Source organism: Schistocerca piceifrons, chromosome X (genome assembly GCF_021461385.2).
Source record: "Schistocerca piceifrons isolate TAMUIC-IGC-003096 chromosome X, iqSchPice1.1, whole genome shotgun sequence".
NCBI lineage: Eukaryota > Metazoa > Arthropoda > Insecta > Orthoptera > Acrididae > Schistocerca > Schistocerca piceifrons.
This window is the reverse complement of record NC_060149.1, coordinates 17,224,535-17,801,250: the sequence shown is the minus strand read 5'-3', so window position 1 is coordinate 17,801,250 and position 576,716 is coordinate 17,224,535. Positions and strand designations below refer to the sequence as shown.

General features: G+C 43.3%; 1 non-coding gene across 1 annotated transcript; it reads right to left on the bottom strand.

The window, feature by feature from the left end:
- Window positions 1-127,171: 127,171 nt before the first annotated feature.
- Window positions 127,172-127,245, bottom strand: Trnat-ugu. The gene has a single exon. It is a non-coding gene; the product is annotated as a tRNA-Thr (tRNA).
- Between the last annotated feature and the right edge of the window lie 449,471 nt (window positions 127,246-576,716).

The window sequence follows — 576,716 nt, the reverse complement described above, 5'->3', positions numbered from 1 at the left end:
ATCTGGAATCAGGGCTGGTTGATGGACGTGCTGTCTAGACTGTTAGAGAGTTTTTTAACTGCAGGCCGAATAGCAGGATCGTATGTGTGCCGCGTCGTATCTAGGCGCCTTGCCACGGTTCGCGCCGCTCCCCTCGTCGGAGGTTCGAGTCCTCCCTCGTGCAGGGGTGTGTGTGTTGTCCTTAGTGGAAGTTAGTTTAAGTTAGCTTCAGTAGTGTGTAGGACTAGGGACCGATGACCTCAGCAGTTTGGTCCCATAGGACCTTACCACAAATTTACAAACGTGTGTGTATTTGCATATTTATTTGCAGCGCTGTATTTCACATTTACACTTTTAATGATTGTTTTACCATTTCTTATGGCATTTCTATCCCCACTATTGGATCCCTCTGGCAAACATTAGAGTTTTTTTTTTCATTCAGAGGTGTGGCCTTAGTGTCCATAATTTCTGCATGCTTACTGAACGTATTTCAAATCCGTCTTTGCAGCATCTAGATACGGTGTTTTAGTAGCTGCAATAACATATATGAAACACCTTAAGTAACTTTAGTTAAGTACTTCATGAATTCGATATTGTTATCTCTCTGTCTCTAAAATAAAGACGATAGCTGATGAGTGAGAAACCTACATATCTATACCAGAGGAAAGGTTTGAAAATTAATATTCAGTATAGAGAGTGAAGAATTACTAGAAAATTTGACTTATGTCAACAGAATTCAGCTGCGACATGTTATTAGAGGTCTGTAAAAAATATATTTATATTGCCAACATGTTTTTCAAATAGCATTAAACGCGGACTATACACGCGACTTCTCCAAGCGAATTGTACAGAAATCAAATTGATCAGATATTAAGATAAGGGAGGTAGGAATGTTGCGTACAGGCATCAAAAACGTTATCAGCTGGAGAACGAAACTCAGACTAGTAATTGGAAGTAGCCAAAATTCGGAGGAAGCTGAAGAATCTATAAACAGCACGCAGACCGCTAAGTTATGATGCTGGAAACATTTCAGAATATTACATTGTAGACACAGATTGGTTCAAATTTCTTGACGCCGTTTACAGTGATGTTAATGAGCTTTAGTTGAGTATTAAAACGACATTTAAAACGGCAGATGAGACGAGCATTCCTAAAATCAACAAGTATCGGGTGATCAAAAAGTCAGTATAAATTTGAAAACTTAATAAACCACGGAATAATGTAGATAGAGATATAAAAATTGACACACATGCTTGGAATGACATGGGGTTTTATTAGAACCACTCCATATTGCTAGACGCGTGAAAGATCTCTTGCGCGCGTCGTTTGGTGATGACTGTGTGCTCAGCCGCCACTTTCGTCATGCTTGGCCTCGCAGGTCCCCAGACCTCAGTCCGTGCGATTATTGGTTTTGGGGTTACCTGAAGTCGCAAGTCTATCGTGATCTACCGACATCTGCTGAAAGACAACATCCGACGCCAATGCCTCACCATAACTCCGGACATGCTTTACAGTGCTGTTCACAACATTATTCCTCGACTACAGCTATTGTTGAGGAATGATGGTGGACATATTGACCATTTCCTGTAAAGAACATCATCTTTGCTTTGTGTTACTTTGTTATGCTAATTATTGCTATTCTGGTCAGATGAAGCGCCATCTGTCGGACATTTTTTGAACTTTTGTAGTTTTTTGGTTCTAATAAAACCCCATGTCATTCCAAGCATCTGTGTCAATTTGTACCTCTCTATCTACATTATTCTGTGATTTATTGAGTTTTCAAATTTATACTGACTTTTTGATCACCCGGTACATCAGAACACAGTGGCTGTCAGAAGAATCTATGAAAGTGGCTGACGAAAGAAGCCGTAAGAGAGCAGAAGAGAATCTCAATGTAACCAGAAGACTGAATGGTTGAAACTTACTCCGTCCTCGAAGCTTCCATGGCGACGTGGCTGCGGTCTGAATCTACCCACTATTGACATTGTACGGCGCGCGAGACGAATTACGTGATGTACTGCACCGCGGTTTTAACTGGAAATGCCTATTAGCAGACCCGAATTACACGGCCTCGTCACATTAATGTGACAACCACCTGTGTTCGACGTCCACTCACAGACGGCGGGTGGCACCACTAGCAGAGGAGGGAATATAAAACGTTTCGGGGGCTGACACGGAAAACAGTGTAGTCGCTGTCGTACTGCTATTTATCTGACGTTCGAGAGAACGTGAACATTATCTTTCGGGTCAAGAGTGGAAGCGTTTCCGAAACAATTAAGTTCGTTAACTGTTCTCATGCCGCCGTGGTAAAAGTGTACCATTCGTGGTAAAATGGCGTTCTCCAAAATCGGTGCACGATGAGGACAGGGGTGAACGACGGCTGCGGATATGTGTACGTGCGAATAGACGTGCAACTGTTGAGCGACTTACCGCTCATACGAACGAAGGGGTACCAACAGTGTTTTCCTCAATGATCGTTCAGCGAACATTGCTGCGTATGAGTCTCCACAGCAGGCGCCTTGTTCGCGCACCCATGCTGATTGCTCTTCATTGGCGAAGAAGGCTGGAATTCGCTCTCCAATACCGCAACTTGAGGTCCACTGAGTGGGCTTTTCAGATAAATCTCGTTTTATGCTCCATCGGACTGAAAGTAAACACCCTGCAACAATGGTCGGAAGGGTCGAGACCGGAGGAGGAAGCGTCTCGGTCTGCAGTACGTTTTCATGGAATTCCCTGGGTGATCTCGTCATTCTGGTAGACCCAGTATTCACCTACCCTTGGGGACCAGATCCAGTCCTACATGCAGCTTGTTTTCCTCGGGACGATGACATCTACCAGCAAGACACTGCAACGTGTCACGTAGCATTGTAAATGCGTGTTTCGGAGAGGACCAGGATGAGTTTACTCTGCTCCTCTGGCCACCAAACTGCCCGGATTTAAATCCAGGCGAGGATCAATTGAACAATCTCAATCGGACTCTTGACGCCATGGATCTTCAACCGAGAAATCTGCAGTGGATTCGGCATGGCTCCACATCCCTGTAGGTACATTCGAGAAACTCACTGACTCACTTTCTGCACGACTCGCAGGGCTCCGCGCTACAAGACGTAATTATTCAGCCTTTGGACAGATGGTCACATGAATATGGCTGAACAGTGAAAACGTCTGCACTGCTAATTACCAAACCAATATAAATAAGAGTCGCCAGCTCTTCTTTGACCGGCGCTACATGATTAAACCTCACAACTCAAAAAGCCCTGCAGCTACCTAACTACTTTCAGGAAAGATCCCATGGTACAATCACCAGTCTGGAATACGTTCATCGCTAACAGTTCAGCATGCCACCTTAAAATGGCTAGCAGCAGTTGTTGGTAATGATCATGATGAAAAAAAACCAGAAACACAGTTCAAAGTCGGAGAGGAAAAGCTCATCAAAATATGACGCTCAAATTTGCATGGAAACAAACAAATTATTTGGTGTCAGTTGCCCCTAGTCAAGTCTGCCACGTTTGTCCAACACCATCTCCAGCTAGCTAATGGCTCCTCACTCTGTTCTTAGGTCTTTCACTGAAGATGTCCACGCTCATTAATCCGAAATAGTCATAGATAAAAACCCGGCAATTTTTAAGCAAAATTCCACACCAACGCCCAGGAACGCACTTCAGACTCTCTCAGTCTTTCGTACTGCACTAAGATGGTTGCGAAGGATCACATATTCCCGCCTTAAGACATACACTTCCACCCCACGAGAGCTGCCAGCCAATACCTCCTTTTCGCCATCTCCAAAGCGCTCCACGAAATTATTTAGCTCTAGCGAACCCGACAACTCTTCGTAATATCTAAATAATTATGATATCAGCTATACGGCCTAATCAACTTTTCTCCGATCTCTCTGTCCATCTCCCTCTCCCTGTCTATCTCCTCCTCCTCCGCCCTCCTCTTTGTATCCATCACCTCCTCCCACTCCCTCTGTCCGTCTCCTTCTTACGTCTATCTGTCTCACTTCTTTCTGCCTATCTCCTCCTTCTCCATGTCTATGTCCTTTCCTTCCCCTCCCTCTCTGTCCATCTCACCCTCCCCTCCCTGTCTATCTCCTCCTCCTCCGCCCTCCTCTTTGTATCCATCACCTCCTCCCACTCCGTCTCCTCCTTACGTCTATCTCTTTCACTTCTTTCTGCCTATCTCCTCCTTCCCCATGTCTATGTCCTTTCCTTCCCCTCCCTCTCCGTCCATCTCCTGTACCCTCTCTCTCTGATCTTGAGCCTTTTTTATTGTTATTGGGATAGAAATCTCGATTGGTAACTGAAGTCGCTTAAAATGAATGGTTACATCGTTTGGGATCATTGGTCTACGGGGCATGAGAGACGTTTAGAGCTGCTGGATCTGTGAAGATAGTAGCTTCAATGACGGAATTTCGCATAGTTTTAATCAGCAAATGGGTAGGATTACAAAGTGCCGGATGATTTAGATTCTGTAACAATATTAGAATCACAAGCTGATAAGAAATAAATGCAACACTCCTGATCAGTGTTATAATCGACTGCGAGCAAGAAAACAAAGCAGCACATAGTTATGTATATAATTTTTGTTCAAAGTTACACATAACGAGAAAGAATGTGTGTTGTTGGTTGAAAAGTGTCTCTCTCTCTCTCTCTCTCTCTCATATATATATATATATATATATATATATATATATATATATATATATGTGTGTGTGTGTGTGTGTGTGTGTATGCGTTCATCCGTTTATTATAGTAGCTTGAAAAATCTAAAGAAAATTGGCAATCAGCCAAGACCTTTACGACATAGCTGCTAGCAACATTTTTATATAAAGTCCGTTTGAACCTTTATTAGAGTATCGTGTGGAAATCTGAAGTACATTGGTCAAGAACCTTTTGAGATTTTAAGTTACAACGCTAAAGAAAGACTTGCCTTTATACGTATAATAGAATAGCTATAGGGCTTTCAGGCAATCAAGATCAGAATGTTGGGATTTTCATTGGCCATTTGCTGTACGTGCTTACAGCACTTCTGTAAGATGCTGCCCCCTGACAAGATATTGAGAAACTCTTCTGTAACGGAAGTTGGAAAACCACGCATCATGGATAAATTACGCTCCCTATAAGCCCGCCATGTAGATTCCCGTCACAACCTATTTAACAGGATTTGGAAGAAATCGGCCCGTCATCTGCAGGAAAAAGAAAAATCCCCTTCCCCTGCATCTGGATATTGACTCCGGCAGTTACAAGCGAACAGGACTAGCAAAGAGGGGTTGCCAGGAAAGATACGTTACGTGGTTCCAAACACATAGTAGAAAAGACAAGGAGGAATACATCAAAAACGTGTGAGATAAACATTGGGATACCTCCTAATATCGTGTTGGACCTCCTAGTGCAGCAGCTTGACGTGGCAGGGACTCGTAAGTCGTTGGAAGCAATACTCAGCCATGCTGCCTCTATAGCCGTTCATAATTGCGAAAGTGCTACCGGAGCAGGATTTTGCTCACGAACTAACCCCTCCATTATGACCTATAAATATTAGATGGGATTCATGTCGGGTGATTTGAGTGGCCAGACCATTCGCTCGAATTGTCCAGAATGTTCTTCAAACCAGCCTCGATCAATTGAGGCCCGGTGACATGGCACGTTGTCATCCGTAGCTGAAGTCGATGAATGGCTGAAAAGGTTCTCCGAGCAGCCGAACATAATCAGTTTCAGTCAATGACGAGTGCATTTGGACCGGAGGACCCAATCTATTCCATATATACAAAGCTCACAACATTATGGAGCCACCACTAGCTTGCACATTGCTTTGTTGAGAACGTTGGTCCGTGGCTTCTTGGGGTTTGCGCCACACTCGAACCCCACCATCAGCCACGGGTTTCCAGTCGTTTAGGGTGCAACCGAGCCTGGGAGAGGCGCTGCACGCAATGTCGTTCTGTTAGCAAAGACACTCGCATCGGTCGTCTGCTGCCGCACAGTCCTAACGCATACGTTTGCCGTGCGTCCCACATTGATTTCTGCGGTTATTTCGTGCAGTGTTGCTTGTCTGTTAGCACCGACAGCTGTACGTCGGACATGAAGTGACGGCTGGCACATGGTGGGAGGTAATGCCTGAAATGTGGTGTTCTTGGTAGTCTCTTGACACTGTGGATCTCGGAATACTGAATTCCATAACGATTTCTGAAATGTAATGACCCATGTGTCTAGCTCTTCCGCTTTCAAGGTCAGTTAATTGCTGCCGAGCAGCCAGAATCACGTCGGAAGTCTTTTCACGTGAATCACCTGGGTACAAATGACAGCTCCTTCAATACACTACCCCTTTGTACCCTATGTACGCGATACTACCGCCGTCAGTATATGTATATATCGCTATTCCGTGACTTTTGTCACCTCAGTGCACAATAAAACAACAAAAAATTGAGAATTAGAGACTTTTTTAAAGATGGCGGAGGATACTTCCGGTGCCACTATAATTTCCTCCTCTTTCCTGTTCCATTCATGAAAATAGCGTGGAAAAGAAATACTGACGGTTAAGCTCCATAGGACATCTAATTTCTCTAATTTTCTCGTTGTAATCATTTCGCGAGTCAAATGTATGGGGAAGCAATATGTTGCGCTACTGTTCTTGGAATGTAAACTCTGGGAAGTTGATCAGTAAACCTCTTCCTGATCCACAATGCTTCTCTTGTAGCTTCTGCAACTTAAGTCTTTTCAGTATGTCAGTAATGCTCTCCCGCCCAGTAAATGATATCGTAACGAAACGCGTCGCTTTTCGTTGGACTTCTCTATCTGTTCTTGTAACCTATCTTGCTAAGGTCCCAAAATGATGAACAGTACTCAAAAAACGAACGGAGGAGTGTTTTGTAAGGCATGCCTTTCGTGAGTGTATTATATTTCCTTAAGACTGTCGTAGGTGAATCTCTATCTGCATCTGCTTTTCCTCTATTATTTTTGTGTTGTTATTCCACTTTAGGTAGTTCCTGATGGCTACTCTTAGGTTACTCTCTCTCTCTAACTCTCTAATGATCTCTGTGTCGACGGAACAGTCATTTTCTTGTATGAGAGTATTGTGTTGCGGTAATGTGACTGAATAAATTCTTCTCTGGCTTCCGGTCGCATCAAGTGGTTATACACCGCCAGAAAGAAAAATTGAAGCATTCAGAAGAGGGAAAGAAATAAAACTTCTGGTCGACAGGATATGTGATGTTATTTCAGTGACTGCAAAGTCGAGTTAAATTTACAAAGACCTTGGCAGTATGAGAGCACTTATAATTATGACTTTGCACCCCCTGTGACCCGGATGTGCGCAGTCATTCGGGTAGGAAAGGTGTAATAACGCTGTTGCATCCTCTCCTGAGGCGAGCTGGTCCACGACTGTTGTCACTGGTCCTTCATGTGCTGGGCACTGACACTGGGACGGAGTTGTCGTCCGAGTTCGCCCCATACTTGTTCTATCGGCGACAGATATGGGGTTCTTGCTGGCCGTGGAATTACTGCAGCATCACACAAGCAGTTAATAGAGACACGCGGCATGTGTCGACGGACATTGTCCTGTTGAAAAATGGCACCGCAATAACGTCGCATGCGAAGTGACACACGAGGACGCAGGATGATTGTGACGTATCGTCGTGCCGTCAGAGTTCCCTCCATCAGTACCAACCGCAACCTGAAGTCGTACCCAGTTGTTCCGCACACCGTGACGCTACGAGTAACACGATGGTCATCGGGGGTAGTGCAGAACCGTGATTCATGCTGAAGACAATGCGACGCCATTCACCAGGAGTCCGTGCTTCGCTGTCACGGCTCCACGTCAGATGTAGCAGTTCGTCTTGGGGTGTTAACAGCAGGTGCGGGATGACCAGAATGTCGCAGGGAGTTCATTACTCGTTATCGGATGGCAGGCTCAGATGTGAAGGGTTTATACTGAGCTTGGTGCTTGGGGCGATCCTCGTGGTAGTCAGACGTGTTCGACCGAAACCTTGACGAGGAGTATTTCTGCCCTCACACTTCCATGCAGTCCAACATCGGGCCACTGTCAAACCCTAATGCTCCACAAATCTGGATGTTGCGCGATTCGACCAGCCGACCAAATAGAAAACCGCAATTAGGCCCCTTTCACACTCTGTCAAGTTCTGATAACGCTGTATCATATGAGTACGCGACCTCCTCCTGTCCTTCACAGTGATCACGGAACATCTGACGCTGTTCACGCCCCATATACATCTTCCAGTTCTGTTAGGAACTCTAATGTAGTCTCGTGGTCGTTCTAACTGTCACAGAGAGTTGGAACTCTAATCATTTACATACCCACTGATGGTGTGTGTTTGTACGAAGTACCGAAGGCGTGCTGAAAAGTAACGCCTCCGCATTTTTTAAACAAAAACTCTCGAGGATTTTTAAATAAACCAAACTTTATTAACGATCTAGGTCTTTGTTCTTCATGTCTACATATTTATTTCTCGATATACTCACACCGAGTGAGGTGGCGCAGTGGTTAGCACACTGGACTCGCATTCGGGAGGACGACGGTTCAATCCCGTCTCCGGCCATCCTGATTTAGGTTTTCCGTGATTTCCCTAAATCGTTTCAGGCAAATGCCGTGATGGTTCCTTTGAAAGAGCACGGCCGATTTCCTTCCCACTCCTTCCCTAACCCGAGCTTGCGCTCCGTCTCTAATGACCTCGTTGTCGACGGGACGTTAAACACTAACCATCACCATCACCGATTATACACACCATGGTGACGAACACATTTCTCTCAGCGACCAGTTTGTCGATACCGTCATTGTAGATTGTTTGACATTGTTGCGGACTCACAAGCTCACCTCGCGCTTGCTCTGTTCCATCACTATCAAAGTGCAGTCCTGAAAGGTGTTCTTTAAGTTCTGGAAACAGATGACACTCGGATGGGACCAAATCTGGATTACATGGAGGATGATTGATGACAGTGCCGGATTATTGCATATGTCGCACTGCTTGTGTGTGGTCGGACATTGTCATGCTGGACGAGACGGTGCTCCACGTGCGCCTCCAGTTTTCTGAGTTGTTTCTAACGCACCGACATAGTTCATTTACACGCCGCCATGTTATACGCTACAATTTGGAGCCCTCTAGATGCAGAGGGTTGCAACTTGCGTCAGCAAAGCGAGAACGTTGACTGAGTAATGTGCATGATATGTAACGCGTCATCCGATATTGAGAACAGAATGAAAAATTTGGAGACATTACTTTGCAGTGGCTTCTCGTACATTGACGTCCAAGCACGTCTACGAGGACTTCACTTTATTTGTCAGGTGGTGTAGTGTATTTCCAGTATCTTTCGACCGAATGCTCCTGCTGGAATCTGATAATTCTGTCTGTTTTGCGGAAACGGTTGGGGAGAGGTGCCGTATACAATGGAAATCTCTTTCTGCAACTCATCTCCCGTCGGCTTAAATGTGGCTTATATCAGTTTTCTCGTGTGCTTCACTAAAAATATGCTGGAAAAATAGCTCGATAAATCTTCCCACTAATGCAGAAGGCTATAGAGTATGTGAATGTCGGGTGTCACTGTTGCGGTGGTCTGATGCAAGCTAGCATCTCCTGTGCAGTGCATAACTACTGCCCCTTACATCCATTTGGCTTGGTCACTGTGTTCAAGTTGTGGTCTCCCTCTACAATCTACAACTCCCCAAAAATTTCTTCCATCCAGTGGCGCCTTCGTAGCGTTACCGCCTACCACGCAGGGGACCCGGCATCGATTCCCGGCAGGGGGCTGGGTGTTGTGTCTCTTTCATCGTCATCGACTCGCAAGTCGCCGAAGTGGCGTCAACTAAAAAGTTCTTGCAACACGGCGGCCCCCTCCCCCGAATGGGGCCTCCCGGCCAACAATGCAATACGATCATATCCATTTTTATTTTCTTCTATCCAGTACCAAATTAAGTTTTTCTGTATGCTTCAGGTTGTGTCTTGTCAATCTATCCCTTATTTTAGTCACCTTGCTCAGTCTGGAACCGCGTGACCGCTACGGTCGCAGGTTCGAATCCTGCCTGGGGCATGGATGTGTGTGATGTCCTTAGGTTAGTTAGGTTTAAGTAGTTCTAAGTTCTAGGGGGCTGATGACCTCAGATGTTAAGTCCCATAGTGCTCAGAGCCATTTAGTCACCTTGCACAATAAAGCACTGCCCATCTAATCTTCAACATTGTTCTGTATCACCACATTTCAAAAGCTTCTATTCTCTTCCTAGCTGTGCTGCTTAACGCTCACGATTCCCTTCCATATCAGGCTACTTCCTAACATTTAAATTTATGTTCGATGTTAACAGACACCTCTTCCTCGGGAAACATTTTTCTGATGGTGTGTCTACATTTTACGTACCCTTTGATTCTGTTTCTGTTATTTTGCTACCCAAATAGGAAACCTCGTCAACTGTTTTCACCATCTCATTACCTAATTTACACAGTCCAGTCACGTTAATGTGATCAGAACCTATGCTTGACGTCAACGTACAATAACCATTGCCAGACGGTAGATGGTGCACTAACAGTAGGTGGCACACGAAGTGTGTCGGAGGGACGCGAACAACACTGTAGTCTTTGTAATGAGGAAACAAAGCGATTTATCTGACGTCCAAAAGGGAGTCATCATTGACTTTCGGGCCAAGGGTGGACACATTTCCGAAACGGCTAAGTTCGAAAACTGTTCACTTTCCGCCGTGGTTAAAGTACACTGTGCAGACAAAATGGCGCTATCCGAAACCCGTGCCGGGCAACTGTGGTGCTTCGAGTGCATAGACGACTGTGGAGGTGTGTAAGGGCAAACATACGTGCAGCTGTCGAGTAACTGACCGCCCAGATGAACCAACAACAAACGTTCGGGATGGGCCTGCGCAACGGCCGCCTGCCTCAAGCATCCTTGCTGACTGCCGTTGGGCGGCGACGAAGGTTGTAATTTGCGCAACAGTACCGCGACTGGACGTCCACTGAGTGCAACAGATATCCTTTTCAGAAGAATCACGTTTTATGCTCCATCGGACAGACGGACGTTGGCGTGTATGGCGTGAAACATCTGAGAGCAAACACCCTGCAACAATAGTCAGAGGCGTCCAGGCCGGAAGAAGGAGCGTTATCGTGTTGTAATCTCTCTTTATATTCGATGAATTATTCTGATACAATTCAACCCTTGAATGAAGTTTACTAATTTTCTATCTTCATACTCGCAGAATCCATGCGCAAAGTAGTTTCATTCAATAGCTATGGCATGAGCGCATAATTATTCTTTGTAGTACTCTCTCTGGTGGTTGTTAGAAAAAAGCTTCCGAGATTGCCTTCGTGCCGATTAGCCTGAGCATTGTTTGAAGAACTGTAATCTGAATATTGAGATTTATGACAAAAGATAACTGATACGAAATTGTACGATTAAAAGGGAAATATATACATATTGCTCCTTCATACAAAAGGTGTGTGACAATTTACATTATTGGACGTTTGAGAATTAATGATATTCATCGATATATTGCGTAGTTGTTAGTCAGAAGGGAACCTCCGAAAGACTGGATACGAACCTGCATTTAATAATCCAAGAGCTCCATTACTTCTTCGGAAGGTTAAACTTCATCAAAGCCAAATATCCGCTTGATCTGAGGTTTCCCGACTGATTATACAACGCTCCCAAAAATACGAGGCATTTTATTTGTACAGATTAGCAGACTGCCGCAAAGCACGAGCCTGCAGAGAAGAAGAATCATCGCCTGAGTTCACTCTAACAAGTAAAATTTCTGAATCATTTGGAGTGACTGAGTTATCACTGTGTTTCCTATTATGAATGATTGATTGCTCGAACGACTTGAGAACTACATAACTACATAATTACATAGATAGGAGGAAAAATTACAGTGTGGTGAATATTTTCGTGGCATTTCCTGAGTCATTCTGCAAGGCACAAAGGTATGTGTCTGTCCTAGGGGACCATGTCCACCCCTACATGCAGTTTTCTTTTTCTCGGCATGATGGCTTCCACCAGCAGGTTCAAATGGTTGAAATGGCTCTGAGCACTATGGGATTTAACTTCTGACGTCATCAATCTTAGAACTACGTAAACGTAACTAACGTAAGAACATCACACACATCCATGCCCGAGGCAGGATTCGAGCCTGCGACCGTAGCGGTCGCGTGGTTCCAGACTGTAGCGCCTAGAACCGCTCGGCCCCCCGGCCGGCCCACCAGCAGGACAATGCTACGTGCTTCGTTCGAAGAGTACCACGATGAGTTTAGTCCTCTGACCACCAGACTCCCAGGATTTAAACCCAATCGAGAATCTTTGGGAGCACCTCGATGTGCCTGTTCGCGCCACGGATCCTCAACCGAGGAACCCAGCGCAACAGGCGCAGGAACTGGAGTGTGGATGGCTCCACATTCCAGAACTTGACTGGCTCTGAGCACTATGGTACTTAACATCTTAGGTCATCAGTCCCCCAGAACTTACAACTACTTAACCCTAACTAACCTAAGGACATCACACACATCCATGCCCGAGGCAGGATTCGAACCTGCGACCGTAGCAGTTCCGCGGCCTAGAACCGCGGCCTAGAACCGCACGGCCACCGCTGCCGGCTGAACTTGACTGGTCCTCCTTATTTTCGCATTAGGAGAGACCTATCGATGTTAACCAGGATTTACCTTGTTGCTCTGACACTCGTAGACATCTTTAATGGAGTGTCAGATACATTACTGCAGAGGTGTTAGTGTGACAGATTTCAGCAGACAACTGTAGCAGTAGAGCTCAATCGAACTTCCGCGTAATTTTACAGTACCTCGAAATCAGTTTTATGCTTCAACTGAATGGTACACCGTAGTACGTCGATGCAGAGATGGCTTCGATTGGGGCGCGCGACAGCGTCTGCAAGTGGGAGCGTGTATGTGCCGTATCTGCTGTCCGCGGCAGTACACGTAATCCATTATACAGCAGCAGCCACTGGCAGCGTGCTCGTCCCCTCCTAGGAAACAAAGCTGGCTGCGGAAATTGGTCGACGCGCTGCACATTTGTCCGAAGAACACAAAAGGCGCGGGAGGGGCTCCCGGAGCGCCGTTCGATTCGCAGCCATCGGCTGGGCGAGTTATTGATAATCTCCAGCGGGCCGGCTTGGCTTCCTCGCGCCGTCGCCCCGTTCGGTAAACATATTGACTCTCCGAGTAAACCAAAGGAGGACGAGTGTAGAAAGCGAGATTCTCTGCGCCGCCGGAAGAACGTTGAGGCAGTATTCGCCACTACAGCTACATCCGTATGCTGCAAACCATTCTAAAGTAAAGATGGCAATAAGTACTGTATCAGATCTTACGTTTTATTCCTGTTCCGTTCGTATACTGAGCTTGTGAAAAATGACTTCTTCGATGCCTCTTTGTAGGCTGTATTCAATCAAATCTTATCCTGGCAAACCTACGGCGACGATGCGTAGGGGAAGGGGGAGGGTAGCATTTTCCTGTTTCTCAGATTCCTCAAGTACTACTGGTTCTTGAAATATAGTAAGAAGACGTTCACAGTGTAGTTGGTGCCTTTCTTCAAGAATCTACGTATTCAAGTTTCTTAGCTTTTCTGTGACTCAGTGACACGAGTCAAACAAACTTGTGACCATTATTGCAGCCCTTCTTTGTATACGTTCAACATCCCCTGTTAGTTCCGTTAAGTATGGATACCACACACTTTAATAACATTCTGTGATCGGCCGCGCGAGTTTTTTAAGCATTGTTTTATATTTTTCACTAGCGAACCGAATTCTGCCACCTGCTTTATTTGCTACTGAGCCTATGTGATCGTGTCATTATTGTTACACCTGGGCATTTGTATGAATTGTCTGATTCAAATTGTGACTCATTGATATTGCAGTCTCAGAATACTATGTTTTTTCGTTTTAGGAAGTTCACATTTTTATTATAGAAATTAATAATTTTACACACATTTATAGAGGGATCGTAATGCCTTCGTTATAAAAAAAAAAGTCTCAGTCACGTTTGATGTTATCGTTGTAAGTGCTTTCGGCCAGAAGATTATCATCAGACAACAGTTAAGATAGCCGTGACGTCGGCTCCGAAGGAATACCGACTGGTATGTCAAGTGATGAACAGAGTTCTCATATGCTGACAGAAATCGTATATTTTCCACTAAATATAATTACTCTCCTCAATCTTTTGACTAACCGGAAAGAAAATTTTTGAAGCTAATTTGTGTGGAAGTGATTTTGTGTAACATCTTCCTGTGCTTACCATGAGAGGCAGTTGAGGAGCACTAGAGTATGATTCGAGCGAAACAAATTGTAGCTCACATACCTTCAGAATTAGACACACAGAAAATGTTGCTGTTGGACGAGTGCACATGTTTGGACGGCAGTATATCAGTTGCTAGTATCTTCATGAATAATTTGCTTCTGAAGTTGGCTTGCTCAGTCGATCTTCAAAATGTTCAAATGTATGTGAAATCTTATGGGGCTTAACTGCTAAGGTCATCAGTCCATAAGCTTACACACTACTTAACCTAAATTGTCCTAAGGACAAACACACACACTCATGCCCGAGGGAGGACTCGAACCTCCACCGGGACCAGCCACACAGTCCATGACTGTAGCGCCCTAGACCACTCGGCTAATCCCGCGCGGCCCAGTCGATCTTCAACGTCTACTCTAATTCAGTTGCTCGATTTACTCCATGGTCGATTGGCTTCGATAGCTCTATGGGCACTTGGGGGTAGTGTTACACAGTATAACCCTTCAATCGGTAGCATAATATAAATATGAACGTCATAAAAAAAGATAACTCACTGGAATATTGGCAAATACAGCTGAACACCCAAGGGGTCCATCTGAAAAGATATCGATTTAAAATGATCCTGTGTTTCAAATTGTGGGTTATATTCTACTAGTGCAGCCCAACAAATGCCCTCTTTAACCCTCATTATGTCACACTGTTGTATACAATATCTGAGTGGCAATCCAATAAAACTCAGCATGTAATTTAATAAACTTGACAAACATGTGTCTTAAGCACTCTGAACAAGCATGCTGTATCGCTTTCAGAGTAATTCTAGGGAAGCATTCGTCCTGCTCAAGTTTCTTAAAGCTCGGCATATTTTCAGTCATGTAGGCATGTTCAAGCATTTAATTGTGCTTATGCTTGAGCGTGTCTGCCAAAAATGTGCAGGCTTGTGTAAGCAAATGTTCGCTCCGACACAATCTTCATAGTTGAAATATGTCGTGCGATATGAAACAAATCAATAGCAAATTGCTGAAACATTCGAGAATACGAAAATAAGCCTTACTTTAGGCGCCTTACGTCTAATCACCTAGAACTAGCTACACGAAGAAAAAGGAAAAATGACAGTATTTATTGATCTGAAGTAGGAAATACTGAGGTGGGCCTCCATATTGCAACGCTCGCATATTACAGAAATTCATAGAAGCATAACTGAGGTCTTCATGGCCCCTTCTGCTTGTGAGCAGTCGCAAAATTGTACTGTCAGCCATTCGTGTGGAGTTACTGCTTTCTTCGTGATTCCTGTTTTATGAGCATTAGGTGGTAGTCCAAGGCCGAACATTACATAACCTAATGCTGGAGGTATCCTCAGAGGCTGTAAAGACTCAGATAATACTTAGTTTCAGACTGAAACAAGCTGTCGCGATTCTTTTGTCTAAAGGGTTTGTAGTGACTGAGTGTAACTGGTAACTGTCCCTATTTCCTGTTCCCGAGTGCTGCACAGATAACATAGTTCTGGCTCGCGTGAATGTCCATCAAATAACGGGGTTCAAAAAAGGCTCTAAGCACTATGGGACTTACCATCTGAGGTCATCAGTCCCCTAGACTTAGAACTACTTAAACCTGACTAACCTAGGAACATCACACACACCCATGCCCGAGGCAGGATTCGAAACCGCGACCGTAGCAGCCGCGTGGTTCCGGACTGAAGCGCCTAGAACCACTCGACCATAGCGGCCGGCAATAAGGGCGTAACACACAAAACCCTCAATAATGCGCAACGGATAAATATTTATCGTAGCCCTAATGTGCATCTTACTGCCTACATACACGTAATTCCTACAATTGTAAAAATCTACGTTTCAAAGAGTATAGAGCTCAGTCTACGCATAATTAACACTTGCTATAACACATCACACGCTTGAAATTAAAATTTAACTCGCAATAAATTCAAACCTTGTTCATCGCACAGTCCCACACACACTTGAAAAACTATAACAGTAGCATTCTCAACAAACAGTCTGGGCTATGTTCTGGAAAACAAATACACACGCAATACGCCCCGTAACAGCTAATTATCGTTTCGTCAACTGAGTTCCAATTAATATCAGTTTCAATCATATATTGTGCCCTGGTGCAACCACACGCATAACGTCAGTCAGACGTGTATATAAAACAGAGGCTGACGCTTTACAATATAATTCGTGTCCTGCATTTACTCAGCACCAGCTACTGAGCTCTATGCTGGCCGTTCTATTCACGAGTCACCATCACCGCTCACGCTGCTTACGACCAGGTACTCCGACCCGTGGCGGTTTTAAATACTGCTTGGTGACTCGTTGCTTACATGAAACAATTTGTCTAAACCATTAATACAATCAGTATCTCCCACCTGAGGCTCTCATTCCATCACTCAAGGAACAATTTTACGGCACAATCCTAGAGTTATTACTTGATAGGGAGAAATAAAAAGGGCGAACGAACGGTCAGTATAGTCAGACGGTTACGAAGTTCAGCAAGCCGAAGTGTTTACACGAAGCAACACAATTGTCGGGTTGTGACGTCATCAGTACGCTTCCTGTGATAGCGGCGTCGCATCGACATGTGTCATGGATCTTGTAGTGCGGAAGAGTTGGCGCTTTATTTGTCGCTAAGGCCCTCAACTTTTCTAATTTCCATCCTTCTTCTTTTCTGTTAAAGTTGTTCTTTGGATTTTGAATATTTATGGCCTCTCTGGGCATCCTAGCATAATAATAACTGGACTTTGATAAATACGTAGGATTGGAGAATCGAATTTGTTGGTTCCCTGGTACCAGTATTTAATTTTGTGCTGCTTTTTAATCAGTGGTATTACGGATGATAGGAGAATCACATATTACCCTGAAATAATTTTAGCGGTCATGCGATTATAAGTTTGTGCAGGCTTCCTTGGACTGTTGGGTAAAGGGTTCGGTTTTGGCTGAGGGTAGGATGGGGGCACGCAGTTTATTATTGACCCCAAATATAACTTGCCGTGACTCTCTCTTATAATGTGCCACAAATGCCTACGATTTTAATAATTATAGTAAGAATAACAATAAAATGGATAAAACGATTTAATATGACAACAACAACTTGTTTATGTAGGTGTTTAGTTCATCGCTTTCGCATGACAGCTAAGAAATACCAATTCAGAGAAATACAAAATTTCAGTAGCGTACGTCCAAATATTTCAGACGTCATGCAATTAATTTTAGAGCTATGATGGCAGCACACTCTCTCAACTTTGATATCAGCATATAAAATCGAAATGTACACTCACCAATACCACGTTTCGCAAAACATTACGATAGAGGATACAGGTTTCCAATCGATGACTGCGCGAGCGTTCGGTGAGGCGCATTACATTTCCTTCACAGTTTTCGCCCATTTTCAGGAAGTCATTTTTTCTGTTGTTTAATTTTTTTCGTGGAGAATCCTTTCGTTTCTGTCTTGCCTCTCTCAGCTTCCTGCTATTTGCCAGTTTTACCTATAGACTCACGAACCGTATCGGATTTGTTGTTCACAACACGTACAGTGAGCAGGGAATGTGTGCATTGAGCAACTGAAAAGTTCATCCACGTGGGCAGCTCCTCACCACCAAGCAGCTGAGAAGTATTTCCTGTTGACGTAACTTGTTTGTTTATTTTTACGTTGAACGTCACGAGCCAAAGCTGCTTATCGTGGAAAGAGTCAGAACATAGTTCACAGAATGCTGATTAGAAAAGCTATAAACAATGAATTAAAGAATCAATAAAATATCAAAACTCTGTGAGTATAGGAATAAATAACTCATTACAGAGAAAAGTTCGTAGATACGGCGAGAAAGTCCCTATCAGAATAGAAAGAGCCTGTCACAAGAAAACCGTTCAACACGAATTTGAAAATTTTGTGTTTATCAGTTCTTTTTTCCAGTTCTGCTGGAAAAACATTGAAAATGAAACCTGATGAAAGTGAACACCCTTCTGTAAAATGCTTAAGGACGTGTTATCGAAGTGTACATCGTCTTTTCGTCTACTGTTCACTAAATGAATGTTGCAGTTTCTTCTGAATGCGTCGATGCTGTCAGCAACAAATCCGACGATGGAAGAAAGGATACAGCGTAGACATGGCTTAGCCACAACCTGGGGGATGCTTCGAGACTGGAATTTTCACTGCTGATATGAAACCCCCTGGCAGATTAAAACTGTGTGCCGCACCGAGATTCTGTTTGGGACCTTTGCCTCTGTGCTCTACCATGAACCCACGGGCTGTGGCTAAGCCATGTCTCCGCAATATCCTGTCTTCAACAGTGCTAGTCCCGCCAGTTTCTCCGGAGAAATTCTGTGATGTCTGGAGTGTAGGAAATGAGATACTGGCAGTAGTAAAGCTGTGAGGACTGCAGTTCAGTCGATAGAGCACTTGCCCGTGAAAAGCAAAGGTCAAAACTTCGAGTCCCAGCCCAGCACCCAGTTTTAATCTGCCAGGACATTTCGTACCAGCGCACACTCCTCTGCAGAGTGAATATTTCGTTCTGACCTACATGGAATTCGCGAATTGAGACCGCACATAAATCTGATTCTCCGTTTCTGAGCTACGAATGTTCTTGATGAGTACACCGAGTTGCCCCATATTACAGGAAGAATGGTCAATATTCAGAGATATGACAGGAACAATATTTCAAAGCAAAAAAAATCTGTTAAAATCCATATGTTAAGAGCTCTGAGCATTTAATCATCTCCGCTACTGTAAAACACATCTCTTCTACTAAACAAGTGCCCATAGGTCTTAAGGTATGCAGTTTAGAGCCCATATTTAATAGACATTTTTGCTTCGAATGATCGTTCCTGTCATATCCCTGGATGCTGGGACACCCTGCATGGCATCGTACGAGATAATAGAGTGAAAGCGAGCAAAGGGAACGAGCCTTGGCGTTGGAGTGTCAGACACGTTGGAGATCATTCTCATCGAGAAGATAGCAGCATACAGTTTCTGCACAAGATACTTCCAGCCCGTCTACCCTCAGTTTAAGAATTTAAAGTAGATTGCGTCATTGACTGTTTCACCATCTTCGGACAGCAAAACTTCGCTTTTGTAAGAGTTCCATGTCAGAAACTATAAGCATTGCGTTTTGTTGCAGTTAAAAGTAAACCTGTTGTTTGAAATCCACCTGCTGATATTATTGGTACCCTGTTAGGTACGTCATTTACGTAGCGTTCCACGTTTTTCACATTTACATTTGTGTCGTCTGTAAAGAGAACAATTTTTGTGTCATATATAATATGTATTACATATATTTTGTATATAATGGATCCTGAACAGAACCCTGTGGCACCCCTCACACATTAGAATTATTTGCCATTTTTGAGGCACTCGATTTCCGTGCTGTTTCGTTCTCCGACAGTTAGCTGTGAATTTTGGAAATGTAAAAATACAAACGCTTCTACTAAAGCGTTTTCCTGACGCGTGTGTAGCGACGTGACCCCACGAACACCCCACCCCCTTCTCCCACTTGGGTCCGCGCTGGGAGGCGAAGGGGATTTGTGCGTGCTGGCACAAATGTTTGAGCATGCCGCGTGCAGTTAGGTGTGCGCCTGCTTGACTCCACAGCTGGCGCTGAGTGGGGTGCCAGCTGCAGCCACTCGCGGCGACGGCCGCCGGCAAAAAGCCGCCTTTGTCGCGGGGGCCATCTTGCGCCTGCAGCCAATAACGCGGTACACGCAGCACTGCACCGCCATTTTCTGCATTACGCGATACGGCACGGTGCACGCCGCACGCAAAACTCGTTGTATTTTGCTTTATTATTTTTGTGGCCTTCGTTGTTGTAAACGCTAACCGTCACCAATGAGTCGTCTATACAATGGCATTAGTTCCTTTCTCTCATGCTTCTACGTCTGTATAACGCAAGACATCGTGCCTGACACCGATCTACCGTTCGGTTATACGTGATTTTTTTTTTTTTTTTTTTTTTTTTTTTTTGAGGAGGGGGAGGACTGTTGCTGTCCCTCTCTCTCTCTCTCTCTCTCTCTCTCTCTCTCTCCCCACCCTCCCAAATAGAACTGGCTCTCACCCCAACTTTTATTGCCCTTAGTGTAACTGTAATTTAAAATAAAATAACAATAAAATACATAATAAATGTTAATACAATAATAAAAAATAATTTAAAGGCACTTTAATATGTAAATAATTTTAGTGTAATAATAGACTAACGACAATAAGGATGTGTTATCGGTGATTGGGGCGGGGAACTGTCGCTGTCGCTGTCTCTCTCTCTCTCTCTCTCTCTCTCTCTCTCTCTCCCTCTCTCTCTCTCTCTCTCTCTCTGTCACACACACACACACCTCTCTCTCACACACAGACACACACACACAGACACACACACACACACACACACACACACACACACACACACACACACTCTCCCCCCTCCCCTCCCCTCAATATAACTTGCTGTCACCCCACGTATACTGCCCCACAGATGCCTAGGATGTTAAATAAAATAACGATAAAATTATAAACCATTTTAATATAATAATGATAAATTATGTAATGAGACTTAAATATATAAATGGTTTTAATATAATAATAGATTAATAACAATAGCCGGTCCCAAACCCGGTTGAAAAAGGAGGAGTGGGAGGAGTAACACCTCGTAAAGAAACCTTGGTTCAGCTGGCCCGGCTGACAGTAGCTGGTGAGGGCCCCTTGCCAGGGAAGATCATCGATACGGCGGAACTGGTGAAGGAGGCAACCATGCTTTTTGGGATATTATAAAAGCTATCGTTCAAGGTTATTTGGACGAAGGGCACGGCGGTTCCACAGGTTAGGCGGTACCCCTACAGCGTCTGTCCCACGTGTTAGTACAGGCTGATCTATAAAACTCAGAACTGCAACTCTGAGCTTAACCAGACTAAAATCTCAATTTCAGTCAAAAACCCAGTCCAAATAAATCAACATGGATACAGCACCTTCAAAGAAAAGTCACCCCAGTGGGTCAAATTCCAAGGTTGAAATACCACAAGTGGTCCATTCGGATTCTGGGGAGAGCACAGAAGTGTGCGTGGAATAACTCGGAGTGCCTCAGAACTCGGTAATAACAAAATCACACCAAAATCGAGAATTTGGCTAATGACATTTAGTGTAAGCTCTCTCTTAAAAATGGGAAAACTAAAAAACATCCTGGACAAATCCAGAGAATGTAAAATCAAAATTCTCGCATTTCAGGCATCATGATATACAGATGAAAATCCTTTTGATTCAGAAGGATGCAGGATACACAAAGGAAAGGAAAACGAACCATGGCAAATTGTTCACAATTTGTAACTGCATTTATAATAGATAAATCAATACTTGATTCAGTCACGAGTTTTAAATCTTTCTCGGGTCGGCTCTCCACGATGACAATAAAATCAGCTAGTAAGATATACACTCCAATCAACGGACAAGCATCAACTAACATCACTAAAAAAACCAAGTAGAAGAAGTAGAAGAATTCTGGAACCAATTAGATTATATTCTCCAAAAGATCCCAAATAACCATGTCAAAATCCTTATGGGCGATTTCAGTGCAGAAATTGGTAAAGAAAAGAAATAACGATATTGGGTAGGTAAATGGTCAGGACATACACAGACCAACCGGAATGGCATGCGACTCATTGAAATCTGCATAAACCACGACCTATTTTTCAAATCGACAGTTTTCAAGAAAAAAGCCTCGAAAACCAAAACTTGGAACTCATCTAATCCATTACCAGGAAAACTGTCATTAAAACAACAGTACATAAACAACACGAAGATAAAAAATTGCAAGACATAGAAGATGATTCCAAGAAAAACAATTACCGAAATTTCTACAGAATATTCAAACAAAAATTAACAAAGTAATCTCCTCCATCACTACAATTCAGAAGTGATCATGGAGAAATTGCCCATACCAACACCGAAAACTGTGAAATTCTTGCAAAATACTTTTCTAAATTACTGAATTGTGGAAAGCCTGCAGAAAAATTTGAATTCCGTCATACACAACGAAACCCAGACCCAAACCCACCAAGTTTACAGGAGATTAAAGAGATAATTCAGTCACTGAAACATAACAAAGCATCAGGAGAAGACGAAATCACCGCAGAATTATGGAAAATGCAGGAGAAAATCTTATTGAAAAACTCAAAGAAATTGTTGATGAAATCTGGAAAACTGAAAAAGTCCCCACAGATTGGAAGACAGCAATCATACATCCTCTGTACAAAAAAGGAAGAAAAAAGACCCCAACAACTATCGTGGAATTTCTTTATTGTCAATAACATACAAAATTGTGTCTAAAGCCCTACTAAACCGAGCAGAACCTCAGCTGAATTCAAAACTAGGCGAATACCAAGGCGGATTCAGAAAAGGCCGATCATGCGTAGAACAAATCCTTAACTTGAAAAATTCGATGAAATATTTGCATAGTACTTCAGACAAAATTACGTCATGACGTTTGTCAACTTTAAAAAAGCATATGACAGTATAGACCGAGAATCCCTTTTTGAAATGTCAGCAGAATTTGGACTAGAGCAAAAGACAACAAACATCATAAAAGAAACACTCACCGAGACCAAATCCAAAGCAAAATTTATGGGAGAATTAAGCACACAATTTGAAATAGACACAGGAGTACGACAAGAGGGTGGACTATCCCCAGTGCTCTTCAATTGCGCTTGAAAAAGTTGTTCGAGAATGGAGAAAAGCAGGTGCACCAGCACACAGACTGGGACCAAAACGTAAGGGCATAGAATTAGACTGTTTAGTATATGCTGACGACATGGCACTGATCGCCCAAGACATTACCGATTCACAGCAACAGCTACAATTACTACAAGAGCAGGCAGCAAATACAGAATTAGAAATTTCATTTGAAAAACCAAATTTATGACTGACATCAAAGATGCACCTTCTGATCTCAAAATTGATAACAACTGCATCTCTCGTGTAAAAGAATTTAAATATTTAGGTGAATGGATTGCAGAAAATTGTAATGGAAAGAAATCTGTCAGATCAAGAGTCCAGAAAATGGAGACGGCGTTTCAGCTAGCTAAAAATGTTTACAACAAAAAGAGTCTCTCGTGGAACTGCAAAATACGACACTACACGACAGTAATTAAACCCGAAGCTCTCTACGCATCTGAGACACTAAATCTTCAACACAGAACACTAAAAGGGGAATTAGAACTGATAATGAGAAAAATCGTAGGACCAAGAATTAAAGATGGTGTGCATTAACCAAAACCCAATGCAGAAATATATAAAAATATTTCCAAAATAACAGACACAATGCGCATTAGAAGAATCCTATTCATGGGGCATTTAGAAAGAATGGACTCAAACAGGTTAAGGCACAAAACCCATGCATTTTTAAAGAACAAAACTACAAGAGCGAACTGGTGCAAACAGACGGAAAAAGACCTGAGAGAATTAGGGTTTCCAAATCTACATGACAGAAATGAAATCAGAAAAATCACAAACACACGGGGTTTTGAGGAAGAAGAGAGAAAAAGTAACCGACATACGTGTCCCGCGCAACGAAAACTAACCCATTCGTTGCGTATGAAGGAATACTGGGCGAAAAGGAAGGCCAACAAATGTTGGTTACGCGTGGTCCTAAGTGATCCATCCGCGAAGAAGAAGATAAGGACGTGTTGGTTGGTTGGTTGGTTGATTTGGGGGAGGGGACCGAACAGTGAGGTCATCGGTTCCATCGAATGAGGGAAGGATGTGGAAGGAAATCGGTTGTGCCCCTTCAAAGGAACCATCTAGGAATTCGCCTGAAGCGATTTAGGAAAATCACGGAAAACCAAAATCAGGATGGCCGGAAGCCGGTTTCTACAGTCGTCCTCCCGAGTACGAGTCCAGTGTACAAACCACTGCGCAACTTCGCTCCGTAAGGGCGTGTTATATTAGTGCTTGGGAGCAACATCACTTTACCATAACTTCCGAAAAACTGCAGTTCAAAGAAGTATGGGATTTGAAAAGTGTGAGACATACGGGAATTTGGGTTGGACGCGAAGCGTGCTCGGATAGCAGAAGTTGTTTTCGTGAACAGCTCGCGATAAGCGGGAATTCCGGGTTTGAGACCCGGTCCGGCACAAGTTTTCACTTGTCACAATTGGATTTACACTGAGGAGCCAACGAAACTGGTATAGGAATGCGTATTCAAATACAGAGGTATGTAAACAGGCAGAATACAGCGCTGCGGTCGGCAACGCCTATATGAGACAACAAGTGTCTGGCACAGTTGTTAGATCGGTTACTGCTACTACAATGGCAGGTTACAAGATTTAAGACAGTTTCAGCGTGGTGTTATAGTCGGCGCACGAGCAATGGGACACAGCATCTCCGAGGTAGCGATGAACTGGGGATTTTCCCGTACGGCCGTTCCACGATTGTGCCGTGAATATCTGGAATCCGGTAAAACAAACTGCTTATTGTCTTCTGTCTCGGGTCTTCGGCCGACGCTCATCTGATGATTTTACTGACGTTTCGCAACACGAGTGGCTGGCATTGTCAAAGCTTCATCCTCCATTGCCGGTGGTGATGGAGGGTCAAGCTTTGACAATGCCAGCCACTCGTGCTCGCGAAACGTCAGTAAAATCATCAGATGAAAGTCGGCCGAAGAACCCGAGACAGAAGCCAATAGGCAGTTTGTCAACAAGTGGCCACGAAAGCCTTAACAATTTTGAATCCGGTTAAATATCAAGTCTGCGACGTCGTTGTGGCCGGAAAAATATCAAAAAAATGGCTCTGAGCACTATGGGACTTAACTGCTGTGGTCATCAGTCCCCTAGAACTTAGAACTACTTAAACCTAACTAACCTAAGGACATCACACACATCCATGCCCGAGGCAGGATTCGAACCTGCGACCATAGCGGTCACGCGGTTCCAGACTGAAGCGCCTAGAACCGCACGGCCACACTGGCCGGCGGAAAAATATCCTGCAAGAACGGGACCAACGCCGACTGAAGAGACTCGTTCAACGTGACGGAAGTTCGACCCTTCCGCATATTGCTGCGGATTTCAATGCTGGTCCATCAACAAGTGTTAGCGTGCGAATCATTCAACGAAACATCATCGATATGGGCTTTCAGAGCCGAAGGCCCACTCGTGTATCCTTGTTGACTGCACGTTACAAAGCTTTACGCCTCGCCTGGGCCAGTCAACACCGACATTGGTCTGTTGATGACTGGAAACATGTTGGCTTGTCAGACGAGTCTCGTTTCAAATTGTATCGATCGGATGGACCTATATGGCTAAGGAGGCAACCTCATGAATCCATGGACCCTGCAAGTCAGCAGGTGTTTGTTTAAGCTGATGGAGGCTCTGTAAAGGTGTGGGGCGTATGCAGTTGGAGTGATATGGGACCCCCTGATACGTATAGATACGACTCTGACAGTAGACACGCACGTAAGGATCCTGTCTTATCATCTGCATCCATTTATATCCCTTGTGCATTCCGACGGGCTTGGGCAATTAAAGCAGGATAATGCGACACCCCACACGTCCAGAATTGCTACAGAATGGCTCCGGGAACACTTTTCTGAGATTAAACACTTCCGCTGGCCAGCAATTTCCCCAGACGTGAACATTATTGAGCATATCTGGGATGCCTTGCAACGTGCTGTTCAGAAAAGAAATCCACCTCCTCGTACTCTTATGGATTTATGGACAGCACTGCAGGATTCATGGTGTCAGTTTCCTCCAGCACTACTTCAGACATTAGTCGAATCCATGTCACGTCGTATTGCGGCATTTCTGTGTGCTCGCGGGCGTCCTACACGTTATTAGGCAGGTGTACCACTTTCATTGCCTCTTCAGTGTATTTCAGTGCCCGATAGCACTTGATGTTGGAATTTCTCTTTGTCAAGAATGAGAACAATATATGATTCGTTATTGACAGCTGTTACTGTCAACCTGTGAACGTACGCCTATACCTGGCTGCAGTGTTCGTTACAGGCGGTCAGGCCTCAAGCCCGTCCACGTGGGTTAGCCCTGACATCAACTGATGAAAAGTGTTCTTTGCTAAACATGATTTACAATTTCCACATTTCCTAACAGCTTTCGAAATTCTTAGTATTCATGCTACTCCAATCTCCTAAAATTTCCTGAGAAATTTATGAATCAATACTATCTGTACAAATAGAAACGCTTTTACTAAAATGTTCTTCGGGTCACTCCTTTCCAGTCCCTGAATTCACGCCTGCCATACGACGCGTGTTGGTGGGTCTACAGTGTGTCAATACCATTTTGCCCTCTCACTTTCCTATCTATTTCGAAAGTTTTAAGCAGGAAGAAGATCCTCGTTATCCCTCTGTTTAAGCTCGAATTTCCCTATTTTTTGTGACACGGCTATTTTTGACTCGTTTTGCAGTATCAACTCATAAAATTTATGAATCATACCTTCTCCAATTCTAACGTCTACCACTTCCGTTGGTTGCTAATTTCTGTCTCCCTCACACATTTACTAAATAAACCCGTGATGAATCGTGCAGCTATTCTTTGAATCTCTTGAAACTTCTGTGTTAATACAACTTGCTAAGGGCCACAACCTTAGGAATAAATCTCAAGAATTATTTGAAAGAGAGTTACGTAAGCGACCTCTTTCCAGCTTGAATTACACTTCCTTTGCATTCTTCCAACAATCCGTGTCTGAAATCTGTCTTCCCCGTGGTTAGATTCGCGTGGTCGTTCCATCTTAAATCGGCCCGGACAGAGACTGCAAGATATTTGAACACTGAATAACATACATTAACCGTATTCGCAGTTGCGAATATGGACAACCATCAGACGTGTAATGAAAATTTTTGCAGGGCCGGGACTCAATCCTGGATTTCATTCTTATCGCGAGCTGTCGCTTTACCATTAGGCTATCCTAACACGACTCACAGGAACACTGCATCGTATTTGTGAATAAAACAGGCACTGCAATATCGTATATATCTGCTGACACCGGGCATGCCACTTTCAATTAAAATGTCTCCCCTGTACGCAAGTACAAATAATGGATGTACGAGTGCAGATTTTAGATACGTGGTTGACGACATTTGGAAGTTTGGATCTGTCCGTGAGTCGTGTTTTGATGATAAGGCATGCATGTCCGAGGGAACACTGTATCGTACTTCTGAACAACACAGCCACTGCAATATCATACTGGAACGTTGTGTCTGATTCCAGGGACTGATTGCTGTTTGCGCAGTCAAAAGATATTGGCTCTTTCGTCCACTTACGCACATCACGTTACATTTGTTCATGCCTAGTGTCTGGTGCCAATCTTTGCACAAGCGGCTGATTATCTGCATGTCTTTCTGCATTTCACAGAAGTTTCTTGCGATGTTACCTCCTGGTGCACAACTTCGTCATCTGCGAAAAGCCTCATTGGGCTAAAGACATTATTTGTCATATACCTACATTTAGGAGAACAGATATTTTTTGCCACTCAATTATGTTTGAAGAAAAAGAGAGAATCTTCAGCCGCATATTGTAGAACAGAACTTAATATATACGGAACCAGATATTAATTTACGTATACTGGGTGTTCCAAAGACTTTGCATCAAACGTCTGGGAGTCAGAGATTACATAATGGGGATCGCCTAGTGTTGGAGACACAATGTTAACTGACGCCTCCCGGTGATGCTAGGCGTCCTTTCGTGTAGATTACGTCCCTGAGACATGGCAGAGAGTTGGTATTCTGCAGTGTGCGTACAAAATGTGTGTTGCCTATAATCCAGTCACCTACTCTGCATGAAATGGAGTTGGCCGAGCAAAATTAAAGTTCCTTATTCGCTTCTAAAATGTTTTTCTCCACTTAGAGACTCTCATTCACAAGGTTTTATTTTGAAAATGCTCTGTCAGCTTACTGCAGTAGGCAGTATACAGTGAAGCAGGTTAGTAGATCCTGCTAGTTCGGTGAAATGTCACCGTCCCAGGACAGGAGTCTACTAAAGGACACCTGGGTTTTCTGGAAAGCGACAGAGAACATTCTGTCTGTAACAAAAGTTGTTGCTCATGACGTGGCCTATCACCCATAGACATTTGATGCAAACACTCTGAAAAACCTTGCATGTGTGCTAGCTTAGCTTTACTTCATAACTCCAGTGTCGAGTTGGCTCAATTGATCCTCAAGTTTTGGGAGAAAAGATCTTCTGCTCTCTGACACCTAAAAAATATTTCTTACATTTTTATTACCATTTGGTGATTGCCATAGAGCCATCAACCGTACGTACATAGTATCTATCTTATCATAGGTATTCAGCTGTGAGGCCACATTTAAATAATTCAGTTGGACGAAGAGCAGAAAGGAAATTGGACGTTGCCTGTTCCAAGGAACCATTTCCTTCGAGTGATAGAGATACCATCTACTGTTCCACATAGTATCAATCTTAACACAGGTATTCAGCTGTGAGGCTACGTTTCAATAATTCAGCTGGACGAACATGAGAAAAGAAATTGGATGTAGTCTGTATCAACGAACCATTCCCCTGAAGTGATAGAGAAACCTTCGACAGTCACAGATGTGGGTGGTCTTTGAGGACTTGAACTCTGATCCTCTAGAATGTTAGGCCACGTCGTCGCCTCGCTCGGTGTCGAAGAGAAAGTCCGTTGAGATCTAAATTACTCGCACGATGCCATACATGATGTTAAATGTTTGTTTCCGAGAGGTACGCGATACGTCTAAACAAGTCCCTACACGAAGGCATTCGGTAGGGATTGGAGTACTGGATAGTCGGAGAGGGAACTGAACGCTGATCATCCCGAACGCTGAACCAAATGCCTTTAACGACTGCATAACCTCGCCCGTTGTCCTCACAACGATCGGATTAAATCTGATTTCTCATTAACGACAGTCCAAAACTTGTATTTTCTTGACGTTACGAAAACCGGACTGCTACTTAACTTGGTTGGGTAGACTCCAATAATCTATCAGATTTTCTCCACCACAGAATACATGATAGAAATGGAAAATATTGCACCGTAAAGTACGTGTCCGACGTTTATCAAACTTTTGGATGTTCATCACATAACGAGTTTTAAATTATTAACCTTTCATTAAATTAGGAACTTGGGCCTAATACCACCATCAACATCAGAATGAGTTGTGATCCCTCACTCTTGTATTCGTTAGACATGGAAGCAAAGTACCTCGGAATGTCATCTCAAACTATTTCTTCGCACGCCTGAAACATACGCAGTGTCAGTTCATGAAGACTGCATGCTCTTTAGGTCACAAATCTGGGGATGGTACATGCCAGTGAAGGACGCAACTTTCCTGAGGGTGCTTGTGCTATGAACTGCGGTATGTGGTCTTATGTTATCCTGCTAGAATATGCCATTTGGTATCTTAGTCTTGAATGGTATGACAACTGGTTTTACTCTTCTTGCTACACAATGGTGAACATTCAGTCGTGTTATAATATCCAACAGTTCCCCACACCATTATTCAAGGAGTTTGTGAGGTACAGATTTTGAGAATCGCTGCTTCCTGTTACTATTCACCAGGCCGTTGCAATTGATCTGACTGACTGAGGCAGAAGCGAGACACAACTTTCACAGGACTGTGAGCTGCCATAAATTAAATATCTAAACACATAATAATGAAACTTCTATCTAGGTGTACCTATTACTGAAACATGTTTCTGATGATGGCCCTTCTGAACTGCCAATTTGTGTCTCTTTCAGTACATAATGGTGGGTCGGCAGTTGTTGTCACAGTTCTAATGAACTCGACGGCACCACGAACAACGAGCAGCGCAGCAACTTTACAAGACGCCATGCTGCACTCTGGGAACGTCTCGACCGCTGCGTTCGAGGTACTAATCCTACTCCTCGGTCATTCATCAGCAGGGGTCATTGCAATCCAGATACTATCAGCATTTAAGTTAATCACTTCCAGCTCGCCTAAAATGTGTGTGTGCGGTCACTGAGCTTGAAGCTAATACTGATGTTGTGATCTGCCAGTGATTTTGTTGATAAAATATGCATTGTTATTGTAACATATCCAGCAACATAAAATCTTAGGAAGAATCATTTAAAATTACTCCAAATGTGCAGAGATTTAATGTTAGTACTTATGTCCCAGTAATAACGTCTGTTTTCAGTACATTACACGTTGCACTTATAACACATGCTGTTCCTTAGGTGCTTGTTTCAATCTGAAAAGATTATAACGCCTTTTGTTAACGTGTGCTTGCATTCAGAGAAGAAGACATGTTGCTAAATTGAGACTATCTGTAAACCATTCTTCATTTGTATAGGCCTATCAGTTTTGGGCAAGATGACTACTGGTAATCGAACTGTTACAAAACATCTCCAATGTATGAACCATCAAGCACAATATAAAGCTCAAAGGCAATAAACAAGACGTCTCTTTAGATGAGAGGCAAAACTTTTTACGGAAGCTTGTCGACTTAAGATGAATTTACGATGGCGATAAACTTCCCAAGGCTAAGAATCTTATGACGTCAATAGTAGTCCAGTTTGAGGGTTGAAACTTCCGGGATAATAACAACTGCGCGCCAGACAGGGACCCGAAACTGGGACCTTCGCCTTTCGCGAGCAAGTGCTCGACCAGTACCTGAGCAAGGCTCACGACCCGTCCTCATAGCTTTACTTCCGCCAGCACCTCATCTCCAGCCTCCCAAACATCACAGAAATTCTCCTGCGTAAGTTTCGGGGTTAGCACTCCTGGAAGAAAGGATGTTGTGAAGACATGGGTTAACCACAGCCTGGGAGGGGGGGAGTGGGGAGGGAGGGGGGTTAGTGAGTTGCACTCAGGTGACTCAGAGCACTTACCTCTGAAAGATACCAGATCTCAGTCCCTGTCTGACACACATTTTTAATCTGCCAGGTAGATCCATATCAAAGCACATCCTGGCACAGAGTGAAAATTCATTCTGCATACCGTAGGACCACTTGGAAAACGTCTATAGACACATCTGTTCCGCAGTTGAAGTTGAATTTCGACTACAGTTATTGCACTGCATACATCAACATACAAAAGAAAATTCCAACGCCGTCTTTGGGGAACGCCGGGAAATGTTCACCCTACCCACGTAGATGGGCCGCGATTTGTGGCGCTGGGCGTCGGCTGGCGCGATACAGTTTCGAGACGGTAGTGTTCACGACATAGAGATATCGCCAAGGTACTGCCAGCTGCCTGGTTGTGTGGTAGACGGTTCGTGTTTCTTTGTATTCACGGATTAGAATTTGCTCCATGCACTGACGCTTCTGACATCTACATCTGCACTTAGTAAGGCACCATTGTGTGTACTGGGAGTTGCGTGGAAAACTAGACTCGCTTCCCGCCTACCACCAAGAAGGGAAGGGGAAGGAGAATTTAGAATGTTGGTACCCTTCCACAAGTGCCCAACTTTATCTAATTTTGGACTCATTGTCACCACACGACATATGTTTTGGATGAAGTATTGTACTCCTAGACTCATTTTGTAGCGTGGACACCTGGAATTTTTTTTGTAAGGCTCTAAGCAATGCACAACAAATATGAATATATATATGTGGCACCATGCAAGGATTCTCAGGAGTGACTGATGTGGTGAAGTGTTGGTATTCACATCCGAGGAAGATATCTTATTGGGGAAGGTAGCCTGTGTGATTGAGTAGGTTTGCAGTGGTGCAGAGCACAGTATGGGAGAGTAATCGGATAGAGAAAACGAGACAGAACACATATAATTCCATTTTGGGAGAAGGGTGCAATTAAGGAGTGAAGGTCGTTGCAACATTTGCATTCGTAAGAATGGCAAGGATGGTTATTTTGTATGTGTGCATTCCAGTCGGTGGATTTGTCCCTATTTGAATGGAAAGCGCTTGGGAATAACATTCTAGGTTCTGCCTGACAGAAAAATTAAAGCACCCATGAGACAAATCGATGTAACTTTATGCATAGATACACCACCGGTGGGTACGCAAATGATTATAGAGTTGTGATTCTCCGTTACAAACAGAACTTCCACCAGGTTTCATTAGCGTTATTTCATGTTTAGTGTTGTTACCAGGACTTGTAGGGTACATAAAGGTCGTGAACAGGCTCTGATGTTAAGTGATCACTGTGAAGGACATGGAGATGTCGCGTACTCGTGTGAGACAGTGTTATCAGCATCTAACAGAAATTGAAAGGGCCTCCATTGTGATTCTCCATTTGGCAGGCTGCTCGAATCGTGCACTATCCACATTTGTGGGGCATTCAGGTGTGACGTGGCTCGACGTTGAACTGCATGGAAGTATGATTGCAGTCAAATTCATCTTCAAGTTTCTGGTCGGCAATATCTGACCACCACAAGGGAAGTCACCCTATTGTACACCAAGCACATTGTAACCCTTTCAAATCTGCGTCTGCTATACGGGAATACCTGCAACATTGTGCGTCATTTCACATAATTGGTCAGAGAGTAGCTCCAGCTGACAAGAGAATTACCGTCCCATATGTGGAGTGCCGTCAACAGACGGCTGCACTTGGAGTGGTGACGCGACCGGGAGGCATGAATAGCGTTGCATTATGTTCAGTGGCGAATCGTGTTTCTGCAGTACCCCAGTGAACATCGTTAGCGAGTATGGCGACAACCTGGGGAGCGATCCCATTCTTCAAATACTTTGGAGAGGCACGGAGGTGTTACTCCTGGCGTCGTTGTGTGGGAAGTCATTGGGTATGACTGATAGTGACTGAGGGAACTCTGACAGCATAGCGGTACGTCACGGACATCCTGCTGTTACCTCTCACGATGCAGTATCATGGTGCCATTTTTGAACAGTATAGTGTTCGTCTCTATGAACTATCTGCGTGATGTTACAATGGGTTTTTGTCATCCTCTCCAACCAAATCTCTGATGCTTACAGGCCAAAGAGTATAATAAATGGGACTGATAAGAGGGTCATACTACGAAGATTTTTGTCGATTTAATTCGGTATTGTAACCACTGAAATAACATGACATTCCTTATCAACCAGTGAAGTTTTATTCCATTCCTTCCTCCCCTTCTGAGCTCTTCACTTTTTTGTCAGGCACTCTATTACCCACAGACATTACGGTGTTTTTGTGATATGGACTGAACAATTGTAGACTGTTAGAGGTCTTGGCAACAGAAAGTTATGGTGGCTTTTCTTATAATTATTGCCTTACATTCTGTAGGACTAATTTATATGTGCCACAGGTTACTCCATGAGATTATGTGAAAGTGAGGTTTAAGTATGTATAAACAGCAGATGGGCTGGGTAGCTAGGCATCATTTCGACAGCATAGAAGAGTAGGAAAAGAGGAGGGGTAGTTTCGAGAGGTTAGCGGTGTATAGGAGACAAGGGTGTGAGAAAAGGGCAGCTCTTTGGGGCACACCTGCAATGGTTGAAAATTTGGGAGTAGGTGTTGTTTATATCGATTTCAACCAAATTTGGCAGGTGTTGCCCTCTAGGCTGTCCAGAAAGACAGGCATACTGGCAAAAACGTTCTTCAAGCTCCTGATGTGTAGGCTCCCATACATGACATGTGCGCTGTAGGTATAGTATTGGCCTGCTTTATTGACATATTTTGCAGGGGCTACATGTGCAGGAGGGGACAGCTGGGGGGGGGGGGGGGGAGAGTTGAGATGGATAGAAGTGAGGATGGACAGAGACAGTGGGAAGGATGGGTTGGATAGGAGAGTGGAGGTGGTAGGGTACAGACAGAGATACGGGGACAGGAAGGGATGGATAGGGAGAGGGGAGAAAGGGGGGTAGGACAGAGACTGGGGACAGAAGGGGAGGGATAGTGAGAGGGGACAGGAGGAGATGAATAAGGAGAAGGGACTGAAGGAGATGGGTAGAGAGAGGAGGATATGAGGAGATAAATAGGAAGAGGTGTGGAGGAGGAGATGGATGGAGAGAGGGTGGAGGAAGGGATGGGGGGAGAGAGGGGGGAAGGGTGAACAGATAGAGTGGTGAAGAGCAGATGGACAGAGAGAGAGGGGTGTAGGCGAATTGTATGATTGTACTGACATGGCTTGCATGGACTACATGTGAGGATGAGCATAGCTGAGCAGAGAGAGAGGAGGTAAGGACATGGATAGTGAGAGAGAGGGGAAGATGTGGGCACAGAAAAGGGGAGAAGGAGACACACAGACAGAGAGGTGAGAGGATCTGATGGACAGAGAGACAGAGGGGATGAGGGATGTTGTGTGGGTAGTATTGACATGCCTTGCAGGGGCTGCACATGTAGATGGGCGCAGATGAGCAGAGAGAGAGGGGAAGGAGATGGATAGAGAAGGGAGGATGAGATGGACACAAAAAGGAAGATGGACAGAGACAGGTGGGAGGAGAGGAAGGATGCAGAGAGTGGGAGGAGCGGAATGACAGAGAGAGATGGAGAGGATGAGAGAGACAAAGAGAGCCAGAAGGAGGAGAAGGACAGAGAAAGAGAGGAGGAAGAGATGGACAGAGAGAGTGTGAAGGAGCATGGGATGTACAGATAGAGGGGCTGGGAGGACAGACAGGGTGAGGGTAGGAGGAAATTTATGGAGAGAGGTGGAGGAGGAAATATACAGAGAGAATGGAGCAAGAGATAGTGAGAGGGAGGGAGAGGAAATGAAGAGGGGAGAGGGGAGGAGTGGGAGCTGCAAGAAGCAGGTGGAAAGTGTAACAGGGTAGTGGGCAAGGGGAAAATGAAAATGTGGGAGGAGGATATGGACAGAGGGAGGGGCAGGAAGAGAAGATCAGAGACAGGGGATGGAGGAGATGGCCAAAAAGTGTGGGAGGAAGACATGGACATAGAGAGAGTGAGACTAGCATGGAGGTAATGGACACATGGAGGTGGGTGTATAAGTTGGACAGAGAGACAGGTGGAGGAATAGGTGGACAGAAGGAGGGGGGAACAGGAGATGTGTGCAGTAATGTGTTGAACTAGTATGCAAGAGAAGCTGCAGGGGAAAAGCTGATATATATTTTGTTGCAGCAGTGTATATGGAGTACATGAAATGATTACATCTACAGATCAATAGTACAAGTGGTGCTGAGGTACCAGGTACCAGTCAACACTAAACCACCCATATTTGAGAGTGTCCGCACGTTTCAGCATTGCAGAATTCACAGCTGTGTGCGGAGGGTCGCACGCAGGAGATCGGACAGGTTTGCGCAAGCATGTTGCGATAATGACAACGACTCGCGATGCTTTTATTCACTGCTAGGTCTCCGCAGACATTGAATATCAACGGTCCTCTGGTTTTCCACCAAAAGAAACTCAGTGAGAGCTCTCTGCTTGGAACGCACCTCCATTACAGCCGCCATTTTGAAGGGTAGGTATACCACCGTCACATATCGCAACTTCGTGAAGCTACAAGGGCAGAAGAGGGAATATTCCACGCTGACCCACAACAAATTGTGCATTTTGTCAACCTAAACGGGACGAGAAAGAATGCGTTGCATTACTTACTGAATGCCCTTCGTATTAATTTTCCTCAGTTCGACGCAATGTTCCTTCGGTCAAGCTCGCATGTATTTCATGCCAAATTCAACGCAACCTGACAAGAAAAATAAATGTCTCCCTCTACGGGGAATCAGACACTGGGACATGTTGAGATATGTCAGGGCGCGTGCTCGGTTAGTCTGTTCTTAAGGCGACCCCTGCGACAAACGGGAAATCCGGGTTCGAGTCTCGGTCCAGCACAAATATCCTTTTTTTTCAGTAAACAGTATAGCTGTTGTGGTACTGTATACGGAATTTGTGAATACATTTCACGATTTAATAGGGCTATCAATTTTCATCACTGTCTGCTCCTTCGAATACGCATTCATTTCCGAATGAACACTGCATCGAACGACACTCACGGAAAGAATCGAAAAATGGCAACATTAAAAATAGCTAACGTAGAGTAATGATATTCCGAGAATATATCTGTCTACGTAACATATTTAGGTTTTTAACATTGCTAATGTAAGCGCGAGGTAATCCGTTGCAAATGTGAAATGCTGCTACATTAATAACCGGTGTAACTGCCAGAATGTTGAATATAAGCATGCAAACGTACATGCATTGTGTCGTACAGGTTCTGGATGTCAGTTTGTGGGATGGAGTTCCATGCCCGTTGCACTTGTTCGGTCAGTACTGGGACGGTTAATGCTGTTTGAGGATGACACTGGAGTTGTCGTGCGATCATGTCTCATGTGTGCTGGACTGGAGACGGATCTGGTGACCGAGCAGGCCCAGACAACGTGTCGACACACTGTAGAGTATGTTGGGTTACAACGGTGGTACGTGGGCGGGCGTTAAACACATCCTGGAGGCTGTTCATGAAGGACGGCACAAGCAGTCGAACCACCAGGCTGGCGTACAAATTTGCAGTTAGTGGGCATCGCGTAAACCACGAGAGTGCAGTGGCTACATTCTTGCCAAGTCTTTCCGCAGTGTCGCAGAAGGAACATCCAGCTTCCCATAGTCCTCGTTCAAACTCAGTAGGTGTTGATAATGGCGTCTTTGTCGCCTTCACTGCGTTTTTACTAACATGAACTCACCACGTCCAATTTCAAAAGTCATTACCGCTCACGAGCTTTACAGCGTTGTGTTTAAAGCAAAGCTGATTTGCAACTTAATAGTGCCTCTACTGGCAACAATCATGTGACTGGAGCGGAATCTGAGTAGACATCAACTTTCAGATGGAGAAACACGCCTACCAGCTTTCGTTTATGTCGCTCATCTCCTTCTTCGTGTTGCAATTTTTTTCCATCTGTGTGTAGAGACACCGTTAGATGCAGACACTTAACTACTTCCGCCCCGACAGCTGAATGGTCAGCGTGACGGACTGGCGTCCTAAGTGGCCCGGGTTCGATTCCCGGCTGGTTCGGGGATTTTCTCCGCTGAGGCACTGGGTGTTGTGTTGCCTTCATCATCATTTCATCCCCATCCAGCGCGCAGGTCGCCCAATGTGGTGTCGAATGTAATAAGACCTACACCGAGGCGGCCGGACCTGCCCCGTAAGGGGCCTCCCGGCCAATGACGCCAAACGATCATTCCCATTTCCACTGCACTACTGTGAACTTAAAATCAATTACGTAGCTTAAAATCTTTCGAGTTGTTAATTGAAACTGTAGGAACTGATTGTCTACAAAGAAGCTGAGATGGTAGCGATACTAAGGGATAGGGAGGTGTCATTTAACATATTTGTGGATGGGTTTGTTGCGGATCAATTAAAGAACATTGCAGGAGTTTGAGACGAGAATAATCGTCGGTAGGAAATGCTTCAATTGGGAGTTTTCCTCTGTTTTGGAAAAAAGAAATTTTCAGGTCCTTCATAGCTCAGGATAAAGACTCGTGTGGATATACTTCTTGAAGGTAATGTTGTTAGAGTTTTGGCAGCCTGGTGTTTATATTAGCCTCGCTCTTTTGATGTAGAGATTCATAATGCGATCTAAGCACTTATAACGATATAACTGAAATTTGCATTTGTATGTGCATGGATGCTATTAAATGCTGTGATGACACTAGATGTCTATTTACTGTAAGAAAGTATGTGAAATTTGAAAAAAAAGTAGTGTTGTCGGAGAGTGAAGTCATAAACCAACACGGCTGGTTGAAGGTGTGATCGGTGTAGATGAAGAAACTGTGTGGACTGGGATGACAGGGGCAGACGGAGATAGTGACATACGTGAAAAGGGTGGTTGAACAAAGCATTGTCAAACATGTCTGTTTCTGAGCTATCCCATGCTGACTCCACTTCAGGTGACAGGAGGGGGTATTTTTCGGTTGAAGGTTACAGAGAGAAAGGCAAATGATTTCGCTGAGCTAACATTTTGATTCAGGATAAAGGAGGAAATGTTTTGATGGTTTAGAGAGGTAGAAGGCAGCTACACTTTCGTTACTGCCTAGGAGACATTTGCTGGAGAACAGGGTTTTGCATTCCTGTCGTTACCTTGTGAAGCTAGGGGAAGTGGCATGGGGATGTATATACCTTCAACTAGTTCAAATGGCTCTGAGCACTATGGGACTCAACTGCTGTGGTCGTAAGTCCCCTAGAACTTAGAACTACTTAAACCTAACTAACCTAAGGACATCACACACATCCATGCCCGAGGCAGGATTCGAATCTGCTACCGTAGCGGTCGTGCGGTTCCAGACTGAAGCGCCTTTAACCGCTCGGCCACTCCGGCCGGCCCTTCAACTAGGATGAATGTTGTGAAAGTTAGAAGTTGCTTGGATTTTTGTGCTCGAAGCTGCTACATTGAGGAAAAACTGATCTGCTACAGAGATTTGGCATAAGATGCGGGATGTTGAAATGAGTGTGTGCTTTTTAGGACAATTAACTATTCTAATGAGTGAGGCAATGTCTTCTACAGTTAGAAGGGGATGGAGGGAGTTAATACTACTGGGGTAAGTGATATATCAACTGGTTAGATATGGATGGTGAGTTTGATTTGTTTTGGAGGAATCTTCACATTACACTTCTGAAAGTATGTGGAATGAGGTGCATTGCAGGTGTGCAGGTGGGTAGGATCTGAGGGTTGGGGCAACCTTTATGGAGGTGGTGATACTAGCAGTTAGAATATAAGGATGGGGTTTTGGGTCCCTCGGTTTATTTTGAAAGCAACAGAGGCACTGGTGGGTTTGAGGCTGAGGTTTATTTTCCCCACTTTGAGCTGCTGGAGGTAAATGTCGGGTACGTTTTTGATATTGTGGGCATCGGTTAGTGAGGGTTCGGTGAAAAGATGGAAGCAGTAGATATCTCCCTGGCTGTTAGGGCTGCAGAAAATAACGCGGTGGTGTAAAGAACAGAGGTCGTGGGTTGCTGCAGGTCGATTATGTCGCTAAATCCGACGCCAGGGGAACTGTAGACGCAGGTGGTGGTACATGCGTGGTGGTGGTGGGGAAGGAACGAAGAGATAAGTTTAACTGTCCCGAGGCGGGTGAGGATGAGCCAAGTGTTCGTGCCGGTATTAGGTCTCGATCGATCGATACAATCAGAGACCAATAGAGTCAGTGAGATACTAGAAGCAATAGGGAATTAAAATTTGTGATATGAAAATAGACCTGTTGACATGTACTGATGGTATTGTAATATTAAGCGAAGATGTGAAATTTTTAGAAGTGATGCTGTCCAGATGGCAACCATCCTCATCTCTTCTTATAATGTGAAGAATAATATAGTTAAAGGAAAAATCTTCGCGGTAAGTAGAGAAAACACCGTTGCCCAAAGCTCGCTTTACAAAGAGCGACTGGAGACCGTCGAATCCTTCCGCTACCTAAGGATTTCCACACTTTTTTTTCTGAAAGCAGGTTGATTTTATTTAGGATTCCATGACACCACATAATTAATTACTCTTTAGGCTACAAAGTCGTGTTTTTGAAAGCGCCGGCCTGACACCACCTTACTGGGAGGAGAGCTACTCTGCTGGTCGGCTACATCTGTGTCTTCCCCATCGTCCACGTACTGCAGCCTTCATTGAGTCAAACAGATGGCAGTCGGAAGGTGCGAGATCCGGGCTGTAGGGTGGATTTTTGTGAGCTCCTCTCGGGGCCTTGCGTCGTCGTGGAGCAGGAAAAGTTCCTTTGCATTTTTGTAGCCACGGACAGGCTGAAGTTGTTTCTTCAATTTCCTAAGGGTAGCACAGTACACTTCTGGGTTCATCGTTGCACCATGAAGGAAGATATAGAACAGAATAACCCCTCCAGGGTCCCAGAAAACCGTCGCTATCACTTTGCGGCTTTGAACTTTTTCTTCGGAGGAGGGGTGGTTACTGCCACTTCGTGGATTACCCCTTTGTTTCCGATTCGAAGTGATGAACCCACGTTTCATCGCTTGTGACGATATTCGACAAAAACTGTCACGATCAACCTCGTAACGTGCAAGGAATTTCTGAAAGATGGTCCTTCGCTGTTCTTTATGATTTGTTAGGCGGCGCACATCTTTGAGTACTCCAGCTGGTGTGTTAGCACACCAACAGAGAGGTCCAGTCAAGCAGCGAGATGTGATCCGCCGATTACCTCCAATGAGAGTGTCCGAAGTTCCGACACCGCAGGAGTCACAGCTGGAAGGACAGGTTTGCGCGACCTCGTTGCGACGAGAGGAGACACCTCGACCAATGACTTCACTACCAGGTCTCCGTATATATGCTGCAAGCGTCTTTGAATATCTGCGCTGCTCTGTTTTTCCACCAAAACTGAGTGACAGGTCTCTGCTTTCGTTACAGAGGCTACATATAACGCCGCTCCTGTCCAAACTCCAGGAGACTGTAGGGGCTGAAGTGGAAGTATTCCGCGATGTCTTACAAGAAATTACGCATTTTTTCGACCGAAATTGGCCGACAAAAAATTGTGTTGCATTACTTACGGAACGTCCCTCGTACAAGGAGCGGATTGTGATTGATGTAAGGCGTGCTGCGTATGCGGAAGTGATACGGAAGGCTGACAGAAGGGTGGAATGGGTTACTGATGTAAACCAATGGAAAAAGAAGAAAAGTGAATTGAAAGGGCGGAATCCATATTAATTTTGTCAAAAAAAAAAAAAAAAAAAAAAACTAAGCGTTGCTGGCTGTCAAAAGCGAACATCGGTATTATTTGTTTGATATTAACCAGCCGAGGTTCCGCGCCAATCATTATGCGTCATAGACGCAGTAGAGCGACAATATAACCGTATGAAAATTAATAGACCAGAAGGATTAATCAGTTTAGAGATAGCGAAAGCGTACAGGACGACAGGCAATGAAGCGCTATGTGTTTTAGCTGCGCTCGTGCCCACAACTCTTAAGATACAAGAAAGAGACAGATGTTATGACATGGTCATCTCTAAAGAAGCCGCACAGACTATAGACATCACCCTAGAGTACAGCAGGCTTCTCTAGATTAACCCAAAAGGAAGAAAATAACTACTACTCTCTTGATCTATACGCGAGTCAGACGACGGAGTGGGTTCAGAAAGAGCAACAACAACTTGTCCATCAATTACAGCTCAAACTGGGTAATGAATGCTCAAAACGACCAAGCAGAACAATTTTCCATTCTAAATTCGCTTGAATCAATAACCAATATAACGAATATTGACAGAGTTGCAGTACGCCACATAGACAGCAAGAAAACATTTAATTCGTTGCTAAATCCAAAGGATCATAGCTTCTTGGTTCATAAAATACGACCCAAAATCAGAAGATTACAGAGGCGCAACTGGCAGGTGCACATCGCATGCGTTAAACCCCATAGGCTCCTACATGGGGGCAATGAACTAGCTGATAATCTAGCAGTCCGATCACAGAAAACCTGAAAATTGGAATAAACAAAAAAAGTAAGAGAAGAGTTCAGAAACATATAAGAGTTTGAGTGGCAACGAACTAAAAACGGGAAAAACACGAAACCGTATTCGCCTGCGGTCCATCAACATTAAACAATTCAGCTACCACTATCATCGAATTTTACGGCTATGTTAACAGGCCATGGAAAACTGAAAACTTATTATAAACTGTTCAAAATAGATGAAGACGCATTGTGTTTCTGTAATGTAGGACGCCGAACTACGTATCAGCACGTGCTTTTAAACTGCAGTAATTTAACGACGGAGAGGGTCACTCTCAGGAAGCAAATAACGGAAAATGAAGGACGACCGCTCATCAAGAAATCACACTTAGTTGACAAGTTGGCAGTAGGTTCTTACAACTATTATAACTCCATAAGACTGTCAGCTGTTTGACAACACTTGGTGTCAACTGCACTGAAAGACCTGGATGTAAGCCAAAGCCTAACAAAACTGTATTCGTAGCTCATGCAGTCATTGACTCAGTTATTAGTTTGTTTCACAAAACAAAGCGCACTTATCCATACTTCAGTGTTCGTTTAAATTACAAATATCGTGTAGACTCAGATTTGTACATGTAGATATAAATGTGATATTTACGTAAATTGTTAAGTTTTTACATATTGGCATTGTGTATTTAGAAAGAAAGCCATCTGATGTAACTGCAACAGTTAGCCTACATGATCCTTGTTGATCTCAAATTTTATGTACATTTTATGTTAATTTTCAAATATGTAATATTACATTGTAATGATGGATGTTTAATAAATAATAAATAAAATCTCTTGTCCATCCCAAAAACTCTAAAACTATTTGCATTAAAAATTCTATATAACCATCGGGATACTTTGCAAGGAATTCAATAGGTTACCTCCAACAAATCACGCATATCTAAGTGCAGACAGTATATGTCCATGATATTCGTTCACCGATTATTTAAAAATTGTGAGAGCAATTACGCTATTTCAGATCCGATTTATGAAACAATTCTTTCTCTTAATTACTAGGCGGCAGCTGCAGAGTGGTAGGTTTGAACTGAAATTATGAAAATAAAACGCCAGAGTGGCTAAAATGAGACTCACGGGACTGACTTTCTAACGACTTTGGTGTTTGGTAGCACGAAATGCTGGAAACGTCCTGCTTATCAATGGTGTTATCAAGGGCGCCCATGCCCGGGGGCAAGTGGAATGGGGCGCTAGCTCTCAGGGAAAGGAAAAGGGAGATGTGTAAACAGGTGTTTTTCTTTCAAGAAAATGCTTTAAAAGTATGAAACCTCCTGGCAGATTCCAACTGTGTGCCGGACCGGACTCCAACTCGGGACCTTTGCCTATCGCGGGCAAGTGCCCAAGGCAAAGATCCCGAGTTCGAGTCTCGGTCCGGCACACAGTTTTAATCTGCCAGTAGGTTTCATATCAGTGTCCACTCCGCTGTAGAGAGAAAATTTAATTCGGGATTTAAAAGTACGTAAAATGTAGGTTTTTTTAAGAGGGCCAGAACTGGAGCTTTTATATGGCTACTTACAACAAGTCATTCGACTTCCACAATAATAAAATTACTCTATCCCCTCAGGTCCAGCCTCCCCCCCCCCCCCCCCTCCTTCAAACTATCGTATAGGAGCCCTTGGGTGTTATCCATCACTGCCGGTGCTTAGTGAAGTTACAACAAACGTGGGAGAGGTGTTAACAAAGGATTATGCACATGAAGCGCACAGTCTTACGTAAGTACTGTGCAACATCCGACGGAGTTCTGAAGAGCAACGTGCGTAAAGGTGAGCTTTAAAGAACGGAGAGTTTGCAGGGAGTAGAATGGGGCGAAATGTTGCTTCACACATTTAAGCGCCCATTTGGTCAATACAGCTAAAACATTGAGTGGTTTGAAAGAGAAAGGATACCGTAAAATTAAAAAAACTATCCGTTTTTTGATTTCGTTTTAACTAGGGACTACAATTTTCAGACTTAGAACCTGCTTAGTGGCCGCGCGGTTCAGGCGCCATGTCACGGATTGCGCGGCCCCTCCCGCCGGAGGTTCGAGTCATCCCTCGAGCACGGGTGTGTGTGTTGTTCTTAGCATAAGCTATTTTAAGTAGTGTGGAAGTCTAGGGACCGATGACCTCAGCAGTTTGGTCCCTTTGGAATTCACACACATTTGAACATTTAGAACTTCCTTCTTTCCAAATCAAAGTAACTGCGCGTCTTGATTGCTGTTATATTTATATCTTCTTTTAAAGTGCCCCTTACTGAGTTTCGGCCACAGCCATCATCAGAATCTGTCAAATAAACATAGAAAACTGTAAATGAAAACAAAATGAAGACATACCACATTAAAAAAATCTCGATACACTGTATCTCGCCAGTTACACGTTATGCGCTCGTACCATGAACAGTGCCGCTCAGTGAGATAGATTGCCTTAAATAACACCACCGAGCGAGATGGCGCAGTGATTAGCACACTGGACTCGCATTCGGAAGGACGACGGTTCAATCCCGCGTCCGGCCATCCTGATTTAGGTTTTCCGTGATTTCCCTAAATCTCCTCAGGCAAATGCCGGGATGGTTCCTTTGAAAAGGGCACGGCTGACTTCCTTCCCTAATCCGATGAGACCGATGACCTCGCAGTTCGGTCTCCTCCCGCAACCAACCAACCAAATAACACCTCTGCGGCCGTTGGGTGGAGATAAGAGCAATAAGACTTTCAATGTTAAATACAAAATATTTTGCTGTCTTTTCTTCTACTGCACCACCTTTCTACGTGTTGTTTTCTTTCTTCTGTCTGTGTGCTGGGTATGTTGTAGTTTTTCTGCGTACCTATCCTTCTGAATTTAATACTTCATTCCTAACCTAATCCCTTGCTGTTACATTATAATTCATAAATATTGTTTCCTTCCAGATATTTTTAAGCTCAGCGACTGAAGATTCTGATGATAATGCTTTTTTCCAACTGCGTACTAATTTTATAAAAATATGATATAACCTGTACTTACGTATACAATGGAAATTTTAAAACAGAGACAGATTTTGATTCGCTCTTACGGAGTATGTCTGATATTCTCAACATAGCGTGCTTTGGTAAATTTCTTAATTAAGCCTACTTATCATTTTACAAACAACTTTGATCTGTTTTGAACCCATTTTTCTCTTGTAATTCTTCTGTCTAGTACCCGTATCTTCTGCGCTATGTAATTCTTTGTGAAATTTTCACACGCGTAGATGCATTCGAGTCTAATCATTCTACTGTGTCTATGTCTTTTCTTCTGCAAATAACCTACATTTCTTCTTGTAGTTTTTCGTAGCTAAACTATTAAGACAGGCTCTATCTAAGCTACTGAATCATTTCCTGTCGTTGTGTCTAGCACGTAGTCTTATGCCGGGTCCGCAGCTCGTGGTCGTGCGGTAGCGTTCTCGCTTCCCGCGCCCGGGTTCCCGGTTTCGATTCCCGACGGGGTCAGGGTTTTCTTTGCCTCATGATGACTGGGTGTTGTGTGATGTCCGTAGGTTAGTTAGGTTTAAGTAGTTCTAAGTTCTAGGGGACTGATGACCATAGATGTTAAGTCCCATAGTGCTCAGAGCCATTTGAACCATTTGAATCTTATGCCGGCCTATGTGGCCGAGCGGTTCTAGGCCCTTCAGGCCCGAAACTTTGCTACTGCTACGGTCGCAGGTTCGAATCCCGCCTCGGGCATGGATGTGTGTCATGTCCTTAGGATAGTTAGGTTTAAGTAGTTCTAACTCTCGGGGACTGATGACCTCAGATGTTAAGGCCCATAGTGCTCAGAGCCATTTGAACCATTTTATTCTTCTGTGATTGCTCCGAGATGGTTTAACATTCAAACTTTTGCATTTCGTGTATTTGTGTTGTCACGTCTTACGGTACAGTTTTATTTCTTATTATTCAATGTAATTATTATTTATTTTTAGCACTAACGTGGAATGTACGAGTACTATAGTATTACTGATTTATTTTTTATTGTTTTCCATTCGCGTCTCTTTGGTTTGCATTTGATAAGAAAATTGTGTTTCTTTGATACATCACAGCTGTTGAAACGTATACTTATGCGGACAAGTTGGGAGCCAATTTGCAGGCCATCACGTCAACGATTGTTCATACTGAGCATACCTGAAACGCATCACCAAGTTGTTACGTTAGTGCTTAGCTGTATGACAAATACAGGCATCATCCAGTACGCCTCCATATTTATACATGTAATTCGCTACGTTAAATGGGAGCAGCGATATTTGCTGTATGCGGTAACATTTAGTCGTCTCTTTTCGCTTGACAAACTGCCCCGAGAGATATTTTGTGTTCGTCGCCGCGTATAAGGCGTATTCCTTACTTCTTTTTCAGTGACTCAACTTAGGGCAGTTGTATTGCAGCGCAGGGTAGCCCTCGAGAGACCCACTGCCATTGTAAACTGCCGTCTCACATCTGTCGTCAGAAATGCTGAAACAAGTCACGCCCATTGCGATAAATGCAAGTGATTCTACCGCTTCGCCCCTTCGGAAAATGCTCCTTTTAACAGGCAGTGCCTTTCGTGCTAACTGAGGCGTGTTCTCATACACAGCAGACTGTATTTAGCGAGGCAGGAGGACCCCCAGTTGTCTAGAGGAGGAGTGATGGCGCAATGTTATTACACGATATTGTGTAGTTTCCGTTGTGCCGACAGCTGGGCGCATGTGCGCGCGGCGGCCATGTTGGCAGCCTGGGGGCGGAGCCTGCGCCGTGGGCGTGGCCTCCCCACGTGCTCCCTGCGACAGCTGTGCTTGTTGCCTGGCTGCCGCACTCCACCGAGGGACTGGGACCAGTACGCACTGCCTCACAAACTTGCCGCTGAGCCACGTTGCGCCTTCAGCGTAGATTTTTTTTTTAAAGTGCCACGCTTTTTGATGCGTAAGATTGTAATGAGACACAGTTTGATGTCGTAGAACTGTACGGAAGGTCACAAGTATCAAGGAACATATCTCTTCCTCCAGGAAAACTTTAAAATTTTGAATCCCGGTTCTTGGGAAGTGATCGTTCACAAATCAGTGCTTTACTGTATCGTTTCTAAATTTATGCGAATGTAGTTATTCTTCTAAGGAAATCAGCCCATTAATATCTTAGTTTCGGAGCGACGTTTTGGAAGTTAGGTCAGCTGTCTTCTGAAGAAAACGAAATTAGCCGATTGTTATGTTCATGTCAAAGCGTTGCTCCGAAACGAACGTACCGCTCAGCTAATATCCCACTGAATACACCTACTTTTATATCTACTAAGGCGTTGAAGGAAATATAGTTCCTTCTCAAACAAGAACTAAATATTTTCTCGACAAAGTTCAATAATATTTGAAAACAGCAACTGCAACAAAAATAACGTGTTAAAGATTGCACTGAAATATTTCGCAGTTGTCGCCAGGAAAGGTATAACGTATGAGAGAAAACGCTGCAAACACCGAAGAATTAAATTTCTTATGTGATGTTTGTAAGATGAAGATTGGATTAATGGCTTTGCAAGTACGTTAACGACTCATACTTTTAAAAAAATGTTATTTCAGTCTCCTCTTTTCAGTGGTTTTCGAATGCCACTGAGAAAAGAACACCGTTTCATTACAAATATTACTGTTGCTTCCATATCTCGGTAAAAATAGTTGCATCAACCATGTTGTCACCGTATTGCGACCATCACATATCGGAAACCGAAGTTTTCAAGAAATGTTTTGCTTGTTTCAATCATGTGGGACATCGTTAAGGTCTTGAAAGAGTCGATGTTTCGCATACAGCTTGAAACAGGCTATACAGTCGGTACTGCGGAGCAAATATATTAGGTGAACAAGTAAGTCGCAGTTAATTTCAAAGCATGCACACGTGTTGAGAGACGAAAGAACTTAAATACTATCACGGGCAGTACACAATGAATCAGTTTATGTCGTTTACTTTTAAATCATGGCCATCACATTTTATGGATCGATTTACGAAATTTATTTTAATTTTATTGGATTACTCATTCGTAAATTGAAGTTTTGGTTCGTTTACGCGTAAGAGCGGAACATACCGCATGCGTGACTCATTAGGATAAAAATTCCCGAAATGTACGGACTGCGGTACATCGAATCTCTAAACCACAAATTAACGACAGACGTACGTTGGTAGTTGTGTGGCCTCTGTTGACGGAACTGTCATTTGAGACGTTTATTCCGGAGCATATGGAGGCCTATTGGTGCTACTCAGGTAACACTAGTAAGTTATGAAGATATTCATGTCATTATTATTTTCAGTAGGACCGGCAGATAAGGGTAACGCGAAAAATAAGTATAAAAGTGCGAGAGACATTACACAGTTACAGATAACTGCAAAAGAATGATAGAAATGCTCGCCGAGACGTTCCAAGACTGTTGGAGGAATCTAAAAGCACTGCATTTGGAGTTGATATTTGAAAAATGTAATGATTCCGTAGAAACAGTTCCTGACAGCGAGCTATCCGAGAAAGTCGGGCAGCATGTAGACTCAGGGACAAAAGCCATTGACCAGCTATTGTCTGTAATGAGCCGCGCGGGATTAGCCGAGCGGTCTCGGGCGCTGCAGTCATAGACTGCGCGGCTGGTCCCGGCGGAGGTTCGAGTCCTCCCTCGGGCATGGGTGTGTGTGTTTGTCCTTAGGATAATTTAGGTTAAGTAGTGTGTAAGCTGAGGGACTGATGACCTTAGCAGTTAAGTCCCATAAGATTTCACACACATTTGAACGTTTGTAATGACATAAACAAGTTTGAAATTATGCATCATAATAATGAAATATTATTCGTAGATCTGATTCAGAACTGTTATACTTTTCTGTTACTGAAATAATGCTTGCTAACGGGCGGATTTGCGCTCGCCAGCAGTTGGCACGTGAACATTTCAATCGCTTTACGCTGTAAGGGAATTGATTCGTGTCGCTGAAGTGGGACAGACGAAGCTGAGTACCTTCGGCATGTCGCCCGAAGGCGAACATGTGATACTGTAAAAATTGCAGTATTTCAGCCAACAGACACTGCATTTTTACCGATAGCACACATCAGCAACAAATATAGACAGCCATCATTCTCGTTATTCTTGTAATGTACGGTATATAGCGTGTTTTCTGCTGCTTGTAATTGTTCGCTGACTCTTTTAAGACCAATTACAATATGTCACCCTGTGGGAATAACAGTCCCATCTTCGGCTCCTAAACAAGTCTTTCTGTTCCTCGATAGTTTCCTTTAAAAGATCACTGCGGTATCCAGTAGATTGGGATGATTTGTCACTAGCAGCCTAGACTTGCATTCATGGAGAGATGGATTCGAATCGTGATTTGTCCTTAACTTAAAATTATTGTGTTTTTTACAGCTTGCTCTAGGTGAATGGTGAAACGATTCCTCTAAGGCTAAGGCTGACATATTCCATTCTACCACAAACCGTCCCTGTATCCAAACGACCTCATCGTTGACATGGTGTTGATAGGAACAGAGGGAACAGACCTGAACGTTGGACCATCACAGCAGCAAGTATCTTACAGAACGTATTACTTTCAGTCAGTAACTCGTAAGAATGAAGCAGTATGGATTCACAGCGTTAACAGTGCTGCTCTAAAGTTTTCGTATTTTGGGGGAATTATGAGTCCAACAGAATATAAGACTCATAAATATTCATACTTCACCAAGCTGAGATGATGTGTGCTATAACGGATATTTTCGCAAAAAAACCACAGCTGTTCACACATGCTACAAATTCAGATAGTCATTACAATGTAGTCTGACTGAGTCTACAGGTACACTAACAGCTATAATCTGGAAGTCTTTGTTAAGTGTAGACTAAAATGTAACTTCAGCAGAATGAGTTTGGAGTTTCCCGTTTTGTTAATGGACAGGAAGCGAGAATGGTGTTTCCGCGTGTTGGTGGTAGCCGTAATTCAGCTGTTTTGCATTGTCACTACTGAATTAGACGGAAGATAATCATAATATACTTCACGTAAAACAGATTTCCTTGAGATAATCGTAGCATTGTGACCACCATTGTTGTGTACATTGTGTACAATTATACGTTGTATATCCCATTTACTATAATGCTGTTCCCATAGACTAGACCAGTATTCTCAGTCACATAGAAAAAATCGTTTTATAGGGAGTTGCTTTTGTAGACAAACGGTGATTTCCTCATATTTTTTAAAAGGAAGTGTGATTTTCACGCAGCTGAACTTGTTTCATGTTTACATTCAGTTTCTTTGACATCGTTACTTTCAGATAGCTATGTGTCTAGAATGATTTCACTATTGATTCGTCTGTCTCTTATATGAATGTTACCGTGAAGAGGGATATCTGAAAGTGATCCGACCTTTAAATTTATTTTGTATTCAAACCGTACATTACCAGCCATGGGTTCCTCATACAAACTTTATCTACCAAGTCCTCCCTACAAGCCTGAAAGGCCTGTAACAGGAATTGCCGAATACCCTGTATGTTAAATAGTAACGATGACAACAGCATGCCGGCCGGAGTGGCCGAGCGGTTCTAGGCGCTACAGTCTGGAACCGCGCGACCGTTACGGTCGCAGGTTCGAAACCAGCCTCGGGCATGGATGTGTGTGATGTCCTTAGGTTAGTTAGGTTTAAGTAGTTCTAAGTTCTAGGGGACTGAAAACCTCAGAAATTAAGTCCCATAGTGCTCAGAGCCATTTGAACCATTTTTTTTGACAATAGTATCCCCGATTTGCTTCCTGATTTATGACCACTTTGTTCTTGCTGCTAGTTATCTTCAGTCTCAACATTTACTGATGTTTGCTATTTAGGCATTGAATTGTTTTAATAGAATGTTTTGGATAACTTTTGTTTTCCATTGTTTACCATAATTTACTACTGATTGCATGGTCAAATGCATTTTTTATAATCTACGAATAGCAAAAATGTTAATGCGTGGTGTTCTCTCAGTCGCTAAATCGAGTGCTACTACACAAGCTTTCAGCTTCTAAAATCACAGCGTCCTTCTGTCACAATGGCTTCACTAATTACATTTACGCTTTTTGTCACCAGTTTTGCTTATGTTTCATATAACTAATAAAATTACTCTATAGAATCAGATGAATAATAGGAATAATGATAATAATACACCTCTGCAATTTTCGAAACAAAGTCAGTAGCGGCTTTATTATGACTATTCACGTTCCATTTACAATAATAATACAATAAATAATAATAATAATAAAAGACGATAGAACCCAGAGTTCAATAAAAGAACCTGGCATGAAGTCACAAGTAAAGTTACGGTAAATCTGTAACAACAGTTTGTAATTGGAACAGGTCTGGGCAAAGCCATGGGCTCTCGAGACTGTAGTTTAACATGGTCCTTCAAAAAGTGGTCAGGGGATGGAGAAAGAAGAGGGCAGAAATTGAAGAAAAATTGAATAACGTTAGGAAGATCTTCAATAAATACTCTCTGATATTTGCAGATGATGTAGGACTTAGCCGAGATAAAATACGAAATGCTTCTAGAGATCGCTGAAAAGAAAGGAATGCAAATACAATATGAAAAGACAGAACTAATGATACGGATGAAACAGACCCAACACAAATATTGTAGACGAGGCAAGTAGTAAATAGGAGAGTGCAAAAATGAAAATACCTGGGTAATGGGTAACACCAACAAGGCTATCGGGTTTTGCATTACAGGAAAGAGCAAACAAGATGGAAACAACGTTCCAATTATATCGAAAGTCTATAACAAAAAAATCGATCTCAATTAACGCAAAATCAGGCACTATCATTCAATGATAAAACCAGAAAGACTGTATGCAATCGAACGCGCCCTCTAGGTCTGATAGTGTCCTGTAGACAATTTCTAAATTAAGGAGAGAAAATATCTAAGGAAGATCCTAGAGCCTAAGAAAGTCCAACAAGGATATAAATTAATATAAAATAAGGAACTATATGAGAAAACTCACAACATCCCTTACAACAAATGGACTGAGTTTCAATGTGTACGTCAAAAAGTGACGCAGAAGTCAACGCCAAGTTAATTGTGCAGTACATGAAAAGATCCAGATCAACTGGTTGATGGAAATATGGGAAGGTATGGCAGAGATTAACATCATACCACATTCGGCAAACAATCGAACAGATAACAGCATCAACAAAAGAAAGGAATTGAAATATCGAACGCGTTCGACGACTTTTTCTGACAGCAACGCAAAGAGATAAAGTTACAAAAAAGAAAATGCTGGGCTGCCTGCAAGGAAAAACACGGGGGATGATTGATGCTTGACGTAGTCCCTAATTGACTTGCACGTTGGATGAAGGTATTATTATTAAAAATAACTGTTGCTATGGTTGTTATTACTATCATTTTAAGATAATGGCGGTACGTTTTGGTCATAGGATGTGGTAGTGACAAGGCCGAGATGGAAAATATACGAGATAAAAAGATGCAGGTATAATAGTAAAACTACAAGTATCTGATTTGGAACTGTTGACGGTAAAGTAACCGGACTGGTGAGATATTGGAATGAACAGAGTTAAGATATCCTCATAGACTGTGTCCTCTGGCACGTTTCGATTTAAGAATAGATTGCGATCCTATGTAGTGCCATACGTTACTGCCAAAGGACAAGATTAGTTTTACCAGCAGATACTTTTTGGTCCTTGTCAGCTTTTCAGTTGTATCGGCAAAACTGTCTGTTGGTCTTCATCAACCTGTAACGTTAATATAAGCGTATGTGGGTAGCAGTAGTTATTGTCTCTAAGTAGACATATACTGCACAAGCTTGTGGTCTGCCGCTAGTTTCCCAGTTGTTGACTGGCAGTTAAATGCAAATTTTCCTTCCTTTCTATCGAAGTACTCATCCACAGCCGAGCCTCCTCCCTGCTTTCCATCCTTTAAAGTTCCATGTGAGCAAACCGATGAGATTTGCTATTGGGTTTGTATGCTAAATTTTTCATGCCAAAAATGTAATTATAGCTTCTTTACCTATTTTCACCAACGTGATGAAGTTTGGATCCGTAGCTGAATAAACCTGAACTGAAAAATATTCTATTACAGTGTTAGTCACTTTAAACTAGACTTCAGTTTCTATAAATGCATCAGATTCAAGGTACTTAGCGCAACATCCAGTTTACCTTAATGGTTCGGCTAGAATGTGGTGGTGTAGTTGTTGAAACATTAGACTCGTGTTAGGTACAAAAGGGCTTCAAATGTTGGGGTTGGGGAACTACACCTGGAGAAAGTCGCAAGGGCCCTTCAAGGTAACGACGGATTGCATCATCTGTATTATACTATAACCTCTCTGATGAGCCCCATGTCGCCGGGATACTTGTAAATTTAACTTGTCCATTTTGGCACTGTGATTTACAGAGAGGATGCTTCAGCACCAAGTGGGGACAGACTGCTCTAAAATGTTTATGCTCACGTGATCTAGCGTTCAATCCGCGGCATTTCCATCATCAGATGCTCACCTTCGTGGAATAATTATTTCGTGAACCACGCTACAGAATTGTTGCATTGTAGGATTCAGAATGATGTGTAAAATTTTGTGATTTCGACACTGTGACAGTGTTCATTAGTCAGTAGATTGGACACCCTATTTTTAAGATTCCTTCCTAATTAAAGTATCGAAACTATTATGATTCTGACAATAAAAAATTCCCCAAAGTTCTTTTGCCTTGCTATGTGCGTGTGTTTTACGTTCCTCGGGAACTTTTGTGAGGATTTTGTTCGTATACTCACAAGAGCAACGCCCGGGTCGGTAGATAAATGCAGGTCAAATAATATACTTCGCCCCAGCTCGCCGTCTAGCAAATAAGAATGAGCTCCAAATTTAACAACCTACAGATTACAATGACCAACGACCTGAACTATCTTGGCACCATGTTAACCTCTGATCACTCAATAAGAGTTGAAATTGAATCATGAAGTAAAAAAGCTAACAGATGTTACTTTGGCCTTATAACAGTTTTAACAGAAATTTTCTATATAGCAGAGCTAAATTGCACACATAAAAATCATGAATTTCACCATTTTCAACCTGCAAGTCTGAAAACTGTTCTTTCACGAAATAAAGAAACGAAATTAAAGATCTTTAAACGCAAAATGTTAACGAAAATAATTGGACCTATAAGAGATAGAAATAATGACTGGAAAATACAACATAATGATGAAGTTTATCATTTATACAAAGAACCAGATACAGTAGCAAAAAATCAACAGATTGCTGTGGACAGGGCATGTCATTAAAGCACCACAAATAACATCATGAAACGAGTGACAGAAGAGATTCCTTTGTAAGACGGCCTCATGGACACCCACGCAAATGATATCTTGACAGTATGCAAAGTGATTTAGAAAAATTAGGACGGACTACAGACTGGAAAATTATTCTCCAGCGAAAAGCCTACAACAATTGTAAACATTAATCGTAATAATAATAATAATAATAATAATACTCTTAAGAGACATTATTAGGCGGAACTTGTATGGAGATTTCTTTTCGTTGTACTTGACACGTCGACATCGATCCTTGAATGTAAAAGGAAGTACGGGTGAAAACTGGCCGTGGCCTGATCCGGCATTCAGCCCAAACCACGGTGGATTTCACTAGGCTTCGTGCTTTACTCGTAGTTGGTCGTCTATTAGTAGTTCCGTTAACGAGCTGATTGCGAACATAGTCTGAGGTTCAGCAGACTCATTAGAATCTAACTCGATGGACGTATACCACTTGTAGACGACCAGCTGTTGCCTTGTCAGCGAGACGATAATGGTGCTGTATAAAAGTGTGCATACTTTCGGAATAATAGTCGCACGACAAAAAAATTCTTCTAGTCCGACGGAAAAAATCATAAATCCCATTGGTCGTCTTTGGAGTGGACTGCCACTAGCTAGTTGTACAACAGTCGTCCGACAGCCGTGTGTCCGTGCCTGTATACAGGGTGGTCAGAAACAGTTTGAAAAGATTGTAAGGTTGTTGCAGAGAAGGTAGTGCTGGGAAATAAGTGTTAAGGAAAAAAATCGATACTTGCCCCGTTTCCGAGTTAATTAGCATTGAATTTAGCCAATCGGGATTTGCGCTCGCAAACTCAAGTGACCCACCGTATAAAATTAATGTCAGTTGTTCTCATAGCGTAGATGATAACGCACGAGGCGGCTCAGCCTTTGGGTCGGGTTCGATCCTTACTGCCGTCCCACGTCCAATTTCTGTATCGCTCTCTTACTCGGTTTTAGGAAACCAAACGAAGCGCGCGTTTGGAGACCCCGTCTTTTTTTTCCTCCCATAAGGGCCTGAGGGAAGGGTCGGGGGCAAAGAGGGCAGCGCTCGTGTTCCGAGGCCTGGCCTCAATGTCCCGTTCCCGCCCTCCCAGCGACAAGGAAAGGAAAGGTGTTCGATATGGCGGCTCGCTTCAATCTGCGCTCGCAACGGCCTTGTCGGTTGACGCCGATGTTAATTAACCGGAAAATGGCGCAACGTATCGGATTTTTTTCTTAGCAATTATTTCTCTGCACAACCTACCCTGCAACACCCTTACGAGCTTTCCAGACTGTTTCTGACGACTCTATGTATGCCATCACACACGCTCTATTAGCCGATTTACGATCGATAAGACGCGCTTTAACTGTCAGAATGGAATTACACACTCTTTGTTAAAACTCTCATCGTCACCCATGACCTGAGAGTGCAGAAGAAGTTGTTTTGAAACAACTGAAACAGTATTAAGATACTAATTCTAAGAAAAAACTGTGCGACAATAAGTGCTCAATAGCTGTACATAGCTCGGATGTGGATGCACAACTAATAATCTTAATTACGAGCACAACCACTTCCTCAACCATCAATTCCGAAATTTCTAGAAATGTACATAAACTTACGTGACGAAATTCATTCCTTCGCGGGGAAGTGTTAACACTTCATTTGTTACGATGTGTTTCATGTTTACTTACTAAAAGGTAATTAGAATGACCGCAGTTATGTTTCTCTTACTATAACGTAACACTTTATCTTTCTCCTGGTGATACAGAGTGCTCCCATGGTGTGTCACGAAGTTGTATGTATGGATCAATTACTGCTTGTAGTTCACTAAAACCTTTTCATTCTTCACATAAAACTTGTAAAGCGTTTCTGGGTATTTCTTCAGACTGAAATGGTAAGTTTAGAATATTCCATTTCGTAAACTGTCGCTGATAATGGAGTGCACACTGTACCTCTTTCCCTTAGTTTTCTGTTCTATGTAAAGTAAAGCACAGCCGAGTGCTTTTCTATTACTTATTTGGTAAGGCAGAATGCGTTCCGCAAGCATGCATACGAAATTTCTACGGCAATTGAGTGGGCACGCTTGCTACCAACTAAGTAGTTTAGCCGAGCTCAAATCTCGAGGCTCGTCGAGTTCGACTCAGACGAGATCATGAGGCGACTCTTCCTGTCACTAGTTTTTCTAGAGAGCATTTTTTAATCTATGCTGGATTTCTTGAACCATACTACCAACATACACAGGGCGTTAAAAAGTTTTCCATATCTATAGGGGTGGTAGTATGGAGTGAAATAAGAAGAAATGGCCAATAAACATCGTCTCAAAAATGCTTGGCTTAAGAGCTATAGGCACTTGTTCTTCTTCGCTACTATGAAACACATATCTTCCACTGTAATCTCTTTGTCCTTTTTGGTCCACACTATCATTTCTCAAAATTTGGAATACTGTTTTTTTTTAACACCCTGTATTTAGGTATACAGGGGAATCATAGTCTAAAGCGTTTTAACAATGATTGAAGATTTTTGGACAGTATCCACATGGGTAACATTTGTAGCTAAAACAATTTTGACCTGATACGAACTATATGCAAAGTAGAATATGAAAAGTACTCAGCAGGGATGGATGAGCACACACTTGGAGATTTTAGTGGCTATACAGGGCGTAACACAACGACATTTTAAAAATTTGGGAGATTGTAAAGGATGATATTTTGAACGTTTTGATATAAGGAACCTATAGCTGGAAATGTGAAGTTTATACAGCACTATGTATTCGGTATGCTAAATGATACACCAGAATACTGTATTTTGGAAAATTTGTATTGACAGCAGAGTACAATCAAATACTGTAAGCCGAATCTGCGGATTCAATACTGCAGAGTAAGTTTTCAGTGTGACGACCATTAACTTCGTTACACATTGTGCAACGACGAACCATGCTTTGTCTGATTAGCTGTAAGATTTCGCGTTCTCCCTGATGGTATCAAACACTGCAAAAATGCGCCCAATAAGCTCAGGTAGGCACCTACCGTTCCTGCTCTTACTGAGTGCACAAAGGACTTTACATAACCCCAGAGGAAAAAGGTATGAGGGTTGATGTCAGGGGAGCGCACAGGCCAAGGGATTGGGCATCCCATTCCAGTTATTCTCTGCCTGAACATGTCTATGAGGCATGCCCTGGCCCAACGATCAAAGCGCGCTGGAGCACCATCATTCTGAAGTCATGAGCTAGTGCCCTGTTGCAAGGGAACGTCCTCCAGAAGTTCAGGCAAGGCATTGTCCAGAGAGTTTAAATACCATACATCATTCAAACGATGTGGTAAGATGTGTGTTTCAGTAGGATGGTGTCCAAGAATTCCATTCCAAATATTCACTGAGAATCTCACCCGGTAACATCTCGTACATATAGTGTGTGGATTTTCAACAGCACAGTGGTTAATTTAGAAACTTTATTTCACATTTCCAGCTCTAGGTTCCTTATATAAACATTTCATCCTGCACAATCTTCCAAATTTTTACAACGGCATTCACTTACACAGTACAGTTCATCCATCAACCCATATCTAGTGTCAAATCTAAAAAGGGCCTTGTATATTGTATTTTAGCATAATAAAACAGGACCTGTTGTTGCTAGGGGCATCTTCAGTTTCACTAGGCTTTGAAGTAACCGGTTTTGCGCTGCTTCGAAGAAACTGCAGCAAAATAGTCTCCTTCTTCTGACAGTTACAAAAAGGGCTGTTCTTGATGTCTATCCAATGTAGTGAGAAGGAGTTGAATGACGACTGATACGAATTCGTACCAAGGTAGTTATCGGCTTACTGCTCGCCAGAAATTTCGGAAACAGTTGGGAGTTTCTAATTGGATCGCAACGTAGTATTGACCTTAACAGCAGTCTGAAAGGCGAAAATCCTCTGCCCATTCTCTCTCGACCAGTCTCTGTGTCCTTACTTCAGATCAGAGGATGGTAAACTGATGATCAGTACAAGACTTGAAACATTGGTATACTTCGCCAACTGGTCGACTTCTTCATTATCAAACGAAGAGAAAATTATTTTAATAAATTAAAATTTTTCTTACCTTACTTTACATGTGGCAAGGGTCTTAGCGACCATCTTGGTCTTGATGTTCTTCTTAACTGTGTCTTCCCGTATGTCATCTCGCCACCTAATTCTGTTTCTTGCTCTTCCTCTCGTTCCATCTATTGTCCTGCAGAATTCTATTGTTCTGGTTTTTTTTCATTCACTCGTAATTCTATTTTCTTAGTGATTTTGTAATACGAGGTTTTGCATCAGTTTGATTAATTCTGTTTTGGAGCTACTTATTAATGCTACATCGTCTGTGTTCTTAAGTCTAGTAATGTTCATCCTCTGCAATTGGATCGCGTGTGAATTAGTTTTAGTAAACTCGCTATCGATCTTCTTTAGGATGAGACTAAACAAAAGAGATGAAATGGCGTCCCTTTGTCTCAGTCCAGAGTACGCCTTAATATTTTCAGTTTTTTCTAAAGGTGTTCTAACACGACAAAAAGTTTCGTCTATAGGTTTTCACAGCGTTAACTTCGAGAGCATTTCGAATTCCATCATAATGTTTAAGAGTGTCTGTCACTATTGCTACTACAGGCTATTTTGAAATCTGGACACGGAATGTGAACGTCTTCATTGAATTACTATGCCATGTCAGGTTAATTGTCTAATATGGAATAAATGAGCTAATATGGATCCATTTAGTTTTTCCGTGCCACCCACAATTTACGGTTTTCCAGTTCTCGAAGAATGGTTCTGTGTTCAAGATTGCTTGTCGCGAACCAATGAGGTGACTCGCTAGCGACGGTGATTTTGCGAAGAACAGGCAGGAGAAGAAGCCAAGAGCCGCTTGCGGCAGCGCAGTTAGGGCAACAGTCACGTGATTAGTGGCTGGGGATGCTATTACGGCACCGCCACGGAGAAGGCGCTTCTTCCCGCAAAACCGCCGTCGCCTCCTGTTGCTGTCACAGTTTCCATCCCGCCTCGTTGCCGCGGTTTCCGGTGACGCGCTGCTGAAGCGAAAACGTGGCGCTCTCCCCCCGGAGCCTGCCGGCGTCCTCAAAAAGCTGCTAGGCAATGGCTGCACATAGGCGCGGATCCAAGTGGGAGTGGGGGAGGGTGTTCATAGAGGTCACAGGTGACACTGGTTTCACGAAGGCCCCTGCCCTCCCACTCCACCCCGTCTCTCACCCCCTGATTATCTTCCGCTTCGTCTTTTTCTTCTTTATCCGGGCCTTTATTCCATATCTTCAGTGGGTCGCCATGTTAGTTTTCAGATTTGGCAATGTTACCGGTCGTGGGTCTCCAGAAGCCCTTCTTGTCAACACCCCTTTCCCCCCTCCCCTCCCCCCCCCCCCCCACCCCTCCGGGGACGGAATTTATGTACTCCATTTGTCTATCCCGTGGGAGAGTGTGCGAACGCTTTGGAAACGATTGCCATCGCGTAATTGAAGCGTGGCGTGGGTATCAACTCGGTATATACTTAGATGGATGTGGGTGACAGCCTAAAAACTACACCGGTCCCGTCGTTAATCCGCCGGGCGGATTCAATTCGGGTCTGGCGCGCCTCCCCGTATCCCGGAAGCGATATGATAACGCACGACACAAGGACTGAGTTTCCCGAACTTTGGTCGAAATGACTTAAAGAACAGCATCCCTATTCACGTCCTCACATAGTCGTAGTCTGCAGACCTGTATTCAGAGTCTTCGTCCTAAGAGAAATACAAATTTTACATCGCTTACATTATGATGAAGCTGTCAAAAAATGTTCGACTTTGTCGCTGTTAAAGGAGCTGCGCAAGTTTCATATTTATTGACGGTATTAGTTTGTTAAACATTCAGTGTACTGAAGCAGCCGACACACCATCAATATTTTTTGTCAAAATTGTCGGTTGGCAACGCGATTTTACAAGGGTGATATGTCAAACATCCAAAAGAAAGCGTTCGGCGCCATTGTATTAGCTGTAACAACAGAAAACAACGGAACAGAGGAAATTAGTCAGAAAAAGAGGCGCGACCTGTCGCATGTAGTCAGTATCGTCTTCCCGAAAGACTTTACAAACTATTTTCGGATCAGTCCTGGACCATAAGACAAATTATTAAGGCCCATACGTAGTAAAATAGAGAAAGAAGTATGTTGACATGGGTTTGATCCATGACGATGAGAGATAAAGAACAACTTAGAGATATCTGGCGACAGGCATGTCATTCAAATGCATGAAGTTTATTTCTGTAATATCAGGAAACAAAACTAGTAAAATTATACTGAAACCTGTAAAGCTATTACATCTGCTTTGCAAGGATATGTTCAGGTGATAAACGTAATACTTTATTTCGTTTTGTGATGATTTGGTGAAACTGGCATGCATTTCGAAGAACTCTAACTAGCTATTGCAGATATATGACGTATTTTTCGAACTGGAAGCATTGTTCCAAACTGCTATATAATTCACCAACCTACACCATATTTTCAAATTAATAAATTAAGAAATGTCGTAGAGAATCCTTCGTTGACCATTCTGAAGTGTTATATACGATGATTACCCTTGCATAGGCCTCTTAAGCCTCTTAAAATTGTTTTGTGATAAAAGACAAGTTGAAAAATTGAATCTGAAGTATTACATGCAGAAAGGCGAATTGAAAACTTAAACAGTGCACACTAACGCTGCGTGGCTGGTTCACGAACATATAGTTCAATACACTTTTCACCACTGACACAACTGTTTTTCAACAACTTTGAGATTTCAGGTCAACAGAACCATTTCCATATTCTTATCTGAAAGAAACACACTAATCTAACAAAAGGAAAATTTACACTCCTTCACTTTAAAAAGATTTTAAACGACCATTAATAATATACTGGTTCAAAGTGAGTATCGTCATTATGCTATTGCTACAAACACTATTCGGGGTACATTTTTAAATTACCGTTTGCCTGAAATATCGACTTTTGAAACTGTGTTCAAAAGTAAGGTATCTTCGGAATGACATTAGGAAAGCATCGTAATTAGCGCACTCTACAGTCCTTTGAAACTGCTTGCTATATTCAAGCCTTGGCCTCGCTCTAAAATTTTTAGTCCCAACACTTGTCTACTTACCGAATTAATTGTTCCCTGATGAGTCAGGAAATGTCTTATGAATTATTTTCTTTTTTCGTCAAATTGTGCCATAAAAATCTTTTCCCCAGAATTCGATACAGTACCTCTTCATTAGTTACTTGACGTACCCATTTCATGTTCAACATTTTTCCTGCAGTAGCACATTTCAAAAGTTAAGATTTTTTTGGCTTTACTGTTTATCGTCCACGTTTAATTTTTACGGAAGACTGCACTCTAGACTCCCTAACAATTAAATTAATATTCGATGTATATATATTTATCTTTTTCAGGAAAGTTTATCTTGCTTTTGCCAGTCTACATTTTGTATACTCTTTAGTTCCATCATCGTTCATTTTCTACTTTTCAAGTAACAAAGCTCTACTACTTTGACTGTCTCATTTTCTAATCTGACTCCCTCAGCATCTTCTGATTTAATACGGGAACATTCCGTATTACTTTTGTTTGCGTTGACTTAAAATCTCAATTCAAGATACTGTCTACTCCGTTCGACGAATTTTCAAGTTCCTCGCTTTTGATGGCAGACTTGTGGCATTATCAGCACGCCTTAATTTTTTTATTCCTTCTACTGGACCTTCAATTCACCTTCCGCTAATTTAGTGTTTGCTCAACCTACAGATCGAATGAAACTGAGTGTGAGCCACAACCAAATCTCACTCCCTTTTCAAACATCGCTTCCCTTTTTACGTCCTTTGACACACATAACCGCAATAATTTGGTTTCTGTACTTGTGGTAGATAACATTTCACGCGGTATATTTCATTCCTGATAACTTCAAAATTACAAGTAGTGTTCTGCAGTCTACATTACCAAGAGCATTTTCTTTTTTTTTTAATCTACGTGTAAATGTGATATGACACTTACACGCACATCGCAGCCGGCCCTGTCTCGCTCTCTTGTTTTCTTATTAGCTGATTCAAGTTCCGATCGGTCATGTGAGTGCAAATCGCATAAACCATTCGTTGCTGAAAGGAGTGAAGTATTCGTTGCTGCTGCGTCGGTAGCCGAGAGCCGAGAGGCAATGGGCCGGGGCCGCTTCGGTGTGAGTCGGAACGCTGCGCTGCCACATTTCTGGAATCTGCGCCGCGCACTGCCCAGCACCGAGACATCGCCGGCAGGAAGGAAACGCACGACAGTTAGGTGTTGCAAATCCTGGTGACTTTCGGGTTGATCGTTGCTTCTAGAAACTTAGAACAGTGCAAAATTTAATAGTCGCAGTCTTCCGAACAGGTTTTTAGCTGAGCTTCTTGCTTTCCATTCCTGGTTCAAATTAAAGAGGAAGGAAGATTAGGGTTTTGTGTCCCAACGATGACGAGGTCTTTAGTGACGGAGCGCAATCTCGGATTGCGGAAGGTTAGGGATGGAAATCGGCCACGCAGCTTCCAAACAAATTTCTCAGCATTCAGCCTAAGCAATACACAAGCGTCAAGGAAAACATAATTCGGACGGTTAGCAGGGAATTTGTACAACGTCATAACGGACAAGAGACCAACGACTTACCTCTGGACCACCTCCCACGGCTAATTCAGAACTGCAGATTAAAACTGTGTGCCTGATCAGCACTCGAATCTGGAACCTTTGCCTTTCGCGGCCAGGAGTTTTACCAACTGAGTTAAACAAGCAAAACTCATGATCCGTTCTCACAGCTTCACTTCCGCCAGTACCTCATCTATTACCTTCCAAACTTCACAGAAGTTCTCCTGTGTAACAGCTCCTGAGTCGTGCTCCGGTAGCTTAGTTGATAGCGAAAGGCAAAGGTCCCAGGTTCGAGTCGAGGTCCGGCACATAGTTATAATGTGCCAGGAAGTTTCACACCAGCGCAAACTCCGCAGCAGAATGAAAATTAATTCTGGTTGATAACTGCACTTTGGAACCTTAGCAGTCTGCCCCGGCTTTCATTTCTGCAGTAGGGCTCGAGAGAATGGACTCGCATTCGGGAGGACGACGGTTCAAACACGAGTCGGGCCATCCTGATTCAGGGGTTTCGTGATTCCCCAAAATCGCTTACGCAAATGCCAGGATGGCTCCTTCGTAAGGGCACGGCCGATTTCTTTCTCCGTCCTTCCCTAACCCGAGCATATGCTCTGTCTCTAATGACCTTGTTGTCGACGGGACGTTAGACACTAATTTCCTCTTCCTCCTCCTCCTAGAGAGAATGATGGGAACGACTAGAACGGCTAAAAACGAATTAAATTTTTTTTAGAAAGGGAAGATGTGTCTGTTCTAGCACCTATCAAGGTAATTTACCAGCTTAACTCTGCATTTGTGTACAATCGATGTTTCGAAGTTACTGAGTCTGAACAAAAGTACAAGAGGACACGTAGCTGAAGAAACAATACCATGTTACGGGCAGTTATTTCCATCAGACATAAATGAAATAGTGTTTGGTGAAAAGCCAAGCATTTGCTTGAAGCAATACTGGTTAACACAGGCGCTACTGAAAGAGTCATATTTCCTAAAATAGAAGTTGCTATGTTGTCGTAAATTCTTCCCTTACTATACATCGCAGTACAACTGTGGACGTTCGATGAACAGATTACAAAACAGTGGAAAAGAATAGCTAGTCGCAGAGATCTCGATTATGTGATCATTGGGCATGTGATATTTGCCAGTTTCAGAGCAGAGACACCTAAAATGAGGTAGCATATCAGCATGTTGGCCTTGTCAAGAGTACGTACAGTTCCATACCCTTGTGCTTTAATCAGCTAATTGAAACTTCAGATTTGCATTTCTTTAACGAATAATGGAGGATGCATATCAGCAAAGCAATTTCTGTATCGGGAAAGATGACTCCATAAGACTATATGTGTTAATTCGCCTTCCTTACTATCGTCCTTACGTGCTCTTTCCATTTAATATCGCTTTGCAACGATACACGAGGGTATTTAATGGACGTGATCTTGTCAAGCAGCACACAAGCCGTGCTGTATTTCGACATTACTGGATAGTTTTACCTACTCATCTGCAATAACACATTTTTATACGTTTCGAGAAAGCTACCATTCATCACACAAACTAGAAATTTTGTCTAAATCATTTTGTGTCCTACTGTCACTTAATGACAACACCTCCCTGCACACAGGGTCGTTAACAAACTGCAGCAGATTGCTGCTCAGTCTGTCTGTCAGATAATTCCCTCTGTCACTTGTGTTTAAGTTCTCTTTACGTTCGTTCACCTTCAAACATCGATTATACATCAGTACAGAGTTTACAGGTAAATGACTTTGATACGTTCTTCCAAAGAATCTGGCTGGTATCTGCCTTTCGTATGATTATTTTTGTCTGGTCGTTCCACTTTGAATCGCTACCAGATATTTCACGGAAATGACCGTTTCCAAGAAACAATAAAACTTGTGATCTGGTTTAGTGAATGTAAACCCTATGAATTTTCGCTCGGTTCGCAAACGAGCGGGCGAGAAATAAAACTTTCTATAAAAGAGTGTGCATTTCGTCTTATAAATGTGATATACAGGAAATGCTGAGATTTTGCAGCACGATCTGCTACAAAAAGGAAATAATACCTAGCAGTAGAATTAAGAAACTATAATAAAAATAAAAGTAAGCGTCTCAATGAGAAATCGCCAAAAATGCGAAGGAGTAACAGAACGCGAAGGAAGTAGAGACCGCGCAGCTATTCGAGTGACCTCTCCCTTCCCTCGCTCCGACCATTACTTCTCCCCAGAGGCAGGAAGCGCAGACGGCGAGATAATTACACGTAAGACTGACGTACAGCAGCAGTCTCCCAGTCGCGATAAAATGAAATCCACCGTAATAATAACGTCTGCTGAAGATAACACAACTACCCATGTCACTAAACAAGCCTCGGCAGGTCCTCTTGAAAATCTTGGGAAGCAGCGGAGAGAGGTTCCGTGGAAAATGTTAGAAAGTACGTTCCATAAGACAAGGAACTAGCAAACACTTTTTCCTCCCAACGATAGCAGTCTATGGTGATTGATGCTTGCAAAGCTATTATCCATTCTCCACAACGCCTCTTTCCTCATCAGAAAGCACTTTTGAGAAATTGCAGCGAGGACGAGCGCTCCGAAGCAAGGGTTTAAATCCCTGCCCATTTAAGTCTAACCTGAGATAATGCGTTTAAATAGCCCACGACACATTTTCTCTCTAATACTTGCTCACGTATGACGTCTGACGCCATACACAGGTAATAATAAAAATTAAGAATAGCTCAACGGCCTGGTTCGAATCTTTCAATTAGGCGCTACTTCAGCGACATGCGCGTCCTTACCCTACAGTATTCTTTCTAGGTTGAGGTATGGCTAGGAATCCGAACCACGGATCGTTCCTGGTAGATCCTCACACCGCTGAGATTAAAAGTAGACTGAAATATTCCGTGATCCAACAGAGATTCGATCCCACGACCTCATGATTTCCAGACACTCGACTTATCAGTAGACAACCAGGCCCGACAACCAGTAAAGGAACCATATGTTGCGGATGGATAGACAAGTCGATGGTGTGTATTTAATTTAAGTTCACTGCATCAGAATGACTTACATTTATGAAATTTTATAGTATAACAGGCGAAGATGACTTGTACTGGGACTTAGTTCATAAGGTTTAAAAATTTTTGTGGAAATATTCCTCCTCGAGCAACAGAAAGTTCCTTAATTCACTATATTATCCACAATCCATTAGCAGGCGCTTTTATTTATCTTTTTTTTTTTGAAAAAAATTGGTAAAAACAAAGGGCATTAATGTGAATATATATTGAGAAATACTTGTAATAACAAGATCTTTAAACAGACCTCTGTAGGATGCTGAGGCACTAAAAGCGGACATAATTGTTATAAGACTTTTCTGTACTTTAAAATTTTGCCCCTGGAACTCGAGCTCCCTCAATAAGTGACTCTGTATCGTACTAGTAAATGGAAATATGTAGCATTAACTGATTCACTAATTTTAATTTTAGTTTACAATCTGACTTGAGCATTTCTTGTACCCTATTTCATATCTCTAATAAATTATGATTGTAAGATCTGGTGTTCTACTAGAAGTATGAACAGTATGCTTAAGTTTTATCTAATTTTAAACAGTTCATTCTCCTAAAACCATCTGTTGACATTTTAAAGTACTTCATTAGCTATCCTTGTAGTGAGATAACAAGCGTATTTTCCATTTATATACTTTTATCACCTGGAAAAGAGGAGAAAACCAGTATTATCGTGTAATAGCGACGGCAAAATCGTTAATGTGTATTAGTGTTGATAAATTATGGCACATATGATCTTGCAGAACTTTTTTTAAATTTCTGAGACAAATTATATGCATCGGTATTTCTGTTCTATGTCTTTTCTTGAAATGGCTAGACAGATATATAATCATGTCGGAAAATCGATCTACAAAGTGACTCATTATGTAGATAACTTAATATGTTGTAATGCTTAGATGGGCGGCGTTGATTAATTTACAACTTTTATCACTGCAAGCAATAGCACATCAATTTTTAAGTGCATTATTAGCATAAAACAATTTTGGGTGGAAGTGGAAAACAGTTGAAATTTATGAAATTGTAATTGGAACGTAGTTATGAGGTGCTGTTGGCAATGCAGCAGGAAACTGTTCAAATCTAAGTTATCAGCAAGAGATATAAAAATTATTAAGAGTGTCTACAGTCTGGGAACTGTATTCAGCTTATTATTTACAACAAATTTAAAAAAATTCCCTCATTTTCCTGAATTGTTTTTCGTGTTCCTTATTTTACTAGGTTCGAAGCAATTGCCAGAGGAGCTTATGTTTTCTAGGAAACAAGTACATTTTATTGTTCTCGTTACTTTGGTTAAAATTTCACGACGCAATTGTTTTGTGATGTAACACCTGAATCATCAGTATCACTTGATAAATCTAGTTTTTCTTGCTTCTTCATTACGTGATGCCTATTTATAACAAAGGACTCAGGAAAATTTAATTTACTCACAAGTATTAACGTGTAATGGCACTCTCTTTCAAGTCTAAACTTCCTTCTTTACTTTATTTCTAATAAAAAATACAAGTATTACTATTATATTTCACGTACATGCCTGTGCTGTCTTCCTTATAGGGGTATGGCAAGACTACTAGAATATTTTAGACACTTTCTTCAGCTAGATAAGGACGTGTGAAGCCTCGTCGACTACTTTGCCACTAGAACTGGAGCACCAACCTGTGTAGCGCAAGGACAGGGAAGGAAATCGGATGTGCCCTTTTCAAATGACCATTACAGCGATGTTAACAAATCATTTGGAGAAATAATTTAAAACTGAAATCAGGCTGGCTCGGCGGAGATTTGAACCCTGCTCACGCAGTGCGACTGCATTGCTTTAACGACTGTGCAACGTCGTCAGGTTCCTGCAACAGTAGCGTTTTTTGCCTAGAAAAAAATTGTAGAATGTCGCTAACACTCTTATTAATTACAAGGAAATAAATACACTCTGGGAACAGCTGTGTGTGTGTGCGGTTTATAAGAGGCCATTAGACTCTTTAGATGCTCCAGAAGTAATGCACCTACGTTGACATCGTGTGAAAGAGTTCATTCTAAACAAGATCCCAGTCCATGTGTGACAACCAACTGGAAAAGCACACTCATGTTCTACATTACATGAGTCTCGCTTCACTAAACAATATCAAATTAATTTCACAATGATTCCTGTGTGACAGGTTCCCGAACGACTTGGACTATACTTCTTCATGGTAACAACATTGGAAATACCGTCAATGTTACTCAGTTATGTCCACTAGCGGTGATTTGGTACTAGAATTTTAATTTTGATACTTATTCGTAATTGTAACTTCCGCGTTTCAACTAATGATGACATGTTATTGTAATAACTGAAATATTAAATAAATACTGCTATGACTTCAAGTAAATTCCAAAATAATTTGCCCTTAGTTACGTTCAGTTCAAGGAACAGAAGTCACATGCCGCTTGAAATGAAGATAGTACTGCTCACAAAGGCCATCGTTCAACGAGAAATGTTTTGAAATTATATAGTATCTATCGAAAGAAAACGTAGTGACAAGCTAATTTTGCTCGTATATTTGCATTTAAACAAACAAAAGTTGGATAACAGGTTTGGATTAGTGACAGTTCATCTCCAGAAAATGGCAGATTTAGCGCATTACGGGTCCATGTGTTGGAATATAGTAAAGACTCCGAGTGGCAAATTTTACTTTCAGCACTGTAACCCATAACCTTAATTATTATTATTTATTAAGAATGATGCTCGTACAAAGTGCAAGTTAATTACAAAAATAATTTTCGGTATTTGCATTTCGCTAATTGTTCGGGGCAAATGAAAGAGCTAATCTTCTTCCTGTCTGACAAGCATATAACTGCCATAGGACAATAATTCTGAATTTATACAAAATACCTTAGGTATTGTTCTCTTTTTGGCAAAATAACCAAATTCTTACACAATTCTCTGTAAATGCGTATTCAATTCGTCAAGAAGCAATATTAACAATGTGTAGTTCTAACCGATACTAGGTGAATGTCAGTGATGAGGACGATCTTCAGGAAGATGTTTTGTCAACTAGGAACAACAGATAGGTACCTACGATTTGCGTGTTCTGAGGATGCAAATAAACTGTGAATAAGAAAACACCAACTTTCGTATCCTCTAAAAATTAATTTGAAATATTGAGGTTTCTTTTTCTAAGGAGTCCAAAGGAAAAACATATCTCGATTTCGACCGGACATAAATGCACTATTAGGGTTAACACTTTAGTCATCAAAAATTTGTTAGTATTTACTAACGTGATATATTGCACTGGGGGTAAAATATGCCGACTGCGATTATTCTGTATTATCAGAGAGGGAGGTGACCTTAGGTATCTGGGCTCAGTGAGGTAGAAAAATAGTTCTTGTTCGTTTAACTACTCATCATTTATTGCTGTAGACTAACATAAGATGTTTTCGTGTAGTATATGAAGATTTATAGTCCAAGAATCTGATGCTGAAATGTATACTGATTTGTATTATTTCCAGAACCAAGCATCTGAAACACTGCCAGCCTATCAGGAAGCCGACAGAGAACATACAATAGAAGCCAGGAGAACAAACGACTGTGATCACTGAAGACTGATATTCCTTGAAAACAATCTACAAGCTGCGGCGAGGTAACTGAATAGTTCGGGTCACTAATAGAAAGTCATTAAATAGTTACGGAGACCAAATGAAAAATATACTTTCACCAACAGCCCCTTTCGACAGGAGTATATCAGTTAATAGATACGGCATTTTGACTATAAAAAATAAATGAATTCAGAAGTATAATGATCAAGCTCTTAAATTAATTATAAACAAAGGGATTCAAAGGTAATAAATAAATTTGCTCACAACATAAATTCTGATAACCGTCCCACTTTCCGGAATTTTCTCAGTGGCATCAATGTACACCAGTCATAAGCAGCTCATAACAGATCTGCGAATAATATCATACAAGATCTGACACTTGAACAAAATTTATTCTAGAGATGGAACACACAGTAGCATTGAATTACTACAACCAATGTAATTTATCCCACAGATGGAACACACAGTGGCACGAAATCAATACACCCAACGTGCGTGAAACTCGCAAAAGGGGACTGAAGTAGACAGGAAACTACGTTTCAGCATGTATAATATTAGCAATAAAGGTAGCCTACATGGGAGAAGTTTTATTCTCAAATCACATACAAGGAAAACATCAATCTTGCTATCTTACAGAACGCCTTCGAGAAGAAAGAAAAAAATAATATTAACAATGAAAGTAAATTACCTGATGTGAAAAGCAGTAGTACAAGAATAGCACTTAAACCACCACAGCAAGTATAACTTCGTATTACCATTGTGCGATGAACCTCTCTGTCTCCTTCCCTCCCTCCTTCCTCCCGTCTCTCTCTCTCTCTCTCTCTCTCCCTCCCTCTCTCTCTCTCTCTCTCTCTCTCTCTCTCTTTAGTTATGACTAGTACTAGTTTAATCACATTGCTAATTCTAGTAAATACTTGTCGAGTAATTTATGAGAATATTGGTAGAGAAACAGCTAGTCTGAAAAAATCGACTGCACCTTCTTCCGTACTGCTTAGTTACTTTTTCTATCTGACACATCGAACAAAGCATTTACGTAAATTTACCCAGAATTCTATTGGCTCTCAGAATTCTATTAGTTGTTACAAGACAGTTTTTCCAACACTGATCCGTAACCTTACTAATAAACCATTATTCAGGTGACGATAACCAGTCCATCTGAATTATTAATGCTGCATGAAAGTATGTGCACAATTAAATTAATTGGTAGTAATTAAATTAATTGGTATTAACCAATGATTGCAAATCTAAGTAGTACTGTTTCCTTTAATTCTGTATGGTGAAAGATCCTTGTAACGTTTTTCTGCTACTTAGGATGGCTAGCCAGATATGAGAATGAACAAGAGCTCTGAGGGAAGGACGGCGCACAGACGATAGAAATGTTTCTACAGAAATCCAGGACTCAGACAGGTATGCACTAGGAAACGTGTGCTGTTTTTCGACATGTGTGAAAACTCCAGGCCGTCGCCGTAAGGGCGGTCGACCAAGAGTGTCCAGCAAATTTTAAACATTCAATATGTAAGGAGCTTAGGGAATCACCTTTAAAAAAGATAAGATATGTTAAGGGAAGAGAATGACACCACACACTCTGCGTGGGACATAGCCGTTGTGGATAGAGGAGGCTACAGATATAGATGTTTAAATTTTGAAAAGACCCCTATGGTTGATTCGTGACAATTTATTTTGTAGAGGTGGTGGAGACTGCTGAGTGTGGACAAGCAGCCATTTCTTTTGGACGAAACGCACAAACACACGTATAGGGGGGGGGGGGAGAATTTCTGTCTTATGCCCTCTTTTAAAAGAGAACTGAGTAGTATTGGTAACCACAGTAGTTTCGATAGGAGAGAGGGGATATTTTTGCAATTGTTATTAACTTTTCATTGGTTGTAACTCTGAGTGTATACTGTTATTGGCTACCAAAATTCCAGTTCTGGCAGAACCAGCTAGATTTTGTGGAGGAGAGGAGAAAGACAAGTCATCTCAGATCTCCTTATGGAGAAGACTTCGTCTTGGGACTGCAGACAGGAGACACTTCAGTACTGCAGAAGGAGATGTCTTCGCTTTACAGCTGATCACAGATGCTGAACTCAGAATTCTCAGCCACTACTGTACCCATCGTCTGCACCTGTTTATCAAGCATGGGCCGCATTTACATTCGTTGTAACGAGGACACTGCAAAGTTGTTTGGTTCACGTGAGAGTATCAGCCAGGTAGCTGCACTCAATACGCACTTAAGCGAGAAAACTGGCACTTGCACGTACTTTTCTGGGTCTTCTCTTTAGGCTAGCAGCTTATTCAGCATCACTAGCCATTCTCATGAACGCACTTTTGGTATCATTCCTATTTCGAGTTCATCGACCCGTGCCAAGATCTTTCAATCATGTTTTGCACCCCTCTACCCTTTTTTAATTATTTTTATTGTTTATTCAATGGTTACAATCACATTAAGGCATCTAGCAACAAATCGGATTGTTATAGTGACCTCTAGTTTCAATCAGCAGCTTGATGGAAACCTTTATCAGTATATCTATCTGGGTTTTGGTACCCATATTTCATGTTTAATTGAGTCACTCCTGTTTCATTAAGATATTCACTTAGCTATTGTTGTGTGACTTTGTTTTTTCATTTCACATGATCTCATGGGGAATGATCGGTTCACTGTATAGAATGCCGGGTTCAGATCTAGTAGCATCTCAGAGATATGCTAAGTGCTTTACCGTCGCCTAACACTGTATACTGGCAAAAGGAAAACTTGTCTATTAAGCACATTAGTTTCAAACAGAATCTGATAAATTATAAGAAATATACCATTAAAATGGATGTATGGATATATGTATGTTCCACATCCCCTCCTAAGCCACCGGACCGATTTGAACCAAACTTGGTACACACGTCACTTATTGCCTGCAAAGAAGCATTGTTGGTCTAAGACGTGTCCACTTAGCAAAGGGTCGGAGGTGGGTGTGAAAAAGGAGAGTAGCTCACGAAACGAGAATACCCATACTTCAGTCATCCAGTATTTGAGAATGAGAGCGCTTAGAGATTTGCAACAAACTTTACATATCATTTCGTACCTTTACGAAACTTTTTCTCGCTGACAACCCCATAAAATGCTGAGAGGAGAAAAGTTTACCTCTTACTACATTTTCAATGTTAATGTAGTAAAACTGCAGCATGAAGCATGACGTTTTAATTTAATATTTCTTTACCACCAACTGTACTTGTGACACATTTTGCAGGAAGTATTAACATATACTACTGAATGTACAGAAAAATTACATTATTTACGACAATTAGGAGATAGAGTAGCATGGAGAGCTGCATCAAACCATTCTCAGGACTGAAGACCACAACAACAACAATAGGAGATATGACGTCATAAACACTGAGATCGGTGAAAACCTACGGCATCAAACAAGACGTCCGCCCCTGGTAGGTGAGCGGTCAGCGCGACGGAATGTCATACCTAACGGCACGGACGGGTTAGAGGCGATGTACAGAGCCAGGAGAGGGGGTATGGACAGAAAGAGGGGAGAGGGGGAGGTGGACAGAATAAGACAAGAGGAGGAGATGCACAGAGACGGGGGGAGGAAGAGAGAGTCGGAGAGAGGAGGGATACGAGGTGTACAGACAGAGGGGGAGTAGGAAATGGACAGAGAGAGGGAAGAGGAGGAGATGAATTGAGAGAGTTGAGAGCCATGGGGGAGGAGGATATGGACACAGAGAGGAGAGGAGGAAATGGATAGAGAGAGGTGGAGGAGAAGACTGACAAAGAGAGTGGGAGGAAGAGATGGAGTTAGAGGGGAGAGGAAGAAATAGACAGAGAGTCGGGGGTGGACAGAGTGGACAAAGAGAGGGGGGTAGAGCAGATGGACCGAAGGGACGTATACGACGAGATGGACAGAGAGAGAGAGAGAGAGAGAGAGAGAGAGAGAGAGAAGGAGGAGATGGACTAATAGTACACTGGGATAAATACATACCTGGTCAACGCCAGATACTCATATGAGTGAATCACCAAAAACTACCGAGCGAGGTGGCGCAGTGGTTAGCACACTGGACGCTCATTCTGGAGGACGAAGGTTCAAACCCGCGTCTGGCCATCGTGATTTAGGTTTTCCGTGGGTTCCCTAAATCACTTCAGGCAAATGCCGGGATGGTTCCTTTGAAAGGGCACAGCCGACTTCCTTCCACATCCTTCCCTAATCCGATGGGACCGATCACCTAGCTGTTTGGTCCCCTCCATCGAATCAGCCAACCAACCAACCATCTAAAACTTGCACCACAGATATTGCGGAAATGGAAAGTGCTGCGGATGTGTGATTTTCGCAGAATGGATTGGTAGTCAGGGGCTCGTATTGTTAGCCGATCAACAGCTTGTAATAATACTTAGAAAGTGTATTTTTTGTGCAAATTTACACCTTTTTAAATGGAACAAATGTTCAAATGTGTGGGAATTCCTAAGGGACCAACCTGCTAAGGTCATCGGTCCCTAGACTTACACACTACTTAAACTAACATAAACTAACGTATGCTAAGAACAACGCACACCCATGCCCGAGGGAGGACTCGAACTTCCGTTAAATGGAATAATGCTTGTTGTCATTAATAACCTAAAAGTATGGAAGATCAGAAATCCTGCCTCGGGCATGGATGAGTGTGTTGTCCTTAGGTTAGTTAGGTTTAAGTAGTTCTGAGTTCTAGGGGACTGATGACCTCACATGTTAAGTCCCATAGTGGTCAGAGCCATTTAAACCATATGAAAGTCAGTGATGTTTGTTGCAGGATTCTAGTGCGAGTTGTTTACGAGATACCGTATTTTGAAAAGTTCCCACACTGACCCTTGTACAATACCTGTGGTAACATACCACAGGTGCAATCACCAGTTACATGGATTCTGACCAGTAAAGTGACAACTGAACATCACAGGCTGGGTTCAAGATGACCACCAGCAACGGCAATGCACGCTTACAGTGTAGTATTGAACGATTGCTTCACACGTGTTAGCAGTTCAGCGAAGGTGTCCGAGTAGGGTGAAATAATACGTCGTTGCATATCATCGGGTGTTGTTGGTGTATGTCTTTGTAGACAGCGTCTTTCAGCTTTCCCCACAGAAAAAAATCTGCAGGCTTCAATTCCGGGGTACGGACTGACCAAGGTATAGGTCCTCTGCGTCCAATCCAACGAGTTGGAAACAATTCGTGAGACATGCTGTAGTTCTTCGTGCACTATGGGCTCGACGGCCATTATGGTGGTACCACAAGTTCCTCCTGGTCTACAGAGGAACGCTTTCTAGCATCCGTGGAAGATTGTCTGTTAGGAGGCTGCGACACTTGTGCGCGTTCAGTGTTCTGTCTATGAAATATGGGCCTATGAACTGATGGCTCACAATCCCGTACCTCACATTTACACTCTATGGACCATAACGTTCCTTCAAACGAAGCCAACAGGAATTACCAACAAACCGACAGTGCATGATTGGGTGGTTTACTTAACCAAGAGTGGTAAATGTGGCTTCATGACTAAACAAGATACTAGATGCAGCTGAAATATCCTGTGTTAATGCCCATCGACTGAAGTTAACAAGATTCTTATAACAGTTCCCATGCAGCTCTTAATGGAGAGAGATGTGATAGTATGTTGATGGAGAAAGCGTAGGACACTTGCCTGTTCCTCGTGCGATTGCGCAGGAGCTAACGTACGGATCAACTGCAACAGCAGCAAGAACATTAATTTCCCCTTCTTCTGTAGCCACTCATTTCCTTCTGTTACGTAGTTTCGGTGTTACACTAACACTTTCCCGTGAATGGTTGAAGAGGTTGATAAACAACTGCCGAGGTGGTTGACGTCTATGGGATAAATTGCCGCATACGCCGTACGAGAACGAACTGCATTCTTCCTACACTCTCCATACACCAAGAGCATGTCGGCTTTTTCTGCGTTGGTAAATCCCATCGTCCACTCACGAGCTACTGCTTGGATGGTCACACACTACCTGACTAGCAAGTAGCAACACACTCAGGGAACACACAAGCACTCTGTAAGCATAGCAACGTCGTACCACAGGTTGAATGCCACAAGCAAGTGTCGGTGTGCAAACTTTTCAAAATACGACTCGCACTGGAATCCTGCAACAAACACCACTGACATTCGAATTTACCCTACTTTTAGTATTTTAATGTCAATATGGATTATTCCGTTCAAAAATTATATGTTTGCACAAAAAATACACTTTGAAAGTTCTAGCACAATCTTTTGGTTGGCTAACAATACGAACCCCTGAGTACCAATCCATTTAGTGAAAACATCAATAGAACTTTCTATTTCAGCTCTTAAGGTGTGCACTTTATACAGTATGTACACTGGACACGTTTCTCTCGTTTTAACCCATACGACCGCCTCTCAATATACGAAAAGCAAAGAATCTGCAGTAAAAGAGATGTGTCTCACAGTAGCGAGGATGAACAAGTGCTCATGGCCCTTAAAGTATGCACTTTTGAGCCCATGTTTACTGGGAATTTTTTTCTGATTTTGGACACTGCATCACCTCTGAAAGTTTTTTGGTAGAGTTCTGGTTCACCATATAAATTCACAAGGTGTCCCTCCTAAGACCGAATTGCCTTTTATTTCGGCAGATATTGGCGGTTTCATTTTTGCAATGTGTAGCTGGAGTCCGCCCAAACAAATAGCGGTCATCGTGTCTTCCCATATCCAGTCGATAGAGCGGTCTCATATTAGTCTAGTGCGGTATTCATTTTATCTATATACAGGGTTGTCCATTGATCGTTACCGGGCCAAATATCTCACGAAATAAGCGTCAAACGAAAAAACTGCGAAGAACTAAACTTGTCTAGCTTGAAGCGGAAAAGCTGATGACGCTATGTTTGGTCCGCCAGATGGCGCTGCCATAGGTCAAACGGATATCAACTGCGTTTTTTAAAAAATAGGAACCCCCATTTTTTATTACTTATTCGTGTAGTACGTAAAGAAATATGAATGGTTTAGTTGGACCAAGTTTTCGCTTTGTGATAGATGGCACTGTAATAGTCACAAACATATGGCTCACAATTTTAGATGAACAGTTGGTAACAGGTAGGTTTTTTAAATTAAAATACAGAACGTAGGTACGTTTGAAGATTTTATTTCGGTTGTTCCAATGTGATACGTGTACCTTTGTGAACTTATCATTTCTGAGAACGCATGCTGTTACAGCGTGATTACCTGTAAATACCACAATAATGCAATAAATGCTCAAAATGATGTCTGTCAACCTCAATGCATTTGACAATACGTGTAACGACATTCCTCTCAACAGCGAGTAGTTCGCCTTCCGTAATGTTCGCACACGCATTGACAATGCGCTGACGCATGTTGTCAGGCGTTGTCGGTGGATCACAATAGCAAATATCCTGCAACTTTCCCCACAGAAAGAAATCCGGGGACGTTAGATCCGGTGAGCGTGCGGGCCATAGTATGGTGCTTCAACGACCAATCCACCTGTCATGAAATATGCTATTCAATACCGCTTCAACCGCACGTGAGCTATGTGCCGGACATCCATCATGTTGGAAGTACATCGCAATTCTGTCATACAGTGCAACATCTTGTAGTAACATCGGAAGAACATTACGTAGGAAATCAGCATACATTGCACCATTTAGATTGCCATCGATAAAATGGGGGCCAATTATTCTTCCTACCATAATGCCGTACCGTACATTAACCCGCCAAGGTCGCTGATGTTCCACTTGTCGCAGCCATCGTGGATTTTCCGTTGCCCAATAGTGCATATTACGTCGGTTTACGTTACGACTGTTGGTGAATGACGCTTCGTCGCTAAATAGAACGCGTGCAAAAAATCTGCCATCGTCCCGTAATTTCTCTTGTGCCCAGTGTCAGAACTGCACACGACGTTCAAATTCGTCGCCATGGAATTCCTGGTGCATAGAAATATAGTACGGGTGCAATCGATGTTGATGTAGCATTCTCAACACCGACGTTTTTGAGATTCCCGACTGTCGCGTAATTTGTCTGCTACTGATGTGCGGATTAGCCGCGACAGCAGCTAAAACACCTACTTGGGCATCATCATTTGTTGCAGATCGTGGTTGAAGTTTCACATGTGGCTGAACACTTCCTGTTTCCTTAAATAACGTAACTATCCGGCGAACGGTCCGGACACTTGGATGATGTCGTCCAGGACACCGAGCAGCATACATAGCATCGTCCCGTTGGGCATTTTGATCACAATAGCCATACATCAACACGATATCGACCTTTTCCGCAATTGGTAAACGGTCCATTTTAACACGGGTAATGTATCACGAGCAAATTACATCCGCACTGGCGGAATATTACGTGATGCCACGTACTTATACGTTTGTGACTATTACAGCGCCATGTATCACAAAGTGAAAAACGTGGTACAACTAAAACATTCATATTTCTTTACGCACTACACGAATATGTAATAAAAATGGGCGTTCCTATTTCAAAAAAACGCAGTTGATATCCGTTTGACCTATGGCAGCGTCATCTAGCGGGCCAACCATAGCGCCATGTGGTTTCCCCCTTCAAGCTAGACGAGTTTCGTTCCTTGTAGTTTTTTCGTTTCATGCTCATTTCGTGAGATATTGGGCCGGTCACTATCAATGGACCCCCCTGTATATTAATAGAAAGAATAAAACATGAAGAACAAGCTGTCGTGGCCCGCGCTGACTGCTACCACCCTGCAGCACCACTGCTCGAGTCCCGGTTATTATTCGTGTTTTTCTGGCCATATTCATACGTGTCGGTATAATGAATATTGCAGTACACTAATTTGAAACTGCTCTGTCGAATGGATGGCGATGTCGCTTCTTTTTATTATCCGTATGGATATCTAGGAATTTCACACTCGGAGCCTCATAGAGTGTCTGTACGTTGATCTCTGCTTCTGGTACTTTAAGTACTTTTTATTTAATTGGAATTGCGGAATACGAGTGTGCGATTGAGTTTTAAGTTATCGGTTGTGAACCACTTGTAAGCCTGATACATTATTCTCTTAGCTGTGTCTGTTACGCCATTCTTTGCGACTTGTTTCATGACCACGGCCCCATTCACAAGCGCTAATTTTTGTAACCAGTCAAGTTCGAACCTAGCATTATCACTAGTCACAATTAGAGTGAAATCGCATAGGAATATGATAAACTTCGACCAATGAGTCCATACATTAAAAAAGAAGAAAGAAACTTTTATTAGTTACGGACTCAAAAGAAAATACTCCTTCGAAAAAAATGGAGGAGTTCGAGAAAAACGTACGTGGTTGATGAATAACAACGGACCAAATATCGAACCTTGAGGAGCTTCTTATCTAATGCTTCCCAACACAGTATTTAGTCTTATTTCTGTGGTAAAATATGTTAATGTAATCCTTTACTATACTTATTGTGAGTATTAATTTTAAAATCAGACGGAAAAAAATGCGGAAAAGAGTGCACGTCTTTGTTGTCCATCAATCTCCCACATTAAATTCCTAACTTCTCCACAGGTCTCATTAAGTGAGAAACGGATATGGAAAAAAGTACATCTTTCTTATGCTCCAAAGACGAGGGTTAAATTCCAAACCTGTCTGCAGTCTCTCACGAAGCGAGCGCTTGTGGACACTGCCGATTGTGACCCGTCCATCGGTGCTATTCGAGAAGAGGACACGATTTTTTGACATAGGGTTTCGCCATCTGCAGTCTCCCATCGTCGTACAACACAAACTTGACACTATATTCACATCCATTACAGCAACCTACGCTTTATAGATACAAATTGCTTCACAACTCTCATATACCACGTGGCAATGGCCATTGTGCGTGGAGGAGGAAAATCGTTTCAATTAAAGTAGCTGAACAACCCCTCGAGGTTTCCCTTCGAAAATAGTGGGGTAAATAATATAAAACTTACGTAGGTCAAGAATAACAGCAAACCAAGCATCGAACCTTGCCGGGCTCAACATCTGCCGTATCACGACTTCCAATTTAATTTCATTCCTGTGATACCTGTCGTTAGCGTGACCTTCTGTCGTACGGATTGTAAGTATTTCATAAAGTCGGATGGGAATGAATGAGGAAAAAAATGCGTCGTTGTTATTCAGTTGAAAATATCTCTTTTCCGAGGGTAGTTCGCTGAGGTGTATTACATTCACCGGAAATGTAGTATTAGGTGTGAGGCAGCGGTCGCTCCGGCGTCTCTGGCCGGGCAGTTAATAACGCGTGGGTCGATAGGCGCCGCTCCTGCGTCACAGCGGCTGGCAACGCACGCACAAATACTGCCATATCTCGAGCGTGCAATTTTCGCCCGACAGTGAGCGCCTGCCCGAACGGCTACCCATCCACCGAGTTATCGATATTTCTGCACAGTTTTTATACAGTCGGGAGGTGCTCCAAAAGTTTCTTCGATGTGAGTTTCCCAGTGAGGTGGTGCAGTACTTTCAACGCTCAATAGTTAACATCAATTCCCTGCACAATTGCGAGCTTACGAGTACCTGGGGTATGGAAAGAGCTAATTTTTCCCCTGAAGTACTTGATAGGTACGCCCTTCAAATGTCGGCGGCATATCTTTACCTGTATGTAAATTTTATGAGTACTTCTAAAACCATTACCATTTCCTCTTTGCTGTTTTCCATTCACGTATGGTGAGTGGTAAGTACGAGTGACGGAAAGCTTCCGTATGAACACTAATATACACTGCTGGAAAATATTTCCAATTCACTCAAAATTTATTGTTGCAACAGTGCATATAGAGTAGGGGAAGGTGGGGTAAAGTGGTCACTCTAAGCGAAACTGAATTTTCGTGAAACCATTTCTATTAACAGATTCAAATGGTTGAAATGGCTCTGAGCACTATGAGACTTAACATCTGAGGTCATCAGTTTCCTAGAACTTAGAACTACTTAAACCTAACTAACCTAAGGACATCACACGCATCCATGCCCGAAGCAGGATTCGAACCTGCGACCGTAGCGGTCGCGCGGTTCCAGAATTGAAGCGCCTAGAGCCGCTCGGCCACTTCGGCCGGCGTATTAACAGAAGCTTGTGGCATATACATCTGGAATCTACATGCTATAAGGTATCACATCAAATATTTATAGCTAAGGTAAAAGGATATATAAACATTTTTCTGAATGCTTACATAGTAGTCACTTTTCTCTACCTTATGGAGTAAAGTGGTCAGCCCTTTGCAAGCATTCCCAAAGAGACTGTTTAGTTTAAAAAAATGGGTAAGCTTATAGTTTTTATTTCACTATTGACTATAATTAGGAGAACAAAAATACAAATGACAATGAAGGTTGTTGCAATACATTGTTGGCACAAAAAGGTCAACACACGAGAAGTGTTAATAATTACTAATTGTGTAGAGAGAGAAATCAACAACTAACTATGGATCACTATTTCAGTCTAATTTATTCACAGTTTATCCACTCAGAAACAATATTTAGTCATGCACAAAATTCACACGTGAGGTTGTCATGGTCCTCATCACATCCAGCGCACAGTTCATGAGCCCAGCCTTTACAACTCCGACGTCTTATCCATCCTTCATTTTCTTTAGTCCTAGATAATGCTTTCTTGTAGTAAAAGCAGTCTCTGGTACTATCTTCATCAGTGGAATTTTCTTCTTCCGTTTCTCCTTGAAAATGTTTCGTTTTAGCAGAAACTCTCTTATCGTTTGGTCCCACTTTTAGCATGTTACCCTTATTTTGTGTTGTCTTACGTTGTAGAATATTGTCTGTCTGTTTTTCTTCGAATTCCCTTTTTTTCGTTAAAAGCTCTTCATCTTTCTTTCTTTTAGCTCCCGCCGATAGGTTTTTATAAGGGTTTGAAGTGATTATGGCAGTCTTTCCTGTTTTACTCCGAGTTTGTCTTCGATTCACACGTTGTTTTTACATCTTTTGGCCTTAAGTGGAACCTACCTGTTGGATACTCAGAGGGACGTTCTTCAGTGGTCGGACGCTGAGGAGAGTCTTCTCTTGGAGAAGCCTTATCACCTATAATCTGACAGCTCATAAGCTGGTTCTGGATCCAGCAGGCTTATTTGAAGAAGACACAGCAGTTTGTCGTCCAGAGAGACAAGCACTTGCAGAAGACAGCAATTTCGCAATGAGAAGAACCAATATTTGAAGAAGACATAATGTTAGTGTCCCTGTCCAATGAGATATCAGTAACCTCAGTTGCAGTACGGTCTTCATCGGTAAACACGTTAGTGTGTAGAGGAAAAAATTACTCATTTCCAATGACTGCTGTCATTGGAATGGCTGCACGAAGAAACGCTTCACCCAAGAGTGCTCTTATTTGGAACCGTGTAACAGTTCTTCCTGGATTATTGCGAAGAATTCTTTCACAAGCTCGTGTGTAGAAATGCCACATCCAAAAGTTGGAGCTCGCGGCTACAGTGCGGGGGCAAGCATATAACAGTTGTATGATTTTCTCTGGCCTTTTCACTAAAACGTATGTTCTTAGTATGGATAGAGTAAACATTTAAGATTAGTTGAACTGGATCTTCAGCAGTTGGTTTTGCATGTTTTAAAAATTGTTCAAACCAATTCAAAAAACTTTCACTCTGCATCCATCCATTAGGGTGGCGCGCAAATTCGGTTCCTAGCGGAGATCCACCTTTCAGTTCAGCTTTCAGTTTTCGAATAGGAAAGATTATAAAAGGGAAATGGAATTTCTTCCTGCAGAAATGCACACTACAGAAGTCGATAGCAAATCTCCATTAGCTGAAGTAGCGAACATTTTACTGTTCTTGCCCTGAATTGTCTGAAGACCGGTTTCATTCACGTTATAAATATGATGAGCAGGATGAAATAGTTTATCTTGCAATGTTTTAAGGATATCAAAAATCTTATCTACGTTCACCTTGCTAAATGCTTGTGCTGTAGCCGCGGAGGTGGATTCTGGCTTCCTAAGACTAATATATGCATGCCATTCTCTAAAGCTCGCCACCCAGTATTTGTCTCCCATTTGAGACTCTGCTGAAACAATGAGTTATGTTGTTAGGCTGTGTCAACTGGATTGCTAACAGCCGCAGGTCATTCACTGTAATTCCATGAAATCGCTTTTTCATTTCCGAAATATAATTGAGGATTTCTTGCTCTTGTTCTTTACTGAACACCGTCCTTAAGCAGCTCATAATCCTTTTACTGCCAAGTGCAAATTTTTTCCCTATGACTCTTTTACGGCTTCATTTGTCTTTTGTCTTTTGTATCGCAACAGACTCCCATGTTTGTTGCTCATTTTTCAGAGTGTATTTTTTTGGTATCTTGAAGCTCTTCTAAACTCTTTGCAGAAGAGCAGAATAACGGATATTAGTTTTATGTATAAAACGATTTGTAATGTTTCAGTTTCAATTGTTACACTATGCATATTATATGGAATTAGTTAAATCTCATTGGGATAAACAGGTTGAAAATGAACTGTCGGGAATAGTGGCCACCCGTCGGGAAAAGTGGCAAAAGTCTACTACTCTACATAAAAGTGAAGCAATTAAAGCAATATGTGTGACTTATCTTGGATCAAACTGTTCAAAACCTAAACGTCATTTTTCCTAAATTGAAATGATCTTTTGATATTCTTCCCACGGGTCACAAGGCGTGTTGCGTCAGATAGCTCTAATGGTGTCGATAACACCTAGTTAGCCGGCCGCTGTGGCCGAGCGGATCTAGGCGCTTCAGTCCGGCACTGTAGCGCCTAGAACCGCTCGGCCAATCCGGCCGGCTAGAAGCAGAACTGCTAAAGATATCAAATAAGCAGTGGCCACATTCCAAACTAGGCCACTTTACCCTTCGTTCCCCTTCATGAAATGATTACATTTAAAGATCAATAGCACAAGTGGTTCTGAGGTACCAAGTATCGACCCATGCTGAAACATTAACATTAGTACGTGGTGTTGGCTCTAAGGGAGGCAATGCAGGCGTGACTCTGGCATACAGTCGATCGTACAGGTGGCTAATACTGTCTTGGGATACGTTGTGCCAAACCTGCTCGACCTGTTCACGTAGTTCTGTAAGAGTCGCACGAATCACTTCTCGTCCCATCATATCCCAAACGTGCTCGACTGGAAACACCTCCGGAGATCGTGCTGTCCAGGAAAGTTTCTGCACGTCTTGTGGAGGACGTTGAGTTTCACGGGCACTGTGTGGGCGAGCACTATCCTGCTGGAACAACATATCACCTTCCTGCTCCAAGAACGGCAGGAAAACGGGTCTAACAGCATCTTGCGCGTACCGGGCGCTGGTTAGCGTCCCCTCTACAAACACCAAAGGTACACGAGGGTTGTAGCTTATCGCATCGCAGACCATAACTCCTGGTGGTGGGGGGGGGGGGGGGGAGGGGGGGGCAGTGCGTCTTAGACGAATGCACTACAGGAGACAGCGCTCACTAGCTGTATGTCGTTCGCGCATACGACCATCACTTGCGCGCAGTCGCAACCTGCTTGGATAGCTGAAGACCACGGTGAGCCATTCCATCTTCCAAGTGATCGTCTGACGCACCAGTCCAGCTGTGCAAGTCGATGCTGTGGCGTGAGAGAAAGACGGGCTAAAGGTGCGTGTGCCCGTAGTCTCACTGCTGATAACCAGTTTGCAACAGGCCCTTATAATAGGGCAATCCTAGCGGGCGTCTGTGCTGCGTGGACGTCCAGAACCTCATATCCGGATGTGAGAAAGTTCACGTGCCCACTGGTACCAGCATTGTCGCAAAACTGACGCAGCACGTCCAGGTTGTGTGGCAATTCTCCGAAAGGACCATCTTGCCCCTTAGAAGGCCACAATTTGACCCATTTCAAACTGTTTCAGTTGGCTGTAGCAAGCACGGGTGCGTTCCGTGGCATGGTTGCCTACTTGCTTCACACGTTTGCACCACACTGAGCCTTCTGGCTGTGAGCATTCTCTAGTAAACGGTAGACACAGAAGGAGCTCTGGTAGCTGTTCCACTACACTATCTGTTGGTGGACGACATTGGAACCGTTATAATCCCCCACGTGACACATGACGTCGTCGGATAGCCGGCCGGGGTGGCCGAATGGTTCTAGGCGCTACTGTCTGGAACCGCGCGACTGCTACGGTCGCAGGTTCGAATCCTGCCTCGGGCGTGGATGTGTGTGATGTCCTTAGGTTAGTTAGGTTTAAGTAGTTCTAAGTTCTAGGGGACTGATGACCTTAGAAGTTAAGCCCCATAGTGCTCAGAGCCATTTGAACCATTTTTTGTCGTAGGATAAAATCGACGTCGTCTTTCCAGAAGTACTAATTTTGTTTCGGCAATGTATCTGATTTTACCGTTGTGGTATTTCTGTAGGTGTGGGAGAGAGGAGTAAATGTTGCCGGCGTCTTTAAGAATTGAATGGTACACATTTGCATGACGCAAAACGCTTCTCTTGCAGCGTTTGCTACTGAAGCTTGATGAGCATATATTTAACTCTCTCGAGCTTATTAGATGAATCCGTGACCAACCGAGCTGCTCTTCACTGTATCTTCTCGATTTTTCCTATTAATCCTCCCTCCTCAGCAACCTGAAATGACGAACAATAAACAAGAATCAGTACGATACTGCAGTGCCTGCATTATTCCGAATTACGTTGTAATGGATACGGCGACTACAGCCGTCATGAAATACGTGAAATGTATTCGCCACTGCGAATATGAGCAACCATCAGCTGTACAAAGGAATGACGACAGTGAAAATTTGTGCCGGTCCGGGCTTATCGCGAACTGTCTCTTACCATTTGGCTATTCGAAAACAGCTCACGGCCACACCCAAACTCCCATACGTAGTCAAACATGTGTCTACAACCTGCACTCGTACACCCATTACGTATATTGCCGTACAGGCGAGATATTTTATTTGAAAGTCAGTTGCCGGTGTCAGCAAAGGAATACTATATTGTAGTGCCTGTGTTGTTCCGATTTACGATGCAATAATCCTTCGAAAGTTGAAGGATCAGTGCAGCCTAATTCGGAATAACACAGGCACTACGGTATCGTATTTATCCGGCGACACCGAGCAAGTGACTTTCAAGTAAAATTTCTGGCCTGTACGGGAATATACATAATTGATGTACGCGTACAGGTTGTGGACACATGGTCAATGACATATATGGAACCGTGAGTCGTGCCTGGATAGCCAAATGGTAAGGCAACCGCTCGCGATAAGTAGGAAATCTGGTTTTCGAGTGCGGGCCGCCACAAATTTTCATCGTCGTCATTCCCTTGTACACCTGATGGTTGTCCTTATTCGCAACTGTAAATACATTTCATGCACACAGCAATCGGTCGAAGCAGCGCTTTGTGAGCAACTTCCTTCGTGAATGAGTTACATTTCCTTAAGATTCTTCCAGCGGCACTCGCCTGACATCTGTTTTCCTGTAACTAGTTTTGTGAGGTCATTGTACATGGGGTCTATCTATATTACTGTTTCTAGACATTTTACAGTGGTTTCTGTTTCCACTGATTAATCATAAAAATTTTACTCGAAAATTAATGGATCTCTTCACCTATTTACTAGGGCGTGCTGAAAAGTGTTGCTAGTGATGTGGTTTTACTTGTGTGCTCGACCTGTATATAGTCCATGATTGCCGGCCGGTGTGGCCGTGCGGTTCTAGGCGCTTCAGTCTGGAACCGCACGACCGCTACGGTCACAGGTTCGAATCCCGCCTCGGGCATGGATGTGTGTGATGTCCTTAGGTTAGTTAGGTTTAAGTAGTTCTAAGTTCTAGGGAACTGATGACCTCGGATGTTAAGTCCCATAGTGCTCAGAGCCATTTAAACCGTTTGAAGTCCATGATTGTTCCGTGCTACGCCGTCCAACAAGTGGCTGTTTCAATCGTTCTGCAACTTTTTATGCTCTGGCTGTACTTTGCCTTCTGCCTTTCAATCCTTACAGTGTGTGTACAATACTTTTTTAGATTTTTACCTCCGTTTCACAGTCGCTGCTTTTTGTACGATTTCTTCTCTTACTTTCCGCCTTTATTGTTTCTATATTCGGCCATGTTTTCTTCTTTGTATTGTTTTAAATGTCTTCCTGTGTACTTGTAATGTCTTTCGGCTGAAGAGCAGCGGCTCTGCTCCTGCCAGCCCGCCACAGATGGGGAATTGGAAACACAGTAAAGAAAAAAAAAATGTGTTGCCTCTGAGAACTTACAGCCCTCTGCTACTAGATGGCTCCGGATTGTAGTGTGTAGTATGGCGGTGTGTAACGTAACTATGTACGTGCGTGAGAAACTAAGAATTGTAATAGAGTTTCTAATCGCAGAAAACATGCCTCCAATTGAAATCCATAGAAGAAAGAGAGCTGTGTACTGTGATGGTTGTGTTGACATCAGTAATGACCGACATTGGGTTGTTCGTGATCGTAATAAAGGAAACGGTGATGCTAACCTCAACGTCTGTTATAGAGTTCGGAGTGGATGACGTGTACGGCAAACGACAAGACTCGTCGGAATCGTGTTGATGAACTCATTAGAGAAAATCATTTGATAACACAGACGCAGCTCTCAGTCAAGAGCGGCATACCACGAAAGTGTGTACAGGCTATCATTGTAACCTGCAGTACAGAAAACTGTGTGCACGGTAGTTGCCTCGCCACGTGAAAAAGAGGAGATTGGTCATCTGTGAGCAATATGATTTGCGTTTTGAGGGTGAGCGATGGGTCCTTTAACAACATTGTAACGGGTGATGAAAGCTAGATTCACCATTTTGACCCCGAAAACAAGAGAAAAACCAGAAAGGATCACCGAAGTCAAAAAAGTTCAAGGTCATGGAATGATTGGCTCTTTCTCACGCTCCGACATGGTTTCATTACACACCGCAATGTTACACGCTACAATTTGGAACTCTCTAACGTCAGAGGGTTGCAGCTTGCCTCAGCAAAGCAGAAAATCGACCAAGTAATATGCGTGACAGGTAATACCACAGCCGATATTGAGAACAGAATAAAAACATCAGGGTGTTACACTAATTAGCACTTGGTATTAACTGCCAGCCCCTCCACCAATCGTCGATTCTCTGCATGCATTTCGCTACAGTGTTCTGGCATTACAACGTCCATATACACAACACCACAGTCTGTGAACTGTCGCAGTGGGGTCAACGTTACATACTACAATAGCTGCATCACTTAAATACATCGTGAACAGTAATGGTTCTTTGATACTCTCCGGGGGTACTCTTTAAGTTGATTTTAGATGTGACGATTTCAATTTAGGAAAAATGACGTGTTGAGGTTTCAGCTACGAGGACGATGGCAGTCTCATCCGTCGTTATCTTCCGGTACTTCTTCTGTCTCTACAATTGTCTGTATGTGGTAAACTCGCTGGCAAGATATTAGTCACACACTGGTCGCTCCGTAACGCTGCAGATGGTGAAGACTCGCATTGGGTGGTCATTTCACCCTCCATCGTTCAGATAGGACACTTTAGTGAAGTGGCGTGTGTGTATCAGCTAGTAATATGGAATTAGCGCAATAAGATGGGACGAAGTGGAGACGTGACGCAATAGCAGAATTATTAAATGTGGAGTTATCACCAAATGTGCACTGCTGTAATTGTGCCAAGACATAGCGCGTTGATTTGGACTGTGTTAAGAGAGACCATTATACAGTTACGTATGTTCTACAAACGTATGGCTCATATATGACGGAAATGTATGGTCGAGCCATTGATGTACAATTTTTGCTCCTCGAAGATGATTGTAACAATCGAAACCGGCAGAGAATAAAGGTAACATTGTACGACTGACGGCACAAATATGGATTTTCCAGAGAATAACAGAAAGGGGTTTGATTTGTTGGTGTATGAACACAAACTGTCCAACCTGTCTTCGAGGAATGATGTGCCACTCGCAGCCATGTAACACGGCCGTCATAAAAGGATCCTAACTGACAGGGACCGGGGGCGAGCATCACGCCTTGTCAACGACAAGTGCTGCTGTCAGTGAATACAGCTCCACTGCCGAGAGGATGACATGCAGTGGATATTTGGAGTCGGGTGTTTTGCAAAAGGCCATTGTTAACAGCGGCACATAAAGCTGCACTTCTTCAAAGCACAGAGACTGTAATACAGCACACTGGAGGTGTGCGTTGTGGTCTCATGAGTCGCTATTTTGCCTCTTTAGAAAGTGTTCTAGACGTCCGGCGCACTGCCAGACCAATGGGCGTTTAACTCGCAGTATGTGGGTGGTTGTAGTTTAGATTGGAGCAGGTTTTGTGATGTCTTGGTAGTGTTGTTCGTGCTACGGTTAGGTCCACTCATTCAGGTTAGTGGGAACATGATAGAGGAAGTATATTTCAAAGTTCTCGGTGACCAAGTGTTGCTCTTTCTTCTATAAGTTTGAGATGAGCTTGGCAGACCGGGGCACTTTTACGCGTATTTCTTTTTGGAATTTAAAAATTTTTTTTGTTTGGATTTGTCATGTTTAAAACTGTTTAGTCTTATAACATGATTATCAAATTAAAACTCAGTACATATACTTTTAACACAACATTATGTAATATCCCATTTTATTGCGGAAATAACTGTGCGGATACTGTGCTGTGTGTAGGAACCAAACACGTTACTCCTTGCATAAGAAAAGCGAACATTATTATTGCATTATCTCTGATTTTTATTATCTCTGTTGCTGAATGCAATGTTAAGGGCTCCGATTTTCTTCTTGCTCTGATAAAGACGAAGGGAACTTAGAATTGTGAATAATACGTATTACAACTTGATAGTAAGAGTAAAAGTAGTATTCAACGAAGAAATAAAAGAGTGCTCATATCTGATAAATAATTAGGTGAAACTCGAACGTAAATATTACTATTCCAAGTCATTATAATTACTATAGGAAGTTTCAGCCTCATCACGTCGGCGTGGCGTTGGAGAGACACTGGTGAGACTTGCGAACGAACCTGCAAATAAACACTACGACTTTCAATGAAATCAAGAGCGTGAAAAAGAAATCTCAAGCAGTTCTTTACCAACATACACTATGTGATCAAAAGTATCCGGACACCCCGAAAAACATACGTTTTTCATATTAGATGCATTGTGCTGCCACCTACTGCCAGGTACTCCATATCAGCGACTTCAGTAGTCATTAGACATAGTGAGAGAGCAGAATGGGGCGCTCCGCGGAACTCACGGACTTCGAACGTGGTCAGGTAATTGGGTGTCACTTGTGTCATACGTCTATACGCGAGATTGTCACACTCCTAAACATCCCTAGGTCCACTGTTTCCGATGTGATAATGAAGTGGAAAGATGAAGGAACATATACAGCACAAAAGAGTACAGGCCGCGCTCGTCTGTTGACTGACAGAGACCGCCGACAGTTGAAGAGAGTAGTAATGTGTAATAAGCAGACATCTATCCAGACCATCGCACAGAAATTCCAAACTGCATAAGGATCCACCGCAAGTACTATGACAGTTAGGTGGGAGGTGAGAAAACTTGGATTTCACGGTCGAGCGGCTGCTCATAAGCCACACGTGACGCCGGTAAATGCCAAACGACGTCTCGCTTGGTGTAAGGACCGTAAACATTGGACGATTGAACAGTAGAGAAACGTTGAGTGAAGTGACGAATCACGGTACACAATGTGCCGATCCGATGGCAGGGTGTGTGTATGGCGAATGCCCGGTGACCGTCATCTACCAGCGTGTGTATTGCCAACAGCATAATTCGGAGGCGGTGATGTTATGCTGTGGTCGTGTTTTTCATGGAGGGGGCTTGCAGCCCCTGTTGTTTTGAGTGGCTCTATCACAGCATAGGCCTACATTGATGTTTTAAGCATCTTCTCGCTTCCCACTGTTGAAGAGCAGTCCGGGGATGGCGATTGAACTTTAAAATACAATCGAGCATCTGTTCATAATGCACGGCCTGTGGCGGGGTGGTTACACAACAATAACATCCCTGTAAAGGACTGGCCTGTACAGAGTCCTAACCTGAATCGTATAGAACACCTTTGGGCTGTTTTGGAACGCCGACTTCGTTCCAGGCCCCACAGACCGACATCGATACCTCTCCTCAGTGCAGCACTCCGTGAAGAAAGAGCTGCCATTCCACAAGAAACCTTCCAGCACCTGACTGAACGTATCCCTGCGAGAGTGGAAGCTGTCGTCAAGGTTAAGGGTGGATCAACACCACATGGAATTCCAGCATTACCGATGGAGGGCGCCACCAACTTGTAAGTCGTTTTCAGGCAGGTGTCCGGATACTTTTGGTCACATAGTGTCACTTTCCTCCGGGCACATTGGCTTATTTCCACGCGATGTATGACATTTGTGTTGTATTTGTAGCTGTTGAGTGAAGGGAAGTGAATGGATGTTTCTATAACGTGATATGGTGTCATTTTTACGTTGTATGATGATGAGATATGAAAGCCTGTTCCAGCATATTATTTTCTCCTCTCGAATAGCACCGAGAGGGCCACCGGATTTAACGTTCCCATTTGACGGACGCATCACCATCAACAGTGTCACATGCCCTCACTTCATGACAAACAACAAAGTGATTTGGAATCTGATTCAGGGAAATTGGCCGCAAGTCTGGTGATCAGTCACCACCTCTCCTCTCCTCTCCTCTCCTTGCCGGTGAACGTTTGTTCCACAACCGGGGTTTCAACGGCTATCTCCAATTCGAGCACCACCAGATATGAGTGTCACAGAGACATCGACTACATGGACGGGCCGGCCGTTATGGCCGAGCGGTTCTAGGCGCTTTAGTCCTGAACCGCGCTGCTGCTACGGTCGCAGGTTCGAATCCTGCCTCGGGCATGGATGTGTGTGACGTCATTAGGTTAGTTAGGTTTAAGTAGTTCTAAGTCTAGGGGACTGATGACCTCAGATGTTAAGTCCCATAGTGCTCAGAGCCATTTGAACCATTTCGACTACATGGACGGGTGCCGGACAAAGGAGGAGACTACAGTCACATGCGATTGATAATATTCTAGGTGCCAGAAAACCTGAAGAAGAGTGCGGAAATATGCAAGACTGAATGACGCACTATTTTCAGAGAACGAATCCGAATGCTGCGCATGCCGCAGTAATTTGGATGCGGTCACGGATAGAACTTAATCATTAACGATTACGCCTAGCGTAATCACATTAATGTCGTCTATTTTCTTTATTATTGGCAGTTTGTTTCAAATTTAATACGTTTTTCAAAATCAGGTAGTCTCTCGTCTTTCTCTTTATCGCACCCACAAAATTCGTTCTTATTTTATTCTTCTTCTTTCCCTTTCTTCCATCTCTGACACCCATCTGCTCATATAAATTGTAGCAACAGTCAAACAGTGTAACGTAGCCTTGGGTTTAGGACCTGTATGCTAAACTACACATAAAATTTTGAAATAACTCCAAGTCTATACTACATTAACAAATAAAAATTGTGAAAAGAAGACTGCAGAAACTACATGGAAAGCCCGCCGGCTAGCCGCTTTTGTCCAACTCGCTTCTTTCCGAGCGGGAAGGCGTGCCGGTCCCCGGCACAAATCCGCCCAGCGGATTAGTGTCTCGGTCCGGTGTGCCGGCCAGCCTGTGGATGGTTTTTAAGGCAGTTTTCCATCTACCTCGGCGAATGCGAGCTGGTTCCCCTTATACCGCCTCTCGGCGATTGCTGCGCAAACACTGTCTCCACGTACGCGTACATCATAATTACTCTACCACGCAAGTATTTGGGGCCACACTCGTGTGGTATGAGACGCTCCCGGGAGGGGAGGGGGTCCACGGGGGCGGGGTGCGTGGACTGCTGTGGCCTGTTGTAGGGATGAGAACCACTGAGGGCTACGGCGTGACGAAGCCTCTCCGTCGTTTCTAGGTCCCCAGTTTCATACACAATACACAATACATACACATCTACATTGATGCATGTAACACGCAAAAACATCGAGTAATAAATAATAGATTTAACGAAATTGCTCGAAACTCGCATTCCCAAAATAATTCGGGATCAGTCCTACAGAACAATATGAATACGGAACTGAAACGAAACGGTCTAGTAGCACTGATCCATCTCATACAGGAAGTGGACAAAAATATGGAAATACTAAAAATACATCACTTTACCGTGCCTTATTTGGTGTAGAAAAACCGTTGGCATTCTAAACAGCTTCCAATCGTCTCGGATTTGAGAAATGCAGGTCCTGTATGGTTTCCAAGGGGATCCAATACCATCCTTCCTGCAAAATAGTGACAAGTTGAGGTAACGATGATACAGATGGTTACTGATCACGTACTCTTCTCTAATATAAACTGTTGACTGTGGCGGTCAGGTGGGATGCGACAGCTCAGCCTCGTCCTCACAAAGCCTATTCTGGACCATTCGAGCTGTGCAAACAGGGGCCCCGTCGTCTTGGAACACAGAATCACTACTGAGGGAAAAACGTTGTACCACGGGATGGACCTGGTCAGCCAAAATAGTTGCATAATCGTTGGAGGTAATGCGAGCTTGTGGAGTAATCATGAGGCCCATAGAATACCACAATATAGCTGCCCAAGTCAGCACCTAACCTCCGAAATGTTTCACTTTCGGGACATAAACTTGGCCACAAGTAGGAAACAGTGTGAAACCAGACTTTTCCGACAAAATGGGTTTGTTACATTGCTCCAGAGTCAAGGTTTAATGGATTCTGGACCACGTTATCTTGTTAAGCACATTTGCATCCACGATGAGTGGTTCCGGAAGTCCAACTCGCCCAGAAATTCCCTGCTTATGAAGCTACATTCAGATCTGCAGTGACTTTTGCAGCGGTCATCCTCTTTTTTTCTTGACAGTGCTCTTCAGTGACCGTCTATCACCATCACTCAACACACACTTTCGTCTTCTCTGTATGCAGTACAAATCTTCTATACGGTTCCCCTTGAAACATGAATCACTTCGGCTCCTGTAGTTACGGAACCACCCACCACACGACCACCAACAATTTGCCCCAGTTCGCATTCACTTGTCTGCGATATGATGTACTCATATCCACGAAGAACACTGCTGTGACTACGACTGACACTTGCAACGATTGGAGGACATATCACAGGTGCCATTGGTGGTAAAATAAAACAGAGCAACCTGCAGGATTGGCTAGCCTCTGCATTTACACTACTGGCCATTAAAATTGATACACCACAAATATGACGTGCTACAGACGCGAAATTTAACCGACAGGAAGAAGATGCTGTGATATGCAAATGATTAGTTTTTCAGAGCATTCACACAAGGTTGGCGCCGGTGGTGACACCTACAATGTGCTGCCATGAGGAAAGTTTCCAACCGATTTCTCATACACAAACAGCAGTTGAGCGGCGTTGCCTGGTGAAACGTTGTTGTGATGCCTCGTGTAAGGAGGAGAAATGCGTACCATCACGTTTCCGACTTTGATAAAGGTCGGATAGTAGCCTATCGCGATTGCGGTTTATCGTATCGCGACATTGCTGCTCGCATTGGTGGAGATCCAATGACTGTTCGCAGAATAAGGGATCGGTGGGTTCAGGAAGGTAATACGGAACGCCGTGCTGGATCCCAACGGCTTCGTATCACTAGCAGTCGAGATTACAGGCATCTTATCCGCATGGCTGTAATGGATCGTGCAGCCACGTCTCGATCCCTGAGTCAACAGATGGGGACGTTTGCGAGACAACAACCATCTGCACGAACAGTTCGACTACGTTTGCAGCAGCATGGACTATCAGCTCGGAGACCACGACTGCGGTTACCCTTGACGCTGCATCACAGACAGGAGCGCCTGCGATGGTGTACTCAACGACGAACCTGGGTGCACGAATGGCAAAACGTCATTTTTTCGGATGAATCCAAGTTCTGTTTACAGCATCATGATGATCGCATCCGTGTTTGGCGACATCGCGGTGAACGCACATTGGAAGCGTCTATTCGTCATCGCCGTACTGGCGTATCACCCGGCGTGATGGTATAGGGTGCCATTGGTTATACGTCTCGGTTACCTCTTGTTCCCATTGACGGCACTCTGAACAGTGGACTTTTCACTTCAGATGTGTTACGACCCGTGGCTCTACCCTTCATTCGATCCCTGTGAAACCCTACATTTCAGCAGGATAATGCACGACCGCATGTTGCAGGTCCTGCACGGGCCTTTCTGGATACAGAAAATGTTCGACTGCTGCCCTGGCCAGCACATTCTCCAGATCTCTCACCAATTGAAAACGTCTGGTCAATGGTGGCCGAGCAACTGGCTCGTCACGATACGCCAGTCGCTACTCTTGATGAACTGTGGTATCGTGTTGAAGCTGCATGGGCAGCTGTGCCTGTACACGCCATCCAAGCTCTGTTCGACGCAATGTCCAGGCGTGTCAAGGCCGTTATTACGGCCAGAGGTGGTTGGGGGCGAACATTACTAGAGATCAGTGAAGCTTTCGCGGTTACCACACGCGGCGGAATGCGCTGCTTTTTCCTGTGGTATTCTGTATGTCTCGTATCAAGCCTACTTGGTAAATGGCCACTACTGAGCCATACTCAAGTATAATCGAACGGCGGTTTTGTAAGTTACCTGCTTCGTGGGTAGATTGCCGTTCAGCATTCTTCGAATGAATCTCAGCTTGACGTCTGACATTTCTACGATTAGTTTTATGTGGTCACTGCACTTAACTTAGCTATTATCCTGTCAGATATTTACTAGGTTTGACTGTTTTCAGTGATTGTTGGGGAGTCATGTAATCAAATAATAATGTTTGTTTAACGAAATATGTTATATTTTTTTATGTTGAGGTTCAACTTCCAATCTCTGCACCAAGTGTCGGATATATAAGTCTGCGAGTACCTCTGATTTACATTACATTTTTCACAAAAGCTCTACTGCAGACCGACAGCACAGTTGGTTAGAGCATTGGCCACGAAAGGTAAGATTACGAGTTCGATTGCCAGTCCAGCGTGCAGGTTCAGTCTACAAAGCAGTTTGAAAATAGCACACATCACGCTGCAGAATGACAAACATTCATTCTGAAAATAGTCCCGTAACTAATGTCAATCCATTTTGCCCACGTTATACTTTCTTGTAGCAGTGCAAGTCCCGCAATTCACAAACTCCCAATAGACTGGAAAAAAAGTGCAGATGAGTCCCATGTCTAAGAAGGGCAAGAAAAAGACCCTCAAAATTACAGACCAATATCCTTAACATCAGTTTGCTACAGGATACTCGAACAGGTGAAATGTAATAAATTTACTTGAGACCGAGAAGCTTCAGTTCACTAATGAGCACGATTTTAGAAAGCTCGTGCGAAGCTCAGCTTGCCCTTATCTCACATGATATAGTTTCCACTGCGAACAATACATGAAGAGCAACAGGAAGAGTTCATATTTCTAGATTTCCGAAAAGTATTTGACACGGTACCCAACTGCAGACTGTTAACAAAGGTACGAGGATACGAATAGGTTCTATGTGAGTGGATCGAATGCTTAAACAATAGAACCCAGTACGTTGTCATCGACGGCGAGTGTTCATTAGGGACAAACGTAAGGTCAGAAGAGCCCCAGGGAAGTGTGATAGGGAACGCTATTATTTTCTGTATACATAAATGATTTGGGGGATAGGATAGACAGCAATCTGTTGCTGTTTGCTAATGATGCTGTATTGTACGACAAAGTGTCGTCGTTGAGTGCCTTTAGGAGGACATAAGATGACTTAGACACAACGTCTAGTTATTGTGATGATTGGAAACTTGCTCTAAGTGCAGAAAAACGTGTTAATGCAGATCAGTAAGGAAAACAAATCCGTAATGTTGGAATGCAGCGTTAGTAGTGTGCTGCTTGACACAACACGTCGTTTAACAACCTGGGCGCGATGTTGCAAAGCGATATGAAATGGAATGAGCACGTAAAGATTGAAGTTTGAAGGCGAATGGTCGACTTCGGTTTATTGGTAGAATTTTAGGAAAGTGTGGTTCATCTGTGAAGCAGACAGCTTATAGCACACTAGTGGGGTCTGTTCTTCAATACTGCTCGAGTGTGTGGGATCCACACCAGGTCAGATTTAAGGAAGACATAGAAGCAGTTTAGAAGCGGGCTGCTATATTTGTTATCCGCAGTTTCGAACAACATGCAAGTATTCGAGGATGATTTGGGAACTCAAATGGGCATCCCTGAAGGGAAAACGATGTTCTTTTTCTAGACACACTACTGAGACAATTTAGAGAACTGGCATTTGAAGCTGGTTGCACAACGATTCTACTGCCACCAACGTACATATGGCGAAAGGACCACTAAGATAAGAGAAGTTCAGGAGTAGTGTGACAACCTTCATGACACCCCACTCTCCATTGTTGCCAGATGTATCCCACATGGCGGCGATGACATCATCTAACATGGCGGCCTGTAGACTTGGCAACAGTGCATCACCTCATCCGAGATGGCGGCCGTGGTGTCAAACGATGACGCAAGTAGCGTTATCCAAGATAGCTGCTTTTGGCAGGGAAGTTAGAATGCTGGCGGGAAGATAGGTCAATTGGGCTACCTCCACTAACCTAAGTCATCCGACCGTCACCTGGTCCTAGGAATTGGTGGGAAAAGGGCTCAGCCTGTGGTGGATAGGATGGACATAATTCTTTTATTTTGCAGGCAGTTTTTACTTAAACAATTTTAGGCACTACCCCCATACAGTGTGTCCACCATGAGATCCGGAGTCCAACTGACCTAGTACACAGTACTGCCACAAGAGAGCACTATAATTCTTCCTGCGAAATAGTCGTAGATGGCGGTCTGGCGGAAAAACGGCGGGAAAATGACTCAGCCTGTGCTGGGCTGCTGGAGAGAGGAAGGAGTATAGTTATTTTCGATCAATTCATTTAGGGACGGATTTCACATAGTTTATTTATTACACTGATACAAAACACATGCTCTGACATGCTTAGGGTCACGCCACACAGCCTACAGACCTGCAAACTACTCGTCAATTACCGAAATAACGCATGTTAAATGCTCTGCAGATAAGCAAACAACTCCTAAATTACTGAAACAATGCACTACACAGCACACAGACATGCAAACTACTCATAAATAATGCAGTACACTGATGTGAAGACACGAAATCAAGCCTTAAGTTGTCAAAATAATGCTGTACACACCATACAGACCTGAAAACTACTCGCAAATCACCGAAATAATGCGTTACACTGATGTGCAGACCTGCAAACTACACGTAAATCGACCGAGCGAGGTGGCGCAGTGGTTAGCACACTGGACTCGCATTCGGGAGGACGACGGTTCAATCCCGTCTCCAGCCTTCCTGATTTAGGTTTTCCGTGATTTCCCTAAATCGTTTCAGGCAAATGCCGGGATGGTTCCTTTGAAAGGGCACGGTCGATTTCCTTCCCAATCCTTCCCTAACCCAAGCTTGCGCTCCGTCTCTAATGACCTCGTTGTCGACGGGACGTTAAACACTAACCACCACCACCACCACCTACACGTAAATCACTGAAATAATGCATGTATAACGCTGTGCCAATAAACGCACAACGCTTAAGCAGCTGGAAATAATGTAGAGCGAAAAACACTCATTGCATGTAAAAACGGTTTCGAACTATCGTCAACATATCCGATTCGCCAAGTGCGCATGCCGCTGTGAGCCACCGCCGGACGCAAGCCGGCACGAGCCATAACTCTCACACCTTTGCCGCCTACAGCAAGCAGTTGAAAGATGCTTCTGTTTTCGGGTATACAGTTAGAGTTCTTTGAGTGTTATATTGGCGTCACAGAAATCGAAGACGCGCTCACACCAGTCCCATACGCTAAACGCCTCTGGGCAGCGCGTGTGTTTACCGTTTCTGACCCTGTACCTGTGGATACTGACGTCACAGATCGCGCTATAGAAATCTGTTCCAGAGTAGCACAGGCTGCTTTCTGCCTAGCGATCCTAATGGGGCATATGAGCTACGTGTATCTGTGCACGCATACCCAGCATGGCTGATGCATCGCCACGAAATGTCCGCTTGGCGATTTACCATCTAAAAGGGTCTCAATGCTATGCTGACATCACATGGCTATGTAAAATAAAAGCCAAGTCGACCCCTCGGAAATTACCGACATAAAAAAAATCGATAGAATTGCGGAAAATACTTATATATTGATGGAATGTACACCGAAATGTGGGGAAATTGAGGGAGCATTTGCGTGTCTTCCGCTTGGCGCAGAACAATTTCTACACGGGAACAAGCATCCGACAGCAAGAGGAATCTGAGAAAACATCGACATGGAAGCGAAGGGAAGCAGGGAAATAGTCACCTTTTTTCCGTCGTGGCAGCATCCTTGTGGATGTCTGTTGAGGTAACAGTGATACACACGCGCTGACTACTGTATTTGACGCTTCTCAGGAAGACAGAGAACTATCTGCCTCTAAACGTACTTGCATATGCATTAAAGGATGACATACAGTGGATGGATTGGTCGGTTGAGATGGAGTTGTAACGATCGATTTACGATTTAATGGTAGACTGATGATAGAGAGAGAGAGAGAGAGAGAGAGAGAGAGAGAGAGAGAGAGAGAGTTACTGCATGTCATTTGACCATTTCTTGTCTGATGTTCGCCGGCAGCGGTGGTCTAGCGGTTCTAGGCGCGCAGTCCGGAACCGCGCGACTGCTACGATCGCAGGTTCGAATCCTGCCTCGGGCATGGATGTGTGTGATGTCCTTAGGTTAGTTAGGTTTAAGTAGTTCTAAGTTCTAGGGGACTGATGACCACAGATGTTAAGTCCCATAGTGCTCAGAGCCATTTGAACCTTGTCTGATGTTCTGTCAGGATGCATCAGTTGTGTGACATAGCCTGCGTTTGACTCGTATACAATACGGTAAGACTCGTGGGTCTTAGAGCAGTGTCTACTTGCGATCGTTAACAGTAAGCCTCTCGGTCATCAGAGGACATCCAGCTCACGTGTGATGAAACGTGACACATTCCTCTAAACGAACGAAGGTTTATGCGATGTACTCCATTCCCTTGTTGCATCTTAAGTGTTAAATCGATACTTAAGTTTCATAACTAAGTTAGCGATAGATGTTGTGAGACACTGCAATCCCCTGTGTATACATCTGCTTGACAGATGTGCTGTTTACAAAGTTAGTGGCGGCACGACTTGTAATTTCACATGTCTGACGCCATCGCTATGCGTTTATCAGTTTCCTTGTATGAGGTATTCTCCGTTACTAACAATCATTTTATATAGGACTGATGTGGGCATAGTATAATTTCTGAACCGTGATCAGATGTGAACAGTGGACGCTATATGTCACCGCAAAGCTATATTGTGTATGTATCACACCGAGCCACTGTTTTAAGGAAGTAGCTTTCTCGTTTTACGGTTTGATACTATAGTTTATCGTAAATAAACCTGCAAGAAGGATGTATGTCATGAACTGGAAATATATTTCTTACATAGGAATATTAACAACGCTGTTTTAAGGAAGTAGCTTTCTCGTTTTACGGTTTGATACTATAGTTTATCGTAAATAAACCTGCAAGAAGGATGTATGTCATGAACTGGAAATATATTTCTTACATAGGAATATTAACAACGCTGCATTCCACATGACTGATAGGTCAGGAACATAAGTGAGCTAACATTACAGCCCGTTTTAAGGGGGGAACGTTGTAGCCTTAGGAGTTGCATGTGTTAATGTTCTCTCTTACCAATATTTTTGAGGTACTGATCCTAGACTCTGAAACAATACTTTAGAGTTGTTAGCGTAGTTGATTTATGTAAAATGCTTCGAACTACATTCGTCTGGAGCTCCATCATGCATAAAAATCACCCGTTTCTTGTTCTTCTTAACCGTCTGCTATTACATCACAACACTTTCAAATCTGTTACTATACACCGATAAGGACTTTTAGCCTCCTCGGCGTGGGCACATCTGAAGAAATCTTGTGTACTTGGCTGGGCGAGAACTTGGCTAGCTTCACTTATTCACGAGATGTGGAATGTAGCAGTCTACTTCTGGTCAGCTGCAGATTAAATCGGTAACGGTGCTGCAGGGCAGGCTGGTCATAGACAGTGCTGGGGGGGGGGGGGGGGGGGATTTCAGTCTCTAATTTTATCCTAGGACTGCGAGAATGCTCTATGATTCCCATCCGCATAGATAATTATGCACTATGCTCGAGATGTTAGAAATACGTAGAGATCTGTCTGGTACACTTTGATGATGTATGTGTTCGACAGTCATCTATCTCAATTCGCAATGATACTCGCAAAGTAGAGAGGGGGGCGGTTTAGCTATGATACTGAAATTGGGAAACATGCTGTCGCATCACTGCTCGGTGTTTAATTTACTGTAAAATTGCTAAAATTGTTCGCACTATCAAATGTGATGCTTATTATTAGAGTACAGTGGTGGTGTCTTTTCCATCCCATCTGTCCACTGGTACGCTGTTGGTTAGCACATAATACTGTAATTGACTGACATCGCTTGTTTGAGTTGCAGAAAGAGTTTTGGTGGAGGAACAACACCTTATGGGGATGGATAGCACTGAAACAGTGATCGTGTACATGATTGCAATATGAGGAATCAATCAAAATGGAACACAAAGCCATCAGCTATTACGTCACTGTGACATGTGAGTTTAAACGTAGAGGTCGTCAAGCACTTTCGGACAGCAGTTTGCAAACTCTCCACAACGCTGCCAAAATCTTCCAGTTTCCTTATGTTGCAACTGTTTTTTATTTAAAATCATCCTGTGTGTGTGGCGTGTTGTGGTATCTGCAGTAACAACATGATTTACATCGTGCGAAGTCTAGTTTTCAGCGAGAGGCAATGGATCAGAACGTTTTAATGTCAGTTTAGAACCTGACACAGACCTCGAAGTCGTGGCGGAAAAACAAAATGTATGGTAGTGTACAAAGCGTGTTGCAGCAAAAGTAAAACAATGTTTTAAAGAACGCACAGGGTCACAGGGAGCGTCTCTTGCGACATACAGTATATTCTGTGGGATACGGTCATCCTCCCATAGCAAAGGTGATGAAACTTTCAGCTGGTCTGTGCAGTGGATCAATATCTGTATATATATTTAATAGAATTGTCACATGTGCTCGATGACGGCATGCATACAGTATTTGCATTCGATATATGGGAGGAGAATGGTTCAAATGGCTCTGAGCACTATGGGACGCAGCTGCTGAGGTCATTAGTCCCCTAGAACTTAGAACTAGTTAAACCGAACTAACCTAAGGACATCACACACATCCATGCCCGCGGCAGGATTCGAACCTGCGACCGTAGCGGTCTCGCGATTCCAGACTGCAGCGCCTAGAACCGCACGGCCACTTCGGCCGGCTATGGGAGGAGAGACATGTGGTAAAAATCTTATCCGAGTTCTCTGTCGGATGAAGTTAGTGGAGCTTTTATAGTTCGTAATTTTCCTCTGGTGGATGGTACAGAATAACGATGATAGAATGTTGGGGTGATAGGTGTGAATGGATCCTGAGGGACGAGGATCGATAGTACGTGCTTGTAGTTTGGAGAAGCACCACAATGCAGTAGCAAAATCCACGTCCTTCCCCCAGTTCCCGTACTGTCTTTTATACTACCTCGTGTTGCAGGAGCAGGCTTCGCTTCCGTCGAATGGTCAAAAGACAGTTTTGTCGCCTGTTTCTACACGGGTTTCAGAAGGTGGTAGTATAGCTTCCTCCGACTTGTACTCAGTTCGACTTATATTGGAACGATCACATGCGCAAAGCTGCAGGGACGGTCGGGCAGAGCCGGCCGGAGTGGCCGAGCGGTTCTAGGCGCTACAGTCTGGAACCGCGCGACCGCTATGGTCGCAGGTTCGAGTCCTGCCTCGGGCATGGATGTGTGTGATGTCCTTAGGTTAGTTAGGTTTAAGTAGTTCTAAGTTCTAGGGGACTGATGACCTCAGAAGTTAAGTCTCATAGTGCTCAGAGCCATTTTTTTTGAACGGTCGGGCAGATTCTGAGGGGTAGTTGCAGGAAGCATAGGGGCTACCTAAAACCATGTTGGAATTTTACTGTAGCAGATAGGTTCGAGATAGGTCGCTTATTTCGAGATATGAGAGTGCCAGAAATATGATTCACTAGTGGCTGTAATCATTAAAGGACTTCTCCATAGCGTCCAATGCAGGTATGTGGTTGAATGGAAAGACTTGATTCCAAATCATAGACATCATTTCTACTGAAAGCGGAGCACTAGAGATCTGAAAAGATAGTGTACATTTCTTACAACCTCAATCAGCACAACATCTGCTACTGTTTGTGATCCTTCTCAATCAGTCATCGCCTATAACTCTGCGGATATATCGCAGAACCTCTGACATGACATCAAGATAGAATGCGTTACAAATACTGGAGAAATATCTAGTGACGGCGGTGTGAGGGAGTTGCAAATACCGATTTCATACCACGTTCGTTAGCCGAATCACTTTCTAAATTCGGTAATTTTATTACGAGGGTGCACCGTCGGCGACGTCTAACTGCACTGCTGATCTAATAATATACACTCTGGCGATCACCGTCTATATTCAGTATCACGATATTTGTTGTTGATAATTCTTCCGGGTTATATGGCCGTGGTCCATGGAATACTTCTATTCCTAACGTTTCGTCCAATACTACGTTGGACATCCTCAGAGGTATGGCTGCCGACTGAGGATGTCCAACGTAGTATTGGACGAAACGTTAGGGATAGAAGTATTCCATGGACCACGGCCATATAACCCGGAAGAATTATCAACAACAGTACCATCCGGTCGTGAAAGCCTTTATTGTATGGTCACGATATTCGTTTGCAAAAACCATGTCATTCGCAGCAATGCCATATGTAGATTTATAAAGCTGGTACAGCCTATAAATGGATACCTGTGTGCACCTGTAGAACCAAGACCACCTGCGTTGGTAATATGGTTGTGTTCTTTTTAACATATAGCTGTTTGTAACACGATTACGCCTCTCTTTCTAAGACACATTGGTAGCCTATGAGACATGTCCACCCATCGTTCATTTTCGGTCAGTTTTATTTCGTATCGCCAGCAATCAGTTACTGATGAAGTATTATACTTGGTACTAGGGGGTGCATGATAGGTTCGCCTTGAGCATCAGGCTTATAAGGTATGTGTTTGTATTCCGACATGACCAAAGGAAATGACTATGCCCTGTCGTAAGGAAGGTCTGGATTTGACGTGGAATACTGTGATAGCAAAGGGAAGAGTACGTCAAGTCATAGGAATGGTACCGATATTTCTATTTCCAGAGCCACAGCCGTCAGCAGGGTGTATTTACGATACTTAGAATGTCGTTCAGCTGAGGCCGCAATCGCAACATTTAATTGTAAGTATAGCGATCAAATATATATGCGACCAATTTCTTAGGATGATGATTGGGATGCTTGGGATGCAGTGCTGGTGATTTGTGGCGGGGGTAATTCACGTTTCCTGTTTACGGTAGGAGCCGTCCAAATGGAGAGGCATGCTGGAGTGTGGGAATGTAACTGACTTAACCATGTTGTCCTCTAGACGGCCGAATAGCGAATTAATAGTTAGTATGTGTTGGATAGCTTTCGTGATCGCGTAGAAATTTAAGAAGATTCAGTATGGACATGTGCTGGCGCTCGACCGTTATTCCCTCCCATGTAAATTGTTCGGTTGACTGCCTCTGCACATTTCGCATAATTATTTAGTTGAGGGAACATCGATTGTGGTGTGTGCATCTAGCAGGTGAAAGACGGGTGGAAGACACGTTTGTTGATTCTCTAGACATGAGAAACGCCTTGGTTGACTTTGTAAATTATAGGGGTGATTTGGAATCTGTTACATCACCGACATTGGTATTCGCGAGTGGAAATATCAGTTTCATCTCTTTTTTTCGAGTTTTCAAGTAAAGCTCTTAGCAAATGGGATACGTTTGTAGTTACTCTATGGCTTACAGCACGCTCCACCTAGCTGACGTTTCGGGTTTCTAGAGAAATAATTTCCAGTCTATCTTCGGAATTATGTCATGTGAGCGATACTGCAATGCAAGCGATATTGCTATGCGCTTGATATCGAGAAGCACCGCAAAAAGGGATGACATTCTATCAAACCAGGCGAAATTACATATGTTTTTGTACTACCAGACTCTGGAGATGCGTGTAGGAAAGGAAGCAAGTGAACAGGTCGGGTCCAGAAACAGTAATGCGTTTGTGCCGGAGGGAGCCAATCCCGAATTTGTAAAACAGATCTGAGAGTGACTTCCATCCACTGAGGGCGCTCTGGTCACATGTTGGGAGTGGATGACCGCCTGACCTCGTGGGAAATACCTAGTACCATGAGTGTACGTATGGTGCATGTGCTCATGTTGTCTGTCTTCATGGTATATGTACGAATGATGTAAAAGGGGTGATTTTGTATGGCACAGGATATGAATTGTATGTTTACTACATCGTCACGTTACATGGTGATATATTGCTGGGTTTGAGGTCAGTTTCACGCTCTAATATTCAGGCTCCTGTCCTCAGTGGGAGAGCAGTGTAATTGAGTAAGAGTCTTTTCGTATTTGACGATATGGGGGTGCAGTATGGCGATCTGTGTAAAATAGTTTTTTGCCACTGAAAGTCTCATCTGCAGAAAGAAAAAAAAAAAAAGGTGGACGGTGCTTCCATAGCGGTCGCATCAGTAATTTGGTGGGTAAATTCGATAAGAGCCAAACATAATGCTCCATCCTTTGTGCTGGGATGTAGAAGTCTATGTATAGAGAACATTAGTGTATGTTGAAACCAAGAAGGGTAACACATGATGGATGGGGTACCACATTAGGAACGCTTTCAGCGTTATTCTGCGCTATTTTCGTAAACAAGTTCTGTTAGGACAAGTATTTCCATGCCGACAAGCTCAAACGTCTTAAAACGTCCTACAAAAGCGACCGTTAACTATTTCTGGGACTCTATACAATTTCCGAGAGGTCAACTTGGCTCTTATTTCACATAGCCATGTGACGTCAGTATAACGTTGAGAACCTTTTAGATAGTGAGTCACCACACAGACGTATCGCGGCGATGCGTCAACCACGCTGGGTACGCGTGAATGGCTAGACGCAGCTCATATGTCCTGTTAGGATGATAGAAAGCACTGAAGCTGAAACCGTTATAAGAACAGAAAGCTGGCTAAAGCCAGAGATACATTCTGCCGAAATTTTTACAGAGTAGCAAACCATGTTGAAAAAGGATAGATTAAATAAAGTAGGTGGTCGTATGTTTGTGTTGGTAATAGTTTATCTTGTAGTGAAGTTGAAATAGATAGTTCCTGCGAATTACTATGGGCAGAGGTTATATTCAACAGCTGTAGCAATATAATAATTGGCACCTTCTACCGACCCCCGACTCAGATGATATAATAGCTGAATGTTTCAAAGAAAACTTGAACCTCATTACAAATAAGTACCCCACTCATACAGTTATAATTGTTGGAGACTTCAATCTACCCTCGATTTGTTGACGAAAATACATATTCAAAGCCGGTGGCAGACAGAAAACATCTTCCGAAATTGTACTAAATGCTTTCTCTGAGAATTACTTTGAGCAATTAGTTCATGAGCTCACACGAATTGTAAATGGTTGCGAAAAAACACTTGACCTCTTAGCCACAAATAATCCTGATCTAATAGAGAGCGTCATGACGAATACAGGGAAGGCTCAAAACCATATCAACCAAAACCACTAAAAATAAACGCAAAATATATCTATTTAAAACAGCAGATTAAAATTCGCTTGATGCTTTACTAAGAGACAGTCTCCATTCCTTCCAAGCTAATTATGAAAGTGTAGACCAGATATGGCTCAAATTCAAAGATACAGAATCGACAGCAGTAGATAGATTCATACTGCATAAGTTAATAAGAGACAGGACTCATCCACCATGGTACACAAAACACGTCAGACCACAGTTGCAGAAGCAACGAAAAAAGCATGCCAAATTCAGAAGAACGCAAAATCACGAAGGCTGGCGAAGTTTCATGGAAGCTCGAAATTTAGTATGGGCGTCAATGCGAGATGCTTTTAATAGTTTCCACAATGAAATATTGTCTCAAAATATGGTAGAAAACCCAAAGAGATACTGGTCGTATATTAAGTACACCAGTGGCAAAAAACAGTCAATACCATCACTGTGCTATAGCGATGGAAATGCTACTGATGATGGTGCCACTGAAGCGGAGTCACTACATACAGTTTTCCGTAATTCCTTCAAGAAAGAAGACGAAGTAAATATTCCATAATTCGAAACCAGAACAGATGTTAGCATGAGTGACATAAAAGTAGATATCTTAGGTGTTGCGAAACAACTCAACTCGCTTAAGAAAGGCAAGTCTTCCGGGTCAGATGGTATACCAATCAGCTTCCTTTCAGAGTATGCAGACACACTAGCACCTTTCTTAGCAATCATATACAACTGCTCACTTGACGAAAAGTCTGTTCCTAAAGACTGGAAAGTAGCACAGGTCACACCAATATTCAAGAAAGGAAACAGGACTAACCCATTGAATTAAAGACCCACGTCACTGACCTCAATTTTCAGTAGGATTTTGGAGCATATACTGTACTCGAACATTATGAATCACCTTGAAGAAAACGACTTATTGATACATAACCAACACTGATTCAGAAAATATCGTTCTTGTCCAACACAGCTAGCTCTTTATTCCCATGAAGAAATGAGTGCTGTCAACAAGGGTTCTCAGTTCGATTCCATATTCCTAGATTTCCCGAAAGCTTTTGATACCGTTCCTCACAAGCGGCTATTAATCAGATTGCGTGCATATGAAGTATCGTCTCAGTTATGTGACTGGATTCGTGATTTCCTTTCAGAGAGGTCACAGTTCGTAGTGATAGACGGTTAATCATCGAGAAGTGATATCTGATGTTCCGCAAGGTAGTGTCATAGGCTCTCTGCTGTTCCTGATTTATATGAATGATCTAGGTGATAATCTGAGCAGCCCCCTTAGATGTTTGCAGATGCCACTGTAATTTACCGTCTAATAAAATCATCAGAACATCAATTCCAATTACAAAACGATCTAGAGAGAATTTCTGTATGGTGCGAAAAGTGGCAATTAGCACTAAAAAAAGAAAAGTGCGAGGTCATCCACATGGGTACTAAAAGAAATCCGATAAATTTGGGTATACCATAAATCGCACAAATATAAGGGCTGTCAATTCAACTAAATACATAGGAATTACAATTACGAGCAACTTAAATTGAAAGACCACATAGATAATATTGTGGGGAAGGCGAAAGACAGATTGTGCTTTGTTCCAAAACACTTAGAAGATGCGACAAACCCACTAAAGAGACAGCCTACATCATTACACATGTCCGTCCTCTGCTGGAATATTGCTGCACGGTATGGGACATCGAGGACATCGGAAAAGTGCAAAAAAGGGCAGCTCATTTCGTGTTATCATGCAGTAGGGGTGAGAGTGTCACTGATATGATACGTGAGTTGGGGTGGTAGTCACTGAAACAAAGGGGGTTTTCTTTGCGGTGAGATCTATTTACGAAATTTCAACCACCAACTTTCTCTTCTGAATGCAAAAATATTTCTTTGATACCCACCTACGTAGGGAGAAATGATCGTCATAATTAAATAAGAGAAATCAGAGCTCGAATGGAAATATTTAGGTTTTCCTTTTTCCCACACGCCATTTGGGAATGGATTGGTAGAGAAGAAATATGAAAATGGTTCGATGAACCCTCTGCCAGGCACTTAAGTGTGAACTGCAGAGTAACCATGTAGATGTAGATGTAGGATCGCTAGGGATAAAGCAGCCTGTGCTATTCTGGAACAGATTTCCTTAGCGCGATCTGTGACATCAGTATCTACAGGTCCAGCGTCAGCAACGGTAAACACACGTGCTGCCGAGAGGCATTTCGAGTATGGGACTGGTGTGGGTGTGCCTTGGAGTTCTGTGACGTCAGTATAACACTCGAAGAACTCTATCTGTATATCCGAAAACAGATGCGACCTTCACCTGCTTGCTATACGCGGCAGCAGTGAGAGAGTGATGGCTCACGCTTTTTTGTGTCCAGTGGTGGGCTGTGGCGGCGGCGACGCGCGCCCGCCCTTGGAGTCTCTGATCGTTGACGACAGTTCGAAAGCGTTTTTATGTGCAATGAGTGTTTTTATACTACATTATTTCCAGCTGTTTAAGCGTTGTGAGCATGTTGGCAGAGCGTTATATATGCATTATTTCAGTGATTTACATGTAGTCTGCAGGTCTGCACATCAGTGTAACGCATTATTTCGGTGATTTGCGAGTAGTTTTCAGGTCTGTATGCTGTGTACAGCATTATTTTGACCACTTACTGGTTGATTTCGTGTCTTAACATCAGTGTATTGCATTATTTACGAGTAGTTTGCATGTCTGTGTGCTGTGTAGTGCATTATTTCGGTAATTTAGGAATTGTTTGCTTGTCTGTAGAGCGATTAACATGCGTTATTTCGGTAATTTACGCGTAGTTTTCAGGTCTGTGGGCTGTTTGGCGTGACCCCAAGCATGTCAGAACATGTGTTTTGTATCAGTGTATTAAATAAACTATGTGAAATCCGTCCCTAAATACACTCCTGGAAATGGAAAAAAGAACACATGGACACCGGTGTGTCAGATCCACCATACTTGCTCCGGACACTGCGAGAGGGCTGTACAAGCAATGATCACACGCACGGCACAGCGGACACACCAGGAACCGCGGTGTTGGCCGTCGAATGGCGCTAGCTGCGCAGCATTTGTGCACCGCCGCCGTCAGTGTCAGCCAGTTTGCCGTGGCATACGGAGCTCCATCGCAGTCTTTAACACTGGTAGCATGCCGCGACAGCGTGGACGTGAACCGTATGTGCAGTTGACGGACTTTGAGCGAGGGCGTATAGTGGGCATGCGGGAGGCCGGGTGGACGTACCGCCGAATTGCTCAACACGTGGGCGTGAGGTCTCCACAGTACATCGATGTTGTCGCCAGTGGTCGGCGGAAGGTGCACGTGCCCGTCGACCTGGGACCGGACCGCAGCGACGCACGGATGCACGCCAAGACCGTAGGATCCTACGCAGTGCCGTAGGGGACCGCACCGCCACTTCCCAGCAAATTAGGGACGCTGTTGCTCCTGGGGTATCGGCGAGGACCATTCGCAACCGTCTCCATGAAGCTGGGCTACGGTCCCGCACACCGTTAGGCCGTCTTCCGCTTACGCCCCAACATCGTGCAGCCCGCCTCCAGTGGTGTCGCGACAGGCGTGAATGGAGGGACGAATGGAGACGTGTCGTCTTCAGCGATGAGAGTCGCTTCTGCCTTGGTGCCAATGATGGTCGTATGCGTGTTTGGCGCCGTGCAGGTGAGCGCCACAATCAGGACTGCATACGACCGAGGCACACAGGGCCAACACCCGGCATCATGGTGTGGGGAGCGATCTCCTACACTGGCCGTACACCACTGGTGATCGTCGAGGGGACACTGAATAGTGCACGGTACATCCAAACCGTCATCGAACCCATCGTTCTACCATTCCTAGACCGGCAAGGGAACTTGCTGTTCCAACAGGACAATGCACGTCCGCATGTATCCCGTGCCACCCAACGTGCTCTAGAAGGTGTAAGTCAACTACCCTGGCCAGCAAGATCTCCGGATCTGTCCCCCATTGAGCATGTTTGGGACTGGATGAAGCGTCGTCTCACGCGGTCTGCACGTCCAGCACGAGCGCCGGTCCAACTGAGGCGCCAGGTGGAAATGGCATGGCAAGCCGTTCCACAGGACTACATCCAGCATCTCTACGATCGTCTCCATGGGAGAATAGCAGCCTGCATTGCTGCGAAAGGTGGATACACACTGTACTAGTGCCGACATTGTGCATGCTCTGTTGCCTGTGTCTATGTGCCTGTGGTTCTGTCAGTGTGATCATGTGATGTGTCAATAATGTTTCCCCTTCCTGGGACAATGAATTCACGGTGTTCTTATTTCAATTTCCAGGAGTGTAAATTGCTCGAAAACAAATAAAGTACACTCCTTCCTCTCTCCAGCAGCCCAGCACAGGCTGAGTCATTTTCCCGCCATTTTTCCGCCAGACCGCCATCTAGGATTACATCACAGGAAGGATGACAGTGCACTCTGGTGGCAGTACTGTGTACTAGGTCATGCAAAATAAAGACTTATGTGCAGCACTGGTCGAGTCCTTTTCCACCCATTCCTAGGAAGAGGTGGCAGTCCGATGACTTACGTTAGTGGAGGTAGCCCATGTGACCTATTTTCCTACCATTTTCTTAGGTTAAAAAATGGTCCAAATGGCTCTGAGCACTATGGGACTTAACATCTGTGGTCATCAGTACCCTAGAACTTAGAACTACTTTAACCTAACTAACCTAAGGACATCACACACATCCATGCCCGAGGCAGGATTCGAACTTGCGACCGTAGCGGCCACGCTGTGCCAGACTGAAGTGCCTAGAACCTCTTTCTTAGGTTAGTGGAGGTAGCCATGGTGTGTTGCATTGTCCTGATGTAATTTGAACTTCCTGCCATTTTCTGGGGGGGGGGGGGGAGATTTAGGTTATTGGAGGTAGCCCAAGTGACCTATCTTCCCGCCAAAAATCAAACTTCCCGCCAAAAGCCGCCATCTTGGATAACAGTACTTGTGTCATCAGCTGCCATCATGACCACCATCTTGGATGACGTCATGCGCTGTTGCCAAGTCTACAGGCCGCCATTTTAGATGATGTCATTGCCGCCATCTTGGATACATCTTTCAACAATGGGTAGTGAGGTGGCATGAAGGTTGTCCCACTACTTTCGGGCTCATGTGGGGTCTTATAGATAGTCATTTTTACTTCGCACTATTTGGAAGTAGGTTAGGAAAGGAAATGACTAGTAGTGGTACTAGGGACCCTTCGCCGCTCACCGTACGGTTTCTTGCGGAGTACATGTTCTGGCGTAACGTCAAGCGCCGGCACGTCGGTCAAGGATGTTAGAGCAGAGAGAGCTCTGAGACGACGTCAGCCAACAGTGCGCTCACCAACCCCACTCTAGGACGACACCGAGACCGCAGCGGCCTCTAGGCGAAGAGAACATAAGCGCCGCTACACTTGGCCGCAGCCCGAGTTGAAGACTAGCCATTCTATGAACACTACAGCAGCGACTTATGAACCATAGTGTTTCACTTGTACTAGGAGTTGTATACACTGAAGATACTTCTTATTTGTCTGTCGCCAATTGCCTGCGACACACCATTTTAAATTTCCAAAGTTAAGTATTGTCAATTATCTTATTGTAATAAAGTCTCATTAATACGATTTGCTTGGATTGTTTTCGAGCGATTAAGCAGGTTTCCTAGGCACCCTATATTAGGCGAGTAGGCAGTACAAAACTGTATGTATGTGGATGTAGATGGAGAAGATCTTTTAAGTCTGGAAATTAGGAAAAAGATACTAACAGAATTGAAACTTTGAGGGTGGATGGTCAGTCGTGCCTGGGTAGCTCAGTCAGAAACTGCATTGCCCACGATAGGCGAGGTCTTAGACACAGTTTTAAACTGCATGGTAGTATCATTTGGTAATATCGGTATGTAGATTTCTAGAGATCGCAACACATATTCGCGAGGAACGAGTTCCAAACCCCTCTCCACCCATCCAGATTCTTATTTACTACACTCTGATGCCTCCTTTTCGGAACAAATTCTGTGAGCTTCTCGTTCGAATTGGTTACCACACTTTACGGAAGATAAACATTGCACCTCTCAGCAGCACTAGAGTAAGACAGCTTTTAAGAAATTCTTATTTTCCAAAAAATAAGGAAGCTGCCACTCTCAGCATTTACTGTCTGCTTCACGCTTGTACACACTATCGACCCGTTGCTGCGCGCTTAACTGACAACGACGCAAATAACTGTTATTGACGCGCCTCGCGGCTCTACGCCGCAGCGACCGATACGTCGTATTGTGGCTTCCCGCCGGTCGGATAATAAACTGATGTTATCTGCTCTACGGGCTTTTCATCCTAGCAGCCCCTGTGTGTGGCGCAGCAACTGCTGCGCAACGATCGACTTGTGGGACAACTAAATGCTGAGGAAGAAATTCAGCAATCGGCGACGAGAAGTGAAATTATACGCGTAATCTGCTAGGTGGTAGCGAATGTTACATAAAGGAAAAATACAAGCAGTTAAGAAAAATGATACGGCTTCGTATCAACCGCATAGGCAAAAACGATATTGCTGGGAAGAGAAGTCTGCTAGTATCAAACATAGGCCTTGTTTAAGGAAGAAATTTCTGAGAATGTACTTTTGAAGCACAGCATTATACGGTAGTGAAAAATGGCCTGTGGAATATCCAGAACGGTGGACAGTTAAAGCATTTGAGGCGTGGTGCTACACAAGAACATTGAAAATCAGGTGGACTGGTAAGGTAAGGAATGAGGACGCTGTCCGCAGAAATGGTACTAGAGGGAGATGTAGAGGGTGAAAACTGTAGAGGAAGACCGAAATTTGCATACATCCAGCAAATTAATTGAGGACGTAGGTTGCAAGTGCTACTCTGAGATGTAAAGTTTGACACAGGAGAGGAATTTGTGGCGGGCCGCAGCAAACTTGCGAAGAAAATGAAAAAAAAAAAAACAACAACTGACGAAGGTGATTATGACTGCCAGAGAAACGTTAGTATAGTTGGAAACCTGAAATAACAATAAACACATACATTTTAGTTGTTGTCTTCATGTAGTGTACCGATAACTCTCGCAGGCTTAATAGAGAAGCTCTCAGAAAAATGAGAAAAGGAAGGTTATAGTTTTACATCACGTCGACGTCGAGATCGTTAGAGACGGAAACCGAGCTCAGATTGGACGAGGATAAGGAAGTAAATTTTACTAAGGAACCATTTCCGCGTCGCCTGAAGAGAGTTGAAGACACTGCAAAAACTTAAGCGTACATTACAGGAACGGAAAGGGAGTCGAGTGTTTTAAACGCTGGGCCTCCTCCCGCGTTTGCTTATTACAGACATTTCTATAATACGGTTCGATGGTATTGAAATAACGCGAGGAAGTTATCTGTGATTCAACGTTTGGTGTTTTGTGGTAGTTGAGATTTCAGGTGATTAATTTGTGGGTGTATTTTCCACTTGAATCTCGTGCCTACATTCGTTTCAACTTCCCCTATATTACTTGAAAAAAAAAAAAACTGCATAATAAATGCAACAAAAGTGCACAGCGAAATCGTCAGACAGAGAGAGCTTACTCTCTGTTGTGTTTATGGCACCGCCCAAGCGCTCTTACCACACATTCTCACTGACAGCACTAGTAAGTTATCATTTTGTCATCAATTGCAAAGTGCACTATGTTTCCGTCGGCTAACTGTTACACAGTTATTTTTGGCAACATTTATGAAAACCTACTTTACTATGGTGTATCCTTTTTCGTAAACGATCCTGTTGTCACTGGGAATGCTTGCTTGTGTTATCCATTTCAGTTCATAATTCCTTAGTGTGTATTTATTAAAAACTAATGTGCTGATTTAGCTACCGAAAATTCTAATAGTCGTAACGAGAAGTTGAATAAAGTCGATAGTCGATCTCTCTCCAGATTTTTACTTCGATCTTATTACCGGCATTGTAATTTTATCACCAGGTAAATAACATACATAACTCGTATTTAAATTTCTTTCTCTGGTCCTTGTCTCTTATCTCTAGTTAAATGTAATTTTCAAGTTTCGATTACAACAGTGCTCGAAATTACATTTTAGTTTATATTTCTCGTTCCATCTTTCTGTACAGTTACGTATTTCCCCAGTTCAGTAATTTTTGTCACATTTGAGTGACAGCATTCACTGATTAATAACGTCAAAGTAATTTTCTGTCGAGTCTTGTAATGCTCTTGCGACACCATTCTAGAACGAACATAAGCCATGTTTTCGACTACATCTGATGGTTATTATACCATCCTTACTGTGCAACGTAACGAATATACAGGGTAAACCAAGATTACAAGATGAATGTATCAATACACACAGAATTTATTTCCACATTTCACATTTCAACCACAGTCATTTGCAATATATGATTGCATTCGTATTAAATTAGATGCCTCATTGAGACTGTACAAGTAGCGTAGGCCTAAATCGATAGGACGTGATAATTTTTATTGTATTTCGTATATGTATACATACACTGAGGAGCAAAAACATTGTTACCACTGCCCACAGCAAGACCGAATGTCGCTTGGAGTCATTGGGGGCACGTGAAGCAGTAAACGAAGTCCATACAAGCGGAGAAGAGACGAATGGTGAAACATTCAGGCGACGATACGTGCCAGAAACTGGGAAATGCACATGAGAACGAGCGCTCTCAAAGTGGCCGGTACCTCCAGTGCTAAAGTCGTGAGCATATATGGAAAGTGGCTGAAGGACGGAGAAACGACGAGCAGGCGACAGAGTGTTGGGTGCCCATGTGTCAGGTCGGAAGCACGATAGGTGCTAGCCCCGACGACAGACTCTCTGGCACAAGTGTCCCGTAACACACTACTTGCTGTACTTATTGAAGATGGGGCACTGCCACACATACCCTTATGGGTCCCCGTTTTTAACCAACAACATCGTCATTTGCGATTGTGTGGGAAACCGGATCGTCGAGTGTGGACTGTGGATCGATGGAAACGTGTCACCTGTTGGGATGATTCAGGTTTCGTGGACGCAGGCCAGTGGGGGAAGTGTTACGCTATACGGGACATTCACCTGGGGCTCTATGAGACCTGAGACGGTAATCAGAGCCATCATAACACCTGTGGACTACGTGAAAATTATTTTGGACCATCCGAAACCCCTTATGCTTCCTATCTTCCTCGGTGACGATGGCATCTTCCAGCAGGAGAACTGCTCTTATCGTGTTACAGTGGTTTTGTGAACTCTCGTCGATGTCTCGGCCACACAGTTCGTCTGATCTGAACTCGATGGAGTACACCTGGGACGTTATCGCTCGGCCGTTCTGCGGTCACAAACAGCTAGCCCGTCATTTACAGGACTTACGTTACCTGTGCCTAGACATCTTGCGCTGTATACGAGTACCTCCGGAAAACTACCAAACACTTGTCGGATCCGTGGCACGTTGAATAACTGCTGTATTGTGTTCCCAAAGTGAACCAACAAGATATTAAGTAGATTGTCATAATACGTTGTCCAGTCACATTAATGTGATCATTGTCAAAAACCTGAAAAACCACTTTTTGAAGAGCGAACCGCTGCGAGACGTGCAGTAAGTGTTGCGGCGTAAAAGTCAAGCGCCGGCACGACGGTCAGGAACGGTAGAACAGAGAGGGCTGTGAAGAAGACGTCCGCCAACAGTACTCTGGCCGACCCCTCTCTAGGACAACACCGAGACAGCAGCGGCCTCTAGGCGAAGAGAACGTAAGCGCCGCGCCGCCCGGCCGCACCCCTGTTGAGGACTAGCCGTTCTAGAGCTCTACAGCAGCGACTTAGGAACTGTATTACTTCATCGTATTAGGAGTTGTGTATACTGAAGAGATTTTCCTATTTTGTCTGTCGCCCATTGCTTGCGACACACCACTCTAAATTCTCAAAGTTAAGAATTATCATTTACGTTACTGTAATAAAAATTCTTTAATATGATTTGCTCGAATTGTCTAACGATACGAGAAAGCAGGTTTCCTTGGCACCCGATATTCGACGAGTAGGCAGAACACAACAGTAAGAGAGTCAAGGAGGATCTGAAAGGTACCGACAGGGCTGTGGACCCATGCCGACACAACTGCCGTGGCCAGCTGCACTAGGTTTTTCAGTTGAGGATCCGTGGCGCGAACAGCCCGATCGAGGTTGTCCCACAGATTCTCGATTGGATTTAAATTCTGGGTGTTTGGTGTCCAGGAGTGTGCACTAAACTCATTCTGGTGCTCTTCAAACCACCCACGTACATTGCGAGCTGTATGGCACGTTGCTTTGTCCTGCAGGTGGATGCCGTCGTGCTGATGAGAGACAGACGGCACGTAGGGGTGACGTGGTCCTCAAGAACAGATACTCGTGTTGATCCAGTGTTCCTTCCTGAATGACGAGATCACCCTGAGAATGCCACGATAACATTCCCCAACCGTAACGCTCCTTGCTGGTTGCACCGTGTTTGCTTTCAGACGTTTCACACCGTGCACGACAATGACCACCTGTCCGATGGAGCATAAAACGTGATTCATCTGGGAATACCACCTGTCGCCTTCAATGGACGTTCAGTTGCGGCCTGGTGTGTGGATTCCAGCCAAGGTTGCACGATCCAGGCGCCTGCCGCGGGGGCGCATGCGCAGTAATGTTCGCTGAACGCTCGTTGAGGAGACACTACTGGCAGCCCCTCGGTTCATCTCGACGGTCAGTTGCTCTACAATCGCACGTCTATTCGCCCTGTCACCTGTGGCCTGTGGTGCACCACAATTGCCCCGGAGCCGGTTTTGGACAGCGCCAGTTCGTCATGCGCGGTGTACATTAACCACGATGGCACACGAACAGTTTAGAAACTTAGCCGTTTCGGAAAGCTTCCAACCTTGGCCCTAAAGGCAACGGTCATGTCCTTCTGGACGTCAGATAAATCGATTTAATTCAACATTACGACAACGAGTATACTCTTTTCCGCGACCCCCCGAAACGCTCCACTGCTGTTGTTGCCACCTGCTGTCTGTGAGTGGATACTGCACGTTGATGTCTAAGGTAGACGGTGTCACATTAACGTGAGTGGACCGTGTGCCTTGGCTATTCGGTGTAGTTTTCTTACAATAAGTTCAGCCTATCACTTCTCAATTATATTTCTAATTCCTTTTGTTGATGGGTTACTCCTCTCCAATGATATTTACATTTAGAACACTCGAAGATTATGTTACTTACACTTCCAAAACTTTCATTTGCATTTAGGATTGTCAATAATGCCGAGACTGAACAGATGAGCAGCATAACTCCTGTACCTGAACCCAGCTCTTGCTAGACATACCACAAGACTTTCCAGTCGGATAATAGCATTCCACAATCCTCTGACAGCACTGAAGTACACTTGTGTGCAAAACGTGAGGACGAAAATAACTTTCACATCATGTGTCACTGCCAAGTAATACTGCTCGGTTGAAGTTGGACCGTATATTTAAAAAAAATTGCTGAAGTATACTACAAAAGATAACTGAAAGAAATATGGAATGAGTCGTACAGAAATAATACTTTTACTCTAAGATAATAACTACACTCAAATCACCGTGATTCGTGATAATTCAAAAAATGGCTCTGAGCACTATGGGACTTAACATCTGAAGTCATCAGTCCCCTAGAACTTATAACTACTTAAACGTAACTGACCTAAGGACATCACACACATCCATGCCCGAGGCAGGATTGGAACCTGCGACCGTAGCGGTCGCGCGGTTTCAGACTGAAGCGCCTAGAACCGCTTGGCCACACCCTGGGCACAATAAATGCGCTATCTCAACATCACCGACGGCAACGCATGCTCTGCAAAGTGCTCCCATTCTTGTGGTAGGGTGTTCCGTTCCTGGTAACTGCTACATGGTCGTTGGTGCATGTCGAAGAGTTGTAACCCGGCTGACCAACGCATTCCACGTGTGCTCGACGAAATTGAAGTTGGAGAACGTGCAGCCAAGTCCGCTCGTCAAATATGCTATCGCACCAAGAGCTCTTCTACCTACGCTTTTCGATGTGGATGCTCATTTTCATCCGTAAAAATGAATTGAGGGCTGAATACAGCCCTGATAAGATGCACTTTGAGAAGGAATACAGTGTCATAATAAAGTTGACGGGTAAGTGTACCATATTCAAAGATTTTGAGGTCAGTACGCACATGCAACGTTATGCCCGAGACGCGATAACACCTGGACCACAATGACGTTCATGTTCGACGATGTTCCTGGGAGCATCAAGTGATCCTACCTGTCACCATATAAGGGTGTGTGCAGCATTCTCTATTGTCAAACATAATTATTTTGTATAGCCAGATGTTTGGTGTAGGAGGTATGAAGTTGTACTTATTCGATATTGTAGGGTATATTAGCATATTACAGAATAATCAAAATACAATGTAATTCAACATTAATAAAAAGAAACAGAAATTACTCCTATTTCTCGAAGCGAAACTGACAGTGCGATAAACAGCTTTCTTCAATAAGTTGTTGCCAGGTACTGGCAACATGGAGACACGAAAAGAACTGATGCACAGAAAAGCCGAAGTGTAAAGTATTCTCTACAGTCAGACGCAACGAGTTTAGTTTATTCCCTGTGCTATAAAAAATGAAAAAATAAAAATTGGATACAGCAAATACACCATTACCTAAGGACTGAAGAGGATAATATACGCCACTCGCTACTCACTTCGTAAATTCCAGGAGCGTGCGAAATGTCGACAGCGTCCATCGTGAAGCCCAGCAATTTGTGATTCCATTGCTACTTAGGTAGATCGGCTCGATATTCACTCCGCGGAGAACTTTCCTCACACGTTCACTGACGCCCTGCGCGTTCAATAGGATGTGAGTTCATTTCTTTTCGGTTTTATTCCCACCTCTGCAGCCACGGTTGCAAACGCTGGCGCCAGACGCGTAGGAAGCTGGGTCGTACCCAAATGGTGGAATAACTTTTCGACACAAACATAGGGCCAGCGAGGGGAGGAGAGGTGGCGACGTAAAGTTCCTTATCGCCAGTCCTTGCGCCAGTGTCCTGGATTAAATTCGAAATCCCTCCACAGAGTGACACCGTTGATGGTGGCCGTCCATCGGATAGGGACGTTCGGCTGGGAGGATCCATTGGTGCTTTTTGAGAGGAGTGGGCTGTCTACAGTACCACGTTCCACCTTCTCTCTTCTCTCGCCACCGTGCAACAGAAATATGACACCACACTAAACACACACCTATTACAGTCACCGACACTCAACAGATACACTTAAGGCACAATCTCATACGCCGTCTGGGAAGGGACCATCTTACCCGAAGGAAGGAAATACATTCCGGTAGGGCGGCTGAACAATCCTCTCGGTATCCCCCAGCCAACAATGCCATACGACTCTGTCTTCCTATTTTTTTTGTTTTTATTTTGAGACGCTGTAATCGCACATCTTGTTCTCTTAGCGTATTCACTGACTATGAAACGGATCGCAGTTTCTGCAGATCCGCCTTCGTGTGCCCTGCGTTGCCCTCGTGGTTAACGAGCGAAGTGCGGATCTCTTCAGTTTTGGGTGACAGTGGTATTTGATAGATTTCTTCAACACTCTGTGGTCGAGTGATCCATCAAAATTTCTGTGCACTTACACATCGTGGCAGGACAGCACGCCATAATTTTCAGATTCCTGTATAAACTGAACATTAACGATTTGTTGGTAATTTTGCAGTTTTTTCTTACATTTAGTGCTGTTTCATCAATATCTGCCCACTTGAATCTCTACTGTAGGTTCTATAACAGTCAAGCGGCACTACATTACAGTCCGTTATTGTTTAAATTACAAGCATAAAGTTAATCGTAGAAAAACGAAATGTTTAATGTAAGATAATGACTGAAATAAAATGAAATGAAATAAAATTGGTATAAACCTCCATCAACAAGTAATAAGTAACGCCATCTCGGTAGTACTATTTTATTTCTATACTACACACATTCAAGGTTTCATAGCTGTTCCAGAAAGACTGAGTTTTGCCAGTCACTTGCTGTGCATCCTAAACGAAGTAATTACACTATATCTCATCTCCTTGGTACCCTCCGACTGTGACGTGTCTGCGCACTGCTCCTATATTCGTAATTCCGTAACGGTTAGCACTGTTTTCAGTGACTACTTATAATGACACTGCGCAAACCAACTAAATATGTATTGATAACATTTACATATAAACTAATGTATATCGCTTGCAAATGTCAGAAAAAGAAGTTACAGAGTCCTATTTTTTAAATTCTGCGTGGATTTGTGTCCCCTGTTGACCATAGTTCTGGGATTTTTAAAACAGTATACAAGTGCTCTGAAGGAACTTGCTCCCTAACATCTACCATAAGTGGACGAACTAATACTACATATTCAGGAGTCTTGACATATCCACAGTCACACATTTTATAAATCCGCTTCAAGATTTTTAAGCAAATATTACTGATCAAAAAAATGGTTCAAATGGCTCTGAGCACTATGCGACTTAACTTCTGAGGTCATCAGTCGCCTAGAACTTAGAACTAATTAAACCTAACTAACCTAAGGACATCACACACATCCATGCCCGAGGCAGGATTCGAACCTGCGACCGTAGCGGTCACGCGGTTCCAGACTGAAGCGCCTTTAACCGCACGGCCACACCGGCCGGCGCAAATATTACTATTAGAAACTATGCCCTGACTTTGCTTAAAGTGTTTTGTTGTGGCCTTTCCCTGATATCAGCGCTTCTAGCTTTTGAAATTCGTCGCACTCACAAAACCACTCGTTCACTTTCCAGTGTTTCTGGCTGCCTTTGTCCGTGGTTATGGAAGCCGCAATTTCATAGACTATATTCATATTTTGTAGTAGTCAGCACGGCGCAGTCACGAAATGCAGTAGTATCGACTGCGATTATTCCAAGGAGCACAAACAGTGCTGTAAGCAATCTACTCCTGAAAGCTCCGAAGTGTCATAGAACTATACGCCGATGCGCTCGCCTCCTCGGTTTCTCAGTAGAAATCGATGTTCCTATTCACTCACTCCGAAACTGACTCTTAGCCTGCGGAAGTAGCCAAAACGTTGGTCTACGAAACGCAGGTGTGATGAGACGAGTGTATACCGTCCTCTACATTAGCAACTCACCACAGACCACCTCCTCGAATATTAATTCTCTCGCAGCTATACTAAGAACGCGACCGCATCGGGAAATGATTCGCACCTAATAGCAGCCCCGAAGTTTCTAGAAAGTGGCAGCAGTCTTCTGAATCGCGGAGCTGGCGCTGTTATATTTGAAAAGCCATCAGTACGAGGCCCACGATGTGTTCCGATCGCGGGAAATGCGTTTACGCCGAGCCTCGGCGGCGAATCGTAACGACGTGTCGCGTAGCCGCGGCCGCACGCTGCAATTTCCGAATTGTGCGCCTCACCTGATTTCCGTGAGCCGCGAGCATCCGCACAGCGACACGCGGAAATTGCGAGCGCCTCGCTTCTCTTCCACTCACCATTTCCGCGGCCATCGTTCCGATAGGCTGGTTACCCCACCGCTCGCCGAGTAAGAAATACTTCTCTACCGATCCTAGTTTACTTGTTCTCTCTTCGATATTACCTACGCAATCAGTTACTTCGCTTTGTGGCAAGGGATACTTTGCGCATCGACATAGATTCTCCGCAAACCACGGTGATGTACGCTATAGAACGTACATCTCACTGTAGCACGTATTAGGGATTTCTTCTCGTTGCATTCTCTGTGGAGAGAGACGAAATACTGCTAAATGTCTCTGTGTGCGCTGTAATTAGCCTCACTGACGTCCAAAATTAAAGAAAAAAACTGCTATTTCCCCGTCCTGTGTCTAATTCGTGATATAATCGTACAAACTGTCAACGGATGTTGCTACGATCGTGTTCTGCATGGAAGATGGCATTGCGATCAACGGATAAGCGCGCCAGCAATGACGTCAGGGCACCTGTCAAGCGAGGTTGTGTTTGCAGGGTAGTCCCACATCCACAAACCCTGTGTACACAGTCACAGACTGTGCATCATGGCACAGAGAAGACGCCTACAGTCTCTCTGCTCTGGAGAGACATAGGCAGAATGAAAGCAGGAGAGTCGTAAACTGATGTGGCCCGATGGCTTAATGTGAATCGTTGTGTTTTTTCTCAGATGAGGTGACAGTTTATAGAGACCGAAACTGTATTCCGGAGGGGCGCGGGGGTTTAGCCGAGCGGTCTCGGGCGCTGAAGTCATGGACTGTGCGGCTGGTCCCGGCGGAGGTTCGAGTCCTCCCTCGGGCATGGGTGTGTGTGTTTGTCCTTAGGATAATTTAGGTTAAGTAGTGTGTAAGCTTAGGGACTGATGACCTTAGCAGTTAAGTCCCATAAGATTTCACACACATTTGAACATTTTTTGTATTCCAGAGGCCAAGACAAGACCGACCGCACGTGAACTTCATATCGTCACAAACTATTAGATCTATGTAGTTGAATGAGTTGAGCTACTCCAGTCTGATATCCTCACAATTTTTACACTCAAGAATGACTCACTGATACTATACTCGCAGGATATAACTGTTTCTCATTTTGGTAGGCGTACAATTTTAAAAGTGTAAACAGAAAGAGTGGACCATTATTTGGCCGTTAGGGTACGACGGTACCGGCTTAGTGCTGCACTGCAACTGGCAACGTCTAGAGTGGAGCCGTCAACATGCCACCTGGACAGTCGAACGTGGGCCAATGTTCTTTTTACAGATGAGTTCCGATTTGGTCTGGAGAGTGATTTTCGAGGGATTTGCATCTGGAGAGCACGTGGTGCACGATTTCTCGACCCAAACATTGTGGAAAGAGACCGTTATCGAGAAGGATCCTTGATGGTGTGGGTAGGGATTCTATTGACCATTCGAGCATCTCTTCATGAAACTGTACAGATGAATCAGCACTATTTAACTGCTGTCACGTACCGTGAGGAGATCTTGAGATCTCATGCTCGGTTGTTGCGAGGCGCTGTGGGCCCAGACTTCCTATTGATGGAGATAATGCTCGACCTCATAGAACACGGGTGGTTGATACTTTTTTGTAAACGGAAGATATTGCACGCATGGCGTGGCCTGCTCGCTCTCCCCATTTGAATCCCATAGAGTATGTCTGGGATGCATTAGGGAGACGGGTTGTATCACGTCAGCATCCACAAACCACTCTCCAAGACTTGTGAGCAGCTCAGCAGAAAGAATGGGCGTCATGGCCCCAACATGAGATTGATGACATTCACAGAATGTCCCGTCGTTGTCAGGCCTGTATTAATGCCAGAGGTGGTCATACCCCTTACTGAGCACATTAGCCAGTTGTCAGAATGTGTGTGCAAATCCGTAAAGTTGGATAAAGACGAAGAACGGTTTTGTGTACCGTTACGGATGCTGCAGTTGATTACGTTCTGTATCCTTTACATTCTTTCCATTTTTCTGCCACTTGTTTGTACTGTTTTGTGGCAAAATAAACGCAATCTTGCAAAATTTCCAATTGTTGCTTTAATTTGGATACCAGTGTATTTAATGCACCTTAAGACAGGTAACCCAACTTACATCATCTTCAGCGGCAGGTCGGCCGGAGTGGCCGAGCGGTTCTAGGCGCTACAGTCTGGAACCGCGCGACCGCTACGGTCGCAGGTTCGAATCCTGCCTCGGGCATGGATGTGTGTGATGTCCTTAGGTTAGTTAGGTTTAAGTAGTTCTAAGTTCTAGGGGACTGATGACCTCAGAAGTTAAGTCCCATAGTGCTCAGAGCCATTTGAACCTTTTTTTTTTCAGCGGCAGATCATGTAAACTGGGTTGCCTACCTTAAGGTACATGAAATATTTTCCGGACGAGTTTTATTTTGCTACTTTATTTTCCTATCATCTTCACGTATTACTGGATTTTATAAGATGGCTTTTGCTGTATATTTGGTGTATTTCTTTAAGTGTCTGCCGGTTAATGTTTTTCAGCCTTTCTGTGACACTCTCGCGTGACACAAACAAAATTCCCGACTATTCGTGCTGTCCTATTTAGTATCGGTCGCACACGCTCGAGCAGCATTATGGGATTTATCGCACAAATGTTTTGCGTGCATTATCCTTTGTAGACTGAATAAATTTTCCCAGTATCCTACAAATAAAACGAAGTCTACCAGCTGCTTCACCTACAACTGTCATTATGTGATCATTCAACTTCATATCGTTACAAACCGTTAGTTCTGCGTAGTTGTATGAGTTAAGCTACTCCGGTCTGATATCCTCACAAATTTTTACACTTAAGAATTTATATAACATGACAAGGTTCCTGTTGTGACTCATTGATATTATAATCACAGGATATAACTTTTTCTGATTTTGTCAGGTGTGCAATTTTAAATGTGTAAACATTTAACGCAAGTTCTTAAATTTTGCGCCACTTCGAAATCTTATCAATATCTGGCTGGATATTTTTCGTATAGCGCTTCATCAGTGATACCAACATTATCTGCAATGATGTCTGAGACTGCTACTGTATTTATATTCCCTACCACTTCGTTGATGTACAGGCTGTTTCACAATTCATGTTACAGACTTACAGAGGTTGTAGAGGGGTCTTAGTAGACCAAGTTTCACACAAGAACCCATGTCTGGGAACGTCATCCAACGACGCTACAGAGCTTCAAAGTCACAGACACCGCCGCCTGTAAACCTGTGTACACAAGGTGGTTCACTGATAATGTTACAAACTGGAGAAGGATAAATGCATCAATCTGAAGTAAGGGTCCTGCACTGGAAACGAACGAGTTGAGTTCTGATACCTCTGACAGTGCATTACATGTACCATAGTGCAGTGCCTGTGTTATTCCGAATTACGATGCAAAGTTCCTTCGGACACGCATGTATATCCAAAGGAACAGGCACTCCGACGATTACAGATTTTATGAAATACGAGGGTTATTCCAAAAGTAAGGTCCGATCGGTCGCGAAATGGAAACGACTATGAAAATCCGATAAAGCTTTGCACAGATGTGTTGGGTAGTGTCTCTAGTATAACCCCAGTTAGCATCACGTCGCTCTTCTCATTTCTGAGCTCGCAGTGAGTGCGTAAAGATGTCTAGAAAATAGTGTCTGCCGCCAAGTACGAGGGCCTGGTGAGAAATTTCGCCTGAAGCTATGCAGCCAACATTACATAACTGTCGTGCTGTTTCGTCTTCACGACAATTCTCAGCCGCATTCTGCAGGGGCAATGAAGATGCTCCTGCATCGTTTTCAAATGGAAATGTTAGATTACCCACAATACAGTCCGCAATTGTCTCCCCCTGAGTTTCATCTCTGGTCACATGAACCGCTGTCTTTGAAGACAACATTTTGACACAGACAACGAGGTGTAGGCCAGCGTGGAGAATTGGCGGAAAGCACTGGCGGCTGCCTTCTATGATGAGGCTATTGAAAAGTTGGTACAACGCTATGACAAAAGTCTAAGTCAGAACGGCGACTACGTAGAGAAGTAGCTGAAAGGTGTAGCTAATTGTTACAAGTAAAACATTTCTGATGTTCACTGTGGTTTCAATTTGGCAATCAATCGGACCTTACTTTTGGAATAACCCTCGTACATTGAACATGTTCGTAATTCCGAATGTGGACACCATCAGCTGTAGAATGGAAAGACGACAATGAAAGTTTGTGCTGGACCGGGACTCGAATCCGGATTTTCCGCTAATCGCGAGCGATTGCCTTATCATTTGGCTATCCACCCACGACTGACGGCCTTACCCAAACTACTGCTGCGCTAGTATTAGTCTTAGTCGCAGGAAAGAGGAAATTTTATCAGAAGTCAATGAACGCGCGGTTGGACGATGGAATCTGGGGCCGCTGGCAGAGTGTTGAAACAGTCGACAGGTAGTAGGCCAGGAAAAGCAAACACGGCACTCGCGAGAGGAGTGCTGCGACGGCGCTATTGCACGCACGAATTCCTTTGTGTGAAGCAACAACGAGGCAGCAAACCGCTGCAATGCTCGAAGTTATTGCGATATGAGGCGAGGAACTAGGCCTGAGCCAAGTGAAGAGCTGTAGATGGCTGACGTTTGGGAATTTATCCCTGCCGTAGTTTCTGTCTCTCTCTGACACTACGTCAGAAGCGAGGGGAAAGGCAGTTTAAATAGTGAGATACTTTTACCTCGGCACAGAGTGTGCCAGGTCAGTCGAGCGTCGGGACGGACCTGTGCTGGTCTACTCTCATAGGGGCCAGTCTGGCAGCGATGTTGTAAACATTCTATGTAAATCTGAACTTTATTTCTATGTACCTAGTCGGGCTGTATTCGGCCTCCAGGGACGCAACACCTGGGCAGGACGAAACGGCAGCCGGGTACTCGGAGATTGCACGGTCTGCCTGAAGGAGGGCAGTGACAGCGGTCCGCAGTGGATCCAGGACGGGCCACGTTCGCTTCCCACCTGGCGTACCGGGGTCCGGGTGAGGCGTACGCTGCGAGAGGTGCAGCAGCACTGGAGCAGCACCGGAGACGGTGGAGGGTGTTGCCAACCGGCAACCACCACTAGCGGCAAGTTGCGGCACAGCATCCAGGAGGGCGCGGGTTCGAGTGTGGTCCTGTCCTGGAAGCAGCAGCGGCCGAAGGCCACGTGTGACCAGTGCAACCACCTTCGTCCCACGGTCTGAGGAGCAGGGACTGCAGCAGACTCCGAAATAGCGGGCAGCGGCGCGGTGCCAGGCGCTACGCCTCGGCAGGCGGCGACCGGGGGAGCGGCGGCCGACGTACAGCGGCGCTCGGCCCCTTGTTGACTCCAGCAGCGGCGGCGGCATACCAGGAGTTGCTGAGCCGGCTCACTCGCGGGACATCGGCGGCCGGCACGCCGACACTACGCTTCACCCATCGAGTACTGTAAATTTCCTGAATAAACAGATGTTACAGAATACCGCTGTATCACTCTGCACTGCCCCTTGACGCTCTTGAACTTGCTCGGTCTCCTGACGAAAGACGGCGGTCGATCACGGCTTCAGCTCGGCCATCTGGAGTCCCGGGTTCGACCATCCTGACAACCTCGCAACAGTGGTGTCAGAAGTGGTGCCGGTTACAGCGCTGGTACCGGATTTCCACTCCCACATTTTATGTCGAGCAAGTAGCTTTGAGGTGTGCCTGTGTATAGAGGTAGTTGAGGTGCTTGGTTGTGTTCGTGACGGGTGGTCGTACACTTCTTAACAGTTATGTCTTGTCGTTCGGGAACTGTTCCTCCATACCAGCATCGGGAAGAAAGCAGGACTGTCACCTGCGCACGAGCACGATGGGGAAGGGTGAGTGGCGTTTGATCTGTTGTTCATGTGACATTTTTTTGTGTTTTAGGGGGTTAAGTGTCATCCTAATTGACTTTTTGTAAGGCCGGAAGAGCCTGTAGATTTATCTGGATTCAGGGGAAATGAAGGCCATGACGACATAGTGCCTAAGCGATGTAATTTTTGTAACCTGTCAGGCCACGGATTAGCGTGTACAAAGTGGGTGCCAGGGAATTGTTTTATTTGTAAGAGATTTGGTCATTTGGCGCGCAATTGTTCAGAATCCAGATGTCCGAAAGAAGAGATACCATCGGTGACCATGCACTTCGTTAGAATGAAATTACAATGAAATGAACACCCTTAGCTGCTTACAGGCGTTGGCGTACGTCAACGGGGACAGATGAAAATGTGTGCCCCGACCGGGACTCGAACCCGGGATCTCCTGCTTACATGGCAGACACTCTATCCATCTGAGCCACCGAGGACACAGAGGATAGCGCGACTGCAGGGATTTATCTCTGGCACGCCTCCCGCGAAACCCACATTCTCAACGTATTATCCCGCTATCCTCTGTGTCCTCGGTGGCTCAGATGGATAGAGCGTCTGCCATGTAAGCAGGAGATCGCGGGTTCGAGTCCCGGTCAGGGCGCACATTTTCATCTGTCCCCGTTGACGTATGTCAACGCCTGTAAGCAGCTACAGGTGTTGTCCACCACAAGGCGGCGGCTACGTACCGCCGGCTCCTACACCAGACACGTGCTCTACTGCAGGACAACAAATTGCGCCGCTTGAATATGCTCCTCAGAACACGTTATGTCAACACCTATCATGTCTCCAAACTGAACTATTTTGCACATGTCCTTCCCTTGGCGTCTACGATGGCCGACAGATTTCAAGCAGCATATGGGCATTTCGTAAGCACCGGTCTGGTTTTTAGTCCGATACGCCACCCTGACACTGCCGCAGCGGGCGGGCGGTATCGGTTTAATTCATGTATATAACAGTGCGCGCTCGCTTTATCTCAACAGTATGCGTGGCACGTGGACCTCTGCCCACGCCACTCTGACGGGCACCATGATAGCGGAAGTGACACCACACTCTCTGCATCCCAAGGTTTCTGTAGGACACATTTCACCGGCACTCGCCCACATCAGAGAGTTTTTGATTGACTTCAGAACCAAAGAGTATGAGAGAGGAAGTCTTAAAGCAGGCCCATGATCATATGCTTTCAGGACATGGGGGTCGTCGAGCAACGGAAAGACGTGTAGCAGAACGATTTTTGTGGCGCACTCGGAGAAGGGATTTGGAACAATACGTAGCAAATTGTGTACCGTGTGCGCAGCGAGCGGGCGTGACGCGCGCAAGAAATCCATTGCAACGGTTACCAGAGGCTTCGAAATCTTTCGAGTTCATCGGACTTGATATCTGCAGGCCATATAACAAAACACCGGCAGGGAATCGTTACGTTTTAACTATAATTGATCACTTTTCATGGTTTCTAGCCATGGTCGCAATACTAGACCAACAGGCAAGTACGGTAGCACAAGCTTTAGTCAATAACTGGTCATTGAAGTTCGGGGTGCCTCATACCTGTGCGGTTCTAGGCGCTGCAGTCTGGAACCGCGAGACCGCTACGGTCACAGGTTCGAATCCTGCCTCGGGCATGGATGTGTGTGATGTCCTTAGGTTAGTTAGGTTTAACTAGTTCTAAGTTATTGGGGACTAATGACCTCAGAAGTTGAGTCCCATAGTGCTCAGAGCCATTTGAAACAGCCCAGCCTGATACCATAATTACGGGTCATGGAAGGAACTTCATGTCCGAATTAATGTCACAGTTGTGTCGGTTATTGAGAATTAAAAAATTACAGACCAGTCCATCTCATCCGCAGGCGAACAGGAGAACAGAGCGAGTACATAAGACAATTTCAAAAATGTTAATTTATTATGTGACTGGAAACCATGATAACTGGGACGTTTACCTTCCGTACGTGGTATCGAGTTATAAAACCAAAATACATTCGGGGGTCGGAAAGTCACCGTTCGAGATGATCTATGGAAGGAAGATGTCATTACCATTTGACGTTCTATGTCCGAAATCTGGAGCTAAAGGGGACGCAGTGAGGAAATTTGCACGGACAATACGGGAAGTCTGGAAGAAGGTACAGAAGGCCAATACGAAAGCGTTGGAAAAGCAGGAAGAAGCAAATAAGCGGTTGGGACCTTTATCACAGTACACGGTAGGTCAATGGGTACTGATCACGAATCCATATACACCTAAGGGAAAGACGAAAAAATTCTTGACGAAGTGCCACGGACCATACCAGGTCGAGGAGATGACTTTACCTATAAATGTTAAAAAAAAACAACATCCATTATCCACGTGAGTAAGGTAAAGCCTTTTAAAGGAATGGTGAACGGATTACCTCAATTACAAGGAAGTGAGCCAACTGCAGAGGCTAGGCAAAGCAAACGGATGAAGAAGGTCGCGGCGGAGGGACAACAGCGGACGCAAAACGTTCCGTATGCGTTATGGTTATGGAGGGAGTAAATTATTGTATGTGCATTATTGTATGGCATGTTTACATTTTGTGTTTTGTATCAAGGGATAATTTGCGTTTGTTTTGTGTTTTGGCTGGTCAGATAATACACTCCTGGAAATGGAAAAAAGAACACATTGACACCGGTGTGTCAGACCCACCATACTTGCTCCGGACACTGCGAGAGGGCTGTACAAGCAATGATCACACGCACGGCACAGCGGACACACCAGGAACCGCGGTGTTGGCCGTCGAATGGCGCTAGCTGCGCAGCATTTGTGCACCGCCGCCGTCAGTGTCAGCCAGTTTGCCGTGGCATACGGAGCTCCATCGCAGTCTTTAACACTGGTAGCATGCCGCGACAGCGTGGACGTGAACCGTATGTGCAGTTGACGGACTTTGAGCGAGGGCGTATAGTGGGCATGCGGGAGGCCGGGTGGACGTACCGCCGAATTGCTCAACACGTGGGGCGTGAGGTCTCCACAGTACATCGATGTTGTCGCCAGTGGTCGGCGGAAGGTGCACGTGCCCGTCGACCTGGGACCGGACCACAGCGACGCACGGATGCACGCCAAGACCGTAGGATCCTACGCAGTGCCGTAGGGGACCGCACCGCCACTTCCCAGAAAATTAGGGACACTGTTGCTCTTGGGGTATCGGCGAGGACCATTCGCAACCGTCTCCATGAAGCTGGGCTACGGTCCCGCACACCGTTAGGCCGTCTTCCGCTCGCGCCCCAACATCGTGCAGCCCGCCTCCAGTGGTGTCGCGACAGGCGCGAATGGAGGGACGAATGGAGACGTGTCGTCTTCAGCGATAAGAGTCGCTTCTGCCTTGGTGCCAATGATGGTCGTATGCGTGTTTGGCGCCGTGCAGGTGAGCGCCACAATCAGGACTGCATACGACCGAGGCACACAGGGCCAACACCTGGCATCATGGTGTGGGGAGCGATCTCCTACACTGACCGTACACCAGTGGGGATCGTCGAGGGGACACTGAATAGTGCACGGTACATCCAAACCGTCATCGAACCCATCGTTCTACCATTCCTAGACCGGCAAGGGAACTTGCTGTTCCAACAGGACAATGCACGTCCGCATGTATCCCGTGCCACCCAACGTGCTCTAGAAGGTGTAAGTCAACTACCCTGGCCAGCAAGATCTCCGGATCTGTCCCCCATTGAGCATGTTTGGGACTGGATGAAGCGTCGTCTCACGCGGTCTGCACGTCCAGCACGAACGCTGGTCCAACTGAGGCGGCAGGTGGAAATGGCATGGCAAGACGTTCCACAGGACTACATCCAGCATCTCTACGATCGTCTCCATGGGAGAATGGCAGCCTGCATTGCTGCGAAAGGTGGATATACACTGTACTAGTGCCGACATTGTGCATGCTCTGTTGCCTGTGTCTATGTGCCTGTGGTTCTGTCAGTGTGATCATGTGATGTATCTGACCCCAGGAATGTGTCAATAAAGTTTCCCCTTCCTGGGACAATGAATTCACGGTGTTCTTATTTCAATTTCCAGGAGTGTAGTTGCGTTTTCTTGTTTGTTGTTTTAGTTTTGTCATTGTATGAGGGAGACTATGTTCAGAGAATTCGATAGCGGCAGAGTGAACTGTCGGGGATTTTTGAGGATGTCGTACAATGTTGTAGTGACCTATAATGGGAAGGGGTTCTGGAGATATTACCAATGCAGAATCTGACATATTTAAACTCTTCGTTAAATACAGAGTTTTTGGAAACGTTGCATTCCTTTATTAATGCACAGGAACGATCACGCTACCATATGTTGTCAACCGTGCCTCCACAACCTGTAACGTCCATTATGTATATTCTCTTATTGGTGAGACACTTTACTAGAAAGTCGCTTACCCCTTGTAGGCGGTTGAATAAGATAGTGAAGAGCCTATGTTATTCCGAATTACGATGCAAAGTTCCTTCGAACACGTAAACCTCGCCTTACCAAATGGTAAGTGGAAACTCCGGGAGCAAGTCCCGGACTGGCACAAATTTTCCTATCGTTATTCCATTCTACAGCTGATGGTTTTCCACATTCGCAGTTGCGGATGCGTTTAGTGTATTTCATAACAACTGTAGTCACCGCAGAGTCTGTTCATTTGGACATGCATGCATGCATTTCCACAGGAACTTTGCTTCGTAACTGAGAATAAGACAGACACTGCAATATCGTATGAACAGGAATGGTCTTGACACACTTTCCCGGGGGATATCTGATGTTCCTTCTACATCTGTCGATGACTGTCCATTCAAGATGACGTGATGTGTTCTTCCTAACAAGCTATTCTTAGTCCACTCTTTTGTTTTACTTGGTAACCCATATTACCGTACTTCAACTGAAAGCATTTTCAGAAGTCCAGAAATACTTTATCCACCTGTTTACTCTGTTCATTAAGTTATGTGAAATGGCAGCGAGTTGTTTCTGGAATCCATGCTGGTGGACATCGAAGAAATCGTTTTCTTCGAGATACCGCATTACGTCAGCGCAACAGTGAAAGATTAAAGTTACACCTGATTTTAAAATTTGTTACATGGCTGGAGCAGCAGCCTCAGAATGAAATCTTCGTAAAGAAATAATGAACACCCTATCACCCGCAAAATAGAAGGTTTATTTAAACCTCTTGACAATGGTTTCGACGTTTATGAAAGCGTCTTCTCCCGAAGGAAAATAATCAACCGGAACAGGTTAAGATATATATGTTCTATGTAATAATTAAGACAGTCATTACATGCAGCTTTAAAAACACCAGAGTTGCTGAAACAACCTTCTTGTTTTCTGATAGTACGGTTAACGTTTGTTTTAGACTGTCGTTCGCAGAGGAAGCAACTCTGCAACAATATTTATTGTTCTTATGTATGTATGAATTTCTTGTTTTTATGTAATTAGTATACTCAGCGATGAAGAGTGAAGATGAATGATGAACTTACTGCGTTAGCTGATGAACTGATTTAGTTGAGGGAACTGAAAATAACGAGCGGGTGGACACTGAAAGAAATAGATATGTGAATGTGAATTCATTGGACTTCATTATGTTTGTTCGCAAACGCCGAAATACTGTGAAAGATGTTTTTTTTTCGACTCGGACCTTCGCTAACAATGAGGGAAACACTGTCGACTTTAAAACATGTGGAAAAGAGGAAACAACACCGTAAGTAAATTCTATGTCAAATTTATAAAAAAAACTGTTTTTAATCAACAAATAGCAAAATGTAGAAATTAATTATGTGTACTGTATTAACGAATGACATCTGAAGACGCTTTGTAAATAAAATCGAAACGTACCTGGTGAAAATTTTCTTGATTATAGTATTCTTAAGACGAAAAACAGAAATAACAATTGATACATGGTGTTTGACTTTATTTGCGTCGTTTAATACCATATTTGGACTCAAATTCACAAGCGGGCATGCTACAGCCAATGTTGTCTGGCAGTTCTAATCTGAAGTAGCCAGACATGGGCCTTAAACGCGTAAACAAGGAACAAAATGGGACATAGAGGAGATTTGGAGATCGTACTGCCTGAGATGCACGAATCATACAACCAGATGAACTTGGAAAGTTCTTTACTGCATTGCTCATCATGAGAACCGACCCTGACGGGGATTTAATGGGAAATGGTTAGACTACATAAGGAATTGGAAGAGCTTACTTCAATGGGTATACATGTTGGTCGGAGTAACGAAAAAGTACCGAGCAAACCTTCATCCAGCAGGGGCTAACAAACTACTTTTTCTTAAAAAAAAGGGGTGATTCAGAATTTCTATTACTGGCTTCTAGGGGTTGTAGGGCGGGCCTAATAGATGAAGTTTTGTTAAGGAATCCATGTTCCGTTTGGATGTAAAATAAGTTTGAAGACCACACCACTGTACGCACACATGCTGAGACGAGGGCACCGCCGTCAGTCCCTGTTGTAATTATGTCACATAACACCTTTGTGCGACTGCTACAGTGCTGCGAGAAATTGGTACGTTCGAAACCAGGAGGACTGGTTGTGGTGCTCTATGGACGAGCTGCTCTCCCGCCTTTTGAAGAGGACTCCCTTCGCCACATAGAAGAGAACCCGAGGTCAAGTACTCGAAACGATGGCGGTGTCTTGAGCACACAGGTCAGAGCTCATCGTCTCCACACAGTGAAGCGGGACATTTGGAAGTGATCCTGTCCTCGAACTGATTTTACATCCAACATTTCTGGATATGGGTTCCTCATAAAAACTTCATCTACTGAGTCCCCTCTACAGTCCCTACTACTGTAATAGGAATTTTGAATCACCCTGTACAAAAACATTACAACACCGTTTGTAATTCATGTGTTAGACGCCTGTGTGTCAAAACTATGGGTCAATAATTGTGAAATGGTCTCATGTGAAATAGGCAAACAGGGAATCATAATCAGCTATTTGAACACCAAGTAATTCCTCTGTTTAAATATCTTACAACGCAACGAGAATTTCCGAGTAAAAAACCGTAATCACGTAAGCAGGCATTCAGCACTAACTCCTCCTTCCTGCTATCATCGATTTTCGCAAGTAGAACATACAGTTGATCTTTTTAGCTAAATACGATTATATCGACTATGTTTGTACATACATGACCTAAACGACGAAATAAATATTTCCTACGCAGTACAACAACAGCCGAGACATGGTGCTAACTGCGGTACCGGCCGTATTTTCAAATAGCGCGCTGCTTGTTACACGGCCTCGTTTCCTACAGCCGCCACCGTTGCACGAGGGAGCTGCCACGAACAATTTCGCCGCTGCAAATGAGATGCAAGCATTCTGTCTCCGGAGCTCCAGCGCCGGGTCTACTTAAGTTCGAACGTCGATGTTTTGACTCCATTTTGTGTGTTTGCCAGTTTAATAACATTGACAGATGTTCATAGTGGCCGTGGATCGACACCTTCTCAACAGGCATTGTATTGAAGAGAGACAGATTTATAAATCTTTTGTATCTGTATATATTTCTACATTTAGATCTACTTTTAGCAACTGAGGTTGCAATTTCAGCCACAAAGTAATGTATTATTTTTGCTTTTTCATGTTAAATGTAGAATAAGTTAATATCTGAATTCTCTGTTCATGAACAGCATCTGTTTCTCGCTCCTGTATCCACTAAAGAACAACACAGAGTGTAAGGAAGTCATAACATACTGGCGACGAGCAAAAGGAAAGTGGAACTAGGAACTTTGGACACCAGAGCAGGATAATTTTTTTCCTTTCTCTCGAATTATTTTTCGTGTATGAGTATGTTAAGCTGAAATAGTTAATTTCAGATATTTAAGGAATCATGACAAATCAGGGAGTGCAATATTTAAGTGCTGAGCAGCGTCTAACATATCTTGTTCAGTTTCAGGGTCAACAAATAACATAATTTCTGTCAGCAGTTTATTGCCTCGTGCAAGTGCAAGTAGCCTAGCAGCAAAAGGTCCCAGAAGCTAAAGAAGGAATCCAGCTGCCGCCTCCGCCCTTCTGACAATTCGATGAGACGAAGGAAACGTGGAAAGTATACATAAAACAGCGTGCAAAGGAAGATATAACACTAACAATGATATGCAAATGCTGCGATGTGAGAATGGGTGTATATGCTTGAAAGAGTTGTAGAGGCCAGATATGTGGTGACTTCTACGATGGGTGGTGGAGGTGCTGTTCTGGTTTTTCAAAAAATGGTTCAAATGGCTCTGAGCACTATGGGACTTAACTTCTGTGGTCATCAGTCCCCTAGAACTTAGAACTACTTAAACCTAACTAACCTAAGGACATCACACACATCCATGCCCGAGGCAGGATTCGAACCTGCGACCGTAGCAGTCGCGCGGTTCCGGACTGAGCGCCTCAACCGCGAGACCACCGCGGCCGGCTGGTTTTTCAGGATGGCATCCACCTCTATCACTTGGGCATTGGCGGGGATTATAGGGGTATGTCGGATGTGAAGATGGCGTTTATGAAAACTGTTTATTGTTACAACAAGCGAGTGTAGATACAGGCGCACACCATCATCCAGTGGCGCGACGTGACGTGGACCCACCTGTCTTCGTATCGGTCCAGCATCGGTGGGAGCTCTCCTCAAGGAGCCAGAACGACAAGGCGCAGAGTGTCAGCAGCGGCCAGTTATGAAGACTGTGGGATAGAGGAGGACACGAACTCCGGACCTCGGTGTACGAGTGGTGGGCTGATGGCGACGGATGCTGACGATTCAACAACACGACGACTGTCTGGTTTCGGTTGCTGCCTCAAACTCCCCTAGTAGCTCGATCGGCGCATATAAATAACGTTCCATTGAACTTTTATTTGGCTCTCTGGCGGCGAAGCACGCACCGCCGTTTGGCGCAGTGCTGTATCGGCGATTCGTTACGAGCGTCTAGCCACACGCTGACGTAGCATGTGGGGCCCTTTGCAGGGCGGCTGTGTCGTCACCGTGTGCCTTCGGGACGCAATTGGGACACCGTGTCCCGAATGTCCTCGGCGTCGCGGTACTCCAATCCGTATCGCAACATACCTCTATCACTAGGAAAAATTCGGTCCCCGAATTTGGCTGGGTGCTGCACCGACGAAGGTTTTCTAGAACAAATACTCAGGTACAACTGCGAGCAACAAGTCTCTCCATAGTTCGTATAGTTCTAGTCAGTGGTTAGTTTCTGTAAACTATGCAGAAATCCTGCGAACAGACTCTACACTAGTTGACATAATGTTACTATACTCTGCCTCCAGTGGTTACTTTTGTCCACACTGTTCACGGTTGAGTCCAGGTTTATGTTATCCACTCACAGCTTGACGCAACACTCTCTAAGCTGTCTCACTGAGTCTCAAGGCAAAGATATTCCATAAAACTGCTTACAGTCCATGGCATTTACTTGTCCATTTGGCAGGATCATTAAAGTATCTCACTTGATCTTTCTAAAATTACAGAATTACGTACTCGCTCATTTCCACGACCCTCCCCCCCCCCCCCCCCCCCCGTTAAATCTATATCTAGATCCATAAACGTATCATTCGTCCTCATCAACATAGTCATCATCCTAGTCCCAGAGTTGCACATCATCCTATTAACCTATTACATCTTAGTACTGCGTCGTGAAATCTGTTACTTAAAGCAAAAGCGCAAGAATTCGGCTGGAAGAACTTAAATATAATCTGTTTGAAAAAAGTTGAATTACTGAAACGTCTGAAGAATTATCGCTCAAATCTTCAATTTGTTCTCGTTGTATTTCTTTGCAACTTGATAGTTTTCCCACTCTGATTCCCCTTGTTCTTCACAACGATTGTCGATATCATGCCGCCCGAAGTTCGAGGGAGCCAAAGCGGGATAACGACAACGTCACAGCCAGTAAACAGTATTGCATCTATGTGGTATCTCAGCGCCTTGCTATGCTGTTTTGAATTGCCGTTGCATGAAGAGAAGACAGACAATCAGAACCATAAGCTACTGTTACGACGCTGGTTTATTTTCATTCTGTCAGTACTGTGTCACGGCTTTCAGTTATCTCGCTAGGGAACACAATCACTGGTAGCAGAAGGAATGCGACACAGAACCATCACTTGCAGAGTTTTTGGATTCTCTGGTGGGTGGGCAAGGCAAATCCAGACATACTGGGCCGGCCGTAGTGGCCGAGCGGTTCTAGGCGCTACAGCCTGGAACCGCGCGACCGTACGGTCGCAGGTTCGAATCCTGCGTCGGGCATGGATGTGTGTGATGTCCTTAGGTTAGTTAGGTTTAAGTAGTTCTAAGTTCTAGAGGATTGATGACCACAGTAGTTACGTCCCATAGTGCTCAGAGCCATTTGAACCATTTTTTGAACCAGTCATGTTGGACTTGGTATCATTTAGCCCAGTCTACAACAGAGAGCCAACGGCCTTGCCACATCAGTAACACCGGTTCCCCTCAGACGAAAGCATTTGAATGGGTGACCGCCCGCTTCTTTCGAGCGCTGTTGGCAAGTGAGGTACACTCAGCCCATGTGAGGCCAGCTGAGGAGCAACTCGACTGAGGACTTGGCGGCTCTGGTCACGAAAGCTGACAACGTCTGGGAGAGTGATGTGCTGACTACGTTCAAAAATGGTTCAAATGGCTCTGAGCACTATGGGACTTAACATCCGCGGTCATCAGTCCCATAGAACTTAGAACTACTTAAACCTAACTAACCTAAGGACATCACACACATCCATGCCCGAGGCAGGATTCGAACCTGTGACTGTAGCAGTCGCGCGGTTCCGAACTGAGTTCCTAGAACTGCTAGACCAACGCGGCCGGCGCTGACTACGTGGCCCTCCACATCCGCATCCAGTGACGCCTATGTCTGAGGATGGCACGGTGGTCGGTCGGTACCGCTGGGCCTTACGAGGCCTGTTCGGACGGAGTTTGGTTTGTCTACAACAGAGGTCCTCGACGGCGAAACGTTATAGTGTAGCCATCTGTGGGTGCCACGTTCAACACTTTCTGGAGCAGAGCGATCTTCTATGGTAGTCGTTCCAGTGGCAGAGGCTGGCGCTGTAGTTAGGCACTGCTACGCTGCTATCAGGAGACCTACTCCAGCCACGGACAGGTGACATAGGCCTAGACATCCTGGGTGTGAGTTCTAGCATGGTGATGCCAGACGCCCAACGGATATATAAACGTTATGTTGATGATACATTACTCCTGGTAGATGGTGATACAAATGATATTAACAACATACTCGACACACTCAATAAACAAGATAGAATTATAAAATTCCCACTGGAATATGAGAGCAATGGTAGCATCAATTTCCTTGATCTAAACTTCAGTAAAGAAAACAACTCATGCATCTTCAAAGTTTACAGAAAGACAACAACAACAGATGCCACCATACATAGCTCATCCTGTCACCCCTCAACACACAAACTTGCTGCATACAGAGCACTAGTTAACAGACCCAACAATATACCAAAGGATAAATATGCACATCTTGATGAGCTCAGCATAATAAAACAAATAGCTTCAGAAAATGGCTATAATGAAGCATTAATTGATACCCTTAGACAAAAAAGAAAAAACAATAATAAACCACCTTCCATACATGAAATGAAAAAGAAACCCACGACTTGCATACCTTTCACAGGCAAATTCTCCTACAAAATAGCAAACATTCTCAGACCACACGACATTAACACTGCCTTTACAACACACAACTAACTGCAACACACACTGAGATACAATACGTACACACAGACGGATATACACTCACAATCAGGCATCTACAAAATAGTATGTAACACCTGCAGATCCCTCTATATAGGCCAAACTGGAAGAGACTTCCAAACGAGATGTAATGAACACATAAATGCTTACCACACTAACAATTACAATAGATCAGCAATAGCCACCCACATAAAGATAGGCCACTCATTCCATGATATTGCAAATGATCTTCATGTATTATGTAATAAGAATAAGGGACACCAAATGGACTTATATGAAGAACTGGAAATCTTCGTTCATGGCACAGCACATGCAGATGTATTATTAAATGATAAGCTTCAAAGTAATAATGTTATCTTCTTCAAAAACTTCTCCGACATTAAATGTTTATTTCATTGACAGAATAGTTTTCATTAAGTATCCATGTAACATTCTCCATATTGCCAAAATATCTAGATAAAAGTCCTCATCTTCAGTACAGGTATATATTACTGTGTTTAAAATGGCAAGTAGTTTAGCTTAGATTTTATAACTTTCTGGAAAGATGTTAACAGTCTTTGAAATTGTAAGTAGTTTATCTTAGATTTTAAAACTCTTTGGAAAGATGTAAACAGATGTTTGTGAAAATGCTAAGTTGTGCTCCGTGTGCCTGAAAATGAAATCGCCATCAGAAATGTAAGTAAACGTGTTAATATCTTACCTAATCATGCTATTCACATAATGTGCACACTGTAACTGATTTATACTTCCACACAGGTTTATTTTTCGATTCTTGACCCCACTGGCACACACAGCTAATGTACATAACCTATCAGCTGATGTATAAGTAACTGTATAACGCACCTGATGATGCTTGCGAACTGCATTGTAATAATAAAATATTAGTAAAAAGTGACTGCAGCAGTATAAATTATTCCACATAAGCTACAATTGTGTGAACCTTTTAGTTGTGCCTATCGCGACGCAGCATCTCCGCTTTACGGTGAGTAGGAACTCTCCTTCTCTAATATTATTACACGCCATCCTGGATGTTCCATTGTTTGATTAACATACAGAGAACTTGTACCCGAGAGGCCGTAGTAGAGGCGACGGAGAAGTGGAAGAGAGGTGAGTTGAGGGCCATAGATGGTAAAGCAGCGACCTGGATGTACACGGCCATTAAAATTGCTACACCACGAAGATGACGTGCTACAGACGCGAAATTTAACCGACAGGAAGCAGACGCTGTGATATGCAAATGATTAGCTTTTCAGAGCATTCACACAAGGTTGGCGCCGGTGGCGACACCTACAACGTGCTGACATGAGGAAACTTTCTAACCGATTTCTCATACACAAACAGCGGTTGACTGGCGTTGCCTGGTGAAACGTTGTTGTGAAGCCTCGTGTAAGGAGGAGAAATGCGTACCATCACGTTTCCGACTTTGATAAAGGTCGGATAGTAGCCTATCGCGATTGCGGTTTATCGTATCGCGACATTGCTGCTCGCGTTGGTCGAGATTCAATGCCTCTTTGCAGAATATGGAATCGGTGCGTTCAGGAGGGTAATACGGACGCCGTGCTGGATACCAGCGGCCTCGTATCACTAACAGTCGAGATGACAGGTATCTTATACGCATGCCTATAACGGATCGTGCACCCACGTCTCGATCCCTGAGTCAACAGATGGTGACGTTTGCGAGACAACAACCATCTGCACGAACAGTTCGACTACGTTTGCAGCAGAATGGACTATCAGCTCGGAGACCACGACTGCGGTTACCCTTGACGCTGCATCACAGACAGGAGTGCCTGCGATGGTGTACTCAACGACTAACCTGGGTGCACGAATAGCAAAATGTAATTTTTTCGGATAAATCCAGGTTCTGTTTACAGCATCACGATGGTCGCATCCGTGTTTGGTGACATCGCGGTGAACGCACATTGGAAGCGTGTATTCGTCATGGCCATACTGGCCTATCACCCGGCGTGATGGTATAGGATGCTATTGGTTACACGTCCCGGTCACCTCTTGTTCGCATTGACGGCACTTTGAACAGTGGACGTTACGTTTCACATGTGTTACGACCCGTGGCTCTACCCTTCATTCGATCCCTGCGAAACCCTACATTTCAGCAGGATAATGCACGACTGCATGTTGCAGGTCCTGTAGGGGCCTTTCTGGATACAGAAAATGTTCGCTTGCTGCTCTGGGCAGCATATTCTCCAGATCTCTCACCAATTGAAAACGTCTGGTCAATGGTGGCCTAGCAACTGGCTCATCACAGTATGCTAGTCACTACTGTTGATGAACTGTGGTATCGTGTTGAAGCTGCATGGGCAGCTGTACCTGTGCTTGCCGTCCAAGCTCTGTTTGACTCAATGCCCAGACGTTTCAAGGCCGTTATTACGGACGGAGGTGGTTCTTCTGGGTACTGATTTCTCAGGATCTATGCATTCAAATTGCGTGAAAATAATCACATGTCAGTTCTAGTATAATATATTTGTCCAATGAATACCCGTTTTTCATCTGCATTTCTTCTTGGTGTAGCAATTTTAATGGCCAGTAGTGTATATGTAATTCTGGGAAGCAGCGCGCAGTGGATTCTACCTGCAGAGGGACCTCTGACCAAAGCCCTCTTACTTCCACTTAGGGTTTTACAAAAGGGCGCTGGTTCACAAAACATTTTACCCGGGCCAGGTAGCAGTCAGTTGCGAAGGTGGCCAGCTGTCAGAAAGTGGGTGGAGGAAGCCATGTAAGAGAGCCGGCCGCGGTGGTCTCGCGGTTCTAGGCGCGCAGTCCGGAACCGCGTGACTGCTACGGTCGCAGGTTCGAATCCTGCCTCGGGCATGGATGTGTGTGATGTCGTTAGGGTAGTTAGGTTTAAGTAGTTCTAAGTTCTAGGGGACTGATGACCACAGCTGTTAAGTCCCATAGTTCTCAGAGCCATTTGAACCATTTTTGAACCATGTAAGAGAGACTGCTGTAATCTCAGTTTTTGTGCAAATGGTGGGACGATCATAAAATTTTTGCATTCTCACGTTAGAAGCAGGGACGATACGGACAGAGCGGCTGGTGTGTGTGGTTAGTGGAGACAAGACTGGACACAACTTTCTGGGAAGCTTAACAGCCTTCTTTCAGAAATTGGAAATGATCTGCCCAAAACGATTAGATCTCTCCATAAATGAGGGACTGTGGTCCCATCTAGGTAGATGTCTTTTGCCAAAACAGGGCCGTGCTTACTGTGAAAGCGACGACTCCAAAGTCTAAAATCTTCCTTTTTTCAGACAAGAGAGATTTGTAGTCACTCATTGGCTCCTCTCAGGATACGCAAAGTGGAGGCTTGCTCCCCCAGCGTGTGAAGCCTGGTGCTGTGTCTCGGTTGGCTACCAGGTCGACAGAAGGGTGAAGAGGGGAGATATAATGAGTCGAGGATAATTCGATTGGTTTGTGCAATGTGGGGGCAGTTTCGTTTTTGTTAATTCGGCTCCCGTACCGGGGTTGGTTGCCTTCTTCGCCTTCTGGTCCTCCCCCGATGAAGAACTTAAAATCTTTCCCTAGTGGGTGAGACTTGTGATCTGTATCTTGTGGCGGACTAAGAGCCAGTGGCAGTTTCCAGCTGTACCAACAGTGGAACTGCATGTCATCCTGGACACATCGCGTGTCACGAGGGTGAATTTATTCATCTTGATCAACTGTCTGACGTTTGATAATCCCAACGTGCATCGCCGTGCCTGTGAGTCAGATTGGTCGGGCCAGATCATAGCCCTGAGATCTGCCGGGATTTCAGGGCTATGATAGGGAAGTTTCCCATGTTCTGATAATCAGAACGCCAGACTGCGTAGTTAACAAACTTTGGTGGGCGCGTCAGAACATTGCAGCTGCCGCGGTGCGCCGCTCCTCGCCCATAGCGCACCGTTTTCTGCTGCCGCCTGAATCAACGTGAAAGGGTCAAATACTGCTGCACCGACGTATGGTTGTTAAATGTTATTCACAGCTCTCTGTTTTCAGGTGAACCATAGTTTGTGGTTACTTGGTCATACCTGACTCCATTTGAGTTGGGCCTCACGGTAGATTCATGTAAACAAAGGCAGACTGCGTTGTAAAATGGGTTAATTCAGGGGAGAATTTGTATCGCTTCTACCCAATGTATGCTTTGCCAATCAAACACTAGCCATTTTCTGATTTGTGTTTGTCATTTTTCATTTTTGTGTAAAATTTATCAGCTAGATGTAGTTACAAAAGGATCAATAAAACTCATTATTATTTTGTAAACTTAAATAGGCCACTGTTTTCATTCATTCTTCCTCAGCTATTCACTGATTTTATTTTATTGTGGTGGTATATGCGTACACTAGCAATTTAAGGTTCAGTCTTATTAAATTAATTAATTTGATCACTAATTTGAGTTCTGAAAGTGACTATAGGCACAGGCAACAAAACTGCCATGATTAAATTCAATGAGTCATATATAAAAATGAAGGGTGCACCTCACGATTTGAAGATTACTGAGAAGATAATACTGTTCTTTATATAAAAATAATAACATTTAACATGAATCAGACATATTTTTCCGATTAAAGCAAGTGACAGCTTGCAACTGTACTTGATGGTGGGAACGGAATGACAAAACTGATAAAAGGATAATCTAATGCATTATTTATTTATCAATCAAAAAGCTAGTTTTAGTAGCACCGTAGCTTTCGCATAGAAAGTACCGGATAATGCACGATTTCCTAATATGCCACAGAGCCGTACGGATATGGGAAATGTGTGCAGTAAGAACTGTGTGTGCTGGCGAAACAACTGTGAATACATACAAGGGAAGTGGGACTGAGTCGTGTTTCAGTGAGTTGTCAGAATTCCGGAACGGATTAATCTCCATCATGATGTGGTAAATTCGACTCACGCGAGTCTGTGACTCAATCACCAGATGTACTAATGGTACCATCTTATAATAGTACATACTACGTACAATTTGATTAATGTAGAGAGTATGGTTTGTAAGTGATTTGTACATACGACAGACAGTCTAGTCGTTTTCCATCAAATGTTCTGAACTGCTTCAAGCCGACGCATATCACAGGGTGGTGGAGCAGGACACAAGTTCAGTTTGCGAAGATCATAATTTTTCCTTTCTAGGACGGGGAGGGGATGAGGACAACTGTTTTTTCCTGTCTTCGCAGGTTATGCTCCTTAATAACATTAATATCGCCAACGTCTGTAAGAACAGTTGTACTGTGATGATACTGTCACATATTGTTATGCAATATTAATTCATTTTCTGCCTCTTTTTAATGGTTTTTTAGAGAAGATGCTAGAGGAGTGTGTTCGGAAAGGTAGCCTTATACCCACCACACTGGGGTGGTATAATGCGGCTTACGTTTCTACGGTCGCTTTTATCGGCATAAGTCAATATGTGAATCTCTTTAGGTGAAGAGGGCCTCCTCTGGTGTTATGAGCAGTTTCACGGAAGCCGGAAAGCGACCTGCTCTGTGACTGTTGAACGGTCGTCGGGCCTGTGCTGCCCCTGTCGTCAGTGAACGCTGCAGCTGCCCCACACCCCCAGAGACTAACTGAGCAGACATTGTTGCTTCTCTGTGCATACTTTAAAGAGCCAGACGCCGCGGCACCATCCGTGCTGTGTGGAAGAGTCAGTTGCTTTCGCTTTAAAAATTACGTTCAGACAACAGTATTTCGATTCTCTGGACTGTGTTCTTGCCACGTAAGTTTGACCAATAATGAAGATACTGCTTTGACCAGTAGCAACCTCATGTTTAAAAATGTACATCTTGCATGTGAAAGGAGGGAAGTTACAAGTGCTTTCGACTGCTTTTTCATATATTTAGCAACAATTCTTGCCCGTTGCATTGGAAAAAGCACGGGTTCATCCCATCCATGTAGAGTCTTTCTTCTTCTTTTTAAGTAAAGAGTTGAGGACTGTGAATACAGAGAGAAGGTCATCTCCAGCCGCCGTCTGCTGCTGATCGGTGCATGCTAGCTGTTTATGGGAATGTAAGTGTCGCGATTGCGGTAATGCGATCCATAGGCTGTGAAGCTCGTTACTTGCTTACCTTGTCACGCAATTTGTATTGCTTTATTTGGTTATGATTTGTGGCTCCTTGTTGTAACACTAGCGTGGATTTCACAAGCTGCCGATACAAGGAGGTCTTCTTGCTCTTACTTCATACAGTCTTCCACAGTTTTTAGTACTACCCCACTGGGTTAGCAGCATTTTATAATTTGATTTGAGTTGAAGAGCTTTGTTAACTATTAACTTTTAATACGCCAGTGATTAGAGCCAATAAACTGCTGTCAGTCTCATTCTTGACTTAAATTTTAAGAACTTTTAACTTGTCCTACAATTCTTCCTGGTTTTGTGACCCATTAAAGATAAATTAAGCCTGTTGTATACCCAACAGGTTCACTTGATTGTGTCAGGGTGTTACATGTCTACAGAGGCCAACTGCAACGATAATCTACTTATTATGTTGTGAAAGCAATGAGCATTGCACTCACTCTTCCTGCATCACTACGATTTGTTTTTACGTGTTAACTTGCAACAGCAACGAGCATTGTACTCGCTGGTCTTGTATCACTAGAATTTTGTTACATTAAGAAAGCGGCAAGGACCTTCATGGCGATCATGAATTATGATTTTACTTTTCGTTTCTTTTGTTTATCCCTTTGAGTTTTGGGCCACAAAAATTTGTGACGACCATTCTGTCCTGTTGTAAGGTGTCAGGCAAATCCAACACCTTCCATGAAAACCTTGACATGATAAGCAAATCCGGCAGTATGTCACATAGCTCCGAATAAATCCTGACATTAAATTAAACAAAGTAATACGATCAACGAGTGAGCAAATGGAATACCACAGACTAACACGCCTAAATGCATGTCATACCTTCCCACCGTGAAACAGACGCAGTTCCGAGGGAAGAAACGAGAACAGAAGCCGAGAGCAGAACCGTGTTAAGCTAGAAGGCCCTACGATAAGGGACGGACACCCACGTCGCTAGCCAACCACCAGGACCAACCCCCAGCCCAAGTTAAAAGATAGAGCCCTCCAGAAGAACAGTATAGACCTTACAATAACACTAATAGAGCCACACCAGCTGCAAGTTTTAGCGTGAGACTTTTTCGCGTCTCTGTTACGTTGCAAACGTTAAAAACATTGCCCCACCACGAAAAGTATAACGTTTCTCATTGGATAGACAGAATTTTTGTAGGCGGAGTTTAAGGTTAACATTGAGACCCTGATTGGTCAGATGAAAACACAGCCAGATAGTTTTTTTAAAACCAACTTCGGTAAATTGTAGTAAGGAGAAGTTAGGAGGAAGTTGCTTCCGAGTCGGTGAGGTGCATGGAGCTGTGCCGTCCGCCGCCCCCTGACGAACACCGACAAGGTAATGAACGCACGCGATGCCGCATTTTTGAGTGCATAAGGCTTCACTCAGAACTGCAGAAGTCTCATCTGTTACATCCCCTTTTTACATAATACTAGTGTCGATCGTCAACTGAAGCTCATGGTATTCACATTTGCTACGTAAGTTAAAATCTGAAACGCGATGATTTTTCTGTTATATAATTATTGAGAAGCGACATCAGCCACTGTAATTTACGACAAGTTAGATAAGTAATTAAAGATAATGGAGGGTCACTGTAGACCATTTTGATAGTTTTCTCTTTTGTGAAACTTAATTTAAACCCAGATTATAGATGTGATATGGCATAGGTCATCCTTCGATCCATTGTAGAACTTGGAAACCCACTCAGGGAATATTCGTTCACATTTTTGTTGAACGCAGCTGGTTTTTATCATCCTGTATTAAAATATTTCCTTTTATCAATAGTGCAATTTATAAACAATGTTTTGTGAGTAGAATAAAATTTCCAATGGTAAACTTAACTGCTTTTTCGACGTTATTTTACCAGCTAACTAAAAATAGGAAACCCTTGAACCCCCTCCACTAAATTTAGTTAGTATTAAGATTCTTTTACAGGGAGTGCAGCGGCGCTGACTCTGAAATCATTAAGTATTTGGTTATATCATCGCTAGGCTCACAGAACTCTTCTGAACTCTACATGTCATGTGTGGTCTGGCGTCTCCTTACCAGCAACAGGTCCCAGGTTCAAACTAGTCAATTCCCTAAAAAACATGCTCAGAGCGTCGTTGCGCGAAAGTGGTAGGGAGACACGACTTAGAACAAACAGACACCACACAGAATGTTAGAGAATGGCGACCCTGCCAGGATGGTAAAATACCATGATTGAAGGTCGACCACATGCCTAACTAGGTCAGAAAAATATCTTGTTGAAAAATTTTTGTAACAAAATTTTTTTTCCTAAAGTTATAAATAGTCGAAAACAGTAGCTGCAGCGATAGATAGTAAGAAAGTATTCAATAGAACGTGAGACATTCTAGCAGAGACAATAGCATAATTATTTATGTTATGAATTTTAACATTGTTAGAATTATGTTTTCTCTCCAACGCAAGCGCACAGATGGCGGATAATCGTTGACAAGTTGGTTCTGACCCAACAAGTAAGTGAATGGATTGTCAAGTCGTCTGTGCAAAAAGTTTATGAAACGCGTGAGATCCTATGAGCGCATGTTGACGCGAAGTAGGGCGCGTGAATTGCTTTTAAAACAGAAAATAAGGGATTTGGAAAGATTAGCAATGGCAGATCGAGACCTTGACCAATTGAGGTAGAGACCCAGCCAGCATGAAGATGGACAGAGAATAGAGGACAGTACAACAGATGATGCAGTATCTAGAGAAATAGGACAGATAACGCACCATAACGAGGATAATGTACGTCTAGGCATAGAAAACGTAAGTCAGCACACGACAGAGGAGCAGGAAAGCAGAGAGACAGTCGATGAGGGTTCTGACTTGCATCTTGAATATGTAGAACCCATAGTACAAGTAATCAGAGTTCCCTCACCACAGAGTACAAGGAATGCGAGCAGAAACGTGTCACCGTACAGTTCAATGCAATCGGTTGCGAACCAACACTTGGGCGAAAACACAGAGCGTAGGACGTCGGAAGAAAACGCAATAGGACCCACCAATCTGGCAGAATTATTACAACAAATTACGGAAACCATGACAAGGCAAAATAAAGAAATAGCGAACCAAATTCAAATTCAGAATGCAGAAACCACGAGACAAATGCGTGAGATTAAAGAACAAAACAAAACAAAAATTCAGTAACTCCTAAGTCATATTGAAGACGAGGCAAAAGAATCTCGAGAAGTGATAGGAAGCTTAATAACAGGTCACAATCAATTGAGAACAGACATTGACAAGGTACAAGTGGACGTACAAACATTGCGTAATGACACTCAGGACGAGATCAAAACATTACGTAACAACACCCAGGGAGAAGTCAAGAAACTAGAGAAACAGATAAACGTAATAACTAGACAAGCAGCAGGCACATCACGTGAAATTGTCGAAAACAGTGTGTTACACAAACGTATCACAAACGCAGCGCTGAAAAGATATGATAACCGCATAGTCAAAATAGAAGCGCAAACGAAGCAACAATTTCAGAATTTGCGAGTAGAGTTGTTGCAAACTATTGAAGAGCGTAGTGAACAGGATCGAACAAGCACTGAGTCTGCAACCACATCCGTATCTGTAACAGCACCAGAAAAACAAGCAATTAACGAAGATATTACGCATTTGCGATTCCAATCACAGGCGGAAAGTAACATACGTGAAATCAGACAGCCTGCACAGCAACAAACACGTTTCGAAATTCTTGATGAACAAACGGCATCACAAACACATGCGGAACCACAAATGTATGTTTCAAGACAGTTTGGATCGTGCAATGAAGCAGCAAGGTTAGTCAGACAAGATACCGAACCAATACGTGACAATGGAAAGCCAGGTCGCGAAGAGTACAGTGCAATGCATTCAGCTACACGTTCACAACCGATGGAAGAAAATTATTGCGTACCACTCCAACGACACTACGCAAGGGTAGGCGAAAGTTACAGTGGACAATATCCAATGGATCTACCACAACCGGAAAGAACGACGGGAGAAATGATCAGAAACAAAAGTAACGAACAATCGCGAATTTCATATGGAACTATGACGAAGTACGACAACGATCATTTCCTCACAGTCAGAAAATTTCAACACTTTCGAGAAGGAAACTCATTACATCCACGAACTTTTATTGATCAATTCCGAGTAGGATTACCAGAACACTGGACGCTAGCACACAAATTGGACTTTATATGTGCACACATGTCAGGAACAGTCGCAGAAACCACGCAGAATGTTGCAGCGACATGCCGATCGTACGAAGATTTCAGAGAGAAGTTTCTCTCACGATATTGGTCTAGCGAAGCACAGAACAGAGTGAAATACGAATTATTACAGAACCCATATTTTGAAAATTCAGGAGAGAAGAGTCCCGTGAAATTTTTCGAAGTAATGGCAAAGAAAAATCAATGCTTAGATTTACCATACAGTGACGGAGAGTTGATTAAATTATGCGTGATGAAGTTACCATTGAAATACCAGCAATCACTAGTAGGTCGTGGAGGCAATGACGTCGAAGCATTTAAAAGTATTCTAAGGGAACTAGAGTTCATATTTTCGGAAGATGACGCAAGAAAAAGACGAAACGCACGTGAAAACGAAAGCAAAAAGCAGTGGAATTCCCAAGACACAGTACGAAGAAACAATCATTACGAACCACGTGATAACTTCGCACCAAGAAACGACAATAGATTTCAACAAAGAATCGGTTATAGATTTAGAAGAGAATACGGCAATAACTATAATTCACCCAGGAACGGCAACAACTATTACAGAGGGAATAACGACAACCGGAACGGGTATTGAAGCGCCAGCAGACCAACAAATTATCAACGAAGAAACCAATATCAACCAGCGGAGCAAGAAAAGAGAATACAGATAGAAGAGGTGGAGGTAAGACCACCAAACCCCGAAAAACGTTCAAATTGACAGCTAAGCGCCCATGCCAAAGGGAATGACGCACCGACCCAGGACAATTGCAGCACCTTGAACAGAGAAGTAAATACCTTATCACGAGAAGAGAAGAAGGAAGAAACAAATCCGCAGGGACCAGATGAAAACGAAGACAGGAAAATAACAATATCGTGTTGGGATGAAATTAATTGGGAGAATATTGACGTGGAAGATGAATTACCAGAGGCATGCACAACGAATGTAGGAGGAAAGGACGAAGTAATGAGTATTGCAGAGCTATTTGAGATGGAAACCAGGGAAAGCGAATTCAATGAGGATAATGCGCAGTCGACAGAAGTTGAAAATAAGTTACTAGTGGGCACACAACCCAACGTATATAATGAAGGAAGTTATGAAGCAATAATTAGAGCATTTAGATGCGATTATGTGAAAGTAGTGACGAAGAAGGAGAAGATAGACGAGGATGAGGAAGAAGTAGAGGACGTTGAAGAAAGCGTAAATGAAGGAAGAAATAGAGAAGGGGAAATCAAAGAAAGAGAACTAGCAGTCGAAGCTTATCCTACAGAACGTTCGAATTCACAAGGGAAATTCCTGAAAAGACTCATGTAAGATTCAGTGGAGGATTCGTTGATGCAAGAAGAACAGAACCAACCCTTTCAAATTCAACCAATTGTGAAGGCCATGGTAAAGCATATCCCAGTCAATATTGTAACTGATAGCGAAAGTGAACTGACTGCGATCTCAGAAAATTTATTCATGCAGTGTAATGCCAATGAGGAATTGCCAGTTCTGGTAAACACGTAAGATTAAAGTAAGAGGTCCTATTAGAAACAATGCTGCGGAAGTTACGAGACAAACAAGGTTAACTCTTTCGTGTCAAGGTCAAAAGATCGAAGCCAACTTCGTGATTATACCTAAACTAACTGTAGATTTGATTATAGGTGCTGATTTTTTAAATGAGAGACGAGCGATAACAGATACGTGGAAAGGTAGCGTAACATTCGGGAATGTCACACTTCTCTTTGAGCAAAAGCAAAAATTAGAACAAATACCAGTTATAAACAAACAATTAAGAATGACGCGAGATAAAGAGGATGAAGAATTAGAATGGTATGCACAAAAGGGGGAATCGCCTCAACTCATGTTAGAAGTCCATAAAGAAATCGACGAAAAATTGCAAGAAGTTCAAGGTATTTCGGAACACAGTAAAAGAGAATTAGAGGGTATTTTACGAGATAAAGCAGAGGTATTTTTACCTAAGACTGGCAGTATTAAACACTTTCAGTACAAGTTTGAAGTAAAACAGCACAAACCATTTAGAGGCCACCCTATACAATCCCATTAAGCTACAGGAATAAAGTATTCCAGGAGATATCTAAAATGTTAGATGATGATATTATTGAACCAGCTACCTCCACATATAACAGCCCACTCCATATTGTACAAAAACGAGATGGGAGCATCAGGTTAGTGCTTGATTCCAGACAGATCAACACAATCATAATCACTGAGACAGATCGCCCAGAAAAATTAGAGGAATTGATACAAAACTTCCACGGTGCTAAGATATTTTCATCAAATGATTTACGGAGTAGTTTCTGGCAAATAGAATTGGCCCCAGAATGTAGAAAATTTCCAGCATTTATCGTATCCGGTAGATGTTACCAATTTAAACGATTGCCATTTGGTTTAAACATATCATCAGCAGCGTTTATTAGGGGATTTAATACTATACTCAGTCCTGAAATTTTACAAAAAATTACTTGTTATGTTGATGATGTGATTATAGCAGAACCCTCTTGGGAACATCACAACGACACATTAAATCTGTTTTTACAGATCATGAAAGAGCATGGGGTCACAGTAAATATAACAAAATCCAAATTTGGAAGGCGAGAGGTCAAATTTGTAGGACACATAATTTCAGAGAAAGGGGTAATACCCGACCCAGAAAAACTAACGGCAATCAAAGAATTCTGTACTCCATATAATAAGAAAACTCTCAGAGGATTTCTAGGTCTCACCGGATTCTATAAAAAATTTGTTTGAATCGACTCTCTCGCAACATCACGCCTATGTGCATTGACTGGAAAAAACATGCCATGGGTATGGGATCAACAAGCCAATGAAGAATTTTTAAAAGTGAAAAACTAACAACAGAACCGATTTTAGCACATCCTGATCTAACACAAAAATTTTGTATGGCCACTGATAGCGCGAAAACAGGTTTAGGAGTTGTTTTATTCCAAGAATACGAGCAGGCAGGGCTAAGATCATATAAAACAATTGCATTTGTCACTCGTGTACTCACAAAAAGCGAGAGAAACTATTCAGTCACGGAGCTGGAAGCACTGGCCATTGTATGGGGCTTCCAACGTTTTCGATACTCCCTATTCGGAAGAAAAACAAAAGTATACACTGACCACAAAGCATTAGAATTTCTGTTATCCGCCAAACTAACTCATGGGAGGTTAGCCAGATGGATGTTGATACTACAAGAATCTGACGTCACTATTACACACATACCAGGACCAGCGAATGTATTAGCAGATGCTTTATCACGATGTCCACAGGGTGCATCCAGTAACATAGGTTTGGAAGCAGTAGAAGACCAGTTTACAATGTACTATATGAAACAAGTACTTTTCGAAAATTACATTACGGCAGCATTGAAAAACATAGGCAAAGAACAGGACAAGGGTCCCGAAATACTAGGAATCAAACACAAGTGGAGAAGTAAGGATTTTCCAGACATTCGACAGCACTATCTCGTAAAAAACAATGTTTTATTTTTTAGACGAAATGTTGCAACGAATGAATGGTTAATTTATATCACAGATGAACTAATTAATAAGTACATGTGGTATACACAATAAAGTGTACCAAAGAAATGCTTTTTAAAATAAAAACAAACAAGCCATTTTCCTAATATGGAAAGACGAATTAGAACAGTATTAGTCAAATGCAAAAAATGTATGAGGGCTAAACACGTCACTTTCCAAACCAAACCACCTGTGTTTGCAATAATCCCTAAAAAATTAAAACAAATAGCTGCAACAGATTTGATGGGGCCCCTCCCACGCACAAAAATGGATATATTTTCATATTTGTCGTTTTGGAACTTACTTCTAAATATGTTACCTTGACACCATTAAAACGGGCAACAGGTTTACTATAAGTAAAGCATTTAGACAAGATTTCCTCAGACAAGTAGGTCGAGTGGTACGAATAATTTCGGATAATGGCCCACAATACAAATCAGTGCAATGGCAGAACACATTAAAACAACACAAAATAAAACCCGTCTACATATCTAAGTACAAACCTAGCTTAAATCCAGCAGGACGATCTATGAAGGACATAGGCACTTTATGCCGATTATATGCAGGCAAAAGACACAACACTTGGGATATATACCTTAAAGATTTTCAAGAAATAATAAATGAAATGCCACATAGCACTACACTACTACCTCCAGTTACTGTACTTAAAACTATTGAACCCCCAAACATAACCAGAGAAAACGTTAGATTTCCTATTGTACCACGTAGACAGCACAAACAAGTCATAGCAACAGCACTCTCCAACATCAGAAAGGCAGCCATTAAAAGAAAAGAAAGAGGAGATAGAACAGCAATTAAAAGAGCATTCTCAGTAGGCCAGAAAGTATTTGTAAAAACACACCATCTCTCCAGCAAACAGAAACACAAAATACATAAGTTTTACGCTGCATACAAAGGACCTGTCATAATTAGCTGAATTGCTCATGATAATGCTGTGGAACTAATGAACCCAAAAACAGGCAAAACCTTAGGACTTCACCATGTGAGCCATATCAAAACGTCTGAAGATTAATTTTATTACTCGTAAATAATTAGCAGAATATTTCAAGTTTATGTTGCAGATAAGATCGTCAGGAGAAAGAAGAATGAAGAGAGAGGAAGGTGGAAAAAAGAAAGTAGTTTCAATAAAAACAAAAACAAAAATAACACCAACATTAGCATAGATTACGGTGAAGGGATAAAGTGTAGATAGTCTAACAGCATGAAATACTAAAATGCTATACACCATGACACTAGACAAAAATAAAAAACGAATTTGAGGATTCTTGTAGAAGTTAAGATTCAAAATATCTTAGAATTGTAACATGGAAAGGGCGCCGAAATTAGTAAAGCTTTTTAAAAAGGCATAAAGCAATGTAGGTACTAGACATATGGTAGATGAATATAAGTAAAACTTTTTGTAAGAACCATTGTAAAAACTCCAGCAAGGACCAGATGTAACGACCCACTCACTGCAATGTGATAAGTATCAAGAAAGATAAGGACGTAATTAGCAAGACACGATTCCTTCAGGGCAGAAGCGTCGAGAGAAGGGAAAGGACAGCGACCAGTGCAGGGACAAACAAGCATACACCAGACTTTCACCACTCGTCAACCCCGGGACGCCCCCACTCAGCAGAGCGAGCAAAAAACGGCCCGACGAGAAGACGGCTTGGGCAAGGCACCACTGGCAAATAATATGTGTAAAAGTCACACTACTGCTATTAAACAGCACGCTGATGCACGAAACTGAAGAAAACGTCTACAAAGCAGAAATGACATGTCCAAACAATTTATCAAACTGTTACTAAGAGGAGAACTTCAAAGCGACTAGTTATCAATAAATATTCCCATATCTTGCCCAGAGAAGAACCAAGAATCAAGTAAGAAGCAGACAAAAAGCAGGAAGAACAGAAGTTGAAGATTCACAAGATTGAGACCAAGAAAGAAGATGGGTGAAGAATAGACGACATACCTTCCCAAATCCCTATCCTATTGTAAACTAGTCGTCAGCGAAGTATTACAACGAAAAACGACCGCTTTTAGCGACACATAACGATGGCTTTCACGCATACAAAGCCAGTAAACCACGAGATTCTACACTCACAGCTCCATTCCATTATGGGACCTCCACAACAGCAACACACACTTGCAAAGCCAACAAGGAACGACGAACGAAGCTGTACATCAAATACTTGCCCACATTCATCTCGCTCAAGTCCATCACCCTCGTGCCAAAAACATTTGCCAACCTCATGCTTAAACATTCATAGGATTGTGTGAATGTGTGAAATCAAATTATGTGATGTAGGAATTGTGCAAAAGGAATGTGTGAAAACTAAATAAGTTAAGCACACCAGACAGTTAATAAACTACAAAATAACAGTCATTAACTATGGACTTAAGTAAAAAATAGACTATCGATAAAAATGAGTCATTAGTTTTAAAATGGACCGTATATAAAGAACAAAAGTAAGGTGTAATAAACACTAAAACTATATGCCACTTATTTTCTCCACATAAAAATAAAAGAATAACTATATTTTACTTATTTTCTCCTTATAAAAACAAAGAATAAAAAATTATCTTGTTGGATGTTTTCCCTTTTTTTTGACATTTGTACCATTTGTTAGGATAATATCTCAATACTTGTGTATGTATATTTCTTTATCAAAGCAATTCTTCAAAATAATTCTTATTTGTTAGTGTAACAATGCAGAAATGAGTGTCTAGAAACAAAAAGATTTTACTTGTACATGATATTTAGAAAATGTGTTATGAATAGATTTTACTTAATTACTACATTTATAAAAAAAAAACAATATTTCTAAGAAAATCGGTGTGAAAGACTCCTCACTTTCGATAACAAATTTCTTAAAAAACAAACTTCATACTTAAATAAAGAAAGAAAATAATTAGAAAATAATAATTATAATAGCATAAAAATATCCTTCTCTTGTCAATATAAACATATTTTTGAGAATAATGTGGAAGAATATAAAAATATAAATTAGTAATACAAAGTAGCATAGAACCATGATAACGTGGCTGAACAGTAGGCAACAAAATTTAGATAAAGGAATTATTTTTGACTGACTTAGACAACGATTCAATCATTGGCTAACTTCAGTGCAAAAATTACGTTCGAAGGGTGGTGATATGTAAGGTGTCAGGCAAATCCAACACCTTCCATGAAAACCCTGACATGATAAGCAAATCCGGCAGTATGTCACATAGCTCCGAATAAATCCTGACATTAAATTAAACAAAGTAATACGATCAACAAGTGATCAAATGGAATACCACAGACTAACACGCCTAAATGCATGTCATACCTTCCCACCGGGAAACAGACGCAGTTCCGAGGGAAGAAACGAGAACAGAAGCCGAGAGCAGAACCGTGTTAAGCTAGAAGGCCCTACGATAAGGGACGGACACCCACGTCGCTACCCAACCACCAGGACCAACCACCAGCCCAAGTTAAAGGATAGAGCCCTCCAGAAGAACAGTATAGACCTTACAATAACACTAATAGAGCCACACCAGCTGCAAGTTTTAGCGTGAGACTTTTTCGCGTCTCTGTTACGTTGCAAACGTTAAAAACATTGCCCCACCACGAAAAGTATAACGTTTCTCATTGGATAGACAGAATTTTTGTAGGCGGAGTTTAAGGTTAACATTGAGACCCTGATTGGTCAGATGAAAACACAGCCAGATAATTTTTTTTAAAACCAACTTCGGTAAATTGTAGTAAGGAGAAGTTAGGAGGGAGTTACTTCCGAGACGGCCTGGTGCATGGAGCTGTGCCGTCCGCCGCCCCCTGACGAACACCGATAAGGTAATGAACGCGCGCGATGCCGCGTTTTTGAGTGCATAAGGCTTCACTCAGAACTGCAGAAGTCTCATCTGTTACATCCCCTTTTTACATAATACTAGTGTCGATCGTCAACTGAAGCTCATGGTATTCACATTTGCTACGTAAGTTAAAATCTGAAACGCAATGATTTTTCTGTTATATAATTATTGAGAAGCCACATCAGCTACTGTAATTTACGACAAGTTAGATAAGTAATTAAAGATAACGGAGGGTCACTGTAGACCATTTTGATAGTTTTCTCTTTTGTGAAACTTAATTTAAACCTAGATTATAGATGCGATACGGCATAGGTCATCCTTCGATCCATTGTAGAACTTGGAAACCCACTCAGGGAATATTCGTTCACATTTTTGTGGAACGTAGTTGGTTTCTATCATCCTGTATTAAAATAATTTCTTTTATCAATAGTGCAATTTATAAACAATGTTTTGTGAGTAGAATAAAATTTCCAATGGTAAACTTAACTGCTTATTCGACGTTATTTTACCAGCTAACTAAAAATAGGAAACCCTTGAACCCCTTCCACTAAATTTAGTTAGTATTAAGATTCTTTTACAGGGAGTGCAGTGGAGCTGACTCTGAAATTATTAAGTATTTGGTTATATCATCGTTAGTCTCACAGAACTCTTCTGAACTCTACATGTCATGTGTGGTCTGGCGTCTCCTTACCAGCAACAGGTCCCAGGTTCAAACTAATCAATTCCCTATAAAACACGCTCAGAGCGTCGTTGTGCGGAAGTGGTAGGGAGACACGACTTAGAACAAACAGACACCACGCAGAATGTTAGACAGTTTTTACATTTATTTATGCTTGAACCAGCAACTGTAGCATAGGACCGTTTGGCGGATGTAGACTTTTTGTCCTGTATTGATTTTTTGTATGTATCTGAAATTTTCGGCGTTTTTTTTTTCCTTTGTTGCTTTTGAATGTATTTGTCCTACTGCATGTAAGATTTTTGTGTTATCTGTGAAGAGAGGTTCAGCGAGAACACAGCCTAGGTAAACAACGTGTAACATTTTTATTGAAAAGTACATAAACCAAAATATTCATCATTTTTAGAAAAGTTAATCTCTACAAGATTTGATAGTTCGTGATTAGCACTGGATTTATAAATGTCCAATTTCAGCTGAAGGCCAAAACGTTGAAAGTTAAGTTAACCTTCCCTCAGAAGTAGAACAAAATAGCATAGTGAAGGTCGAGGTCGACAGCCGATACTAACTTCCTGGATGCATCCGATGCAGAAGCCAATCAGAGCAGGCCGACTCTGGTGGCTCCGTCTGTTGGGGGTGGCTGTTGCGGCAGGGCATCGTGCGTACTGAAGAAACAGATCAAGGTTCTAATTGAGCGCAGCTTGTGCCTGGCCCAGAGCTCGATGGAAGATGGCTCGGAGCGGCTTTGCACCGCCCTAAATACCCAGGCCACGTAAAAATCCTAGAGGTCCTATTTGTGATCATATGGCCTGCGGAGGGAGACAGGTCCATGAGGCAGTGAGCTCAGGGGGCACTCTCACTGTTACTTCATGGCCTACGTGGCATGCAAGGCTGAGCTCTGTCGTCTGCTGATGCAACCCCTTTGAGATTAGGGCACTTGGTACACCATTTCTGTGAGAAGGGTTGCTGCTACATAAGGTGTAGCCTACAACCTGTATATAGAATCGTTTCCTTACTCAAAGGGCAAGGGGGTGCAGCACGTCTCAGCATCTAAGGAACCAGGTGCTTTTTAGTTGGCCACCTTTGTAACTGGTGACCCTCATGGGCTGAGGTCGATGTCTATTGGATCTGGCGTCTGGGCCAGGGATGGCTTGACCTCACCAAAGTTTAGAGAGTGTGAGTGTGGTGGTTGTGCTGTGTTGTCCCAAGAGGGGGGACGTCCGACTCTGGAACAAACGACCATGATAATCCATAGCTAGGAGGCATCATTGTTTTCGTTGGCATACCAGGTTGAAATGCTTGTGGAAAATAAAGCCGCAGTGTCGTCGTACTTCCACTACAGCCTGTCCCAATAAGTGCATTACTATCGTCGAGGTACATCGGCAACGATTTTTGGAGAAAACCGACGCAAAGACGTCATTGGTGACATAATAACGGTGGCTTTGAGACTGTGGGTGGGAATATGGAGTTCTCATAGTATGAAAGATGGAGAGTTTGGGCAGGTTCTGCCATCCACGGAGTTTTTTGGCAGGGCTCATGCCAGTCTGAAGGCTGGGGTGATAAGACGCCAGAAAACAGAGTGAGGGCTTCATCTATACCCCGATGGAGGTATAACTGCTAATTTTGTCTTAAATGTGTGAACAAAGTGTTCCACTAATCCACTGGCTGCCATATGAAAAGGCCAGGCATGCATTAGGGCTACTCCACTGGAAGAATAAAAAGAGGTAGATTCAGAAAACACGATCTGAGGCCAATTGTCAGTTCTTATGGTTTTTGGGAGTCCTTATACAGAGAAAATCCATACCAGAGCCACGAAAGTCTGTCTTGAAGACGTTGAAGACAACCAAGAAACATAGTGCATCAGATTTCCGTGTCGACCACGATAAACCAAAAATAGCAAAGGAAGGGACCTGCGAAGTCTAAATGTAGTAGTAACCAGGACAATGAAGCATCTGGCCATGGTAAGTTCAAATGGTTCAAATGGCTCTGAGCACTATGGAACTTAACTTCTGAGGACATCAGTCCCCTAGAACTTTGAACTACTTAAACCTAACTAACCTAAAGACATCACACACACCCATTCCCAAGGCAGGATTCGAACCTGCAACCATAGCAGACGCACTGTTCCAGACTGTAAAGCCTAGAACCTCTCGGCCACCTCGGCAGGCGTCATGGTAAGTATCTGTGAGCAGGTACTGTCTGTTTGCTTTGGCAGGTTTCAGATGCCACCACCATACTGACACTATCTCCTCGCCAAAAACGTGTTGATGGGCCAGCCATTTCTCGAGGACAACCCTCCACTGGCTGTGGAGAGGGCAGGATGCTTCGGCGCAAGGGGGATGGGACTGTAACACAGGGGTGACAATTTATGCCTTGCAACAAAAGGACTCTATTGATGGTGGAGAACTCGTGGCACCTGGGCCAAAATGCTTGGAATACCGGATGCACCAACTGTTTCCAATCCATTGGCCACCCTTGATGCACTAGATGGAGTACTTCCCAGATAACCGGGTTGTCTGGAGAGTGAGGGGTGATTGTTTTTGCAGCCAAGTGAAGGGTGGCTATGGCTTCTTCTGCTTTTGTGTCCACGTGGCAACAGATCTCTGGCTCTGCTTCGAACTCTATGTCCTTTCCCGTTGGTAACAGAGAGAATGTCGGCACTGACATGTTACATAATTTTTGATTTTGTATGAGTAGCTCATCAGTAGTAGGGCTACCTATGTGTCACCCCACTCTCCATTGTTGCCAGATGTATCCAAGATGGCGGCCATGACATCATCCATGATGGCAGTGTGTAGTCTTGGCAACAGCACATGACATAATCCAATATGGTGGGTTATGGGGGAAAGATAAGTCAATTGGGCTAAATCCACTAACCTAACATCCTCCCCTCCCCTCCCCTAGAAAAATGGTGGGAAGTTCAAATTCCAACAGCATAATGTATCACACCACAGTTATCTCTTCTACCCTAAGAAAATCGCAGAAAAATAGGTTACTTGGGCTACATCCACTAACCTAAATCATCTGACCACCACCTCTTCCCAGGAATTGCCGGGAAAAGGAATCAGCCTGTGCTCGATAGGATGGATATAAGTCTTTATTTTGCAGGCTGACTTTATTTGAGGCATTAGCTCCATCCACTGTCTTCTCCACAAGGTACGGACTCCAACTGACCCAGTACACAGCACCACCACCAGAGGTCATTTTCGTCCATTCCATGACGTAATCCAAGAAGGCTGCTGTGACATCAGCTGATGACACGAGTACCATTACCCAAGACGGCGTGAAACAGTGTGTTTACCACAAGGTCTGGGCCTAGTACACAGTACTGCCACCAGAGTGCATTGTTGTCCATTCTGTTACGTAATCCATGATGTCAGCTGATCACACAAGTACCATTATCCAAGATAGCGTGAAACAGTGTGGTTGCCATGGGGTCTGGAGTCCAACTAACCTAGTACACTGTATTGCCACTAGAGGTTACTGTCATCTATTCTGTGACATAAGCCAAGATGGCGATCTGGGGTGGGAGAAAATGGTGGGAAAACGACTCTGCCTGTGCTGGATATAAGTCTTTCTTTTGCAGGCAGTGTCTCCAGTACAAGATCTAGACACCAACTGACACAGTACACAGTACAGCCACACAGGATGCTGTCATCCCTCCTGTGACGTAATCTAAGAGGGTGGTCTGGGGGGGGGGGGATTCCGTGAAAATGACTCAGCCTGCGCCAGGTTGCTGGAGAAAGTAAGGATGGAGTGTACTTTATTTATTTTGGAACAATTTATTTAGTGATGGAGTATATTTATCACACTGATACAAAATACATGCTTGGGGTCACGCCACACAGCCCACAGACCTGTAAATTACTCCTAAATAATGCTCTGCAGACACGCAAACAACTCCTAATTTACTGAAATAATTTCAGTACAGATATGCAGACTCCTAAGTAATGCAGTACACTCATGTGTAGACACATTCATTACTCTTAAACTGGCTAAAAATGCATAGTGCAGCCTACAGACCTGCAAGAAAAATAATGCAACAACCATACAAACAATGTATGTAGTCCCCGCCCACCACCCCCTGTCCATTGGACTGCACAGGAGGCTTCTGGACACGCTCCCAGAAGTCAGGATACATCGACACCCCATGCAAAGTGATGCACAGATACCTGTTTGGGGCCCACATGCTTGAGGCAGCGACATCTCTTTCATACTTGCTACCTGAGAAATTCCTCTCGAAATACGTGTTCACCTAGGCACCATTGCTGGTACGACCTGATGGGAGCAAGACGTATTTACACAGCGCAGATACTCCAGGGTGGGATGCACGCATGTGTGTTTGCTGCTGCTGGTGTGAACCCTCTCTCTACCTGTGGTCCGGTGAAGAGCTAATTGCCAAGCGACGCTGTAGAAAACCATTCTAGAATAGCACAAACTGCATTCTCCCTAGCGATTCCAATGGACCATTTGTGACATGTGGCTGCTGCATCGCCACACACAACTACATACCATCGCATGTGCATCTAGCAACTTCCTCAATGTTATACTGAAGCTACATGACTATGTAAAATAATAACCAATTCGAACTCTAGTAAATTGCATAGTGTCCCAGAATTCCTTAACATGCGATTTTGTAGGAGTTTTCGTGATGTCTCAGCTTGCAAGCACAGAAATTCCTGCCCTAACAGAACCTGTTTACGAAAATTGCGCAGAATAACATCGAATGTAGTCTTCCTAGCGGTCCTAACGTGGCAAGCTGTCCATCACGTATTACACTTCCTGTTTTCAACATACGGAAATGTTGCCACTACTATGTAGAGACTCCTATATCCGTGCACAAAGGATGTCTTGTGACTGAATGGGGGATTATGATTGGCTCATAGAATTTACCTGCAGAATTACTGGCGCCGTCAGTGTGGAAGCACCGTCCACCTTCCTGTTTCCTTCTACAGACGAGACTTGCAGCAGCAAAAAACTATTTTACACTGATCACCATGTTCCACCGACAACTAAACCTTTTAATGTGCCCTACATATCGTCAAATACAGAAAGAGTCTTACTCAATTACACTGCCCTCCCACTGAAAACAGGAGCTTGAATATTAGAGTGTGAAACCGATATCCAACCCAGCAATATATCACCACATAATGTGTCGATGTAGTAAACATACAATTCATATCCTACGCTATACAAAAATCGGCCCTTTTACATCATTTGTACACATACCGCAAAGACAGACAGCACCGTTGATATACTCTCAACACTAGATAGTTTCCTGCAAGGTCAGCGATCATCAACTCCCGACATGTGACCAAAGTGCCTTCTGCGGGCTGAAGTCACTCTCAGAACTGTTCTACAAATTCAGGCTCTTTCTATCTTGACACAAATGCGTTACTGTTTCTGGTCTGGACCTGCTTCCCGGCTTCCTTTTCTCTACACCCATCTCCAGACGCAGGTATTACAAGAACAAATATATTTTCACATGGTTCGCATACAGCAGTATCCTACCAATCGCTCACGCAACATAATTGCGAAGATATGGTGGACTGGGAATTATTTCTCAACAAACCCCAAACTTCTGCGAAGTGGAGCGTGCTCTAGGCCACTGAGTAACTATAAACTTATCGCGTCTGTGAAGACATTTCCGCGAGAGCTCGAAACAAATAGAAGAAATAGATGTTTCCACTCGCGAATACCGATGTCGGTGATGCAAGGGATTCCAAATCATCCCTATTATTTACAAGGTCAACTAAGGAGGTTCTCATGTCTAGAGAACTGGCAAATGTGTCTTCCACATGTTAGACGCACACATCACAATCGACATTCTCTCAACTAAATAAAGACGGGAAATGTGAAGGAACAGTCAACCACAAAATTTACACGGGCAGGAATAATGGTCCAGCGCAAACGCACCTCCATATTCAATCTCCTGAAATTTCTACTTGATCACGAAAGCATTCCAACACATACTAAGTATTAGTTCGCTATTATGTCGTCTAGATGACAACATTGTCAATTCATCGACATTTCTACACTCCTGCAGGCCTCCCCATTCTGAAAGCTTCCGTTGTTAGCTGGAAACGTGAGTCATTCTCACCACAGGCCACGTATACACAGTATCGTCCTAGAAAACCGGTCTCATAAATATATTTGATCGCTATACTTACAATTAAATGTTACGATTGAGGTCTCAGTTGAACAACATTCGACAATGAATGAAGTATCGGAAATACACCCTACTGATGGCTGTGGCTCTGGAAATACAGATATCTGTACCATTGCTATCACTTTAGATACTCTTCCCTTTGCTATCACAGTGCTCGACATCAAATCCATACCTTCCTTTTTGCACATGTCAAAACACAAAGACATACTTTATAAGCCCCTCCGCTGGTGGACTAATCTTTGGACGTAGAATACATGTTTGGACATAACGTGAGGTTGGTCCACATGCGAATCCTATCACAGATGTGACATTTGGTGGATCCACATCCGAACATCGGTCCGGATATATAGCCGGAGCAGATCCACACTCGACACTAACTTGGATATGGTATATTGTGAATCTGCATCCCAACACTGCTTCATACACTGTGTGTGGTGGATCTACCTTCAGATCCCAATCCTTGTGTGGCATATTGTGGATCCGCATCCCATCACTGCTCCAGATGTAATGTGTAGGGGATTAGCACTAGAACGCTAACTTGGGTCTACTATGGGCCCTGGGAGCCTTCCACAGCACATGCATATATACAGACATACAAGAGCAAACGCTCTCCAAATGTGGAGGTGACTGAATACGATCGAGTACAGTGCTATACTATGCATTTGGCTAGGTGTTGGCAGCTGTGCTACATTTAAAAGCAGTTTTAGAACACAGAACGAGAGGTTATGTCATGATTGCATGGATAGAACTGACATTAAAAGAATCGATAGAATTGCGAAAAAGACTTGGAATAGGTATAAATTGACCAAATATACACCGAAATGTGGGGAAATTGAGGAAGTACTTGCGTATCTTCTGGTTCGCGCAGAACAATTTGCACATGGGGACCAGTATGCGCCAGCAATGGGAATCCGTGAAAATGTCGACATGGAAGCGAAGGGGATCAGGGAAGCAGTCAATTTTTTCTCCGTCGAGGTAGCATTATACTGTATGTCTACTGAGATGCCAATGATACACGCGAGTTGACTACTGTATTTGACACTTTTCTGGACGACAGAGAACCATCCACCTCTCAACTTACTTGCATCTACGTTAAAAGATAACAGAAAGTGGACGAGGTGATCGATTGAGATGGAGCTGTAACGAGGTACGATTTAATGGTAGACTGATGATGCATTCTAGAGAGGGTAAGTTGCTACAGGTCAATTTCTCACTGTTCTGTCAGGATGCAACAGCCACGTGACATAACCTGCGTTAGACTCGTTTACAGCCACGTCTTCTGTTTGTGATTTAAAGCACTGTCTACTTGTGATCATTAACGGCAAATGTGTCGGTCATCAGAGAACTTCCATCTCATGTGTGATGAAACATGTCACTTTCCTCTAAATGAACTTTGATTTATGCGATGTACTCCATCCCCCTGCCGCATCTTGGATGTAAAATCGAGACTTCAGCTTCATAACTAAGTTAGCGATAGGTGCTTGTGAGGTACTGCAATCCCCTACATTTGCCTGACAGATGTGGTTTTTACAGAGTTAGTGGTTGAATGACTTGTAATTTTCACATGTCGGACGCTGCTGCTGTGCATTTATATATTTCCTTGTAAGAGGTATCCCCCACTACTAGTGATCATTTTATATAGGGCTGATGCAGGCATCGTATTATTTCTGAACCTTGATCGGATGTGATCAGTGGATGCTATACATCTCCGTAAAGCTATATTGTGCTCGTATCACACAGAGCAAATGTTTTATGGAAATAGTTTTTTCGTTTTACTGTTCGATAACATAGTTAATCGTAGAGAAACCGGGAAGAAGATGTATGTTATCCGTTTGAAACATATTTCTTACATTGGAATATTAACAGCGCTACATACCATACGGAAACGCAGGAGATCTAACATTATAGCCCATTTTAAGTGCAGAACGTTGTAGTCTTAGGAGTGCGTGTGTTTATGTTCTCTCTTACCAATACCTTCCAGGTCCTGATCCTAGAGCCGGCCGAAGTGGCCGTGCGGTTAAAGGCGCTGCAGTCTGGAACCGCAAGACCGCTACGGTCGCAGGTTCGAATCCTGCCTCGGGCATGGATGTGTGTGATGTCCTTAGGTTAGTTAGGTTTAACTAGTTCTAAGTTCTAGGGGACTAATGACCTCAGCAGTTGAGTCCCATAGTGCTCAGAGCCATTTCAACCATTTTGAACCTGATCCTAGACTCTGGAATAATACTTTAAAATTGATAGCTTGGTTGATTTACTTAAAAATGCTTCGAACTCTGTCCGTCTGGCGCTCCATCACACATAAAAATCATCCATTTCTTGTTCTTCTTAACTGTCTACGACAACATCACGACACTTTCAAATCTGTTACTATAAATCGATAGGGAGTGCCAACCTCATCGACATGGGCGCTTCTTGAGTAATCTTGTGCACTTGGAAGGGTGAGGACTCGGAAAGCTCCATGCATTCACGAGACGTGGAATGTAGCGCTCTTCTTCTGGTCGGCTGCAGATTAAATCGGTAACGGTGCTGTATGGCGGGATGGTCAGTGACACTGTGAGGAGCGTCTTTCGCTCTCTAATTTTACCCTAAGACAGCAAGAATGCTCTGTGACTCCCATACGCTGTGAGATAGATCGCAAATTTAAGCTCTATACTCGAGGTGTTAGAAATACGTAGAGCGCAGTTTGATATACTTTGATGGTGTATGTCTTCGAGAATTAACAATGAATGGACGTACTGCACACTCATCTATCCACGTTCGCAATGATACTCGCAAAGTGGAGATGGGGTGGTTTAGCTATGATACTGAAATTGAGAAACATACTGTCACATCATTGGTCGGTGTTGAAATTACTGTAAAATTGTTCACACTATCAACTGTGATGCTTGTTATTAGAGTACATCGATGGTGCCTTTTCCATCCCATCCGTGCACTGGCATGCTGTTGGTAACCGCATAATGATTGACTGATATCGCTTGTTAGAGTTGGAGAAAGAGTTTTGGTGGATGGACAGCACCTTCTGGGGTGGATAGCACCGAAACACTGATCGTGTACATGACTGCAATATGATGAATCAGTCGAAACAGAACGTAGTCATCAGCTATTCCGTCACTATGACAGATGAGTTTAAATGTAGTTTGGAAACCTACGCCAACGCCATAAAACTCATCCAGTTTCCTTATGTTGTAACTCCCTTTTATTTAAAATCCTCCAGTGTTTGTGGCGTGTTATGGTAACCACAGTAACAATATGATTTACACTGTGCGGAGTCTAATATCGTTGCGAGAGACCATGGATCAGAGTGTCTTGATATCAGCTTACGACCTGACACAGACCATGCAATATGGCGATCAGTGTAAAATAGTTTTTGCGGCTGAAAGTCTCATCTGCAGAAGGAAATAGGAAGGTGGACGGTGCTTCCACACCGACGGCGCCAGTAATTCTGCGGGTAAATTCTATAAGAGCCAATCATAATCCCCCATTCAGTCACAAGACATCCTTTGTGCACGGATATAGGAGTCTCTACATAATAGTGGCAATGTTTGTGTATGTTGAAAGGAGGAAGTGTAATACATGATGGACAGCTTGCCACGTTAGGACCGCTAGGAACACTGCGTTCGATGTTAATCTGCGCTATTTTCGTGAACAGGTTCTTTTAGGGCAAGAATTTCCGTGCATGCAAGCTGAGACATCACGAAAACTCCTACAAAAGCGCACGTTAGGTATTTCTAGGACACTATGCAATTTACTAGAGTTCGACTTGGTTATAATTTTAGATAGCCATATGGCTCCAGTATAACATTGAGGAAGTTGCTAGATGCACTTGCGATGGTATGTACCTGCGCACGGTGATGTGTCAGCCAGACGTCACACATGGTCCATTGGAATCACTAGGGAAAAAGCAGCTTTTGCAATTCTGGATCGGATTTCTGCGGCTTTGCTTGGCAATTAGCTCTTCGCCGGACCGCAGGTAGAGGGAGGGTACACACCAGCAGTGGCGAACACATGCACATGTGGGCCACCCTGGAGCTTCTGCGCTCTGTAAATAGGTTTTCACTCCCATCCAGTCGCGTCAGCAATGGTGCCTAGGTGAACACGTATTTCGAGAGGAATTTCTCAGGTAGCAAGTATGAAAGTGATGTTACTGCATCATGCGTGCGGAATCCGAATGGGCATCTGCGCGTCACTTTACAGGGGGTGTCGGTGCATCCCAACTTCTGGGAGCGTGTGCAGTAGCCTCCTGTGCAGTCCAATGGACAGAGTGTGGCAGATGGTGTCTGTGTACGTTATCTGTGTGTCTGTTGCATTATTTTGCTAGCTGGTCTGTAGGCTGTGCTATGCGTTATTTGGACAGTTTACAAGTAATGGACGTGTCTACACATCAGTGTACTGCATTATTTAGGAGGAGTCTGCATGTCTGTTCTGAAATTATTTTGGTAATTTAGGAGTTGTTTGCGTGTCTGCAGAGCGTTATTTATAGGTAGTTTAAAGGTCTGTGGGCTGTGTGAAGGGACTCCAAGCATGTGTTTTGTATCAGTGTGGCAAATATACTCCATCACTAAATAAATTGTTCCAAAATAAATAAAGTACACTCCTTCCTTACTTTCTCCAGCAACCTGGCGCAGGCTGAGTCATTTTCACGGAATCCCCCCTCCCCCAGACCACCCTCTTAGATTACGTCACAGGAGGAATGACAGCACCCTGTGGTGGCTGTACTGTGTACTGTGTCAATTGGTGTCTAGATCTTGTAGTGGAGACACTGCCTGCAAAAGAAAGACTTATATCCAGCACAGGCAGAGTCGTTTTCCCACCATTTTCTCCGACCCCAGATCGCCATCTTGGTTTATGTCACAGAATGGATGACAGTAACCTCTAGTGGCAGTACTGTGTACCAGGTTAGTTGGACTGTAGACCCCATGGCAACCACACTGTTTCCCGCCATCTTGGGTAATTGTACTTGCATCATCAGCTGACATCACAGCGACCATCTTGGATTATGTCATGGAATGGACGACAGTGCTCTCTGATGGTGGTGCTGTGTAGTACGTGAGTTAGAGTCTAGACCTCGTGGAGAACACACTGGATGGAGCAACTGCCTCAAACTGCTTATATAAAGTCAGCCTGCAACATACTTACATGCATCCTATTGAGCACAGGCTGAGTACTTTTCCCAGCAATTCCTAGGAGGAGGCGGCGGTTGGATGACTTAGGTGAGTGGAGGTAGTCCAAGTGACCTATTTTCCTGCGATTTTCTTAGGTTAGTAGCGATAATTGTGATGTGGTGCATTATTCTTTTGGAATTTGATCTTCCCGCAATTTTTCTGGTGTAGGGGCTGGTGGTGAGGTTAATGGAGGTAGCCCAGTTGACCCATCTTCCTGTCAAAACCCGCCATCTTGAACGACGTCACGGCCACCTTCTTGGATGACATCATGCACTGTTGCCAAGTCTATATGCAACAATCTAGTATGATGTCATCGCCGCCATCTTGGATATATCTGACAACAATGGAGAGTGGGGTGTTACACAGGTAGCCCTACTACTCTCATTGCAGCGATACACTGATTTGGTTGGAATATTGAAGTCTGTCTTGAATATTGGTAAAAAAGGTTTATGGGTAGGAAATAACTTGAATCTTCTGCTATACCAATAATGGTGGAATCTATTGAATATGAACGCAAAGCCAAAGCCTTTCTTAGTTCTCTCACACTTGAGACTGGTGTGTTACAATTGAGACTGGCGTATTGGAGAACAGCAAAAGGGGCACCAAACTTGGAAACCAGTTTCTGGGTGTTTTCATAAGTGATGAAAATGTCATCCAGATATTTAGTCGTGTTGGATATATCAAAATCCAGCTTTTCCAAGGAAAGTTGAACAAAAGCAGAGACAATGGCAATGCCAAAAGGTCCTTGGGCTGGGAAACTAAAAGAAGGCTAGCTAGGGCCACGAACAGACTAAACTCTGCTAACCTCCACCCATGACAGCTGCACTCGTGGGCTCCGTCAAAGATGATTTGCTGCTCCGAAAAGCTGGAGTTTACAAAATTCCATGTGAATGTGGCCTTTCTTACATCAGACAAACAACTCGTACTGTCCAAGAAAGATGTACAGAACACCAGAGGTACACAAGACTTTTACAACCTAACAAGTCAGCAGTGGCAGAGCACTGTATTGACACTGGTCACAGTATGTTGTATGACAACGTCGAAATTTTGGCAATTACATCATCCCTTTGGGACTCGATACTGAAGGAGGCAATTGAAATTCGCTTGAAGACGGATTTAATTAATAGAGATAGTGGTTTCAACCTTGATAAATCATAGAATCCGGCACTTGCTGTAATAAACTCACAAAGACATCGTTAGAGTACAGCTCACAATGATACATCGACATGCCAACACAGATCGACCACAGACTCATAGATGCTACTCGCGCACTGTGCATGTCTCTGCCGCCGACCAACTGTAGGGAAGCATCATACTCACGCCTTATAAAATTCACATCAGTCCTTCCATTGCGTGCCAGCCTAGTCCATTGTAACTAGCTCTGACATCATAAATGTTGCGCAATACTTTAAAAATCAATTAAATAACCTGAAACGTTTCTAGCATGTCCGGAGTAATACTAAATCAATATGTGTTGAATATCAGTTCAATAACTTTAACCATTTTCGAAATTTGGACGTTTCTCTGTAAAAATCATTGGCGCAACAGAAAAGAGCTAGAAGCTTAAAAATTTATATTTAGATTCCTTTTGCATAATAATTTAGTAGAAACAGTATCCTGGATCTCAAAAATTAAAATTTTAGTTGAAATTCATGATTTTCTGGTTTTTGTCTTAGAAATTAAGGAAGCAAGATCGATTAAGTAGGCGATTAAATAAGGCTAGGATGTTTAAATTTAAGTAGAAGGGAGATCCGCTATAATCATAAAGATGTGAAAAGTTTCAACTGAATGACTATAAAACTATAGCGATAGCGTATCTCCAAAGAGCAAGTTCAGAGCTCGTCTACTGCGGGTAGTGTAATTAAATTAATTCTCTCACCCAAAATATTTGAGTTAGCCACGTCAGACTTTTATTATGATTACTTACCTGTATGCTGATTGCACATTTAAATTGAGAGCTTCATCGGCCATCAGCAAAGGAAGCAATGATGTATTCGATAACTCAAAGTGGTGCATTACTAGCCCAGCGGCTAGTCGGGAGAGCGGATTTCATCAGGCGTTCCCTTAGCCGTCCGCACCGCGGCTTTATATATAAGAACGCTGCGCGAGAGAGAAAGGCCCCAGTTCTCTCCAGACGCTGATTAGCGCACCACCTGTGCTGGGAGTCGCGTCGCGTCGCGTCGCGTCGCGTCGCGTCGCGTCGGTATCATTGCTATAAACAGCCTCGGATGCCATAATAACTTACTCGGGATACGCGTAACCATGAAATCTTTTTCGAGTGAAGTGTTAATTCTGGGATGACTTTAATGATCTATCTTCAGTTTATGTATGTCGTATTTTCACGTGCCACTGCGGGACAGACATTCTGCCATTATTTAGCGTGGCGTTTGATGAACATTATCATCAAATTATGACAAGCATTCACTTAAACATTTAATTTGAACAGCTATAGTTGCATCAGCGCATTAGACTCTGAACTGCTCTGTTAGTTGTATTGTGTGGATTTTTTTTTGGTCTGTGACTTTCAGAATATAGTGAACATTTTAGAGAGAATCGGTTTTTGATTATGAATCCCAAACAATCTCCAAATTCCTCAGAGCTATAAGCTGTAGCTATAAATGTATTTCTCAGATGAAGTGGGCACTAGGAATTCTAATTACAGGCATCATGTTTTGCTAATCACTTTCTAGTTGCCAATATTGTAGTTAGAGAGCCAGTGATGAGAAGGGCAAACAACAGCATAAATAATAGGAACATTTATGATAACAATTAATTCCACCCGCCGCACCCATATGGTGCATCGGGTGGGAAATTTAATAACACCAATTATAATAAATAAACAAAACTTTTTATTCCATTATTCCACCCGCCGCCCCACATATGGTGCATCCGCCAGGAAAGAAACTGAGTAAAAGTGAAAGTGATTTTTAAATATTCGGATTCGGGAGTGAAATGCGACACGCAACTGAGTAATAGAACAGTGATAGTGTTACGTGTGCATGTGGACGACGCAATTGGATTAACAACACATCTGGATTGACGGAGCTGGCACTGAGTCTAGTGGCGCTGCCGGCATCGCGAGAAGCCAGTTTCGCCTGACCGCAGTCACGCCATACGTTGTGCAGAAGGAACTAAGTTAAGTGAAAAGCTGTTAAAAATTTTACTAACCTGCACTAAAAGGCTGTCGGCGATGGAACCGCCAGAAGAAACTGAGGTTAAGTTTAAATCAGAACCTATGTCTGTTGAGGGAACTGTAAATTCAGACAATGGTTCAAGTGTAAATATGCATGAAAATAGTAATGTTAAAGTGAAATATGAAGTATTATTTCCTGACAGTAGTGTAAAAAGGGGCAATGATTCAATAATAGAGACCCATGTAGTAAAGCAGAAATCAGAAATTGTTAATTTATTGGATGATAGTTTATCTGATGAGTTAAAAACGAAACAGTCATCAGAGGTGGTAGAGTTTAAACAGGAGAAGTTAGATTTGACTGATCAATCAGAAGTTTCATTTAGTTCTGGTGATTCTGGTGTTGGAGCTAGTTTTTCGTCACCTGAGTGTGATAAAAAACCAGCTAGTGAGCAACTCAAAGATACTGGGGCTGTTGATTTAAATGTTATGTTACAAGCAATAGCTACCGGTAATGCTGAATTAAAGTCTGAAATAACTGACGTCAAAAAGCAGTAATGCAAAAATGTCAGCCAGTAATGCTAGAATGACAGCTGAGTTAAAATCTGATATAATTGAGGTAAATAACAGGATTGTGGCCAGCCAAACTAATTTTAATAAACGATTGGAGGTAATGGACAATACCTTCAAGGCTGGTTGCAATAAGTTGAAAGAGGATCGGGACAGTTTGAATTATAAAATTGATTACAATCATGAGGATATTAAGAAAAAGGTTGCTCAATAGTTTTCTGAGATGTATAAAACAGTAAAATCCGTAGTTGCTGAGGTTCGCAAAGACTTCCAAATGGAAGATGCGAAGCTGGAGCACAAGTTAACCGAAAAGATCGAGGCGGAATCTGAACTGTGCTCAGATAGGTTTAAAGATGTTAATATAAAAGTAAACATATGTCAAGCAGAAGTAGGTGCAATCAAAACTGATACTACTCATATTGTGCAAAGAGTAGATAATGTTGAAATGAGAGTAGAAAATATTAGTACTAACATTGCTAACATTGAGAGTTAAGAAGCTTCAGTAACGTCTGGTAATGGTAGTATGCATCAAGTTGTAGCTGCAAACGCCGCTTTTATAGGGTGTCGGCAGTTCTTGCGGTTCGATCCAGATAAAAATATCCACCCGCTAGATTTCTGGAACGATTTTGAAGATGTGATTCCACCAACTTAGTCTGAACGAGAGAAAATCTCACTTATTAGAAGCCATTTAGTAGGTGACGCCATGCGTTGGTCAGCTGATGTTATGTTGAATTGTAAAACATTAGCGGAATTTCAAACCGCTTTCATTAATGAGTATTGGTCTAGTAATAAGCAAAATGAAGTGTTGAGAGAATTTTGGAGTGGAAAACGCTTCAATGCAGGCAAGGAATCTATTAAAGAGTTTGCTAGGTCATGGATCTCACGTTTGTCACATTTGGCCGAAAAGCTAAAATCTGAAATGATAAGCCAAATGAAGCCAAACTGCCATGATATTGGCAAACTAGAATTATATCTGCCCCAAGAGACAATCTGGATCGTTTCATTGAATATTAGGAACGTGTAGAGCGTGTTGCTGCCATTGAGGAGCAAGCACGTAATAACAGAAATGGTAATAACACTAGTAGTAATTTTAAGAACGAGCAGAATGGCAATGTAAACATCAGAACAGTAGGTGTTCGCCATCCTAGGAGGGGTAGGAATTGGAGAAATAATTATCAGAACCAAAAATGGCATCCAAATGATAGTAATTTTGTTCCGAACAAAATTATGCAGGTAAACAACAGACCAGAAAGCAATGCTGTGCCACTTAACTATAATGGAAATAAAGGAAACAGTTGTAGGCCGAGGCAGGAAAACTTGTTCCCGTCTATGAGGACACTGGCGCTCACCAGGCGGTTATTTTTCCTAAGCCAGTAATTACAGTAATTGGTAAGACAGATCAGAATACTTAGACTTAACATGTGGATAAGGGGTCGGTAGCATCTAAGGATACAGCAGAAATATTAGATCACTCACAGTATTTGATAGATACCGTGTTAGAGACGCTTTTTAAGTGGGAAGAGAAAGAGAAGGCGCAGCAGTGTAACGGTAGGGAAGAGCTACAAAATACTGAATTGTCAGGTGAAGAAGCAGAAGAAATTCATGCTTATATTTACGATGAGGATGATATGCTCTTATCTAAAGTGTCTGTGCAGGATGTTGATACTATACTAATAGATTTAGGACAGGAGGTAAGTGAGAATGTAGAGGATAGCCCGTTGAGGGTCGATGAACCCAGTAGCTGTGACCAGTTGTCACTTGAGAAGGAAACCGACGATAATGGTGAAAGTGGTTTAGCTGTAACTAGTGTTATGCCCGGTCTGGAGGCGCAGAATCGCTCAGACTACAGTAATTTGGATCATGTTCAGCAAACTAAATGTAATGAAGTCGTGCGGTGTTTCGATTTCAAATTAATGAACCGACTGGAAGAGGCAGCTGAAAATGTAATTCAGGAAACCCATACACACTTTGACCTAAATGTAATGAAGACAGATGTGGATCACTTTAGTTGGAGACCAATCCAAAAGGATCTATTGGATGAGTTTAAGGAACCACCTGCACAACCTAGAATAAGCCACCCTATAACAATTGTGAATATGTTGGGTATCAATGTACGTTGTCTCTTAGAAAGTGGAAGTGAGGTGAGTGCGATATCTCAGTCCTTCTTTGATGCATTACCTGGTAAAGACAAGCTTACAGTAATGAGGGCATCAGGACTAAGAATAATTGGTGCTACTGGCAAGGTGTCAAAAACGGTAAAACAAGAAGCTTTGCTGCCCTTTGATATTAATGGTAATTTAATTGATCATCCATGCTTAATTGTAAACAATCTCAGTATTGAGGTTTTAATTGGAATAGATTTCTTGTCGAAATATCAGAGTGTTGTTGACTTTGAAAGAAGCCAGTTAAAAATGGTCTTCCCGATAACTGGAGTAATTACGGTACCTTTTATTGGTAAACGTGTAGTAACTAAGGATGAAACTTGGGAGCTGCCTATACGAGTTCTGAAAAATAGAAGATATTGGGACGAAGGTGTTAATCTTAGTAAAAGTAAGCTAAACACAGAAGAAGAAGAAGACCAAGGACATTTCAGGATCATAGGAAAACCACATGCCAATGCATATAGGCTAGAATACCCTAAGAGTAAAAAGATATTAGGTCTCAGGAACGTGATCGACCTAAAGAAGTTCATAGGTAGTGAGTGAATTCTGTAGGGAGGAGGTTGTTCTGTAACCTCTACACAGTATGGCAGCTGTGCAGTCCCAGCTGTGTGAGATCTTCTTTCCCGTTTCAGATTTCACTCTCTCTTCATCTTTTCTATCCATCTAAAATATCGACCTCTTCTTTCCAACATATTAAATTTTCCGTTATGGTTATCAAGCCAATAATAAACTAATGAATTCTGTAGGGAGGAGGTTGTTCTGTAACCTCTACACAGTGTGGCAGCTGTGCAGTCCCAGCTGTGTGAGATCTTATTTCCCATTTCAGGTCTCATTCTATTTTCATCTTTCCTATCCACCAAAGTTTCGACTCCTTCCTCGCAATACAAAAATTTTCCGTCATGGCTATCAAGCCATGAGTTCTGTAACCATTCTATCCACCGATTTGTGAAAAAAAACCTAATGTGACAAACCTAACAGTGACATAAACAACAGAGAAGTATGATGTAATTACGATACAAAGGTATTTGAGTAACAAGGATGTATAGAACCCTGGTAATATTATAAGTACAAAGTTGTTGTTTTATTGGAGGAGGAGGAGGAGGAGGAGATTAGTGTTTAACGTCCCGTCGACAACGAGGTCATTAGAGACGGAGCGCAAGCTCGGGTGAGGGAAGGATGGGGAAGGAAATCGGCCGTGCCCTTTCAAAGGAACCATCCCGGCATTTGCCTGAAATGATTTAGGGAAATCACGGAAAACCTAAATCAGGATGGCCGGAGACGGGATTGAACCGTCGTCCTCCCGAATGCGAGTCCAGTGTGCTAACCACTGCGCCACCTCGCTCGGTGTTTTATTGGAAATGGTCCACCAACAGTAATTTAAAAAGATATACAAATTCGTGTACAAGCAGGATCTGAAGTGCCAGTGAAACCTATTGTATGCTGTAGAGCTAATTAATCAATAGTAAAAGAGATTGCTTAGTGTTACGAAAAATATGTAGATAAGTTGTGAAAATGAACTCACCTTGTGTAGCAAGGAATGGCAGTGTAATAGAATTGAACAGTGTTTGTGGTTGAGACGTAAAGGACACGCCCTTGAAATATTTATAAGGTTGGAGCTGGCCGTTAATTGGTGTAGTGTGTGACAGAACACACCTACACATATTGAGGTTATGAGTTGGAAGCGTGAATGCGACCATAGGTACCCTTATGTTAGATGAGACAGAGCAGCTCATGGTGTCCTATAGGTTTAAGGAATTTAGCATTACGCTCGTCCATAATTACTTAATGCACTACAGTGGTAGGTCGAGAGAGACTACCTGTGGTTTCAGCGTCCGATCGAGTGGAAATGGATTGCCACGTGAGCAAACTGATCAGCTGCAATACACTATAGATATGAAATAAATGTGCTATCCTATGAGTTAAATGTTAATAGAGTGAGTGTTAAATAAGTACATACACTAGCAACATAATTGAGTAACATAATGGCAGAAGTGAAACACTATTTATAGCTCAGCAGAAATACACTTCGATGAAGTAAGTACATAATTGCAGATGTGGAACTGACACAGCAGCAGTGGACCAATAAGTGGATTTAGTAGTCAACTAAACGTAGTGTGTTTTGAACACTCAGAACTGTACTATTACCACACGTTACTCACATGTACAAAGAAGCTGAGAAGACAACTACTAATCAAATATACTCATACTATCTCTAAGAATAAGGTAATCGAAGATGAGTCAGCTAAGTAAAAAAAATACAAATGTATCAGGAATGTACCGAGCATTGATTCAGTGTTCCGACCCAGAAATGATAAATCGAGATTAAATAGGATTTATGATTGTATGCCTTGAGCATAAATTTTCTCTAGTACGTGACTAACGACATTTTGAGCCATTTGTTTATCGATTTTATGACAGTTAAGTAATGGCGAGAGTAAAATTGAAAAAGTTCTGTTACCTTTGTTCCAGTAACATATTGAAAGATAAAATGTATATATCCCCATTTCATTGTGACCCACCCTTAGATATTAAGTGAACAGAGTGTGAGGCACTCTTCTTGTTTGTTCTACAGGACAAATCAGATAATGGCAGCCTGGTAGCTGCGTGAAACCGTGGAGTGAATTGGACACAACTCACAGTGACCTCTCCCCTTTCCCCATGTAATTTAGAGTGAACGTGAAGGACGCACACCATAGCAACTTCCCTCCTCTACCCTTGTGAATGGAAGTATAGAACACCAGCCAAAGCGGCTACAACCACGTGTGTAAAAATGAAATTGTCATGATTTGTGAAATTTTCTTTCAGGTTTAGAAAAGACTGCTAAGATATAATTATCTGTTTATGTATCATGAATAACTGTGTTATTTTCTTTGAATTTGTGTATGTAAAAATTTATTTAATGGATTTAAGATTTTCATAGTTTCACATATTTTATGTGTTTGTCTAAGGCAATATGTATGTCAAAGTGTTTCATTGATATTGCTTAAATTTTGAGTGATAATGTTGCTTAAGAGGCAGTGAACATGCCAGCAATTTAAATAATTGAAGTAGGTAATCAGTTTTCTTTTAATATTTCTATATGTTTACATTTCAATTTTAATTTTCATAGGGAGTTAAGCTGTACTCTTGCTTCCCGTTTTGTAATTAATTTTTTTCCATTTACATTAAAAAAATTAAGTAGAGGGTGATGTAGGGAAGCAGCATACTCACGCCTTATAAAATTCACATCAGTCCTTCCATTGTGTGCCAGCCTAGTCTGCTGTAACTAGCTCTGACGTCATAAATGTTGCGCAATACTTTAAAAATCAAGTAAATAACCTGAAACGTTTCTAGCATGTCAGGAGTAATACTAAATTAATATGTATGAATAACGATTTTCGAAATTTGGACGTTTCTCTGTAAAAATCATTGGCGCAACAGAAAAGAGCTAGAAACTTAAAAAATTATATTTAGGTTCCTTTTGCATAATAGTTTAGTAGAAACAATATTCTGGATCTCACAAATTAAAATTTTAGTTGAAATTCATGATTTTCTGGTTTTTGTCTTAGAAATTAAGGAAGCAAGATAGATTAAGTAGGCGAATAAATAAGGCTAGGATGTTTAAATTTAAGTAGAAGGGAGATCCGCTATAATCATAAAGATGTGAAAAGTTTCAACTGAATGACTATAAAACTATAGCGATAGCGTATCTCCAAAGAGCAAGTTCAGAGCTCGCCTACTGCGTGTAGTGTAATTAAATTAATTCTCTCGCCCAAAATATTTGACTTAGCCACGTCAGACTTTTATTATGATTACTTACCTGCATGCTGATTGGACAGTTAAATTGAGAGCTTGGAATATTGAAGTCTGTCTTGAATATTGGTAAAAAAGGTTTATGGGTAGGAAATAACTTGAATCTTCTGCTATACCAATAATGGTGGAATCTATTGAATATGAACGCAAAGCCAAAGCCTTTCTTAGTTCTCTCACACTTGAGACTGGTGTGTTACAATTGAGACTGGCGTATTGGAGAACAGCAAAAGGGGCACCAAACTTGGAAACCAGTTTCTGGGTGTTTTCATAAGTGATGAAAATGTCATCCAGATAGTTAGTCGTGTTGGATATATCAAAATCCAGCTTTTCCAAGGAAAGTTGAACAAAAGCAGAGACAATGGCAATGCCAAAAGGTCCTTGGGCTGGGAAACTAAAAGAAGGCTAGCTAGGGCCACGAACAGACTAAACTCTGCTAACCTCCACCCATGACAGCTGCACTCGTGGGCTCCGTCAAAGATGATTTGCTGCTCCGAAAAGCTGGAGTTTACAAAATTCCATGTGAATGTGGCCTTTCTTACATCAGACAAACAACTCGTACTGTCCAAGAAAGATGTACAGAACACCAGAGGTACACAAGACTTTTACAACCTAACAAGTCGGCAGTGGCAGAGCACTGTATTGACACTGGTCACAGTATGTTGTATGACAACGTCGAAATTTTGGCAATTACATCATCCCTTTGGGACTCGATACTGAAGGAGGCAATTGAAATTCGCTTGAAGACGGATTTAATTAATAGAGATAGTGGTTTCAACCTTGATAAATCATAGAATCCGGCACTTGCTGTAATAAACTCACAAAGACATCGTTAGAGTACAGCTCACAATGATATATCGACATGCCAACACAGATCGACTACAGACTCATAGATGCTACTCGCGCATTGTGCATGTCTCTGCCGCCGACCAACTGTAGGGAAGCATCATACTCACGCCTTATAAAATTCACATCAGTCCTTCCATTGCGTGCCAGCCTAGTCCATTGTAACTAGCTCTGACATCATAAATGTTGCGCAATACTTTAAAAATCAATTAAATAACCTGAAACGTTTCTAGCATGTCCGGAGTAATACTAAATCAATATGTGTTGAATATCAGTTCAATAACTTTAACCATTTTCGAAATTTGGACGTTTCTCTGTAAAAATCATTGGCGCAACAGAAAAGAGCTAGAAGCTTAAAAATTTATGTTTAGATTCCTTTTGCATAATAATTTAGTAGAAACAGTATCCTGGATCTCAAAAATTAAAATTTTAGTTGAAATTCATGATTTTCTGGTTTTTGTCTTAGAAATTAAGGAAGCAAGATCGATTAAGTAGGCGATTAAATAAGGCTAGGATGTTTAAATTTAAGTAGAAGGGAGATCCGCTATAATCATAAAGATGTGAAAAGTTTCAACTGAATGACTATAAAACTATAGCGATAGCGTATCTCCAAAGAGCAAGTTCAGAGCTCGTCTACTGCGGGTAGTGTAATTAAATTAATTCTCTCACCCAAAATATTTGAGTTAGCCACGTCAGACTTTTATTATGATTACTTACCTGTATGCTGATTGCACATTTAAATTGAGAGCTTCATCGGCCATCAGCAAAGGAAGCAATGATGTATTCGATAACTCAAAGTGGTGCATTACTAGCCCAGCGGCTAGTCGGGAGAGCGGATTTCATCAGGCGTTCCCTTAGCCGTCCGCACCGCGGCTTTATATATAAGAACGCTGCGCGAGAGAGAAAGGCCCCAGTTCTCTCCAGACGCTGATTAGCGCACCACCTGTGCTGGGAGTCGCGTCGCGTCGCGTCGCGTCGCGTCGGTATCATTGCTATAAACAGCCTCGGATGCCATAATAACTTACTCGGGATACGCGTAACCATGAAATCTTTTTCGAGTGAAGTATTAATTCTGGGATGACTTTAATGATCTATCTTCAGTTTATGTATGTCGTATTTTCACGTGCCACTGCGGGACAGACATTCTGCCATTATTTAGCGTGGCGTTTGATGAGCATTATCATCAAATTATGACAAGCATTCACTTAAACATTTAATTTGAACAGCTATAGTTGCATCAGCGCATTAGACTCTGAACTGCTCTGTTAGTTGTATTGTGTGGATTTTTTTTGGTCTGTGACTTTCAGAATATAGTGAACATTTTAGAGAGAATTGGTTTTTGATTATGAATCCCAGACAATCTCCAAATTCCTCAGAGCTATAAGCTGTAGCTATAAATGTATTTCTCAGATGAAGTGGGCACTAGGAATTCTAATTACAGGCATCACGTTTTGCTAATCACTTTCTGGTTGCCAATATTGTACTTAGAGAGCCAGTGTTGAGAAGGGCAAACAACAGCATAAATAATAGGAACATTTATAATAACAATTAATTCCACCCACCGCCCCACATATGGTGCATCGGCCGGGAAATTTAATAATACCAATTATAATAAATAAACAAAACATTTTATTCCATTATTCCACCCGCCGCCCCACACATCGTCTCTGACGCATTTGCATCTGTGGCCGCATGCGCAGTTGCGCGGTACACGAGTATAAAAGGACGATGCGAGCACTGGAGCGGCAGTCTTGGATCTCAATCTGAAGATGGCTGAACGTTACACAGCCGAAATATTAGGAGAAGAAGGAGAATTTTAGGGGCTGCCCGAAACTTAATGGAACAGTCTTTGCGCCGCCAAAACCTGAAGATTCACATCAAGTACATCTACGGGGAAGAGATGGTGTTATGTGTTCGACGATTAGATAAGCTTCGACACTTAAGAGCAAGATTACTGAGCTCTTTAAGTTTTTTACTAAGGTGGCGTGACCAGGGCATAATTCCGAAGTTTGCCAGATTAGTACATTTTGTAAAATCGACGTCTATGAATAAGATTTTAACAAAAGCTGGTTCTGCTATTGTTAAGGAGGGGATCCACTTTACTCGCCGAAAATTTGACCTGGTTTCTGAAGAACTTTATCGACTGCACCTGAAGGTGTCTGTGGTGATACCCCATGATTCTTCGAATTGGATTGATGGTGCAACTTGGCCCAAATCAGACTGGATTCGTGAGGTGGCCACATCCAAACAGACTGCAAAATTTAGTCGACTGAAGACGACATCGCAGCGAGAAATTGTTATTCGACGCCCTGCCATTAATATGACAGGTAGAGATCTGGACGATGCTACGGTGATGGTTTTGAGTAAGGGACTGAATTTTGCACAACGCCACAGGTTCTGCCATTGCCTTCGTTTATCAGCATCACTGAAGAAGCGGTTCGACCACTTCCCTCGGATTCAGCAGAGGAAATAAGACGTGAAACATGCAGTGCAATTATGAAGGCTCGCCCACAAAGGAGCAGTTTATCTGTGGCAGAGATAATCAGACGGTGGTAATCTCAGCGGATAAAGGTAAAGCTACGGTTTTATTGTCTCGGGACGAATATCATGATAAAATGTACAATTTATTGAGTGACAGCATGTACTGGAAGATCAGCAGGTATCCCACTAATGGAGTGGAAAAGAAAACTGCTTCGCTTCTGAATGATTCTCCCTTCCCACCAGAAGTTGTTCGGAGATTAAAACCAAGTGGTGCCGTGTCTCCTAGATTTTATGGACTACCAATGGTCCAGAAGAAAGATGTTTCTCTCCGCCCCATAGTGATTAATATAGGCTATCCGACCTATGACACCTGGCATCGTTGTTGAGGCCTCTTGTGGGAAAATGTACTCACCACGTAAGAAACTCTGCTGATTTCATTAGTAAACTGAAATCATTGAAAATGAACCCTTCTGATGTATTAGTTAGTTTCGATGTGGTGTCTTTATTAACAAAGGTTCCCATTCCAGAATCTCTACAACTTATTGAAAGAAGTTTTGACAAAGAGAGTTCAGCTTTATTCAAACATGTTCTGACCTCTCCATACTTCTTATTTAACAACGAATTTTTTGAACAGACGGACGGAGTCACCATAGGTAGTCCCTTATCCTCTCTGGTGGTCAATTTATTTATGGAGGACTTCGAGGAGAAGGCGCTTAAATCTGCTGACTTGAAACCCACGGTATTCCGGAGGTATGTTGATGATACCTTTGTAGTTTGGCCCCATGGTGAAGATAACTTGCAAGACTTCTTAAGACATCTGAACTCCCTCCACGATCAAATAAAGTTCACAATGAAAATTGAAAAGCAGGAATGCCTTCGATTCTTGGATGTTCTGGTTCGGCGCAAAGAGGATGGCACTATGGGACAAGAAGTGTATCGGAAGCCGAAACACACAGATTTGTATTTACGTGCAAATAGCTGCCACCATCGTGCCCAGACTATGAGTGTTCTCCGAACTTCCACCCACAGAGCGCATATTATTTCTGACGAAAGCATTCTGCAAGATGAACTTTCCCACTTACAAAGAGTGTTTGAAGACAATGGGTACTCCCCACAGCAAATACAGAAGGCACTGAGAATGAAACCGAAAGAGGCCACAAAGAAAGCAGAAGAAGATGAAGAAACCTTTAAATCGATGGCCTTCCTGCCATATGTGGGTAGCCCCTCTTAAAAAAAATAGGACAGATTCTCAGCACACATAAAGTAAAAGTGATTTTTCGTCCTCCATCCTAGACAGCTGCACTCGTGGGCTCCGTCAAAGATGATTTGCTGCTCCGAAAAGCTGGAGTTTACAAAATTCCATGTGAATGTGGCCTGTCTTACATCGGACAAACAACTCGTAGTGTCCAAGAAAGATGTACAGAATACCGGAGGTATACACGACTTTTACAGCCTAACAAGTCGGCAGTGGCAGAGCACTGTATTGACACTGGTCACAGTGTATTGTATGACAACGTCGAAATTTTGACAACTACCTCATCCTTTCGTGACCCGATAGTGAAGGAGGCAATTGAAATTCGCTTGACGACGAATTTAATTAATACAGATAGTGGTTTCAACCTTGATAAACCATGGAATCCGGCACGTGCTGTAATAAACTCACAAATACGTCCTCACAGTACAGCTCACAATGATATATCGACATGCCAACACAGATCGACTGCGGACTCATAGATGCAACTCGCGCATTGTGCCCGTCTCTGCCGCCGACCAATATCTCTGGCGCACTTGCATCTGTGGCCGCATGCGCGGAACACGAGTATAAAGGGACGAAGCGAGCACTGGAGCAGCAGCCTTGCGGCTCACTCTGAAGATGGCTGAACGTTATACAGCCGAAATATTAGAAGAAGGAGAATTCTCGCCGCTGCACACCCGAAACTTAATGGAACTCTGCTAACAACTCTGTCAGGCATGAAGATTGTGTAAATATACTCCAAGGTTTGGGCAGTTGCTTTATCCTGTTTGGTGTCTCGGGGTGTGGTTATGTGCACACATTCACGTCAACTCGTACCCACTCGTCGAGGCCACTTTTATTCGTCCCACGCTGTATAATTGAATAATCCAAACAGAATGTTAATGACTAGGATGTTTCTTGATGCCTCGTCCGGAGGAAGCTGAAATCAAACATCCTGTAATTCAATCTCGGCGAAAACACTGCCTCCTGCGAGTCGTGGCCTAATGTCGTCCACTTTTGAATACGGACACCTATCAATGACTGACTATACGTTGATCGCCCCCTTGAAGTCACCACAGATATGGAGCAATCGGTTCTTCCATAACAAAGTTGGGGGTAGCCCACTGACTGTTGGTGGCTACAGTGAGAATGCCTTTCTCTGGTGCTGGAGTTCCGACTGTAGTTGGTTTTTGAGCATGAATGGAACATTATGAGCTTTGAAGAGCTGGGATTTGGCTGTTGGAAGAAGGGTGACATAAGCTTCAAACAAATGATGCCAGTGGTAGAATGAGGAAAAACTGAATCGTACTTGGAGCAAAGGTTGCTTAAGTATAAGCTAGCCTACGAGAGCTGAATGTTGGTGAAGTCATGTAATTCCAAACCCAAAGCATTAAAAATATACAAACCAAGGCTGTTGAGGCTCCTTCACTATTTACCACCCAGGTGCGTGCCATGAAGAGAGTAGAATGATACTGAATGCGAACTGTGACTTGTCCATTTACTTCGATAGTATCGATGCTGTAGATATGCAGGCATCTGGAGAATTCTTGAAGTGGAGATGAGCCCAAAGGACAAAAGTCTCTCAACTTACAACAGTCCTGGAGGAACCTGTATCGACCTGAAACTCCGCTGGGATGGAGTTGACTTTCACTGTGAGTATTACAAGTCTGTCATATACAGGAAGCACAGGGTGGATATGTAAAACGTCTGGACCATAGGTCTCAGGCACCTCCTCAATCACTGGGGAGTCCTTGAGGGCGTAATCTACATTCATCTTGAGGGAAGATTGGCAGATTTCCGCCTTGTGTCCTGTCGTGCCACAGGAAGAATTTTTAGCACGATAAAAATATCACTATTGTCATGGGTGAACGATAAAACAGCTATTGCACGAGGATGACCACTGCATGCGACGAACATTGATCAAAGATTTGCCAGCTGCAGACAAATTAGAACGTAGTGCAAACCGTGGTGGGATTGGGGCCGAAAGGCTTGGCGTGTAATGCTGCCGATGACCATAGAGACTGTTCAAAAGTCTTAATGATGGGGAGACACGCCTCCAATGTGGGATCCTTTAGCTTCAGGAGGTCGGTACGAAGTTCCTCATTTGCTGAATGTACAAGAATCATGTCTCTGACAAGAGAAGGATTATAGGACTGTTTACATTGAGGAACAGGCAGTCGCTTGATAAACCTTGCAGTTTGTCTATCCACTCTCCGTAAGACTATCCACTAAGTTTGTAGCAACTAAAAAATTATGATGGACCGCTGCAGCGAATACTTTTGAGTGAAAATATTCTAGTAAAAAAGCCCTTAAGCCATCATACGAAAGGAGGTGGGGCCCCACATTATGGTTGAGCTGCTGTAGTAGATGGTAAATTTCTGGGGCTGAATAGGCCAAGAAGAATACGTTGGGCCAGGAATCGTCGTCCTAGTCCGGCCACATTTCCCCTGGGGCATAAAACATGCATAAAAGTTTTGGTTCGTAGAAAAATTCCTCGTCACCACTTTGCTAAGTCTTTCTGCAGTTGACAAGCAATGAGAACACAGCCGATGAAAACATTTTATAACAGTGTTATTGAAAATTATATAAAACTGAAGAAACTGCAAAAAGGTGGTAATTTAAGGAGATGGGTCCTGGATAAACTGACTAAACCAGAGGTTGTACAGAGTTTCAGGGAGAGCATAAGCGAACACTTGACAAGAATGGGGGAAAGAAATACAGTAGAAGAAGAATGGGTAGCTTTGAGGGATGAAGTAGTGAAGGCAGCAGAGGATCAAATAGGTAAATAGAAGAGGGCTAGTAGAAATCCTTGGGTAACAGAAGATATATTGAATATAATTGATGAAAGGAGAAAATATAAAAATGCAGTAAATGAAGCAGGAAAAAAGGAATACAAACGTCTCAAAAATGATATCGACAGGAAGTGCAAAATGGCTAAGCAGGGATGGCTAGAGGACAAATGTAATGATGTAGAGGCTTATGTCACTAGGGATAAGATAATTACTGCCTACAGAAAAATTAAAGAGAGTTTTGGAGAAAGGAGAACAACTTGCATGAATATCAAGAGCTTTATTGGAAACCCAGTTCTAAGCACAGAAGGGAAAGCAGAAAGGTGGAAGGAGTATATAGAGGGTCTATTAAAAGGCGAGGTACTTGAGGGCAATATTATGGAAATGGAAGAGGATGTAGATGAAGATGAAATGGGATATATGATATTGCGAGAAGAGTTTGACAGAGCTCTGAAAGACCTAAATCGAAACAAGGTCCCGGAAAAAGACAACATTCCATTAGAACTACTGACAGCCTTGAGAGAGCCAGCTCTGACAAAACTCTACCATCTAGTGAGCAATATGTATGAGATAGGCGAAATTCTCTCAGACTTCAAGAAGAATAGAATAACTCCAATCCCAAAGAAAGCGGATGTTGACAGATGTGAAAATTACCGAACTATCAGTTTAATAAGTCACAGCTGCTAAATACTAGCGCGAATTCTTTACAGACGAATGGAAAAACTGGTAGAAGCCGACGTCGGTGATGATCAGTTCGGATTCCGTAGAAATGTTGGAACACGTGAGGCAATACTGACTCTACGACTTATCTTAGAAGCTAAATTAAGAAAATGCAAACCTACGTTTCTAGCATTTGTAGACTTAGAGTAAGCTTTTGACAATGTTGACTGGAATACTCTCTTCCAAATTCTGAATGTGGCAGAGGTAAAATACAGGGAGCGAAATGCTATTTACAATTTGTACAGATACCAGATGGCAGTTATAAGAGTCGAGGAGTATGAAAGGGAAGCAGTGGTTGGGAAGGGAGTGAGACAGGGTTGTAGCCTGTCTCCGATGTTATTCAATCTGTATATAGAGCAAGCAATAAAGGAAACAAAAGAAAAATTCGGAGTAGGTATTAAAATCCATGGAGAAGAAATAAAAACTTTGAGGTTCGCCGATGACATTGTAATTCTGTCAGAGACAGGAAAGGACTTGGAAGAGCAGTTGAACGGAATGGGCAGTACCTTGAAAGGAAGATATAAGATGAACATCAACAAAAGCAAAACGAGGATAACGGAATGTAGTCGAATTAACTCCGGTGATGCTGAGGGAATTAGATTAGGGAATGAGACACTTAAAGTAGTAAAGGAGTTTTGCTATTTGGGGAGTAAAATAACTGATGATGGTCGAAGTAGAGAGGATATAAAATGTAGACTGGCAATGGCAAGGAAAGCGTTTCTGAAGAAGAGAAATTTGCTAACATCGAGTATAGATTTAAGTGTCAGGAAGTCGTTTCTGAGAGTATTCGTATGGAGTGTAGCCATGTATGGAAGTGAAACATGGACGGTAAATAGTTTGGACAAGAAGAGAATAGGAGCTTTCGAAATGGGGTGCTACAGAAGAATGCTGAAGATTAGATGGGTAGATCACATAACTAATGAGGAGGTATTGAATAGAATTGGGGAGAAGAGGAGTGACACAACTTGACTAGAAGAGGGGATCGGTTGGTAGGACATTTTCTGAGGCATCAATGGATCACCAATTTAGTATTGGAGGGCAGCGTGGAGGGTAAAAATCATATAGGGAGACCAAGAGATGAATACACTAACCAGATTCAGAAGGATGTAGGTTGCAGTACGTACTGGGAGATGAAGCAGCTTGCACAGGATAGAGTAGTATGGAGAGCTGCATCAAACCAGTCTCAGGACTGAAGACCACAACAACAACAACAGCAACAACAGTCTTCCTTTTGAAATACTCTTCCTTTTTGTGATAGTTCATGATTAGCACTTGATTTATAAATGTCCAATTCCGACTGAAGGCCAAAATGATGAAACAGTCAAAGTTAATGTTCTCTCAGAAGTAGAACAAAATAATGTAGTGGAGGTCGACAGTCGATACCAAGCTTCTGGATGTATCCAATGCAGAAGCCAAGTCTTGGTAATGGTGCAGGCTGGCGCTGACTGCGCCATCTGTTGGCAGTGACTGGTGCAGCATTTCATCATACGTAGCGAAGATACGGATCAAGCCTCTGAGTGAGGGCAGTCAGTACCTGGCCCACAGCCTCCTGGAAGATGCCTCCAAGGGGCTTTGCACCGCCCTAAATAACTAGCCCATATAGAGATACTAGGGAAACTGTTTACGATCACGTGGCCCGTGGAGGCAAATAAGGCCATGGGGTCAATGACTTCTGGTGGTGATTGCACTGTCATCTGCTGGGCGAAGACGTGTTGCCTGAAACCATGGAAGCCGTAGCGGCAAACCAACAGATCGAAACTAGCGAGAATTGCGAAACCAAACCGACAATAGCAAAGAGCAGTTCAAATTCTGGAAAAATGGAGGATTTTCAATTGTGGGTAAAGCAGATGCTAGAAAAAGAGGACAACCGAGAAAAAGCCGAAGTAAGTAGGAAAAGAGCTAAAGAAAGAGGTAAAAAAAGCCAAAGCGATTAGGAAATGAGCCGAGGAAGACAGGAAACAAGCAGAGGAGAATAGAAAACAATTTAGGAAAGAGATGGCAGGTTTAAGAAGGGAATTCGATGGATGTATTTTTTTGTGGCGGTGTTCGTAAGCGACAAGCAATTCGCTGTAGAACGGCTTACGAAGTCACCGCCACACTTTTAATAGCGGGCCGACCGGTCCGCTGGAACAGTGAACAGAAAGATGAAAGCCCAAACACTCATATTAAATAAAAGTCGGTACTTATCTTTATTAATGAAGATACAGTAACACAGTAGTGAACTCGGTGTCTACAGAAATCTGTCTAGTTTCGAGTCGGAGCGGCTAGGTCAGCGTCGGCTGACGACAAACAACAACTCTGCTGCGATGAACACACAACTGACTAGCAAGTACACAATTCGGTGGCGAGTATACAACTGAGCGGCGAATCCAGAACTGTCCTAGCGCTCGCGACTCCAGCGCTTAAGAAGCCAGAAGCCAGCGGTGGCGCGCGCAGACTTGCGGCGATTTCCTGTATCGCTGGCGCTGCTTATGCGGACGGCGTCCGGACTTTGATGCTGCCAACCTTTTGGCAGCGGGCTCGGGTGGCAGTACTGGCTAGGATACAACACTCCTCCCCCCCCAAATCGCCGCACCGTCGTTGGATAATGACGTGGCGAGCGTCGACGGCGGGGGAGGGGTCCGGCCGCAGGCGTAGCAGAAGAGACCGGGGCGGAGACTGTTGTCGGTGGCAGTCCCCGGTCCGCACCCCAGCATTGGCCGCACGGGGCCTCGGGAAACACCGACTGAAAACCGAGGTCAGGGTGCACGCCTGTGGCCACGGGCGCAGCTTCTGGTACTGGACGCGACGGGGCGTCGGGACCCACGAAGAGAGGCAGCGTCTCCTGACGCTGCGTCGACGGCTGCTGAGTGTGCGCCGGACAAGGCGCTGCGGTGTCAGACTCCTTGGGGGTGCCCAAGGAAAGCGGCTGCAGGACAGGCTGCACAGCCACCGCTTGGGAAGGCGGCCCGGCTGAGGGGTCGACGTCCATCAGCTCCGAAGGCGGTGGCGACTGAAGAGGGACCGCAGGCGCCGGAGCGACTACCTGGGGCGCTCCCGGATGAAGCTGCGCGGGAGGCATCAACGGGACGGGCTGTCGGCGTGGTAGCGGCGACGGCTGCTGCTGCTGCTGCCCTGGGGGCGGCAGCGAAGTCGGAAGGCGCGGCTGGAACCCGCCGCGGACCAAATCTGTGGACAAAGAACGAGCGGCAGAATCCGGGCGGCCAGTGTGGCGCAACTGGTTCTGATGCCTCCTGTGCACCCCAGTAGCACCTTGAACAGTATAAAAACCACGACCCTGGACACTTATCACGGTACCACGTTCCCAACGACGACGACCGTGATAAACTCTGAAAAAAACGGCGTCGTTGCGCTGAAAACTCGTGCGATGCTCAGAAGCGGCGGGTCGATCCGGGGGGTGCAACAACCGTAGTAGGGTGCGATGACGACGGCCGTGGAGAAGCTCCGCAGGCGAAGGGCCGTCGCGTGGCGTGGTCCGGTACGACGACAGGAACGTGATGAGGGCCTGCTGACGAGAGTGCGTAGCACGAAGGCGGTCCATATGATCCTTGAATGTGCGTACAAAACGTTCCGCTGCACCATTCGATTGAGGGTGGAACGGCGGAGTAAGAACATGGCGAATGCCATTGGCAGAACAAAAACTTTCAAATTCAGCAGAGGTAAATTGTGGACCATTGTCAGACACTAAAACTTCTGGAAGACCCTCAATACAAAAAATTGAAGTCAACGCCTGTATAGTTTGTGCAGACGTTGTAGACTGCATGGGCACAACAAACGGAAAATTACTAAATGCATCTATCACGATAAGCCAACGAGAATTCCAATATGGACCAGCGAAATCAATATGCACTCGCTGCCAGGGACCGGCAGGGCGTGCCCACTCAAAATAGCGTTGAGGCGGAGCAGCTTGGTGTTCGGCACACGTCGAACAATCTGTAGACATCTGCGTAATCTGCTTATCAATGCCGATCCATGTACAATGACGGCGGGCAAGCTGCTTGGTGCGGACCACTCCCCAATGACCTTGATGCAGCAAGTCGAGGACCTTGGATTGGAGCACTTGGGGAACCACTACACGAAGCTGGTCATTCTCGGTGCGTAACAGCAAAACTCCGTGCGAAACAGACAACAGATGACGTTGCGGATAATAGCGACGAACCACAGGATCCGATATGTCCTTTGCCTTGGACGGCCAACCACGTTGAACAAAACGTAATAGTAAACTCAGATGAGGATCCGTAGCTGTCTCACGTGCCACCTGACGATAATCAATCGGAAAATCCCGGAGGGATTGATGCTCATCGGCGTCAATCTGATGGCAAGAGTCGTCAGAGGAATCGAAGACATCATCCGCAGCAATCGGCAATCTAGAAAGCGCGTCAGCGTTTGCATGCTGAGCTGTAGGGCGATACGGTATCTCATACTGGTATTGTGATAACAAAAGAGCCCACCGTTGTAGTCTCTGAGCTGTCCGCTGAGGAACTGGTTTAGACGGATGAAACAGTGACGTCAGGGGCTTGTAATCTGTTACTAAATAGAATGGTCTACCATAGAGGTAGTGATGGAATTTTGTGACACCGAACACAATAGCCAACGCTTCTTTGTCCAATTGGCTATAATTACACTGAGCTTTGTTTAGCAATTTAGATGCGAACGCAATAGGACGTTCGGTGTTACCGACTCGGTGAGACAACACAGCACCGAGGCCGAAAGAAGAGGCATCACAAGCTAACACCAGAGGCTTGTTAGGGTCGTAATGGACCAGACAACGATCATTCAATAAAGCCTCTTTAAGCTGCTGAAAGGCTGATTGGCAATCAGCTGACCACACAAACGGAACATTCTTACGGCGGAGACGATGCAACGGTGCAGCAATCTGTGATGCATTAGGTATAAACCTAATATAATACGTCAATTTGCCAAGAACTGCTTGCAATTCATGCAGATTGCGAGGGGCGGGCAAATCACGAATAGCTGCTAAATGTGACTGGGAGGGATAAATGCCTTGAGCATTAATAACATGTCCCAGATACTCCATCTCCGTAAGGAAAAATGAACATTTATCGATGTTGCAACGTAGGCCTGCCTGAGACAACACTTTAAACAAACACTCCAAATTACGGAAATGTTCAGCAGGCGTCCGACCGGACACAACAATATCGTCTAAATAGTTGCAACACGATGGCACATTAGCCAGAAGTTGTGACAAAAAACGCTGAAAAACAGCTGGAGCTGACGCACAACCAAAAGGCAAACGCAGAAAACGGAACAACCCCAACGACGTGTTTATGACAAAATACTGTTGTGATTGCTCGTCGAGGGGCAATTGCAAATATGCTTCACGGAGATCAATTTTGGAAAAGAAACGAGCTTCCCCTAACTTATCCATCAGCTCGTCCGGTCTAGGCAAAGGAAAAGAATCAATGACAGTCTGAGGATTAACTGTCGACTTAAAATCAGCACACAAACGTAACTTGCCAGACGGTTTCTTTATAATAACTAAGGGAGAAGCCCACTGGCTCGCTGAAACGGGTTGAATAACACCGTTGTTTTGCCAACGACGAAGTTCATCTTCTACAGGTGCCCGGAGGGCGTGAGGCACTGGACGAGCACGACAAAATCGAGGCTGAGCATTATCTTTTAAAGTAATATGAGCGGCAAAGTTCACAGCACAACCTAGTTCGTCTTTAAATATGTCACTGTATCGTGTACACAAATCGGTTATGCTGTCTTGAGGAACAACAACAGAATTAATTTGCAACACATTGTCTTGAATAGACAGGCCAAACAAGTCAAAACAGTCTAATCCGAAAATGTTTACACTGTCTGTAGCGCGGAGCACTGTGAATGAAACTGTTTTGGTATTGCCACGGAATGTGGCTGGCACGCTACATACACCTAACACAGGAATTTCTTCGCCACTATAAGTAGCCAAAGAATGTTTTGCCGCTGAAAGTTTAGGGCGGCCGATAGCCGCATACGTAGCACTATTTATGAGAGTCACAGACGCACCAGTGTCTAACTGAAAATTGAAGGTCTTATCCTGGATGCGTAGCTTCACAAATAGTTTATTACACTGTCTCTGGATCGGTGCAGTGGAGGCGGAAGACACAAAATCAGCGCGTTTAGCGCGTGTTCGCTGCTTACGACAACTCGTGGGTTGGGCGGGTGGAACAACTCCCGCTTCACTTGCAGTCTGTACATTACTTTTTACAGCGTTGGAATTACGCTTGTGTCGCATAGCAGAGGGCTGGGTGGGTGGCTTATCGCGAACAAGTTTATTACCCACACGAACCGTGGAAGAGTCTTTAAACGCGACCTTCTGGGCGGGCTGGCTTTGAAGAACATGAATATCCATGGGCTGGGCAGCACTAGAATTGTTCTTGCGTTTACGCAAACAAACAGTCTGGATGTGTCCTTTCCTTTGACAAAAGTGACAAACCGCGTTTCTTAACGGGCAACGTTCACGAGGATGAGCAAGAACACACTTAGGGCAAGACTTAACTATCATTTTGCACACGGGGCCGACGAATGTGTTTAACATGACGCGGCCGGCTAGTGTTGACAGTCTGACTCTGCCGGTGGGGCCGCGGGCGTGACATAACTTGCTTAGCACAGGCAATTTGAGAAATACATGGCTGATCTAACTCACACTCAGCATAGTCAAAAGTATCTTGGGCTTCAATGATGTTCATCACAGTCTCTAATGACGGGTCAGGCAACTTTAAGATAGCAGCACGAATACGAGAATCTGCAATGTTTTGAGTAATAGCGTCTCGTAACATGACATCACTGTAGGAAGCTCCACACACACAATTAAATCGGCACTGACGGGTGAGACCCCGTAAATCTGTTAACCACTGTTTATTAGATTGATGTGGCAGTTTCTTTAATCTGAAGAACTTGAATCTGGCTGCTGCCACATGAACTCGCGACTCAAAATACTCAGCAAGCTTGTTAACAACAACGTCATAGTCTAAAGCTTCTGGCTGGGATTCCGGGAACAACTTACAAAGTAGTCGATAGACTTCCACGCCTGCAGTGGAAATTAAATAAAGCTGCCGCTCAGTACCTGTGATTTTGTAGACTGTCATGTGCGCCTGCAACTGCGCGAAATATTCTCGCCATTCTTCTCTCGAGGCGTCAAAAGCACGGAAAGGTGGTGCTGCCTGTGCTTGTTCCTTTTGTGTTGGAGGATTAGCCGCTTGTTTGGCGATTGCTTCCACCAGACTTTGTATTTGCTGACTCTGTAACAAGATCAACTGTTGTAATTCGGCAGACATAGTGAACACAAATTAAACCAGCCCCCAAAATTTTATCGCTATAATTAGTATAACCAGAAACAAGTTGAACCAGCCCTGCACACGAGTTCGGAAGCCCTCGTCGCCAGTTTTGTGGCGGTGTTCGTAGCGACAAGCAATTCGCTGTAGAACGGCTTACGAAGTCACCGCCACACTTTTAATAGCGGGCCGACCGGTCCGCTGGAACAGTGAACAGAAAGATGAAAGCCCAAACACTCATATTAAATAAAAGTCGGTACTTATCTTTATTAATGAAGATACAGTAACACAGTAGTGAACTCGGTGTCTACAGAAATCTGTCTAGTTCGAGTCGGAGCGGCTAGGTCAGCGTCGGCTGACGACAAACAACAACTCTGCTGCGATGAACACACAACTGACTAGCAAGTACACAATTCGGTGGCGAGTATACAACTGAGCGGCGAATCCAGAACTGTCCTAGCGCTCGCGACTCCAGCGCTTAAGAAGCCAGAAGCCAGCGGTGGCGCGCGCAGACTTGCGGCGATTTCCTGTATCGCTGGCGCTGCTTATGCGGACGGCGTCCGGACTTTGATGCTGCCAACCTTTTGGCAGCGGGCTCGGGTGGCAGTACTGGCTAGGATACAACAGTATTAAATCAGTAGATGAAAAAGTTGTTGATGTTTCTAAGACAGTCGAAAGCAATGTTACCATGTTGGTCCAGGCTGAGACAAGTCTTAAGGAAGTGAAGAGATGAACAACTCGCTTTCTCAAAGAGTGCCAGCTTTGGAGGAGCGTATGGAACCTGAAACCACAGAACCCGTGAAACGCAAAATAGGATCATTGTGACGGAAGTGTGTCCGTCATCGAAGTCCGTGTCCATCAACGAACAAGAATTTAATGGTAAACACTTATTTTCACCAAGGAAATATCCCACCTACACTGCTGGCGGAGATTTGCACATTAAGACTTGGATAGCACAATTCAGGGGTAGTTTCCAAACTCCTGGCCAATCGGAAGAATGTCAGAATTTATGAGTAGTCATATGAACGGAGAGATTATCACAAAATTTCTGCCAGTCCCCAGACATTGTACAAAATCTTCGGAATTTGAAACGCAGATCATGAAGTTGTACCGGTCGGGTGCAGAACAAAACAAAGTACGATAAAGTGTCGAAAAAATCCCACCAATTGAAGGAACACACCTAGGGACCTGAATATCTAATATTTGTAAGCAGCGTATGAGAGTACCGATTTGTGAATTAAACAGGTTACTATAAACATATGTTAACCCTCCGCTTTTAGTGTCCAGCTGTGTAGTGAGACAATCTCCTTGTTTGTGTGCACATAAATTCAGAATGCAGGAAGCAGTTGATTAGTAAAAGAACAATGTAAACATTATAACTCTCCCTTCGTACATAACATTGTATCAGATAAGTAAGGTGAAGCCATATAATGTCTCCTAGCGGTAGTCAGCAATCCGGGACAGGACAACTTATCTTTTACGAGAAGGGGACAAAGAGATACCTTCAAACTATCGATCAATTTCACTTTTGCTGGCTTTTACAAATATATCTGAAAAGGTTGTTTTCAAGCGTCTTGTTAAGATACTGACTGCAAAGAATATATTGTGGAAGTCACAGTTCGGGTTCCTTCAGGATTATGATCTAGAGTAGGCTATTTACACGTACGTAATTCATTAGATAACAGATTCGAGGCTATTGGAATTTTCTGTGACCTGTTAAAAGCCTTTGACTATGTGATCTGCAGCGTTCTCTTAAGCAGACAAGAATATTATGGTGTCACCGGCAGTGCTGCAAAATGGTTCGAGTCTTACCTAACTAACAGGATACAAAGTGTGGCATTGCGAAACACCTGTGTAGTAATCAGTTTTCATCTGATTGGGAATTTAATTACACGTGGTGCTCTTCAAGGTTCCATCTTGGGTTCCCTGCTTCTTCTTGTGTACATTAATGACCTCTCGCCAGTTACATTGCCAAATGATAAATTGGTTTCGTTTGCAATAAATAGAAAGTCAAGTGCAGATTTAGAAATGTTTGCTAATGAAATCCTCACTGATATTAAAGCTAATTCACTGTCATTAAACTTCGAAAAGACACTATATGCAGTTCAGAACCTGTAAGAGATTTCTTTCCAACATTTAATATAACATATGAAGACAAACAGATAGAAGAGGTAGACAGCGTTAAATTTCTGGGACTACAACTTGATAATAAATTCAGTTGGGAAGGGCACACCACAGAACTGCTGAAGCGCCAAACAAATCTATATTTGCAATGTTAATGATGTCAGATGTCGGAGATATAAAAAAAGTACATTCTTTGCTTAGTTTCATTCTACCACGTCATATGGGATCATATTCTGGTGTAAATCGTAGAACCTAGCAAAAGTTTTCAGAGAGCAAAAGCGCGTAATAAGAGTCATTTGTGGTGTAAATTCAAGAACATCATGTAGAAACCTGTACAAGGAACTGTGTATTTTAACTACTGCTTCTCAGTATGTTTATTCATTAACGAACTTTGTTGCGAATAACATGTCTCTGTTTCCATCCAATAGCTCAATAGATACTATCAATACTAGGAATAAGAACAGACTTCATAAAGAGCTAAAATCAAACACACATTTTCAATAAATTGTCAGCTACCATTGGAAACTTGGTTTCAGAAAATGCACACTTAAAACACAGTCTGAAAGACTTTCTCGTAGACAACTCCTTCTACTCTGCAAATGAATATCGTAACAGGAGCTATTAGACCAGCTTGAGTAAAAATGTCTCTTAGATTTTAGTTTTAACAGCACTTAATCACAACAGTCAAGATTAGATATTTTCCGTATGATAAATTTACAAAAAGTGCATAACTATGTTTCATTTCGACAGTTCCAGTTCAAATGGTTCAAACGGCTCTGAGCACTATGGGACTTAACATCTGTGATCATCAGTCCCCTAGAACTTAGAACTACTTAAACCTAACTAACCTAAGGACATCACACACATCCATGCCCGAGGCAGGATTCGAACCTGTGACCGTAGCGGTCACGCGGTTCCAGACTGAAGCGCCTAGAACTGCACGGCCACAGCGGCCGGGTAGTTCCAGTTTACTGTTATGTCTTGACATACCTTGAAAATCTCCGGACAAATCATCAGGCAACACGATCTTTGATTTTATGCTACACTTTCTGACATGTTCCACACCCACGGGACCATTCCATTTTTTGGCCTCTGGAACGGACACTGAATCTAATCTAATCTAATCTTCTCAGCATCTGAAACCTAATTACTATGTAGAGAATTTCTGTTCATTACAATTATTTGTCACTATTCGCTCATTGGATGAATATATATTTGTGAAAATGTCTTAATTTATCTAAGAAACAAGATGGCGGCCAGCCAGAGTGGTACTTTCAAGTAGATTAAACAGAAGGCATGAACGGCTCTCACTAAAATGAAGTCGTGAGAAGAGACTTTAACAGGCAGTTTGTTGTCAGAGAGCATAAAAACAATCCCGGCCGGATAGCCAGCAGTCGGCTCTAATCCGCGGTAACGTGCGGAACTGCTCCGCACGCCGGCCAGCGCTCCCTCTCGGAGTAGTTTACCTATGCTTCGCGGTATTTGTGTGTACAGAGTCCACTAATAACGTACCTCATGGCGCACTTTACCGCCGTGTGACGATCAACGTTACGTTGCAGGCCGAACAGTTGAAGGGAGAAGATCTCCATTTGAAACCCCAGACGTGATCAGAATACATTTTTGCATCACAGTAAGTACTGTGTACATCAAAATGTCGACGGAGGCACCATGCTCTGAGGTTTTCCAAAGACATGCCGTTGTAGTTGTTGTTGTTGTTGTGGTCTTCAGTCCTGAGACTGGTTTGATTCAGCTCTCCATGCTACTCTGTCCTGTGCAAGTTTCTTCTTCTCCCAGTACGTACTGCAGCCTACATCCATTTGAATCTGCTTAGTTTATTCATCTCTTGGTCTCCCTATATGATTTTTACCCTCCACGCTGCCTTCCAATACTAAATTGGTGATCCCTTGATGCCTCAACACATGTCTTACCAACCGATCCCTTCTTCTAGTCAAGTTGTGCCACAAACTTGTCTTCTCCCCATTTCTATTCAATACCTCCTCATTAGTAATGTTATCTACCCACCTAATCTTCAGCATTCTTCTGTAGCACCTCATTTAGAAAGCTTCTATTCTCTTCTTGTCCAAACTATTTATCGTCCACGTTTCACTTCCATACATGGCTACGCTCCATAAAAATAACTTCAGAAACGACTTCCTGACATTTAAATCTACAGGGTGATTCAAAAATGCATGTAAATATTTTAAGGGTGTATTTGTGAGGTAAATATAAGACAAAAATGTTCTATAAATGTTTTTCCATAAACGTTTAATTCCAGAGTTATCGTTAAATACGAAAGTCATGTCCGTATCAAAACGACGGCAGTGCAAGCAGCAGGATGCCATATTCTGGTACGTAATTCACATACGTATCTCCCAACAGTTGATTCGAAACTGCATGAATAGTGTTTGTTTTTGTTTGCACGTGATGTTTACTCCTACTGTACGGAAGATGGCGCTGATGTTGTTGGTAACGGAAAAGTACGTCCTGTCGTTCATTCATCGTCGGAAGGCTAAAGGTTTCGTGCACATGATGTACTCAAACAGTGAGTATGCTGATATGCACCTTGTGTATGGTGCAGCAGATGGAAATGCACTTGCAGCAAGACGAAGGTACAGTGAGCTGTTTCCAGGAAGACGGTTACCAAGTCATCAGACGTTTGTATCTGTGGACAGACGTATGCGGGAGTATGGCATTCGTCCTGGGCCACATTCAGGTCGACCACTTGAGCATGCAGTGAACGTCGAGGAACATGTTTTGGACCTGGTAGACCAAGATCCATCTATCAGTACGAGACAAATTAGTGCAGCTGTACGACTTCCACAATCTACTGTATGGCGGCTGCTTCGGAGACAACAGTTGCATCCATTTCACCTGCAAAAAGTGCACGAATTGACACCTGAAGACTATCCTCGCCGTCAGCAATTCTGCCAGTGGTTACAAGAGCGTCATTTGAATGATCCAATGTTCATTCGGCGGATATTATTCACAGATGAGGCCATGTTTACTCGTGCGGGTGTAATCAATTCGCATAATATGCACCAGTGGGCTGTCGAGAATCCTGGCGCGAGAATTGTGCGTGGATATCAACATCAATTCTCCATAAACATTTGGTGTGGTATTGTGGGGAATTACTTACTCGGACCTCATGTTCTGCCTCCAAGGCTGAATGGGCACGCGTACTGCGAATTTTTGGAGGGAGAATTGCCTGGATAGTTACAGGATGTCCCTCTTGCAACACGAGCCACCATGTGGTTTATGCACGATGGTGCTCCCGCCCATTACAGCCGCAACGTAAGGGCGTACCTCAATTCTGCGTATCCACATCGATGGATAGGTCGCGGAGGACCAATTGCTTGGCCAGCCAGATCACCTGACCTGAACCCTTTAGACTTTTATTTATGGGGCCGACTAAAGACATTGGTGTATTCTTCTGCAGTACCGAACAGAGAAGTGCTACAACAAAGAATTGAAGGTGGTTGTGAAATTATTCGTGGAGAGTTGAACGGACTGTGTAATGTGCAGAGATCATTGATGCGACGAGCACGGGTCTGTCTGCAAGTTCAGGGACAGCATTTTGAACATGCATTGCATTAAGATTTGTGCAAATACAGTACAGTACAGTACAGTCTGTAAAATGCTTCAATTTTCCTTAGTTATTGTGCATTGCTGTAGTTCAATCAACAGGACCTAAATTAATACAGTGTTCGCGAGGAATTGTTTCAGTTTGTTACGTCACGTTTATTTATCAGTTTGCGTTGTTAGTCCAAATGCACTGTAATTAAACTGTGAACTCTGGGAATTAAATACCTTACGTTGTATTGAATGTATTATCCTGTTTTGTTCATAACTCTGTAATAAGCCAAGTATGGAAAAAATTGTATAGAACATTTTTGTCTTATATTTACCTCACAAATACACCCTTGAAATATTTACATGCATTTTTGAATCACCCTGTATACTCGATATTAACAAATTTTTATTCTTTAGAAACGCTTTCCTTGCCATTGCCATTCTACATTTTTATCCTATCTACTTCGACCAACATCAGTTATTTTGCTCCCCAAATAGCAAAACTCCTTTATTACTTTAAGTGTCTCATTTCCTAATCTAATTCCCTCAACATCACCCGATTTAATTCGACTACATTCCATTACCCTCGTTTTGCTTTTGTTGATGTTCATCTTATACCCTCCTTTCAAGACACTGCCCATTCCGTTCAACTGCTCTTCCAAGTCCTTTCCTGTCTCTGACAGAATTACAATGTAATCGGCGAACCTCAAAGTTTTTATTTCTTCTCCTTGAATTTTAATACCTACTCCGAATTTTTCTTTTGTTTCCTTTATTGCTTGCTCAATATACAGATTGAATAACATCGGGGAGAGGCTACAACCCTGTCTCACTCCCTTCCCAACCACTGTTTCCCTTTCATACCCCTCGACTCTTAAAACTGCCATCTGCTTTGTGTACAAACTGTAAATAGCCTTTCGCTCCCTGTATTTTAGTCCTGCCACCTTCAGAATTTGGAGCAGAGTACTCCAATCAACATTGTCAAAGCTTTCTCTAAGGCTACAAATGCTAGAAACGTAGGTTTGCCTTTCCTTAATCTTCCTTCTGAGGTAAGTCGTAGGGTCAGTATTCCAACATTTCTACGGAATCCAAACTGATCTTCCCCGAGGTCGGCTTCTATCAGTTTTTCCATTCGTCTGTAAAGAATTCGCGTTAGTATTTTGCAGTTGTGACTTATTAAACTGATAGTTCGGTAATTTTCACATCTGTCAACACCTGCTTTCTTTGGGATTGGGATTATTATATTCTTCTTGAAGTCTGAGGGTATATCGCCTGTCTCATACACCTTGCTCACTAGATGGTAGAGTTTTGTTAGGCCTGGCTCTCCCAAGGCTGTCAGTAGTTCTTATGGAATGCTGTCTACTCCGGGGGCCTTGTTTGGACTCAAGTCTTTCAGTGCTCTGTCAAACTCTTCACGCAGTATAGTATCTCCCATTTCATCTTCATCTACATCCTCTTCCATTTCCATAATATTGTCCTCAAGTACATCGCCCTTGTATAGACCCTCTATATACTCCTTCCACCTTTCTGCTTTCCCTTCTTTGCTTAGAACTGGATTTCCAATAAAGCTCTTGATATTCATGCAAGTTGTTCTCCTTTCTCCAAAACTCTCTTTAATTTTTCTGTAGGCAGTAATTATCTTATCCCTAGTGACATAAGCCTCTACATCATTACATTTGTCCTCTAGCCATCCCTGCTTAGCCATTTTGCACTTCCTGTCGATATCATTTTTGAGACGTTTGTATTCCTTTTTTCCTGCTTCATTTACTGCATTTTTATATTTTCTCCTTTCATCAATTATATTCAATATATCTTCTGTTACCCAAGGATTTCTACTAGCCCTCGTCTATTTACCTATTTGATCCTCTGCTGCCTTCACTATTTCATCCCTCAAAGCTACCCATTCTTCTTCTACCGTATTTCTTTCACCCATTCCTGTCAATTGTTCCCTTATGCACTCCCTGACACTCTGTACAACCTCTGGTGTAGTCAGTTTATCCAGGTCCCATCTCCTTTAATTACCAACTTTTTGCAGTTTCTTCAGTTTTAATCTATAGTTCATAACCCATAGATTGTGTTCAGAGTCCACATCTGCCACTGGAAATGTCTTACAATTTAAAACCTGGTTCCTAAATTTCTGTCCTACCATTATATAATCTATCTGATACCTTTTAGTATCTCCAGGATTCTTCCATGTATTCAACCCTCTTTCATGATTCTCAAACCAAGTGTTAGCTATGATTAAGTTATGCTCTGCGCAAAATTCTACCAGGCAGCTTCCTCTTTCATTTCTTTTCCTCAATCCATATTCACCTACTATGTTTCCTTCTCTCCCTTTTCCTACTCTTGAATTCCAGTCACCCATGACTATTAAATTTTCGTCTCCCTTCACTACCTGAATAATTTCTTTTATCTCATCATACATTTCATCAATTTCTTCGTCATCTGCAGAGCTAGTTGGCTAATAAGCTTGTACTACTGTAGCAGGCGTGGGCTTCGTGTCTATCTTGGCCACAATAATGCGTTCACTTTGCTGTTTGTAGTAGCTTACCCGTACACCTATTTTTTTATTCATTATTAAACCTACTCCTGCGTTACCCCTATTTGATTTTGTATTTATAACCCTGTATTGACCTGACCAGAAGTCATATTCCTCCTGCCACCGAACTTCACTAATTCCCACTATATCTAACTTCAACCTATCCATTTCCCTTTTTAAATTTTCTAACCTACCTGCCCGATTAATGGAACTGACATTCCACGCTCCGATCCGTAGAACGCCAGTTTTCTTTCTCCTGATAACAACGTCTTGTTGAGTAGTCCCCGCCCGGAGATCCGATTGGGGGACTATTTTGCCTCCGGAATATTTTACCCAAGAGGAGGCCATCATCATTTAATCATACAGTAAAGCTGCATGTTCCCGGGAAAAATTACGGCTGTAGTTTCCCCTTGCTTTCAGCCATTCCTAGTACCAGAACAGTAAGGCCATTTTGGTTAGTGTTAGAAGGCCAGATCAATCAATCATCCAGACTGTTGCTCCTGCAACTACTAAAAGGCTACTGTCCCTCTTCTGGAACCACAAGTTTGTCTGGCCTCTCAACAGATACATCTCCGTTGTTGTTGCACCTACGGTACGGCTATCTGTATCGTTGAGGCACAGAAGCCTCCCCACCAACAGCAAGGTCCATGGTTCACGGAGGGGGGAGGGGGGGTAAGACATGCCACTGGATTGAAATTTAAACACTGGTAGACATGCAGGATCGGTGACGGTGGACCATGCAGGATTCGGTCTCTCTGGACCATGTGGGTGTCTGAGCTCCCGTTTGTAGTACCTTAAGAAGTGGTTCAAAATGGCTCTGAGCACTATGGGACTTAACATCTATGGTCATCAGTCCCCTAGAACTTAGAACTACTTAAACCTAACTAACCTAAGGACATCACACAACACCCAGCCATCACGAGGCAGAGAAAATCCCTGACCCCGCCGGGAGTCGAACCCGGGAACCCGGGCGCGGGAAGCGAGAACGCTACCGCACGACCGCGAGATGCGGGCCTTAAGAAGTGGTCACTGCTACTTTCCAACCATATGGCAACGGCTTGGGTCACCTGGCGGAGAAACATTTACGACCTACCTATGTTTAATGGCGTCTGCGGTGGTAACACCGGTTCCCGTCGGATCACCGAAGTTAAGCACTGCCGGACTGGGCTAGCACCGTCCAGTCTCCCGAGCGCTGTTGGTAAGCGGGGTGCACTCAGCCCTTGTGAGGCAAAGTGAAGAGATACTTGACTGAGAAGTACCGGCTCCAGTCTCGAAAACTGACAATGGCCAAGCGTGTGGTGTGCTGGCCACATGCCCCTCCGTATCCACATCTAGCGACGCCTCTGGGCTGAGAGGATCACACGGCGGCCAGTCGGTACCGTTGGGCCTTCCAAGGCCTGTTCGGACAGAGAGAGAGAGAGGGAGAGAGAGAGAGAGGGAGAGAGAAGCACATTCCATCATACTTAATGATTAGCGATGTGTGGGCCATTGTCATGTACGATGGCCAGCCACGAATGTGTGCAGGATATGGCCAGGAAGGACACATCCATTCTAAATGCTTACGCCGACGTTTCATACAGAGACCGCTGGATGAAGTGACCCTGTAATGGACGCTCACGTCCATACTCATCACCTATGCGGCGACAGCAACGGACCCTGCCACGCCGCTCCTGAATGTGCCTGAAGCCTCATCAACGCCACCTACCACAGCACAGCCCGCAAACGAGACCAGCACGGCGTCACCTCCAGTACTCGCACCAGAACCATCCAATCTCAGGGCTGTGACAGAAGACTCTGTTCGAACCAAGGACGTCGAACTCGATGTCGTGCCTTTATCCACACAGGTGCTGCATCTGACGACGGGCGACCACATTCTGATTCGGAACAACACATAAGGAAAGAGCGGTTGCCGCAGAAGCGCAAGAAACGCTGACGAACGCCCACCGACGAAGTCCTCCTTCAGATGGCTTTACGAGTTGACGACCAGATTGATGGTGACCTACCATATTGCGTCCAGTCACACGGTTGAACCCCTCCTGGCGCCCCTCCTGCAATGTATCTTCTCTCAGTCCAGAACACATGCTCAATTTTGCCAATACATGAGGATGACAGATCCCCCACTGCCTTTGTTGCAGCATCCGCTTCACCCTGTCTTAGAGTATACGACCATCACATGACTCTCATGTCAGCATCCTGGACCGATCATGTTGAAGAAGGAGCACATCAGCCCACTAGCGTGTCTGAGCAGGTGCCTGAGTGTGGCAGCCCCAGCAGGTCTACACCAGCCACGTGCTTCCAGCACATATTCAGCATCAACTGCAAGGGAACGTACACAGCAATAACGTGTTGCCACAATAAATCTTGCCACAATCCGCACCCCTCACATACCGGCCATGTTCTGAGATACCATCTATTCTGTGGACGTTGACATTGCACTCCGATAGAAGGTGTTGGGTGCTGACATTGAAGTGCTCCCCAGGTACACTCCCCATGTTTCTCATGCTCCCAACACTGGTAGCAGTATTGCCATCCCCTATGCGACAGGCTCCTTCCAGAGGACGCCATTTACCTGCCCACCACACGAGATATGGCCCTCACCCTATTTGGCCTGCATGTCATTGATATCTATGCACCGTCAGGCTCTACCCGCCGTTATGACCGACATACATTCGTCGCCGAGGAGGTCACACCAAAGCTGGTACTTGGTGGGGACTTCAACTCGATACCAGGACCCACCGACCAACTCCCGCGGCACTCACCTTATGTGGCTTTCTGAGTGGCCATCGATCGCCTGCTAGTAGTTGACACATGGATGAAGCACCACAGAACCTAACCAGGCTACACATTTTACACCGCGCACTCGTCAAGCTGCTACAGTCTGGAACCGCGCGACCGCTACAGTCGCAGGTTCGAATCCTGCCTCAGGCATGGATGTGTGTGATGTCGTTAGGTTAGTTAGGTTTAAGTAGTTCTAAGTTCTAGGGGACTGATGACCTCAGAAGTGAAGTGCTCAGAGCCATTTGAACCATTTTTTTCGTCAAGCTGCATAGACCACATCTACTCCTGATGACACCCGCCATGCAGAAGTCTGGCCAACGTCTTTTTAGCATACATCTGCTACCTCACTCTCGTCCGACAGCGTGTGTGTCATGGTCATGGTCTGTGGAAATTCAGTGTCGCCCATTTAACCTTCCCAGAGTGTCACCGTATGGTCGAGGTTGTGTGGGCACAATGATGGCGTCATCATGAAGCCTATGACATCACCTTATCTCGGTGGCTCTCATGTGCAAAGCTGACCCTCTGTAAGATATTGATGAGTTATGGCAAGGAACTCAAACCATGGCGAACTAATACCTTGTGATTTTATTTCTCCATTCTTCGTGACTCTACGACGACGCCTTTCTCGTCAACCAAGCAGATGATCAAACACCGAACGAAGGTGGAGGTCTCCTTGATCATGCGCTATCACCTGGAGGGAACTGTAATCCGATCTCGGACCTCTACTACTTTTCTTCCTCAAGAACACCCATCGATGTACCACCTCCTGCAGGAAAGACAACGAAAACGCGGGGCTCTGATTCACATCCTCACTGATGCAAAAGGCCACCAGCATGGGACCCAACAAGCTATTGGTCGAGCTTTCCAAAACCATTATGCCAGATTGCATGTTGCAGTACAATATTCTGCAGAACTGATCACAGAGGTTGCATGACTTACTATGACTGCTCTGCTGGTAGAGGTAGCTCATGGACTCTAGGAAAACGTGACCACAGATGAAGTACTTGATGCTGTCATGGCGTGATCTGATAACAGATCCCCTGGTCCGATGGTATCCCCATCGAATTTTATAGAAGTTTTAACTCTTTGTTGGGTTCCACATGGACGACTATCGCACAAGAACTCATGTTCCCGATGACACTGGTCCCTAACACCTTTCTCGATGGCATCATTATCCCATTCACAAACCGCACAGACGATCAACGGTCCATGATTATCGACCAATCACGTTGCTCAACAGCGATATGAAACTATTCATGTAGCTGCTGGCATTGCAACACAGGAAGGTCCCACGATACACCACAATCTGACACCAGACTTCCATAGGAGGAGACAACAATATCCATACAGCCCTTTGCCATTACCATGACATGATAGCATTTCCTCGTCACCAACGTCTCGCTGGTGCCTTGGCATCGCTGGAGTTTAGCCAGGTCTTTGACCACGGTGACCATTCCTATTTGTGGACAGTTCTTCAGGATATGGGTTTCCCTGGCGGTATTGTCACGATAGTTTTGCGCTTTTTGAGCGGCGCGACCTCCAAAATCATGTACAATGGTCGCCTGACGCCGTCCCTGGCCATAGCACGGTCTGTGCAGCAAGGCGGCTCCCTTTCCGCAATTTTATATGCTTTCACTTTGGATCCCCTGCTCCAGAGACTACGCCACCATTTGGAAGGCATGACGTTACACGGGCACTGTTTCTGTTCCATAGCCTATGCAGACGACATAGTCCTTTATCTGTGCACTGAGGATTAAATTATGAATTTCGAGTAGCCATGACGTGGGTGGCGACCTATGATGACGCATCAGGCAGCTTTCCCAACGTGTCCAAATCGAAGGTCTAGCTCACTGGCCCCCTTAGCGTCGCCACCATCGTTCGATGCCTTGGCATTGACTTCACAGCCGATCTCCGTCGCTCAGCGGCTATTAACGGTAGGCGTTAGCTACAGACCATTCGAGCAAGCCTTGCACATCAGCGGCTACGAGCTGTCAACATTATCCAATGTGTGCAATATGTAAACATATATCATGCCTCCCGTGTATCACACGTGACTCAGGTACTACCAGTCCCAAGTCTCCTCGCCTGTCGACTGTTGATGGCATTGGGCCCTTTTGTCAGCTCAGGGATGTTATTCAAATGGCAATATGACTCCCTTGCACTCCCATGGTACCATGGTGGGGTGGGACTAATACAGCTGCCGATCAGAGTCACAGTGCTGTACGTGAGCTCCCAACTCAAACACTGGCATCGTTGTCCCCAGAGCCTCACTGGACTCCTACTCCTAGACTTTTCGCCCATCTCGTTCATTCCCATTTGTATCATATCTGACGACTTTTCCGAGACTTCAGTTATGTCTACAGGTCTTTACCACTTACACATCTACACTCCTGGAAATTGAAATAAGAACACCGTGAATTCATTGTCCCAGGAAGGGGAAACTTTATTGACACATTCCTGGGGTCAGATACATCACATGATCACACTGACAGAACCACAGGCACATAGACACAGGCAACAGAGCATGCACAATGTCGGCACTAGTACAGTGTATATCCACCTTTCGCAGCAATGCAGGCTGCTATTCTCCCATGGAGACGATCGTAGAGATGCTGGATGTAGTCCTGTGGAACGGCTTGCCATGCCATTTCCACCTGGCGCCTCAGTTGGACCAGCGTTCGTGCTGGACGTGCAGACCGCGTGAGACGACGCTTCATCCAGTCCCAAACATGCTCAATGGGGGACAGATCCGGAGATCTTGCTGGCCAGGGTAGTTGACTTACACCTTCTAGAGCACGTTGGGTTTCGATGACGGTTTGGATGTACCGTGCACTATTCAGTGTCCCCTTGACGATCACCAGTGGTGTACGGCCAGTGTAGGAGATCGCTCCCCACACCATGATGCCGAGTGTTGGCCCTGTGTGCCTCGGTCGTATGCAGTCCTGATTGTGGCGCTCACCTGCACGGCGCCAAACACGCATACGACCATCATTGGCACCAATGCAGAAGCGACTCTCATTGCTGAAGATGACACGTCTCCATTCGTCCCTCCATTCACGCCTGTCGCGACACCACTGGAGGCGGGCTGCACGATGTTGGGGCGTGAGCGGAAGACGGCCTAACGGTGTGCGGGACCGTAGCCCAGCTTCATGGAGACGGTTGCGAATGGTCCTCGCCGATACCCCAGGAGCAACAGTGTCCCTAATTTGCTGGGAAGTGGCGGTGCGGTCCCCTACGGCACTGCGTAGGATCCTACGGTCTTGGCGTGCATCCGTGCGTCGCTGCGGTCCGGTCCCAGGTCGACGGGCATGTGCACCTTCCGCCGACCTCTGGCGACAACATGGATGTACTGTGGAGACCTCACGCCCCACGTGTTGAGCAATTCGGCGGTACGTCCACCCGGCCTCCCGCATGCCCACTATACGCCCTCGCTCAAAGTCCGTCAATTGCACATACGGTTCACGTCCACGCTGTCACGGCATGCTACCAGTGTTAAAGACTGCGATGGAGCTCCGTATGCCACGGCAAACTGGCTGACACTGACGGCGGCGGTGCACAAATGCTGCGCAGCTAGCGCCATTCGACGGCCAACACCGCGGTTCCTGGTGTGTCCGCTGTGCCGTGCGTGTGATCATTGCTTGTACAGCCCTCTCGCAGTGTCCGGAGCAAGTATGGTGGGTCTGACACACCGGTGTCAATGTGTTCTTTTTTCCATTTCCAGGAGTGTATATCAGAAGATTACAGTTTAGAAAGTGTTACAACATTAGCACCTGCCCAACCCCATGAAGGAAACAAAAGAAAAATTTGGAGTAGGTATTAAAATGCACGGAGAAGAAATAAAAACATTGAGGTTCGCCGATGACATTGTAATTCTGTCAGAGACAGGAAAGGACTTGGAAGAGCAGTTGAACGGAATGGACAGTGTCTTGAAAGGAGGGTATAAGATGAACATCAACAAAAGCAAAACGAGGGTAATGGAATGTAGTCGAATTAAATCGGGTGATGCTGAGGGAATTAGATTAGGAAATGAGACACGTAAAGTAGTAAAGGAGTTTTGCTATTTGGGGAGCAAAATAACTGATGATGGTCGAAGTAGAGAGGATGTAAAATGTAGACTGGCAATGGCAAGGAAAGCGTTTCTGAAAAAGAGGAAATGTTAACATCGAGTATAGATTTAAGTGTCAGGAAGTCGTTTCTGAAAGTATTTGTGTGGAGTGTAGCCGTGTATGGAAGTTAAACATGGACGATAAATAGTTTGGACAAGAAGAGAATAGAAGCTTTCGAAATGTGGTGCTACAGACGAATGCTGAAGATTAGATGGGTAGATCACGTAACTAATGAGGAGGTATTGAATAGAATAGGGGAGAAGAGGAGTTTGTGGCACAACTTGACAAGAATAAGGGACCGATTGGTAGGATACGTTCTGAGGCATCAAGGGATCACAAATTTAGCATTGGAGGGCAGCGTGGAGGGTAAAAATCGTAGGAGACCAAGAGATGAATACACTAAGCAGATTCAGAAGGATGTAGGTTGCAGTAAGTACTGGGAGATGAAGCAGCTTGCACAGGATAGAGTAGCATGGAGAGCTGCACCAAACCAGTCTCAGGACTGAAGACCACAACAACAACAACAACCCCATCGAACTTCAGTATCTCCAGTATGAGAGATGGCACGTACGGAAAGCAGTCCATGCCCACTTTCTCTAATCTGCCGTCCAATCAGCGTGGTATATCACAGTGAACGGCGAACAAGTTAACCGACATCGACTGCATCGCATCCATCTAGCCGACTCGACCGTGTGCACCCACAGTGGAATGAATTATTCAAATGGCTCTGAGCACTATGGGACTTAACATCTAAGGTCATCAGTCCCCTAGAACTCAGAACTACTTAAACCTAACTAACCTAAGGACATCACACACATCCATGCCCGAGGCAGGATTCGAACCTGCGACCGTAGCGGTCACGCGGTCCCAGACTGTAACGCCTAGAACCGCTCGGCCACTCCGGCCGGCTGGAATGAATGACACAGACGACCACCGGTCCCATTGTGGTCCAGCGTCAGATGTCTGGACGCTTGCGCGGCGTATTTTGTGGTCAATTACTCGCTAAACGTCCCTTCAGATCGACATCCACATACTTTTATTCCCGGAGGGGACATTTTACCCCACCACCAATACTCACTCTAGGAACTGTATCTGTGGCCACCCGATCCGCCATCTTCTTAATTTTGGCAATAAATCAGCGCTAGGATATTGGAATTATCTCAACGAACGACACTGCGTCCTAACACGTAACCCCCGCTATCAGCAATACTTCTCCAATTTCTTAGGGAGCATCTTTAATGAGCCGCCCCGCAGCTGGAACATCCAAGCCGCGAGAAGCTGAAAACTCATCTGAATTTACCCGAACCGAGCAGAACCGATAACAGATAAGGTTCGTTTGGACGTGCTGGCCGACGCAGGACCCGCTACTTAAGGCGCTCGTTTAAAACAAAATAGTAAATAAAATAAAGCTGCGCATGTTCACGCGACTGCTTCTGGTATGAGGAGGCACGCAGGTCCCAGATCTAATCCTGGTGAATTAACGGCTAGAGAGCGGTGTGGCGGGCAGCCTGGATGTGATTTTTAACCGGTTTACCACGTCCCACTAGGTGAATACCGGGCTGGTTCCCATGTTCTTCAGCAGAAACGCGTCCGCACACATTTAGAACACTTCCTCACACTTGCACACAGAATTTACTCTACACCTCTAAATGCTGTTACAGTGGGTAGACTGCTTCCGTCCTTGGGGTGAATGGGAGACTGATGACCCTAGCTGCTTGATCTCTTTAAACACTTACTCAGCAGCACAACAAGAAAAATTTACAACCTCACATGGATATTTCAGCATAGAACTTCAACATTTAAATTTACAAACCAAACCAACAGCATCTGAAATACGTTATTCTAATTTCTTAAAAAAGTAATCTTTAATTTACACTTCAATAGAAGCTAACATCTTTCAGTAATCTATAATCTGCGTAGAGTGAAATAAAGCAATATGTGATACAATAACCAGCTTCCAAAGAGTTCATAATAGCAACCTAAGAACGCCTATTACTTGACGGAAGTAATTACTTGCAGATTAATACATGTAAACATTTCCAAAATAACTCCATAACACAAACTGCTCTTCGTCACAGTGAATATATTAAATTCGTCTCCTCCAATTGTTTACACATTGTAATGTCAGCTCAACAGAATGGACCTCTGACAAGCAAAGATAACCTTCTTCTCAACATCAGAAGACAGCACAAAGTGCCTCTTTGACATTCCATTGCCAACCCCGAATAACAAGTGACCAATAATAATGGTGTACCAGATTCAAATGAGAAAGACAATATGTCCTGAGACACATGAATGAATACTATTGGTCGAGAGTTGGGGGACACTGCAGGAGCCTCCACGAAGATTGCGTTCACCACTCGAACAACAAGCAATCGGGCGTCCCCTGGAAACGACCTAGTCGGCCAATCCTGCAGACACCGGAGCACCAAAACCAAAGATGACAAAACAACTCTCCGAAGAGACTCAAAAAAGGCCTTTATCAAGACCATCACTAGTGACAACTTCCTGCAATATTGAAGGCTTATCTGTAAATAAAGAAATTTTATTATCTGACATGTGCAAACGAAACAACTGTGATGTTTTAGTGTTACAAGAAACACACAGAGCACCAAGTAGCCATAGACCAAAAATACAGGCCATGAAATTAGTTCTTGAGAGACCACACGAAAGGTACGGAAGTGCTATATTTGTGAAACCGAACTTAAACGTATGCTCCTGTGCTCTGACCTGCGAAGAAAATATAGAAATTTTAACTATTGAGCCACATTCATGTAATGTAACATCCGTGTACAAACCACCCAGTGCGAGGTTCAAATTTACGGAGCCTGGAAATTTCCATTCAAAAAACATGAAAGTTGTACTAGGAGATTTTAACTGTCACGGTCTCGCATGGGGTTATAAAGAGACAAATGACGATGGCGAAATGCTGGAGACCTGGGCAGACCAGACTAAACTGAAATTGATACATGACCCAAAGTTGCCTGCATCATTTAACAGCGGAAGATGGAAACGAGGATATAATCCAGATAACATCTTTGTCTCCGAAAAGGTATCCCTGCAAACTGTAAAGCAAATCGAGGACCCAATTCCAAGATCGCAACACAGAGCAATTACTTGCTGCATTACTGCAGTAATCAAATCAGTTGTAATGCCCTTCAAGAGACTCTTCAATTTCAAAAAAGCTCATTGGGAACTTTTCACAGAGGACCTTGATAAGGAGATCCCGGAAATTAAACCAGAGATACAATCATACCTTGTCAAGAAAATCTCTCGTCGGCGCATACCTAGAGGGTGCCGCACCCAGTATATCGCTGGACTCAATGGTAGCAGCAAGGAAGCTCTGAAAAAGTATGGAGAACTGTACAATAAGGACCCCTTCTCAGAGGAAACGATCCAGGCAGGTGAGGTACTGATGTCTGGTATCTCCGAAGCGAGAAAGGAAAAGTGGTGCAACCTCCTACAAGAGACGGACATGAAGCACAGCAGTAGGAAGGCATGGAAACTGGTCAAAAGTCTCAACAACGACCCAACAGAACCACAACCAAATTACAGTGAAGCTACACCTGATCAGATAGCTCACCAACTGCTCATGAACGGAAAAACTAAAAGGAAGATCATAAATGGCAAAATTAAAAGAAAGTTGAACGAGGAGATTAGCTTCCTAACTCACCCGTTCTCCCTTCAGGAGCTACAAGATGCCATCAAAGATTTGAAAAACAATAAGGCCGCTGGCCTCGATGATCTGAGATCTGAGCAATTTAAACATTTTGGACCGGGAGTACAAGCATGGATCCTAGAGCTAATGAATAACTGTATTACAACAATGCAAATTCCTAAACTGTGGAGGAAAGCTCGGGTTATTGCGTTACTAAAACCAGGGAAAGACCCAGCTGAAGCTAAAAATTTCCGGCCTGTCTCACTGCTTTGTCATTTATTTAAAGTGCTGGAGCGAATGATCCTCAAACGCATAGCTGATTATGTGGATAAAGCCCTCATTAACGAACAAGCTGGACTCCGACCAGGAAAATCATGCTGTGGCCAAATCCTTAATCTCACACAGTAAATCGAATACGGCTATCGGAGGGGAGAAATAACTGGGGTCGCATTCCTGGATCTCAGTGCTGCATATGACACAGTTAACCATAAGTTGCTTACCCAGAAAGTGCATAATGTCACTAAGGACTACACCCTTTCTATGATCGTGCAATGTATGCTACAGAACAGACGCTACTATGTAACCTTACAATCTAAAAACAGCCGATGGAGGACACAGAAAAATGGACTTGCACAGGTCAGTGTCTTGGCTCCAATATTATTTAACATCTATACCAATGATCTTCCCATCAGCCACCTGACACGAATGTTCATATATGCTGATGATGCAGCAGTGGCCACACAGGATAAAACCTTTGAACAAGTGGAGGAGAATCTCACAGGAGCCTTAACAGAACTTGCTACCTATTACGACGGCAATAATCTCAAACCAAACCCTAGTAAATCTCAAGTATCCGCCTTCCATCTTAGGAACAAACAAGCCAAACGGAAACTCCGAGTCATGTGGCAAGGGGAAGAGCTGAAACATACAAACAGCCCAAAATACCTGGGAGTAACATTGGACAGAGCACTTACTTTTAAGTAGCACTTTCACAACACTAAAAAAAAGGTCTGAGCCAGGAACAACATATTGCGGAAGCTAACAGGTTCATCGTGGGGAGCTCAACCACATGTTTTGCGCACCACGGGTCTGGTGCTGAGTATCTCAGCAGCGGAATATGCGGCGCCAGTTTGGAGGAACTCTGCCCACGCTAAGCAGGTTGACGTCGCCGTAAACTAAACTGTACGTATCGCCACACGATGCCTCAAACCAACTCCCACAGACATCATTTACCCCATCATAGGCATAGCACCACCCACTATCCGCAGACAAGCAGCCGCCGAGATCGAAAGATCAAAACAAAAGAATGATCCTTGACACCCAATGCATATGCACCGAAAACAACGTGTCTGGCTGAAATCCCGCAGGAGTTTCATTGAAATTACTGAAGAGCTTGCCACCAAGCCCGTCGCAAGGCGGCTATCTCTCTGGGAAGAAATGGTGTCACACTCCACAATGGAACTACTTGAGGAGGGTTCTGCAGGATTTCAACTACGTTTTACGACTTGGAGGTCATTAAACCGGCTGCGCACTGGAGTAACTGGGTGCAAATCAAACCTATTTAAATGGGGTTACAGTGATAGCGATAGGTGTGAATGCGGAGCAATACAGGACTTGGACCACCTACTGATCTGCCCGGATATGTCTATAACATGCACTAAAGATGATATTTTGAAAGTCAATGACAAAGCAATCTACGTTGCTAATTACTGGGAAGGGAAGATATAACTGGTGCATCCGGACACGGAAGAAGAAGAAGAAGAAGTCGAGAGTGAACCTAGTCACGAAAGACTGAAAATATTGTCAGAGTTATCAAGAAATGAGGTTACTAAAAAGCTTGTATTGATAGATCGAAGCTGGTTACCGCAAGTTGTATCGCATTTCACAAAAAGCAAAATATACTGTGAGGAAATGAAGGTGCCGAATAAACAGGTGCCTTTCGAATAGAATGTATTTTATACTGAGAGAAAGTGACGTCATTAACAGGGCTAGGCTGCGACCCAGCAAGGAAAATAAAAATGCTTACTCACCTCTGGCGAAATGGTGATTGGCTGAAGCCATACTTGGCGATGCAGATATGACACACTGGGGAGATTCCCATTATATAAAAGCATTTTGAGACCTAAAATATCTACCTCTGTCTCCCGTCTCGCAGCAGACGGCACAAGTGTGTGGAAATAAGCGAGGGCATTGAGAACTTTGCTTTCTACATCTACATCTACATTCATACTCTGCAAGCCACCTGACGGTGTGTGGCGGAGGGTACCTTGAGTACCTCTGTCGGTTCTCACTTCTATTCCAGTCTCGTATCGTTCGTGGAAAAAAAGATTGTCGGCATGCCTCTGTGTGGGCTCTAATCTCTCTGATTTTATCCTCATGGTCTCTTCGCGAGATATACGTAGGAGGGATCAATGTACTGCTAGACTCCTCGGTGAAGGTATGCTCTCGAAACTTCAACAAAAGCCCGTATCGAGCTACTGAGCGTCTCTCTTGCAGAGTCTTCCACTGGAGTTTATCTATCATCTCCGTAACGCTTTCACGATTACTAAATGATCCTGTAAAGAAGCGCGCTGCTCTCCGTTGAATCTTCTCTCTCTCTTCTATCAACCGTATCTCCTAAGGATCCCACACCGGAGAGTAGTATTCAAGCAGTGGGCGAACAAGTGTACTGTAACCTACTTCCTTTGTTTTCGGATTGCATTTCCTTAGGATTCTTCCAATGAATCTCAGTCTGGCATCTGCTTTACCGACGATCAACTTTATATGATCATTCCATTTTAAATCACTCCTAATGCGTACTCCCTGATAATTTATGGAATTAACTGCTTCCGGTTGCTGACCTGCTATATTGCAGCTAAATGATAAGGGATCTTTCTTTCTGTGTATTCGCAGCACATTACACTTCAGATCCTCCTGCATTTCAGTACAATTTTCCGTTGTTACAACCTCTCAATATACTACAATATCATCCGCAAAAAGCTTCAGTGAACTTCCGATGTTATCCACAAGGTAATTTATATATATATTGTGAATAGCAACGGTCCTACGACACACCCCTGCCGCACACCTGAAATAACTTTTACTTCGGAAGAATTCTCTCGATTGAGAATAACGTGCTGTGTTCTGTTATCTAGGAACTCTTCAGTCCAATCACATAATTGGTCTGATAGTCCATATGCTCTTACTTTGTTCATTAAACGGCTGTGGGGAACTGTATCAAACGCCTCGCGGAAGTCAAGAAACACGGCATCTACCTGGGAACCCGTGTCTATGGCCCTCTGGACGAATAGCGTGAGCTGGGTTTCACACGAGCGTCTTTTTCGAAACCCATGCCGATTCCTACAGAGTAGATTTCTAGTCTCCAGGAAAGTCATTATACTCGAACATAACACGTGTTCCAAAATTCTACGACTGATCGACGTTAGAGGTATAGGTCTGTAGTTCTGCACATCTGTTGGACGTCCGTTCTTGAAAACGAGGATCACCTGTGCCCTTTTCCAATCGTTTGGAACGCTACGCTCTTCTAGAGACCTACGGTACATTGCTTCGAGAAGGGGGACAAGTTCCTTGGCGTACTCTGTGTAAAATCGAACTGGTATCCCATCAGGTCTATTGGCCTTTCCTGTTTTGAGCGATTTTAATTGTTTTTCTATCCCTCTGTCATCTATTTCGACATCTACCATTTTGTCATCTGTGCGACAATCTAGAGAAGGAACTACAGTGCAGTCGTCCTCTGTGAAACAACTTTGGAAAAGACATCTAGTATTTCTGCCTTTAGTCTGTCATCCTCTGCTTCAGTACCATTTTGGTCACAGAGTGTCTGGACATTTTGTTTTGATCCACCTACCGCTTTGACATACGACCAAAATTTCTTAGGATTTTCTGCCAAGTCAGTACATAGAACTTTACTTTCGAATTCATTGAACGCCTCTCGTATAGACCTCCTCACACTACATTTCGCTTCGTGTAATTTTTGTTTGTCTGCAAGGCTTTGGCTATGTTTATGTTTGCTATGAAGTAGCCTTTGCTTCTGTAGCAGTTTTCTAACTCGGTTGTTGTACCATGGTGGCTCTTTTCCATCTCTTACGATCTTGCTTGGCACATACTCATCTAATGCATATTGTACAATGGTTTTGAACTTTGTCCACTGATCCTCAACACTATCTGTACTTGAGATAAAACTTTTGTGTTGAGCCGTCAAGTACTCTGAAATCTGCTTTTTGTCACTTTTGATTAACAGAAAAATCTTCCTACCTTTTTTAATATTTCTATTTACGGATGAAATCACTGATGCTGTACCCGCTTTATGATCTCTGATTCACTGTTCTGTGTTAACTGTTTCAAATAGTTCAGGTCTGTTTTTCACCAGAAGGTCTAATATGTTATAGCCACGAGTCGCTTCTCTGTTTAACTGCTCAAGGTAGTTTTCAGATAACGCCCTTAAAAAAAAATTCACTGGATTCTTTGTCTCTGCCACCCGTTATAAACGTTTCAGTCTCCCAGTCTGTTTCTGGTAAATTAAAATTTCCACCCAAAACTATAACATGGTCAGGATATCTACTCGAAATATTTTCCAAATTTTCCTTCAGGTGTTCTGCCACAACAGTTGCTGAGCCAGGGGGCCTATAGAGACATCCAATTACCCTGTTTGAGCCTGCTTTCTGCGAAGTGAGGATGATGCACTTCCCATATCGTGGGGACAGACGGCAAAGCAGTAGTTAATTATTCCTGCGGGAATTTTTGTGGGCATAGGAATTGTGCATGTTGCTCCAGCCCGCCGGCCGGTGTGGCCGAGCGGTTCTAGGCGTTTCAGTCTGGTACTGCACAGCCGCTACAGTCGCAGGTTCGAATCCTATCTCGGGTATGAATGTGTGTGAAGTCCTTAGGTTAGCTAGGTTTATGTAGTTCTAAGTTGTAGGGGACTGATGACCTCAGATGTTAAGTCTCATAGTGCTCAGAGCCATTTGAACCATTTGCTCCAACCTGTAGCGTGTGTGCAATAGCCATTATTTAGACTAGGGAAAGATTAACGCTCTACAGAACGCAGGAAAGTTGTGACTGAGTGAATTCTGTCAAGGCCAGAGTAGGGAATTAGCATTTCAGATCCAGCACGGGGATTACACTGTTGCAGATGCCACTTGGTAAAGTACCATCACGCATTAGGCCACAGTAAATGTTGAGTGTAGATTTTGCTCACTCCAACTTGATCATTGAATATCAAAATCTTGGATACTAACCTACCCTCACATTGAGAACGTGAGAGATTTTTATTGGTTCAAAAAGTAAATTTATTCTCCACCAACATAGTGCATTGGCCAGCTATGACAATGTAGATTTAAAAGAGCTGATAAGGATATTTAATAATCATTCTTTCCTGTGATAAAAAATTTTTATGTGTAGAGACAACGATTTTCACATGGTTCAAATGGCTCTGAGCACTATGGGACTTAACTTCTGAGGTCATCAGTCCCCTAGCACTTAGAAGTACTTAAACCTAACTAACCTAAGGACATCACACACATGAATGCCCGAGGCAGGATTCGAACCTGCGACCGTAGCGGTCGTTAATAATCGTCACTGCAATATGTCCAAGAATTAAATATGTTGTTATTGAGTGTCAAAAGTAATTGAACATGATTGTTGTTTATCATTTGACCTCTGAAAGCAACAGTTGATAAATTAAATGTAGAATAAAAAATGGAATGGCTGTGTTGTCATTCTAGAATAGACCCCAAACTTTCACTTTTATCAGTTCATGCTTTCTAGGCATGTGACAGCAGCATTTCTAATGATATTTGTTATGATCTGCACCTGATATTAGCTGCCTTACAGGGCTAGGGTCATATTTATTTAGAATGTCTGTGTGACACCCTGGGCTTGAGAAGACAGTTCAGATGTTTCGTCCATTTGCGCGCTAAGTGGTAAGTTAAGTTTGCACACACTACTACACTCACTGTGCACATACAAAGGTCGGACGTATGAAAAAATGGCGACCCTGCCAGGATGCAAAATTACAGCATTCTGATAGACTGAGGGATTGCTTTTGATAGGTACAAAACACATAAACCTCCCAAACAATAAGCTGACGCAAACTGGAGCAAAAAAAAAAAAAGTAAATGTAAATGTGACTCAACTGTGTAGTAAGTGTAGATAGAATTGTTTCCATGTATTTGTTATTTGCTGGCGTTGAATTGGGTTGTGTTGAGTTCTGACTCAACTCCAGTAACCAAAAGGCTGTATAAAAGACGAGAAAACGGGTTCAAATATTTAATATAGGACCGTGGATGATATTTTGGGGTAGAATCAAGTCTTATGATCAGATGTTAACGCGTAGTCAGGTTCGGAAAATTCGCGAACAACAACACTTAGTGGAACGCTCAAAAAGACAGAAAATAATGGATTAAGACAAAGAGAAGTCATGGAAGATCCTGACAGAATCGAGCTGGACATGCAACAGGTAGATCAGCGTGAACAACATGAGACGGAACACGTAAAAATACCGAATGAGACCGAAAATACAACACTTGATGTTCAACATGGTCCAAAGTATGGGCATGAGAATGGCGTTGCAGATGAGTCAGATGCTGAGTCTATAGATAGTTATTTACAGTATATTGAAGCAAACGTAATGATATTGAGTCAGTCAGCCTTGAAGTTGCAGAAAGAAGGAGTGTTACTGCTCCTACAGCACGTTCGGAAGTGAAGGAAACGGCTCACGGAAAACGAGACAGAGAACGGTTGCATCAGATGGCAACTGGCGGAAGTGGTGTAGATGAAAACGCCAACATATTTGTAATGTTGCAGCGTTGATTACAACAATCTCAGGAATCAGAAAAGCGTATAGAGGGCCGCATAACACATCATACAACACAGTTTCAAGAATCAGAAAAGCGTATAGAAGCGCGCATAACACAAGGGCAAAAAGAATTAGAAAGGCACATAACACTGAGGCTGAAAGAAACTAACAAGGAAATACAAAAAACGTGTGCCAATATTCAAGGCCAGTTAGATCAAATGCTAACTGAAGCTAAGGAAGCGCAAATCACGCATCAAACGCTCGTTACAGGGCACAGAGAATTGACACTGTCCGAACAGATATGATTACGTTGCATGAAGATATGCAACAAAGTATCAAAGAGGTTAAACAGCAGGTCGAAGCTTTTGCCATCAAAGCGACGACGAAGGCGAAACATGTTATTGCTGAGACGACGTCTCATAAAAGAACGACAAAAGCAGCATTAAAGAAATTCGATGCTCGTATATTAAAGATACAGCAGAAAAACGAACATCAGTTTCAACGGCTGAGATTGGAAGTTTTACGTTCGATCGAAAGTCTTGGTCACGTAGAAAGTGTTAGTGAGGAGTTGTAGACGACGACAGAATCCACTTTAGTGTGGGTAGATAATACTGTGAATACTGCAAAGTCAACAGTTGCCAATAATACGACAGAAAGGGTACCCGAAATTACGTGTGATGTGAGACGGAAAGGCACATGTGGGTGCTAAACGGAATGCGAGAACATCACGGTAACCGTAGAGAACAGTATGGATCGCCATCACTTCTTCAAGAAAGAATAACAGGTCAATCTAGAGTGCAAGAGCGTGGTTTTCAGCAAGGTTCAGTATGCCAAGCACAAAGCTTACACGTATAGATACAGAGCCGGTAGCGGGCGTTATGCTCGCATATTGCGCAATGAGACCTGCAAGTGATTCTACGGCAGAAATATCACAGAATGAACCAAGTTACACACGGTTGCGTAGATTTGACGCAAACCAAGGACAGAATTCCAGTCTTCTTCCAGTTTTGATGATAACCAATTTCTTACAGTGCGGAAATACCAGCACTATAAGGAAGATGAAAATATTCTCCACCCCCCACAAATTTATTGACCAATTTAACGTAGGAATACCGACACATTGGCCATTGAAACATAAGTTAGAATTTATTTGCGCACATATGGAGGGAAGTGTTGCTGAAACTATGCAGAAGATAGCAGAAACTTGCGATTCGTACGATTCGTTTAGAGCAGCTGCCTTTATAGCAAGATATTGGTCTCCTGAGGCTAAGATGAGAATAAAATATGGAGTATTACAAAATTCCTCACTCGAAAATTCGCGTGAGAAAACAGCAGTCAGATTCTTTGAGAATATGATTAAAAGGAACTAATACTTAGATAACCCACATATCGAAGGAGAATTGATTCAGATATGCAATACGAAACTGCCAATGAAGTATCAACAAGTCTTGAAAGGACACGAGGGCGATAATGTAGAAACTTTCAAAGGTGTTTTGAGGAAAGTAGAATTCATGTATGAAAACGACGCTCAAAGACGTCGTGATTCAGGACAGAGTAAGTCTGAAAGAATACGTAACAGCAAGGAGAACAACAATAATGGTAGCGATGGTAGGTCAATATTGGGATTGAATTTTGGATGAAATGGGAATAATTATGGAAATGGGAGTAGTGGAAACACTAGACCACAGCGTAATGGATATGGATTTAATAGTGGCTCGAACATGCGGAATATAGACGAAAAAAGGACTGGATCTGGATAACTCGGGATAACCGACAGAATGACTTTAATCAGCGATATCCAGGTCCATGGAGAGAAAGTAAATGGGGAGGTGATGCGAGAACACAGTCACAGGCAAATACTTCGGGCAATTACCGGAGAAACGAACCACAGATGGAGGTTGAATTACGACCACAAAATCCTGGGAAGCGTGAGGATTGACTGACGTTGGTTATTGCAGGAGTTAAAGCAGGTAACACACTTTCTGCAGAAACGGATGACAAGGCGTCCGCAGCAATAAGTAGGTTAAGGTGTGACACAGTGACGCACAAGAGTCGTAATTGGGAACAGGAACGACAGAAAGATCATCAAAGGTATCCGCACAGATACTACATATACGGAGGAAGTCACAACTGAAGTGTTGGGACGAGATAGGTTGGGCTGACACTGAAGATGAGGATGGACTCCCAGCATTACCTAGTAATGAACCATTTGATTATGGTTCAGATGTTTGATTCTGCACAGACGAAAAATGATTTTCAGCAGGATAATACATACCCTACTGTAACCTGTGACGCTACGATTGATCAAGACGATAGTATTAACCGACAAAATACGGCTAATACAGGTCATAGAAAAAAGAAGGAAGTACGGATAAGTACACCTGATCAAAAGATCGATACGTTACAGGATCTACTAAAATCCATCCACAAAACTTTGGAAGAAAAGCAGGAAGAGTCTGAGGTATTGTGGATTGCGGGACTCGAACAAAATCGGGAAGCACATGTTAATAATAGAGAGGAAAATGACAGGGAAAATATCCCGTCGGGATCGGAAAACGAAACAGTGTGAACAGTCTGATAATCAGATTCAAATGTATACCATTTTGGCCCACACGAGGACATAGTACCGCAGTATTACTGAGACTATGAAATCATCTCACCAGACACAGAAAACAACGTAGTAATAAATGACGACACAGCTGAAAATTTGAACCTGTAACTCTCAGTGGCAGATAACAAATATGATAGCGAGTTGAATCAGGGTGCGAGTACAGACCTACTTAACGTAGAATCGGACGACTCCCCAGAATCTAAGTGTGAAGTACTGTCACACTTAATGAGTACTTGCCAGCCTCTAAAATGCAAACTAAACAAGATTACACAGACGTGTGACGAGGAGACAAACTTAAAGGAAGTAGTAAGGGTGAAAACGAGGATTTAAAATCTAGGCTGGTTACTTTAGAAGGTGATCTAGAAGCAGCGAGAGTAAAGTTGGACAATTTAACAAAGGGAAGTACTTCTCCCCAAACTCTCGATGAAGACCAGATTGGTGTATATTACGTAAAACGAGGTCCTTTTGAAAACTACAGAACAACAGCTTTCTGAAACATTTCAAACGAACAGAACAAAGACCCAGAGGTGTTAACGGTCAAACATAAGTGGAAAGACAAGAACTCGGTTGACACTTGTCACCATTATTTGCTGGAGAATGACGTGTTGTTCTACAGATGAGACCCAAGTACAAGTTTATGGACAGTATGTGTTCCTGATGAACTCGTGAACATGTATATATGGTACACTCACTTAAGTAATGGGCACTTTGAGGCGAGGAAATGTTTTATCAAACTTAAAGACATCGCACATATTCGGCAAGTACTCAAAAAATGTAAGGATTGCCAATGTGCCAAACACGTTACTTTTCAGATTAGACCACCATTCTCACCCACAATACCGAAAAAACTAAAACTTCTAGCAGCAATAGATTTGATGAGACCATTACCAAGGACAAGGAATGGGAACACGTTTATTTTTGTAATTTTAGAGTTAACATCAAAGTATGTCACTTTGACCCCTTGGAAACGTGGAACTGGTGTTACGATCAGTAAGGCACTATAACGTGATTTCCTCAAGCAGGTAGAGCACGTAGAAAGGTTAATTTCAGATAATGGGCCTCAATATAGACATAAACCTTGGTTGGCGACTTTAAAAAGACATAAAATTAAACTCATCTTCATATCAAGGTACAAACCAAGTGCCAATTGTGCAGAACGAACGATGAATAATATCGGAATATGGTGTCCTCTGTACTGTAGTTCACAACATACCACATGGGATACCAATTTACATCATTTACAGACTATTATTAACAAAATGCCGCACAGTACTACACGATTACCACCAGTCACAGTGCTCAAAAATAAAATACCAATTGACAGGCTAAGAGAAGTTGTACAGTTCCCCCCATCCAGAAGACCATCACACCAGCAGCTTATAAAATTAGCACTCGAGAACATTGAACGAGCAGCTGCAAAAAGGAAGCTCAGAGCAGACAAAGGTGCGTCCACACAGGTATTCACTGTGGGACAGTTGGTTCTTGTTAGAACTCACTTATTATCTAATAAAGGAAAACAGGTTTGCTATAAATTTTATCCAGTTTATAAGGGACACATGTTAATTAGTAAAGTGGTTCAAGCAAATGCAGTAGAAGTGGTGAACCCAAGAATGAGAAAATATATAGGTCTACATCACGACAGCTACCTTAAGGCTTATAATGAATGATAATTCTTGCAGTGGTCATAAGGCAATTAGCCATAAATGGATCACAGATGATACAGCAAAAGAATGTGGATATGTTTCAGGTAGCAACAGATCTCAAGAGACAGACAGGATGAGCTACAAACATATTATTAAATATTCAAATATAGGTACAATAATACTAATCATCTAAATCATCAAAGTAAGTTAGAAAAAAAATAAAAGAAAACTAATTGCATGATGCACTAATTAACTAACCTACACATCATCAATCCATGCTCATTCAAGAAGTAAAGGAACGGCTGGTCCCGGCGGAGGTTCGAGTCCTCCCTCGGGCATGGCTGTGTGTGTTTGTCCTTAGGATAATTTAGGTTAAGTAGTGTGTAAGCTTAGGGACTGATGACCTTAGCAGTTAAGTCCCATAAGATTTAAAAAAAAGTAAAGGAACTATTATAAAACGAAGTATCTTAACGCGCACAAATGGTTCAAATGGCTCTGAGCACTATGGGACTCAACTTCTGAGGTCATCAGTCCCCTAGAACTTAGAATTACTTAAACCTAAGTAAGCTAAGAACATCACACACATCCATGCCCGAGGCAGGATTCGAACCTGCGACCGTAGCGTTAACGCACACACATTGTAACGTTACGCGTAGTTAGGCGATTTATTCGGCCGCCTGGAATTGGTGCCAGGCGAGGTGGATTTTCTTGTGAGGTTGAGCACTGGTGGACAGCACCAGGGCTGTCGGTCTAGCCGCAGGGATCGTTGCTGATGGGAACGAGTGCGGGTACATAGGCGGAAACGAGTAATCCGCAACTGTGAATATGGACAGCCGCCGGTCGCTTAGAAGAATGCGGAATGAACCAACAATGGCGGACTTCCAGACAAGCTGGAAGATGGCTTCTTATAGCTATTTGAAACTCTACAAAGGACGTTCAATAAGTAACGTAATAATTTTTTTTCTCGGCCAATTTCGGTTGAAAAATGCAGAATTTGTTGTGGGACATCGGGGGATATTCCCGCTGCATCCCCTATAGTTTCTTGAAGTTCCGATAGGGGGTAGTGAAAACTTATTTTTGCGTTTAGAAGAATGTTACCAAATTCTATTAAAAGAAAAGGCGAAGCTTTGGATGAAAGACTATCAAGGCTTATTCGTGAAGAAGGTGTTGACAATCCATCAACAGCAAACACTTTAAATAGAACGGATGTAAAGTTTACATGCAACAACATTTCCCACTCTCGTTTGAACAATATGCCGAAACTACCAAATTCTGCGGCGGAAGTTCAGATTGACTTACGCAAGATGGAGGTAAGAACTAAAAAAGCGAAACTTTTATCCTCAATAATGATTTAGAAAATGGCAATGTTATTTCTTCTACCGATTCAAATCTCAAATTTCTATGTCAGTAGGAGGCTGTATTGATGGCTGATACTTTTTAACATACAGCAAAATACAGGGCGTTCGAAACAAAGTGTCGAATACTTTGAGGGGCGGTAGTATTGATCGAAACAAGAAAAATAATTTCAATAAACGTGGGTCTGGAACTGCATACTTATGAGATAATCCAATAAAATTGGGTCCGGAAATGCATACTTTCTGCGATAAACACGTGTTTACAGGAGGAGTTCAAATTGGCATCCATTCATGACAATGCGCCCCTCTGTCTTCCGGCTTAAGGCATGATGCACCGTTTGAAGTATACTCGGTTGTTGTTCTACCTGCTGGCACGCACTGAATACGCCGCCCTGTAGTGTCCGTACATCGTTGATTGGCGTGGCGTTGACCAGTTTCTTCAAGTGTCCCCATAACAAAAGGTCTAGGGGTTCGAGGTATGGGGAAAGAGCAGGCTAAGGTGTGCCTCCCGCGCCCCTTTCAACGACCAATCCAGCGATCCTGAAATGTCTGCGTCACATGTTCACGCACATTGTGACGAAAGTATGCTGGTGCGCCATCATGCATGAACCACATTTGTGTTCGTTGCTGCAATGGTATAACCTCCAGCAAGGTAGGCAATACATTAATGAGAAAGTCCAAATAATGTACCCCAGTTAGCCTTTGTGGTAGCACATATGGCCCTATTAATCTATCGCCAAGTACGCTTGTCCATAAGTCGATCGAGAATCGGTGTTGATGCCCTCTTTCCTGAATTGCTAGGGGATTTACATTCGCCCATACATGCTGGTTATGGAAATTCACAACACCATCTCTTGTGAACCCTGCCTCATCGATAAATAAAATTTTGGAAGTAAACAGTGGTTCTGTGGCACGCTTTTGCAACAGTCATTGACAGAACCGCCGTCTTCCCTGATGATCCTGTGGCCTCAGGGCTTGAACGCACTGTGGATGATATGGGTACAACAATTGTTCATTAAGTATCCCCCCCCCCCCCAGATAAGAGAGAGAGACACGCCTTCTGCTGCTACTGTTAATAGTCGCACGATGGTCCCAGGGGTTTCTTCCATCGAACGTAGCACACGCTCATCGTGTGGACTGTGCAGGCGTTCCACTCTCAGTCTTCCGAGAAGCAAGGGTATCTGTGTCCCTCAGACGCTGGAAAAGTCTGCCTAACAGATTATCGAGGGCACTCTATTTCGCTTGTCGAGTAGTAGGCTTCCATTGCTAGCAAGTGGTAGAAGACAGAAAATGTAAATGTACTACACCATTTGTACGTACAAACAGCGCAGTAAAGGCAAACACGTAAGTGAATCCGCGTTTGAAAGAAGATAAAGCACCATCACACGTACCCAGGGTTGACAGTACTGCACAGTAAAGCACAGAAACAGGAAACTAACATAGCAGACAACACGACTCGAACCACCCAACTGACTGCAGACCACCTAATGATGGGTAGAGTACTATGAGTAAGACATCATTAATACACTGCCGACACATTTTACGGAGCACCAATGCAACGACTGTACTAATATCCGCAATCACGCGTCGCGAAGCCCTTCCTATAAACATGTGTTTATCTCGGAAAGTATGCGTTTCCGGACCCACGTTTATTAGATTTATTTTTCTTGTTTAGGTGAGTACTACCACCTCTCAAAATATTCGACACTTGTTTTTTGAGCATCCTGTGTTTTCTTCAGCTGTTTGCAATACACTGTTTCTCTGAAGGTTCTTACATACCATTAGTACTCAGCCTCGTGAAAGATAAGATGAAGAAAACCTATATGAAGATTCTGAAATGTATTCATGGTGAATGCGAGAAGACACAAATGTCTTTTAAACCAAAAACGTTGCTCACTGATGTCGAAAGATTAATCCGTGAGAGAGTGAAGACTGCTTTCCCATCAGTCAAGATTGTTGGTTGCCAGTTTCATCTAGCTCCATCATAGTAAGTACAATAATAAGTGTTGTTTTATGAAAGATATACTATTGTTGAACAATAAACGGCCATAAATTATGCAGAATGTTTATGGAAACTTTCAGGACTTGGAGGAACATACACAAATTATGAATTGAAACACACAGTCCTGATGTTTGTGGAACAGTAATATCGTGTATTTCAATTCATAAAATAGAATGTTATTCGCCATTTTCAACTCCTGACGAAAAAACAAGCGATGTTGCAAGTTTGACGCGCCTGCGTGCGTGTCTGGCATCAGAGCTGGCGAACCGATGGAGCGATTTTAGTGCAGTCTGAAGACTGGTTTAATCGGGATGGCTCTGAGCTACATTTTATGACAAACTGTTCACTCGTTTAATTATCATCAGCTGTGTTAAGTAAAAAAGAGTACTGGCAGCGCGGTTTCTGGCAATACCCTGCTAAATAATGAGAGAGGCACCAAACTGTGTAGTGTCGAATTGTAGGTATGAAGAGTATCCGGATAAAAGTAACGAAGTGCAGATGTCTAACTCTTACTGCTGAGTCACAATAATTATTTTTTGTATTTTGCAGCTGCGCAACAGGCAACTTGAAAAGACGAAAATGGTCAATGTGGATTAACGTCGAACTCGATAACTTCTGTGTAGGTTTTCTAGGGCTCTACAGTCTGATAATATGAAATGTGATGTTACACTTATAGTTTAGGAAGCAGAGTACACTAGCAACAAACTTCCCGATGTGAATCGCTGTTATCGCCATGCATATTCCCAGTTCTGTGAAATATATATAGCAATGCCAAGCAAAATAATATAGCTATGAAGTAATACGTATACAACGGGCAAATGATTCTCACGTAAAACGGCTACTTGTATACGTGGTTCTGAACTCTCTTATCGCAAAAGTTTTTCCGCCACGTAGAAAAGCCCTTCAAGTTGGTGTCTCCATTATACTCCAGGTGGCTTGTGCAGCTTTCTTTTTTAAATTTTCAACAAATTTCTCTTTTTATTCCCAAAGTGATCTAAAACAAGGCGACTGCGGCTCCTTTTCTGCTCAGCGCTACCAGGGATAGCGACCATTGCTTATGTCACAGTCCTTACCTTAAAAAAAATTTCTCTTTTAAATTTACAGAACTAATATTTTATTCTATACGTTCCAAGTGGTGAGAAATACAAAAACTTGGTTTTTCGTCGTTGTACAATGACCAGCACAGTGGAAAAAGACAGTGGCTGCACTGCACTTTATGACTTATTTTACATAAGCCCCCAAGATGTTCCTGATGTTTTTGTCGACCTGGTCAGTATACAGCCACAAAACGAAAAGTTCACGATGTTTGCAGACTACGTTGTGGAAAATTACATGGATGAGGAAGAATATGTATTGTTTCACCATACATTTGGGCAGCACATTCCACGTTCTTGTGGCGGAATACTAACGCTTTTGAGAGTTTTTATTCTCGATTCAATGCTTCGTGTGAGTCCCCTCACCCATTTATCTTCAAATTTTTGAAAAGTTTGAAACATACGCAAACCGATACGTACATAAGAATTAATTCTGCGAAAAACGGCCACTCACGACAGCGGATGCAAATACCAAAAGGAGGCAAGCTTTCATACAACAAAAATTGATTACTAAAAAGTGGTGAACTTAGCAAAGCAGATTTCGTAAAGAACGTATCATACAAAGCAGCCACAAGTTGAACATGAGCACATACAGTTGTTTTCGTCAAATGCTTTAGTATGCGTAATGTTAAACAAATCTTTCCTTTTATGTACATTTTTTTATTTATATCTCTTTCACTGTCCCGCTGTTTTCAATGTTCTTTTAAAAACACTGCAAAAATGGCAGTATGTAGAAGTTGCCGAATTCGTGAGTTTCATTCGGTGACCGATTTCGGAAAGTTGCCGAATTCAAGGTTTTGGTTTGCCACCACCTGGTAGAAGTTGCCGAATTCGTGTGTGCCAGCTTTCAATGATGACGACGATGCCTCTGACAGTGCAGCAACAATGGAAAAGTTACTACAGATAGTTGTTGTTCTCAAGCAGCTTTATGACACAATAGCCCGCATCTCGTGGTCGTGCGGTAGCGTTCTCGCTTCCCACGCCCGGGTTCCCGGGTTCGATTCCCGGCGGGGTCAGGGATTTTCTCTGCCTCGTGATGGCTGGGTGTTGTGTGCTGTCCTTAGGTTAGTTAGGTTTAAGTAGTTCTAAGTTCTAGGGGACTGATGACCATAGATGTTAAGTCCCATAGTGCTCAGAGCCATTCATGACACAATTTTGTTGGAAAATGTTTTCCGGTAAAAATATTTTTTCACTCCTTGCTTACACCGAAGTGAATGAGCAGACATTTCATCAGTTTTCACTGTCATTTGTTTGTACAAGCGTTTATACTAAGGAGCACGGAAGAGAACATGAGCATAGCGTATGAACGCTGTGTTATTCATTTTTTGTGATGCAAATACTCAGCAACGCTATATAGTTAGAGCCACGATGCAAAATTCTGAATTATTACAATCACATTTTCGTTCCCTCTCCCTCATATGTTCCCAGATTACAGCAAAAAACCGTAACAATTTGCCCTAGCAAAAAGTTGCAACAACATAAAATTAATATGGATTGTGTCTGCCCTTTGCCTCTGCGACGGCCTGAAGTGTGCTGGCATGATTTACAGTGAGACAATTGAATGTCTGTGGAAGCATGGCGGCCCATTCTTCCTTAATGGCCGAAACCCGAGAAGATAGCAATATTGGCTGCTGAGGTCTGCCAGTGTTCTAACTCATCACAAAGAATTTCTGTCGGGGTCAGACGCAGGTCCATTTCTCGAGTATTGTTCTCCACAAGCCATTGGCCTGACATGCCACATGGTTATGTTGATACAAATAATCATCGTGTCCTCTGCTGTACATAGTACATAATACTGTAAAATGTCTATATACCTCGAAGCAAAGACACACAGCCATCGTGGATACAGAAAACGTCGTTCTTGAGAACATACGAGCTAATGAATGCTATCGAAATGAGATCTAAGGGTAAATGGTCAAATAGTCAAATGATAAAACAGTAAAATAGTTAAATGGTAAACGCTTTTCATTTTCCATTTAGTAAAAGTATCAAAAGGCGAGTACGAATTGCAAAATGATTCGGACAAGGTATCTGTATGGTGCGAAAGGTGACAAGGGGAAGGGAAAGACGAGGATCTACCTGTCGTAAGATGTCTAGTGAGAAAGTTGGCGTTTCACACGAGATAAAAACATGCATGCGGGTCTCTGATTCAACAAGAATTCATATACATGATAAGTAATCCCTGATGACTCAACAGAAAGTTTCGGAAGTACACGGTAAAACGTTGTGGGTGGGGAGGAGGGGGTTATGGAAGCTGAACTTCAGCTCGAGGTGGGCATAGACGTCGCATCATCACAGCTGTCAATGGCGTTTTATTTTAAAGAGCTCGTGTGTGACATGAAAAACGTAAGCCTGAGGGATGTATATTTTACTTTTGACAATCTTACATATTTAATTTACAGATAACTCATGCTTTGTTCTTTCATTCACTGTAGCAGTTTCTGTAAGCAACTGGGGGGGGGGGGGGGCAGAGTCGTGTATCAACAAAATACAACGAAATCCGACAAACATAGCAACGCCTTATTAAAAAAAATGTAAGTCCGAGATCTTGCACATACTACTGTGTGCAACATATCACTAAAGGATCACTTTTTTGAAAATCCATAACTGTCTCCCATTGCACTACGTAAGGTTGCAATTTGGCTCAAAGATGCCTACAGTCTTCCTATTGCACACCAGGCAATCCGGAATCGATGAGCAACAAGTCAGAATGTAGTCGATCACCATACTGCTGCTGTTTCTGGCCGAACGACGTTGGCACGAACAGTTAGACAACGACTGGAGGAACAGCACATTCGTCCTCGCATGTCAATGAAGGTCTCCACTTAGACACATGCACATTGTGTTGGCAGGGAGTTTGTCACAAAGCACGTGCTGAGGGGTATGGAGCGTTGCCATCGCATATTCTTCACGCATGAGTCGCGCTCGTCCACAGAGGATCATCAAGGCAGAACCTGTGTTCGGCGTCACGATGTGGAAGCAAGGGATCATCCAGACATCGTTTCCCTGTCGACCGTATTTTGGGGAAGATCTGTCACGGTTTGGGGAGGCATCAGACTCAACAGGAAAACGCCCTTCTTCGTCGTGCCATCTCTAGCGTTGAATGTGCATTGCTAGTGGGATGAGATGGTGGAGGCATACATCATACCGAAGGCTTCAAACTGATGCAGGACAACACGTGGTCTCACACCACCTGGGTGATTAAAGATCAGCGGTCATCACGGTGATGTAATGGCCTGCCAACAGCCCAGACTTAAATCCAACTGAAAATGTGTGGGATTACATGGGACGAAGACTAAGGCGCATACATCCCCGGCCAGGGACAGTCGGGGAATTTGCCGATGCCTCACAAAGCATCTGGACCAACATCATTTAGCACTACATCATTTTTGTGATCCACAGCTGTTGTCACCACTGCCAGGCCGTTATTACTGTTCGAGATGATGCTATCTGTTACTGAACATTCATTGTGATCAAATCAAAATGTACACCTTTGTTGTCCCTGAAAATGATTTCCTTGTCCATCAAAACAAAATAGCGGAATTGGGTTACAACTGTGCTCCAGCATTTGCTGACCGCCTAGCGCTCAGGCATGACTGAATGGCCTGTCTCTGCGGAAGTACATTTTAAACGTTCTCAGCTTAGGTTCGCGGATGGCACAGAGGGTGTTGCTGAGCTGGTGGTTGCAGAGAGACAGGCTGCAGTTTCATTCACGCATCTGTCAATGTCGCAACTCATCTAGATTTCATCACATGACGGTGCGTAACAGGAGGGCTGAAAAAGAATAAGCGCAGTGTGCTGTTTTAGGTACTTCCAAATTTCTTCGAATAGTTAAACGGTCGCAAATGGTTCAGTCCTGTAGGGCTGCCATCACGTTCACTGGGGCTGCAGGTTCACGATGTCCTTACAGAAGGATTGAATTATACGGAGTGTTAAAGGTTGTCAGGAATGTCATCCTGATGGTCATCTCTCTGCGAACTGTCGTTTTCTTCTGAGAAGTGTGTTGGAATCAACGCCCCAATGGATGGAGTGGTTTCATTGACACGCTTTGTGCTACCTACTGAGGCGTTTTGGTGTCGATTCTGAGGAATGGTGTCGCATTTTTTTCTCGGTCATCCGTAAGACAACCGAGTGATTCCAACGCGGGGCGTCACTGCTCTGCCTTTCATCGCAGGGGTGTCAAAAGAAAGGGGGGGGGGGGTGACATGGATAAGAAGATGTATGAAGACCTTCTCATTGTGTGACACATCCACAATGGCGACGAAATTGGTGCCAGTGTGACATCATTAATCCAACATATACCCTACATAAACTTCTGAGCTCTGGCCTTTCTTTCACATTTGTCGACAGTTCCCGAGCCGAGTAGCCCAGTGATTAGCACGCTGGACTCGCAGTCGGGACGACGACGGTTCAAACCCACGTCCGGCCATCCTGATTTAGGTTTTCCGTGATTTTCCTAAATCGCTTAAGGTAAATGCCAGGATGGTTCCTTCGAAAGGGCACGGCCGCTTTCCTTCTCCACAATGCAACTCTTCTCATTATAGAGTCTATGTTTCATTTACATGTCATCTCTGTGAATGCAACTCAGATATGCTCTTTCTCATTCAGTATTAAAGAATTTTCAAGCAGCAGTGGTGAATCTGTGGTTTAGTACACCTCTTGATAGAGCAACGGAGAATCTGCAGTGGTAGAACAAGAAGATCCAAGTCTCTTTCTTATGACTGAACTTCATTGACTAGCTTAGTAATATTATTGTAATGGGTGAACCAGCAACAAACTGCATTAAAGTAGATGATCTTAAATAGGTTGCAGGTGAGTCTGCATTTAGAAGTCGAATATGTACTGGTGTGATAAAATAGGCTTTTTTTTTTTTTTTTTTTTTTTTTTTTTTTTAAAGAGCCTAGAAATTTCTTGGGTGCCTGTTTTCAGATTTTCGAGAACAGAGTTCGTATAGTTTATCAACTTCTTATAATAAAGTTTTCTCTGGTCTCCAAGTTTCTCTCTTCCAAGTCAGGCATGCAACACCAACTGTACCTTAATACAAAGAATCTTAGCTTAATGCCATCCAGAATTAGTGATGACTGGTACTCGACTTACAGCACTCCTGATCTCCTGATATCTTCGTAGATATTTGGAATTACAATGTGATAGGCTAAGCTAGCGGCCTCTGTAAAGTAGAGTTTTACATGATTTGCCGGTGTAATGACGGGGTATTGGACATTACATTGGGTGTCGGTTGTGGGCATGTCTAGGTCAGGTTGCTGATGGACTGCCACTCCTTGAAGTTGCTGAGTAGTGGCTTGGTGAGTGGTTGCCTGTCTGATGCCCGACGAGTGACAGTAAAACAGAATTATAGAAACAGACTTTTATTAATCAACGATACACAGATGACACAATAATGTTTCAGGCTGCCCGTGATATCAGGGCAGTAGCTATGACAGCCCAGCCAGGATCAGACTGAAATTAGCTTGTAGACCGAATTGTTGTAGTAGAGGTGGCAAAGGCAGGGAGACTGCTCGCCCTCATGATGGCAGAAGAACAGCTGCACATCCAGCCACACGCTGGAGGTAACCAAGCGCCCAACTGATCGAAGGCGACAAGTCCTCCACAACCGACTTCCCATAAATGGCCATACTGCGGCCAATAGGCTCCAAGAGCCCAGGGTGGAACGTACAGCGATATGGAAGCTTGAAGATTGCGAGATGAGTAGACAGCGGACCAACATAGATCCCTTCTCATTCCAGGACGCTGGCAGACTGCGCATACCTCTACTGAAAAGGACCAATATTTATATGGGTTTGGTCCATGCTTGTTAGGGTACTAAACTGGTTTCTTCAACTCAGCTCATAACAGAGCTGCGGCTTGGTGATTCGTAAGCCATATCATCCGAATCATGGGCACTCTGTATTTCATCTGTGTCCGCAATTTGGCGCCTCGACCCGCTCGGCCTGCTACGGGGTTCAACAGTGTCCTCTCCTTCAAAAATCGGCCTCAGATTTTTCGCGAGGTGCGTATGGAAACTTCATGTCAGACATTCATAGATCAACAGTTAGGTACAGTGCATCTGGCTCCTTACTTATTCTTGTGCAGGGTTAGCTACAAGGTTGACTGGCTAAGATCTTAATCCTAAAACACTATTTTCTCTGTTCATTCCACTGAAGTCGTATTACCTCAGAAACTTATGTCCAATAAGTCATTACCTACAAATTATGTCAATAATTTTTCCACAGCAAAATTTATAAACGTTCTACAATTCATTATCTTACTCACTCCTCCTCATTTACCACGTAATCTATTATTCTAATCCTCACGTAACTGGCCCTCATTGTTATTGATTACCCAATCAGCTTCTATTTGATGGACCGACAGTTAATGAAGTTGTACAGATCTTCTATTCAGGCAGATGTAGGTTGCAGAAAAAAAATCTGAGTCAATACAGCACTAGACAGTGAGAGACAGTTGTATTGTTGTGGGCCATCTTTTCGCGGCACTTCTGAAATATCTGTTCTGCTATGATCAGCCCCTTCTGTGACGCTATGAATTCGTGTAATGAATTTAGGAAGTCAGGGTTCATGGTCCATTTAAAAAAGTTAGGTTATGGGATGACAACACATCTAGCCGCTTCTTGGGTCAATACAATGAAGGCTGTTTCAGATTTACTACCGTCATTCCAGTAACGTAAGTGTTGGCTCGACTCAGGGTGGGTGCCGAGGAATAGGTGGGTGCTGAGGCAGAGAACAAAAATAGTGATAAGCACACCAATAAGAACGTAACTCTGGTTTACTTAACTTGAGTTTAGCAAGCTCAGTTATAGTCCAACAGTTCCATGGGACAGCCACGTTCGTCGTATGCAGTAACAACAGAGGCTAGCTAGTAACGCTTCGAATGTACCGACAGAACTCCACGGACCGGGCTGGCGTCGGCGGAGCGTCCTGTTAAGTCGGCTCTGTGGTGTGCTAACCGCACGTGTCTCGGAGCCGGCAGTGGATTGGCGGAGCAGTCCCATGAGCTACTGCCGACTTCTAGACGTGGACTGCATGGCGTGGTATCGATAGTATACGACACCACAATAAACCCGGAGACGGAATGTCTTGCCCGATATGTCACAAGTTGTACCATTAGCTAGCATTCAGCTATCCCGCAATTCCATCCGTACCACGCCCTTCGGCTTTCCTTGCTTGTATCAGTATTACCTGGTTCTAGGAGCTTCAGTCCGGAACCGCGCTGCTGCTACGGTCGCAGATTCGAATCCTGCCTCGGGCATGGATGCGTGTGCTGTCCTTAGGTTAGTTAGGTTTAAGTAGTTCTAAGTCTAGGGGACTGATGACATCAGGTGTTAAGTCCCATAGTGCTTAGAGCCATTTGAAACATAGTATTACCTCAGGAGAAAATACCAAGTAAACCGGATGCATACCTGCTTTCTGAAAATAAGGATGTAGGGGAACAGGTGTATTTCACAAGCCTGCTTACCCTAGTCTGAAACACCCTAGTCAGGCAGACTTACGTACCTCTTCTGCTAACACCAATACGAAAGTTTCCATCCTTTCCAAAACTAGCAATACTTCTTGTGCATCTACACATACAAATTTTTCTATAGCTTCCTACATCACTAGGAAGGGACGGGTCGTGAAGCATTGGTAGTATGCATTCATACTCGCCACTGGGAACCGCACTAACACATATAGTCTCACTCTATATATGTCAATTTCAACTTTCGATATGTGGTAAAACAGAGGCAAACTGCGTTCCGTTTCTTCCACTATATGCTGCAACTCTGCTGTTAACTCATCCTGTACGTTTCGTAGTTCAGCTAATAACTGTTCTGGTATCAACAACGTAGCACTTACTTGATCGTGTACGGTGTGATGAACGTTTCCTGCCATTGTGCTACATCCATACCCACATCACTCAAACTGTCTGCCAGTGAGCATGGAAACTTCACCACAACTATCCTTCAGTCCAATAAATTTAGCCGAATCTGCTCTCTATCCAAGTCGTTATTTATTGTTACCATAGTATTCACCATATACTGTAAGAACTCCACTGTCAGGTCCAGCACTATCCTGGTGTCATTCAACCCATCCTGCTCTAACTTCGTCAACTGTGTGGTCAATGAGCATCCGCTGCTGTACTTGTCCTAGCGTGCTGTTCAGCTCTTGAATGTGATCGTTTTCCCCTGTGGCAAACAATGTTTTTAGTAAGTTTCCGCCAGCATCCAACCATCCCCTCTCCCTTCGTAACAATGTTCGTGGTATGAAGTTCGTCACCTGACGTAACTTCTCCCTCAAACCCTCGTTTGAAAGTCGTAATCCCTGATATTTTTGTTGCACTTTTGTTAACACTTCCTTTGTCTCTGCTTCTCCATACAACTGCGCAAATGATACCTGCAACCTCCGAGTGTCATTCCTCATCTCCCACGTGTTATAGGTCAACCATAACGTCCACTGCTTGCTAGTTAAACCGACGCCTGCATGTCTGTAAAATAACACGTCTCCTTCGAGTGGCTGGTCCCGCTACTTCTCCCCTGAAAAGGTGTAGAGTCATTAGGACTAAGACACTCATGGAATTCGTGTCGTTTACCCTCATTGCTTTGAGGGAGCATGTGTACACGATTTTCTAGTACATTCGTACTGGTTGATAATACTTACTCCTGTTCACTTACAACTTACACAGGCAATCAAAACACTCAAAATACAGAAATCCTTAATAATAACAGTATCACAGACCTGGTGTAATATAAAACGTGACTGAACCGACCAAGCGACTTGTTTCCATTGATCCACGGTCCTATCTGGATGATCCCCTACTTACTTCAGTCGTAAGAGACGACATCGTTGGGTCAATACGGTAACACGTAGGATCGCCTACTACGGAGTCCTGTGTTTAGCAATGTGTGCTGAACACCTATGCTTGCACCAGCACAGACAACCTCCTGCCCACCTGCATTGTGTGGGAATACCTCCTACCTACCTCTATGTTCTGCGATGAGGCACGGATGTCCAACACTCTTCGCCAGAAGTGGTTTCACCGTCGTTCATCCATTTTCCATAGATGCACATGACGCTAGCATGCGAACAGCTGACGAGTTTCGCCATATCCGAGACGCTCATTCCGCGAAGGAGGGCCTTAACAATCTCCTCCTTGTCGGAGATGCTTATGTCAGTGGACGTCCACGCTTAAGTTTCTTGTGCGAACTTCGTGTCCGGATACGCCGTTATTTGGGTGACCGACTGCTTGAAGCATGCACAGCGCCAGGAACGAAGGTCGGTGAGGGAAGTATCATGCTTGTGGGGACTTCACATGCGCTTCCATGGCATCTGTGGTAGTAATCGAAGCCCCCACGACAGCTGTGGACTAGGTGAATATTATTAAGGATGATGCCGACTATAACTACACAGCTGCATCGCCTGCAAAGTGCCTTAAAGAGATACAGACATTATCATTACAACAGCGGCCCTTTCATATTACCGTGAAGTGCGCACCACGCTACCGAAGCGCCTCAGTTGTGCTGAATTCTGTTCGCTAGAATTTTTCCAACACATTTGCATGTATAATCGGATGTCCCACTTGCTCGTGTTGTTTTTAACAGAAGACAGTGCATAAATGTATAATAATTCCAATCTCAAAGAAAGCAGGTGTTGACAGATGTGAAAATTACCGAACAATCAGTTTAATAAGCCACAGCTGCAAAACACTAACACGAATTCTTTACAGACAAATGGAAAAACTAGTAGAAGCCGACCTCGGGGATGATCAGGTTGGGTTCCGTAGAAACACTGGAACACGTGAGGCAATACTGACCTTAAGACTTATCTTAGAAGAAAGATTAAGGAAAGGCAAACCTACGTTTCTAGCATTTGTAGACTTAGGGAAAGCTTTTGACAATGTTGACTGGAATACTCTCTTTCAAATTCTAAGGGTGGCAGGGGTAAAATACAGGAGCGAAAGGCTATTTACAATTTGTACAGAAACCAGATGGCAGTTATAAGAGTCGAGGGACATGAAAGGGAAGCAGTGGTTGGGAAGGGAGTAAGACGGGGTTGTAGTCTCTCCCCGATGTTATTCAATCTGTATATTGAGCAAGCAGTAAAGGAAACAAAAGAAAAATTCGGAGTAGGTATTAAAATCCATGGAGAAGAAATAAAAACTTTGAGGTTCGCCGATGACATTGTAATTCTGTCGGAGACAGCAAAGGACTTGGAAGAGCAGTTGAACGGAATGGACAGTGTCTTGAAAGGAGGATATAAGATGAACCTCAACAAAAGCAAAACGAGGATAATGGAATGTAGTCGAATTAAGTCGGGTGATGCTGACAAGGGAACCTCCCCATCGCACCCCCCTCAGATTTAGTTATAAGTTGGCACAGTGGATAGGCCTTGATAAACTGAACACAGATCAATTGGGAAAACAGGAAGAAGTTGTGTGGAACTGTGAAAAAATAAGCAAAATATACAAACTGAGTAGTCCATGGACCACATAAGCAACATCATGGACGAAGTGTGCTTAGAAGCGCCGTGGTCCCGTGGTAGCGTGAGCAGCTGCTAAACGAGAGATCCTTGATTCAAGTCTACCCTCGACTGAAAATTTTACTTTCTTTATTTTTGCATAGTTATTATCTGTCCGTTCGTTCATTGACATCTCTGTTCACTGTAATAAGTTAAGTGTCTGTGTTTTGCGACCGCACTGCAAAACCGTGCGATTAGTAGACGAAAGGACGTGCCTCTCCAATGGGAACAGAAAACATTTGATCGTAAGGTCATAGGTCAACCGATTCCTCCACAGGAAAACACATCTGATATATTCTATACGACACTGGTGACGGCATGTGCGTCACATGACAGGAATATGTTGTCGACCCACCTAACTTGTACACTTGGCGAATGGGTAAAAAGATTCTTCTACCTTGCCCGATTTAGGTTTTCTTGTGGATGTGATAATCACTCCCAAAAAAGTGATGAAAACATAAGAGTTTGTCACATAAATTGAAAATAAAAAATTAAAATTTACACTTGATGGAAGAATTGAACCCAGGATATTTCGTTCCGCAGCTGCTCACGTTACCACCAGACCACGGCGCTCCTGCGTTCCCATTGTCCTTATTGTTGCTTATCTTCCCTTGAACTACTCAGTTTGTATATTTTGCTTATTTTTTCACAGTTCTACACAACTTCTTCCTGTTTTCTCAATTGATCTGTGTTCAGTTTTTCAAGGTCTATCCACTGTGCCAACTTATAACTAAATCTGAGGGGGGTGTGATGGGGGGGTTCCCTTGTGAGTGTTGCGACTTAGCAAGACAGCCAAGTCACAACGAGAGGAAGCCGAAAGGCACGCGTTAAGCTCACGCAGATTGGCGTGAGGTCTGGAACATTTAAAAGGAAATGAGAACTTAGAAAATGGACGCAGTTGCTGTAATACTTAACTTTAATCCACATTTGTAGAACATCGCTCTTGATGATACATGCTTCACAATATTACTTATCAAAGCTATGGCGCCTTGCTAGGTCGTAGCCAATGACTTAGCTGAAGGCTATGCTAACTATCGTCTCGGCAAATGAGAGCGTTTTTGTCAGTGTGGCTTCGCTAGCAAAGTCTGCTGTACAACTGGGGCGAGTGCTAGTAAGTCTCTCTAGACCTGCCGTGTGGTGGCGCTCGGTCTGCTATCACTGAAAGTGGCGACACGCGGGTCCGACGTATACTAACGGACTGCGGCCGATTTAAAGGCTACCACCTAGCAAGTGTGGTGTCTGGCGGTGACACCACACTGAGGGAATTAGATTAGGAAATGAGACAATTAAAGTAGTAAAGGAGTTTTGCTATTTGGGGAGCAAAATAACTGATGATGGTCGAAGTGGAGAGGATATAAAATGTAGACTGGCAATGGCAAGGAAGGCGTTTCTGAAGAAGAGAAATTTGTTAACATCGAGTATAGATTTAAGTGTCAGGAAGTCATTTCTGAAAGTATTTGTATGGAGTGTAGCCATGTATGGAATTGAAACATGGACGATAAATAGTTTGGACAAGAAGAGAATAGAAGCTTTCGAAATGCGGTGCTACAGAAGAATGCTGAAGATTAGATGGGTAGATCACATAACTAATGAGGAAGTATTGAATAGGATTGGGGAGAAGAGAAGTTTGTGGCACAACTTGACCAGCAGAAGGGATCGGTTGGTAGGACATGTTCTGAGGCATCAAGGGATCACCAATTTAGTATTGGAGGGCAGCGTGGAGGGTAAAAATCGTAGAGGGAGACCAAGAGATGAATACACTAAGCAGATTCAGAAGGATGTAAGTTGCAGTAGGTACTGGGAGATGAAGAAGCTTGCACAGGATAGAGTAGCATGGAGAGCTGCATCAAACCAGTCTCAGGACTGAAGACCACAACAACAACAACAAATGTATTGAGGGAGGTCAAAAATACTGCACCAACCTGAACCCCTCTACTACCACCCTCCTGGTCCCACGAGTGAGCTTGGTTTCACACAAACGTTGCTTGCGGTAAGAACACCAAGCAGAGTATAGTTCTAGTATTAAAGCATGATCTTCCTCCGCAGATATTCTGTAAATAATATTACTTGACCTTTTGTTGTGTCGTGGAAGCAAAGTCCACTGAGCTCACAACGTTTGTAGGAGTTACTGAGTGCAAGAACATTGATGATATGTCGGTAGCGGTCAGCACAATGCAGAACAGCTTACGGGCTGATTCACAAGTAGACGTAAACCAGTGAAAACCACCCCTACAATAACCAGAAATTTAAATTCACAAAAATATTTGCAATATCGTTTGAGATTTGATAGCACTGTGGTGTATGTTTCCAATAAACAACTGACCTGCATGTGAGTTACTGCGCTGCTAACATTATAGTACGTGACGAGCGAGAGATTTCCCCCAATCAAAGTCGTTATCGTTGCCATATCAGCGCGAGGTATAACGGTTGCGGTTCTTGAACCCACTAATGCTATCTTTGGATTCCACAATGACGTCAATCTCTATTTCTCCGTCTACGTCTATACTCTGAAGGCCATCTTGCAGTGTGTGGCCGGAGGTGCTGCCTGTACCTCTATTTTTTGCCCCATTCTCCCTGTTCCTTTCGCGAATGATGCATGCGAAGAACGACTTGGTAAACCTTCGTAGTGCGGCTGGTCCCAGCGGAGTTTCGAGTCCTCCCTCGGGCATGGACGTGTGTGTTTGTCCTTAGGATAATTTAGGTTAAGTAGTGTGCAAGCTTAGGGACTGATGACGTTAGCAGTTAAGTCCCATAAGATTTCACACACGTTTGAACATTTTTGAAACCTTCGGATGGGCTCCAATATCCCTGCTTTTCTCGTCTCGGTCATTTCATGAGATGTATCTGGGAGCAACAGATATGTTGTATGATCTTCTTGCCATACGGGTCTAGGAATTTTAAGGGTAAACAACTCTGTGATGTGCTACGCCTCTCTTGTGGTGCCTGCAACTCGAGTTTGATGGGAGTCTCCGCAGCACTCTTGTGCTTACTAGACGAACCAGTGACGAAACACGCCGCTCTTAATTGGATATTCTATATATCTACTATTAACACCATCTTGTAAAATTATCAGATTAACGAGGAATACTCTAGAATCGGTCGAAAGTGTGTGTTGAAAGCCACTCCTGTCATGAAAGAATTACATATCCTAAAGATTGTTCCAATGAATCTCAGCCTGGCGTCTACTTTTCCCACAATTAATTTTATGTAGCCGTTGTACATTATACCTTTCGGACTGTTTTCCCCAGGTATTTTACTTTGTTTCACTACCATCTCCGGGACCATTCGTTAATCCTCTGAATGTCTTCCTGGATTTCGTTGCAGGCTGCTGGAGTTTATAACAACATCGTCCATGAACTGCCTTGCGGAAATTCTGTAGTTATCCATTAGATCATTTACGTATATTGTAAACAGTAACGGCCATATAACACTTCCTCGAGATATAGCGGTAGTCATTTTTATGTTTGTCTATTTCGTCCCATTAAGAACGACATGTAGAATCATATTTGCTGGGAAGTCGAGTAAATAGTCTAAAATGTGGGTCGTTGCTTCCCAGGTTCATATTTTGTTCTCTAAGCGACAATGCGGTACGGTATCGAATGCCTTCCGGAAGTTGCTGCATGCGGCATAGTGAGTACTTCCCCTCTTTAATACCCAGGACAAGGCTTAGATCTTGGGCATACGGATGGTGACATCCCTGGTAAGGGCTCTCAGTTACTGTGTCTTGACGAGGGGACGTGTGCAGCGCAGATTCCGGTCGATCGAGGTTCGATATCACGCACGGGCCGGCGTTCGACGATACGGACGCTTGATACAGCGTGTCACGTGGGGCAGGTTCGACCTCCATCAGCGTCTACACACTATCTTTCTCGATCTCTGGCTGTCAGTTATATAGTTAAATGTTTTATTCGTACAAATATCATTTTACAATGATATTACATATGTCAGCTTAAAACAACAATAAAACGTAATTCAAAGTTAACAAACATCGTAGTGTACACTGAGGAGACAGAAGTTATGGGATACTTCCCAAAAGCCTCAGTGCAGCAGCTCGACGTGGCACGGACTCAACAAGTCGCTGGAATTCCCTTGCATAAGTACTGAACCACGCTGCCTCTATAGCCGTCCATGATTGCGAAAGAGTTACTGATACAGGATTCTGTGCACCAACTGACCTCTCGATTATAGCCCATAAATATTTGATGGGATTCGTGTCGGATGCTCTGGGTAGCCAAATCATTCGCTCGAACGGTCCAGAATGTTCTTCAAACCAACAACAAACAATTGCGGCTCGGTGACAAAGCGCATTGTCATCCACAAAAATACCATCGTTCTTGGCTGCAAATGGCTTACAAGTAGCCGAACATGACCATTTCCAGTCAGTGATCAGTTCACGTATACCAGAGGACTCAGCCCATTTCATGTAAACGCAACCCGTATCATTATGGAGCCACCACAAGCTTGTACAGTGCCTTGTTGACGACCTCGGTCCACGGTTTCGTCGGGTCTGCGCCACACTCGAGCCCTACCGTCAGCTCTTGCCAAATGTAATCGGAACTCATCTAACGAGGTAACGGTTTTCTACCCGTCTAGGGTCCAACCGACAAAGTCACGAGCTCAGGAGAGACGCCCCGTGCGATGTTATACTGTAAGCAAAGGTACTCACGGTGGAGGTCTGCTGCCATAGCCCATTATCGCCCAATTTCGCCGCACTGTCCTAACGGATACGTTCGTCGTACGTCCCACATTGATTTCTACGGTTATTTCACCCATTGGCATTTGTCTGTTAGCAATGACAACTCTACACAAACGCCACCTCTCTCGGTCGTTAAGTGAAGGCCGACGGCCACTGCGTTTTCCGCGGTGAGAGGTGACGAGCAAAATTTGGTACTCTTGGCATACTCTTGACACCGTGGATCTCTAAATCCTGAATTATCTAATGATTTCCGAGATGGAGTGACCTGTGCGTCTAGCTCCAACTACCATTCTGCGTTCAAGGTGGGTTAGCTCCCGTCGTGTGGCCACAATCACGTCGGGAACCTTTTTGCATGAACCGCCTGAGTACAGGTGACAGCGCCGTCAATGCACTTCCCGTTTAAACCGTGTGTACTCGATGCTATCACCATTTGTATCTGTGCAAAAACTGTCCCTTGTCACCTCAGTGACTAATTACATAAAGGTCTAATGTAATCAAAAGCTAATGTTACACTATTCATTCACATGTCACATTCATTCAGATGTCACATACAATGCGCTCGCTGAACGCTCATCCATTCGGCCGATATCAGGACCACGATGATATTCCATTCTTTCCATTACATTTTTAATGCGTTCTAACTTCCCTGCCCCAAATCTGAGTCAGAATCTTTTCGAAATGAAAGAGATGTTAAGCTAAGGAATATCAAAGGAGGCCAGTAATTTTACTTTGTTAACTACACGAATAAAAATACGAAAAAATGGAAGATACCTTCAAGTCAATCAAAGGGTTTAATTTTATTTTATTTACTTTTTTTGTCTATCTCCATAATGCAAAACAGTGAGTGAGATGCAGCCTTTAAAAAAAAAATTAATGGTGGTCCTCAACGACGCACCCTCAGACTCAGAGTTGAAATATTTAAAGTTTTGGATGGTTTCGTTGTCTATGGGCTGGGATACGTATTTGCCGCATTACAAGCCAAATACTGCGCAGTCTACAGTATACAATATGAATATACACATGAACTGAATGGTCAAAGGTTCCTATCACCCAGCAATCGCGAATTTTGAATGTAACACAGAAATTTATAAATGAAAGATTGTAATTAAATAAAATCAGCAGCTACTTTTTTGACGACTTTAAATGATGAGTAAGGTAGAAGTACCTTCAAGAATGCCGCTTACTACTGAAAATCGCTTATTGGTGTCTATGGTCCGGCAATTACATAAAATATAAATTGAATGACAGGGAAACAATAGATTCTTACTTCACGTAATTAGTTATGAACAACAATGTAGCTCTCGAGACATTCGCTTCTAAACGCGTAGTACATCTTCACTGCAGAAGCCACGGAAATCTCCCATGTGCACAAGTCGGCACTACGAAATATTTCTATTTCCCGCCACCACGCGCAAACTGCTCAACACTCTCCTAGTGTTTCCTGCGACCGTCCGTTGCGCCTTGCCGTCCAGCACTCCCCCGTGTCCTGTGCGACCTGATGCTCCTCCCTCACTTCCATACAGTCTCTCCATTGACTTCGGTAGTCGCCTACCACTGTAACGAGCGCTGTGATTGGCTAGAGCGCTCTCGCCATGTCTCCAAGTCAACGCACACTCATAAACATATTGAAACACATACGAAATACTGGAATTAGATTTAAATAACTTGAAATTAAATAAATATTCCTTTGGCTGGACAATTAACACACTAACACACTTTATTAAATACATAAACAAATCAAATAAACGTATATCAAATGAACGGAAAGGAAAGTAGGCCAATAGCCTAATTTCCCTGTGTTTTCTAAAACACAGTAAATATTTGACCAATTTCTTCATGAATAGTATATATCGGATATAATCAAAGACATAGACGAATAAATATATTTATAGACATGCTGCTACCGTTTTTTCTTGTAACTGTGGAGTACTTATGGCCTGACGCTATAAATAGTAATCGGCCACTTTGACCTCCAATAACCCATGTACTATTCAAGTTACATGCCTGTAATTCATACCAATTTAGGTTTACACTAATAGCTTTCTAAATACATTTCGATCGACAAAATCGGATGAACCGTTTAGATTTTGGAAATTCGTTGCTGGGTGTTACTTGTATAATTTACAGTCAGATACTGAACTTTAAACTAGTAAAGACATTGAAAATCTGATGACACCATCAGAATCATCGTGAAAATAATGGTAATGTACATGTTTCTTTTTAGGGTATCATGATTCCTGTGGCTATTATTAATTTCTACATGAACTGCGAAATGTCTGCCATTATGGTTTCACAATGTTCACTATCTTTGGCACTCCCGACATACAAATGTCCTGTATCGACACAAAGTGCATTCCTCGACACAGCATCAACACGGTATTCCCAGCAAGCGGTCGGCCTGGACGCCAACTCCGAACTTAGAATATTTTCAGGTCGCCACAACTCCCCCGTTACCTCACAGAGAACAGAACTTAAGGTATTTTTAGTATTTTACTATAAAAATAATTGCAATATTAGCTGGTTTTGCTTTCGATGCACCACTAAATAGGAGGAATTATCTAAATGGGATCGAAATCGGTAGATTTAATGTATGTGTGAAGAAAAACAAATGAATAAAATTTAAAAAACAATGTTGATTAATTCAGGAGCAAGCGCTTCACAAATTCAGGAAGTCAGTAAGGCGCTGATCCAGTTTAGCCCTTATTCAAGCAGGTATTCAGTTAGTCACTGATTGACAGAATTGTGCCACATTCTGTCCAGTTGGTGAGTCAGACCGTCAAAATCCCTCGCTGGTCAGAGGGCCCTGTCAATACTGCTCCAAACGTTCTCAGCTGAGGAGAGATCAGGTGACCTTGCTGGACCAGGTAGGGTTTGGCAAACACGAAGACAAGCAGTAGAGCCTCCCACTGCGGACCTCTTATCACGGGCAGAACACTCCCGTCAACTGCGGTTTCGACGAAGAAACGCGCCAACTGGACAGAATGTTGCATGATATGCCTTAGGAGGGCATCCAACATGTCTATCAGTCGCTGACATGCTGAATAACTGCTTGCATAAGGGCTAAGGTTAGAGCAACACATTACTGATTATTCAGTTTGTAAAGCCCTTTCTCTTGAATAAACGATGAAATTTTTCAGAAATTTATTTGTCTATAGATCTAGAACAGATCTACCAATTTCCGTCCCATTCTGATAAATCCTTATCTTAGATAGTACATATATCGAAAGAAATACCAATAAATACATACATTGTCTGAAAAAATCGCAACACAAAACAAAAAAATTAAGGTAAGATAATGGAATACGTTTTTCTACACAACACATTTAGGTGATTAACACTGCAAGATCACAGATTAATGCAAGCGCGAGATAAGCCATTGCTAATGTGAAATACTGGTACATTAATAACCAGTGTGACCGCCAGAATGATGAATGAAAGCATGGAAACGTTCGTGCATTGTGTAGTACAGGTGCAGCATGTCAATTTGTGGGATTCAGTTCCATGCTTATTGCACTTGGTCGGTCAGTATAGGAGCGGTTGGTGCTGTTTGTAGATGACGCTGGATTTGTCAACCGATGATGTCCCATATGTGCTCGATTGGAGACAGATCCGGTGATCTAGTGGGCCCAGGCAACATGTCGACACTCTGTAGAGCATGTTGGGTTACAATAGCGATATGAGGTCGACCGTTAACATATTGGAAAACACCCCCTAGAATGCTCTTCGTGAATGGCAGCACAACAGTTCGATTAAGCAGACTGACATACAAATTCGCAGGTAGGGTGAGCTGAATAACCACGAGAGTGCTGTCATTTGAAATCACATCCCACACCATAACTAAAGGCGTAGGTTCAGTATGTTAGCATATAGGCACGTTGGCTGCAGGCCCTCAACTTGTCTCTTCCAAACCAACGCACGGCCGTCATTGGCTCCGAGGCAGAATCAGATTTCATCAGGAAACACAACAGACTTTCACCCTGCCCACCAATGAGCTCTCGCTTGGCACCACTGAAGTCGCAAAGGACGGGGATTTGGTGTCAGTGGAATGGACGGTACAGGGTATCCATCTCGGAGCGGTTGTTGAAGTAACCGACTTGTTAGAGCTATCTGTGTAACTGTGGTGCTAACTGCTGATCAGATTCCTGCTGCAGACATAGTACGATGCGCCACAGCCACACTCCAAAAACCGTGGTCTTCTATGTCGGTATCGCCACGCGGCCGTTGGAGCCCGGTCGTCTTGCAATCTCACATTCGGGTGACCATCGCTGCCAGCGATCATCTACAGTGGCTACATTTCTGCTAAGTCTTTCTGCAGTATCGGAGAAGGAGCATCCAGATTCTCGTAGCCCTATTACAGTACCTCGTGTTAATAACGTCGTCTTTGTCGCCTTAAAAGCACTCTTGACTGGCATCAACTCACCACGTCCAATCTCAAAAGTAACCAACGCTCACGACCGTTAAAGCGTCTATTTAAAGCGACCAGCGCCAAATCTGAAGTGACACCTTTTAGATGTAGGAATGTAGAAACACGTCTACCAACTTTCGTTTATATCGCACAACTCCTTCGTGTTACGAGTTTTTTGCCGTCTGTGTAAATAACACTAATATGATCCTACTACCGATGTAATCTACTCTGAAACCAAGCACGGGCAAGAATGGAACAGCAGACTGTCACTGGTGATGACAGACGGTCCCAGGCATTCAGTATTGCATTGCCCCTTGAAGTGACCACTTTTTGAATCTCTAAATTCGTCTTTCGCATTGACTGTTCACGTACATGGAATCATACTACCCTGATACCTGCGTGAAAATCGACCACATTTCGCAATGAGTATCACACAAAACGTCATAGGGATTGTAAGACGATCAATACGCTGACAAAATTTCACAAATTGTAGTCTTCAGAAGTCCCTGACGCAGTTGGTTATCCCTCCAGACTCCCCCCTCTAATCCTTGGTGTACTTCCGTCTACGAATACTTCTCCTGTCACCTGTTGCAACTTTACCCATGGCCCGCCTACTAATGCTTTTTGCAAGCGGGCCACAAGTCTAATTCTCTTTAGCAGAAACAATCGTCCACCCTACCTACCACCGAGCACAATTTCGTACGGCCAATGACGTACTGTTGATTGACAGGTCTCAGGATGTCTTTGGCGTCGTCTATAATGAAGTCGAAATCAATGCTCTTGAAATGTACAGGGTGTTTCAAAAATGACCGGTATATTTGAAACGGCAATAAAAACTAAACGAGCAGCGATAGAAATACACCGTTTGTTGCAATATGCTTGGGACAACGGTACATTTTCAGGCAGACAAACTTTCGAAATTACAGTAGTTACAATTTTCAACAACAGATGGCGCTGCGGTCTGGGAAACTCTATAGTACGATATTTTCCACATATCCACCATGCGTAGCAATAATATGGCGTAGCCTCTGAATGAAATTACCCGAAACCTTTGACAACGTGTCTGGCGGAATGGCTTCACGTGCAGATGAGATGTACTGCTTCAGCTGTTCAATTGTTTCTGGATTCTGGCGGTACACCTGGTCTTTTAAGTGTCCCCACAGAAAGAAGTCACAGGGGTTCATGTCTGGCGAATAGGGAGGCCAATCCACGCCGTCTCCTGTATGTTTCGGATAGCCCAAAGCAATCACACGATCGTCGAAATATTCATTCAGGAAATTAAAGACGTCGGCCGTGCGATGTGGCCGGGCACTATCTTGCATAAACCACGAGGTGTTCGCAGTGGCGTCTAAGGCAGTTTGTAGCGCCACAAATTCACGAAGAATGTCCAGATAGCGTGATGCAGTAATCGTTTCGGATCTGAAAAGTGGGCCAATGATTCCTTTGGAAGAAATGGCGGCCCAGACCAGTACTTTTTGAGGATGCAGGGACGATGGGACTGCAACATGGGGCTTTTCGGTTCCCCATATGCCCCAGTTCTGTTTATTGACGAAGCCGTCCAGGTAAACATAAGCTTCGTCAGTAAACCAAATGCTGCCCACATGCATATCGCCGTCATCAATCCTGTGCACTATATCGTTAGCGAATGTCTCTGTTGCAGCAATGGTAGCGACGCTGAGGGGTTGCCGCGTTTGAATTTTGTATGGATAGAGGTGTAAATTCTAGCGCATGAGACGATACGTGGACGTTGGCGTCATTTGGACCGCAGCTGCAACACGGCGAACGGAAACCCGAGGCCGCTGTTGGATCACCTGCTGCACTAGCTGCGTGTTGCCCTCTGTGGTTGCCGTACGCGGTCGCCCTACCTTTCCAGCACGTTCATCCGTCACGTTCCCAGTCCGTTGAAATTTTTCAAACAGATCCTTTATTGTATCGCTTTTCGGTCCTTTGGTTACATTAAACCTCCGTTGAAAACTTCGTCTTGTTGCAACAACACTGTGTTCTAGGCGGTGGGATTCCAACACCAGAAAAATCCTCTGTTCTAAGGAATAAACCATGTTGTCTACAGCACACTTGCACGTTGTGAACAGCACACGCTTACAGCAGAAAGACGACGTACAGAATGGCGCACCCACAGACTGCATTGTCTTCTATATCTTTCACATCACTTGCAGCGCCATCTGTTGTTGAAAATTGTAACTACTGTAATTTCGAAAGTTTGTCCGCCTGAAAATGTACTGTTGTCCCAAGCATATTGCAACAAACGGTGTATTTCTATCGCTGCTCGTTTAGTTTTTATTGCCGTTTCAAATATACCGGTCATTTTTGAAACACCCTGTACTTACTCTGGTTTTCTCCCTACACCGAAACGGGTTTCCCGTCGGTTCTCAAGATTATTATAAAAATAAAAAAATACTTATTATGTAATCCACGACCAGTCAAAAAATGCATTTATCTTCATGAAGACTGTATGTCCACCATTTTGCGACATTCACCAATACTCGGAAAAATTCATAAACCTCTCTTTCCTCAGTGACACTGTCCCATTCAGATTACTATTATCTACACTTTCCGAACAAAGATCTCAGTACCAAGAGGGAGTTGCGCGACATAAACGAAAACTGGTAGACGTGCTTCTACATCTGAAAGTTGATATCTATTCAAATTTCGCGCTGGCCGCGTAAGAGTGGCGCTAATAGCACCAGTATGAGGACGCAAATCAGGTTTGCTTTAAATACACGCTGAACGGTCGTGAGCGTTAGTTATCTTTGGGATAGTACGCGGTGAGTCGACGTTAGTCAAGAATGCCTTTAAGGCGACAGAGACATCATTATTAACACCTCGCTGAGTTTCAACAACCTCGTGTATAGGGCTACGAGAAGCTAAATGTTCCTTCTGCGATACTGCAGAAAGACTTGGCAGAAATGTAGACACTGTACATGATTGCTGGCACTAGTGAGAGGGAAGACTAGCGTGTTCGGCATACGGCTCTGGCGCGTCGCACTGCATCTGCACCAGCAAACTGAGCAGCAGTTGGCACCACAGTCATACAACGAACTGTTACAAATCGATTACTTCAAGGACAGAACCGTATCGTCTATTCCACTGACCCCATATCGCCGTCGTTTGCGACTTCAGTGGTGCCTAGCGAAAGCTCATTGGAGGACAGGGTGGAGGTCTGTTGTATTTTCCGATGGAAGCTGGTTCTTCCTCGGTGCCGGTGATGGCTGTGTGTTGGTTGGAAGGAGGCCAGCTGAGGACCGGCAACCAACCTGCCTGCATGCTAGACATACTGGACCTGCACTTCAAGTTATGGTCTGCGGCGTGATTTCGTATGACAGCAGGAGCACTCTCGTGTTATCCGACGCATCCTGACTGCAAATCTGCTTGTCAATCTGCAGCTTCGACCTATTGTGCTGTCGTTCATGAGTAACATTCCAGGGAGTGTTTTCCAACAGGATAACGCTTTAAAACATACCGCTGTTGTAACCCAACATGCTCTACAAAGTGTTGGCATGTTACCTTGCCCTTCTCCACCACCACATCTGTCTCCAATGGAGCACACATATGGGACATCACCGGACGACAATTCCAGCGTTGTCCACAATCAAGATTAACCGCCGCTGTATTGACCGACCAGCCATGGAACAAACTGACATCCGGCACTGTGAAGGCATTGCTACATCATGCATATGGTTTTTAAATGTAAGATGTAATTGTGATTATTTCGTTTGCCAATGGATAAATATGTTTCTTGCTTTGTACCTGTGGTAAAGTTTGTAAAGTTCTCTTTTGGAATATTATTAATTGTGAAAAATGCAGTCAATAGCATTTATAAAGATTTATGTAATTTACGATAACGATATAACATCTATAGACAGGGGACAGCGATAGTGATATCGATAGTCGAAAGGTGGTTGTGTAGTAGAGGGGATGGTGGATGGTGTGTCTGTGAAGCGTGCGCGGAAAAATAGTACTGTGCTTTATGAAAAGCATACGTAATTGTATGGACAGTGATACCGAACTATCAGATTGTTAATTCTCTTTACCACTGCGGTATGTAATGCCATCGCCAGCGAACTTTAAGAGCAAATAAACCGAACCGTGAAAGTGCCGCTAACAATACTTTGTTGTGGCCAACACGAACAGTGCTTTTATACGAATGAACTTTGCTGGTATTGGTTTTGGGTGGTGGAACTGTTGTCTATCGAATTCTATCAAGCCGTGAAAGTGAAGACTTTAATTAACTGTGCAATATAAATGACTTTCTGTGACGTTGTCGAAGTTTGAAATGCGAGAACAGAGTGGACATTTTTTACGGTGTGCTTCACAAAAAATGGTTCAAATGGCTCTGAGCACTATGGGACTTAACATCTATGGTCATCACTCCCCTAGAACTTAGAACTACTTAAACCTAACTAACCTAAGGACATCACACAACACCCAGTCATCACGAGGCAGAGAAAATCCCTGACTCCGCCGGGAATCGAACCCGGGAGTGGTTCAAATGGTTCAAATGGCTTTGAGCACTATGCGACTTAACTTCTGAGGTCATCAGTCGCCTAGAACTTAGAACTAATTAAACCTAACTAACCTAAGGACATCACACACATCCATGCCCGAGGCAGGATTCGAACCTGCGACCGGAACGGTCACGCGGTTCCAGACTGAAGCGCCTTTAACCGCACGGCCACACCGGCCGGCTCCCGGGAGTGCTTCACACACAAGAACAATTCTATGAACTGTGTATTTGTGGCTAAGACTACATGAATGTGATGAACTGTGTAATTATGGACGATAGCGTCATGGACAGTGCATAAAGTGTGAAAACGAGCGATGTCTACGTAATGTACTTTGAAAGAGAGGACATGTCAACAACGGTCGTATACTGGCGTCTTGTGGTTTGTTAATCGCGACGGGGTTAATGATACAGCTGTGCCGGAACTTTATTTGCGTTTCGCCGGAGAAGATAACCAGCGGAACTGCCTGTATCCGGCTCTCATCATCGTAACCCGCCGACATCGTGCTGCCCAACGCAAAGCTTCGTATACAACAAAAACGTTAAGAGATTTCGCCGAACCCTATCCCCTGACCTAGAAACTTTCTTTCTCTATTAAAAGCATAATAATTACAGACTCTATTCAAATAAATTATTTGTTTAGTTTGTTTGCTTTCTGCTAACGAAAATAAAATTACAATCAGTGAATTAAGAGTTGCGTGGTAGTCATTGTTGAAACACCAGTAAATATAAACTACTTCCTCTCATTAGAACTAATTCTCCTTGCATGTCAAAATTATTGTAGTTATTTTATGTATTGTTATGAGACTAGATATATGACAGTGACTAATAAGAGTATTTTGTCACGAAATATGGCGTCGCGCGAAAATTACGGCGACCACCATAATTGCTTGCGTTCTGACCAATAAGGTAAAACCTGCTATTCCTGTATTGGTGCATTTCCTGATGTGAGCGTGAATTATAAATGTCAGCTGTCAAATCACGTAGGGACTGTTTACCCAGTAATAAAAATTTTTGATATTGTATTGCTACGAGTCGTAGTATTAAGAGACACTGATTATACTCAAAAGTGGGTAGACGTATGGTGAACCCCCCCCCCCCCAGTGTTCATGCAATTATTAACAGTATTGTGTGTGATTCACGAAATTTTGTCACTTTTTCTAATTCCTTTCAGATATGGTCTTAGATGTCTCTGAAGCTTCAGAGAATATATACACAATTTTGTCGGTTCAGATTAATTTCAGAGCAGTTTCTCGTGAATATTGGAGTTTTCAGTTCATAAACAAAGTGGGATCGTGACCAATTGAGAAGTATAACAAAGAGTGTGGTTTTACAACGAGAATTTTGGATTACTTCACAGTCAAATTTTGATAATTATTTATCCTGTGGGTTGAGGTCATCTGTACAACAGAATCTGTACAACAGAATGCATGCACGTTTGCATGCTTGCATTCAACATTCTGGCGGCTACACCGGTTATTAATGTACCAGCATTTAACATTTGCAATGGCTTATCTCACGCTTACATTAACCTGTGATCTTGCAACATTAATCACTTACAAAATGGTTCAAATGGCTCTGAGCACTATGGGACTTAACATCTGAGGTCATCAGTCCCCTAGAACTTAGAACTACTTAAACCTAACTAATCTAAGGACATCACACACATCCATGCCCGAGGCAGGATTCTAACCTGCGACCGAAGCGGTTGTGCGGTTCCAGACTTAAGCGCCTAGAACCGCTCGACCACACTGGCCGGCTGTTAATAATTTAAATACGTTACCTAAACAAATGCATTCCTGGAATTTCGTTATGCTACATTAATTATTTTCGGTATTTCGATCTTTTTCCGTCAGTGTATAAAGCCACCATTTTACTTTCAGCTTACTACCGAGCTTATACTTCGCGATGAACTCACGTCAGCGAGTTTAGCAGGTAGCCCAGTGAGGCCGACAAAACGAAACGCGGCCTGCCACTCGCTTCTTCCTGGCGGACCCACGGATGACGCGATGACGAAAACAGCTCAGCGCCGCTGTGCTGCGCTGCGTGGGAAAGCCAAACGTTCCAGCCAACTTTTGTCTACTTACATCTTTCTAGCTACGCGTAGTTTTGAAGCATTCTGCTCAACGTGTTTACAAGCTGTAAACGAAATCGCTATCTCCGATCGTATCGAAAGCTGCGGTTTCCACGGCTGCACGAAGTTCTTTGGTGCGAGCTCCCTTTTCTGTCAGGTATAATATGTGAGACGTAGTAAACAGCCCAGATAAAGGCGGGGGAGGTGCGAGCCCTGGCTCGTCGCGACCGCGAGTAATCTGAGCTGGCGGTCTTTGTGCAGGCGCAGATACGACACCAGATTTCCGCCCACCGTCTCCAATAGTTTCGACATTTCTGAATTAGAGAGAGATGTGACGTGCATTCTCAGTGAGACCCGACTGTACTGATCGGAAACGAATTTCATTTCCGAATAAAATATGTTTGTTGCTAGTGAAGACATGCTCTAAGATACTGTTAACATTCTGCAAGTGAAGCTTCGCCTATAGCTATTATCTGTAAGCCACCGTACGATATTTGTCGGAATGTGTATAGTGTACCTCCGCATCAACCGCTCCAGATTTCAATTCTGAATGGTTTAGCTTACGCTGTCACGTCTTTACCTCTCTTTACGATCACTATTTTACAACTTATGAATAATGTCTTTTGCTAAGTTTTAGTCGTCTGCATATCTCAACGACGGCACTGACCTGCGTCCAACCTCAGAGAGGTACCGGCGACATCTCCTGTGTACAGAATGAATTACGTAATACGTAATACGTAATGCTAATCTCATTTACTGAATAGCTCCACATATCGGAAGAAGGTATTCGGTAAATAACAGCACGCATGGGGATGCGTAATTTTATTAAATGTTCGATACTTTTTCATCCGTATCACAAAAGATAAGAAACCAAGTATCCTCTTTATTTGGAACAGTATACTATACGTAACGGCATTCGAAAGCTCTCTGAAACGTAGCTGCAGTGATATAACACTTGTTAATGTTGGCTTAAAGCTTTTTGCAGAAGTAACTGAGAAATATACTAGGGCGGCCGCAATCTTCTATTGTAATGTAAATCTGGCCAGTGTGAGGCTCGAAAGCCAGGCTATGTCGATAAGCAGGGAGAGCGAAATTTTTTCCTTGGTTGGAAAAAAGTTGTTTCTAAGGAACTGCGCAGATACATCTATGCGATTTCTTGCAAATGGTAGTTTATCTCAAAGATTTTTGAGGAGAAACTTTTCATATGTCTATTCGTTTTCTTTCTTTTTTTAAAATGGTAGCTTAACTCATCGAGTTTTTATGGATAAACTTTTACATGTGCTCTGACAGCATCTGATTTGCTACAGGTAGTGTAATCTAGAAATGTAGCAGAGAAGAGAAAGCAGAATGTGTTCTGTGCCTTGTGGTTTTATGAAACACGGTCGCCTGTTGCAGCTCAGCGCCATTTCCGAGGTGCCTATGGTCGACATCCGTCAGAGAGCGTCAAAGGATGATGCTTTTGTTGTTGTGGTCTTCAGTCCAGAGACTGGTTTGATGCAGCCCTCCATGCTACTCTATCCTGTGCAAGCTTCTTCACCTCCCAGTACCTACTGCAGCCTACATCCTTCTGAATCTGCTTAGTGTATTCATCTATTGGTCTCCCTATACGATTTTTACCCTCCACGCTGTCCTCCAATACTAAATTCCCGATCCCTTGGTGCCTCAGATCATATCCTACCAACCGATCCCTTCTTCTAGTCAAGTTGTGCCACAAATTTCTCTTCTCCGTAATTCTATTCAATACCTCCTCATTAGTTATGTGATCTACCCATCTAATCTTTAGCATTCTTCTGTAGCACCACATTTCGAAAGCTTCTGTTCTCTTCTTGTCCAAACCATTTATCGTCCACGTTTCACTACCATACATGGCTACACCCCATATAAATACTTTCAGAAACGACTTCCTGACACTTAAATCTATACTCGATGTTAACAAATTTCTCTTCTTGAGAAACGTTTTCCTTGCCATTGCGCATCTTCATTTTATATCCTCTCTACTTCGACCATCATCAGTTATTTTGTTCACCAAATAGCAAAACCCATCTACTACTTTAACTGTCTCATTTCCTAAACTAATTCCCTCAGCATCACCTGATTTAATTCGACTACATTCCATTATTCTCGTTTTGTTTTTGTTGAGGTTCATCTTATATCCCCCTTTCAAGACACTTTCCATTCCGTTCAACTGCTTTTCCAGGTCCTTTGGTGTCTCTGACAGAATTACAACGTCATCGGCGCACCTCAAAGTTTTTATTTCTTCTCCATGGATTTTAATACCTACTCCGAATTTTTCTTTTGTTTCCTTTATTGCTTGCTCAATATACAGATTGAATAACATCGGGGAGAGGCTACAACCCCGTCTCACTCCCTTCCCAACCACTGCTTCCCTTTCATGAGACTCGACTCTTATAACTGCCATCTGGTTTCTGTACAAATTGTAAATAGCCTTTTACCCCTGTCACCTTCAGAATTTGAAAGAGAGTACTCCAGTCAACATTGTCAAAAGCTATCTCTAAGTCTACAAATGCTAGAATCGTGGGTTTGCTTTTCCTTAATCTATCTTCTAAGATACGTCGTAGGGTCAGTATTGCCTCACGTGTTCCAACATTTCTACGGAATCCAAACTGATCTTCCCTGAGGTCGGCTTGTACCAGTTTTTCCATTCGTCTATAAAAAATTCGTGTAAGTATTTTGCAGCCATAACTTATTAAACTGAAGATCGGTAATTTTCACACCTGTCAACACCTGCTTTCTTTGGGATTGGAATTATTATATTCTTCTTGAAGTCTGAGGGTATTTCGCCTGTCTCATACATCTTGCTCACTAGATGGTAGAGTTTTGTTAGGCCTGGTTCTCCCAAGGCCGTCAGTAGTTCCAATGGAGTGTTGTCTACTGCCGCGGCCTTGTTTCGACTCAGGTCTTTCAGTGCTCTGTCAAACTCTTCACGCAGTACCATATCTCCCATTTATCTTCATATACATCCTCTTCCCTTTCCATAATATTGTCCTCAGTTACATCGCCCTTGTATATACCCTCTATATACTCCTTCCAGCCCTCTGCTTTCCCTTCTTTGCTTAGAACTGGGTTTCCATCTGAGCTCTTGATATTCATACAAGTGGTTCTCTTTTCTCCAAAGGTCTCTTTAATTTTCCTGTAGGCAGTATCTATCTTACCCTAGTGAGATAAGCCTCTACATCATTACATTTCTCCTCTAACCATCCCTGCTTAGCCATTTTGCACTTCCTGTCGATCTCATTTTTGAGACGTTTGTATTCCTTTTTGCCTGCTTCATTTGCTGCATTTTTAAATTTTCTCCTTTCATCAATTAAATTCAGTATTTCTTCTGTTACCTAAGGATTTCTACTAGCCCTCGTCTTTTTACCTACTTGATCCTCTGCTCCCTTCACTATTACATCCCTCAAAGATACCCATTCTTTTTATACTGTATTTCTTTCCCCCGTTCCTGTCAATCGTTCCCTAATGGAACTCTGTACAACCTCTGGTTCTGTCAGTTTATCCAGGTCTCATCTCCTTAAATTCCCACCTTTTCGCTGATTCTTCAGTTTTAATCTACAGTTCATACCCAATAGAGTGTGGTCAGAGTCCACATCTGCCCCTGGAAATGTCTCACAATTTAAAATCTGGTTCTTGCCATTACATAATCTATCTGAAACCTTCCAGTATCTCCAGGCCTCTTCCATGTATACAACCTTCTTTCATGATTCTTGAACCAAGTGTTAGCTATGATTAAGTTACGCTCTGTGCAAAATTCTACCAGGTGGCTTCCTCTTTCATTTCTTACCTCCATTCCATATTCACCTGCTACGTTTCCTTCTCTTCCTTTTCCTACTATCGAATTCCAGTCACCCATGACTATTAAATTTTCGTCTCCTTTCACTATCTGAATTATTTCTTTTATCTCATCATACATTTCATCAATCTCTTCGTCATCTGCGGAGCTAGTGACATATGAACTTGTACTACTGTAGTAGGCGTGGGCTTGGTGTCTATCTTGTACACAATAATGCGTTCACTATGCTGTTTGTTGTAGCTTATGCGCACTCCTAATTTTTTATTCATTATTAAACCTACTCTTGCATTACCCCTATTTGATTTTGTATTTATAACCCTGTATTGACCTGACCAGAAGTCGTGTTCCTCCTGCCACCGATCTTCAATAATTCCCACTATATATAACATAAACCTATCCATTTCCCTTTTTAAATTTTCTAACCTACCTGCCCGATTAAGGGATCTGACATTCCACTCTTCGATCCGTAGAACGCCAGTTTTCTTTCTCCTGATAACGACGTCCTCCTGAGTAGTCCCTCCGGAATATTTTACCCAAAAGGACGCCATCATCATTTAACCATACAGTAAAACTGCATGCTCTCGGCAAAATTACAGCTGTAGTTTCCCCTTGCTTTCAGCCGTTCACAGTACCAGCACATCAAGGCCGTTATGGTTAGTGTTACAAGGCCAGATCAGTCAATCATCCAGACTGTTGCCCCTGCAACTACTGAAAAGGCTGCTGTCCCTCTTCAGGAACGACACGTCTGTCTGACAACAAACGGTTGCATATATAAAAACTTTTCCACAGACAGGTAGTAGGCATGAACTTCTGGCAGTACGATTTCAGGAGAGGTAAATCCACCGAGAATGCGATAAATCACGCAATGAATGTTATGAACACCTCAGACAACAAGTATATTACAGGCATAATGATTGATACCTCTGGCGAGTTTGATAATTCATGGTGGTCTACCCTGTTCAAAAGACTGAAACAGATGGGGTGTCGCAGGCGTCTGTATAAGAGTCTACGAGATTACTGCACAGACAGTTAAGTGCAATTATAATTTCCTGTAGAGAAAACTATGAAAGACATCACCAAAGGTTTCCCACAGGGCTCTCTTTGTGGTTCTCGAAGTAAACCAGTTATTGGTCTTTGGATTCTGAAAACATCGTTCTTGTGAAACACAGCTAGCTCTTTAGTCTCTCGAAGTAATTACTGCTATTACGGGGAACGTCAAACTCATTCCATATTTGTCTCAGTTGTGTGACTGGATTCGTGATTTCCCGTCAGATAGGCCACAAATCATAATAACCGACTGAAAGTCATCCAGTAAAACGAAAGTAACATCTGGCGTTCCCCCAAGAAAGGGTTATAGGCCTTGTGTTGTTCCTGATTCACATAAACGATTTGGGAGACGATCTGAGCGGCCAACTTAGATTGTTTGCAGATGACGCTGTCATTTACCGTCTTGTAAAGTCACCAGATGATCAAGAACTCCAAAATGATTTAGGAAATATGTCTGTATGGTGTAAAAAGTGACAATTGACTCTAGATAATGAAAAGTGTGAAGTCATCCACATGAGGGTAAAAGGAATGCGCTAAATTTCAGTTGCACAATAAATCACACAAATCTTATGGCCGTAAACTTAACTAAGTACTTGGGAATTACAGTTGCGGAAACTGAAATCGGAAGGATCACATGGATAATGTTGTGGGGAAAGCAAACCAAAGACTGCGATTTAATGGCAGAACACTTAGAAAACGTAACAGCTCTACTAAAGAGTTTGTTTACAGTACGTTTTTCCGCCCTCTTCTGGAGTACCGCTGTGCGTTGTGGGATCCGCATCGGACGGAGGACGTCGAAAAAGTTCAGAGAAGGGCAGCTGGGTTTCTATCGTGAAATGAAGGTGAGATATGATATACGGACTGGGGTGTCAGTCATTAAAACAAAGGCGTTTTCGCTGCGGCTGAACATTGTCATGATCGCTGCGGTAGGACCTTCTCATGAAATTTTAATCATCAGCTGTCTCCTCAGGGTCTGAAAGTATTCTGTTAGCACCCACTTACATAGGGAGAAATGATCATAATAATAATATAAGACAAATCAGAGTTCACACGGAAAGATTGAAGTATCAATTTTTTCCGCTCTCTCTTCGAGAGTGGTACGGTAGAGAAGTAGCTTAAATGTAGATCTGTGAACCCTTCGCTTAATTGTGAGTTGCAGATTAATCATGTAGATGTAGATGTAGATATATGTACCCTGGAATTAATATCGACGAAGAGCAAAACTTCCATGCGCAGGTAGAAGCCGTCTGCCGGACAGGCATGAAAACGCTAAATACAATAATAGAAATTGGCCAAAGAGGTTTTCAGCTGCCACTAAGTGCAATAACAATGTACACTGAAGCGCAAAGGAAAGTAGCATAGGCATGCGTGTTCAAATACAGAGATATGTAAACAGGCAGAATACGGTGCTGCGGTCGGCAACTCCAATGTAAGACAACAAGTATCTGGCGCAGTTGTTAGATCGGTTACTGCTGCTACAATGGCAGGTTATTAAGATTTAAGTGAGTTTGAACGATGTTTTACAATTGGCGCACGAGCGATGGGACACAGAATCTCCCAGGTAGTGATGCGGCCAGGAAAAGATCCCGCAAGAACGGGCTCAACGACGACTGAAGAGAATCGTTCAGAGTGACAAAAGTGCAACCAGGCAAATTGCTGCAGATTTCAATGCTGTGCTATCAACAAGTGTCAGCGTGTGAACCATTCAGCGAAACATCATTGATATGGGCTCTAGGAGCCGAAGGCCCACTCGTGTACCCTTGATGACTGCACTACACAAAGCTTTACGCCTCGCCTGGGCCTGTCAACACCGACATTGGACTATTGATGACTGGAAACATGTTGCCTGGTCATACGAGTCTCATTCCAAATTGTAACGAGCGAATGGACATGTGCGGGTATGGAGACAACTTTATGATTCCTTTGACCCTGCATGTCAGCAGGGAACTGTTCATGCCGATGGAGGCACTGTAATGATGTGGTGCATGTACAGTTAGAATGATATGGGACCCCCGATACTTCTAGATACGACTGTGACAGGGGACACGTACGTAAGCATTCTGCCTCATCACCTACATCCATTCACGTACATTATGCATTGCGACGGACTTGGGTAAGTCCAGCAAGACAATACGACACCCCACACGTCCAGAATTGCTACAGAGTGGCTCAAGGAGCACTCTTCTGAGTTGAAACACTTCCGCTGGCCACCAAGCTCCCCAGACATGAACATCATTAACGACATTTGGGCTGCCTTGCAATGTGCTGTCCGGAAGAAATCTCCAGCCCCTCGTACTCTTACGGATTTATGGGCAGTCCTGCAGGATTGATGGTGTCAATTTCCTCCAGCACTACTTCAGACATTAGTCGAGTCTATACCACGTCGTGTTGTGACACTTCTGGTGCTCGCGGGGGCGCTACACGATATTGGGCAGATGTACCAGTTTGTTTGGCCCTTCAGTGTACCACAAGTTAATCTTAGTTGCTGTTGTGGGCTGCGGGTCCAGCGTTTGGGCTCATAGAGCAGAAGGGTAAGGACAGCACTGGCTCTATGGCAAGAATAGAGAAGTGTAATCCTGCGCATGACAATCGCGTATTGAAAAATACCGCCAGAGGCGCTGATGGTGATATTGGGATTGCTACCTCTAGACCTGGCAGTACGAAAGAGAGGTACACAATGTTGTCTCAAAAAAGCGAGTGTTGTAAGGTCTGGGAGAGAACAGAGGGAAGAGAACATACCAGATCCTTCCTAACATAAAAGAAGGAACAAAAATGACATACTTCCTTCCTACCAAGGGAGCTATACACTATCTGTCGGAACATGGTCCATAGCCCAGCTAATTACTAAAAATACGAGTGAGCACCAAAGACACTTGTGAATGTGAAACAATCGGCATATCAGATCACATCGTCTGGGAGAGTACCATTAGACAAGATGTTACAGACCACGAGAGGAACGCATTTGGAAATGCAAAAATCTATAACATAATAAGGAATGAGGAACTGTAGCATAAACTGAACTCAATGACAGCTAAAATATCAGATTATGAAACTCAAACCCGCTAAAAGTCAACCAAGAAGAGGAAATACACCATGATAACGAGACACGCCTTTACAGCCATCTCTCACACTCTGCACTTTCGAAGGTGTGTATGTGTATATGACGAAAGTTTGAGGAGCAAACGAAACAATAAATTTCATTTTCATAAACGAGCCAGAACAGAGCCGCTGGTGGCCAGGATGCAGCTCTCCATGCTACTCTGTCCTGTGCAAGCCTCTTCATCTACGAATAACGTCTGCAGTCTACATTCGTTTGAATCTGCTTACTGTACTCATCTCTTGGATTGCCTCTACAGCTTTTATCCGCCATACTTGACTCCGATTCTAAATTGGCGATCCCTTGATCACTCAGAAGGTGTTCTATCAACCGATTCTTTCCTTTAGTTAACTTGTGTCTCAAATTTCTTTTTTCCGCAGTTCTATTCAATACACCCTCACTTGAAACTTCCTGGCAGATTAAAACTGTGTGCCCTACCGAGACTCGAACTCGGGAGTTCCGAGTTCGAGCCTCGGTCGGGCACGCAGTTTTAATCTGCCAGGAAGTTTCATATCAGCGCACACTCCGCTGCAGAGTGAAAATCTCATTCTGGACACCCTCACTTGTTACGTGATCTACCCATCTAATCTTCAACGTTCTTCTGTAGCACGGCACTGCCAAAGTTTCTATTTTTTTCTTGTCTGAACTATTTATCTTCCACGTTTCACATCCATATAAGGCTGCACCCCAGACAAATGCCTTCATGAAAGACTTCCTAACACTTAATTCGATGTTAACAAATTTCTCTTCTTCAGAAACGCTTTTCTTGCCATTGCCAGTCTACATTTTATATCCTCTCTATTTCGGTCATCATTAGTTATTTTAATACACAAATAGCAAAATTCATTTATCACTTTTAATGTCTAGTTTCGTAATCTAATTCACTGAGAATCGGCTCGTTTAATCCGTCTACAATCCATTACCATTGTTTTGCCTTTGCTGACGTTCATCTAATATCATCCCTTCAAGAAATTGTCGATTCCATTCAACTGCTCTTCCAAGTTCTTTGCTGACACTGACAAAATGACAGTGTCATCGGCAAATCTCAGACTTTTTCTTCTACCTAAATTCCTATTGGTTTTCTTTATTGTTTGATCAATGTACAGATCGAAAAATATCGGTGATAGGCTGCAACCGTGTCTCATTCCCTACTCAACCATTGCTTCAATTACATGCCCATCATCTCTTATCACTGCCGTCTGGTTTCTGTACAAGTTGTAAATAGCTTTCCGATCCCTGTATTTTACCCCTGTTACCTTCAGAATTTAAAAGAGTTTATTCCAGTTAACATTGTAAAAACCTTTCTCTATGTCTACAATGTGTCGTAAGAGAAGTTATTGGGTCAGTATTGCCTCGCGATATTCAGAACCCAAACTGATCTTCCCCGAGGTTGGCTTCTACCAGTTTTTTCATCCTCCTGTAAAGAATTGGTGTTAGTATTTTCCAAGTATGATTTATGAAACTGATAGTTGGGTAACATTTGCACCTGTCAATAAATCTTTTCTTTGGGATTGGAATAATTACATTAAAGTCTTTCAGTGCTCTGTCAAATTCTTCTCGCAGTATCATGTCTTTCTTTTCATTTTCATCTAGGTCCTCTTCTGTTTCTCTAATTTTGCCTTAAAGTTAATTTCCCTTTTATAGTTCCTCTATACACACCTTTGACCTTTCAGCTTTCTCTTCTTTGCTTAGTACTGGTTTTCCGTCTGAGCTCTTGATATTCATACGGATGCTTTTCTTTTCTCCAAAGGCCTCTTTAATTTTTCTGTATGCGGTATCGGTCGATCCCCTCGTGATATATGCTTCGTTATCGTTACATTTGTTCTTTAGTCATTCCTGCTTAGCGATCTATCAATATCAATTTCTTAGACGCTTGTATTCCATTTAGCCTGCTTCATTTGCTACACTTTCATGGTATCTCCTTTCATTAATTAAATTCAATATCTCTTGGACATTCAAAAACGTTTAGGCCTTGCCTTTTTACCTATTTGATCCTTTGCAGCCATCAATATTTCATTTCTCAAAGCTACCCATTCGTCTTCTACTGTATTCCTTTCCCCTGTTGTAGGCAATCATTCCTTAACACTCCCTCTGAAACTCTCAACAACCTCTGGTTTTTTCAACTCATCCAGGTTCCATCTCCTTAATTTCCTACCTTTCTGCCATTTCTCCACTTTTAATCTACAGTTCATAACCAATAAATTGTGCCCAGAGTCCACATCAGCCCCTGAATATGTCTTCAGACGGATTATATAATGGTGGACAGTATATGAACTAACAAATTTGGCCTTACTTAAGGCACTGCTGCGTAAAATTTAGTTCCAGCACTCTCATGAGTAACTGTTAGCACCGACAACACGCCGAAACTTTTTCGGCTATGGGCTCATAATAACCCTCAGGGTCCGAGCAGACCTAGTTTGTGGTTCATCGTTTGTAGAGGATTGTTACATTTTAATTATGGTAGAAGTTTCACTATTTTACTGCTTTTAACGACTCTTGTCCCATAAAAGGGTTTAGAGATAATAACACGGGCATGAAAAGACATAACTGTCGTGCACCCAATCCAATATACCGACAGCATCCTAGCCACTTGATACAACAGTTTATACCATTAGCTATGCAACAAAATTATATACCACTCCACGTAGTACCATTTGCGAAAACCTCGTTTTGACATCCTGAAGCATTCAGCAAATAAAATAGATTTTTATACCTTACGTTACTCGGCTTATGAATTGGCCACAGTAAATGTACAGTGGATTTTGTAACAGAAGGCTTATAATTAGATTTCCTTCTTTTTCCATAAAGCTAACAAAGAACATACAGGCTAACGTGGAATAACTGCATTTACAACCGAAATATTCCTCCCTGCGCAAAACTTAACTGGACTGATGGGAAGTAATTTTCCATTAACAGAGAAATAATTTCATAATTGAACAGTGGGAAGTGAAATGAGCAGGACACATGTGCTGGTTACGAAGTTTTACATGCATATGACAATGACTCAATTATTTTCACAGTAGTACTAATGGATTAAACTGGAATACAGGTATCAGCTACATTGGTAACAACTTTACGCTTTTAACAGTTCTACTTGTTCATACTGCATCGAAATCATCATCGGTGCCTTCAACACTGTTACGGTCGCTATGGTAGGCTCTTCTTGACACTTTTATTTACCAAAAAGACTCCCTATAACAAATTTCACTACGGCACGAAGCTTGCAATTTCCATTCCGTTGGAAACATCGCAATGTCTCGTGTACGCCGTGACAGTTATAGAATGAAATCGTAGCTTATGTCACTATCCGTGTCAACGATAATTCGTCAACACGCTCTGTGTCACTGTTATTGCAGCTGATATTCTTCTCAGGACATTTCAAGCAGTATACACCACGAAAACCTGAAATGAGGCATCCCTTCCTGTCTCCCATATCCTGATTGTCTCAGGGTAAGAATTTAGTTTCTGTAAAGGAGCCAGTATTCACAGGTTTCAGTAAGTAATTTCGAATGGACACTTGGCCAGTTTCCCGTACCTGTGGAAAGACAGTAATCTGAAGAAACATAAAGAATCGCATATAAGTGCGGTGGCATTTCTAGGTGGTGGTTGTGAAAGAAAAATCTAGTTATTCACTACGATGATTCGACTCAGAGTTGACAGAGGGCGATCTTCTTGTAGGAAGAGATCAGAGGGTATTTCACTTACATGCTATCCCTTGTATTCATTTTCCGATTGGTTAGATACACTCTTGTTTCCCGCACTTCCGTACATCCCTGAAAAATCTCTGTATACTCTCGCAAGTAATTTCATTAACGATAGCTGCTGTTAGAGACAGCTACGGCGAATGGAGTGGTTGGGCGTGCCATGTGGCTGACATGTCGTTAGCATTAACACTGACCGTCACGAAACAGTCTGGAGCAGAGTGGGTGAGACAGCTATACGAGAGCATTTGACCGCGGCTAGCTGGTGGGTGGGTGGCACAATCCATTGCGGAGCTGTACGGGCACTGCGCTTCTGACGCGTCGCCATGTCGCCAGGATGATGTGTCCTGTCTGTGACAGGCCTCGCCGGCTACTGTCGCAGCGTATACCAGGGCCACAGTGCATTAAGTCAGTGCCGGAAAATTTCTACACGTGAACAGAAACACCTTTCGGGACCACCACACTATGAGAGGTGTCGCAATGGGCTCACATTCTGGGGGGTCTTTGTTGAAACCCCTGCCCTTCCTTCCTGATTTAGGTTTTTCGTGATTTTCCCTAAATCGATTAAGGTGAATGCTGCAACGGTTACTTTGGAAGGGCGCATTCGAATTCCCTCCCTAGCCTTCCCAGATGCGAGCTTGTGCTCCACCCCGAACGATCTCATCATCGACGGGACCTTAATACCTAATCTTTCTTCTTCAGCACTAAGAACTCGCTATGAGATACGGACCATATAGTCGCACAGCTTTACTTCTGATCACCGGACGCCCCAGGGAACAGATATGACCACTTGCACTTATTATGCAGGGTGCTTTTGCTAAATGGGGACAAACTGCAGGAAACTAAGGCTGAGGGGGAAACAACCGCTGGGGCATATCTCTGGGAATGTGAGCCAAGAGAGGCACACCCACTTGAAGGTGGAGGTAAAAAATCTTTAATGGTGACCCTGGTATCAGGACCAGGCAGGTGCCGCGCGAGGATGGGGTAAGACAGACGACTGTGTGGAACATTCTCCGTGATAACTGCCAAAGTATGCAGTCTTTGTTACCTACGGATTTGACTCCATGGCGACGGCTTTGCCAATGGTTCGTCGCACTGGCCACCATGATACTAAGATTGCTGTCATCCTTGCTATTCACAGATGAGGATGCCTTTAATCGAGGCAATACCGTCAACCTTCACAACATCCACCAATGGACTATGGAGAATTCTCATGGTATGGTGACAGCGAACCATCAGCACCGGTTTAGCCGCAATCTATAGGCGTAGATTATTGGCGACCGTTTGCTGGGACTTGTCATCCCCCCACAAGACCTCACAGGTCAGGCACATCTGCACCTCCTGCGGCTCTCCCTGACTTCGCTGCTGGAAGACGTGCATTTCGTGGTACTATGTGATGGTGGCTACTACGTGATGCTGGCTACTACGTGATGGTGCTTCAGCTAATTGCCACCTTGAGTGTTGAACTTAAACATTAGTACAGACCGAACATTCCCATATGCCTGTTGTGTTCTCATGTATGCTTTCAATTATTGAAACCTACACTGCCAAAGGTCTGCAAATGGGTGTACGTGCTTTGAAGAGCATTTCCGGCCTCATGTTCGTACGACGTTTCTTGCTCCTTTTCCTTTCATGTGTTATTTCCTGCAGTTTGTCCCCATTTAGCGAAATCAGCTGGTAGAAAGTGCGATCATGTGGAGTATCAAGAAAATTTCTGACAGGATTCGAGATTTCTTGGTAGGGAGGACGCAGCGTATTATCTTGGACGGAGAGTCCTCGACAGATGTACGAGGGCAGTTCAATAAGTAATGCAACACAATTTTTTTCTGAAACAGGGGTTGTTTTATTCAGCATTGAAATACACCAGGTTATTCCCCAATCTTTTAGCTACACAACACTATTTTTCGACGTAATCTCCATTCAATGCTACGGCCTTACGCCACCTTGAAATGAGGGCCTGTATGCCTGCACGGTACCATTCCACTGGTCGATGTCGGAGCCAACGTCGTACTGCATCAATAACTTCTTCATCATCCGCGTAGTGCCTCCCACGGATTGCGTCCTTCATTGGGCCAAACATATGGAAATCCGACTGTGCGAGATCGGGGTTGTAGGGTGCATGAGGAAGAACAGTCCACTGAAGTTTTGTGAGCTCCTCTCGGGTGCGAAGACTTGTGTGAGGTCTTGCGTTGTCATGAAGAAGGAGAAGTTCGTTCTGATTTTTGTGCCTACAAACACGCTGAAGTCGTTTCTTCAATTTCCGAAGAGTAGCACAATACACTTCAGAGTTGATCGTTTGACTATGGGGAAGGACATCGAACAGAATAACCCCTTCAGCGTCCCAGAAGACTGTAACCATGACTTTACCGGCTGAGGGTATGGCTTTAAACTTTTTCTTGGTAGGGGAGTGGGTGTGGCGCCACTCCATTGATTGCCGTTTTGTTTCAGGTTCGAAGTGATGAACCCATGTTTCATCGCCTGTAACAATCTTTGACAAGAAATTGTCACCCTCAGCCACATGACGAGCAAGCAATTCCGCACAGATGGTTCTCCTTTGCTCTTTATGGTGTTCGGTTAGACAACGAGGGACCCAGCGGGAACAAACCTTTGAATATCCCAACTGGTGAACAATTGTGACAGCACTACCAACAGAGATGTCAAGTTGAGCACCGAGTTGTTTGATGGTGATCCGTCGATCATCTCGAACGAGTGTGTTCGCACGCTCCGCCATTGCAGGAGTCACAGCAGTGCACGGCCGGCCCGCACGCGGGAGATCAGACAGTCTTGCTTGACTTTGCGGCGATGATGACACACGCTTTGCCCAACGACTCACCGTGCTTTTGTCCACTGCCAGATCACCGTAGACATTCTGCAAGCGCCTATGAATATCTGAGATGCCCTGGTTTTCCGCCAAAAGAAACTCGATCACTGCCCGTTGTTTGCAACGCACATCCGTTACAGACGCAATTTTAACAGCTCTGTACAGCGCTGCCACCTGTCGGAAGTCAATGAAACTATACGAGACGAAGCGGGAATGTTTGAAAATATTCCACAAGAAATTTCCGGTTTTTTCAACCAAAATAGGCCTAGAAAAAAAATGTGTTGCATTACTTATTGAACTGCCCTCATAGAAGTATCTTCAGGTGTGCACTGGGGAAGTGTATCGGGACCCTTACTGTTCATAATTTATAATAATGACCTTGCAGACTATAGTAATATCAACTTCAGACTTTTTACAGACGATGTGGTAATCTGCACTTCATTACTACTACGTAAAGACAAGTGGTCGTTTAACGTTGTTATCTAAAATTTCGAAAAGTTCTTGACTTCAAATTTTTACACGATAATATAATGAACATTTGGACGGACATAGGTTATATACATCTTTTAATATATTACATATCAAATCATCGCAAGACATTGTGCTCATTGCAGGACGTCGTGATCCTATGAAGCAAGATTCTCCTTTCAGGACGGTTACCAGCTTCCTTAGCGCCTGCTGAAGAGGTAGACCAGAGATCTCCTTAATTTGATCTATAAATCTGCTCGCTGCTCATCTCCTTAGTCTCTGGCATTCGATATTCTCTTCCACGATTATTTTCTCTAGGTTTTCTCCATCTCTTCTGAGAATATGGCCAAGGCAATGGAGAATTTTTTGGGTAATACGAGAAGAAAGGCGCCTGGAGGTAATGAGTTGCTCAATAATGGATACATTTGTTCTTCTTTCAGTCCATTTTGTGAACAGCATCCTGCGCCAGTGCCAAAAAGCTCAAATATTTCAAAAACTTGCTTGTGATCGGCCTTAAGGATCCATGTTTCGCAAACATGAAAGAAGAAGGGAAACAAGAGTTTTAAAACAAACCGGATCTTTGGGGTGTTCGTTATTGCTCGATTCTGATAGATACTGTTGAACTTCTCCATAGCCACTCGCCTCAGTGTGATCGATCTTCTTATCTCATCATCATGACTTTCCATGTCACAGATGGTCGACCCAAGACAACTGAAAAAATGCACAACTTCCAGTTACTGTAACTGACCTGTGAGTATAGACAACCGCTCACTTCACGGAAGATCCGTACCCTAAGATTGGCAAGTTGCACAGGTCACACCAATACTCAAGAAAGGCCATAAGAGTAATCCAATAAATTACAGACCCATGTCATTAACCTTGATATGCAGCAAGGTTTTGGAACGTATATTGTGTTTGAACATTATGAATTTCCTCGAAAAGAACCGTCTATTGACACATAGCCAACACGAATTTAGAAAGCATCGTATTTCTGAAATACAACTAGTCCTTTTCTTACACGAAGTGTTGAGTGCTATCGACAAGGGATATCAAATTGATTCTGGATTTTTAGATTTCCACAAGACTTTGCCAGCCGCTGTGGCCCAGCGGTTCTAGGCGCTTCAGTCCGGAACCGCGCGACCTCTACGGTCGCAGGTTCGAATCCTGCCTCGGGCATGGATGTGTGATGTCCTTAGGTTATTTAGGTATAAGTAGTTCTAAGTTCTAGGGGACTGATGACCTCAGATGTTAAGTCCCATAGTGCTCAGGTCCATTTGAATCATTCTACAAGACTTTAGACTCCGTACCTCACAAGCGGCTTGTAATTAAATTGCATGCTTGTGGAATATCGCTTCAGTTATAAGATTGGATTCGTGATTTCCTGTCAGAGAGGTCACAGTTCGTATTAATTGACGGTAAGTGATCGAGTAAAGTCAGCAGAAGATCAAAACCAATTACAAAGCGATTTAAATAAGATATCTGTATGGTGCGAAAATTGGCAATTGAACCTAAATAATGAAAAGTGTGAGGTGATCTACATAAGTGGTAAAAGGAAACCGTTAAACTTTGGTTACACGATAAATCAATCAGATCTAAAGGCCATGCATTCAACTAAATACCTAGGAATTTCAATTACGAATAACTTAAAATAGAAAGAACACATAGAAAATGTTGTGAGGGTGACGAACCAAAGAATGCGTTTTATTGGCAGAACACTTAAAAGACGCATCAGATCTGTTAAACTGTTAAAGAGACTGCCTACGCTACGCTTGTCCGTCGTCTTTTGGAATACTGTTGTGCAGTGTGGAATCCTTGTCAGATTGAGTTAACGGAGCACATCGAGAAAGTTCAAAGAAGGGCAGCACGTTTTGTATTACTGAGTAATAGGGGAGTGAGTGTCATGAACATGATACAGTATTTGAGAAGGACATAATTAAAACACAGGTGTTTCGCGTTGCGGCGGGACCTTCCGCGTGCGAAAATATGTTGTTGACGCCCACATACATAGGGAGAAATGATTATCATAATAAAATAAAGGAAATCGGAACTCGCACGTAAAGATGCAGGCGTTCGTTTTTCCGTGCGCTATTCGAGAGTGGAATAATAGAGAATTAGTGTGAAGGCGTTTCGATGAATCCTCTGCCAAGCACTTAAGTCTGATTTGCAGAGTAACCATATAGCTGTAGATGTAGATGAAAAATATGTGACTAAATATGTAGGTGGCTTGCATGTGTGTAGTTTGGGAATTCCAATGAACAGTGCTGCAGCAATGACCCTTCCCCAAATGGGAGTCGAGCCGAGATGAGCTTGAATGAAGGATACAGGTACATCATTCCCCATAATATTACAGTTTAATGTCAGAGTTCATCAGTCACAATGGCTGACAAGTAGTGGTCTCCCAGAAACCAATGACAAGATGCTTTCAGCGGGTAAGAAATCTGGAGGGAATGCCAGCCAGGGTAACAGTCGAATACTTTCTGATCCACGTAGCTTTCTTGTTAAAATATAAAGTCATGTAGGCCTTGAAGATAGGGCGCATCACCGGCCTTTGTACACCACAAACATACTCCTGCAGTCCAAATGACCGGCTATGTGAGCTGGAGGTGATCGTGTTCTGCATCCCATGGCATCCCCTTCCAGCACGTCAGGTGCTGGATCCAGATGACGATGAAGAATGCTAGCTGGTAACGTTCGTTCTCCTCGAAGCCTTCACACAAGGAGGCGTCTATCGTGAGTCACTACGCAGAACTGGGACTCTTCTAAAAATACGACGTGCTGTCTCTTCTCTGTCCGGTGTTATCGTGGGTCGCAACACTGTAGGCGCGACTTTCTGTGCTGTCGTGTAAAGGAAAGCTGCAAATCTGGTGGCCATGCTGACTGTTTACAGTGTGCTCCAGACATTGTCGCACTGTCCGTGTGAATATCTGCCTTGTTACACACAATCGTGAAGCAAGATACGTTATCTAACCGTACGATCCAGCATGATGGAGCAAACAATGTGTTTGACCTCTTGGGTGCTAATCACCTAAGGCCACATGGCGTTGAGATGGTCCTATGGAGCCCAACGACTCCATTTTCGCATGACAGTCGTGTGATCCGAACCATCTCGAGCTGCATTATCACAAAACGATTAATTTCTGTCAAACTAGGCAACGATCCTTTCACTGTCGATTTCTGACACCTGCTGATAGACGCTTCCCCTTCTTAAACGACCTTGTCACAAACAACCGGCAATGAAATGCGACTTCTGAGTGAGAAAGGTAGCCAAATTGTCTTAGAAAGTAAAATTAAGGAAGGAAACGATGTGTGTATGAAGGTTGGTGTGCAAATGTCTAATAGAATTACTAATATTGAAAGTAACATCGGTCAGTTTAGTACTGAGGTAAATGAGCATCTATGTAACCATGAAGGTACACTAACAATGGTTGAATAGAAAGCTAACAACAATAATGCGTGTGTAGTTTCTAATGGTGGTGTGGAATCTGCTGAAATTGCCTATGTGACACATCGCCAATTTTTGAAATTTATCCAAATAAGAATGTTCATCCAAAAGAGTTTTGGAGTGATTTCAAATATATATTTCCTAAAGTGTGGAACGATAAGCAAAAGATTTGTTTCATTATGTCAAATTTAATGGGGGAAGCTAGAATATGGGGAAATTTAGCTTCTGATAAGTATCACAGTTTAGGTGATTTCAGACAGGTTTTTTTCGAAGAATACTGGGGAAAGAGAAAGCAGATGGAAGTTTTAAACAAGTTTTGGTCGGGGGAGAAGTACGACCCAAATAAAGATAGCATCAAAAGGTTTGTACAAAAGTGGGTGACTAACTTGTCAAATTTAAATGCAAAGGTAGAAACAGAGCTGATCGTTTTGGGCATAGAGAATAAGTTGCCGTTATATTGGCGGAATAAGATCATTTCGGCTCCTCGAGATGATATTGATAGGTTTATCCATCATTTAGAAAGAGTAGAAAACATTTTGAAAGAGGAGGAAAATAATAGGAGAGAATATAGGCCTCCCGCGAGACCTAATGACAATAGGACGGAAGTCAATGTAAATAGAATAGGCGTACAAAGAGGTAATGATTACCGGGGTAGGTATAGAGGAAGAGGAGGTACTGCTGGAAGTAGGTTCAGTGACAGACGACAGTATTTTGATTGCAATCAGCTGCGAGTCGGTGACGTAATGGATGAGCGTCACCTATCAGGTAATAGAAACGTCAGAGGCAACGGCATCGCGCGGCAGGGAAACGCCCATTGTGAAGAAGGCACCTACTAAACAATGTACTGAATGTAATGTTAATGAAATCAGAAGAGCAGAGGAGAGTGACACTGAGAAGCAATTTATTTCTTTAGGAAAGGAAGCAGCATTTCGTGGCAAGGAAAGTTCTAGTAAAGATCGCAGGAACCATGCTAAGAAGGAACTTCATACAGAAAGTAAAGACTCACGTCAGGTGGTGGGAGTGAATCAGCATTGCGAAACCGATGTGAGACTACCTGTAGACGGTGGAAGTGACACTATGGGAATTCAAGAGGATGTTGTAAATAGACTGCATCAAGTAATTTTGGAGAGTGAGGACGAAGGGACGGGAGAGGAGGAAGAAGTAAATGATGTAAATAGTTCTGACGACACCTTGGATAGGGTTGCAGAAACCAAGATTATTTTGGAGGGTGAGAAATTAGAGAAATTTTTTGATTTGTCTATAGTGGAACGGATCGTAAAATTTCCTTCGCTGTTCCAGAAGTGCATAAGGAAGCTGTTCGCGATTTGATACAGAACATGCTCCAATGGGGGATAATTGAAAAAGCAATTAGTGTCTACAATAACCTATTGGTTGTAGTACCTAAGAAAGATGGCTCAATTAGGCTAGTTTTGGAAGCCAGGGCATTAAATAAAGTTATCTTACCAGAAAGTGATAGACCTGAAAACAAAGAAGAATTATTACAAAAATTTAAAGATGCAAAATTTTTTACTTTTATGTATGTAACTTGTGGTTACTGGAATTTACCTTTGGCTGAAGACTCCAGAAAGTACACAGCGTTACTGTTTGAAGGACGATGTTACCAATATACGGTAGTGCCATATGGGTTGAACATCAGTGTGTGTGCTTTTGTTAGGGAAATCTCCCAAGTCTTAGGTAATCAGTTATTAAGGCAGATAACTGTGTACGTGGATGATGTATTAGTTTTGACTCCCACTTGGGAAGAGCGTTGCATATTGTTAGACAAGGTATTAGAGGCAAATAAAATGGGGGAATGAAACTGAAATTAGACAAAACCGAATTTGTGAAGAAAGAAATTAAATTCCTGGGACATTTTGTCAGTGGTGAAGGGATTATGCCGAATTCAGGTAAATTTAGGCTATTAAAGACTATGCAGCCCCAACTACACGTAAAGAGCTAAAGGGTATGTTTGGCCTTTTCGGACTTTACCGAAATTTTGTACTGGGTGAGTTATTTAATGAACCTTGTCTGACGGAACCTTTGAAGAAGAACAAACCTTATAAGTGGACCCAGGAGTGTCAAACAGCTTTCGAAAAACTTAAAGAAGCACTGGTGAACAGTCAGATTTTGAAACATTCTGACTTTTAAAAACCTTTTGGTTTGAGATCAGATGCTTGTGGTTACAGGTTTGGAGGTGGAATTGTTCCAAATCGAAAGGGTTGGTGGAGAAACGGACCACAAAACAATCGCCTTTCCAAGTCGGTCGTTGCGACAAGCGGAGAACAATCACAACATTTGGGAACTGGAAGCATTAGCCGTTATTTTTGGATTGCAAAAATTTGAACAATATCTTTCAGGACATGAATTTATGATTTTTACTGACCATAATGCCCTAACATATTATATTTAGATACTTGTCAGCTTAAGCATGGCAGACTGAGGAGGTGGTCTATGTACTTACAGCAATTTGACTGTGAGATGAAGTATATAAAGGGTTCTGAAAATCGTGGCAGATGCATTATCTATAAGTGTAATGGAAAAGGAGCAGGGGGTGGATCCACTAAGAAACAGGACTTGTGATGAAATTTTCCTGGCGGTTATTCAACTGCACGAAGAGGGAGTGGTTAAGTGCATCTGCAAGAATCTTATACGGGAGCAAAACCAGGATGATAATTCGAAATTAGGAAAAAGCAGGATAGGTCACCCCGAATTTCCAAAGTTAGCCGAATATTACAAGGTGGCCAGAGATATACTTCTCAGAATGAGAGAGAACACTGATGATGAAAACTGGTGTATTTGCTTCCCCAAACATGTGGATTTGTTAATTGATTTTATACACAGGAAGTATAGGCATTGCGGAGCTCGTAAATATATTGCTAAATTGAGTGAAGTGGTCATTTTTGATAACATGTGGCATCGAGTGCAAAAGAGACTAGAATATTGTGACCGATGTCAGAAGGTACGAGCAAACAATAGAATTGTGCAGGGACAGATTTACTCTGTGGAACCTCAAAACAAATTAGATTTAGTAGCAGTGGATCTTTTTGGCCCTTTGCCAGTCTCAAGTGGAAGTTGTGAGTCCATGATCGTACTGGTAGATGATTTTCCTAAGTATGTAAAATTTTATCCGATTAAAAAGGCCAATGCTAAGGAAATAGTGAGAAAATTGGAAAAGGACTATTTTGTAAAGCAATTTCGTCAGACAATGGGCCTCAATTTATTTCTAAGCATTCTGAGGAACGTTTATAGAAGAAAAATGTGGAACACATTAACATTTCGGCATATTATCCTCAGGGTAACATGTGTGAAAGAATCATGAAAGAACTTAATCGTCTCTGTAGGATATACTGTCATAAGAAACACTCTACCTTGGCTAGCTACTTGGAATATTTTGAGGAGGTAATTAACAATCTGAAACATGAAGCCACGGGTTTTGCACCAGTAGAATTAATGGGGAGAATTAGACCTAATAATCTCCCTTTTGATTTAGTGGAATTTCCTAATCTCACGGAAGTAGCGATGGAAGAAAAGAAGAAGACAGCACGTGCCAATATTAGAAAAAAGACTTTGGAAAGGATAAGAAGGCATGATGCGAGGACGAGCCCTACGAGTTTTCAGACTGGTGACCTGGTGCTGGTAAAAACTAAAGAAAAGTCTTAAAAACTTACATCTGAAACTAAAATATTTACAGATGAATATGTGGGACCTTTTAGAATTATAGCCAAACCCATGCTAATGCCTACCGATTAGAATAAGTTAAGTCACATAAGTTACTTGGCTTGAGAAACATAACTGATTTAATGAAACACATACTGAAGCAACAATTAAATAGCAGCAACTAAGAAGCCTCAGGGGACACGCATTCTTTGCATTGTCAGGTGGTTGACGATCACCAGGCATCCCGAGTTCTTGACAATACTGCTTCCCCTTCTTTTCGTGTTGTCAACCATCCTCTTCATCATTCAGAACTTTTGCTGTCGTCTTTCCTTCTTACTTGCCTGTTATAGTGTATAGTGTACATAATGATAGAATAAAGTTTGTAGAGTGGGTTTAGGAAGCAAAAGGAAGGCAGTTTTTGAGAGCAGTTAGAGTAAATAACATGACTCAGAAGTGACTAATCGAGAGAGAGAGGAATAAAAGAATACATTAAGGTGACTATACAGTAACGTGAAGAGTTGTCAGAAACTTTTGTGACTTGTAAAGATGTTGTAAGAGATATCTTAGAGGCAAGAGAGTGGCCTGTTCAAATGAGTAAAAAGAAGTTTTTTATTTGACGTCCATTGAAAGCCACATAAGGGGGCATGAGTCAGGCATAGTAATTCTCTGTAAGGACTTTATGTATTTACTGTCTATATATTATTAAACTTGGATCATGAGATGATCAAGAGGTACAGTAACTGACTGGTGTTAGAGGTGTTTTGAGAGCCACAGAAGGTGGCTGGAATTAGTTTCAATAATGTGTAATGAAGAGTCACAGCAATTGACTAGGAGGTTCAGTACATTTCTACAAGGACCCTTTGTACACTACTGGTCATTAAAATTGCTACACCATGAAGATGACGTGCTACGGACGCGAAATTTAACTGATAGGAAGAAGATGCTGTGATATGCAAATGATTAGCTTTTCAGAGCATTCACACAAGGTTGGCGCCGGTGGCGATAACTACAACATGCTGAAATAAGGGAAAGTTTCCAACCGATTTCTCATACACAAACAACAGTTGACCAGCGCTGCCTGGTGAAACGTTGTTGTGACGCCTCGTGTAAGGAGGAGAAATGCGTACCATCACGTTTCCGACTTTGATAAAGCATGGCTGTACCGGATCCTGCAGCCACGTCTCGATCCCTGAGTCAACAGATGGGGACGTTTACAAAACAACAACCATCTGCACGAACAGTTTGACGACGTTTGCAGCAGCATAGACTATCAGCTCGGAGACCATGGCTGTGGTTACCCTTGACACTGCATCACAGACAGTAGCGCCTGCGATGGTGTACTCAACGACGAACCTGGGTACACGAATGGCAAAACGTCATTTTTTCGGATAAATCCTGGTTCTGTTTACAGCATCATGGTGGTCGCATCCGTGTTTCGCGACATTGCGGTGAACACACATTGGAAGCGTGTATTCATCATCGCCATACTGGAGTATCATCTGGTGTTATGGTATGGGGTGCCATTGGTTACACGTCTCGGTCACCTCTTGTTCGCACTGACGGCACTTTGAACAAGGGACGATAGATTTCACATATGTTACGTCCCGTGGCTCTACCCTCAATTCGATCCCTGCGAAACCCTACATTTCAGCAGGATAATGCACGACTGCATGTTGCAGGTCCTGTGCGGGCCTTTCTGGATACAGAAAAAGTTCGACTGCTGCCCTGGCCAGCACTTTTTCTAGATCTCTCACCAATTGAAAACGTCTAGTCAATGATGGCCGAGGAACTGGCTCGTCACAATACGCCAGTCACTACTCTTGATGAACTGTGGTATCGTGTTGAAGCTGCATGGGTCGGTCAAAGTGGCCGAGCGGTTCTAGGCACTTCAGTCTGGAACCACGCGACCACTACGTTCGCAGGTTCGAATCCTGCCTCGGGCATGGATGTGTGTGATGTCCTTAGGTTAGTTTGGTTTAAGTAGTTCTAAGTTCTAGGGGGCTGATGACCTCAGATATTTAGTCCCATAGTGCTCAGAGCCATTTGAATCATTTGAAGCTGCATGGGCAGCTGTACCTGTACACGCCATCCAAGCTCTGTTTGACTCAATGCCCAGATGTATCAAGGCCGTTATTACGGCCAGAGGTGGGTCTTCTGGGTACTGATTTCTCAGGATCTATGCACCCAAATTGCGTGAAAATGTAATCACATGTCAGTTCTAGTATAATATATTTGTCCAATGAATACCCGTTTATCATCTGCATTTCTTCTTGGTGTAGCAATTTTAATGGCCAGTAGTGTATTTTTCTGGAATATTGTGTACAAGATGTACAGAGCCACAGAGGTGGCATGAGTTATGTTCAATATCTTCTATGAAAACTTTTGATATACTTTGCCAATAATAATGTATATTTCTTATATAATGTATGTCTGATGTGTATTGGTAGAGTCCTAGAAGCTGGCAAGGATAATTTGTAGAAAATTTATAAGGACTTTCTATAGAATAAGTATTCTTCTAGTTGCCTAGGAGGTTCAATACTTTTCTACAAGGACCCTTTGTATTTTTCTGTGATATTGTGTACAAGATGTACAGATCCACAGAGGTGGCATGAGCTGTGTTCAATATCTTCTATGAAAACTTTTGGTATTCTTTGCCAATAATAATGTATATTTCTTATATAATATATCCCTAATGTGTATTGCTAGAGCCACAAGAACTGGCAACGATAACTTGTAGAAAATTGATAAGGACCTTCTGTAGAATAAGTATTCTTTGTACATAGTAATCGATAACATATGCCTCTGAGCCACTGAAGCCGACATGAGTAAATTTCAGCGCTTTTATAAAATTGTTTTCTCTTTTGTATAATAAATATAGGAGCTGTTTCTGAATTACAGCAGGTGGACTCAATGATTTTCAGTGCCTAATAAACTTTGTATTTCTTTACGTAATGTGTAATGATGTTATGAAGAGCAGCCAGAGATGGCATAAATAATTTTTCATTTTATTTAATGATATTGTAATTTCTTTGTGTATAATAATTTATTTATGTAAAGTGAAGCAGTAAGATTTGTTTAAAAGAAGGTTAAGAAAGATTAATAAATTTGAATATGCAGAATTTGTAACAGTAACTTGGTTAATGATTAAAACAGATTTTGGAAAAAGAATTCAGAAATAGTGCCAATTTCAGGTACTGTTAAAGATTTGAGGGAGACAGTTAATTCATTTTTCAATGAGTTAGTTAATACTAAATGTAAAGGAATGTTGGATTAATAATGAATATGAATTTGCCTAAGAAACAGTTCTGACTAAAGTGAAACTGACACTACAGTAAAGTTTTGAAAAAAAAATTTGAAAATTTCTTTGAAAAAGTCTTGCTTTTACCTTTGAATTTGAGAGTCAAACTTTGAGAAATTTGTAATTAGGATCAATGTGTGTGCGTTAGGTTAGATATAGATACTAAGAATGGACACTAAGGCATCCTGAATCTCCATCTACACATCTACATCTACGTAATTACTCTGCTATTCACAATAAACTGCCTGGCAGAGGGCTCAATGAACCACCTTCAAGCTGTCTCTCTACCGTTCCACTCTCCAACGGCACGTGGCAAAAATGAGAACTTAAATTTTTCTGTGTGAGCCCTGATTTCTCTTATTTTATCTTGATGATCATTTCGCCCTATGTAGGTGGGTGCCAACAGAATGTTTTCGCAATCGGAGGAGAAAACTGGTGATTGAAATTTTATGAGAGGATCCCGTCGCAACGAAAAACGCCTTCGTTTTAATTATTGCCAATCCAATTTACGTATCATGTCTGTGACACTGTCTCCCCTATTTCGCGATAATACAAAACGAGCTGCCCTTCTTTGTACTTTTTCGATGTCATCCGTCAGTCCCACCCGATGCGGATCTCACACTGCACAGCAGTATTCCAGAATAGGGCGGACAAGCGTGGTGTAAGCAGTCTCTTTAGTAGGCCTGTTGCACCTTCTAAGTGTTCTGCCAATGAATCGCAGTCTTTTGTTTGCTCTACGCATAATATTATCTATGTGATCGTTCCAATTTAGCTTACTTGTAATTGTAATCCCTAAGTATTTAGTTCAATTTACAGCCTTCAGATTTGTGTGACTTACCGCGTAATCGAAATTTAGTGACTTTATTTTGGTACTCACGTGAATAACTTCACACTTTTTCTTATTCAGGGTCTATTGCCACTTTTTGCACCATACAGATATCTTATCTAAATCATTTTACAATCGGTTTTGGTCATCTGATGACTTTACAAGACGGTAATTGACAGCATCATCTACAAACAATCTAAGAGGGCTACGCAAATTCTCCTATGTCGTTAATGTAGATCAGGAACAATAGAGGGCTTGTAACACTTCCTTGGGGAACTCCGGATATTACTTCTGTATTAGTCGATGACATTCCGTCTATTACTACGAACTGTGACCTTTCTGACAGGAAATCACGAATCCAGCCGCACAAATGAGGCGATACTCCATAGGCACGCAGTATACTTAGAAGACGCTTGTAAGGAACAGTGTCGAAAGCCTTCTGGAAATCTAAAAATATGGAATCAATTTGACATCCCCTGTCAAACTCCTACTTCCGTTTTTGGGTATTAGTGTGACTTGAGCAATTTTCCAGTCTTTAGGTACGGATCTTCCTGCGAGCGAGTGGTTGTATATAATTGGTAAATATGGAGCTATTTTATCAGCATACTCTGAGAGGAGCCTGACTGGTATACAATCTGGACCGGAGGCCTTGTTTTTATTAAGTGATTTAAGCTGCTTTGCGACACCTAGGATATCTATTTCTATGTTTCTCATCTTGGCAGTTGTTCTTGATTGTAATTCAGGAATATTTACTCCGCTTTAGTGGCACTGTCATCAGTGACTTCACCGTTGTTATCGCGCAGTGAAGGTATTAGTTACGTCTTGCCACTGGTGTGCTTTATGTATGACCAGAATCTCTTTGTGTTTTGTGCCAGATTTCGAGACCGAATTTCTTTGTGGTAATTATTAAAAGCATCTCGCATTGAAGTACGCGCCATACTTCGAACTTCTAGAAAACTTTGTCAATCTTGAGGATTTTGCGTTCTTTTAAATTTGGCATGCTTTTTTCATTGCTTCTGCAAAAACGATTTGACCCGTTTTGTGTACCATGGGGGATCAGTACCATCACTTATTAATTTATGTGGTATTTATCTCTCAATTGCTGTCGATACTATCAGTTTGAAAACATCCCTCAACCTTTCTACACTTACATGATCAGATCAGAAGGAGTGAAAATTGTCCTTAAAAAGGCGTTAAGAGCATTTTTATCAGCTTTTTTAAATAAATATACTTTGCGTTTCTTTTTGATGGTTGTAGGTGTTACGATATTCAGCCTAGCAGCAACTGCCTGTGGTCGCTAATTCCTGTATTCGTCATAATATTCACTATTTGTGCAGGATTATTTGTTGCTAAAAGGTCAAGTACGCTTTCACAACAATTTACGCTTCGAGTGTGCTCATGAACTAATTGTTCAAAATAATTTTCTGAGAAAGCATTCAGTACAATTTCGGATGACGTTTTATGCCTGCCGCCGGCTTTAAACGTATAATTTTTCCAGCATATCGAGGGTAGATTAAAGTCACCACATACTATAATCGTATGAGTGGGGTACTTATTTGAAATGACCTCAAGTTTTCTTTGAAATGTTCAGCAACTATATCTTCTGAGTCGGGGGGTGGGTAAAACGATCCAATTAATAGTTTAGTCCGATTGTCAGGTGTAACCTCTACCCATACTATTTCGCAGGAACTATCTACTTTAATGTCGCTACAAGGCAAACTACCTCTGACAGCAATACATATTCCACCACCAACTGTATTTAATCTATACTTTCTGAACATTGTTCGATCGTTTGAAAAAATTTCGGCTGAACTTATTTCCGGCTTTACCCAGCTCTCTGTACCTACAACTATTTGAGCTTAAGTGCTTTCTATTAGGGCTTGGGGCTCTGGTTCTTTCTCAAAACAGCTACGACAATTTACAATTACAGTACCAATTGTTTCTACTACTACCTTACTGTATTTTACCTGCCCACTTTGAGACGGACGTCCCATCCGTGATTCCCTGAGACCCTCTAACCTAAAAAAAAACTACCCAGTCCCTTCCACACAGGCTCCGCTACCAGTGTAGCCACCTCCTGTGTGTAGTGGACTCCTGACCTATTAAGCGGAACTCGGAAACCCACCACCCGATGGCGCAAGTCAAGGAATCTGCAGCCTCCACGGTCACAGAACCTCCTGAGCCTCTGATTCAGACCTTCCACTCGGTTCTGGACCAAAGGACCACAATCGGTTCTATCGACGATGCAACAGATGGTGGGCTCCGCCTTAATCGCGGAAGGAAGACTGTCAGTCTTTACCATTTCCGCTAGCCGCCCGAAACCAGACAGAATCTGCTCTGATCCAAAGTGACACACGTCACTGGTACTGACATGAGCCACCACCTGCAGTTGGCTTCACCCTGTACTCTTCATAGCATATGGAAGCACCGTTTCCACATTCGGAATGACCCCCCCCCCCCCCCCGGAATGCACACGAAGTGCACACTGGCTTCCTTCCCCTCCATGGCAGCCATGTTCCTAAGGGTCCCCATCACGTGCCTAACGTTGGAGCTCTCAACTACCAGCAAACCTACCCTCTGTGAATGCCCAGACCTTGCGGGCCGAGAAGCTTCCTCTGGAACAGGGTGGACGACTGCATTCGGCTCAGAGACATCGTCAGCCACAGATAACGCCCGAAACCTGTTCGTCATCAAACGAACCGGGGAGGCCCTACGATCGGCCCCTCGGAAAGATTTTCGCTGCCTGCCAGACTTTGTAATGACCTCCCACTCGACCACGGGTGAGGGGTCAACCTCAGTGCAGGCAGTACCAGGGGCGGCCACAGCAGTGGACCGATCAGAGGACACGTGGGACGTGCTCGACGTCCCTCGCATCCCTGAGTTCGATCCCCCACAGTTGCAGGTACGAATAATGTGATGGAACCGGAAACAGTACTGAGAAAGAATACGATAGTTGAGACAGAGCTGGACGCCGTATGCCATTGACAAGCCATAATGTGACCCATATGTAAGTGTTAGTGATCCGCACCCATCTGTTTCGTCAGTGAAAGTAGGCGAGACCCCAATCTTGTTTCGGAAAAGTGTTGTGGGTATAGACGACTTCCATTTCGTTCATAAAAGTTTATGTTTCAGTGAAGTTTTAGACGCTCCATAAGCGATGAAAGAGAATATTTGTTTTTGGGTTAAAAAATTAGGAACAAAATGAAAAAGTTTCCTCATAAGTGTTTTGTAAATATAAATTGAAAGAAAAAGTTGTAGTATTGGATTAAGCGAGAGAATAGAATTGAAATTTTTTTTCTATAACAATTTTATGTATGCCATCAAGTCATAGCCAATGATTATCTGATGTAATTATATATAATGTAATCTCAAGTATTTTGTTTATTTGTGAAAGACTTTAGTTTAACATAGAGTTTCGTGAGACCCATTTTAGATTTGACAGTGTCGATGTGGATATTGGAATTCTTCCTGTTTCCTCCGTATTTTGTAAGAACCATATACATTCTTAAAAGAAATTTTAGGTTTTTATGGATGTGTAACGTCGCGAGTCAAAGCGCATTAGCATTTTATTGCAGTAAGCTACCTTGCAGTACGGGGTCGTAGCTTCGGAGTCGGTGACGGTGACAGCCGCTTTTATCTCGGCGTGATTCACTCGCACCTGTTGCTAGCACGACCGTGATAAGCGCTACTTGAGTCAGTTCCAGCGACAGAATATTCAAACCCTTAAGAATCAAAATAAACGATACTAAATCTTATTCAATTTCGAAAAAAACTTTGTATTTGGCCTTCTGTTATAAAAAAAGCTGGTTGCAAAATCTCAGCTTTCTGACTGGGATACTTTCAAAGTTAGAGAAAATTACCAAAAATACCAGAAACCGACACTAGTAAAATTAAAGTCAGTTCAGATGCATAACAGTTTGTCCTTTGCTGTCAGTTGCAATCATTATCGATGTTTACAGAATGTTAGGTCAGTATGTTTGAATTTTATACTTAAATAACGTTCACTATTATTCGTTAACGTAATAGAGAATTCAGTAAGGATTAATATTTATTTAATAACTATTTGTTTTTGTGTAAATAAATGAGAGTAAATGAGAGTGTGTATGCGGGACACACGTAAAGATTCAGTATTACCTCCTGTTAAACATTATGTAACTTGGCCATGGGAATGTGTGCAACAAGCTGTTGCAACGAAAGCTGTAATTCCCTTTACTTGCTGAAGACGTATATCCAAGTGTGCTTGTTCTTGTAAGAAGGCAGCCAGAGTAGTTATTTGTAGAGTATTGTTTTGCTAAAGTTATTTCAAGATTTGTTGTCGTTGGTTTAGTTTGGTGGAACATTTTATTAATATTTGCAGCATAAATTGAAGTAATTGCATCTGTGAATGTTAATTGGAGTAAAACGGTTTAGGCGCGAATATGATCTTGAAAGATTGATCTGAATGGCTGTTCATTGGAACAACCAATTACAGTGAAGTCTTTCCCGTGCTCTAGAAAGTACGTAGTATATTCTCTATGAGCAACGGCATTGAGGAGTGGTAGTCTCACTCTTGGATGCGCGGGTCATGTTGAATGTGTCTGAAAAAGTTATATGTAAAATGAAGAAGGTACTGTTATTTCACATTCGCTTTATATCGCCGTGAAAGCAGATGCATTTGCAGAAAGAATGTGAAAATTTGAGATTTGTGAAGGAATTAGTTGGAGAGATAAACACGTGTGAACTCTCGGCCTTTGTGAAGAAGTCTGCGTGGCATGTTCAGTATTCAATTATGGAACATTTTTGGCGAGCAACTTCTTTTTAAAAAAATCCACTGAAAAGGACCGAATGTAAAACTCACGTTGTAGCTGAGCATAGACTGTGAAAATCGCGTAACAATTCGGGTTGAACTTTGGTACATTTCTGGCTGTCTTGCGTGTGTACTAGATGGTACGAGCTGTGAGATGAGGACAGTGATATTAGCTGTTAGTTTTAAAATGCGGGCTGGCACCTATTTGATTTGGCATCTAAAGCAAATAATGAAATATTTGCCGACGTTTGACATCTTATTAAGAGATGAAACAATCGCCCTCCACCCGAAAATTATTATAGGATATTTTCATGACATATAGCTGCAGAGTTAATGCGGGCTGTGCTAACGTAAGTATTGATGATGTTATTCTTCAACGCTGTTTTTAACATCGTCAGAACAGTATCTACATTGCAGAGAAGCGGGTTGGTGACCAGACGCCATACTGAGGTAGGTGGAACTTTTGTGGTTGACAGTATGACGAAAGAAGCAGTAAGCGAATTTTAACCCAGCAAAGCTACACTTCCTTGTTTGATAGATAGTAGTTCTGAGGTGTGTGCAGTGTCACAAAATTTTGTAAATGCCCTACCTGAAAGTAAAGAAGTAGTTATCATTCCAATCAGTGGATTAAAAGTTATTGTGGCTACAGGAAAAAGCAAAAAGTTAGTTAAACAAGAAATTATGTAACCAATCACTCTAGGTGGGGTACAAATAGAACAAAACTTTTTGGTTATTAATGGACTAAGTGTAGAGATGTTAGTAGGGGCCGATTTCTTAACTAAATAGAAAGGGTGGGTCAATTTTGGAACTAATGATGCGATGATTAGAATGAATGGAAAACTGGTAACTATTCCTTTCATTTGCAAAAGACTTTATGAAGACAATGAAAAAATGAATTAATTTATTTCTGAAATAATTAATGCTACATGTAACTAATGTAAAGAAGATGTGGGATTTCAATGATTGTGAATTTGTTTGGGAAAGAGCTTTGAGTAAATGAGAGATGAAATTTAAAACAACAGTAAAGTTTTTGGAAAAATGTTTCATACGGTTTATATGCTTTTGAATTTGAGAACAAGTGCTGACTAAAGTATATATTTATAGGTGTGTTAGGGTAGGATGTAAATATTAAAAATTGACACTTAGACGTACTGTATTTTTCCGATACGAAAAAAATTGTGAAGAAACCGATGCGAGACGGTGCGTAACCCGATTTGAGACAGAGCTGAACGCTGTATCCCAGTGACGAGCCGATAATGCTATCTATATGTAAGTGTTGAGCAGAAGATATTGGAACCCCTTTAGTTTAATCAGAGACAGTTATCGGAACCCCAAAGTATTGTGAAAAAAGTAATAGATAAAAAGATGCCATTCATGGCGAGTTATATATTTTGTTAGAATTCATGGATTCTATTCATAGCATCCACCTCTAGTTTTCTGCAAGAGGTCATGTTAATCTCGGATTAGAACCTGACACATACCCCAAAGTCGTGGCGGAAGGAAACAAAATGTTTGACAGTGTACAAAGCGTGTTAGAGCAAATAAAAAAATCAGTGTTTCAAACAACGAGACAGGGTGACAGGGTGCATCTCTTGCGACTGACAGTATATTCCTCGGGATACGATCATCGTCCTACAGTACAGCTGATTAAACATTAAACTGGGGTATGCAATTGAACTAAAGGTGTATATTTAATAGGGACCGGAACTTCAAGCGCTGATAGAAAGCACCGAAGCTGAAATCGTTATAGGTACAGAAAGTTGGCTTAAGCCAGAGATAAATTCTGCCGAAATTTTTACAAAGGTACAGACGGTGTTTAGAAAGGATAGATTGCATGCAACCGGTGGTGGAGTGTTCGTCGCTATTAGTAGTAGTTTATCCTGTAGTGAAGTAGAAGTGGATAGTTCCTGTGAATTATTATGGGTGGAGGTTACACTAAACAACCGAACTAGGTTAATAATTGGCTCCTTTTACCGACCTCCCGACTCAGCAGCATTAGTGGCAGAACAACTGAGAGAAAATTTGGATTACATTTCACATAAATTTTCTCAGCATGTTATAGTCTTAGGTGGAGATTTCAGTTTACCAGATATAGACTGGGACACTCAGATGTTTAGGACGGGTGGTAGGGACAGAGCATCGAGTGACATTATACTGAGTGCACTATCCGAAAATTACCTCGAGCAATTAAACAGAGAACCGACTCGTGGAGATAACATCTTGGACCTACTGATAACAAACAGACCCGAACTTTTCGACTCTGTATGTACAGAACAGGGTATCAGTGATCATAAGGCCGTTGCAGCATCCCTGAATATGGAAGTTAATAGGAATATAAAAAAAGGGAGGAAGGTTTATCTGTTTAGCAAGAGTAATAGAAGGCAGATTTCAGACTACCTAACAGATCAAAACGAAAATTTCTGTTCCGACACTGACAATGTTGAGTGTTTATGGAAAAAGTTCAAGGCAATCGTAAAATGCGTTTTAGACAGGTACGTGCCGAGTAAAACTGTGAGGGACGGGAAAAACCCACCGTGGTACAACAACAAAGTTAGGAAACTACTGCGAAAGCAAAGAGAGCTTCACTCCAAGTTTAAACGCAGCCAAAACCTCTCAGACAAACAGAAGCTAAACGATGTCAAAGTTAGCGTAAGGAGGGCTATGCGTGAAGCGTTCATTGAATTCGAAAGTAAAATTCTATGTACCGACTTGACAGAAAATCCTAGGAAGTTCTGGTCTTACGTTAAATCAGTAAGTGGCTCGAAACAGCATATGCAGACACTACGGGATGATGATGGCATTGAAACAGAGGATGACACGCGTAAAGCTGAAATACTAAACACCTTTTTCCAAAGCTGTTTCACAGAGGAAGGCCGCACTGCAGTTCCTTCTCTAAATCCTCGCACAAACGAAAAAATGTCTGACATCGAAATAAGTGTCCAAGGAATAGAAAAGCAACTGGAATCACTCAATAGAGGAAAGTCCACTGGACCTGACGGGATACCAATTCGATTCTACACAGAGTACGCGAAAGAACTTGCCCCCCTTCTAACAGCCGTGTACCGCAAGTCTCTAGAGGAACGGAGGGTTCCAAATGATTGGAAAAGAGCACAGATAGTCCCAGTCTTCAAGAAGGGTCGTCGAGCAGATGCGAAAAACTATAGACCTATATCTCTTACGTCGATCTCTTGTAGAATTTTAGAACATGTTTTTTGCTCGCGTATCATGTCATTTCTGGAAACCCAGAATCTACTATGTAGGAATCAACATAGATTCCGGAAACAGCGATCGTGTGAGACCCAACTCGCCTTATTTGTTCATGAGACCCAGAAAATATTAGATACAGGCTCCCAGGTAGATGCTATTTTTCTTGACTTCCGGAAGGCGTTCGATACAGTTCCGCACTGTCGCCTGATAAACAAAGTAAGAGCCTACGGAATATCAGACCAGCTGTGTGGCTGGATTGAAGAGTTTTTAGCAAACAGAACACAGCATGTTGTTATCAATGGAGAGACGTCTACAGACGTTAAAGTAACCTCTGGCGTGCCACAGGGGAGTGTTATGGGACCATTGCTTTTCACAATATATATAAATGACTTAGTAGATAGTGTCGGAAGTTCCATGCGGCTTTTCGCGGATGATGCTGTAGTATACAGAGAAGTTGCAGCATTAGAAAATTGTAGCGAAATGCAGGAAGATCTGCAGCGGATAGGCACTTGGTGCAGGGAGTGGCAACTGACCCTTAACATAGACAAATGTAATGTATTGCGAATACATAGAAAGAAGGATCCTTTATTGTATGATTATATGATAGCGGAACAAACACTGGTAGCAGTTACGTCTGTAAAATATCTGGGAGTATGCGTGCGGAACGATTTGAAGTGGAATGATCATATAAAATTAATTGTTGGTAAGGCGGGTACCAGGTTGAGATTCATTGGGAGAGTGCTTAGAAAATGTAGTCCATCAACAAAGGAGGTGGCTTACAAAACACTCGTTCGACCTATACTTGAGTATTGCTCATCAGTGTGGGATCCGTACCAGGTCGGGTTGACGGAAGAGATTGAGAAGATCCAAAGAAGAGCGGCGCGTTTCGTTACCGGGTTATTTGGTAACCGTGATAGCGTTACGGAGATGTTTAATAAACTCAAGTGGCAGACTCTGCAAGAGAGGCGCTCTGCATCGCGGTGTAACTTGCTCTCCAGGTTTCGAGAGGGTGCGTTTCTGGATGAGGTATCAAATATATTGCTTCCCCCTACTTATACCTCCCGAGGAGATCACGAATGTAAAATTAGTGAGATTAGAGCGCGCACGGAGGCTTTCAGACAGTCGTTCTTCCCGCGAACCATACGCGACTGGAACAGGAAAGGGAGGTAATGACAGTGGCACGTAAAGTGCCCTCCGCCACACACCGTTGGGTGGCTTGCGGAGTATCAATGTAGATGTAGATGTAGATGTAGGTCGCCATATGTGCTTGATGCCTACACACATGCGGTATTTTGTTTTCGATACGTGGTAGGAGAGAGATGCGGTGAAAATCTTATCGAGTTCTGTATCGGATGAAGTTAGTGTAGCTTTTATAGTTGGTAACATTTCTCTGTTGTATGGTATAGAATAACGAAGACAGATGTGAATGAACATGGATCTGTAATACTTGTATCTAGTTTGGGGGCGCACCACAGTACGGCAGAAAAAATCATTGTCCTTCTAGCATTTCCGGTTTCCATCAAATGGTCGAAACACAGTGCTATCGCAGCAACGCAGCTTAGCCTCTTTCTACATGGGTTGCAAAAGACGGTAGATACATTTTTCCCCGACTCCTACTCAGTTTCGAATTAAATTGGAATGATCACATGCATAAAGCTAGAGAAATGGCGTCAGTTGTAAGATCCATTGGGGGGGGGGGGGCTAACTAAAAGGAGGTTGGAATTTTACTGTAGCAGATAGGCTCGAGGAAAGTGACTCATTTCGAGATATGAGAGTGTTAGATATATGATTCATTAGTGGACGTAAAGGACTCCTCCATACGAGCCTATGCAGGTATATGCTTGAATGAGAGGACTTGATTCCAAATCCTAGACAGCATTTCTAGCGGATAGCGTAGCACTAAATATATGAAAAGCTAGTGTACATTTCTTACGACCTCAACCAGCACATTATCCACTGTTTGTGATCCTTCTCAATCAAGCATAGCCTATAGCCAAATCTCTGACCTGGCATAGAGAGAGAGAGAGAGAATGATTTACAAATACTGCAGAAATAACTAGGCACGGTGGCTTGAGAGGGTTGAAAATACTAGTTTCATTAGACGTTCGTTAGCCGAATAAGTTTCTAAACTGGGAGCATCAGGTTTATAAAGTATGTGTTTGTGTTTCGACATGTGCGAAGGAGATGACTATGTCGAGTGGTAGGAAGGTATAGATTTGACGTGGAATACTGCGATAGCAAAGGGAAGAGTATGTCAAGTCATAAGAATAGTAGAGATACACTACTGGCAATTAAAATTGCTACACGAAGAAGAAACGCAGATGACAAACGAGTATTCATTGGACAAATGTCCGCCCCCGGTAGCTGAGTGTTCGCGTGTTCGGTCAGAGGGTTAACTGCCCTCTGTAATAAAAAAACTGAGTTCACCGATCAACAACGAACCGAAACGGCTGTCGTACGACGTCCGCCCCGAGCAGATACAGCGAACGAAAGAGAACAAAATGAGATTAAAAAAAAAAAAGAAGTGATCAGCGCGACAGACTGTCAATCCTAAGGGCCCGAGTTCGATTCCCGGTCGGAGATTTTCTCCGCTCAGGGACTGGGTGTTGTGCTCTCCTAATCATCATAATTTCATCCTTATCTACGAGCAAGTCGCCGAAGTGATGTCAAATCGAAAGACTTGCACCAGGCGAGCGGTCTACCCGACGGGAGGCCCTCGTCACACGACATTTTTTTTATTGAACGAATATATTATACTAGAACTGACATGTGACTACATTTTCACGCAATTTGGGTGCACAGATCCTGAGAAATCAGTACCCAGAAAAACTACCTCTGGCCGTAATAACGGCCTTGACACGCCTAGGCATTGAGTCAAACAGAGCTTGGATGGTGTGTACAGGTACAGCTGCCCATGCAGCTTCAACACGATACCACAGTTCATCAGGAGTAGTGACTGGCATATTGTGACGAGCCAGTTGCTCGGCCACCATTAACCAGACTTCCTCAATTGTTGAGAGATCTGGAGAATGTGCTGGTCAGGGCAGCAGTCGAACTTTTTCTGTATCCAGAAAGGCCCGTACAGGACCTGCAACATGCGGTCGTGCATTATCCTGCTGAAATGTAGAGTTTCGCAGGGATCGAATGAAGGGTAGAGCCACGGGTCGTAACACATGTGAAATGTAACGTCCATTGTTCAAAGTGCCATCAATGCGAACAAGAGGTGACCGAGATGTGTAACCAATGGCACCCCGTACAATCACGCCGGGTGATATGGCAATGACGAATACACGCTTCCACTGTGCGTTCAGCGCGATGTCGCCAAACACGGATGCGAGCATCATGATGCTGTAAACAGAACCTGGATTCATCCGAAAAAAAACGACGTCGTGCACCCAGGTTCGGTGTTGAGTATACCATCGCAGGCGCTCCTGTCTGTGATGCAGCGTCAAGGGTAACCGCAGCCATGGTCTCCGAGCTGATAGTCCATGCTGCTGCAAACGTCGTCGAACTGTTCGTGCGGATGGTTGTTGTCTTGCAAACTGTTGACTCAGCGCGATCCGTTACAGCCATGCGGATAAGATGCCTGTCATCTCGACTGCTAGTGATACGAGGCCGTTGGGATCCAGCACGGCGTTCCGCAATACCCTCCTGAACACACGGATTCCGTATTCTGCTAACAATCATTGGATCTCGACCAACGGGGGCAGCTATGTCGCGAAACGATAAACCGCAATCGCGATAGGCTACAATCCGACCTTTATCAAAGTCGGAAACGTGATGGTACGCATTTCTCCTCCTTACACGAGGCATCACAACAACGTTTCACCAGGCGACGTTGGTCAACTGCTGTTTGTGTATGAGAAATCGGTTTTAAACTCTACTCATGTCAGCACGTTGTAGGTGTCGCCACCGGCGCCAACCATGTGTGAATGCTCTGAAAAGCTAATCATTTGCATATCACAGCATCTTCTTCCTGTCGGTTAAATTTCGCGTCTGTAGCACGTCATCTTCGTGCTGTAGCAATTTTAATGGCCAGTAGTGTATTTCTGTTTCCATAACTTTCAGCAGGGTGTATTTCAGTGTAAACTGTTCGGTTAACTGCTTCTTTTCATTTGACTTCTTTATTTAGTTGAGAGGAGATCGATTGTGGTGTGTGCATCTAGCGGATGGAAAACACATTTGCCGGTTGTCTAGATGTGAGAAAGACGTTATTTGGCTTTGTAAATTATATGGCGTGATATGGACAATGCTAAATCACAGAAATCTGTATTCGTGAGTGGAAATATTGGGTTAACTGTAAATGTGTTCACAGATAAGTTTCTCATTCGGACGTGAAAAACTATGTCCATTTTTGCTCACAACACTGGACTTTGTCTATTTTTGTGAAAATAGGACATTTATTGGGGTCGGAAATGATTTGCTTTATTATCGGAGAGAAGTTGATGTTAAATAAATAATAATCGAGTACTGAATGGTGGCGCTTGTCCGGCCCCTGCTGGAGCATACTACGTGACGTCAAAGTCTGGGAATGAGAGGCGTTCTGGGGCCGTGACAATGGTACTTCGTAGATATTAGGGACGGCTGGGTCAGAACAGTTTTAGAGGAACAGTATGCATTTGGAGGGAAAGCGTGACTTTCGCCACGAGGCATTACGGCGAGGCAGGTGCCGCGAGACTGTTGTCGTAGTAGCTTGATCTCGTAGTTCGTGACTGTATATGGATGAGAAAGCAGTCATTTAGGACGAGGATTTCCACTGGCTTCGGTTAGGGGAATTTTTTAGTAGGCATGTGTAGTGAACTCTGACGCCAAACAGGGATAGATGGTATATGCTTGAAGGTAATATACATTTTTAAACTCATGTCTGTCGAACAGCAGTATCTAATGAGTTGCACGTTTTTCCCCGTAGCTTGTTGGTGTGTAGAGTATGAGTGTCTCTTTCTCTGGTATCGAGTGGTATAATTTTTTTCCCAAACCAGGTAACACAAGTTGTCAGTTTTTGTGGAGTATTGCCATCCTTGTGCAGTGCTATGCATACAGTTGTGTAATTTGTGTTGATCTTTATAATTAGGATGGATATTTGCGATTGTTTAGTGTGGCACTGCGAAATTTTTTTCCCTGCAAAAAAATTGGATATTTTTGGTAAGGTCTTATGGGACCAAACTGCTGAGATCATCAGTCCCTAAGCTTGTTCTATCTTAAACTAACTTTCGCTAAGGACAACAGACAACTACTCATGCACGAGGGAGGACTTAAACCTCCGACGAAGGGAGCCACCCGGACCGTGATAAGGCGCCTTAGAATGCCCGGCTATCCTGCGCGGCTTTCCCCTACAGGATAAAGCGTGTTGTGTAGTTAGTTTTTGCGATTTTAAGCCGTCCTTGTGCAATGCTATGCATGTAATTGTGTAATTAAAGCAGTTTCAAATGCGTCAAATGGCTCTGAGCACTATGGGACTTAACTTCTGAGGTCATCAGTCCCCTAGAATTTAGAACTACTTAAACCTAACTAACCTAAGGACATCACACACATCCATGCCCGAGGCAGGATTCGAACCTACGACCGTAGCCGTCGCGCGGTTCCAGACTGTAGCGCCTAGAACCTCTCGGCCTCTCTGTCCGGCTCTGGTGAATGAGTGTATGTAATAGAGCTATCGATATCTCAGCCTCTTGTGACAGTAACACGAAACTAATGATGTGTATAATAAATTTTAAACAAATTTAAACAAATTATATTAGAACTGAATGAGAAGCGTCTAGTGGAGGCAACACCATACTAACACCTGTCAGCTGCAGGATTAAACTCTTAGAGTAAAATTAGTGGACACTTTCCCAGATGGTGGTATGGAAATGAAAATGATAGTATAGTGTCAATGACGTTCCTAGGCGGGAAGTTCGGCTGCCAAGTGCAAGTCTTGTTGAGTGCGATGCCACATTAAGTGACTTGCGCGTCGGCAATGGGGATGAAAAGATGATGAGGACAGGACCCAGTCCCTGATGGGAGAAAATCTCCCACCCCAGATGGGAACCGAACCTGGGCCCCTGTGCATGGCATTTCAACGTGCTGACTGTTCAGCTATTGGGGCAAACTCACAGATGATGGTGAACACATTTGATGGTGGTAATGAATCTAATTGTTTAAATAAATACTTATGTTCTGAGCTGAACGAGTGCATGTAATACAGCTCCCGACATATCTCAGCCTCTGGTGGTGGTAACACGGGACTAGTGCTGTAGGTAGATAATAAATTTAAGCAAATTTAAAAAATTTAAACAAATTTATAGAAATTATATTCGAATTGAATGAGCAGCATCTAGTGGGAGCAAGACCATACTAACCCCACTCTGCAAAATTAACGCCCATTTTTCTATGAGTTAGTGAACACAATTGATGGTGGTAATATTTGTAATTGTTTCATTACAGACTTATGTCCAGTTCCCAGGAAGAGGTGAGTTAGGTTCGTAGAGGTAGCCCAACTGACCTATCTTCCCATCAAAATTCAAACTTCCCACCAGTTTCTTGGTTGGGGTGAGTTAGGTTAGTGGAGGTAGCCTAAGTGCGGTTTCTTCGCTTCCATTTTCTTAGGTTAGTAGAGGTAGCCCAATTTGCCTATCTTCCCGCCAAAATTCAAACTTTCCGCGAGTTCCTAGGACGATGTGACTTGGGTTAGTGCAGGTAGCCCAATTGACCTATCTTCCCGCCATTTTTTGGATAACGGTACTCGCATCATCAGCTGACGTCACTGCCGCCATTTTGGGTAACGGTTCTTGCATCATCAGCTGACGTCACAGCCGCCATTTTCGATAACAGTACTTTGGGGCTGTGTCCTTATTTGGGATGATAGCCGCCATCTTGGCTCAAATGGTTCAAATGGCTCTGAGCACTATGGGACTTAACATTTCTGATCATCAGTCCCCTAGAACTTAGAACTACTTAAACCTAACTAACCTAAGGACATCACACAACACCCAGTCATCACGAGGCAGAGAAAATCCCTGACCCCGCCGGGAATCGAACCCGGGAACCCGGGTGCGGGAAGCGAGAACGCTACCGCACGACCACGAGCTGCGGACCCGCCATCTTGGATGACGGTACATTGGGGTCGTGTCGTTGGGCCACTACTGCCATTGTGCAACCGGATTCCTGATTTCCGTCAGAAAGTTACAGTTCGCAGTAACTGACGTTAAGCCTTTGAGCAAAACACAAGTGATAATCTGGCGTTACCCAAAGAAGTGTTACGGACCCTCTGCTTTTCGTAATCCACATAAACAATTTAGGAAACAATCTAAACAACCCTCTTAAATTGTTTCGCAGATCTGCTGCCTTGTAACGTCATGAGAAGATTAAAACTAATTGCAGAGTGAGTTGGGCAAGATATCTGTAAGGTGCGAAAAGTGTCAATTGACTGCAAACAAAAAGAAGTGTGAGGTCATGAACATGTCTACTAAAATGAATCTGTTAAATTTCGGTTACATGATAAATCACGCAAATTTGTGAGCTGTCAGTTCAACTAAATACTTGCAGATTATAATCATGAACAACTTAAAGTAGTATGATCACAAAGAAAATGTTGTGGGGATGGCAAACAGAAGATTGTGTTTCATTGACAGAATACTGAGAAGACGGAATAGATCTACTCTAATGGTTACACTACGCTCGTCCGTCCTCTGCTTGAGTACTGCTGTGCAGTATGGAGTCCTTACCAGGTAAGATTGACGGAGGACATCGAAAAGTCCAAAGAAGGGCATCTCGTTTAGTATTATCACGAAATAGGGGAGAGAGTGTCATGTATACGAGAAGTGAGTTCGGGTGGGAATCATTGAGCTAAAGCGTTTCTCGATGCGTTGTGATCTTTTCACGAAATTTCAATCACCATATTTCTCCTCCGATTGCGAAAATATTTTGTTGACTCCCAACTACATCGAGAGGAATGTCCATTGTAATATAAATAAATCAGAGCTGGCATGGAAAGATTTAGTGTTCGTTTTTCTCACGTGCTATTGGGGAGTGGGACGGCACAGAAATAGTCTGGAAGTGGTTCGATGAACTCCCTGCCAAGCATTTAAGGTGATTTACAGAGGGTAAGTACGGGAGAATTGGGTCTGTGGGTAAGACGGATCAGTGGTGTATTTCACAAATGAGCCGCTTAAGAGCCGCTCCTGCTACTTGTGAGAAAGCTCTTATGTGAATGAACGCGGTGAAAAGTGATACTGCCATTTTCGTATTAGTTCTGTAGAAAAATCTCACTCTCTGTTGTGGTAAATCGAAAGGTATTAACCGTATAGCTACATAATTTTAGTATTAAGGCGTAGTTTGCACAATATCGACGCAGTTTTTTACTACGACTTTGAAAAATATGCTTGAAGCTAATCTAAAACGGCCACCGAGTCGCTACCTGCAGGGAGAAGTTGGGGGAGATGGAACTCGTGTTTTAATGTGGGAGAGATGGATCACAATTCAATTTAGGTTAAGTGATCACGGAAATTTAACTTCTATTTTGGAAAGGGACCGAATAAAATATGTTTTTTATAGTTACTATTTTCGGTTTCAGAAAAATTTCAACTAGTTACAAAAGGACTTGGTCTATCGGGCGAGTCGAATGGGCTCATCAAGGTGAAGGCCATGAATGTGTGCGGACAATTTCTTGGATGTCACCGCTACAGCTAAGGTTTTCTGCCTATCTAAAACCACACTAAAAAGAAGGCTTCACTCAAAAAACTATTGTGAGGTCAGTATGGGACTTCAAACTTTACTGGGTATTGGGAATGAACGGTAGCTCACTACACATATTAAGAAATTGCAACAACGAGGTTTAGCAATATGCACAAATGCAGTAAGGTGTATTACATTTGTAGTCGCAGAAAAGCTTAATATACTATATGCTTTCACTAAACAACCAAGAAAAACTTGTTACGAACGGCTTGACTTCCTTCTTAGACGTAATCAAAATAAGAGTTATAAGAAAGGGAGAATGTGTGTCATTCGCTCAAGCCAAAGGGATGAATAAAGCCACTATAAAATAATATTTCAAACTTCTTGAAACTGTAATGCTCGAACGATCACCGTTTTGTGTAGTGTCAATGGCGAAGGGACATTTCGTCCGCCCTTTTCATAATGAAGGGGAGACACCTGAAGCTGGAATTCATGGATAGAATGCCATCTGGTGAAATTTTTAAGAATATCCCAGACGTCTGCATAAATTTATGCGAACAGTGGCATTTTCGTGAACTGGTTAACAACACATTTCATGACAAGGAAACCAGGTGTAAAAGTATTGTTTGTGCATAATGAACAAACGTCTCACACAAGCGGTTTGGAAATACGAGAGTTTTCAGAAGAACAAGTGTCATTTAAATTTGTTTACCTCCACATGTATCCCACTGGTTGCACCCCCTAGACCGTTCATTTTTCAGATCATAGTAATCCAGCCAGGAAGATTAACCGTATTTAGTTCGGAAAATTGTTGAACTCGACGCGGGCTAAATTAGCCAACGATGAAAACGGCTCACGTGGCTTCGAGGCATGTGGATTAGCTCCAAGGCATATGGAAGACACGTCTGCCCCAACAAATAGAAGAGCAGAATCTCACACAAAGGCAACAACCACTTCCAGGTTCATCAGAAGACCTGATGATCTCAAGTACATCGTAGCAGCAGAGTTATCTTCCCTGAGACAACTTCGGACTCAGCTTCTGATAAACCTAACTTCCAAGATTACCATTTCAAAACTCACTACTCCTAAGCCATCACCTACAAAATCTTTGGATGAAGTATCACCTATTCTTTCTGTTGATAAAACCAGGAATTTTAAGAGGAAGGCAACAACTGTATCCAAAGTGCTAAAATCAGTTGAAAATATTGAGACTTAAAGAAAAAGAGGAATGAGAAAAGAAAGGGAATAGAAAAGAAGTAACAACAAAGATCACGATGGCAGAACATTAGTGAAGAGAAAAACAAACTGAAGAAGCTAAAAAAGATAAATACTGCAAGTAACTCACCATACTCATAAGATGTAGAAAGCTACAACATTGAAGACCTTGTAGAAGATTACGAAAGTAACTTAGATGAATGGGATGAAGATGAAAGTGCTGGATCTGGTAAAACCTATTACGAGAGTCATAAAAAACACAATTGGATTCAGTGTGTTTCCTGTTCACGGTGGCCACATGAATGTTGTTTTAATAAGTGTTGCTGCTGCTGTAAAAGAAAGAGAGGGTGCAGTTTGAAGAAAACGAACAACACATTAGAGAAGCCGATGTTCAAGCTTTAAAATAAACAGAGAAAGTGGCATATTTAATAATAAAATTCGTACTCATTAGGACAAACCCCAAATAAAAATATGTAATTTTAGTTACATGTTGAAATTTTAATTAATCATATACACAACATATTAATATCTGCTACATATTTATATGTATCCTGTATTAATTAATTACGTATATTAATTTCATTCGTGTAGCCTTTTTTATATGGTCCGTCTCTCCCTGTACACTTGTCCATCTAATCCGTAAGAGTGTGTGTGAAATGGACCACTCATGTGTACTTTCATTTTGTCGTGTCTTTTGTATTTGATGTTTCAGTTCCTCATTTATTGTATTTGAGTTTATATGACACTGTAAACGAACATGATGCCAAAAAAGTTAAAAACACATTAATTTTAATGCTGAAAAAAAAGTGGTCCAACTCTCCAGGACTTACCCTTGATGTAGATTGTATTATAAACAGTTGTAGTGAGTGTTTTTTTTTTTCAATTTGTTGGTTTTCAGGTGAAGCTCATACAGCCATCTCACCAGTGGAATGTCATTTCTGACAATACGAACGTAATGACAGCACAACACCCAGTCACCTAGAAATTCTCCGACCTGGCCGAGAATCGAACCCGGGCCCCTTTGATAACAAATCCGCCGCACTGGCTGCGCAACTACCGAAGCGGCCAATATCATTTATTGTTCTCACAAATTAATTTCCTGCCTCTACTCAGTTTCAACTTTTCCTGATCACTTAGAATATTCTCAAGGTACCTTTTTCGTGGTTGTTCAAAAGATCGTTTTCCAGGGGCAAGCTCTACTCTCGCCGTCTTCATGGTCCTGTTTGATGACATGCCCCAACCTTTTTCATTTTTCCTTAAATGTCTGCTTCTTTGCATAAACTTCATCAACATTTAGTTCTCCCCAGTCTTGATTATTTTGTGTTCAAAGTGTCCAAGATGCTACCCCAGACGGGTGTAAAATGAATGTGCGCAACGGAAAATAATGAACGCTAAAATGATGATTTGGCCCTGTCTGAGTACCCCCTGAAGCAGGTCTTAGGATCTCTTAATGGACTTTAACATATAAATTACAATCTAAACATAAATGAATGATTAAGGCAACTAATACTACTAAACGTTGTTCGTGATTATATATTTATTGTAGATTAAAAAACCTTTATATTACAAAGTTTACAAAAAAAAAAAAATGGTTCAAATGGCTCTGAGCACTATGGGACTCAACTGCTGAGGTTATTAGTCCCCTAGAACTTAGAACTAGTTAAACCTAACTAACCTAAGGACATCACAAACATCCATGCCCGAGGCAGGATTCGAACCTGCGACCGTAGCGGTCTTGCAGTTCCAGACTGCAGCGCCTTTAACCGCACGGCCACTTCGGCCGGCACAAAGTTTACATTTCCAAAGTAAAATTACTAATCAGTTGTTCAACTCTGCCCCTTATTATGAGTGCGCCATCTAATATCAATAACGCGAAATGACTGACATCATCTATCTACCGTACACTAGAAGATACTACTTTCAAAGATGATCTACGGCGGTGTGGAAATTCAGTGGAAATAAACTAACGTGATCGCAGCTGTTTAGCTTTTATAACCCTAATGAGCCGAAGCAATTTGCGATATCACCGTATGTACTGCGTCTGGTACGTCGAAGTGATGGTTCTCGTACTCATCTGCGATGATGGAAGAACTCCAGCCACAAATAAACTCTTCCAAACACTAGGACGGCAGAAGGCGGTCCTCTGACTAATATACTCTAATACTGTCTTCTCCTCTCTGTGTTCTACAGACGAGAAAGGCGAACTCCCAGGCACAAGAACGGAGTTCGGATAACGTCTCAACGTAAGTATAAGCAGAGGAAGTGCTCTCAATTACCGAACGCTGCATACTCAACGACAACTTCCAACCCGGAGGTGAAGTCCAGAATCGTATAGGTTCGCAACAGTGTAGTGCATAACTGTTCTAACCATAAACTCTCCTGAGAGCAAGGACAGCAAATCCGTCTGTATCAACAAAGCTGCCGAGCGACCGTCAGACACGGGTGCTCACAACGGAAGACCATGCCTCTCCACCGCTGGCCTCCCAGCAACGCTCAGCTCCCCACCCTCGTAATTCCGTAAACGAATCATATTCCCGAAACCACGAAATATTCTCCGTCTCTACAAATTCCTCCAAACGCCGACCAACCATATTTTAGTCTTTTGTTGTCCAACGTGGAAGGTTGTGAGGAAAAATCTCATACAATGGTATGCTTCTGCGTAAAATTCCTTGGAAATAACCCAGCCTCTCAGCTGCGTCCAAGATTTTCGTAGTTTCCCAAGTATAGCCCTTCCCGTCCGGCTACGGGCCAGCCGTCGCGACTCTATTGTGCCCCAGTGCTCAGGTGTCCCAACTTATAACAACATTTGTCTTATTTATAAACAACTTTCGTATTTATCAACAATTGCTACTTCCTGTGTTGAAGCAGGACCAGCACACCTCTGTGGGCCTTCCATCCAGGGCTTGAGTTCCACTTGCTGTTTCATCTACTAGTATGATAATAAAGACACTCCGTCACCTTTCATGCAATAAGCGTTAACAATTATTTACAAGGCGTACAATGTCTGTCTCCTTTATAGATTCATATATACGCTGTGCAACCTATCACATGATACCTAATTGTGTTTGTAGGTCACAGCAAAGTGTATGGACAGCTGCTTGTAAGGTGCGAAATTATAGCCACCTTACAAGTGTAGTATTTCATTAAATTCATCAATTTGTTAGAGATAAGCAGTTGGGTTAACTGATATTTACCGTTTCACATTTTCGCTAGGAAGTGGGTGCTCAAAACTCTGTTACCAACGAATTTCGTGTAATGCCTGACACCATCATTAGGAAGGGTTGAAGGAAAGTTTCCACTTCCTGCTTTCGTCAAACGAGCTGGAAGCTGTAAACACGGTGAGAGCACTGATGCTGTCTGAGTGACAACCAAGCCAGTTTTCGCCAGGTCTTCTGTAAATAATCGAATAGTCACATATTCACAAGTACCTCTTTTACTGAAGCAATATTCTTTATCTCTAGACAATAAGAGAATAAAAAGAACACAGACTATTAAAACTACGGTAGACTACCATAAGTAAGCGTGGACTACGGTAGTTTTCTTAGTAGCTTAGGTCATACTGTGTTACTTGTACCTTGGATGTGTTGCAATACCTCATAACGCTCGCTTTCTTTGCGCATGCGATCAGTCCCTAAATACCAGAAACGGTGAACCGTCTAGAGGCTGGGTGAGGTAAGCTACGGAATGTTTTTCCACATTGTTATCCTTCTGTTTGTTACTAATAATAAATATTACTTATAGCAAAACTGAAATTTCCAATGTTTAATTCAGGTTTTATTCGAAAATTGTTGATTTGTAACGTGAAACAGAGGGATGTTGTAGTAAAAATAAAGAAAACAATACAGATTTATCATACAGCGCTAGAAAAAGCTATTTCCTCAACAAATAGATAAACTTAATAAATAAGAAAAAGCGAAACAAAAATGAATCAAATATCGCTTCAATACTTCTTCGAACTTTTATATAACAACATTTGTGTTATTTATAAACAACTTTCGTATTTATCAACAATAACAGGAAACTCTTGTCTTTCATAACGGTAGAGAACGTTCTATTAAGTACAAAATAACAGCAATAATAGTATATATATATATATTTTATAATTGTGCATGTAAACTGTGCTTGCATCAAATTGCTTTGATTACATAAAAGGGCAGAAGTTACGCGATCAACTGTTTTTTTTCTTATTTCTTGTAAAACGCGATTTATATACTGTATGGATATAAAACACGCAATGGACTAACACAGGATGATGTGCGATTCTAATTATGACAAAACAAACAACCAAACAGACAAAAACACAAAGAGAAATCGCCGGCTCCCATTTTCTCTCTTACACATTCAGTTGTATAGTTAGAGAAGGCCGAAATGCACGCGTTAAACTCAAGCAGGCTGGCGTGAGGTCTGAAACAGGATACGTAATGAATGCTATAAAGAAAAGTACGTAGCTGCTGGAATACTTAACTTTAATCCACAATTGGTGAACATTGGTCTTGTTACTGTACATGCTTCATTAGATACATAGCAAAGGATAAATGGCGCCTTGCTAGGTCGTAGCAATTGACTTAGCTGAAGGCTATGCTAACTATCGTCTCGGCAAATAGCGTAATTCTCAGTGAACCTTTCCTAGCAACGTCGGCTGTATAACTGGGGCGAGTGCCAGGACGTCTCTCTAGACCTGCCGTGTGGTGGCGCTCGGTCTGCAATTACTGACAGTGGCGACACGCGTGTCCGGCGTATACTAATGGACCGCGGCCGATTTAAAGGCTACCACCTAGCAAGTGTGGTGTCTGGCGGTGACACCACACATTCATTTACTTTTCTTTCCCTACCAATTCTACCGACACTATCGATAATCCAACCATATATGTAGTGTACCAACAGATATTGCATTGTAAGGCGTATCCAGGGGCAGGTATAGATTCAGATCACAATTTACTAATAACGAAGAGTAGGCTTAAGTTTAAGAGACTAGTCAGGAAGAATCACTGCGCAAAGAAGTGGGATATGGAAGGACTAAGGAATGAAGAGATACGCTTGCAGTTCTGTGCGGCTATAGATATGGCGATAATGACTAGCTCAGTAGGTAGATCAGTTGATGAGGAATGGACATCTCTAACAAGCGCAGTCACAAAAGTTGGAGAGAAAAACGTAAGTAGAAGGAAGGTAACTGCGAAGAAACCATGGTTAGCAGAAGAAATACTTCAACTGATCGACGAAACAAAGAAGTACAAGAATGTTTAGGGAAATTCAGGAATACAGACATTAAAGTCAGTAAAGCGGTCGCGCGGTTCCGGACTGAAGCGCCTAGAACCGCTCGGCCACAACGGCCGGCTTCACGTTGCTGAGTTGAATATACGAGCCTGACGATATACCATCAGACTTTCGGAGAAACATCATCCACACAATTTCCAGGATTGTAAGGGCCGACAACTACGAGAATTATCGCACAACCAGCTTCACAGCTCTTGCATCCAGTGCTGACAAGAGTACTATAGAGAAAAATGGAAAATAAAACTTAAGAGCTGTTAAATGACGACCAATTTGGCTTTGGGAAAGGTAAAGGTACAGGAGAGGCAGTTCTGACGTTGCGAATGATAATGGAAGAGAGACTGAAGAAAAATCAAGACTTATTCACAGGATTTGTCGATCTGCAAAAAGCGTTCAACAATGTAAAATTGTGGAAGACGCTCGAAATCCTGAGAAAAACAGGGATAATATGTAGGAAAAGACGGGTAATATTCAATATCTATAAGCTGTATGTCTTGCTGGTGCATACCTACAGATACTATTGCTCACATTAAGTTTGTTTTTCTTCTGTTCTGCTAATTCTCAAAGTCATAATGTTATCTGCAACTGAACTGACCCGACATATATGTGTTGACAATAATTTAGATAATAATTTCAATCGGCCTGTCGTTTGCTGCTTTATTGAAACTCATTGTCGTCGAATGCAAAAACCGAGCGAATGGTACAGGGGCACACTGGATTCGCATCAGAGAGGACAACGTTTCAGTTCTCGTACGGACATCCAGACTGAAGATTTCCTTAAGTGGATTAAGGATAATGCTGGGGTGGTTCCTCTGAAAAAGAAACGGCCAAATTCTTTCCTCAGCTTTCTTCGGTCCGAGATTGTACTGCGTCACCAATGACTTCGTAGTCGATGGGGGTTATTCCTCTAATCTTCCCTTCTTGCATAAGCCAAAATTAGGAGATCTAGCTCAGTGTGTGTTAGAAACAGACACAGTACACGTGACACGTCTGTACAGTGTTAGAAAATGCCTCGTTACAGGCCACTTTGTTGCTTAATTTAAACTTTTCTGTCATTGCCAGTTCTGGGTGTGCAGTTAGGGAATCGCTGTATTGACAATATTGCGGGTATCACTACTTAGGAAAGTATCAAACGTACAAAAATTAAAGGCAAAATGTAAACCTGTGGTTTAGTAACAATTATTTCCCGTTTTGCAACTGAATACAATGACGATATATTGAGATCATCGTATCAACATTAGAGAGACTTCCAGTATAGAACCGCAGAATAAACTCTTGTGTCTTTACAATTCCATACAGCGGATACTAATCAAAATTCAAGGATACGTTGCGACAAAAGCAGTAATTGCTGTGAGCACATAAACTCTGACAAACCTGTTACACGATAGCTACATGGCTCATTACAGTTGTCGAGAAATTAAAAATAAATCTCTTTCTCTACACACACATTTGTAAGAAAAGGAAATTCAATTGAAAAGTGCGTTGAGATATTTAAAACTCTCGCTGACGTAATGGGGGAGAGAGCAGTTTACTCGCAAATAAGTGTATGTAGGTTATGACGAATATTTATTTCCTGAGGCATTCAGTGTGAAGAACGTAATTTAGTTGATATGGTGGGCATTACTTTCTTTTTACCAGGTGCACACCCTCTCTCAGATAGTTCCGCTCACGGTTGGTAGGTGGCAGACGAGACCTAAGCTTCCTGCCATCTAGCGACGATCACGGCAAGCCACCGCAATGGGGGTTTGCTGGCTTCTCGGTCCTTTCCGGCGTAACCGGAACCTTTCGCTACTCCAGGGGTAATGCGGAAGAATATTATGACTTGCAATACACTGCAGTTTATTTTTCAGGTTAAAGCTACGGAAGAAAAATTACAATATCGCGAGGGGACGTATTCGTAAATGAAGATGCAGCACTTGTACCGTAATCTGAAGTATGGTTACATACACAGCATATACGTGTGAAATTTAAATAATTGTAAAATTATAGTTATCCAACTTCTTTTATAGTTTTACATTATGATAAATGGCGTTTTTGTAGCTGTAACAACACGCATCTTCATTCAATTTCGCAATATTCACATGAGTGCTAAAAGGAATCCGTTAAACTTCGGTTACACGATAACTAAGTTAAATATAAAGGCCGTAAATTTAACTAAATACCTAGGAATTACAATTACGAAGAACTTAAATTGGAAGTAACACATAGAAAATGTTGTGGGGAAGGCTAACCAAAGACTGCGCTTTATTGGCAGGACACTTAGAAAATGTAACACTTCTACTAAGGAGACTGCCTACACTACGTTTGTCCGTTCTCTTTCAGAATACTGCTGCGTGGTGTGGAATCCTTACCGGACTGGACTGACGGAGTACCTCGAAAAAGTTCAGAGAAGGGCAGCACGTTTTGTATTATCGTGAAATATGGGAGAGAATATCACTGAAATGATACAGGATTTGGGCAGGACATCATTAAATGAAAGGCGGTTTTCGTTGCGACGGAATCTTCTCACGAAATTCCAATCACAAACGTTCTTCTCCGAATGCGATCTACATAGGGAGAAACGATCACCATGATAAAGTAAGGGAAATCAGAGCTCGTACGGAAAGATATAGGTGTTCGTTCTTTCCGCACGCTATACGAGATTGGAATAATAAATAATTGTGAAGGTGGTTCGATGAACCCTCTGCCAGGCACTTAAACGTGATTTGCAGAGTATCCATGTAGATATAGATGTACATGTAGATTGTATCTCGTTCCTCGAAAGTTCAATACTTTCGATAGCCACTGAATAACGTGCGTCGACTCCTGGCTTCAGTGCGTGTTTTAGAAAACCTTAGCTTCCTATATATGGCAGTAGAAATATCCATTTTCGGCGGATGAGACTTGCTTTGATAAATAAAAAACAGACAACTACTGTAGCGGCGTTTTATTACCGTCTGAGGACCGCACAAATTTACACCGTTACAAAAAATGGTTCAAATGGCTCTGAGCACTATGGGACTCAACCGCTGTGGTCATCAGTCCCCTAGAACTTAGAACTACTTAAACCTAACTAACCTAAGGACATCACATACACCCATGCCCGAGGCAGAATTCGAACCTGCGACCGTAACAACAGCAGTGGCTCCGGACTGGAGCGCCTAGAACCGCACGGCCACAGCGGCCGGCTACACCGTTACAGAAATTTTATTTTTTGCCTTTGTAACGTATGGGCCACATTTTAACGCTTCGCTATTGCTTGCATTTGTTTCGGTGTATAACCAGAGGGTGACAGACCTAAGAGCACGTACAGAGGCTAGCAGACAACCGTTCTTCCTTCGTTCCAAACACAAATGAAGAAAGCGAGACTAAAAACATTACGATAAAGCACAAACCACAGTATACTCTGTAGTAGCTTTCTGAATATAGTGTTAAATGTAAACGTAAAATATCGATCCATTCTAAACTCGTATGTGAGAACAACGGTTCAGTGATTCAAATGACTCTAAGCACTATGGGATTTAACAACTGAGGTCATCAGTCCCCTAGACTTAGAACTACTTAAACCTAACTATCCTAAGGACATCACACACATTCATAACCGAGGCAGGATTCGAACCTGCGACCGTAGCAGCCGCGTGGCTCCGGACTCAAGCGCCTAGAACCGCTCGACTACAGCGGCCGGCAGACAACGGTGAAGTCGTCAATACACAGTAAGTTACCTGTCAGGATGTATAAAGTTTCGCTGTTTTTAATGTCCAGGTTCTCGTAGCAGGCAGCATACCAGAATTCACTGTATGCAACGAGCTTCAAGAACTTCATTTCTTGCTCTAGGTTTCTGAGTGCGTGCTACGAGGACTGTCTAACAGACTGTGTACATCAAGGTTACCGAGAATGGTAACGAGGAGTTTGAGTACTTCAATCGCATTCATAAAGAGCAGTCCATGTATAATTAGGTTTTCAGCGATTTCCCTTAATTACTTTAGGTGAATGCCGGGATGGTTACTTTGAAAGGTCACGGCTGATTTCTTGCTCCATCCCCACCAATTGCATACGTACCATCACTGATGATTTTATCGTGGACGAGACGTCACACCACTATCTCTCTTCCTCCCTTGTACTAAAACTACGAACTTCTATAGTAGATTATTGACAGTATTACCTCAACAGTTCTAGCCTCATCAGTGCATGATAAGATTACGTCTGTCAAAATAGTTGTTTAAAACCGTTGAGCAACCGAGAATTTAGTTAATACGTGTAATAAGAAATAAAAAATGACAAATTTAAAAATATGCGTTGTGTAACACATTTGTGAGTATCCTATACAGTTGGTAATATCGTTCTTCTGGTATTAACACCAAAAACTTTATAACTAATAAGTTCGAAGTTTGATGGAGTGGCCAGTTCAATTGGGCTAAAAGTAAGTGGTGATAGGACGAAAAACAATGTGCGTAAAATATAGAAATGAATCCATTGATATTACGGTACAGTAGAAGATACTACAAGGTATTGACAGATTTCCATATCTCGGCAGCCTTATCTGTAATAATAGGGAAGTAGGTACAGACATCAGCAGCAAAAGTGGGAAACCTGCTGCAATCTTCCGACGAATGAGATATATATGGCAACTAGACTCTATAATTATGTCCACAAGTCTTTAGCTGTACTCCTCTGTCATCCTACCGATGGCCATATTCGCATAACAGACTTGGTAAACGTCGGTAAAATCAGTACACCAGCTCAAATGTTTTTCACTAACGATGCTTGAGGCGATTTACGAGGATCAGATATCGCGACCAAGTTCCAAATGATGAAGTGCTAAGAAGAAGTAGTCTACGCAGCTTGCACAAAATCGTTGACGAAAGAAGAGCGAAATTTGCGGAGCACGTTTTACACAAGAAAGATGGAAGAACCGTAAACCGGCATTGTTGTGGAAACCAGCGGTTGGATACAGAAGTAGAATAAGACCTCTTAACCCCTGGAAACGACCTTTTGCAAAGTATCTTCCGTGCATGGAAGCGACCTACGAGGAAGCTGAAAACCTGGTAAGTGATAGCGTTAGCCGGAGTGAACTTTTTTTGCGATATGCTACTTAGCATTGGAGGAACTAAATCTATGTCTATGTAAATCCGTTTCCAAAGAACGTTTCGTAGAAGTGATGTTATACTCTGCGTTCGTACAACGTTAAGTGTTGTAGGTAGAAAGAATGTAGTCGGCAGAGACTGGGCACAAACTCAAAACGACCATGCTTTTAGGGTATCAAATATTCTTACATCAACCACGAAAAACCAGTCCCATGGATCGGAACACCGCAGTGGTTTCACAGCTATGCCACCTCGCTCGTTGTCATATCTGTGGAACGTTGTGAAGTGCGTGGCGTAGAGTACTTTCTATTGTCCCATGTATTAAGGTTTTTTCCAGTTACATTCACGATGGAGCGTATGGAAAATTACTGCTTGTACGACTCTGTACATGCGTAATTTTTTCTGCGCGGTCTCTGCGAGACGGACACGTAGGGGGCTGAACGATATTCGTAGTTTCTACCCTGAAAGATGCTTCTTGAAGTTTTAGAAGCGGCTTCTCGCATACTTCTTAATGTTTAAATGACGTCACTTTGATAGGGCTGTTTTTATTGTGGTAGTATAATTTCGACCTACGTGCCATTATCAAACATAAAATTCGATGCTACATTACGGCATAGAAACGGGTTAAAAATGTGATTTACACACGTTGACATACACGTTTCTCGCGTTACTAATAACAACCAGTAACTCTGTTACTGTCGTGGGAGACACAACTGCACGAGGACCTTATTATTGTTAGCGTGCTTCTATGCCATAATATGGCATCGAATTTTATGCTTGACTGTGGTACATGGGCAGCAACTGCAATAGAGCAATAAAAACATCTACAGCCACAAGCGGAAACTGACGTCATTCAAAGAATTTGTAGAATCGGTGGTTCGCCATACAAGAAGTTGATGTCTTAGTGTGTCTGCAAGATGATATTTTTTAAAACTGACATTTTGAGATCGTGGTTTTATACAAAATTCAAGTCCATACTTCCAAAGAAGAAAACTGCAACCGGAGACTGTTACTAACGCTGTTTATTTACGTAATAGCGCCGTAAACTGTGTATACAGTCTCCTATGTGTTAAAAGCTATCCTCTATGTGTGTGTGTGTGTGAGAATAGTGTCTTACACTATGTGCGTATTTACATACATAAAAAAGCGGTTCATATATTTCTTACTATTTCGTGAACATAATGACACGGAAATTTTGACGACACCACCACCCCAAGGGGGAAAAACAGCTGACAGGTAACGTACACAACAAATATATTCTAAACGTGAACAATCGTCTGAAAAAGAACGTGCCAATTCGAAACCAGTTATGGCGCTATTTTTGTAAATAAACTGCGTTACTGCAGACCGCAGTGACCGAGCGGTTCTAGGCGCTACAGTCTGGAACCGCGCGACCGCTGCGGTCGCAGGTTCGAATCCTGCCTCCGGCATGGATGTGTGTGATGTCCATAGGTTAGTTAGGTTTAAGTAGTTCTAAGTTCTAGGGGACTGATGATCTCAGAAGTCCCATAGTGCTCAGAGCCAAACTGCATTACTGACAATGTCTGATTTCTGCTATCTTCTTTGCAAGAATCAACTTGTATGATATTTTTCAATTTTTTTACACTTACTCGTCATACAAATAGGCCTGTGGCTATTCGCACTTCATTTATTCTGTTAGTGTAACCAAATATGGGCCTCACACACTCAAGCAAAAAAATGGTTCAAATGGCTCTGAGCACTATGGGACTTAACATCTGAGGTCATCAGTCCCCTAGAACTTAGAACTAGTTAAACCTAACTAACCTAAGGACATCACATACATCCATGCCCGAGGCAGGATTCGAACCTGCGACCGTAGCGGTCGCGCAGTTCCAGACTGTAGCGCCTAGAACCGCACGGCCACACCGGCCGGCCCACTCAAGCAGGATTCAAGTGTGAGCTCTACAAGCCTGCAAACAAATTGTAGTTTCACAGCGAATCGATGCCTGCCGTTTGCACCTACTTATACATTCTGCGAGTCAATGTGGCTGCATAACAGGAGTCACTTTTTGTTGTAAGGTGTCTTTTCATTCCATTCAGTAATAGAATTTGAAAAGAATAACTGCATCTACGCCCGTGTGGGAGCGGTTATTTGCCTAATTGTATTTGCACGGTATCTACAGGATACATACGTAGGAAATGAAGAAATCCGTAGACTGTAGCACAAAAGACAAGCCTTAAAGTTTTCTGAGCAGGTTTTCAAGAGATAAACGCCGTCTTCTTAAAATATCAGGCTTTTAATGTCTTTCAAAACAACTGTCCCCGAAGATCTAAACTGCAGACATACACTTGAAGACAAACTTATTACAACAAGTGTTCCACATGCCACCGTTCACGTGAAGGCAGGCTACAGTACGTCTCCTTATCGATGCCCGCACCCGTTCAAAAATTCCAGGCGTGTTCCGAATGCGTTCCACGAGCTCGTTGATAGTATCTACAGGGCTGGAATACACCAGAACTCTTACATGTCCCCACACAAAAAACTTGCAACGGGTTCAGATCGGAGAGCTTGGAGGCCACGGTACTGACGGCCCACGGATGTTATACCTGTTGACTAAACGCTATTTACTAGTATTCAGGTATGCGGAATGATGATAAAATCAAACGAGGACAGTACATCACTTTTTAATTTACTCTCCGCTTTCGGTGTTTCCAAATAAATATAGCGTTAGAAATTAACAATGTTATAACATTCGCACAACTGCACTTGTGCATACATCGCATAGGGGAAACAGTAGGTTTCACTACCTATGTTCATTAGCATTATTTGCTTGTTATATTGCCCTGTACTGTTGCAATCTCTCGTCATGCAAACAAACCTGTGACCATTCTCACTGCGCTCATTTGTAAACACTCGTATCCTCTGTTAATCTGACGTGATGTGTGTCCTGTACACCTTGAACGGTTTTCAAGTACGGGCTATAGAAGTGATCTGTAAGCAATCTCTTTTGTAGACAAACTGCATTTGAATCGTAGGCTGCTGTTTGCTTTGGAAGAGCCAGTGCGGTCAGTCCAATTCACCTCTCTACACAGTGTTATCGACATATATTTGTGTGACACGTGGAAACATGTGAAACTAATAGCGGTTAACGAGTATCTGGATTCGCAAACTAATTTGTGATCGACCTACAACTGTCCTACTCACAACATCTTTTATTTAACGAGGTACATCTACTCACACTTTTTCGTGATTTTGTTACTATAAAGAAACTAATTTAATCAGTTTTAAAAGAGATTATATGAATAATTCTTACGTTCACGGTTGTAACTGCTAGGGAACTGAAAGTGAGTGAGCCGGCCGCGGTGGCCGTGCGGTTCTAGGCGCTTCAGTCCGGAACCGCGTGACTGCTACGGTCGCAGGTTGGAATGCTGCCTCGGGCATGAGTGTGTGTGATGTCCTTAGGTTAGTTAGGTTTAAGTAGTTCTAAGTTCTAGGGGACTGATGACCTCAGACGTTAAGTCCCATAGTGCTCAGAGCCATTTGAACCATTTTTTTTAAAGCGAGTGAGACGGGCAACAAGTTAAATTGTAAAAAATATTTTACACTATAAACATAATGTTTTTAACACTTTATAATCAAGTTTGTTTCACGTATTTAGAAAAGGGCACAAGCAACTGACCATTCGAACGCCTACATCACAAAAGTCGTTATCATCACCCGTCTGCGAGTCCAAGTTTCCGCACCAAGTCGCACTTGAGAAAAGCTTACTTGTGAATAAATAATATACTGCGTGACACAAAAAGTGGAGCACCTAGAAAGGTGGACGAACAGGCTTTCATTTTGTGCTCACCTCCGTAAGGGGGTTGACAACCTCCAACATCTAGAGCCTTCCTGCTACCCTGTGATGTGGGATACACAATTCGTCTGGCTCCTCCGTTGGGGACAACCCGTGTCGGTTGACTCTTCCGGCAGCAGTTCTACCACCGGCAGTGCCCCCAGTTTCCTCGGAGCATACAAGGTTCTCAAACCGGCACCGAAGGTTCCTTCAGTAAGGCAATGTGCCCTGGCCAGGGTGTATAATTCCTCTGTGCCATGATAATACAGCACATCAACTCGACGTTACCGAAGACAATGGGTACTGTCAAATAGATGTTGATGAACTCTAAGACAGAACAAAGAGTATGATCAAGAACATCATTGAAATGCCCGAAATCGTCGTTGGCCAGAATTGTGTCCCACATACGGAACCCTATTTTACTTAAGCAATGTACCATCGAAAGTTTGTAACAGTTTTTGAGAAAAGTAAAATTGGATTTAATTTAGATCCCATAATAATCCGAGAACTAGCATGAATCTTGAGCTGGATAACCCTGAACGGAAATATATCTTTTATGCTAGGTACAAAATAAAATTTTCCTCAGCAAAAACGCTGTGTGGGCTAAATTGGTAGGTATTTTGAAACATGGTTTTAGGAAAACATATACACGAATTGTCCCACAAATCTATTTGAAATCTCGAATATGATGGAGATAGAAAAAAAGAGATTGGATGTTAACCGAAGGCACACGAACATCTAGAACGTATATTAAATGCCATAATAATGATTTTCGGAATTTAAAATATTCATCTACACATAGTGATTTTGCTAAATAGGGACAAACTGCAGGATACGATCCCTGAGAGGATAAGAACGATAAAAGGTCCTACGGACACTATATGGCAGGAAGTATGTTCCAAGAGAGGTACACATACTTGAAGGTCGAGATGAAAGATCTTTGGCAGTGACGCCGGTATCAGCATCAGGCAGGCGGTCCGACAGCATGGGTTAAGCCAGAACCCGTGTGCAACATTCTCTACGACAATTGCCTCTAGGCCGGCCGGTGTGGCCGTTCGGTTCATGGCGCTTCAGTGTGGAACCGCGTGACCGCTACGGTCGCAGGTTCGAATCCTGCCTCGGGCATGGATGTGTGTGATGTCCTTAGGTTAGTTAGGTTTAAGTAGTTCTAAGTTCTAGGGGACTGATGACCACAGATGTTAAGTCCCATAGTGCTCAGAACCATTTGAATTGCCTCTATTTTTGTGGCTTAAAACGCGTGCACACGTTATTATCTTCGGACCTGCGACGGTTTTGTCGCTGATTCGTCGCACAGACCACCACGATGCTGTGGTTTTTGTAATCCATCTTACAGCTGGGGCAACATTTATGACGGCCAGTTTCTAAAGCCTTCACAGCACCCACTTGTGGGCTATATCTAAGTCTACGTATATACACTGCAAGCCACTGTACGGTGTGTGGCGAAGGGTATATTGTACTACAACTAGTAATTTCCTTTCTTGTTCCACTCGCAAATAGAGCGAGGGAAAACGACTGTCTGTATGTCTCCGTATGAGCCTTAATTTCTCTTACCTTTCCTTCTTCGTCCTCATACGAAATGTACGTTGGGGTCGGTAGAATCGTACTGCAGCCAGCTTCAAACGGCGATCTTCTAGATTTTCTCACTAGTGTTCCGTAATACTTGCATGATGTTCGAACCTACCAGTAACAAATCCAGGAGCCCGCCTCTGAATTGCTTCGTTGTCTTCGTTTGATCCATCCGATTTGGTGCGGATCAGATACACTCGAGCAGTACTCAATAAAGGGCCTCACTGGTTTTCTATACGTGGCGTCCTTTACAGATGAACCACACTTTTCTACATTTCTACTCATAAATCGAAATCGACCATTCGCTTTCCCTGTGTGCTGGTTCCATTTCATATCACCTTAGAGCGTTACGCCTAGATGTTTAATTGACGTGACTGTGTCAAGCAGTACACTACTAAGGCCGTATTCGAAGATTATGGGATTGTTTTTCATACTTATTCGCAATAAATTATATTTTTCTACATTTATACTAAGGTGCCATTCATCACGCCAACTAGAAATTTTGCATAGTCATCTTGTACCATCCTACAGTCAATGAATATCGGCACCTTTCCGTGCATCACAGCATCATAAGCAAACAGTCGTGGATTGCTGCTCACCCTGTCTGTCGGGGAATACCCATGTTTTGATGGCAGCGAACCTACAGCACCGGTTCAGCCTCATTGTGCGGACAGTTATTATTGGTTATCGCCTCGTAGGGCCAATCATCTTAACACAACGCCTCACAGACGAACCCTATCTGCACTTCCTTCAGGTGACCCAGTCTCCCCTGGTACGAAGGGTTAATGCTCACCTTCCTGTGGGTGTACCTCTCTTGGAACGCTTTCCTGACCGTACGTCCATATGAGCTTTCTTGCTCCTTATCCCCTGAGGGAGTGTTTGCTGAAATGTGTCCCCATTTAGCAAAATGACCTTCTACAAGGAAATAGACTTATAGATGGGAAGTATAATATTTTTGTGAGCGCGTCTGAGTGCCATACCGAGGACGGGGACGCGGGTTCGATTCCATGTACTGCCATAGATTTTTCCTTCGTGGAAAGACTGGAACAGGGTATACACAACATCGGAAGGAGCTACTTAAATAAGAAGTAACTCCAAGCCCTAGAAAGATGACGGCGAGCTGACTCCATGCCCCCACACTTGTCCCCATCCAGAGCACATCTAAAAGGCAGAGGACGATACTACGGAAAGTCAACAAAAAAAAATTGTTCAAATGGCTCTGAGCACTATGGGACTTAACATCTGTGGTCATCAGTCCCCTAGAACTTAGAACTACTTAAACCGAACTAACCTAAGGACATCACACAACACCCAGTCATCACGAGGCAGAGAAAATCCCTGACGCCGGCGGGAATCGAACCCGGGAACCCGGGCGCGGGAAGCGAGAACGCTAGCGCACGACCACGAGCTGCGGACCCTACAGCTGTCCGGGCCGTCTCCAGACACGGGTATCTCATTCACTGTCTTCTATGATGAGTGCTGCTTCCAACTGAGCTACGATTTTTTGTCTTAGAGTGTATTTTAAAGAGGTAAAGCAGTTTTAACCCCGTATTTGTTGTAGTCTGACTAGAATGTAGTGGCGAAACATGACGTGAAGCGGATTGGTTAAGTCTCACAAAAGTACTAACATTTTTAAAGTGTGTGTATGAAAGTGTGCCTGTATGAAAGTATGCCTTGTGTGCTTGGCTCGAGTGGGAAGTGTCAGACTAAGAAACCAGAGTTATGACTTCAATCCTCAGTTATTCCGAGAATTTTTGTTGTTTTCTTTTTCAATTTTTTCATGTAAATAATGAAAAATATCAGATTGCACCGTGGTCCGGAGTCCACCTTAAACTTTAGGTCCTCCTTTAGCTGGCTGGGCAGGTCAGTTCATAGGCGGAGAAAGGCAAGGGCAAACCACCTTCAGTAGGGTCACTCCTTGAAAAGGACTGTGGTGTTAAAATCAGCCTTCGTGCTGATAAGAGGTATAACTTTATGAAAATGTCGTTCGTCAAAGAAAACCCGAGGACATACAAAACAGCAAGCAGCAATAATATTGGGCGACTTTGCAGGAACGAAGCAGCGCACGAAAGCAACTTCCAACAAATGAATAAGTCAGTAATTTCACTCCTTCATTGACCGAGGAAGAAATACACCATGAACACTGCGAGAGACAGATCACCAACTGACCATATTGTGTCACGTCACTGGCGTCTTAAAATTTAAATTAATATAATAACATAATAGTGTATTGTGAATAGTCGCCCGAAGATGAGCGGAGGGTCGAAAAGTGCCGCGTCATTTTAAGCCTAGTGGTAAAAAGCATATAGCATATATTAGTGCTTGTTCGCGACTGGTACCGCGATTGTATAAACCTAAAATCCAATTTCTGCCGCGTTTTATGCACTGAAAATTGTACAAACTGAAAGTAATGCTGAAAGAACCAGCTTTATGCTGCACCGTCATGTGCTCGGGTGTAGAACCTTCAGCAGCAAGGCCGTCTCACTGAAGAAGCTGTTATCCAGACATCAGTTGACTCCAAGCGCAGCAAGAAATATTTGGAAATTTCAGCAGGTAATTCCACAGATATGAATTATCACTCGTTTTGAGGAAGACTCAGTGCATACGACTGATTATGTCTTACGAACTCCACAAACCATAATTATAGTTTACTAGAACAACTAAATACGAGAAGTAGAAAGGGTTAATGTTTTGGGACTATACAGTGATCACAGGTTTAATTGAAAAACCCACTGCCTAGGATTAATGATGCACCCTAGCTCAGCTATGTTTGCAGTGCCCATGATTACTGCTATAGGTGATTTACTGATGCCGCAATTAGTTTATTATGCATGTTTTCATTCATTAGAGAGAAACATAAACTTTTTTTGGGGGTGGAGGGAGGGAGGGAGGGGGGGGGGGGCGGAACTCGACATACAGGGGTTGTATTTTTAGAAAGCGTGTTATAAGAATCATATTCGTCATTAATGTCCTTTGTCGTTACCAATATTTCTTTTCCTTCAAAACAATTATGAAAACCCTGAATAAAATGTTAGGACGAAAAATAACCTATACAAAAACACCAGCGGGCTAACATTAATACCGAAAGGCACCTGATACAAGAGTATACATGTATTCAACAACCTCCCAGAGTATATTAATACGTCGTGTGTCGTGTAGTTGATGTGTTTGGGTTAAAGACTGTATTAATGACCTTGCAACTGGGCAACTTCATCTACCCTATTGACCAGTATGTTGACAGAAACTATTAAAATTAATGTTTTAGGTTATTTTATAATTAACATTAGCAGTGTAATACAGTAATTTTTCATGATGTTAAATCACTTCATTGTTTTACGCTTGAATAAAATGTATATCCTCGAGTTCTTTCCACATCTCTTTCGGACTGTGGAATACAGTTGACATAATGTATTGCAGAGACAGACAAAAAGTGGATCCAAAGTCGCATTCGCCGCCTCACCGCTCGCTAGCTGTTTCCAAAGCCGATCCCTCATACATTCATACTAAAGTTATCGTTAGAGCCCGTATTTTATGTAATGATATATTTTCTTCCTTATATGTAATTATCAGAGGAACTAAAATGTGGACGAATTACTCTGAAAGGGCCCTTTTTTCGAAGATTTAAATTACATGTTTTCACATATTTACATAGCAAGAAAGGAAAAATATTTAAGTTTTACTGTCGTAGTTTTCATAATGTCATCAACCTCGTTACAATTGCAGCTAAATTGCACAAGTTCGATGCGGACAACAATGACTCGTTTTAAACGCTTCCCTTTCTTGTTTTCAGACGCTGAACAGTGTACAACAATCATCTGCATTTACGTTAACCTTGGCACCGGTTGCGTCTTCCTTGTCATCAAAGCTAAAAACACGGCTTTCTGTAGACACAGCTTTAACTGCCGAGGGTAAAATAGTCCTCTGCCAAACTTGTGACGAACGTATAGGATATGCGATTCATATAAGGAATAAACAACAGATTTATTCAAAGAATCAGGTTCTATTTACACAGTTACTGGGACGGCCTACATAATTGAATAGTGAAATTTACAAAGAAATTTGTTTTGCACTGGTTGCAGGGAACATACTCTGGAGCAAACTTCAGGTACCCGAATTTAAAGACTTCGTTCAGCAATACCCCAGCCGCAACATTCCCGACAAGTTCACTCTCGGGAAGATTTCTGCTGATGAGACGACGACGGATGTTGGCCGTCTCTTCGCCAATCTAACTGTGGGCAAATTGTCGAGGCTGCATGCAAACCCTATTTAATTTATTGCAAACTTTTGAAAGCAACAAATAATTTAACAGCTGCTACACTTATTTATGATTGACTTAAGGTACAATGGCCAGATGACGTAAAAGAAGACCGGATACTATTGATGTACACAGTTGCACCTCCATACATGCTGAAAGAGGGGAAATCGCGTAACGTATTTTAGTCACACTTGGTGCATGTTACTTGAACGGCTCATGCGTGCAGTGCGAGTGGCAGGGACAGTCAGACATCAATTCCCATAAGCAAATACAGTGCTATAAGCAACGAAGAAGGTGACACTAGAAGCAGCGGCTACCTGATGCACCTCTGCCTCCGGAGTCAGTGATAACAAGGAGGTCAACTTGGATTGAAGGTGTGATTTTCTACAGTAAGCTTTTTGAAGCTGTGAAGTCGGTGAGAAAGGACTTTCCTTCTGATCCTGTAGTATCTTTGAGTGAACCTTGCCAGCATTTAGCAGTTCTAAAGTGCTCAGTTCAGTTTCATACGTCGCAGTCACCTCACCTGCCTTCCCGACAGTATCACGAAACTGGAGACTCCAAGTGTGCCTCACCAACAGGCTGTGGCAATAATAGAAGATGCAGTTCGGAAGGTCAGTGTTGTACCAGGTGTTGTAGTTCCCAGTAAACTGCAGTCTGTGCTCAATTGAAGGGCTTATTTCAATAGTGGTACAAGCCCATTACCTCCACTTTTCTGTCTATAATGCTTGTGAAATTAATGATCCAAAGAAACAGAAAAAAAGGTTCGTCTCTAGCAAGAAGTCATATGCTTGAATATTTCTGGTATCTGAACTGCAGATTTTTCAGTGCCCATTTAACTTTAGGACTCTGTATCTCAAAATGAACAAAAATGGACTTGTACCACTATTGAAATAAGCGCTTCAATTATAACCCTGGATATTCAAATCTTCTTGTCTTGTCTCTCTTATTTGCTCGTGAAATAATAGAAACCCCTGAGAATATTACACCTAGCACAATCCTTCTGTGTAAATTTTCACCTTGTCTTCCTGTGAAGCCGAGCGATATTTTTCTATTTATAAAAACATGTTGGCAGACAGAAGACTGTGCATGGCAACAGAACAGTTGGAAAAATGTATTATTACTGATTGTGCATCCTATTCCCTTGTGAATTAAATGCTTGAACAGGAGAGGCTTGTACTTCAGTACTTTGTAGCGGAAGTGAACTGATTAAGAGTTAACATAGATATTTGACAAGCCCTCATGCGAATTTCTCTAGTAAAAAATAAAATTTTAGATTTTACATGTAATTTCTTCATTACGTACCTAACAAGTTTTGGTCACATATTCATGTACATATTTCTTAATTTGATATTGCATAAAATCTGGGTTCTAGTTATCATCACTGTTGCACTTTCGTAAACATCGATCCAATTTCTCGTATTTTCCACTTATTTCTAACCGTTTCACTGCCCAGAAATTTCATGATAATGTGCATCATATTGATTCATTAGTCACAAATTGACTTTATCGATTGTTTCTCATTGTATTCGATGTCTTCAGTCAGCTTGTATTTTCAGACAATATTTGTGTTTAGTCTAATTTTTGTATATGGAACGAAAATGGTTCAAATGGCTCTGAGCGCTATGGGACTTAACATCTGTGGTCATCAGTCCCCTAGAACTTAGAACTACTTAAACCTAACTAACCTAAGGACATCACACACATCCATGCCCGAGGCAGGATTTGAACCTGCGACCGTAGCAGTCCCGCGGTTCCGGACTGAGCGCCTAGAACCGCTAGACCACCGCGGCCGGCTATATGGAACGAAGTGTTATCATTCATGCCGCATTCTTGCCCGTTACTATTATTATGTTGCAATACGAGGAACAATGAACACCATATAAATCCCCATTTACATGTTCTAACAGAAACAGTGAAAAACTTACGAAATACAGAAGAGTAGAACAAACGCGGAGGGTCGCGGTATACGTTATTACAAAGAGATATACAGATATGAAAGAATGTGATGTCAATGTGTCGCAGAGTTTACTTCTCTTCCTACACTGACTTGAGCCAGCAAAATTAATGAAATTTATGATTAAGTGTGGCTAATGGCCGAAACAGGTCACTAGGATGAATATTGTATTACTGGATCTGTGCTTTATTTATGCTTTCCGCTGAGATAGAATCTATTAGACACAAAACAGCAATAACTACTCGCAGTCCAGGAACATAGCAGATACATACTTCCGCTGCAAAGTTGTGACGCAGTGTAGCTCATTCTACGTCCCTGTCCATACAGATATCATTAATTTTGCACATTGATGTCAAGGTAGGTAAAGAAATAAATTCCGTGACACACCGGACAACACATTACTGCATATCTCAACCCCCTGTAGCTACGCACACATCGGTCTTGCACCTCTGTGCCACTTTGGTACATATTTTAAGTTTGTCCTTGTTTCCATTAGAATATGTAAATGACAATTTACAGTGTTTTTTGTTATTGATTTCACACAAATTTTCTCTTGAACGGAAACAATGTTGAATTACAAGTTGTGTTTTATTGGATAGTCATTCACGAGTTATGAACAATTATATGATATAATGGTGCTAAAACAGGACAGGTGTTAGAATTTACCGGCACAAAATAAGGTACAATTAATAATACAAAATCCTATTACATAAATATAAGCCTGCTGTTAAATGTCGTGATGAGGCAAAAAGTATATTTGACTTCACCATTGCTACATAATGCACAATTTATAACATAAATAACTTATCAGTCAATCTGCCTGAAATGGTCATCTGAAGCTTACCGTATGCGCATTCTAACTGTATGGCAAGAAGGATTGTAAGCAGGGGAAGTTGTCTGCATTACTGGCGTGCACCACAGCGACGTCATTTCAACATTAAACCACTATCGTTGAATACAAAACATTGAAGATCTGCCGCAACGTGGTTAACTGCGGTCAACAACACCTCCTGATTACCGCAGAAAAACAAATTATAGCGCTTAGGAGAATCCAACATGAGAGCGTGCTGCCTTTCTGCAAGCAGCCAGGCGGTTTGAGGCGCCGTGTGATGGATCGCGCGGCCACTCTCGCCGGAGGTTCGAGTCCTCCCTCGGGTATGGGTGTGTGTCTTGTCCTTTGCATAAGTTAGTTTAAGTAGTGTATATGTCTAGGGACCGATGACCTCAGCAGTTTGGTCCCTTAGGAATTCACACACATGTGAACATTTGCAGGCAGCTAGGAGGGCACTATCGATCTCCATCGGTCAGTTTGGCCTATAGTAGTTCATTACGAACGACAGTTCAAATTCTCCAGCACGCTGGTGCTCTATAGGTAACATTCCAGCAATAATACACCAACACAGTGCTCCCCACGGTTACAAACGACAAAACTATTCCAGCCCAAAATGGAGGTAAGAAGTACACTACTGTTAAAAAAAAAGACCTTCCAGGAGGCAGAAATCGACACAATGGAATGCCCTACTGCATCTGCTGACGTGAAACCGGTTGCGACGAACTGGGACTTGAGACTTGCAATATTTCGTCCTCACACACTGGATGAAGTAGGAGAGCCACCGTGCAAGTATGAGACTGGCTTCATCACGCACATCCCGATTAGTTTGTGTGCACCACGTCAAGGAGTATACTGAATGTTACACAGCAGCGATTCTGATTTCATAGACGTGAAAAGATGTAAGCTTCCGAAGAAATTGCTTTTATTTTGATCATAGTTTTGTTTTATTTCACATTAAAGTTATTTTTGAGGTTAGTATCGTTGTGAGGTGTCTGCTCTGTTTTAAATTTGTATTAATATTGCAAAGTAAATCCCAACATACCGTGATTTGAACTAACTGAACCTTATAGTACTAAAAGTAATGATCCATTACTTAATTAATTATTAACGCAGTCTGTCTGTAAAATTATCACTGAAAGTTAAATGAGCAGAACGCACTCACGTTAAAAGACAAATATGAAGCTCTGATCATACGCACCTCTGTACCATCACATACTGTGTCCCTCCAAGTTGCAGCATTCTCATTGCGAAATGCATCTACATCTACATCTACATGACTACTCTGCAATTCACATTTAAGTGTTTGGCAGAGGGTTCATCGAACCACAATCATACTATCTCTCTACCATTCCACTCCCGAACAGCCCGCGGGAAAAACGAACACCTAAACCTTTCTGTTCGAGCTCTGATTTCTCTTATTTTATTTTGATGATCATTCCTACCTATGTAGGTTGGGCTCAACAGAATATTTTCGCATTCGGAAGAGAAAGTTGGTGACTGAAATTTCGTAAATAGATCTCGCCGCGACGAAAAACGTCTTTGCTGTAATGACTTCCATCCCAATTCGCGTTATCATATCTGCCACACTCTCTCCCCTATTACGTGATAATACAAAACGAGCTGCCATTTTTTGCACCCTTTAGATGGCCTCCGCCAATCCCACCTGGTAAGGATCCCACACCGTGCAAAAATATTCTAACAGAGGACGAACGAGTGTAGTGTAAGCTGTCTCTTTAGTGGACTTGTTGGATCTTCTAAGTGTCCTGCCAATGAAACGCAACCTTTGGCTCGCCTTCCCCACAATATTATCTATGTGGTCTTTCCAAGTGAAGTTGTTCGTAATTTTAACACCCAGGTACTTAGTTGAATTGACAGCCTTGAGAATTGTACTATTTATCGAGTAATCGAATTCCAACGGATTTCTTTTGGAACTCATGTGGATCACCTCACACTTCTCGTTATTTAGCGTCAACTGCCACCTGCCACACGATACAGCAATCTTTTCTAAATCGCTTTGCAACTGATACTGGTTTTCGGATGACCTTACTAGACGGTAAATTACAGCATCATCTGCGAACAACCTAAGAGAACTGCTCAGATTGTCACCCAGGTCATTTATATAGATCAGGAACAGCAGAGGTTCCAGAACGCTTCCCTGGGGAACACCTGATATCACTTCAGTTTTACTCGATGATTTGCCGTCTATTACTACGAACTGCGACCTTCCTGACAGGAAATCACGAATCCAGTCGCACAACTGAGACGATACCCCATAGGCCCGCAGCTTGATTAGAAGTCGCTTGTGAGGAACGGTGTCACAAGCTTTCCGGAAATCTAGAAATATGGAATCAACTTGAGATCCCCTGTCGATAGCGGCCATTACGTCGTGCGAATAAAGAGCTAGCCGCGTTGCACAAGGACGATGTTTTCTGAAACCATGCTGATTACGTATCAATAGCTCGTTCCCTTCGAGGTGATTCATAATGTTTGAATACAGTATATGCTCCAAAACCCTACTGCAAAACGACGTCAATGATATAGGCCTGTAGTTAGATGGATTACTCCTACTACCCTTCTTAAACACTGGTGCGACCTGCGCAATTTTCCAATCTGTGGGTAAAGATCTATCGGTGAGCGAGCGGTTGTATATGAGTGCTAAGTAGGGAGCTATTGTATCAGCGTAATCTGAAAGGAACCTAATCGGTATACAATCTGGACCTGAAGACTTGCCCGTATCCAGCGATCTGAGTTGCTTCGCAACCCCTAAGGTATCTACTTCTAAGAAACTCATGCTAGCAGCTGTTCGTGTTTCAAATTCTGGAATATTCCATTCGTCTTCCCTGGTGAAGGAATTTCGGAAAACTGCGTTCAATAACTCCGCTTTAGCGGCACAGTCGTCGGTAACAGTACCATCGGCACTGCGCAGCCGAAGTAGAACGGGAATTCGTGATATTTAGAACAGGGTATGCTATCTATGGTATGAAATATTAGTCGAGAATTACCAGCTGCGTCAGTTATCAGAGACAAAGGTCCGTTTCGCAACACGAGATCATACAATTGCGGAAGAATAACAATTATGCCAATGTACTTAAGCACCAAGTCAATGACCACGGAAGCTGAAATGATAAAGAATATTCAACTTCCAAGTCACATAATTAATTCTAAAATAATGTGAACAGAGAAACAGCACAAAGCCAAGTGCCAGATATGCAAATACCATATGAACCAAGTTCCACACAAGACACAACATGTGTAAGAAGCTAAAATGAGTGGAAGAGTAACTGCGTTGACTGTACCGCTCTTCGTATAATTCGAGTTCTGCATCAGGCCTCGTGGTTACTGACCTCATAATACAAAGAATTAGCAACGACACACGGGACACAATATCACTCCCCAACTTTATAGCAACTTCGTTTCTTAACTCAGCAAGAACTCAACCACGAAATGCAAATACCGCCGGCCGGAGTGCCCAAGCGGTTCTAGGCGCTACAGTCCGGAACCGCGCGACCGTTGCGGTCGCAGGTTCGAATCCTGCCTCGGGCATGGATGTGTGTGATGTCCTTAAGTTAGTTAGGTTTAAGTAGTTCTAAGTTCTAGGGAACTGATGACCACAGCAGTTAATTCCCATAGTGCTCAGAGCCATTTTCTTTTCTTTTTTTTTTTTTTTTGCAAATACATGGCGAATTCTTAACGAAAAGACGAAATAACGTTGCAGATGGGCAATGCGCACAGCGAATCCCAAGAACATACGCCACCTCACCGAACAGCAAACACAACGACAGGCTGCATTTGAACAAGCACATCTCACCTGCACGGTGCACGCTGAGCAGCACAGAACACCGACATATGAGAAGTGCAAGGCCCATAAAAGAGGTCGACAGTAGCGCTCCGAGTGGCGTGCCAGTAAACATCGGCGCACAGTGTGGCCGCGTGGTTTGAGGGGCTGTGTCACGGATTGCGCGGCCCCTCCCACCGGAGGTTCGAGGCCTCTCTCGGGCAAGGGTGTGTGTGTTGTCCTTAGCGTAAGTTAGTGTAACTAGTGTGTAAGTCTAGGGACCGATGACCTCAGCAGTTTGGTCCCTTAGGAATTCACACACATTTGAACATTTGCAGTTAACTTCGAATTCGGGAAAATATGGCGCCATAATCTGTATTCTTGTCTTGCGAAATACAAATACTAAATGGTAATATTTTTCATTTATGCTTTTTGGATAAGTTTGGTAGTCTGGTGGTAAAGCGTACTTATTTGTAAAGCCCAATATTGCAACTTCGATCATGTGGCTGTTACCATGTGCACATTATTTTCCTGATTACGACCTTCTTGTGTGTATTGCACTCTTTGAATTGCATTGTAAATATATTGATCGTATTCAGCTGAATTTTTGCTTACATATGTAATATCGGGTGAGGTAAATGATCCCATATTTGTTTTTGTTTAATAGAAAACAGAAGCTGCTTTTCACGCATGGTATTCTGTAGCCTCATGGCTTTTCTTTTACAGGTTACGAACTGCTCTATATAAATGCGTTGTGAGTATATTGCCCGCTTTCAACGTTATTTTTGTTCCCATCTGTTCTTCGTACTCTCGTACATAATGGAGGTCACCGAAATTTTCTTTGACTTCTGCTAAAATGTACTGTTTGTAGTACCCGTTTGTAACATGTGAAAAATTAGTGTAACTACTGTCGAATTTTCAGTATTTGCAACGATGAATGCTTGTAGTCCCCCAGACTACAAAGCATAGTCATCTACACCTACACCCATATTCTGAAAGCCACTGTGAAATGTATGCCACTGACTGGCAAGAAGCAACACCACTCAAAAATTTACAGACTCATTCCGTGACCAGATGTAACAATGTTGAATACCAGTAGTGTCAAAACATGCTAACATGGAGTCCTCCACTAAATGTTAGAAAGAACGGAAAACGGATGCAAACAAGATAAAGTGGAACAAAAGCAATATAGTTAACATGCATTTAAATGGGGGAGTTCACAAACAGATTCGTAAGCAGTAACAAATACACAGAATTCTACAGAACATCATGTGACGTATTGTGTTGGCAGAAGAGCCAACACAGTGTTACGAATGGAGGCCGAAGTGCACGCATTTTAGCTCACGCAGGCTGGCGTGAGGAGGGTAGAACTATACTGACGTGAGGTCTAGAACATGAGAAGGAATGAGAATTCAGAAAGCGGACGTAATTAGTTTCATACTTAACTTTAATCCATTAATGATGAACATCGCCCTTGACGGTACATGAGTCACAGTATTATCTGTTCAGAAGACATAGTGACTGAATATGGCGCCTTGCTAGGTCGTAGCAAATGACGTAGCTGAAGGCTATGCTAAACTGTCGTCTCTGCAATTGAGAGCGTCTGTATAGAGTGAACCATCGCTAGTAAAGTCGGCTGTACAACTGGGACGAGTACTAGGAAGTCTCTCTAGACTAGACCTGCCGTGTGGCGGCGCTCGGTCTGCAATCACTGATAGTGGCGACACGCGGGTCCGACGTATACCAACTGACCGCGGCCGATTTAAAGGCTACCACGTAGGAAGTGTGGTGTCCGTCGGTGACACCACATGACGAAACCCGCTTCCGGTTTGTATGAAACAAAACAAAATATGAACTCACTTACTCCATCCAGTATTACAGATGCGAGCAGAAGTATACGAGTTTGACTCCCGCGGCGACCAGCACATAACTGACAGCGACGTGATTGCCTCCCTGAGCCGGAAACCACGTACACGACTTCCCCTAAGCTGCAAAGATTACACAAACTAACCCAACTATTTGTTATCGATTCTTTGTACTTACAGAATGCCATTTTTGCATTACTTCAGCAGTAATTGGATGGCGGAGTAGAGTAATAATATACCTGGGCATTCGAATGGTCTTTAAGTATCAGCTTTGAAGGTTTATTCCTTCATTCTCTGGCCTCCTTGAATCGAAATCCAACATATGTTATCAGATTTGCAGAAGGTAAGAAATATTTTTGTTAGAGAGGCAGCCCAGCATTCCTCTGACTAATATGGAAAAATAAATAACAGTGATAATCTGTGTGAGCTGCGTGCTAATATGATGTCGTTTAGAGCGAGTAGCACTGCCATTCCCGAATAAAGCGACACCTTTGGTCTCTTGCTGGCAAAGAAATAGGTCTACAATGACTATATTGGCGACGACACTGACATCGTCGACGAGGAGCGAGATGACGGTTGGAAACGATAATGAATCAAATTTGGATGGAGGAAGTAGCAGATAGAATCAGTGTGTAGTGACGCTGCTAAGTTCTTTTTGCCTCGCGTATAATGCCCGAGCGAGCGTCTGGCGCGCGATTACAGTGACAGGAAAGCTAATAGCATAGACGTTCGCTTCCCGCTTTCAGCCGCGGCGATTTCTCCGTGACAAATTGGATCCCCGACATCGCAAATTGCTGCAGCCCGCCGTACCTATCTTATCGTCCCAAACCGCGCAGGCTTTTAACAGTTAGGACCTTAGTGGCATTTGAGGTAGTAAATAGGAGTGACCTAACTTGGACGACAGCTTGGCGCTCCGTACATTTGTCGTGTGCCGCTGCTAGCCTCGCAAGGACTCTATCATTACTGCATACAAGACACAAATGGGATACGTCAGTAAAAAACGAACAATTAAAAGTCAAAATGATTGTCTCTTACGCCAGCGACACTAGCAAATTGTTAACCAAATGAAACATTTCTACTAGCAAAACAAAAATAGTTTATCCATTGTCTGAAGCATTCTCCATCACTAAATCCAAGAAGTACTTTAAATATTTATCTATGCATCGATTGCCAGTTGCAACAAAAGAACAAATTTTATGCTGTTCTTTGCATTTACATTTTCTCTTCTTAACTTGTCCCTAGCTTCCAGTAATATTGTCGAGAATTTACCAAATGAAAAAAACTTTGCGGCTGAAGATACTAGGTGACTGCTTGTAACGTGGCGGTACGGCTTTAAGGAGGCAGAATGTAAACTATCAGAGACTGAAATGAGAATAGATATATCCCCTTTCGTCCAGAAATGTATATTTTACGTGCCATGTGACAGTACTGTTATTCTATCAGTTTTTGTTGTAGGTCGATTATAGGAAAATTTAGAAAATGGTTTAGTATCCGTAGCAATCACAACCTAATATGGAATTCACTTCCGGCTACCAGAGTCAAAATGCTCGGGAAGACGCACGAATTGACCGAAAACGACACCGCTTACAGCTTTTCAGATTTTTCAGAAGAGGAATAGAACGAAGAGATTCTGTCGTTCGTAGCTCTCAACCACCAGACTTTTATTTCTGGTCTTTCACCTCGCGAAAAATCTCTTAATTATGAGCCAGTTCACGATAAGCAGAAACTGTAAAAATCTGACGGTGAAACCTAGAACGCAGGTTGGATTGTTCAGACGAATGGTGCAATGCGTGATACGATGTGTAGATGTTAAACAAGCTCATCAAATAAACGATTAATCGCCTTCCGTGTACATCTGTGTAAAATGTAAATGGCCAATTTGAAGCAATCTTCTGACAGAAATGAGTTTTTTTCACTTCCTGTGAAGGTTTTAGAGTGTGAGAAAGGCTTTATGTTTATTTGGCAAGTATACGAGCCCCGTTGAGTATACATTCGTAGATCCGAATCCAAAACTTTTGTAGATATAATTTTTTTATGTCGTTTTTTTACAGATGTGCAGGACCACAGCTTCTCTTGATGTTCTGAGGCTATTTTTATGCTGCCAATGAATAACAAAAATTATTTGTATAATATTTATTTATTTATTTTGCATTTGCAGCTATGGTGACTGACATCGGTAGTGGCACCATGGAACTATTATAGATGAACCGCTAATGGACCACGTGAGGCATACATTGTTTGTCAGGTGCTCCTCTGCGCTGACTGTCGCTCTCTATTCTCTTTCAGCTGCGGTAGCTTTTTTTGATATTGCAGCTTATTATGTCATTTCTACAGCGTCAACAGATCCATACGTCGTAATCACAATACTAAACGAGGATGAAGGCCAATTTTTTGCATGGATAAGCACATCATAATACTAACGGGAGCCGCTCAGAGAGTGCTGCTTCTGCACGAATGCAAATATCTAATTTCGTGATTTAATGGAGTTGGCGTGAATACAGGAGAGCAAGAAGCGTATGAAAAGCGAAATTTACCATAAAAGTTTCAAAATTAATTTGAATGAAATATTATTGTTACATCTACCAAAACATGGCGTTTGATCGATGAGTACGAATTCTGGAATGAGGTTTTGTCGAGGCAAGAGATTTGGAAATAAGTGATGTAATCTTATTTGTGGTATAATCACGTCATATAGAATCAAATACATTATTTTCTGAGAAACTAGCTGTCTGAGTCGAGATAAACCGACAGAATAGTAGAATCCGAATGTAATTTTGAAGATTTTATTTTCATGAAACACTAGCTGTGCCAAAGAAGGTTGTTGGATGGTATGAAAGTATACGTCTTGGCATCGAGACGGGACAGTCAAGGATACGTACATTTCACAAGGCGTTTGTGGTGTGAAGTACGGTCTAGTACCTTGCATTATCCTCGTAGAATATGCCGTTTGGTTCCCTGGTCATGAAGGGACTGCCATTCTTGTCTTATACTGAAGAGCATTCAGTCTCCCTTCAACAACTACCAATTCAGTGTTGTTGTGATATCCGATAGTTCCCCATATGAAGAGTCCAGGGATTCAAGAAGTATGGGTCTCGACAATTGCTGCTTAATGTAACCTTTCACCATATAGTCTACACACACATTGGCGTCGAAGTGACTGCTACATACAGGAGTCGCTGAACGTCAGAGAATGTCACTCAGTGTCTCAATTGACACTGGCTCTTCACCATGCAACAGACTGTTATTTGTGGTGTGGTGACAGCGATAAACATTGCAAGAAGACACGAGATCTAAGTCCAGCTTCAAGTAATCTCATAACCGTGTCACTGTTAATGGTGTTACTCTGCGAAGATTTCATTTGTCGTCACCCGACTATTCGCTAGAGCCAGCCGAACAATGACACGATCTTTTTGTGGTGCAGTAGTTTTGGAAGAACCCAGGCCCGTGCTTCTTGCCACATTGTTATTCTGAGTCCATCTCATTATCGCTCACAGAGCGAGATGGTGCAGTGGTTAGCACACTGGACTCAGATTCTACATCCACATGTACATCTACATATATACTCCTCAAGCCACCGTACGGTAAAATGGAAATGCCGTGTGGCTAGGGCCCCCCGTCGGGTAGACCGTTGGTGTGACGGGGAGTGCCCTGTACCATCACGTGTCATTTCTTTTCCTGTTTCAGTCGCAAACAGAGCGAGAGAAAAATGACTGCCTATATGTCTCCGTATGAGCTCTAATTTGTCGTATCTTATCGGCGTAGTCCTTACGCGAAATGTACGTTGGCAGCAGTAAAAACATCCTGCAGCCAGTTTCAAATGCCGGTTCTCTTAACTTTCCAAGATGCTACTCCAGGCAGGTGTAAAATGAATGTGCGCAACGGAAAATAATCAACGCTAAAATGATGATTTGGTGCTGTTTGACTACCCCCTGAAGCAGATCGTAGGATCTCTTCATTCTCTTTTTATATATAAATTTATGATGAGGGCAACTAATACTACCAAATAATAAACGTTGTTGTTCAATATATATATTTATTATAGATTAAAATCAGTCCTTTAAGTACAATTGTCTATATTTCCTACCTAAAATTATTAATCAATTGCCCAACTCTGCTCCTTAGTATGACTGCTCGATTTACATCTCCATCTACATGGATACTCTGCAAATCACATTTAAGTGCCTGGCAGAGGGTTCATCGAACCACCTTCACAACTCTCTATTATTCCAGTCTCGTATAGCACGCGGGAAGAATGAACACTGATTTCCTTTATTTTATCTTGGTGATCGTTCCTCCCTATGTAAGTCGGTGTAAACAAAATATTTTCGCATTCGGAGGAGAAAGTTGGTGATTGGAATTTCGTGAGAAGATTCCGTTGCAACGAAAAACGCCTTTCCTTTAATGATGTCCATCCCAAATCCTGTATCATTGCCTTTCTTCGAACTTTTTCGATGTACTCAGTCAGTCCTATCTGGTAAGGATCCCACACCGAGCAACAGTATTCTAAAAGTGGACAGACAAGCGTAGTGTAGGCAGTCTCCTTAGTAGGTCTGTTACAATTTCTAAGTGTCCTACCAAAAAAAACGCAGTCTTTCGTTAGCCTTCCCCACATTATTTTCTGTGTGTTCCTCCCAATTTAAATTGTTCGTAATTGTAATACCTAGGTATTTAGTTGAATTTATGGGTTTTAGATTAGACTGATTTATCGTGTAACCGAAGTTTAACGTGTTCCTTTTCGCACTCATGTGGATGACCTCACACTTTTCGTTATTTAAGGTCGACTGCCACTTTTCGCACCATTCCGATATTTCTTCTAAATCGTTTTGCAGTTTGTTTTGATCTTCTGATGACTTTATTAGTCGATAAACGTCAGTGTCATCTGCAAACAACCGAAGACGGCTGCTCAGATTGTCTCCCAAATCGTTTATATAGATAAGGAACAGCAAAGGGCCTATAACACTACCTTGGGGAACACCAGAAATCACTTCTGTTTTACTCGATGACTTTCCCTCAGTTACAACGAACTGTGACCTCTCTGACAGGAAATCACAGATCCAGTCACATAACTGAGACGATATTCCATAAGCACACAATTTCACTACGAGCCGATTGTGTGGTACAGTGTCAAAAGCTTTCCGGAAATCCAGGAATACGGAATAGATCTGAAATCCCTTGCCAATAGCACTAAGCACTTCATGTGAATAAAGAGCAAATTGTGTTTCACAGGAACGATGTTTTCTAAACCCATGTTGACTGTTTGTCAAAAAAAATGGCTCTGAGCGCTATGGGACTTAAATTCTGAGGTCATCAGTCCCCTAGAAATTGGAACTACTTAAACCTAACTAACCTAAGGACATCACACACATCCATGTCCGAGGCAGGATTCGAACCTGCGACCGTAGCGGTCGCGCGGTTCCAGACTGTAGCGCCTAGAACCTCTCGGCCACCCCGGCCGGCGACTGTGTGACAATAGACCGTTTTTTTCGAGGTAATTCATTATGTTAGAACACAATATATGTTCTAAAATCCTGCTGTATTTCGACGTTAACGATATGGGCCTGTAATTTAGTGGACTACTCCTACTACCTTTCTTGAATATTGGTGTGACCTGTGCAACTCTCCAGTCTTTGGGTACGAACCTTTCGTCGAGCGAACGGTTGTATATGACTGTTAATTATGGAGCTAATGCATCAACATACTCCGAAAGGAACCTAATTGGTATACAGTCTGGACCAGAAGACTTGCTTTTATTAAGTGATTTAAGTTTTTTCACTACTCCGAGGATATTTACTTCTACGTTACTCATGTTGGCAGCTGTTATCGATTCGAATTCTGGAATATTTACTTCTTCTTCTTTTGTGAAGGCATTTCGGAAGGCTGTGTTTAGTAAATCTGCTTTGGCAGCACTGCCTTCGATGGTATCTCCATTGCTATCGTGCGGAGAAGGCATTGATTGTTTCCTGCCGCTAACATACTTCACATACGACCAGAATCGCTTTGAATTTTCTGCCAGGTTTCTAGACAACGTTTCGTTGTTGAAACTGTTATAAGCATCTCACATTGAACTCCGCGCTAAATTTCGAGCTTCTGTAAAAGATCCCAATTCTTGAAGATTTTGCGTCTGTTTAAATTTGGCATGTTTTTTTCGTTGTTTCTGTAGCAGTGTTCTAACCCGTTTTGTGTACCAAGGAGGATCAGTTTCGTCGTTTGTTAATTTATTTGGTATAAATCTCTCAATTGCTGCCCATACTATTTCTTTGAATCCAAGCCACATCTGGTCTACACTTATATTATTAATTTGGAATGAGTGGAGTTTGTCTCTTAGGAAGGCGTCAAGTGAATTTTTATCTGCTTTTTTGAACAGGTATATTATTCGCTTATTTTTCGAGGATTTGGGGATTACAGTATTCAATCTTGCTACGACAGCCCTGTGTTCACTAATCCCTGAATCGGTTTTGATGCTCGACATTAACTCAGGATTATTTGTTGCTAAGAGGTCAAGTGTGTTTTCACAACCGTTTACTATTCGCGTGGGCTCATGAAATAATTGCTCGAGATAATTTTCAGAGAATGCGTTTAGCACAATTTCGGAACATATTTTATGCGTACCTCCGGAATTAAACATCTATTTTCACCAACATATCGAGGGTAAACTGAAGTCCCCACCAACTATTATCGTATGATTCTGGTACGTGTTTGAAATCAAACTCAAGTTTCCTTTGAACCTTTCAGCAGCTGTATGATCTGAATTGGGAGGTCGGTAAAAGGATCCAATTATTATTTTATTCCGGTTGCCAACAATGACCTCTGCCCATACTAACTCACAGGAAGTATCTACTCCAATTTCGCGGCAAGTTAAACTACTTATGCCAGCAACAAACACGCCTCCGCCAACCGTGTTTAACCCATCCTTTCGGAAAACCGTTAGGTTCTTCGCAAAAATTTCGACTGAGCTTATATCCGGCTTTAGCCAGATTTCAGTGCCTATAACGATTTGAGCATCAGTGCTTTCTATTAGCGCTTGGAGCTCTGGTACTTTTCCAACACATCTACGCAGTTTAAAAATGTTATACCAATGCTTCCTGTATCTATGTTTTTCCTGTGTTCAGCCTTCACCCTTTGTGACTGAAGCCCTTCTTGTGTTTTCCCGAGACCCTTTAACCTAAGAAACCGCCCAGTCCACGCCACATAGCCCCTGCTACCCGTGTAACCGCCTCCTGCGTGTAGTGGACACCTGACCTATTCAGCGGTGACCGAGCTAGGTGGCGCAGTGGTTAGCACACTGGACTCGCATTCGGGAGGACGGCGGTTCAATCCCGCGTCCGGCCATCCTGATTTAGGTTTTCCGTGATTTCCCTACATCACTTCAGGCTAATGCCGGGATGGTTCCTTTGAAAGGGCACGGCCGACTTCCTTCCCCATCCTTCCATAATACGAGCTTGTGCTCCGTCTCTAATGACCTCGTTGTCGACGGGACGTTAAACACCAATATCCTCCTCCTCCTATTCAGCGGAACCCGAAACCCAACCACCCTTTGGCGCAAGTCGAGGAATCTGCAGCCCACACGATCGTAGAACCGTCTGAGCCTTTGATTAAGGCTCTCCACTCGGCTCTGTACCAGAGGTCCGCAATCGGTCCTGTCGACGATGCTGCAAATGGTCAGCTCTGCTTTCATCTCACAAGCAAGACTGGTAGCCATTACCACTCCTGTTAGCCGCTCGAAACCAGAGAGAATCTCTTTTGATCCAAAGTGACACACATCATTGGTACCGACGTGAGCAACCACCTGCAGTTGGCTGCACCCTGTGCTCTTCATGGCATCCGGGAGGACCCTTTCCACATCTGGAGTGACTCCACCCGGTATGCACACGGAGTGCACATTGGATTTCTTACCCTTCTTGTCAGCCAAGTCCCTAACGGGCCCCATAACGCGCCTAACGTTGGAGCTCCCAACTACCAATAATCCCACCCTCTGCGATTGCCCGGTTCTTGCAGGCTGAGTGGTTTCTTGTGAAACACGACAGGCGACAGCATCTGGCTCAGCGACAGTGTCAGCCACAGACAGCACCTGGAACCTGTTTCTCAGACAAACCTGGGAGGTCTTACGTGCGGCCGCCTCGGAAGTCTTTCACCGCCTGCTTCGCCCCGGGGCGACCTCCCACTCTACCACAGGTGAGGGGTCAGCCTCAGTACGAGCAGTCTGGGTTGGCCACCGGTGAGGACCGATCAGAGGACTCTGACGTGCTGGACGTCCGTTGGATCCCCACGGCCGGCCCACAACAGTGGTGCCCATCCACTGCAGCCTCAAGCTGTGTAACCGAAGCCATCACAGCCTGAAGCTGAGAGCGAAGTGTCACCAACTTGGCTCGCATCCGCACACAACAATCGCTGTCCCTGTCCATACTAAAGACCGTGGAAAACTAAACTATGCAGATAAACGGACTATAAGCACGTGCTGAGCAATTCTACTGTAGAACCTACCGAAAACGCACGAACTGTGTCCAGTAATACGCAGATATTCGAAAACCTAGCTACCGAAGCACTCAGGTGAAACTAAATAATTTGACCCTGATTTGAAGCTTGTAATATGTCACAAAATCGGTTTACTTTCTGACGCAAACGAAAACGCGAGAACTGTGTCTATTAGATGTTAAATTTACACGCAGAAACTCAAGACACTAGACTATTAAAGCACACAGACGATATAAAATTCGCTCCTGGTTAGGAACTTGTAAATGATAAATGCGGTTACTTATCCGTTGCTGCGTCTGTCGCGGTCGGCTGCAGCTGCCTGACTAATATCAATAACGCGAAATGACTGACATCATCTACGTACCAAACGCTAGAAGACACTACTTCCAAAGATGATCTACGGTGGTGTGGAGCCTCAGTACAAATAAACTAACGGTCCTCTGACTAATATACTCTAATATTGTCTTCTCCTCTCTGTGTTCTACAGACGAGAAACGCTAATTCCGAGCCACAAGGACGGAGTTCAGATAACGTCTCAACGTAAGTATAGGCAGAAGAAGTGCTCTCAATTACTGAACGCTGCGTACTAGACGGTGGCTGCCAACCTGGAGGTGAAGCCCAGAAACGTATATGTTCGTAAGAGCACAGTGCCTAACTGTTCTAACTATAAACTCTCCTGAGAGCAAAGACAGCAAGTCCGTCTGTACCAACAAAGCTGATACCGAGCGACCGTCACACACGGGCGCTCACAGTGGAAGGCCACGTCTTTCCACTGCTGGCTTCCCAGCAAGGCTCAGCTCCCCACCCTCGTAATTTCGAAAAGGAATCATATTCCAGAAACTACGGAATATTCTCCCTCTCTACATATTCTTCCATACGCCGACCAACCATATTTTAGTCTTTTGTCGTCCAGCGCGGAAATTTTACGAGGAAATACCTATAGTCGTACAATGGTACGCTTCTGAGTAAAATCCTTATAAATAACCCAGCCTGCGTGGTTTCTGAGGTGACACTTCTTCGTTTCTCTCAGCTTTGTCCAAGCTTTCCAGAGTTCGGAAGTATTGTCCGGTTATCCTTCCGACCCTACTACAATAGCGACCAGTCACCCCTGTATTGTGCCTTTGCACTCAAGTGTCCAGACTATCCGTCTTGGCACTTCTTGTGTGGTGCTGGACCACCACAACTGTATGGGTCTTCCACCCAGGGCTTGAGTTCTGCCTGCCGTTGCATTTCCACTGTCGATCCAACCTCTACTAGTATAATCAGTCATTTATTTTATTTATTTATTTATTTATTTGTTGTTCCGTGGGACCAAATTAAGGAGAAGTCTCCATAGTCATGGAACGACTCAAATGGTTCAAATGGCTCTGAGCACTATGGGACTCAACTGCTGTCATCATAAGTCCCCTAGAACTTAGAACTACTTAAACCTAACTAACCTAAGAACATCACACACATCCATACCCGAGGCAGGATTCGAACCTGCGACCGTAGCGGTCGTGCGGTTCCAGACTGTAGCGCCTTTAACCGCTCGGCCACTCCGGCCGGCGAACGACTCAATACATGAAATTATAACACGATATTAGAAACAGATAAAATGAAATATAAAAAAAATCTTCAGGTGACAAGTCGTAAGTTTAAATAAAGAAAATCAACAATGTAACATTGGAATTTGCTTAATTTTTTAGCTCTTCCAGGAGCTCCTCGACAGAATAGAAGGAGTGAGCCATGAGGAAACTCTTCAGTTTAGACTTAAAAGAGTTTGGGCTACTGCTAAGATTTTTGAGTTCTTGTGGTAGCTTACTGAAAATGGATGCAGCAGAATACTGCACTCCTTTCTGCACAAGAGTCAAGGATATGCATCCCACATGCAGATTGGATTTCTGCCTAGTATTAACTGAGTGAAAGCTGCTAACTCTTGGGAATAGGCTAATATTGCTAACAACAAACGACATTAAAGAAAATATATACTGTGAGGGCAATGTCAGAATTCCCAGACTATTGAATAGGGGTCGACAAGAGGTTCTCGAACTTACACCACATGAAGCTCGAACAGCCCGTTTTTGAGCCAAAAATACCCTTTTTGAATCAGAAGAATTACCCCAAAAAATAATACCATACGACATAAGCGTATGAAAATATGCGAAGTAGACTACTTTTCGTGTTGAAGTGTCACTTATTTCAGATACTGTTCTAATGGAAAAAAAAGCAGCATTTAGTTTCTGAACAAGATCCTGGACATGGGCTTTCCACAACAGCTTACTATCTATCCGAACGCCTAGGAACTTGAACTGTTCCGTCTCGCTTATAATATGCCCATTCTGTCTGATCAAAATATCGGTTCTTGTTGAATTGTGAATTAGAAACTGTAAAAACTGAGTCTTACAGTGATTTAGCATCAAATTATTTTCCACAAGCCACGAACTTATTTCGTGAACTACAATATTTGATACTGTTTCAATATTACACACAAGATCCTTCACTATCAAGCTGGTGTCAACAGCAAACAGAAATACTAGAAGGCATATCATTTATATAAATAAGAAACAGCAGTGGCCCCAGCACCGACCCTTGGGGAACGCCCCACTTAATAGTACCCCATTGGGACTGAACATCACTACCACTCTCAATATTGCGGAGAATTACCTTCTCCTTTCTGTTCTTAAAGTAAAAGGCGAACCAATTGTAAGCTACTCCCCTTACTCCATAATGGTCCAACTTCTGCAGCAATATTTTGTGGTCAACACAGTCAAAAGCCTTCGTTAAATCAAAGAAAACACCTAGCGTGCGCAACCTTTTATTTAATCCGTCCAAAACCTCACAGAGAAAAGAGAATATAGCATTTTCAGTTGTTAAACCATTTCTAAAACCAAACTGAACATTTGACAGCAAATTACGTGAATTTAAATGCTCCAGTAACCTTGTATATACAACCTTCTCGATAACTTTAGCAAACACCGATGGCATAGAAATAGGTCTAAAATTGTCAACATTGTCAATGTCACCCTTTTTATAAAGTGGCTTCACTACCGAGTACTTTAATCGGTCAGCAAACTGACCACTCCTAAAGGAAAAGTTACAGATATGACTAAGTACTGGGCTAACATACTTAGAACAATACTTCAGTATTCTGCTAGATACCCCGTCATGTCCATGAGAGTTCTTGGTCTGTAGTGATTTAATTATTAACTAAATCTCCCTCTTCTCAGTATCATGGAGGAGCATTTCAGGTAACAGTCTCGGAACACTTTTTTCTACGAGCGCTATATGATTCCCTATTGGGACTAGGTTTCTATTTAGTTCACCTGCTATATTCAAAAAGTGATTATTAAATACTGTACATATATGCGACTTATCCTCGACCTGTCTCTGCAGACCAGCCACTTCCTTTACGACTCACCATATGGTTTTAATTTTATCCTGAGACTTAGCTATCCTATCTGCATACCACATACTTTTTGCCTTCCTAATAACATTTTTAAGCACCTTACAATACTGTTTGTAATGGGCTGCTGCATTTAGATTTTGACTGTTTCTAACGTTTTGATATAATTGCCACTTTGTTCTACAAGATATTCTTATCCCTCTAGTCAGCCACCCGGGCTGCCTGTTTGTGCTAGTGCCCTGTTTTCAACGTTCTAACGGAAAGCAACTTTCAAAGAGCACGAGAAAAGTCTTGAGAAAAGCATTGTATTTATCGTCTACTGTATCAGCGCTACAAACATCTTGCCTCTCTTGTTCCTTGATAAGGTTTACAAAGGTCTCTACAGCAACTAGATCAGCTTTCCCAAACAGCTGATGACTATGTTTACCACTAGTTGCAGCACAAAAATCTTTTAGAGTTAAAATTTGTGCATCATGATCTGAAAGGCCATTCACCTTTTTGCTAACGGAATGCCCTTCTAGTAATGAGGAATGAACAAAAATGTTGTCTAGGGTTGTTCTACTGTTCCCTTGCACTCTCGTTGGAAAGAATACGGTTTGCATAAGATTATATGAATTAAGGAGGTCTACCAGCATCCTCTTCCTTGCACAATCACTTATACAATTAATATTGCAGTCACCACATATAACTAACTTATTGTATTTCCTATAAAGTGAACCAAGAACCTCCTCCAGCTTTAGCAAAAATGTTGTGAAATCGGAGTCTGGGGATCTATAAATAACAACAGTTAGAAGTTTAGCTCCGTTAAATTTAACCACATCTGCACAACATTCAAACGCCGTTCTGATAATAAGGACACTCCGTCACCTTTCATGCAGTAAGCGTTAACAATTATTTACAAGGTGTATGTGACAATGTCAGTCCCCTTCATATATTCATATATACGATGTACAACCTATCACATGATAGCTAATTGTGTTTGTAGATCAAGGCAAAGTATGTGGATGAGTGCTTGTAAGGTGCGAAATTATAGCCACCTTACAACTTTGTCAATAGTGTCCCTCGAAAAGAACGTCGCCTTCCCTCCAAGGATTCCCATTCGAGTTCCTGAAGCTTCTCTGTAAGACTGACGTACTGTTCGAACCTACTGGTAACAAATCTAGAAGCTCATCTCTGACTTGCTTCGAGGTCTTCCTCTGATCCGACCTGGTGCCGATCCCAAACATTCAAGCAGTACTCAAGAAGAGGTTGGAATAGTGTCCATTATAGGGTGTCCTTTGCAGATGAGCCACACTTTTCGAAAATTCTCCCAATAAACCGAAGTCGACTATCCGCCTTGTCTAACGAAATCCTCGCCTGCTGGTTCCATTTCATATCACTCTAGAGCGTTACGCCTAGATATTTCGAAGACGCGACTGTGTCAACAAACGCTGTATTCGAACATTACCGGATTGTTTTTCATACTCATCTGAATTAACTTGCACTTCCCTACGTTTAAAGGTAGCTGCCATTCATTATACCAACTAGAAATTTTGTCCAAATCACCTTGTATCCTCCTAAAGTTTCTCATCGACGACACCTTCCCGTACACCATAGCATGATCAGCAATCAACCGCAGATTACTGACCATCCTATCCGACAGATCATTTAAGTATGGAGAAAATAATAGTGGTCCTATCGCTCTTCATGCGACACTCCTGTCCACTCCCTTGTCTCTCATGAACACTCGCAATCGAGGACAACGTACTGGGTTCTACTACTTAAGAAACCTTCGAGCCACTCATATATCTGGGAACCTACTCCATATGCATTCGGGAGGACGACGATTCAAACCTGCCTCCGACCATCCAGATTTGGGTTTTACGCCATTTCTTTAAATCTCTCCAGGCAAATGCCGGGTTGCCTCCTTCGAAAGGGCACGGCCGATTTCCTTCCTCATCCTTGCAACAATCCGAGTTTGTGTTCCGTCTCTATTGAACTCGTTGTCGATGGGATCTTAAACCCTAACATTCCATCCTTCCTTCGTTATCACTAGTTCTGCAGTCATTGCACTACGGCCAACTGTCTGCACGATGTGTCACAATGATACTCCCATGTTCCTCGGACCAATGTGTCGACGTTTCTCGAAGTCCGAAAGACGGTGATAAGCTGCACGAGTGGGCTTGCAGTGTTGCGAACTCCGCCCGAAAAATTCGAGTGAAGTTAGACACGCACAGTAGCCGTCACGTACACACAACATTCTTCTTATATGGGAGTGACTGTTTACCGTATTCAAAATACTGAAAATAAGCTCCCATAAAGATGAAAGTTTAATCAACATATTCCACAGGTGTAAATGGGTAACATTTCGATTTCGGCCTGTGCACTTGCACGTTCTGCTTCTACTAAACGTGCGATCTACCAAAATTACCGTTCGGTAGTTATGGTGCAGTGCATAAATGACGTAGTAAATGGTAGGCTCACCGGTGGTATTGGTAACATTGGTAAGGAAAGGAACACAAATGACCGTGAGAGACAGGAACAGGTAGACGACGATTTCCCTTTGTTTTTTATTTGTTTGCTTTGCACATAAGCAGAGCTGCACATCGTTCAGAGTTACCTTACAAAAAAAATAAACTGCATTTTATAAGTAAAAAAATAGCTGCTCACGTAACTTCTGCACGATAACAAAATGGTTCAAACGGCTCTCAGCACTATGGGACTTAACATCTGAGGTCATCAGTAACGTCGACTTAGAACTACTTAAACCTAACTAACCTAAGGACATCACACACAGCAATGCCCGAGGCAGGATTCGAACATGCGACCGTAGCAGCAGTGCGGTTCCGGACTGAAGCGCTTAGAAGCGCTCGGCCACAGCGGCCGGTGTAACCATAACAATCGCTTTTGATGTAAGTACAGCTTACATGCACAAACACAAAAACTCTACATAATTATTGTTGTTACCTTATATTTAACAGAACGTCCGCTCGGCCACAGCGGCCGGCGTAACCACAACAATCGCTTTTGACGTAAGTACAGCTTTCGTGCACAAACACAAAAACCTCTACATAATTATTGTTGTTACATTATACTTAACAGAACGTCTTCATCATAATCAAAGGCAAGAGTTTCCTTTTATAACTGATAAGCACGAAAGCTTTTTGGCAGTAACAGAAACTTGTTTTATGTAAGCTCGACGAAATAGTAAGGCAATTTTTGATTTTTTTTGCATTTTTGAAATTTTACCTTTTTTGAGAGAATTGCGTTTTCTAGGACAATTTGTAAACCCGTATCTCTTACTTCTTTTTACTACAACATCCCTCTGTTTCACGTTACAAATCAACAATTTCGGAATAAAACGTGAATTAAACCATGAGAGTTTCGGTTTTGTTACAAATACTGTTTATTTTTAAGTGACAGACTGGAGAATAACTATGTTGAACAACGATGTGCCGTACATTAGGTGATCCTTTATATATCCACATAAAATTTCTAGACGGTTCACTGCTTCCGGTTTCTAGCGGAATTTAGTAAGACTCTGATCACGTACACAAACAAAGCTATCGAAATGAAGTATCCGCTGATAGGTATGCAATAGAGCTAACATACAGGTAATGCGGTTACGAACTTAGCTGACCAGGTCTACTAGGAAAGTACGGGAGTCTACGCTTACTTAGGATAATCCGTGGTAGCGTCCGGTAGTTTTACAACTCTAACTTCGACTGATGTAACTAAGATGTTTGGCCTCATGAGAGTGACAATTTACACAGATTTTTGGAACATCTGTATTCATCCCATCCGAATATTCACTTTGAAAGCCGGTTACTACCTTAAACTTTAATCTGTGAGTTCGTAGCGTAATATGACGATGGTTTTAATGCCTTGAAACGCTCCATGTTTTAAGTGAAACCTGACAGATAATTGAACAACAATGTGACCGGACTTTTGCATTTAACAGGAAGATTCAGCTGCGCTACCGAAGTCGTTCTATGCAATCTGCAATGTTATATCTGGCCTTCAAAAAACCACGCCCTAGAATTTCATATTCTCTCGCTCGCTATGCGCATACTATTAGTCCTACAGAAGAAATGAACGGGACATTTTTTGTAGGAAATTTAATGTAGTTAAATTTTCTACTGGGATAAGTTTTGGCTGGAGATCGTAGTTCTAGAGTTGCTCAAGAAAAGCCTACAAACGGGACCTTCAAATATACCCCCACTCCCACACTCATTTCCCACAGGTCAAGATTTCTGGAATGTTGTTCATGGCACACCCACCTACTACTTTATGATAATTTGCGACTGCCTTATTGCGGCACCGGCTTAGTCTAGGATCTACAAATTGCAAATCTGCCGTTTGCGTAAATTTTAGTTAACAATTTAGTGGATTTTAATTGCATAAAATGAACAATTACATCGTTATTTGTCAAGCCTTCTAACTACGAAACTACAGTGCTTGTAAAGGTTAAGTTTGGATCGAATTGTCAACGTAATTAGTTTTAGTGTAATCTTTACAAAAGTCGTTTTTCTTTCATTACCTTCATGGACTAGTTTAAGTTTATAATGTTAACGAAATAGCCGACTATGCTGACTGCATGATAGCCCAATCAATAGAGACCAAAAGAGATTCATTACTGGGAATAGTTCGTGTAGTCAGAAATTTTTGTTCAGTGGTAGGAGAGTGTGATACGAACAACATACTAAAAATCCTGACTGGTGAGGGATGAGTGTGGAGATAGAGGTGCGCTTTTTTGTACGTTTTTCTCGAATAAGACGAAAATCGTGGACTCCAGCGAAAAAATATGCCAGTACAAAATTTAACTACATTAAATTTACTACAAAGGAGTCTTGTTCATTTTTTTCTGTAGTACCAATAGTTTGCACATAGAGAGCGGGAAAATATAAAAACCTCCTGTGTGATTTCTGAAGACAAGATATAACATTGTGAATTGTATAAAACGACATCGTTAGGGGCAATTGGATTACCCTGTATTTTGACTGACCAGGGCTGACTGACCAGGAACTTTCTTATAGTATAACGGAACAATGAAAGAGGTATTTGACTTATGATAAGCTATAAGTATTTGAAACCATAACCTTTCCAACAAATCTTCTCTCGTTTCTCCTTATTTGTATAATGGAATCACGCATCATAGGAGTAATGTGTTCCATATAAATGGAGTTGCATACGGTATCCTCCAATACTTAATAAACTGAAAGTGAGCTCGAGTGCTAGTTTAAGGTCGACGTCTTCGTCAGTGCAAACATGTGCCTTACAGTTGCACTACAAGACGCTCTTATCTTTTAGTTGAAAATAGCATTGTAAACTAGAATGATCTCTTTGCTGAAGGTAGAGCATTCACTTTCTTCGCAAAGTATAATGAAACTCAATCTAATTCTCTCGTGAATGAAGTTCTTAAGGGAACACATGTGAGGATTGAAGCAAAGGCCAATGTAATGAAAATTGGCTTTGCAAGAGTCCCAAAATACGTGAAAACTGAATAATCATTTATACATTATGCAGAAAGAGAATACAAGCTTCATGTCATACACACGAATGTGCTTCAACACATCTGCAAAAGCTACAAAAATAATCCTCTATTCATATAATTTAGTGAGTGGGATAAACTACTTGCAGAATTGAATGAATGAACAGTAAACGGATATTGGTTTCCAGATCGTTCAACGAAATTGTGAAACCGGAAGAACAAATTAACATTGCTCGCATGAAAACGCCGTTCAGAAGTATGTTGCATGAAGTAATCTGAAAACAACATAACGTATAATAACACAAATGCCGCGCAAGCAAGCAACCATCTAGCCACAATCCTTCACGATCTCACTTCAATGCTCCATTTTAATATCACAAGACAGGCGTCTATGTTCAGTACTTTTTCCATTTTAATTTACAGGCTTTCGGAACGTTCCCACACAGCGAGCTAATCACAGGAAATGTTAAATTACAATTTGTTTTGACTGTTCATGATAGACATTATTATGTCATACCCAGGTACCATGTAACATATAATTAACAAAGGAGTGATTCGACATAAAACTAAATTTACAATCGGAGTATACGAAAACTAGTAAACAAGACGAAAATGAACACAGGATACACATTGGTAGTATACTATAAAAACCCTACTGCTTACGCAATAAAAAATGATAAATCGCCGTTGGTACACATTTGGTATATTCCCAATTCAGTCCACGTTAGTGACTATATGTCTGAATTAACAACAAAATATTCTTCGTATGCCCTATGAGAATGGTTTAAAAAGTTGCGGATAGAGAATTGAATATTTATGCAGGTATACACGTAACAATTAGACAGAACTGGAGAACAGTTTACAAGAACCAGATTTGTGTATTACAGCCACACGTACAGATACACACGTACACTTAGGAGGTATATAGTGACAAATATTTAGAGGCCAAGCATACCATATTCTGAAGAGTAGCACGTGGAGATGTAATCAGTTAACTGAGATTTGGTCTTCCCCTTGTATTCTAAGTACCAGGAGCATTAGATCTGCAGCGCAGGGAGCTATGCATTGATGTTGGCACTGCTGACCAACTCGCACAGAACCTTGTCCGTTGCAGTATCTCTGGATGCTAACAAGGTTTGGAAACTGCTTGGGAACTGATGACCTACAGCACGAAGATTATTTGCAAGGACGTTAATGTGATACGTATTCCGAGGACACTGTAGTAATTTATGGTTTGCCTCTTATTCCTCTCCGCAAAAACATAGAAGTGTGGCGATTAGGTTGAGTCGATAGAGGTATTTGTTGAACTTCCGACGCACGCATTATGATGGTGAGACAGGAATTCCAGTGCCGTTGCGTTAATTGAATGCTGGTTTTAACACTTTAAACTGATCCTAACATCAATCCGCAGGGTCCACGTTTCATAAAGACGGTTTTAGTACGGTAGAAGAGGACTTTCCACACCTAGTGTCTTATTGTCTGCATCTACTTATATTCAGCCGCGACGGGTGGAAGTTGCTTATTTATCCAATATCTTCCGCACACAAAGTAGGACGTTAATTCCCGGATTTTTCGTCAAGGGGCTCATATTCTTCGAAACAGAGTCGGGGAGGAATTTATTGCAGAGGAATAACGGTCGTAACTTTAAGGGTGGTTTATTCGTTTCAACCAGTAATGCGTTGTCTGGGGCTGACATGAATACCCCAGTAACTACACGCAAGGCCTTGTGCTGCATGGTGTGGGGCCTTTGCAGCGCGCTGTCGAAAGCTGATCCGTAGCATAGATGTCCACAAGCAACGTTTGTCCTTAGTATGGACCGTTATAAACACACCGCCGTCCGTCGATCACAGCCCCAACATACTCGAGTCCTATCTCTGATGAAACTGCAGGCTTTTCACGTCTGTCAGTGGTATGCCAGATGTGAAGAGCCCATCTTAGCTAATCATCGATAATCATCCCAAGATACTGAGTTGTTTCCGCAACTAGAAAAGTATGTTGTCCTAGCTACATCGTTTGAGGAAGTGGAATCTTACAGTGAATAAAGATCATAAGAGTAGACTTGTTATCATAGATTTCGAAGCCACTTTCTGTACCCCGCTCATGTGGGTGTGTGAGTGCAGGGTGCATTTTCAGATGACGGGATTGAAGAGTGCTGGCTTCAGAAAATACGCATACGTCGTCTGCGTATTGTAATATTTGGATGTCGCTGGCAAAGAGGTGATGAAGATCCGCAGTATAGGTACGAAACAATAAGGGAATCCTCTGTTAGTTTTTGTAGTTCTGTGGCCAAATAAAAAAATACAAAAAAAAGTTTACGCCGTGTTACGCGGTTCTCGTGAGATGTCCGGGTTCTTGTGCATGCCTACTGTTGAGGCGTCAGTCTCAAAACTTAAATGGCTGTAGTAGTGTCTCAACGCTATAAAATTATAGCAATATTTAAGAAGACCTACAGACGTCCGTTACCTGGTACACTGACTGGAAGTTAACGTTCAACAGAAATAAATGTTACATAGTGAGTATAAATAGGTGGAGAGACTTACTATCATTCGATTACACAATTGTCGATAACTCGCTGGAAACAATCCTACGTAGCTGACACTATCGCACTCACGTGCAGTGGCACTCGATTCGGACGGTGTGTTTCAAATCCTGGTGTTTGAAGAAATCTACACACTACTATTTGCTATTTAAATGATAAGGAGAAAGATGTGATGGTGTTAAGTTCCACATCTTCAGACTTCACGCCAATGTCCTTGATTAGGTGCCAAACCACTCCGCAGGGGATGTGAGACTGCTGATGGCGATTCGTTCGTTTGCTGGGAACTTTAAGACCTGCGTCGTCGTTAGTGCTATTGCTAAGACAGACTTCAGACACAACTCTCACACATCACGAGGAATGGAGCCATTGTGTGCCGAGGAAAAGAACCATTTGCCGTTAGGTGACTGAACCTACCTCACCGGGTCTCCCAGCCAACGGTGCCACACGATTCTATCTTTCTTACTGCGAAAATTAACAACCGCTAAACGTTTAACACAACCGTGCAGAGCGAGCTAAAATGAAATGATCACATTAAAGTTATTGTTGGAAAAATAGATAGACGCCACTCTGAGAGGTAGACTGCAAAACACTCGATTCTTGAGTATTACGCATTACTGTGGGACCATTACCATGTAGAGTCTACTGAGGAGATGAAGAATACCTCAAGAGCTGCGGTCCGTATCTCACATTTAGTACGCGTGAGAGCATCATGGGTATGCTCATTTAACTTTTAATGACGAAGATATCGATACTGTTACAATGTGTCAAATCTTACCCTTACTCATATTTGGCGAACGAGAGATTACAGAAGATGCGTTGATATCACATCGGCTATGGAGTGAGGGCGAGCATTTGGTACTTGCAGAAAAGGTGTGTGGGCGCTTAGTCTGCGGGGGTGGCTCATGGAGAGAACGAGTCGGTGTGTGGAAACGTTGACACATAAGGGACAGTAAGTGTTTATTCTCTGATTAGTATTGTACACTATGAATTAGTATTCCCTTCCTTCTGACAACCGAATTGAATCAGAAAGAGCAATGACCAACTCAAGCAAAAATTTGAACAGTCTGTATGCTTATGTACTCTGAGTAGGTTTTATGTCGACGTAGGAACCTTTCCATGAACTCAAGACATAATTAATAATAAACAATTTAATTTCAAGATTACTTTACAGCTTAGTACCTTGAACGAGTTAGGTATATTGAAGAGTGGTGGTAACAGATCAAGATGACACCTGTCTTATAGGCACACGGCAATGGAAGTGATACTTATACCTCGAGAGTAAGTTGTCCGGTAATGCTGTATACAAATAGTCCGATGTGCAATCAGTACTATAGAAAACATCACATCAAAAGTCTTGGTCAAACGACCAAGAAACTTACAAATTGCACTGGCAGATGCCACAAATGTATAGTTGTGCATCACTAAGAGGTTTTCAGTCAAAATTCCGAGATTGTACGTTCCGGGAAGAGTCAGACAACTTATTACTTAATCTAACATACAAGTCGCGAAATGAACTTTCATTGAATAGGAAGGAGGGAAAATGATTAAGGCACGAGAAATTCCGTCACCATAGACAGTGTGGTGGTTGCAGCCTACAGATATAGATGTAGAAATATGTAACGATACTAATAAGACAAAATTTTATTTTGTTTAAAAACATAGAAGAGGTGGAGGTAGACATTAATAATAGGTTTTTTTAAATGTTAACACAGGATTAATGTCTCAATGTCTGTAGTAACTGTAGTTAATATATTAGATGTAAATTTTGTACCCAAAGAATGTAAGCGCTGTTGGTGAATGGCTTTTCCTGCTTTCACTGAAACGTTTGCACCTGCAGCATTCCTACAAAGGGCCGGCTGTTATTTAATTGCAACACTTTCGCGTTAAATTAGAGACAAATGAAGGCCGAATATTGGAAACGGCTAATAGTCTACTGCGTTTGATGTCCGAAACCATTAAACAAATAGGAACGCAGCAGCCGAATCGGTGTATTTGGTAGGACAAAGGGCAGTACTTGCTGTTACAAAGTGAAAAAAAAACCTGTCCGTTAGTAAATTGGGTCAGCGGAATTTTGTGTTATAATAAATGCTTCGTGCGATTAATTGACTTTATATCTTAATACAGAAAGAAAATCTCTATACTCTAGAGGACATATGATTTTAGAATGGAATGAATTGCAATAATTTGTCTCATGTTTAGGTTTTTAACTTTCGTGACATACAGTAATTACTACGCGTACTCCGCACAGGAAATTCACTAATAGCTGTTCACAGTTAGCACGAAGTTGTATATCATTCAGAAACGAGTGCCGTATGGTTTTCCCCAGTCTTACCCAAAAACTTGAAAGCAGTCATTGAAACACCGCCTAAATTCAATATCGTGTTGAGGATCTTTGTATATTCAGTTGGAATAATTATCGATAAATGACATACTTACTACCCTGCGGCATTTAGGAAATATTGCGTTGTGTTGGAGACTTATTTTACCTGATGCAGCCATTGTAATGTCCCACGATTTTTCCAAATTACTCCAACTGCCGGGTTGTTTCTTGACGGTAGACCGTGCCTCCACCTTTTCGAGAACTGAATACCTTGTAAGTTTTCAGCACAATGGTTTCCAGTGGAGTGATTGGTGCAGTTTTAAGGTCTCTCTGCATACTCAGTACAAGGGATAACTCTGGTGATCGGTGTCGCTGTTGCGATTATATGTTTCTACGTGGCTTTTATCTCGTGTATCAGATCACTGTATTTGGCCATCTCTTAATTGGAGATGGTTCGTAAATTATGGATATTTCTATGAGAATAGGAGTTACTCAGTTTCATTTACCATTGTTATGTCGCTTCACTTGTATCAGATTTTCTTGTCGCTTATTATGCCGCGGATCCATTAACTTTTTGAATATAGGTTCTCTACAACAGAGAGAGGTTCGTATTTGTAGCACGGAGGGAATAATTTCCGTAACTGTCGCTGCCTTCCCAACATTTGGTGGTGTCCCTTATGTAGACCACGTCATGTCCTTTGAAATATTTTACGAGTGCTATGGTGTCTCAGCTAGATGTGATGTGTGATATTGTGTCTTTCTATTCCCTGCATATACTGCAACTAGCATAAATTACTAGTGTACTTCCAGCAGCTCTTCGTCGCAGCTACCTGCTATTCTACCGCTGTATGAATTCCCTGAGTTTCTGTTTGAAATCCTCAGTGTGCCAACTACTTGTTCTTTACTTCCAAGTGGCTAAGACCTTACCTGGGGTCTTTCGCATTTTTCCCGAGCAGTCCTTTTCTAATACAACTTATTATCTGTGTGGAAATTAATTCTGCTATATGACTTGGGACTCTTCCATATACACTTGCGGAAAACAATTAGTACACCTGTAAAGACGATGTCGATTTTGATCCAATGACGGCACATGCCACAAAAGGTTCAAATGGCTCTGAGCACTATGGGACTTAACATCTGAGGTCATCAGTCCCCTGGAGCTTAGAACTACTTAATCCTAACTAACCTAAGGACATCACACACATCCATGCCCGAGGCAGGATACGAACCTGCTACCGTAGCAGTCTCGCGGTTCCGAACTGAAGCGCCTAGAACCGCACGGCCACCGCGGCCGGCGGTATATGCCACCTGGAAGAGAGCACGTGTACTGATAATGGCTTCAACGTCGTCCGCCAACAGATGGAATGCTCACAGCCAGAAGGTTCAGTGTGGTGCAAGCATGTGAGGCAAGCAGGCAACCGTGCCACGCACCCGTGCTTCCTACAGCCAACTAAGCGAGCCCGAAGGCGGTCAGGTTGTGGCCTTCCAAGCGGCAGGATGGTCCTTTCGGAGAATTGCCACACAAGATGGACGTGCTGCTTCAGTTGTGTAACGATGCTGGTATCAATGGTCACGTGAACATTCTCACACTCGTAGATGTTCTGGACGCCCTGGTAGCATAGACACCCGCCAGGATCGTCGTACTGTAAGGGCAGCAGTGGCAGATCGTACAGCTACCACAGCACAGATAAATCGGATTGTGAGCCCAAACGTATTAACACGAACCGGTTATTAGTAGTGGGACTGCGGGCACACACACCTCTAGCCCCGATTCCACTCACGGGATGCAGTAAGCTACGACTCTCGTTCACCTTTGGTGTTTCTGGAGGGGACGCTAACCAGCGCTCGGTACATGCAGAATCTTGTTAAATCAATTCTTTTGCTGTTCTTGCAACAGGAAGGTGACGTGTTGTTCCAACAGGATAACGCTCGCCAACAAACTGCCTGCGAAACTCAACGTGCTCTGCAAGACGTGCAGCGATTTTCCTGGCCAGCACACTCTACGGACTTGTCTCTAGCTGAGCACGTGTGAGATATGATGGGACGAAAAGTGACTCGTGTGATTTGTCAGCCAACTCTTACAGAACTACGTGAACAGGTCGAGCAGGCGTGGCATAACATATCCCAGGACAGAATTCGCCACCTCTACGATCGACTGTATACCAGAGTCAGGGCCTGCGTTGCCCCCCGTGGAGGATACACCACATACCAATATGTATGTCGCACCGTGGTTTGATACTGATACCTCAGATCCACTTGTACTACTGATCTGATGTGAGTCAATGTTACGAAAATACTTTTACAGATTCCGAAGTTGCTATTCGTGCTAGTGATCAATATGCCAACTTGCATACCCTTTCTTACGTGGGACTGTTAGTCTTTCAACAAACGATACTATCTGATCAGTATATGGACACCCCTATGTAATGTGGAACTGACTACTAGATGTCACGAGAGGCGGAGGTGCCTGAATAAAAGGAGGCGGTGAGCACTGTCTTGTCAGTGAAGGAGCAGAAACAGAAAAATAGTTGGGTCACGAGAGCTCAGTCATTTCTAACGGGAAGTAGTCATTAGATATCACCCGACTAACAAATACATTAGGGACATCAGAACCCTTCTAAAGTTGCCCAAACCGACTGTTGGTGATGCGGCTGTGAGATAGAAATGCGAAGGAATAGGCACGACCAGCCAGACCTCATGTACTGGGACAGGGACCGTGGTTGCGAAACATTGCATGAAATCAACAGAACAAACCACTCGTGAGTTCTAAAGTGCTACCAGCAATCCAGCATGATAGAGCAGCTCCACATAAACCATAATCAGTACTAAACCACACGTGAGACAGTGTAAAGAGGGGTGCCACTTCACTCTTTAAGACTGAATACAAGTGATTTGAACTGAAAGACTCATTCTACGCCTGTGGCAATCCAATCGAAGGGCTTTGGTTTGGCGAATGCCTGGCAAATATTACCTGCCATCATGTGTAGTGCCAACAGTGAAATACGGAAGAAGTGATGGTGTTATGTTATCGGAACGTTTTTCGTGGCTCGGGGATGGTCTCCTTATTGCACTTAAAAATAAAAAAAGCGCTAAATGCGAAAGGATATGAACACGTTATACAGCACTGTGTACTGATTACCGAACAGGGAACAGTCCGGATACCCTGTCATAAATCGACATCTGTGATGTAATGGTCCGCAGCTCGTGGTCGTGCGGTAGCGTTCTCGCTTCCCGCGCATAGGTTCCCAGGTTCGATTCCCGGCGGGGTCAGGGATTTTCTCTGCCTCGTGATGACTGGGTGTTGTGTGATGTCCTTAGGTTAGTTAGGTTTAAGTAGTTCTAAGTTCTAGGGGACTGATTACCATAGATGTTAAGTCCCATAGTGCTCAGAGCCATTTGAACCATTTTTTGATGTAATGATTTGTGGGTACTACCACTCCTGAATTTGACTGGCCTACCCTAGGCCCGACCTCAACCCAATGGAACATCTTTATGATGAATTAACTTTTTATACCTGGGATTCACAGTCATGTAGAAGTTTATAAAATACATTTACGCCAGTGACTGTAACACTTTCTTTATTTCACGACTACAATTTCGGCCTTAGGCCATTATCAAGTGCAGCTGAAAAATGCTGAATATTTATAAATTATTTAACAAAATCGTTGTGTATCTTGATATTCGGCCGATTACACAGAATGAAAAATGTAATTGCATAAGCATGTTACTTACATTATTGTGGCTTTACGCCATGTCAACATAAAATGAACCGATACAATTATATGTCTTTTTTTCTTAATTGGATTACTGCAATCGACAAAGTACCACACAACGAAAATCGTAGCCTCGCATCTTAGCAGACTGTACCACGTTTCCACTCACGAACGCAGCTCATCCGAACAGACACAGAAGGAGTGAGCAAGTCCTGCCAGAGGAAGTTCACGCCAATGTTCTTTCTTTTGCAACGAACCTTACTTCTGACTTTTGGAACGTTATAGACTCTGTCCTACCATATGCCAGTGATACCGATGTACGTACCTGAACAATATGTAAATAAGGAAACATAATATAAACAAACAATATTTTAATTAGATTTACATTAAATAGAAATTATGGAGATACAAAACAGATAAGTTGAAGAACTAGAGGCTGTTGGGAGTCTCAAAGGGAGCGTTAGGCAACGGCTGACTGAAACAGGGGTAAGGAAAACAACAGAAGAAAAATGGATAGCCTTGAGAAATGAAATAGTGAAGGTGAAGGCAGTAGAGGATTATATAGGTAAAAATACAAGGCCCAGGAGAAAGCCATGGATAACACGCGAGATATTTAATCTAAGTGACGAGAGGGTAAAATATAAAATTGCAGCAAAGGTAGAAGATAAAAGGGAATACAGACGTCTAAAATCTGAGACTGACAGGAGGTGCAAACTAGCAAAGCAGGAATTTCTAGACGAAACTTGCTAGGCTATAGAAGTATGCATGTCTATGGATAAGTTAGATGCACAATCAGGAAAATTAAAGAGATCTTTGGAGATAACACAAGTAGCAGTATTAAGAACAAAAGTTCAGATGGATATCCAATTCTACATCTACATGGATACTCCGGAAGCCACCGTACGGTGCGTGGTGGAGGGAAATTATAAAGAAGAGACCGTTCGACAGGTGGAAGGTGTGAGGTAATGTGCGAGTTGTCGCGCCCTGAAAATATTCTAAGTTGAGAGTTGGAGTTGGCGTGGCCGCACGGGCTGCTCGGCAAACTGGGGCTCGTCAGCAACCGCGTGGTTCCGAACATTAGCCGCAGCAAAAGGGTTAGCCCCAGCACATGGTCCAGGCCGACAGTGTGCCTGGAAATTCCATGTTGACACTGTGCCGAGGACTGTGCTTTCTGTCAAAGAAGGAGATTTATATGCCAGCAGTGCGAAAGATGGCGGACTTTGTGAAACTATAATGGCAGACATTCCACAGTTCATGTAGAAATTAATAATAGCCAGAGGAATCATGATACCTTAAGAAGAAACATTTACATTACCATTATATTTATACGACGATTTTCATGGTGTAATCAGATTTTCAATATCTTTATTAGTTTCAAGTTTAGTATCTGACTGTAAATTAAACAAGTAACACCCAGCGACGAATTTCCAAAATCGAAACGGTTCATCTGATTTTGTCGATCGACGTGTTTTTGGAAAGCTATTAGTGTAAACCTAAACTGGTATGAATTACAGGCATGCAACTTGAATAGTACATGAATTATTGGGGGTCAAAGTGGCCGGTTACTATTGATTGCGTCAGGCCATAGGAACTCCACAGTTACACAAAAAACCGGTAGCAGCATGCTTCTAAATATATTTATTCATCTATGTCTTTGTTTATATCCTATATATACTATTCATGAAGAAATTGGTCAAATATTTACTGTGTTTTAGAAAGCACAGAGACATTAGGCTGCTGGCCTACTTTTGCTTCTATTCCGTTGTTGATTTAAATTATGTATATAAAAATGTGGGTTAATGTGTGTTTATAGTCCAGCCGTAGGAATATTTATTTAATTTCAAGTTATTTAAATGTAAATCCAGTATTTAGTATGTGTTTCAATACATTTGTGAGTGAGCGTTGGCTTGGAGACATAGCAGGAGTGCTCTAGCCAATCACAGCGCTCGTTACTACTACCAAAGTCAATGGAGGGAGTACTGAACAGAACAGCGCGACGGACGTTCTCACAGGACACGGACGGGTGCTGGACGGGAAGGCGTGACGGACGGTCGCGGGAAATACTTTGAGAGTGTTGAGCAGTTTGCAAGAGGTCGCGGGAAGCAGAAATATTTCGTGGTGCCGACTTATGATCTTTTGAGATTTCCGTGGCTTCTGCAGTGAAGACGTAGTATGCGTATAGAAATGAATATCTCACGAGCTATGTTGTTCTTCATAACTCATTACGTGAAGTAGGATCTATTGTTTCCCTGTTATTCAACTTATATTTAATTTAATTGCTGAACCATCGACACAATAAGTGTTTTGCAGAGATAAACGGCGTTCTTAAAAGTGCTTCTGCTATCGTACTCATCATTTAAAGTCGTTAAAATAGGGCCTTCAGATTTTATGTAATTGCAATCGTCCCTTTATTAATTTCTATGTTACATTCAACATTCGCAATTGCCGAGTGATAGGAACCTTCGACCATTCGATTCATGTGTGTATTCACATTGTATACTGTAGACTCAGCAGTATTTGGCATGTAATGCGGCAACTACGTATCCCACCCCCTAGACAACGAAACCAGCCAAAACTTTTAATATTTTAACTCTAAATCTGAGGGTACGTAGTTGAGGGCCACATTTTTATTTGAAAAGACATAGAGGTTATAGACAAAGCAAACAAACTTGGAGATAATATTGTAGAATGACATGAGGAAGTAAATGACGATGAGATGGAATATGTGACACTGCACGTAGAATTTAACAGAGGTCTAAAAACCGTAAGTCGAAACAAGACCCATGGAGTAAAAGATATACCCACAGAATTACAGAGATCCTTACACGAGACAACCATGACAAAACTATTCCACCCTGTTTGCAAGGTACATCAGGCAGACGAAATAACCCCGACTTCAAGACGAATTTAATAATTCCTGTTTCGAGGAAGGTAAGTGTTGACAGGTGTGAATATTACCGAACCAGCGGTTTAATATTTATTACATTTTACTTATTTATTGCTTATTTATTGGAACTGATTATGGGCTTAAGGCCCTCTCTTACATCTGACCAGGTGCAACACATACAAAAGATATTGAAAAAGTTCCAAATAATAATAATAATAATAATAGTAACAATAATAATAATTGTAACAGCAAATGGCATTTGGAATGGTATAGATTAGCTTAGTACATGGCCATAGTTAGAAAATACAGACACAAATTATTTACAGGAGACTGAAAAAAGTTGCTGAAGCTGACCGTGGCTAAGATAACTTTGAGTTCACGAGAAATGTAGGAACACGCGAGGTCATACTGACTCATTTCAGGAGATAGATTAACTAGAACATACGATTATATCATTTGCAGATTTAGACAAAAATTTTAACAATGTTAACTAAATATACTCTTTGAAATTTTGAAGGTAGCAGGCGTAATATACAAGGAGCGAAAAGTTATCCAGAAAAATAAAACAAGGTAAGTGGAATGTGGTCAAATTCGGTCAGGTGAAGCTAATATAGTTTGATCAGGAAATGAGACGCTAAAAGTAGACAATACATTTTGCTATTCATGAGCAAAATAACTGCCAGTGGCCGAAGTAGAGAGCATAAAAAATGAAAACTGACAATAGCAAGAGAACCTTTTCTGAAAAAGAAAGCATAAGTCAAATATAAATTTAAGCGTTAGTGAGAATTTTCTTGAGATGCTTGAACGGAGTGTAGCCTCGTCCGAAAATGAAAAATGGACAATAAACAGTTCGGTTAAGAAGACTACAGAAACATTTGAAATACGGTTCTATCGAAGAATGAGGAAGATTAAATGGTAGATCGGATAGCTAATAAGGTGATACTGAACAGAATTGGTGGAAAACGAAATTTATGGAACAACTTGACCAAATGAAGAGATCCCTTGTTAGCACACATCATGAGTAATCTAGAAATCCTCAGTTCAGTAATGGAAGGAAGCGTGGACATTAAAATTTGTAGAGGGAGAGCGAAGTTTGCGAATAGTTAGCAAATTCAGATAGATGTAAGTTGCTTCGACTAGCGTGGAGAGCTGCATGAGACCAGTCTTCGGACTGAAGATCGCAACAACGATCAACAAACTAAAAATAGTCAATAAATGAAATAATCGAGTATTGACTTGTATTTGGGTTAAAAACATTCATAAAACAGTCTTAACAATTTTGTTGGACCGTTATGTGCTTTACTAAGACACAAAGCACATGCCAAAGTATTTTATGAGAAAAAATGAACCTTTTTTTTAAATATATGAAACACAAAACCGACAAGGCTCAACAAATAAAGTTATTGCGGAGAATTGGCCTTTACAACACTTCAGAGAATTTTGCTAAAAAAGTTTATTTGTAATTCCTGTCAAATTCCAAGCACCTTCCAACTCTCACATAAAAACTCGAGAAAACTTTATATGTTTTTGAGAATTTTCCGTAAAGTTTTCACTTTTGAGATTTTCGTGGAATAAGTATATGTTATAGAATTGCTAAACGTTTGTGTCTATTTTATATGAAATCTAGGAAACAACGGTAAGTATCTTTTGAACGTTAGAATTGATACTGCACTAGGCGTCCATAGGTGGTGTGATGCGAAAATACTAGTATGTACAAAACTTTTTGAATAAAGAGAGAGTATAATTTTATTAATTCACGCATTCATGTGTTACCTGTCCTTAATACCCACAAAAACTTACTTTCATAGTGTCTCCATAAATGCTTGTACATTTATATGTAGAAATTGAACTCGTTGCTTTTGGCTGAGCCACTTAATGAAACTTTCTGACGCCAAAAATTTTCAGACTATTTTATTCACTGCACATCAAGCAACTTCATAACTTTCCAGAAGTTTGCATTTCTCATAACTGTCCTACATTAAATGGCCCTCGAAAACTTTTTAAGGCGTGCGTTGTTGCACCAAACTTTTTGATATTACTCAAGAAAGATATACTATAAACAGGGAACACTACAGGGGTTTTTAAGGTGCTGCGAACTAGATTCCAGCAAACAAATCCGTTTTTAACCTAAATCAACTACATTGTCAAAACGAAGTTATAGTTTAAATATACAGGGAGTCAGGGTCATAAGTGCAGACCATTGGTATCGTAATATGTACCCACTTCAATGTGTTAGTTGTTTTTCAATGAGCCAAGCGTTCTTCCCAAAAACACTTCACATAATTTACTAGGTAATGTTTTCTGCACAGTCGTAACTGCACCACCAAATGGAATAGGCCTGTCAGTATAGAGTAACCGTTTTGCATCCACTTTTCCACTCTTCAGCACCTGACCTGCTGCCCGGGGGGAAGACAGCTTTAATGGGTTGGTCTTGCCACATGTACTTGGAGGTACCAACCAACCTAAACACATACAATCCCTAACAGCTATAATAATTAGTCTGCAAAAAAAAATAAATACTGATGTAATGTTGTTCAGTACCCTGTCCTCAATCACTAATAAAAATGTCTGTACTTATACCCCTAGCAGCCAGTATATCTGCATGAAATGGTGATAGTAAAGCTTACTTTCATCAACATGGTACTCTGATAATACGTATGTATCGTCATATCTGTAACATGGAAGTTTGTTTTGGCGTGTACCTTCAGAGTGTCATAATCGGCGAGGCTCATAATGTCATCGGATAATGGCCTCGTATGGTGAGCACTGGGACCAAAATTCGCACTGATCCCAGTGAATGACAGCTCTAACGTTTCAAGGTGTCTAATAGAATTGAGATAAATATAGAAGAGAATGTTCAGCATAAAGTCGATCACCCGCAGACCTCATTTCACCTTAAGCCATAAGTCAAAAGTTATTCACAGTCTTGTATTTTCCGTTGTTTATTCATTAAATTATAAAATTGTTTCTTCAGGGATGTACTGGGGCCATCCAGGAAGTAACATGGTAAGTAGTGAGGGGTACACTAACTCACGCAATAGGCCACTGCTTTCAGAGTTGCGACAGCTAAAAAGCCACGTTGGTTCTCTTCCACTTACAGTAGGCATTGAAACCCCCACCTCAATTGTGAAATTCGTTCTGTAATACGGTTTTGAGTGGTACAAAATCTCAACGCTGTCGAAATTTACCACCAAACTTCTGCTGTTTACAGAGCGCCTGCGATGAGTGAAGGTTTCTGGCACCAATGGTGTTGTTGGTTTCAGTGTGGAAGAACGCATGTTCGTGATGATAGAAATCGTCGTTCATTTGTAGTCACCAAAGAAATAGTACAGAAAACTGAAGAAAAAATTGTGAAAGTCTGAGTTGTAAGATAGTTAAACTGTTGAACAATTGTCTGTAGATTAATAGGTGTGTTTTGTATGTGATCTTGATCAGGCAATTAGAATACGATAAGTTCAGTGATGTTAGATGCCATAATACCTTTCCGAGAATCATAGCACTCGACGGACGCTTCTCCTGTGGGCTTCGCTGCTTTGCGGAATGGCGAGGCATAGTGAGCAGAATCGTGACCCTCGACGAGGTATGGATTTCCTATGACAACAAGGCAAAATAGCAGACAACTGTGTGGGGTCTCAAATCAAAAGCTGGACGTACAATTCTGTCTGCCAGACAGTTTATAGCTACCGTTTTTTGGGGTATTAAAGAAGTGTTGTTGGTCAACTATTTGGGCGGGTTGAAAACAAAACTCCCTAGAAATCACATAATGGACGTTTGTCCAAACTGTAACAGCCAGACGACGAGTGATAAAGGGACAAAGAGAGTGTCAGTGGCAATAAATACGAACTCACAGTATAAATTGAAACTTCTCTGCATCCTATTGATCTATATACTCTTAATAATAATAATAATAATAGAATATCAATCAATATTTAAGTACATTATATTCAATGTTTCCTAAATAAAACTTGGAAATAAAAAAACAGTTAAAGAACGGTCATATATTTTATGAAATGATTTGTCTAACAGTAAGAAATATAATATATTGGAGAAACATGTATCACACGTTTCAGTGGTGCTAGAAATCACGTACAGAAAATGAGGTGTCGATTGAGAATTTAAAGTTCAATGTTTAAATTTTAAAGAGTACAAGAGAATATTTGTCTGCTGGAATTTCACTCAGTGGTCTCCTTACCTCACTGATGTATGAGCGTACCAGCTGCTGTACATAGTTGAGAGTGTCTCAAATGGTACTTTAATTTGTTTTATTTCTTATTTTTAGACACATAGTTTCACAAAACATATGACATTGGTTTTTCAGCATTTATTTCAAAAATGGTTCAAATGGCTCTTTGCACTATGGGACTTAACATCTGAGGTCATCAGTCCCCTAGACTTACAACTACTTAAACCTAACTAACCCAAGGACATCACATCAAATCATTTATCGGCTCATTAAGGTGAATGATAATGGCTTATATGTAAAGTAGCTTTAACTATCCCAGTACTTTATTTGTAGCTTAATTCAGAATGTGTTCTCGACAGCTCTCGTACTTGGCGGTATAGTCTCCAGATGTGCAGCTGTGCACCAAGAGGAAACGTACGGTTTTCTCTCAGTACAAGTGTGCGCCCCGTTGAGGAGCTTCGCACGCCGTGTCCGTTCTTGAGAGACTTCTGTATTGTCTTTCAAGAGATCGCCGTGGCGGAAGCCACGCAGTGATTTTCAGACACCTACTGCGCGCCCCGCCACTGCTTCTCAAGTCGTAAGGTTTAGCTCTCGTCTTGTGCATCTGTGTCAGGTCCCTAATGTCAACTGGAATAGCGCACACCGCACTTGTCTCGTGCCGTCATACTCTGATTGCCGGCGAATTCAGCAAGGAAACTGATGAGGTTGTTTTTGCATTGGGCCTCGACAACCGATCGGCCGTCTAGGGAAGGTATGGTCTACAAACCGACGCACATGGGGGCAGAAGTACGTTAGGAAGTCACCGTTCTAGAAGTGCATTTTTTGGGCAGCGTGCCCAGGGGGGAGGGGAGGATGAATCAGAGGTTGTAGTCACAAAGTTTTAATTCTCACCTTGGAAAATCGAGATATGACCATGAAAAGTCGTGATGATGTTAGTATTCTTCTATATATTCACCCTACAATACGACACTTTTTATACAACTGTTCACGGAACGTTCCACCTTGAGAATAACTTCGTCGTCTTGGGAGCACCCGGTTTCTTTATCCGAGTAAAGAGAAAGGTGTTGCTGGGTGCCTTCCCAGGAGAATGCGGGAGGTACTGGAAAATTTGATAGCCCAAAGAAGCAGCATTAAGTGACTGTGTCCTCTGCACCATCACCTGGCCCGTTTCCGTGAAGCAAAAATTTTCCCTTGGACACCCTTCAGCAACGATTCGTCATGACTGCCTCCCTAAACTCCTGTTACGGTTCACACCTTACGAGAATAATCTGTTAGTAGTCCGCCCCTGGTAGCTGAGTGGTCAGCGCGACAATCCTAAGGGCCCGGGTTCGATTCCCGGCTGGGTCGGAGATTTTCTCCGCTCAGGGACTGTGTGCTGTGTTGTCCTAATCATCGTCATTTCATCACCATCGACGCACAAGTCGCCGAAGTGGCGTCAAATAGAAAGACATGCACCCAGCGAACGGTCTAACCGATGGTAGGTCCTAGTCACACGACATTTATACCTGTTAGTACTACACTATGGCAATCCCAAAACGCAGTCAGCATCACCTATCCCGATGACGACTGAGTCTTCACCTTTTCGGCAGTGGTAAAATCACATTCTTCCTATGCTTGGTTTGTTCCGTTCCCTCGGGATTATATTGATACGTGGTGGTTAGCAGACTAAAGAAGTCATCTGGATTGGCCGGACAGAACTGCAACATTTTCGCTGCAGCTTCAGTTCGGCAGGCTTTCCAACTGTGTGCGAGCAGACGTGGAACCCAGTGGGCAGCGACCTTTCTAATTTTCAAAACCTCGTGCAAAATGACGGAAACTGGTCCATGAGTAATTTTTACTTTTTTATCATGACCTTGGCTTCAATCATCAGTGTCAATAATGCTCTTGCGACTTTCGGTTCTTCACAGAGAGATGCTCTGAAACGTTATTCGTCACTGAGATGTGTTTGCCCACTGAAAGTGTCAGCTCCACCTATCCACTGTTTCGTGTGATGGTCCACCGTTACCGTAAACATTCACATACCGGCACGATTTCTTGAAGTAGACCTCTCTGTCCACACTAAAACGGCTGTGCCACCTAACCACTACGCTATCTGATCAGAAGTATCCGGACACCACTAGATGGCACGAGAGGTGCACACACTAACATAGAAGGAGACAGGGAGTATTGTGTTGTCAATAGAGAAGCTCTAACAGCAGAATGGGTCTGTCAGGGGACCAACGTGACTTCGAACGTGGAATAGTCATTGGAAATCCCGTAGGCTGTCTCCGCAATATCGTTTATTCCAGGAGCGCTAGTCCCGCCAGTTTCACAGGAGAAATGTGAAGTTAGGAAGGTGCGATATGCTATAACGAAAGTAAAACTGTGACGACAGGTCGTGAGTTGTGCTCGGTTAGCTCATATGGTAGAAAAATGGCTCTGAGCACAATGGGACCTAACATCTGTGGTCATCAGTCCCCTAGAACTTAGAACTACTTAAACCTAACTAACCTAAGGACATCACACACATCCATGCCCGAGGCAGGATGCGAACCTGCGACCGTAGCAGTCCCGCGGTTCCGGACTGAGCGCATAGTACCGCTAGACCACCGCGGCCGGCTCATATTGTAGAGCACATAGTTTTAATTTACCAGGAAGTTTCAATTTTTTGTTTGTTTGCAGGTACAAGTCTGCTGTCTTGAAACACATTTGAGTGGGAACGAACGCTGCACCAAACCTTGCTGAGTTGGTGTGGGCGTATGGTAACGGGTAGCCATCAAGTGCACACTCTTTTATCAAAAGTAGCTGGAAACTTGAGTAACAAATTCACCAGGGACATTTCAACTTTTCTGAAGCTACCCAAGTCGAGTGTTGATGACGTGACTCTGAAGTGGAGTCGCCAAGGAAGAACCACAGCTGAATCAAAGCCAGACATGCCTCATGTACTGACGACAGGGACCGTTGAGCATTTCAGAAAGTGTGGAAGGAATCACTTGAGAGTTTCAGAGTACTGCAGCAGTTCATCTAGCACTACGACTGTGCTTAGGGAGGTAAAAGAATAGGGTGCTAAGGTGGAGCAGGTCCACATAAGCCACACATTTATCTAGTCAGTGCTAACCGATGCTAAAGATAGGAGTGCTTTGTAGTGATGAATCACCCTGTGATAATCCTATGGAAGGGTTTTGGTTTGGAGAATGCATGGAGAATTTTACTTGTCACTATTCGCATTTCCAAGGTTGAAGTACAGAGGAGGTGATGTTACGGTTTGGGGGTGTTTTTCGTGTTTTGGGTGTCAGATCCTTATTCTGCTTAAGAAAACGCCAGTTGTCAGTATGTGGGTGTTACGTTGACGAGTAGTGCAACGGATTGATCTGACAAGTACCCTTTGGCTCCTGCAAGAAGCAATTTCCACCCCACACTACTATGGATTCAGACAGGCGGTCCCAACTTACCAAAAAGAAATGCCTGAAAACTTTCAGAAATAAATATCTTCTGGAGTCGTCTACTATAAGGAAAAGACACAAAAATATTCTATTTTGTAGTGGGATACTTGGGTACTGAAGTATCGCTAGTTAGTGCAAGAAAAACATTAAACGAACGGAAAATATTATTTATTGAAAAATCTGAGAAAAACGAGTGAAACTTTTACTTATAAATTGATACACAAATTTCTGGGCTCTTTTCGGAATAGGAGGTTACTTCTTATGGATAGGAAACCTGTTAATGACATTTATATACAAAGTGTGGGAAAGCTCTTTCATCCCTTTTCTTTAAGAATGTTACTTACTTGGCAGAATGGCTGAGAGCGGCGCCAACTCAACTTCAATAACTATCCGACTGAATTTTTCTAAGTATGGTCGAGGCTGTCACGTGAGAAATGTAATGGAGTGACATGAATGAAGTATGTTATTTCTAATGGAGGAAAGATTGGGGTCACATACGCCGTAGCGCACAATACCGTGAGCTGCGACAACTGCTGCCTGCATCGTTTGCCGCTGAAAAATATCAAAACTCTCTTTCTATCTGGATTGACCTTCGCCAATCGAACTCTCTCTACACCCTGATGAAGTCAAGGGCTCCAGTCTGCCCCTAGTCTAACTATTGGCATGGTACACTGGTCAGATAACCAGTCCACCGCGATACCACTCACTGTTCGTTCACAGGCGCTAACTAATACTCTCTCTGAGTTCACACCGCAGATTAAATGCCGTGGCCAACACGGTGAACAAACGCTTAATTGCGAGCGACTCAATGTAGAGTATCACCCCAATTCGCTAGCGACAGAGGTGCTCTCTCAGTGCAGTACTGAGTAGAGACTTTGTTCTTCGCTCTCTGCGTACACACACCAACGCGCTCGCTCCTGCTACGTGTTCCCACTTCGAGAGCATCACCGGAACGACCCTATCCACACAAAAGTCGAAAGGGTATATCATCCGCTGTCCTTCCCTCACTCCTCCGGCTCACTGCGTCAGAAGTAGTCCGCCAATCAGAGTTACTCTTACAAACGGGTGAATGGCGCTCCATTTAAGCCGATCCATCCGGAAATATACAGGGTGTTACAAAAAGGTAAAGCCAAACTTTCAGGAAACATTCCTCACACACAAAGAAAGAAAATATGTTATGTGGACATGTGTCCGGAAACGCTTACTTTCCATTTTAGAGCTCATTTAATCACTTCTCTTCAAATCACATTAATCATGGAATGGAAACACACAGCAACAGAACGTACCAGCGTGACTTCAAACACTTTGCCACAGGAAATATTCAAAATGTCCTCCGTTAGCGAGGATACATGCATCCACCCTCCGTCGCATGGAATCGCTGATGCGCTGATGCAGCCCTGGAGAATGGCGTATTGTATCACAGCCGTTCACAATACGAGCACGAAGAGTCTCTAAATTTGGTACCGGGGTTGCGTAGACAAGAGCTTTCAAATGCCTCCATAAATGAAAGTCAAGAGGGTTGAGGTCAGGAGAGCGTGGAGGCCATTGAATTGGTCCGCGTCTAACAATCCATCGGTCAGAGTATTTGTTGTTGAGAAGCGTACGAACACTTCGACTGAAATGTGCAGGAGCTCCATCGTGCATGTCCCACATGTTGTGTCGTACTTGTAAAGGCACATGTTCTAGCAGCACAGGTAGAGTATCCTGTATGAACTCATGATAACGTGCTCCGTTGAACGTGGTGGAAGAACATGAGGCCCAATCAAGACATCACCAATAATGCCTGCCCAAACGTTCACAGAAAATCTGTGTTGAGGACGTGATTGCCCAATTGCGTGCGGATTCTCGTCAGCCCACACATGTTGACTGTCAAAATTTACAATTTGATCACGTTGGAATGAAGCCTCATCCGTAAAGAGAACATTTGCACTGAAATGAGGATTGACACATTTTTGGATGAACCATTCGTGGAGGCCAATCAGCTGCTGATAGTGCCTGCACACGCCATACATGGTACGGAAACAACTGGTTCTCCCGTATCACTCTCCATAGAGTGACGTGGTCAGCGTTACCTTATACAGCAGCAACTTCTCTGACGCTGACATTAGGGTTATCGTCAACTGCACGAAGAATTGCCTCGTCCATTGCAGGTGTCCTCGTCGTTCTAGGTCTTCTCCAGTCGCGAGTCATAGGCTGGAATGTTCCGTGCTCCCTAAGACGCCGATCAATTGCATCGAACGTCTTCCTGTCGGGACAACTTCGTTCTGGAAATCTGTCTCGATACAAACGTACCGCGCCACGGCTATTGCCCCGTGCTAATCCATACATCAAATGGGCATCTGCCAACTCCGCATTTGTAAACATTGCACTGACTGCAAAACCACGTTCGTGATGAACACTAACCTGTTGATGCTACGTACTGATGTGCTTGATGCTAGTACCGTAGAGCAATGAGTCGCATGTCAACACAAGCACCGAAGTCAACATTACCTTCCTTCAATTGGTCCAACTGGCGGTGAATCGAGGAAGTACAGTACATACCGACGAAACTAAAATGAGCTCTAACATGGAAATTAAGCGTTTCCGGACACATGGCCACATAACATCTTTTCTTTATTTGTGTGTGAGGAATGTTTCCTGAAAGTTTGGCCGTACCTTTTTGTAACATCCTGTATAGCATCTACGTTAGGTGTATACTGTCTACCTGTGAGATCTCTGAAACTGAGCACTAGGTCCGTCAAAAAGATGCGTATGCTGGGGCTCTCCCAAACAATACAGATGGTTTTGCTCTTAAGATGAACACGCCGGCCATTATCCCTTTTCTCTGGCAGAAACTGTTTTGGTCCTTGGGCGGTCAGCCGGCTGGCGCAGCTGCGTGCTAACTCACCCTCCTAAGGACTTTCCAGCAGGCTGGTTGCTTCCACTGAACAAAAAACTCCTGTGGCCGTCGTGTCTTGAATGTTTGTGTACGCCAGCAACGACTTTTTAATCTCGATGCGCCCTTGCGATTTATTTGTTAGATTTGCGTATCGTTTAAATCCCCCTCTCCATGAACTGTGGACCTTGCAGTTGGTGGGGAGGCTTGCGTACCTCAGCAATACACATAGCCGTACCGCAGGTGAAACCACAATGGAGGGGTATCTGTTGAGAGGCCAGACAAACGTGTGGTTCCTGAAGAGTGGCAGCAGCCTTTGCAGTAGTTGCAGGGGCATCAGTCTGGATGATTGACTGCTCTGGCCTTGTAACAATAACCAAAACGGTATTTCTGTGCTGGTACTGTGAACGGCTGGAAACAAGGGGAAACTACAGCTGTAATTTTTTCTGAGGGCATGCAGCTTTACTGTATGATTAAATGATGATGGCGTCCTCTTGGGTAAAATATTCCAGAGGTAAAATAGTCCCCCATTTGGAGCTCCGGGTGGGGACTACTCAGGAGGACATTGTTATCAGGAGAAAGAAAACTAGCGTTCTATGGATCGGAGCGTGGAATGTCAGATCCCTTAATCAGGCATGTAGGTTAGAAAATTTAAAAAGGGAAATGGATAGGTTAAAGTTAGATATAGTGGGGATTAGTGAAGTTCGGTGACAGGAGCAACAAGACTTCTGGTCAGATGAATACAGGGTTATAAGTACAAGATCAGATAGGGGTAATGCAGGAGCAGGTATAATAATGAATACAAAAATAGCAGTGTGGGTAAGCTACTACAAACAGCACAGTGAACGCATTATTGTGGCCAAGATAGACACTAAGCCCACGCCTACCACAGTAGAACAAGTTTATATGCCAACTAGCACCGCAGATGACGAAGGGATTGATGAAATTTATGATGAGATAAAAGAAATTATTCAGATAGTGAAGGGACATGAAAATTTAACAGTCATGGGTGACTGGAATTCGGTAGTAGGAAAAGGAAGAGGAGGAAACGTAGTAGGTGAATATGGAATGGGGGTATGAAATGAAAGAGGAAGCTGCCTGGTAGAGCATAACTTAATCATAGCTAACACTTGGTTCAAGAATCATAAAAGAAGGTTGTATACATGGAAGAGGCCTGTAGATACTCGAAGGCTTCAGATAGATTATATAATGGTAAGACAGAGATTTAGGGACCAGGTTTGAACTGCAAGACGTTTCTAGGGGCAGATGTGGACTCTAACCACAATCTATTGGTTATGAACTGTAGATTAAAACTGAAGAAACTGCAAAAATGTGGGAATTTAAGAAGATGGGATCTGGATAAACTGACAGAACAAGAGGTTGTAGAGAGTTTCAGGGAGAGCATTAGGGAACGACTGACAGGAATGGGGGAAAGAAATTCAGTAGAAGAAGAGTGGGTAGCTTTGAAGGATAAATAGTGAAGGCAGCAGAGGATCAAGTAGGTAAAAACACGAGGGATAGTAGAAATCCTTGGGTAGTAGAAGATATATTAAATTTAACTGATGAAAGGAGAAAATACAAAAATGCAGTAAATGATGCAGGCAAAATGGAATACAAACGTATCAAAAATGAGATCGACAGGAAGTGCAAAATGGCTATGCAGGGGTGGCTAGAGGACAAATGTCAGGATGTAGAGGCATATCTCACTAGGCATAAGATAGATACTGCCTACAGGAAAATGAAAGAGATTTTTGGAGAAAGGAGAACCACTTGTATGAATATCAAGAGCTCAGATGGAAACCCAGTTCTAAGCAAAGAAGAGAAAGTAGAAAGGTGGGAAGAGTATATAGAGGGTCTATACAAGGGTGATATAATTGAGGACAATATTATGGAAATGGAAGAGGATGTAGATGAAGATGAAATGGGAGATATGATACTGCGTGAAGAGTTTGACAGAGCACTGAAAGACCTGAGTCGAAACAAGGCCCCCGGAGTAGACAACATTCCATTAGAATTACTGATAGCCTTGGGAGAACCAGCCCTAACAAAACTCTACCATCTGGTGAGCAAGATGTATGAGACTGGTGAAATTCCCTCAGACTTCAAGAAGAATATAATAATTCAAATCTCAAAGAAAGCAGGTGTTGACAGATGTGAAAATTACCGAACTATCAGTTTAATAAGCCACGGCTGCAAAATATGAACACGAATTCTGTACGGGCGAATGGAAAAACTGGTAGAAGCCGACCTCGGGGAAGATCAGTTTGGATTCCGTAGAAATGTTGGAACACGTGAGGCAATACTGACCCTACCACTTATCTTAGAAAATAGATTAAGGAAAGGCAAACATACATTTTTGGCATTTGTTGACTTAGAGAAAGCTTTTGACAATGTTGACTGGAATATTCTCTTCCAAATTGTGAAGGTGGCAGGGGTAAAATACAGGGAGCGAAGGGCTATTTACAATTTGTACAGGAACCAGAAGGCAGTTATAAGAGTCGAGGGTCATTAAAGGGTAGCAGTCTTTGGGAAGAGAGTGAGACAGGTTTGTAGCTTATCCCCGATGTTATTCAATCTGTATGTAGACCAAGCAGTAAAGGAAACAAAAGAAAAATTCGGAGTATGAATTAAAATCCATGGAGAAGAAATAAAAACTTGGATGTTCGCCGCTGACATTGTAACTCTGTCAGAGACAGCAAAGAACCTAGGAAAGCAGCTGAACGGAATGGACAGTGTCTTGAAAGGAGGATATAAGATGAACATGAACAAAAGCAAAACGAGTATAATGGAATGTAGTCGAATTAAATCGGGTAATGCTGAGGGAATTAGGTTAGGAAAAGAGACGCTTAAAGTAGTAAATGAGTTTTGCTATTTAGGGAGCAAAATAACTGATGATGGTCGAAGTAGAGAGGGTATAAAATGTAGACTGGCAACGGCAAGGAAAGCGTCTCTGAAAAAGAGAAATTTGTTAACATAGACTATAGATTTAAGTGTCAGGAAGTCGTTTCTGAAAGTATTTGTATGGAGTGTGGCCATGTATGGAAGTGAAACGTGGACGATAGATGGTTTGGACAAGAAGAGAATAGAAGCTTTCGAAAGGTGGTGCTACAGAAGAATGCTGAAGATTACATGGGTAGATCACATATCTAATGAGGAGGTACTGAACAGAATTTTGGAGAAGAGAAATTTGTGGCACAACTTGACTAGAAGAAGGGATCGCTTGGTAGGACATGTTCTGAGGCATCAAGGGATCACCAATTTAGTATTGGAGTGTGGAGGGTAAAAATCGTAGAGGGAGACCAAGAGATGAATACACTCACCAGATTCAGAAGGATGTAGGTTGCAGTAGGTACTGGGAGATGAAGAAGCTTGCACAGGATAGAGTAGCATGGGGAGCTGCATCAAACCAGTCTCTGGACTGAAGACCACAACAGCAACATTGACTGAATAGAAATGTCTAAAACTGACTCTACCTTGTCGAGTTTGCGCCCGAATGAAACTTCTTGATACGCAGAATACGATGGTGAGGTCGGAATATGCAAGAAACGATGGTCAGGAGACCACACCACTTTACGCAGTTGCCGATGGATATAAACACCCTTTACAGGACTGTGTACTACGTCCCGCACAAGAACAGCTCGGAGACGATGACTGTATTGGCATGACAATCCACTCCGTCATAAAGCAGCTTCTCTGAGAGAATGATTTCTCGATGATAACATGCCTTGAAATGGAATGACCTAAGCCGGCTGGAATGGCCGAGCGATTCTAGGCGCTACAGTCTGGAACCGCGCGACCGCTACGGTCGCAGGTTCGAATCCTGCCTCGGGCATGGATGTGTGTGATGTCTTTAGGTTAGTTAGGTTTAATTAGTTCTAAGTTATAGGGGACTGATGACCCCAGATGTTAAGTCCCATAGTGCTCAGAGCCATTTGGAATAACCTACATAAAATCCAGACACAACCCCTGATGTAACTCCTTTAAGATTAGTTATTATACCGAATTCGCGTCAGACCGCAGCGGTGAACGTCTCCACCTTCCCCGGTTTCGGCTCTTGAGGAAGAATAAGCTGACATTCCGTCACAGACATTCAGACACCTTTCTGGAAGTGACACTAGTACGGTTCAAGTCATCCACCGATATGTTCACTAATAGGTTTCTAGATACTTTTGACAAAATAGTGTGTACATGATGGCGACCTCTTACCATACGCCTACACCAACTCAGCAAGGTTTGTTGCAGCGTTCTTCCGCACTCAAATGTGTTCTACGACAGCAGACTTGTACCTGCAAACAAACAAAAAACTGAAACTTCCTTGTAAATTAGAACTGAGTGCTAGATCAGGACTCGAATCCCGTACCTTTGCCATTGGCGCGCATGTGCTCTACCATGCGAGCCTAACCGAGCACAACTCACGACCTGTCGACACAGCTTTACTTTCGCTAGAACACATCCCACATTCCTAACTTCACATTTCTCCTGTGAAACTGGTGGGGCTAGCACTCCTGGAATAAAGGATATTGCGGACACAGCCTACAGGATTTCTCCTAGAATAAATTTTTAACTCACCAGCTTTTTGCAGGAGTGACAGTCCCATAAGTTTCGCAGGAGAAATTCCGTGAAGTTTGAAAGGTGGGAGATGAGGTACTGGCAAGTACTGCTGTAAGCAGAGGTCGTGAGCTGTTCTCGGGTACAACATTTTCTAGAACACTTGCCCGCGAAATGCAAAGGCCCCAGGTTCGACTCCCGGTCGTCCTCACAACTTTAATCTGCCGGGAAAGTTCGTATCAGCGCACACTCCACTGCAGAGTGAATATTCATTCTGGAAATAGTAGGTTAATCACGTAACTTTATTGCTCATTAAATGATAATTAAAACTGTATGATTACTCTCGGTACGATGGTCCATTAAGGACTCTGTCACACGGGCGGCCGTAGATCGAGATGCAGAGCGCAGAAACGATTCTCTTTACAGTCGCTGTCGTAAGGGACGTGTCGAGCATCGTTTTCAGCACACTGTAGCTGTCGTGTCAAGTGAATCGCTGGGGGGAGGGGGGGGGAGGGGGAGGGGTGGTACAGTGGTAGGACGGTTGACTCGTATTCGTGAAGACGGTGGTTCAAATCCTCCTGCTTTCGGCCGGTGAGCGGCGATGACGTCTTGTTTACGATCCGTCCGCACAGTCGCGAGCGCGCGAGGTTTGTTTAGTTCCTCGTCGGAACTAGTACTCGCGTCCGTTGATATTGAATCAAAATGGCTCTGACAAGGGGAGGCCGCCAATTGTAAAATTCAGATTCGATTCACACTGCGCATAATAAAAGCTCATGGCTAAGCACAAAGATGCACTTCTCAGCCGTTGTCGAGAAAATCGACAGTTAAAAGAAACCTTTGCGGTGAAATACTCTCTACAATTAATAATTATCTACAGCGTCTTGGCGCAGCGGTAAGCCCTCCGGTCCGTAATCCGAAGGGCGCAGGGTCGAATCTCGCGCCATGCAACTTTTTTTTATTATTTGCTTTTTGTAATTCAAATGTATACACATACACACACACACACACACACACACACACACACACACACACACACACAAACACACACACACACACACACACACATATATATATATATATATATATACAGGGTGAGTGACCTAACAGTACCGCTGGATATATTTCGTAAACCACATCAAATACTGACGAATCGATTCCACAGACCGAACGTGAGGATAGGGGCTAATGTAATTGGTTAATACAAACCATACAAAAATGCATGGAAGTATGTTTTTTAACACAAACCTACGTTTTTTTAAATGGAACCCCGTTAGTTTTGCTAGCACATCTGAACATATAAATAAATACGTAATCAGTGCCGTTTGTTGCATTGTAAAATGTTAATTACATCCGGAGATATTGTAACCTAAAGTTGACGCTTGCGTGCCACTCCTCCGCTGTTCGATCGTGTGTATCGGAGATCACCGAATTACGTAGGGATCCAAAGGGAACGGTGATGGACCTTAGATACAGAAGAGACTGGAACAGCACATTACGCCCACATGCTAACACCTTTTTATTGGTCTTTTTCACTGACGCACATGTACATTACCATGAGGGGTGAGGTACACGTACACACGTGGTTTCCGTTTTCAATTACGGAGTGGAATAGAGTGTGTCCCGACATGTCAGGCCAATAGATGTTCAATGTGGTGGCCATCATTTGCTGCACACAATTGCAATCTCTGGCGTAATGAATGTCGTTCGCGCCGCAGTACATCTGGTGTAATGTCGCCGCAGGCTGCCACAATACGTTGTTTCATATCCTCTGGGGTTGTAGGCACATCACCGTACACATTCTCCTTTAACGTACCCCACAGAAAGAAGTCCAGAGGTGTAAGATCAGGAGAACGGGCTGGCCAATTTATGCGTCCTCCACGTCCTATGAAACGCCCGTCGAACGTGTACCTCACCCCTCATGGTAATGTACATGTGCGTCAGTGAAAAAGACCAATAAAAAGGTGTTAGCGTGTGGACGTAATGTGCTGTTCCAGTCTCTTCTGTACCTAAGGTCCATCACCGTTCCCTTTGGATCCCTACGTAATTCGGTGATCTCCGATACACACGATCGAACAGCGGAGGAGTGGTACTCAAGCGTCAGCTTTAGGTTACAATATCTCCGGATGTAATTAACATTTTACAATGCAACAAACGGCACTGATTACGTGTTTGTTTATATGTTCAGATGTGCTAACAAAACTAACGGGGTTCCATTAAAAAAACGTAGGTTTGTTTTAAAAAACATGCTTCCGTGCATTTTTGTATGGTTTGTATCAACCAATTACACTAGCCCCTCTGGTCACGTTCGGTCTGTGGAATCGATTCGTCAGTATTTGATGTGGTTTACGAAATATATCCAGCGGTAATGTTAGGTGACTCACCCTGTATATAATTCCCGGCAACCAGTCGCAACAATTATGCATATAATAAGTTGTTGAAAGTCGTTTGTCGTGGAAATATAATACTTGAAATAAAACACAATATCACAGATAATATTCAAGTGGATACAATTTATTGAAAAGTTCGGTATACACTCGCACATAATTAACAATTAGTGACCAGAACTAGCTGGAGTATCGCACCAACCAGAGTGATAGAAACATGGAAAGCAGAAAACAGCACGACATCGAGCACATCTGATAAACGATGCGTTTTTACAAGAACAATTGTTTTTTAAATTATCTGTTGGGAAACACACCTGATTGACATTCTGAAAAATTGTTCTATCGTTCATCAGGTTTGATACATACCACGCGTATCGTATCATATCGGCAAAAATCGGAGAAGACGATTGGTGGTGGACGACGGATTGGATTTTTATACAATCGTCTCTGGAGTTGATGTCACGGTTTCGCTCGATTAAAAAGGCACAATTTTGAAGGCGCTTGATCAAATTTTTTACCTGCCGGTAAAAATACACGTCACACGGTTGGACGAGAGGAGTGCACTTTGGAGGAATGACTTTTATAGTGCACGTTGGTAACTTCTTATCGTCCTGGAACATCTCATCGTATAACGCCGGGTTCGTTTGCCCACCCCAAGAGTCGATCAGAAGAGAAATTCTTTCTTTTGTACATATGGTTGCAAAGCATTACGTAAGAAGTCCATGAACAAACCCGTTGTTAGTTTACCGGATTTGGAGGATGTAATAACAACGTTGGTATACTTCTTGGCGTACTCGTCGACTGTCTTCTGTACTCTGGGTCCAAACGTACCTGTGGACTCTTGGAAGCATACGAAAACAAGAGGCAAGACTCGTCAAGACATCGTGATTGAATATTGTGCCGTATACGAATGCGTCACCTTGTTCATGTCGTTTCGAGTTACCAGGACAGCCTTTGACCCTTTTTCGGCGAGAGTTCTGTTGAACGAGGACTGGTACTGGCACCCTGACAAACAAAATATAAAAATATCGTTTATATAAGAAATATACGAAATCTGTGTTGTCTATCATATATCAGATTATCATATTCTATCACCATGTCATATGACATTTGTAAACAGCTCTTTACGTACCTGTTTGATCAGTATTAATTATGAAATCTTTGTCGAAGTTAGTTATCAACGTTCGTGTCTGGATCCGAAATGTGTTCGCTGTGGCCAAAATTTCGTCTTCGGTAGCCGTCTCTTTCCGGGAAACAAATTTTGTGATTTTCCGTTGCCGAATCCCATGCTTCTTTTTAAATTCGGTGACCCATATTTTTGAAGCTTTGAAGTTGAAATCTGGGAACTGACTTGCAGCGCCCAAGGTCCACTACTGCAAGTTTCTGGTAGTAACTTGCTGGAAGTTTTGTCGAGCTTCTACGAAGCGATCATGCACCCATGAATCGATGGTATAATATTTATCACATTTGCTACCGCCACGTTTGATTTGCTCTTCCCACCTGGATAAATAGCCCATATTTGTCAAAAGAGAGCACCCCTTTTTTTGTAGAGTTTTGAGACTCCAGCCTGGATGTTCTTTGGCCAGATTGACAGCTCTAATTTTGTAATCCAGAGAAATATAGTCGTACCCTTTTTTTTTTCCTTCTCGTCCGGCTCGTATTCGTCTGATGATTCGTTGGCAATGGGATTCGTTTCAACGTCTTCGTAGGAATTATTTTCGTCGATTTCATTAATGTCTATCAGTCCCTCATCATGAACGAGGGTTTTTTCGGCGAGCATTTGCAGCGTATTCTGGAACATTTCTTCCCCAATTACCATGGCTTCTTCGTTTATTGATGATGACGGTTCTGCTGCGATGCGATTACTGTTACGAAAGAGGCTTTCAAAATACACCAACGCATATTTCAGTTGTTGTTTCGCCACTTCACTGTGTATAGAATCTTCTTCGATCACATCACTTCATGCGAAGGGCCCGGATCGCTCTCCAATTGTACCGCCTCCATTTTTCCGTTTGTTTAACAGGGTGTACCAAAGCTCTCACGTACGCACTGATTTTCGACGATGTTATAAGTTGCGCTAGGAGCCGCATCTACCTTCTTTCGAAGTTAGCAGGCAACTACGCTGTTATGTGGCGGCTCGTTTCGGCCCATTCAACATCTGTCCTTAAAGTGTAACGAGCGAGTAACGGAGTTTATATTTCATACCTGCCACAGCAAATTTGTGTTCGTGGGGTCTCTATTCTAATTCGAACGTTTTTACTTACATTATACGTATTCGTTTCGGAATATCGTTTCTACGTCTTCCGTTAACTATACGTGGTAAACGTTATGAAGACAATTAATAACATTTGTGAAACACAACTTTGTTTGCGGAAAACATAATGATGTTCGAAGTCGCCAGTTTTTCCACGACAAACGACTTTCAACAACTTATTATATGCATAATTGTTGCAACTGATTTCCGGGAATTATATATATATATATATATATATATATATATATATATATATATATATAAGTGTGTGTGTGTGTATGTGTGTGAGAGTATATATATATATATATATATATATATATATATATATATATATATATATATATACATTTGAATTACAAAAAACAAATACAAAAAAAAGGTTGCATGGCGTGAGATTCGATCCGGAGACCTTCGGATTACCGGAGCGCTTACCGCTGCGCCACGACGCTGTAGAAAATTATTAATCGTAGAGAGTATTTAACCGCAACGGTTTCTTTTAACTGTCGATTTTCTCGACAACGGCTGAGAAGTGCATCGTGGTGCTTTGCCACATTACACCTCTAGCCATGAGCTTTTATTATGCGCAGTATGAATCAAATCTGAATTTCACAATTGGCGGCCTCCTCTTGTGAGCACTATGCGACGTAACTTCTGAGGCCATCAGTCCCCTAGAACTTAGAACTAATTAAACCTAACTAACCTAAGGACATCACACACATCCATGCCCGAGGCGGGATTCGAACCTGCGACCGTAGCGGTCACGCAGTTCCAGACTGTAACGCCTAGAACCGCTCGGGCACACCGGCCGGCCAGTGTCGCCACCACTCGGAAACTTTGACAGGTTTGCGCTGGAGTCTTTAGCTCTGTTCTCCCTTATGCCCCCACTGACGACGCAAGACATACCCCCACCCTTCTGCTACTTCGGGAACTTTTATATTGGACACAGGTATGTCCGTGTCGCAGTACCACTGAAGATACAGGCGTCGGCGCGGGATATATATCGTGTCCAACAGCAGAGGCGCTCGCCAAACATTGTGGAGGCCAAAAACGCTCAGGTTAATTGGAAGGTGGAGTGGCGGACGATACGCGCGGTTGCACTGGATACAGACGTCCGGTCCACATTGTCCATCACAGTCAACGGTAAACAAATCACCCGATCACGCCTCCACAAAGTAAGTAAGGCGGAATCGCCTCTATGTGTAGACTGCGGAACACCGGACACGGACGAGCACCGTCTCACACGTGGCGCGGCAGAAGACGTATGGCGCTTGGTGCGACAAATTTTGTCGTAATTTCTACGACTGACTCCGGAACACACCACACCTCGGCTTCTACTATTTCCAAAATGAACAGTATTTCTCACGCACCAAAACCAATGCAGTCATGGATCCGTGGGCATGCGGTACAATACTTATTTCACGATGGACCTAAACATGCATTAGACTTTTGGAACTACCTACAAGAACGTCATTGCAATATCGTAAGGGACCCAAAATACGGACAATATTTTTCTAATTACTTAGGGAGTGCCCTGCGCAACCCTCCACGCAGCTGGATCATCAACAGGTAGGAGAAGATACCCAATGACTGAGCTGACAAGACTATGTCCGATTATCAGTGGAATAACTTACGACATGCGTGAAGCGTAAGGAGACTAGCCACACACTCTTCTGCATCGCGTACGAAGCACTTTTTTTTCGTTTTACCCATAGATATTACCTCGGTATAGGAAAGTACTGAGATATTGTTTTGTTTACTCAGAACACGATGCGGTGGTAGGTGCATTTATTCTTGTTGTGGTATAAAGTGAATCCAAATTACGAATATATTAAAATAAGTAAAAATAAATAAATAAATTCCACAATTAATTTTCCCTTAGTATCCCTGTGGGAGACACTGTGGCCAGGCCTCGGGTTACGACCCCTGCCCACTGTGCCCTCCCCACCCTCCCTTCCACGCCACCATCCGAAAAAAAATCTCTATCCAGTCATCTAGATTTTATTTATTCGCTATTTCGCTATGTCCCTTAAGGCAAATGTCGGGATAATTCCTTAGAAAGGGCACGGTCGATTTCTCTCGCCATGCTACACCACCCCAACTTGTGCTTCGTGTCTAATGACGGGACGGGACGTTAAACGCTAATCATAGATAGCAAACCGGATAATTAAACAGTTCTGTTTCCTTGAATGAAATCATTTTGTTTACTTGATGACAGATACAATACCTCGGTAGCTACACAAATAAAAAAAATGGTCTCAACAATTGATTAATTTATTGGTATTTACTGTTATTTGTAAGTAACAGTTTGTTAAAATTCCGATAAAATTTTCCATATTTTACAACAAATAAAATTTTTGTACTTACCTTGGATTCACAGCCATCTCCTCGTTAGTAGTTACATGTTCCGTCATCTCAGTTGTTATAAATTGAAAGAACTATTTCGGTATTGTACGTCAATGACTAGCAACAGAAATTGCCAAATTTCTCAGTATCTGTTCGAATTGTCTCCCGGAGGTAATGAAAAGCTCCTAAAATTAAGTGAGAATTATTTCCGTGGTGGAAGTAATTCTTCCTTTTCGTATTCTGCATTTATTCGTACTGAGAGCACTCTCAGCAAGCACATTTATCTTTTATGGAACCCTCTCGGACAGCATAGTCTGCATCTGGCAGTAGCAGCGGACGATCACGCGAGTGTGTAATTGTTGTGCAGTTCCCATGTGTGTTCGTTTCGTTAGCGTTCATCATTCCTCTCAAGTGTTGTTTATGTGTATCTTCGCTATTTCGGTAATGTAAAGGGAAAGTACAACTGTAATGGAAACATACTCGAATTTTGATGGGACAGCGAGCTGCCAGCAGCCTCATAAATCCAGCAATGGATAACTAGCAGTATCAGATTTACTAGAGATCAAGTAGATAGTAGGCCTATATATTGATTAGCCAGAAGATTATGACCACCGACCTACTATCGCTATACATCCTTCCACGCGATAGCAGCGCCGTAAGCTGGGCAGATTGGTGAAATAGGACAGGCGGCGAACTGTGGCGAAATTAACATCAGACTTGAATGGAGGGCGGAATAAAAGTGTGTCTGAACACACGGTGCACCGAAAACTCCTAACGATGGGCCGCCGCAGCCGCCAAACCATGTCTGTGCCAGTGTTGTTAACACCCACGCCCGGGTTCCCGGGTTCGATTCCCGGCGGGGTCAGGGATTTTCTCTGCCTCGTGATGGCTGGGTGTTGTGTGCTATCCTTAGGTTAGTTAGGTTTAATTAGTTCTAAGTTCTAGGCGACTGATGACCTCAGCAGTTGAGTCGCATAGTGCTCAGAGCCATTTGAACCATTTGTTGTTAACACCAATACATCGGCACCTACGACTGACATGGCCACGTGACCATCGGCACTGGACGTTGTCGCAATTGTAGGGCGTTACATGGTCTGATGAATCGCGATACCTTCTTTATCATGCTGACGGGAGGGTGCGAATCCGTCGGCTTCTAGGGGAACAGGTCCTCCACACCTGTAAAGCTGGCAGCGGCTACATTATGCTATTGGGAATATTCATGTGGGCAGCCATGGGTCCAGTGGAGCTCGCACAAGGCAGCATGACGACCAAGCAGTATCGTACACTGGTTGCAGATCAGGTACACCTCTTCATGACAGTCAAGTTTCCCGACGGCAGGGACATTTTTCAACACGATCATGCGCCGTGTCATAACACCAGGAGTGTGATGGAGTGGTAGGAGGAACATAGTGACGAGTTCCAATTGATATCGTGATCCCTCAACTCGCCAGGTCTGAATCCGATCGTCCGCGGCTCGTGGTCGTGTGGTAGCGTTCTCGCTTCCCGTGCCCGGGTTCCCGGGTTCGATTCCCGGCGGGGTCAAGGATTTTCTCTTCCTCGTGATGACTGGGTGTTGTGTGATGTCCTTAGGTTAGTTAGGTTTAGGTAGTTCTAAGTTCTAGGGGACTGATGACCATAGATGTTAAGTCCCATAGTGCTCAGAGCCATTTGAACCATTTTTGAATCCGATCGAACAGATCTGGGATGGAAATTAGGTGACTTATGTGTGCAGATGTGCTGCCAACTTCCTCCAGCCACCTACCAAGACCACGTTGCAAAAGTTGGGCATGCCGGCTATTAGATAAGTTGACATTATCTTCTGGCTGATTAGTGTACAACCGAGTCTACGGTATATTTCAAAATTTGTTCTGACATAGTTTACGAACGTGTTGTTCGGAAGTGTTCAGGACTCTTTGAATCGGTACTGACTTCCCGTGGTCAAGTTTTCTGCCAGTACAGTAGAAGGCAACCTGACTAATGGGAGAGTGTTTACTATACCAACTGAAGTGCCGAACAAAGTCATAAGACAAAAGGTACAACCTTATCGTGACATTCGTGATATTCGAAACGGGGTATGGACTAACCATCGCCCATTTTCCTCTCCTCAATAATATACGATCAGTAAAAATGGAGGTCAAAAAGTTATTTCCACACGTGATAAACATATCGGACTGTCAGGGTTATGTAACGTAACTCGCAGTGTGTTTCATATGCAACCAAACCGACCATGTTAAGAAGGACTACCCGAAACGAAAATTTCGTATGGAAATAAATGTTATGAAACGCCAGCCTCTGTTATCCGATCTGTCAACGGACACAAACAGAGATTCAGATGTAAACAGTACCGACCTACTTAGGAACAATGAGGATGCTGTTCCTGATCCCTCCGACGCAGTCAGTAGCTTAGCACACAACAGGGACGGAAGCAACGTCTCCAAAGAACACCTATCGTTTCTTGCCAACAACACTGCTTGCAGAGAAGCGATCTGACATTGATAACAGGAAAACAGTGCAAGCAGCAACTACTCAGAATCAATCTAACCATATACTTGTAGGTGAGGCTAACAATGCATCTAACGAACACTAATGAAACACGATGTCATGAGCCACATGACATTCCAGGCGCAAGTGCTAACATGGGCTGGCCAAAAACCATTCTCATCACTTCCCAGATGGAAACAAATCAAATCGCAGCGTTGTATGCGGAATCGGTAGCAAACTCTGAAGTGCTGAGCAATATCTTCCCACACAAACAGTCACAGAACAAGTTCAATTAGCAGAGCAGCTTCAGATGGAAGCATCTGAAACTCATGATGTAGGACTATATATTGAAACACAGAACGAAAAATCTAAAAGAAAAATATCAGCGAGTATCACTGAAGAAGCGCAGGAAGAAATACAGGGTGATTCAAAAAGAATACCACAACTTTAGGAATTTAAAACTCTGCAACGACAAAAGGCAGAGCTAAGCACTATCTGTCGGCGAATTAAGGGAGCTATAAAGTTTCATTTAGTTGTACATTTGTTCGCCATTTCAGCCAATAAAGTTTTTGGTCCCTTTTTCTTCGAAGGTGCTACTGTAACTGGACTACAGTATCTGGAGATGTTAGAGAATTGGCTGTTCCCTCAGCTCGAACAAGAAGAACAACAACTCATATTTCAGCAGGATGGAGCGCCACCACATTGGCACTTATCTGTCCGTAACTACCTGAACGTCAACTACCCGAGGCGATGGATCGGCCGCCAGGCAGCCCGTGACAGAGCACTTCATCACTGGCCTCCAAGAAGCCCAGATCTTACCCACTGCGATTTTTTCTTATGGGGGTATGTTAAGGATATGGTGTTTCGGCCACCTCTCCCAGCCACCATTGATGATTTGAAACGAGAAATAACAGCAGCTATCCAAACTGTTACGCCTGATATGTTACAGAGAGTGTGGAACGAGTTGGAGTATCGGGTTGATATTGCTCGTGTGTCTGGAGGGGGCCATATTGAACATCTCTGAACTTGTTTTTGAGTGAAAAAAAACCTTTTTAACTACTCTTTGTAATGATGTATAACAGAAGGTTATATTATGTTTCTTTCATTAGATACACATTTTTAAAGTTGTATTCTTTTTGAATCACCCTGTAGAATAAGAACTCTCAACAGAATCAAATACTGACCTTGGTGAGAGTGGTGTGGAAGATGTAATGACGCCGGAATCTGCAGGATCCCCCCACACCGAGCAAAACATATCTGTGGGGAAACGCTAAGGTGGAAAGAAAGCATCGAAGCAGGGGATTGTTGGGGCTATTGAAAGTAAGCGTAAATACAGAAAAAGAGACGACAAACCAAATATGATCACAAAACCTAGGTCTAAAAGAAAGAACAGAACTGATTAACAAAAAATCGACGCAATCGGGGAATGACAATGGTGTTTCAAAACTATAAAACATGCCCATCCAGCTTAGCAAACTATCATCACCGTTAAAATTGGTGCATCTTCAACAGTTTTTATATGCGGCTGAAATAGGCATGGTGTTACTACAGGAAGCTACTACATACAATCTCGACTCAGTTTCAGGGTACAATTTAATGTGTAACAGAAGTGAAAATGCTGACACATTTAACTTAACGATACATGGTATACCAGTTGTAAAAACGAGAAAGTCGTTAAACGGAAGGGCGTTGGTAATTCCTGAAGCAGTATACATTTCATAAATGTATACGCCCCGTCAGGAAACAACTGTAGAAGCGCAAGGGAATAGTTCTTTAGACACGAAGTTACGCCCGTGTGGCCGATGACGTGGAACAATGTTGTAACTGGGTGAGATTTCAATTGTGTTACTACCAGGAGAGATCAAACGCCAAATAATAACATGTGCGCAGAGGTGGACCATATGATCACAAAGCTGAATATGAGGGACATCTGGGAGGTTACAAACGTAACCAGCACCTCGGCAAGTAGAATTGATATGATCTATGTCTCACGAGATACAGCTGTTAATGTCACAGGTGCTGAAATTTGGCCGGTAAACTTTTCGGATCACTGTGCCTACAGAACCAGAATTAATTTGACAAAACAACAGACCTTTCGCAGAAGGGGCTATCGCAAACTAAATTCTAACTTACTCAGAGACGTACAATTAAAGGCGGTGGAGAGATGGTGTTAGGAACATGGAAGGCCTCCATAAGAATCACCCCAACAAATTGCAGTGGTTGGTGGGGAACCTGAAGACGGTGCTCAGCAGCAGGGTTGTAACAAGCGTGAGTGGGAGAACCGAACTGAATAAATCATTTTTCTTTGCCTTCGAGAACTCTGCCAACATACAGACGAAATACACAGTAATAGTATACGAATAAAACAATCATAGAATAAATCACATTATTACTGAGGAGCAAGTTAGAAGCTCTTGTAGTGAGATAAAGACAGGACATCATAGTACAAGAGGAAACTCTCTTCCTTAACCACCTAGTCCGAACAACAGAGCAAGCTCAGTACAAAATACACTCCTGGAAATGGAAAAAAGAACACATTGACACCGGTGTGTCAGACCCACCATACTTGCTCCGGACACTGCGAGAGGGCTGTACAAGCAATGATCACACGCACGGCACAGCGGACACACCAGGAACCGCGGTGTTGGCCGTCGAATGGCGCTAGCTGCGCAGCATTTGTGCACCGCCGCCGTCAGTGTCAGCCAGTTTGCCGTGGCATACGGAGCTCCATCGCAGTCTTTAACACTGGTAGCATGCCGCGACAGCGTGGACGTGAACCGTATGTGCAGTTGACGGACTTTGAGCGAGGGCGTATAGTGGGCATGCGGGAGGCCGGGTGGACGTACCGCCGAATTGCTCAACACGTGGGGCGTGACGTCTCCACAGTACATCGATGTTGTCGCCAGTGGTCGGCGGAAGGTGCACGTGTCCGTCGACCTGGGACCGGACCGCAGCGACGCACGGATGCACGCCAAGACCGTAGGATCCTACGCAGTGCCGTAGGGGACCGCACCGCCACTTCCCAGCAAATTAGGGACACTGTTGCTCCTGGGGTATCGGCGAGGACCATTCGCAACCGTCTCCATGAAGCTGGGCTACGGTCCCGCACACCGTTAGGCCGTCTTCCGCTCACGCCCCAACATCGTGCAGCCCGCCTCCAGTGGTGTCGCGACAGGCGTGAATGGAGGGACGAATGGAGACGTGTCGTCTTCAGCGATGAGAGTCGCTTCTGCCTTGGTGCCAATGATGGTCGTATGCGTGTTTGGCGCCGTGCAGGTGAGCGCCACAATCAGGACTGGATACGACCGAGGCACACAGGGCCAACACCCGGCATCATGGTGTGGGGAGCGATCTCCTACACTGGCCGTACACCACTGGTGATCGTCGAGGGGACACTGAATAGTGCACGGTACATCCAAACCGTCATCGAACCCATCGTTCTACCATTCCTAGACCGGCAAGGGAACTTGCTGTTCCAACAGGACAATGCACGTCCGCATGTATCCCGTGCCACCCAACGTGCTCTAGAAGGTGTAAGTCAACTACCCTGGCCAGCAAGATCTCCGGATCTGTCCCCCATTGAACATGTTTGGGACTGGATGAAGCGTCGTCTCACGCGGTCTGCACGTCCAGCACGAACGCTGGTCCAACTGAGGCGCCAGGTGGAAATGGCATGGCAAGCCGTTCCACAGGACTACATCCAGCATCTCTACGATCGTCTCCATGGGAGAATAGCAGCCTGCATTGCTGCGAAAGGTGGATATACACTGTACTAGTGCCGACATTGTGCATGCTCTGTTGCCTGTGTCTATGTGCCTGTGGTTCTGTCAGTGTGATCATGTGATGTATCTGACCCCAGGAATGTGTCAATAAAGTTTCCCCTTCCTGGGACAATGAATTCACGGTGTTCTTATTTCAATTTCCAGGATTGTAATTGACGAACTCAAAATATGAGGGTAGACAACAGCCCACAAGGATCTCATGAAACACAGAATTACGCTAGTTTGCCGTTAATTGTATACGGAAGTGGAAGCAAGACGAGAGCTATAAAGCTTGGTTTCTCCAAGATATCAGTGCCATCCTAAGTGACCTAGAAAGCAACGCTCTCGGTGACGCATTCACAAAAGAGGCAGTATTTGACGTACTGTCCAGAAGTCCGAGAAGGAAATTGCCAGGTTTAATTGGATTACCAGGGGAAACCCACGTTACTGATTGGTACTTCCTAAAAGACGAACTCGTTAGCGGTTTTAACGACGCTTGGAACATCGCTAACTCACTGCAAGTTTTCAGGAAGTACTAATAGTTCTAGTACCGAAGAAATATCCATCAACAAACATAGAATCTTTGAGGCCAATAACTATGATGAATGCAGATTACAAAATTCTGGCCCGGACTATTAACTCCAGATTAAATCAGGTAATGAAAAACTAGATAAGAGAACACCAGATATGCTCAGTACTTGGACGCACTATCATAGATACCGTTAACAACTTCTGCAACAAAGTAACAATAATGGACATCTGCAAATTAAAAGCCTCCATAATTTCTTACTGGCTACTCTAAAGCATCTGATGGTGTCTCCCATAGTTTTCTATTGAAGAAATGTAGGTATTTGGAATTAGTAATAAGTTCAGACAGGTCATCAGTCTCTTGGTAAACGGACCAAAATGAGTAACAATGATTAACGGACAAATAACAGGACCCGTTGATACTGAGCGATCAGTGCGACAGAGTATTCTACTATCAATGGCTCTTTTCGCAATCGCGATGGAGCCATTGTTGAGAAAAATGAAAAGCGCGATCATGAGTTTGACGTTTTCAGGGTTAAAAGTTGTGTGCCGGGCATTTACCGACTACATGAGCGTATTTTTTTCGGCCCAGGATCACATAGCATCCGTCAAAAACGTTTTCGACAGCTATACCCGAGATACTAGAGTCATTATCACCTATAAAAAAATCTCGAATAACGAACCTTGACAGTGGATTACGGTTAGCTGAACTACATGGGATGCCTGTAGTGACGAAGACCCGAAGTCTAGGGATCGACCTCGTATCAGAGGCACTAAAGATGGTGGTTTGCAACTGGCGTTCACTATTGCACAAGGCTAGAGCCAACGTTCAAGTCCGCTCAATGTGCAGTCTAAAACATGCAACAAAAGGCAAAAGGGTAAACGGCTGTATCTTACCCAAGGTTTTCTATATTGCCACGGGCGTCATCAGCACCAAATTATTGGGGGGACGACTCAATAGATATGGTATAAATCACAAGGGTTAACACAGTTAGAACGTAAAACCACTTTCTGAAGCATTCTGGATGCCTCAGGCTATATATTTCAATTGCACTTAAAACCCCTAAAGCTAGCCATTTTAAACCTGGATGAAATCGTATTTTTCGATGAACTGATGGGAAAAAGTTATACAACATTAACATCTAAATTTATCGGCACTGTATGTATGATTATTATACATTATGCCCTAGACAACTGTGGAAACTATTTCAAATTGAATAGTTTTCCAAACTAAATTCTGCTTGATTTTTACTGGAAATGTAAATAAATGGTCTAGGACTTACGCAATTTTTTGGTTTTCTTTTCCAACATTAAAACTGCTTTTAAAAATACAAATGGAAAACTATGATTGAACTTGAATTTATATTTTACAGCTTTTCTTTCTAGAGTGTATATTTACGTTTTGTTCTCAGTGAAAATAAATGCTCAGCATCTCACATATTGTAAACGACAGCGCAAATCATTGAAATCGCTATTATCATGAAATGGTGGAATATTTCGAAGTGGTAATGGTCCTAAATTCTTTCCATTAATAATAGCTTGGTTCGTGGAAAATTGCAGCTCAGTCGGCTGAGTGAAACAGTAACAGAAGAAGACCTTTACATTTTTTAAAACCGTGTTAGTTTGATTATTAAAACCAATTTAAGAAAATGAAAATAATTCAACAGAAAACACAATGTATTTTGTAGTTCAAACTACAGACCTACACTTTTAAAACATGAAGAACACTAGATACCTATTACTCTATAAAAATACCCTCCAAACTTCCACATTGCTAAGTTTTCTTTTACTGAGGAATATGGGCGAAGGCGCGATGGATAAACTCCTGATATATTATAAACCTTTTTATAGGGAATAATCAAGGAAAAATAATATTATAGAACATAATAGGTCATATGCTATATTTAGATCGGTTAAAGGAACACTTCCTATAAACTAGGTGCTCTACTACACTATAGTGGAACATTCAGTAAACTGGAACACATTTCGTAATAAATGTTTACTTACCACCATTCATTTGCCTTTTAAAAAAAGACAGTATTGGTGAATTGCCTCGAACTCAATTCGTAGCAATTACTCTTGACACCAGCACTGACAGTAACTTTATTATTGTGCCGATATCGAACTGTAATTAAATGTCGCGTAGGGTTCCATTATTATCCATCTGCCTTCTGGCTATCCTTCCTATAAACATACAGCAAAACCAAGAAAATTCGTCCTTATCTACCTCACTCCTTCATACAAACACAGTTCACTAAAACTTAGAATATTGCATTTTAGTAAATAATAGCGAATAATTTGATTTACTAGCAAGTTAGTAAATCCTGCAAACGACTAATTCGTATTGCACAAGAGCTTTTAGTACGTGTATTTAGTTAAGTTAAGGTAATTCATTCAACGGTGTCATTTTTGTCGACAAAGTCTTAAAAAATTGAAATTACTTTTCAAAAATATTTGGGGAGGGGGGTACGTCCTTCTTGTATATATGTCGCATCCAAACTGCCAGTCCCGTCAAAAGTAGTTAAAGGTATCATGCTAGCTCGAGGATACGTCGTGTGCCGAGGAAATACGTTGAAGGTCAAATACAAAACTAACATTACCTTGCGAGAGAGGTGGAATCGGCATGACTGACGTGGAGACAAAGTGCAAGGCCTTGATAGTAGACAATGATATAAAAAGGGTAAAAGTAAACTCACCAAATCTGTCGGACATCCTTATGAAAGGCGTTACACATGTAAGCCATATAGCACATTTTAAAGCTGTGAAATACGTCCAGAGCTGTCTCTTGAAAACGGCAATAATTGAGGAGCAATAAGAATGCACTGCAAGGAAACGGTATGGCCTCTTTACATAAACAACATATCTAAATCAAATCCAGAACAAGTATCATCTTTTGAACTGGGCTGAGGTCTGGATAAAATGTTAATACCCATTGTCTACAATAATAAGAGATACCAGATCACCATAATACAAGGTTGTGAGCGAAACCATTTCAGTAGGTAGTAAACTACATGCTATTCCCCTAACCGATTCGCCCAGCTGTGTGAAATGTAACAAAGGCACATTAACACACAGCTTTACATGTTGCACAGCCAACGAAGTACGGCAGAAGATTGCTATCATACTAATAACGGCGAAACAACACGTTCACATGGAATAGGTACTACGAGCAGATGTAAAGCGATTTCCAGTAAAAAAACACAGTATCATTATCTGGTCAGTTTGTCCGCTCCATAACGAATGTGGGCAACCCAGAGCTCTTGGAATTCAAGTATGGATTTGGAACACCGCATGATAAATTGCAGAAGAAATGAAAATATAAAACAGGCATTTGCTATCTACGTAAGGGCAAAGTATTCTTGTACTTGTTATAACTGGGCTAGTACCCAAGTCCCGCCTCAGTCGCACTATTCGCAAACATTTCGAAAACTTCGCTCTCTTTCACACGAATAACACTAAATGCAGGCAGTTAGGGTAGACATATTCCGTCCCAGGGGGTAACGAAGCGGCGACAGGAAGAGCTAGCAGCCACCCTTTAAATTAACCGTGCGAAATTTCGATCATGCACTGATGCGGGACAAAAGCGCAAGAAAAAAAAGAGAAGAAGAAGAAGAACTAGTTCCTCTTTGGAAAACATGTCACAGTTAAGAAGTTCTATAAACAACACATTGACAGGGGACAGCTCAATTATTAGACGATACATTAGCAAAGTTATAACTAGAGAACATCTAAGCTGTGTACATGGACTCTGTGCAGTGAAGCAGCGGACTGATTACAACACGGTCGTGCCATGCATCCTACAATATTGCTCTGTTGAGTGGGACCCATATCAAATACGAATAACATGGACCCTGAAGTGTCTAAAGAAAGAAAGGCGGCACGAATGCTCTCACATGTGTGACTCACGGGAAAGAAGACGCCAACTATCTCACGAAAACCTAGCAGTCTTAAGTGAGGAATCTAGGAATGCCTTACAACAGCCTCCGTAGCGCTCCCGTAGAGACCACGAAGACAACATTAGATCACTAACAGCGCCCACAAAGGCGTTGAAACAGTCAAACGCGAATGGACCGGGAAGAAATCTTAAAATGTGGTACGATGGAAAATTCCTTCTGCCAAGGACTTTAGGGTGATTTGTAGAGTATGAATGTAGATCCTCAACGAAAGTACAACCCAACACTAACGACACCGATCAGTCACCTGCTCTAAATTGTCACAGTTTAGATTCAACATTCACTCTTCGCGGAGGGTATCAATGCGTACAATAAAGAAATTTACATCTACGCCTGTACTCCGAAAGCCACCTTACAGTGTGTGGCGGAGGCTATTTCGTGTATCAGTGTCACTTCCCTCTTTCCGTGTTCCAGTAGCGTATGGTTCGCGGGAAGAACGTGTGGACTCGAATCTCTGTAATTTCATTTTCACGACCTTTTCGCTATGTATACAACGGAGGAAGCAATATATTGGTCGACTCTCCCAGAACGTCTTGCAGCGTCTGCCACTGGAGTTGGCTGAGCATCTCCGTGACGCTTTGTGATTACTGAATGAACCTGGAACAAGACGATATTTTCTATTTCCTATATCTTACTTTACTTACTTTTTCGTGTCCGGAGATTTGTTTCAAAGCCTTTCAGCCCAATGTCGGGCCAAGTCCAATGTTTCTCTCTTCTCAAGCCATAGTTCGTCAAGGGTACACCTTGTGGGGCAGATGGAACACTGTAGAAGGTGTTCCATATCCTGAACTTCACCACAGTTGCCTTTGTTGTCTCCTTCGTCCTTGAAGCCCCATTTGACTAGGTTTGCTTTAACTGGTGCTACGCCTGTTCTGATGCGGTTCAGTGTTCTCCAAATCTTCCAGCTTGATGTACTGCCTCTATCACTCCTATCTGGCACGGATTACATTATGACGAGCAAAAATCAAGTATCAGTCGAACGAATGTTTCGTAAGCTACTGCCTTTGTTGATGGACTACATTTCCTGAAGATATATTCAGTGAGTTTCTCTGGCATCTATCTTACTCGCGATTAATTTTATGTGGTCGCTGCACTTGAAACCATTCCTTAGGCATACTCCTATATATAGGGTGTCCCAAAATAATGTATACACTCTCTGAAACAGAATATCTCTTTAATTAAAAGAGACAATTTTTATGGGTAGTAATTTAGAAGGCGGTGAAAAATATAACAGTGTTTTCTTTTGATTCATGATTGTCAGCAAACGTGGAGTTATCGTTTGAACAACGGAAATGAGTGCTAAAGTGCTACTGGAAAACAGAGAATGTGAGTGCGGTACGCCGACGTTGGAGAGTTGAATTGCGAACATCACCACCGACAAGAGTAATAATTACGAGAATCAGAGATAAGTTTGAAGTCGAAGGAACGGTGCACGATATGAAGAAGGGACATAGCGGACGAAAGAGAAGTTCAACTGACAATGGCAGTGTTGATGCAGTAATCCAGGCATACACACGATCCCCGAAGAAATCTGTGAGGCAATGCTCTCGTGAGACTGGGATCTGCAGAAGCAGTTTTCATAGAATTTTGCGGTGTCAGAACTTTAAGCCTTACATTCCAAGACTTGTCCGTGCTCTTAACGAGAATGATCCCGATAGGTGAAGCGAATTTTGTGATTGGTTCATTAACAGATGTGAAGAAGAGCAACGTTTCCAAGATCGAATTCTTCGGTCAGATGAAGCGACTTTTAAACTCGATAGAACAATTAACCGCAATAATTGCGTGTACTGGGCTAGGGAGAATCCATACATAACCGAGCAAAGGCATGTTAATCTACCAGGAGTAACAGTCTGGTGTGGTCTGTCTTCTAGAGGGTTAATCGTGCCGTACGTCTTTGACAACACTATCACGGGCGACTCGTACTCGGAAATGTTGGAAATGATAACTCCTGCTCTGAGCATTGTGTTTGGAAATGAAGATTATTACATTGAACAGGATGGGGCGCCACCTCACTTCCACCTGGATGTGAGGGCATTTCTCAGTCATGCATTCCCTGCCAGATGGATAGGACGAAGAGGGAGTTTGGAGCATCCCTCTCGATCTCCAGACTTCTTTCTGTGGGGTACTCTCACGCTGTGAGACCACACACACTGGATGATCTTACAGAGCAAATTGAGCAAGCATGTGATACTATTCCGTTGGAAACTGTAAAGTTGGCATGTCGCTCAGTCGTAAGTCGTTGTCGACGGTGTATTGCGACGGATGGACACCAGTTTGAACATTTACCACCGTAAGTCGGACCATGAGGCACCTAACACCACTAAAATTTTATTTATACGCCCTTTCATTAAAGAGATGTCCAGTTTCAAAGAGAGTATACATTATTTTGGGACACCCTGTGTTTTATAGAAGTAATTGCTTCCAATGATAGTTCTGCAATTTTGTAGTTATACAATAAAGGGTCTTTCTGTCTATGCATTCGAAATATTTACATTTATTTATGTTGAGTGTCAGGTGCCACTCCCTGAACCAAATGTGAGTTAATGCCATCCTGTAATGACATAGGAGCATTCTTTTGCGAAGTCAACATGAAATAAATTATCTGTGTGGAAAACAAGTTTTCAGAAGCAACTGAGGCTAACATGTCGGCTACAAGTACTAGGGTATGAAATCGTTTTTACCTGATTCCATTGCACCATACTCTTAAAAATCGGTACATACAGGAGAAATTTGGAAAATAATAAATTTCTTATCAAATTTATAGCTTAATCGAATCAAAAGTTATGTGAAATTGAATAGGTACTGAAAAGTGCTACGAAAGTTTTGTTGTGCTGCGTTCGTAGTTATTCTAGTGCATAAGATTGCTGCGAGCGATGTTGCGCTGCACGAGCTTGTGCTCCGTCTCTACTTATTTCATCACTGATGCAACATGAGACCGTTATCTTCTTTTAATTCTTAACGTTTGATGACTCGTAGATACATGGTACTTGCTTGATGGAGCGTGTGAATCTTTATACATCCAAAACATCCAACAGACTATATTTTGCTACTGTTCGTGACATAATTGACTGAAAATTGTTTATCTTTCAAAAAACTAATATAGATCGAACTTAGCCATAGGAAGAGAAACAACCACGCCAATTAAGTATTATTTTAATCACATACTAATTTTAGTGATAAGAAACGGTATTTTCTGTTTAACCACTAACCTTGTCTATTGCAAGCGCTAACTAATTTCGTGGTTATGTCACTAACGGTTTGCTTTACATTTATGTATTAATGAAGGATATAGTTAATCATAAGTCATATTATCCAGATGGATCTTTCGAGTTTGAGACTCAGCAGACCGCCTTTCAAATGCAGCATTACTTCTTTAAAGAAACCTTACAATCGAGGGTTTCACCTTGTTAATACCGTCTATTTAAACGTTCCCTCTCCTCGATGCCGATTGGCTCTGGAGGAACAAGCTGACTGCTAATTGCATTTGGAAAATTCTAAGCTGAACAACAGACGCATCTAGAGACTTCTGCGCCGGTGTAGGAGCGTAAGCGCCTTACAAGAGGTGGAGGTAAACCGCTTAACTAATGTACGTAGCATTCTAATCAGATCACAGATTTCCTCATCTTTTCAAAGTCATCGCTCTTTCTGCTGTTACGATGTGGTCTCCCGCTTTTTCCTGAACTACATTCTTCTAATAATCTCTACATACTCAATGTAATTATCGTTCTCAGAAAAACTCTTATTTCCCCCCAATTATAATTCTTAGTCACTGGTTATCCCCTGCTGCCAAATTGAATAATGTTGGATAATTTAACACGTCTTGTTACACAATTTCACAATGCAATAGCTAAAGTGACAGTTGACCCTGAATAAAGAAAAGTATGAAGTTATTCACACGAGTACTAAAAGAAATCCGCTAAATTTCTATTACGCGATAAGTCACACAAACATGAATGCTGTAAATTCAACTAAATACTTAGAGATTACAATTACAAATTACCTAAATTGGAACGATCACATAGATAATGTTGTGGGTAGAGTAAACCAAAGACTGCGATTCATTGGCAGAACACTTAAAAGGTGCAACAGGTCTACTAAAGAGACTACTTACACCACGCTTGTTCGCCATATTCTGGAGTACTGCTGTGTGGTGTGGGATTCGCATCAGGTGGGACTGACGGATGATATCGAAAAAGTTCAAAGAAGGGCAGCTCGTTTTGTACTATCGCGAAATAGGGGAGATAGTGCCACAAGACATGATACGTGAATTGGAGTGACGTTTTTCGTTGCGACGGGATCTTCTCATGAATTTTCAATCACCAGTTTTCTCCTCCGATTACGAAAATATTCTGTTGGCACCCACTTACATAGGGACAAATGATCATCACGATAAAATAAGAGAAATCAGGGCTCACACAGAAAAATTTAATTGCTCGTTTTTCCCGCTCGCCTTTCGAGAGTGGAAAGCTAGAGAGACAGCTTGAAGGTGGTTCATTGAACCCTCTGCCAGGCGTTTTATTGTGAATAGCAAACTAATCACGAACATGAAGATGTAGAGGAACACTTTTCTTTCTAAGCAATAATGGCACATAAATATTTTAATGTACATTAACCAACAATTTTAATGCTGTTAGCTTTCTTCTTTGAATTTTCGCAAAGTTTCAGTTCTGTCTAACGATATCCTTGAGTGGTACAGTTGAAGAGACTACACCTGCAACTGGAGGAAATTGTTTGGTATCGTAATTTTTTTAGTTAAATTTTTTTTATTTACATTAATCTACATCTGTGTCTTGCAAGGTTTGGTGAATTTCTCTCCAACTAAGTAATTGTCTAAAAATCTTCTATGCTTTGAAGATTTTTCCTCAGTTGCTTATTTCCTTATCCAATTTTCTGCATCTCACTCCAACGTTATTGTCTTTCCAACAACAGTAATAGCTTGAGCTCCATTTATTTGTTTTTAAGTTGATGTTCTGGTTAAGTAAAGTGTTAATGGAACTTGAAGATTTTCGATACATTAATCATCAGCGAGCCCTGTAACGCATGAGATTAGTGGTGGATACCACCACTCCCTTTCTAACGTCAGCTCCCTTTCTTGAGTTCCCGCTTGTTTTATCGTTCCTTCCTTTTACTACACTGATGATTATTAAAACAGCAACACCATGAGTACGGCATACAACTATCATATTGTCACGGAGTAAGCAAGTGATTAGCATTTCAGCACAACTGCACAAAACAGGTACGAGTAACATCATCTACATTCGTATGTAACGAAAAATTGCGCATTGCCTTTCTGACTTTAAAGCTGCATTTGAATGTTACTTGTTTGTGGGAAGATTGTGTTATCAATAATTTAAGAGGGAAAACGTCTATGAACACGTGTCGGAATACGACAGCGATTGGCCCGTTGCCTATCGGGGATACGGTTCATCGTCCCGCAATATTACTGCTCGCATGGCTGGTATCCCACAACTGCCATACGAATATGATATCGATGGCCACAGGGGGGCCATACCCAACTCCACTCAGTATCTCGGCGGCACCACGTGAGTAGCGCCGGGGAGGACTCCTTGAGTCTATAAGTAATAATAGATGAAAATCTAAATTGGACTGAGAAAGAAACTACAATGTGCAAGAAGGCATTAGCATCTCGCCGTGCCCTACAAACATATAAAAAGCCCTTCCCCCTTAACCTGAAAAAGCAACTTGTACAAACACTTACACTTCCAGGTATTGATTACAACGATGTTATCTTGCTAGGTCTTTTTCAGGAAAGCTCAGAGCGTCTGGAACTGATTATGAACCTGTATTCGTTATATATGTGATGTTTGACTCATTCATCATATGCACATCTATCCCGGCTGCGTTTAGACAAGCGCAGAGATTCCCGCACCCTCTAACTTTTCTACTGTTTTTCAACGAACACTCTCCCTCATCCTTTGAAAATGATGGATCACGGCAGGTTTTCAGGTTTTATTAAGCAAATGTAGATTTCGGCTAGTGTCTAGCCATTATCAATGCTAAGAAATACACAGTCAGGCGATAGTATAAAAAGGTACAACTCCTGGCATAACCTATATCGCTTATACGTAGATTATATACCACTATATCATGTATCAATGCATGTCCTAGCACTTCAGCCCTCTGTTCGGGACTTGACTCTCCCTCATATCCCTCCTCGACTTCAACACCCTTGTCTGAACAAGGTGGGACAAGCTTCCGTTCCCATCAGAGGAAAATCCTTTCTGAAATAATTATAAAACAGTCTACATCTGAGATATGATACTGCGTGAAGAGTTTGACAGAGCACTGAGAGACCTGAGTCGAAACAAGGCCCCGGGAGTAGACAACATTCCATTAGAACTACTGACAGCCTTGGGAGAGCCAGTCCTGACAAGATATAATAATTCCAATCCCAAAGAAAGCAGGTGTTGACAGATGTGAAAATTACCGAACTATCAGTTTAATAAGTCACGGCTGCAAAATACTAACACGAATTCTTTACAGACGAATGGAAAAACTAGTAGAAGCCGACCTCGGGGAAGATCAGTTTGGATTCTGTAGAAATATAGGAACACGTGAGGCAATATTGACCCTACGACTTATCTTAGAAGCTAGATTAAGGAAAGGCAAACATACGTTTCTAGCATTTGTAGACTTAGAGAAAGCTTTTGACAATGTTGACTGGAATACTCTCTTTCAAATTCTGAAGGTGGCAGGGGTAAAATACAGGGATCGAAAGGCTATTTACACCTTGTACAGAAACCAGATGGCAGTTATAAGAGTCGAGGGACACGAAAGGGAAGCAGTGGTTGGGAAGGGAGTGAGACGGGGTTGTAGCCTCTCCCCGATGTTATTCAATCTGTATATTGAGCAAGCAGTGAAGGAAACAAAAGAAAAATTCGGAGTAGGTATTAAAATCCATGGAGAAGAAATAAAAACTTTGAGGTTCGCCGATGACATTGTAATTCTGTCAGAGACAGCAAAGGACTTGGAAGAGCAGTTGAACGGAATGGATAGTGTCTTGAAAGGAGGATATAAGATGAATATCAACAAAAGTAAAACGAGGATAATGGAATGTAGTCGAATTAAGTCGGGTGATGCTGAGGGAATTAGATTAGGAAATGAGACACTTGAAGTAGTAAAGGAGTTTTGCTATTTGGGGAGCAAAATAACTGATGATGGTCGAAGTAGAGAGGATATAAAATGTAGACTGGCAATGGGAAGGAAAGCGTTTCTGAAGAGGAGAAATTTTTTAACATCGAGTATAGATTTAAATGTCAGGAAGTCGTTTCTGAAAGTATTTGTATGGAGTGTAGCCATGTATGAAAGTGAAACATGGACGATAAATAGTTTGGACAAGAAGAGAATAGAGGCTTTTGACATGTGGTGCTACAGAAGAATGCTGAAGATTAGATGGGTAGATCACATTACTAATGAGGAGGTATTGAATAGGATTGGGGAGAAGAGAAATTTGTGGCACAACTTGACTAGAAGAAGGGATCGGTTGGTAGGACATGTTCTGAGGCATCAAGGGATCACCAATTTAGTATTGGAGTGTGGAGGGTAAAAATCGTAGAGGGAGACCAAGAGATGAATACACTAAGCAGATTCAGAAGGATGTAGGTTGCAGTTGTTACTGGGAGATGAAGCAGCTTGCACGGGATAGAGTAGCATGGAGAGCTGCATCAAACCAGTCTCAGGACTGAAGACCACAACAACAACAGATCTGACTATCTCCAGCAGTATTTTCAGGAAGTCCTGTCTGTCCCACTACATCGTTTAGCCACTTTCGGGAAGGCCTTTCGAGTTGCAGGAACAAAGCCCTGGAATAACCTCCCGCATTACATGAGAGAACTGATAACATCTCCAGCTTCAGAAGACAATTAGTGACGTATCCACTAAAGCAACAGTAAGTACTACCTTTGTCCCTGTACGCTCTCGTTTCCCTTGTACATTCTTCTTTCCAACCAGATCTTCCTCATTTCCCAGTATTCTTAGCCGGTGTGGTCTCCTCAATTTTTCCACAATAACTCACTGTATCAGAACACATCTATCTTGTACAGCTATAAATTCTTTTTGTACCTGCCACTATCATAGTTGTTACTATTGTCATTATTATTAATACTATTGTTACTATTAGTGACAGATGCTGCAGAAGTACAAGCACTGCCAGAATTAACTTTGTTAGTTCGTAGTCAACATTATTTACTCATCCTGGTTCGATGTAAGAGAGTGCCTGATGGATTTAATCTAATAAGATTAAATAAATAAATATTGTTTGCTCGGGTATGCAGCATCGTACAGCCATGTGACGTACCTTGTGTCAGGACATGAACTTGTTACACGGATAGTGTGACGACGTATGGAGTACCTCCGCCTGTCACCATGGTGACCATAGTTTCGGCTTCCCCTGACACGGTAGCAGAGACAGATGGCGCTATCAGCGAGGCGATCAACGACATCATTGGACATAGGAGTGTCGCCATGTTGTGTTTTCAGAAGAGTCTCGGTTCTGCGTACGCTATCATGATGAACCTATCTTTTTGTGAGGGCCTGAGGAGACAGAAAGTTCCCCTACTGTATTCGTCATCGTCATTCGAGTCCAGAACCTGGCCTGACGGTATGGGGCGCCACTGGGTACACAATACGAATACCTCTCCTGAGAACAGTGAGTAATTTGGTCACTACATTTTATATCTTGTGTCTGTGCCCTATCTTCGAGGTATGCATGACGTTATATTTCAACAAAATAACGCAGGACAACATGTGGCCCATGTTTAACATGGAAAATCATCAAACAGCCGTACGTTTTGAGAAATTATTTTATTTAGAGAACCAGTTTCGGCATCTCTGTAAAGCCATCTTCAGGCTCTATGCATTTCATGTATAGACAATCCGATATATCGATACTTGCATGCTGGAGCCATCAAACTGAGGTTTTGGCAAGTATTCGAAGTAAACACTCCAAAATCGAATTCACGGAATCTAGATATTGAAGAATGCAAATATCGATATATCGGATTGTCTATACACGAAGTGCATGGGGGCCCGAAGGCGGCATTATTGAATTCCGAAAGTCGTTGTCTAAATAAAATGGTTTTTCAAAACATAGGGCTGTTTGGTTGTTTGACCAGCCGGTGTCCCATATCCACAATGGATCAACAGAGATTATGGTCTGTGCTGTCCTGGCCTACCTCGGTAAGGGCGTTCTACTATTGTCCTGGCCGTCACATTCTTCATATCTTCCACCCACTGAAAACATCTGGTGATGCGTTGAAGAGAGACTTGTATTACACCACTCGCCAGCGATTACGTCTGAAAACTTTGGCATAGAGTTGAAGTATCAAGGAGTGACGTTCCCGTATCTATGACCGGGTGGTTAGTTCGACTCAATGGCCAGAGGGGTTAAATCTATTGTTGCTGCCAGTGGTGGCAGTTGTGTGTACTAGCTTCTACCCCCTGTGTATCCCGAAACTATCTACAGATTTAATCATGTATTGTTTCCACTATACTGTATATGCCAAATAAGTAAAATTCATTTTCTAACTCTGTTGGTGAGAAACTTTAATGTGCAGCAGTGTATATACTGTGTTGCTAGAACTCAACCTTATTGTCCTCAAAGTCTCATAATATCATGCGACTTCTTATTACAGAAATCTTCTGTAAGATACAGGAATTTTTCAGCAAATTTATCTTTTAAGTTAATTTAATTCATTATAATCGATGTATTTGGATAGTCTGCAGTTGTGTAATTCTCGATTTAAATATTAACACTCTGCACCCGTAAAGTATTTTTTCGTACTTAGCAGGCCACGTTTCAAGAATTGATTTTCAGTGTCAAGTGAAATTATTTACAATGGTATTATGTGATGTTTGCTTCTATCGGGTGGTTATAATTAAAGGTGTTTCGGGTGCTTCAGTGCGGGATGTATAAATCGCAGGACGCTGAAACATCGTAGGTATGTTCATTAACCGCTCGGGAAGTATGCCAAAAGAAAAGATACACTTTCTGCAACCAAGTGAAAATATGGCGCTGTAAGCACTCATAATGTGAAATGTTTCCTGTTTTGACGTCAGTCTGCTGCTTGTCGCTTGGCGACACTTGGCGATTCCTTTTGTGAAGTGACTGTTGGTGTAAAGTGTTAAGAAGGTTGATGTATTCCGTACGAAACACAATGGCTATTGAGAAGAAAGACAGTGCACTGCTGGTAAAGTTATTTTATTAGAACGGCAGCAATAGCATCCGTGCATGCGGGAATATCGCCAATCAACTGCAAAGAGGCTCTAAAAATGGCTCTGAGCACTATGGGACTTAACATCTATGGTCATCAGTTCCCTAGAACTTAGAACTACTTAAACCTAACTAACCTAAGGACATCATGCAAAGAGACCCCATGTCAATAAATAGGCTAAAGAATATGACCAAGAAATTTGAAGAAACACGAGAAATAGGTGGTGCACATGGCTCTAATTCGGCAACCAATGTTCGAGCTGTGTCATGGGTCAACAGTTCAAAAGGTTTTGTGGCACATTTTACGCTGGTATCCTACAAGAATCAGAATGAAGATCCAAGATAGGCTATAATGCCGTGACTTTGCCATTGTTTTCTTTCGCACGCAAGGAAATGAATGACATGTGGCCGGGGAATATTCTTTGGACGGACTAGGGATATTTTACTCTGTAAAGCGCCATGAATGCACAGAACTGTCGCATGTGGAGTTCTACTTCGCAACATGTTGTACAGGTAAATCCACTGCAGTTATCTGTGTGAACCCGTCAGATGTACAGTGACATCTGCACGTTACAAAGCCCTCCATGTGCAATATGTGATTCCAGCTTTGTAAGAACGCAGCTGCGTCCATGCAACTATTTTCATAAAAGATGAAGCGACACCACATGTCACCTGCCAGGTGAAAGATTTGCTTCGAGGAACCTTTGCTAAGGATTGCATCATCTCTAGGCAATTTCGAGATGTATGGCCTTCCAGATCCTCCGACCCAAATCCATTTGCCTTCTGATTGTTAGGATATCTGAAAGATCGTGTCTATCATGTATGTATATGAAGGATAGCATCTGACGACTTGCACTATGTGATCAAAAGTATCCTTACACCTGGCTGAAAATGACTTACAAGTTCGTGACGCCCTCCATTGGTAATGCTGGAATTCAGTACGGTGTTGGCCCACCCTTAGCTTTGATGACAGCTTCCACTCTCGCAGGCATACGTTCAGTTAGGTGCAGGAAGGTTTCATGGGGAATGGAAGCCCATTCATCATGGAGTGCTGTACTGAGGAGAGGCATCGATGTCGGTCGGTGATCCATGGCACGAAGTCGGCGTTCCAAAACATCCCAACGGTGTTCTATAGGAATCAGGTCAGGACTCTGTGCATGTCAGTCCCTTACAGGGATGTTATTGTCGTACAGCCACTCTGCCATAGGCCGTGCATTATGAACAGGTGCTCAATCGTGTTCAAAGATGCAATCGCCATCCCCGAATTGCGCTTCAACAGTGGGAAGCTAGAAGGTGCTTAAAACATCAGTGTAGTCCTGTGCTGTGATAGTGCCACTCAAAATAACGAGCGGTGACGCCCCCTCCACGAAAAACGCGACCACACCATAACACCACCGCCTCTGTATTTTACTGTTGGCACTACACATGTTGGCAGATAACGTTCACCGGGCATTCGCCACACCCACATCCTGCCATAAGATCGCCACATTGTGTACCGTGATTTGTCACTCCACACAACGTTTTCCCACTATACAATCGTCCAGTGTTTACGCTCCGTACGCCGAGCGAGGCGTCGTTTCGCATATGGTTGGTTCAAATGGCTCTGAGCACTATGGGACTTAACATTTGTGGTCATCAGTCCCCTAGAACTTAGAACTACTTAAACCTAACTAACCTAAGGACATCACACACATCCATGCCAGAGGCAGGATTCGAACCTGCGACCGTAGAGGTCACGCGGTTCCAGACTGAAGCGCCTAGAGCCGCACGGCCACACCGGCCGGCCGTTTCGCATTTACCGGCGTGATGTGTGGCTTATGAGCAGCCGCTCGACCATGAAATCCAAGTTTTATCACCTCCCGCCCAACTGTCACAGTACTTGCAGTGGATCCTTATGCAGTTTGGAATTTCTGTGTGATGGTCTGGTTAGATGTCTGCCTATTACACATTACGACCCTCTTCAACTGTCGACGGACTCTGTCAGTCAACAGACGAGGTTGGCCTGCACGCTTTTGTGCTGCACGTTTCCCTTCACCTTTCCACTTCACTGTCTCATCGGAAACAGAGGACCTAGGGATGTTTAGGAGTGTGAAAATCTCGCGTACAGACGTATGACACAAGTGACACCCAATCATATGACCATGTTCGAAGTCCGTGAGTACCGCGGAGCGCCCCATCCTGCACTCTTATGATGTCTGATGACTACTGCGGTCACTGATACGGACTACCTGGCAGTAGGTGGCAGCACAATACACCTAATATGAAAAACGTATGTTTTTGGCGGTGTCCGGATACTTTTGATCACATAGTGTACGGCTCTGATCACACCAGGTGTGCTGCGATCAACTGTCGTCTATACCGTGTTACGGTTGCAGCATGTTGTTGAGACGGAAGACCATATTGAACACGTGTTGTAACATGTGAGCTTCCCAACGTGTGGTCCGCGGACCCCTTAGGGGTCCGCCGGCTCTTTCTAGGGGTTCCGCGGCCACCTTTCACCAAATCGTGCAAATAATAAGATTATTGAATAAAAATGTGAAAATCAAATTCATCACTATTTTTTTTCTTTGAAAAACATGTGTATAGCACTCGAAAGTTGGCAATAATATTCGATCTTTGGCAATAATATTTGACAGTCGGCAACACAAACGAAAACATTGGTGCGGCTCCCGCTGTCGGAGGTTTGAGTTCTCCCCCGGGCACGTGTGTGTGTGTGTGTGTGTGTTTTGTCCTTAGCGGATGTTAGGTTAATAGTGTGTGAGACTAGGGACTGATGACCTCAGCAGTTAAGTCCCATAGACTTACATACATTTGAACATTTTTCTTCGGATTTCACGAAAAACCACACACACACACACACACACATACACACACACGACTGTTACATACGCATGCTCCTTATACAACAGTTGTCAAACAGTGGAAGTGAACAGACCACAGGCGGCAGCTTCTCAACAGCGAACAGTTTCGACGTGACGTCGATTGCTCTTGGAGGAAGGCAGCTCCAACGTGTGAAATGTCAATTACCAAGTAATATTAATCAGGCTATAGTGCGTTAAACAAAGGGAGTAAATACACTAGTAAGTGTCTGGATACAGTGGGAATTCAAACTGGATCGTTAATTTCTAGTTGTTTTCCTTCATCTCTAAACCAAAGACTATTGATACTTCGGGGGCTGAGTCATTGGGAACATGGTACTTGCATTAAGAAGCTTTCAGTTCCCAACGGTTTTGCTCTGAAATTTAAAGTTCCTGTGCTCTTGACTGACTAGGGGTCCTCCATGAATTTTCGACTGAAGAAGCGGTCCGCCAGTTGAAAAGGTTGGTTGGTTGGTTTGTGGTGGTTAAAGGGACCAGACTGCGACGGTCATCGGTCCCAGTTGAAAAGGTTGGGAGGCCCTGCCCTAATACATGTGTCAGAAGAACCGTTATCATGTGTTTGAGCATTCCCCCTCTTTTTCTGCACCCTCACCACATTATGGCTGCTTATAGCGCCATATTTTCACCTGATGGCAGAAAGTGGAACTATTATTTTTCTTAACCTACCCGTCGAGCATACCTACGATGTTTCAGTCAGCACTACAACGCTCAGAAGACCGTCAGTTTAATCACACCCACCCTGTATGTTGTTCTGTCCCTGCTTGCCCTGCAGTCGTCTTTTAGTGGCTTACTGCAATGGGAAAATCGGGCGAAATAAATCTTATGGTATTTGAAGTGCTAATATTTGGAAATCGTATTTTAGTCTATTTACATAGAGGCACTATTCTTCCGTCATTATACACAAGTCGATAAAGTGCAAACCATCACTCACAATGTTTGTGGAACCAAAATATAGTGCAAAGATATTACGACAGTATGACGGCACACCTCTTACTGCATCCAAACTCTTTGTGAAGCCATATTGTCGTAATATCTCTGAACCATATTTTGATTCCATAAATAAACTGCGTGAGTGATGGTTTGCGTGTGAGAGGACTTTTGTATATTTAATCAGGCACGGTACCGGTCAGTATAGGCTTCTGGTGTATATTTTCTGAGTATTTGGGTTTAAGGGACTCATTGCCCCCGGCAGCTCGTTGCAGAGTAATTACATTTTCTGTGGTTTATTATCCTGATTTGTCTTTGTATCTGTACTGGAATGAAAATGTCAGCCCAACGTTCTAAATGTCAACGGTACACGCTGAACGTCTTGTTTGGAAGCAAACTTGTTCACTGTTGATACCAAATTTACTCTTAGCCTTCCAACTTCCATTCAGTACTGCTCGGTTATGTCTCTGGTATGTTGTTCCGACGGTGTTAGCTGTGCGGTAACAGTGATACCGACTACTATGGATAAGCCGGCCGCGGTGGTCTCGCGGTTCTAGGCGCGCAGTCCGGAACCGCGCGACTGCTACGGTCGCAGGTTCGAATCCTGCCTCGGGCATGGATGTGTGTGATGTCCTTAGGTTAGTTAGGTTTAAGTAGTTCTAAGTTCTAGGGGACTGATGACCACAGCTGTTAAGTCCCACAGTGCTCAGAGCCATTTGGGCCATTTACTATGGATAGGTTTACTGACGGTGAGTTGGCCGATAAGCACCTCCTGTAAGGGTTCACTAAATACAGCGGAAGTGACGCACAACGACGCTAGGTGGAGATGTTCTCACAGAAAAGGCAAACGTGTGACGTCTGACGGCTGGTTGTTGCATTACTCTGTATTCTGTCTTGTGTATTTTGGTAAATGTACTATATTTTCGCTGAAAGAAAGATAAATGGTGTAACACATCGAATAAATCGTAATTACATTATTACCATATGACAAGCCACCGGAAATCACATGTTCGTCAGACCAAAATACTCAGAAAACATTCCTGAACAAACTCCGAGATTTTGGTGGCGGACTCTGAGGTCACCTTTATAGGGATTATCACCATCAGGACCCGAAATTTGGTCACCCTAAAAAGATTCTTGGCAAAGTCAGCTTGAAACATTGGTGGCAATTTATACAGTGTATTTCAAAAATAGAACGCATAATATTTAGGATATAAAAATGTTTGTGACTACATGCGTCTGGAAATGCTTGGTTTTCGAGGTATGGCCATCAAAACAGTGAAAGTCATTTGAACTCTTTCTTACCGCATGTAATCGCCTTTAAAGAAGATATTCTAAATGTTCACATCTTGTCTGAACACAAACTTCACACTGATGTCTCGTGACCCTGCGAACACGACCCCAAACTAGGGAAGTATTGCGTGTTTCCTGTACCCTTCCACAATTCTATTCCGAATTGAGACTAATGCACCAATGATTTTAAATGAACCCACGAGTAAAAATCGATCGTCTTAAAATTAGGTGAGTGTGGAGGCCAAGCAATAGGACCACTTCCACCTATCGATCCATCGATAACATACGATCCAAGTACCAGCTAACAGTACGACTGAAGTGTGCAGGAGCGCCATCATGGAAGAAGCGAGCTTGTTAAGGAGTATCAGTGGAGTGTCTTCAGAAACACGGAGTATGGTGTTTTCCAGGAAGCTGGTGTACGTCTGCCCTGCAAGTCTGTTTACAAGTATATTGCTCCAAGCAACCAGTCAGGAATTATATCGGTCCATATGTTAAGGGAGAACCTCACTTGTTGATAACATCGAAAACTTTCATGTGCCCATACATGCTGACTGAAAGTTTGTAATGCCGTTTTGTGTGAACACAGGTTCATCTTTGAATTATATTAACGCAGGAACGTTCGGATTTATAGCACATTGCTCCAGGAACCACTGGCAGAACATATATCAGTCCTGTACAAGTTGCAAATGATAAGGAGACAAACTTTGTTCTCGTAACAAGTCTCTAGACAGTTGTATGACGAACGTTCACTTGTATAGCTAATCTTCGTGTGCTGATAGAAGTTGTGTGCATGGAATCCTGAATATCCTCGACTATGTCTCGAGTTGTAGATCAGGGTCATTCCCTATCCAAATCAGGATACAGTCGCTGCTGATACCTCTCCTGGTACAAATTACGAGTCAGCGCAGCATTTCTATCCACCCTATCGTAGGTGAAGTGCTGTTCTGCCAGTTGTTGATATGAGCACGTGTCGAATGCCGAACACAACACTCAATGTATTGTTCGCCTCGAAGTTAACTGACCTGCTAATATCTTCTGCCACAACAACTACCTGCGGGGAGAAAATCGTTCCGGCGAATATAACCGTTTTGTTACGGGGAATACATCCCTGACAATATGCCTTCTATTTTGGAACAACCTGTGTAATCTTTAGTTACGAAATGACATGAATTAACACATAAGAAGGAGTTTAGCGAAACTGATACCGATCTTGCAAGCCTACGCACTTACATAACCAAAAATACACTCCTGGAAATGGAAAAAAGAACACATTGACACCGGTGTGTCAGACCCACCATACTTGCTCCGGACACTGCGAGAGGGCTGTACAAGCAATGATCACACGCACGGCACAGCGGACACACCAGGAACCGCGGTGTTGGCCGTCGAATGGCGCTAGCTGCGCAGCATTTGTGCACCGCCGCCGTCAGTGTCAGCCAGTTTGCCGTGGCATACGGAGCTCCATCGCAGTCTTTAACACTGGTAGCATGCCGCGACAGCGTGGACGTGAACCGTATGTGCAGTTGACGGACTTTGAGCGAGGGCGTATAGTGGGCATGCGGGAGGCCGGGTGGACGTACCGCCGAATTGCTCAACACGTGGGGCGTGAGGTCTCCACAGTACATCAATGTTGTCGCCAGTGGTCGGCGGAAGGTGCACGTGCCCGTCGACCTGGGACCGGACCGCAGCGACGCACGGATGCACGCCAAGACCGTAGGATCCTACGCAGTGCCGTAGGAGACTGCACCGCCACTTCCCAGCAAATTAGGGACACTGTTGCTCCTGGGGTATCGGCGAGGACCATTCGCAACCGTCTCCATGAAGCTGGGCTACGGTCCCGCACACCGTTAGGCCGTCTTCCGCTCACGCCCCAACATCGTGCAGCCCGCCTCCAGTGGTGTCGCGACAGGCGTGAATGGAGGGACGAATGGAGACGTGTCGTCTTCAGCGATGAGAGTCGCTTCTGCCTTGGTGCCAATGATGGTCGTATGCGTATTTGGCGCCGTGCAGGTGAGCGCCACACTCAGGACTGCATATGACCGAGGCACACAGGGCCAACACCCGGCATCATGGTGTGGGGAGCGATCTCCTACACTGGCTGTACACCACTGGTGATCGTCGAGGGGACACTGAATAGTGCACGGTACATCCAAACCGTCATCGAACCCATCGTTCTACCATTCCTAGACCGGCAAGGGAACTTGCTGTTCCAACAGGACAATGCACGTCCGCATGTATCCCGTGCCACCCAACGTGCTCTAGAAGGTGTAAGTCAACTACCCTGGCCAGCAAGATCTCCGGATCTGTCCCCCATTGAGCATGTTTGGGACTGGATGAAGCGTCGTCTCACGCGGTCTGCACGTCCAGCACGAACGCTGGTCCAACTGAGGCGCCAGGTGGAAATGGCATGGCAAGCCGTTCCACAGGACTACATCCAGCATCTCTACGATCGTCTCCATGGGAGAATAGCAGCCTGCATTGCTGCGAAAGGTGGATATACACTGTACTAGTGCCGACATTGTGCATGCTCTGTTGCCTGTGTCTATGTGCCTGTGGTTCTGTCAGTGTGATCATGTGATGTATCTGACCCCAGGAATGTGTCAATAAAGTTTCCCCTTCCTGGGACAATGAATTCACGGTGTTCTTATTTCAATTTCCAGGAGTGTAGTATGTTCATATCGTACCCGGGCAAGAAATATGACACAAGTCGAAAATGGAAAATTTTTGGTTTGCTACTGAAAAATACATCCTCATTTATTTCATCTACATCTACATGATTACTCTGCAGTTCACAGTTAAGTGGCTGCAGAGGGTTCATCTAACCGTCATCAAGCTATTTCTCTGCCGTTCCAGTCTCGAACAGTGCGTGGGATAAACAAACACTTAAATCTCTCTGCGCGAACTCTGATTTCTCTTATTTATTATGATGACCATTCTCCCCCATTAAGTGGGCGCCAACAAAATATTTTCAAACTCTGAGGAGAAAGTTGGTGATTCAAATTTCATGAGAAAATCCTGCCGCAAAGAAAAACGCCTTTGTTTTAATGATTGATACTCGAATTTACGTATCATATCCGTGGCGCTCTCTCCCCTATTTCGCGGTAGTACAAAACGAGCTACCCTTCTTTGAATTCTTTTGATGTCCATCGTCGATCCTGTCTGATATGGATCCCACACCGCACAGCAATACTCCAGAAGAGGACGTACAAGCGTAGTGTAAGCAGTCTCTTTACTAAACCAGTTTCTTTTTCTCAGTGCTTAGTGAATAAAACGTAGTCTTTGGTTTGCCTTACCCCAACATTAGCTATATGATCGTCCCTAAGTTATTCGTAATTGTAATGTCTAAGTATTTAGCTGAATGCGCAGCCGTTAAATTTGTGTGATTTCTCGTGTAACCGAAATTGAGCGAATTCCTTTTGGCACTTATGTGGATGACTTCATACTTTTCATTATTTAAAGTCAGTTGCCACTTTTCGCACCATACAGCTATCTTCTCTCAATCATTATGCAATTTCTTTTGATCATCTGATGACTTTATAAGACGGTAAACGACAGCATCATCAGCAAACAGTTTAAGAATGCTACTCAGATTGTCTCCTAAATCGTTTGTATTGATCAGGAACAGCAGGGGCCCATAACACTTTCTCGAGGGCTTCCAAATTTTACTTCTATTTCATTCGATTACTTTCCGTCAGTTATTACGAACTGGAGCCTTTCTGACAGAAAATCACGAATCCAGTCGCACAACCGAGACTACAGTCCACAGGTACGCAATTTTGTTAGAAGCAGCTTGTGAGGTACGGTGTGAAAACCTTTTGGGAATCTAAAAATGTGATATCCTATGACAGTAGCACTCATTATGTCGTGCGAATAAAAAGTTAGGTGTGTTTCACAAAAACGGTAGTTTCTGAATCCGTGTCGGCTGTCTGTCAATAAATCGTTTTCTTCAAGATAACTCATAATGTTCGAACACAGTATACTTTCCAAAACTAAATGTGGAACTATGGTATTAGCATATTCTGGGAGGACCATGACTGGTATACAATCAGGACCGTAGGCCCTGCTTTTATTAATGATTGGAGCTGTTTTGCTACATCGAGATTATCCACTTGTAAGTTACTCATGTTGGCAGTGGAGTGCCCCAACTTCCACAAAGAAATATAATGGAATTTACTGTCACTAATACTTACATCAAAATTTCAAAGGATCTTATACTATTTCAGTATAAATTTTATAGATTTAGTTCTTTAAATATTGCATTTTAGGGTTGTGTCACTATTCCTGTCACGGTGCGATATTTTATTCAAAAATCTCGTGCTGACGGCTTGGCTTCTCGTTGCGTAGCTAGTGAAAGAATACTGGACTCGTAAAATTACATCGGATCCTTGCTGGTAAATGCAGGTGTGTGTGTGTGTGTGTGTGTGTGTGTGTGTGTGTGTGAGCGAGAGAGATAGAGAGAGAGAGAGAGAGAGAGAGTGAGAGAGAGGGAGACATTCCGAGGGTGGGTGTTTCGCGAAAGGATACAGTGGCGTGCACCCCGGTGTGTGACACGGAGTCGCGACAGCCAGCCTATCTTTAGCGATTACCAGCGAGTGGAAAATGAAATAATAGGGCTGCAGCGAGTAAGCTGGCGGTGGAATATAAAGCAGGCAAGAAAGAATAGTACGGTTATGAATGGAAACGAGTGTAATGGCAAATCCTCACTGCACTCCCCGAGCGAGAATTAAGCTGCAGTTCTGGGGAAGTCAATTTTTCTGATGAGATATTAAAGAGAAGTGAAGCGTGGCGCGAGCATACATTTGCTTGCCCTTTGAAAGTTAACGATACGAGAGAACGGGAGGCCGCCCCGCGCCCCCGCACCCTCCCCCGCGGCCGCGCCCGCGCCGGCGCCGCGCCGCCGCCTCCCCCGCGATCACACACTTGAGCTGTTTGTTCAAGAACAAGCACAATAACGAGACGACGCTCGCCGCCCGACGCCCGACGCCTGACGTCTTCAAACAAACTTCGCTGCCGCCTTACGCATATATGGAATGTTATTTCATCTCGGAAGGGAAAATAAAATAAAAGCCATTTCTCGGCAGCGTTATCTGTCTCTCGCAGGACTACCGCCGTGTAATATTACCCGGAAAACCGTCGGCGCGTGAGCGCTCCGTTCCGATTGGGCTTTTACTCCCTCTCGAAAAATTCCTTTTTCGCGAGGAACTGCTTGCAGGTTTGTGTACCTTAGGTGACTTTTTGCCAACTGGCAGACTCAGAGAGCTGAAATAATCCGCATATTCTCTATCTACATCAATATTCCACAGGCCATCTTACGGTGTGTGGTGGAGGGTACTCGGTATCCTCCCTTTCCCTATTCCTTTGGGAACTGTGCGCAGGAAGACCGACTCTTTGTATTTCTCAGTATGATCTCGAATCTCTCTAGTTTTTTCTCCTTCGTCTTTACGCGAGATTCGAATGCGCGCGACAGACTTTTAGTCTGGTACACCGGCCAGCTTGAATGTGGGTCTCACGCAGTTTTCCACACTCCTTTACCGAAATGATCTACTGATCTCCGATCTCTACCTCAGAAATTACGGCAGACAAACAGCTGAAATACGATAACACGTGGAACAAAATATAGACGATTCACAGACAGAATCGACTTCTCTTCATAAGCTTAACAGACGACTGTGGCGACACGATGTGACTACAGCGAAAAATAAAATAAACTTGTCAAATCATAAAAACAGTGGAAGCCGTGCAATTGAAAAACGCTGGGACAGAGTCAAGCCTTTTTCGCGAGATGTATGTAGGAGCAAGCAGTATGGACTTTGGCTCTTCTAAGAACGAACGGTATCGGAATCTTAACAATGATTCGTACAGTGATGTATAACGTCGCCCTTGCATTGTCTTTTACTGGAGATGGATGAGCAGCTCCATGCTGCTTTCGCAATTACTAAGATACGCCGTAACAAAACGAGCCTCTTTTCTTTGGATGATCTTTATTTGCTCTCTCAGTCCTACCTTGTAAGGTTCCCAGATTTAGGAGGAATACTCAAACATCGGCCTAAAGAAGATTTTCGTGAACAGATTTCACATCCTGAGGATTATTACAACGAATCTGCCCGGCATCAGACTTTCCTACGGTTAGTTTTATGCCCTCGTTCCATTTTAAATCTCTCTCTAAGCATATTTCCATGTATTCTAACGGTTGTGACTGTTCCCATTGTTTGTTAGGCAGTCGTGTTATCTTGGCCATTTTGCGCAATATGCTCCAATTATTTGTGTTGGTGGTCAACTGCAGCCCGCATCCTCGAAGCATGTTCTCTCAGAAATGCCATAGGGATTAGTCCTGGCTCGCTTTTGTTTTCTATGACATTTCGTCGCTTCTGTCCTTCTGTATATATCATTTCTATACCGACGACCGACAGGTAAGTGCCAGACCTGAAGGTATCTGAACTGCGATCGTCCAGATGTGTCTTCAGTGGTAATATGGGAGTAAAACCTGAGTCTTAAACTAGATGCTAAAAAATCACAAATAATCTCTGTATTCCATCAGACATTAACGACTTCAGAATTCGGCGAACAATTGACTCCTGTTCTACTCGACGGTATTCCAACACCACATCAATAAACAGCGCAGAACTTTGGTGTAACTTTGAAAGAACATCAAAACCGGGTAGAAAATACTGTCGTCATGTGCAAGAAGACTTCCGCTTGCCTCTAAGCGCTCATAAGGTATGATTTGAAACATAAATTCTTGCAAACTTATTCTTCCGAATCTCCGCTATGTAATTCAGCATGGCACGAGTAGTGAAAACAGTAGAGGATTCGAAGTAGTCATGAATGCTTTTATGTGGTACTTCTGCAACACTCATCTATATCAGGGGCATTAAACCTTTTTTTCCTACTGCTAACTTTTGTACCTGTGTTACTGGTAAAATTTTCTAATCACCCACCAGTTCCACAGTAACGGTGATTTATAAAATAAGAAAGGAACTTTATAAAGTTTGTAAAGCACAGTTACAGCAAGTTAAAGCATATACTAACAATTACTTGCCAAGTACTTCGTGTGAAAATTTTATTAAAACCCAGTGAAATATTTTCCTAACCTCTACCACGTACCGCCCACAATGAAAGCTGGAACGCCCACTAGTGGACGGTAGGCACCAGGCTCACTACCACTGGTCTGAATGAATACGTTATTCTATCATACAGCCAGATACATTGGCTGCAGTGAGACAAGTTACGTGACTACCATACGTTACGTCTACTTCATCGGTTCCACAGTGTGCAAGCATCCCAGTGTATGACCTTCGGGATTAAATACCTGTAAGCCCATCATAGTTTGGGTTTCAGAAGAATTTCTCTACTGAGAATGCCATTTACATATTCACTCACCAGAATTTACCCGCATTAAATAATAAACTGGAGCCAGTTGGTATTTTCTGCTACCTTTCTAAGGTAGTTGGCTGCGAGAATCACAGTATTCTCATAGATAAATTGATGTTCTATCAGATTAATGGTATAGCCAACCATTGGATAATATCATATCCGACCAAAAGAAAACAGAAAGTATCATTCAGTAATTCAAGCAACATAGACCAGGGATATAATTCTGACTGGGGGAAAAAAAATCACATACAGGTCTCCCCAAGGTTCAGTCTTAGGTCCATTACTGTTCCTCATATATGTAAACGGTCTTCTATCCAGTATACAACAAGCAGAATTAGTTCTTTTTGCAGACGACGCTAGTATTGTAATCAGTCCAAGCATGTATACAAGAACAGAAGAAATGGTAAACAAAATTATCAGAAGCAACATTAACTGGTTTTCTGCGAATAATCTCACCATCATTTTTAAAAAGACACAACATATTCAGTTCTGCACATCTAGAGGTACTATACACATGGTGAGGGAATAATAAATAGGGTGGAAACTTCAAAATTCTTAGGGGTCTATATTGATGAGAATTTAAATTGGAGAAAACACATTTTGGAACTTTGTTCAGCTACATTTTCACTTAAAGTCACTGCAAATCTTGAAGAGAGACAAATTAGTAAGCTGACATATTTTGCATATTTTCACTCAATAATGTCATATGGAATACTGTTACAGGGTAGTTCGTCTTTAGAAAAGAAAGTCTTCATTATGCAAAAAAGTGCTGTAAGAATAATATTTGTTGCTTATTCACGATCATCTTGTAGACATCTGTTTAAGAAGTTGGGCATTCTGGCTACTGCTTCGCAATATATTTATTCCCTCATGAAGCTTGTTGTAAATAATCCACTGCAGTAAATAATCCACTACAATACAAAAGGAACAATGATGTACATAATTACAGTGCCGGAAGGAAAAAAGACATTCATTACTCCACATTAAGATATTCTTTAGCACAAAAAGGGATGCAGAATTTTTGATCATTAACTCAGTGATATAAAATGTCTGACAGACAGCAAAGTAAAATTTGATAATAAACTGAGAGTTTCTCTTTCACAGTTCCTCCTATTCCGTAGAAGAATTTCTATTACTGTAATGTGTAAAAGTGGTGGGTAGGAATTAGAAATTCACCTCCGTATTTTTTTTAAGAGATTAGAAATGTTCAGAATGTAACCGATGTACAAGTTAATTTGCAATATGAATGCTAAAGGACTCAAATGACTCGTTCCACATTATTATCATCTACCGTGCAAAATGATCCAAGGAAACTGTAACGAATAAACAAGGCCCCACTTATTTAGTAGTTTGCCCATTCGTAAAACAAAAGAAATTTCGCAAACTCCCTTCGCTGTTGCTGCTGTCCGCCTCGGAATCATCTACCCTGCACTTCATGCACAATTCAATGCAACGTTGCTTTCGAGAAGGAACCGGAGTATTTCTTTCTGTTATCCTCATAACGCTCCCCAGAGTGTTAATGTATATTGCCAACTTTCCTTCTCCCAAATAGTAAAACCAGCACACCTGCCTTCACCCAGTTACGCTTCTCCTCCCTTATTACTTGTATTATTGTACGTGAACCGTCTATCTATTTCTTGATTTTGAGAAGTAAATTTCTTGGTTCATCACATTGCCACAGATGATATTAAGGGCGTTTTGTGTTTATAGCGTTACATTTGTGATAATGATGTTTCTCCTATAAATGTAGTACAGATGAGTCTAAAAGGACTTTACAACATTGGAATGATAGAGAAATTTATTGCGATAGCTTACAGAATCGGTAGATGTGTCATTTTGTAGCAAACAACCACAAGTTTGACATAAAAGTGTCAAGTGTCATTTTGGTTTGATGCGACTACAATTAGTATGCGACAAATATCTCACTGGTAATCAATATATTCCCACGCTCGTTGCAGCTAATCGGGTGTAACACTAGTGCAATGACAACTAAATTCGATTTTTATTGTTGGCTAAACTGTTTGGTAGTAAAGGAACATACACGCGGTCTTTACTGAAACCCCAGGGAAAGAAATCCAGTCATGTCAACTAAAACACGTAGCAAGCACGCTCCACACCAGTGAAAGTTGCCATTTTAACTGTGCACTACACTGGCGCTCCTCGTGGCGGAATGACGTACTGATGAACTACAGTGAGTCAAACTTAAGACTGTTTTTGAAAGAATGACACATCTACCGATTCTGTAAGTAATGTCAAAAAATTTCTGTATCATTCTAAAGTTGTAAAGTCTTTTTCACACACACTTTGTAGACGTAGATTTGAACTGAAGAGCCAAAGAAACTGGTACACCTGCCTAATATCGTGCAGGGCTCCCGCGAGCACGCAAAAGTGTCGAAACAAGACATGGCATCGACTCGACTAATGTCTGAATTAGTGCTGGAGGAAACTAACACCATGAACCCTGCAAGGCTGTGCATAAATCCGCAAGAATACGAGGGGTGGAGATCTCTTCTGAATAGTACGTTGCAAGACATCCCAGATATGCTCAATAATGTTCACTTCTGGGGAGTTTGGTGGCCAACGGAAGTGTTTTAACTCAGAAGAGTGTTCCTGGAGCCACTGTGTAGCAATTCTGGAGGTGTGGGGTGTCGTCTTGTCCTGCTGGAATTACCCAAGTTCGTCGGAATGCACAATGGAAGTGAACGGATGCAGGTGATCAGACAGGATTCTTACATATGTGTCACTTGTCACAATCGTATCTCGACGTATCAGCGGTCCCTTATCACTCCAACTGCATACGCCCCACACCATTACAGAGCTTCCTTCAGCAAGAACAGTCCCCTGCTGACATGCAGGGTCCATGGATTCATGAGGTTGTCTCCATAGCCGTACACGTCCATCCGCTCGACACAATTTGAAGAGAGACTCGTCCGACCAGGCGACATGTTCCCCGTCAACAACAGTCCAATGTCGGTGTTGATGGGCCCAGGCGAGGCTTAAAGTTTTGTGTTGCGTAGTCATATCGATAGGACGACGGTTCAATCCCGCGTCCGGGCATCCTGATTTAGGTTTTCCGTGATTTCCCTAAATCACTCCAGGCAAATGCCGGGATGGTTCCTCTGAAAGGGCACGGCCGACTTCCTTCCCCATCCTTCCCTTATCCGATGAGACCGATGACCACGCTGTCTGGTCTCCTTCCCCAAACCAACCAACCAACCCATATCGATGATACTTCGTTGAATAGTTCGCACACTGACACTTGTTGATCGCCTAGCATTGTAATCTGCAGCAATTTGCGGTAGGGTTGCATTTCTGCAATGTTGAACGATTCTTTTCAGTCGTCATTGGTCCCGTTCTTGCAGGATCTTTTTCGGGCGGAGCGATGTCGGAGATTTGATGTTTTACCGGATTCCTGATATTTACGGTACACTCGAGAAAAGATCGTTCGGGAAAGTCCCCATTTTATCGCTACCTCGGAGATGCTGTGTGCCATCGCTCGTGCGCCGACTATAACACCACGTTCAAACGCACCGAAATCTTGATAACTTGTCTGTGTAGCAGCAGCAACCGATCTAACAACTGCGCCAGTCACTTGTTGTCTTACGTAAGCGTTGCCGACCGCAGCGTCATATTTGACCTGTTTACATATCGCTGTGTTCGAATACGTTAGCCTATACCAGTTTCTTTGGCTCTTCCTTGTTATTTTTATGTTGTGGTATCTCTCCTTTGCGGCACATATTTTCAGTTGTCTACACGGAATTTATTTCAATGCACGATTGTGGATAATGTCGGAATTTCAATTTCGTCATCATACTGTTGTTAGTTCAATGGTGACTAACATTCATACTCATGTGGAATTAATATCAGGAAAAATTTCGGAGGCATATTTCTTATCCTGATAGTATTATTAATGAAGGACTATATAGTGTCTCCCCCACTTTGGGGACATGGTCGATTCCTTTCTGGTAGGGCCAACAGGCATCTGCCCCCCCCCCCCCCCCCCCACCCAACTGCGCCTTACATTTTAGTTTTGCTGAACATATCCCTATGCCAACTTTCGAGACTCCCCATTTGCCCCTCTCCCTAACACTGCTTACGCCTACTTTAGCGGCCATGCTTCCCCACTGGCCATCCACATCTCCTTGTGTAACAGTGCCCCAACATGGCTGCAGTCCACCTCCTTGCATACTATTATTCTGCTCTCTTTAAAATTCCGTGGCAGTCAAACAAACAGTTTTAGTTGGTTGTAGATTGCGTCAATAAATTGGAAATTTCCTGGCGCATATTTTACAGCCTTTTATACAATAATTTATGCTTTCCCTCACATAATGGATTACGTAACATTATGTTCAGAAAGGACCGTGGACAAGGAAACAACATGCACTGCCACGTCTCATAATGCATGCAGAATCGCCCTCAAGCATCTCTGGTGATAATTTTTCAGCTGTTTGAAAGAAACCTGTATTAATAATGTGTGGGGAGTGAGTAAGCGTCCTGGCAGGGTGAGCTAAATGAAAGATGTCTGTTATTTTCCTGGCATTGTGAGCTAAGTGGTCTAGTATGTTGGAGGAACTACATAAAACTTTTTAAACTTTGTGTTCTGCCTTACGGCAGGTCTTGTCATTGGCGAAGCCTCGTCAGAGAGGTCCACCGCATGAGGGTCTGGGGAAGTGATCCCAGTGATGGTTTCCCGTTGCCTTCCACTGGTGATGATGAAATGATAATGAGGACAACACAACACCAAGTCCCTGAGCAAAGAAAATCTCCGATCCAGTCGGGAATAGAAACTGGTCCTCTTGGTGTGTCAGACCGCCGCGCTGACCACTTTTTTGTGTTCCTTTTCCTTTTTATTTTTTCTTATTTTCTTTTTTAAATTTCAGTGTCCGAGCGGACAGAACAATGTAGTGAGAAAAATAAAAATAAATATGATAAGCACGAGACCACTATTTTTTTCCGTGGAACAGGAAGGAAGGGTAAACAAACAATCTTTATTCGTACAATTGTACTGTCCTAGAGACAATTTGGAAACCATAAAATCAACGTAAAGGCCGCCTCTTTTTTACATGAATAAAGTAAATGACAATCCTAGTCACGGGCGGGAGTGAAAACGAAGTTACCATCTGCATCACAATCCCTGCAGCACGTGGTGTCGCATCATGAATCTGGCATCCAGCCATATAATCTTCACATCTGCCATTGTGGGCGGCATGTATTTCTCCTGCGTCGACCATTCGAAGGACCATTATCTGAGGCGGTTTCGGTGTTTACCATCGTCTTTTTTTATCACGTTAACATAATCCAGTCATTACTGCCGCCAACAGGTAGGGGCCAGTTGCCTTCTCAGTGTACAATATGCCAATATATTTCAACCGCGCAGTACTGTCTCTAGTCGTTCTGCTGCAGGAGTCTTCTCATTTCTGGGACACCCCAGCTGTCGGGCGGGTTGTGAAAAACACTTCCTAAAAAATTGGAAAAGTGAGTCCTGTATTTCGTATGACTCCGCATGAGCTCGTGTTGTCCTTGCAAATACATCCAATAATCCATCGCGGACTTAATATCGTACGAATACAAATATTTCGTCGCATGCCCAGCTATCCAGTTGACCGCATACGTCTTTTGCTTGGTAAAAAAAGTCTTGTCCGGCAGAAAAAGTACATCCGATGTGAATTCTGTGTAGTTAGCGCGCCAGTATTCGACGCGTCAGCATCCAGACGTCCTTCGCTGCGCCACACACTAAACCATGTTCTTCCGTTGCTACCAGTCCATAGTTTGTGCAAAGAGGAGAATCGACCATGTAAATTGTATGTAATTGACTCCTGGTCACAAGTTTACGGTTTATAAGAATATTCCACATCGATCTCGCTGCTGTTGACACTAATGGAGTATGCAATGCACACCAAATGTGCTTGCAAGTTCTCGTTGGGTTTTTGAATTCCATTATGTTGCGGCCATGGTGATCCATCAAGCACCGATAGATCTCCCGTGTCGTGGGTATTCTCGTCGAAGGCACTTTCAGACGAACATAACTATAATCAACAAGGAATGAGGCAATGTGTGCAAGAGAAGGAGAAATGTTGTCCACCGCTAACGGGGGTTCGTACGAAGGCGGAACAAGAACTTCTATCAGAGCTGATGTTATGGTATGCTTTCGTTGTTGCCAATTTCGCATAATCGCCCGCAAGTAAAGCGCCAAAGTATTGTTCCGCACGTTTGTGAGGTTGAGGCCACCGTTCCGGAACTGTAGGGTTAACGTATCATATTTGATCTTAATAACATCCCAGTACCAACATAATAACCAAAGGCAGCTTTGAGGCGGTCAGGAATACTCTTCGGTACTGGTAGGATCTGCACTAAATGGGGCAGTCTTGACGCTATGTGAACGTTGGTGAATGCCACACTTTGGATCATGTCAAAGGCTCTCAGTGAGTTGTTGCGTATCGTGAGACGAACATTCTGCAGAAGCCGCCGAGAACTCGCCGCCGCCGACCACCGTAGTGAACGGGTAAATGTTATCCCCAGAAATCTCAGCGATTCCACCGTCTGAAACGGTCCCAGTACATCTTCCAGATCTCGTCCAATGTGCATAATATTGGATTTCGTCATGTTAACGACACTGCCTGCAGCTGTCCCGTAAGAGTCTAGATGTTCGACAGCCTGACGCACTTCTTGTCCTGATCTGACAACCGAGCGAGGTGGCGCAGTGGTTGGCACACTGGACTCGCATTCGGGAGGACGACGGTTCAATCCCGTCTCCGGCCATCCTGATTTAGGTTTTCCGTGATTTCCCTAAATCGCTTAAGGCAAATGCCGGGATGGTTCCTTTGAAAGGGCACGGCCGATTTCCTTCCCCATCCTTCCCTCACCCGAGCTTGCGCTCCGTCTCTAATGACCTCGTTGTCGACGGTACGTTAAACACTAATATCCTCCTCCCCCCCTCCTGATCCGACAAGAAGGATCAGGTCGTCCGCATATGCGTGACAAACGAAAGAGTTCTCATTAAGCGCTATCCCAGTAAGTGAGCGCTTCATAACACACATCAGCGGCTCAAGTGCTATCGCAAACAGCATCGTGGAGAGTGGGCACCCTTGTCGAACTGAGCTGTTAATGGGAATCGAGCCCGCTTCCCGGCCGTTTACTATCACCTTCGATGTAGCCCCTCGTATTAGCCTCATAACGATGGAGATGAAAACAGGTGGAACCGCCATTAGGCTCATGATTGACGCCAAAAAGTTATGGTTTATCCTGTCGAACGCACGATCCAAGTCCACAGATATCATCGCTGGTCGCATTCTACACGTTTCCGCAAGGGTGATAACATCACGGTATTCACTTAACGCCGAGGAGATGTTGCTTCGCACCCCTAGGCAAGCCTGATCAGGGGATACTGTTCTGCATACGGCCAGTTTGAGACAAGACGCTAGTAGTCGTGCAAAGATTTTATAGTCGGTGTTTAGCATAGTGAGAGGCCGATATTGATTAACACTGCGACTCCCCGCCATTTTCGGGATGGGAAGAAGAAAGCCCGTCACAAAATCCGACGGTAGGCGCATGTCAGGACGCATCGCCTCATTGTGCATCGAGACCCACTGTAGCATCATCATGTCCACGAATTATCGATAAAACTCTAACGTAATCCCATCTGGACCTGGTGATTTTTGGGCCGCTCCTTTTTTGAGTGCCACCTTTATTTCGTCTTCTGTGAGTGGCTCCATAAGCGCTGCCTTATCCGTCTCTGTCAAAATCGTTCGCAGATGTTGCAGTATGTCTTCCCCCACTCGACGGTCCGTTGGTGTTCTGGCATATAGGTGGCGGAAATGCTCTAAAAATTCATTTGCAATGTCCTGTTGTCAGCTGACGCCCATCTAAACCGTGAAGCACTGTTACCAATGCCCGGCGACCACGTTTACGTTCTCGCGACACATGGTGCATCTAGGTGATTGTGCCGAGACATCTTGCCCGTATTGGAATGCCACCCAGTCGTCGTTCTGTGTCCGATATGATTTGTGCCTTGACACGATGAACTTCTGCATGACGTTCTGCAGACGGCACCTGGAATGACAGCTCACGAAGCATGGTGTAATAATAATCAAGAGTGTCTCTTTGCCATTTCGTCTTATCTCGACCAAACTGTATTAGAGCTCTTCCCATTGCTGGCTTGGTACACGCGAGCCACCATTGAAGCACGGAGGCATATGCTGGTAGACGGCGTTGACATGTGGCCCATAACTCCTCGACTCTCGGACGACATTCGTGGTCCACCAAAAGTGACGAATTGAGCTTCCATGTCCCGCGGCTTCCCCACACAATTTGCCGATGGAGTGATATGGTACAAATGTAAGCCAGATGATCAGTAAATGCCGCAGGCCATTGCTCCGCGTCAACCACCTTATCCCGTAGGCCAACCGAAACATATATTCGATCAAGTCTGTTCGCCAAGTGACCGGTAAAAAGAAGTATATCCCTCACGGTTCTTATGAATATTGTCCCAGGTGTCGCATAAGTCCAGGTCCCGGCATAGCACTTCCAGTTCACGACAGGTATTGTAACGTGGAGTATGGTCTTTTTGGGTTAAAACACAACTGAAATCACCACCTACAATGAAATGATCGAATCTGCCGGTAAATAAGGGCATAATCTCTTCCGAATAATATCTCCCACGAGCTCGTCTGTTGTCTGTGCCGGAAGGGGCATAAACATTGAGAATACGAATTACATTAACAGTTACCGCCAGTCCTTGTGCCGAAGGCAGATAACCCAGGTCGCGAACTGGAATCTCGTCCCGGACCAATATCGCTTTTCCACTGCCGTTGTTCGAGTGAGGCTAGGTGTATGAGATGTATCCATGTACTTCCTGGAACTCAGGAATGTAAATTTACACATCCGGCGCGTATATCATGTCCCTAAACAATTGCTGTTTCACGGGCGATGTAATGGTATTCGCGTTCACTGCCCCTATTCTGTATGCCTGGGGTCGGGTAGCTGTCATCTCCGCATCACGTTAAAATGACAAAAATTCACCGTATCGATAGTCCCTTTGCACATCCGCAGAGGGTCGCCCGACGGACGTCTCCCTGCGGCATTAGTTTTCTTGAGATGCGGACGGATGCGAGTCCCCACCAATAGAAGGGTCCGCATCGGTGATTTCTTCGTCCTGCTCATCCCAGCTGAAGGATCCTTTATTGTATGATTATATGATATCGGAACAAACACGGGTAGAAGTTACTTCTGTACAATATCTGGGAGTATGCGTACGGAACGATATGAAGTGGAATGATTATATAAAATTAATTGTTGGTAAGGCGGGTGCCATGTTTAGACTCATTGGGAGAGTCCTTAGAAAATGTAGTCCATCTACAAAGGAGGTGGCTTACAAAACACTCGTTCGACCTACACTTGAGTATTGCTCATCAGTGTGGGATCCGTACCAGGTCGGGTTGACAGAGGAGGTAGAGAAGATCCAAAGAAGAGTGGCGCGTTTCGTCACAGAGTTATCTGGTAAGCGTGATAGCGTTACGGAGATGTTTAGCAAACTCAAGTGGCAGACTCTGCAAGAGAGGCGCTCTGCATCGCGATGTAGCTTGCTGCCCAGGTTTGGAGAGGGTGCGTTTCTGGATGAGGTATCGAATATATTGCTTATTCCTAATGACAGTGGCACGTAAAGTGCCCTCCGCCACACGCCGTTGGGTGGCTTGCGGAGTATAAATGTAGATGTAGATGTAGATATTATTAGGGTGCTACAAACTGTCCTGTGCCTCACTGATGTGTGGCATCTGTGGATCTTTCGCAGCTTTAGACTCCGCCGCAGAAGGGGTATCGGGCCTTGAGTGGATCCTCGTCTGAACAACATGACACCTTTTCACTGTCCGAATTCATATGGTCAGCGACATCCGAAGCGTGTGGTTCCAAATCAAACAGGACCATAGTGTTAGACTTATCTGGGCTCCCAAGAAGAGAAGGGAGCGTCTCTGCAGAGTTTAGTCGGCGCTTTGGCGAGCGTTGTTTGCGGGCCCTAACCTCGGCCTGTGGTGTTGGCGAATCTTGTATCTCCTACTGTCTCGCCGCCGCCACAACGCCCTTGGGCCGTTCCGCTTCAGCATCCATGCCTTGCGTGCAGCTGTCATTCTCTTTCTGCACCGCCTGTAATGTCTGGGATTGGAGGTTGGTCGGAGCCATTCCTTCTTCAGTGGGGCCTGAAGGCGCCTCAACCAACGGCGGCGTTGGTTCGATAGTACGCTCCGACCTCGGAGTCACCTCCCCGCGAAGCGCCGTCACGCAAGTCAGCGGCAGTGACGTTGGTGTAGCCGGATTCTGGAAGTCTCCGCTGGAGAGTTGCACGAGTCCCCTCTGCATACACGCAGATCTACGATGTTCTTCACCACCACACCAGGAGGCTGTCCATCATAGATGACAATAGCTCTACAGCCGCCGATGTTTATGTACGATGGCACGTGTTTCGTAAGGGCAATTCGCACCTGTCGGACACCATCGATCATCTTTACGTAAAGAGTGCTGCTCACAATTGATAAGTGAATTCCAATAATGTCCGTGTAATTAAGATGCTCTTCGTCACTCAAGAAACGTTCGATTTCGAAAGCCTTCGGTCTTGCATACTCATTACAGAACGTGAATTGTATCGTGGTTTTTCGGAAATTGTGTGCCCTTGCGCCCGCGAACGTTCGCAGCCAGGACGTAAACAAGTCCGAGGTGCTCCGCTGCCAAAGGTAGACTGGCCACTCAGCTATCGGGGCGGACAACTAAATAAAAGTGGTCCATTATTAAGGGGGGTGCGATGGGGAGGTTCCCTTGTGAGATGATATTCAGAGGATTTCGATCAATATACGTTTCTTTTACAAATATCTGCACATTTGGGACAAAATGGCTCCAAGCACTATGGGACTTAACATCTGAGGTCATTAGTCCCCTACACTTAGAACTACTTAAACCTAACTAACCTAAGGACATCACACACATCCATGCCCGAGGCAGGATTCGGACCAGCTGACGGTAGCAGCAATGCGGTTCCGGACTGAAGCGCCTAGAACCGCTCGGCCACAACGGCCTGCCATGACTAACGTCTCCGTTCAAAAAGGACGTGAAATAAAACTAAGTTCCACACTGTTTCAATTAAAATTACTGCACGTAATATTGGGTCCACAAGGTACTGGGAAACACTGTAGAAAAGACGTATTATTTCCAAAGATCGAGACTGAATATATTTTATATGATTTGGCAGAAATAATTATGTTTCCCATGGCATTAAGATCAGGTTACATGCACCAGAATTAATATATGCACTGGACAAGTTAACGAGCAAGTCAATCGTCACTTAAATTTCACTATAACGAAAACCTTAAGTCCTGGAACGGCAGAAAATTTAAATGAAAAATTAAAAATCATGACTTTGTCTGTGAGACAACACTGACTTGATTGCAGGATTTATAAATTTTACACGATGTTAAACTCGATTAAATTCGTAGCACAGCAGGGAGAACACTCTCTCCGTTTCGGACCTCGAATAACCGCCAACTGTTCTCCACTGCTCTCTTTCCAGAGCAGCAGTGGCCCTACTCAACCACTCTCCAAAACAGAATGTCCCCCTAACAGTATCGCTCTACAGAACAGTATGTTCTTCCTGTTCAATTTCGTAATTCCTGCGTCTCAACAAATATAACTGGCTCCAAAACTCGTACCAACCAACCAGGACTCGCGGAAAGAGCAAATGGTTCACAAGAGCCCTCTCCTCTCGTCTTACGAGCATCAGAACGAACGGCGTCACATCTTCGTCTCCAATGACAGCTCTTGTCTTGGCGTTAGCCTATGAGACATGCACAAATGCTCGTTTCTCCTACCGTCCTCAATATCTTTTGAGAGCGCCTTAACCCTTCCCACGGTTTTGGTAAACACCTTTGGTATTACTGCGTAGGCTGGGGGCGTAATTTCCTATTTAATCAGCAAGTTGTCAACCTTCCACAGGCGCCAGTATGTCGCATGGGAGCATAAAACGGTTATTAGTTTTTAGCTCTCTTTCTTGGCTGGAGCCAGCAAGTCTGCGAGACCGATGACCTCGCTGTCGTCCGCGACCATACCGCTTGGAACACTCCGTGACGAACCTCTTGCTGACCTTCAAATACGACGCGCCAAGCGATGGCTCTGTTGAATACTTTACTTGAGGCTCTGTTGCCCACAAGGGACCCAACGTGCATCCGTGCTGCAAGAGCCTCACGATACGCTTGTAAAATTTACGCCATCCGAACAATACCTCTAACAAACGAAGTCTATCATATCTGTCAGATCTGATTTGGCCGGCCGGTGTTGCAGAGAGGTTCTAGGCGCTTCAGTCTGGAACCGCGCGACCGCTACGGTCGCAGGTTCGAATCCTGCCTCGGGCATGGATGTGTGTGATGTCTCTATGTTAGTTAGGCTTAAGTAAATCTAAGTTATAGAGGACTGATGACCTCAGATGTTAAGTCCCACAGTGCTCAGAGCCATTTGAACCATTTGAGTCGAAGATCTGATTTGCTTGTCCCTTGACCTGTTGATAGGAATATCAAATTATCTAACTAAAATTATTAAAGGGATGTAATTAAGATCCCTCTCGACATGTTCAGTATTCAGATCCATAAAGCGGAACCGGAACAATACCTTATTTACACGCAAGGATCTTTGTTGAAAAACTGAGATAATGATTCTCAAATACTCCAGATCTTAGTCTGGTAGTAATGCTCCAGAACAGCAAATTTTGTACTGAATTTTCGAAGCTATATTTCCACTTGATGAAAAGATGCTGCCAGTGTAGGGAAATATGTTTGATAACTGGTGACTTTCCTAGATAATGGCTGGCTAGAGATAAGTGCTTTACTAGTATTCAGCTTGAGAGAAATCTCTTTTTATACTGTGGAGAAAGTATTCAGGATTAACCCTATTTCTTATTTTGACTGAACACGAATTGCATTAGCATGAGCATAATGCAACTCAACTAAGGTTGCAAAAAATATTAGAGTTCTTGCCTTTAGACAGCTCACATAAAACAGTTTCCCATCCATCCTGGAAATTAGCTGTATTCTTGGAAGAAGGTAATGTTTCGCTAGCTCCATGACAGCGGCAACATACAGAGAAACAAACGTGGGGAGAATCACACCGGTATTAATATGGAATGGCTCTGCAAGATGGTTGTTATTAATAACAACTGCTGGCATATCTGTGCAGAAAAAATTATTTATCTCGATTTCACGTTTCCAAAATTAGGAACGGTTTCGATTGCTCAAGCACCCATCTTTAGATATACGCTGGAGGACAGGGGACAGCCAGGGATTGGCTAATAGTTGTACAAAGGACCCTTCATCATACACCATACAGTGACTTGCATAGTGTGTATGTACGCTAGCGTTCGAAACTTAGGGACGAAAGTAGCGTTCGCGTGATGTGTTACTGCTCAGTTACATAAGTGATTGAAACTTTGACCATACAAAAAAAAAAAAAAAAAAAAAAAAAATTGGTGCGGTATAGTACAGACGATAACTGAAAGAAATAGGCAATGAGACGAACACAAGACAGTAAGTACACTGAAGTCGCCGCGACTCGTGATGATCCCCCGGACATTACAAAAGGTGGGACATCAGGGTGTGTTATCACATGCCCTGCAAAGTGCTCCCTTGCTGACAGGGCTGCTTGTGATAAGGGGCTGTTCGGTACGGTCGCGCATTGTCATCCATAAAAATGAAGTCAGAACCGACTGCACCCCTGAAAAGAAGCACATAAGGCCGGCCGAGGTGGTCGAGAGGTTCTAGGCGCTTCAGTCCGGAAGCGCGCGACTGCTACAGTCGCAGGTTCGGATCCTGCCTCGGGCATGTATGTGTGTCGTGTCCTTAGGTTAGTTAGGTTTAAGTATACTACTGGCCATTATAATTGCTACACCAAGAAGAAATGCAGATGATAAACGGGTATTTATTGGACAAAAATAGTATACTAGAACTGATACGTGATTACATTTTGGGTGCATAGAAAGAGTAAAGCGTTTACTTTGTGTTTGTTCTTTTGTTTGTTGTGGTTTTCATTGATCGCCGATGAAGCAATAAAGAATGAACAGTATTATTTTTGCAAGCAATGCTACTTTGAACAATGCATTGTTGCGTATTTTGAATTGCATCTTACAAAAAGAGTTACTGAAATATGTGGCATTTACTGCATTGTAAAATCGTGTTGATCTTAATAAACAAATAAAGAGGCTAAACACCAATGTGGTTTAGAATAAAAATGGAGTCACTGCTTAGGGGTCTGTGAAATTTGCTGGAGGCGGCTCCATACATATGATTGACCACCTCGATTTCTTAATCTCGTCTACCGATTTAATTGTCAGCAATTTTTATTGCTGCTGCATAACGCACTCCTTTCTCACTCTGAAAGAGAGCCTCTTGCTAAGAACATTTCTGTTTAAACCCATTCCTGTACGATCTAGAGGAACGTCTGCTTTGTCCAATACCTGCGAAACTCTGTGTTCTGTCGAGATGTCAATTTGTCAGTTTCTTTCGACAGTCTCCTCCATCGTAATACTATCGCCGGTGTCGAAGGGAACAATAAGCCTTGAATAGATCTCTCAGACAGAGCTTACAACGTGTCTTTGGAAGGCGCCCACGACATAATTATCACTCTACTGTCCCTATCCGTAACCCCCCTAATTTGGGTCTCCACAAGCAGACATTATATGATCCATAAAATCTTCTTCAAATCGAACTACTTAAGATTTTACACTTCTGAACATCTGCTGTTGGGGAAAAAAATATAAAACCTTAGATAGCTTCGCTATGGATCCCCTGTTATACCATTTTTGGTTGGTGTTCTTATGAGTTTTGGCCTTATAGTTGGTGGAACTACACTTCGCCACCAAACATTTTATCATTATACGCCGCTCGTTACTGTAAACGTAGATGTTGACTGTAGCGATTGTTGATTAAGTCTGCTGCAATCTGTTCATAAATATTCAGTGTGGGTCGTGCTTCTCTGATTGCTATTCCTGCCAGCATGTATCGACCGTGCTTTCTGTAGGTACTGCGCAAGATATTGCTGTACCTCAGACTTTACATATTCTGTATGAATTCGAATTGCATGTAATGGAAAAAAACAATTCACCCCTGGAAAACAAACTAAGACAGGCGTAAAATAGTGTCTTATACACACTATGACATTGTCCACATCCTTTTAAATATTATCAACGAGAGAAAGAAAAACTCGGTATTATCTCTATTGCATTGTAACACAGCACAGCTTTTTTCTCTACATATCGGAGACTTAGAGATAAGAAAATTGTACTGTTCACGTTGTGAAGAACGGAATGCTATATTTGTACGTTCGTAAATTTTCGCGAGTGATAAGTGTTCGAGATTCGAGCACAGATTAGAGCTATTCAGGTATGACGCTAAATGAGAGATTCTCTGGTATAACGCTGTAAACTTAAATTCAATTTTTACGGAACAACTGTAAGAAAAATATGACACGAAGTCGCATGTTTTATTATGTCGATTTTTTTTAATACTGGAAACTTTCCTTCCTCATCTAATAACATATGGTACTGTTTTTGCGTAGGTCCATTAAGTGTTTCACGATAAGTCGGAATACAGAGTAGGCTGTACTCTATGAGGTGAATGACTTTAACATTTTCTTCATTTATGTGTGTGTATTCCGTAACGATTCGCGCCATTCTTCTTTGAATCATCTCTATCTCTCCTGCTATTCACACCTGGTCCCTGTCTGTCGAGCAATGCTCGAGTTTCATAAGCTGCTTTGTTTGCGGAAAAATGGCATTTCCTTACGATTTTTTTCAATGTGTCTTAAGTTATTTCTGGTGCCTTTTAGCCAATTGTGTAATCGAAAATAGTAATTTGTTGTTCTAAATTTTTATGTATAATACCATACGTTTACTTCTGCTGGCAGTTAAAAGCCGATTACTTCACTAAGCGTCTTCCTGTATGTGGAAGGAAAAATGGTACAAATGGCTCTGAGCACTATGGGACTTAACTTCTGAGATCATCAGTCCCCTATAACTTAGAACTACTTAAACCTAACTAACCTAAGGACATCACACACATCCATGCCCGAGGCAGGATTCGAACCTGCGACCGTAGCCGTCGCGCGGTTCCAGAGTGAAGCGCCTATGTGGAAGGAACTTACTGTCATTATGATTTTCCTAAATACAACATCATCATCCGCGAGAAACCTTACGGGACTTCCGACGCTATCGATTAGATAGTTTATATTTTTCGGTAACAGTAATAGTTCTATAACACTCCTTTGAGGTACGGAAGAACTTAATTTTGCATCTGACGATTACGTTCTTAATGAACGATACCTTGAACTGCAGCTACTAGAAACTTTTGAATCCAGTCATAAATCTTGTACGACTTTCCGTTAACTCGTACTGCGTTCGGCAGGCGACGTTGAGGAACCGTATCGTATTCCTCCTGGAAGTTAGGCAACACCCCTTCATGCGGTGAAAGTATCAGCAACCAACTGCGTTGTAACTGAGATGTCTCCGTTTACTGTCTCTACATAGGACCAAAACTCCATAGGCTCTTAATTTGGACCAATACTCGAAACTTTACTTTCGAATTCATTGAACGCATCTGACATTGCCCTTCTTACGTTCATTTGGACAGATGGGCAGTAGCGCACAGAAGATGCAGGCTGTGCCTGGTAAGGCTGCACGGTGTGTGTTCTAAGAAAAGATTAAAATTTTCATTAACTATACGGAAGTTTATTTTATGTACTGGTTACAGTAGGGTGCAATCAGCGTGGTTAACAATTTCGCCAGCAAGTATTGGTGAAGTCGAGAGATGATCGTTTTAAAAATTTAACTTTGCCATTCCGGACCCATATACTACGCAGTCAGGTACCGGCGACAGTTCTCTGTTTTGAGTGACGCATTATGTAATTCCTCTGCGAAGTTCCCTATTGGCTATACACACCTTGAATACAGAAGGCAGATGGTTAGCAGCAGAAGTTTCAAGAGAGAAAACCACCTGTGCCAAGGTGATGATCTTGCTTACCACGTAGGTCACAGTGAATTGCAATGGAAGAAAACGAGAAAATACACTAAAAAGAGAACCGACGTACCACGAAGCAATTATCCGAATGGGACGGAAATAGGTAGATGTAATGAACATGTACAGACAAACAAATGATTAAAATTTCAGCAAAATTGGATGATTTATTCGAGAGAAAGAGCTTCACAAATAGAGCAGGTCAATAACACGTTGTTCCACCTGAGGCCCATATGCATGCAGATATTCAGCTTTGCATTGATTGACAGAGTTGTTGGATGTCCAGTTGACGCGTTAGATCGTCAGAACCTCGAGCTGGTTGAAGGGCCCTGCTCCTAATGCTCCAAACATTCTCATTTGGAGAGCTGGGCTTGGCAAGCACGAAGACAAGCAGTAGAAACTCTTGCTTTGTGAGGGTGGGCATTATCTTGCTGAAATGTAAGCCCAGGATAGCTTGCAATGAAGGGCAACAAATCGAGCGTAGAGTATCGTCGACGTATCGCTGTTCCGTAAGCGTGCCGCGGATGACAATCAAAGGAATCTTACCGTGAGAATAATTGGCTCCCAGACCATCACTCCTGGTAGTTGGGCCGCTTAGCGGGCAATAGTGAGACTGGTACCCCACCGCTGTACAGAGCACATCCAGACACGTATTCGCTGGTCGTTGGGGTTCAGTTCGAAGCGGGGCTCATCACTGAAGACAATTCTACTCTAGTCAATGAGATCCCAGGCCGAAGACGAGCAGGTGGCTGGGACAGGTATTTGTAGGCGCAAGACCATCTCCGCTCACCAGCAGCTAGTCCGGCCCGCCCTAATACTCTCGAAGGTGGACGTGCTCTTAAGCGGGTGCCAACAGCACGTCGTGGACGACAGGTGTCGTGACGGCGGAAGCCCAAGATCCAAATCAGCAACACTGCGTACAGCCAGCGAGGCGTTACTCAGATGCCTAGTCTAGCATGTTATACGTGGAAGTTTGCAGTCACTTGGTATGGCACGTCGCAGTGGAAGGCCCAGGCTCATCCAGATCTTCAAATATCGCAGTGACCAAACAGCAATGGCAGCCTTCAGCGGCTAGGTCTCCCTACAGCTGGCTGGCTTTGATCTTGGAGTGAAGTCTTCTCGTGGCTGTAGACACCAATTTCATGACTCGCCTATCAAGTTGTCTTGTAACTAGTGAGGTTATCATTCCGTAGGTATCAGAAATTCAGATGGGATTATTAGAAACTGAGACTCAGGCTTCGGGAGCGGTCGTGTTTATGCAGGTGATAACGTTGTCGTGGCTTGCGATGTGGTCATTTGCTCTCATTATCCGGAGTTGTCGGAGAACTAGCTCCCACCTTGGTGTTCAGCTATTGTCAGTTCCCTTTGCTTTCGCACTTTCCGTTAGTGCTAGGACGCTGTGGAGCGGCTTAGCTCGTTAAATGTTACGGCTTTGCAGTGCAAGGTTCGTAAATTAATGCATTAGGTGGTGTTAAAATGCGCCATTTGCACTTATTGATTACGGCTCTGCTTGGTGTGAAAATGTATCACGAGCTGCGCCCTGCCGTCTTCAACAATGCACTCTGCGTGCCTGAGATACTGGTTGTGACACACGTTACGAGCCGTATCTGATTCTCTGCCGGCTGTGACAAGAACAACTTCTTAAATTTATGTGCACACCCAGGCACTGAATTTGCTCCGCAACAATACTAAAGGGTAATGGAGATTCTCGGCGTACTTAAATTGGAATCTTGGGAAGGCACGCGGCATTATTTTCGTAGAATTCTTTTGAGTAAATTTAGAGAGATATATTCGACGAACACAGAGCGAAATGTTTTGGCGCTATCGTGTATCTCGCGTAGGAATGATAGGAATAAGACAAGAGAGATAAGGTCGCTTTTTCTTACAAGCAGACAGTTTTCTCTCGCTAAACACGCAGATGGCACAGAACAGAAAATCGCTAATATTGCTTTAAAGTAGCCCCCGTACGCACTGTACAGTGGATACGGAGTATACACGTGTATGTAACTTTAGTTTTTCAATTTTTGTTTGTGAAGAATGCTTTGACTTCGTTTGAAACTGTGACGAAAGTCCGTTGTATTTGCAGCAATTTCCTAACATGACTGTTGAAGTATGGTGGGTCTTTCCCATTCTTCATAATATTGCAATGGACATACACATCTAAAGCATACTGTAAAATTCTCGAAATTCTGTCAATTTACGTTCCACGTTTTCCTCTTCAGAGATGAAATATTGATTTTGACTGCTCATGAACTCTGCAGTATGTTTCCTGACGCTGTTACTAATCAGAAATACTTCCATACTTTCCTTCACATTCCATTTAATACCTGTATTTATTACTGCAACAGCAGCCTTACAATCGCTGTCTTCCTTCTGTACTTCAACTGCATGGAAAAGTTAACGGGAGATATAAGACGTTGGCCCCACGAGCCCTCTCTCTCACTACTCCAGATAATTTTCAGAACTTTGCCATAGTATGGTGAGGAAATTTCCTCTGAATGTTCCACCTCTACTGTTCTTGATACAAGCATTCAGATATCATGTTCGAAGCACCTGTAACACTTACAATCATCCAGAGTATTTCGCATTCTGAATCTGTAATAAGCTCAGTAGATACAAAATATGCCGCCACCTTTATCATTCACTCCATTCTTGCGATGTATGCTGTTGTGGCGTAACAAGACAGCTACGCCACACTGAAGTAGCCGAAAGGCACGCGTTAATCTCACGTAGGCTAGATAGAGGTCTGAAACAGGATACGTAATGAATGGTAGCAAGAAAAGTACGTAGCTGCTATAATACTTAACTTTTAATCCATCAATTGTATACAGCATTCCTTGATGATACAAGTGAGACTCTATCTTAAAATGGTTAATGGCGCCTTGCTAGGTCGTAGCCATTGACGTATCTGAAGGCTATTCTAACTGTCTCTCGGCAAATGAGAGAAAGGCTTCGTCAGTGTAGTCGCTAGCAAAGTCGTCGCACAACTGGGGCGAGTGCTAGTCCGTATCTCGAGACCTGCCTTGTGGTGGCGCTCGGTCTGCGATCACACAGTGGCGACACGCGGGTCCGACATGTACTAATGGACCGCGGCCAATTTAAAGCTACCACCTAGCAAGTGTGGTGTCTGGCGGTGACACCACATATACTCCAACCAAAATTTAAGATATCGATACTATTTACTTTTCTCTTTAGTCCGTTCTATCCAAGAGAGGAGGGTAGCTGAACTACCATTCTCTGCCAAAAGGACACACTATTTATCATCTATCTCTACATCTACATGGCTACTCTGCAATTCACAGTTATGTGCTTGGCAGAGGGTTCTTCAAACCAGCTTCACTCTCTAACAGAGGGCGTGAAAAACACTTAAATCTTTCCATGCGAGCTCTGATTTCGCTTTTCTTTATTACAATGATCATTTCTCCTCATGCAAGTGGGAGCCAAAACAATATTATCGTATTCAGATGAGAACGTTGGAGATTCAAATTTCGTAGAAGATCCCCCCGCAACGAAAAAGCCTTTACTTTAATGATTGCCACCCCAACTCCGTGACACTTTCTCTCCTATTTCGCGATAATACAAAACGAGCTGTCCTTTCTGAACTTTTTCGATGTTCTCCGTCAATCTAATCTGGTTAAAATCAAATACTGCTTAGCAGTACTCTAGCAAAAGAGGAGTAGGATTAGTGTAGAGAGTCTCTTTGGTATACGTGTTGCATCTTCTAACTGTTTTGCCAATAAAACGCAGTCTTTGGTTTGCCTTCCACACAACATTATCTATATGGACGTTCCAATTTAAGCTGCTCGTAATTGTAATTTCTAGGTATTTAGTTGGCCAACGGCCTTGCCACAGTGGTAACACCGGTTCCGGTCAGGTCATCGAAGTTAAGCGCGGTCGGGCTGGGCTGGCACTTGCATGGGTGACCATCCGATCTGCTGAGCGGGTTGTACTCAGCCCTTGTGAGGAGTTACTTGACTGAGAAGTAGTGGCTCCCATCTCGTAAACTGACATACGGCCGGGAGAGCGGCGTGCTGACCATATGCTGACGCCCGTGGGCTGTCGATGATACGGCGGCCGGTCGGCACCGTTAGGCCTTCATCGCCTGTTCGAGCTGAGTTTAGTTTAGTTTTAGGTATTTAGTTGAGTTGACAGCCTATAGATTTGTGTGATTTATTATGTAACCGAAATTTATCAGAGTCCTTTTAGTAATCATGTGGATGACCTCATTCTTTTCATTATTTAGAATCAGCTGCCACTTTTCGCGTCATAAAAATATCTTGTCTAAATCATTTTGGAGTTGGTTTTGATCCCCTGATGACTTTACTATTCAGTAAATGGCAACATCGTCTGCAAACAATCTAAGATGACTGCTCAGATTGCCTCCTAAGTCGTTTATGTAAATCTGAAACAGCAGAGGGACTATATAACTTCCTTGGGGACGCCAGATATCACGTTTGTTTTGTTGTTGTTGTGGTCTTCAGTCCTGAGACTGGTTTGATGCAGCTCTCCATGCTACTCTATCCCGTGGAAGCTTCTTCATCTCCCAGTACCTACCGCAACCTACATCCTTCTGAATCTGCTTAGCGTATCCATCTCTTGGTCTCCCTCTACGATTTTTACCCTCCACACTGCCCTCCAATACTAAATTGGTGATCCCTTGATGTCTCAGAACATGTCCTATCAAGCGATCCCTTCTTCTAATCAAGTTGTGCCACAAACTTCTCTTCTCCCCAATCCTATTCAATACTTCCTCATTAGTTATGTGATCTACCCATCTAATCTTCAGCATTCTTCTGTAGCACCACATTTCGAAAGCTTCTTTTCTTTTCTTGTACAAACTATTTATCGTCCATGTTTCACTTCCATGCATGGTTACACTCCATACAAATACTTTCAGAAATGACTTCCTGACACTTAAATCTATATTCGATGTTAACAAATTTCTCTTCTTCAGAAACGCTTTCTTTGCCATTGCCAGTCTACATTTTATATCATCTCTACTTCGACCATCATCAGTTATTTTGCTCCCCAAATAGCAAAACTCCTTTACTACTTTAAGTGTCTCATTTCCTAATCTAATTCCCTCAGCATCACCCGACTTAATTCGACTACATTCCAGTCTCCTTGTTTTGCTTTTGTTGATGTTCATCTTATATCCTTCTTTCAAGACACTGTCCATTCCGTTCAACATTTCTTCCAAGTCCTTTGCTGTCTCTGACAGAATTACAATGTCATCGGCGAACCTCAAAGTTTTTATTTCTTCTCCATGGACTTTAATACCTACTCCGAATTTTTCTTTTGTTTCCTTTACTGCTTGCTCAATATGCAGATTGAATAACATCGGGGAGAGACTACAACCCTCTCTCACTCCCTTCCCAACCACTGCTTCCCTTTCATGTCCCTCGACTCTTATAACTGCTATCTTGTTTCTGTACAAACTGTAAATAGCCTTTCACTCCCTGTATTTAACCCCTTCCACCTTTAGAATTTGAAAGAGAGTATTCCAGTCAAAATTGTCAAAAGCTTTCTCTAAGTCTACAAATGCTAGAAACGTAGGTTTGCCCTTCCTTAATCTACACTCTTGGAAATGGAAAAAAGAACACATTGACACCGGTGTGTCAGACCCACCATACTTGCTCCGGACACTGCGAGAGGGCTGTACAAGCAATGATCACACGCACGGCACAGCGGACACAGCAGGAACCGCGGTGTTGGCCGTCGAATGGCGCTAGCTGCGCAGCATTTGTGCACCGCCGCCGTCAGTGTCAGCCAGTTTGCCGTGGCATACGGAGCTCCATCGCAGTCTTTAACACTGGTAGCATGCCGCGACAGCGTGGACGTGAACCGTATGTGCAGTTGACGGACTTTGAGCGAGGGCGTATAGTGGGCATGCGGGAGGCCGGGTGGACGTACCGCCGAAATGCTCAACACGTGGGGCGTGAGGTCTCCACAGTACATCGATGTTGTCGCCAGTGGTCGGCGGAAGGTGCACGTGCCCGTCGACCTGGGACCGGACCGCAGCGACGCACGGATGCACGCCAAGACCGTAGGATCCTACGCAGTGCCGTAGGGGACCGCACCGCCACTTCCCAGCAAATTAGGGACACTGTTGCTCCTGGGGTATCGGCGAGGACCATTCGCAACCGTCTCCATGAAGCTGGGCTACGGTCCCGCACACCGTTAGGCCGTCTTCCGCTCACGCCCCAACATCGTGCAGCCCGCCTCCAGTGGTGTGGCGACAGGCGTGAATGGAGGGACGAATGGAGACGTGTCGTCTTCAGCGATGAGAGTCGCTTCTGCCTTGGTGCCAATGATGGTCGTATGCGTGTTTGGCGCCGTGCAGGTGAGCGCCACAATCAGGACTGCATACGACCGAGGCACACAGGGCCAACACCCGGCATCATGGTGTGGGGAGCGATCTCCTACACTGGCCGTACACCACTGGTGATCGTCGAGGGGACACTGAATAGTGCACGGTACATCCAAACCGTCATCGAACCCATCGTTCTACCATTTCTAGACCGGCAAGGGAACTTGCTGTTCCAACAGGACAATGCACGTCCGCATGTATCCCGTGCCACCCAACGTGCTCTAGAAGGTGTAAGTCAACTACCCCGGCCAGCAAGATCTCCGGATCTGTCCCCCATTGAGCATGTTTGGGACTGGATGAAGCGGCGTCTCACGCGGTCTGCACGTCCAGCACGAACGCTGGTCCAACTGAGACGACAGGTGGAAATGGCATGGCAAGCCGTTCCACAGGACTACATCCAGCATCTCTACGATCGTCTCCATGGGAGAATAGCAGCCTGCATTGCTGCGAAAGGTGGATATACACTGTACTAGTGCCGACATTGTGCATGCTCTGTTGCCTGTGTCTATGTGCCTGTGGTTCTGTCAGTGTGATCATGTGATGTATCTGACCCCAGGAATGTGTCAATAAAGTTTCCCCTTCCTGGGACAATGAATTCACGGTGTTCTTATTTCAATTTCCAGGAGTGTAGCTTCTAAGATAAGTCGTAGGGTCAGTATTGCCTCTCGTGTTCCAACATTTCTACGGAATCCAAACTGATCTTCCCCGAGGTCGGCTTCTACTAGTTTTTTCCATTCGTCTGTAAAGAATTCGCGTTAGTATTTTGCAGCTGTGACTTATTAAACTGATAGTTCGGTAATTTTCAGATCTATCAACACCTGCTTTCTTTGGAATTGGAATTATTATATTCTTCTTGAAGTCTGAGGGTATTTCACCTGTTTCATACATGTTGCTCACCAGATGGTAGAGTTTTGTCAGGACTGGCTCCCCCAAGTCCGTCAGTAGTTATAATGGAATGTTGTCTACTCTGGGGGCCTTGTTTCGACTCAGGTCTCTCAGTGCTCTGTCAAACTCTTCACGCAGTATCTTATCTCCCGTTTCGTCTTCATCTACATCCTCTTCCATTTCCATAATATTGTCCTCAAGCACATCGCCCTTGTATAAACCCTCTATATACTCCTTCCACCTTTCTGCCTTCCCTTCTTTGCTTAGAACTGGGTTTCCATCTGAGCTCTTGATGTTCATGCAAGTGGTTCTCTCTACTAGCCCTCGTCTTTTTACCAACTTGATCCTCTGCTGCCTTCACTACTTCATCCCTCCGAGCTACCCATTCGTCTTCTACTGTATTTCTTTCCCCCATTCCTGTCAATTGTTCCCTTATGCTCTCCCTGAAACTCTGTACAACCTATGGTTTAGTCAGTTTATCCAGGTCCCATCTCCTTAAATTCCCACCTTTTTGCAGTTCCTTCAGTTTTTATCTACAGATCATAACCAATGGATTGTGGTCAGAGTCCACATCTGCTCCTGGAAATGTCTTACAATTTAAAACCTGGTTCCTTAATCTCTGTCTTACCATTATATAATTTATCTGATACCTTTTAGTATCTCCAGGATTCTTCCATGTATACAGTCTTCTTTTATGATACTTGAACCAAGTGTTAGCTATGATTAAGTTGTGCTCTGTGCAAAATTCTACCAGGCGGCTTCCTCTTTCATTTCTTAGCCCCAATCCATATTCAGCTGGTACATTTCCTTCTCTCCCTTTTCCTACTACCGAATTCCAGTCACCCATGACTATTACATTTTCGTCACCCTTCTCTATCTGAATAATTTCTTTTAATTCATCATACATTTCTTCAATTTCTTCGTCATTTGCAGAGTTAGTTGGCATATAAACTTGTACTACTGTAGTAGGCGTGGGCTTCGTATCTATCTTTGCCACAATAATGCGTTCGCTATGCTGTTTGTAGTAGCTTACCCGCATTCTCATTTTCCTATTCATTATTAAACCTACTCCTGCATTACCCCTATTTGATTTTGTGTTTATAATCCTGTAGTCACCTGACCAGAAGTCTTGTTCCTCTTGTCACCGAACTTCACTAATTCCCACTATATCTAACTTTGACCTATCCATTTCCCTTTTTAAATTTTCTAACCTATCTGCCCGATTAAGGGATCTGACATTCCACGCTCCTATCCGTAGAACGCCAGTTTTCTTTCTCCTGATAACGACGTCCTCCTGAGTTGTCCCCGCCCGGAGATCCGATTGGGGGACTATTTTACCTCCGGAATTTTTTACCCAAGAGGACGCCATCATCATTTAACCATACAGTAAAGCTGGATGCCCTCGGGAAAAATTACGGCCGGAGTTTCCCCTTGCTTTCAGCCGTTCGCAGTACCAGCACAGCAAGGTCGTTTTGGTTAGTGTTACAAGGCCAGAGCAGTCAATCATCCAGACTGTTGCCCTTGCAACTACTGCAAAGGCTGCTGCCCCTCTTCAAGAACCACACGTTTGTCTGGCCTATCATCAACAGATACTCCCCCCCCCCCCACCCCCCGTTGTGCTTGCACCTACGGTACGGCTATCTGTATCGCTGAGGCACGCATGCCTCCCCACCAACGGCAAGGTCCATGGTTCATGGGGGGGGGGGGGGTACTTTTTTTTTTACACGATGAAATTCCATCAATTACTACTAACTGCGGTGTTTCAGACAGGAAATCACTAAGCCAGTAACACAGCTAAGAGGATACTCCAGAGGCACGCAACTTGTTATAAACTGCTTGTGTGGGACGGTATAAAAAGCTTTGTGGAAATCTACAAATAAGGAATCAATAAGAGATCCGCAGTCGATAGCACTAATTACTTCGTGAGAATAAAGAGCCAGATTTGTTTCACAAGAACGATATTTCCTGAATGTGTGCTGACTTTGTGTCCTCGAAGTAATTCATAATGTTCGAGAACAAAGTATGTTCCAAAATCGTACTGCAAATAGATGTCAATGTTATGGGTCTATAATTTATCGGATTACTGCTACTCCCTTTTTTGAATATTGTTATGAACTGTGCAACTTTTCAGTCTTTAGGTAGTGATCTTTCCTGGAGCGAGCAGCTGGATATGATTGATAAGTACGAAGCTATTGTATCGACATACTCTGAAAGGAATCTAATTGGTATACGATCTGGACTGATGGGATTCCCTTTATTAAATGATTTAAGCTGCTTTCCTACATCGACGATTTCTACTTCTAAGTTACAGATTTTGGCAGCAGTTCTTAATTCTAAATAAGGAATATTTACTCTGTCTTCTTTGCTGAAGGACTTTCGGAAAACGCTTCGGTGACTCTGTCATCTATAACATTTCCTTCGCTGTTGCGAAGCGAAAGTATTGACTGTGTCTTTCCTCTGTATGCTTCACATATGACCACAATCTCTTTGGATTTTCTACTAGATTTCGAGACAGAGTTTCGTTGTGGAAACTGCTGAAAGCAATATTTGAGGGCGTGTGTTGTTAAGAATTACGATGCAAAGTTCCTTCGTACATGCATGCACAACAGCGTCTACAGCCGCTATGAAAGACAAGAAATGTATTCGCAGTTGGGAATATGGACAACTGTAACACCCTATCCGTCACTTATCTGGTTTTGGTGTGTGTTCACTCCAGGTAATTGACTAACAGATCAACAGAGTGTGCAAAATTGTCGCAAAGTCGGATAACGCAAAGAAAGTAATAAGGCCCTGTGACTCCTGCCGGCCGCGGTGGCCGCGCGGTTCTGGCGCTGCAGTCCGGAACCGCGGGACTGTTACAGTCGCAGGTTCGAATCCTGCCTCGGGCATGGGTGTGTGTGATGTCCTTAGGTTAGTTAGGTTTAAGTAGTTCTAAGTTCTAGGGGACTTATGACCTAAGATGTTGAGTCCCATAGTGCTCAGAGCCATTTGAACCATTTTAACCCTGTGACTCCTGATTGAACTGCGGCGGCAGTGTTGACATTAATTGATTCAGAATTGATCCCTTTTAATTAAAAGGGGTACACATTGATGTTATATTCAGCTATTGAACACCAGATGCAAATGCTGAACATAAAATTAATTAAGAAAGTGACTTGGGATTTCAACTACTTGATTGAAAACAGCTATTGAACACCAGATGCAAATGTTGAACATAAAATTAAATAAGAAAGTGACTTGGGATTTCAACTACTTGATTGAAAACAGATGCAGTCGATTAGCACAGATTTTTTTTTTAACTCACGACCTTCAATCATCACATTACATGACTCTCCTAACAGGCAGTGGTAATAAATTGCGTTTGCGTGGAGTAGAGCGCGATAACTCAAAAGTAATTCCTATCCACTGACCCAGGCGTAATGCGAAGTGCGAGAAGAATTCTACACTACACGGCCCATGAAACCCTCGTGGAAACTTTGCCGACGTGATCCAACAAATTAATCAGTGGCCGGAGAGGGCGCAATATCACCGAATACAGCGTGGCGGAGCGGCATCGTTGTGCAGACGTCGGCCGACCTCGTGGTGCTGCAAGGCTGCGCTCGTCTATTCACCCCTAGCTATCTTGCTCAGTACATAGCTGAACCAAAACTTCCTATCTCCAAGCTCAGTCGTTCCATTTGCTAAGTCCTAAACATCATAGATGCTCACTCTTCCTCAGACAAGCTGAGTAAAGAACGCCACATCCGCACTCAAGGCAAGCTGGGAACGGAAGACCTCTACGGGGACTTCTCCCAGTCTGCTCTTCGCCTCGGTTTCCCCTGCAGCAAAATCACTTACGCCAATTGCAGCGCAAGTCGCGTTCATTATGCGTCGCTTCCCAGCGCCGACCAATGCCTGCTCTGGGAAGTGAACAAATTCCCACAAAATTTCCCTTCCTCTCAACTTCTATTTAGCTCCTCCGAGGCCACCCATCAAGGTTAGCGTCTGCACAAACACCAATTTTTCCGGAAGTACTTCAAATTCCTCGGTCCTACGTTCCCATCGGAGGCCGGCGTATTTCATTCTGTCGCTCTTCACCTGATTTACTTCAGACTCTGCGGACCGTGAATTCAGTGTGAAGTTGCTATAGTCACGAACACGCATATTTTGACCTCTGTTGACCGCTCCACCGTAGCTTTGCTCGGCTTTCTCGCATGTTTCCCTGAAAACGGAGTCGGATATACACTAACATTCTGACACGGAGATGCACGCCCGGAAGCACCGTTCGCCCCGTGAGCTCAAGAAACGCCAACGAACGCTTTCTGACGATTGTCTCTTGCGGACTGATACGCACGATCGTACGGATTTCGCCGTGTCGTGGGCTCACCTACTACGGCGGCGTCGACGAACACTGCTCCCCCTTTATGAACTAAGACGATGGATTCTTCTTCTCTTGGATACCCATTCAGATATGTAGGGGCAATGGAACACTGTCGCAACCGCGAGAAACACGACCGAGGCCTCTTTGATAGCTGTCATTCTCTCTCCAGTGACTAGTGGCAGCACGACGTGGAAGACGACTCTGTGTTGGGCACAGCACTTGTCGAAGAGGAGGAATTACTCCCTCCATCCTCTCCCCCCCCTCCTATCTCTTGCGGACAGTATGATAATAAAAATGGTGCAAATGGCTCTGAGCACTATGGTACTTAACTACTGAGGACATCAGTTCCCTAGAACTTAGAACTACTTAAACGTAACTAACCTAAGGACATCACACTCATCAATGCCCGAGGCAGGATTCGAACCTGCGACCGTAGCGGTCGCGCGGTTCTAGACTGTAGCGCCTAGAACCACTCGGCCACCCCGGCCGGCAGTATGATAATAGAGACGACAGGTTGGCGATGGGGTGACCAAACTCGCCGCCACTGCATGCAATAATGACTGCCACTGCCTTAGAGGGCGAAGGACAGTCTTATTGATTCGTGACTATCAACATCAATAGCGAAAAGCTGCCATTGTTCCGCGGCACACTTCATGCGGCCGACATTAACGTGGCCTTATTGCAAGAAGTATCCTTTTTTAGCTTCCTGGACATCTCTGGATACAGGACATGCATATCAGATGCATCGGATACGAGCAGTAGCGGCGCAATACTTCTCAAAGGTTTAGTAGCCGTTGATTTATATTACCTATCAAATGCCACGGGCATAGCACTTACGGCCCAAGGAGTACACCTCGTCAATGTTTACGCACCATCCGGTGCAAGCAGGAGGTGTGAACGTTCGATATTCTTTACTGAGAAATTAACGCAGCTATGCAAGGCAGCGTAGATGCTATGGTGATCGTGGGCAATTTTAATTGTACACAATCTTCGAATGACCAAATTTTTCACCATTCACCATGCCCAGCACTCGGCGTTGTCATTCGCGGGCTATGTTTGGTAGACAGTTGGGACATCATCCACCCTGATAGACTAGGTTTCACGCAATTCGCAGAACATTCGTCTAGCTGAATTGACACGATATATACCTCCTTCTCTCTCGGGGATGCTGTCACGGCAGCCGAGTTGTGGCCATTAGCTTTTACTGATCACACTGCTTTCATCTGTACTATCACACTTGAACTCCAACGGGTGTGCCGCAGCCGCAGCTCGTGCAAATTTAACACCGCTCACCCGACGTCACCGGAATGTCAAGCGGCGGTGGAAGACACGTGGAGGCTGTGCCTACAACGACGAGGATCACACGTCTGCTTTACAGTGGTGGCTGAACTGTGCTGAGATGAGCCTTCGACGCGCCTCGAAGACGTTTAGTAGGGAAGCTGCGGCGTCGAGGCACAGCACTACGGAATTCTTTTACGCTATCCTTAGGGAGTGTTTCGTTATAGCCCCATCACTGAACGGCCAGATGACTGTCAATAAGAAAAATCGAAGATCGTGACAGTGACCCGTTAACACTTGGAAGGAACCATCATTCGTACGCGTCAAACCGTCGGACTCGCCAGCGAACGGCCCTCCATGTATCATATAGCCGTGGATCAAAAGCGTAGACACAGGACTTTGATACGTGAGGTGATGACGGAAGATGGCATCCGTGACGTCATGCAAAGAGACATAAGCAATACGTACTTTATCCATTATTCTCACCTGTATGCGGAGAAGAGTTCTGATGCAGAGATCATTGCTGCTGTCGCTGATTTGACGCACGTTACGGTTGCTCTGTAACACCAGCAGGAACTGATAGAACCGGTGACTGAAGAAGAAGTGTTGGATGCCATAGGAAAAGGGACGCCCAATAAGACACCAGGATCACACGGGTCACGCTGGAGTTTTATAGGACGTTCCAGAGGCTATTGGTACCCTATTGGACTACTATATGTCAAGAGATCGTGACAACAGGGGTGCAATTTCTGGATGCCTTTGTAGAAAGTGTCATCATCCCAATCCGCGAACCTCGCGGAGGATCACGTATTACGAACTACCGACCATTAACTTTGTTAAACTGTGATATGAAAATCTTCACACGTCTACCGGCAGCTAGAATTCGGCGTACGACGTCTAGTGTCCTGTCAATGCATCAGACATGCATGTTTGGGACGCATAATATCCGCGCCGCCCTGTGCCGCTACACGGACCTGATTGCCCTCGCTAATGTGTTTCGTGTTCCGGGAGCGCAGGCTGCGATAGGCTTTAGTCAAGCATTTGATAGCGTCAGTCGTATGTACTTCATTGTTGTTACCTGGGCGCGTTCATCCAGGAGATTCCCCATCTCATACTTGGCGCAACATCGAAAGCGCTTGTCAACGGTAGACTGTCGAACATGGTGCAGATTCGCTGCTCTGTTAGACAGTGATGCTCCTTATCGACGATACTGTACGCTTTGGCATTAGAACCTTTGTTGTGTGGTCTGTGACACGGCCTCAGGGGATTACCTCTGTGTGGCGTATGCAAGTGATCTGATGTTAACTCGTCGTGAAGAAAATGATGCCCCCAGAGCCATAAATTGATGGATTGATTAGCCACTTATGGCCGGCCGGGGTGGCCGAGTGGTTCTAGGCGCTTCAGTCTGCAACCGTGCGACCGCTACGGTCGCAGTTTCGAATCCTGCCTCGGGCATGGATGTGTGTGATATCCTTAGGTTAGTTAGGTTTAAGTAGTTCTAAGTTCTAGGGGACTGATGACCTCAGAAGTTAGGTCCCATAGTGCTCAGAGCCATTTGAGCTATTTGAGCCACTTATGGCGCAGCTTCGGGCAGCCGTATAAATGTACACAAATCGTTTGCCTTCAGTATAGGCACTGGGATGACACCTACAAACGCCACCCGACTCATATTGTGCGATAAAATCCGCTGTATTCGTATAGACTTCACGGGCGAAACCACACGCACGACGACCCTTAATTATCGGAGCCTTTTACAACATATCCGTGTCTGTGCTTTGGACTTTCATCGTGTCTGTGCTTTTGGACTTTCATCAACGGACCGCATTTATTAATGTCTATCAGGGACCACGAATTCGGCACGCTGCACAATATTACCGATGCGCAAACACGTAGCTCGGAGCCCCATTGCAGCGTTCGGTTCATTTGTCAGCACAGGGATGAGATCTGAGTTTCGATACGACTTCCTCACTCTTCCTAAAGAACGCGGTGGACTTGGGCTTGCCAGTGTTCATCATCGAGCAGTATCCAGTATCTCTATGCTTTGGAATGTACCTCAAGATTTGGTGGCGATGCCCGACCAGCCACATGGGCTTACTGATACAGGTTCTGGCACCATCTTCCCTTCAACTTCCGGTGGCTCTTACCCAGATACCGGTGCCATTTTCCTACTTTGGGAGCTTTTATCTGGAGTATAGCTACGGACGTTATCCCTGTGTTTCGCTTACCAACTGCCAGTGATATCTACTGCACCCAATTTCGCCGCCGGTCGCCTAATGTCGTCGAACTGACAAATCCCACCGTGCACTGGAAGGTAATATGGCGCACTGACAACACGGTAACGCTAGATTCAGAGGTAAGTTCGACCTGGTGCGTGACAGTGAACAAAAACCAGATGATAAGAGAGAGACTTTACAGGATCCATGTTGCCGATAAGTCTCTATGTGTGAACTGTGTGAACTGCAGCGTTCAGTGTACAAACGAACACCGACTACATTGGGAGCCGGCGGGAGAGATCTGGTATTTTATGCGTCAAATTTTGGTTCTCCTTTTATGGCCGTCGGGCAGCGGCCTTGCCGCAATGGATATACCGGTTCCCGTCAAATCACCGAAGGTAAGCGTAGTCGGGCGTGGCCGGCACTTGGATGGGTGACCATCTGGGCCACCATGCGCTGTTGCCATTTTTCGGGTGCACTCAGCCTCGTGATGCCAATTGAGGAGCTACTCGACTGAATACTAGTGGCTCTGGTAAACGAAAGCGATCATAACGACTGGGAGAGCGGTGTGCTGACCACACGCCCCTCCTATTCGCATCCTCAGCAGAGGATGAGAGGATGACACGGCGGTTGGATGGTGCCAATGGGCCACATGTGGCCTGTGGACGGAGTGCTTTTTCATTTTTTTTTATTATGGCTGTCGTTCGCTTATGTCGATTCACGCATTTTCCTCTAGCGGGACACTGTTTATTACCCGAGCACGAAATACAGCCCTGTCACGTGGATCAGAGGCCATGCGAATCATTGTTCGTTTGGAGGTGGTGTGACAGGACTCACGGCTTTTTGGAACTACACTCCTGGAAATTGAAATAAGAACACCGTGAATTCATTGTCCCAGGAAGGGGAAACTTTATTGACACATTCCTGGGGTCAGATACATCACATGATCACACTGACAGAACCACAGGCACATAGACACAGGCAACAGAGCATGCACAATGTCGGCACTAGTACATTGTATATCCACCTTTCGCAGCAATGCAGGCTGCTATTCTCCCATGGAGACGATCGTAGAGATGCTGGATGTAGTCCTGTGGAACGGCTTGCCATGCCATTTCCACCTGGCGCCTCAGTTGGACCAGCGTTCGTGCTGGGCGTGCAGACCGCGTGAGACGACGCTTCATCCAGTCCCAAACATGCTCAATGGGGGACAGATCCGGAGATCTTGCTGGCCAGGGTAGTTGACTTACACCTTCTAGAGCACGTTGGGTGGCACGGGATACATGCGGACATGCATTGTCCTGTTGGAACAGCAAGTTCCCTTGCCGGTCTAGGAATGGTAGAACGATGGGTTCGATGACGGTTTGGATGTACCGTGCACTATTCAGTGTCCCCTCGACGATCACCAGTGGTGTACGGCCAGTGTAGGACATCGCTTCCCACACCATGATGCCGGGTGTTGGCCCTGTGTGCCTCGGTCGTATGCAGTCCTGATTGTGGCGCTCACCTGCACGGCGCCAAACACGCATACGACCATCATTGGCACCAAGGCAGAAGCGACTCTCATCACTGAAGACGACACGTCTCCACTCGTCCCTCCATTCACGCCTGTCGCGACACCACTGGAGGCGGGCTGCACGATGTTGGGGCGTGAGCGGAAGACGGCCTAACGGTGTGCGGGACCGTAGCCCAGCTTCATGGAGACGGTTGCGAATGGTCCTCGCCGATACCCCAGGAGCAACAGTGTCCCTAATTTGCTGGGAAGTGGCGGTACGGTCCCCTACGGCACTGCGTAGGATCCTACGGTCTTGGCGTGCATCCGCGCGTCGCTGCGGTCCGGTCCCAGGTCGACGGGCACGTGCACCTTCCACCGACCACTGGCGACAACATCGATGTACTGTGGAGACCTCACGCCCCACATGTTGAGCATTTCGGCGGTACGTCCACCCGGCCTCTTGCATGCCCACTATACGCCCTCGCTCAAAGTCCGTCAACTGCACATACGGTTCACGTCCACGCTGTCGCGGCATGCTACCAGTGTTAAAGACTGCGATGGAGCTCCGTATGCCACGGCAAACTGGCTGACACTGACGGCGGCGGTGCACAAATGCTGCGCAGCTAGCGCCATTCGACGGCCAACACCGCGGTTCCTGGTGTGTCCGCTGTGCCGTGCGTGTGATCATTGCTTGTACAGCCCTCTCGCAGTGTCCGGAGCAAGTATGGTGGGCCTGACACACCGGTGTCAATGTGTTCTTTTTTCCATTTCCAGGAGTGTATTTAAACCATCATCATTGTGCCATTGTGAAAAACCCTAAGTACAGCCAATACTTTCCGAGCTTCTTGCGGAGCATCTTCCACGATCCGCCCCGTAGCTGGATCATTCATGGCAGGAGATAAATTTGATACATTCACACGTAGGAGATTGAACAGATAACGTTACCTACACGACGTTACGGGAAGACGTGCCATGAAGACGGGGCGGTGGCGTTTCGTGGAGTATCGACGCTGCATGTGCTTGTCCCAGAAGTGTTACTTCGTGTTTGTTTCCTTTTTTTCACTCAGGTAGTACGTATTCCTTCTTCTTTTAAAATCTTATTATGTCTATAAATAAATGAATATGCTGTTGTGGCCATTTACCCCTTTCATACGTTCATTCCGGCCTGGTTGGCTGAGCGGATCTAGGCGCTACAGTCTGGAGCCGCACGACTGCTACGGTCGCAGGTTCGAGTCCTGCCTCGGGCATGGATGTGTATGATGTCCTTAGGTTAGTTAGGTTTAAGTAGTTCTAAGTTCTAGAGGACTGATGACCTCAGAAGTTAAGTCCCATAGTGCTCAGAGCCAGAGCCGTACGTCCATGTTTGGTGACGGAGACATCGTGCCCAGGCTTCGTAAAATTATCTCTGCCTAGTTTCCCTACGTGACGATTCCCCTTATGTAAAATAATAATAATAATAAGGCAAGGCGCGATAAGCGGGAAATACGGGTTCGAGTCCCGGCCCGACATACATTTTCATTGCCGTCATTCCAGCTAACGGTTATCCAAATTCGCAACTGCGTTTACATTTCATGTACTGGTGAAAGCGTCTAGCACTGAAGTTCGCACTAAATTTCTAGCTCATGTAATACTTCCTGAATCTTGGGGGTTTTGAGTTCTTTTAAATTTGGCATGCTTTTTTCGTTGCTTCTGCAACAGTATTCTGACCTGTCTTGTATACCATGGAGGAGGGGGGGGGGGGCAGTCCCGTCAATTACTGATTAATTTGGTATAAATCTTTCTATTGCTCTTCATACTATTTCTTTGGATTTAAGCCACATTATCTACACTTTCATAGTTAATTCGGAAGAAATGGAGGATGACTCTTAAAGACCTCAAGCGAATTTTTACCTCTTTTTTTTTAAATAGCTGTATTACGCATTTATATTTGGATGTCGCGATATTCAGTCTCGCTACAACGATCTTGCGTTCGCTAATCCCTCTATCCGTCATTACTCTTCAGTTAGCTGTTGTTTACTTGTCGCTAAGAGATGGGGTAAGTTTTCGCAGTCATTTGCACATAGAGTGGGCTCCTGAACTACATGTTCAAAATAATTTTCGGGGAAAGTATTTAGTTCGATTTCAGACAAAGTTTTATGCCTACTACCAACTTTCGACATGCAGTTTCACCAACAAACCGAAGGTAGATTGAAGTCACCGCCAAATGTAACTGTATCAGTTGGTTACGTTTTTGAAATTTCTTTGAACTGTCCAGCAACTGTATCATCTGACTTAAAAGACATCATAGTCGCCGTTGACTGTATAAAATATTTATTGTTACTATTGCAATTTAGGCCTTATGGCCATTTTCAAGTAACACTGCAAAGTCACATTCTGTCAGAATATAAAACTATCTGACTTGAGTCTGGAGATCAGCAAACAGAACGAATTATTAATTTGTTCCGGTTGTAGAGAATAACATCAACCCATACTAATACACAGGAATTATCTTCTTCAATTTCGTTACAAAATAGACTACTTCTAACAGCAAGAAACACGTCACCGCGAACTCCATTTAATATTTCCTTCCTGAAACCAATTTCAACTGAATCTATCTCCGGTTTGAGACAGCGTTCAGTACCTATAGGGATATGTGCTATCTATGGTTCCTACGTCAACTCTTGTCCTATGTTTGAGCTGCACCCTTAGAGACCGAAACCTATTTAGCTGTTTCCGAGACACTCTATCCTAAAAAACCACATTCAGACCCTCAGCTCTCAACTACCAGTAATCCCGCCCTCTATGAATGCCCAGATCTTGCGGCCGAGATGCTTCGTCTGGAACAGGGAATTTGTCAGGGCCAGATGATTGAATACTGTTCGTCTGACGAACCAGGGAAGCCATCCAATCTGCCCCCCCCCCCCCCTCCCCAGAAAGTCTTTCTTTGCCTGCCACACTGTAGAACGACCTCCCACTCGACCATGAGTGACGGGTCAACCTTAGCCCAGGCAGTAAGTGGGGAAGTCACAGCAGTGGACTGATCGGGGGACGAGTGGGACGCGCTGGACGTGTCTCAGATCCCCACGTGTCCCCCCCCCCCCCCCCCATCCTCCTCATCACAGTTATACCCATTGGCAACAGCCTAAACTGTGTGATCAAAGCCAGCAACACCTTGACCTGTGAGCGAGGGGTCACCAACTCAGCTCGCATCTGTACACAGCAATCACAGTTCCTATCCACGATAAAGGCGGCAAAGACCTACAGTACACAGTTGTTAAAACGAAAGACTGTATCTATTAAACTCTCAAACTTACAATAAATTTAAGAATTTAAACTAATAACCACACAGATTACTGAAAATAAGTCGCTCTTGTTTGAGGCTCGTGAAAATAATTCCCAAACGAACGCTAGTACACACCTCATCTGCTGCAGAAGCGGCTGGTGCTGGCTCACTGACTGTCTAACACTCAACTCTCCTAACCAAAACAAGCTAAAGCCTGTTCGATACCAACATCGACGCCATCGAACCTGTGGTGTGTTCACTGTAACTGCAACAATCTATTTATGACATATTACGTTGTGTTCTACTCGGGTAGCCGATATTTGTGTGTAATACACGCACACATTGCTAATACCCATATCTCGGTTTCCCGCAAATTGCTTAACCGATCTTGAATGTTTTTGGTAATATGTCTTAGGCGGGCTCGTTCGATCCTCCACTGTAAGTTAATTGTCTGTCTCTAATAACGACGACGTACGGCCAGTTTGTTTTCATCCAAACATCGACTGTTGTTCGAAATTGGTGAGAAAGAAAGATACTAAAAACACTCTACAACAGTTATCCCTCCTGGAATTTGTTTGTTGCCTTTTCTTGGTGTTTTGAAGATATCTAAAATTACGGATTTGTGGTGTAAAAGCAAATTCAACCCAAACAATACTCGTGATAAGAATTTTTGTTTGAGATTCAGGGTCAGTGAAAAAAATTGTTTTGGGTCTCGTTACTTATAAAATATTGGTTAAAATATAATTTTTATGATCTCTAGCAACAGAGCGAGCTGAAATTCTTCTTGTGTGATATTCGCTTGAAAATTACTTATTGACGTTGACTGCAGGACTGTGGAGACAGTAGTCACCTGTGGTTCCTACAGATAGTGATTATTATTCTGTCCTTTCTCGGCAACAAAAATCTTGGACTGAATTTCACATCAGACTATTCTGAGGCCACCTTATCATTTTTCTTGTAGTGAGAAGGAAAATGATGTTTTCTACCCAAATGCGATGCTTTACTCTTTCCTTTGTGAATATCAGACATCGGAAGGAGAAATGAAGGAAATGACAGCTTAGCACCCACCGACTTCTTGTAACAGATGTCTGATTTTTTTCTCCACAGCTCCTTCTCCCCTTAATTCGACGCTTACCTCTCTGCAATATGATTTACTTTCAATTAATGTTTTTTATTATGTAAATCTCGTGGACATGCTGAAAATTACTATTTCGGAGAGAATTTATACGCCAGTCACAGAAGAGACAATTTGTGAAATGATTCGAGGCTAAATGAAAATGGGAGGAACATCGAGCTCTTAGCCACACAACGCTCTAAGTGTCTTCCACTAAAAGTTCGCCAATGTTGCTAAATAGGTTAGTGCGAGATATCAAGTCGAAACGAACACGATTGTTTTCATTTTTTTAAATTTTTTATTTATTTAATTTTTTACTCCGGTATAGCACAGTGCATGTGAAAAGAGCAAGTGCCTTGTCGTACAGAAACCACATTAAACTGCAAGCCTCAATACGTAGATAGCTGATTGTTCTACTTCTCTCACTCCGGAAGGACGGAAGAACACATAAGCTACAACGTTACTATGCCTCGAAAGTCTCTGCGACTTTCGAGCTGATGACTACATTTACACAGAATGAATGTACCTTTGGCATTGACTTTAAACAGACCTATATTAAAAGACAGTCTGGTTATGATTAACTCAAACTGCTTCTAGTCTATATACATCATCTACTTGCGAAATGTGACCTAGAATATTTGGCAGGAACTTTTTGTGGTGAATCTCGTTTACAGATAAGCCACACGAGCCCAGAATTCCTCGAATGTAGGGCACGGTCTGCTGTCAATGGTCCATTACCCTCGCCTTCTGGGTGTGAAGCTGAAATAACTTCTGACAGGAGGCCGAGGGGAATGCACATTGCTATGTACTACTTTAAAGAGATTGTAGTTAAGCAATGGGTAAGAGTGGTGGACGGGAGAGAGTGCGGCGAGGGTTCGGAGGCGGAAGGATTGGGCTCGTTCCTCGGTCGATAGGCGGGTGTGGCGCGCCGCAGCGGCAACGCGCATCCCGCGCGAGTCAATATTTGCTGTTTGTTTCCCCTCGCGCCAGGGCAAATACTAAACTGTTTTCAGTGGTCTCCGGTCACCATTTATTTTCACGCCCCACCCAAACTAGGGTGCAGTGGCCGCCGTTGTTTTCGGGTACACCGAAAAATTAATTAAAACTTATTTATAAATTAAAGCCCTCGGCGGCCGCTGAGCCGTTGTGAAGATGCACGCATTAAGCGCTTTTAAAAATTTAAAACGTTTTAAAAACTGGAAAAGTTGACAAAATTGAATTTTACAAATGCCGGCGCCACAGCGCCACCGGCGAACCCAGAACGCCAGCGCTACCATTCCGAGTGACGGAAACTTCCTTAATATTCGCACTGGGCCCGCCATGCAATTCGCACTTCTAGAATTTGCGAGTGTTTCGTTCTAAAATTCCTCGCAGCACAACCTATTGCTCAAAATGAAGACGCCGCAGTAAGTCCTAGCATAAGCTCTCAACAGTTAGGTGCGGTCCTCCCAGTAGAGCAGCAACGCTTTCAAAGTTCCTCGCCCACCTTTCACTTTCCAAAAGCTGTGTTTTGGTATTTCAAACCAGTCACTATGTAAAGTCATAATTTTTTTTTCACTGCCGTAATGATCTGCATAGTTTGCGTATTTAAGATCGGAAAGCTTTTTCTCACATTATTTCGGCACAATGCACAGCAGTCTTCTTCTTCTAAAGGCACCTACGTGGCTTTGCAGCATGAAAGGCATCAACTGTACCGCCTCCGAATGTCCTTCAGCCACGAATTCCTTCGTCCTCCAACAGAACCTTGTATTTTCCCAGAAATAATGAGTTGTAATAAACTGTATCTTTCGTCTCTTTAATGTGTCCTGTATATTGATTTTCCTTTGTTTTATAGTTATTTTTTGCTTTTTCAGTCAACGAAGGACTTCTTCGTTTGAAATTTTCAACAAAAAGAGATGGGGATACAGATACATTTCAAAAGCTTCAGTTCTTTTGTCTAGATATTGTAACGGGTTCAGCTTTCGTATACATAGAGAAACATGGAGAACACGAAGCAACAAATCGTATGCATTCTCAGCTGCAGACTAAGATCCAATGTTGAGAAAGCTTCTCGTGCCAATAAATTTTCTCCTGGCTTTTTATGTTCTACATCTGATCTCTGTCTTATAGTCATACTGCTCATCCATCACAGTGTCCAAGTACCTCGAGGACGATACTAGTTCGATTCCCTTTTACTGCTAAGGTTTCTTGGATTCACTCTTAGAGAAAACTACAACTTTGGTCTCGGAAGTGTTGACAAACAGGCCAAAGTCTCCACTGCGCTGGACTGAATTGTCTATTATGTGTTGGAGCACTGGTCGATCATTTGCTATGACAACTGTGCCATCTTCTTACCTCATATTGTTAACTGTCTTCCTGTTTATAACGATGCCATTATTTTTTTCCTCTAACATATTCCAGAAAATAGCTCCGGTGTATATTTTACACAAGAGATTTGATAGTATACAACCCTGACAAACGCCTTTACTAATTTTAGTCGCTTCTGATATTCCTTGGTTAGTTTTTACATCTGCGGTCTGATTCCAAAGCAGCACGCTGATGATGTATAAATCTTTTAGGTCAGTACCAGTTGACCTCAAAGACTCCACCATCTTTTTATGACTCACAAAGTCAAAGGCTCTTTTATAGTCAACGAAACAAGCGTACACCTAGACATTCACATCGTTGCACCTCTCTACTAGTACGTTTAAGAAGAAAAGTGCTTCACGATATCCAACTACATTTCGGAAGGCATACTGACTCACGTCCATTTGAGATTCACATTTCTTATAAATCTGTATGCGTATGAGTCGCAGAAATATTTTGAGCACGTGAGACAGTAAACTAATCATACGCTAGTCATCACATGGTGAGGAGTTGGTCTACTTGGGCAGTAGTATAAAAGTTGATCTCCGTCAGTCACCCAACGCTGGTAAAAATAAACCTGCGTTCAAAATGCAGTCAAATAGAGAGCTCTGTGTCTCTAAACGAGAACAGTAAATGAGGCTCATGGACAGTGATCAATCTGTCAACATGTGTCGAAGCGTTACAACGAGCGAGGTGGCGCAGTGGTTAGCACAGTGTTGTCACATTTTGGATGACGACGGTTCAAACCCTGACTTACGTTTGAAGTGATTTCCCTAAATCGCTGAAGGTAAATGCCTTGATATGGCATAGCGGATTTCCTTCCCTATCCCTGAAACAATCCAAGCTTGTGCTCTGTCTCTAATAATCTCGATGTCGAAGGGAAGTAAAACTGTAATCCTACTTTCGAAGCGTTACTGCAAGCTTAGACCGTATGCGCACTGTCACTTTACGGACTGTAGCACGTAAATATGCTCACGGACCTGGCGTAATCCCATTTCTACAATAAGCCACTATCGTGAGCACAAAATATTGAAGATCAGCTTCGTGGTGTTAAAATCAGCTGATGACTTCCTTTGATGTGTCGACAGAAGTGCCGACACAGTGTTATTTTGAGGGGGCCGAAGGGCACGCTATAAGCTCACGCAAAATATCTTGAAGTCTGAAACAGGACGCTCAATGAATTGCTATAAAGAAAAGTACGTTGCTTTGGGAATACTTAACTTTTAATCCGTCATTGGTTTGCAAGGTTCTTGATGAGACATTTCATACGATAACTATCAAACTATGTAAGGCTAATGGCGCCTTGCTAGGTCGTAGCCATGGACTTAGCTGAAGGCTATTCTAACTGTCTCTCGGCAAATGAGAGAAAGGCTTCGTCAGTGTAGTCGCTAGCAAAGTCGTCGTACAACTGGGGCGAGTGCTCGTCCGTATCTCGAGACCTGCCTTGTGGTGGCGCTCGGTCTGCGATCACACAGTGGCGACACGCGGATCCGACATGTACTAAATGGACCGCGGCCGATTTAAGCTACCACCTAGCAAGTGTGGTGTCTGGCGGTGACACCACATCCTTCATCCCCTTCTTCTCTCGTATCTTTACCAGGTCTGTATTTTATTCTGGATTTGGAAATGTTAACTGTCGATGGTGGCCTGATACCCTTTGCGTCCCCACCGCTTCCTCCCTGGGACGGAAATGTACCCCAGCTGTTTGCGTCTAGTGTTATCCATGTGAAAGTGTGAGAACGTTTTCGAAATGTTTGCGAATCGGATAGGAGAACTGAGATGGAACGTGGGTACCAGCATTCTATTAACCTAGTTGGATGTGGTAAACCACTTAAAAACCACATGTGGGCTGACCGCACTCTCGTCCCCATCGTTATTGCACCGGGTGAATTCGATCCGGGGCCGACGTGCCTCCCCGAATGCCGGTAGCGGAATGCTAATGCGAGCAGTTATCTGGGCGGGTTCAGTATCTATCTATAATTTCTGGCTTGTAGGTACCCCCCATCCAAACTGCTGACAAGGATATAATATTGAGCATATGTTAGACGGTGATCAGTTTGTCTTTAAGAGGGCAAAGGCACCAGAGTGACAGTTCTGGGATTGATCTTAATAACAGAAGCAAGATAATTGAAGACACGTTCATAAGAATTGTCCACCTTGAAAACGTATCCGACAGTATAAAATAGTGCAAGACACTCGAAATGCTCTGGAAACTAGGTGTAACCTGTAAGTAAATGTGTATTGTGTAAAAGCCAACTGCCCTGCCTCAGTGGTAAAATCAGCTCCCGTCAGACCACCGAAGTTAACCGCTGACGGGCTTGGATAGCACTTGGATGGGTGACCGTCCGGGTGTGGTGTGCGTACTGTAAGACCTTCGGTACACACACCATCAGATTATTTGACTTGTCGCTCTAACGAAGTAGGCGAGTGTCAGCAATATGTCTCGTGGTCTTATCGTGGCGTGTTTATCTTCTGCCGTCAGGTCAGACGATAGAAATGCCACTTGCACACTTAGAGTAGCAGATTGACGGTGACCAACTTTAAACAGAACTTGATTAATTTTCACACACATTTATTAAAATAATAAAAATCATAGATATTACGTAACTTGATTCTGGAGGCTGTTTACAACTGACAATCTGAAGTTCCTTTGGTCTTGGTACGTTAATCTGATTCTCACATATCTCTGATACTTGACAAAGTGTCTATACATTTCTCTTCATGGCTATGTACAGGAATATGATAATATTATTAGTCGCAGACTGAAACTTGACTACAGACTAATGCAGACTAATGCAGACTGACTAATCGGAGGTCTGCCCACTCGTTGTAATACCTCGCGCATTCAGGTATCACTGCGCAAGTGTGATCTGCGAGGAGAAAAGGTTCTACGTTAGCAGCAATCTCATTGGCTGCGTTACATATTAATACGCGGATCGGCGGAAGCAGAATTTGGTCTGTCTCTAAGACAGCGCCATCTCGCTGTGCGGAGGCGAACGAGCGCTGCGCCTGCGCTGTTGTGCTTAGCGGGGCGCGCTCTAGTGGGAAAGTTGTGTATGCGCTGACTATGCGGAACTAAGTACACAACACCGGGTCTGCCGAGCACTGTTCAAGCGGGGTCTACTCAGCCCTTGTGAGGCCAATTGAGGAGCCACTTGACTGAGAAGTAGCGGCTCTGGTCACGAAAACTGGCAACGGCCAGGGGAGTGGTGTGCTGTCCGCATGCCACTCCGTATTCGCATCCAGTGACGCCTGTCAGCGAGGATGACGTGGCGATCGGTCGGTACCACTGGGCCTTCCGAGGCCTGCTCGAACAGAGGAGATAGAAGAGATATTATGTAAAGGGACTAAGAGGCTACAATCAGAATGGAAGACCGGGAATGAAGTGCCTGGATTTAAAAGGATGTTACATATTGATACAGTCTTTCGCCGCTACTGTTCTATATGTACATCTAAGAAGCAACAACGGAAATAAAAGAAGGACTCAACAGTGGGATTAAATTCAAGGTGAAAGAATATCGATGATAAGATTCGCTAATGACTTCGTTATCCACGGTAAGGTGAAGAAATATTAAGAGATCTCTTGGATGGAATGGACAGTCTAATTAGTACAGAATATGGACTGAGAGTTAACCGAAGAAACACAAAAGTAATGACGATTAGTTTCCCCAACATAGCGAGAATCTTGACATCAAAATTGGTGACAACGAACTAGACGAAAATAAGCAGTTCTACTACCTTGGAAGCAAAATAACACTCGACAGACAAAGCAAGGAGGACATAAAAAGCCGACCAGCACATGCAAAGAGGGCTTTCCTCACCAAAATAAGTCTACTGATCTCAAACATTGTCTGTACTGGAGGAAGAAATTTCCGAGAATGTATGTTCGGAGCACAGCATTGCAAGGTGCTGCAGAATAATGTTGAAAATTAGATTAGCTGATAAGATAAGGAATGAAGAGGTTCTCCACAAAATCAGTAGAGGGAGAACGTATGGAAATTGCTGATAAGAAGAAGGTAAAGGGCTATAGGAAATGTGTTAAGACATCATAGGATAACTTTCATATCACTAGAGGGAGGTGCAGAGAACAAGAACTGATACTATCTGTTTGGTCTATGAGCACCAGTTACGAAAAACAGGAACCACGAATCCACGGACTGGAGTGGCCTGTGGTATGTGTTGGGATGAATCCGACTCAGCATTCTTGGAAGCAGTTGAAATCTGCAGAACATCGTTGCAGAAAACTCCCAGCCACGATGGATGAACTCAGCAGGCCGGTATCGAAGAGTGGGCAAGCATCAGCGGTGACGTCTTGAGCATCTTGTGGCCAGCATGTCAAGGAGGATCCAAGTACGTTTTGTTGTGACTTGGCAAGACAGCCAAGTCACTATGAGAGGAAGCCGAAAGGCACGCGCTTAAGCTCACGCAGGCTGGCGCGAGGTCTGGAACAGTTAAGGGAATTAATAGTAGCAAATAAAGTACGTAGTTGATGTAATACTTAACTTTAATCCATAAGTGGTGTACATCGGTCTGACGGTACAGGCATCACAAGTTAAATATCTATTGATAATGGCGCCTTGCTAGGTCGTAGCAAATGACGTAGCTGAAGGCTATGCTAACAATCGTCTCGGCAAATGAGAGCGTATTTGTCAGTGAACCTTTTCTAGCAAAGTCGGCTGTACAACTGGGGCGAGTGCTAGGACGTCTCTCTAGACCTGCCGTGTGGCGGCGCTCGGTCTGCAATCACTGACAATGGCGACACGCGGGTCCGACGTATACTACCGGACCGCGGCCGATTTAAAGGCTACCACCTAGCAAGTGTGGTGTCTGGCAGTGACACCACACGTTTCAATGTACGAGGTGGGGCAACGTGTTGCAGTTGCACATCTGCATTTCACTGGTGCGCAAAGATGTGCTCCTTCGAAATAACTGACTACTTTTTGTTATTGATTCCTTTTTCTTTCACAGTGAAGTTACTTTTGTTCTGTTTTGTTTCGTAAGACTTATGCTTTCATCATCTACTCTTATGAAGAGATACCTGCCTAGGGCAGAACTCTAAACGCTCGCGGGCGTGTCACTGAATGATCTTATTTCGTACGTCCAAATGACTCAAACGAGCGGGCAAATGTAGAAATGGCATTATGCGTTATGAAAAACGCTTCCATATAACAGTTACCGTATAACTGGACATTCTATCAATGATTACGCGTCTAGGAGATATAGTTTCAGGCCTTGGAATTCCCCAAACGTAGCTAGTTCCGTCATATACTCTTGAGTGTGTCTAGTCTTGTTTAGATGTGGCATAACGGTTACGATAATGGTCTGGAGTTGCTTTCAATTCCCCACTGGTAATCCAGATTTACATTTACTCATATGCTAACAGGCTACGACCACTCCAAATTCCTTCAAGTAAAGTCGTAATCGGTGCCAGTGAAACGCTGGAGTCCGAACTTATATTTTTTCAGGCTTTCGAATATATAAATTGAAAAACAGCAATTACTTAATATTATGCGGGTACGATTTGACTCCAGCGTAACCGAGACTTTTTGACAACGTGTTCAAGCGGAGCTTCTGAACGTGATGGCAGTTAGTCGCGTACACAATGAGGCTCAGCATCGTATCTCTGATAATGAGATGGCTCCTTAACAGGGCTGTGTTAATCATCGAGATGCGCTTTTTATATTGTATCGAGCAAGTGCTGAGACGGATCCCTCAGGGCCATAGACCTTTTCCTCACAATAATCGTTCCACAGAGTTATACACTCTCCATCTTTTAATATCAATGCTGATGGCACGTAAAACTTCGATCTTCCTACAGCTGCGCGTGTGCGGATTACGATTGGGTGCTAACTGTCTCGTCATTCTCTTTTGTCAGCAAATACTACTACAGTTTTGACTCGGATCGAACACAACGAGAGCCTTCTTGATCGACTGGGTGAGCTAAGAGACGACTTGTTTTGTTCATAACACAAGATGTTGTTTATGTTGCAGTGATTTCATCGTAGTTATCGACAACTGAAATTTTTCACTGATGTCACAGTTTCCAAATGTGGTTTCTGCACTGTGTCACTCGCCAACAAGAAACCCCTGAGTGCGAGGTCGCGAAAGGCCAATGATGTTTACGGCATTCGACAAGCACAGTACCAGCTACCACAGTACCGGCTACTAATGGCAACAGGGGGCGGGACTGAAGGTGTCCAATGGTGAGCGCAGCATGCGGCTACGGAGCGTAGCTGAACTGCTTAGTCGACGAGTAGCTCACAACAGTGCTACAGTGCTTATGGCGATGTAGAACGCAGAGCAGTGGCAACGAGAAAACAAGCAAACATTGCATTATATCTACAACAAAGTTGCCGAAGATGACATGTCTTCAGAAAGGAACCCAAGCAAATTCGCAGAGTGAGAAAAAAGTGGCAGATGAAATTTTAGCACTTCTACAAGATGAGTCAGTGGAAAGTATGGTGTCGTATACGCTCGACTGTGCGGACAATGCACATGAGGAGTACAATGATGACGATATGTTTTTAATAAGTGAAAGTGATACCGAAGCAGATGTTGAACCAAGTAGTTCGTCATGGGAGCCACATTTCCCATCTCCAGCGAAACGTAGTATTGGATAGTCGTTGTGCATGAAGCGGGTACTAAACTATTATTACGTACATGGAAGATCATCCACAGCGTACTAGGAAACAGTTATGATCAGATTTCGAATAAGTCCACAACAATATGAGCTTCTTGTGCATAAGCAAAACTACGGGTAATCGAGAGACGACAAGGCGCACTTGCTACAAACACTGGTGTTCGCGCGTTTCGAGGAAGCTCGATATAATTTACAGAATGAGCACGACAGTGAACTACTACGTTAAGCACATCAAATTGCGCGCGACGCAGATTGCAGTGATTTCAAGGGAAGCAGTGGATGGTTGCATAGCTTCAAACAGTGCCACAAAATTGGAAGACGTAAGATAACGATATTTCAAACGAAGTGTCAACTTGACGATGCACAGCAAACTTCGGAATCAGCTCGAAAATTTGTAGATGATATAAACAAACTGATCCCATCGTTCAGTAAGGAACTTGTTTTCAACTCCGACCAGTCAGGATCTGAAGGTGAAATGTATATGAAAGCAAGGCTGAGCATCTGAGATACCAAGAGAGTTGTACGAAGATGAACTAACATCAGTGCCTTAACTTTTTCGTATACAATTATGCCGACTGTTAATCAGGAGAGTAAAGTGACTGGAAAGTTATTTATTGTGCTGTGAGAAGTTGGAGATGCTCTGCCCCCTACGATTCTTTTTCGTGTGCGTAATCTTTCAAAGTCATTACGAAATATTTACGTCACAGCGAGCAGGAATGGGAAAATGGAAGTAAGAGAACTACCACTATGGTATGAGCACTGCTTTTGGTCAATACTTGGTCAAAATAACTTGCTTTTTCTTTATTCCTCGTTTGCGTATAGAAATAATACTCCCTTAGTGTATAGTTAAAAGCAATTATAAACAGATTTCGAATAAGTCCGTAGCAATATGACCTGAAAAGTGTGTGTGACGTTGCAGATTAATACCACCTGGAACCACTGGACAAATTCAGCCACTGAATGTTAACATTTGCCGTGCCTATAAAACATATTATCGCACTAGCTACGCCTTAAAAGACAGCTAGTTTCACGATAAACTCCATTACAAACTGTTTCACATTCGGTTTCGTCTCTTCACATTCCATGATTTCTCATCACCCCGTTACTCCAATATGAATCTGTACGCATTCTATAAGACTGGGCACCTAGCTGAACGTCCTGCACGGTTTGTATCTCACAAGCAATTCACCTTCGAACTTGATGGTGCGAACCTTTGTGATCACTGTGACGCGCTAATTTTCATTCGGTGTTCGTGGTGCAAGTTAATGGTTTGTCCTGAACATTTCGTGAATGTCGACGATGTCCATTTTGTGATGTCTACCACATCCATCCAAAGGAAGACTGATCTCGGCACCTCTCTGACACTAATTTTCTGTCGCCCTCCTGATGCACATGGTGAGTCATTAGCAGCTAATATTTTTCCTGTCATAATTGTTAACGAACCACTTTAAGATGAGCCTTACTAAAGATTAAACTTGCTTCCTCGACCTCAAGGAGTTCCTTGTAAGTAACACGTTGACCAGCATGCCTTCACACCGTGGTGCACCTCAGCAGAGCTGCTGCAAATATCTGTATGCCCCACTAAAAGCCCAGACTGTGTACTTCACGTACATGAAACCCTTACAAAGGTTCAAGTATGAGGATCATGTGAAACGACGACGCTTATAGGGTACTATTTTATGGAGAAGTTTTAATCTTAGTTCTATCAACAGTATACCATACAGTATGTGATAAAAACTATCCAGACACCCCCAGAAATATATGATTTTCATATTAGCTACCGTGTACTGCCACCTACTGCCAGGTGCTCCATATCAGCATCCTCAGTCGTCATTAGACATCGTGAGAGAGCAGATTAAGGCGCTCCGCGGAATTCACGGACTTCGAACGTGGTCAAGTGATTGGGTGTCACTTGTGTCATATGTCTGTACGCGATATTTCCACACTCCTAAACATCCCTAGGTCCATTGTTTCCGATGTGATAGTGAAGTGGAAACGTGAAGGGATACGTACACCACGAAAACGATCGAGCACCTGTTCATAGTGCACGGCCTGTGGCGGAGTGGTTATACGGCAGTAATATCCCTGTAATGGACTGGCCTGCACAGACACCTGACCTGAATCCTATAGAACACCTTTGGGACGTTTTGGAACGCCGACTTCGTGCCAGGACTCACCGACCGACATCGATACTTCTCCCCAGTGCAATACTCCGAGAGAATCGTTTGCCATTCCCCAAGAAATCTTCCAGCACCTGATAGAACCTATGCCTGCGAGAGTGGAAGCTGTCATAAAGGCTAAGGGTGGGCCAACAGCATATTGAATTCCATCATTACCGATGGAGGCCGCCACGAACTTGTAAGTCATCTTCAGCCAGGTGGCCGGATAGTTTTGATCGCATAGTGTAGCTCGTAGAGACAACCAAGGGTACCAAGCGATTGGAAAAAAGACTTAGGTCATTCGTGTTTCAAAGATGCGTTGGCGGACACATGGAAATAATTATACGCCTTTATTACTGGCATTGTAGAATTATGCAAGATTTATCCTTAACTCTTTACCATGTTTTTCGAGAAGGAAAGTCTCATCCATAGGAATTAATGGTGTTTTTCTAAAACTGAGATCTTGTGAAACTCAGCTCGTCTATGAGATCCAGAGCTCCGTAGATAACGGGATACGGGTTGATTCTGTGCTTCTGAAATTGTTAAGGCATTTTATAAACACAGTCCAGTCACGTTAATGTAAACAACGCCTATTTTCAACGTCAACTTTGTGGCAGCACTAGCGGTAAAGAGTATGTCAAAACTGTCAGCTGGTGTGGGGGGGGGGGGGGGGGGGCACGCCAGGTCCGCAACTGGCCGTCCACCAAGTGGTGACAAGTGGCCTTCTCAGAAGAATCACGTTGTATGCTCCATCGGACAGACGGCCGTTGGCTTGCACGGCGTGAAACGTCTGAAATCAAACACCCTACAACAATCGAGGAAGTGTTATGGTCTGGGGAATGTTTACGTGGCGTTCCCTGGGCGATCTCGTCATTTTGAATGGTCCTCCTATATGGAGTAGGTTAGAAAATTTAAAAAGGGAAATGGATAGGTTAAAGTTAGATATAGTGGGAATTAGTGAAATTCGGTGGTAGGAGGAACAAGACTTTTGGTCAGGTGATTACAGGGTTATAAATACAAAATCAAATAGGGGTAATGCAGGAGTAGGTTTAATAATGAATAAAAAAAAAAAACAGGAGTGCGGGTAAGCTACTACAAACAGCATAGTGAACGCATTATTGTGGGCCGGCCGAAGTGGCCGTGCGGTTACAGGCGCTGCAGTCTGGAACCGCAAGACCGCTACGGTCGCAGGTTCGAATCCTGCTTCGGGCATGGATGTTTGTGATGTCCTTAGGTTAGTTAGGTTTAACTAGTTCTAAGTTCTAGGGGACTAATGACCTCAGCAGTTGAGTCCCATAGTGCTCAGATCCATTTGAACCATTATTGTGGCCAAGATAGACACAAAGCCCATGCCTACTACAGTAGTACAAGTTTATATGCCAACTAGCTCTGCAGATGATGAAGAAATTGATGAAATGTATGACGAGATAAAAGAAATTATTCAGGTAGTGAAGGGAGACGAAAATTTAATAGTCATGGGTGACTGGAATTCGTCAGTAGGAAAAGGGAGAGAAGAAAACATAGTAGGTGAATATGGATTGGGGGGAAGAAATGAAAGAGGAAGCCGACTTGTAGAATTTTGCACAGAGCATAAGTTAATCATAGCTAACACTTGGTTCAAGAATCATAAAAGAAGGTTGTATACCTGGAAGAATCCTGGAGATACTAAAAGGTATCAGATAGATTATATAATGGTAAGACAGAGATTTAGGAACCAGGTTTTAAGTTGTAAGACATTTCCAGGGGCAGATGTGGATTCTGACCACAATCTATTGGTTATGAACTGCAGATTGAAACTGAAGAAACTGCAAAAAGGTGGGAATTTAAGGAGATGGGACCTGGATAAACTGAAAGAACCAGAGGTTGTAGGGAGTTTGAGGGAGAGCATAAGGGAACAACTGACAGGAATGTGGGAAAGAAATACAGTAGAAGAAGAATGGGTAGCTCTGAGGGATGAAGTAGTGAAGGCAGCAGACGATCAAGTAGGTAAACAGACGAGGGCTAATAGAAATCCTTGGGTAACAGAAGAAATATTGAATTTAATTAATGAAAGGAGAAAATATAAAAATGCAGTAAATGAAGCAGGCAAAAAGGAATACAAACGTCTCAAAAATGAGATCGACAGGAAGTACAAAATGGCTAAGCAGGGATGACTAGAGGACAAATGTAAGAATGTAGAGGCTTGTCTCACTAGGGGTAGGATAGATACTGCCTACAGGAAAATTTGGAGAGAAGAGAACCACTTGTATGAATATCAAGAGCTCAGATGGCAACCCAGTTCTAAGCAAAGAAGGGAAAGCAGAAAGGTGGAAGGAGTATATAGAGGATTTATACAAGGGCGATGTACTTGAGGACAATATTATGGAAATGGAAGAGGATGTAGATGAAGACGAAATGGGAGATGAGATACTGCGTGAAGAGTTTGACAGCGCACTGAAAGACCTGAGTCGAACCAAGGCCCCGGGAATAGACAACATTCCATTAGAACTACTAACAGCCTTGGGAGAGCCAGTCCTGACAAAACTCTACCATCTGGTGAGCAAGATGTATGAGACAGGCGAAATTCCCTCAGACTTCAAGAAGAATATAATAATTCCAATCCCAGAGAAGGCAGGTGTTGACAGATGTGAAAATTACCGAACTATCAGTTTAATAAGTCACAGCTGCAAAATACTAACGCGAATTATTTACAGACGAATGGAAAAACTGGTAGACGTGGACCTCGGGGAAGATCAGTTTGGATTCCGTAGAAATGCTGGAACACGTGAGGCAATACTAACCTTACGACTTATCTTAGAAGAAAGATTAAGAAAAGGCAAACCTACGTTTCTAGCATTTGTAGACTTAGAGAAAGCTTTTGACAATGTTAACTAGAATACTCTCTTTCAAATTCTGAAGGTGGCAGGGGTAAAATACAGGGAGCGAAAGGCTATTTACAATTTGTACAGAAGCCAGATGGCAGTTATAAGAGTCGAGTGCCATGAAAGGGAAGCAGTGGTTGGGAAAGGAGTGAGACAGGGTTGTAGCCTGTCCCCGATGTTATTCAATCTGTATATTGAGCAAGCAGTAAAGGAAACAAAAGAAAAATTCGGAGTAGGTATTAAAGTCCATGGAGAAGAAATAAAAACTTTGAGGTTCGCCGATGACATTGTAATTCTGTCAGAGACAGCAAAGGACTTGGAAGAGCAGTTGAACGGAATGAACAGTGTCTTGAAAGGAGGATATAAGATGAACATCAACAAAAGCAAAACAAGGATAATGGAATGTAGTCAAATTAAATCGGGTGATGCTGAGGGGATTAGATTAGGAAATGAGACACTTAAAGTAGTAAAGGAGTTTTGCTATTTAGGGAGTAAAATAACTAATGATGGTCGAAGTAGAGAGGATGTAAAATGTAGACTGGCAATGACAAGGAAAGCGTTTCTGATGAAGAGGAATTTGTTAACATCGAGTATAGATTTAAGTGTCAGGAAGTCATTTCTGAATGTATTTGTATGGAGTGTAACCATGCATGGAAGTGAAACATGGACGATAACTAGTTTGGACAAGAAGAGAATAGAAGCTTTCGAAATGTGGTGCTACAGAAGAATGCTGAAGATTAGATAGGTAGATCACATAACTAATGAGGAGGTATTGAATAGGATTGGGGAGAAGAGAGGTTTGTGGCACAACTTGACTAGAAGAAGGGATCGGTTGGTAGGACATGTTTTGAGGCATCAAGGGATCACAAATTTAGCATTGGAGGGCAGCGTGGAGGGTAAAAATCGTAGAGGGAGACCAAGAGATGAATACACTAAGCAGATTCAGATGGATGTAGGTTGCACTAGGTACTGGGAGATGATGAAGCTTGCACAGGATAGAGTAGCATGGAGAGCTGCATCAAACCAGTCTCAGGACTGAAGACCACAACAACAACAACACATGGAGTTCGTTCTTTGTTGGCTCGATGGTATCTTCCAGCAGGACAATGCAACGTGTCAAATAGATCGCAGTGAACATGCTTGGCTCGAAGACCACCAAGATAAGTTTAGCGTACTCCTGTGGTAACCAAACTCCCCGGATTTACATCCTATCGAGAGTCTATGGCACCACGTCGATCGGGCAGTTCGAGCCACGGATCCTCAGCCGAGAAACGTAGCGCATTTGACCACGGCAATGGAGTCGGCAGGCTCCACATCCCTGTCAGTACCTCCCAGAACCTCACTGAGTCTCTTCCTGCACATCTCGCAGAGGCCAGCGCTGCCAATCTGGGTTATTCAGGCTTCTGATAGGTGTTCACATTAGTGTGACTGTATAGTGTAGTTCACAACTGCCGCTTTATCTTTTCTTCTTTTTCCTGGCTTTATCCCGTATCTTCAGGGAGTTGCAAGTTAATCTAGATTTGGCAACGGTAGTGGTAGTGAGTGACACGATTCCCTTCCTGTTGCCACCTCTTCCTTGCCGCACTGTGGACGAAATTCGTGTACTCCATCAGTCTACGTCTAGTGTTATCATTGTGAAAGTGTCAAATGTCAGAATAGCTTAAAGCGTTTGCGAGTTGTATGGCTGAGGTGTGATGTGGTTGTCGAACTGTGTTCACCTAGTCGTACGTGGGAAACCACCTAAAAATCACATCAAGCTTGGCCAGCACACCGGCCCTCGACGTCCATCCACCGGGCAGATTCGATCCGGAGCCTGCACGCCTCTCCGAATTCAGGGTACGGTGCGTGGCTATCTGGGCGGTTCTCACAGCTGTCGATATGAGCTCCCCAAGTATCGGACTGGATTCAGGGCTTCCTAGCAGACAGAACTAAGCACTTCGTCTTAAGGAGATGACCTCGACAAATGTAAAAGTAACTTCGGGTGTACCTTAAGAGAGTGATATACAGCATATGCCCCAGAAATATGGCCAAGCAGTCAGTGCACACTGTCACTATAGTTTTCATCCACTGTTTTCTTTCCGCTGGATTCCTGTTCTTTTTTCTTTTTCGTAATATCTTCTGTTGATAGAGTGGCACTATTAATTAGGTGTTTAATAAGTAGCCCAAAGGTATAATGTTCCTAAACTGGTCGATTCAAGATTTTTTTGTCATACGCTATGTGAAAATTTCTTATGTTGGGGCACTGTGTATGTGAAACATACCAAGCTATGTCACAACTGGAGTTCCATATAAAGTGTAGGCCTCTGTCCCTCTAATGTTTTGCTTGAGTCACAATTTGGAGGTTATAGGAATTCACCTTTACTGATGTAGAGGCTGTGGGTGTGTTCTGCTGGAGGATGGTGGGTATGAATGACTCAAAAGCCACTCGATGTCAGTAGACTACTTTCCAACAGTTCGTGTTAGTAGCTCAAGTCCAGGTGTGGTGGCTGCTGCAAGGCGGGCGTTGATGTGAACGTCTATAGAAGCTCCGTCCAGTGCAGCCTAGGCGCGACGCGACCGTGCGTGGTAAACATTCCTAGCAGGCGTCAGCAGCAACTGATCTACAAGAATAAAATTGATTTTAAAATGTGTCAAGATTATAATTTGCAATAATTCGGGTTATAGCAGAATAGTACTAAAACATGATATACATCCTAACACCTAAAAAAGTGTAAAGCTTTTAAATTGTAGCATACTGAGTTATATCAGAACAACACTGACATGATATACATCCTAATACATTAAAATGTGACAAGTTTTTAAATTGCAATAAACCGAGATGTAGCAGAAGAGTACTAGCATGATATATATGTGACGTTTTTAGAGTGTAATATACTGTGTTCCAACAGAAATACTTAGAGGTGATACACATCCTAATAACTAAAAATCAGTAAATTTTTCCAGTTGTAATATGCACAGTTCTACTATAATAATATTCAAATGATACAGTTCCTAACACATAAAAATGTGTGAAGCTTTTTCATAAAGTTGCAATCACCTGTAGTCTATCGGAATAATGCTGACATAGGAATGTGTAAAGTTTTTATCTTGCGATACACTGAGGTCTATCGGAATAATATTGACATGAGGCACATCCTGCTACATACAAGCGTTTCTTTTTAAGTTGCTGCCGACTGTGTTCTAGTAGAATAATATTCGAAGGATAACCATATTAATACATTAAAATGTTTAAAGTTTTTAAATCTCAATAAACTGAGGTCTCTTACTCAAAATTAAAACAAAAATGTCAGTCACCAAGCATCGAGGATATAGAGGCTGTTGAGTACTTTTTAAGAGACGGCGAAAGAATTGTTTGATGAGCATTATTTAAACTGACCAGTATACAAGAAGGGGAGGACAAAATTTATTCTGATACACGAACACTGACACTCAAAATGTTAGAGAGGAAGGACCTGACTTATGTAGATCCATCATATTTTTGTGAACAGTGAAAGAATGGAAGACTGTTGCATGATTTGATTTGTCATAGACAGTGGAGAAGCAGGTGGAGGCCGGCCGCGGTGGTCTCGCGGTTCTAGGCGCGCAGTCCGGAACCGTGCGACTGCAACGGTCGCAGGTTCGAATCCTGCCTCGGGCATGGATGTGTGTGATGTCCTTAGGTTAGTTAGGTTTAAGTAGTTCTAAGTTCTAGGGGACTGATGACCACAGCAGTTGAGTCCCATAGTGCTCAGAGCCATTTGAGCCAAGCAGGTGGACAAGTGGGTACAGGGATGTCCCACAGTCCACCAGGTTAAACGACGCGGTCATTAATCCACCAGCATGTGAAGTCGCTTGGCATAAATGAGGTCCTATACGCATTCTTCTCGACTTGCAGAAAGGCGTTTACCATGCACACAGTTATGCATTGGACCACATGTCATGAATGAGTTTTCACACGGCAGCGGAGAGTGCGTTGATACAAATCTTCTTGGGCGATTAAAACTGTGCGCCAGACCGGTACTCGAGCCCGAGACCTTTGTCTTTTGCGGGCAAGTGCTAACCAACCGTTCTCGCAGACGTACTTCTCCTATCTTCCAAACTTCACAGAAATTCTTCTGCGAAACATGCGGGACTAGTGCTCCTGGAAGAAAGGATATTGCGGAAACATTGCTTAGTCCCAGCCTAGGAGACTTTTTCCAAACTGAAATTAAACCTTGTTTCCTCAGCACCCTTTCTTTCAAGAGTGCTAGTGCCGCAAGTTTCGCAGGCGAACTTGAGTGAAGTTTGGAAAGTAGGAGATGAGGTATTGGCGGAAGTCAAGCTGTGAGGACGGGTCGTGAGTAGTGCTCGAGTAGTTTACATCTTGGAGTACTTGCCCGCCAAAGGCAAAGGACCCAAGTTAGTGACCCGGTCCGGCACACGGTTTTAATCTGCTCGGAAGTTTCACTTTCAGAATCCTCAGTCTGATTCAGCTAGGATACTCCTTGGTCAGGGTGGCTTCAACGGAAACTTCCATCAGCCGCGATCCCTCGAGGTATCTCAGTCCAGATCCCAGTCCTCCTTTCTCTCTCTATTCAGTTCTCCTACATATAAAGATTATTATCAATTGTGAATCTTAAAAATATCGAAAGACCAAAAACACAACATATTACCATGCCTAATACGGTGTAGGAAGCACATTGGCATTCAAAACAGCTTCCAGTCGTTCCGGAATGGATAAATACAGGACCTGCATGGTTTTCAAATGAGTCTCATACCATTTTTCCTGCAAAATAATGGCAAGTTCAGGTAACGATGGCAGAGGTGGATACCTATAATGCATTTTTCTCTCCAAAGTAGAAAACAAACGTGCAATAATATCGACTTCTGGCAGATGTGGAAATTCGTCCTCGTGCACACGAAAACAGTCCTGGACGAAGCGAGCTGCGTGGACAGAGCCCCTGTCATCTTTGAAGACAAATCACCACTGAGGAGCGAACATTGAACTATGGGATGGACCTGATCAGCCAAAATGTTCATATAATGCTTGACAGTAATGTGACCATACAGAGTAACCATGGGGCTCACGGAATACCACAATATGGCTGCCCGAATCATCTCCGAACCCACCACCATATTTCACCCCTGGCACGCAAACTCTGCTAGAAGTTGGAAATAGTGTGCTACAAGAATGATCCGAGGAAATTAGTTTCTTCAATTGCGCCGCAGTCCAGGTTTTATTGCTTCGGCACCACGTTTCCCTGTTACTGGCATTTGCATCACTGATGAGTTTATTTTGCAATTCCAGCTCGCCGTGCAGTTCCCTGCTTATGGAGCTCTCTTCGTGTCGGTTCGGTGCTGCCAGACTTCACGCGTGCGACATTCGGTTCTGCAGTGACTTTTGCAGCTGTCTTCTTCTTATTTTTCGTCACAATCCTCTTCAAAGCCCGTCCGTCTCGGTAGCTCAACGCATACTTTCGTCCGTATTGTGGTTGGCGGATGTTGTTTTTCACTTTCCCTGTATGAGGTACAAATCTTCAGTACGATGCCTCTTGAAAACCCAACACTTCGGCTCCCTTGTTTACCGATGCACCCGCAGTGCGAGCACCAACAATTTGTCCACTGTCGAATGCACTTATCTCCGACATAATGCAGTCACAGCAACACAGAATACTGTGCTGGCTACGACTGACACTTGCAACGTCCTGAGGACATTGCTCAGCTGCCGTTCGTGCTCAGTTAGAATGGCGTACCTGCAGGTTTGGCTAGCATCTACATTTATGTTCAGGCACGCATTTCACGCAGTCTTTCTATATTTTAGTCCTACCTCTGTATCTGACACGAACGTGAAAGACTCATTCGTCTGAACAATTATAACATTGAACATTTATAGCATTGATAAACGAAATTTAAAGGAGCGACTGTCATGAAATTACAAAAGACATTGCCAAATTCGATAATTAACATGGTATTTTCAAAGAAAGATCATGTATTATAACAAAATAATATCACAATTTAATGAAAAAAGGCAAGTGGCTGACAAACGTCCACTACTGATTTGCCGAAGAAAGACTGGATTCATGACATTAAAATAAGAAAATTACGCAGAGACCTCAGACTAGCGTCAACAAACTACTTCTTTCATCGCATTACAGAAATAATTATCCATGTACTACACACCATTGCAAGTCATCCATAGCTCTTATACTGAATTTAACACTAGAGATCTCAGCTATAATGTACTGATCATCACGTGGTGACAGTGGCCGAGACCGAACATTATCCTTGTATTCCTATTTATGCTTTAACCTGAACAGACAACAGACACAAATCGTGACAGAAAATAACGTAATCAATGAATACCTCTTGAAAATAAACAATGTTAACGTCTAATGGAGCGATCGCTTCCAGCTGAGAAAGAGACTTCCAGAAGATAGACCACTTTATTTACAGGATGAACAACCAGTTCTCAACTTGCAAGAAGAAGGAAAATAACTTATGTACGCCACGCGCCATTTCTCCTGAAGAATTCCTAAAAAGTCGATTCACAAATAATGATTAATACACAAATAGTACATATATAATCACGGGAAAACAACTTCACTTATGCTTGCTCCAGGCTCTGATGTAATTCATCCTCTGCGATATTCGTGTTGGCTAAATTAATGTAATTCAACCAATGAGCATTACACAAAAAACTAGAAATCACAGATTACAATACATAGCAATATAAAAAGGAGATAACTTTCCTTTACAGTGACAGCTATAAACAGATTCCTTGAATAGTACCGATATCTGGACCCTCACCGCTCATAAATTACATCATTGGTAGCATTGCAAACTTCAAGCACAATGTATTATTACTCATTACTCTCGATAGAGGCGTTTCCTTAAGATTTAATATATCCTATATATTCTCTCCATAATAAACTTTCCTGCTTGGTTTTAAGGATTTAAAGCACACAAACGCTGAAAATGGATTCAAAAAACTTTTCGCGTTCTGAAATTCATCCATGTGTTAATATTTCGGTATATTGATAATTTTTACTTATGGACCGCCTGACAGCAACTGAATAAAACACAATTTTAGTGCCATACGCGTTTCGCCTTTATTTTCTGCAAGGTATCATCAGTGGCAGGTTCCGTGTACAATTTCTTACATATTACGCTCCTGTTGCATTTTTGGTGTTGTTCTTCTTCTTATGAATGCCAATTTGCGGTTGTTTTTCATATTCCACAGCACCGTAATATTACACGCAACTGAGGAAGACAGGACTAAAAAAGTTGAAGATGTCATGTGTTAATACTTTATCATACAGAAAACATCTGTATATATCATACTCTAATGTTGTTCCGTAGCACCAAGTTGAGGAGAAAATCTCCAAGGTCATAGAACGTGTCAGTACATGAAATTACAACGTAAAAGTAATAACAAATAAAAATAAAATGTTTATGAACCCAAAAAAGTCAAGCCATAAGCTTAAGTAAACGCAATCAACAATACAACATAAGACAACTTAATTTTTCAAGGAACTCCTCGACAGAATAGAAGGAGTGACCCATGAGGAAACTCTTCAGTTTCGATTTGAAAGCGCGTTGATTATTGCTAAGATTTTTGAATTAGCCAAACTAATTAACAGGGGTCGACAAGATGTTCGCGAACTTATACCACTTATTTCCCGAACCTCCCGTTTCTGAGCCAAAAATATCCTTTTAGAATGAGAAGAGTTACCCCAAAATATAATACCATACGACATAAGCGAATGAAAATAAGCAAAGTAGGCTAATGTTGTGACTTGGCAAGACAGCCAAGCCACTAGGAGGTGGAAGCCGAAAGGCACGCGTTTAAGCTCACGCAGGCTGGCGTGAGGTCTGGAACAGGTAAAGTAATTAAGACTAGCAAATAAAGTACGTAGCTGCTGGAATACTTAACTTTAATTCATAATTGGTGAACATCGGTCTGACGGTACATGCATCACAAGATAAATAGCAAATGATAATGGCGCCTTGCTAGGTCGTAGCAAATGACGTAGCTGAAGGCTATGCTAACTATCGTCTCGGCAAATGAGAGCGTAATTTGTCAGTGAACCATCGCTAGCAAAGTCGGCTGTACAACTGGGGCGAGTGCTAGGAAGTCTCTCTAGACCTGCCGTGTGGCGGCGCTCGGTCTGCAATCACTGATAGTGGCGACACGCGGGTCCGACGTATACTAACGGACCGCGGCCGATTTAAAGGCTACCACCTAGCAAGTGTGGTGTCTGGCGGTGACACCACAGCTAATTTCCGTGTCTAACGACCATTTACTTCAGATACCGTTAGAATAGTAAAAATGGCAGCATTAAGTCTTTGAAAAAGATCCTGAACATGGGCTTTCCACGACACCTAGAAATTTGAACTGCTCAGTTTCACTAATCATATGCCCGTTCTGTTAAATTAAAAGGTCCTGTTTTGACATCTTGGATATTCTGGAATCCATCCGGATGTTCGCGTCGTTCTCGCACGATATTTCAACAGCGTGCCTCGCTGTCTTCTTCAGGTGCTACCTGAGACTGATCCTTGGGTTTTTGTATATAGAGATGGGGCCCCTCCACGCCCGTACCAACGTGGTGACCAGACCAAAAGTTCTTTTGCCACCTCCGTCAACATGTTAGTTATCTAATAGGTGGATCACAGGATGCTGGGCTGTGATGTTATCCGTGCGTCTGGGTAAGACTGCGCATTAACACGGTCCATCAGGTGATAGATATTGGACGAAACGCGAATGAGGGTGGCAATTTGAAGAGCAGAGGGAGAAAAGTGCCAAGGCTCGTGCAGTGGAAAAAAAAACCTCTGCGGCAGTGGGATGGGCAGTAAGAGCAGTAGTGGCTTACTACCTGCGATAGTTCATGCAAGGTTGGGTTTGTTAGTATGGGTATAATACATCATTATCGTGGCAGGCGATGGCGATGTATTCCAGTTTGCTGCAGCCGCTGTATTCCTGGAACAATCAACATCGTTATATAGTAGTGGGAGATCGGCCGTAGATCATCTGACTGTGTGGGGGTGTGTGGAGCTTGTCTGCATGCAGTGAACGGTACGGCTTCCCTGCGTGGTGCCAGTTATTCGGCAAGTGTGTTCCAGCTGGATATCCAGTAATGGTGTCTGATTAACAGGGGCTCACCTGTACCGTTGTGTTTGCGTGTACTTGTCCATAGATGTTAGGTCCTTACAAGTGTGTCTTTTGGTCTTTTTTGTTTCCATCTATGGTTGTGGTCGTAGTTCCCCAGATTCAGAATAAACGGGTTCTGCGAATGTCTGGAGTTTCTGTATAGTCTCGTGGTGAGTTTGTGGATTACCTCCGTGAGAGTCTCAAGCCGGTATTCCCGGTGAAAGTCCGCGATGCGTGTGTATCGTGGAGCATTGCTTATGATTTTGAGTACATGGACCTCGACACCCTTCTGTTCAGTGTGCTTCGCCTGTTGAGCATAGGGTAGAGCTGTTTGAGCCTCGGTCCAGTCAGACACCGAGGTATTTGACTTTCTCACGGGGAAACGTATTGGACGTGCATGTAGAGTTATTGGTCTGCAGTATCGGTGTTTGCGCAGTTGCTTCGGTCTTCTAGTGAACAGAACGGCTTCGCACTTGTCGACGTTTACTCTAACACGCCATTTCTCCAACCAAGGCTCAGCCACTCTGAGCGCAGTCTGTAAGCGTGACGTAATGTTTGATGGTTTCCAATCTTGAGCGAGGATGGCTGTGTCATCCGCATAGATTGTCATTGTTGTGTTGTGTGAGGTTGGGAGATCGTTTATGTAGAGGTTAAACAGTAGGGGCCGTAGGATGCTTCCCTGGGGTACGTACCGTGTGGTGTTGATTGTTCTCCCTGCACGTCAGTGTTGAAATTCCTGTCTGTGAGGTATGAGTGTATGAGACGCACCAGCCCGTCGGGGAATCCCGCATCTGAGGTGTGTCAGACCCGATCTGAGATGTTGGTTACTCTGTCTCATGACGACCACAACCGTTGAGGACGGTCAAAACGGGCGCGGACGGCAGTCGGAACATCCGCGACTGGAGGGGTCCATTGAAGCTGAGTCTGGCGGGCGCGGACCACAGACGGAACACTCGACTCGGCGCGGACCGATTAGGGAACGCCCAGGTCCTTCCAGACATAAATACTGGACTCGATCGACGCAAGGACCAGTCTCAGGTAGCACCTGAAGAAGACAGCGAGGCACGCTGTTGAAATATCGTGCGAGAACGACGCGAACATCCGGCCGGATTCCCGAATATCCAAGATGCAACAGATCGCCGGGAAAGCATGAAGAATTACAGGTCCGGTTTTGTTCAGTTGTGTGTTAGAAACTGTAAAAACTGAGTCTTACTGTGAATTAGCTTAGTTTATTTTCTACAACCCATGAACTTAGGTCATGAAGTACACTATTTGAAACCGAGCCAATATTGCTCAAAACATCGTTTACAACCAAGCTAGTGTCATCAGCAAACAGAAATATTTTACAGTTACCCGTAATACTAGAGGGCATATCATTTATATAAATAAGGAACAGGAGTGGCCCCAAGACTGATCCCAGGGGCATCCCTCACTCGACCGTTCCCCACTCAGACCCCACATCACAGCCATTCTCAACACTGTAAATAATGACCTTCTGCTGTCTGTTGCTATAGTAAGAGGTGAACCAGTTGTGAGCTACTCCTCGTATTCCGTAATGGTCCAAGTTCTAGAGCAATATTTTGTGTTCAACACAATCAAACGCCTTAGTTAAATCAAAAAAATATGCCTAGCGTTCGAAATCTTTTGTTTCACCCACCCAGTGCCTCACAGAGAAAAGAAAATATAGCATTTTCAGTTGTTATATGACTTCTAAAGCCGAACTGTACATTTGATAGCAAATTTTATGATATACATGTGTCAATAACTGTGTGTTGTTCATGCCAGTGCAGTTATTCATGAAACAATTTCTCGTTTGAGGAATGATGTAACCCTTTCAGTTTCTTGGTTCGTAAATTTTCTATATCTGGTGCATTCGGATAAGCTATATGTCGAACCCTAAATGGACCGAGCTAATAGGAAAAAAATCGTGTATCAATAAATGTACCTTTCTGGACAGTTTTTGCATTTTCATCATTACTTCCATCCCAGCCACTTTCTGCTTACTTGCTACTGCAGTTATAATTTCTCTGATGACTTTCAGCAGCCTTCCTCATGTTTTCCAAAGGTATGCCTCGACGCAGTGGAAGCTTGTACAGGTACATTCTGACATATTTTATCAGATGAGATTTGATTATTCAGCACTGAAACTGGCAGTAAAGATGTCGAATCGACCCGCAACAAATGATGATGCCCAAGTAGATGTTTTAGCTGCTGTCGCGGCTAATCCGCACATCAGTAGCAGACAAATTGCGCGAGAATCGGGAATCTCAAAAACGTCGGTGTTGAGAATGCTACATCAACATCGATTGCACCCGTATCATATATCTATGCACCAGGAATTGCATGGCGACGACTTTGAACGTCGTGTAGAGTTCTGCCAGTGGGCACAAGAGAAATTACGGGACGATGACAGATTTTTTGCACGCGTTCTATTTAGCGACGAAGCGTCATTCACCAACAGCGATAACGTAAACCGGCATAATATGCACTATTGAGCAACGAAAAATTCACGATGGCTGCGACAAGTGGAACATCAGTGACGTTAGCGGGTTAATGTACGGTACGGCCCAGCCGGTGTGGCCAAGCGGTTAAAGGCGCTACAGTCTGGAACCGCGAGACCTCTACGGTCGCAGGTTCGAATCCTACCTCGGGCATGGATGTGTGTGATGTCCTTAGGTTAGTTCGGTTTAAGTAGTTCTAAGTTCTAGGGGACTGATGACCTTAGAAGTTAAGTCCCATAGTGCTCAGAGCCATCTATGGTGCGGCATTATGGGAGGAAGGATAATTGGCCCCCATTTTATCGATGGCAGTCTGAATGGTGCAATGTATTCTGATATCCTACGTAATGTTCTACTTATGTTACTACAAGATGTTTCACTGCTTGACAGAACGGCGCTGTACTTACAACATGATGGGTGTCCGGCATATAGCTCGCGTGCGGTTGAAGTGGTATTGAATAGCATATTTCATGGCAGGTGGATTGGTCGTCGAAGCACCATACCATGGCCCGCCCGTTCACCGGCTCTGACGTCTCCGTATTTCTTTCTGTAGGGAAAGTTGAAGGATGATGATGATGATGATGTTTGGTTTGTGGGGCGCTCAACTGCGATGTTATCAGCGCCCGTACAAATTCCGAACCTTTGTTACGCCCAATCTCGCCACTTTCATGATGATGATGAAATGATGAGGACAACACACACACCCAGTCATCTCGAGGAATTGAAGGATATTTGCTACCGTGATCCACCGACAACGCCTGACAACATGCGTCAACGCATTGTCAGTGCATGTGCGAACATTACGGAAGGCGAACTACTCGCTGTTGAGAGGAATGTCGTTACACGTATTGCCAAATGCTTTGAGGTTGACGGACATCATTTTGAGCATTTATTGCATTAATGGAGTATTTAAAGGTAATCACGCTGTAACAGCATGCGTTCTCAGAAATGATAAGTTCACAAAGGTACATGTATCACATTGGAACAACCAAAATAAAATGTTCAAACGTACCTACGTTCTGTATTTTAATTTAAAAAACCTACCTGTTACCATCACAAAGTGAAAAAAGTGGTCCAATTAAAACGTTCATATTTCTTTACGTACTACACGAATATGTAATAAAAATGGGGGTTCCTATTTAAAAAAACGCAGTTGATATCCGTTTGACCTATGGCAGCGCCATCTAGCGGGCCAACCATAGCGCCATTTGGTTTCCCCCTTCAAGCTGGTTTCGTTCTTTGTAATTTTTTCGTTTGACGCTTATTTCGTGAGATATTTAGCCCGGTCACGTTCAATGGACCACCCTGCATACGAAGACAAAAATTCTTTGCCTACTCTGTGACGCGCCAGCACTTCGTCATCGGAGCCATGCAGATTAAATTTAGATTCATCTGAAACTATTTCTCTGTTCCACATTCCCGGCGTACATGTCACAAGTTCGTTTGCACATTTTAGCCGCTGTTATGACGTTGTTATTGTCAATAAAGGCTTCTATCTAGGCCGACAGTAGTGAGGCCAGGATCCAGCAGTCTACTTCTAACAGCTCTGCTAGTTACTGAGGTGTTATAAGTTTCTTCCCAGCCTCGCTTTAGTTCAGTTGATGACAGGCGACGATCCATGACAGAAAGTCATTTCAGTATCCACTCTTGTTTGACAACAGACGTCCTTTTTCTACGTCTACCTTTCCCACGTCAATATCCCCTTTCTCCATGTATTTTTTCAGTTACCTCGAAGTTGTAGACTGATTAAGTTCTGCCTTAGAAAATATCTCTCTTGTACTGAGACCAACTGACACGTAAGCCAGTATAGCAGCTTTCTTCTTTGGCGTTAATTCCACTGACGTCCCCATCTTTTCGCTTCATAGTGTCAGCACAGAATGACTGTATGAACACTTTCATTGTAGACGACAACAGTGGCAACAAGGAGCTGGATATTATTGGAAAAATGTGGTTGAAAGTGAAACAATAAGGACACATGTATGTAACCAACGATTTTACAACAGTAGACGGGTGTAGCCTGAAGGAAACAGCCAATAAAGGCAAAATTATGAAGTAATAATTGGTGATGCAATAAACAATTCCACTGCTACATGTTGAGACAGATGCATGTATATTTGACACAATTTCCAAACTTTGCAGCCCTGTACCTTTCTTCACAACTGTCATATACTACCCTCCGTAAGTTTGGAAACACCAGGCTGCATATTACAATGGAGCAAGATGGGAGTGATCTACGTGAATTACTGGTTATATTACAGAACAGTTAATTCAAATAACGCGTAATATTGACACAGTATTGTAAAGAAAATTATTGTGCGTATACATACGTATTGGTACTGCTCAGTTTTATGTGAAGTTTATATAAAGTTTACCTGTCTAAGCAGTTCTACTAAACGTGCCAAATGGTGCCAGTAAACGGCACTCCAGTGTAGAAGTACATTGTCTACGGTTCTGTTTAGCAGTAGTTACGTTTTTATGAAGGTAGGACAGGCAGCGAAAGTGACTGGAAATGGCCACAAACTGCCAGATTTCTTATGATTTACGGGTAAAGATAATGACTTTGTACCATAAAGGCAATAGTGTCCGACAAATGCCAAAGAAATTGAATACTTCCATCAGTGGAGTTATCAAGACCATACACCGGCATAGAGATAAAGGCTCCTCCGACGATCGATCTCGCTCAGGAACACCAGGAAAACATCAGAGCGTCAGTAAAAGTATTTGGTAGTAATAGATTCAAAATTGTCTGTGTATTGACTGCTGAACTAAACACAGCTAGAGATACACCAGTGAGTGTGTCAACAGTGAGACGGGGCCTGGCAGAAAACAACCTCCAGGGTAACGTAGCAGCAAGAAAACAGTTGCTGCGCCCTGTTAACAAGAAGAAAAGGCTTCAGTGCGTTACGACACACCAGCGTTGGGAAGCGGGGGTTCTCTGAAGAATCCAAGTTCGAAATATTTGGAAATAAACGCCGTCAATTCGTACGCCGTTTACTCCATGAACGCTTACAGTCTTACTGCGTAATTCCAACTGTGAAGCATGAAGGGGTTTTGTGATGGTATGAGGATCTTTTGGAGTGAATAAAGTAAGAAATTTGGTGAAAGTTGATGAAAAATGAACCAAAAGGATTATCATGCCATTCTCCAGCGACATGCCGAGGACCTGTTTTGCGTCTGGTTGGGAAAGGGTTTGTCTTGCAGCAAGACAGTGACCCGAAACATACATCCCGTTTGTGTCAGAACTATTGTTAAGTCTCCAGAGGTTCAGAAAATTTTGAAAAACGTAGAATGGCCTTCCCATTCCCCTCATTGTAACCCAGTCGAGCTACTATGGGTTAAGTTTGACAGGGGGATCTGAAAACGGGAAATCACGAGTGGGACACACTTGTGGGAGGTCCTGCTCCACGAATGGAGACTAATTCCAACTGAAACCCCCTGCAAAACCCATCCACGCCGAGAGTATGCAAGGCAGTGATTCAATTAAAATATGGCTATTATAAGGAATCCGAAAAATAATACACTCATGCTCATAAATTAAGGATAATACTGATACATTGTGAAATAACGCTCTGGTGGGCGGTTTGTGGGTTTAAATCACCTCGCGGTATGCCCATGCGGTGCATTTAACTTGAGGTCGTCGCACAGTGGCGCTGGCAGCAGTACACATACGCAGAGGTGTGTTGGTGCTTGTCAGAGTACGGTGCAGCGAGTAAGTGTGCAGACGTTTTCAGACGTGGTAATGGTGACTGTGTGTTGAAAATGGCTCAAAGAACACATATCGATGACGTTATGAGGGTTAGAATACTAGGGCGACTGGAGGCTGGTCAAACACAGCAGGTCGTAGCACGGGCCCTCTATGTTCCACAAAGTGTGATCTCAAGATTGTGGCAACGATTACATCAGACAGGAAACGTATCCAGGCGCTACTGTACGGGACGTCCACAGTGTACAACACCACAAGAAGACCGATATCCCACCATCAGTGCCCGCAGACGGCTACGGAGTACTGCAGAAAGCCTTGCTCGGGACCTTACCGTAGCCACTAGAGCAGTTGTCTCCAGACACACAGCCTACAGACTACTGAACAGACATGGGTTATTCGCTCGGAGACCTGCAAGGTGCATTCCACTGACCCCTGGTCGCAGGAGAGCCCGGAAAGCCTGGTGTCAAGAACACAGTACATGGTCATTGGAACAGCGGTCCCAGGTTATGCTCACGGACGAGTCCAATTATAGTCTGAACAGTGGTTTTCGCCGGCTCTTCATCTGGCGTGAACCAAATACCAACCCCTTAATGTCCTTGAAAGGGGCCTGTATGGAGGTGGTGGTTTGATGGTGTGCGGTGGGATTATGATTGGTGCACGTACACCTATGCATGTCTTTGACAGACGATCTGTAACAGGTCAGGTGTATCGGGGCGTCATTTTGCACCAGTATGTCCACCTTTTCGGGGGTGCGGTGGTTCCCACCTTCCTCCTGATGGATGATAACACACAGCCCCACCGAGCTGCCATCGTTTAGGAGTACCTTGAAACAGAAGATATCAGGCGAATGGAGTGTCCTGGCTGTTCTTCAGACCTAAACCCCATCGGGATGCTCTAGGTCGACGTATCGCTGCACGTCTTCAAACCCCTACGACACTTCAGGAGCTCCGACAGACACTGGTGTAAGAATGGGAGGCTGCACCCCAGCAGCTGCTCGACCACCCGATCCAGAGTATGCCAACCCGTCGTGCGGCCTGTGTACGTGTGCATGGTGATCATATCCCATATTGATGTCGGGGTACACGCGCAGGAAACAGTGGCGTTTTGTAGCACGTGTGTTTCGGGACGGTTTTCTCAACTTATCACCAACACCGTGGACTAACAGATCTGTGTTGTGTGTGTTCCCTATTTGCCTATGCTATTAGCGCCAGTTTTGTGTAGTGCCACGTTGTGTGGCACCACATTCTGCAATTATCCTTAATTTATGAACATGAGTGTAGTTGCGTTTGCCTATGTATCGTTTGAGCTTAATAAGCGTTTATAAAACAATAAAATGTGATTTTGTAGTGTATTTCCTTTCCATCGTCCCTAATCACTTAGTGTTTCCAGACGTTTGGAGAGTAGTGTATACCTCTGGACATTGGTAGCTTTCCGTCTCTTATCTGGATCACTGGATGCACCAAATTTGAATGGAATCTGAGGTGCTCAGGTTGAAAATGTTAGTGTTTTGCGCTGAACTGATATGGAGCTATAATACGATGACCTCTGGTTTACATTCTGTGTACCGCAACTTCCCATTTTGTTGCCTGAACCACTGAATCGGTTTCTAATTGTAAAGACTTTTTTTTTTTTTTTTTGGAAGTATGAAAGTAGTGTGCAGCTTATTGATAAATGTACTCTCATGGTGTAGTTCAGATCTCCAATGGTTTGAACATATCTTTACAGTGAGCCCGATTACTGTCTATGGTTGTTACTCTTATGGCCCTTTTCTGTAGTTAGCTTTCCATACGAAAGCCAAAGCCGATGAGAGGCTTTTTACTTCAACCCTGCGTTACGAAATATTTTTTGGCACTGTTCAGCTTTCGGTTCTTAATAACGGCTCACCAGTACTTTAACAATTAAAAATTCTGATTTCAAACAGGGAATGAAACGTAACTAAGAACAGAGCGTCGCTTTACAGTGGTGGCTTTTAAAAACGGCGACAAAAACAAAAAAAATGGTGAGGCGCAAAGGCGGAAGATAGTGCGGCGCGCCGCCTGCGTCATTGCGTCCGCGTAAATCAGAGTGGTTACGTCAGAATTCCCGCAAATGGCATTTGGAGAGCGGGGAGCGGTGGCAAGACCCACGGCGGCCAGCTTACGGCCGCGGCTTACGCCGGCTTGTGCGAATTTCACAGTTGGCGAGCATGAAATCCCCGGCTCCCGACCTGTTTATTAAACAGGAGCAGCTTTGCGAATTAAACGGCAAAAAACCCTCGATTCGGACTGTATTTTAAATCGGATTAGTATTTTGCCATAAAAACGTGTGCTTACAAACTTCACAATTTTCCCATATATAATTCAGGCGTAATTGTATTGTACGTCGCTTGTTTTTCGAGCGTGTTGGTTATTTGATGGCGGTTCTGCTTGAGATTGGATAAAAATGCTCTCTCTGCGCCGCGGGGCTGCTATTGGGTCAATCGAATTACGACTGGCGGTCGAGCAGTGGTCGGCGTATCGCGGCTGCGCGCTCGCTGGCGCCACCTTACGGCAAAGTGGCACTTCTCCACTGCTTGCGTACAAGCAGAAATAGCTAACTTCCGAGCAGCTGCCGGTATAGAGACTCTCCATTAATTATTGTCATTCCATTGTGTGTCGAAATTACAACTTGCATGCAGTTACGAGGGCTATTCGGAAAGTAAGGTACGATCGCTCGCTAAATGGAAACCACTGTGAAAATCAAAATGTTTTATTTGCAACAGTTTCTTACATATTACAGCTACTTCTCTACGTAGTCACCACTCCGACTTACACCTTTGTCTCAGTGCTGTGCCAATTTTCCAATACTTTCGTCATAGAAGGCAGCCGTCTGTGCTGTCGGCCACTTCTCTAGGCTGATCTGCGACTTGTTGTTCGTGACAAAATGTTGGCTTCACAGCCAGGGCTACATTGATCAGAGATGAAACTCAAAGGGAGCCAAGTCCGGGCTTTATTTGGGTGATCGAACCTTCCCATCGAAAACGTTGCAGGGACGTCCTCACTGCCCGTGCATTGTGCGCCCGAGAATTATTACGGAGAAAACCTCTCAGCGGGTACCCATACTTGGCGGGAGACACTATTGTTCTAGACATCTTTACGTGCTCACTGTTTGCTCAGAACTGAAAAGAGCGACGGGACGCTATCGACAGGCATACTAGAGACACTGCCCAGCACATAATGTTGAAAGCTTTACCAGCTTTTCGTCGTCGTTTCCATTTCGCGACCTATCGGACCTTGTTTTCCAAGCAGCCCTCGTACATAAAGTAGAAATTTACTATATTGCTACAACGGGAGAATTCATCTTGTAGGTAAGGGTGCCTGCACCTCGGGCTGTGCTGGCCATCACAAGTATCTGATGAAACCTAAATCTTACAGACCTACTGAAAGTAATAGGTTAGATATTCAAAAAACTCGAGGGGAACTCAGTCTGTGTACGTTCAAGTGATGATACGTGTTACCAACTGTTTCGATGTCAAATGGTGGCCCATTTTCTGTGGACGCCTGAGAAAGATGAAGTGTCCAGAGATGCTGCACAACTGCCTAACAGACTACTGAGACGGGTGAAAAACATCTCTACTGTTCTAAGAACAAGAAATGACGAAGATCAGGTCCAACAATTGTCCACAGGGGTCAGTGTATGGTCCAGGGTTATGGTACGAGACTTTGGAAACCATGGTACAGAATCTATGTGACAACGACAATGTAAGCAGACTGATAACATGTACAGATGACGTGTTGTTCGTTCAAAGTTGTCACTCGAGCAGCATTGTGGGAGACTTGTAATGCTGCGCTCTCTGAACGTGAAGGATGGTGTCGAAATGCCAAGTAATAACTATCATCTCAGAAAATTACGTACCTTCTGCGGAATGGGAACCGGTCGAAAAATTCTAAAGTAAAATTAAACTACGTAACGGCTGAAAAATTGTGGCACCGTAATATCTATGTGTAAACTTAGATCAGCACCGTAAATGCACGCATCATATACAGGACGCAGGTAGGAAAAAGTGCAAAGGAGATGCATAAAATAACAAATATCGCAAACAGTCAGTTTTCTACGTGGCTTGAAAATCATCATGGCATACCACCAATCTACATTAATGTCATTTATGGGAAATGATGTGAGCATATAACCCCATAGGCTACAGCTTGTGAAGCTAGGATCAAAACTCAGATTGTTGCAATGATAGGTGCCACTGAGATTAAAAGGTACCTGCTGTACAACCTCGACTGATGCATTGCTCATTCTGGGAATAAGGAGGTGCAAATCATTAAAGGAGGAGTACTGTATTGGTTGAAGATTGGCGATCAAACAGAGGCACATAACATACTTTGAAATCAGACCAATAGGGAAAAATTACGGTATAGCATTCTAAAACTGTGGCAAACTGAATGGGACACTTGCAACACATACAGAAGAGCATATGAATTTCTCCCTAACACCAGGAAGAAACTATGGATGTGATTCCCTAATCCGTTGGACGGTCTGATATATTACATGACTTACCACAGCCGTTATATGTCATTATATAAATTCTAAGGACCGAAAGTAAGTACGGAAGAAAGGGAACCATCCAATGCTATGGAAGGGAAGTACGAGTACAATGATGCTGCCGAAATGGTAGTTTAGTCGCCAAGCTGAGCGACCGTTATGGTGAAGCTGCCATGCAAAAGAAGACAGTGTATTAGTTGAAGAAAGGGCAATTGAAAAAGAAAAAGAATCCAATGAAAGTAGTAGTAATATCTTCTTTTCTGACATCTGTCTGTGATCTTTGACTGTCTTGTAAATCTAACAGTTCAGTCATCAAAATAGTAAGTGACAAAAAATTTAAAAACAAACATTACTCAATCGTTTTTGTTTAATAGAAAATGAGTTAAAAAAAGCGTTAACTAACAGCTAACGGCTAACTCCTTCTATATCAGCCACAGCGTGAGAATGTTTTTAGAACTTGGATGGCACATCCAACTAAAAACCACAGTTTGTACTATTCTTGTTATAGTTTCTTTACCACAGGCACAAGTTTGAACAACGCATATAAATTTGTTAAAAGTTTTCAAACGTGGTTGAATTTTTAAACCTTAAAACCTTAGGAACAAGTCTAACTGTAAACAGAAATACCTTACCTTGACAGCACCACAAACGAAAGAATGGTCCTATCGGAATTAGTAAATAAATAAATGATTTTGTGAAGATGGTAATTGCTGAGTTTGACAGAAGTCCGAGTTGGGTTCCAAAATACATAACTAAACCACTGCGTAAACGTCAGTCTGAAGCAGAACAAAATATTCGGAGTGTAGGTAACAAAATAGGAAATTAATGCAGTTCTGTGTGAGATCGAAACTGATCACGGCAAATATCGCCAAGTCATTCAATAACTTAATACTTAAATAGCTCAGGAGGCTCAGCTTTGCATCATTAGTGCGCTTCTTTCTCAAGTGAATGGGAACTCACAAAAAGCAAGTTTACATTCTAAAGATATCCTTCATTTTAGCTCAGTATATGATCATTCATCATTACAACCCAGAGAAAAACAATTTTGCGTTTGGTGTTTCATGTCACGTCCACAGTTGTGGTCATTAGAGATTTCGATTTCGCTCGGATTGTTTGTCACGGGAGAGGTGCTGGTCGGGGTTGGGGTGGGGGTGGGGGGGGGGGAGGAAGCTACCATGACCTCTTTAAGGAACCTTCACAGCATTTGCTTAAACAAGGAAAACCAAATACAGTAGACTATGGACGGTCAGATGATTGAGCCCTGATTAACCACTGCGCTAACCTCGCTTGGTACGATAAACAACAAATAGCCAGTAGATAGAACAAAATAAGACATCACAGAGACTTTACAATATTTCAGTACATAAAGAAGATTCAGTTCTTTTACAGCACCAGACAGCAGTCGTTGTCAATAGATATATTTTCATAAAAGTGCAGTTATTAAATACACGGAAATATTAAGTGGCATTATGTTCACATATGCGTAGTGTAGCTTAATTTTAGCAGTTGATTTGTAAACAATACTGAGGCATGGGACTAGTGCCGCTTTGGGTTTAGATGCGTTAGAAGTCACGTACCTATACTCTTAAAAATAATAAATGGTACAAGTAATTTTATTGTCATTTAGGCGTGTTTAAAATCAGGTTATAAGCTTCGTCAAATTTTTTATCTTGTTTGTTTTTTAGTATTTTTTTAAGATTGCTATTTACATTTCATATATTTTTTAATTTAATTTTATCCACATTTTGTAGCTTAAAACGTGACTGTATTCAAAACACTGCAGGTATGAATTAAACAAAGCCTTCAGTCACAACTTTTTCGTGTTTTATTAACTACACGATGCATTTCGGGCCCTGTGGTTCCATCGTCAGGTGTAATTTGTCTTAATACATGTTTTATTCTTCTCCTGAATGAGATGAAATGCATATTCCTGTCACGATAAGGTTTAAAGTTATGTTATGAATTTCTTAAGTCGAACGCGGAAAATATGTGGAAAATGGTTGAAAATGATCAGTGTAAACTTATCACATCATCCAAGGAAAGCATTTTTAACGTTTTAGTACCGGCAAACATTCTTTTCTCTGTCGATTTAGTACATGTCACTTCATTAAAGATGTATATTTGCGCACACATGTTTATAAACATTTCACAAATTTTTTAGTACGTGGTGTTGTCTAATATTAATTTATTCGTAGTGTTAAAGATATAACCAGTAAACAATTGACATATGCAAGAAATAACTTTAGAATAGGTCTTTAAATTTTATGGAGGTTTATCTCCAGTTGTTCTAATAGACTTAGGGCCTTACAATTGGCTTCGTTATGTAGTATTAACAAATTGCTTTGTAGACTGTTGATGACATGTTTCGTTTCCAACATATGTTGTGCAATGTTTGATTTTTCGAAATTCTTGAGCATGAAAGCATTTACATGTTCTTGAAAATGGGCCTTGAAGTTTCTGCCTGTTTTCCCTACATAGTAGGCAGGACAACTGGGACATGATACTTTGCACACTCCGCTGTTGTTGTATGCTTGTGTATTTGGTTTTACGTTATGGATGAGTAGGTTTCCTAACTTATTATTGGTTGAGAACGCAACTGTTACATTTGTTTTTCTGAAAAATATTTATATACTGACTGACTGAAGGCGTTATTTAATTCATAACTCCAATATATTTTTTATTTATATACATATTCTGATACATTATTTAGTCTAGTTTTTGAAGGTAGGAGATAGCCTTCAAGCAAGCCCTTATCTCACCTTCCTCCTCATACTTTTTCAATATTTTCTCCAGCCATTCATCCCGTTTCATGTACACTGTTTTCTTTCTTTTACCTTCCATACTCAGCTCTGTTCTCATTAACGCGCACGCTGAATTTTCTGCTTCTGTTTTCATGCAAGTAATTACATCACTAATTTTAGGATTTGGTTTTATTTTGCCAGCCCTCTATGGAGTTAGTTGTGAGATGGAGCTCCAAAGGCTGATTTTCTTGATTTTCCGATTATCTCTCTACAAAGTAGTCGAAAAAGTCAGAAAGCCTAGGAACATCCGGTGCCTGTGAATGTATCTCAAGCCAGCCATCACATACATCCTCAGGCCGTAGAAACGCCAGCGCAGCACACATGCGAATTTGTGGTCTCATTTCTTCATTTCCTTTATATTCACGAGTGAGTCCAAGATCCTGTACGTTCCTCCAGAGAGACTTTCTCATATGAAAATAGCATCCATGCACTGAGGAAGTTGGTATCATACGTATAATTGCAGAAATCGCTGCTGACTCAAAATCTACAGTCACACTTGCAGGGTTCCATTCTACAATATTTTCCGTCACATTTCTGAAAAGTCTGATGTATGTCTCTTTTCTTTTATTTTGTAATAAATGCGACTGGGTAGATATTAGTCTCATTTTTATTACTTCCAAAATCTGCACATATATCTGTGAAAACTGTTTGCTACAGCACTTGGACGTTGTTATTGTTGTGGTCTTCAGTCCAGAGACTGGTTTGATGCAGCTCTCCATGCTACTCTATCCTGTGCAAGAGTCTTCTTCTCTCAGTACCTACTGCAGTCTACATCCTTATGAATCTGTTCAGTGTATTCATCTCTTGGTCTTCCTCTACGATTTTTACCCTCTACGCTGCCCTCCAATACTAAATTGGAGATCCCTTGATGCCTCAGAATATGCCCTACCAACCGATCCCTTCTTCTAGTCAAGTTGTGCCACAATTTTATCTTCTCCCCAATTCTATTCAGTACCTCCTCATTAGTTATGTGATCTACTCATAAAAAGTCTAGTTTACTTCTTAGAGCCTCTCTACTTGCTCTTCCACAAAAAACTATTATCCTTTCTCCTGATATATCGTCGCTTAACAGGAAGCTGCTGCCATCATTCATAGTTAATAGCTCTGTTTTAAGTTCAATCTCTTCTCTTGTCTCTGGATCCCTCTCACTCTCCTGCGACTTTGCCCTTTGCTTGTATAACGTCCTCTTCGTTGTTCGCTGCTCTGGCATTTCTGTCACAAAGTCGTACCCTCGATTGTGTAAGCTACCTAGCTCCTCCGAATAGATTTTGGAAATAGACGTATTTTGCTCTCGTGTCCTCTTCTTTGCCTGGTTCAGAGTCCTCTGTACTTCCAACCTTGCGTCATCCGGAGCTGCACACTGATGTTCGTGCGAAAAGAGCACTGTAGAATTCTTGGTTTTAAGCTTTCCTCGGCAATGCTTTTCTTTCTGTTTTGAACAGCGCCAAATCACAGTGCCGTCTACCTTCGTTTTCTTCACTGTTTAAGAATAACCTTCATAGTGCCAATTAGGCTTACCACGAATTGTCGTTGAAACTTCCATATCACAACTACTAAAGCCGGCCGGAGTAACCGAGCGGTTCTAGGCGCTACAGTCTGGAACCGCGCCACCACTACGGTCGCAGGTTCGAATCCTGCCTAGGACATGGATGTGTGTGATGTCCTTAGGTTAGTTAGGTTTAAGTAGTTCTAAGTTCTAGGGGACTGATGACCTCAGAAGTTATGTCCCATAGTGCTCAGAGCCATTTGAACCATTTTTGAACAACTACTAAGATGGTAATATCCAAGTGGCACGATGTGAAGTCTACGGAAAGTAGAGCGATCTTAACAGGCAGACGGGACTGTGCGGGTGGAGTTCGGCCGAGTCCAGGGAACAGGTAGAGCAAGGTGATTAGGACGGTCCTGCTTCAGGTGCGAGAAAGAGAGTTCACAGATTTCTAGTGGGGCGGAAAGTTCGAAGGGCGGAGAATTCATACATGCTTACAGCACAGCCGATGGTATTGTACGCCCCATTTCGTTGTCACTGATGGCAAGCCATCGTGGGCTTACATTTCAGCAAGATAATTCCCTCCCGCACACAGCAAGAGTGTCTTCTGCTAGTCTTCGTGATTGCCAAACCCTACCTTGGCCAGCAAGTTCTCTGGATCTTTCGCTATTTCAGAACGTTTGGAGCATTATGGGCAGGACACTGCAACCATTCCTGGGTTTTGACGATCTAACGTGCCATGGACAGAATTTGGCACGATATCCCTCAGGATGACATTCAACAACTTTATCAATCAATGCTAAAGCTGGCCGGGGTGGCCGAGCGGTTCTAGTCGCTACAGTCTGGAACCGCGCGACCGCTACGGTTGCAGGTTCGAATCCTGCCTCGGGCATGAATGTGTGTGATGTCCTTAGGTTAGTTAGGTTTAAGTAGTTCTAAGTTCTAGGGGACTGATGACCTTACAAGTTAAGTCCCATAGTGCTCAGAGCCATTTGAACCAATCAATGCTAAGCAGAATAACTACTTGCATGAGGGAAAGAGTTGGCTCAACGCGTTATTAACTTACTCAAGTTGTGAAGCTCTTTCTCTTGAACGAGCCACCCAATTTTTCTTAAATTGTAATCATTTGTTTGTGTGTATCTCTACATCACACCTACCGATTTCCATCCCATTCGGATAATTCCTTCGTGGTGCCTCGTTTTTTTCGTCTTAGAGTGCACATGGACCAATCTCGAACCCTGGTCCTCCAGGAAGGCGAACAGCAGCAGATAGAAATTAGCCAGCATGTGACCCGGTGGAAAACGCCAAGAAGACAGCATTTCGGTTCAGTTCAGGCAGGAGCGTGTAGCTATTGGCGTCAGTCTGCTGGTTGATGCATCTTGGTGCATAAATTGTCGTGGACCTCACCTCGGCGAGCGGCCGGTGTCGACTGAAAAAGAATTCCTGAATTTTGCTGTATGTTTGCTAGCCAGGTTTACTTCCGTTTTCTGCAACAGTAGTAATTTTTTCCTGTAAGCCAAGGCATGGGGCCCAGATGCTGAGAAACCATGACATCATGTACAAAGGAAGGACAATAATTAGAGGATCAGAGTGTATTGGAAACCGTTTTACAGTTATAAGTGTGTGGTGATGAGGAACGATTAGTGTCTGTCAATTTTTATTTATATTTATTTTAACCGTATACTTACTTAGATGATGTGCCATGTTCAGTGACAGACTGTGTCATTTCTGTATCTTTTTTCAGGACCTGGTACGTGAAATGTGCAGCCGCGTTCGTGTTCTGGTTTGTTAATATCGATGGGTAAAGAGATGGAGGTACTGCGTTCAGTTCCCAGCTACCCCCTTTGTTTCAGGTGGTCTAGTCAGAGTTGGTGTTCCGTCTAACGACCACGCTATTAACGGGACGCAGAACCCAAGGTATACGATACTCACGCGCCCGTATAACGACATGAAGATCCCGTTAGTGAAACCGCGGCCCTTTCTGTTTATACACTCTTTCCCCCTAAAGACCCAAATCCAATCGCTTCGTTTAAAACTAGAGGATGGTCAAACAGTCAGATTTGACACGTATTTATTACTAAGTTTAATGTTTCAAATTAAGCACATTTTCTTGGTTGTCATTCTGGAGCTTTAAAATCGGATCATGAATCTTAATTCAATAGAAGACAGAATCTGTCACCGTAAGCAAACCGCTTCAGACAAATAAAACTCACATAAAAATCATCTTACTATCTAGAACAATATGTTTTATATACATTTCAGTGATACTATCAAACGTGACTTGTCCGGTAATTTTATTAAATGCAGTTTTAATTAAGCTCTCATTTATCTACTAAATACATCTAACAACTAAATATTTCAGATGTGGGATGATAAGGATAGTTTAAGGTAACAGTATGCTGCAATGGTGGTACATTTTTGACATAAAGAGCTGAGTGGATAAGCTGAATTTTCTCATAATGCTGTAATAATTTTTGTTGTAGATCTAAAATACTTATCGTATTCTACAAAGACGTTGACGATGTGTAACTGTGGACTGCATCTATAACTTGACATACCGTATAACACGTAAACTGTACGAGACTCCAGGGAATTAGTGTTTTGATGATTTGCGTAATATTATAACACCACAAAATCTTTTACCTACTGTATGTGAATTTTTGTCCGTCGCAGGGACTGTGTAAAGATTTAACATTTTGTATTACCTACAAAAATAAAATAGTGTGCTCATTTTGTTAGTATCTACAATTTGGACCCGAGAAGCACTGACAAAATTTTAGAAATTGTTCAGGGATATTTTCTAAATATTGTTGTATAAGGGACCCTTGGTTATAGATCCTCGTTGCAGAGTAATTCGGTTTTTTATCCTAACTACCTCCGAAAATACCTTCACAACAATGAAAAAGCCTATAGAATGAGTGTGCCATAACCAAACAGGACACACATCGCATGACGTCGAAGGCTCTGAGCACTATGCGACTTAACTTCTGAGGTCATCAGTCGCCTAGAACTTAGAACTAATTAAACCTAACCAACCTAAGGACATCACACACATCCGTGCCCGAGGCAGGATTCGAACCTGCGACCGTAGCGGTCGCTCGGCTCCAGACTGTAGCGTCTAGAACCGCACGGCCACTTCGGCCGGCGCATGACGTCGACATTTGCACTATTGTGTAGATATTTTCATTCTAATATAGATAAAAAATAAATGTATTCAATAAATCAAACGAAATGCAGTATTTCTGAAACGACCCATTGGAAACCGCTGGACTTTTGTACAAAAATATGCTTGAATTTTTCCGAAATTTTGTCAGCGGATTTCAGGTTCATCCTGTACATTGGAAAATTTGGAATTCAGTTAAAGGATTTCATATTCCCTGCAGCGGTTTTTATTCCGGTCCTGAAATCTCTGACTTACGCCATTGTCAAGCATTTAGAAATATTTGGTGCCATGTAGCGGAACAGATTTAACTCATAGCTAAACATACTCATGTACGTATGACTATGTTCTACACTGAAGAAAAATAATTACAACACCAAAAAGGAGTTGTGTGACATAAACGAAAGTTGCTGTCTATTCAAATTTCGCGCCAGTCGCACAAGTGTCGCCACTATGAGGATGCAAGTATGTCTTGCTTTAAATGCACGCTGCAACGGTCTTGACATCATTTACCTTTGAGATTTGACGTGGTGAGTTGATGTTAGTCAAGAATGTCTATAAAGGCATGCTCTACAGAGCGTCGACATGTTGCCTTCTCCTGCTCCATCACCAGATCTGTCTACAATCGAGCACATATCGGACATCATCAGACGAAAACCCTAGCGTCATACACAACCAGCATTAACCGTCCTTGTACTGACCGACCAAGTGCAACAGGTTTGGAACTCCATCCCACAAACTGACATCCGGCGTGTGTCGAAACAAGCGCTGTATCATTTGAGAGCTACAGAGGCGAGCGTGTGTGCTGGGACTTACCCCAGTTCACTGCTAGTAGCTCCGCGTCACCATAACCCGTCTGTTAAAGTTGCTTTTTCAAACTTTATCAACATATGCTTTAGAGTAATAATGTTTAAACCGTCAAGTATCAGATTGATTAGGTCGGTATTTTACTAAACTACATCGTTTTAAGAAAAAATAAGTGGCCCTAAATAATAAAGCTAGGAAGCCAGAAATTGTTCATAAAGTGCAGATATATGTCAAAATTAACTGGTACAAGTCTCAATGTGATTAATAACTACGTGACCCCATTAAGCTGCCTCTAATAGTTTTCGAGTAATTTACTGGAAACTAAATTTGGAACAAAAATGTTCGTATTTATAGGTGATTTATAGGTGATAACTAATGAGGAAGTATTGAATAGGATTGGGGAGAAGAGAAGTTTGTGGCACAACTTGACCAGAAGAAGGGATCGGTTGGTAGGACATGTTCTGAGGCATCAAGGGATCACCAATTTAGTATTGGAGGGCAGCGTGGAGGGTAAAAATCGTAGAGGGAGACCAAGAGATGAATACACTAAGCAGATTCAGAAGGATGTAGGTTGCAGTAGGTACTGGGAGATGAAAAAGCTTGCACAGGATAGAGTAGCATGGAGAGCTGCATCAAACCAGTCTCAGGACTGAAGACCACAACAACAACAACAACAAGTCTCAGTTATATTAATGCTAGAAAGTTTTGGTTACAGCACGTGATGCAATCTATTAAATAATACAGCTGTAACATGTTTCAAGACCTTGATATTAATAACAACGAATGCAAGGTCTCACAAAGTTGTAGTTCAGACGTCATGTTCTACTGTCAGTTCCGTTCTAAACATTCTAAAAGGCAAAGTTTTAATGCAGGCGATCTAAAACATTTTCTGTGATTTTAACCAACTTACCTACATACGTACAAAACTTACGAAGATTCTAAATTGATTCATAACATTGTTATAAAATATTATGTGTCCGAGAAAGCGGCTGTTTAGAGACTGCTACCGTGTGCATTGGGTGGATGACAGCAGGTGTTCCCTTGCCTATCCGCTGCGTCACATATACGTATGAATACAGCCCGAGAGGCAAGGCTAGGCTTTACTTCGCACCCAGCCACTATAAGATCCGCGTCAGTCTAACGCCGAACTGCGCGCTGCCTCGGACGACGTCAGAAACAGACTGTTACTAAACGCGTATTTTCAATAATAATAGAAAGTGAACTCGCGAGGACTGTACACCGTCCTGAAACGCTTAGGTTTCGCAGAAGTAAGTGCCGCCCGTCATGTTAACAATTCCGAGTGGCAGGTTGTGATAATTATTTCCCACTTCTGTGGCGAGCATTTATTTTGATTATCGGTGGTCAGGCTGAAAGACAATTTAGTAGAAACTTACCGTAGAGGTTGCCTCTGAACTGCTCATAGTGCTGTTTACGATAGAGAGATTTACTGACAGTATGAACATAATGAATATTGCAATGTTGTACCTGTGAAACTGTACCAATGTATCAATTAGAACTCAAAATCTTCATATATAATCATAGTCCTGTTCCCGCTGAGCAAATAGAGAATAGAAACATTTCTTTCAGTCGGCTGGACAAGAACGTGGACTTGCAGACTGGGAACTATATGGTCGGTATGTTCTCCATCGCTTTCTGGCTGATCACAGAAATAGTTGCCAGGCTCTCGTAAAAGACGCTGAACAGTATTTTCAACAATTCCAATTTATTCCTATTACTTATGATTATTATCATTATTTTCATGAACCTGCCGCTGCACAGGCACCTGACCAACACAATGCATGCACATCTGCATGCTTGCATCCAACATTCTATCAGTTACACAAGTTATTAATGTACCAGAGTTTCATATGTGTAATAGTTTATCTCACTCTTACATTAACCTGTGTTCTTACAGTGCTAATCGCTAACTTTATACAACCAGTTGTATTTCATTCTGCAACTGAATAGCACACATTTAGGTACCATGTCAGTTACGTCAGTGATCAAATCTGTTACCCTCATTGCCGTAAAATGGAACACAATTTCAGGAGAGTACAATTACTTATAACTTTCTAGCTGACTGCCTGGCTTGCCAGGGTATGTACTTATGCTCATCTTCTATTAGTCCATCTCTTCCTTTTGACTCTCTCTCTCCCCCTCTCTACCCATTTCCTCCTACCCCTTCTGCCTGTCCATTTGCTTCTCTCCCTCCTGTCTGTCTGCTCCTTCCCCCACTGTTCTCCTCTCGCACCCACCCTCTAAGTCAGACTCCTCTTCCACTTTTATGTCCCCCTCCCCCCTCTAAGTCCATCCCTCCGCTCCTCACCTCTCTGACTATTTCCTCCTCCCTCTCTCTCTGTACATCTCCTCATCCCCCTCTCTCTGCCCCTCCCCTGCTCTCCTCTCTCTGTCCACCTCCTCTCCATTCTCTCTGTCCATTTCCTCCTCACCATCTCACCATCCATCTCCTCCGCTTACCTTTCGCTGTCCATCAGATTCTCCCCCCACTATCCGCTCCTTCTTTCCCCTCTGTCTACCTGCTTCTCCTCCCTCTATCTATCTGCTTTGTTCCTCTCCTTCACTTCTTCCTCGCCTCTCTAAGTCAATCTCCTCCTCCCTCCTCTCTCTGTCAATTCCTCCTGACCCTCCCTCTGTCCATCCCCTCCTCCAACTCTTTCAGTAAACCTCCTCTCCTCTTTCTCTTTCTATTTCCTCCTACCCCCTCTCTGTTCATCCCCTCCTTCACCTCTCTCTTTCCATGTGCATCTGTTTCCTTTCTCTACCCATCTCCTCCTCCCCCTTCTGCCTGTTTATCTTCTTCTGCCCCTTCTGTTTGCCTGCTCCTTCCCCCACTGTCCTTCTCCTCTTGTACCCTCTAAGACATTCTCATCCACCTTTATCTCCACCTCCCCCCCCCCTCTAAGTCCACCTCTTCCTGCCTCATCTCTCTGTCTGTTTTCTCCTCCCTCTCTCTGTACATCTGCTCTTCCCTCCTCTCTCTGTCCACTTCCTCCTCCCTCTTTCTATGTCCATCTTCTCATCCCACTCTCTCTGTCCATCTCCTCCTCCACCTCTGTCTGTCCACATCCTTTCCCCTTTCTCTGTACATTCCACCTGAGCCTCCCTCTGTCCATCCCCTCCTCCCCCTCTCTCTATAAACCACCTCTCCTCTTTCTCTTTCTATTTCCTTCTGCCCTCCCTCTGTTCATCGCCTCCTTCCCTCTCTCTGTCCATCTGCTTCTCTTTCCTTTCTCTGTCTATCTCCTCCTCTTCAATTACTGTCCATTTCCCCTTCCCCCGCTCTCTGACCATCACATCCCTCCCCCCCCCCCCTGTCGCTGTCTGTCTCGTCCTGCCGTCTTTTCTTTCCATGTTATCACCAGTATCACAACAGACGCTTGTTGGCTCTTACACTAATATATTTATCACAGTGATACAGAACAGACATTCTGACATGCTTGGGGTCACGCTACACAGCCTACAAACTTGTAACCTACTTGTAAATTACCGAAATAACGCACTACAAACCAATCGTGCATCACTGAAATAATTTCAGTACACAGTATACAGACATGCAAACAATTCGTAAATAATGCATTACATTTATGTCCACAGAGCCAAACAACTCGAAAATTGGCAAACACGCTTGCTAATCGTAAAAAGTCGAAATCATGCACCAGTCTCTATTTAAACAATCTGAGGCACTACCACCATCCAGTGTGTTCGCCACAAGGTCCAGAGTCCAACAGACCTAGTACTCAGTACCACCACCAGAGGGCGCTGTCGTCTGTTCTGTGATGTAGTCCAAGATGGCAGCCATGATGTCACGATGACACGAATACCATTATCCAAGATGGCGTATTTAGGTGGGAAACAGTGTGTTCACCACGAGGTCTGGACCTAGTACACAGTAATGTCACCAGAGTGCACTGTCATCCCTCTAATTTCATAATCCAAGATGATGATCTGGGGTACGGGGAAATGGTGGTGCAAATGGTGCAAATGGCTCTGAGCACTATGGGACTTAACATCTGAAGTCATCAGTCCCCTAGAACTTAGAACTACTTAAACCTAACTAACCTAATGACATCACACACATCCATGCCCAAGGCAGGATTCGAACGTGCGACCGTAACGGTCGTGCGGTTCCAGACTGAAGCGCCTAGAACCACTAGGCCACACCGGCCGGCGGAAATGGTAGGAAACAGTGTGGTCGCCATGGGGTCCGGAGTCCAACTGACCTAGTACACAGTACCACCACCAGAGAGTGCTGTCGTCTATTCCATGATGTAACTCAAGATGTCTGTCTGGAGGGCAAAAAAATGACTCAGCCTGCTGTGGTCTGCTGGAAAGAGGAAGGAGTGAACTTTATTTATTTTGGAATAATTAATTTAGGTATGGATTTGAGATAGTATATTTATCACACTGATACAAAACACACACTCTGACATGCTTGCAGCCATACCACACAGCCTACAGACCTGTAAACTACTCCTACATTACCGAAATAACACTCTGCAGATATGCAAACAACTCCTAAATTACCGAAATAATTTTAGTACCCAAAACACAGACATGCAAACACCTCCTAAATAATGAGGTACACTCATGTGCAGACACAAAATCAACTCATGAACAGTCCAAATAATGCATTGCACAGCCTACAGATCTGCTCAGAAAATAATACAACAGACACACAAACAACGTGCACAGGCATCGCTGGCCACCCCCTGTCCATACAAGAGGATACTGCACACGTTCTCAGAAGTGGGGTTGCACCAACAGCACGGACGGCTGTCAGCAGCCAAGGCATGCACAGGTGCCCATTTGGGTCCCTCAAGTTTGAGGTGTCGGCATCCCTAACACATTTGCTAATTGTCAACTGTTGAAATCATGCACTGCACATCTGTTCGCATAATAATGCAACAAACACCAAAACAACTCCTAAATCGTCAAAAGATAATGCATGTGTAAGGCTCCCAACGCTTAAACAGCCGAAAATAATCCAGTGCACAATCACTCCGTGCACATAAAAAACGGTTCCGAACTATCATCAACCGCAACTATCAGAGGCTCCAACATGCTCTGCAGGGCTGGCCAGATGCAAGCCAGCACAGGAGTGCTGCTGATGGCATGTCAAAGTCACCTCTACAGTTAAAGTTCTCCAAGTGTTACACTGATGTCACATGTCTATCTAAATAAGCGCCGAGTCATCCTCTGGGCCATTCTGGTGTAATCCCTCTCTCTACCTGCGGTATGGCGAAGAACTAACTGCCTCCTCGACATGGGCGCATCTCAAGAAATCTTGTGCTCTGGGATGGCCAAGGGCTCAGCAAGTTCCATTCATTCACGAGTCGTGGAATATAGCGGTCTACTTCTGGTCGGGAGCAGATTAAATCAGTAAATGTGCTGCAGGGCAGGTTGGTAAATGACAGTGTGAGGGGGGTCTTTCAGTCTCTAATTCTACCCTAAGTCTGTGAGAATGCTCTGTGTCTTCCATCAGCATAGATCGTAAATTAAGCACTGTGCTAGAGGTGTTAGAAATATGTAATGCATTGTCTGATATACTTGGATGATGGATGTGTTCGAGAATTAGCAATGCATGGACGTACTGCACAATCATGTATCCACATTTGCAATGATATTTGTAAAGTGGGGAGCGGGTGGTTTAGCTATGATACTGAAACTGGGAAACATGCCGTTACATCGTTGGTTGATGTTGAAATTACCGTAAAATTGTTCACACAGTCAACTGTAATGCTTATTGTTTCAGTACATCGGGGGTGTCTTTTCCATCCCATCTGTCCACTGGTATGCTGTTGGTTACCACATAATGACTGGCTGACATCGCTTGTTTTTGTTGGGAAAGAGGTTTGGTGGAGGGGCATCGCCTTCTGGGGATGGAGAGCACCAAAACAGTGATTGCGTACGTGACTGCAATATGAGGAATCAGTCGGAAAGGAATGCGGAGTCACCAGCTATTCAGTCACTGTTTAAATGTAGAGGTTGTCAATCACTTTCGAACAGGAGTTTGGAAACTCTCCACAACGTGGCCCAACTCTTCTAGTTTCCTTATGTTGTAACTGTATTTTATTTAAAATCATCCGGTGTGTTTAGTGTGTTACGGTAGCCGGAGTAACAAGATGATTTATACCGTGCGACATATAGTTTTCTGCGAGAGGCAATGGGTCAGAATGTGTTAATGTCAGTTTAGAACCTGACACAGCCCTCTAAGTCGTGGCGGAAAAACAAAATGTATTGCAATGTACAAAGCGTGTTACAGCAGCAAAAAAAAACATGTTTCAAACAACGGCGCAGGGTCACAGGGAGCGTCTCTTGCGACTTACAGTATGGTCAGCAGGATACGATCTGCCTCCTACAGTACAGGTGATGAAACTTTAAACTGGTCTGTGCAGTGGATCAATACCTGTATATTTAATAGGATAGTCATATTTGCTCGATGCCGGCATGCATGCGGTATTTGTTTTCGATATATGGGAGGAGAGAGATGCAGTAAAAATCTTATCGAGTTCTCTATCGGATGAACTTAGTAGAGCTTTTATAGTTCGTAATTTTTCTCTGGTGGATGGAATAGAATAACGATGATATAATGTTGGGGTGATAGATGTGAATAGGCCCTGAGGGACGTGGATTACAGTACCTGCTTGTAGCTTGGAGAAGAACCACAATGCAGTAGCAAAATCCACGTCCTTCCCCCAGTTCCTGTACTGTCTTTTATACTACCGCATGTTGCGGGCTTCGTTTACGTTGAAAGGTCAAAACACAGTTCTGTCGAAGTAACTCTGCATTGCCTGTTTCTACATGGGTTGCGGAAGGTGGTGGATATAGTTTCCCTCCGACTTACATTGGAACGATCGCATGCGCAATGCTGCATGGATGGTAGTGCAGAGTCTGTGGGGGCAGTTGCAGGATGCATAGGGGCTACCTAAAACGAGGTGGGAATTTTACTGTAGCAGATAGGTTCGAGAAAGGTGACTCGTTTCGAGATATGAGAGCGCCAGAAATATGATTCACTTGTGGCTGTAATTATTAAAAGATTTCTCCATAGGATCCAATGCATGTATGTGGTTGAATGGAAAGACTTGATCCAAATCATAGACATCATTTCTACCGGGTAGCGTAGCACTTGAGATTAGAAAAGCTAGTGTACATTTCTTATGCCCTCAATCAGCATACCATCTACTACTGTTTGTGATCCTTCTCAACCAGTCATCACTTATAACTCAGTGGATATATCGCAGAACCTCTGACATTGCATCGAGACAGAATACATTACACACACTGGAGAAATATCTAGCTGCGTGATGGAGTTGCAAACAGCGGTTTCATACCACGTTCCTTAGCCGAATCACTTTCAAAATTCAGCGATTTTAGAACTAGGTTGCATCGTGGGCTACGTGTAACCGGACTGATGGTCTGATAATATACACTCTGGCGATCACGGTCTCGGGTTTGTCCACAAAAAAACCTATTGATTCAGAGGTAATGCCATACCGCGATTTATAAAGCCAGTATAGCTTTTAAAATGGATATTTGTGTGCACCTGTAGAACAAAAACCGCTTGTGAAAGTAACATATAGAAGTTGTTGCGATTGGGCTTTTTAACATCTGGCGTTTGTAACACGATTACGCCTCTCTTTCTAAGACACAGTGGTACCACTCGCAAGAAAAACTTATGAGACATGTCCAACAATCGCTGATTTTCTCTCAGTATTATTTTGTATCGTCTGCTATCATTTATTGGCAAAGTATTGTACTTAATAGTAGTAGCGGCTGCATGAAAGTTCACCTTGAGCATCAGGCTTGTAATGTATGTGTTTGTATTCTGACATGTGCAAAAGGGAACGATTATGTCCAGTCGTAAGGGAGGTAGAGATATTTCTGTTTCCAGAGCCATCAGCAGGATGTATTTCCAATACTTTGCTCATTGTCGAATGTCGTTCAACTGAGACTGTGATCGTAACATTTAGTTGTAAGTACAGGGATAAAATATGTATGTGAGCGATTTGTTAGGATGATGATTTTACCTGTGCGTACTTGCCATGCAGTGCCAGTGACCTGTTCGGGGATGATTCACATTTCCCGTTAATGGTAGGAGCTGTACGAATGGAGAGGCTTGTTGGAGAGTAGGAATGGAAATGAATTAACAGTGTTGTCCTCTAGACGACCGAATAGCGAACTAATACTTGGTATGTGTTGGATAGCTTTCGTGACCACGTAGAAATTTGAGAAGATTGAATATGGAGGTGTGTTTGCGCTGGACCGTTATTCCCTCCCATGTAAATTGTATGGTTGACTACTTGTGCACATTTCGCATCATTATTTAGTTGAGAGAAGATCGATTGTGATGTGTGCGCATCTAGCACGTCTAAGACACGTTTGCCTGTTCTCTAGACATGAGAAACATCTTATATGAGCTTGTAAATTATAGGGATGATTTGGAATCTGCTACACCACTAACATCGGTATTCGTGAGTGGAAATATCAGTTTTCTTTGTTTTTCTTACGAGTTTCCGCGTAAATGTCTTTGCAGACGTGACAGGTTTCTGGTTATTCAGTGGTTTACAGCACGCCCCACCTAGCTAAAGTTTTGGGTTTGTAGAGAAATAATTTCCAATCTATATCTTCGGAATTATGTTCTGCGAGCGATCGCTAGGCTACTGCTGTGTGATTTACATCGAGAAGTACTGCGAAAATGGTATTATATTCTAGCAAACCATGCGAAATTAGATATGTTCTTGTAATCCCAGAGTCTGGAGATGGGTGTGGAAAACCGTGCAAGTAAGCAAGCAGGTCCAGACCAGAAACAGTAACGCGTTTGTGCAGAGGGGGGAAATGAGGCTGAATTTGTAGAACAGTTCTGACAGTGACTTCGATCCACTGAGGTCACTCTGGTCACCCATTGGGGATGGATGCCTGCCTAACCTCGCGGTAAATTTCTAGTGCCACGACTATACCTACGATGCTGTCTGTCTTCGTGGTATATGTATGAATGATGTAAAAGGGCTGACTTTGTATGGCGCGGGATACGAATTGTATGATCACTAGATCGACGTGGTACACTGTGATATATTGATGAGTGAGAGATTGGTTTCGCATCCTAATATTCAAGTTTCTGTCCTTGGTGGGAGAACAGTGAAATTGAGTTGGAGTCTTTCCGTGTTTGACGATATGTAGGATACATGGTGATATATTGATGGGTCACAGATCAGTTTCACGTTCTATTACTCAAGCTCCTGTCCCCAGTGGGAGAGCAGTGTAATTGAGAAAGAGTCTTTCCGTATTTGACGATATGTACTGTAGTTTCTTAGGTGTAATTGCCGGTGCAATATGGCGATCTGTGTAAAATAGTATTTTTGCCACTGAAAGTTTGGTCTACACAGATGGAAAAAAGGGTGATGGTGCTTCCACACTGGCGACATCAGTAATTCAGAGGGTACATTGGATAAGACCTAATCATAATGCTCCATTCATTTCACAAGACATCCTTTATGCTGGGATATAGGAGTCTCTACATAGCGATTGGAACGTTTGTGTATGTTGAAAGCAGAAAGGGTAACACTTGATGGACGGAGTGATACGTTAGGACCGCGAAAAAGAATGCATTCTATGTTATTCTGCGCTATTTTCGTAAACAGGTTCTGTTAGGGCAAGAATTTCCGTGCATATAAGCTCCTACAAAAGCTAGCGTTGACTGTTTCTGGGACACTATACAATTTCCAAGGGGTTGACTTGGTTCTTATTTTACATAGCCATGTGACATCTGTATAAGGTTGAGAACCTTGTCAGATGCACTTGTGATGGTTTGAAGCTATGCGAGCACATTTTGTGGCATTGTGTCAGTTACGCTGGGCAGTTAAGCACGGCTAGACGCGTCTCATATGCTGCATTAGGATTGCACAGAACAATGCACCCTGTGCCATCCTGGAACGAATATCTGCAGCGTCTGCGAGGGTGAGTCCCTCAACAATTAGCTCTTCGCCGGACCGCTGGTAGAGAGAGGGATCACACCAGCAGCGGCGAACACTCACTCGCGCGGCCCGGAGGATGACTTGACGCTTATTAAGGTAGACATGTGACATCAGTATAACACTCGGAGAACTTTAACTGTAGAGGTGACTTTGACATGGCGTCGGCAACGCTCCTGCGCTGTCTTGCATCCGGCTGGCCCTGCAGAGTGCGTTGGAGCCTCTGATAGTTGCTGTTGATCGTAGTTCAGTAGCGTTTTTTATGTGCACTGAGTATTTGTGCACTGGATTATTTTCGGCTGTTTAAGTGTTGTGAGCCTTACACATGCTTTATCTTTCGACGATTTAGGAGTTGTTTTGGTGGTTGTTGCATTATTTTGTGAACAGGTGTGCAGTGTATGATTTCGACAGTTGACGATTAGCGAACGTGTTAGTGATGCCGCCACCTCATGCTTGAGGGACCCAAACGGACACGTGTGAGTAGCTTGACAGCTGATGGCTGCGGGGGCTGTCGGTGCAACCCGCCTTCTCGGACGCGTGTAGTAGCCTCCTGTGTGGTCCAGTGGACAGCGAGTGCCTGTGCACGTTGTTTGTGTGCCTGTTGCATTATTTTGCGAGCAGGTCTGTAGGCTGTACTTTGCATTATTTGGACAGTTTACGAGTTGATTTCGTGTCTGCACATGAGTGTACTTCATTATTTAGGAGGGGTTTGCATGTATGTGTGCTGTGTACTGAAATTATTTTGGTAATTCAGGAGTTGTTTGAGTGTCTGCAGAGCATTATTTAGGAGTAGTTTATAGGTCTGTGGGCTGTGTGGCATGACCCCAAGCATGTCAGAGTGTGTGTTTTGTATCAGTGTGATAAATATACTATCTCAAATCCATTGTTGTTGTTGTTGTTGTTGTTGTTGTAGTCTTCAGTCCTGAGACTGGTTTGATGCAGCTCTCCATGCTACCCTATCCTGTGCAAGCTTCTTCATCTCCCAGTACTTACTGCAACCCACATCCTTCTGAAACTGCTTAGTGTATTCATCTCTTGGTCTCCCTCTATGATTTTTACCCTCCACGCTGCCCTCAAATGCTAAATTTGTGATCCTTTGATGCCTCAGAACATGTCCTACTAACCGGTCCCTTCTTTTTGTCAAGTTGTGCCACATTCTCCTCTTCTCCCCTATTCTATTCAATACTTCATCATTAGTTACGTGATCTACCCATCTAATCTTCAGCATTCTTCTGTAGCACCACATTTCAAAAGCTTCTATTATCTTCTTGTCCAAACTATTTATCGTCCATGTTTCACTTCCATACATGGCTACACTCCATACAAATACTTTCAGAAACGCCTTCCTGACACTTGAATCTATACTCGATGTTAACAAATTTCTCTTCTTCAGAAACGCTTTCCTTGCCATTGCCAGTCTACATTTTATATCCTATCTACTTCGACCATCATCAGTTATTTTGCTCCCCAAATAGCAAAACTCCTTTACAACTTTAAGTGTTTCATTTCGTAATCTAATTCCCTCAGCATCACCCGACTTAATTCGACTACGTTCCATTATCCTCGTCTTGCTTTTGTTGATGTTCATCTTATATCCTCCTTTCAAGACACTGTCCATTCCGTTCAACTGCTCTTCCAAGTCCTTTGCTGTCTCTGATAGAATTACAATGTCATCGGCGAACCTCAAAGTTTTTATTTCTTCTCCATGGATTTTAATACCTACTCCGAATTTTTCTTTTGTTTCCTTTACTGCTTGCTCAATATACAGATTGAATAACATCGGGGGGAGGCTACAACCCTGTCTCACTCCCTTCCCAACCACTGCTTCCCTTTCATGCCCCTCGACTCTTATAACTGCCATCTGGTTTCTGTACAAATTGTAAATAGCCTTTCGCTCCCTGTATTTTACCCCTGCCACCTTTAGAATTTGAAAGAGAGCTTTCCAGTCAACATTGTCAAAAGCTTTCTCTAAGTCTACAAATGCTAGAAACGTAGGTTTGCCTTTCCTTAATCTTTCTTCTAAGATAAGTCGTAAGATCAGTATTGCCTGCCGGCCGAAGTGGCCGTGCGGTTAAAGGCGCTGCAGTCTGGAACCGCGAGACCGCTACGGTCGCAGGTTCGAATCCTGCCTCGGGCATGGATGTGTGTGATGTCCTTAGGTTAGTTAGGTTTAACTAGTTCTAAGTTCTAGGGGACTAATGACCTCAGCAGTTGAGTCCCATAGAGCTCAGAGCCATTTGAACCACTTTTGAGCCAGTATTGCCTCACGTGTTCCAATATTTCTACGGAATCCAAACTGATCTTCCCCGAGGTCAGCTGTAGAGAATTCGCGTTAATATTTTTCAGATGTGACTTATTAAACTGATAGTTCGGTAATTTTCACATCTGTCAACACCTGCCTTCTTTGGGATTGGAAGTATTATGTTCTTCTTGAAGTCTGAAGGTATTTCGCCTGTCTCATGCATCTTGCTCACCAGATGGTAGAGTTTAGTCGTGACTGGCCTTCCCAAGGCCGCCAGTAGTTCTAATGGAATGTTGTCTACTCCCGGGGCCTTGTTTCGACTCAGGTCTTTCAGTGCTCTGTCAAACTCTTCACGCAGTATTGTATCTCCCATTTCATCTTCATCCACATCCTCTTCCATTTCCATAATATTGTCCTCAAGTACAACGCCCTTGTATAGACCCTCTATTTACTCCTTCCACCTTTCTGCTTTCCCTTCTTTGCTTAGAACTGGGTTTCCATCTGATATTTATATAAGTGGTTCTCTTTCCTCCAAAGGTCTCTTTAATTTTCCTGTAGACAGTATCTATCTTACCCCTAGTGAGATAAGCCTCTACATCCTTACATTTGTCTTCTAGCCATCCCTGCTTAGCCATTTTGCACTTCAATCCATACATAAATAAATTGTTCAAAAATAAATAAAGGTCACTCCTTCCTCTCTCCAGCAGAGCACAGCAGGCTGAGTCATTTTTTTCCCCTCCAGACAGAAATCTTGGGTTAAGTCAAGGAATGGACGACAGCACCCTCTCTTGGTGATAGTGCATACTGGGTCAGTTGGAGTCCAAACCCCACGGCGACCACCCTGTTTCCCACCATTCCCCCCCACCCCAGACCATCATCTTGGATTACTTAATGGGAAGGATGACATCATGCTCTAGTGGCAGTACTGTGTACTAGGTCCAGACCTCATGATGAACACATTGTTTCCCGACTAAATCCGCCATCTTGGATAATGGTGTTTGTGTCATCAGCTGACGTCATGGCCGCCATCTTGGATTACTTCACGGAATGGGCGACAGAGCCCTCTGGTGGTGGTACTGTGCACTAGGTCAGTTGGACTCCATACCTCGTGGCGAACACACTGGATGGAGGTAGTGCTTCAGATTGTTTAAATAAAGATTGGTGCATGATTTCAACAGTTGATGATTAGCAAGCATCTTTGCAGAGTATTTAAATGGATTATTGTTTTAACAAAATACGTGTTTTTTGGCTCTCTGGACATAAATGTATTGCATTATTTACGAGTTTATGCAGGTCTGTATGCTGTGTACTGAAATTATTTCAGTAATTTACAAGTTGTTTATAGTGCGTTATTTCGGTAATTTACGAGTAGTTTACAGCTCTGTATGCTGTGTGGCTTGATCCAAAACTTGTCAGATCGTGTGTTCTGTATCACTGTGACAAATACACTATCTTTCAAAATCCATCCCTAAATATATTGTTCCAAAATAAATAAAGTACACTCCTTCCGCTCTCCAGCAGCGCAGTACAGGCTGAATCATTTTCCCACCAATCCCCAGGAAGAGGTGGCTGTTGGGTGACTTAGATTAGTGGAAGTAGCCCAAGTGACCTATTTTCCCACCATTTTCTTATGTCAGTAAAGGTTTGTTGCGTTGTCCTGATGGAATGTGAACTTCTCGCCATTTTGTGGAGGAGGGGAGGGAGTATAGGTTAGTGGAGGTAGCCCAATTGACCTATCTTTCCGCCAAAATCCACCATCTTGGATGACGCCACGGCCGCCATCTTGGATGTCATCATGCACTGTCGCCGAATCTACAGGCCGCCATCTTGGATGACGTCATCGCCGCTATCTTGGATACATCTGGCAACAAGGCAGAGTGGGACTGTACGTATGTAGCTCTCATACTTTTCTTTCCAGATATTAAGTAGTTTGTAACCAAGTTTGGTTGAAATCAGCCCAGTGGTTTAATAGGAAGTTTTTACCCACGTATGCACATGTCACATATGTTTCACATACATTTAACATATTTCACATCACAAATATTTGTGCTGCATGGAGTGGCCGCATGGTTTGAGGCGCCATGTCACGGATTGCGCGACCTCTCCCGCCTGTGGTTCAAGTCCTCTCTCGAGCATGGGTGTGTGCGTTGTTCTTAGCATAAGTTAGATTAAGTTAGTTTAAGTAGTGTGCAAGTGTTGAGACCGATGACCTCAGTAGTTTGGTCCCTTAGGAATTCACACACATTTGAGTAGTTTTCCACAAATATTTGTACACCTAGTTCTTCAGTATTTGTAGCGAATTTCGCCCTGCAGTTTCGTTTCCATGCAGTTCAACTTTTATAGCTACGCGTTGTACAATGATAAAATTGTGTAGGCATATTCAGCAGCATAAGTGTGTACTGTCTGCGGAATGTGTTGTGAATAGAGTAAGTACTAAAGAAGTAATAACTTTAAACATCATACATGATGCGAAATTTTACCGTCTGAACAGCTAAAAGTAAGCGAAATGTTTCTTTCTTTTCATCATTTTTGGTGAAGTTTTGAGATTATGTGTTAAGTTTGTTGCAAGTCTCTCATTCTCAAATACTGGATGAATTAAGTCTGGGTATTCGTGTTTCGTGGATTACAGTTACTTTTCACCCCCACCCCCACTCCTTTGATAGGTAGGTTGCAGCGGTTGTTTCAGTCAGTAACCATTATGTGTACCAAGTTTGAATCAAATATGTCCAGCACTTTAGGAGGAGGTGTGGAACGTACATAAATTCATACGTTTTTTATTATATTATGGATACCTGTACCTTGACATAGCACCAATTATTCGTACATGATGGACACCATAGCACCGAAATTGCAGTAGCAAAATAAAAACATTTACAACCATATGTGGAAAATGAAGTCCTTTAAACAGTCCGTTTAGAGTAAGTATCTATGTTACAAGGTGTTAATGTAGAATTAAATTTCTGGCGAATATGAAGGCTAGCATCTCAGTCAGCCACGGGTGTTTATTGATGCCTTCCTGCTACAGCCGGGCACTCAACGCTTCGATCATCACCTCTTCCAGAAGAGCGACTATCTCTTAACTGTCAACCTCGAATCCCTTTATGCTGACAGCTATCCGTCTAGCTCCTCTTCACACATTACCTGCACTCATTGTCAGTCACACCAATGGCACCAGTGCGTCTGTGCTTTTTATCTTACAAGATGCGTGATCTGTGCACTTATAGCTTTACTTACAGGGCTAAAAAAAATTCTGCATCCGGTGATTTTACTGCTATGCTCAACTGTGGCTTGTAATTAAAGCCACACATATACATAATGCATTAATTGATACGAGAATATACCTCTCTACGAACGTGACACAGGAAAACTATATTTCCATATCACAGTGAAAATTGTCAGGAAGCCAGTTTTTCAAGGTGTACAGGGCAATAACATCACGCTAAGGATGAAAACTTTGATCCTTAACAACTGACTCTGACTTGATGAGAAAGTGAGCTCGAGTGAAAGAATGTTGGGGTTTAACGTCCGGTCGACATTAGAGAAGCAGTAAAGCATTGGCTTGTTTCAAGAATGGGGAAGGAAACAGGCTGTGGCCTTTCAAAGGAACCACCTCGGTATTTGCCTGGAGCAATTTACGGAAAATCACAGAAAACCTAAATCTGGATGGCCTGACCCGGATTTGAACTGTCTTTCTCCCAAATGCGAGTCCATTGTGCTAACCACTGCGCCTCGCTCTGTGAAAGGGATCTCGGACAGTTACATTGCTAAAGTGCACAATTCCAGCGAGATCGTAATATGAGAATGGGAGGCCCTTCCGAAGAATTCCCCAACACGGTGGACGTGAGAAATTGTGTATTCCTGATGGCACATCAGTTCCAGCACCACCACTGCTGATTGCACAGGAGACTTGGGGCTAATGTTGCACTTGGATCAGTTGCTACTTCTCTTGGACAGGATTAGGAGTTGAGATTAGTGATGAACCCCCTCCGGGAAATAAGGGTTAGGCCGGGAAGCACAGCGAGTGTGGACACGGTACGCTTGTAGGAGGGTCTCGTCCGAGACCTGAAGGATGCTCTGGCGTCGGCTATTGGACACATTGGATGGCGTCCGCTGCAGGTTACGCCTCATAATGACAACAGTACTGCCTGTCGCCTGAGTTCTGAGGCTGCCATCGTTCCTTTCGGTGGCTGAATTAAGCGGTATATGCTGCTAGTCTCGCTCGCATACTCAAAGTACAACGTGTAACTTCTAGCATCGTCCCCATGACCAACTGGGGCTCTTTGGTTTGGTATCTGGTGACAGGCTTAAGTCAGACTCTCCGTCGGTTTTGCGAAGATCTCGCTCATCTGTTCACCTGAGATAACGGGTGGAAATTTATACATCGTGAAACCAGATTCACCGACAAAAATTCAGTATCTAGCGATGTTATCTTAAAAATTTGATGTAAGGGGCACTGGTTCTGGTGCCCTGTGAGAGAGTAATTAATCACTACAGCATGCAACAGCATGCGCTACCTACATGTTCTAAAAAGCCGCGCATAGGAACAAGATTTTTGCGGATACATATGTCGGTTTCTATTGGTGACAGAAAGGAAGCGACAAGTGTTTCGGATAGCCCTTCGGCTAGAGACCATTTGTTTACCAAACAGAATAATCTCCTTACTGTAACTATGCTACAGAACAGGGTCTATTTTGAATATTTCTCCAGCTTTGGCAAGTGGAGCAAATCGGTTGGTTCGTATTGCATTAGATGTTGTCTGTGGTGCACCTTAAGGGGTATATGGAGGCAACTTACGGTACATGGGTGATTCATGAGAAAAAAAGAAAAAAAGTGATTTGCACAAGTTTTTCGCCGTTAGTTGCGAATATGTAAACCACTAACAACAGAAAATTGCTCAAATTTTAACGGTCTATTGCTTAGGAATGTGTCTAGAAGTTATATTATCCTGATTTCAAGAAATTTGTCTTTTTTCGAGAAACAATCTAAAAACATGGTTTGTGCGTCAAAAACATAGCCTCGCTCTGCAAAACGACGATGCACAGCAAAAGGTTGAGATTTTAACTATATACTCCTAAGATCTCGATAAAGAACAGACTCGAATATTTTCTTGCAATCCTTATCCATTTCCGAGATACAGAGATTGAAATTTATCCACTTGTACACGTAAAGCACGCACGTAAGGTCCGGTCTGAGGCGAACCGTAGTTTATAATCACAGAGAAATATGATGTGAAGTGTCTCCGTCATCAAAAAAGTTCTGGGGACACCATGTTGTAGTACTGAAGCACATGAAAAATTTCTATGATTGTAAAATCCGGTGTGAGGTGTGAAATTAGTTTTGTGTTATTTTAGTTTCACACAAGTAAACTGTCAAAATTTTACTGGCCCATAAAGTTCTTTTCATGTAAAGGAAATGCCCCGATGTGGCAAGAAAAGAAGTGTTGCGCGGTTGTCGGCAAGGTCGAACCCGGGACTCCAGATGGCCGAGCTGAAGCCGGGATCCACCGCCGTCTTTCGTCAGGAGGCCGAGCAAGTTCAAGAGCGTCAAGGGCAGTGCAGAGTGATACAGCGGTATTTGGTGGCATTACGTATTTCTCATAATTTACAGTGCTTCGGATGTGCAGCGGAGCGTCGGTGTGCCGCCCGCGCGCCGTCCCGCGAGTGAGCCGGCTCAGCAACTCCTGGTATGCCGCCGCCGCTGCTGGAGTCAACAAGGGGCGGATCGCCGCTGTACGTCGGCCGCCGCTCCCCCGGTCGCCGCCTGCCGAGGCGTAGCGCCTGGCACCGCGCCGCTGCCCGCTATTTCGGAGTCTGCTGCAGTCCCCGGTCCTCAGACCGTGGGACGAAGGTGGCTGTACTAGTCACCCGTGGCCCTCAGCCGCTGCTGCTCCCAGGACAGGACCACACTCGTACCCGCGCCCTCCTGGATGCTGTGCCGCAACTTGCCGCTAGTAGTGGTTGCCGGTTGGCAACACCCTCCACCGTCTCCGGTGCTGCTCCAGTGCTGCTGCACCTCTCGTAGCGTACGCCTCACCCGGACCCCGGTACGCCCGGTGGGAGGCGAACGTGGCCCGTCCTGTATCCACTGCGGACCGCTGTCACTGCCCTCCTTCAGGCAGACCGTGCAATCTTCGAGTACCCGGCTGCCGTTTCGTCCTGCCCAGGTGTTGCGTCGCTGGAAGCGGAATACAGCCCGAATAAGTACATTGAAATAAAGTTCAGATTTACATAGAATATTTACAACATCACTGCCATCTGGCCCCTATAAGCGTAGACCAGCACAGGTCCATCCCGACGCTCGACTGACCTGGCACACACTGTCCCGAGGTAAAAGCACCTCACTATTTAAACTGCCTTTTCCCTCGCTTCTGACGTAGTGTCAGAGATAGACAGAAACTATGGCAGGGATAAATTCCCAAACGTCAGCCATCTAGAACTCTTCACTTGGCTCTGGCCTAGTTCCTCGCCTCAAATCGCAATAACTTCGAGCAACACTGCGGTTTGCTGCCTCGTTGTTGCTTCACACAAAGCATTTCGTGCGCGCAATAGCGCCGTCGCCGCACTGCACTCGCGAGTGCCGTGTTTGCATTTCCTTGCCTACTGTTTTAACACTCTGCCAGCGGCCCCAGATTTCATCGTCCAGCCGCGCGTTCATTGACTTTTGATAAAATTTCCTCTTTCCTACCAACACAGCTAATACTAGCGCTGCAGAAGGAGGCCACCAGGAAAACACTTCTATCGAAGCACAAAAAAGGCGCATATGCCCCTGTTTAAAAGGGGCGTATCAGCTGTCTCGCTCTACCATCCTCAGCACGTTTAAAAAGTTTCCCAGAAATGTTGGCATGCGATCATATTCGCTGTATTTTATTCTGAGAGAGGAGACAGTGGTAGTGGGAAACAGACAGAAAAGCAATAAATGCTGGAAGATAGTAGACACTGATTGTGGTGTAGATAGAGTGAACAAGCAAGCGGCACTGTGAGAGAAAGAGAGGGGCACATTGGCAGGGGAACCTAGTTGACACTGACAGAACAGTGCTACCAACAGCGTGAAGAAGATAGTGCCGGTGCGAGGGGAATAGTGAAATGGAGGAAGTAATAACAATGGCGTGTGACGAGGGCCTCCCGTCGGGAAGATCCCTCGCCTGGTGCAACTCTTTCGATTTGACACCACTTCGGCGACTTGCGCGTCAATGGGGATGGAATAATGATTATTAGGACAACACAACACCCAGTCCCTGGGCGGAGAAAATCTCCGACCGAGCCGGGAATCGAACCCGCGCCCTTAGGATTGACAGTCTGTCGCGCTGACCACTTTTTTTATCTCATTTTGTTCGCTATTTTTCGTTGCATCTACTCGGGGCGGACATCGTAAGACATCCATTTAAGTTCGTTGTTAATCGATTAACTCAGATTTTTATTACAGAGGATAGTTAAACCATCTGACCGAACACGCTGAGCTACCGTGCCGGCGACCACTCAGCTACCGGGGGCAGACATGGAGGAAGTGGAAATGGATGAGAGCCAGTGATAATGACAGATAGAGTGTATGACTGACAACGTAGAAAAGAGATGTAGTGGCACTAGAAAGAGACAGCAACAGTGGGAAGGAATGAATGAGATAGTAACAGCGAGAGAGAACGAGAAGGAGGCAGTGACAGTGAGAGGACCCAGTAGTAGTAATAGGACAGGAGAAAGGAGACTATGGCAGTGAGACAGGAAACAGAGACAGTTGGAGAGACACAAAGAGATAATGACAATGCGTTTGGCTGAATGAGTGAGTGAAAATGGGCAAGTGTGAGTGTATGGGGTGGCCTAGCTGTTAGAGGCGCCATGTCACTGGCCGCGTGGCCTCTCCCGTCGGTGGTTCGATTCCTCCGTCGGGCATGTGTGTGTGTGTTGTTCTTATCATAAGTTAGTTTAAGTAGTGTGTAAGTCTAGGGACCGATGACTTCAGCAGTTTGGTCCCTTTGAAATTCACACACATTTGAACATTTGAGTGTACGGGCATGGGCAACTTACTGTGATAGACTAGTGGGTGTGAGCGAGTTACAGTTAGGGGAGCATGTGGAAGTGAGAAGTGACTTACATATTACAACGAGTGCGAATATGTTCGCATGCCAGAATCTTTGGAAAAATCTTTAAAGGTGCCGAGGGTTAAGGTAGAATGAGGCAACTGGTTCTCCACTTTTCAGCCAGAGTCTTTTAAATAGGAATACACTACCAGAATATTATGACCACCGAACTACTATCGATATAGAACCTCCAGGCAATAGCAGCGTCATCTGACGAGGAATGACTGCTAGTCAGACAGAGGCACGGTGCGCGTAATATCAGTGAGAGCGCTGTAAGTAGGTAGGAGGAGGAAGACGTGTGGTCTCTCTGAGTTTGTCAAAGTGCTGATTGTGATGGCTCGAAGGCTCGGCGCGAGCATTTCGGAAACTGCACGACTTGTCGGGTGTTCGAGGAGTGCTGTGTTGAGTGCCTTCAACATGTGGCGAGACCAAGGTGAAACCACGTCCAAACGTCGTGGGACTGGGCGGCCACCTCTCAATACAGATGTTGGCCGTCGTAGGATGAGCACATTGGTAAAGTAGGACAGGCGGCGAACTGTGGCGGAACTAACATCAGACTTCAATGCTGGGCAGAGTACAAGTGTGTCTGAAAACACAGTGCACCGAATACTTCTAACGATGGGTCTCCGCAGCCGACGGCCCATGCATGTGCCAATGTCAACTCCATGACACAGGCAACTACTGCTGAAATGGGCACATTACCATCGCTACTGTAGGTTGACTCAGTGGCAGATCGTTGTATCGTCTGATAAACCCCGGTACCTTCTTCATGATGCCGATGGGAGGGCGTGAATCTGTCTCCCTCCAGGGGAACAGCTCCTTGACACCTGTACTCTGGGAGAGAGATAAGTGGGCGGCGGGTCCATTATGTTCTGGGGAACATTCCCGAGGGCATCCACGAGTCCAAGAGAGCTCGCGCAAGGGGTATGGTACACCGGTTGCAGACCCCGTACACCCCGTCGTGATGATGATGTTTCCCGATGGCAGTGGCATTTTTCAACAAGATAATACGTCATGTCGCAAGGCCAGGAGTGTGATGGAGTGTTTCAAGAAATACAGTGGCGAGTTCCAAATGATGTTCTAGTCACCCAACTCGTCAGATCTGCATCCGATCGAACACATCTGCCGGAACTGTTGGGAATTAGGCGACTTTTGCGTGTAGATGTGGTGCCAACTCCCTCCAGCGACCTACCAAGGCATGATTGCTTCCATGAACGACGCGTCGTCGCTGTTAACTGTGCCTAAGTTGGACATATTGACTCATTAGTGTATATTCGCCTTTTTTCGCTGGAATAACTAAGATAAATTTGATTTGTTACCCCGTTATCTTTGTGTATGTGAAAATGCCTTCTCAACGGCGGAAAAGCCTTTAGTTTGCAGTGAGAAAAATCTACAACACGAAACACTGGTTGCTGTGTGCAGACGCAAAAATACTGTGATATGGTTTCCGTCGTGTGGGGTCAGCTGGGCATGGGGTTCGGTGAACCCAAACACTACGTATTTCATCAGTAGATCTATTCACACTGCTGTGTGCCAGAAACGCTACCGGAAAATCAAATCCCCACACAAAACCGAGTAGTATCGAATACAAGCTTGAGGGTTAAGTGTAACGTTGGCAAGTACCGTGAGCGAATGGAACAAGTTTTCTTACAAAGAAAGACACACAAACTAGGTCGTCGACATTTGCATTGTTGGGCAGATATTTTCAGTGTAACACAGACACAATGTTAAAAGGGGTTAGAAATAAAATCAAATACCGTACTTGTGAAACAACACTAATTATTTATGCATATGGCCTACAGAGTGCTATCGACATGGAATGTCAAAGTGATTCCATATCTCAGAAGGATCTTGATACTGTTCCTCACAAGAGGTCTCAAATCAAATAGCGTGCCAATGAAGTATTGTCTCAGGTGTGCGAAGGGGTTACTTTTTTCTCATTAGAAAGGCCACAATTTGTAGTAACTGACAGGAAGTCATCAAGTGAAAACGTAGATATATCTGGGGTTCTCCCAACGGAGCGTTAAAGCCTCTCTTCTGTCCTTAATCTCTATCTGCATCTACATCTGTATTTATATCTATACCCTATGAATCATTGTGAACTGCATGGCAGAGGGTGTCCCACCGTACCAGTTATTGGGGCTTTTCCCTGTTCCATTCACTTATGGAGCGCCTGCAAGAAAAATATTGAAATGCCTCTGTGCGTGCTGTAATTAATCTAGCCTTTCCCTCACTAACTCTGTGGGAGCGATATGTCAGGGTTGTAATATATTGTTAGACTTACCATCGTTTGAAGTCGGTTCTTGCTATCTCGTTAGTAGACTTTCTGGGGATGATTTCCGTCTGTCTTCAAGAGTCTGCGAGTTCAGTTCTCCCAACATCTCAGTTACACTCTCCCACGGGTCAAACACGTGACCATTCGTGTTGCCCTTCTCGGCGTACGTTCAGTTTCCCTGCCAGTCCTATTTGGTAGAGGTCCCACAAACTTGAGCAGTATTCGGTAAGCATCACACGAGTGATTTGTAAGCGATTTCCTTTGTAGACTGATTGCATTTCCCTGGTGTTCTACCAATAAACCGAAGTCTGCTACCAGCTTTACCTACGACTGAGCCCATTTGGTCGTTTCACTTCACGCCCCTAGTAAGTGTTACACCCAGGTATTTGCATGAGATTACAGATTCCAGTTTTGACTCACTAATATCTTATTTGTAGGATAATATGGTTTTTTTGTGAAGCAGGCAATTTTACATTTTTGAACATCTAAAGCAAACTGCCGGTCATTGCACCATTGTGAAATCTTATCAAGGGCTGACTAAATATTTATACAGCGTCGTCAGACTGTATTTCGTTGTAGATAACTGCATCATCTGCGAAACCTCTGAAGCTACTATTAATGTAGACCTCAGTATCATTAATATACAATATCAACAGCAAAGGACGTAACATGAATCCATTAGGTACACCCGAAATTACTACTTCAACATCTCTCGATGACTCTTCAAAAAAATGGTTCAAATGGCTCTGAGCACTATGGGACTCAACTGCCGAGGTCATTAGTCCCCTAGAACTTAGAACTAGTTAAACCTAACTAACCTAAGGACATCACAAACATCCATGCCCGAGGCAGGATTCGAACCTGCGACCGTAGCGGTCATGCGGTTCCAGACTGCAGCGCCTTTAATCGCACGGCCACTCCGGCCGGCTGATGACTCTTCATCCAAGATAATATGCTGCGACATCCCTACCAAGAAAGCCTCAATCCAGTCACATACTTCGTCTGATATTCCATATGATCGTACTTTTGATAAAAGGTGTATGCGTGGTACTGAATCAAATGATTTTCTGAAATCGAGAAGTACTGCATCTACCCGACTGCCTTTGATCCATGAGTTTCAGGGACGCTTTACGACACAGCTCGACACCCGTCGTGTACCGTCTACTAATGAAATCAGAAATCAAAAGCAGTTTCAAAATGATTTGCATTGTGCAAAAAGTGAAAATTGACTGTGAACAAAGAGCGTGTTGTTCATACAAGTCCTCAAAAAGTTCGTTAAATATCGGTTAAATGATAAATCAAACAAATTTAAGGGTTCTTAATTCAACTAAATACCTAAGCAATGCAACTGAGAAATACTTAAATTGGAAACATCAATTAGAAAATGATGGGTGTAGGTGAACCAAGTACGGTGTTTTATTCGTGAAACATTTAGAGGCTGCAAAAATGTCAGTAAAGATACTGCCCACAATATGCTCGTTCGTCTTCTTCTGGAGTATTTCTGCACGATATGGGATCGTTATCACACGTGTTTGTTGGAGGACATGGAAAAATTGCGTAGAAGGGCTGCCCGTTGTGCATTATCTCAAAATAGTGGAGAGAGCTGGTGTCACAGTCTTTAAAATTAAGGCATTTTTCTTTTCAAGTAGTTTCAATACCAGATTTCTTCTTAGAATGCCAAAATATTTTGTTAACTGCCTCCTACACAGCGATAAATGATTGCCGTGCAAAATACACACATCAAGAAAAGTTTTGCATCACTCCAGTTCCCAGAACTCCTGAAGATAGATGTTGACTGTGGATATTGTGTCATAGTCCCTTTGACTGTTCAGAGATGTCACCAAACCCGCCCAAAGATGTAAACAACCATGCATGAGCAGTACCTGTTTGACGGAGGGGGTCCGACAGCCGATCAGTTCCAGTCGTTCCACCAGGGACGAGGTACACGGCTCGTGTTGTCTGTAGTTCAACCATGCCTAGACGGTCAACACCGCAGTTCGATCGCGTCCGTATTGTTACTTTGTGCCAGGAAGGACTCTCAACAAGGGAAGTGTACAGGCATCTCGGAGTGAACCAAAGCTATGTTGTTCGGACATGGAGGAGATACAGAGAGACAGAAACTGTCAATGACATGCCTCGCTCAGGCCGGCCAAGGGCTACTACTGAAGTGGATGACCGCTACCTACGGATTATGGCTCCGAGGAACCCTGAAGCAGAAGCAACGCCACAATGTTGAATAATGCTTTTCGTGCAGCCACAGTACGTCGTGTTACGACTCAAACAGTGCGCAATGGGCTGCATGATGCCCAACTTCATTCCCGACGTTCATGGCGAGGTCTACCTTTGCAACCACGACACCATACAGCGCGGTACAGATGGGCGCAACAACATGCCGATTGGACCGCTCAGGATTGGCATCACGTTCTCTTCACCGATGAGTGTCGCATATGCCTTCAACCAGACAGTCGTTGGAGACGTGCTTGGAGGGAACCCGGTCAGGCTGAACGCTTTAGACACACTGTCCACCAAGTACAGCAAGGTGGTGCTTCCCTGCTGTTTTGGGGTGGTGTTTTGTGGAGCCGACTTACGCCGCTGGTGGTCATGGAAGGCGACATAACGGGTGTAAGATACGAGAATGCCGTCCTCCAACCGATAGTGCAACCACATTGTCAGCATATTGTGCGAGGCATTCGTCTTTATGGACGACAATTCGCGCCTCCATCGTGCGCATCTTGTGAATGACTTCCTTCAGCATAACGATATCGCTCGACTAGAGAGACCAGCATGTTCTCCAGACATGAACCCTATCGAACAGGTCTGTGATAGATTGAAAAGGGCTGCTTATGGACGACGTGACCCACCCAAACCCTCTGACGGATCTACGCCGGATTGCCGTTGAGGACCACCAGACCTCACGGTTCGTAATTTTTTGTGGGGTTTTTGAAAGACTCCATCTATATGACTCCCCTTCCAGCAGCTTGGGGTGGACGGCAAACAACAACAGTGAATGCAGTAACACCAGACATGCTCGCAGAAGTAGGAGACGAGTTTGACTATCGTCTGATTGTTTGTCGTGCGTCCGGTGAAAGATGCTTTAAACATCTATGGAAGGTAAATGAAAACTTTTCCTAAGCGTAATTTTAAACTATACTGTAAGGTGATACATATCACAAATAGACCCATGTAAAATCGGATGGTTCTCTTGAAAATAAAAACTTCGTAGACCGATGGGTAATTTAAATTTCACCCTAAGAGTTACTATCATCATTTATGCAAGAAATATAGTCTTTTAAGATCGAATGACTCTTTTTGATACACCCAGTGAATTGTGTTGGCGTATGATGATTTTTCTGAAGCCTAAACAACTCAAATGTAGGAACAGCAATGGTTTCTGCAAACACCGACAATGTGGAATCCAGATTGCTCTATACATGCGAGTGATCCAGAGAGTAGTTGACCTCGGAGCTCGGACTGATCATGCTGTGTCCCTTATCTTGGATACAGTTCCACGCTATCAGCTAGGAAGCAAAATTCGTGCATACAAAATATCTCAATTGATCGTTTTCTGGCAGGGGACCGGGGCGGGGGCCGGAGGGGGGGGGGGGGAGAGAAACATGACGCCTGACACACCTAAGATTAGTTTGATAGGGCCACTGCTGCTCACTATATGATCTCATTTGCACACCTGTTAATGGACATCAGTGTGGGATGTGTCCACCCTTCACCTTTATGATGGGGTCAACTCTTCTTGGGATACTGATAGGTGGTGCAGCTAGGCACATGTCACGCTTGAGTACAGATAGAAATGTACTTACAGTCATGAGGTCAGATACGGCAATGACTGTAGAGCCAGTACTATCTATGCTTGCTCTGTCTTCATACGCATTCTATAATTGGAGGTGTAAAAGACGCATGCTGGGCCGTTCAGGACAGACGAGAACTAGGCAGTGGAGGGCTGCTGCAACTATAGCTCCATTGGGATGCATACAGTGGTACCTTTTCAGAGCTGGGCCGTAACTCACAGCAGGGACAAAGAGGTAGGATGGGCTTTTTGTCCGGATGGATGGCTAGGCAATAGACTGCACATCCCCCCCCCCTCCCACGGCTAAGGACAGTGCATTCGAATAGAGCTAAGATGATTGATAGAAGTGCTAGCCCTCGCTGTTTTCGCTGGCCCATACTGCAGACTGCGTAGACCATCCGCAGATGGACCAGAAAACAAACCGGCTGTGTGAGGGAATACGAGAAAAGTTAATCCCAGAGTGCAGCAATGTAGGCTGCGACTGTAGGTAACATCTGTAGAAAGCTGACCAGAAACACCACTATCTGCGTCATTAGAGCAGCGTGGGTGACTCTCCCAGCTGATGCTTAAAGAGCGGAACATTTTCTTCCACTGTTGTTTTCCCACAATGGCGAGAACGCGCTGACGCTAAGAACACACCTTGTTATTGGTAGCTAGCGTGTGGCGTCTGTTCCAGGTTCCACTTTTGGGCAGGAGTTGGCGCTGAAGAAGTGGGCTATAAGTGTCGATAGAATGAGCAAGAGAGTTTTCATAAATTTATACGATTAACCAATGTTGGCGCAACATCCCAACGGTGGCGGAGGACATCAGTGGGACCACACAAGACTAGTGGTGATGGAGCACTGCTTCAAGTGCTGTAGTCCAGCAGTAGCCACCACAGCCAAAAATAGTAACACACTGCCCCAACTGCATGACAGAGATAGAGAGGCTGTGCAATCACTGCTTGCGTACCATGCTACTTTGCATATCTGTAAGTGTGATAGGATCGCGTCATATCCCTTACTCGTCGCCAAACCTTCCCAACCAATAACGATTATTGTCAGTGTGAACTGAGATGAGATTGTGTTCAAACCGTGCAAATTCCAACGTTATTTATCAAATAAATTCCAGATATTGTAATTTATGACTTTGCTCTCATAGCTAATAAATCCTATGTCGTAGTAAAGAGTTATAGAGGTTTCAAGGAAGCCTCACTCGGAATACAGATGTTAGAGTCTATTACGCCAGATTGCATTATCCATATCTGTTGCATAACTCCGCTGATAAGCACTGCACCCTGAGGTGAAATCTGCTATTGGAATCAGACCATTCAGATCAAACAGCAGAAGCGCAACTACAGTCGATTTTTACGTACATAGGGGAGGTCTCGCTTTTGCAGCCCTCCCAAGATTCGATTCTATGTGGTATTTTTTAATCAGGAAAATTAAATTTTTTAACGAATTGAAGCAGAATTGTATTTTTAAGCAGTCCATCCAGTAGCTGAGCTAGGAGACTTACTTTCATAAACAGACCAAGTCCTTTCTTGTGTGGTTTTAAATATAGCCCCCAATAGCAATGGCTCCATCATTTTATTATGTCTATTAGACACCTGTAGTTGCTCATCTTCGTTTTATGGATTCTTTACTGTTTGGGCTATGAGCAACGCCCCTCCGACTAAAGGTGCATTAGCCAATAGCCCTGCAAATGATGTAATTAGAAATTAGATAATTCCACCAGATATCTTAGGCTTTAGGGGAACCCTTGGCATTTTAAATTTTCTTCTTCTTCTTACCCCCTTTGTCCTTCACCACTGATTGCACGTAATTTTTTAAGCATACCACAGATTTTTTTAGTTTACAACAAACTGCATTCATAACTTGTCAGAAATTCATTCCACCACCTAATTTAACTTTGCGCTAATTGCTTTATTAAATGAGTATGCTGCAATATGTCTATGCCTATGCCTATGCCTCATATTTGACATATTTGCTTGGTTGACCTTATCAACCAAACTTCGATCAGCAGCCTGACGTCCTATCAAAACTTGATTTGCAGTGTCTACAATATCATATTCCTTACAGGTCTCCTGTAGTAAGTAAATCCACATTCTGCTATCAGCATTCCAGAGCCACAGCAGTCATATCCAGGGATGTGCAGTTAAACTGGCAAATTATCGAGAATACTCCCAGCACCTCTGATCCACTTCCTAGCACTCATGATATGCTACTACGCTATTTGAGATCTGGCCCCTGTTATATACCAGATTGTGAGCCTTCACACAACTGTTGTGTGATGATGGTAAACCAAGTAATTTAACTATAGCCTTGTTACCTCAACATCTTATGGCATACCTCCTGAAAAACACATTCGGTTCAGAATTTCCCTGTGTTTCTTCTGTGTAAAATCTCCAAGCAATTTCTTTACCTTCACTGTCTTTCATGATGTAAGTTCTTGGGTTTGTTCGTTGCATTTTGGAAACTGTAAATATATCCATTGATCAAATTGGCAGGTAGGATTTTCAGATGCAATATTGTGTTTTGAAATATGCGCAAAATCATCTGAGTGAATTTCTATTTGTGTGATTTCACCATTTTAATACAATTGTATATTGTATTTAGAAGCTCATTGTCACAAACATCAATAGGCATAATTTTTATCATATTATGTTTAGTTTGATTATACTGCTCAGCTATTTGTGGGAAAATATCTGGCCATTTGCATGACCCACAAAGATTAAATCGTATCCACATACACTTTTCTATCGTTCGTTCAAATGTTCCACAATACTCACTTTCCTGTGGGAGAATATCGAGTAGCGGCTTATTCCATATTGCCCCATCACTATCTTAAAATACATACTGTAAAATTCGGTTCCATGGTCAATTTGAAGGTTGTCAGGCCAACGATTTGTCCCCATCTGCACCATTTGTTCGAGCACCTTTGCAATTCCTTCCCAGTCTTTCCTCTCACACTTAGGGCCCAGGCGATTCTGGAATATGTATCTGTAACAATCAAAATGTATTTCAAACATTCATTCACCCATGAATACTGGCTCATCATTCAAACCTCATATTATTCCACATGTATATGGGAATCTTTTGCCTGTCAGTTTATTATTATTTCACTGATGAGTCAAAACCTTATGACCACCAGCTTAATGGCTTGTTTATCCGGCTTTGGAACGAAATACATAACTGATTCTAAGTATCAGGAATCTGACAGTTTGTTGGTAGGTTTGTGGAGGTATATGGTATTAGATGTCCTTGCACAGGTCATGTAATACGCGTAAATAACGGGCCGCTCTTCAGTGTACGCGGTGATGGCGTCCGTTAGCGTCCCAGATGGGTTCCATAGGATTTACATCAGGCGAATTTGTAACCGAGGTATCAACGTGAGTTCACTATAATCCACCCTCAAACCACTGTAGCACGGGTCTAGCTCCGAGACATGGACAGAAAGATGACATCGCTAATGCGGAAGACATCAAGCATGAAGGGATGCAGGTGGTTCGCAGCTGTCCCATGCAAGCGCAGAAAAATATCTCCCGTAGCATAATACTACTTCCACCAGCCTGTGTCCGTGGCGCGCTACACGTTTCGAGCCTCCATTCAACTCAGCGACAGCGTTTGCGGAGACGACCATCGACCTACTGTAGCAAAAATATGGTTCAGCCAAAGGGCTGACACGTTTCCATTGATCGACTGCTGAGTACCAATGGTCTCATGCCCACTGCATTGGTAATTGATGATGTCGATGGGCCAAAATGTGAACACGCAAGGGTGGTCTGCTGCAGAGCTCCATGTTCAACAATGTACGGTGAACGGTGTGCTCCATGACACCTGTACATGCGCCAGCATTGTGCTCTTTCGGCAGAGATGCCACAGATCACAGTCTATCCTACTTTACAGGGCAAAGAAGCCTCTGGACCCCACGTTCTGTGAAGGGTCGTGGACGTCCAACCATTTAGCGCCTAGTGGTAGTTTCTCTGTCCTACCTCAATCCGCACTAGCTCACGACAGTATCATGTGAACATTCGCCCAGCTTCGCAGTTTTCGAGATATTCGTTCACAGGATCTGCATAATAATAATAATCTGCCCTTCGTCAGAGGCGCTTATCTCAATGGATTTCCCATTTGCAGTCCCTATCTTCGCTCCGATGATTCCCGACCGTGTTTGCTTTTGTTACCAAGTCACGTGCCTGCATCGCCACCAGGCGGCATCCAACGTTGCTGTGGGCAGTAGTCATAACATTTTGGCTCGTCAATGTGTAATTATTATTTAGTAATACATCTTTCCCGAAACTCTGAAAACATTGGTATTATTTCAATTATGTGCTCTGTATTCTCTTGCGCAGCTGATACTGTGAGCAGTCACAGCCGTTTTGTTATTTTGTTGGGGTCTTCGTGGTGTACTGCGTGCTTAAAAACAGTCTAAGAAGCTTTCAACAGTTAAACAGGGGGATAGTACTGAGAAATAATTGTTAAGAAAAAAGTTCGATATGCTGCGCCATTTCCGAGTTATTTAACATTTAAGTTAGCCAGTTAGTTCGTTGCTCATGCAAATCCAAGCAGCCTGCCAGAGACAGTGTTGCCAAGTGTGTTCTTCATTTAATTTCCACAAATCCAACAAATATAGCTTTTGCTCACCTAGTTTAAATTTATCACTTCTAAAAAAGGCACATTTTAACTGGTAATGAAAATTTGAACATCTGGTAACTCATGGACCCACAGATGTCTGTGCATTAGCACATTTTATCGCGTGCATTGCTTGAATTTGCGTGTGCAACAATCTGCTCGGAAAAAATTCAGTACTAAGTAATTCGGAAACGGTGCAACACATGGATTTTTTTCTTAATATTTGTTTCTCAGTAAAATCTCCCCTTCAACACCCTTACAAGCCTTACAGATTGTTTCTGACTACCCTGTATGTATTTCAAAGGTAGAACGTTCAGTCAGTGCTGAGTTTTGATGCCTCCACCTGCTCTATGAAGACCATATAATACGGGTCTGATTATATTGATGCATTTTCTTCTGTTTGGGCTTTTTATTCGTCCATTTCTGGCGGTGCTTCGTCTATGTATGTTAGTGAGACATAAAATTTCAGCGTATGTTTATATCTCTCTTGGTAAATATTTGGCAGGATTCGAACTTTTAAAGAAAATTAGTTATGCTAAACTAGTTGTTCGTTCAAATTCATTATTACCAACCGGTGTTGCATGCTTGGTGAACCATACAGGGTCCTTTCCCATCATATACGGCTGATCAAGGCTCATCTCGTAAGTCACACCTATTTTAATAACAGTTCTTGGTTAATGTAATCAGTATTAGTATTCACTTCTCCTCCTTCTCCTCCTCCTTCTCCTCTTCTTCTTCCTCTTCCTCTTCCTCTTCCTCGTCCTCTTTCTCTTCCTCTTTTTCTTCTTCTTCTTCTTCTAGTTCTCCTCCAACTCCTCCTCTTCTGACTCTGTCTGTCATGTGTGACAGCTGTTTAATACTTCCTGTAACTAGTTTAAATATTTCGGAGAGAGACTGATCTCGCTCCAACTGTCCTAATTTTAGCAATCACCCCGTATGACATTTTTCCAGCATGGTGCTACATACTAAACCAACTTAGTAATAGTACAAATCTTATATAATCTTGTAAAGTGATTCGTAAGTATTTGATAAGGTGATTAACTTCAGACAAGTTTCATCGGTTTCATCATGTGCTTTTCTCCACAGTATTTACAGAAGGACCTTTTTTATTTCTTCTTTTTCTTTTTCCATTTCATGGACTGTTACAGTTACCATCTTCATAACCTCTTTCAATCTTTGCAGTTTCGTTGATATTTTCAATTTCCTTATTAGAGGTTTTAACATTTCCGTTTTTTGCTTCGATTCCTCTCTCACTGTATAAATGGAGGTTTGGCCTGTACTTCATCCCCTCAGAATGAGTACATTGCATGTCTGTGAATTTGTCCATGATCTACAATATAGTGACACAATTATGTATTGGTACACTATCTTGTAAACAGAAACTCCTGTAAGGCTTGTCTGTATCGCCGGTCATGTAATAATTTTCTGTTTTAACAATAACCAGAAATCCATACTGTGTGTGATTCCAGAAATCTCCACCTATTGTAATCAATTCATAGGAAGTCATGTTTATTACTACATACGCTTGGTAAATGTGTTTTAAATTGAAATTGTCCTGTTTGAAAGCGATAATAAGCTTCACATTATCCCTTACCAACTACTTTGGAATCGTGGAACATGTTTGGCTGAAATAAAAGGCATCAGCCTTCATATGGCAATAAAAGAAAAATACACTGTTATGCTCTACTTTTTCAGGTGCTTTTGCTCAATGTCTGAGAGGTTACTCCATGGATAGCTTATCAGATCTCCTGTCATAGCTGGTATTTGCGCTTATATAATGTTTTTGAATATATATAGTATAGTAAAAGTGGATTGACTCAGAAAGTGTTAACAATGACATAACAGCATTCGTCTTCCCACAGTCAGTTGACCCTATAGTTATAGTATGTATATTACTGGGAAATAGTGATCGATTTTTCTATTTCTTCCAGTTTTCAATATCATAGCAAGACCAGTAAGTGTCCTTGTGATGGGGGTGTTTCATCCACTTGTTCACAGTTAGGTATACGCTTTTACATTACTATAGAGTGGATTTTATAGAGAAATAAGAAACGCACTTTTGAAAGTATTACATATAGCTGGGTATATGGGCATACTTAAATAACTATACAGTTCTATGCCTACATCTGGCACAGTTGGTTCATACTTATCAAAATGTGTTGTTACATAACAAGAATTGTAAAGTTGAGTGATGGTTTCATCTGATGGATGTAGAGTTTTGCTCTCAAGTGCCAATACAATGCTCCATATTTTCTTGAATAATCAGTACACTTAAGGTTGCCAGCTCAGTCAATAGGCATTTTGGATCACATAACTGCCGTACATTAGATTTCGTAATCTGTGCTATTGTAGACGAAAGCACTCTCTCTTGTTAAATAGTTAATTAATTGTGGGAAGTCCCTTGTGGAGATCGTATGATCACCCAGTATCACTGTGGGTGAGTGAGCATTTCTGTGGAACATGGCAGCAATTTGCGTTTATTTATTGGATAGGTGAATCCATTCATCCAGGGCTAATACAAACTTGGTATCACTACATCAAGTATTTTCGAAAGTCACCACATGATTCCCCACTAGTGGGGTTACTGCTGCTCATGTTTAAACTGTAAGACACGTTAAACAGGATTATTGTGCTGCTTGGTGGCAGCTCATCGCTGCAAGGAGAAAGAAAAAAATTTGAGTTACCTGTACATTTTCTTGTTCTACGATTACATTCTTATTCATTATTAATATTTAAATGACAGCTGTCTTGCAGTGGGAAGTGTTGCTATACACTTCAACATATTTACCTTTGTGAGTTCTCACATGACTGGATAAACACTTTATCACTCACTGTAAATATATATATAGAATGAGCAGCAGTATATGCAATTTTAAAACATGTTTTCTATCATCTTTGCCCTTGGCAAATACACTTGGGTCTACAGTCACTTAATCGCTACACTTGTGGCAAATGAAGAAGTTTTTGATTCTTGATGCTAAACCCATTGAATGCATGGAAATACTACTTGTTAACTTGTGTGAGGGGGAGGGAATGTTCTGGTACAAATTACGAACACTGAAGCATCTGCTCATACTTTGATTATATCCATTAACTTATTCTTAAAGGAGAATCAAACTGCATAGCATTGGTATATGCAAGAGATCTGCTTAGCACAGATGACCTAAATATTCTGGAATTAATTATCCCGAAATCTGTCAAAATGATTGAGTTAGAGGAGTGTGATTAACCTAACGCTTACTGCATGTTCGAGTCCCTTAAAAATAGAAATGTGTTGAAACTGCTTTTAGACATTTACACTCCTGGAAATTGAAATAAGAACACCGTGAATTCATTGTCCCAGGAAGGGGAAACTTTATTGACACATTCCTGGGGTCAGATACATCACATGATCACACTGACAGAACCTCAGGCACATAGACACAGGCAACAGAGCATGCACAATGTCGGCACTAGTACAGTGTATATCCACCTTTCGCAGCAATGCAGGCTGCTATTCTCCCATGGAGACGATCGTAGAGATGCTGGATGTAGTCCTGTGGAACGGCTTGCCATGCCATTTCCACCTGGCGCCTCAGTTGGACCAGCGTTCGTGCTGGACGTGCAGACCGCGTGAGACGACGCTTCATCCAGTCCCAAACATGCTCAATGGGGGACAGATCCGGAGATCTTGCTGGCCAGGGTAGTTGACTTACACCTTCTAGAACACGTTGGGTGGCACGGGATACATGCGGACGTGCATTGTCCTGTTGGAACAGCAAGTTCCCTTGCCGGTCTAGGAATGGTAGAACGATGGGTTCGATGACGGCTTGGATGTACCGTGCACTATTCAGTGTCCCCTCGACGATCACCAGTGGTGTACGGCCAGTGTAGGAGATCGCTCCCCACACCATGATGCCGGGTGTTGGCCCTGTGTGCCTCGGTCGTATGCAGTCCTGATTGTGGCGCTCACCTGCACGGCGCCAAACACGCATACGACCATCATTGGCACCAAGGCAGAAGCGACTCTCATCGCTGAAGACGACACGTCTCCATTCGTCCCTCCATTCACGCCTGTCGCGACACCACCAGGTCGACGGGCACGTGCACCTTCCGCCGACCACTGGCGACAACATCGATGTACTGTGGAGACCTCACGCCCCACGTGTTGAGCAATTCGGCGGTACGTCCACCCGGCCTCCCGCATGCCCACTATACGCCCTCGCTCAAAGTCCGTCAACTGCACATACGGTTCACGTCCACGCTGTCGCGGCATGCTACCAGTGTTAAAGACTGCGATGGAGCTCCGTATGCCACGGCAAACTGGCTGACACTGACGGCGGCGGTGCACAAATGCTGCGCAGCTAGTGCCATTCGACGGCCAACACCGCGGTTCCTGGTGTGTCCGCTGTGCCGTGCGTGTGATCATTGCTTGTACAGCCCTCTCGCAGTGTCCGGAGCAAGTATGGTGGGTCTGACACAGCGGTGTCAATGTGTTCTTTTTTCCATTTCCAGGAGTGTATAACAGACTTACATAAATATGCCATAGTTTGATATTTTGAATGGTATTGACTTTTATTTGTTTCCTGCACACCTTATACCACTGTATGTGATATTTTATATAGAATCCACTGGCTACCTCGAGAGTTTAAGAGTGATGTGCTTATTGCTAACTATGAACATTCCTACAAGCATTACGATGTGGATGCATGATGTTACATTGATGGTCCTCCTCCTGTTAAACTGTACTGTGGGGGTTGTAAATAGGAACAAATAAAAAAAAAATTCTCAATTTATCTTTGTTCCTAACTAAGATTGTATGTCTGCAGTAGTTGCACCGTAACAGACTTACCCAGTTATGGTAATGGGAAGGTATTTCTCTCACCATACCAACTAAGCCTCGATGGCTACTACTATTTATTAACTCTTAATTCACGTTTTAATCCTAACTACTGCTGGAGGAAGTGGCAAAATAGTTACCACTCTCTGAAGTGTGTATGTGTGTGTGTGTGTGTGTGTGTGTGTGTGTGTGTGTGTGCATTCTTGTGTAGGCACCCTGTGTGCTTCATAACTCTCAGTTGCATAGGACATGCATATGAGTATGTGGGTGGGGACCTTGATGTGTGTAAGCTTCATTGCCTGTAGACTTCTGCTGGCTTATTCATGAAGGAACTATTGCTGTGGCTGGACGCTGTGGGATCCAGCTCTAGGTTGTGGCAGTAGCTGCAGTGCTGGAGCACGTGGTCCTTTGGCTTAGTTTGTATGTATTTGTTGTACTAGGTTAAATGTTTGACATGTGTCTTTAGAGTGGGTGTTTGGACAAAATCTGTACCATTGCAGTGGGGGTTCTATTTTCTCTCTCCCCCCTCTCTCTCTCTTTCTCTCTCTCTCTCTCTCTCCCTCTCTCTTTCTTTCACTCATTTTAGTGACAGGATGAGGGGCAATAAAAACAATATTCTTATATATATATATATATATATACAATGACACAATTTCACAGTCATTCCATTCTAAAATATTCTGCAAATAATTGCACTCTTGTGAAATCACCCTGTGTGCTTCATAACTCTCAGTTGCATAGGACATGCATATTAGTATGTGGATGGGGACCTCGACATGTGTCTGAATCGCATTGAACCCTTTTTAGCAATGATATACATGGGCTGTAACTCCATATAGCCCACTTCTACTGATTTTATGTTTATAACGTTCGCAGTTAGAGACTTTGGCAATGGATGAATACAGGTATTTATACACTGTTGTAATCGACTCATGTTTACACTATGCTCTCGTAAATAGTCTACAGAGCCAGAGAAAGCAGCCCAACGTACAGATACCAGTGGATCATTTTGTCTGTCATAATTGCTAACTCAGAGTATAATTCATGCAAATTCACGATACTTGAATGGGTAATGTATGAAGTTAATTCTACCGTTATTTCTCCATACATGCTGACTATGGCCACCTTCCTACAAAGCATGTAGACATTAAGAGGAGTCTGTGATGGATCGTAGGCACTCTTCGTCTTCCTCTCGGTGTAGTCCATCATACTGCACATGTAATCCTATTCGTACCTCATGTACTGTACCCCAGTAAAAAGACACTGAACGCTCTCCACTTCAGTTATTATGTCAAAGTCGCTATCAGGTGTCTGGCCTGCATTTACACACTTAGATCTGCTAGCAGTCAGATTCAAATGGCTCTGAGCACTATGGGACTTAACATCGGAGGTCATCAGTCCCCTAGAACTTAGAACTACTTAAATCTACCTAACCTAAGGACATCACACATATCCATGCCCGATCAGGATTCGAACCTGCGACCGTAGAGGTCGCGCGGTTCCAGACTGAAGCGCCGGCCGGCAGCAGTCAGATTATAGGTATTTCTGAACAGCAGTAGTCTGCCAACACTTAACTGAGGAAATTCGGACAGCTGCATCTGTGGCAATACAGAATGCTCGAGCGGAAGGTACGATAAATCTGGAGGCCGTTTATGGGCTGTTGCTGTCGTATTTCAGCAGTTCCGATAATGCCACAATAGGAATGTGCTGTGCTGAGGGAACAAAATAACAAAACATATGTACAAACACCTATGATGTTAATTAATAAACAATAATAATAATGAATGGACAAATACTTGATTTCAAATGTGACACTATGCTTCTTTTTATTCTTGCCAGAGGCAGTGGCTGGTCTCTGTTGGTGCTTCATGGTGATCCTTTCTCTACTGCAAACAGAACAAGAATGACAATCTCATGCAGTTAGAATTATAATGAAAACAGAGGAGCTGAAGCTTGATTCTCATTGGCCTAGAGAGAAGGAGTTTCCCACCTTTTTAAACACACACAAGTTGTCTAGAGCCTTATCTGGGTTAGAATTGTCACAGTGAATCGGCACCCTACATTTTTCCGCTATATTTTATCACAGTGGCGTGAACATGACCTCAACACATGCCAGCCTCACCTGGCGGCGAGGGAGTGTAGGTTCCCAGAAGTATTATCTCATCACCTTCATCTACATCTACATGGATACTCTGCAAATCACAATTAAGTGCGTTCCAGAGGGTTCTCGAAACACCTTCACAACCTTGAGACAAGACTGTTCTATTGCCCAGGACCCACACTTATGATCTACTGCTAATTAACAATCTAGCATGAAAACTGGAAATTAAGTACTGTAAGAAACATAAAGCAGAAGGGTGTTCACCAGCGCATGTGCTTGAAATTGAGTCAAATCAGATGAAAATTTGGGATGGGACGAGAAACTCTAAACTAACTTAGGGGAAACCTGTGAGAAAGGAATTACAGAGAAGTGAAACTGATTGAAGTTTTTATTTTCACAAGACGCTGTAAAATATTCACTGACTTGCTTTGAAGTAATAGATGACGTTAAAATAATACATAACACCGCCCGCCGCGTTGGCCGAGCGGTTCTAGGCGCTTCAGTCTGGAACCGAGCGACCGCTACGATCGCAGGTTCGAATCCTGCCTCGGGCATGGACGTGTGTGATGTCCTTGGTTAGTTAGGTTTAAGTAGTTCTACGTTTTAGGGGACTGATGACCTCAGAAGTTAAGTCCCATAGTGCTCAGAGCCATTTGAACCATTTACAGGGTGGTCCATTGATCGTGACCGGCTCAAATATCTCACGGCATAAACGTCAAACGAAAAAAATACAAAGAACGAAACTTGTCGAGCTTGAAGGGGGAAACCAGATGGTGCTATGGTTGGCCCGCTAGATGGCGCTGCCTTAGGTCAAACGGATATCAATTGCGTTTTTTTTTAAAATAGGAACACCCGTTTTTTATTACATATTCGTGTAGTACGTAAAGAAATATGAATGTTTTAGCCGGACCACTTTTTTCGGTTTGAGACAGATGGCACTGTAATAGTCACAAACATATGGCTCACAATTTTAGGCGACAGTTGCTAACAGGTAGGTTTTTTAAATTATAATACAGAACGTAGGTACGTTTGAGCATTTTATTTCGGTTGTTCCAATGTGATACATGTACCTTTGTGAACTTATCATTTCTGAGAACGCATGCTGTTACAGCGTGATTACCTGTAAATACCACATTAATGCAATAAATGCTCAAAATGATGTCCGTCAACCTCATTGCATTTGGCAATACGTATAACGACATTCCTCTTCACAGCCTTCCGTAACGTTCGCACATGCATTGACAGTGCGCTGACGCATGTTGTCAGGCGTTATCGGTGGATCACGGTAGCAAATATCCTTCAACTTTCCCCACAGAAGGAAATCCGGGGACGTCAGATCCGGTGAACGTGCGGGCCATGATATGGTGCTTCGACGACCAATCCACCTGTCATGAAATATGCTATTCATTACCGCTTCAACCGCTCGTGAGGTATGTGCCGGGCATCGATCATGTTGGAAGTACATCGCCATTCTGTTATGCAGTGAAACATTTTGTAGTAACATCGGTAGAACATTACGTAGGAAATCAGCTTGCATTGCACCATTTAGATTGCCATCGATAAAATGGTGGCCAATTATCCTTCCTCGCATAATGCCACACCATACATTAACCCGCCAACGTCACTGATGTTCCACTTGTCGCAGCCATCGTGGATTTTCCGTTGCCCAATAGTGCGTATTATGCCGGTTTACTTAACCGCTGTTGGTGAATGGCGCTTCGTCGCTAAATAGAACGCGTGCAAAATATGTGTCATCGTCCCGTAATTTCTCTTGTGCCCAGTGGCAGAACTGTACACGACGTTCAAAGTCGTCGCCATGCAATTCCTGGTGCATAGAACTATGGTACGGGTGCAATCGATGTTGATGTAGCATTCTCAACACCGACGTTTTCGAGATTCCCGATTCTCGCGCAATTTGTCTGCTACTGATGTGCGGATTAGCCCCGACAGCAGCTAAAACACCTACTTGGGCATCATCATTTGTTTCAGGTTGTGGTTGACGTTTCACATGTGGCTGAACGCTTCCTGTTTCCTTAAATAACGTAACTATCCGGCGAACGGTCCGGACACTTGGATGATGTCGTCCAGGATACCGAGTAGCATACGTAACATAGGCCCGTTGGGCATTTTGATCACAATAGCCATACATCCACACGATATCGACCTTTTCCGCAATTGGTAAAAGGTCCATTTTAACACGGGTAATGTATCACGAAGCAAATACTGCCCGCACTGGTGGAATGTTACGTGATACCACATAGTTATACTTTTGTGACTATTACAGCGCCATCTATCACAAATGTGGTTCAACTAACACATTCATATTTCTTTACGTACTGCACGAATATGTAATAAAAATGGGGGTTCCTATTTAAAAAAAACGCAGTTTATATCCGTTTGACCTATGGTAGCGCCATCTAGCGGGTCAACCATAGCGCCATCTGGTTTCCCCTTTCAAGCAAGACAAGTTTCGGTCTTTGTAGTTTTTTCGTTTGACGCTTATTTCGTGAGATATTTGACCCGGTCACGATCAATGGACCACGCGGTATAGCATTATCACAAAATTTCATTCTGTGAAACGTTTTCATTCATCTGGTCTGTTTCGATCTTTAACTGTCATCTTTACATCTGTAAATAAGAATCAGCATGTACATGTAACTTAAGATATGACACATAAAACACTAAGTCTTGTGAAATAAGGAGATACTAAAATTCTCACATATATATGTTGCCAATGAATATCATGTGTTGCCACTAACCTGAAATGTTTTCTAAAGGTATATATATATATATATATATATATATATATATATACTATTCTTTATCACTATCTGCTGAAGTTATAGTAATAGGACAGAAATGAATTATATAATGAGTCATTACGTTGAAAATAACGACACCAAGCTGGTGTAGTTATTTTACGACAAAATGTCTTTTATAAGAGCTCTGCAACACTTTTTTAAGAAGATTTTATATGTAATTACCCTGAACAGTTTCATTTACATGAATAAATTAAAAGAACAGATTTAAAATTTCTTTACTTAGATGCTACACTGAGATCTTTTTGTATAAATATTATGAAAATTATTAAAATACTGATGAAATCCTAGTTAAGATGTGTTTATATCGCACGCTATCGAGTACCGGAGGTGTCAGTACTAAAATGACTACTGACTACAGTTCCTCATATTGTAGACTCACCGGAACACACATGCACACATATTGTATATTGAGCTCGTTGTGGAATAGGAGCTAATAACACACATCTTAGTATACATCCAACGTTTGGCCATTCAGCAGACTATCCAGTGCCTTCCCGTTCGCCATGTAGATTACTGGCTTTTCTAATTTGTCCAAGCCGGCCGCGGTGGTCTAGCGGTTCTAGGCGCGCAGTCCGGAACCGCGCGACTGCTACGGTCGCAGGTTCGAATCCTGCCTCGGGCATGGATGTGTGTGATGTCCTTAGGTTAGTTAGGTTTAAGTAGTTCTAAGTTCTAGGGGACTGATGACCACAGATGTTAAGTCCCATAGTGCTCAGAGCCATTTGAACGATTTTAATTTGTCCAAATATGAACCTTATCAGCTGTATTCAAGATTTTTAGATTTTCGTGAATGTTGATATTGTCATGTTTCTTTTTTTGTAATGAGGATGGAAGAGGAGGAACATTTTACTGATTTAATGCCCTTTTTGTCAATTTTAGATCGTACAGTAGGTATGTTGGAAGCACCATATAGTTTCGAAAGTAATATCTAGATTATTCCATTTATAAGGCCCATTCAATTTTTTTGACGAGATGTATGTACATTGTTAACTGTGAATCGAAATCGAATGGAAAAAGGATGGAATTACGAGATGAAAACAAAATGATTTCGTTATCACCAAAATAAAGCTAAGTAGTTAGTATTTGTTTGTTTTAACGCACGTGAGTGCAGTCCTGGTGCAGTCCTGGTAATCTCTGTATCACAGTACTAAAGCACCTCGCTACAGGTGCCAGAACAAAATGGCGCAACCCATTGATAACGAATAATACAGTGTGGTAACTATCCGCCTCCATAGCTGAATGGTCGGCACAGATGCGGAGGACCAGGATTAGATTCTCAACACTGCTAAGGGTTATCCTTGGCGGGAGGGCTGGTACGGGGTGCACTCAGCCTCGTGATGCCAATTGAGGAGCAGCGACTCTAAGGTCTGGAAAGTCTCCAAACTGGCCAGGAGAGCGACGTGCTGACCACATGCCCCTCCATACCGCACCCGCAGGACGCTGCACGGCAGAGGGCAGTGGCCGGTCAACATCCCTTCACGGCCTGGACGAGGATCTCGTTATAGTGCGGTAATGTATTTTCTACATTTAAATGTGACCAACGCCGCAATACTCCATGCTGAGTTGGTGGACATTTACAATAACAAGTCAGCAATATATACCACAGAGGCGCACTCGCTACCAGTATAGTCAAAGAAGTCTAAATGGCGAAATTCCTAATGGTGGCAAAAGTGAAAATTAGTAATGGATAAGTGTTCAACATCTTACACGACTTTTTGGAGGTGAAACGGGTGACCGCCCAATATATTATGAGACTGCTCACAGCTATACAAATAGCCCACTGAGCCTAGGCGACAGCGGAACTGTTGCAGCTGCGTCAGGCCAGTCCAGATGACTACAGTAGTGCTGGGTGCATTACTATGACTCCGAGACAAAGGGGAAAAACAAGCAATGGAAACACGAGGATTCACCAGCCCTGGAAAAGGGGAAGGCCTCTTCATCATCGGGCAGGGAGATCCTGAGCGTTTTTGAGACTGGCATCGTCTTGTGCCAACAGACTCAGCTCGTAAGCGGCAAACCACCAAAGGACCATTCTGAAGAAATCTCCTAAGTTTATATAAGATTGTCATGAAGAACAGTCGCGGAAAGCTGTTCAGGGGCTAATTTTGCTACCCGACAACGACACGTCATTCTTCATGGCACTCAGTCACACATGGTGCATGATGCTTCTTTGAACCACAAATTTTAGCTCAGACCACCTCCCCCCCAACCACCCCGGTACTCCTTCCGGTATTTTTCCTACTTCTTTCTCTTTTATCGGGTGAAGGAACCATTGTGTGGCTGTCGTCTCCGCAATGAAAACGAAGTTATTTTCGAGTGAAATGTTTCCCGAGGAGACAAAATGCAGACTTCTACAATGAAGAGCTGCGCCTAGCCATCCGACATTGGGAAAAAATTGTCGTAATTAAGAGTGAATAGGTAGAGACGTACTTAAAACACCACTAAGTCTTTTTTTGCAACAATTCAGAATATTCATTAGAGTCAATCCGTAACCGTGTACGAAGTTGCATAGGTTTAGACTTGTCATTTGACGCCATGCATGGGACCCGGTCAGTAATCGAACCTGGGCCCCTTCGGTTAGCAATCTGCCGCGCAACGTCGCCAAGTTTCATGCTCACACCTCGACTTTTTCGAGGTAATAATTAAAACTTTATGAATCCTCTCGCGTAGCATCGACTGATAAATATTTTCAGATTTCCATATATTAACCATGTTATTCCTTTCTTTTCATGGTACGTTGCCCATTTCTGTTCATCTATTAGAAAATACGATCGCGCACTCAGGAACATATTTTCACTCGCTCGGTGAAATATTTGCTTCCCGAATGAATGATAGTTTTATAATGTAATGAATATTATCCACAACGCTCGATGTTTCGATGATCCTCTAATATTAAACATCGCGATTGCGGTTTTTACAGATGCGAGTGACCATTAAGCTGTTGCGTGATACGGTTAATTTCATAATATCACTGTAAATGCCGCTATCACAGTACATTACTCATATTATACACGGATGGGGAGAAGCTATACACATTCACATTAACAAGTGAGTAATCTTTAATCCGTATGAGACCCATCAAACAGCCATTACTGTAAACAGCGCACGATGACAAAAACGCAGCTTATCTACGGCCGGTGTTAGGGGCAATGATTTAGTAATCTAGCTCGCTGCCGAGCCATTGGAAGCGCGCTGCACTGCTAGTCAGCGCTAACAAGGGATGCTACACACAAAACATTGTTTCGTTAAAAACACGTGTAACGAGACAGACGGCTGAGGTTGGCCACACAGCACAAATTTGGAGCTTTAAGCTGCGTCTATATCTGTAGTCTACAGCGTTACTATCGTTACCCACATCTCACGAACCGTCCATTGGATAGGCCAACATATCAGTAAGGATGTCATTGTAGTTATTTGTCAGTGACCACTGATTCCTCCTTGTTAATTTTTTCAGCTATTCATCGCTTAAAAACGATAACCACTTTCCAGAAACAATAAGCATAGCTAAAGAAAGGTATCCCACTTGAAGTAATGCTTGCAACATTTCGGGAATTTCACATATGTTGACTATTTCATGTGCACTCTTCAACACAAACGAACTACGCACAAGTGTTCCTAAAATTTGCTGACACCTTCCATCGATCTCAATAGTACGAGAGACATTCAATAAGTAATGCAACACATTAGTTTCCTCGGCCATTTTTGGTAGAAAAACTGCGGAATTTGTTGTGGGACATTGTGATATATTCACGCTTCTGCCTCTATAGTTTCATGGATTTCCGAGAAATGGAGGCGCTATTCGTATCCTTCAAAAATGTCGCCTGTAACGAAGGTATGCTCCAAGCAGAGAGTCGTCATTGTATTTCTTTTGGCGGAAAACCAGAGCATCTCAATTATTCATAGGCGCTTACAGAATGTCTACGGAGATTTGGCAGTGCACAAAAGTATGTTGAGTCGTTGGGCGAGGCGTATGTCATCATCACAGCAAGGTCGCACAAACTTGTCCGATCTCCCGCGTGCCGGCCGGCCACACACACGCTCTGGAACGTGAGGACACTCTCATTCCAAGTGATTGACGGATCACAATCAAACAACTCGCTACTCAACTTGAGGTCTCTGTTGGTACTGCTCTGTTTGGCCCAGTGGAGGATGCACTCCACGGGAAGCAGTACTTGGATGATGGGGACGTTATTGATGTAGCAAGACATTGTCTGTGACATCGATTGGCAGAGTGGCACCATTCGGGCATACATGCCCTCTCAGTAAGGTGGCGTAAGGCCGTCGCATTGAACGGAGATTATGTTGAAATTCAAGGTTTTGTAGCCAGAAGAGTGGGAAATAGTGTGGTGCATTGCAATCCTGAATGAAACCAGCCTGCTTTCACAAAGATTGTGTTGCATTAATTATTCAACGCCCCTCGTAAAAGGCCGAAGGAAAGAAGTTTAGGGTTTAACATCTCGTCAAAAACGACGTCATTAGAGACGGAGCACAAGGTCGGATTAGAGAAGAATGGGAAATGAAACTGGCCGTCCCCTTTCAAAGGAACTCTCCTGGCACTTGCCTGGAGTGATTTAGGGAAACCAAGAAAAAAATGAGGATGGTCAGACGCGGATTTGAGCCGTCGTCCTCCAAAATGCGAGTTCATTATGCTAACGACTGTGCCACCTCCTTCGGTAATCTCATAGCGTTAATCTTCAGCTCAGCGACCTCACATAGAAGTAGTATATGGCTACCACCAATTGCACGTTATTTCCGTGTGCAGATGTCATAACCTGACAAAGTTTACGGCAGCAACACTGCAACTTCCCTCACGTTGTCTTGAAATCTATAAGACTTTTCTGTGATGTCACTTGCAGTTGCAGCGCGCGCTTCCGATAGCTGATCAGCGAACTACAAAAGGCGTTCAAAAAGTTTTGTACAGTCGTCTCTAATTTTTTTTTATTTTTTGCAGGAGGAGAATGAGATTTTTTTGTGAACATACTTGGAACATTTAGCTATACATTGAGCCTACTAAATGTAGCTGTGGCGCATCTGTCCCAACGTTCTTTCCATGATGTAAATGCACTTTGGTAAAATTCTGGGGATTAACTTTTACACCATCGCTTGACACAAGAAATAAGGTCTTTCTCACTATCAAATGTTTTACCGCGCAGGTGGGCCTTCAGACGACCAAAGAGGTAAACATCAGACGGAGCCAAGTCCGGACTGTAGGGAGGATGAGGAACAATTTTCGCACCCATTTTCCTGATTTTCTCCTGCGTCGTAAGGGCTGTGTGGGGTTTGGCGTTGTCATGGCGTAGTCTGATGAGCTGACCCTGACGCTGTGTCTGTGGGTCTTGATGGCACGTCGCAGCTTGTCCAATGACAAACAATAACAATTTTGGATGATTTGATCAATGATTTCCTTGTTCACATCATTCCCTGCCGTCGATGGTCTACCGCATCGTGGATTGTCCAGTAGAGAGAAATCACCTTCTCTAAACCTCTGCGACCACCGCTGGATACTGCTGCGATCCACTGTGTCCTCCCCATAACCATAAACAGGAGGCAACTTCTTGTGAATCGATGTGGCAGAGTCATCGCCGATCTTGAAGAGGAACTCCATCACCGATCGTTGTCATAACCTGACATCTACTTCACGGTCCATTATGGCTCACCTGTAAATAAAAGAAAATACTTTTATATACCAACTTATAGCTAAATGTTCCAAGTATGTTCACAAAAAATTTCAGTCTCCTCTTGCGAAAAATAAAAAAAAATAGGGACGACTGTGTAAAACTTTTTGAACGCCCTTTGTAGATTAGTAAATCATTACGTCCCTAACACTGGGCGCACATAAACTGGGTTTTTGTCATTGCACGTTCTTTACTGAAAAAACTTTGCAGCATGAACGTTTTGGGCTACGCCTCTTACTAACCTTCACACAAAGTTTTCTTCAAAGATGTTCTGTAAGAATTCGTTATACCATATTAGGTGCACAGTTAATTTAGACTGATCAGCCAGAACATTATGACCACCTACTTAATAGCCGGTATGTCCACCTGTGGCACAGATAACAGCGGTGACGCGTCGTGGCATGGAAGCAACGACGCCTTGGTAGGTCGCTGCAGTGAGTTGGCACCACATCTGCATACATGTCACCTAATTCCCGTAAATCCCTGCAATGGGGGTGATGAGCCTTGACGCAACGTCGGATCACATCCCAGATGTGTTAGATCAGGTTCAGATCTGACGAAGTGGGGGACCAGCACATCTATTGGAACTCGCCACTGTGTTCCTCGAACCAATCCATCACATTCTTCGCCTTGTGACATGGTGCATTATCTTGCTGAAATATGCCACTGCCATTGGGAAACATGATGGCCACGCAGAGGTGTACGTGGTCTGCAACCAGTTTACGATACTATTTGGCCGTGACGGTACCTTGCACAATTTCCACTGGACCCATGGATGCGCACGTAAATATCCCCCAGAGCGTAACAGAGCCTCAGCCAGCTTGTCTCCGTCCCACATACAGGTGTCAAGGAGGTGTTGCCCTGGAAGATGACGGATTCGCACCCTCCCATCGGCATGATGAAGAAGGCATCGGGACCCATTAGACCGTGCAACGTTCTGCCACTGCACCAACGTCTGGTGCGAGTGTCCATTACAGTCGTGGTTACCAATTGCAGATGTTGTGGTGTTAACATTGGCACATGCACGGTTCGTCGACTGCGGAGGCCCAACGTTAGAAGTGTTCGGTGCACTGTGTGTTCAGACACACTTGCGCTCTGCCCAGCATTAAAGTCTGATGTTAGTTTCGCCACAGTTGGCCACCTGTCTTTTTTTATTAGTCTGCCCAGCCTACAACGACCGACGTCTGCAATGAGGGGTGACCGCCCAACCCCACTACGTCTGAAAATGGTTTCACTTGAGTTTCGCCACGTGTCGAAGACACTCACCACAGCACTCCACGAACATCCGACCAGTTGTGTAGTTTTCGAAATGCTCGTGCCGAGCCTCGGGACCGTCACAATCTGTCCTAGGTCAGACTCACGTAGACCGTTCGCCTTCCCCATTCTACACAAGGACAGCAACCGCAGTGATACAATGTGCACGCTGCGTGTGTCTGGCTAGCAATCACTCCTCGCCAGGTGATGCTGCTACCGCCTGGACGGGCATATATCAATAGTAGGACGGTGGTCATAATGTTCTGGCTGATCAGTGTAGTTTTTCTTTTCTATAATGAATTATTCAGTGACTTTTGTTCGATAATTTCTATTAGAAAACACACATTTGATTTTTTGTCAGCCCAGGATATTTTGAGGCTCTCCTGCAAATCGACACCTCAAGAATCTTTTTCGCTTCTTGCTTCCCGAAAGTCAGCACTTCACATCGATGCTTTAGAAAACTTCAAATAAATGTCCTGATAAATTTCGCCATTATCTCTAAATTATGATAGCTGTTCTTTAATAACATATTTTTATTTCAGAAGGCTTGATTGGTCATTGTGGTTTTTCTTCTAGTATCCTTCAGACTTCTGGTTTATTCATTAATAACAGCAATAGACTTAATAAAATGCCGATACTGTTGTGTGTATACTGGATGTTCGAAAATTCCCGTTATAAAGTTCTACGACTTGTAGAGAGGAGTGAATACATAATATTTTGAATGGGACCCCATGTCCGGAAACGTACCGTTTTCGTTCTGCGACGGTTTCCGTTCATATGTGTATGTACGTCTGCTGAGGGAAAGAGAAAAGTCTCAGAGTTGCTTGACGTGGTATGCGGTGTGGGGTCGAGAGGATGACGTGTTCCACGTCAGACAGTCGCCTGACGCCACTTGAAGTCACTGTTACTGGCGTTCGCGTGCGTGTGCTACAGTGTTTACAAATAACGGAACTTACAAACTTGTCACAGGGAAGCCAAGTATAACACTACCGCTGCAGTTTGCTTAAATATGACTTAAGCGTACAGCATGTGTTACCCCCTGGGAGGATTTTTAAAAGTTTGACCGTGTGTTACCTAGCAGACAGAGAGAATCGAACATGAAGTTCGTAGTAGGAGCAGTTGGTAGACAACAGAAAGACTAAAATTTTGTAAGAAATTACAGTAACAGAGTTCCTGTGAATGAAATATAAAACAGTCGCCAGCCTAATTAGACATAATAATGTGGAAACATTGTTTTAATGAATCTACTTTTACTCTTGCAAAAGTAACTTTCATAAATCATTTCTTAATTAAGTGCAATGAACACCTACAATAACCAGACGAACTACACAGTAGGTAGCAGTAGTTATCAACAGCATAGTTAACCAACCACAGAAATGGAAAAGAGACTTTATCCCTGTTAACCACAATCTTCACTTCTGCCTTTCACTAATTTGGCACATGAATTGTTCCCTAGGGCATGCACAGGACTAAGTGGCATCTGGTAAGAATTAAAGTTTGGCTAACACATATATACACATCACAAATGCAATAAGATAGCAATGTACACATACCTTTTATATATACTCTTTTAAATAATCACTTCTGGTTTCTTTAGCTAGAAAACAACTATTCATTTTGGTTTATTCCTGATATAAAAGAATGAAATGGGGTCCCACAAACCATCCCTTCTTTAATAAGCAAACTATACACACTTTTCAGAAATATTTTGCATTATGAAAAAGGCTGAATTACTACCCCACTTAAGATTATTTATTTTGCAAAGTTTTAACATTATTTGCACTGATAATACTCTCTACAACTTCAGAAATGACTTCAATTAAAAGTTGAACTTCAAGTAGCATCCAAACCAAATGCATCATAATACCACTTGGGAAGCAAGTGATTTTCACTGACAACTTTTATACCACTGAACATTAAAATACTGATATTTGTAAGACAGAAGCAAATAAAAACACGTTGGTGATTTTTATAAATTCATCAGTACGTGTGTCTCCCTTGATTTCAATGAAACTATTAATCTCATTATCCACATTTATATATTTTTGCATTCAGAAATTAGGCATCAGCAAATAACACACATTACTATCAGTTTTCACACACAGGATGCTCGGTGTTTAGTAATTTTGAGGAGAGGGCCCTGTGAGGTAGCATGAAAGGAGCAAATTCATGATCCGAACACGAAGTTCAGCAATATTTGAATTATCATTGCAAATTAAATCACACAAACCCTCTGGTTCATACTGTTACGCAGTTCTAATTCTCGGATCTGGTGAAGTAGTGGCGCAATAGTGGTGGCGAGCACGTGGCAACTACCTGGTCTCTCCTTTGGGAGTAATATGCTCTATTTAGTTCTTCTTGCCAACGTGACTGTTATTTTAGAGTCATTTCCAATGCAAGAGCACCATTTTGCAGCCACAATTACACCCGAGGCCATTCCATCTTAAATTAGATATTGGATGCCTCGTTCAGCACCTGCGCTGTTGACTGGTTGGCCGCTGGCTACTGACTGCCTAATTCTGCTCTCTCACTTCCCGCTCAGCCTGAGCGCCAATTCCACCTTTTAGCTCGCGCCACACCATTTCCGTAGCGGTGGGGAATCGCTATGTCTTTTACGTTATACAATACAAAATCTCTACGTATGAACCAGTTTTTACGTTGCGGTTTTTCATACATAAACAAACATACTTAATAAAATTCTATTATTTAAGCACACAATTATAATTCTGCAAAACATATTTCGCTAAACTCCACTTCCTTACATTAATGCAAAGACATTAAGCAGTAAAGAGTAAACACTTTATACTTAACATTATAAATTACACTGTATAAACTACTCACTATCGATTATGTTGTTACAGTCTGTCCTGCTGCGGGACCTATACAGTGCCTGTGTCTCTCTGATACACTACAAATGTGTCGGTACACGTTTTTGAAATAGATAGATATGTAATTGTGTACGAAGAAGCTCGAGGTAGCGGAAGAGCTGCTAGTCGGCTGTATCACGAATGTTTACCGCAACACAACATGCCGTCACTTAAACTTTTTGCCCAAGTTACGCAGCAGCTCCGATAAACAGTTACCTTGACAGAGAGGAGGCAGGACACCGCACGCCCGCATTTGAAGAAACTGTACAGAATCGCATTGAAGAGAACCCGTCAACGAGTGCTCGAACAACTGTTCGTGCGATGAATGGTATACACAGTGTCATCTGGGACGTTCTGAGAGAGCAAAAGCTACATCTGTACCATTTACAAACGTTACGCACTGTCGGTCCAGCCGATTTTCCACAACACGTTGCCTACTGCACTTGGTTTCTGCACCACTGCATTGACACACATCTGTTCCGACTTCGAGTTCTGTTCTCAGATGAATGTAAGTTCACTACGGATCGTGTTGTGAATTCACTAAACAGCCATGTCAGGGAAAACGAAAACGCTCGTAGAACTTTTTCCAATCCATGGCCCTGTGGAACAGCAACCTGTGGTAACATTACGAAAGAACAAAGTCATGGTAGCAAAACCGGATTTTCAATGCAGCTAATATTAGGAGCAATTCGAAATACTGCTGTCACGTAAGTAGAATGCATAAATTAATAAAAGTGAAAGTTGGGGATCTATTCTAGAAAGACAAAACAGCTATTCCTTTTTTTCAGTCTACATATAATTGATCACTGTGCTTTCAGGGGTCAAGTCATACACAACAATCAAGTTCAATAAAATATTTAACTCTTGGACATATTAAACTGGCGGTTGTTAAAATCGTTATCTCTAAATATGAAAATTTTTATCACAGGCAAGAATGATTAAAAATCTTCATCAGGTAACTTACGTCTACTTTGGTGAAACTGGTCTGTGCAATGAGTTGGTGGAGACTAATTTTACTTTTTAAACCAATGAAAAACTCTCATTTACTCAGTGTGAGGGTAGGTTAGTATCCTAGCTTTTGATATTCAATTATCAAAGTGTACGCAAGTTGGAGTGAGCAAAATGTCGACTTAACATTTACTGTGGCCTTATGCGCGATAGTACTTTACCAAGCAGGATCTTCAATGGTGTTGTCACCGTGTTGGATCTGAAACGCTAATTCCCTACTCTGGCCTTGACTGAATTCACTTAGTCTCAACTTTATTGCATTCCGTTTTCGAAATAATGGCTATTGCGCACTCGCTAAGGTTTGGAGCAATGTGCATAATTTCTTTGCACTCTAAAATCCCTGCAGGGATAATTAACTACCTCTTTGCTATCTGTCACCATGATAAGCGATGCGTATCATCCAGAGATTAGATTAGATTAGTACTTGTTCCATAGATCACGAATACGACACTTCGTAATGATATGGAACGTGTCGGGTTAATAAAAGGTGTCCATACAAGATATTACATTAGACAAAATATTACATCACACTCAATTTTTTTTATTTTTTATTTTTTTTGTGGAGGTTTGGAAATTACCCACTTACTATATCCAAATATTCATCTAATGAGTAGAAGGAGTTGCCATTAAGAAATTCTTTTAATTTCCTTTTAAATGCTATATGGCTATCTGTCAGACTTTTGATGCTATTAGGTAAGTGGCCAAAGACTTTTGTGGCAGCATAATTTACCCCCTTCTGAGCCAAAGTTAGATTTAACCTTGAGTAGTGAAGATCATCCTTTCTCCTAGTGTTGTAGCCATGTACATTGCTATTACTTTTGAATTCGTTCGGATTGTTAATAACAAATTTCATAAGTTCAAAATGGCTCTGAGCACTATGGGACTCAACTGCTGAGGTCACAAGTCCCCTAGAACTTAGAACTAATTAAACCTAACTAACCTAAGGACAATACACACATCCATGCCCGAGGCAGGATTCGAATCTGCGACCGTAGCGGTCGCGCGGTTCCAGACTGTAGCGCCAGGACCGCTCGGCCACCAGCGGCCGGCATTTCATAAGTGAATATATATATTGTGAGGTTACAGTGAAGATTTCGAGCTCTTTAAACAAGTGTCTGCAGGATGATCTTGGATGAGCTCCAGCAATTATTCTGATTACACGGTTTTTTGCAATGATCACTCTTTTACTCAATAATGAGTTACCCCAGAATATGATGCCATACGAAAGCAGAGAATGAAAATAGGTGTGGTAAGCTAATTTACTCAGATGTATATCGCCAAAATTTGCAATGACGCTAATAGCATATGTAGCTGAACTCAAACGTTTCAGCAGATCATCAGTGTGTTTTTTCCGGTTCAACCCCTCATCAATGCATACACCTAGAAATTTTGAATATTCTACCTTAGCTACTGATTTCTGATCGAAGTCTATATTTATTAATGGGGTCATCTTATTTACTGTGTGGAACTGTATATACTGTGCTTTGTCATAGTTTAATGAGAGCCCATTTGCAGAGAACCACTTAATGATTTTCTGAAAAAACATCGTTTACAATTTCACCAGTTAATTCTAGTGTGTCGGGTGCGATAGCTATACTTGTATCATCGGCAAAAAGTACCAGCTTTGCATCTTCGTGAATATAGAATGGCAAGTCATTAATATATATGAAGAACAGCAGAGGACCCAAGACCGAACCTTGCGGCACCCCTTTCTTGATTGTTCCCCAGTTTGAGAAATCACCAGTTTTTTGCATATTATGTGAACTGTTTATTTCAACTTTCTGCACTTTTCCAGTTACGTATGATTTAAACCATTTGAGCACTGTCCCATTCATACCACAGTACTTGAGCTTATCTAGAAGTATTCCATGATTTACACAATCAAAAGCCTTTGATAGATCACAAAAAATCCCAACGGGTGACTTCCGGTTATTCAGAGCATTTAATATTTCATTAGTGAAAGTATATATAGCATTTCCCCTTGAAAAACCCTTCTGGAAACCAAACTGACATTTTGTTAAAACTTTATTTTTACAAAGGTGTGAAGCTACTCTGCTTCGCAGAAGCAAAGCTTTCAATGCCCTTGGCCCTTGCTATTTTCCACACACTTGTGCGGACTGCCGCTAGACGAAAGAGATTCTAGAAATTTTAGTTCTCAAAATGCTTTTATATAATGGGATCTCCCCACCATGTCGCTTCTGCGTCGCCCAGTATGGCTTCAGCTAATCGCCATTTCGTTAGAGGTGAATTTCAGTTTTCTTGCCAGGTCGTCGCCTAGCACTGTTAAAGCCGTCCAGCCACCTAACCTCGGTCCAGAGGAATAATGTATTGTTCTGACCTTATCCCTTTCTGCCCTAAATCTCGCCCTTCTCTTGTTAAGTGAGATTTTCCAATGCCATTAACCACCTGCTCCGTTCGCCTCCAAAATACATTTCACTTTAACTTACTTATGCATGCCCCTGTCCTTATATTGGTAGATACTGTTTTGTTAGTTTTCGGTACATGAGATTACTGCAATCGCTTTTTGTTGATATAATTATTACTTTCTGAGGATGTCATTCTGTATCGTACTGTCATTATGGATCACGCTCATGTAAGGTCTATAAAATCCGGACGCCTTACACATGCTGTCCCTTCCGAATTAATTTTGTGGTGGTGTGATCGATGGTTGAGGCATGGCTCACTGCAGTGCAAAATTGTAAATTCAATTAATTTTAATCATTGTCGGGCTACTGCTCTAACTTATGCTGGATGTTGTCGTTTTAATATTCTGTTTTGATTTGAAATGTATTACTTTACATGGCATTTCCTATTTAGATGATTATTAAATGGCTCTACAGTCCTGTATAGTAGTTCTTTGACTAATCTTACCACATTTTCCTTTCGAGTACTCGTGGTTAACATCTATTAAAATGGTTCATCCACCCTCTAGATTCTCTCTTTACAATAATTTCAGACATTCCAAAATTCTCAAACATTCATGATATTGTTGATTATGAAAGATGAGTGAAGTTAAGGAAGCGTTTGTTTGTCTTATCTCTATTCTCAACACGCAAATAGTACGTCAATATTGAATTCTCATCATATTTAAAACAGTTAATATTTTTGCATGACACAAACATTATTCATTCACATTATTTCTCATTAAAACATATGTTTCCAAAATATCTGCAGTACACAAATTCTTATTAACATCTCTTTAGATTGAATGGACATTTACAAATTCACACATGAAATACAAAATATAAGACATAGTACATTTATGAATATACTTTAACATTTTACAAATTGAAATCTAAAATACAAATGAAACACATTATGTACAAATTCTCAGTGGTACAGGTGTAACTGAATATTTATAGGCATCTCAACTCCTTGCTGAAGTGATTATTTTTTCCGCTCTTTAGAATATTACAATGACTTTCTCACATGCATCACTTCCTTTCTTCACGCACTTTACACTTTTAACTTTGGGCATCCGAACAGCCCTTGTATTTTACTCCCTTAAGAGAGTTCGAAAGTGAAGCAGAACATGCGCTTAGTACTCCACCATGAGCCAAAAATGAGTCCTTTGATGCAGATCATAACAGATATTAAGACGATATGAACAGATTTCTTCACCATATGAGAGAATACTTACAGGAAATACAGCCTATGCCATGATGTTGTACAGGATTTTCACAGTAAGAATCAACAAGTAACGTTACTTTAGCGATGTGAAAACACGTGTGTACAACGACTTCTTTTGTCTTCAAGAATAACACACATAAAAAGGATGAATCTGCATTTATTGTGAGAAATTCGAGATGTGTAAACAACAACACCTCAGTCTCAGATTAAGTAAAATGAACTTTTCAAACTGGGGAGTCTATGTCGGGGTTGGAATTGCAGTTTTAACTCTGCATCCTGGCCACACGTGCTTGTCTCGCAGTATACCAGGAGTTAGCAACGGTGGTTTGCACCCAGTAGCAGACGTGGTCACCAGGGCTCAGCCAACCAGAAGCTGTGGCTTAGCCCGTCACAGCCTGACAGGCGTAACTGAAAGGCTCCAGCCTCTCAGGTCTTCAGGTACACAATACACATGGTAGAGGGCCCAGGACTAGACTGGAGGTGACTGGCCGGTTTTTCATCTTGAGATGCCGTGTTGAAGTAAGATAATGGGATAATGAGCACTACACGAGTAAAAAAAACGGCACACACCATGTATTTCCCACGTTTCTGTTGACTAGAATGCGACTTGTGACTCATAAATATGCATACGTGTGTTTCATTCCCCAACATTGTTGCTACATGACTCGTGCATATATGGAGCATGGATTTATTGTAGCAATCCCCCCTCCCCTGACCCCCTGGTGTGCTCCTTCCTCTTCACCCCCCACCCACTGCTGCATCTCTATCGCTGTGTCCCTCTCTCTCTCCACCTCCACACCCTCCATGTCCTTCATCAGGGCAATTTTCAGCACCTCCGCCTCCCAGATGATTAACTTCGCCATGACATCTACTCTTCCTACCAACTATAGTCTGGCCTTGTTCCCTTCCCCTCCCTGGGTGCCCCCTTTCCCTCTCCCCTCCTTCCCACAGAGCAGTTTTTTCTCTTTCCTCCCTCTGAGTCTCTGCATCCCCTCCTCAGCTGTTTCCCTCTCCCATCCTTCCCCTGCTGACCCCCTTCAGTGCGCCCCCCACCCCATCTCCCCTTCTCTCCCTCCTTCTAGCACCACCTGCCCCCCTTTCTTCCCTTCTCCCTCATATCCATACACCTGGCAGATCCTCTCAGTTTCTTCCTATCAGTGTGCTATGTCAGTGTTGCATTTGGTGCTGTTCTACAGTGACATCAAATGCTGTCATTTTAATTGTGTTCTGGACTTGTGCATAGTGTTGCTGTCCACGATTGTTTTATACTCTGGCTGTACTTTGCCTTGTGTTCTTTTAAACGTCACAATGTATGTTGTTCTTTGTGTACACTTTTTTAGATTTTTATCTCCATTTTTAAAGTCGCCCTCTTTTGTATGCTCTCTTCCATTCTGATTCCCTTTTTATATATGCTTCGCCATATTTTCTCCTTTATGTTGTTTGAAATGTCCCCCTGTTATGTACCGTCTCTCAGCTGAAGAGCGACGCCTTAACTGCTTCCAGCCCACCCCGGAAGGAGAATTGAAATTCAATAAGGAAAAAAAATATTGTAGCTTGGGGATCTTAGATTTCTGTCCTAATATTATTACTAATCGTTATTTCGCTTCCATCAGCAGTTATTAACTTGTAGGTCGGTTGGAGGCTACTTCTGTGATAGTTTTCCATCCTATTATTACTACCTATGCTTCTCGCACGGGGGTACTGCCCAGACTAGCCTGAGCAACTTTTCAGTCCTAGATTGATAGGGACAATATCCTCACTACATACAACCGTCATGGAACGCCTTCACACTTAAGTACTGCTGACCACTTGAAACACCAACAAAGAATGAAGCCCTTTTGGTCTCTGTCACAAAGGCCATCAAGTGTATTTTCTAGAATGAAACTGGTGGTGGTCTCTGGCTTGTAGAAACCTATAGCAAGCAGATGGAAAATAGACATTCCATCCTTCTGGGAAGAACTGGTGAACATCTGTGGAACTTAAATGTCACTGACCACTTGAAACACCATCAAAAGAATGGTGTATTTCCGATAATTCCTAGGTGGGGGAGGGGAAGATTCTTTTCCCAGCACCCATTGGTGACGGTAATGTGAACTAGGTCAGTCAGTCTCCATACATCAAGTTGAGCGCATACACAATAAAAAATTTTAGGGAGAATTTTTCAACAGGATAATACTCCAAAATAAAGAAAAGACCACCCTCTGTTCTTCCACACCAATAGCTCAACACACACTAACCAATGTTTACTGCCAATTTTTTCTGAGAGGGGTGGGTGCAGGGGAGTAAGGTGGGAAGTCAGAGGAATGGAGGGGAAGTGGAGGAGGGGAGATGATGGAGGGGGGGCACCTATGACATCATCCAGTAACGTCATCGCCAGTCGCAGTCGCCGAGCAGTTCTAGGCGCTTCAGTCTGGAACCCCACAACCGCTATAGTTGCAGGTTCGAATCCTGCCTCGGGCATGGATGTGTGTGATGTCCTTAGGTTAGTTAGGTTTAAGTAGTTCTAAGTTCTAGGGGACTGATAACCTCAGACGTTAAGTCCCATAGTGCTCAGAGCCATTTGAACCATTTTGTAACGTCATCAATATGACATTGCCATATCTACACCAAGGGAAAGGGGTAGCGGGAGGGAGGTTCAGCCATCTTGAAGAAATTAAAACTGTCCTCATATTCCCCTCACCCCACTGCTGGTACTGTTCTGTACGTGCAGTCTGTTTTCTTTTGGAATCGTGTAAACACATAATGTTCAAGCGTTAATACAAACAACTGCACTTAAGTAATAAGTTTTCTTTCGAAATTTTACTTAATAACTGTACTGCATCATGCCTAATTCAATTCTTTAAGCAGAAGTGGATGAGTTAAACATCAGAATTGAAACCGTCGCTGAACAGAAACAGTACGTTTCCGGATATGGGTCCCCCATTCAGAATATTATGTACTAACTTCACTTTACAAGTCCTAGAAGTTTGTCGCGGAAATTTGCGAACATCTTGTATACAGGGTGAGGCAGCTTAGGCAGGCCACCCGAAATGTATCCAAAATGAATATACGTGTCGAGGTGCAATTTTCGCCAAGCTATAGCTGGAAATATGGCGAGTTTCGTGACGTTCGCAAGTAACTTGTTTCGTTTATAGTCGCTGAATTACGACCCCGACTTTTTTCTAATTGAACTACTTATTTTTTTTCTGTGTCATTTGAAAAAAGCTTCTAAGAGAAATTCAACGACATAACATGTATGGAACGTGATCAAACCGTGTCAAGATAACAGCACCACAAACTCCAATCCCGTCATCAGGAGAAGAGGTTTCTCAAACATCCGCCCTATTGTACCAAATGTAAGCAAACACGTAGCTCAGGTACAACCTGACCACGATATTATTGCACATGGTCTCCCGTGGCAGTTGTCGGAAACACGCAGTGACTTATAGTTAACAAGTGCGGTGGTGTTTAAAGAAAACGCATCGCACTATGAATGATTTCAAGACAGTTGTGCATATACCATCAAGTGCTTCAGCGTGTCCTCCCGAAATATCACGATAAAAACTCACGATAAGCTGACTGAAGTTCTCTCACTCCCAGTAGCAGTAATCTCGTGTTCGACTAAAATGGTTTTTTAGTTTACCTGTGCCGCTGAAGGTGTTCAGCTGTTGTAGCTCTCAGATAACTTGCTCGTAAAGTTATTGAGACATTCAGAATGTATACGACAGTCGAGAAAGATAAAATCGCTTATGATGAGTGTTGCCAAAGTATTAGAGCAGCGGTGTGGTTGTATGCTAAAGGGTATCCAGATCGTGCCAAGCACCCACGATCTGTTCAAAAATGGCTCCAACCACTATGGGACTTAACATCTGAGATCAACAGTCCCCTAGACTTAGAACTACTTAAACCTAACAAACCTACGGTCATCACACATCCATGTCCGAGGCAGGATTCGAACCTGCGACCGTAGTAGCAGCGCGGTTCGGGACTGAAGCGCCTAGAACCGCTCGGCCACAGCGGTCGGCACTCAATTTCTCTCTTTGCGAACATTATAAAAATTGCCTGATAGTATACGTATAAGTTCTAGAAACTGGAAGTGTGGAGAATAAAGTAGGCTGAGGAAAAAGAACAGCAACTAATGAAAGAAATGAAACGAACATTTGAGCAGCAGTAACACACAGTGTAAATATCAACAAGAGGGATTTCGGAAGTACGAGAGCGATCAACCAAACGAGTGTTCTGCCAAAACTACGTTCCATCGTATTTTTTCCTCTTCACATTTCGCTGCATCTACAGCTTGATGGCAATGACTTCCAAACTTGGTTACAAATCTTCGACTGTTATCTACGAAAAGTGCAAAACGTAAAAAAGTTTTTGAGGGAGAAGCATCCTTTACAAACAATGGGCTAGTCAATCGTCGCAATGTGGACTAATCGTGAGCTGAAAATCGACGTTGACTCTAAGAAGTGGATAAAAACAAGGCTCTTTGTCTGTCATCATTTGCTGCGTGTTTCTCAAGATCCACATCATTGGTCCAAATCTTATTTATGGGAATCTAAAGACTCTCAAGTATCTAAGATATGCTGCTGCCGCAGTTATTGGAAGACATTCCAGGAGACCTAAGGCAATGAGTGTGGTACCAACATGACGAATGTCCCTTCTATCCCACACATGTGGTGACAGACGCTCTTAAGAGAACATTTGGAGAGCATTGGAACGGTCGTTCAGGAAACGCAAAACGGCCTACACGTTCAATAAGCTGAACACTTCTGTATTTTTATCTGTGGCGAAGATTAAAATACACCAACAACGCTCGAACGCATGAAATGCCTGATAACACTGGCCTGTACTGTCGTTAACTTCATATGAAATTCAAAGTGCAATATTGTTTCTCCAGAATGACTTTATAGTGTGTGGCAATATTAGGGTCAACATTTACAGCACTTGGTATGACAGCCATGATGATAAACACGTGAACTGTACCCGAGTTATGTGCTTGCTTGCATAGGTAATGTAGGCCATACGTTTGTGAAAACTCTTCGCCTGATGGAGGGACAGTGACATCTGGTCTGATGTCAGAGCACTTACGTCCCGTCTTTGTTATTAGATGCATTCTATGACAGTCGGTGTATACTGCTATAATGAGTGATGTTGGAGGCAACAACTGGTAACTAATGGCCACTAGTGGCAACTGGTAACTGCGAGAAATGGCCAAGTGAAGATGAGTGTAAGCTGTCGCCAGCACACTGGTCGGCAAAGACGTAGAGCGAAGAGCCGGCTGCGGTGGCCGTGCGGTTCTGGGCGCTGCAGTCCGGAACCGCGGGACTGCTACGGTCGCAGGTTCGAATCCTGCCTCGGGCATGGATGTGTGTGATGTCCTTAGGTTAGTTAGGTTTAAGTAGTTCTAAGTTCTAGGGGACTGATGACCTAAGATGTTAAGTCCCATATTGCTCAGAGCCATTTGAACCATCGTAGAGCGAAGATCGATAGTAGGCGCTCGATCAAGAGAGAGAGTCCAGAGACAGTCTCGCAAGCAACACGCCGCAAGCATTTCGGCGCCACCGCTGACCGAAGGGTCTCAGTCACTAGCTCTTCACTCATTAACTCACACTCCAGTTGGTCGTCTGTCAATTCACATCACAGGCCACGACAGTACATAGCGTCAGATTATAGCAAGATTACCGATATTGTCTGCAAGAGGACTATTACGACTGTGATTGTACCACGGACATGGACTCTATTCAAGTTAAGTAGCAGCTTCTTGTAAATAAATAAAAAATAAAAACATTAATCAACGTGTGAGTCTTGTGTTGTAGAAACAGGATACCGCCCACCCATAACAACATCCTCTCCCTTGCTTCCTACTGCACAATATTCCACGGTGGCGAGGAGGATAATTCAGTGGCGATTGAAGATAAACGACTTGGCAGAAAAGTTTACTTGCTTCTCTTATGTTTTAGCTTGCAGTGGTGCTCGTTTCTAGGAGGAGATCCGCAGAACTAATCAAATTTCTCATTTCAGAGGCTTTGTTCGCTTTCTGATATGACGTATTTTTGTAAACCGTGGCTACGCCGCCCCCTCCATCGCCGGTCCCCACGGCTCAGCCGCAGACGGCCAATGTGGTGGGTCTAACAGTTTTTTCAGTTTCACAACCAACAAATTGCTACCCTATTGACGACGGTACAACTACTACTGGCTGCACAGTTGCGTCGGCCGCACAACCGACCAACCAACCAGCCCAACAAGTGTCGTCGACCAGCAAACCAACGCTCCGGAAATTTAACGGCACAGGAGAGGAATGGTAAGAGTACCTGGCTCAGTTCCACATTGTCAAGTTCATCGTGTTCAAGGTACTCTAAAGTTACATTCGATTGCGGGGTCCCCAGTACTCAGGTCGATACGAAAACTATTCCCAACTGCGTCTGCCGACGAACTCAGCTATGACCAAGTAATCGCTGCAGTAACTCAATATTGTGACCAGCAAGTCCAAGTAGCTGCAGCTAGATATCAGGTCTTTCGCTTTCAGAAAAAGCTGGAACAGACGTACCGCCGGTGGTACACGGAATTAACGGGCATGACTAGGAAGTGGAAACTTAAATGTAGTCGTGGCAACTTTTACAGTGATCTCATGACGTGCGATGCAATAACATTCAGTGTCCCAGATAGTAGAATACGGGAACAGATCTTGAAGTACTCTGATTCATCACTTCCCGAAGTATTGCAAATCTTAGAGCAATATGAATCGGGTGCCATAGCGGCCGATAAGCTTGACCAGGCAGCGCTTTGTCGGATTGAGACGCCCATTGCTCGTGACCGTCCCAAGGAGCAACAACAATTAGCGCGTACACAATCACGCGAACAGCCGCCTAGACATGTAAACAAGCCTGTGAATTTAGTGAAGTCTCGCGCTAGCTGTTTTTCTTGCCATAAAAGACAGGACTGGCCATCACGTAAGGCAACGCGTTACACGTGTGGAAAAAAAAGCCATATCCAAGTAGTTTGTTTGCAACGGCATAAAAACGCCCGTTTTTCCCGCTCCCAGAAAAAAGAGGCTCGTGCACATCCAGTGAACGCTGTGTTTTGAAAACCGACATCAGGCTCTGACAAAAGTCAGATTAAGGTTGTGCCACCTTCTCGCCCTAGTGCTGTGCAACGACGTTCTAACCAACTATTCGTCTCATTACGAATTGCTGGCCTTCGTGTGAACTTTCAGTTAGACACACGTGCCTCAGTAACATTGCTTAATCGTGCCACGTACGAACAGTTAGGCTCAACACGCCTTTACAAATCTAGGAAGCACCTTACTGCTTACAACGGACAGAAAATTCCAGTGCTTGGACAGTGCAGTCTGCCTGAAACTTAGAAATCTCACATTAGGACAGTGAATTTTACTGTGTTGAAATCAAGAGATAGTGAGAACACATTCTGTTTAGATGCCTTTGATTTGTTTGGACTTAGCATTCCAAACAATGTACCTCCACTGTCGGCTTTTGAGCCATGATACAATGTAGCTAGCTTGCTAAAAGAATTTCCTGAAGCAAATAACATTTTAGCGCATGTTACGTTGAAAGACAATGCACAGCCTAAATTTTTCCGGGCCCGTGCCATTCCAATTGCTTTAAGGGAAAAAGTAGCCAATGAACTGAAAGAATTGCAAGATAATGGTGTAATTGCTTCCAAGCTAGTCAGTGGGCAAGAACTCTCGTTTTTTCTTACCTAAGCTATCTGGTCGCAATCACATTTGTGTTGATTTCAAGTCTACAGTCAACCCACAGACAGTAGTTGACACTTATCCGTTACCTCGTCCTGAGGAAGGTATGGACAAGCTTGGTGCAGGGCGTCACTTTTCTAAGATAGATTGGATGAAGAGTTACAGAAAGTGATGTTGTAAACATACACCTAGGTCTGTTCAAGTATTTGCGTTTGCCCTTCAACAGTGTTCCCGTAACCCGCAATTTTTCAACGTTACTTGGAACAGCTGACTGCAAATACCTAGGTCATGCGATAAACAGTCAGGGTGTGCACCCCCTTCAATCTCATGTGCTTGCAATCCGTGACCTGCCTGTTCCTCGCAATGTATCTGAAGTGCAGTCAATACTAGGCAAGATGACACACTACATTCGGTTCATACCGACTGCCGCAAAGATCGCGGCTCCATTGCATCGCTTGCGTCGCGAAACTTAACCATTTTTCTGGACTAAAGACTGTCAAGACGCATTTCAGGAACTCAAAAATGCCTCGCTCAGCGATGGATGTTTAGTGGCCGACCGCGGTGGTCTAGTAGTTCTAGGCGCGCAGTCCGGAACCGCGGGACTGCTACGGTCGCAGGTTCGAATCCTGCCTCGGGCATGGATGTGTGTGATGTCCTTAGGTTAGTTAGGTTTAAGTAGTTCTAAGTTCTAGGGGACTGATGACCACAGAATTTAAGTCCCATAGTGCTGAGAGCCATTTGAACCATTTGATGTTTAGTGAATTTTGACCCTGCCAAACCCGTAGTTTTGCAACTCGACGCTTCTTCGTACGAAATGGGCACTGTGATTTCGGACATAATTGGTGCACAAGACCGACCTATTGCTTTTACCTCAAAGTTGTGAACTTAAACTCAGAGCAATTATTCTGAAATAGAAAAGGAGGCTCTCGCTATTGTGTATGGTGTGACAAAATTCCATCACTATTTGTATGATCGCAAGTTCTGTAAGTGACAGCTCACAAGCCTTTCCAGTCCTTGTTTCATCCGTCAAGCCGGTCGCTGTGGGCGAGGTGGCAGAGCGGTTCTAAGCGCTTTAGTCCGGAACCGCGCTGCTGCTACGGTCGCAGGTTCGAATCCTGCCTCGGGCATGACTGTGTGTGATCCCCTTAGGTTAGTTAAGTTTAAGTAGTTCTAAGTCTAGAGGACTGATGACCTCAGACGTTAAATCCCATAGTGCTTAGAGCCATTTGAACCATCATCCGTCAAAGCCGGTTCCTACAAGCAGTGCTCAAAAATTGCAACGTTGAGATTTGTTTCTTTCGCAGTATCAGTACGAAATTGTGTGCAAACATATGGCAAGGTATAGCTATGCAGAGGCCCTATCTCACCTTCCGACTGGCCCAGACTCTGATTTTGATGCTTCTACCGCATCTTGATGCCAAATCCATGCCTCGGACTCTGAATTATTGGAATCTTTTCCCTTGCATTCCAGAACAACTGCAAAGGCCACGGAACCAGACCTTGACCTGAAGATTTTTGCATTCGCACGTCTTAGTCTCGTTCATTGAACATTTTCCAGAACTGAGTTGTACGATATTTGCACGTCTGCATAACCTTTCATTTCAATAGGATGTGACTCTAGTTCAAAACGGCAGTGGACAGTCGCGTGTGCTTTTTCCCAGTGTTGCGGGGTCAGGGATTTTTCTCTGCCTCGTGACGACTGGGTGTTGTGTGCTGTCCTTAGGTTAGTTAGGTTTAAATAGTTCTAAGTTCTAGGGGACTGATGACCATAGATGTTAAGTCCCATAGTGCTCAGAGCCATTTTCCCAGTGTTGCAAAAGGATGTGTTGCGATTGCTCCACCGAGAACATTGGGAATTGTTCGCGCTAAACAGTTAGCGCGCCGGACAGGGCATGGACGCTCGCGTTGAACAGATGACGTCACAGTGTCGCGCATGCGCTAGAAACGAATCCGCTCCGCCACAGACATTCTCAGCTTGGCCTAAGACTCAATCGCCATGGCAACGAGTGTACATAGACTTTGGAGGACCAGTTTGGAACACCCTTTGGCTCATAGCGGTAGACTCTTTTAGCAAGTTCCCATTTGCGGTGCCTATGGCTTCTACCCCCCCATGAACCATTGACCTTGCCGTTGGTGGGGAGGCTTGCGTGCCTCAGCGATACAGATGGCCGTACCGTAGGTGTAACCACAACGGAGGGGTTTCTGTTGAGAGGCCAGACAAACATGTGGTTCCTGAAGAGGGGCAGCAGCCTTTTCAGTAGTTGCAGGGACAACAGTCTCGATGATTGACTGATCTGGCCTTGTAACATTAACCAAAACGGCCTTGCTGTGCTAGTACTGCGAACGGCTGAAAGCAAAGGGAAACTACAGCCGTAATTTTTCCCGAGGACATGCAGCTTTACTGTATGATTAAATGATGATGGCGTCCTCTTGGGTAAAATATTCCGGAGGTAAAATAGTCCCCCATTTGGATCTCCGGGCGGGGACTACTCAAGAGGACGTCGTTATCAGGAGAAAGAAAACTGGCGTTCTACGGATCGAAGCGTGGAATGTCAGATCCCTTAATCGGGCAGGTAGGTTAGAAAATTTAAAAAGGGAAATGGATAGTTTAAAGTTAGATATAGTGGGAATTAGTGAAGTTCGGTGGCAGGAGGAACAAGACTTTTGGTCAGGTGATTACAGGGTTATAAATACAAAATCAAATAGGGGTAATGCAGGAGTAGGTTTAATAATGAATAAAAAAAATAGGAGTGCGGGTTAGCTACTACAAACAGCATAGTGAACGCATTATTGTGGCCAAGATAGACACAAAGCCCATGCCTACTACAGTAGTACAAGTTTATATGCCAACTAGCTCTGCAGATGATGAAGAAATTGATGAAATGTATGACGAGATAAAAGAAATTATTCAGGTAGTGAAGGGAGACGAAAATTTAATAGTCATGGGTGACTGGAATTCGTCAGTAGGAAAAGGGAGAGAAGGAAACATAGTAGGTGAATATGGATTGGGGGGAAGAAATGAAAGAGGAAGCCGCCTTGTAGAATTTTGCACAGAGCATAACTTAATCATAGCTAACACTTGGTTCAAGAATCATAAAAGAAGGTTGTATACCTGGAAGAATCCAGGAGATACTAAAAGGTATCAGATAGATCATATAATGGTAAGACAGAAATTTAGGAACCAGGTTTTAAATTGTAAGACATTTCCAGGGGCAGATGTGGATTCTGACCACAATCTATTGGTTATGAACTGCAGATTGAAACTGAAGAAACTGCAAAAAGGTGGAAATTTAAGGAGATGGGACCTGGATAAACTGAAAGAACCAGAGGTTGTAGAGAGTTTCAGAGAGAGCATAAGGGAACAATTGACAGGAATGGGGGAAAGAAATACAGTAGAAGAAGAATGGGTAGCTCTGAGGGATCAAGTAGTGAAGGCAGCAGAGGATCAAGTAGGTAAAAAGACGAGGGCTAGTAGAAATCCTTGGGTAACAGAAGAAATATTGAATTTAATTAATGAAAGGAGAAAATATAAAAATGCAGTAAAAGAAGTAGGCAAAAAGGAATACAAACGTCTCAAAAATGAGATCGACAGGAAGTGCAAAATGGCTAAGCAGGGATGGCTAGAGGACAAATGTAAGGATGTAGAGGCTTGTCTCACTAGGGGTAAGATAGATATTGCCTACAGGAAAATTAAAGAGACCTTTGGAGAGAAGAGAACCACTTGTATGAATATCAAGAGCTCAGATGGCAACCCAGTTCTAAGCAAAGAAGGGAAGGCAGAAAGGTGGAAGGAGTATATAGAGGGTTTATACAAGGGCGATGTACTTGAAGACAATATTATGGAAATGGAAGAGGATGTAGATGAAGATGAAATGGGAGATAAGATACTGCGTGAAGAGTTTGACAGCGCACTGAAAGATCTGAGTCGAAACAAGGCCCCGGGAGTAGACAACATTCCATTAGAACTACTGATGGCCTTGGGAGAGCCAGTCATGACAAAACTCTACCATCTGGTGAGCAAGATGTATGAGACAGCGAAATACCCACAGACTTCAAGAAGAATATAATAATTCCAATCCCAAAGAAAGCAGGTGTTGACAGATGTGAAAATTACCGAACTATCAGTTTAATAAGTCACAGCTGCAAAATACTAACGCGAATTCTTTACAGACGAATGGAGAAACTGGTAGAAGCGGACCTCGGGGAAGATCAGTTTGGATTCCGTAGAAATGTCGGAACACGTGAGGCAATACTAACCTTACGACTTATCTTAGAAGAAAGATTAAGAAAAGGCAAACCTACGTTTCTAGCATTTGTAGACTTAGAGAAAGTTTTTGACAACGTTAACTGGAATACTCTCCTTCAAATTCTGAAGTTGACAGGGGTAAAATACTGGGAGCGACAGGCTATTTACAATTTGTACAGAAACCAGATGGCAGTTATAAGAGTCGAGGGGCATGAAAGGGAAGCAGTGGTTGTGAAAGGAGTGAGACAGGGTTGTAGTCTCTCCCCGATGTTATTCAATCTGTATATTGAGCAAGCAGTAAAGGAAACAAAAGAAAAATTCGGAGTAGGTATTAAAATTCATGGAGAAGAAGTAAAAACATTGAGGTTCGCCGACGACATTGTAATTCTGTCAGAGACAGCAAAGGACTTGGAAGAGCAGTTGAACGGAATGGACAGTGTCTTGAAAGGAGGATATAAGATGAACATCAACAAAAGCAAAACGAGGATAATGCTGATGGGGTTAGATTAGGAAATGAGACACTTAAAGTAGTAAAGGAGTTTTGCTATTTAGGGAGTAAAATAACTGATGATGGTCGAAGTAGAGAGGATATAAAATGTAGACTGGCAATGGCAAGGAAATCGTTTCTGAAGAAGAGAAATTTTTTAACATCGAGTATAGATTTAAGTGTCAGGAAGGCGTTTCTGAAAGTATTTGTATGGAGTGTAGCCATGTATGGAAGCGAAACATGGACGATAAATAGTTTGGACAAGAAGAGAATAGAAGCTTTCGAAATGTGATGCTACAGGAGAATGCTGAAGGTAAGGTGGGTAGATCACGTAACTAATGAGGAGGTATTGAATAGGATTGGGGAGAAGAGAAGTTTGTGGCACAACTTGACTAGAAGAAGGGATCGGTTGGTAGGACATGTTTTGAGGCATCAAGGGATCACAAATTTAGCATTGGAGGGCAGCGTGGAGGGCAAAAATCGTAGAGGGAGACCAAGAGATGAATACACTAAGCAGATTCAGAAGGATGTAGGTTGCAGTAGGTACAGGGAGATGAAGAAGCTTGCACAGGATAGAGTAGCATGGAGAGCTGCATCAAACCAGTCTCAGGACCGAAGACCACAACAACAACAACAACATGGCTTCTACCACATCACGTAGCACCATTCAAGCGTTGTCCTCCATATTTTGCATAGAAGGTTTGCCAGAAGTACTTGTGTCAGGCAACGGACCACAGTTCAGTTCACGTGATTTTGAACAGTTTTGTGAACTAAATGGCATCGGTAATCTAACAAGTGCTCCGTTTCACCCACAGTCCATCGGAGAAGCAGAACGCTTCCTACGCCCTTTTGTACAACAGATGGCCAATCGTCCCCAAGTATCGCTCTCAGCTACGCGATCTCGTTCTTTCCAGCGTATATGGCAATCGTGGGCACTGAGAAACGCATTGGCTCGATTGCTTCATCGCTCGATTGCAGGTCCCGACGGTTTGCAGCACCGCCACCAGAACCATCATTTGCCCCGTGATTCTGTTGCTTTTATTCCCCCGGATTCACAGCCTGACGGGACCGCGTGGCCTTTGCTGCCGCCTCCTGATGCGCCTTCGCCCGCGCCGTCCCTTCTCGCCGACCCGATGGACCTGGACCAGCCATCGCCGGACACGCCCTCAGGCACGGACGTGTGCCCTGGCAGGATGTTCCTGTTACTTCGAAAGCCATTTGGCGGCGTACAGTCGGGAGTCCACAGTCACGGCTCCCGGCTCATCTCTACGTCCAGCCTCTCTCCCCGCATATTCTCTACACGACAACGGTGCGGAACTGCGGGGGTGGGGGTTGGGGGGGGGGAGGGGGAGGAATGTGCTGGCGTAAGCTGTCGCCAGCACACTGGTCGGCACAGACTCACAAGCAACAGGCCACCAATGCCCTCTCCTCTGCAAGTATTTATCCCGCCGCCGCTGACTGGTGGGTGTCAGTCACTAGCTCAGTTATTGACTGCCTGCCTCACACTCCAGCTGGCCGCCTATCAGCTCACATCTCAGGCTACGACAGTACGTGGCGTCAGATTATTGCGAGATCACCGATTTTGTCTGCAAGAGGACTACTGCAGTTGAGATTGCACCACAAACGTTGACTCTATTCAAGTTAGATAGTGTAGTGTAACGACGTAAGTTTTGTATAAATGATTTTCCTTGGACATATGACCATGTGCAGACTTCGTCACCTACGTCAGTTACAACACACTTCAAAATTATTTAAACTCATTTTAAATTGTCTCTGAATGGTTCTTGAACGAAACTGTAAAACATCATCCTTTGAGTCGTATGCGCAGAATTACGTCACTCAGTCCAATTGCTTTGCGCAAACTTTTTTCAATTTAGATGTCGTTTGTTTCTCCTCAGAAATTATATTAATGCAAGTGATCTGCTTTAATAAATATTAGAACCACATTGAATAGACTTTCGAGATTCAAACTCGCGGTGATCGTTGTCAAAAATTAATAATCTTGTCAAATAAATTACGTAACATAATTCTTCATAAATAAAGTCTCGGAACACGTATTTAAACGTTAGTAGCATCCACTAGTTTATTATCTTCCTAGATATAGACGTGAACCTGAGCCTTGACAAGATAGAACTGAACATTTACAACATGATTAAACCTTCTATGACGTCATTGTTTTAGAAACATTACAAATTCTTAACTTTTTAATTTTTAGAAGCACGACGCAACAACTCGGTTTCAGGACCTTCTGTTGCTCTTTGGCTGTCGACCCGCGACGTATAGTGGCCAGCAATTTTCTCTCTGGTCCCGGCAGCGAAGATGCTGTCTCCGTTCGTTGCGCCGCCCTCTCCGTACATGAAACATAAAAAATAAATACAAAACTTTAGACAATTCACAAAAATTACAAATATTACACTCTCCGTACATGAAACATAAAAAATAAATACAAAACTTTAGACAATTCACAAAAATTACAAATATTACAAAAATACATAACCAAAACAGTAAATTAACTTATATTCACCTGCAAACTGGGCTGACACTGGTGGATGGGTGACGCTTCAATTTCACGTCCCACTACAATAGCAGCTTCTTGAAAAAAAAAAAAAAAAAAACCACATTAATCCATGTGCGAGTGGTGGTGGTGGTGGTGGTTAGTGTTTAACGTCCCGTCGACAACGAGGTCATTAGAGACGGAGCGCAAGCTCGTGTTAGGGAAGGATTGGGAAGGAAATCGGCCGTGCCCTTTCAAAGGAACCATCCCGGCATTTGCCTGAAACGATTTAGGGAAATCACGGAAAACCTAAATCAGGATGGCTGAAGACGGGATTGAACCGTCGTCCTCCCGAATGCAAGTCCAGTGTGCTAACCACTGTGCCACCTCGCTCTTGTGTTGTGGAAAGAGGCTACTGGCCACCCATAACAACATCCTCTCCCTTGCTTCCTACTGCACAATATTCTACAGTGGCAACGAGGATAATGTAGTGGCGACTGAAGATAATCGACTTGGCGAAAATTTTACTTGCTTCTCTTAGGTTTTAGCTTCCAGTGGTCCTCATTTCTATTTGCTAATTTGTTGCTGTGTTCTTGCGTGTATTGGCCACAAAGGGAAACATTTATGAAAACTGTTAAATTCTGTAGTAATGCAGGGAATCAAGCCACAGTAATTTTAATCTGCCATCTTCCTAAAATGTTCATGGGGATCCCAATAAAACTTGAATATTAATCTTATCTATAATAGTTTAGGATTTACTGTTAAAGTGAAAGTAACAAGGTATGTAACAAATACCTGGATTCTAAAATCTGAATTCTTTGGTCGACCTTAACGATCACATTTCATATAGAAGCGCATCATTAAAATGACAAATGTTGTAAATATCAACTCTGTTAAATTTAAATTACCAGTATTTTCAGTTAAGCATCAGATCATCATTTCCTCCACACAAAACACATTGAACGATGACAGCACGACACCTTATTCAATCATTAGGTAATAGAATATTTGTTGTAAAGTTTAGTGAATAATAGTTACTTTACAGTGGTGCAAGGCTACTGGCTGTGACATTCAAAGTTAAGAAAGAATTTGTGTTGGTTTTACGTATGTAATGGATATTATTGTTACTTTATTTAGAACGTGAAAGTGGTGAAGCTTTGATTATTTAAATGTGTTAAAATGTAAAGTAATGTAGAATAAGCTGTAGCCAATCAGATGGACGGCTTCAGGAAAGGGAACTGTTCTAGTCAGTTGAGCGAAGACGTTAGCCCCGCGGGAAATGCGGCCGGAGACGGGCAGAGGGCAGATCTGGTCGAGAGACCAAAGGGGACAGTTCAGTTGGAGACACGATAATGGACAGTTCGGCTGCATACACCAAAGTGTACAGTTCGGATTGAGACGCCAAGGCGGACGGTCGGTCTTTAGGCAGCTAGGAAGTAAAACTACTTAGAAAATTTCGCGTTGTGTGGTATCGTGGGACTTAGTCTCTGAGCGGTGAACAGCCGCGCGCCTGGTGTGAACTCTAGCTTTTCGTGCAAATATCGAGGCGCGTATTGGACTTGTTTCGCTATGAGATTGTGAATGATTGAACTGTGTCAAATGGATTTGCGCTTGCGTGCAATAGTAATTCTAAATACGACCACTTTCGCTATTAGTTTTCTTTCCGAATAAACGTTATTCTAAGCAAATCGGAATTGTGTGGCCTACATCATTTATGGGTCGTTAATTTAGTTCCCGATATTATTATCGTTTATTATATGTTATATTAGCTGTGTATTTCGCAAACTTGCCATCAGCCAGGCAATTTAACCAAAGGGTCACAAGTGGCTAATTTAGGGCGTGTAATGGGACACGTACGGTTCAACCCCTAGGGGAGTTTGAACCAAGACATTTCAACGAAGAGGAACCGCATATGAGCCCGAACATCTATGAGATGTTAGCTCGCAATCATGAAATGAATTTATTTTCTTATAATTTTTTATGGCTCATTTATTTTTGCTGTTATGTATTTTCAGCAGTTTATAATACAATTTAACTGTTGACAGCAACTTTACAACAGTTCGCAACATATCTCTGGCAGTTCAATAAGAATTTGAATCAGTCCTCGAAGTGTTTTAAATAGTTTATGACAACTGAAAGAAGTTCACAACTGGCTTCAGTCTTGTACTCTCGAGAGAACATGCTACACCGCTTGTCTCAGTGGGTTTTTACGTCTCTATGAGGACAGCAGTGTCCGTGATAAAGTCCCAAAATTAGTATCACTTATTAACGGTAACAACACTCACGTAGTACTGGGATCAAAGGGCTGGCTGAAGAGCCGACCGCTGTGGCCGAGCGGTTCTAGGCGCTTCAGTCCGGAACTGCACTGCTGCTACGGTCGCAGGTTCGAATCCTGCCTCGGGCATGGATGTGTGTGATGTCCTTAGGTTAGTTAGGTTTAAGTAGTTCTAACCCTAGGGGACTGATAACACCAGATGTTAAGTCCCATAGTGCTTGAAGCCATTTGAATTGCGAGTTAGCAGAAAAGAGAAGTGAATAACAGTGAAATTTTTAATTCTAAATAGAATAGACATCACAAGGACGGACGCCGTGGTGTACTCGTACTCCATCCCAAAAGGCCTCAGAAGGCCCAACGGCTACGGCCGGCCGCCATGCCATCCTCTGCGACTCGGCGTCACTGGATGCGAATATGGAGGGGAATATGGCGAGCACAGCGCTCTCAGGATCGCTACATCTCAGTCAAGTAGCTTCTCAACTGGCGTCAAAAGCGCTGAGAGTAGCCGGCTTGCAACAGCGCTCGGCAGCCGGGACGGTCACCCATCCGAGGGTTAGCCAAGTCCGGCAACGCTTAAGTTTGGTGATCTGATGGGAACCGATGTTACCACTGAGGCAAAGCCATAGGCGCCATGGTGACAGCTTATTGATTGCCTTAAAGTTCAGTAATGTATAGTCAGTTTATTACAGACTCAGAGTATGAAATAATCCGAGTAAAGTTATGCGTCAAAGTTGAGTCAAGCATGCTGATCGGATGCCTTTACAGACCGCCTGTCTCGAGAGCTGTAGTAGCAGACTGCTTCAGAGAAAAAGCGAAGAACGCTAAACGTGATTTTCTGTCTATGCTGTGGCAATAGGGGACGCTTTTAACTTGAAATTTAGAGACTGGGAGACTCACGTGTTTAAAACAGAGGCCAAAAGCATAACTAAAAGACCCAAACTTTCCGATTCAGGAATCAATATGGATACCGCAAAGGTAAATCCTTTAAAACTGAAATTGTTCTTTCCGTCTATGTCACGTAGAATACAGTAAAAGAGACTGTTACGAAAATATGTTGATGCCGTGTTCAATGACTTCTGAAAGACATTTAATACAGTTCGGTACTATCGCGCAGTGAATAAAATGCACTCTCACGGGATATCGCGTAAGTCAGGTTTGTAACTGGTTTCAGGACTTCCAGTGGAAGGTCGTATGTAATAGTAACTTCGTGAGTATTCGAAGAAAGGCTTTTTTTCTTGCTTGGGTTTATTGATATTGCCAACAGCCACGCACAAATATAAAACACATTTACAGAGAAATCACAGTAGAAAACGTTTTAACAATAATTTGAAATTATTCTACAATGCCCACATAGGTACAATGCATACAGCTAAGAAAAAAAGTCGGGAAGCGCACAGTTGGAGATCAAATTGTTTCTGCATCGTCAGGTGGAACACCAAATTTCATATACACACGTTACGATCTAGTAGAAAACGAAAAACGGCTTTGTATATTTGAGGATATTCCTGACACAGGAAAACAGGAGAACTTATTGTAAGGAGCACCTGCAATTACACGAGGTTTTGTAAAAGTGGTTTTACTGTGCCTGACAGAAACTCACTCTTTCTTCACAAAGGGTTATCCCTGATGCCTTTTCGATTTCGAAGCGAGTGTTATACAACCCGTATTGTTCACAAAATGCAACTATACAAATAGTTGAATGGATGGCGTCGGAAATTTGGCGGGGCTGTGGCCGAATCATAACGTAATATTGTAAACAGAAAAGTAATCACGCTAGAAAGTTGTAAATAAATGCACGAACACCAGCAGAGGATTGAGCTTCTTTCGAGAATCGGCGGATGATGCTGAATACAATTAAATGCAAGGTATTGTGCTTAAATAGGCGGGAGAATCTATTATTGATTGATAACACGATTGTTGATCAACAACGGGAAACAATAACAATCGTAAAATAAAGTTTAGGAATATGCGTACAGAGAGACGGAAAGTACTATACCTATGGTTACATAAGGTATTGAGTGCGCATAAGAAACATTTGTTAATGAAAAGATGTTGTAGGATGGTATTTGGAGGGTGGGACAAGTAAAAGTGGCCCGAACGAGTGGATACTATTGGTCGTGACTGTATGCATATAACCGCAGCCCGTGATGCGCACACCACGTGTACGCCGGCCACGTGATCCATACAGGTTCAGAGCATAGTGCGGGCGCCGCGCGGGATTAGCCGAGCGGTCGAGGCGCTGCAGGATTGGACTGTGTGGCTGGTCTCGGCGGGGGTTCGAGTCCTCCCTCGGGCATGGCTGTGTGTTTGTCCTTAGGATAATTTAGGTTAAGTAGCGTGTAAGCTTAGGGACTGATGACCTTAGCAGTTAAGTCCCACAAGATTTCACACACATTTGAACATAGTGCGCCGGCCGGAGTGGCCGTGCGGTTCTAGGCGCTACAGTCTGGAGCCGAGCGACCGCTACGGTCGCAGGTTCGAATCCTGCCTCGGGCATGGATGTGTGTGATGTCCTTAGGTTAGTTAGGTTTAAGTAGTTCTAAGTTCTAGGGGACTGATGACCTCAGAAGTTAAGTCCCATAGTGCTCAGAGCCATTTGAACCATTTTTGAACATAGTGCGGGTGGTGTCAGTGTGAGTGGAGCAGTGTAAAGGGGCGATGGTACCCACAGTGGAGCAGCGGGTGTTCCTTGTGGGAAGTTGTATGACAAAAAGTCTTGGAAACGGTGTGATCAGTTTCTTACTGAGAAGTTTAACTGTGTCAAAGTGCCACAAAAGAGTGTAATCAAGAAAATGTCGGATGAGACTGCAGCAATCGAGATTTGATCCGTATTCAGCAACTTTCCGACAAGGGCCCGAAAGTGCCAAGAGATGGTGCAAATGGCTCTGAGCACTATGAGACTGAACTTCTGAGGTCAACAGTCCCCTAGAACTTAGAACTACTTAAACCTAACTAACCTAAGGACATCACCCACACCCATGCTCGATGCAGGATTCGAACCTGCGACCGTAGCGGTCGCGCGGTTCCAGACTGTAGCGCCTACAACCGCTCGGCCACCGTGGCCGGCGTCAAGAGATGAATGGTGGTCACTTTCAGCCTCTGCAATAATAATGTTAGTACTGCATTTCCTTCCCTCTGCTGTGTTCCTTTATATCCTGAAACTCCGTTCTCCGGGACATTTTTATTTGCCCTACCCTGTAGAATATAGGCATGGCTACGAAGAGGTCTCCAGGTAAACAAAAAGAATTGTGCCGCTGCTGGTGGTTTAAGTAAGATGTCTTTCTAAAAGTGGTCTGAAGGCCGTTCGCGAGACATTTGGACGTTTTCTTTTCCCAGTAGATTGTTCAGGAATATCTCTTCCCGAATTATTATGTTGTTAATTTCTCGTGGCTATTATGCCAACATTCATAAAGCCAAGCCGAGAAGCATTGTAGGAAATATGAGCTTAAGCTGGAGAAACAGACTCCTCGTGATTCCAAACGTCGATTATGCAACAGCGGGGCTGATTTTATTTTAGCTTTATATTTCATCTCCAGAGCAGAAACGATTTTTGTGTGATTTATAGCGAATCACGAGGCATTTATCGCTGTCGTTTTTAAGTTTAATGAAAGTCCTAGTATTTTCAGTTTTTGTTTGCTTTTACATAAAAATAATAAGAAAGTGAATGGACATTAAATAGAACATAAAGTTAGAAATATTGAAACAAAGCTGTCACTCTTTCATTTAACAGGTGAGAAGATCGCCTTTTTAGTTGCATTCTTTTCACGGTATTGAAAGCCAGTGTCACCGGAGTTAAAGTGATGCCAAATACTCTTAATAAAAGTTCTGGATGATATAAGTTGGTATTTTTAAAGGTCGCTGAAAACAGAGAACGACGGGGAATTTGAGCCGAAGCATAACTCCGAAAGTGAGAAAATTAAACAATGTTAAAAGCCATCAATCAAACAGTGTGCACAGAGCGGGAAACCAGCCGTGCGTAAATTAAGTTCCCGGCGCGCCGCGGCGGAGCGTAAACAAATCCTGGACGCGCAGGCCCTGCCAGAGTGCCTGTGCGCGGCTCACTTTACTATTCGCTAGCTACTCCACGCTATTCCTCAACATTCGTCGCTGGCTAACTGCAACGCTGGTATCACAAATTTACTACAACCTAATTCCAACAAAATACCATATTTTTTAATAATGCAGTAACTGCCTCTCCGGAAGTAGGCATAGTATCGTTACAAGCCGAGTGGTTTAAGGCGCCGCAGTCGTGGACTGTGCGGCTGATCCCGGCGGAGGTTCGAGTCCTCCCTCGGGCATGGGTGTGTGTGTGTTTGTCCTTAGGATAATTTAGGTTAGGTACTGTGTAAGCTTAGGGACTGATGACCTTAGCAGTTAAGTCCCATAAGATTTCACACACATTTTAAACATTTTATCGTTACAAAATCGGAAGGCAAAGGCAGGTTCTCCTTGATGTTGACTAGGTACACGTACTAATTCTCAGGTAATTTCATTCGAGGCAGCGAGGCAGTAGCATAAGTATCGCGGCACAGAAAATAAAAAAACTGTGCGCTTCTAGTATTCCAGGCAGCTAACGCTTATTCGGTAGCGCTCGACCAGATGGCAGTCGACTCTCATCTTGATGGTGCAAGAAAATTTCGTGTTCAGTATTTGACAGCCAACAGCGTAACATATCATTCCCGAATCTGCTGAAAAAGGGTTTGGTGGAGTAACTATCCAAATCGGATTTTACTTGGGGCAGGAATTTTATTCATTTTCACCTCCTTCATAATCTTCTGAATTTTTTGAAAGAAAGTTTTTTAAAGTTAATTTTTCGTGGGTCCATAGATGATAAAAAATTGGAAATAACTTTGCCACAGGTACACTGTTTATTTGTTCCGTAACTAATTGTCATCCCCTTGCCAAGTGTACATGCTCGTTGAAGCCAAGTCGGGTATCATTATACCGGATGGTTCTAACTAAAGTGCATCTACTCAAGGTCGTCCAGTGTGGACTGTAATTATCGTACAGCAGTGAAATTTGGGATATAAGCTAATACGTTAATGCTAATCTGGTGCTGTACAACATATCATCGACGTGTCCGGTACTCACATTGAACAAACCGTGTAAGCTAAAACCAATATTATGCTTGTTTCCCCTTTTCTGCCCACGTCCCGTTCCTAGTCGATTATATATGGAAACGTTTCTACACGCATTCACAGCACCAGATTTGCACCTGGTGGCCAAAACTGGAGCTAACTTTTTTTCTCGGTTCTGTATTATCGCATTAAAGTATCTTCAAAGTTTCGCTGTCATACAATAATTGTATCCCCCACTGGACCTATGTGAGTAGCTGCACTTTGATTATAACCATTCTATACTACCTGGCACACACATGAATCAGATTATACCTAAAATGTCTGTATCGGATGCGTTCTATATAATCGTACTTGAAACTAATAGTGATAAAAAATGAATGCAGCCATAGATGTGTTAGTTCCAGAAACAAAAACTAGGAGCTATGGACCGTCAAAAAATACTCTCTGAAGAAGTGGAGATTATGGTGAACACCAGGAGGGCCAGATGACAGGATATCGGCCTTGAAATAAACAGTGGTTAAACAAATACAGAAATATTCATTTTTAATCTGAACCCATATGCAGCCTCTTGGCAGTTAAGGATGCAGGATATGATATCCAGCGTCAGATAGGACTGGGCTTTGTCCAGCCAGCAGCTGATCAGCTGAATCTATTGTAAAGCAAGTTGCATGGAGATTCATAATACAAGCTGAGTGTTGTGGTTGTAGCGTTCTGGGCTATCAACTGTCACATGACAGCACTAACTGTTGGAAATAAACTTTGAAAGTCCTGGTAGAGAGTTACAGTTTCGATATGACTGCTTGTAGCAGGAAAAGGATATGACCAATGAGAGTGCCTGCTTTCTGCTCCTGTGGCTGTTGGGCTGAAAGTCCAGAACGCTTACAGTAGTATCCTCGTTGCCCCTGTAGAGTCTTGTACCATAGGAAGTAAGGGAGAGGGTGGCCGGTATCCTCTCTCTACAGCACAAATGCACACGTCGATTAATACGATTCTTTATTTCCAAGAAGCTGCTACTTAAATTGAATAGAGTCCATGTTCGTGGTACAATCTCATCAGTAATAGTCCTCTTGCAGACAATATTGGTAATAAGGCTATAACACTAATCTGGGACCGAGCGAGGTGGCGCAGTGGTTAGCAAACTGGACTCGCATTCGGAAGGACGACGGTTCAATCCCGCGTCCGTCCATCCAGATTTAGGTTTTCCGTGATTTCCCTAAATTGCTCCAGGCAAATACCGGGATGGTTCCTTTGAAAGGGCACGGCCGACTTCCTTCCTCATCCTTCCCTAATCCAATGAGACCGATGACCTCGCAGTTTGGTCTCTTCTCCCATACAACCCAACTAATCTGGTCGTATGTACTGTCGTAACCTGTGACCCGCTGACAGACGCCAAACTGGAATGTGGGTTACTGAAGCACTCCAGTCAGTGGCGGTGGCCTAAATACTTGCTGTCGAGAGGGCGTTGGCGGTATGTTTCTTGTCAGTGTGTCTCTGCCCTCTCTCGTGATATGCGCGCTTGATCCAGCGCCTACTCTCGATCTTCACGCTACATCTATGCCGAACGCCAGCACACTTACACATTTTGGGGATTTGGTGTAGCTTGTGGAATATGGGAGTCTGTTGTATGTGTATAGGAGTGTATAGGAGTCCTGGTTTCTCTGGAGTGGAGAAGCTATTTCGATAGTATTACTGATTTCTGAGTTCAGTAGCTAGCGATCCGAAGTGATTGACAAATTATTTCCTCCAATACAGAGAACTTAAAATAATTTGCAAATGCGTGGTCGTGGAGTGCTGAGTAGTTTTTCCGTGTTTTTCAGACAAGTGGAGAGTGCTCACGTGATTGGTAGGAAGATCTGTATGAGGTCACGGTATCATTAGGTAGTTGAACATGTTGTTTTATGGAAGAAAACGACTGAGTAAAGTTTGATGGTAGCCAATAATATGAACTTGTTTCTCTTTAACTTAAGCGCTTAATGGCAACTCTTCACTTACATAGCTTTGCACTATTACCCATGTTCTGTTTTGTTGTTGTGGAGCTTATCTGCAGGGAACTAGTGGGAGGCATTGCATCGACAGTTAGCAGTGAACATTTTTCGGTCTAGTGATCAAACCATGGAGTCTTTCTGAAAGCAAGTGGAGACCTATTAAACTTGTCTCGATGGTCATAATAAATCTGGCGACCATAATTAACAGTTTATTATTACTGTAACAATGAAACTAATTGATTTGGATTTTCCTATAAAACGGTTCCATGCGATTCATTGGTCTGTTATGTGCCCTTAGTGTCGTCTTGGGCGTCTTTCCAATCGACAATATGATAACGTAACACGTAGCAACAGATTGGATGAAGCTAGACTTCAGGGACAAAATAAGACTGATCACAGAAGAAGACATCGTGAAAGACAGCAGATGAATAATGGCAAAGGGAGTGTGAAAGGGGTCGGAGGGTCTATGAGTTTCTCTCGGACATAATGGAAAGATTAGGAAAAAAAAAATACGTTATCCCAAGCCATGAAACGAATCATTTCCTAACCGGACATCATCCTTACGGAACACACTTACATCGGATGAACATCCATCCGAGCCAAGAATGCCCGTGTGGGGAAACTGGCTGCCCAGAACTTATAATACTACACTGCACCTCGCACACATACACTGGAAGACAAAGGATGACACACGACAAGATATACAACTCCCTCAGCAGTCCACACCGACGGGCAAACCTAGACAGAATAACGAACACCATTTCGAGAATATAACAAGAAGAACAGGCAAGACAGAGGCCGTGGAGACTCGCACGAAGACGAAACATAACCATAACATTAAATAACAGCCGTGATGATAGAGAAAAATTAAACATCGTACATCGAAACAGAAACAGTAGATAAAGCAGACGCACACTATGATAAGGCAAGAAATAACACACACGCAACTATTAAATTGTACGAATACGTAGATGTTATTAGAGATAGAAATATATACAAACATAGCTACATAGAAACTTACAGAAATAGAAACTGATGCTCAGAAATGTGTAACTCAATTACCCCATTCCGAGATCTGCCTTATTGACAAGCCCCATGAAGCACAAGCGCTGGCTGCAAAGTAATGCCTCCGAATTGTTAATATGAAAACTCTTATCCTTTTTTAAATAAAACAAAAATTATCAACATCTACATCTTTATTATTCATCTCTCCATATTTTATTTCTGAAAGTAGTCATCCTGACAATGAGCACATTTCTCCCAATGAGAGACCAGTTTGTGGATACCGTCACTAGGGGCGGTGACAAGGGGGGGGGGGCTATGGGGGCTATGCCCCCCTTAATGGAGTACCATTTTATACTGGATAAAATGACTTCAGAAATCAGCGAATATATTACTTCAACAGATTCAATCTTTTTTTTATATAATTATGTAGCAATATACACTCCTGGAAATGGAAAAAAGAACACATTGACACCGCTGTGTCAGACCCACCATACTTGCTCCGGACACTGCGAGAGGGCTGTACAAGCAATGATCACACGCACGGCACAGCGGACACACCAGGAACCGCGGTGTTGGCCGTCGAATGGCGCTAGCTGCGCAGCATTTGTGCACCGCCGCCGTCAGTGTCAGCCAGTTTGCCGTGGCATACGGAGCTCCATCGCAGTCTTTAACACTGGTAGCATGCCGCGACAGCGTGGACGTGAACCGTATGTGCAGTTGACGGACTTTGAGCGAGGGCGTATAGTGGGCATGCGGGAGGCCGGGTGGACGTACCGCCGAATTGCTCAACACGTGGGGCGTGAGGTCTCCACAGTACATCGATGTTGTCGCCAGTGGTCGGCGGAAGGTGCACGTGCCCGTCGACCTGGGACCGGACCGCAGCGACGCACGGATGCACGCCAAGACCGTAGGATCCTACGCAGTGCCGTAGGGGACCGCACCGCCACTTCCCAGCAAATTAGGGACACTGTTGCTCCTGGGGTATCGGCGAGGACCATTCGCAACCGTCTCCATGAAGCTGGGCTACGGTCCCGCACACCGTTAGGCCGTCTTCCGCTCACGCCCCAACATCGTGCAGCCCGCCTCCAGTGGTGTCGCGACAGGCGTGAATGGAGGGACGAATGGAGACGTGTCGTCTTCAGCGATGAGAGTCGCTTCTGCCTTGGTGCCAATGATGGTCGTATGCGTGTTTGGCGCCGTGCAGGTGAGTACCACAATCAGGACTGCATACGACCGAGGCACACAGGGCCAACACCCGGCATCATGGTGTGGGGAGCGATCTCCTACACTGGCCGTACACCACTGGTGATCGTCGAGGGGACACTGAATAGTGCACGGTACATCCAAACCGTCATCGAACCCATCGTTCTACCATTCCTAGACCGGCAAGGGAACTTGCTGTTCCAACAGGAAAATGCACGTCCGCATGTATCCCGTGCCACCCAACGTGCTCTAGAAGGTGTAAGTCAACTACCCTGGCCAGCAAGATCTCCGGATCTGTCCCCCATTGAGCATGTTTGGGACTGGATGAAGCGTCGTCTCACGCGGTCTGCACGTCCAGCACGAACGCTGGTCCAACTGAGGCGCCAGGTGGAAATGGCATGGCAAGCCGTTCCACAGGACTACATCCAGCATCTCTACGATCGTCTCCATGGGAGAATAGCAGCCTGCATTGCTGCGAAAGGTGGATATACACTGTACTAGTGCCGACATTGTGCATGCTCTGTTGCCTGTGTCTATGTGCCTGTGGTTATGTCAGTGTGATCATGTGATGTATCTGACCCCAGGAATGTGTCAATAAAGTTTCCCCTTCCTGGGACAATGAATTCACGGTGTTCTTATTTCAATTTCCAGGAGTGTATTACATTTCAAACACATTTTAACAAAAGAATAAGAGCGGCAAACAACTTACTATCTAAACCAATAAATATCATTTAACTTAAAATGGGCTTCTTATTATTTATTAATATACACTGGATGTATTAACGTACCACTTACAATAATCATGCAAGATAAATATGCCAAGTATGCCTACCAACACTTCAAAATCGCCGGACATCTGGGTCAAATCGTATTATTTTCCCGGGCACATACATTCTGTACACACGTTGTAGTGCTGGCAATGCTAGCGGGTGCGCGCCACCTACCGACCAGTAGATATAATCAGTTGTCTGGCGAGCGGGGCAACGTTGCTGTGTATACGATCGCCGATTGTTGGCGGCTTCTCATTTCCTCAATAAAGAAGTAAGGGAAATACAGGGTGTTCCAAAACGATCTTTACAACTTTGATCACAGATATTTCAGAAACGTGTTAAAACGTGATGGTTCATTTATATATACATAAATTTAAAGGGCAGCCTCTGATATTAAATTTTAAGAACCAACCAAAAATTGATATGATAACCGAAAAGTCCGAAAGAGAAAGTAAATAAAACAACTCAAACCCGGAAACTGAGTGTAAAATTCACATAACGGCTGCAACCGAGTGAAGAAACCGACTGCACGAAAAAAAAAATCGACTGACCGATCGATTGTTAAAAACAGTCAGTTGTCCTTCCAAGTCTTCCACGTGCTGTCAGCGAACACTTGTTTTCCGTGTACGATTATTGATATTACTGAAGTGTGTAACTGAGTAGCGTAACCGAATCATGCATCGTGAAGTGTCAATTTTATTCTGAAATAATAGTGTATTAGAGATTGGAGTGAGTTTTTAAAGACGTTGCTGCAATGAATCGCAAGCTAACGGATTATTTTGGCAAACCTGAGCTCAGGGCCAAAAACTCTCGTAAGGAATCTGAAGCTTGCGCTATAGAATTGGAACCGTCACAGGCATGTGCATCTAGAGTCTACAATTTCAACTATACAAAACAATTGGTAAGAGTCATATCTTCTTAATTTTAAATAACACTTCCTTCATGTTACTGAGATTTTTTACTAGTAGTTATTAGTTTACTTGTGTAGGATTAGCGCTATTATGTTTAATCGATAACTAATGATAAGAATATGACTGCTTGAAAACATAAGAAGTGAGGTCAATTTTTAAAGACGCCATTCGTCTCTAAGGAGGTAAAATATTTTCTGCTCAAAGCAGCATTATTTAATTATTTTGTACTGAAAAATAACACTTTATTGTTGTATTTTTTTACTTAAGCTGGCCATACGTATTTTTGGTATCAATAATATCGACAAAATTTGTAAGATTTGAGATGGTGGTTGTTTATTCTATGACTGAGGACACAACTGTGTATGCTGTAATGACATTTGTTTAATGTTGCGAACTTTTCAGAGATATAAACGCTTTTACACAGTTTGCAGTGTGACAATGTTAAGACAGTTGTGGAAATGATACATCTTGTCTTCTGAAATTTAACTAATCCTAAACACAACAATATTAAATTTTAACTAGAAGTTTCTTTACAAAATTACTCTTACAATTGCGTTATGATGTTGGTTAGTACTACGATAAATCATCCGATTCCGTTTCAAAGTTCGGTTCTATTTAGGATGACAATCAAGTCTATGGAGGATGGTTAGTTTTGTGACAAGTTGAGCAAAAGATTACCCAAGTTCGCTCGAGTTTTCAGTGGATACAAGCTGGTGAACCAACAAGTTTACGCCTCTGCAGGAGGTATTTACCTTTGCTGTGATGAGCTACCTTATGCATGGCCGCTCTCTGCCTCTGAAATTCCTATAATAGCTTATTAAACCTTTGCTGAATTTTCCCCTATGTTTTTCGTTATGCGAGAAAATAAGTACTCATCCCTAGTCTTGGAATATGGCAACATAAAAGCGCATGGCTGGGGTAGCGTGCATATTACAATGCCCTCTCAGTTCTCTCAAGAACAATTAACTATCTGGCTGGTTCGTTTCTCTGCTGTTGGAGCTAAACGACGCTACAGCTAATACCTAGCTGGACGTCAGCTGCTGTGAATGCAGTGTTCACACAAATTTCTCCTCTGCGTCGTACAGAGCGTTATGCGCCACGTTCTGCACTTGACGCCTGGCCAGAGAAGAGTCCTCGAAAATTTCCGTCTTGTCTTTCTCGTAGCCGAAGTGTCCCCCACCTGGATTCTTTCATTCTCCGTGTCACGACTTTTTCCGACCAATAGGGTCTGAGTCACCTGGTCGGTCGGTCGTTGACTCCCGCCTTGGGACGCGCCCTAAGTGCTTTCCGTGGTACCCCCTGTGGTGTGGTCTTCTCCTCTCCTCACAATTGCTTCCAAATCAAAACGTTTCCTCTCGCTGCTTGTCTCACCTTCTGCTCACAGACATGCATTACATGATCGGTGTGTTAATACCGTCAATTGAGTGTCACCCCTTTTGCATTACATACTAACAGGCAAATTTGCTCATTACCGCCAAATTAAGTTATGTGTCATGTTCACCTTCCCGTTACGATATATAAAACTCTTACGTAAGGTGCGAAATTGACCTTCATTTATTCTGTCACGTTAAAAGTTATTCAAAACTTTTTTTCTCAATAAGATCTACTAACATTCAGTAATAGTCTATAAACATGTGAGAGCATTTCAGAAGTTTGTAGAAGCTTTTCAGACTACTAGAAGAAAGTTTATAAGGCCTGGAGTAAATAATGTGGAATAAGTTATATCACGACTACCGTTCACAGAGTCAAAGAAAACAAAGTTGAAGGCAATGTGTCCAACAAGATGGGTGGAAAGACACGATACCCTTATTACTTTCAAGGAGCTATTTGTTCCGGACGTGACCTTGCTTGAAATGGCTCTGAGCACTATGGGACTCAACTTCTGAGGTCATTAGTCCCCTACAACTTAGAACTAGTAAAACCTAACTAACCTAAGGACATCACACACATCCATGCCCGAGGCAGGATTCGAACCTGCGACCGTAGCGGTCTCGCGGTTCCAGACTGCAGCGCCTAGAACCGCACGGCCACTTCGGCCGGCTGACCTTGCTTGACGAATTTTCAAGTAGTCGTGAAACCAACGCAGAAACGGCTAGTAAAGCTTGTACGTTTAGTTTTGGTGTCCGAAGAGAAGACTTCGTAGTAGCGTTAGCAACTGCAGCATATTGCTTCTCTTTAACTTTAAGACTAAGCGAACAGCTCCAAAGTCCTAAAATGGATTTAACAACTGCCTTAAATCATGTCAATTATGTGCTTGAGGTGTTCAACAATATAAGGACGGATTCGGAAATAGAATTCGGAAGCACTTTTGAAGACGCTATTTCAACACAAACCAAAGGAGACAACGTTCCTGCTTCAAACGCCGAGGAATTCTTCAGGCGAACAGTATTTTTACCTGTTGTGGATCGTTTTCTTGCCGAGCTAGAAACAAAATTTCCCCAAGATTTTCGCACCATATTACCACTTGAAGGACTTATTCCTGCATACTGTTTAAAATACAGTGAGGATGAAGTGATCAAGGCATCCGAGATATATGAACAGTTTTTGGAGACTACTTCGCTTTTAATTAAAGGAGAACTGAAACTATGGAAGGAAAAGTGGGTGGATGAAAGTGAAAGACCTGAAACAGTAACTGAAACATTAAAGAACAGTGACAAGAAGTTTTTCCCAAATGTATATGTTTTACTCCAAATATTTGGGAGTATTCCTGTTACCACAAGCACTCCTGAACGAAGCTTCTCTACTTTGAGACGAATAAAGACTTATTTGCCTAACACAATGGGGCAGGTGTGACTAAATGGATTGGCTATGGCAAATATCCATAAAGAAAGAGATATGGACATTGAAAATCTCATTGACATAGTCAGTAAAAAGAAACACAGGCGAATGAGCATGATAAATTGGGCAGAAGACGGAAATATACAGTGAATTTTATTGCAGATTTTTTTTTATATTCATGTCAAGTTCAAGTTTTTACATTCATGTCACCTTCCGTATCCAGAAAATTAATGAAAACTTATTTGTTGTAAGTTGACCTTTTTCATGGTTTATGTAATTTATAAAATCTCCCATGTGAAAATAAGCTTCT